The 556,419-nt window shown below is 32.5% G+C and overlaps 12 protein-coding genes across 30 annotated transcripts; 5 read left to right on the forward strand and 7 right to left on the reverse strand.

Annotated features, from left to right (window-relative positions):
• Nucleotides 1-201: 201 nt before the first annotated feature.
• Nucleotides 202-51,010, forward strand: LOC135133100 (uncharacterized). Its single transcript, XM_064061362.1, has 3 exons — nucleotides 202-340; nucleotides 49,034-49,152; nucleotides 49,654-51,010. Exons 2-3 carry the CDS (start codon nucleotides 49,092-49,094, stop codon nucleotides 49,797-49,799), a joined length of 207 nt encoding a protein of 68 aa, XP_063917432.1. The 5' UTR covers nucleotides 202-340; nucleotides 49,034-49,091; the 3' UTR covers nucleotides 49,800-51,010.
• Nucleotides 51,011-61,804: 10,794 nt separating this feature from the next.
• On the reverse strand, nucleotides 61,805-68,901 carry LOC135132835 (ketimine reductase mu-crystallin). The gene is made up of 5 exons (XM_064061047.1): nucleotides 68,418-68,901; nucleotides 68,155-68,319; nucleotides 67,903-68,101; nucleotides 67,575-67,784; nucleotides 61,805-61,930 (listed from the first exon to the last, which is right to left on the reverse strand). The coding sequence occupies exons 1-5, from the start codon at nucleotides 68,733-68,735 to the stop codon at nucleotides 61,857-61,859; spliced, it is 966 nt and encodes a 321-aa protein (XP_063917117.1). The 5' UTR covers nucleotides 68,736-68,901; the 3' UTR covers nucleotides 61,805-61,856.
• Nucleotides 68,902-76,914: 8,013 nt separating this feature from the next.
• On the forward strand, nucleotides 76,915-100,330 carry Smc6 (Structural maintenance of chromosomes 6). Its single transcript, XM_064059436.1, has 11 exons — nucleotides 76,915-77,128; nucleotides 77,401-77,499; nucleotides 77,556-78,400; nucleotides 78,445-78,648; nucleotides 78,694-78,887; nucleotides 93,484-93,803; nucleotides 93,858-94,168; nucleotides 94,220-94,436; nucleotides 99,119-99,289; nucleotides 99,336-99,803; nucleotides 99,854-100,330. The coding sequence occupies exons 1-11, from the start codon at nucleotides 77,108-77,110 to the stop codon at nucleotides 100,205-100,207; spliced, it is 3,204 nt and encodes a 1,067-aa protein (XP_063915506.1). The 5' UTR covers nucleotides 76,915-77,107; the 3' UTR covers nucleotides 100,208-100,330.
• On the reverse strand, nucleotides 100,268-108,117 carry LOC135131628 (DNA repair protein RAD51 homolog 3-like). Of its 2 annotated transcripts, none has more exons than XM_064059451.1 (3): nucleotides 107,678-108,117; nucleotides 107,149-107,630; nucleotides 100,268-100,873 (listed from the first exon to the last, which is right to left on the reverse strand). In XM_064059451.1, exons 1-2 carry the CDS (start codon nucleotides 108,063-108,065, stop codon nucleotides 107,188-107,190), a joined length of 831 nt encoding a protein of 276 aa, XP_063915521.1. In that variant the 5' UTR covers nucleotides 108,066-108,117; the 3' UTR covers nucleotides 100,268-100,873; nucleotides 107,149-107,187. The 2 variants fall into 2 exon arrangements, with proteins under 2 accessions (XP_063915521.1, XP_063915520.1); XM_064059450.1 differs by having other exon boundaries at nucleotides 100,268-100,883.
• LOC135131627 (uncharacterized) lies at nucleotides 108,097-434,224 on the forward strand. Of its 16 annotated transcripts, none has more exons than XM_064059445.1 (9): nucleotides 108,097-108,255; nucleotides 108,307-108,381; nucleotides 108,438-108,556; nucleotides 180,736-180,803; nucleotides 390,929-391,137; nucleotides 411,590-411,725; nucleotides 431,533-431,666; nucleotides 432,275-432,491; nucleotides 432,546-434,224. In XM_064059445.1, exons 4-9 carry the CDS (start codon nucleotides 180,752-180,754, stop codon nucleotides 432,686-432,688), a joined length of 891 nt encoding a protein of 296 aa, XP_063915515.1. In that variant the 5' UTR covers nucleotides 108,097-108,255; nucleotides 108,307-108,381; nucleotides 108,438-108,556; nucleotides 180,736-180,751; the 3' UTR covers nucleotides 432,689-434,224. The 16 variants fall into 16 exon arrangements, 9 of the variants coding, with proteins under 9 accessions (XP_063915515.1, XP_063915511.1, XP_063915514.1 ...); XM_064059441.1 differs by having other exon boundaries at nucleotides 108,097-108,205; XM_064059444.1 differs by having other exon boundaries at nucleotides 108,097-108,205; nucleotides 108,310-108,381.
• On the forward strand, nucleotides 117,333-117,943 carry LOC135131821 (uncharacterized). Its single transcript, XM_064059671.1, has 3 exons — nucleotides 117,333-117,425; nucleotides 117,468-117,773; nucleotides 117,911-117,943. Exons 1-3 carry the CDS (start codon nucleotides 117,333-117,335, stop codon nucleotides 117,941-117,943), a joined length of 432 nt encoding a protein of 143 aa, XP_063915741.1.
• A 10,020-nt stretch (nucleotides 434,225-444,244) lies between the features above and the next one.
• LOC135131878 (uncharacterized) lies at nucleotides 444,245-444,930 on the forward strand. The gene is made up of 2 exons (XM_064059727.1): nucleotides 444,245-444,359; nucleotides 444,444-444,930. The coding sequence occupies exons 1-2, from the start codon at nucleotides 444,351-444,353 to the stop codon at nucleotides 444,843-444,845; spliced, it is 411 nt and encodes a 136-aa protein (XP_063915797.1). The 5' UTR covers nucleotides 444,245-444,350; the 3' UTR covers nucleotides 444,846-444,930.
• LOC135131877 (6-phosphofructo-2-kinase/fructose-2,6-bisphosphatase-like) lies at nucleotides 444,928-460,571 on the reverse strand. Its single transcript, XM_064059726.1, has 6 exons — nucleotides 460,155-460,571; nucleotides 451,983-452,123; nucleotides 451,380-451,678; nucleotides 451,063-451,329; nucleotides 445,699-445,917; nucleotides 444,928-445,644 (listed from the first exon to the last, which is right to left on the reverse strand). The coding sequence occupies exons 1-6, from the start codon at nucleotides 460,195-460,197 to the stop codon at nucleotides 445,180-445,182; spliced, it is 1,434 nt and encodes a 477-aa protein (XP_063915796.1). The 5' UTR covers nucleotides 460,198-460,571; the 3' UTR covers nucleotides 444,928-445,179.
• Nucleotides 460,572-466,651: 6,080 nt separating this feature from the next.
• Nucleotides 466,652-474,294, reverse strand: LOC135131923 (transducin beta-like protein 2). 3 transcript variants are annotated; one of them, XM_064059790.1, is made up of 6 exons: nucleotides 473,914-474,292; nucleotides 473,559-473,756; nucleotides 467,822-468,045; nucleotides 467,187-467,559; nucleotides 466,953-467,138; nucleotides 466,652-466,905 (listed from the first exon to the last, which is right to left on the reverse strand). In XM_064059790.1, the coding sequence occupies exons 1-6, from the start codon at nucleotides 474,047-474,049 to the stop codon at nucleotides 466,688-466,690; spliced, it is 1,335 nt and encodes a 444-aa protein (XP_063915860.1). In that variant the 5' UTR covers nucleotides 474,050-474,292; the 3' UTR covers nucleotides 466,652-466,687. The 3 variants fall into 3 exon arrangements, with proteins under 3 accessions (XP_063915860.1, XP_063915859.1, XP_063915858.1); XM_064059789.1 differs by lacking the exons at nucleotides 466,652-466,905; nucleotides 466,953-467,138; nucleotides 467,187-467,559; nucleotides 467,822-468,045 and adding an exon at nucleotides 471,783-473,495 and having other exon boundaries at nucleotides 473,914-474,294; XM_064059788.1 differs by lacking the exons at nucleotides 466,652-466,905; nucleotides 466,953-467,138; nucleotides 467,187-467,559; nucleotides 467,822-468,045 and having other exon boundaries at nucleotides 471,783-473,756; nucleotides 473,914-474,294.
• Nucleotides 474,295-501,865: 27,571 nt separating this feature from the next.
• Nucleotides 501,866-506,446, reverse strand: LOC135131822 (putative exonuclease GOR). The gene is made up of 5 exons (XM_064059672.1): nucleotides 506,289-506,446; nucleotides 506,045-506,161; nucleotides 502,164-502,726; nucleotides 502,012-502,116; nucleotides 501,866-501,952 (listed from the first exon to the last, which is right to left on the reverse strand). Exons 2-5 carry the CDS (start codon nucleotides 506,148-506,150, stop codon nucleotides 501,866-501,868), a joined length of 861 nt encoding a protein of 286 aa, XP_063915742.1. The 5' UTR covers nucleotides 506,151-506,161; nucleotides 506,289-506,446.
• A 9,595-nt stretch (nucleotides 506,447-516,041) lies between these two features.
• Nucleotides 516,042-520,825, reverse strand: LOC135131823 (exonuclease GOR-like). Its single transcript, XM_064059673.1, has 2 exons — nucleotides 520,759-520,825; nucleotides 516,042-516,955 (listed from the first exon to the last, which is right to left on the reverse strand). The coding sequence occupies exons 1-2, from the start codon at nucleotides 520,823-520,825 to the stop codon at nucleotides 516,042-516,044; spliced, it is 981 nt and encodes a 326-aa protein (XP_063915743.1).
• A 2,461-nt stretch (nucleotides 520,826-523,286) lies between these two features.
• LOC135131824 (exonuclease GOR-like) lies at nucleotides 523,287-528,789 on the reverse strand. Its single transcript, XM_064059674.1, has 2 exons — nucleotides 528,549-528,789; nucleotides 523,287-524,200 (listed from the first exon to the last, which is right to left on the reverse strand). Exons 1-2 carry the CDS (start codon nucleotides 528,673-528,675, stop codon nucleotides 523,287-523,289), a joined length of 1,041 nt encoding a protein of 346 aa, XP_063915744.1. The 5' UTR covers nucleotides 528,676-528,789.
• Nucleotides 528,790-556,419: the final 27,630 nt, after the last annotated feature.

Raw genomic sequence — 556,419 nt, forward strand, 5'->3', positions numbered from 1 at the left:
CAATTTCCAGCGACTACATTAAATTCTTAGATACTATAAAACTTCAACTTTTTTATTTTTTTTCGGTGTCGATGAACTGCATTCCGGCGCTGCCACCATTTTCCGGAGAGTCATCCACCTGCAATCTGACCCGGAATGCATGGCGTCACCCGAATGCCCGAATTCTTGCGCTGCAAACAGACGCCGAGCGTCCCGGCGATGGCGCCTTCCCATCCAGTACGCTCTCGACCTCCTCCGGGAAAGCACGCACCACGAACGTCCAAACAAGTCGAGCAAAAAGTTTGCCAACTTTTCTCCGGTTTCCGGGAGCCCGGAAAGCGCACATAAGAGCACCGCTCCGGTGAGTTCACACTATATGTTCATTTCGACCCGACCAATTAGTCCCGAAGGCCGTTTTAATTGAAAGTTTGCTTTGATCGAGTAACGTCATTTCGTACAGGCCCGGGGCAGTTGGTGTTGACGACGTTGACGTTCGAAGGGTGGTAAATGTGATTAAATGGGAGCTGGTGGGGGGTAATGGAAAAGTTGACAGTTTTTTTGTAAAGAACTGGAAGTCAACAAGAAGAGCGGTTTGTGGGATGCATTAAAGTTTAATTTTAAAATTCGAGTCAAGAAGGTGTATTTGATGTCTTTTTGCTTTGTTAGGGGAGGTTTGATGCATTATTTATGTGCAGATTTTATGCGTAGCTTAGTTTCAAAGGGCTGATGATCAATCATGAGCGAAATGTACACGTGTGTGCATATTTTTGTGTTTTGTTAGACATAAATAAAAGTTCTCGTGTATTCAGATCGTTGGTAGAAAACTTCTGACGATGTTAATTAAGGAGTTGTTTAGAAACTTTAAGTTCTTGTCGGAGGAGATTTTTATGTTATTAAGTTGGCACGAGAAATGGAGCTGGGGATCGTTTTCCATATTTACTCTTGTCGTAGTGTCCCAAACTTGGACGGGTGCCATTGTGAAAAGTATTTTCTATTAAATGAGTTTTCTAGATTTGATATTCAACTCAAAACGTATTTTTTTTTCAAATTCACGCTTACAGAACTAACTAAGTTAGATATTGGAACCTCTTTGGTCGGAAATTCACTCAACTCAACTAATGTCATTTCGTAGAATCCTTAAGGCAATTTCGATTTTGCTGCCTAAGAGGCGATTTTTATTAGCTTAATTGATAGAGAGAATGTCGAGCTTTCGGAAATCGATCGAGCAGCTGTACTTTGTAGCGTTTTTTTATATCAGAAGGCAATAAAAGCAAGACATAGACATAAAAGCTATTAACTTCCATCGCGCGGGTTTTTGCTGGATACATTAAATTTTAATTTAAAAATTCTCGTCAACAGGGTCCGTTTAGTTTCTCTTCACTTTGTTACGAAAAGGTTCATGAGTTATGGATGTGACGATTTTATGCGTAGCTAATTTTAGAGGGACTGATAATCAATCATGGGTGAAGAGTAGGTGTGCGTTAGTATTTCCTGTGTGTTTTTTTAGCTAAATTTTTCATTCAAAAGGTCGTTGTTAAAATCGGTGGAAAGCGTTAATGAATTAAGAGTTATTAATAAGCTGAAAAAGTGCAAACAATGTCTATAATTGGCTGTGTTTATTGTACGACGAATTTTTATCTTTTTCTACGATTATATAAGGGTTTCAATTTTGAGTAAAACCAACCCGGCGCATTCACGTTTTTACGACATATCGTAATGGTACTGAATACCCGATTGTACAATGAAATTGAAGTTGGAATCGTCACTGGAATGAAACTAGCAATAACCTTGAAGCATTTCCGTTACGTTTCCAGCAACGGAAATGGCAGTCTTCGATGGAAATAAATAAAAGTGCATCGTTCAATTAAACTGCAAAACTAGGAATCGAATCAAATTTAATATGGAAATAGTTGAAATATATTCAAAAAACTATAAATCAGTTTTACTTCCCGAGAGTAACCGAATCTGTCGGATGAATGGCCACTTTTATATTTTCTCGACGTTTCATGACCTCTAAAGTACGAAAAAGTGGTGTCCTGTTTCCGTCTGTCTGTCTGTTTGTCTGGTCAAATACTAACCAAAATTTGGCTAATTATCCCCATTAATATTCATCTAATAAGATAAGAATCAAATCAATCATTTGCCAAAATCAGTCTTATCTGAGCAAATACTAGCCCCGCCCACCCACCCCTATTTTCTTAGAGAATATGTCATCTGCCAAAATAAGACTTATCTTAGCAAGTACCAGCCTATGAGGAAATAAAGGGCGGGTGGGTGGGGCTAGTACTTGGTAAGATATGACTAATTTTGGCAAATGATTTGATTCTTATCTTAGTAGATGGATATTAGCTGATTCGAAAAATTCAGAAGAATCTAGAATAATCTGAAAGAGTCTGATATGATCTGGGAAAATTTGAAAGAATCTGAAACGATATGAAGGTGAAAAATTCTGAGAGAATCTGAAAGTATCGAAAAAATCTGAAAGAATGTGAGAGAATTTAAGATTTTTTCAAATTCTGAAATTTTGTTTACGGTTCTTTTTTGGAATTCTTTGGATTTTTTCCGATTCTCTCTTTCGCATTTTTCTGTTTCTGTCGAACTTTTTTAGATTCTTTTGAACTTTTCAGATTCTTTCAAAGACACCTCACAAATCCTCAAGATTCTTTAAAATTGTTTAGTTCTGTTCAGATTGTTTCAGATCCTTACAAATCCTTTCAGATTCCTGCAGACTCTTTCAGATTTTTCCAGATTCTTTTAGATTTTGCTAGATTCTTGGAGATTTTCCTTTTTTCCCTGGAGGAATCTAGCCCCGCCCACCCACCCTCTGTTTTTTTCAGAGCGTATGGTGTCTGCCAAAATCAGTCTCATCTGAGCAAGTACTAGCCCCGCCCACCCACCCCTATTTTCTCAGAGGATATGTCATCTGCCAAAATAAGACTTATCTTAGCAAGTAATCTGAAAGAATGTGAGAGAATTTAAGATTTTTTCAAATTCTTTATTTGGTTTACGACTTTTCTTTTCGAATTCTTTGGATTTTTTCCGAGTCTCTCATTCGCATTTTTCGGTTTCTTTCGAACTTTTTCAGATTCTTTTAAACTTTTCAGATTCTTTCAAAGACGCCCGTCAGAAATCCTCAAGATTCTTTAAAATTTTTTAGTTATGTTCAGATTGTTTCAGATCCATACAAATCCTTTCAGATTGCTGCAGGATTTTTCAGATTTTTTCAGATTCTTTTAGATTTTGCTAGATTCTTGGAGATTTTCCCATTTTCCCTGGAGGAATCTAGCCCCGCCCACCCACCCTCTGTTTTTTTTCAGAGCGTATGGCGTCTGCCAAAATCAATCTCATCTAAGCAAGTACTAGCCCCGCCCACCCACCCCTATTTTCTCAGAGGATATGTCATCTGCCAAAATAAGACTTATCTTAGCAAGTAATCTGAAAGAATGTAAGAGAATTTAAGATTTTTTCAAATTGTTTAAGTTTGTTTACGACTCTTCTTTTCGAATTCTTTGGATTTTTCTGATTGTCTCTTTCGCATTTTTCGGTTTCTTTCGAACTTTTTCAGATTCCTTTGAACTTTTCATATTGTTTCAAAAACACCCATCAAAAATCCTTAAGATTCTTTAAGATTTTTTTGTTCTGTTCAGATTGTTTCAGATCCTTACAAATCCTTTCAGATTCCTGCAGACTTTTTCAGATTTTTCCAGATTCTTTTAGATTTTTCTAGATTCTTGGAGATTTGCTCATTTTCGGAACATTTTGCAGGACTTTGAAGCAATGTGGTAAAATTTGAAAGTAAATATTATTATTATTATTATTATTATTATTAAAATCCAGAGAATTCTAAAGAGTCTGAGAGATTCGTAAAGAAATTGAAGGAATGTGTAGCAATTTGAAAAAATCTGAGGAAACCTGCGAGAAACTGAGAGAATTTTGAAGAATTTCGAAAAATCAAATAGAAAACTTGAGGAATTTGGAAAAATCTGAAAGGATCTGGAACGATCGAAATAGAACCGAAAATTTTGAAAGAATCTTGAGGATTCCTGATGGTCTTTGATACAATCTTAAAAAATTTGATTGAGAACAAACCGGAAACATCGAAAAGCATTCGGAATAATCAGAAAGATTACAAAAACCGAAAAAATCTGAAAGAGAATCAAAAAGAAAATGAAAGAATGTGAATGCATTTGACAAAATCTGAAGGAATTTGAGGGAATCTGAGAGAAATTGCGAGTTTGGAAAGAATCTAAGAGATTCGGAAAGTATAATTTACTAGAATTTTAGAAAAAATTTAAAACTGAATAAGAATATTTTGCAATGTAATTTTGAAACTGCAAAGCCGATTGCTCGGAAATCTTGTAAATATTTTAAGGTTATCGTAAACATGGTAAATCGTTAAGCAAAATTTATTCTTTACCCCTTACCAAAAACTGATGACGTCATCTCAAAATTTTGCCGAACAAATCCTATCCAAAATGTTTAAATAAGTTTTTACTTATTTCTAAATTCTCTGCAATGTTGAATGTTTAGAATTTAGAGAATTTTTAGAATTTCCTTATTTCCAAGAATCTCTAGGATCCTTAGAATCTTTAGAATTTTTAGAATCTCTAGAATATTTAACTGTTATCTCTGAAATATCTAGAAAATCTCAAATCTATAGAATGTTTAGAATCTCTAGAATTGCAGGAACCGGTGTACTCTAGAACTGTGAATTACTTTAAACCTCTAAACATTTAAAATCTCCAAATTTTTGAAAAGATTTCGAATGTTCCAAATATTCCAAATTTTCCCGAAACTGGTTTAAAGATTCGGAAGATTCTAGAAGTTCTAGAGATCGTAGAGATTTTAAATATAGTGCAAACTTTATGGATTGTATCTAGAAATTCTAAAAATTCTAGATACTCTAAAAATTGTAAAGATTTTGGAGAGTATATAGAGATTCTAGAATTTCCATATATTCCAAATATGCAAGTATTCATAAAGATTGTAGAGAATTTAGAGGTTGTATTGACTGTAAAAGTTTTAGAGTCTAACTGTTTCAGAAGTCCTAGACAGTCTGAAGATTCGAAAGATTCTAGAGATTCTAAAAATTTGAGAAACTCAAGAAATTCCAAAAACTCTAGAGATTCTAAAAATTCTAGAACTTTTAGATATTCTCGAGATTCTGAACATTCTGGAGTTAAATATATTAAAAATTCCAAAAAATCCGAAGAATGCAGAGATTTGGATTTTTTGCAAATTCTAGAGATTTTGGAGAATTTTAAGGTTCAAAAAATTCGCGAAATTCTAAATGTTCTAGAGATTCTGGAAATGTTTAAGGTTTTAAACATTCTAGAGCTCCTGAATATTCTGCAGATGCCAAATGTTCTAGAGATTCTAAAAATTTCAAGAAATCCAAAGTTTTAAATTCTAGTGGTTCTAGCGATTCTAGAGATTCTAGAGGTTTTAGAAATTCTAGGGGTTCTAGAGAAATAGTAGTTTTTAGAAGCTTTAGAATCTTCAGAAAATTTAGCATCTCCAGAATCTCGAGAACCTCTAAAATTTAGAGTCTCTAGAACTTTTAGAAAACCCAAAATCTTAAGAATCTTTACAATTCCTGGAATCGTTAGACTCTAAACTTTTTGGAAGTTTTGGAATGAGTCTTTAAAATCTCGTGATTTTCAAGAATCTTTAAAACCTGTAGAATTTTTAGAATCTCTAGAATTGCAGGAACCGCTATTTCGAATGTTCCAAACATTCCCGAAATGGGTTTAAAGGTTTGGAATATTCCAGAGATTTCGAAAATTCTTTTAATTCTAGAGATTTTGGAGATTCTTAAGGTTCAAGAAATTCGCGAAATTCTAAATGTTCTAGAGATTCTGGAAATGTTTAAGATTTTAAAGATTTTAGAGGTTCTGAATATTCTGCAGATGCCAAATATTATAGAGATTCTAAAAATTTCAAAAAATGCAAAGTTTTAAATTCTAGTGGTTTTAGCGATTCTAGAGATTCTAGAGGTTTTAGAAATTCTAGGGGTTCTAGAGAAATAGTAGTTTTTAGAAGCTTTAGGATCTTCAGAATCTTTAGCATCTCCAGAATCTCGAGAACCTCTAAAATTTAGAGTCTCTAGAATTTTTAAACCCAAAATCTTAAGAATCTTTACAATTCCTGGAATCGTTAGACTCTAAACTTTTTGGAATTTTTGGAATGAGTCTTTAAAATCTCGTGATTTTCAAGAATCTTTAAAACCTGTAGAATTTTTAGAATCTCTAGAATTGCAGGAACCGCTACTTCGAATGTTCCAAATATTCCCGAAATGGGTTTAAAGGTTTGGAATATTCCAGAGATTTCGAAAATTCTTTTAATTCTAGACATTTTGGAGATTCTTAAGGTTCAAGAAATTCGCGAAATTCTAAATGTTCTAGAGATTCTGGAAATGTTTAAGATTTTAAAGATTCTAGAGGTTCTGAATATTCTGCAGATGCCAAATATTATAGAGATTCTAAAAATTTCAAGAAATGCAAAGTTTTAAATTCTAGTGGTTTTAGCGATTCTAGAGATTCTAGAGGTTTTAGAAATTCTAGGGGTTCTAGAGAAATAGTAGTTTTTAGAAGCGTTAGAATCTTCAGAATCTTTAGCATCTCCAGAATCTCGAGAACCTCTAAAATTTAGAGTCTCTAGAACTTTTAGAAAACCCAAAATCTTAAGAATCTTTACAATTCCTGGAATCGTTAGACTCTAAACTTTTTGGAATTTTTGGAATGTGTCTTTAAAATCTCGTAATTTTCAAGAATCTTTAAAACCTGTACAATTTTCAGAATCCCTAGAATTGCAGGAACCGCTATTTCGAATGTTCCAAATATTCCAAATATTCCCGAAATTGGTTTAAAGATTTGGAAGATTCCAGAGATTTCGAAGATTCTATTAATTCTAGACATTTTGGAGATTCTTAAGGTTCAAGAAATTCGCGAAATTCTAAATGTTCTAGAGATTCTGGAAATGTTTAAGATTTTAAAGATTCTAGAGGTTCTGAATATTCTGCAGATACCAAATATTCTAGACATTCTAAAAATTTCAAGAAATCCAAAGTTTTAAATTCTAGTGGTTCTAGCGATTCTAGAGATTCTAGAGGTTCCGGAGATTTTGGAGATTCTACAGATTTTGGAGATTCTAAAGAAACAGTAGTTTTTAGAAACTTTAGAATCTTCAGAATCTTTAGCATCTCCAGAATCTCTAGAACCTTTAGAAAACCCAGAATCTTAAGAATCTTTCCAATTCCAGGAATCGTTAGACTCTAAAATTTTTGGAATTTTTGGAATAAGTCTTTAGAATCTTCTGATTTTCAAGAATCTCTAAAACCTGTAGAATTCCCAGAATAATAAGAATCTCTAGAATCCTTAGAACCTTTAGAATTTTTAGAATCTCTAGAATTACAGGAACCGCTATTTCGCATGTTCCAAATATTCCAAATATTCCCGAAATTGGTTTAAAAATTTGGAAGAATCCAGAGATTTCGAAGGTTCTATTAGTTCTAGAGATTGTAGAGTATTTACAGATTTTTAATTTAGTACAAACTTTGGAGTCTAGGCGTTCTAGCCATTCTAGAAATTCTAAAAATTCTAGATATTCTAAAGATTGTAAAGATTTTGGAGAGAATAGAGATTCTAGAATTTCCATATATTCTAAATATTCAAGTATTCATAAAGATTGTACAGAATTTAGAGATTATAGAGATTGTAAATATTTTGGGGTCTAACTGTTTCAGAAGTCCTAGACATTCTGAAGATTCGAAAGATTCTAGAGATTGTAAAACTTTGAGAAACTCAAGAAATCACAAAAATTGTAGAGATTCTAAAAATTCTAGAGGTTTTAGATAACTATTCTCGAGATTCTGAACATTCTGGAGTTTTTAAAGATACTAAAAATTCCAAAAAAATCGGAAGAATGCAGAGATTTGCATTTTTTTGCAATTTCAAGAGATTTTGGAGATTCTTAAGGTTCAAGAAATTCGCGAAATTCTAAATGTTCTAGAGGTTCTGAATATTCTGCAGATACCAAATATTCTAGAGATTCTAAAAATTTCAAGAAATCCAAAGTTTTAAATTCTAGTGGGTCTAGCGATTCTAGAGATTCTAGAGGCTTTAGACATTCTAGGGGTTCCGGAGATTTTGGAGATTCCGCAGATTTTGGAGATTCTAAAGAAATAGTAGTTTTTAGAAACTTTAGAATCTTCAGAATCTTTAGCATCTCCAGAATCTCTGGAACTTCTAAAATTTAGAATTTCTAAAACCTGTAGAATTCCCAGAATAATAAGCATCTCTAGAATCCTTAGAAACTTTAGAATTTTTAGAATCTCTAGAACTGCAGGAATCCCTATTTCGAATGTTCCAAATATTCCAAACATTTCCGAAATTGGTTTAAAGATTTGAAAGATTTCAGAGATTTCGAAGATTTTATTAGTTCTAGAGATTGTAGAGTATTTACAGATTTTTAATTTAGTACAAACTTTGGAGTCTAGGGGTTCTAGCCATTCTAGAGATTCTAAAACTTCTAGATACTCTAAAGATTGTAAAGATTTTGACAAGTTTAGAGATTTTAGAAATTCCAGATATTCCAAATATTCCAATATTTCTAGAAATTGTGGGGAATTTAGGGATTCTAGGGATTGTAGAACTTTTAGAGCCTAACGGTTTCAGCAGTCTTAGACAATCTGAAGATTCGAAAGCTTCTAGAGACAAGACTTATGTTAGCAAGTACTAGCCCCGCCCACCCACCCACTATTTTTTCAGGGGGTATAGCATTTGCCAAAATCAGTCTTATCTGAGCAAGTACTAGCCCCGCCCACCCACCCCTATTTTCTCAGAGGATATGTCATCTGCCAAAATAAGACCTACCTTAGCAAGTACTAGCATGTACTAGTGTCTGAGGAACTAAAAAGCGGGTGGGTGGGGCTAGTTCTTGGTAAGATACAGTCCATCTGTTATAATTGTGCCATGATATGGTAAAACTCATTCTCTCTTTTTTTCACCACCGATACTTTGCGTTTATGCTATGAAAAACAAAAGAACAACAAAAAAACTCCTTTCTTGTCGTAATATAGAACACGTATACGCGCCGGAATAGGAATGTCGTGTTACAGCTACTAGCTTGGTGTCGGTGTCGGTGTCGGTGAAGGACTTGTTAAGGTAAAACTGATTTACACAAAATTCTGTAAAGTAAAAACTCAACTCAATAATGCTGGATATGTTTCACTGCACTTTAGGTGCGAGGGAAGTTTTTTTCTATTATGCTGTGTCTAATACCTTCTATATTGTTTTTACTCCATAGCGGTTATCACGAAAAAGTAAAATCCCGCAAAATCAAATGTTATAATTTTTCACAGGAGCAGTATTTGTTGGACCGTACTTCCGAAGCGACTGAAGTTCTATCGAACTAACTTTCGACCAATTTTTTATAATAAAAACGGTAACGACGGAGTAGTTCCTTGACCGTTCTGGTCTTCGGTGCGTGAACTCGGGTGAGATTTTATTCCTGGGGTCGTGGATGTGAACGCCATGTCAGGAGAAATAAGGTAAAGTTTTTAACTGAATTACGTTGCTAGACGTTAGTAGGAATTGCGCTGACAGGTTTGTTCTCCTAATCAGACACGAACTCCCACCAGATCACGTTTATTATTTGCGGAATAAATTTCAATACCAAATATTTCGACAGCGCTTGCTTTATTTGTTTTCATTTTCATAAAAAGGCCCACGTGACGCCTTCGTCATTTCCTAATAAACGCTGAAATAATAATCACCCTTTGTATGAACGATTAATTAAAGTAATTAACTTGTTGCGTTTAATTAAAATTTGTTTTCGCTTTTCTTCGTTTCGTAAAACTCGACGTTGACAGCGTAGATGTTTTTTTTTAGGGGATAGTAGATCGCTTTTTCCATGTTTTTGCATCCCTTATCTAAATTTGGCATTTAAAACAACATGCTTTTAAAATCAACCGTTTTATTGATCCATTTTTTGCTCCCGCTTCCAACATGTTCCTTCAAAAAATTTCCCATGATTTCAAACTTAAGGAAATTGGTTTTTGTTTTAAGTTTAACTTTCACCATTTCGCGCTTATTTTCCACAAACAACCACGAGCACATGACGAACATGTTAAACCCATTAAGCAAACTTTACACCGACATAACCCAGTCAGTAATTTTGCAACTTGTCAAGTCCATCATCAAACCTCGCAACATCATCCTTCCCACACGCTGTCTTTCCGTTTCAAAGTGTCAAATATCCTCTTCGCCCCAACACTCGATATTTTTTACACCACGAAAAACTTGTTTTTCCCTTTAAAGCCCTCCAGCTTTCCTAAAGCACTCCAACGAGCCGTCAATCTTCAATCGATTATTCATACTATTGTTATGCTCGTGGTGTTCCCGAAGAGGAAGAGGGACAGATGCGAGTCGTAGGCAAATTGGGTTCACCTGTACGAGAAACAGAGTTTACTACATTATGTGTCAGGATTTGTTACGTTATTGATTGTGTTCTAGGATTTAGCCGAGTAGCTACTATGCAAACAATAGGTTAACATTTCTACCAGAGCTCGCGCTTTATTAAGCTCAGTTCTACAGGTTTTAGCTGAATTGTACTTACCAGATTGGGTCTCTTTGGTGTACTTAGCAAATACCTGAGAGTGTATTTTATTTTTGTTTTTGTTGTATTGTGAATAGTTGGAGCGTTATCGGTTTGTGCAAATTGTTTGCCGAGTTGAGTTCGTGAGTTTGCGATTTAATTATTGTATGTGGGTGAAACATGCAGAATAGGAAACTAACCAGAGTTTATTAATTACAAATTAATTAATTGGGAACGATTTTACCCGGTTGGGCGTGTTCGAGTTTTAATGTTTTAGAGTGCTTGAACTGGATTCCATTAATTAATTGAAATGTATCAGAATATTTTGTATTCGTGAGCACGCTTTCGAATTTTTTCTTTTTGACGATATCACTTTCAAATAGTAATTGCTGTTTTATACTACGAAATTCTGCAAAAAAAATCCTTTCCGGTCGTAAAATATCTCCACAACTGTGATAAATCTAAACTTTGCCCACAAACATCATGAATAAATAACCTCTCCACAAATTTCTTCGTAAACTTTCAATCGATTTGGATTTTTTTGTATAAATAACAACATCGCCAAAATGATAAATTGTTGCATCGATTTGGCAACTTGAATCCTTTGCACAAAAGCATAATTTGTGTTTCTCTTAGTCCGTCAGATGAAAGGAAGCAGGAAATTTTCCACATCGGTTATATTCGAAATTCATTAACGAAATTTCGATTCGATTCGTCGATCTTTGTAATTCCTCGTCAGGACACTTGAATAAAAACGCGATGACAGGATCATTTTCCAATATAACTTTTTTCATTTTCCTGCTGCTCTTCATGCAGAATAGCAGGCCGACAAGGGTTTATTAATTACAAATTAATTAATTCGTAGGGGTATTTGAGTTTTCAATTTTGCAAGCTTAGAGCGCTTGACCTGGCTTCAATTAATTAATTGGCAGGTCGTTTGTATCAAGCCTTTTTTTATTTTTTCGTTTTTTTGCTTGATTTTTTGTGATAATTTTGTTTATTCAGACGGAGTTACTCTCTATCAAAGGAATAAGATAAATAAAACATTTTTTGTGATGTCACTCTCAAATAATAATTGCTATAAAAATATCCATCCTTGCCGCAAAACTGTAATAAATCTTGAATTCTTTTATGTACAGAACATTTTTCACACAGATTTCTAAATCTAAGGAAATTTACAATTGGAAAATCCAATTTCTTAAGCAGTTAATCCATCTAAATAAGTATTTGCTATAAAAATGGTGGAGGCGCCGGGATAACTATTTTTTTAATGACTTTAGTAAGTATGTAAAGACGGATCTAAACGAATACAATTTTCTTGTTGTTTTCTGTTCACATAATTTCGGTAAATCCTACTCAACGATCAAAATTATCTTCGTTTAGCTCTTGTACCAAATGGATTTTGTATGGGTGAAACATTTCCTTTTTCGTCATTGTTTGAATTGATTTTCTTCAACATTTCCATAAAAATAACAAATGTTAAATATTTCGATTTTTCAAATTTTGATGTTTCCACATTTTCAGTTTTACGATTTCTGAAATAATTTTCGTTTCATTTTCCCATTTCTAAAGGTTCGATTTGTCGCTTCTTCAAAGCTTCAATTTTTCATGTTTTTAGGTTTCGAATTTTCGACACTTGGATTTTTTAATTTCTTGATTTTTTATTTTTTGGATTTTCAATTTTTCGTTAATCTTTCAATTTATCAATTTTCCAAATATTTTAATTTTCGATTTTCCAATTTTTCTTTTTTCAAGGTTTTCGATTTTTCAATTTTTTGATTTCTCGATTTATCGAATTCAGATGTTTCCATGTTTCGATTCATCAGTTTTTCAATTTTTAACTTTTCTTCTTGACTTTCGACACTTCGATTTCTCGGTCCTTTGATTTTTGGACTTCTCTATGTCTCAGTTCTTGAATTTATAGGTGTTTCGATTTTTGGATTTCTGGGGTTTTCAATTTTTAATTTTTGGGCTTTTCAAGTTTTAGATTTTCCAGTTGCTCGATGTTTTGATTTTTCAATTATCCGATTTTTCAATTTTTCAATTTTTTAAATTTCGGAGTTTCGGTTTCTCAATTTGTCCATTTTTTAGTTCTTTGATTTTTAAGTTTTGGATTTTCGAATTTTTATTTTTTGATTTTTTGATGTTTACATTTTTCGATATCTCAATTTTGCGATATTTTAATTGTTCAATATTACCATTTTTCAATTTTTCAAATTTTGATGTTACTAAATTTTCAGTTTTCCGATTTCCTAATCAATCTATTTTTGATTTTCCCATTTTTCGACTTCTCCAAGTTTCTATTTTTCATGTGTTCAATTCTTCTTGCTTTTTGGTTTTTCGATTTCTCAGTTTTCCAAATTTTTAATTTTTCAGTTTTTAAATATTTCTTTTAGTTTTGGGATTTTTCAATATCTCGATTTTTTACTTTTAGGATTTTCAATTTTTCGGTAAACTTTGGATTATTCAATTTTTCGACTATTTTATAATTCGATTTCTCAATTTTTCAATTTTTTAAATCAATTTGTCGATTTTTCAGATCTTCGATTTTTAAATTTTAGATTTTCGAATATTTATTTTTTGATATTTGGATTTCTCGATAATTTAATTGTACAATTATTTCAATTGTTTAAATTTTAGATTTTGCCATTTCTCGACTTCTTCAAGTTTCTATTTTTGTCTTCATATCTTTGTTTTTTTGGTTTTTCAGTTTTCCAATTTTTTAATTTCTCATTTTTTAGAGATTTCTTTCATTTTTGGGATTTTTCATTATCTCGATTTTTCGACTTTTCCATTTTTGGACACCTGGATTTTTTAACTTCTCGATTTTTCGGTAAAATTTAGATTTTTCAATTTTTCGACTATTTAAATTTTCGACTTTCCAATTTTTTCTTTTTCAAGTTTTTCGATTTTTCAATTTTTCGATTTTCCAGTTTTCCGATGTTTCGATTTTTCAGTTATACGATTTTTCAATTTTTCAATTTTTTAAATTCTGGAATTTCGATTTCTCAATTTGTCGTTTTCAGTTCTTCGATTTTTAAATTTTAGATTTTCGAATTTTTATTTTAATTGCTCAATTGTTTAAATTTTAGATATTTCGATTTCTCGACTTTTTGACTTTTTATTCTTCAGTACATATTACTATTTTTCAATTTGTCAAATTTTGACGTCGCTAAATTTTCAGTTTTCCGATTTCTCAATTATTTTTCAATTTCTAGACTTCTTTAAGTTTCTATTTTTCATGTCTTCATATCTTTGTTTTTTCGATTTTTCTGTTTTCAGTTTTCCAATTTTTTTATTTCTCAATTTTTAGATATTTCTTTCAGTTTTGGGATTTTTCAGTATCTCGATTTTTCGACTTTTCCATTTTAGGACAGCTGCATTTTTTTAATTTCTCGTTTTTTACTTTTTGTATTTTCAATTTTTCGGTAAACTTTAGATTTTTCAATTTTTCGACTATTTTATACTTTGAGTTCTCAATTTTTCAACTTTACGATGTTTTAATTTTTCAATTTTTAAAATTCTAGGTTTTTCGATTTCTCGAGTTTTCAGTTCTTCTACCTTTGCAATTTTCCGAATTTTTAATTCTCAATATCTCGATTTTTCAACTTTCCCATTTTTGGACACCTAGATTTTTCAATTTCTCGATTTTTTACTTTTCGGATTTTCATTTTTTCGGAAAACTTTAGATTTTTCAATTTTTCGACTATTTATACTTTGAGTTCTCAATTTTTCAACTTTACAATGTTTTAATTTTCCAATTTTTAAAATTCTAGGTTTTTCGAATTCTCGAGTTTTCAGTTCTTCTATCTTTGCAATTTTCCGAATTTTTAAATTTTCGATTTCCCAATTTTTCTTTTTCAGCTTTTCGATTTTTCAATTTTTCGATTTTCTAGTTTTTCGATGTTTCGATTTTTCAATTTTTACAATTTTTCAAATTTCGGAGTTTCGATTTCTCGATTTGTCGATTTTTCAGTACTTCGATTTTGAAATTTTAAATTTTTGAACTTTTATTATTTGATTTTTTGATATTTGGATTTCTCGATATTTCATTTTTGCGATATTTTAAGTGTTCAATTGTTTAAATTTTCGATTTTTCGATTTCTCGATTTTTTGATTTTTTAATTCTTCAGTACATATTACTATTTTTGAATTTCTCAAATTCTGACGTCGCTAAATTGTCAGTTTTCCGATTTCTCAATGAATTTATTTTTGGTTTTCCCATTTCTCGACTTCTCCAAGTTTTTATTTTTCATGTCTTCAATTCTTCGATTTTTCGACTTTGCTTTTTTGGTTTTTCAATTTTTCAGGTTCCAAATTTTTTAATTTCTCAATTTTTAGATATTTCTTTCAGTTTTGGGAGTTTTCAATATCTCGATTTTCGACTTTTCCATTTTTGGACACCTGAATTTTTTAATTTCTCGATTTTTTACTTTTTGGATTTTCAATTTTTCGGTAAAATTGAGATTTTTCAATTTTTCAAGTGTTACATATTTCGATTTCTCAATTTTTAACTTTTCGACATATTTACTTTACAATTTTTACAATTGCAGATTTTTCGATTCCTCGAATTTTCAGTCTTCTATATTTTAATTTTTCAATTTTCCGAACTTTTAAATTTTCGATTTTACAATTTTTCGATTCTTGAATATTTCGTCCAATTTTGCGATTTTTTTTGTATTTCGACTTTTCGAGTCTTGCATTTTCTATTTCTCGACTTTTTTTAAATTTTACACTTTTCAATTTTTCGACTGTTTTACACTTCGATTTCTCATTTTTTCAACTTTTCGATATTATAAGTTTTCAGTTGTTAAAATTTTAGGTTTTTCGGATTTCTCGAGTTTTCAGTTCTTTTATATTTTAATTTTTAAATTTTCGATTTTCCAATTTTTTTTCAAGTTTTTCGATTTTTCAATTTTTTTATTTCTCGATTTATCGAATTCCGATGTTTTCATGGTTTCTCGATTCATCAATTTTTCAATTTTTAACTTTTCTTTTCGATTTCTCGATCCTTTGATTTTTCGACATTTCTATGTCTCAGTTTTTGAATTTCGCCATGTTTCGTTTTTTGGATTTCTCGGTTTTTCGATGTTTTACTTTTGGGCTTTTCAATTTTTCGATTTTCCAGTTTTTCGATGTTTTGATTTTTCAGTTATCAGATTTTTCAATTTGTCAATTTTTTAAATCAATTTGTCGATTTTTCAGTTCTTCGATTATTAAATTTTAGATTTTCGAATTTTCATTTTTTGATTTTTTGATATTTGGATTTGTGGATATTTTAATTGTTCGATTGTTTAAATTTTAGATTTTTCGATTTTCCGATTTTTTGATTTTTTAATTTTTCAGTACATATTACTATTTTTCAATTTTTCAAATTTTGACGTTACTAAATTTTCAGTTTTCCGATTTTTCAATTAATCTATTTTTGATTTTTCCATTTCTCGACTTCTCCTTTCAATCCCTCTTCGACTTTGCTTTTTTGGTTTTTCGATTTCTCAGTTGTCCAATTTTTTAATTTCTCAATTTTTAGATATTTCTTTCAATTTTGGGATTTTTCAGTATCTCGATTTTTCGACTTTTCCATTTTTGGACACCTGGACGTTTTTAATTTCTCGATTTTTTACCTTTTGGATTTTCAATTTTTCGTTAAACTTTAGATTTGTCAATTTTTCGACTATTTTGTATTTTGATTTCTCAATTTTTCAACTTTACGATGTTTTAATTGTTCAATTTTTAAAATTCTAGGTTTTCGATTTCTCGAGTTTTCAGTTCTTTTATCTTTGCAATTTTTAGGATTTTTCAATTTTCGATTTTCCAATTTTTTTTTAGCTTTTCGATTTTCCAGTTTTTCGATGTTTCGATATTTCAGTTAGCAGATTTTTGAATTTTTAGAGATTTCTTTCAGTTTTGGGATTTTGCATTATCTCGAATTTTCGACTTTTCCATTTTTGGACACCTGGCTTTTAACTTCTCGATTTTTCGGTAAAATTTAGATTTTTCAATTTTTCGACTATTTAAATGTTCGACTTTCCAATTTTTCCTTTTTCAAGTTTTTCGATTTTTCAATTTTTTGATTTTCCAGTTTTCCGATGTTTCGATTTTTCAGTTATCCGATTTTTCAATTTTTCAATTTTTTAAATTCTGGAATTTCGATTTCTCAATTTGTCGATTTTTCAGTTCTTCGATTTTTAAATTTTAGATTTTCGAATTTTTATTTTAATTGTTCAATTGTTTAAATTTTAGATTTTTCGATTTCTCGACTTTTTGACTTTTTATTCTTCAGTACATATTACTATTTTTCAATTTTTCAAATTTTGACGTCGCTAAATTTTCAGTTTTCCGATTTCTCAATTATTTTTCCATTTCTAGACTTCTTTAAGTTTCTATTTTTCATGTCTTCATATCTTTGTTTTTTCGGTTTTTCTATTTTCAGTTTTCCAATTTTTTTATTTCTCAATTTTTAGATATTTCTTTCAGTTTTGGGATTTTTCAGTATCTCGATTTTTCGACTTTTCCATTTTTGGACAGCTGTATTTTTTTAATTTCTCTTTACGATGTTTTAATTTTTCAATTTTTAAAATTCTAGGTTTTTCGATTTCTCGAGTTTTCAGTTCTATCTTTGCAATTTTCCGAATTTTTAAATTTTCGATTTTCCAATTTTTTGATGTTTCGATTTTTCAGTTATCCGATTTTTCAATTTTTCAATTTTTTAAATTCTGGAGTTTCGATTTCTCGATTTGTCGATTTTTCAGTACTTCGATTTTGAAATTTTAAATTTTCGAATTTTTTTTTTTTGATTTTTTGATATATGAATTTCTCGATATTTAATTTTTGCGATATTTTAATTGTTCAATTGTTTAAATTTTAGATTTTTCGATTTCTCGATTTTTTGATTATTTAATCCTTCAGAACATATTACTCTTTTTGAATTTTTCAAATTCTGACGTCGCAAAATTTTCAGTTTTCCGATTTCTCAATGAATTTATTTTTGGTTTTCCCATTTCTCGACTTTTCCAAGTTTCTATTTTTCATGTCTTCAATTCTCCGATTTTTCGAATTTGCTTTTTTGGTTTTTCAATTTTTCACTTTTCAAATTTTTTAATTTCTCAATTTTTAGATATTTCCTTCAGTTTTGGGATTTTTCAATATCACGATTTTTCGACTTTTCCATTTTTGGACACCTGGATTTTTCAATTTTCCGAATTTTTAAATTTTCGATTTTTCAATTTTTTGAGATCTCGATTTATCGATGTTTTGATTGTTCAATCTCTCGATTTATCAACTTTTCCGTTTTTAACTTTTCGACTCCTCGATTTCCCGTTCTTTTGATTTTTCGATTTCTCGATGTCTCAGTTTTTGAATTATCTGATTTTTCAATTTTCCAACTTTTTAAATGTCGAGATTCGATTTCTCTATTTGTTGATTTTTCCTTTTTTCGATTTTTAAATTTTAGATTTTCGAATTTTTTTTTTTTAATTTTCAAAGTTATAAATTTTGGATTTTTCGACTTGTCGATTTTTCAGTTCTTCAGTATTTTTTAATTTTTCAAATTTTTACGTTTCTGAATTTTCAATTTTACGATTTCTCGGTTAATCTATTTTTTGATTTTCCCATTTCTCAACTTCCCAAAGATTCGATCTTTCTTCAGTTCTTCAATTTTTCGATTTTTCAAGTTTTTTGATTTTTCAATTTTTCGATTTTTAGTTTGCTTTTTTGACTTTGCTTTTTAGACTTTTCGATTTTTCAATTTTTCAGTTTTTTAATTTCCCAATTTCTTGATATTTCGTTCAATTTTGTGACTTTTCATTTTTTCGATTCTTCAATTTTTCTTTAATTTTTCGATGTTTGAGTTTTGCGATTTTTTTGTATTTCGACTTTTCGATTTTTCCAGTCTTGGATTTTCGACTTCTCGACTTTTTTTTTAATTTTACATTTTTCAATTTTTCGAATGTTTTATACTTCGATTTCTCATTTTTCCAACGTTTTGTTATTTTAAGTTCTCAGTTTTTCAAATTTTAGGTCTTTTGATTTCTCGAGTTTTTCAGTTCTTATGTATTTCAATTTTTTAATTTTCGGTTTTCTGTTTTTTTTTTTAATTTTTCGATGTTTCGATCTTTCAATTATCCGATTATTCAATTTCTCGATATTTGAATTTTTCAATGTTCTAAATTTTAGATTTTTCGATTTCTCTTTCACTTTCCACCCTTGAGATTGAAGTGAACCATGTAATAGCTCACTTCCAAACTTCTAAAAAGTTTGAAAGTTTCACATTATTGACCGATTATGAATAAACATTTTCAACTATGTCACTTTCAAATAGGAATTGCTGCTCTCTAGGCAACGAATTCTGTTAGAAAAATATCCGTCGTTTCTGCAAAAGACTCCACAACTGCCATAAATCTAAAACTTTGCCCACACACATCATGAATAAATAATCCCTTTACAAATTTCTTTGCAAACTTTCGATCGATTTATATTTTTTGGGTAAATAACAACATCCCGGAAACGATAAATTATGGAATCGATTTGACCAACTTGAATTCTTTGTAGTACAGTACAGTTTTCACACAGATTTCTAAACCTAAGAAAATTTATGATTGGAAAATCTCATTTCCGTAACCATTTAATCACTGTAAATATTTGGTATAAAAATGGTGGATGCGCCGGGCTAACATTTTATTTTTTTTAAATTTTAATTACTTTCAAGAATTTTAAATAAATTATGCCTTTCTTTATCATTTTTACGATAAAATCGCTACGCAAGCACGGACTTAAACAAACACACTTTTTAATAAAAATTATGTTTAAACATAATTACCTGAAATTTATAAAACAAATTTATTTAATTCATAGGAAGCAAAATTCCCCCTTCGGTCGCGTTCCACATTCAATAAAGAAATTTCGACTCGATTCGTCGATCTTTGTAGTTCTTTACGGCCGCCCTCGAATAAAACCACCATGAAACTGGAAAGGCTTTTAAGACAGGATCGTTTCCAGTGCAACTTTTGTCATCTTCCGGCTTTTATTTTTCAGCTGGAGATACAAAGTTTGAAATTTATTTGATGCCGTTCAGTGTCAAGTTATAAACGACAATTTGACAATACCCAGTGCGTTGAATAGACTCAAATATCTATGTCTTGAGTCAGTTCGGTTTAACCCCAACTGGTAACCAGGCAACGTCTCACCATCATCAAAAGAGTCAATTTTGGGTCTCAACATCTTAGAGAAAACGTTCTTATCGCCGACGGCGTTTACCGACCTGAATAATTTAAAGCTAATCACGGATGATTATTATTATTAAAAGAAATAATCAAACTAAATTAGTGTTTGATTCCTCGCTCGTGCTGTTATAGCAATCATCTATTATTCAGACGTCTCCGTCACTGTAATCACTCTAAAACTTTACCACCGAGACCATGAATAAATAACTCCCTTAACAATTTCTTCGCCAACTTCCAATCAATTTCTACGTCTGTGAATAAATAAAACGTCGCGAAATTCATAAATTATTGCCCGCATCTTCGAAATTCAATAACGCAAATTAACCTCCTTTGTAATTCCTCACCGGCACACTCGAATAAAACGCCGATGAAACTGAAGAGCCTTTCGAGACGAGATCTTCTCGAGTGCAGGCTAAATAAACGCGCAACTTTTTCACTTTTGTTGTTTCTGCGATCGACACACAAACAGACGGAGTTTTTTCAGCGTCTGATGACGCTAATAAGCGTCAGAAGGCAAGTGACGTTTATTTGACTCCCCCAGATGTGCAAACAACTCGATTTAACCCCGGTTCGGTATCCAGGCAACGCTCATTACAGGTAGAGGTAACGAGTTTGATTCGATCAGCTAAACAGAGCCGATTTTACTTAGCTTTCGGCTAAATTTGTTTCCCAATGTGTTTCTTCACCGTTGTGGCTTAATTATGCAGGTTGTTTGGAAATCCGACCACGGATACGTTATTTAGAGAAAAACACCGGATTACGATAATTAAGCGAGTTTATTCTATGAAGTTTAGTTTCGCTTCGAATGTTCGGAATTTGGACGTTGATTGGAGTTTGCCGGCTGTATTGTTTTAAGGCGATTCTTTTAAGCGGCTTTGATTAGTTAAGGGGGGCGAGTTCGACGAGGACGGAAAATGCTGTTTCGAGCTGCCACTGTGGAGAATTAAATTATGTCTACACAAAGCAGAATTTCGTTAAAGCACGAAAATATTATAATAAAAGTAAAAGTAAAATCGAGTTTAGCTTCCAGGACGGCGTGGATGTAGAAAACACTCGTATACATTAAAATTATAATTTCGTTGTTTATGACTTCAACATAATTATGGAAATTTGTTGAGAAATTTGTCCAACGCTTCGTTATTTAAATAAAAACACGAGAGGCCGGATTACGATAATTGGGTGAAGTTTATTCCATCAAATTTAGTTTCGCTTCAAGCGTTCGGAATTTAGAAGTTGATTGGGAGCTTGCCAAGACAGTCGGCTTATTGTTTTAAGTCGATTCTTTTAAACCACTTTGATTAGTGAACATCGCACTGTGCAAAGAGATGATAGATTCGAGGAGAATCGCGATACCGAATTTTTAAAACCGATTCAATTTATAATCTAAAAACTTAGAAAAATTTCGAATAGTAGAAGAAAATCACATACATTTGCTATTGTGTTAACACAATGTGCACATTACAAATGCAGGAAATTTGGTTAAAACGTTGCTTCGAGATTGTGGAACATAAAATTGTAAATGCCGACGACCATTACAACATCTTGGAATGAGAAAATTTAATTCAGACAATAATTCAGGGTAGTCTGTGTTGTTATTCGCGATTTATAAAGAAAAAGTATTATTAAAGTTAGCCTAATATCAACGATTATCCCTAGATCATTAAAGCTATCTTAGTTGATTAAAGCATATAATTTCAAATCATCCGCAAACATTAATTTAACCGGAAGTAAATTTGTTTAATGAATTAGTTTTATTTTTTTTTAAGATATTTAAGCCAGTTGTACAGATGCGTGTGAATTTATCGTGAGTCCTTAGGCATTTAGTAAAGTGTAAAACTGAGAGGCGGCACGTTTCCATGACCTATTTCGACCCTATAATCATTTATAGAAACTCTGTAAAAGGCCAAGTGTATAATCTAGAAGTTTCTAGAAAAAATACACTTTGTTACCGATTTTTTTATATTTTTCCAAATTCTTTCAATATCCCTGAAGATTCCTTCAGATTTCCTTAAATTTTTCAAGATCGCTTTGATACCTTGTAGATCCCTGCAGACTGTTCCAGATTCTTCCAGATTCTTTCCATTTTTTTTTAAGATTCTTCTTTTCAGATTATTTCGGATTGTTTCACATTTTTTCGAATTTTTTCAGATTCTTTCAAAGACACCGTCAGGAATCCTCACGATTCTTCCAGATTTTTCTAGATTTTTCGAGATTCTCACAGATTCCCACAGGTTTCCTCAGATTTCTTCAAACACTTTCCGAATCTCTTAGATTTTTTTCCAAACTCGCAATTTCTCTCAGATTCCCTCACATTCCTTCAGATTATATCAAATGTGTTCAGATTCATTCATTTTTTTCTGATTCTCTCTTTCAGATTTTTTCGATTTTTTTAAATCTTTCTGATTATTCCGAATGCTTTTCGATGCTTCCGGTTTGTTTCCGAACAAATTTTATAAGATTCTATCAAAGACCATCAGGAATCCTCAAGATTGTTTCAAATTTTTCAGTTCTATTCAGATCGTTTCAGATCCTTTCAGATTTTTCGAGATTTCTATCTGATTTTTCGAAATTCTTCAAAATTCTGTGTTTCTCACAGGTTTCCCCAGATTTTTTCAAATTGCTTCAAATTCCTTCAGTTTCTTTACGAATCTCTCAAATTCTGTTAGATTTCCTCAGACTCTCCAGAATTCTCTGGATTTTAATACTAATAATAATATTTGCTTTCAAATTTTTCCCACATTGCTTCAAAGTCCTGCAAAATCGTTCAGATTCTTCAAGATTCTTCTAGATTTTTCGAGATTGCCTCAGATTCCTCCAGGGAAAATGAGAAAATCTCCAAGAATCTACCAAAATCTAAAAGAATCTAGACAAATCTGAAAGAGTCTGCAGGAATCTGAAAGGATTTGTAAGGATCTAAAACAATCTGAACAGAACTAAAAAATTTAAAGAATCTTGAGGATTTCTGATGGGTGTCTTTGAAAGAATTTGAAAAGTTCAAAAGAATCTGAAAAAGTACGAAAGAAATCGAGAAATGCGAAAGAGAGGATCAGAAAAAATCCAAAGGATTGAATAAGAAGAGTCGTAGAGAAAATTAAAGAATTTGAAAAAAATTTAAATTCTTTCAGATTTTTTCATTACTCTGAGATTCGCTCAGAATTTTTCACTTTCGTATCGTTTCAGATTCTTCTAATTTTTTCCAGATCATATCAGATCCCTGCACACTCTTTCAGATTTTTCTAGATTCTTCGAGATTCTCACAGATTCCCACAGGTTTCCTTCAGATTCTTTCAAATGCATTCAGATTCTTTCATTTTCTTTCTGATTCCCTCTTTCAGATTTTTTCGATTTTTTTTAATCTTTCTGATTATTCCGGATGCTTTTCGATGCTTCCGGTTTGTTTCCAATCAAATTTTTTAAATTTCTATCAAAGACCATCAGGAATCCTCAAGATTCTTTTAAATTTTTCAGTTCTATTCAGATCGTTTCAGATCCTTTCAGATTCTTCCAAATTCTGCCAGAATCCTCCAGTTGTTTTTTTAGATTTTATTTGATTTTTGGGATTTTTCAAAATTCCCTCAGTTTTTCACACGTTCCCTCAGATTCTTTCAAATTGGTTCAAATTCCTTCAGTTTTTTTTTTACGAATCTCTCAAATTCTATTAGGTTCCCTCAGACTCTCTAGAATTCTCTGGATTTTAATAATAATATTAATATTTGCTTTCAAATTTTTCCCACATTGCTTCAAAGTCCTGCAAAATCGTTTAGATTCTTCAAGATTCTTCTAGATTTTTCGAGATTTCCCCAGATTTCCCCAGGGAGAATGAGAAAATCTCAAGGAATCTAGCAAAATCTAAAAGAATCTAGAAAAATATGAAAGAGCCTGCAGGAATCTGAAAGGATTTGAAAGGATCTGAGACAATCTGAACAGAATTAAAAAAATTTAAAGAATCTTGAGGATTTCTGATGGGTGTCTTCGAAAGAATTTGAAAAGTTCAGAGGAATCTGAAAAAATTCGAAAGAAATCGAGAATTGCGAAAGAGAGGATCTGAAAAAAATCCAGAGAATTGGATAAGAAGAGTCGTAAACAAAATTAAATCATATCGTTTCAGATTCTTCTAAATTTTCCCAGATCATATCAGATCCCTGCAGACTCTTTCAGATTTTGCTGGATTCTTCGAGATTCTCACAGATTCCCACAGGTTTCCTTCAGATTCTTTCATTTTCTTTGTGATTCCCTCTTTCAGATTTTTTTCGATTTTTTTTAATCTTTCTCATTATTCCGGATGCTTTTCGATACTTCCGGTTTGTTTCCAATCAAATTTTTTAAGATTCTATCAAAGACCATCAGGAATCCTCAAGATTCTTTCGAATGTTTCAGTTCTATTCAGATCGTTTCAAATCCTTTCAGATTCTTCCAAATTCTTCCAGATTCCTCCAGTTTTTTTCTAGATTCTATTTGATTTTTCAAAATTCTTCAAAATTCTCTCAGTTTCTCACAGGTTCCCTCAGATTCTTTCAAATTGATTCAAATTCCTTCAGTTTTTTTACGAATCTCTCAAATTTTGTGAGATTCGCTCAGACTCTCTAGGATTCTCTGAATTTTAATAATAATAATAATAATATTTGCTTTCAAATTTTCCCACATTGCTTCAAAATCTTGCAAAATCGTTCAGATCCTTCAAAATTCTTCTAGATTTTTCGAGATTTCCCCAGATTCCTCCAGGGAGAATGAGAAAACTTCAAGGAATCTAGAATCATTTGCCAAAATCAGCTAATAAAAGAGAGGGTGGGTGGGGGGGCTAGTAGCTGTTAAGATAAAACTGATTTTGGCAAATGATATATACTCTAAGAAAAGCCAAAATCAGTTTTATCTTAACAGCTACTAGCCCCGCCCACCCACCCTCTCTTTTATTAGAGGCTATATGACTTTCCATAATCACTCTTATCTTAGCATAAGTCATCCTCTCTTTTCTTACAGGATATGTCATTTCTCAAAATCTGCCTTATCATAGCAGGTACTAGCCCCGCCCACCCACCCTCTCTTTTCGTAATGGGTATATCATTTGCCAAAATTACTCTTATCTTCGCTCGAAATTTTTCACCTTCATATCGTTTCAGATTCTTCTAAATTTTCTCAGATCATATCAGATCCCTGCAGACTCTTTCAGATTGTTCTAGATTCTTCTGAATTCTTCGAAACAGCTAATATCCATCTACTTAGATAAGATTAACAATAATTTTCACGTTTATTTTTAAAATATTAGCAAAAAAAAACATTCTGTTGGCCAGAAATGGTATAAATAAACGGCGCAAATTCATTGCTGAGCCATTGTCTCACCTGTCTCATATTACAACCCGCCCCCTATTAGCTAGTACTTGCTAAGATAAGACTGATTTTGGCAAATCCCATGTCCTCTGAGAAAATAGAGAGCGTGGGGCTAGTAGTTGCTAAGGTAAAACTTATTTTGGCACATTTTGGATAGGATTTGTTCGGCAAAATTTCGAGATGACGTCATCAGTCTTTTCGAAGGGGGTAAAGAATAAATTTTGTTTAACGATTTACCATGATTACGATAACCTTAAAATATTTACAAGATTTTCCCCGTCCGTGGTCATTTGCCAAAATCGGTCTTATCTTACCAAGTACTAGCCTCACCCACCCCCCCTCTATTTTCTCACAGGATATGTCATTTGCCAAAACAAGATTTATCTTAGCAAGTATTGGCCCCGCCCACGCGCCTTTTATTTCCTCAGAGGGTAGTACTTGCTAGTACTTGCTAAGGTAAGTCTTATTTTGGCAGATGACATATCCTCTGAGAAAATAGGGGCGGGTGGGCGGGGCTAGTACTTGCTCAGATAAGACTGATTTTCGCAAATGCCATACCCCCTGAAAAAATAGTGGGTGGGTAAGCGGGGCTAGTACTTGCTAACATAAGTCTTGCCTCTAGAAGCTTTCGTATCTTCGGATTGTCTAAGACTCCTGAAACCGTTAGACTCTAAAACTTCTACAATCTCTAGAATCCCTAAATTTTCCACAATCTCTAGGAATATTGGAATATTTGGAATATCTGGAATTTCTAAAATCTCTAAACTCTTCAAAATCTTTACAATCTTTAGAGTATCTAGAATTTTTAGAATCTCTAGAATGGCTAGAAGTCCTAGACTCCAAAGTTTGTACTAAATTAAAAATCTGTAAATACTCTACAATCTCTAGAACTAATAGAATCTTCGAAATCTCTGGAATCTTACAAATCCTTGAACCAATTTCGGGAATATTTGGAATATTTGGAACATTCGAAATAGCAGTTCCTGCAATTCTGGAGATTCTGAAAATTCTAAAGATTCTAAGGATTCTAGAGATTCTTATTATTCTGGGGATTCTACAGGTTTTGGAGATTCTTGAAAATCAGGAGATTCTAAAGACTCTGTCCAAAAATTCTAAAAATTTTAGAGTATGAAGATTCCAGGAATTGTAAATATTCTTAAGATTCTGGGTTTTCTAAAGGTTCTAGAGATTCTAAATTTTAGAGGTTCTAGAGATTCTGAAACTTGTAAAGTTTCTAAAAACTACTATTTCTTTAGAATCTCCAAAATTTCCGGAACCCTAGAATTTCTAAAACCTCTAGAATCGCTAGAACCACTAAAATTTAAAACTTTGGATTTCTTGAAATTTTTAGAATCTCTAGAATATTTGGCATCTGCAGAATATTCAGAACCTCTAGAATCTTTAAAATCTTAAACATTTCCAGAATCTCTAGAACATTTAGAATTTCGCGAATTTTTTGAACCTTAAGAATCTTCAAAATCTCTAGAATTTGCAAAAAATCCAAATCTCTGCATTCTTCGGATTTTTTGGAATTTTGAGAATATCTAAAACCTGTAGAATTTTTGGAATTTCTTGAGTTTCTCAAATTTTTAAAATGTCTAGAATCTTTCAAATCTTCAGAGTATCTATGACTTCTGAAACAGTTAGACTCTAAAACTTTTACAATCTCTAAATTCTCTACAATCTTTATGAATACTTGAATATTTGGAATATATGGAAATTCTAGAAGCTCTATACTCTCCAAAATCTTTACAATTTTTAGAGTATCTAGAATTTTTAGAATTTCTAGATACAATCGATAAAATTTGTACTATATTTAAAATCTCTAATTACTCTACGATCTCTAGAACTTCTAGAATCTTCCGAATCTTTAAACCAGTTTCGGGACTATTTGGAATATTTCCAACATTCGAAATCTTTTTAAAAATTTTGGCGATTTTAAATGTCTAGAGGTTCAAATTAATTCAATCTCTAGAATCGCTAGAACCACTAGAATTTAAAAGTTTGGATTTCTTGAAATTTTTAGAATCTCTAGAATATTTGACATCTCTAGAATCTGCAAAAAATCCAAACCTCTGCATTCTTCGGATTTTTTGGAATTTTTAGTATCTTTAAAAACTCCAGAATGTTCAGAATCTCGAGAATACCTAAAACCTCTAGAATTTTTAGAATTTCTAGAATTTTTAGAATTTCTAGATACAATCGATAAAATTTGTACTATATTTAAAATCTCTAATTACTCTACGATCTCTAGAACTTCTAGAATCTTCCGAATCTTTAAATCAGTTTCGGGACTATTTGGAATATTTTGAACATTCGAAATCTTTTTAAAAATTTTGGCGATTTTAAATGTTTAGAGGTTCAAAGTAATTCACAGTTCTAGAGTACACTGGTTCCTGCAATTCTATAGATTCTAAACATTCTGTAGACTTTAGACTTTCTAGATATTTCAGAGATAAAAGTTAAATATTCTTGAGTTTCTAAAAATTCTAAACATTCTAAGGATTCTAGAGATTCTTGAGAATCAGTAAATTATAAAAATTCTATAAATTCTAAACATTCAACATTGTAGAGAATTTAGAAATAAGTAAAACTTATTTTGGCACATTTTGGATAGTTGATGTTCGGCAAAATTTTGAGATGACGTCATCAGTTTTTGGTAAGGGGAAAGAATAAATTTTGCTTAACGATTTACCATGATTACGATAACCTTAAAATATTTACAAGATTTTCGAGCAATGGGCTTTGCAATTTCAAAGTTATATTGCAAAATATTCTTATTCAGTTTTAAATTTTTTCCAAAAATTCTGGATATGTAGGGTTGAAATTAGACACGGATTCTCACACCACAAGTAACAGAGTATCTTATTTTATAAAATTAAAAAAAACTTTTAATTATAAATTTTCTAACATACCTATATACAAAAATTGACAAAATCGGTCCAGCAGTTTCGGAGATTATGTGTCTAATAGAAATGGATACAGACAGACAGCTAGACGGAAACGGGGGAACACTTTTTTCGTACTCTAGAGGTCATGACACGCCGAGAATATATGAAAGTGGTAATTCGCTCGGGAAGTAAAAAATCGAATAGTATACACGACGATACGGGGAAATTAACTTCTCGATAGTGCAAGAAACCCTTCATCGTGTTATATAATAAATAACTATCATTTGATACCCAATTCGGACAATATTGATTCAATAAATGCCACCCACGTCACGGTAATGTGGCCGACATCCTCACAAAACACAATCTGCTCGCGATATTATCACTCGGATTCGTCTCTGTGCTCATTCTACCTTGTGCTCTGTAACAATATTATCTCTTCTGAATGCAAATTAGTCCCCAGAGTTTTTCTTCCGCTCTCATTTGTCATTCAATCCCGCGAAATAAAAAAGTCGCCGTTTTACCCTATCGAGCGCAGTCCTGCCGCCACAATCACCACATTTATAAAACCCTGGTAATTTATTTTATCGCGATGGGGTTACCTAGAACGTAAAAGTACCTCGTGAAGTATCCTCGACTATTTGTTCTTGCAACCCCAGATTTTTAACGGCGTGTTTTTGTCAACTCAACTTTAAAAAAAAATTAAAGTTCTTTCGTTCTTTCTACACTGGCGATTATGTTAACGGTCCGTGTGAACGCCCATTCTTTGTTGTTCGCAATGTAGCGTTAAATGCAGCCCCTTCCTTCAACGTTTTTGCCAAACGACCCGAATTAATAATACAGTCTTGGTATTTTATTCGTACAAGTTAGACGAGCGTTCATTTATGAAACATGATGGAGGATCCCGAAGTACCGATAACCTTTTCTCGATATTCCGTTGACGTTCAGTCTTGTGTGCGTTATTCGCCATTACGGAACTTCTGTGAATTCACACATGGCTTGGTCGTAGGGAAATTTGTTAGAGAAGCTCGGATTTAATGAAGTGACTTGCGAGCGAATTTCCCGTCAAGGTAAACAGAAATGGCAGTCGTGTGTCGGCCCTATATCCTCTTCCGCTAAGTGCGCCCCTAAAGCATCCCCTTTGGTCTTGTTATCTGGGGCGATGTCGAGTTTACGAGGTTTGATTACCGTTGTTGCTAATATTCGCAGCGCCGAGATAATTGCCAAGTGGGGGGTGCAGGCGTAAATATGAATCAGTATCTCAGTTAACTTGTCGTTAAACTTAGCTTTTCCATTTCGTGTCGTTCGAACAGTGAAATATAGCTCGTTCCAAGTGCACTTACCGTCCCGAAATACGCCACAAATTTTACTAGCCATCAAACCAAAAACCAAATTTATACGTAATTCCGCCCCAAACAGTTATTGATCGCGTTAGTTATTTTGATTTATTTCCATTTCCGTGCAACACGTCCCATTTATCACCAAAGCGCACTCACACAGACGCCATTAAGCGTCATTAACCCCCTGTTTACCCACCCCGGCGCAATTTTCCTTGACCAAATCGCAATTCGGCGCCACTAACCCTCATTGAAAAGATCTTCCGACGCTCGACGCCAGAATTGCGCCCCTTTTCTTCGGCTCGTTCTTAAATATTTATTAGATCGCGGTTAGCCATGTCTCTTGTAAATGTCAAAAGTGGCAGTTCAATGGGGGTTGAGCCGGGGGTCGGGGATTAGCGGCGCTAACCACGCGCAAAACGAACCGTCCGAGATCAATTAACGGCTTTTCCTAAATTCGTTAAATTCGTTACGCGCTCTGTGCTCGAGAAAATGGCGTACAAAATGGCGGCAGGCATGTTTTATTCATTCGAGCGTGCTTTAATTGTGCGGGATCGCTGACGCATTGTGAGAGGGCATTTTTATCGGTGAAAGTTGGTGTTTCACAGTTGGCGCTTTGAAGTTGGGGTGGGATTATGGGGGTGGGGGAAGGTGAAGGCGACACAAAGCTAACGAGGTGATGGAATTGTGAAATCAGAAAATGGGAAAAATTACAGTTAATTCGTTCCTCAGTTTTATTTCCTGAGTGCCTGGACGACTGGTACGTTTATGTTTTCTCGATGTTTCATGACCCCTATAATACGAAACGAACGATTGTGGTCGAATTTTATGTGTATATTAGGAATATCGTGTAGATGATCAAACGTCAATCAAAATTTAGATAAACATCCCCACCAACAATAGGATGACGTCACCCCCAAAATTTACATTACCAAATAATATTTCAGTTTTATAAAATAAAATAAAATACTCCTTCACATGTGGTTTAAAATCTTGCAAACGTTTTAGAGTTCTAGTAATCCTGGTAAATCGTTAATCAAAATTCATTCGTTTATCTCCTTCCAAAAAATTGACAACCATAAAAAAATAAAATTTGCGAAGTCAAATCTTATAATTTTTTGAAAATTCTAGAGTTATTTACCTTCGACCAATTTTTTTATTACAATTTTTCATTTTTCCTTTTTTTGGATTTTACAGTTTTTTGATAGCAGAACTTTTCGTTTTTTCACTTTCTTTGATTTCATTTCAGTTTTTCCATTTTTCAATGTTTCATATTTTTTCGTTTATTCAATTTTTCAAGTTCTTGATTTTTATTTTCCATTTCCCGATCTTTCAGTTTTCATTTTCTCGATTTTACATCACAGTTTCTCGTTTTTCATTTACTTCATTGTCTCAATGTTTCTTTCGATTTTTGAATTTTTCAAATTTTCAATCATTCCTCGGTTTTCCAATTTTTGAATTTTTCAATTTTGCAATTTTTGAATTTCTCAATTGTCCGATTTTCCGATTTCTTTAATTTTCAATATTTCGTCTTTTCGATTTTGCAGTTTTTGGATTTTTAGGTTTCTCAATTTTTAATCTTTCCATTTTTCAATTTTTCGAGTTCTTGATCTCCAATTTTTAGATTTGTCAAAGTTTTCATTTTTGAGTTTTCAGTTTTACAGTTTTGCAATTTTTCCATTTTATTGATTGGAAAAGTTGAAAAATCGAGTAAGTGGAAAATCAAAAAATTGCAAATCGAAGAACTTAAGAAACGAAAAATTGAGACATTGAAATACTAAAAATCGAGAAACCTAAAATTCGAAAAAATTAATCAATCGAAAAATTTGAAAAACCCAAAAATTGTAAAATCGAAAAATTATGGAATCATCAAAATTGTAAATTCGAAAATCTGTAACATTGAAAGATCGAAAATTGAAGACTTAAATATGGAGTAATTAAATAATTAACAATCGAAAAATTAAAAAATCGAATAAACGAAAAAGTGAAAATTTTAAAAATTATAATTATTACTAGACAAAAAAAATAAAAAACTGAGAAATAGCAATTGGAAAAATTGAAGAAACGAAAATTTGAAAACTTTGAAAGTGAAAAAACAAAAAAATTAAAAAATGAAAATTCGAAGAGTTGCATGTCGTAGAATTGAAGGAAACAAAAAAAATTAAAATTGAAAAATCGAAAAATTAAAAATTGAAAACTCCTGAAATTGCAATTAAAAAATTTCAAAACCTAAAAATTGAAACTTTCAAAAGTTGGAAAATCCAAGAACTGAAAAATTTTAAAATATTGAAAATGAAAAAACAAAAAATTAAAACTGAAAAATCAAGGAGTTGCACATCGTAAAATTGAAGAAAACAAAAAAAAAACAATTGAAAAATCGAAAAACTAGAAAATTAAAAACTGAAAACTCCTAAAATTGCAATCAAAAAATTTCAAAACAGAGATTGAAACTTCTTAAAGTTGGAAAATCGAAGAACTGAAAAATTTAAAAACGAAAACTCGAAGAATTGCATGTCGTAAAATTGAAGAAATAAAAAAATGAAAAATTGAAGATACGAAAATTTGAAAACACTGAAAATGAAAAAACAATAAAATTAAAAAATCAAAAATCGAATAGTTGCATGTCGTAAAACTGCAATAAAAAAATTCAAAACCTAAAAATTAAAACTTCCAAAAGTTGGGAAATCAAAGAACTAAAAAATTTAAAAATGAAACATCGAAGAGTTGCATGTGGTAAAATTGAAGAAAACAAAAAAAAATAAAAATTGAAAAATCGAAAAACTAAAAAATTAAAAATTGAAAATTCGTGAAATTGCAATAAAAAATTCAAAACCTCAAAATTGAAACTTCCAAAAGTTGAAAAATCAAAGAACTGAAAAATTTTAAAATGAAAACTCGAGGAGTTGCATGTCGTAAATTTGAAGTAAACAAAAAAAAATGAAAAATTGAAACACTAAAAAATTAACAATTGAAAAATCCTGAAATTACAATTAAAAAATTTCAAACCTAAAAATTTAAAGTTCGAAAGTTGAAAAATTCAAGAACTAAAAAATTTCAAAATGAAAACTTGAAGAATTGCATGTCGTAAAATTGAAGAAACAAAAAAATGAAAATTGCAATTAGAAAAATTGAAGACACAAAAATTTGAAAACATTGAAAGTGAAAAACAAAAAAATAAAAACTGAAAAATCAAGGAGTTCCATATCGTAAAATTGAAGAAAACAAAAAAACAATTGAAAAATCAAAAAACTAGAAAATTAAAAATTGAAAACTCGTAAAATTGCAATCAAAAAATTTCAAAACCTAAAAATTGAGACTTCCAAAAGTTGGAAAATCTAAGAACTGAAAAATTTAAAAATGAAAACTCGAAGAGTTGCATATCGTAAAATTGAAGAAAAAAAAAGAAAAATTGAAAAATTGTAATTCGAAAAATTGAAGATACGAAAATTTGAAAACACTGAAAATGAAAAAACAATAAAATTAAAAAATAAAAAATCGAATAGTTGCATATCGTAAAATTGAAGAAAACAAAAAAAATTGAAAAATCGAAAAATCGAAGTTGCATGTCGTCAAATTGAAGGAAACACAAAAAAATGGAACATTGAAAAACTAAAAAATTAAAAATTGGAAACTTCTGAAATTGCAATTAAAAAATTTCAAAACCCAAAAATTGAAACTTCCAAAAGTTGGAAAATCTAAGAACTGAAAAATTTTAAAATGAAAACTCGAAGAGTTGCATATCGTAAAATTGAAGAAACAAAAAAAATTGAAAAATTTTAATTTGAAAAATTGAAGATACGAAAATTTGAAAACACTGAAAATGAAAAAACAATAAAATTAAAAAATGAAAAATCGAATAGTTGCATGTCGTAAAATTGAAGAAAACAAAAAAAATTGAAAAATCGAAAAACTAAAGAATTAAAACTTCCAAAAGTTGGGAAATCAAAGAACTGAAAAATTTTAAAATGAAAACTCGAGGAGTTGCATGTCGTATAATTGAGGAAACAAAAAAAAAATGAAAAATTGCTGCAAAATTACAATTCAAAAATATGAAGAAACGAAAATTTGAAATCATTACAATTGAAAAAACAAAAATATTAAAAAATGAAAAATCGAAGTTGCATCTCGTAAAATTGAAGAAACAAAAAATTCAAAATCGAAAAATTCCGATTCGAAAATTTGAAGAAACAGAAATTTGAAAACATTGGAAAAAAAACAAAAAATAAAAAAATGAAAAATCGAAAAATTGTAAAAAAAATTAAATAAAAAACCGACACGAAAAATTGCAAACTGAAAATTTGAAGAAATTAAAAATTAACCAATCGAAAAATTGAAAATTTAAAAATAAAAAACTAGAGAAATTTTAAATAGAATAATCGCGAAATCTAAAAATAAAGTGACAAGAAAAATGACAAATTGAAAAATCGTAAAACAATAAATTGAAACATTGAAAAAATCGAATAATTGAAAAAATAAAGAAAATAAAAAAACCGAAACAAAAAATTCCAAATCGAAAAACTAAAGGAATGAAAAATTGAAAAATCGAAAAACTGAATAATCAAAAATTGAGAACTCGTGAAATTGCAATCAAAAAACTTCAAAATCTAAAAATTGAAACTTCCCAAAGTTGGGAAATCGAAGAACTGAAAAATTTAAAAATGAAAACTCGAAAAAAAAAATAAAAGTCGAATCGAAAAATGGCAAACTGAAAAATTGAATAATTGAAAAAATAGAGACAATAAAAAACGGAAACGAAAAATTGCAAATCAAAAACTCGTGAAGCTCAAATCAAAAATTGTGAAATCTAAAAATTTAAATCAAGTTGGAAAACCGAAAAACTCAAAAATTGATACTTGAAAACTGGAAAAATTGCAAATCGAAATGCTGAAGAAACAAAAAAGTATGAAAAATGGAAACAAATATATAATTGAATGAAGCGCGATTTGTTGAGCTTCACGTCACAGGTGAAGAAAGCTCTGTCGAAATAAGCTTCGACCAATTTTTAGCAAAAATTAGCCATTCCCAATTTCGTCAGAGAAACGCTGCCTGCCATGCAAATTAAGTAATAAAAGCTCGCACGAGATATCTCGACCTCATTAAAACTTTACATGGATTTATCGCGGAAACTAAAGCTCAAAGGAAAAACGATCCACCTCAAAAAATTCACCCACAATTTATACAGCCATCACGTTCTTAACCCACTTATCCGCCATAAAACCGTCTCTTTCATCCCCGACTAATTAAAACATTACACGAAAACAAACTCCCTGGAAACTTAGCCAAACGAAATACATTATGCATTTCAAAACATACATAACGTTCCTCGTTTTGCCGACGATATCCAACGTTCCATGACATCTCTTTTTGCTCTTTGCCAACTTCCCCAATGCAGAACGTCGTTATTTGCTCTAACAGTCCCAAACTAAACCTCTCCCAGGAAACTTATTGTTTGGGTGCTCGCCAACCCGAATTTGAATTTTTACAGGCAAGAAATTGTTTTAAAGCTTGCTCTCGTTGTACAAATATTTGCCCCTTTTGATCGATATCAAGCACCCGCCATCAAAATTTAGCATTATTATTATTATTATTACTAAGGAAAGCGGAGTTTAATCTAGTAGACTCCTCGGAGACGAAGCCATCAGCTGTCACCCAAGCCAGACTGCATTTGGCCGCCACGTCACGTAATTTTGTGCAAGAACTCGCCTGAATGTCGAGCGGAGCGAAGTTTGATGCCTTAGGCATGAGGACGCCGGATGGGATAACAAGGAGGAATCGTACGATCACGCAAATGTGCGCCAAAGGCAAGGTTTAGTGTTTTCGGTGCAATAAAACTATATTTTGTGGAGATTTTTCGGCCCGAGGCAGATAAATTAGAGTCGAATGGGTGTGGACGGCGGGGAAACAGACGACGATTACGGCGAAATTATGCAGAGGTTTTTGCGGAAATTGTCGAATTTGTGGGAAAATTGTCGGAGCGGTGTCGGATTTATGGGACATGTTCGAGGTACGTTTAAATCGCGGGATTTGGACACTTTTACGTGGTGAGAACCGGAGAAAATTTGTACACACATCGGTAATCGCGATTTTGTGTGAAATGTAAATCGATGTAAATGTGTTGAGTTTGAAATATTCACGTGAATTAGTGTCGTCTGGGTGAATTGCGAATTTACATAGTTTGGGCATTTAACACTATCTATGTAAATGTCAGTCGTAAAGTTTTAATATTAATCAGACTTAAATTTTCATAGCTCTAAATTAAAGGCAGTGTGCACTAACAATATAACTCAATTTGAGATTAAGGTTTTAATTTCATTTTGCTGGATTTTACTTTTTCGTGATAACCTCTAGAGTAAAAACAATATATATAGAAAGTTTGACAACAATCAGTCCAGCAGTTTCGGAGATTACAGACATACAGACAGACACATGGAAACGGCAGACCACTTTTTTCGTACGAGAAGATATAAAAGTGGCCATACATACAGGAAAAAGTTGTTCTATTCTTTTGTTTTTCAGTGATTTACTTTTCGTTCTTTTTCTCGATTTCTGGATTTTTCAAGTTTTCGATTTCTCAATTTTTCAACATTTCAATTTTGAGAATTTCTGTATTTTTCAGTTTTTTGATATTTTCATTTTTCAACTTTTTAAATTTGAGATTTTTCGACTTACCGGAAATCGATTTTTGGGTTTTTCAATTTTTCGACTTTTCAGTTTTGAGATTTTTCAATTTGTCGATTTTTTAGTTTTTCATTTCTTCAGTTTTTCAAGTTTTCGAATTTTTAAATTTAAAATTTATCAATTTTTCGATTTTATTTTTTTACGTTCCGATTTCCCGATTTTAATTTTTTTTATGCTTTTCAATCTTTGGCTTTTTTAAATTTTCATTTTTCCATTTCTCAATTTCTCGATTTTTCGGCTTTTTAATTTTGTGTTTTTTTTTAATGTTAAATTTTTCGTGATTGTAATTTTTCTATTTTTTAAATTTTAGATATTTAGATTTTTCGACATCTTGAATTTTCGATCTTTTTTCAGTTTGAATTCCTCGGTTTTTCGATTTTCCAAAATTTCGATTTTTCAATCTTTCGACTTTTCAGTTTTGAAAATTTTCGATTTCTCGATTTTTCAGTTTTTGATTTTCCAACTTTTGGATGTTTCTAATTTTAGAGTTTGCAAATTTCACGAGTTTTCAGTTTTTAATTTCGTCAGTTTTTCGATTTGCAATTTTTCGTGTGGGTTTTTAATTTTCTTTAATTTTTCAATTTTCGGCTTTCAATTTTCCGTTTCATTTGCAGTTTTTATAGTTTTCATTTTAGTTATGTAACACTCCTAATAATTGTAATTTTTAAAGTTGTTCGCTTTTCAGTTTTTCGTTTTTGGAATTTTTCAATTTTTCGGTGTTTGAATGTCACCGTTTTTGGACTTCACAATTTTCAAGATTCTATAATTTTTCGATTTTCCAATTTTTGGATTTTCCAATTTTTCAATTCGAATGGTTTTTCTTCTTTCCCATTCTTCAATTCATTAATTTTTTTTGGATTTTTAAGTTTCTCGGTTTTTAGTTTTTCATTGATCAATTTTTCATTTTTTCGAGTTTTTAACTTTTCGAATAAACAAAATCGAAAAATTGTAAAACTGAAAAAACGAAAAAGTACAAAATCAAAGCTTCGAAAAATAAAAAAATTGGAAATCAAGAGCTTAAAAAATCAAAGATTGAAAATGTAAAAGATTGAATAAACAAAAAATTATAAAATCCAAAGAAACATTGAAAAAATAAAGGTAATGGAAAAATGAAAAATTGTGATCTAAAATCAAGATCGGGAAAATGAAAATATCGCAAATCTGAAAAATATAGAAATTAAAAATTCTTAAAATTGCGATGTTGAAAAATTGAGATAGCGAAAACTTAAAAATCGAGAAATCGAAAAATGTTTAAAATTGGAAAATTGAGATATGAGAAATCGAAAATTCCAAAAATGGAATAAGTGAAACACATTAAAAAATTAAAATCGGGAAATCGAAACAAAGATTATAAAAGCGAAAAATGGAAAATTAAAAAATCGAAAATTTAAAATATATACTAGAAAATCGAAAATTTTGAAAATCAAAAAACCAAGAAATCGAAATCGAAAACTTCTGAGACTTCAAAAGATCGAGAAATCGAAATAGGCCGAAATCGGAAAATTCAAAATTAAAATATTTACTTAAAAAAAAGATAACCGGAAAAATCGAAAAACTAAAAAAATCGATACACCTAGATATGAGAAACAGAAAATTCCAAAAATCGAAAAATTGAAATACAGATTAAAAAATGTAAAAAATCGAAGCTTAAAAAATCGTAAAAACAAATTCCATTCGAATTTCCGTTTTATCGATTTTGCAATTTTTTGTTTTTTCAATTTTTTCCAATTTTTTAATTTTCCGATTTTTCAATTTTTCGAATTTTCTACTTTCCGAATAAACAAAACGGAAAAGTTATAAAATAGAAAAATTGTAAAATTGAAAACTCAAAATGAAAAAACGCAAAAGTATAAAATGAAAGCTTTGAGAAATCTAAAAACTTGAGAAATTGAAGAAACGGAAAATCCAAAAATCGAAAGATTAAAAATTGAGAAACTTAAAGATCGAAAAATTGCGGTCGAAAACACGAAAATTATTGTAAAATCTAAATATTGAAAATTAGAAAATCGAGGAATTGAAAATGTGAAAAATTGAATAAACGAAAAAATGCGATATAAAATCCAGAAAATGAAAATTAAAAAATCGGGAAAATGAAAGTATCGAATAGTACAGACGAAGAATTGGTGGAGGCAGCATCAAAGTTGGTAAACTAATACGAAGAAGATATTTTTAGTGCAATCTGTGAACAAATGTTAGTTTTAAAAACATTGTTGTTGGTGAAATTATTCAGCAAAAAATAACTAAAATTACAGATATTGCTAAGTTTCTGTTTATAGACAATAATTTTTTAACGAGTAGTTTACCAGATATTTGCGCTGCGTTACTTCTATTTTTAACACTCCCAGTGACTTCTTCATCGGCAGTCTGTTTTAAAAATGTAAAACCTTCTCGGGGGCGCCAAAGGTCTTTTTTTAAGAATGTGAAACCTTCTCGGGGGCCCCAAGTGTCCTTTATTTAAACAGTGAAACCTTATTTTTTTCTATTATACTGTGGCTAGTACCTTCTATATTATTTTTACTCCATAGAAGTTATCACGAAAAAGTAAAATCCATGGAAACGTGCCGCCTCTCAGTTTTAGACTTTACTTAACCGGTTGTCTCATCGATCAAAAGACTTTTACCATCTACTATAGAAAAAATATTATTTGATTATGTGGCAGAAATCAACAGCATTTAAAGCGTTTTTCGGATTGATGCAACGGGAAATTTGACGAATATTCAATTCATGTTTTATTCATTTTCCGGCTGTCCGTCAGTCATCTGTCTCTTATGAAATTTTCAGTGTGGCGACGATCGAAAAAGTATGAAACTTATATTTTACAGATCATATAATCCTCATACAAACGGTAAAAAAGAACACCAAACTGCGTTATTGATTTTACCTACGCGAGCGTTACTCTAAAAACAGTCGTGTTAACATTGCTACTAGAGCTTTGTACCCTATTACGCAGTTCTCCACATGCCTTGTTAAATACAAACAAACTTACAAAGTTGTTGTTTTTCCGTGCACTCGCTAATTGTTTTGAAATTCTATTGTCTCGTAACTAAATTTATGCATTCACAATTTAAGTAAACTAAACTGTTAGAATTTCAAGTTTGCCAACTGGCTGTGACCCGGCGCATCCACCAGAATTGCGGACTTTCCATTTATGTGTAAATGTATTTTTGCATTTGGCTTGGTGTGATTTGGGTTTGTATTCTGATGCGTTACCTTCGACCTTAAATTTCAATATTTCCTATTCCAGGCGCGGGTTTTAATGGAGTTTTCAATTTTTCTCTTTTTTTAATTTCAAAATGAAGCCATCACCGCTATAATTGTGCAAGGGTTTAATTTTTGCAAAACGCTGAATGTAATTTATTTTTAATCAAGTTCTAGCTATTAAAACTTGTCCACAGCTGCCACCCCCACTCCGATAAGTAACTTCCATAAAACCCCCAACGACATCATGAATAGGCGAAGTCTTCATAAAAAATAACTCACAAAGCGATCATATCTACACAGGGTAGCTTCCGAAGAATGATTGATCATCAATCTCTCTTTAAAGTTAGAGCGACTCATAAAATCGTCACACGTAATATATAGCCCCGTACATAATAGTCAGAAAACGAAAGAAACGCGCCAGACGAGAATTTAAAAATTAAATTTTCATAGAGCAAAGAACCGCCGGACGGGGAAGTTGGTAATTTTTTGCGTCTGTTTTTTATCGTCGACTTCGAGTATTTTATAATTAATTAAGACGAGAGATTCGCGTATTTTTTCACGTCCTACGAAATGGCGCAGTCGGTCGGATGGCACGAACAACGTCACACCTTTAATAAATCGCTTTAATCTCAACAATACATCGATCAATTCCCGTCGAATTAACCAACAAAAAGCGTTGCTTGGAATTCCATTAATTCGTATCCGCCTCAAAAACACATTCGAACTTTTCCAGGAAGAGACTTGACACTGCAATTCGAACTCTCGGACGGTCGCTCGCGAAAAACATTCATCATCCTGTTTTTCGCCACGACTTGGTGAAATCGTGATTGAAAAGCTTCTTTGACAAAACGTTTGTTACGTGACAGAAGACGAAAAGATGAGCAGGAGAAACCCGGCGAGTGCTAAAAGCGCGACCATTATTGGCCTCGTGAAATTTTATTAGAAATAAATTCGCTGTTTCGATATGTTGTAAAATCTCGAGAGATAGGAACCGAAGTTTTATTAATACTTTCGTAAAGACGCTCGGAGGTCTTACGGTCATATTTTATGAAAATCCTCTTATTCCTGCTGGAACACTACAGAGAGTTTTTGAGACAAACCTTTTGAAAAATGGGAGTGCGCAAGCGCGAATATTGTATTCAGACTTATGTGGAGGCATCCGGACGTGGAAACTGGAAATTCTTATAGTAATATAAAATCCAGCGAAGGACATAAAACACGCCTGCAAGTGTGGCCTTGGAGCTTCTAAAGCTCGATGTTGTTGCTACTAAATCAAGCTTGAACACTAAATCAAGAGAATAATAAATTCTGCCGCAATCTTTCATCAATCCGGAAAATGAATTCTCTCTCAAACAAACTGACAATATTTTTACAACTTTTCGTCTTCGCACGTAACCTTGAACCGTTATCTCCTTTAATAAAAGCAAAATGAAATCGTTTCCGCCTCATATATTTCCACACAATAAGCTACAAAGTGTTTTCAGGTTGTTTCCAGCGCTACGACAGGTTCTTGCGTGATTCTTCTACGCCCTACTTTCAGAACAAAACATCACAAAATCCTTCTAACCACTCCATAAGCACACAATAAAAGCAAGCATTCGTTTGTACGCTCCTCAATAAAGAAAACAGAATTCCTGCAGGAAAAAATCTCACGTCATTCGAAATCGTCCACCTACAAAACCCAATTATGGCTTATTAATAAACTTTCCGACAAACTCGTAGCAAAACCTTGACAAACTTCAGAGAAACATTACGACCAAATGACGACTAATCCATTAATCTTGCCATTTTTCATTATTTAGATAGCAACTTTACGACTAGAAATAATAAAACCGTCAAGTGTGTAACATCTGGTGCCATCTAGGACAAGCGGCACGTGAATCCTGCGTCGCGTCTATCATCTAATAATGTCATCCCGGGCGTGCCGCTCTATGCAAATTACCTCATCAGCGCCCCTGCAAAAATCCGCTGGTTGGCGGTCGCGATTTGCATTAATCCCTCGGATTAGTGCCACTTTCGGCTAATTCGTCGGATTGTCGCTAGCATTTTGTCCGGCCGTAAAACCACACTATAAGTTTAACTCGAAGGAAATCTTCACGCACGAGTAATTTAATCCGGCAACATTGAAGTTTTATCGAGCTCAGCGAAATCGCGGCGAAAGTGAGCCGTTGAAAGCCATTATTTTACGAAAAAATCGACGTTGAACCGTCCTACGCGGCCTAATTAATATTTCGCAGTGCGAACGTTTCAAGAGCAGGTGTAATTACTTGGGAAAAAACGGGAGGGTTTAAGACGGGGAAATGCGCCGAAGGGGTTGCGGGAAATATGTGGCTGTTTGCGCGTTAATAATTGACGAGCTGCGGGAGGAAGAGGAAATCGTTTCCCGGCGCATCACTTTTTGTGTTTGGTTGCACTGAAGGTGGAATAAATCGTCGTTAGTTGAAACGATGAAAAATGCGATTTTTACGTTCGAGTTTCTTCAAGTTTGTTGCTAATGAAGATGTCGACGGAAAGCGATATTTATGAAGCCCGGGAATTGAAGCGGGATTCATGTCGGAGTTATTTATAGAAATGTCGATTTGAAGAGGTTATTTTTGCAGTCGCTAGGATTGCTTTTAAAGCCGGTTTAAACTTATTTAGGTTAGAATTGAATTTTCGAGGGATTAAGTGCAGGACGGAACGTTGATGAGATTCATTGCAACAATTTATCGAAATAATTTATTTTTAATTTGTTGATTAAAAGGTGAGGAAAAGAACGTTCTCAATTCGCAACGGAGCGAGCGAAGCTCGCTACTCTCTCCATACACACACGCACCTCCAACAATGGATTTCTACTTCTTGACCTTTCATTATCCTTAGAATACGAAGAGATAGGTTTCCTGTTTTCGTCTGTCTGTCTGTCTGTCCGTCTATCCGTCTGTCCGTCCATAAATTTTGTATTTATATGTATTAGGAATATCATACCCTAACCAAATTTTCAAAAAATCAAAACATTTTGCAATTTAATTTTGAATCTGCAAAACCGAATGATTTGAAATCTTTGAATTATGATCAGTTTTTACTTGTAATTCATCATTGGATTCATATTTCACTTATCGGGGATAACATAAGGACATACAGTAATGGAGTCCATCGAGCAATTTGGTACTTTCATATTTTCTCGATATTTCATAATACCTAGACAAGGCCGCAGTTAGAGGGAAGCTAAAGGATGCTGAGCCTTCCCTAGATCTAGACAAGTTATAATTAACCAAATGTGAATTACAACATCGAAAATCGAAATAAGATGTAGTGTTTTATTCAATAAGCGGATGTCAGAACAATAAAAAAGTCTGGACCGTCGGCATTGTGATTCGGTTATTCCAATTCGTAGAAAACATCTTTTAGTTTAGTTTCTGTTTCACTCTCACGTCTGCAAGTTGATAAGTGTTATCGCTATTTGTCTTAAATCACAAGTACCATAAATATATACATAATAATTTATTTTAGCTTAATGATTCCCATAAAAAACTATAAAATTCCCAATTTTTTTAATTTTTCGAAAGATCTGGATTTAACAAGCTGTAATTTATGGGCGAGGGAAATTGTGTCGAAAAAAGTGTAAACCCTTCTCGAACGCGCCAAATGTCTTTTTTTAATGTGAAACCTTGTCGGGATCTCAATTGTCTTATTTAAAAATGTAAAACCTTCTCAGAGGCGTCAAAGGTCGTTTTTTTAATGTCAAACCTCTGGAGTCCCAACTGTCTTTCTATTTAAATGTATAACCTTCTCGGTGGCCCCAAATGTATATTTTTAAGAATATGAAACCTTCTCAGGGGTCCCAATTGTCTTTTTTAAAATGCGAAATCTTCTCGGGAGCGCCAAATGTTTTTTTTAACGTGAAACATTCTCGAAAGTCTCAATTGTGTTTTTTAAAAATCTAAACCTTCTCGGGAGCCCCAAATGTCTTTTTTTAATGTGAAACATTCCCCTGGGTCCCATTTGTCTTCTTTAAAAATATAAAACCTTCTCGGAAACGACACATTTTTTTTTAAGAATGTGAAACCTTCTCAGGAGTCCCAGTTGTCTTTTTTAAAAATGTAGAATCTTCTCGGGAGTCCCAACTGTATTTTTTAAAAATAAATGTAAAACCTTCTCAGGGTCACAACTGTCTTTCTTTTTAAATGTAAAACCTTCTCGAGGGTCCCAAATGTATATTTCTAAGAATGTGAAACCTCCTCAGGGATTCCAGCTGTCTTTTTTAAAAATGTAAAACCTACTCGGGGGCGTCAAATGTCTTTCTTTTTAAATGTAAAACCTTCTCGGGGGCGTTACATGTCTTTCTTTTTAAATGTAAAACCTTCTCGAGGGTCCCAAATGTATATTTCTAAGAATGGGAAACCTTCTCAGGGGTCCCAGTTGTCTTTTTAAAAATGTGAAATCTTCTCGGGGGTCCCAACTGTATTTTTTTAAAATAAATGTAAAATCTTCTCGGGGTCACAACTGTCCTTCTTTTTAAATGTAAAACCTTCTCGAGAGTCCCAAATGTATATTTCTAAGAATGTGAAACCTTCTCAGGGGTCCCAGTTGTCTTTTTTCAAAATGTAAAACCTTCTCGGGGGCGTCAAATGTCTTTCATTTTAAATGTATAACCTTCTCGAGGATCCCAAATGTATATTTTTAAGAGTGTGAAACCTTCTCAGGGGTCCCAGTTGTCTTTTTTAAAAATGTAAAATCTTCTCGGGGGTCCCAAGTGTATTTTTTAAAAATAAATGTAAAACCTTCTCGGGGTCACAACTGATTTTCTTTTTAAATGTAAAACCTTCTCGAGGGTACCAAATGTATATTTCTAAAAATGTGAAACCTTCTCAGGGGTTCCAGTTGTCTTTTTTCAAAATGTGAAACCTTCTAGGGGGCGTCAAATGTTTTTCTTTTTAAATGTGAAACCTTCTCGAGGGTCCCAAATGTATATTTTTAAGAATGTGAAACCTTCTCAGGGGTCCCAGTTGTCTTTTTTAAAAATAAATGTAAAACCTTCTCGGGGTCACAATTGTCTTTCTTTTTAAATGTAAAACATTCTCGAGGGTCCCAAATATATATTTCTAAGAATGTGAAACCTTCTCGGGGATCCCAATTATCTATTTTAAAAATGTAAAACCTTCTTGGGGGCGTCAAATGTATACTTTTAAGAATGTGAAACCTTCTCAGGGGCCCCAGTTGTCTTTTTTAAAAATGTAAAATCTTCTCGGGAGTCCCAAATGTATTTTTAAAAAATAAATGTAAAACATTCTCGGGAGTCCCAATTGTCTTTCTTTTTAAATGTAAAACCTTCTCGGGGGAGTCAAATGAACTTTTTTTGTAATGGGAAACCTTCTCAGGGACCCCAAATGTATATTTTTGAAACTGTAAAACCTTCTCGGAAACGTCAAATGTTCTTTTTGAATGTGAAACCTTCTCGGGGTCCCAACTGTCTATTTTTATAAATGTAAAACCTTCTCGGAGGCGTCAAATGTTTTTTTTTTAATGGCAAACCTTCTCAGGGACCCCAAATGTATATTTTTGAAAATGTAAAACTTTCTCTGAAACGTCAAATATCTTTTTTAAATGTAAAACCTTCTAGGGGGCGTCAAATGTCTTTCTTTTTAAATGTAAAACCTTCTCGAGGGTCCTAAATGTATATTTTTAAGAATGTGAAACCTTCTCAGGGGCCCCAGTTGTCTTTTTTAAAAATGTAAAATCTTCTCGGGAGTCCCAAATGTATTTTTAAAAAATAAATGTAAAACATTCTCGGGAGTCCCAATTGTCTTTCTTTTTAAATGTAAAACCTTCTCGGGGGAGTCAAATGAACTTTTTTTGTAATGGGAAACCTTCTCAGGGACCCCAAATGTATATTTTTGAAACTGTAAAACCTTCTCGGAAACGTCAAATGTTCTTTTTGAATGTGAAACCTTCTCGGGGTCCCAACTGTCTATTTTTATAAATGTAAAACCTTCTCGGAGGCGTCAAATGTTTTTTTTTTAATGGCAAACCTTCTCAGGGACCCCAAATGTATATTTTTGAAAATGTAAAACTTTCTCTGAAACGTCAAATATCTTTTTTAAATGTAAAACCTTCTAGGGGGCGTCAAATGTCTTTCTTTTTAAATGTAAAACCTTCTCGAGGGTCCTAAATGTATATTTTTAAGAATGTGAAACCTTCTCAGGGGTCCCAGTTGTCTTTTTTAAAAATGTAAAATCTTCTCGGGGGTCCAAAATGTATTTTTAAAAAATAAATGTAAAACCTTCTCGGGGTCACAACTGTCTTTCTTTTTAAATGTAAAACCTTCTCGAGGGTCCCAAATGTATATTTCTAAGAATTTGAAACCTTCTCAGGGGTCCCAGTTGTCTTTTTAAAAATGTAAAATCTTCTCGGGGGTCCCAACTGTATTTTTTTAAAATAAATGTAAAATCTTCTCGGGGTCACAACTGTCATTCTTTTTAAATGTAAAACCTTCTCGAGGGTCCCAAATGTATATTTCTAAGAATGTGAAACCTTCTCAGGGGTTCCAGCTGTCTTTTTTAAAAATGTAAAACCTACTCGGGGGCGTCAAATGTCTTTCTTTTTAAATGTAAAACCTTCTCGGGGGTCCCAAATGTATATTTTTAAGAATGTGAAACCTTCTCAGGGGTCTCAGTTGTCTTTTTATAAATGTAAAATCTTCTCGGGGGTCCCAACTGTATTTTTTTAAAATAAATGTAAAATCTTCTCGGGGTCACAACTGTCCTTCTTTTTAAATGTTAAACCTTCTCGAGAGTCCCAAATGTATATTTCTAAGAATGTGAAACCTTCTCAGGGGTCCCAGTTGTCTTTTTTCAAAATGTAAAACCTTCTCGGAGGCGTCAAATGTCTTTCATTTTAAATGTATAACCTTCTCGAGGATCCCAAATGTATATTTTTAAGAGTGTGAAACCTTCTCAGTGGTCCCAGTTGTCTTTTTTAAAAATGTAAAATCTTCTCGGGGGTCCCAAGTGTATTTTTAAAAATAAATGTAAAACCTTCTCGGGGTCACAACTGATTTTCTTTTTAAATGTAAAACCTTCTCGAGGGTACCAAATGTATATTTCTAAAAATGTGAAACCTTCTCAGGGGTTCCAGTTGTCTTTTTTCAAAATGTGAAACCTTCTAGGGGGCGTCAAATGTCTTTCTTTTTAAATGTGAAACCTTCTCGAGGGCACCAAATGTATATTTCTAAGAATGTGAAACCTTCTCAGGGGTCCCAGTTGTTTTTTTTTAAATGTAAAACCTTCTCGGGGGCGTCAAATGTCTTTCATTTTAAATGTATAACCTTCTCGAGGGTCCCAAATGTATATTTTTAAGAATGTAAAACTTCTCAGGGGTCCCAGTTGTCTTTTTTAAAAATAAATGTAAAACCTTCTCGGGGTCACAATTGTCTTTCTTTTTAAATGTAAAACCTTCTCGAGGGTCCCAAATATATATTTCTAAGAATGTGAAACTTTCTCGGGGATTCCAATTATCTATTTTAAAAATGTAAAACCTTCTCGGGGGCGTCAAATGTATACTTTTAAGAATGTAAAACCTTCTCAGGGGTCTCAGTTGTCTTTTTATAAATGTAAAATCTTCTCGGGGGTCCCAACTGTATTTTTTTAAAATAAATGTAAAATCTTCTCGGAGTCACAACTGTCCTTCTTTTTAAATGTAAAACCTTCTCGAGAGTCCCAAATGTATATTTCTAAGAATGTGAAACCTTCTCAGGGGTCCCAGTTGTCTTTTTTCAAAATGTAAAACCTTCTCGGAGGCGTCAAATGTCTTTCATTTTAAATGTATAACCTTCTCGAGGATCCCAAATGTATATTTTTAAGAGTGTGAAACCTTCTCAGTGGTCCCAGTTGTCTTTTTTAAAAATGTAAAATCTTCTCGGGGGTCCCAACTGTATTTTTTTAAAATAAATGTAAAACCTTCTCGGGGTCACAACTGATTTTCTTTTTAAATGTAAAACCTTCTCGAGGGTACCAAATGTATATTTCTAAAAATGTGAAACCTTCTCAGGGGTTCCAGTTGTCTTTTTTCAAAATGTGAAACCTTCTAGGGGGCGTCAACTGTCTTTCTTTTTAAATGTGAAACCTTCTCGAGGGCACCAAATGTATATTTCTAAGAATGTGAAACCTTCTCAGGGGTCCCAGTTGTCTTTTTTAAAAATGTAAAACCTTCTCGGGGGCGTCAAATGTCTTTCATTTTAAATGTATAACCTTCTCGAGGGTCCCAAATGTATATTTTTAAGAATGTGAAACCTTCTCAGGGGTCCCAGTTGTCATTTTTAAAAATATATGTAAAACCTTCTCGGGGACACAATTGTCTTTCTTTTTAAATGTAAAACCTTCTCGAGGGTCCCAAATATATATTTCTAAGAATGTGAAACTTTCTCGGGGATCCCAATTATCTATTTTAAAAATGTAAAACCTTCTCGGGGGCGTCAAATGTATACTTTTAAGAATGTGAAACCTTCTCAGGGGCCCCAGTTGTCTTTTTTAAAAACGTAAAATCTTCTCGGGAGTCCCAAATGTATTTTTAAAAAATAAATGTAAAACATTCTCGGGGGTCCCAATTGTCTTTCTTTTTAAATGTAAAACCTTCTCGGGGAAGTCAAATGAATTTTTTTTGTAATGGGAAACCTTCTCAGGGACCCCAAATGTATATTTTTGAAACTGTAAAACCTTCTCGGAAACGTCAAATGTCCTTTTTGAATGTGAAACCTTCTCGGGGTCCCAACTGTCTATTTTTATAAATGTAAAACCTTCTCGAGGCGTCAAATGTTTTTTTTTTTATGGGAAACCTTCTCAGGGACTCCAAATGTATATTTTTGAAAACGTAAAACCTTCTCGGAAACGTCAAATATCTTTTTTGAATGTGAAACGTTCTCGGGGCTCCCAACTGTATATCTTTATAAATGTAAAACCTTCTCGGGGGCGTGAAATGTATTTTTTTTTAATGGCAAACCTTCTCAGGGACCCCAAATATATATCTTTGAAAATGTAAAACTTTCTCGGAAACGTCAAATATCTTTTTTAAATGTAAAACCTTCTCGGGGGCGTCAAATGTCTTTCTTTTTAAATGTAAAACCTTCTCGAGGGTCCTAAATGTATATTTTTAAGAATGTGAAACCTTCTCAGGGACCCCAAAAGGGTATTTTTAAGAATGTGAAACTTTTTCTGGGGTCCCAGCTGTATTTTTTTAAAATGTAAAATCTTCTCGGGGGTCCCAATTTTATTTTTAAAAATTTTAAAACGTTCTCGGGGACGTCAAATGTTTTTTTTAATGTGAAACCTTCTTTTTTCCATTAGTCTGTGACTAGTACCTTCCATGTTGTTTTTATGCCATTGAGGTTATCACGAAGAAGTAAAATCCAGCAAAAAAAATCAAATTTTATAATTTATCAGAAAAGCTGTATTCGTTGGACTGTACTTCATAAACGAGGGAAATTCTGTAGAAATACCTTTCGACCAATTTTTAAAATTTGTCAGCTTGTACCAAACTCGTACACAACCAAAACACCAATAAACTCCGCCGAACATCCCTCCGAAACAAACAAAACACTGTCGACCCACCCCCTATAAACCGCCCGAACCACCTGAAAACTTCCTAAAATCCGAAAACCGCCGTTCCCATGCAGATCGAGCCTCCGCCCGCCGCCCGACCCCTTCCCGGACTACACAAATCCCCGGAAAAAGTTGGAAACGTCAAGTTTTCCGGCAGCGCAACAAAAGCAAATTTGTGTACGTCTGCATTTCGGACAGCACAAGACGTCCTCTGAAGCGACATTTATTTTCAGGATGAATGGGCCAGGGCCAACATAAATACTAGGGTCGCCGCCGCCGAACTGCAGCAGGATGCCTGTCGGGGGCAGAGTAGCTGGAAAAGTTACCGGCATTATCTCCAACGGATACAATGGTGAGAGTAATGAATTGCGGGGGATGAATCTTCAGCTTCAGTATTCTTCGACTTCGTTTAAATTCGGGACGCGATCGCCGCAAATTAGAGACGCAGCAGCTAATTGTAAATCAGGGGGGGTGGGGTGAAGACGGCGTTGAAAGGGTTGCAAATGAGGGAGTGGGCGTTGATTTGACAGGAGGGTCATTTTTCGGCCAAGTTTACTTAGAATAGGAAGTCCTGTGTGAAACTATAGAATCTCTTTTGAATCAACACGTTGGAAATTCCGAATTAATCCGCGTCCAATGCAAATCGCCACCCCTCATTAAATCCTACCAACTTCGCCAGTTAAAAATTCTCGGCGCCACATCTGGAGCCGTTTTTCGCAACTTTCCTCGATTAGAGCGACTGTTTCCCTTTCAATCTTTTCGGCGGAAATCAATGCGATCAATCTCGAAAATCCGGCACTTCGCTTCGTTAAAGAGAAAACCGCCCACGTTTTATTGTTATTTGCTGTTGCAGGCCGCTCGTACCAGGGTATCAACGAAGAGATTATTTGGGTCAGCATAGGAATGGGAATCGCTATCGCAGTCCTCATCACCATAGCGCTTTGCTACATAATGCGAGAAAAGTGCATACAGAGGAGAGAGTACTACATCACGGCATGAATTGCCCCACTTTAAGTGTATAGAACTATGTATAGGTAGAAACCTTTAGACCTCCTGTGTAGCGGGCGTCTGGGATTTGTCCGACAGGCAACAACTCACTTAGCGGAGACATCGCTGAAATTTTCCGTCAACTTATCGTCAAACTTGGCTTTTATGGTTCTCCGCTGCTGCTTGGCGGGCAAACCTCGACGCCCCGTCCAAACGACTCATCTAAATTGCTCAGTAAAAACTAAATACTAAACGCGCCAACACAATTCGAACTCATCCATCTTTCTCGACAATAAATTCAGAGGGTTTTCTGTTCTTCGACACTTCTGGCAGAGGTTAAGCCATGCTCCTGAGTTATTACTGTTTATCGACTGATCCGTTGCTTTCGAGGGTGAGTTTAAAATCTTTGTGATAAAACTGAAGGTTACAATCCTGTGCCAATAAACACTAAGCTAAATGACCACGGTAACGCAGATTTACCAGGGTAGTTCTAGGGTAGTTTTATGTATAGACTATGTATGTATAGAGGGGTGCAATTCCTCCACTGTATACTTTGTGGTAAATTTAAGGCGGCTTAAACCGTACCGTAATTATCGACTTTACGACTTGGAAATGAGGGAGTTGTTGCTGTGAAGTCTTAATCTCGCGTTTCATTGCTCAACTTGGAGAATTATTTACAAAGACAGTAATAGCAGCTGCAGACTATTGTACTCAAAAATACGAAAAAATTGCACTCGGTAACTAAAAAATAAATAAATTATGATTAATTAATCAATTAATTCAATTACTAAAACTAGGGCGCGTAATTTTAATTATTAAAACAGTCGTAGAATCGGTAAACACAGCTGAAAACTTAATTCAATTCACTAATAACAAACTCCGTCGTGCAACACTGTAAACTTCCCATGAGCAACTTTTACTTAAAGCGTTATGGAAACCTATTAAAACTTTTACGACCGAAGGAACTATAAAACATTAAATTGCAAATAAAACTGCCATCACTTAAGCGCACACATAAATCAAATAAAAGTTTCTAGCTGCCGTTCAACTCTTGACTGTTGAAGAGCTTTACTTTCGCCGCAGTGAACAATGACGACAACATAACCTCATTTTTCCTGCAACTAAAGCCGGTTTTACAGTAAAGAAGTTGCTGTTTCCGTTGACGTTGCAAAGTTGCCATTGATTACAACAAAAATTTACCATTTTAAGTTTCTTATTGTGGAAATAAGTCTACACATATTAAGAAAAAAAGACTAAATGTAGCCCCGCCCACCCACCCTTTCTCGATTGTGATGATTTTTTGTATTCGTCGGGAGCTTAACTGCAAAATCCTCATTTCTCTACGAGAAATTAAAAACATGCTTTTGAGTATCGTGTTGTTCAAAGAATACTGTGTATATTAAGAAAAAAATTAAGTCAAAGATTGTGATGAATTTTTCATTCGTTGGCAGATCGAGGGGCGGGGCTTAATTGCAAGATCCATATTTGTCTACAAGAATTTACCATTTTAAACATGTTTTAAGGTTCTTGTTCTGAAAAGGCGACTACGTATGTTAAGAAAAAAGGCAAAATATAAGCCCCGCCCACCCACCCGGTCTCAATTGTGATGATTTTTTAATCGTCCGAGCCAAAGTAGCAGAAATTAAATGCAAAATCCTTATTATTTCTCTACAAGAAATTACCATGTAAGAATGTTTTTGAGTATGGTGTTATTTAAAAAATACTGTGTATATTAAGAAAACATTAAAACCAGAAATCGAAAATTGAAAAATTCAAGATCGAAAAATTGCAGAACAAAAGGACTGAAAGATAGAAAAATTAAAATATTGGGAAATTCAAGAATTGAAGAATTCATAAACCCAGAAATCAACACCTCAAAAAATCGAAAAGTCCAAAAATTGACAAAGTGTCAAAACTGAAACATCGAAAAATTAATAAATAATAAATTGAAAAATCGAGAGAGCGAAAAGTCAAAAAATCGGAAATTGAAAAAATAAAAAAATTGGAAAATTGGTAACTGAAAAATCGACAAATTTGAAAACTGAAAAATTGAAAAACTGAAAAATCAAATAATGGGGATATCAAAAAATTGCAGTTTTAAAAACAAAAATTGAAAAACGTAAAACTGAAATATCGGAAAATTTAGAAATCGGAAAATCCGAAAATCTAATATTTAAAATACTGAAAAATTGAAAAATTTAAGATCGAAAATCTAACATTGCAAATTCACAAAAACCGAAAAATCGAGAAATCGAAAAGTCGAAAAATCAAAAGATTGAGAATTCCAAACATCAAAAAATTGGAAAATCTAAAATTAGAAGATTACAAAAATTAAATTCTAATAGTAATAGAAAATTGAAAAACCGAAAAATCGAGAAATCCGAAAATATAATATATACATTTAAAATATCGAAAAATTAATTTGGCAATTTTTCAGTTTGCACTTTCACGAGTTTTCAATTTGCAGTTTTTCTATTTATCATTTTAACTGCGTAATAAGAATAATTTCAAAAAATTTTCACTTTTTCAATTATTGAATTTAAAATTTTTTCATTTATTCAATTCTTCGATTCATTTCTTCAAATTTTCGATTTTAAATTTTTCGTTTTGGTTTTTCATTTTCTTTGTTTTTACAATTTTTCGATTTTATATATTTTTTTGTTTTCGGTTTGAATTTTTTCAATTTCTCAGTTTTTCGATTTTTGATTTGCGATTTTTCTAGTTTTCCTTTTAAATATGTATCTAATATTTATAATTTTTAACATTTTTCACTTCTTGGTTTATTCGATTTTAATTTTTCAGTTTCTCGATATTTCAATTTTTCGATTTTAAAATTTTGACGATTCTCTAATTTTTCTGTTTCACAATTTTTGTGTTTTCCAATTTTTCGATTCTTTAATTTTTTTCGTTTTTTAAGATACTCGATTTTTTGTTTTTCGATGTTTAAATTTTTCGGTGTAGTAGTTTTTGATATTATATATAATTAAAATTGGTACAGACGACAGACGGACAGACGAGATTAAGAGAAGATTAAGCTCCACCCATACCTGATCTAAAATAGTAAGTTTTCATTCGTTGCCACAGCTAGGGGCGGAGCCTAATTGCAAAATCCATATTTCCTTACAAAAATTTACCATTTTAAACGTGTTTTAAGTTTCTAAGAATAAAAAAATAATCACAATTGGGATGGGGTGGGCGGGCGGGGTATATATTTAGCCTGTGTTTCTAAATGTACATAGTATTCTTTGAGCAGCACGTTACTCAAAAACATGTTTTTAATTTCTTGTAAAGAAATAAGTATTTTGCAGTTAAGCTCCCCCTCCTTGATTCACGGCGATTTAAAAAAATTATCACAATTTCAATAGGGCGGGTGGGCGGGGCTTATATTTTGCCTTGTTTTTGTTAGACTCCTTTTCCCAATATGAAAATTAAAACATGTTTAAAATGGCAAATTTGTGTAAGGAAATAGCGATTTCCCATTTTTCAATTCTTCAATTCTTTCATGTTTTAATTATTCAATTTTTAAAATTTTAGATTTTTGGTTTTCCCGATTTTTCAGTTCTTCGATATTTCTATTTTTCAATTTTTCGATTTTTAATTTTTCAATTTTTAAATTTTTCGATTCTTCGAGTTGATTTCTCGAGTTTTCCATTTTTCAGTTTTTCAATTTTTCAGGTTTTTGATTTTTCAGTTTTATGATTTTTAAAAATTTTCGATTTTTCGATTTCTGAAATAAAGGCAAAATATAAGCCCCGCCCACCCACCCTATCTCAATACTGACGATTTTTTTTTATTCGTCGTAAGCCGAGGGGCGGAGCCTAATTGCATACATTACATGTTTCCTTACAAAAATTTATCATTTAAATTTCGAAGAATAAAAAAATCATCCCAATTAAGATGCGGTGGGTGGGCGGATTTTATATTTTGCCTTTTTCTCTTAACATACGTAGTATTTCTTTGAACAACGCAATACTCAAAAACATTATTTTAATTTCTTGTAAAGAAGTATTTTGCAGTTACGCTCCGCCCCGTTGGTTCTCGGGGAATAAAAAAAATCATCACAATTGAGATAGGGTGGGTGGGCGGGGCTTATATTTTGCGTTTGATTCTTAATATACATTGCCATCTTTTCAGAACAAGAAACTTAAAACATGTTTAAAATGGAAAATTTGTATAAGGAAATATCGATTTTGCAATTATCCTCCACCATATTTTAAGTTTCTTGTTCTAAAAAGATGATTACGTATGTTAAGAAAATAAAGGCAAAATATAAGCCCCGCCCACCCACCCTATCTCAATACTGATGATTTTTTTTTATTCGTCGTAAGCCTAGGGGCGGAGCCTAATTGAAAAATCCTTATTTCCTTACAAAAATTTGCCATTTTTAACGTGTTTTAGATTTCTAGGAGAAAAATAATCACAATTGAGATGGGGTGGGTGGGCGGGGTTCATATTTTGCCTTTTTTTTTATTGCAATTATATTCTTTGAACAACACGATACTGAAAAACATGTAATTTATTGTAAGAAAATAAGTATTTTGCAGTTAAACTCCGCCCTTCTTGGTTCTCGGTCAATAAAAAAAATCATCACAATTGAGACAGGGTGGGTGGGCGGGCTTACATTTTGACTTTTTGTTTTAATATGTGTCGACTTCTTTTCACAACAAGAAACTTAAAACATGTTTAAAATGAAAAATTTGTATAAGGAAATATCGATTTTGCAATTCGCCTCCGCCATGTTTTACGTTTCTTGTTCTGAAAAGATGACTATGTATATTAAGTTAAAAAAAAATCAAAATATAAGCCCCGCCCACCCGCCCTATGTCAACTCTGATGATTTTTCTTATTGGTCGTAAGCCGAATGGGGGAGCCTAATGGAAGAATCCTTATTTCCTTACAAAAATTTGCCATATTAGACGTGTTTTAGGTTTCTAGGAATAAAAAAAATAATCCCAATTGAGATAGGGTGGGTGGGCGGGGTTCATATTTTGCCTTTTTTTTTTAATTGCAATTATATTCATTGAACAACACGATACTGAAAAACATGTAATTTATTGTAAGGAAATAAGTATTTTGCAGTTAAACTCCGCCCTCTTGGTTCTCGGCGAATAAAAAAATCATCACAATTGAGACAGGGTGGGTGGGCGGGGCTACATTTTGCCTTTTTTTTCTTAGTATGTGCAGACTTATTTCGACAACAAGAAACTTAAAACATGTCTAAAATGGAAAATTTGTATAGGGAAAAATAGTTCCTTGCAAAAACGTACTATTTTAACCATGTTTTAAGTTTCTTGTTGTGAAAAGATGGCTAGGTATATTAAGAAAAACCAGACTAAATATAAGCCCCGCCCACCCGCCCTATCCCAATTCTGACAATTTTTTTATTCGTCGTGAGTCGAGAGACGGAGCTTAATTGTAAAATCTTTATTTCTCTACGAGAAATTACCATGTGAAATATGTTCGTAAGTAATCGTGTTATACAAAGAAAACTAAATGTATTAATTCAAAAAGACAAGCCCCACCCATCCGTCTCGATCTCATTGGTGATGAATTTTTCATTCGTTGTCAGACCGAGGGGCGGAGCCTAATTGCAAAATCGATACTTCCCTACAAAAATTTACCATTTTAAACATGTTTTAAATGATGGCAGCTATTTGAAAGATGAGAATTTCTTTGAAATGTCCCCCCTACTTCAGGGGATGTTCCTTCAAGTTGGCAGCACTGCACACTACCGCAAACTGGACCGCAACGTTAACGGCGAGCGGCAACGCCAGCGGCAAGTTTATAAATCGACCTTAACACGTTGCCAACTTAAAGCAAAAAAACAAGCAATAAATTATGCTGCCCAATGCTTTGTATCGTCCAATAATCACGTCCTGGAAATCTGCAACGCATACAAGAATTATTGCCGCGGTATTAATCGAAATTTTTATTTACGTTTGGAATTTAATGGCAACTAGGGCACTCGTGTTGGACTGACTCAGGTTAGACAATTATTTTAGTGTCAATAAAATTGAAAAAATTCGCACCAAATCGCTTCTCCAAGCACTTTAGCAAGTCGGCCTCATTATAAAGTCCCCCGACTACCCTTCTCCGCGCGCGCCAACTTCTAAAAGATTTTATAAAACTAAAAATTCTTTCCGGCGCCGTTCGAGATTTCGTTGATAAAAAATCGTTTTCACTTTATTCCCCGCGGAGAGTTGAGCCAGCGCAGATAAAACTTTGCGTAATACTTGTAGTTCTTTTTGCCATGTCGTGTACGCTCGAGGCCGTGCTAGAGCACGAAGTATAATCGGATTAACAAGGACATAAGTACTGTAATGAAGATGAGGTCCTGGAAGGAAGGAATTTATTTTTGTAATCTGATCTAAACCGCGACACGGAAACATATTTTCAATTAGTTTCCAAAATTCGTTGCGACCACAATAAAACTTGGTTTTTTTTGTTTAGAAAACGGGCAATTCAATACGACTCGATCCACGTAGACGCCGTCTCTAATACATCCCAGAAACAATAGGGACTTTAAACCTGAACGACCCTCATTTCCACCGTGTGGCCTCTGCACACTCCGATCTTTTCATAACTTTAATAACGTCGCCCCAATTTACATTTTGTACCCTTAACGAGACCAATTAATTCCACGTACGCACAACCGATCTCGAGTTTGGCTCGTTATCAATTTTCGAGCTCCGGAGTCGGATCGATTTTTAAATTGAGCCCGCTCCGAGTGGATTTGCATGAAAAATAAGCGATCGGTTTAAGCCCGATGGCTAAATTTACCATACGGTTGTAGGCCTATAATCTTTGTCCTTTTCTGTGGACCAATACGTAAATGTTTAGATATGATAATCAAGGGATGTTTGTCAATTTTATGTAGACCATGTAGAGATGTATCGATCTTTTTAACGCTCTTGGAGTTTATGATTCTCTTTTCCGATCTGTTCGAGAATAAAGTTATTTCACTTTGTAGATTCAGATTTGTTGCTTTTATTTGATTGCATTTGCAGCGAGCCACGACTTTAAATGGGTTGTCGAGGAGTCGCGCCAAAGCAACAAAGGGATTGGAATAAAATAAAAAGGGCGAGGTTAATTACCGCGGAGATACAGTTCTGGATTAAGCGGAAATTCAGACGGAAATAAATTACAGGACTGCATGAGATGCGCTAATTAGGTTATCGCGGTCGCCGGATTAAATTTAAAATTTTAAGACGGCTGCCACTGTTTTCTCCAGGGACGCCGGAAAAGCCAAATCGATTGCGTCGACGAAATTAAACAATTATGAGCATCCATTTTCCAATTAAGACCAGGTAAGTAAACACATTTTTCTCCATTACGCGAGCATGTATTAAAACGTCAAGCCCCAATTTTCAAATTTCGCTCTAAGTGAATTTATTATCGAAAAGACAAAGTTCAAGCGAATGCCGAATACGTGCCCCACGCACTTAGGATCACGTTTAACGAAATTAGAAGTTTCGAAGAAAAGCGTTTCATTTAGCTCAAAGTAGATTTCCAGCGATACAAAATATCATAATTCCGGGCCCACTCCTTCGCGTCTGATTCCTCGGTGAAAAGGTCGTAAACGAGCGCAGCCCTCTGCAATAAGAAGATTAAATAAAAGAGACTGGAGCGTCGTCGAGTATAATGTGTTGCCTATCCGATTAACCCTCTTTGTAATTTATACAAATTTGTCTATGTTCAGCATTTATTAGCACTGCTGTGGGGGCGGTTCATAAGTTGAGAAGTTGATGCTCAATATCTAGATATTGAAAAAATTATAATGTCGTACTTGCGTGTTTAGTTAACTTCAAAAATGTGTGATTTTTCTATGTCAAAAGATCTGTCAAGACTCCCTCAGATTTTTTCAAAATTTTGAGATCCTTACAAATCGTTTCAGATACTGTCAAACTTTTCCATTTGGATCTTTTCAGATCCCTGCAGACTGTTCCAGATTCATCCAGTTTTTTTTTTTAATTGTTTTAGACTGTCACAAGTTCCCTCTTTCCGATTATTTCGGATGCTTTTCGATGCTTCCAGATTGTTTCAGATCCTTGCGAGTTTTTTCAGATGCTTTCAAAGACCCGTTAGGAATCCTCAAGATACTTTCAAATTTTTCAATTCTATTCAGATATTTACAGATCCTTTCAAATCCCAGCAGATTTTTCAAAATTCTTCCATATTCTTCCAGGTTTTTTTTAGATTCTCTTGGATTTTTCTGAATTCTTCGGAATTCCTCAAAAGTTCGCTTCACAAATTTACCTTTTTAGACATGTTTTAAGTTTTTTGTTGTCGAAATAAGTCTATACATATTAAGAACAAAAGGTAAAATATAAGCCCCGCCCACCCGCCCTATCTCAATTGTAATGATTTTTTTCAAATTTGTCAGTTCTACCCAGATCATTTTAGATCCTTACGGATCCTTTCAGATCCCTGCAGATTCTTCAAAATTCGTGAAGATTTCCTCAGATTCTTTCAGATTCTCTCAAATTCCTCCAGATTCTTTCAGATGCTTTCAGATTCTTTTATTTTCTTACCGATTCTCTCTTTCTGATTCTTTCGATTTTTTTATTCTTTCGGATTATTCCGGATTCTTTTCGATGCTTCCAAATTGTTTAAGATTTTTTCGAATTTTTCCCAGATGCTTTCAAGGACATCGTTAGCAATCCTCAAGATTCTTGCCAATTTTTCAGTTCTACTCAGATCATTTCAGATCCTTGGATATCATTTCAGATCCCTGCAGATTCCTCAAAATTCTTTCAAATTATTCCAGTTTTGTCAGATTCTTTGGAATTTTTTTCAGATGCTTTCAGGGACATCGTCAGGCGTCCTTAAGATTCCTTCAAATTTTTCAGTTCTACTTAGATCATTTAAGATCCTCACAGATCCTTTCAGATCCCTGCAGATTCTTCAAAATTCTTCCAGTTTTCTTTTATTTTCTCTTGCGTTGTCCTAAATTCTTCGAAATTCCTCAAAATCTGCTGAGTTCCCTCAAATTTCTACCAATTCTTTCAAATCCCTTCAGATTTTTCCAAATTCCTCTGGATTCTTTCAGATTATTTCATTTTCTTGCTGATTCTCTCTTTCAGATTCTTTCGATTTTTTTTATTCTTGCTGATTATTCCGGATTCTTTCGATGCTTCCAGATTGTTTCAGGTTTTTTCGCATTTTTTCAGATCCTTTCAAAGACACAGTCAGGAATCCTCAAGATACTTTCATAATTTTCAGTTCTACTCAAATTATTTCAGATCCTTACAGATCCTTTCAAATCCCTGTAGATTCGTCAAAATTCTTCTAGATTCTTCCAGATCTCCCAATTTCTTTCACATTTCCTCAGATTCTTTCAAATTATCTCAAATTTCTTTAGATTCTGTTCGAATCTCCCAATTTCCCTCAAATTCTCTCAGATTCCCTCAAATTCCCCCAGATTCTTTCAGATGCTTTCAGATTCTCTCTTTCAGATTCTTTCGTTTTTTTTTATTCTTTCAGATTATTCCGGACTTTTTTCAATGCTGCCTTCCAGATCCTTTCAAATTCCTTTGGATTTTTTCCGTATCTCCCAATTTTTCTCAAATTCATTCAGAATCCCTCAAGTTCCTCCAGATTCTTTCATTCATCTGCTTTCAGATTTTTTCATGTTCTTGCTGATTCTCTCTTGCAGATTCTTTCGATTTTTTTTTATTCCTCCAGATTATTTCATATTCTTTGGAATTTTTCAGTTCTACTCAGACGATTTTAGTTCCTTACAGATCCTTTCAGATCCCTATAGATTCCCCAAATTCTCCCAAATTTTTCCAAATTCTTTTTTTTTTAATATATCTTAGATTTTTCTAAATTCTTCGAAATTCCTCGAAATTCGCTGAAATTGTCACATGTTCTCTCAGATCTCTTCCAATTCTTTCCGAATCTCCCAATTTCTTTCAGATTCCCTCAGGTTCTTTCAGATTCTCTCAAATTCCTTCAGATTAGTTCCAAATCTCCAAATTTCTCTCAAATTCTCTCAGATTCTCTCAAATTCCTCCAGATTGTTTCAGATTCTTTCATTTTCTTGATGATTCTCTCTATCAGATTCTTTCGATTTTTTTTGTTCTTCCAGATTATTTCAGATTCTTTGGAATTTTTTAGTTTTACTCAAACGATGTTAGATCCTTACAGATCCTTTCAGATCCCTGCAGATTCTTCAAAATTCTTCCAAATTTTTCCAAATTCTTCCAGTTTTTTTAGAATATCTAAGATTTTTCTAAATTCTTCGAAATTCCTCAAAATTCGCTGAGATTGTCACAATTTCCCTCAGATCTTTTCCAATTCTTTCCGAATCTCCCAATTTCTTTCAGATTCCCTCAGATTCTTTCAGATTCTCTCAAATTCCTTTAGATTAGTTCCAAATCTCCAAATTTTTCTCAAATTCTCTTAGATTCTCTCAAATTCCTCCAGATTGTTTTAGATTCTTTCATTATCTTGATGTTTCTCTCTATCAGATTCTTTCGATTTTTTTTATTCTTCCAGATTATTTCAGATTCTTTGGAATTTTTTAGTTTTACTCAAACGATGTTAGATCCTTACAGATCCTTTCAGATCCCTGCAGATTCTTCAAAATTCTTCCAAATTTTTCCAGTTTTTTTAGAATACCTTAGATCTTTATAATTACAAGTTTTTTTAATTTCATAAAATATGTTACTCTTGTACTTGTGATATGTGAATACGTGTCGAATTTTCACCATAGACATCCAAAATTTTTAGAAAAAATTTAAAACTGAATAAGAATATTTTACGATATAATTTTGAATCTTCAAAGCCGATTGCTCGGAAATCTTGTAAATGTTTTAAGGTTACCGTAATCATGGTAAATCGTTAAGCAAAATGTAATTTTTACCCCCTCCCAAAAAACTGATGACGTTATCTCAAAATTTTGCCAAACAAATTCTATACAAGATGCCCCAAAATCAGTCTTATCTAAGCAAGTACTAGCCCCGCCCACCCGCCCGTTCTTTTCTCAGAATGTATGACGTCTGCCAAAATCAGTCTTATCTGAGCAAGTACTAGCTCCGCCCACCTGCCCCTGTTTTCTCAGAGGATGTCATTTGGCAAAATAAGACTTATCTTAGCAAGTACTACCCTCTGACGAGATATAGGGCGGGTTGGCGTTCCTAGTACTTGTCAAGATAAAACTGATTTTGCCCCTATTAATCTTGTAAAATCATAACTTCTCTTATATTCCTTCACATTCTCTTAGATTCTTCCAGATTTCCTCAGATTACTCCAGATTCTTTAAAATTCTTGTTTGTAATCCTAACAAATCCTTTCAGATCCGTGCAGACTATTCCAAATTCTTCCAGATTCTCTCGGATTTGCTCACATTCATAAATTCTCTTAGATTCATTCAAAATTTTTACAGATCATTTCAGGTAACATTTATTTTTAAAATAAAAAAAATGGTGGAAAATGTATTCGTGAGAAATAATAAAAATAATAACACAGCACAAATTCCTTGCTGAAACATGAACTAATAGCACAAGCCGCCCCCGGTATCGTATTGTTTAAATTTCTATTACACCAAACCCGTCGTAAACTCCGGCGGCAACGCGAACACCTCCAATTTCGCCCCCGAATTCGGCTCCCACACCGGCTAATTCGGTTTGGGTTGCAAGCCAATGGTCGCTATACACACGGGACGGTAAATAAATTGATTCGGGGAGCTCGACGTGGACGAGGCCGGCGCCTCGACTGGAATTTATTAAATAAGATTTATTCGATGTAATCGAGTAGCGATTGGGTAATTGTGGGCGCGCCTACGACGTGGTCTGATTTTGCTGCTCTAATTTCATCGTGATTGGATCAGTACGGATGTGAGTCACGTGACGTGTAATGTGAGAGCACGCCTCTAACTCTCAGGAAAGCACTTCGGAGCACTTGTTCGTGCTGGTCGCCGCTGGAGTTTAGTGTGCACTCAATGTAACTCTATCACTAGTTCTGTAATAAATTTTAAGTGGGGTCGACTTTGTAGGAATAAAAAAACGCATTACTTTTTAATTCGTTATTAATTTATTGAATCCAAGAATATGTATATAGGTATAATTAGTTCATGTTTGACTCCTGGATGAAAAGGTCGTAAATGAGACGAGCCATAGCGCAATCCTCCGCCGCCATCCCTACAATAAAAAAATTCTTCAGTATAATGGGTTGCCTATCCTATTACTTTCCTTTTTCAGTATTTAAAAAGCATCAAATTAGTCGGCGTAAAAATAGGACGTTTATTACTATTACCATTGTTTAAGTATATTATAGTTGGACAACCTAATACAAATTTTACTTCGCCTAAATAGTGAGCTTTAGGACAAGGAATCCAGGGGGCGTGGGACAAATTTTTCGTCAACGTGCATTTTCGCTACAGTGAGCCAACGTATTAGGTTTAGTTTACTCTAAATCAGATGGCGCCATCAAACATTAGTAAAGGCAAACACCCTTCACTGATCACTCTGCTCTTATACGAGGAGTTATCCATAAATCCATAATTAACATTGTTCCGTAAACAGTAATGTGTATAAACATATATGTACAAAATATGAAAATATACTTGACATAAAAAATATGAAGCAACGCGTTGTAACGTGATAAGAAAGAATTGAATTTAAATGAATTTGACGCATATTTTTATTTGACTATATCTGAAGACTGACAGAAACTTTCCAAGGGTTTTTAAACTGGTATAATTGTTTAGTTTTACAAGATTAAAGTAAAACAAGATTTTAAGTAAAATTTAGATTCGTGGTGTTACAAAAATATTAACACAAAATGAAAATATATGTTCAAAGTAAATAACAGAATGACATAAACTTTCGGCGTTAACATTACAAATAATTACAAAAGAGAAAAAAACGCATTAAGAACTTAAGACGCATGTTTGTAATATCGAGTTGTTAAAGGCTGCTTTGAAGACTGTTTGTTTCTATGAAAAACAATTGCTGTTGTCCGACATTTTGGTAGATTTTGTTCAAAAAATACGAGATAACTAATTGTTTCTTTAACTAGTTTCCGTAACTTCTAAAATTTAAAAAGGATACGCCGTTCTGCTGTAATAAAATCTAGAATAATATCAGAATCACACTAATATTACATCTGAGTTTTGTTACCACATTAATATAATTTACATTAAAATAAGTTACAGACATTATTTGAAATGTTTATTATAGTTCGAAAACAAGATAAAATAAATAAATAAATAAATAAATAAATAAATAAAATGTGAAGTTTATAAATTTCAAAATTTTAGTAAAAAAATAATCATGTTTGAAGCTTTATTTTGTCTGTTCGATTTTATTGGGTGTATTGGGCCCCTCTCGGGATATAACATCGACATCAGTGCACCGACCCAACGTTCTTCAACCGATGGGATGATTTATTACTTCCGTTATGCTGGCCCTACACACAGCGATCTGGTTTTCGGATTTTCGGCTAGATCTGCACAATTAACTCTTTGCGCACTGCACACTGACACAGACACAGAGTATTTTGTTCACGCCAGCATCAAAAATACTACGCCGAAAGCACTTCTTGTGTTATTTTTTTTGAGATGTCGTATTTGTCAGCGTTTCCAAAATTTTCTTCTTTGCACAGGACTACTAATTTTTCGTAAACCGCATTTTAAAATTTTTGTTATTGTATTTTTTACTTTTTAATTTTCTAAGGCCTGAAAAAATCCCATATAGGTTTCTATGAATTTATTAACGAAATCAACTGATAACTTGCGCGCCATCTTGTGTTAATTAATACCAATAGTGACTATGATAATTTTATAGTTATCATTTTAATGAAATTGTGTTCTTCACTTCGCGAACGACAGCAAACAATTTAAAATTATCGCTAGTCAAGCACCTGAAAATCCATCTCTCCCAAATATGTTTTCTTGGCACGATTTGTAATCCGAAGTCTCCCTCCACAAGCAATTTTTCGTCGCCTGAGAACTTGTTTGATCTACAAACCAAAGTACACTCAGGCCAATATCGGCTTTAAGCCATTTATCTATAAACCGATATTCATTAGAGTTGATCTGATACACATCCACTACGAAGAATTAACCCATTTCGACCATTGGACTTTACAACGAATAAGTGAACAAAGTTCTTGAACATCTTGACGATTTAATACATAATGTTCCCGAATGACAAAATTTACATTTCAAATTGCATTATCAAATTACACTCACCAAAATTTGTCACGAACAATGAAATGACGCAATCTCCAAATTTTACAATAGTAAAATTGTAAATTCGCCCCGTTTACGGTTTATGCATCCGTGTCGAGTTTTCACCTTAGACGTCAAGATTTTTCGAAAAAAAATCTACATTTTCCAATTTATAATGTTATTTAAATTTTAAAAAGTAGAATAGTCCTGATCTTGTGATTTATACCTAAATACGCTATTGGGATTTTTCGGCTTGTCGATTTCTCGATTTTTCAACTTTAAATGTCTCAATTTTTCAATATTTCAATTTTGGGCTTTTCCGATTCCTCCATTCTTTAAATTTACTATTTCTTGATTTTTTTATTTTTCGATTTCTCAATCTTTCGATGTTTCAATGATACGATTTCTCAATTTTTGTCCTCTTCAATTTTACGGTTTTTAAATATTTCGATTTTTCAATTTTTCAAATTTTCACGTTTCTAAATTTTCAGTTTGCCGATTTCTAAAGTATTTTTTTTTATTTGTCCATTTCTGAACTTCCTAAAGTTTCGATTTTTCACATCTTCAATTCTTCAATTTTTCGATTTTTTAAGATTATGATTTTTCAATTTTGCTTTTTTAGATTTTCGATTTCTCAATTTTCCAATTTTTTAATTTCTCAATTTTTTGAATATTTCTTTCAGTTATGAGATTTTTCAATATTTCAATTTTTCGACTTTTCGATTTTTGAATTGATGGATTTTTTTTTGATTTCTCGCTTTTTTCCTTTTTGGATTTTCAATTTATTGTAAACTTTAGATTTTTCAATTCTGGGACTATTTAATGCTTCGATTTCTCAATTTTTTAACTTTTCGATGTTTTAATATTTCATTTTTTAAAATTCTAGGTTTTTCGATATTTCGAGTTTTCAGTTCTTCTATATTTCAATTTTTCAATTTTGCGATTTTTTGAATTTTAATTTTCGATTTTCCAGTTTTTCTTTTTTAAAATTTTTCGATTATTCAATTTTTTAATTTCTCAATTTATCGAATTCAGATGTTTCGTTGTTTTGATTGTTCAATTTCTCAATTTTTCAATTTTTAACTTTCGTTTTCGGCTTCCGACTCCTCAATTTCTCGATCCTTCGATTTTTCGATTTCTCGAAGTCTCAGTTTTTGAATTTTTCGATGTTTTGATTTTTGGATTTCTGGGTTTTTCGATTTTTTTCTTTTGAGCTTTTCAATTTCTGGATTTTCCATTTTGTCAATGCCTCGATTTTTCAATTTTTCAAATTGAATTGGATTTGTCGATTCTTCAATTTTGCGATATTTTAATTATTCATTGTTTTAAATTTTAGTTTTTTCGATTTCTCGATTTTTTTACTTTTCAGTTCTTCAGTATTTAAATTTTTCAATTTTACAAATTTCTGCGTTAAATTTTCAGTTTTCTGATTTCTCAATTAATCTATTTTTGATTTTCCCACTTCTCAAAGTTTCGATTTTTCAGTTCTTCAATTCTTCGATTTTTCGACTTCGCTTTATTGGTTTGCCGATTTCTCAATTTTTGGATATTTCTTTTAGTTTTGATATTTTTCAATACTTCGATTCTTTCATTTTTCGACTTCTAGATTTTTCTATTTTTTATTTTTGGATTTTCAGTTTTTTGTTTTTTATTTCAATTTCTCAATTTTTCAACTTTTCCATATTTTAATTTTTAAATTTCTAGATTCTTCGGTTTCTCGAGTTTCCAGTTCTATATTTTAATTTTTTAAATTTCCAGATTTTTAAATTTTTTGAAATCTCAATTTATTGAGATTCGGATGTTTCGATGTTTTGATTATTCAATCTCTCGCTTTATCAATTTTTCCATATTTAAGTTTTCGATTTTTCGATTTTGGCCTATTTCGGTTTCTCAATTTTTTGATTTTTCGACTTCTCGATTTTTCGACTCCTCGATTTTTTTGTCTTTTGATTTTTAGATTTCTCGATGTCTCATTTTTTGAATTTTACAATGTTTCGATTTTTCGATTTGTTGGTTTTTCGATTTTTTGCTTTTCGGTTTCTCGATTTTTCGATGGTTCGATTTTTGATTTATCCGATTTTTCAATTTTCCAATTTTTTTAATTCTCGACTTCTCGATTCGTTGATTTTTCAGTTTTTCGATTTTTAAATTTTAGAATTTTATTTTTTTTTTATTTTTTGATGTTTGGATTTCTCCATTTTTCAGTTTTAGGATATTTTAACTTTTCAATGTTTTAAATTTTAGATTTTTCGATTTTTCAGTTCTTCAATATTTTTTTATTTTTCAAATTTTGACGTTTCTGAATTTTTAGTTTTCGGATTTCTCAATTAATCTATTTTTTTATATTCCCATTTCTCCACTTCCTAAAGTTTCGATTTTTCAGTTCTTCACTTCTTCAATTTTTCGATTATTCAGGTTTTTGGTTTTTCAATTTTTCGATTTTTTAAGTTTGCGATTTTTAGAGTCTGCTTTTTTGACTTTTTTGTTTGTCAATTTTTTAATTTCCTAATTTTTTGATATTTCGTTCAATTTTGTGATTTTTCAGTTTTTCGATTTCTCAATTTTAACTTTTCAATTTTTAAATAATTAATTTTTTTCGATTTTTTGAGTTTTCAGTTCTTCTATATTTCAATTTTTCAATTTTCGGAATTTTTAAATTTTCGATTGTCCAATTTTTTTTATTTTTCGATTTTCCAATTTTTCGATGTTTCGATTTTTGAGTTAACCGATTGTTCAATTTCTCGATTTTTAAATTTTAGATTTTCCAATTTTAATTTTCTTGATTTTTTTATGTTTCGATTTCTCGATTTTACAATTTTCCCATATTTGAAATTTTCAGTGTTTTAAATTTTCGATTTCGAGGATTTACTGTGTTACATGACTACTCATAAAGAACGATTATTGCTGTGCCTACATACTGATAAGCACGTACATACAAGACACATTTAAGTCTGTTTTAATTCTGCTAGATATAATTTTTGCAATTTTAAATTTATTTCTTGATGTCTAAATCGTATGTATTTCAATGGTGATGAATATTTTGTGATACAATCTTAGGATAAAATACATTTAATGATTTGACTACTGTTAATAAAAAAAATACGCAAGAAGATGTTCATATTGAATTAATTTGGTTTTCATAGTTTGATAATAACCTATAGTTATTCTGGAGGCAAATTAGATGACTTGTTACTTATTAATTAAAGTAGTGGTCGTTTAATTTCGTACCTTTAAAGTGGACGAAGGGACGCATATTTGTTAGCCATGCAGTTCATGGATAATAGGTATACCGCGATAATATTAAATTTTTGATACCTTAACTTTGAAACAGGTATGCACTACATATACATATATTACATATATGTAAAGTCTTCAACACGTACGTTTGCTTATTTTGTGACTGCTTCCCGTACAACGTACTGATTAATACGTCCATTTACTATCTTATCGACATCACGTGTTTACGGACTATTTTTACCCCCTTTCGTAAGGTACCGCCACTTCATAGTGAAGCGAGTGAGATGTAAAATATATATTCATTCTTTTCTACATGGGAAAGTGATTGTCTGTATAGGTTGTCCAACTATAATATACTTAAACAATGCTATTACCTAAACTCTGGAACACGGTAACTTGATCGAGAGGGGGCGGCGGCAAGTCTCCGGTTATAACCCCTCCGATTTCACCCTTGAATTCGACTCCCAGTTTCCCCAAACCGGCTAACTCGGTTTGGGCTCCAGCCCAATGGTCTATATACACATGGGATGACTGATAAATTGATTCGGAAAGTTCGCTGTGATGGACGAGACCGGCGCCGACGGCTGGAATTTATTCAAAAGATTTATTCAGGCCCTGTCTCGACTTTATTCTTCACTTAGTCCACGAAAACGTATTGGAGAAAGTGTCTCTAACGCGATTTTTTTACAATAAGAATCATACCGTTAATATGAACCCCATCTTTCAGCCACTCCTTCTGTACAATCGGACTTTTGGCAAAAGTAGCCGTCACAACAACATCGGCACCTCTAACGCATTCTTCGTTAGATTGGCAACACTTGAATTTTTGACAATTGTAAACTTGATTGAGCTCCTGCACTAGAGTTTCAGCTTTGTGAACATTATGGTTCCAGATACGTATCTTTCAAAGGAGAATTTAAACAAAAATTGTTAAAAAAAAAACAACAAAAACACCTCTTTGAAGTCATAAAAGTGATTGAAACATATAGCGTGAATCCGTCCTTGAACCCCGGCCCCCAATATCGCTAAAACTTGAAACTCTTTCGGTTTAAGGTGTTTAGTGGCCACTGCGGAGGCGGCAGCCGTGCGCCACTTCGTTATTTCAGTACCGCCAACGACCTGAAAATTGTGACTATGCAACACATTATACACACCGCTGCAAACTTATGCAACCCACTTCACATCCTAATTACAATTGCTCGTTTCATTCTACTCACCGCCTTTAAAATTCCAGTGGCTTCCTCAAACAGCAAAATTTGCGCGTTTATGGTCGGTAAAGGATGCTCCAAATTAATATTATCAGGGGCAACAGTAACCAATTTGCATCCTAATGCCCCGAAACGCTCGTTATCTAAGTGTCCCGGCATGGTTAACAACAACGTTTTCGATGTTGTTGATTGCGTGAAAGTTCGGGGACTTTGAACAGCCCGCTTGTTGTACACGCTCTCCAAGGCTGCTTCCACTGCGTCGAAGGTGCTGTCCCAGTTCAACAGTTTTTTCACTTGGTCTTCGTGGATGAAGATTGGGTTGGACATGGTGAAGGCGAAAATAAACTGTTCGTTGCACGTTGATAATTGGGTGATAAAGTCGCCTTGAGTAAATACTGTTTTATTTTGGTCTTATCTGCGAGCTGTGTCACGCGCGAACTAAATACTGAATGAGGGTTTTAGTGCTGGGTCTTAGGTGTTAATGGCTTCATTGTGGAAGGAATTTTACGGCGTTGGGGGTTAATTTGGACGTGGGGGACGTGTAACTTAAATTATACGCAGAAAAGTATTCTTAATTTATTTCAAATATGTTATATACTTAGAATCCGACTTTGTGTTCCAAATTTGTTTCACTTGATAATTATAAATTATAACCTTCCATTGTGATTTGATGTTTAGGCAACCAACACTACACGAAAGTTTTTACTTGACATGGAAAGTTTTTCGGAAAAAATGAAATTTTATAAACAGTAAGCACGTCAAAAATGTGTAATTTTTCTAAGTCAGAAAATCTAATTCGTGTTTGATTAATTTTAACACTCATCTTGAATTTTGGAAAAAATTTGCGTTAATTTCTGTTTATCGTTTAATTCAATTCGTTTATAATTCAATTCTAGAAAAAATACACTTTGTTACCGATTTTTTTATATTCTTTCAAATTCTCTCAATATCCCTGAAGATTCTCTCGGATTTCCTCAGAATTTTTCAAGATCGCTTTGGATCCTTGCAGGTCCTTGCAGACTGTTCCAGATTCTTCCAATTTTTTCTACATTTTTCTACGTTCTCTCAAATTGTCTCAGATTCTGCCAGATTTACCTAGATTCGTCCAGATTTCCTGAGATTCTTTCCGATTCTTAGTATCATATTTCCTCAGATTTTCTTGGATTCCCTCAGATTATTCCAGATTCTTTCCTATTTTTAAGATTCTTCTTTTCAAAGACACCGTCGGGAATCCTCACGACTCTTTCAAATTTTTGAATTCTATTCAGGTCGTTTTAAAACCGTGCAGATGCTTTCAGATCCCTGAAGACTATTCCAAATTCTTCCAGATTTTTCTAAATTCTTCGAGATTCTCACAGATTCCCACAGGTTTCCTTCAGATTCTTTCAAGTGCATTCAGATTCTTTCATTTTCTTTCTGATTCTCTCTTTCAGGTTTTTTCGATTTTTTTTAATCTTTCTGATTATTACGGATACTTTTCGATGCTTCCGGTTTGTTTACAATCAAATTTTTTAAGATTCTGTCAAAGAGCATCAGGAATTCTCCAGATTCTTTCAAATTTTTCAGTTCTATTCAGATCGTTTTAGATCTTTTCAGATTCTTCCAAATTCTTCAAAATTCTCTCAGTTTCTCACAGGTTCCCTCAGATTCTTTCAAACTGCTTCAAATTCCTTCAGTTTCTTTACGAATTTCTCAAATTCTGTTACATTCGCTCAGACTCTCTAGGATTCTCTGAATTTTAATATTAATAATAATATTTGCTTTCAAATTTTCCCACATTGTTTCAAAGTCCTGTAAAATCGTTCAGATTCTTTAAGATTCTTCTAGATTTTTCGAGATTCCCTCAGATTTCTCCAGGGAAAATGAGAAAATCTTGAAGAATCTAGCAAAATCTAAAAGAATCTAGAAAAATCTGAAAAAGTCTGCAGGAATCTGATAAGATTTGTAAGGATCTGAAACAATCTAAACAGAACTAAGACATTTTAAAGAATCTTGAGGATTTGTGATGGGGGTCTTTGTCGTTCTTTTTTGTCCTTTTTCGTCCTTTTCGTCCTTTTCTTCCATTTCGTCCTTTTTCGTCCTTTTCGTCTTTTTCGACCTTTTTTGTCTTTTTCGTCCTTTGTCGTCGTTTTTCGTACTTTTGCGTCCTTTTCATCCTTTTCGTCCATTTTCGACATTTTTCGTCCTTTCTGGCCCTTTCCTTCCTTTTTCCTCCTTTTCGTCCTTTTCCGTCCTTTTCGTCGTTTTCGTCCTTTTTCATCTTCTTCATCCTTTTCGTCCATTTTCGACATTTTTCGTCCTTTCTAGCCCTTTTCGCCTTTTTTCCTCCTTTTCATCATTTTTCGTCCTTCTTAATCCTTTTCCTCCTTTTTCGTTCTTTTTGTCCTTTGCGTCCTTTTTCGTCCTTTACGTCCTTTTCGTCCTATTTCGTCCTTTTTCATCTTTTTCAGCCTTTTCGTCCATTTTCGACATTTTTCGTCCTTTCTGGCCCTTTTCTTCCTTTTTCCTCCTTTTCGTCATTTTTCGTCCTTCTTAATCCTTTTCCTCCTTTTTCGTCCTTTTTGTCCTTTGCGTCCTTTTTCGTCCTTTACGTCCTTTTCGTCCTTTTGGTCTTTTTCGTCCTTTTTCATCCTTTTTGTTCCTTTCGCCCATTTTCGACATTTTTCGTTCTTTCCGTCCTTTTTCGTTGTTTTTCGTCCCTTTCGTCCTTTTTCGTCCTTTCCAGTCCTTATCATCTTTTTCGTCCCTTTTAGTCCTTTTCGATCTTTTTCGTCCTGTTTCTTCCTTTTTGGTCTTTTTCGTCTTTTTTCATCCTTTTCGTTCCTTTCGTCCATTTTCGACATTTTTTGTCCTTTCCGTCCTTTTTCGCTGTTTTTCATCCTTCTCGTCCTTTTTCGTTCTTTCCAGTCCTTTTCATTTTTTCGTCCTTTTTAGTCCTTTTCGACCTTTTTCGTCCTTTTCGTCCTTTTTAGTCCTTTTCGTCCTTTTCCTCCTTTTCGTCCTTATTCGTCCTTTTGATCTTTTTCGTCGTTTTCGTCCTTTTTCATCCGTTTCGTCCTTTAAAAATAAATATTTTTTATATGTTGGCACGAATAAATCTTATCTTATCTTATCTTATATTTTCGTCCATTTTCGACATTTTTCGTCCTTTTCGTTTTTTTTCGTTCATTTTCGTCCTTTTTCGTCCTTTTCATCCTTTTTCGTCCTTTCTAGTCCTTTTCGCCCTTTTTCCTCCTTTTCGTTATTTTTCGTGGTTCTTAGTCCTTCTTGTCCATTTCGACCTTTTTCATCCTTTTCGTCCTTCTTCGTCCTTTTTCGTCCGTTTCGTCCTTTTTCATCCTTTTCGTCCCTTTCCGTCCTTATCGTTTTTTTTTCGTCCTTTTTCGTTCGTTCGTACTTTGTCGTCCTTTTCGTCCTTCTCGTCCTTTTTTGTCCTTTTCGTCCTCTTTCGTCCTTCTTCGTCTGTTTCTTTTTTTTTCATCCTTCTCCGTCCTTTTTCGTCCTTTTCGTCCTTTTTCGTTCTTTTTCGTCCTTTTATAATTGCATTTATTAACGCCAATAAAGCTGTTACAGAGTAAAATAAAGACAAAAACTACAATAAACTACAACGTCCTTTTCGTGCTTTATCGTCCTTTTCGTACTTTTTCATCCTTTTCCTCCTTTGCGTCCTTAGTCGTCCTTTTGGTCTTTTTCGTCGTTTTCGTCCTTTTTCATCCTTTTCGTCCTTTTCGTCCATTGTCTACATTTTTCGTCCTTTTCGTTTTTTTTTCGTCCATTTTCGTTCTTTTTCCGTCCTTTTCATCCTTTTTCGTCCTTTCTAGTCCTTTTCGCCCTTTTTCCTCCTTTTCGTCATTTTTCGTCCTTCTTAGTCCTTCTCGTCCTTTTCGACCTTTTTCAATCTTTTCGTCCTTCTTCGTCCTTTTTCGTCCTTTTCGTCCCTTTTCGTTCTTGTCGTCTTTTTTCGTCCTTTTTCGTTCTTTTTCGTCCTTTTCGTCCTTTTTCGTCCTTTTCGTCATCTTTCGTTCTTCTTCGTCCATTTCGTCCTTCTTCGTCTGTTTCTTTTTTTTCATCCCTTTCCGTCCTTTTCGTCCTGTTTCCTCCTTTTTGGTCCTTTTCGTCCTTTTTCGTCCTTTATCGTCCTTTTGTCTTTTTTCGTACGTTTTCTTCCTTATTTTGGTCCTTTTCGTTCTGAAAGAATCTGAAAAGTTCAAAGGAATCTGCAGAAGTTCGAAAGAATGCGAAAAATTCCGCGCTTTATTTTCTCATAGATATTTGCTAAGATAAGTCTTATTTTGGCAAATGATATATCCTCTGAGAAAATAGGGGCGGGTGGGCGGGCGTAGTACTTGCTCAGAAAGACTGATTTTGGCAGACGTCATACACCCTGAGAAAAGAGCGGGCGGGTGGGCGGGGCTAGTACTTGCTCAGATAAGACTGATTTTGGCAGATGTCATACACTCTGAGAAAAGAGCGGGCGGGTGGGCGGGGTTAGTACTTGCTGAGATAACATAAGAAATTTTAAGAAGACGTCATCACTTTTTTGGGAGGTGGTAAAAAATAAATTTTGCTTAACGATTTACTATGATTATGACAACTTTAAAATATTTACAAGATCTCCGAGCAATCGGCTTTGCAGTTTCAAACTTATATTGTAAAGTATTCTTGTTCAGTTTTCAATTTTTTATCAAAATTCTGGGTGTCGAGGGTGAAAATTCGACACGGATTCACACACCACAAGTACAAGAGTATCTTATTGTTAGTGGGGATAATAAGCCAAATTTTGGTTAGTATTTAACCATTTACATGATATTTCTAACATATGTACAAAACTTGACAATCGGTCTAGCAGTTTCGGAGATTACGTCTTTAAAAAAAATGGATACAAACAGACAGACAGACAGTCAGACGGAATGCACCCGAACGCTATTTTCTCAGAGGGAATGGCGTTTGCCAAAATCTGTCTTATCTGAGCAAGTTCTAGCCCCGCCCACCCGCCCGCTCTTTTCTCAGGGTGTATGACGTCTGCCAAAATCAGATTTATCTGAGCAAGTACTACCCCGCCCACCCGCCCGCTCTTTTCTCAGGGTGTATGACGTCTGCCAAAATCAGTCTTATCTGAGCAAGTACTAGGCCCCGCCCCACCCGCCCCTATTTTCTCAGAGAATATGTCAGTTGCCAAAATAAGACTTATGTTAGCAAGTACTAGCCCCGCCCAGCCGACTTTATTTTCTCAGAGGCTACTACTTATTAGTACTTGCTCAGATAAGACTGATTTTGGCAGATGTTATACACTCTGAAAAAACAGCGGGCGGGTGGGCGGGGCTAGTACTTGCTCAGATAAGACTGATTTTGGCAGACGTCATACACTCTGAGAAAAGAGCGGGCGGGTGGGCGGGGCTAATACTTGCTCAGATAAGACTGATTTTGGCAGACGTCATACACTATGAAAAAAGAGCGGGCGGGTGGGCGGGGCCAATACTTGCTCAGATAAGACTGATTTTGGCAGACGTCATACACTCTGAGAAAAGAGCGGGCGGGTGGGCGGGGCTAATACTTGCTCAGTTAAGACTGATTTTGGCAGACGTCATACACTATGAGAAAAGAGAGGGCGGGTGGGCGGGGTTAGTACTTGTTAAGATAAGATATAAAATTTTGAGATGACGGCATCAGTTTTTTGGGAGGTGGTAAAAAATAAATTTTGCTTAACGATTTACCATGATTACGACAACTTTAAAATATTTACAAGATCTCCGAGCAATCAGCTTTGCAGTTTCAAAGTTATATTGTAAAATATTCTTATTCAGTTTTTAATTTTTTCTAAAAATTCTGGATGTCGAGGGTGAAAGACACAAGTACAAGAGTATCTTATTCTTAGTGGGGATAATAAGCCAAACGTTGGTTAGTATTTAACCATCTACATGATATTTCTAACATATAGTCTTTGCCATTTCTATTGAAACACCACCTGTTGATTTTGCCTAAAATTTAGCAATTGCTAACAGTTTTCGGTTGATTGGCAACGGCTTTTAGTTAGAAAATTGTCTGAGTATGAACGTTGCCAAATTTACGATCAACAAGTGGTGTTTCAATAGAAATGGCAAAGACTTTATGTACAAAATTTGACAACAATCGGTCCAGCAGTTTCGGAGATTAAAAAAATGGATACAGACAGACAGACAGTCAGACGGAACGCACCCGAACGCTATTTTCTCAGAGTGAATGGCGTTTGCCAAAATCAGTCATATCTGAGCAAGTACTAGCCCCGCCCACCTGCCCCTATTGTCTCAGAGTGTATGGCGTCTACCAAAATCAGTCGTCATCTCAGCAAGTACTAGCCCCGCCCACCCGCCCGCTCTTTTCTCAGGGTGTATGATGTCTGCCAAAACCAGTCTTATCTGAGCAAGTCTAGCCCCGCCCACCCGCCCGCTCTTTTCTCAGAGTGAATGACGTCTGCCAAAATCAGATTTATCTGAGCAAGTACTAGACCCGCCCACCCGCCCGCTCTTTTCTCAGAGGATATGTAATTTGCCAAAATAAGACTTATCTTAGCAAGTACTAGCAAGTACTGTCCTCTGAGGAAATAAAGGGCTAGTACTTTCTAACATAAGCCTTGTTTTGGCAAATCACATATCCTCTGAGAAAATAGGGGGCGGGTGGGTGCATGGTAGAAGGAGACATGGTATAGGTATACGCATCGGGTGTGACGTCAAGTGGGGTGAAATTAGCGCGAAATTTAAAATACAATTCGTTATCTGACAACTAATTGACGTATTGGACAGAGCAATCACAACTCAAGCTGAAATTCCCTAGACTTCCCTAGCGAAACTCACAAGAGTCACAAGGTCGTTGATGCCACCTAACGTCACAAATGGATGCGCAGACCATTTTTAAATTGGTACATCGGATGCCTACACCATGTCTCCTTCTACCATGGGTGGGTGGGCCTAGTACTTGTTAAGATAAAACTGATTTTTTAATTTTGTAAAAACTTGTGAAATGTAAAGGTGTTAAGTTTCAAATTTTCATAGAAACGACATAAATTCCTAAATCTACCCGAAATTATGTGCAAACATAATGACTTTTCACTTGTGATTTATCATTGCATTCATATTTTTTAGATTTGCTTATACAGGTGGCTCAAAAAAATTAATGTATGTGTCAATTTATTTTATCGATTAATAAATCACGAACGACTCACTTGATGACGTCATCACAAAATTCTGTAAAGTAAAAACTCAACTCAAAAATGCTGGATATGTTTCACTGTACTTTAGGTCCGAGGGAAGTTCTGCCGAAATCAGAGACTTTAAATACATAGACTGGCTGTTAGTAACATTTCTAATGCATTTTGGTGAAGCCACGGCGCATAGTAGTATGGACGCCATTGCTATAACTTTTATGTCAAATTAAGTGAGGTTGTGGTGGTTAGCAGCAGTAGTTTCTAGCACAGAACGTTTCTAGACCTCGAAATAAAAGTGGTTGTGTGTCGGGACTTACGAGATTGTTTGTAAATATGGCCATTAAAAATGATTTGGTAACTAAAATGTTTGCTTTAACTTTGCAACGTAGGACCATACATTTTTTTTCTACATAATGAACATTTGTTTAGTATGGATTAGTTGAACGTAAATAATTCTTATTTTAATTTATTGCAAAAATTAATTTTGAGAAATTATTTGACTCTCGGAATAGGTTATGAGTGTCGCTTAAGTACTGAGCGTGAAAAAGCTATCTCTTTAAGACAAAAATTCACGAAATTAATTTTGTTTCAAGGACATTAATATTTTTAAAGGAATTTACATATACATATAGATATTATTATGCTAAATAAATAATTACAATTTGTTGTCTTTTTTATTTAACATTTTAAATTGCATTTTGTGACCGGAAAATTCAAATTTCGCGCACTTACGGTTATAAGCAATATGGCGGTCGAAAAACTTCACGTTTTTCCTGACACAGCCAGTCTATGTATTAAAGTCTCTGGCCGAAATAGTTTTCGACCAATTTTTTTTTCAATTGTATTTAATTGTTAACTCGCCATTTTCAAAAAATTATTTAAAAATTGATGTGCCATTTAATAAAAAGGGTACCTAAAAAATGGATTGAACCTGTGTCAACACAGTACAAGCAACATGATTTATATATACTGTAAAAATAAACATTTTTACACTAATTCACTGTTATTTCGTATTCAATTCACCAAATTTATCATCAGCTAAAATATGGCTAGACAAATTCACAATATAATAGTTGCAACCAAATGCATAATTGCATTAACGTGAGGAATTAGGAACCATTCAATTTTATCAGACAATATTTTAATAGTTTTTAACACAGTTTTTAATCTCTGAATTGTTCTTTCCACATGAACCCTGGTTGCTCCTTCCTCTAGTGCGCAAAATGACCGCTAGAAGTCGGCATCTGTGCCACTTCTGGATTCTTTATTTTACAAACGTGGTACATTAGCCACTTCCATCCAGTGAGTGTTCTGTGACTTCCATGACGTCCACGCATGCGCACATTCAAACTCGCGAATTTAACGACTTCGGTTCCCGCGTCTCGTTGTTTAGTAATTAGTGTAATGTTTTTGTTTGTTAAATGTGATTACTCGTAAAAGTGTGTTTTCTAAAAAGTCGCAACTGTGTTCAATTCATTCCGAAAACACCGTTGCGTCTTAAACGTCGCAAAACCCCACAATGGACGAAAATTCGGTGGTGGTAAGTAGAACCTCCATTTTTCCAATTAAAGCGCGATTACACACAAATTCGCAGTGATTACCCAATTTTTCACACAATTCGTTGATATCACACACTTATCTCGCCAGTCCTCGCTGAATAATCGAGTGACAACAGTTTCGAGCCCCATTCAAAAACCTAACCTCAAACTTGTACTTGTCCAAACTACGATAATTTATCAGTCTTATCACGATAAGACGTTACGTCCGCCGTGTCGGGAAAGTACCCATGAGTTATAATTTATTGCATTCAAGATGCCACGAAAGAGGAAGGGGATTTCCCTGTCTCAACTCTCCCAGACAAACGGCGTCGCTTTCAACTCGAAGAAAAAACGCACCAGTGATGACACCCAGGTAAACTAATAAAATACAACGTTTTTAATAATGGTCATTATTTGATTTGTGTTTAGAGACGTGCAGGCACGATCAGTCGGATGATCCTCAAGAATTTCATGTGTCACTCAATGCTCGACGTCGACTTAAACACCATTAACATCGTTATTGGGCGCAACGGCAGCGGAAAGAGCGCCATCCTCACCGCTTTGATCGTGGGGCTTGGGGGCAAAGCAAGTCTGACTAACCGGGGAACAAGTGTCAAGGGCTTCATCAAAGCGGGAAAAACCTCAGGCAGCGTGGAAATACAAATTTACAATGGGGGCCCCATGGGGTACCGACAGAGCAAGTACGGGGACAAAATCACCATACTTCGGAATTTTACGTCATCGGGGTCCGGCAGCTATAAAATAAAAAACGAAAATGGCGAAATTATCAGCACGAGCGTCAAAGAAATCCACAACATCACCACAAGTTTGAACATCCAAGTGGACAACCCTGTGTGCATTCTAAACCAGGACACCTCAAGAAATTTCCTTAGTAGCAGCGACCCCAAGCGCAAATTCACCCTCTTCATGAAGGCCACCAAACTCGAGACCCTCTCGGACGAATACAAAACCATCCACCTCAATAGACGCGAGTCAGTTCGTCTCTTCGAAGAAAAGCAGACGAATTGTCGGCTACTACAAGACGAATTGCGCAGTTTGAAGAAAAAAATCGACAATCATCGCTCGATTGTGGGGATTCGCGACAAGATTAAATTGTCGCAGGTTGAGTTAATTTGGGCTAAAGTGCGGGACGCGGAAGAGGAGGTGAGGAAGGAGGAGGAGAACGTGGATAAGTGGAACCAGAAGCACGAGAGTGCGCTGCACGAATGCGCGACAAGGAGCGAGAGAATCAAAAGTATTAAAGAAAACATCAGGTGAGTGCGTTGCGGGTGAGGATGAGGCGTTAAACGGTTTGTAGTGTTCTGACTCAGCAAATCGCTGAACTCAAGGACACGATTCAGGTGCAGTCAAGGCCACAGGCGGACGTGCGTAGAACGATTGAGGAGTTAAGGGGTAAATACGACGGCAAGAGGAGGGAGAGGCAGCTGTTGAGTAGCGCGATCGAGACCAAGACGAAAGACGCAAACATTTTGAACAACGAAATCCAAAATGCCAACGAGAAGTGAGTATTTTTTTGATTTGGAATTTTTTCGAAAGTCGGTTTTAGTATGACGAGAGTGGAACAAGAGAAGATACAGCGCCTGCGCGAACTTAACAGCATGAATGAGAAAATCAAGGGCATGGAGGAGCATTTGCAGACGTGCAGGAACGATTTGTACCAAATTATCAGCGACGTTTCGCGCAGAGACGAAGAGAAACAGAGATTGAGGCGCGAAATTAACCAACTGGAGCATCAAATAGGTATTATCCGTTCACGATTTTTATATAGTAGGGTTGGCCATGAAAATCTAGTGAGTTTGTTGGTATTCAGTGCAGAAGAAAAAAATTCCCTGAACGTTTTTCGTTGGGTTATGTTTTATTAAATTAAAGGTTAAAAAAATATGCCGTGATGACTACTGTAACATAGTAAATCCTCGAAATCGAAAATTTAAAACATTGAAAAATTCAAATATGGGAAAATTGTAAAATCGAGAAATCGAAACATGAAAAAATCAAAAAAATAAAAATTGGAAAATCTAAAATTTAAAAATCGAGAAATTGAATAATCGGTTAATTCAAAAATCGAAACATCGAAAAATTGGGAAATCGAAAAAAATGGACATTCGAAAATTTAAAAATTCCGAAAATTGAAATATACAAGAACTGAAACTCCAAAAATTTTCCAAAAAGTGATTAAAATTGGTTAAAGTATTGTATAAACTGACCCGAAATTGTGTTATTCTTTATTTTTGTACTGAGTTAAAATTAAAAAATTAAATGTTAAAATTATCCAAAAAATTTAACATATTTTTTGGAAAACAAAGGTACTTTAGTTATTCCTTTTATTAAAATAAAACAAATTTTTAAGGTAGTCAGAGAAATAGAAAAAAAAACACAGTGTCTATTGCATTTATAAACCGGTTTTAGCAAAGCGGAACAGTCGGCCGACTATAGTCGGTACATCTCTACGAAAAGTTAAAATTGAGAAATCGAAAAACTAAAAAATCACAAAATTGAACGAAATATCCAAAAATTAGGGAATTAAAAAAAAATCGAAACTTTAGGAAGTGGAGAAATGGGAATATAAAAAAATTGATTAATTGAGAAATCCGAAAGCTAAAAATTCAGAAACGTCAAAATTTGAAAATTCAAAAAATATTGAAGAACTGAAAAATCGAAAAATCTCAAATTTAAAACATTGAAAAGTTAAAATATCCTAAAACTGAAAAATGGAGAAATCCAAACATCAAAAAATCAAAAAAATAAAAATTCGAAAATCTAAAATTTAAAAATCGAAAAACTGAAAAATCAACGAATCGAGAAGTCGAAAATTTAAAAAATTGGAAAATTGAAAAATCGGATAAATCAAAAATCGAAACATCGAAAAATGGAAACATTGTAAAATTAAAAAATTGAGACATCGAGAAGTCGAAAAATCAAAAAATTGAGAAACCGAAATAGGCCAAAATCGAAAAATCGAAAACTTAAATATGGAAAAATTGATAAAGCGAGAGATTGAATAATCAAACATCCAAATCTCAATAAATTGAGATCTCAAAAAATTTAAAAATTCGGAAATTTGAAGAATTAAAATGTAGAACTGGAAACTCGAGAAACCGAAAAATCTAGAAATTTAAAAATTAAAATATGGAAAAGTTGAAAAATGAGATATTGAAACACAAAACAATCGAAAAATAGAAAAATCTAAAGTATAAAAAACAAAAAATTGAAATCCAAAAATAAAAAATAGAAAAATCTAGAAGTCAAAAAATCAAAGAATCGAAGTGTTGAAAAATATCAAAACCGAAAGAAATATCCAAAAATTGAGAAATCGAAAAACCAATAAAGAGAAGTCGAAAAATCGAAGAATTGAAGAACTGAAAAATCGAAACTTTGAGAACTGGGAAAATCAAAAATAGATTAATTGAGAAATCAGAAAACTGAAAATTTAACGCAAAAATTTGAAAAATCGAACAATCTAAAATTTAAAACATTGAATAATTAAAATATCGCAAAATTGAAGAATCGAGAAATTTAATTCAATGTGAAAAATTGAAAAATCGGGACATTGAAAAATTGGAAAATCCGGAAATTGAAAAGCTCAAAAGAAAAAAATCGAAAAATAAAAAAAAAATTGGACATTCCAAAATTTAAAAATTCCGAAAATTGAAAAATTGAAATATAGAAGAACTGAAAACTCAAAAAATCGAAAAAAATTAATACATTAAAAATTGAAAAGTAGAGATGTACCGACTATAGTCGGCCGACTGTTCGGCTTTGCTAAACAGGTTAAAATTGGTTTAATCGACCGAAAATTGGTGTCAAAGTGTAGATAATCTTCCGCTAGTTACGATTCTGAAATCGCCGTCACGATATCTGGTCCAATAAGCACGCAAAGTGAATTCAAATTTCCAAAAATTTTCCAAAAAAGTGGTTAAATTAGTTAAAGTATTGTATAAACTAGCCCTAAATTGTGTTATTCTTTATTTTTGTACTGAGTTACTACAAAAAATTAAATGTTAAAATTATCCAAAAAATTTAACATATATTTTGGAAAACAAAGGAACTTTAGTTATTCCTTTTATTACAATAAAACAAATTTTTAAGGTGGTCAGAGAAATATAAAAAAAAAACACACTGTCTATTGCATTTATAAACCGGTTTTAGCAAAGCGGAACAGTCGGCCGACTACAGTCGCTGAAAAATCGAAAAATCTAAAATTTAAAACATTGAAAAGTTAAAATATCCTAAAACTGAAAAATGGAGAAATCCAAACATCAAAAAATCAAAAAAATAAAAATTCGAAAATCTAAAACTGAAAAATCAACGAATCGAGAAGTCGAAAATTTAAAAAATTGGAAAATTGAAAAATCGGATAAATCAAAAATCGAAAAATCGAGAAACCGAAAAGCAAAAAATCGAAACATTGTAAAATTCAAAAATTGAGACATCGAGAAACCGAAAAATCAAAAGACAAAAAAATCGAGGAGTTGAAAAATCAAAAAATTGAGAAACCGAAATGGGCCAAAATCGAAAAATCGAAAACTTAAATATGGAAAAATTGATAAAGCGAGAGATTGAATAATCAAAACATCGAAACATCCAAATCTCAATAAATTGAGATCTCAAAAAATTTAAAAATTCGGAAATTTGAAGAATTAAAATATAGAACTGGAAACTCGAGAAACCGAAAAATCTAGAAATTTAAAAATTAAAATATAGAAAAGTTGAAAAATGCGAAATTGAAACATAAAACAATCGAAAAATTGAAAAATCCAAAGTATAAAAAACAAAAAACTGAAAATCCAAAAATTAAAAATAGAAAAATCTAGAAGTCAAAAAATCAAAGAATCGAAGTGTTGAAAAATATCAAAACTGAAAGAAATATCCAAAAATTGAGAAATCGAAAAACGAATAAAGCGAAGTCGAAAAATCGAAGAATTGAAGAACTGAAAAATCGAAACTTTGAGAACGGGAAAATCAAAAATAGATTAATTGAGAAATCAGAAAACTGAAAATTTAACGCAAAAATTTGAAAAATCGAAAAATCTAAAATTTAAAATATCGCAAAATTGAAGAATCGAGAAATCTAATTCAATGTGAAAAATTGAAAAATCGGGACATTGAAAAATTGGAAAATCCAGAAATTGAAAAGCTCAGAAGAAAAAAATCGAAAAACCGAAACATCGAAAAATTGGGAAATCGCAAAATAAAAAAAAATTGGGCATTCGAAAATTTAAAAATTCCGAAAATTGAAAAATTGAAATATAGAAGAACTGAAAACTCAAAAAATCGAAAAAAAGTAATAATTTAAAAATTGAAAACTGAAAAGTTAAAATTGAGAAATCGAAAAACTAAAAAATCACAAAATTGAACGAAATATCCAAAAATTAGGCAATTAAAAAAATTGGGAAACAGAAAAGTCAAAAAAGCAGAGTCGAAAAATCGCAAACTTAAAAAATCGAAAAATTGAAGAACTGAAGAATTGAAAAATCGAAACTTTAGGAAGTGGAAAAATGGGAATATAAAAAAATAGATTAATTGAGAAATCCGAAAGCTAAAAATTCAGGAACGTCAAAATTTGTAAAATAAAAAAATATTGAAGTACTGAAAAATCGAAAAATCTCAAATTTAAAACATTGAAAAGTTAAAATATCCTAAAACTGAAAAATGGAGAAATCCAAACATCAAAAAATCAAAAAAATAAAAATTCGAAAATCTAAAATTTAAAAATCGAAAAACTGAAAAATCAACGAATCGAGAAGTCGAAAATTTAAAAAATTGGAAAATTGAAAAATCGGATAAATCAAAAATCGAAAAATCGAGAAACCGAAAAGCAAAAAATCGAAACATTGTAAAATTCAAAAATTGAGACATCGAGAAATCGAAAAATCAAAAGACAAAAAAATCGAGGAGTCGAAAAATCAAAAAATTGAGAAACCGAAATAGGCCAAAATCGAAAAATCGAAAACTTAAATATTGTTACGATTGACGGACGAATAATAAATCGGGTGTTGGTAAAACTCAAAAAATTTATTTCTTCAGGTCGAATTACAACACTATATATTGCGACGAATATGTACAGAAATTATTCCGGCGCTCTCGACTGTCTTCACTGGATGAATGAATCCATTACCTACGGTCGCCTCTATTTAAACCCATAGTCTCTGATCGAGATCCTTCACGAACATCCATCGCGACTCCGCTTCGAGACTCCCCTGGACGCCGCTTCGAGACGCTCCAGACCTGTCTTTATGCGCCCGCCTCCCGGCCGTCAACAGCGATGATTCACCCATCAGCGCCGTGCGTACGTCCAGAAGGCTCTCGACCGCCATAGGCGTCGTACTGGGGCGGCGTAAGGGTGTATTTCGTAACACTGCCCCCCTCTTCAAATCCGATCGTCCCGATCGGAAGCGTCTTCGTTGTTTCCTTCGTACCGTTTTAGTCGATCGAGATGAACGATCTTCATCTTCGTCTTCGGTCCACGTTGGATCCGATAAACTACGTCATTTATTCTAGTGACGATAGTGTATGGACCTTCCCAGTCAGGAGCCAGTTTTGGGCAACGTCCCTTCTTCCGTCGGGGGTTATACAGCCACACTAAGTCATCTTCCTGGAATCCGCCACAGTTGGCCTTCACATCATAACGGGTCTTCATTCGGTCACTGGCAATCTTGATCCGGCCCCTCACTAGTTCATGCACGTTGACCAACTTCTCTTTCAGTTCGTCCACGTAGTCACGTACTTCCATTGGTTCTTCGGATGGCAATCCAAAGACTAGGTCACAGGGCAGCCGCAGTTCCTTCCCAAATACAACGTGAGCAGGTGTTTGGCCCGTGGTGTCGTGGATAGCTGCGCGGTAGGCCAGCAGGAATAGTGGAAGGTGCTGGTCCCAATCCCTTTGGTGCTCTTCTACCACTTTCGAAAGGTGTTGCTCCATAGTCCGATTGAACCTTTCCACCATGCCGTCGGACTGTGGGTGTAGTGGCGTTGTCCTTGTCTTACGTATTCCCAGTAGCTGCATCACTCTTTGGAAGACGTTGGATTCGAAATTGCGTCCCTGGTCTGAGTGAAGTTCCAAGGGGACGCCAAACCTACTGATCCAATTGTCAACCAGTACTTTCGCGACCGTGACGGCTTCCTGATTTGGAATGGCATAGGCATCTGGCCACTTGCTGAAGTAGTCGCTAGCCACCAGGATAAACTTGTTGCCGTCGTTTGTTACAGGGAACGGACCGGCCACATCGATGGCGATTCTTTCGAAAGGTGCCCCAACATTATATTTCTTCATCTTTCCCCTCGCCCTGGTATGAGGACCTTGGCTGGCCGCACACGTCGTACACTTGCGACACCAACTTTCGACATCGTCACGATGACCTACCCAATAAAACCTCTCCCGGATTTTCGACAAAGTTTTGTTCACTCCGAAGTGGGCTCCAGATGTTCCGGCATGAACTTCCTCTAAGACCTTGGAAACCTTTACCTTGGGGAGTACCAGCATCGTCTTAGAGGTACGCCCATCAGGACTCTCCCACTTTCGCTTCAAGAGCCCATTTTCCATGACCAGGGAATCCCATTGGGCCCATAACGCCTTCAAACTGGGGGATTGGTCGGACAATTCTGCCCAGCCGGGTCGTTCGACTCCTTCCTCCTTCCACTTTAGTATTGGTCCGATTATGTCGTCTGCTTCTTGCTCACGCTTTAACCGCGCCGTTGTCCATTCTTCATCTTGCTCAAAAATCGTCCGACGAACGGGCAGGTTCCCTTCTTCCGCGTCGATCCTGTCGCAGTGCTTGCACTCTCCACACGGACGTCTTGACAAAGCGTCAGCGTTGTTGTGAAGTCGACCCGCTCGGTGTTTGATCCTAAAGTGGTACTGCTGTAGTCTTTCCAGCCAACGCGCTACTTGGCCCTCGGGATTCTTTATCCGTAGTAGCCACGAGAGGGCAACGTGGTCGGTCCTGATCAGAAACTCCTGTCCGTATAGATACTTGTGGAAGTGGTTGACGGCTTTGACAATGGCTAGCAGTTCCTTCCTTGTGGCACAGTAATTTCTCTCTGGTTTGGAATGTAATTTACTAAAATATTCGATAACCCTTTCCTCCCCATCTTGTATCTGCGACAATACGGCCCCAACTCTCGAGTTACTCGCACCGGTATCGAGGACGAACCTTCCTTTGTCCCTGGGGTAAGCCAAAATGGGGCTGGTGCACAAAGCCGTCTTCAGTCTCTTAAAGGCCATCTCACATGTACTGCTCCACTTGAAAGTCGCCTTCTGCTCCGTCAGTTGGTGTAACGGTGCTGCGATGTCGGCATACCCTTCTACAAATCGTCGGTAATATGTGCAGAGTCCCAAGAAGCTTCGTAGTTCATGCTTGTCTCTTGGTATGGGCCAATCCCGGATAGCAAGAACTTTCGTCGGGTTGGTTTCTATTCCTTTCTCCGACACGATATGGCCCAGGAATTCGACTCTTTTCTGGAAGAGCGAGCATTTCTTGGGATTTAGTTTCAAACGAGCCTTTTCCATTCGTTCTAGCACCTCCTCGAGATTCTTCAGATGGTCGTCAAACGTTTTGCCCATAATCATGACGTCGTCGAGGTATACCAGACAGGTCTTCCATGTCAGTCCTTTTAGCACCATCTCCATCAGCCGCTCGAATGTTGCTGGCGCATTACATAACCCGAAGGGCATAACGGTGAAGTGATAGAGGCCACTTCCGGTGGAGAACGCAGTCTTTTCTTTGTCGTCCGGGTGCAAGCCTACTTGCCAGTAGCCACTCTTCAAGTCCAAGGTCGAAAACCACGCCGAGCCGGATAAGGTCGTCAAGGTATCGTCTATTCGAGGAAGGGGGTAACTGTCTTTCTTCGTGACGTCGTTCAGTTTCCTGTAATCGACGCAAAATCGGGTAGTCCCGTCCTTCTTGGTAACCAAGACTACTGGAGATGACCACGCGCTGTTGGATTCTTCAATTACCCCATCTCTCAACATGTTGCCCACGAGTCTTGTAGCTTCTTCTTGTTTGGCTAGGGGTAGTCTTCGAGGGACCTGACGGATCGGTTGCGTGTCACCAGTGTTTATTCGGTGTTCTACGATGTTGGTCTTCCCGAATGGTTCCTCCTCTGAGGCGAAGACATTACGGTGCCTACGAATGAGTCCTTTGGCCAGTTTTCTCTCACGAGCAGACAGCTGGTCCCAGTTGACCTCCAAGCCTTTGGTATCCCCTTCCTTAGACTCATTCTCAACGTCTTCTTCCTCGCAGTTCAATACTCGGGCGACTGGCTCACACATTCCGATAATCTCCCCTTTTCTAATATTGACTGCATTGGGAAACACGTTTGCCACACGTAAGGGTATGTCACGATCGGTTTTGACTAGGGTGCTCGCGATCAGGAGCTTGTGGGTCGAGTCATGTGCCGGCTGCACCATCCCCAAACTGTATCCGGGGTTCGTCTCTACTCTGGCGGGGACGATGACTTCTGCATTACCATCTACCTTCGTTGTCTGACAGACCACTAGTCTGACTGTTGCAGCTTCCACATTCGGACGTCCCAACACAAATTCTTCGGCTCCGAAACGCAGAATTTTCTGTTCTGGGTCGATCATTAAACCATACCGGCTGATTAGGTCCATACCCAGAATGAAATCGTCAGCGATTTCCGCCACCAGAACTTCATGCCTTATTCGGAGTCGACCGAGCTCTACATTCACCACCGCTGTACCCAGAACCGGTGTTGTTTCTCCTGTCACCGTCTTTACATTCGTGGCGGTATATACTGATTTAATTTGGCAATTTTGTAACCTGGATCTGCGTGCAAGGGACACTTCGGCTCCTGTGTCGATGATGATCTTCGATTCCCGTCCATTGATTTTTCCGCTGATTGTCGGACTGTCGACGCTCCCCGCGATACTTCTAACCATTACAGTTGTTGGGGCTTCTCTTTTAGCAGCCAGTACGCGCCCCGAGATACCGACTGCCTTTAGTTTTCCTGCTCCTGATATAGACGAGGTCGCGGCTGCGATCTCCTCATCGGCCCTGACGATCTAACACGGCAATCCCTCCTAACATGCCCTTGACGCCCACACCTGTAACATTCTAGGCGCCCTCCATGTTGTCTAGAACTGCCCGTCTTGATTTCGGCAATTATTTCGCGGGCGAGTTTCTCAAAGTTCTCGCTCATTTTGTCGAGACTCTCTTGAATAGGGTTTACTTCGCCCTCAACCCCAATGCCTCGTATCTTAACGTTGGAACGAGGTGAGCTGTTGTATGCGGCGTCCACTTCTAACGCTCGAATCAGCGCCTCGGATGGTTTCTTGAACCCGGAGATTTGCAGGACTCTTCTTACCTCACTATCTCTTACGCCGTTTACGAAGGTTTCTGCTGCCAGTCTGTCTTGGAAGTCTTGCGGAGCTTCAGGATAGGCGAGGTGTACCAAACGTTTAACATCAGCCGCAAACTCCTGAAGAGATTCACTACTCTTCTGAATCCTAGATTTAAGCTGCGCTACGAAAACTTGCCGGAGGTGTTCATCTCCAAATCTGAGTTCGAGGGCGGTCGTCAAAGCGGTATAGTCCTTCTGGTTCTCTTCTGATAATGTCTGTAGAATCTCCAGGGCCGCACCTCGTAGTGCTACTACCAAAACGGTCGCTTTCTGTTGGTCATTCCAGCTATTCGACAAGGCCGCAGCTTCAAATTGCTTCTTATAAGTAGTCCACGACGTCTGCCCATCGAAAATAGGGGGTTGAACTCTCACCGGACTGAATTCTGCAGGGGTCGCAATTGTAGGTCGTGGTGTTTGCAACCTTTCTTCGAGCTCCTTGATCTTGTTTTCCATTTCACTTCTCACCTCGTCCACTTCATTTCGCACGACTTGGAGGATTTCGCTTCGGCTGTTCAAAAGTGTAGTTTGCATAGCTTTTAAATTTTCTTCCATTATTCTTTGATTTTCTTCCATTATTCTGCGATCTTCTTTTCTATTTTCTTCCATTATTCTTCGATCTTCTTTTCTACTTTCTTCCATTATTCTTTGATTTTCGCTCAACATTTTCATCATTTTTGTCAGTTGTTCCTCCATGTTGGCTGTTTGCGCTCTTGTAGTAGTCGGCATAAAATTTTCTTCTAGAAACTTCTAGAGCCTTGACAGATGTCAATTCTCGAAGCCAATGTCAGGTGATGAAAGTCTAATTCCGTTATTCCACTCTTACCGCGGGAGAGAATTTTCTCGAAAGTTCACTTTGTTCCGGTCTCTCCTAGTAGCACCAACCAAATTCGAATCCCGATTTATTTCACAATTAATCCCACTTCTGACACCAGTGTTACGATTGACGGACGAATAATAAATCGGGTGTTGGTAAAACTCAAAAAATTTATTTCTTCAGGTCGAATTACAACACTATCTATTGCGACGAATATGTACAGAAATTATTCCGGCGCTCTCGACTGTCTTCACTGGATGAATGAATCCATTACCTACGGTCGCCTCTATTTAAACCCATAGTCTCTGATCGAGATCCTTCACGAACATCCATCGCGACTCCGCTTCGAGACTCCCCTGGACGCCGCTTCGAGACGCTCCAGACCTGTCTTTATGCGCCCGCCTCCCGGCCGTCAACAGCGATGATTCACCCATCAGCGCCGTGCGTACGTCCAGAAGGCTCTCGACCGCCATAGGCGTCGTACTGGGGCGGCGTAAGGGTGTATTTCGTAACAATATGGAAAAATTGATAAAGCGAAAAATTGAATAATCAAAACATCGAAACATCCAAATCTCAATAAATTGAGATCTCAAAAAATTTAAAAATTCGGAAATTTGAAGAATTAAAATATAGAACTGAAAACTCGAGAAACCGAAAAATCTAGAAATTTAAAAATTGAAATATGGAAAACTTGAAAAATGAGAAATTGAAACATAAAATAATCGAAAAATTGAAAAATACAAAGTATAAAAAACAAAAAACTGAAAATCCAAAAATAAAAAATAGAAAAATCTAGAAGTCAAAAAATCAAAGAATCGAAGTGTTGAAAAATATCAAAACTGAAAGAAATATCCAAAAATTGAGAAATCGAAAAACCAATAAAGCGAAGTCGAAAAATCGAAGAATTCAAGAACTGAAAAATCGACACTTTGAGAACTGAAAATCAAAAATAGATTAATTGATAAATCAGAAAACTGAAAATTTAACGCAAAAATTTGAAAAATCGAAAAATCTAAAATTTAAAACATTGGATAATTAAAATATCGCAAAATTGAAGAAAAGAGAAATCTAATTCAATGTGAAAAATTGAAAAATCGGGACATTGAAAAATTGGAAAATCCAGAAATTGAAAAGCTCAAAAGAAAAAAATCGAAAAATAAATTAAAAATGGACATTCGAAAATTTAAAAATTCCGAAAATTGAAATATAGAAGAACTGAAAACTCAAAAAATCGAAAAAAAATAATGATTTAAAAATTGAAAAGTAGAGATGTACCGACTATAGTCGACCGACTGTTCGGCTTTGCTAAAACAGGTTAAAATTGGTTTAATCGACCGAAAATTGGTGTCAAAGTGTAGATAATCTTCCGCTAGTTACGATTCTGAAATCGCCGTCACGATATCTGGTCCAATAAACACGCAAAGTGAATTCAAAATTTCCAAAAAAGTGGTTAAAATTGGTTAAAGTATTGTATAAACTGACCCTAAGTTATGTTATTCTTTATTACATTTGTTACTACAAAAAATTAAATGTTAAAATTATCCAAAAAATTTAACATAATTTTTGGAAAACAAAGGAACTTTAGTTATTCCTTTTATTAAAATAAAACAAATTTTTAAGGTAGTCAGAGAAATAGAAAAAAAAAACACTGTCTTTTGCATTTATAAACCGGTTTTAGCAAAGCGGAACTGTCGGCCGACTATAGTCGGTACATCTCTATTGAAAAGTTAAAATTGAGAAATCGAAAAACTAAAAAATCACAAAATTGAACGAAATATCCAAAAATTAGGAAATTAAAAAAATTGGGAAACAGAGAAGTCAAAAAAACAGAGTCGAAAAATCGCAAACTTAAAAAATCGAAAAATTGAAAAATCAAAAACCTGTGAATAATCGAAAAATTGAAGAACTGAAGAACTGAAAAATCGAAACTTTAGGAAGTGGAGAAATGGGAATATAAAAAAATTGATTAATTGAGAAATCCGAAAGCTAAAAATTCAGAAACGTCAAAATTTGAAAAATAAAAAAATATTGAAGAACTGAAAAATCGAAAAATCTCAAATTTAAAACATTGAAAAGTTAAAATATCCTAAAACTGAAAAATGGAGAAATCCAAACATCAAAAAATCAAAAAAATAAAAATTCGAAAATCTAAAATTTAAAAATCGAAAAACTGAAAAATCAACGAATCGAGAAGTCGAAAATTTAAAAAATTGGAAAATTGAAAACTTAAATATGGAAAAATTGATAAAGCGAGAGATTGAATAATCAAAACATCGAAACATCCAAATCTCAATAAATTGAGATCTCAAAAAATTTAAAAATTCGGAAATTTGAAGAATTAAAATATAGAACTGGAAACTCGAGAAACCGAAAAATCTAGAAATTTAAAAATTAAAATATGGAAAAGTTGAAAAATGAGAAATTGAAACATAAAACCATCGAAAAATTGTAAAATCCAAAGTATAAAAAACAAAAAACTGAAAATCCAAAAATAAAAAATAGAAAAATCTAGAAGTCAAAAAATCAAAGAATCCAAGTGTTGAAAAATATCAAAACTGAAAGAAATATCCAAAAATTGAGAAATCGAAGAACCAATAAAGCGAAGTCGAAAAATCGAAGAATTGAAGAACTGAAAAATCGAAACGTCGAGAACTGGGAAAATCAAAAATAGATTAATTGAGAAATCAGAAAACTGAAAATTTAACGCAAAAATTTGAAAAATCGAAAAATCTAAAATTTAAAACATTGAATAATTAAAATATCGCAAAATTGAAGAATCGAGAAATCTAATTCAATGTGAAAAATTGAAAAATCGGGACAGTGAAAAATTGGAAAATCCAGAAATTGAAAAGCTCAAAAGAAAAAAATCGAAAAATAAAAAAAAAATTGGACATTCGAAAATTTAAAAATTCCGAATATTGAAATATAGAATAACTGAAAACTCAAAAAATCGAAAAAAATTAATAAATTAAAAATTGAAAAGTAGAGATGTACCGACTATAGTCGACCGACTGTTCGGCTTTGCTAAACAGGTTAAAATTGGTTTAATCGACCGAAAATTGGTGTCAAAGTGTAGATAATCTTCCGCTAGTTACGATTCTGAAATCGCCGTCACGATATCTGGTCCAATAAACACGCAAAGTGAATTCCAAAAATTTTCCAAAAAAAGTGGTTAAAATTTAACATATTTTTTGGAAAACAAAGGAACTTTAGTTATTCCTTTTATTAAAATAAAACAAATTTTTAAGGTAGTCAGAGAAATAGAAAAAAAAACACAGTGTCTATTGCATTTATAAACCGGTTTTAGCAAAGCGGAACAGTCGGCCGACTATAGTCGGTACATCTCTATCGAAAAGTTAAAATTGAGAAATCGAAAAACTAAAAAATCACAAAATTGAACGAAATATCCAAAAATTAGGGAATTAAAAAAAAATCGAGACTTTGGGAAGTGGAGAAATGGGAATATAAAAAAATAGATTAATTGAGAAATCCGAAAGCTAAAAATTCAGAAACGTCAAAATTTGAAAAATAAAAAAATATTGAAGAACTGAAAAATCGAAAAATCTAAAATTTAAAACATTGAAAAGTTAAAATATCCTAAAACTGAAAAATGGAGAAATCCAAACATCAAAAAAATCAAAAAAATAAAAATTCGAAAATCTAAAATTTAAAAATCGAAAAACTGAAAAATCAACGAATCGAGAAGTCGAAAATTTAAAAAATTGGAAAATTGAAAAATCGGATAAATCAAAAATCGAAACATCGAAAAATCGAAACATTGTAAAATTAAAAAATTGAGACATCGAGAAGTCGAAAAATAAAAAAATTGAGAAACCGAAATAGGCCAAAATCGAAAAATCGAAAACTTAAATATGGAAAAATTGATAAAGCGAGAGATTGAATAACCAAAACATCGAAATATCCAAATCTCAATAAATTGAGATCTCAAACAATTTAAAAATTCGGAAATTTGAAGAATTAAAATATAGAACTGGAAACTCGAGAAACCGAAAAATCTAGAAATTTAAAAATTAAAATATGGAAAAGTTGAAAAATGAGAAATTGAAACATAAAACAATCGAAAAATTGAAAAATCCAAAGTATAAAAAACAAAAAACTGAAAATCCAAAAATAAAAAATAGAAAAATCTAGAAGTCAAAAAATCAAAGAATCGAAGTGTTGAAAAATATCAAAACTGAAAGAAATATCCAAAAATTGAGAAATCGAAGAACCAATAAAGCGAAGTCGAGAAATCGAAGAATTGAAGAACTGAAAAATCGAAACTTTGAGAACCGGGAAAATCAAAAATAGATTAATTGAGAAATCAGAAAACTTAAAATTTAACGCAAAAATTTGAAAAATCGAAAAATCTAAAATTTAAAATATTAAATAATTAAAATATCGCAGAATTGAAGAATCGAAAAATCTAATTCAATGTGAAAAATTGAAAAATCGGGACATTGAAAAATTGGAAAATCCAGAAATTGAAAAGCTCAAAAGAAAAAAATCGAAAAATAAAAAAAAATTGGACATTCGAAAATTTAAAAATTCCGAAAATTGAAATATAGAAGAACTGAAAACTCAAAAAATCGAAAAAAATTAATAAATTAAAAATTGAAAAGTAGAGATGTACCGACTATAGTCGACCGACAGTTCGGCTTTGCTAAAACAGGTTAAAATTGGTTTAATCGACCGAAAATTGGTGTCAAAGTGTAGATAATCTTCCGCTAGTTACGATTTTGAAATCGCCGTCACGATATCTGGTCCAATAAACACGCAAAGTGAATTCAAAATTTCCAAAAATTTTCCAAAAAAGTGGTTAAAATTGGTTAAAGTATTGTATAAACTGACCCTAAATTGTGTTTTTCTATTCTATATTTTTGTACCGAGTTACTACAAAAAATTAAATGTTAAAATTATCCAAAAAATTTAACATATTAACAAACATTTGTTTGCTTGATTAAAAAATTGCGTCTAATAATTCTAATCTAATAAATGAAGTAGAAAAGTGGCAATCCAGCTCAAAGCAAACCTCAATCAAACTACTGACAGACAAAAAACTAAATCATCAAATCAGTTTATCCAACTTAAAGAAAAAATATCAAAGACCACTTTACTATATAAAGATCGTGAATCCCTAATGAAAAATGACATTTGCCACAGGTAATGAAAAGAGCAGTTTGAACGCCCTCAGCCGGGAATCCGGAAACACTCTCCTCCTCTACGGCCAAGACATTCCAAAAGTGAAAAAACTGATTGAGCAAAACAAGCACAATTTCAAGCACCTCCCGCGAGGACCTCTGGGTTCTTATATCAAACTAAAGGACAAAAAATGGGCGGTCGCTATTGAGAGTTTCATCACTCCAGGTTTGTTGGGTGCTTTCGTTGTTGATAACAACAGCGACAATCACGCGTTACTGCAAATATTGAACAAGGTTAAGGGGCGAAAACCCATGGTTATCACGTCTAAATTCTTCTATGAAGTAAGTATCGCTTGATTGAGGTGTTGTTAAGTCATGTCATCGTCGCCGTTGCAGAAACACAACGTCCAACCCAATCTAGTGAAAGCCCCCAAAGACTGCGTAAGTCTTTACGACGCTTTAGAAATCGAGGATCCCGTCGTTTCCAATTGTATAGTAGATCAAACCGGAATGGAAGGAATTTTGTTGATTCCTAGTAACGACCGAGCGATGGAGCTCCTATCGCACGCCGTCAACGTTCCTAGAAATTGCCGCCAGGGGGTGACGGTGGGCGGCGATAAGTATTACCCAGATCCGAACTACAAAACGTACGGATCTAGGTACCACAGAGCGCAGTATTTGCAAGTTGATACCAAAGAACACATCGTGTAAGTGTTTTAGTTATGTTTATTCAAAACTCTGACTTATTTTGTATGTAGACAATTAGAACAAAACATTCAGGAACTAACTGAGAAAAAACAGGGTCTGGAGAATCAGTATAGTGGGATTTGTCGCGAAATTCGCGACCAAGAAACTAAGAAAAACCAACTAGAGGAAAAAATTAAGAAATTGAATGCAGCGAGAGGGCAGATTAGGGTGCAGCTGGACGAATTGAAGGCCACGGCGGAGCCTGAGGTCGCCAACGTGGAATTATTGGTGCGTTGAACTACAAATTTACAGAATTATGAGGTTTTTCGTCTGTCTGTCTGTCCGTTTGTCTGCCGACTTGTGGTGTGTGAATCCGTATCGAATTTTCACCCCAGACATCCAGAATTTTTAGGAAAATTTAAAACAATAAGAATATTTTGTCATATAACTTTGAAACTGCAAAACCGATTGCTCGGAAATCTTGCAAATATTTTAAGGTTATCGTAATCATGGTAAATCGTTAAGCAAAGTTTATTCTTTACCTCTGCCAAAAAACTGATGATGTCATCGCGAAATTTTGCCGAACAAATCCTGTCCCAAATGTGCCAAAATAAGTTTTACCTTAGCAATTACTAGCCCCACGCATTCGCTCTCTATTTTCTCAGAGGGCTTGGCATTTGCCAAAATCAGTCTTATCTTAGCAAATACTAGCCCCGCCCACCCACCCGTTGTTTTCTCAGAGAGTATGGCGTCTGCCAAAATCAGTCTTATCTTAGCAAGTACTAGCCCCGCCCACCCGCCCCTATTTTCTCACAGGATATGTGATCTGCCAAAATAAGACTTGCCTTAGCAAGGAAGCCTCTGAGAAAATAGCGGGCGGGTGGGCGGGACTAGTACTTGCTCAGATACGACTGATTTTGGCAGACGTCATACACCCTGAGAAAAGAGCGGGCGGGTGGGCGGGGCTAGTACTTGCTCAGATAAGACTGGTTTTGGCAGACGTCATACACCCTGAGAAAAGAGCGGGCGGGTGGGCGGGGCTAGTACTTGCTCAGATAAGACTGGTTTTGGCAGACGTCATACACCCTGAGAAAAGAGCGGGCGGGTGGGCGGGGCTAGTACTTACTCAGATAAGACTGATTTTGGCAAACGCCATTGTCTCTGAGAAAATAGCGGGCGGGTGCGTTCCGTCTGACTATCTGTCTGTCTGTCTGTATCCATTTTTTTAAAGACGTAATCTCCGAAACTGCTGGACCGGTTGTTGTCAAATTTTGTACATATGTTAAAAATATCATGTAGATGGTTAAATACTAACCAAAATTTGGCGTCATCTCCAAAATTTATAATTAAAAGTATAGACATCCAGAATTTTCAGAAAAAATTTAACTGAATAAGAATATTTTACAATATAACTTTGAAATTGCGAAGCCGATTGCTCGGAAACACTCGGAAAATTTGTAAATATTTTAAGGTTATCGTAATCATGGTAAATCGTTGAGCAAATTTTATTCTTTACCCGCTGCCAAAAAACTGATGATGTTATCGCGAAATTTTGTCCAACAAATCCTATCCAAAATGTGTTAAAATAAGTTTTACTTATTTCTAAATTCTCTACAATGTTGAATGTTTAGAATTTATAGAATTTTTAGAATCTCTAGAATATTTAATTAACTTTTATCTCTGAAATATATAGAAAGTCTAAAATCGATAGAATGTTTAGAATCTCTAGAATTGCAGGAACTGGTGTATTCTAGAACTGAATTACTTTGAAGCTCTAAACATTTAAAATCTTAAAAATTTTTAAAAAGATTTCGAATGTTCCAAATATTCCAAATAGTCCCGAAATTGGTTTAAAGATTCGGAAGATTCTAGTAGAGTAGATAGAGATCGTAGAGTATTTAGAGATTTTAAATATAGTACAAACTTTATCGATTCCAGCCATTCTAGAATTTCCATATATTCCAAATATTCTAGTATTCATAAAGACTGTAGAGAATTTAGAGATTCTAGAGATTGTAAAAATTTTGGAGTGTAACTGTTTCAAAAGTCCTAGACATTCTCAAGATTCTAGAGGTTTTAGATATTCTCGAGATTCTGAAATTTCTGGAGTTTTTAAAGATACTGAAAATTCCAAAAAATCCGAAGAATGCAGAGATTTGAATTTTTTGCAGATTCTAGAGATGCCAAATATTCTAGAGATTCTAAAAATTTCAAGAAATCCAAAGTTTTAAATTCTAGTGGTTCTAGCGATTCAAGAGGTTTTAGAAATTCTAGGGGTTCCGGAGATTTTGGAGATTCTAAAAAATAGTAGTTTTTAGAAACTTTAGAATCTTCAGAATTTTTAGCATCTCCAGAATCTCCAGAACCTCTAACCTTTAGAATCTCTAGAACCTTTAGAAAACCCAGAATCTTAAGAATCTTTATAATTCCTGGGATAGTTAGACTCTAAAATTTTTGGAATTTTTGGAATGAGTTTAGAATCTCTTGATTTTCAAGAATCTCTAAAACCCGTAGAATGCCCAGAATAATAAGAATCTCTAGAATCCTTAGAATCTCTAGAATTGCAGGAACCGCTATTTCGAATGTTCCAAATATTCCCGAAATTGGTTTAAAGATTTGGAAGATTCCAGAGATTTCGAAGATTCTATTAGATCTAGAGATTGTAGAGTATTTACAGATTTTTAATTTAGTCCAAACTTTGGAGTCTAGAGGTTCTAGCCATTCTAGAGATTCTAAAAATTCTAGATACTCTGAGTTTAGAGATTTTAGAAATTCGAGATATTCCAAATATTCCAGTATTCCTAGAGATTGTGGAGAATTTAGGGATCCTAGAGATTGTAGAAGTTTTAGAGTCTAACGGTTTCAGCAGTCTTGGACAATCTGAAGATTCGAAATCTTCTAGAGACAAGACTTATGTTAGCAAGTACTAGCCCCGCCCACCTACCCCTATTTTCTCACAGGATATGTGATCTGCCAAAATAAGACTTACCTTAGCAAGAATTTGAGGGAACCTGTGAGTAACTGAGAGAATTTTGAAGAATTTTGAAAAATCAAACAGAATCAAAAAAAAAAAACTGGAGGAGTCTGGAAGAATCTGAAACGATCTGAATAGAACTGAAAATTTTAAAGAATCTTGAGGATTCCTGATGGTCTTTGATAGAATCTTAGAAAAATTGATTGGAAACAAACCGGAAGCTTCGGAAAGCATCCGGAATAATCAGAAAGATAAAAAAAAATCGAAAAGATCTGAAAGAGAGAATTAGAAAGAAAATGAAAGGACCTGAATGCATTTGAAAGAATCTGAAAGAATTTATGGGAATCTGAGAGAAATTGCGAGTTGGAAAGAATCTGAGAGATTCGGAAAGTATTTGAAGGAATCTGAGGAAACCTGTGGGAATCTGTGAGAATCTAGAAGAATCTAGAAAGATCTGGAAGAATTTGGAAAAGTTGCAGAGATCTGAAAATATCTGGCTGGTTTTAAAACGATCTGAATAGAATTAAAAAATTTGAAAGAATTGTGAGAATTCCTGACGGTGTCTTTGAAAGAATCTGAAAAAATTCTAAAGAATGTGAAAAAATCCCAAAGAATCCGAAAAGAAGAATCTTAAAAAAAAAGGAAAGAATCTGGAAGAGTCTCAGGGAATCCAAGAAAATCTCAGGGAATATGATACTAAGAATCGGAGAGAATTAGAGGGGATCAGAAAGAATCTCAGGAAATCTAGACGAATCTAGGTAAATCTGGCAGAATCTGAGAGAATTTGAAAGAATCTAGAAAAATGTAGAAAAAACTGGAAGAATCTGGAACAATCTGCAAGGATCCAAAGCGATCTTAAAGAATTCTAAGGAAATCTGAAGGAATCTTCAGGGATATTGAGAGAATTTGAAAGAATATAAAAAATCGATAACAAAGTGTATTTTTCTGGAAACTTTCGTATTAATTTTTCAACATATTGATAGTAAAATTTATGGAAAACTTGATATTTATATTTTACCGTTGAGACGTTATAAACGAAGCGAAATGAATGATAAACAGAAATTAAGGCAATTTTTTTCCGAAATTCAAGGTATTAAAATTAATCAAATACGAATTAGATTCTCTGACATAAAAAAATTACACATTTTTGACGTTTAATTATTTTGTTGTGAAAAGAAAATTACGTATATTAAGAAAAGAAGCAAAATTGAAGCCCCGCCCACCCACCCCTGTCTCATTGGTGGTGATTTTTTTATTCGCCCTTGGCCCAGGGGCGGAGCTTATCTACAAAATCTTTATTTCTCTACAAGAAATTATCGTGTGAACTATGTTTTGTTGTTGTTGATATAGCAGTCTCCTCAATTTTGCCTTTTTTCTGAATATACGTAATCTTTTTTTCGCGACAAGATTGACTTGTTAAAAATGGTAAACTTTTAACAACGATTTTATAATTAAACTCCACCCCTCGGTCGGACAACGAATGAATAATTCATCGCAATTAAGGTTGGGGTGGGTGGGCGGGGCTTATTTTTGACGTTGTTTTTTAACATAAATGATTTTCTTTCAACGACTTGATACTTAACAACAAGTTTTACATGGTATTTCGTGTAGAGAAATAAGCATTTTGCAATTAAGCTCCGCCCCTCGGCTCACGGCGAATAAAAAAGTCGTCACAATTGAAACATGGGCGGGTGGGTGGGGTTTATATTTTGCCTCTTTCTCTTATATGTACGTAGTTTTATATTCACGACAAAAAACTGAAAACAAATAATTATTATTATTTTCCGATGTATTAACATAAACATTTTAAACACTACACATATTGTTCAGATACCACTATTCCCGTTGGTCTTTTTATCATTCAATAAAGTATATCGCACACTTTTGAAATTATTGCAAGGTCAAATTTTATAATTTTCGAAAATACTGGACTTCAGGGGCGAGGGAAGTTCTGTCGAAACAATTTTCGACAAATTCTTTATTTTTATTAATTTAGGAAACCGAATTAGCGGAAATCCGTACTACTTTGCAACAAAAGAAGGCCCAAATGGCGCAAGTCGAGCAAGAACTCAAAGAAATCCGAGCAAGTCTTAAAGAGAACGACGAAAAATTACAAAAATTGAAAAGTTCAAATTCTAGTCTGGAAGATCGGATGCGGAACCTGGAGGTACGTACCATTTTTGAGATTGCTCGTATTGAGGGATGAATTTCAGGGCCAAGTCCAAGAGGAACAAACCAGGCAGAAGGAAATCGCGACGAGAGACGAGTTCGACAAGCGGAAAGTCAAGGAGTTGGAGAAACGATTGAGTGAGGCTAGGGGTCAAGTGGCGACTAAGCAAACCGCGGTGGGGAACTACACGCAACAGGCGACCAGTTTGGGGGAAAGACCGGAAACATTGAGGAAAGTCCACGACATCGCGACAGAGATAACCAACCTCGAAAAATCCGTGCGAAAAATCGAAGTCACCACCGAAAACACCGACGAACTCGTAGACAAGTACCAACAGATGCAGGAAAAATTCACCAAAATATCCGCGCTCTTGAACTGCTTGAATAACGATATTAGAGAGCTAAACACGGCGATTGATAAGAGAAGTCGTCACTACCAACTAACTGAGAACTTTTTCATAACTTTCATCAAACACTCGTTCAATAAAATAATGGAAGTGCGCCAGTTTCAAGTAATTTTTGTTTTGTTTTCGTGGAAACAGGTTTTAAAGGTGTGTTTTAGGGGTCAGTCGACATTGACATGCAAAGCAAGAAATTGGATTTAGTTGTGGTGCCACAACATGGTTCTCAGGGGTCCACGACGACTGCAAACCTGTCAGGAGGGGAACGATCCTTCTCCACAGTGGCGTTCCTGTACGCTTTGTGGCAATGCATGGAATTCCCGTTTTATTTTCTGGACGAGTTTGACGTCTATATGGATAAGTTAAACCGAACGAAAGTCTTAGATATTTTGATACATCATGCAGAGACCCATCCAGAGTTGCAGTTCGTGTTTCTAACGCCCCAAGACGTGTCTTTCGTCAAGAAAAACGTTACCATTTTAAGGTTGCAGGATCCTGAACGGAACCCGGTTTGATATTACCATAGTTTATTTATTTGCTGCTTGCAGCGTCTACTAGATTTTTTAAACAACTAATTCTGTATTTATAAAGTATATTTTTTCTATCAAAAAATACATAGTTTCATAGTTGCAAAAATATATTAACTATTTTCTGGTAACAGGTAATTTGTGCACAGCCTGAAATTCATTCAGTCTTCTCTCCATCGCTCTCAGTTGCCTCCTTTTTCCTGTAATCCCGACAATTGTGGTAGAGCTTCCTCTCATTGTTGAATTTGTACTGAAAAACTGTTCCTTCGCAATAAACGCACGAAGCGTAGGGTTTGTGGTCCACCATGTCCCCGCTGAAGTGTACTTTAAGGGCCTCCACGGTGGGGGCAAAAAACTGTCGGCACTCGTCGCAGTAATAGTCGTGTTGAACCTGGTATTCCCTGATCACAGCTGCATCTTGGGGCTCCAGGAACCTGGGGTGGATGGCATCAAGTTCGGTATTGAGCTCATTTTTGATGAATTCTTCAGTGACCTCCTTTGCTTCCATAAAAACCGGGGCACTGGTATGCACTTATCTATTAATAGTGCGCTCGAGTGATATTTTTGATTAGATTTGCGCTTCAAGTGATCAAAACACGATTTCGTACGAAGAGGGGTCATCAAGGTTGGCAGCAATGACAGCGTTGAGGTTAACTGTCAATCGCTACAATTAATTATTAGAAAATCGAATTAAAAAGTATGTCGCTGGTGGCATACTCACATTTAATTGGGGCTCGATTGTAAAAAAATTATAAACAAAACAATTTAATAAAAACAAAATAATAGCATAGATTAATGTAGATGCGACATATAGGCTGATTTTGCAAAATAACCCTTATTGACATTGGAGTCAACCGTCAAAGGCAAGCGCCAAATTTAAATAGTCGATGCCAATAAAAAAAACCTTTTGTGAAAAATTGAGAAATCGAAAAATCAAAAGATCAAGATTGAGAAACCGAAATAAGTCAAAATCGAAAAGTTAAAAATTGAGAAATTGTTAATCAAAATGTCGAAAAATCCAACTGTCTATAAATCGAGAAATCAAAAAACTTAAAAATTCGAAAAATTGAGAGATTGAAAGATCCAAAGAACGAAAAATCGAAAAGTGATGAAGTCGAAAAATAGAGAAATCGACAAAAAAGTTAAAAGTTGAAAAATTGGAAAAGCGGAAAAATCAAAAAACGAAAAAATGGAAAACTGGAAAAAGTGAGAAACAGAAATAGGCCAAAATAAAAAATTGAAAAAAAGATGCATCGAAAAACAGAACATTTAAAACCAGGAAGTCGAAAAATAGAAAGATTAAGAAATATTGAAAAATTAAAATATCAAAAGATTGAAAAATCTAAAATTTAAAAATCCAGAAATTGAAAAATCGAAAAAGTAAAAAGGTTGACACATCGAAAACCCAGAAGTCAAAAATAGAAAAGCCGACGAATTGAAATATTGAAAAATTCTAAAACTGAAATATCTAAAAACTGAAAAATCGAAAAATCAAAAAAGTGAAGTCGAAAAATAGAAAACTTAAAAAATCGAAAAATCAAAAAATTAAAGAATTGAAGAACAGGAAGATCGAAACACTCGAAGGTCAAGAAATGGGAAAATCAAAACATCGATCAATTGAAAAATCGAAAAATTGAGAGTTTATAAAAGTCAAATTTGAAAAATTAAAAAATCGAAAATTTGACAAAATGACAATTGAAAAACAGCAAATCTAAAACCGGGAAGTCGAAACATTTGAAAAATTCGAAAAGTTGAAAAATTCAAATATCGAAGAACTGTATTGAAAAATCTAGAATTCGAAAAATCTGAAATTTTAAAAATTAAAAAATCGAAACGGTAAAGAGTCGACACATCGAAAAATCCAGGAGTCAAAAATCGAAAAGTCGAAGAATCGAAATATTGAAAAATCCCAAAACTGAGATATCGAAAAGCTGAAAAATGAAAGAAAAACTGAAAAATGGAAAACCTGAAAAATCCAAAAACTGAGAACCTAAAAAGTCGAAAAATTGACCAATAGAAAAATCCAAAAAGTAAAGTCGAAAAATTGAAACCTTAAAAAAATAAAAAATCAAAAACCTGAAAAATCGAAAAATTAAAGAATTGAAGAACGGGAATATCGAAATCCTCGAAAGTCAAGAAATGGGAAAATCAAAACATCGATTAATTGAAAAATCGAAAAATTGACAGTTTATAAATGTCAAATTTGAAAAATTGAAAAATCAAAAATTTGACAAAATGACAATCGAAAAACAGAAAATCTAAAACCAGGAAGTCGAAAAATCGAAAGATTAAGTAAGAAATATTGAAAAAATAAAATATCAAAAGATTGAAAAATCTAAAATTTGAAAATCCAAAAATTCTAAAACTGAAATATCTAAAAACTGAAAAATCAAAAAAGTGAAGTCGAAAAATAGAAACCTTAAAAAATTGAAAAATCCCAAAACTGAAATAACGAAAAACTGAAAAATGAAAGAAAACCTGAAAAATGGAAAACCTGAAAAATCCGAAAACTGAAATATCCAAAAACTGAGAACCTAAAATGTCGAAAAACTGAGCAATAGAAAAATCCAAAAAGTGAAGTCGAAAAATTGAAACCTTGAAAAAAATTAAAAAATAAAAAACCAAACACCTGAAAAATCGAAAAATTAAAGAATTGAAGAACTGGAAAATCGAAACAGTCGAAAGTCAAAAATGGGAAAATCAAAACATCGATTAATTGAAAAATCTAAAAATTGAGAACATAGAAAAGTTAAAAATTGAAAAACCGAAACATCGAAACATTTAAAAATCGTAAAACTGAAGAAAAACATTGAAAAACGTAAAACTGAAACATCGGAAAATTGAAAATCGAGAAATTGAAAAATTGAGAAATTGTAGAATCAAAAAATTGAATAATAAATAATCTGAAAAATCTCAAAACTGAAATTTCGAAAAATTGAAAAATTAAAGAAAAACTGAAGAATAGACGACTGAATGTCCAAAAACTGAGGAATTAAAAAATTGAAAAAAACGACAATTGAAAAACAAAATCTAAAACCGGGAAGTCGAAAAATCGATGGATTAAGATAAGAACTCAAAACATTTGAAAAATTCGAAAACTTGAAAAACTGAAATATCGAAGAACTAAAATGAAAAATCGAGAAATCGAAAAATCTAAAATTTTAAAAATTAAAAAATCGAAAAAGTAAAGAGTCGACACATCGAAAAATGCAGGAGTCAAAAATCGAAAAGTCAAAGAATCGAAATATTGAAAAATTCCAAAACTGAAATATCGAAAAACTGAAAAATGAAAGAAAAACTGAAAAATGGAAAACCTGAAAAATCCAAAAACTGAGAACCTAAAAAGTCGATCCAAAAAGTAAAGTCGAAAAATTGAAACCTTAAAAAAATAAAAAATCAAAAACCTGAAAAATCGAAAAATTAAAGAATTGAAGAACGGGAATATCGAAATCCTCGAAAGTCAAGAAATGGGAAAATCAAAACATCGATTAATTGAAAAATCGAAAAATTGACAGTTTATAAATGTCAAATTTGAAAAATTGAAAAATAAAAAATTTGACAAAATGACAATCGAAAAACAGAAAATCTAAAACCAGGAAGTCGAAAAATCGAAAGATTAAGTAAGAAATATTGAAAAAATAAAATATCAAAAGATTGAAAAATCTAAAATTTGAAAATCCAAAAATTGAAAAATCGAAAAAGTAAAAACGTAGACACATCGAAAAATCCTAAAACTGAAATATCTAAAAACTGAAAAATCGAAAAATCAAAAAAGTGAAGTCGAAAAATAGAAACCTTAAAAAATCGAAAAATTGAAAAATCCCAAAACTGAAATATCGAAAAACTGAAAAATGAAAGAAAAACTGAAAAATGGAAAACCTGAAAAATCCGAAAACTGAAATATCCAAAAACTGAGAACCTAAAAAGTCGAAAAACTGAGCAATAGAAAAATCCAAAAAGTGAAGTCGAAAAATTGAAACCTTGAAAAAAATAAAAAAATAAAAAACCAAACACCTGAAAAATCGAAAAATTAAAGAATTGAAGAACTGGAAAATCGAAACAGTCGAAAGTCAAAAATGGGAAAATCAAAACATCGATTAATTGAAAAATCGAAAAATTGAGAACATAGAAAAGTTAAAAATTGAAAAACCGAAACATCGAAATATTTAAAAATCGTAAAACTGAAGAGAAACATTGAAAAAACGTAAAACTGAAACATCAGAAAATTGAAAATCGAGAAATTGAAAAATTGAGAAATTGTAGAATCAAAAAATTGAATAATAAATAATCTGAAAAATCTCAAAACTGAAATTTCGAAAAATTGAAAAATTAAAGAAAAACTGAAGAATGGACGACTGAATGTCCAAAAACTGAGGAAGTCGAAAAATCGATGGATTAAGAACTCAAAACATTTGAAAAATTCGAAAACTTGAAAAATTGAAATATCGAGAAATCGAAAAATCTTAAATTTTAAAAATTAAAAAATCGGAAAAGTAAAAAAATCGACACGTCGAAAACTCCAGAAGCCAAAAATCGAAAAGTCGAAGAATCAAAATATGTATTGAAAAATCCTAAAACTGAAAAATGGAAAACCTGAAAAATCCGAAAACTGAAATATCCAAAAACTGAGAACCAAAGAAGTCGAAGAATTGAGCAATAGAAAAATCCAAAAAAATTAAAAAATACAAAATCAAAAACTTGAAAAATCGAAAAATTAAAGAATTGAAACCCTCGAAAGTCAAGAAATGGGAAAATCAAAACATCGATTAATTGAAAAATCGAAAAATTGACAGTTTATAAATGGCAAATTTGAAAAATTGAAAAATCAAAAATTTGACAAAATGACAATCGAAAAACAGAAAATCTAAAGCCAGGAAGTCGAAAAATCGAAAGATTAAGTAAGAAATATTGAAAAATTAAAACATCAAAAGATTGAAAAACCTAAAATTTGAAAATCCAAAAATTGAAAAATCGAAAAAGTAAAAACGTAGACGCGAAAAATCCAGAAGTCAGAAATTGAAAAGTCGAAGGAGAAAATATTGAAAAATCCTAAAACTGAAAAATCGAAAAATCAAAAAAGTGAAGTCGAAAAATAGAAACCTTAAAAAATGGAAAAATTGAAAAATCAAAAACCGGAAAAATCAAAAAATTAAAGAACTGAAGAACAGGAAGTTCGAAACACTCGAAGGTCAAGAAATGGGAAAATCAAACATCGATTAATTGAAAAATCGAAAAATTGAGAGTTTATGAAAGTCAAATTTGAAAAATCAAAAAACCGGAAATTTGACAAAATGACAATTGAAAAACAGAAAATCTAAAACCGAGATGTCGAAAAATCAAAAGATTAAGTAATCGAAACATTTGAAAAATTCGAAAACTTGAAAAATTGAAATATCGAAGAACTGAAATGAAAAATCGAGAAATCGAAAAATCTAAAATTTTAAAAATAAAAAAATCGAAAAAGTAAAAAGTCGACACTTCGAAAAATCCAGGAGTCAAAAATCGAATAGTCGAAGAATCGAAATATTGAAAAATCCCAAAACTGAAATATCGAAAAATTGAAAAATGAAAACTAAATCGGGAAACCAAAACATTGAAAAATCGAAAAATTTAAAACGTCAATTGAAAGCAGAAAATCTAAAACCGGGAAGTCGAAGAATCGAAAGATTAAGCAATCGAAAAAGTAAAAAAATCGACACATCGAAAAATCCAGAAGCCAAAAATCGAAAAGTCGAAGAATCGAAGTATTGAAAAATTCTAAAACTGAAATATCGAAAAACTGAAAAATGAAAGAAAAACTGAAAAATCCGAAAACTGAAGTCGAAAAATTGAAACCTTGAAAAAAATTAAAAAATAAAAAACCAAACACCTGAAAAATAAAAAAATTAAAGAATTGAAGAATTGGAAAATCGAAACAGTCGAAAGTCAAAAATGGGAAAATCAAAACATCGATTAATTGAAAAATCGAAAAATTGAGAACATAGAAAAGTTAAAAATTGAAAAACCGAAACATCGAAATATTTAAAAATCGTAAAACTGAAGAGAAACATTGAAAAAACGTAAAACTGAAACATCGGAAAATTGAAAATCGAAAAATTGAAAAATTAAAGAAAAACTGAAGAATGCACGACTGAATGTCCAAAAACTGAGGAATTAAAAAATTAAAAAAAACGACAATTGAAAAACAAAATCTAAAACCGGGAAGTCGAAAAATCCGATTAAGAACTCAAAACATTTGAAAAATTCGAAAACTTGAAAAACTGAAATATCGAAGAACTAAAATGAAAAATCGAGAAATCGAAAAATCTAAAATTGAAAAAACGGCAATTGAAAAACAGAAAATCTAAAACCGCGAAGTCGAAAAATCGAAAGATTAAGAAATCGAAACATTTGAAAAATCTAAATATGAAAGAACTGAAATGAAAAATCGAGAAATCGGAAAATCAAAAATTTTAAATATCGAAAAATTAAAATAACAAAAAATTGAGAAATCTAAAATTTAAAAATCGAAAAAGTAAAAAGTCGACAGATCGAAAAATCCAGAAGTCAAAAATGGAAAAGTCGAAGAACAGAAATATTGAAAAATCCCAAAACTGAAATATGGAAAAACTGAAAAATGAAATAAAAACTGACGAATCGAAAAACTGAGAATCTAAAGAATCGAAAAATTGAGAAATCGAAAAATCAAAAATTGAAGCTGAAAAATCGAAACCTGAAAAAATTGAAAAATCAACAAGGGTTTATAAAAGTCAGTAAGCAGCTTGTAATATTCTGGTAAATCTAGTGTCAATTTGTCGAAAGGTAAAACGCGTCGTTAAAAATATTGACATTTTTTCTAGTTAATTTTATTCCCAGTTAGAAAAAAACACTGTTGCCAACATAAGTCGATATGACGCTTCTCTATGTTCTCTGATAATAGTAATACCAACCTGCGTCGAAAACCCCAAATGACATTTAAGTCACCAGATTTAAATTTTAAAGCTAATCGTCTCTGGGCCCCCATTCACGCTCTTCAACACACTTGCACTAAACGAATCCGCTTCTTTCGACAACAAAATCCTATTGTTAACTAAATGATAAAAATACTCTCCGAACGAAGACGTGTTGTACGCTTTCCCAGCCACTATCCGTGTGGTCAAATCATTAGTTAAAATAACCGTGAAACCGTGCTCGTTACCCAAAGCCCGCAAAGTCTGCAACAACGTATACACAAGCTTGGTTTTTTCGCCACTGGGTTGCAGCCGCAAGGGCCACGAAATACTATCAATGAACACCACCCCCACACTATTCTGTTTCAACCACGAACGCAAAAACTCCACGCTTGCTGTTAGAGTGACGGGATCCGGAGCCTCCACACACAAAATTCTTGCCAAAGTAGCGTCTGCATCGACGCCACATTTCTGACAAATTTCTAAAACCAAAAATTGTAATTTTCGAACATACATCACCAATAAATACCTCTTAGTCTCTCAGGGTTTAGGTTTTTGTTCGTGTGGATGAAAACAACCCGCGACTTCGCCCCCACAGCTAAATGTAGACACAGCTGCGTTTTTCCGCTCCCTGGGAAGCCACAGAGTTCGGTGATGCACCCCGGTAGCGCGATTTTCGTTAAAAGTGGATCCAGTTCTGGAATTAGGGTTGCAGTGAGCCCCGATTCGTCGTCACATAGCTCGAGAGCCGTTTTGGGTTTCGGGGCTGTCGTGACTGACCCCCAATCCGGGAGCTTGATTTTCGGGTTAATCGCGTCTAAATTGTCTGCGACGTCGTTGCAATGGTGAAAACCGGCGTTTTCGAGTTTCGTAATTACGTTTTGCGGCAAATTCAGCGATGAGATCGATTGATTCATTTTAAATTTGAATTTTGAGGTTAACAAAATGGCGCATGCGCAGTAAATGTAAACCGAGTTTTAGGTTATGTGCAAGTTCGAAGAATGATTCGAAATTGAAGCAAAATGGATTAATAAATGAGTTTTCTTTGTTTGAAGAGGTAATTACGGTTTCACGGTGTATAAATGCGTGTTTGGTTCGATGATACCAGTTTGCAGATATTAATTTTGGAAAACTCGAACCTAACCTCACTTTTTGTAGCAGCAATGTTTGCGAAAAAAGCACGAAAACGGTGGAAGTTTGAACTGGAAGACAAGTTAAAAATGGTTTGGTTAGGTAAGGTTAAATACAAGCTAAACTTTGAACTGAAAAAACAGATCACTGTAAAATAGTCACCCGAAGATCAAATCCAGTGGCCCCCTTTGATAAAACACAGGAGACTGCGACATGTCCCCGAGGACAAAATCCAGTGGTATAAATGTGGCGCATTTAAGGGGGTACCATTGAAAAGGTAAGTTCAAGGAAATTAAAATTGATTATTATTCACTTCAGTGTATTTTACAACTTGTATAAATTATGTTACAACAGTTTTACTATAAGTAGGGGAAAGTGGGACCAGTGAGATTGACGGACGAAAGTACATCACTAAGTATATAATTAACTAAAACTATTGTTGCCTAATGTTAAACTTTGAACCAATAAATTGTGTCTAGTTGTGTCAAAAGTTGTGATTTTGGGTCCAGATTTTCCACGTCGCCCCATCTCCCCTACTGTCCTCTTGATAAATTATCCGCTAATATTTCCCGGCTCCGGTGCGTCCGCTCCGTCCATGTCCACGTAGTCCTCTTCCCCATTGTCCGTTTCCGGGAGTTCTTGTATGGCTGGCGGCTCCTCGCAGGCCCCGAACTTCACAATGGATAATGATTTCTGCTCTTCACGCGGCCTTGACTTGAGATGACAAAGAAATTCGCATTTATTTCCGTAAGATATTCCATTCGAGGCACACACTGGAGCGTATATTCGCGTACAAATGCAGGGAATTTTGCTCAGTGGATCACTTTTGCAGTTTGTTAGAAGCAAGGCGAACAGGAAGACGGCTTTCATGGTTGTGAATTGTTTGCAAAAACGAGGAATTGCGGTTTGCTATTGCACGGATTGATACACATACGACTTGAGCATTTTCGAGCTATTTATAGAAAAGTATCTGTGTTTGTAGACGACGATGCTTTATGGTGTTTGTCGGAGATTAATTAATTATTAAAGGAGGTGACGATGGATTGTAGGTAAATGGAATTTAACGGCTGGAGTGGCAGTAAACACGGATCATCGATCAACATCATTAAGTTTTTGTTCTTTCTTACAATCGAGCCACTATTTACTACAACATCAATTGATTGTTTGCGTGTCTTTGTTTGTAAGCGTTATCTACGCTTAAAATGGTTGAGTAAATACGGTTCAAATTGGGGGATTAAGTTTAAACGGGACGCACATTTCCTGGCGACAAATCACTCCGGCCAATTGTGGCGTAGTTTTTCTCGTTGAACAACCACTTGGTGGAAATTTATTCCATAAGCGTTTCTGATCAACGTTTTCCCGCTTTGCTGTTTCTTAAAGCGAGGCGTGTTTGTGCACGAGAAACTTGAAAAGTTGTTGTTTGTTCTCATGATGGAGGTATTTGTGTTATACTTACCCGTATTATATCTTTACCAGAGAAAACCTTTTGCAACTTACTTGTGTGCAAACGGTAAGTCAACAAGAATTCGTAGAAAAACACGGCGCCATAGAGAAGTTTTTAAGTGCATCGTTGGATTCATTGGTGTGGAAATGAGGTTTGCTTGTTGTAGGTGGAGTGAGGTAAAGTTTAAGAGAGCGACGGTGACTTTGGATATTTGAAATCTGTAAAAATTTTCCGGAATATCCAGCTGTGGATAATTTCCGTGGATTATTATGTGTGTGTAGTCGCTGTTGTTAAGGATGATTTATTTTATTGATTAATTCAAGGACGACTCATTCAATTTTCCCGAGATTTTCTCAATTTTCCATTTTTCGATGTTTAGATTTTTGGAATTCTCAATTTTTCGTTTTTTTGATTGTTTGATTTTTCAAGTTTTATTTTTTTTATTTTTCGATTTTTCGATTTTTCGAGCTAAATTCATGGAAGACTGTAAAAAGTGTGAATTATTTTTGTCTAAAATTATTTAATAATTGCCGATGTCTATTAAAGAGCGTAATATGCCAAATTTTAAAACAAAAATCAAAAAATATCTAGTGAAAAAGGCGTATTATAACATAGACAATTTTCTTATTGATAAAGGTATAAACAGACTGAGTTGATGGAGTTGCTCATAGCCAGAGGTAATAATAATAATAATAATAATAATAATGTTTATTTCCAACGGGTAAGCACCCAATTACAGGAAACAAAAACAGAAAAACAATGTAGGCATAATGGTACAAACTGTAGCACTAAGAATAAGGAAAAAAAAAGAAAATACAATGCTGAATTTATAATAAAAGGTCAGAATATAAATCAAACAATACTCCCTAATTCTCTAAATAAGAAATTAAAGCGTTAGATATGTAACTAAAAGGATCATTATTAATGTCACATAAATCACTAATTAAGTTAAAATTACTACACATTATAACAAGTGGTGATCTAGTCATAACATTTGTTCTGCTAGTACTATAATAGAACGTACGGCAACTTCGAGCATTTAACCGAGGAACTAAGAATACAATTTTATTGAATAGATAAGTACAGTCAGTTATATTACTAATTAAGCTGTGGAGAAGTTTTACACTTGAAATTACCCGTCTAGTACTAAGTAAATTGCAGTTAAATCTGCTTAGTAAAACGCCATGATTATATCCGCGAGGAGGGTAAATCCCATCAACTAAAAATACTACAAATTTGAGAAACTTGCGTTGAACTGACTCCAGTAATTGAATGTAAGTAGAATATATAGGAAACCAGATAACAGCGGCATACTCAAGTCTAGAACGTATAAATGAGTAATACAACGTAAGCAACGATTGAACGTTCGAGAACTCAGAACAGTTTCTATAAATAAACCCAAACATATTATACGCTCTAGTCGTACACTCCACAATATGATTTTTGAAGAAGAATTTACTGTCAAAGACAACGCCTAAGTCCTTATACGTATCCAGTCTAACCAAATTAAATTCTTCAATAGAGTATTCATAAACTATATTGGTTAGTTTTCTGGAATAAGTAATAATAAAACACTTGTCTTTGTTTAAGAATAACCGGTTTTTTATGGTCCACGAAGTTAACTGATCCAAATTGTGCTGCAAGATTTCACAATCTCGAAGGGTACTAATAGATAAGAAAACTTTGAGATCATCGGCGTATAGTAGCTTTTGACAAGTCAAAGAGTTTACGACATCATTGACGAATAGTAAAAAAAGCAAGGGACCAAGATTGGACCCTTGCGGGACACCCGACGTAGGACAAAATGCCTCGGAAACAAAATTACGGTATTTAGCTGAAAGCTTTCTATTAAGTAAGTATGATTCAAGCAACAGGAGTAGAGAATCCGAAAATCCGAAATGATTTAGTTTACGAAGTAGTACATAATGATCAATCTGATCAAAGGCTTTACGAAAATCTGTGTAGATAACATCTACTTGGTTATTTTGATCAATAGCCTCTGAAACATACTGAGTAAAACAAGACAGATTCGTAACCGTAGATCTTTTCTCCACAAAACCATGCTGGAAGGGCGAGATTAAACTTTTAACCGAAAAATACAAACGTTTATAAACAACAGATTCAAAAATTTTTGAAAAGTTGCAGAGAACACATATTGGTCGGTAATTTTCAATCATAGACGGATCGCCTTTTTTAAATACTGGAGTAACTGTCGCTTCTTTCCAGATGTCAGGAAAATACGAAGTCTTAATAATAAGATTAAACAGAGAATGGAGAGGTTTTACAAAGATCGATGCACAGTCTTTTACGATAAAGCTGGGAATGTTATCTACACCTGCGATTAGAGAATCTTTGGATCGTTTTAACACTTCAAGTATTTCATCTTCTGTTATGTTCTCAATTTGTATTATAGAGTTGCTCAAATCACTTTGGTTTAAAACACAAGAGTAAGAAGAGTCAGAAATAACGTATACGCTTTTAAAGAAAGAAGCAAAAGCATTAACAATTTCAGGTGGTGTCTGAAGTTCTTGATCAGAAAATTTCATGATTGCTGGAATTCTGGACTTTCCTTTTTTAGTCTGAACATAGGACCAAAACCTCTTAGGGTTGGACGTGAGTGACGACTGAACTTCGTTTAAGTATCTGAGATAGTTGGATTGAATCAAGGACTTGCATTTAGATCTGTGGTATTTAAAAGCATCATAAAAATACTGGCTTTTGTATTGTCTGAATTTATTATGAAAAAGCGTTTTCAAACGTAGCATTTTGATAACCTCTGAGTCAAACCACGGGGGTATCGATGACCTTCCTTTTTGAAATTAAACTTAGGGACAGATACCTCAAAGATTTTGTTTAAAACTTGATAAAATTCAAAACATGCCGTATTAACGTTAGTTACGTTTTCCAAAAAAGACCAGTCAGTAGAAAGAAGTAAATCGTATAATAATTTGAAGTTAGCTTTACGAAAATTAAAACAGCTTGAATCTGGATTCATAAGAAAATGACCAGAAGATTTTATTATAAAGTGAAATGAAATATTTAATGCAGGATGGTAGTCATCTTCTGGTACAAGGGGAAGATCCGACTGTTTTACAGAGCAATGAAGATTAGAGAATAGCAGATCTAAAAAGCGATTGAATTTGTTATAGATATTATTGTACTGAGAAAAATTATGAAAATTCGCAAAATTTTTGAGCAAAATTGTGGCTCTATTATCTAAATTGGCTGAAAAATCTGGTACGTTAAAGTCACCAAGAACAACAACATTATCCATATGAGATTCTTCAACAGTACTGAATAAATTCAAAAAGAGCTCATAATCATTGAGGTTAATTGAAGGAGGAACATAGACAACGAAGACATATAGAGAGAGTCCACATGAAGATTTAATTTTTAGTCCAAGTATGTCTATTATTGGTAAAGTTGACGTGATATGCGATAAATCAATCTCGGAACAAACAAATGTATTAAGAACTGCAATAAGAACTCCACCTCCTTTTGTGACATTAGTTGCAGCAAAATTTCTATCTTTTCTATACACTAAATAATTATCTGGAAATAATTCGCTATTCAATATATCTTCAGAAAGCCAGGTTTCCGATAGTGCGATAAATTCAAAAGAAGAATGATATGACTTGTATGAAACAGATTTTGTAACTATGTACATACTAGTAATAAAGTTATTTATTTATTTATTTTATTTATTTATTTAACCCTTCGATATTTCAATGTTTCCCGATTTTTCTATTGTTTGATTTTTCAAATTTTCCGTTTTTAGTTTTATCGTTTTTCGAATTTTCGATTTTTCAATTTCCCGATTTCTCATTTTGTCGACCTTCTCATTCAATTTTTCGATTTCCCGATTTTTCAGTTTATCAATTTTTATATGTTTAAATTTTTCGATTATTAATTTGTCGATTTCTGAACTTCTGGATTTTTCAATTTTTTGATTTTTCAAATTTTCCACTTTTCGATTTTCGAAGTGTCAATTTTTCAGTTTGTCAACATTTCCATTTTTCGGTTTATCATTTTTCGACTGTTTGATTTTCGAACTTTAGATTTTTCAATTTCCAGATTTCTCAGTTTGTCGACTTTTTTATTTTTCAATTTTTCGATTTCTCAATTTTTCGGTTTTCCAATTTTTTGGTGTTTAAATTTTTTTTTTCATTTTTCAACTTTTCGATTTCCAAGCTGCCGATTTTTCGATTATACAGTTTTCCGATTTTTTAATTTTTGGATTTATGAATTTTTCAATATTTCGTTTTCCCAGTTTGCCGACTTTGCCGACTTTTCCATTTTTCGATTTTCGGGTTTCTCGATTTTTCTATTGTGTGATTTTTAAAATTTTCCACTCTTTATTTTTCGATTTTTTTGATTTTCGAACTTTCGATTTCTGGATTTCCAGATTTTTCGATTTCTGGATTACCAGATTTTTCGATTTTCCAATTTTTCCGTTTTTAAATTTTTTTATTGCTCATTTTTCAACTTTTCGATTTTCAAGCCTCCGATTTTTCAATGCTTCAATTGTACATTTTTCCGATTTTTCAGTTTTTCAATTTATGGATTTTTTAATATTTCGATTTTTCAAATTCTGAATTTCCTGATTTTTAAATTTTTTGATATTTCAATTTTTCGATTTCTCAGTATGTCGATTTTCTCATTTTTCGATTTCCAGTTTTCTCAATTTTTCGATTTCAAGGTTTTTCGATTTTTCCGTTTTTTCAATTTCTGGAATGCTCGATTTTTCGGTTCTTCGATGTTTCAATTCTTCGGTTTCTCAATTTTTGATTTCTCGATTTTCGATTTTTCCAGTTTACTTATATTTTTGGGTTTTAGATTTTTCGTTTTTTTCAATTTTTACTTTTTAAAACTTATCAACGTTTCGATTTTCGAGCTTTCGATTTTTCCAATTCTTGGATTTTCCGATTTTTCATTATTTTGATTTTTCAATTTCTGAATTTCTTAAATTTTCAATTTTTTTTATTGTTCAAATTTCCCCTTTTTTGATTTTCCAATTGTTTCGTTTTCTCGGTTTCTTGATTTTCGATATTTCAATTTTCTAATTGTTAGATTTTTCGAGATTTTAAATAATCAAATTTTCGATGTTCCATATTTCAGTATTCCGATTTTTTAAAATCTCAATTTTTCATTTTTAGATTTTTCGAGTTTTTTCATTTTTTACTTTTTAAAATTTTCCGACTTTTCAATTTTCGAGCTTTCGTTTTCTCACTGTTTCGATTTTCAATTTTTCGGTTACTCGATTATTGAGTTTTCCGATTTTTCAACTTTTTGATTTTCTGATTGCTCAGTTTCTGAAATTCTGGATTTTTTTCAGTTTTTCGATCACTCGTTATTCGGTTTTTCGATTTTCCAATTTCCCAATATGTATTTCGCTTTTTCATATTTTCGATTTCACGGTTATTCGATTTCTCGGTCTCTCGATTTTTGATTTTTCCATTTTCAATTGTTAGATTTTTCGAGATTTTAAATTATCAAATTTTTGGTTTTCCATATCTCTGTATTACGATTTTTCGAAACTTCAATTTTTCGTTTTTAGATTTTTACATTTTTCAATTTTTAGTTTTTAAAATTTTCCGACTTTTCGATTTTCGAGCTTTGGATTTTTCCATATTCTAATTTTTTCAATTCTTGGGTTTCCGATTTTTCAATTTTTTAATTTTTTTGATTTTTCAAATTTCCTGTTTTAGATTGTACTTTTTTCATTTTTCGACTTCTGAATTTCTCAATTTTTCAATTTTTTTGATTTTTCAAATTTCTCTTTTTCGATTTTTTCGTTTTTTCGATTGTTCGCTTTTTTGCAGTTTGTACTTTTTTCATTTTTCGATTTTCCGATTTTTCAATATTTCGATTTTTTTAAATTTGCAATGTCTGAAATTCTCAATTTTAAATTTTCTTCTTTTCGATTTTTCAATTTTTTCGATTGTTCGATTTTTTCAATTTATACTTTTTTCATTTTTCGATTTTTGAGATTTGGATTTTTCAATGTTTCAATTTTTCGATTTCTTGTTATTCTGTTTTTCGATTTCTTGCTTTTTCAATTATTCAGTTTCTCGATTTTTGAGTTTTTAAACTTTTCAATTTTTCGATTTTTCGACATTTTTCATTTTTTCGATTTTACCGTTTTAGGATTTCTCAGTATTTCTATTTTTCCATTTTTTTTTATATTTCGATATATCTATTTGTGAATTTCTCGTTTTTTCGACTTTTTGATATTTTGATCTCTCGATTTTTCGATTTTTTCAGTTTTTAGACTTTTCGATTTCACGATTACTCGAATTTTAAGTTCGTTTCTAAGTTCTATCAAATCTTAGATGAGATTTTCCAAGTGCATGTTCCAAGGAAAGTAACTCATGTAGGTAATTATCCCAATTGGTTCAATGGCTCTATTATCAAAATAGTGAAGCAAAAGAAATCTGCTTGGAAAAAGTATAGTAAAACTATATCTCCGGATGACTATCTGACATTTAAAACTTTGAGAACCCAGTTGAAATCTAAAATAAAAGATGCCTATAAATTGTATTTGCAACGAATGAATTACTGTGTTAAGTTAGACCTTAAGAGGTTTTGGGCATTTATAAACTCCAAAAAAAAATCAGACCTTTTTCCACAGAATATGACGTACAAAGATTCAAACCTCTCCAATCCCAAGGATATTGTTGACGCATTTGCTAATCACTTTGCCCAATCTTTTACTGACAAAAATCCACCTGTTAATCTTAAGTGTACAAGTCTAAATAAAAATATTCTTAGCGTAAAACACATCAGTGAAGAGAATGTATATAACGCCATTAAGAACTTAAAACCCAAAATGACTAACGGACCTGATCAAATACCAGCTTTTGTAGTGAAAGATTGTGCAAATGTGTTCACGATACCATTAACTATTATATTCAACCTTATTTTAAAGACATGTACTTTTCCTAATAAATGGAAGTACTCTAGAATTTGCCCTGTTTACAAAAAAGGAGAAAAATCAAATGTTGAAAATTATAGGCCCATATCTATTATTTCTAATTTTGCCAAGGTGTTTGAAACAGTATTACATAATATTTTGTCCCATCATATATCACAAATGATTTCCTCAACTCAGCATGGTTTTACCAAAGGACGCTCCACCATGACAAATCTTCTTTCCTTAACACAATTTTTAAGTGATTCATTAGACAACCAATGCCAAGTGGACGTCATTTATACTGATTTATCAAAGGCATTTGATAAAATTGACCATCGCCTCCTAATGCAAAAGTTGGAATGTTTTGGGTTTTCGGACTCATTAATTTCATTGTTAAATTCTTATTTAGACAGTCGATATTTATTTGTTAAAATCAATGGATTTAAATCAGAACTGTTCAAACAAGAGACAGGTGTTCCACAAGGCTCCGTATTGGGTCCCTTGCTTTTCAATATGTATATTAATGACATTGTTGATGCCATAGATGTGCATTCCCTTCTCTTTGCGGATGATTTGAAGATTTATACTGTAGTCAATTCATTTCATGATTCTCTTCGGCTTCAAAAATGTCTTGACAGAGTTTACAGATGGTGTTTGAATAACAATTTAATGATTAATAAAACTAAATGCTATGCCATGTCATTCACCAAAAAAGAAAAACCCATTATTTACAGATACAGCATTGATAACACCGTTCTTACTAGGCCTGAAGTTATACGCGATCTTGGGGTAGTCTTCGACTCAAAACTTTCATTCAGTCAACATATTCAGGCAATAACTGAGTCTGCTTTCAAATCCTTAGGCTTTGTCATCCGGAATGGTCGGGAGTTTGGTGATATTGAAACACTGAAATTACTCTATTTCACTTACTGTAGATCTTGTCTTGAATACGCCTCTGTCATATGGAGTCCTGTATATAATATCCACATTTCTTCCCTTGAAAGAATACAAAGACGTTTTCTTAAGACGGTGTCCTACATAGTCGATGGCGTTTATCCCCTGAGAGGTTATCCTCAGGATTTACTTCTGGGTAGATTCAAAATTCCATCTTTGCTAAATAGACGTAGAGAGCACTCGGTAATAACTTTATTTAAAATTGTCAAAGGACTGCAAGAGTGTCCTGATATACTTTGCAATTTATCACTTAAGATCAACAGAGGGAACATACGTAGTAAAAATTCTTTCTATTTGCCCACTGTACGCACTATGAGTAGAGCAAATTCTCCACTTGTTCAAATGGTGGTTAATTATATGGACATCGAGAATCAAGTCGATCTATTTAACTGCACTTTAGGTCAGATTAAAAGATGCAAACCAAACAGAGCCAAGTTGAAGTTATGCTTAAAATATTTGTACAACGTTTCTGTGTCCTGTAATTGGGTTCCCCACCCGTGGACACTATGCATTAATAATAATAATAATAATAATAATAATAATAAGTTTTTGTTCTTTCTTACAATCGAGCCACTATTTACTACAACATCAATTGATTGTTTGCGTGTCTTTGTTTGTAAGCGTTATCTACGCTTAAAATGGTTGAGTAAATACGGTTCAAATTGGGGGATTAAGTTTAAACGGGCCGCACATTTCCTGGCGACAAATCACTCCGGCCAATTGTGGCGTAGTTTTTCTCGTTGAACAACCACTTGGGTGCAAATTTATTCCATAAGCGTTTCTGATCAACGTTTTCCCGCTTTGCTGTTTCTTAAAGCGAGGCGTGTTTGTGCACGAGAAACTTGAAAAGTTGTTGTTTGTTCTCATGATGGAGGTATTTGTGTTATACTTACCCGTATTATATCTTTACCAGAGAAAACCTTTTGCAACTTACTTGTGTGCAAACGGTAAGTCAACAAGAATTCGTAGAAAAACACGGCGCCATAGAGAAGTTTTTAAGTGCATCGTTGGATTCATTGGTGTGGAAATGAGGTTGGTTGTTGTAGGTGGAGTGAGGTAAAGTTTAGGAGAGCGACGGTGACTTCGGCGATTTGGAATTTGTAAAAATTTTCCGGGATATCCAGCTTGTGGATAATTTCCGTGGATTATTATGTGTGTGCAGTCGCTGTTGTTAAGGATGATTTATTTTATTGTTTAATTGAAGGACGACTTAGTTTTTATTTTTGGTATTTTCGATTCATGGAAGACTGTAAAAAGTACTTTATCAAACTAAACATTCTTACATTACCAAGTATTTATTTTATATTCTCAATTGCGTTATTTATGTTAAATCTCATGCGGCAGACTATAAACGATACAGCGAAATAGATAATCATGACAATGGAAACAACAGTGCGCAGTGTTTAAATAATGTTAGATTAAAAAAAAAAATCAAAATAGTGTGAATTATTTTTGTGTAAAATTACATATGTAATAAACTGCCGATGTCTATTAAAGAGCTTAATATGTTAAATTTTACAACAAAAATCAAAGAATATCTAGTCAAAAAGGCGTACAATGATACGACTTGTTCGAAACAGATCTTGTAACTACGTACTAATAAAGTTATTTATTTATTTGTTTGTTTATTTTATTTATTTAAGCCTTCGATTACTATTTCTGCATTTCTCGGTTTACGATTATTCATTTTTCGATTTCTCGACTATTCAGTTTTTCGATTTTTTTTCCTCGATTTTCCTATTTTTTGACATTTCAAATTTTCAATTTTTCTATTTTTCATTTTTCGACTGTTCGCTTTTCGAACTTTCGATTTTTCAATTTTTCGGTTTCTGAATTTCTAGATTTTTCTATTTTTGGTTTTTAAAATTTTCCAGTTTTTGTTTTTCGAACTTTCGATTTTTCAATTTACCAATTTCTCAGTTTGTTGACTTTTACATTTTTCGATTTGTCTGTCAGTTTTTCGATTTCTTAATTTTTCGATTTTTTAATTTTTCCGTTTTTAAATTTTTTGTTTTTTCAATTTTCAACTTCGATTTTCAAGCATCCGGTTTTTCAATGTTTCAATTTTTTGATTTTTCAGTTATACAGTTTTCCGATTTTTCATTTTTTCGATTTATGGATTTTTCAATATTTCGATTTTTCAAATTCTGAATTTTCAGATTTTTCAATTTTTTGTTTTTTTAAATTTTCGATTTTTTAATTTCTCGATTTCTCAGTATGTTAAATTTTATATTTTTCGATTTTGGGGGTTTTCGATGTTTCAGTTTTTTCGATTTTTGCACTGATCGATTTTTCGGTTCTTCGATGTTTCGATTTCTTGATTTTGAATTTCTCGATTTCTCAATTTTTGATTTCTCGATTTTCGATTTTTCCATTTTATAATTGTTAGATTTTTCGAGATTTCAAATGATTAAATTTTCGATTTTCCATGTTTCAGTATTCCGATTTTTCGAAATTTGAAATTTTCGTTTTTAGATTTTTCGATTTTTTCAATTTTTACTTTTTAAAATTTATCAACGTTTCGATTTTCGAACTTTCGATTTTTCCATGTTCGGATTTTTTCAATTCTTGGATTTTTCCATTTTTCAGTATTTCGATTTTTCAGTTGTTCAAATTTCCCCTTTTCGATTTTTCAATTTTTTTGTTTTTTCGATTTTTCGATGTTTCCAATTTGTACTTTTTTCATTTTTCGGTTTTTCAATTTTTCGATTTCTCGTTATTCGGTTTTTTGAGTTTTCAATTTTTTGTTTTTCCGATTTCTCGATATTTCAAATTTTCAATTTCTGAAATTCTCGATTTTTCACTGTTTCGATTTCACTGTCTGAATTCCTAGATTTTTCTATTTTGTGGTTTTTTAAATTTTCCACTTTATTTTTTTGATTTTCGAACTTTCGATTTATCAATTTACCGATTTCTCAGTTTGTCGACTTTTCCATTTTTCGATTTCTGGATTTCCCAATTTTTCGATTTGTCTGTTTTTAGATTTCTCAATTTTCCAATTTTTCAGTTTTTTTTATTTGTCAACTATTCATACTCCAATTTTTTCGTTTTTTCGATTGTTCGAGTTTTCCAATTTGTTCTTTTTTCATTTTTCGATTTTTCGATTGCTCGGTTATTAAATAAATAAATTCAGTTTTTCGAATTTCCAATTTTTCGATTTTCTGATTTTTCAATACATATTTCGATTTTTCAAATTTTCAATTTCTGAAATTCTCGATTTTTCTATTTTTTGATTTTTCAAAATTTTCCCTTTTCGATGTTTCAGTTTTTTCGTTTTTTTTGATTGTTCGATTTTTTTCAATTTATATTTTTTCGTTTTTCGACTTTTCGATTTTTGAGCTTTCGATTTTTCAATTTTTGGATTTTCCGATTTCTCACTATTTCGAATTTTCAATTTAAGAAATTCTCAATTCCTAGTTTTTTAATTTTTCAAATTTTCTCCTTTTCAACGTTTCAATTTTTTCGTTTTTTCGATTGTCCGATTTTTCAGTTTTTTAATTGTTAGATTTTTCGAGATTTCAAATTATCAAATTTTCGATTTTCTATATTTCGTATTGCATATTTCGATTTTTCGAAATTTCAATTTTCGATATTTTTAATTTTTACTTTTTAAAATTTATTTATAAGTTTCGATTTTTCCATTTTTCGGATTTTTTTAAGTGGATTTTCCGATTGTTCAGTATTTCGATTTTTGAATTTTTGATTTTTTCCATTTTTTTGATTGTTCAAATTTCCTCTTTTCGATTTTTCAATTTTTCTCGTTTTTTCGATTGCTCAATTTTTCCAATTTGTACTTTTTTCATTTTTCGACTTCAATTTTCAAGCTCTCTATTTTTCACAGTTTTGATTTTTCATTTTTTCGTTTTCTTAATTCCTAGATTTTTCTATTTTGTGATTTTTAAAATTTTCCACTTTTTGTTTTTTTGATTTTTTTGATTTTCGAACTATCGATGTATCAACTTACCGATTTCTCAGTTTGTCGACATTTCCGTTTTTCGATTTCTGGATTTCCCGATTTTTCAATTTGTCAGTTTTTTGATTTCCCAATTTTCCAATATTCCCGTTTTTAAATTTTTTTATTTTTCATATTTCAACTTTTTGATTTTTCAATGCTTCAATTTTTCGATTGTTCAATTTTTCGATTTATGGATTTTTCAACATTTCGTTTTTGCAATTTTTCAAATTATGAATTTCCCGATTTTTCAATTTTTTGATTTTTCAAATTTTCTATTTTCGATTTCCGGATTTCTGGATTTTTCGTTTGCAGGGTTTTTCGATTTTTCAGTTTTTTCGATTTCTGGAATGCTCAATTTTCCGATTCTTCGATGTTTCGATTTCTTGATCGTCAATTTCTCGATTTCTCAAATTTTGATTTCTCGGTTTCTCGATTTTCGATTTTTCAATTTTCTAATTGTTAGAATTTTTGAGATTTCATATTATCAAATTTTCGATTTTCCCTATTTCAGTATTCCCATTTTTCGAAATTCCAATTTTTCGTTTTTAGTTTCTTCGATTTTTCGATTTTTTCAATTTTGACTTTTTAAAATTTTTTGACTTTTCGATTTTAAAGCTTTCGATTTTCCGTGTTAGGATTTTTCAATTCTTGGATTTCCCGATTTTTCAGTATTTCGGTTTTTCAATTTCTGAATTTCTCAGTTTTTCATTTTTTTTTTGTTTTTTTAAAAATCCCCTTTTCGATTTTGCAATTTTTTAGTTTTTGCGATTGTTTGATTTTTTCAGTTCGTATTTGTTTCATTTTCCGACTTTTCGATTTTCGAGTTTTCGATTTTCCCATTTTTCGATATCTCGATTATTCAGTTTTCCGATATTTTCCAATTTTTCGATTTTCTGATTTCTCAATATCTCCGTTTTTCAAATTTTCAATTTCTGAAATTCTCGATTTTTCTGTTTTTTGGTTTTTCAAATTTTTCCCTTTTCGACGTTTTAATTTTTTAGATTGTTCGATTTTTCCAATTTGTATTTTTTTTCATTTTTGACTTTTCGATTTTTCAGTTTTTCGATCACTCGTTATTCGGTTTTTCGATTTTCCGATTTCCCAATATGTATTTCGTTTTTTCATATCTTCAATTTCACGGTTATTCGATTTCTGGAATGCTCGATTTTTCGGTTCTTCGATGTATCGATTTCTCAATTTTTGAATATTCGGTCTTTCGATTTTCGATTTTTTCATTGTATAATTGCTAGGTTTTTCGAGATTTCAAATTATCAAATTTTTGATTTCCCATATTTCAGTATTCTCAATTTTCGAAATCTCAATTTTTCGTTTTTCGATTTTTTCAATTTGCACTTTTTAAAATTTTTCGATTTTAGAGCTTTCGATTTTTCCGTGTTAAAATTTTTTCAATTCTTGGATTTTCCGATTTTTCAGTATTTCGGTTTTTCAATTTCTGAATTTCTCAATTTTTTTTTTGTTTTTTCAAAAATGCCCTTTTAGATTTTTCAATTTTTTTCGTTTTTGCGATTGTTTGATTTTTCCAGTTTGTACTTTTTTCATTTTCTGACTTTTCGATTTTCCCATTTTTCGATATCTCGATTATTCAGTTTTCCGATTTTTCAATTTTTCGATTTCCTGTTTTCTCAATATTTCGATTTTTCAAATTTTCAATTTCTGAAATTCTCGATTTTTTGATTTTTCAAATTTTTCCCTTTTCTACATTTTAATTTTTTAGATTGTTCGATTTTTGAGGTTTCGATTACATATTCAGTTTTTGTATCACTCGTTATTCGGTTTTTCGATTTTCCGATTTCCTATATGTATTTCGTTTTTTCATATTTTCGATTTCTGGAATGCTCGATTTTTCGGTTCTTCGATGTATCGATTTCTCGATTTTCAATTTCTCGATTTCTCAATTTTTGATTTCTCCGTCCCTCGATTTTCGATTTTCCAATTTTCTAATTGTCAGATTTTTCGAGATTTTAAATTATCAAATTTTGGATTTTCCATATCTCAGTATTACCATTTTTCGAAACCTCAATTTTTCGTTTTTAGATTTTTCGATTTTTTCAATTTTTATTTTACTTTTGAAAATTTTTCGACTTCGTTTCGAGCTTTGGATTTTTCCATGTTCGAATTTTTTCAATTCTTGGGTTTCCGATTTCTCAATTTTTCAATTTTTTTGATTTTTCAAATTTCCCTTTTCCGATTGTTCGATTTTTCCAATTTGTACTTTTTTCATTTTTCGACTTCTTGTTTTCGATTTTTCAATTTTTCAATTTCTGGATTATTCAGCTTTTTGATTTTCCGATTTTTCAATATTTCGATTTATCAAATTTGCAATTTCTCAATTTTTCAATTTTTTTTTTCAAATTTCTCTTTTTCGATTTTTTCGTTTTTTCGATTGTTTGCTTTTTCCAGTTTGTACTTTTTTCATTTTCCGACTTTTCGATTTTTCAATATTTCGATTTTTTAACTTTGCAATTTCTGAAATTCCCGATGTTTCTATTTTTTGATTTTTTAAATTCTCTCCTTTTCGACATTTCAATTTTTTCGTTTTTTCGGTTGTTCGATTTTTCTAGTTTACACTTTTTTCGTTTTTCGACTTTTCGATTTTTTAGCTTGGGATTTTTCAATGTTCCAATTTTTCGATTTATTTTTCGATTTCAATTATTCAATTTCTCGATTTTTGAGTTTTTAAACTTTTCGATTTTTCGATTTTACCGTTTTAATTTTTCAATATTTTGATTTTTCGATATTTCTATTTGTCAATTTTTTAATTTTTCGACTTTTTGATATTTTGATCTCGATTATTTTCAGTTTTTAGACTTTTCGATTTCACGGTTATTCGGTTAATTTAGATTTTTCCATTTCTCCGTTTTTAAATGTTTCAATTTTTCGATTTCTTGCTTTTTCAATTATTCAATTTCTCGATTTTTGAGTTTTTAAACTTTTCAATTTTCGATTTTTGGACATTTTTGATTTTTCGATTTTACCGTTTTAGGATTTCTCAATATTTCTATTTTTCGATTTTTTAAATTTTTCGATATTTCTATATGTGAATTTCTTGATTTTTCGATTTTTTTTATATTTTGATCTTTCGATTTTTCATATTTTTCAATTTTTAGACTTTTCGATTTGACGATTACTCGAATTTTAGATTTTCCGATTTGTCGATTTTGCAATTTTTCGGTTTTTTGATATTTTGTTCTCTCGATTTTTCGATTTTTTCAGTTTTTAGATTTTTCGATTTTTCGAGTTTCTGATTTCACGATTACTTGAGTTTTAGATTTTTTGATTTCTGGATATTCTTCAGTTTTTAGACTTTTCGATTTTTCGACTTTTCGATTTCACGATTACTCCATTTTTCGATTTTTCAATTCTACCGTTTTAGGATTTTTCAATACATATTTTGATTTGTCGATTTTTTGATTTTTCGATATTTTGATTTGTCAGTTTCTTCATTTTTTGACTTTTTAACATTTCGATTATTCGATTTTTTCAAATTTTAGACTTATAAATTTTACGGTTTGTCATAATTTTTTTTAGCCGCCTTTTTTTTACCCGTTTGTTTTGGTCCTTTTTTTCTTCGTTTTGTTGTATTTTTTGCTCGCATTTTTTTTGGATTTCGTAACTTTTTTGTTTTTTTGTATCCTTTTTTCGCTTTTTTGCTGATATTTTGCTGTCTTTTTTGTTGTTTTCTTGGCGCTTTTTGTGGTATTTTTTCGTAGTTTCTTTTCGCCATTTTTTCTTATACTTGCTAAATGACGTCTTCACAAAATTTTATGATGAAAAACTCACTTGAAAAAAAACTGGAATTTTGTTTAATCGTACTTCAATGGCGAGGAAAGTTCCGTCTAGATAATTGTAGGCCAATTTTCTCAAATTATTAAAATATGATTGATATAAATTTAGCCTACGTTTGGAAAATAAAAATACGAACTGCTGAAATGTTTGTGTTGGTAATTCTGAATTATTGGCAGCAGTGTTAACATGTCAACAATGTAAATTTCATTTTGACAATCAGGTATGCCATCATAAAATTTTAAATATGTTGCCAACTTGACAAAAAAATCACAATTATTAATAGCCATTCCATGTTTACTTCAAACTGTGACGATGTCAAAACGTAAAAATCTGCAAACATTTCCAAATTTGAGCAATATTCACCATCCAGCAACCAATAATCACATGCAGATTAAGAAATCGCAATTTTTGCGACGTCGCCCAGCCTCGCCTCGAATAATATGTAAATTCCCATCGTTAAATCGATCACCAATTCCGTTTGAATAACGAGCCATTAGTCTCCGAGTGGCTCATCTGTGCCTAACGATGACAGAACTTCCTCACCGTCCGAATGTAAAGCAGGCAACCCAACATACACCCCCGCTCCGAATAGAATAAACACACCTGCCGCGGTACACCGTGCATGCCAAGCGTCGCAAATCCGCCCCTCGTCGCACGCCGTCCCCGGCCCGCCGCCCCTATCATCGCCGTCATTTCGACATTCATTCAAACACAATCACCCACAACACTTCCTGGTTCCCGCCCTAAACAAATAATCCGAAAACAATTCATAATACATTAAACTTGGAGTGGAAATGAACTTTGCAGCGAAATTCAAACAGCAACTTTGGCCCAATTTTATCCTTGCTCACACAATCTTCCCCAGAGCCCGTCGACTTCTATAAGTAAGTTAGAAACACTAACAGTTAATCAGTTGCTGTCCGCTCCGCTTTTTCCCCGGCACGTTTTGCTCCAGTAAAAACTGCCGAACTCGTGTAATATGTTTTTAACAAACAGGAATCGGATTCGCACGACCCCGAAACAGCGTTAATTATTGCGGGGGAGTTTTTATTTTATATATATTTTTGTTTTCTGGGCGTAAGCTAATGGAGTATTGTTATCGAGTCCGTGGGACGACTGTTTTTATGCTTTCTCGACGTTTCATGACCCCTAGGGTACGAAAAATAGGTCGCCCGTTTCCGTCCGCCTGTCTGTCGTCTGTCCGAACTTTTATTAGACAGATAATTTTATACAGGGTGACTCAAAAAAAAAACTTCACATGTCCTTGCAAAAATGATGGCGTCATCACAAAATGTTGTGATGGAAAAACTCACTTTAAATAGACGCTTAGCATGCTTCTTTACATTTACTTTAACATTATATACTCATCTTTATTTTAACCTGACATTAACAAAAGAAAACACTCTGAAACCCGAAACTTTTTTAATTCGTACAAAAAGTGGAAATTTAAGATTTATTTCAATTAAAGAAAACTGGAAACTGAAATTCTTTTTAAATTTTTCAAGAAAAAAAAATGGGAAACCCGAAATTCTTAAAAAAAATGGAGATCTTAGAATTTCTTGAATTAAAAAAGAACAACCCGAAAACTATAGTTTTTTTTTTAACAAAACACCCTCAATCCCCGAGAAATTTTAAGTTAAAATAATGTTAACCAGAGATTATTTATATTTTTTTCAAAAAGACACTACCTGGGGTTCCCAAAATTTCTTAATTTTGTCAAAAAGAAGGGAAAACATGAGATTTTTCACTAGAAAACGGGGTTTCCCCAAAATTTATTTAGTAAAAAACCACACCCGGAAACTCGAGATTGTATTTATTTATGTCAAAAAAAAACGGGTGGAAACCTGAGATTTTGTTGAGAAAAAAATGTTCGGTTTTTTCAAAAACCGCCCGAAAGTTTGAAGTTGTCTTCAATTAAAAAAAGAAAACAATACCCAAAAAGGTCAGATTTTTTTCTTATTTTCTAATAAAACACCAGGGTTTTTAAAACTTTTTTAAAGAAAAATATGTTAACCTGACATTAAAAAAATGTCAACTGTGAAATCCGAGATTCTTTTTTAAATCTTCAAAAAAAAAACACGTGGAAATTTGAGATTCTTCATATTTAAAAAAAAAAAACTTGGAAATCTTGAAATTTCTTCAATTAAAAAACACCAACACCTCGAAAACTATAGATATTTTCTTTTTTTTTTAACAAAGCACCCGCGATTTCCAAGATTTTTAAAAATAATGTTAACAAGAGACGGTTTTATATTTTTTTCAAAAAGACACTGTTTGGGGTTCCTAAAATTGTTTTTAATTTTGTCAAAAAAAAAGAAATTCTCAGAAACCCCAGATTTAAAAAAAAAAATTTAACAAGTTTTTCCATAATTTTTTTAGTAAAAAAAAAACTCCCTCAGAAACCTGCCATTTCTATTAATTATTAAGAAAAAAACACTTCGAAATTCAGTTTTTCGATTTCCGGATTTCCCGATTTTTCGATTTGTCAGTTTTTAAATTTCTCAATTTTTCGGTTCTTGGATTTTTTCATTTTTCAGGGTTCCGATTTTTCAATGCTACAATTTTTCAGTTTTTGAATTTTTCGGTTACAGTTTTCCGATTTTTCAATTTTTCGTTTAATGGATTTTTCAATATTTCGATTTTTCAATTTTTCAAATTCTGAATTCCCCGATTTTTCAATTTTTTTATTTTTCAAATTTTCGATTTTTCAATTTCTCGAGTTCTCAGTATGTCGACTTTCCATTTTTCGATTGCCGGATTTCTAGATTTCTCGTTTTCAGGGTTTTTCGGTTTCTGGAATGCCCGATTTTTCGGTTCTTCGATGTTTCGATTTCTTGATGATCTTCAATTTCTCAATTTCTCAATTTTTGATTTCTCGGTTTCTCGATTTTTCAATTTTCTAATTGTTAGATTTTTCGAGATTTCAAATTATCAAATTTTCGATTTTCCATATTTCAGTATTCCCATTTTTCGAAATTTCAATTTTTCGTTTTTCGATTTTTTCAATTTTCACTTTTTAAAATTTTTTCGGCTTTTCGATTTTAGAAATTTCGATTTTTCCGTGTTAGGATTTTTTCAATTCTTGGATTTTCCGATTTTTCAGTATTTCGGGTTTTCAATTTCTGAATTTCTCAATTTTTCTTTTTTTTTGTTTTTTCAAAATTCCCCTTTTCGATGTTTCAATGTTTTTCGATTTACCGATTTTCCAATATTTCGATTTTTCAAATTTGCAATTTCTGAAATTCTCGATTTTTCTATTTTTTCATTTTTTAAATTTTCTCCTTTTTGACTTTTCTATTTTTTCGTTTTTTCGATTGTTCGATTTTTCCAATTTATTTATACTTTTTTAATTTTTCGACTTTTCGATTTTTGAGCTCTGGATTTTTCAAAGTTTCAATTTTTCGATTTCTTGCTTTTTCAATTATTCAGTTTCTCGATTTTTGAGTTTTTAAACTTTTCAAGTTTTCAGTTTTTCGATTTTACCGTTTTAATTCCTCAATATTTTGATTTTTCGATATTATTATTTGTTAGTTTTTCGATTTTTTGACTTCTTGATATTTTGATCTCGATTATTTTCAGTTTTTAGACTTTTCGATTTCACGGTTATTCGATTTCTGGAATGCTCGATTTTTCGGTTCTTCGATGTATCGATTTCTCGATTTTCGATTTTTCCATTTTCTAATTGTTAGATTTTTCGAGATTTTAAATGATCAAATTTTCGATTTTTCATATCTCAGTATTACAATTTTTCGAAACCTCAACTTTTCGTTTTTAGATTTTTCGATTTTTTCAATTTTTACTTTTTAAAATTTTTCGACTTTTCGATTTTCGAGCTTTGGATTTTTCCATGTTCGAATTTTTTCAATTCTTGGGCTTCTTGTTCTTCAATTTTTGTAATTTTTTGATTTTTCAAATTTTCCGTTTTCGATTGTACTTTTTTCATTTTTCGACTTCTAGCTTTTCAATTTCTCGATTATTCAGCTTTTCGATTTTCCGATTTTTCAATATTTCGATTTATCAAATTTACAATTTCTGAATTTCTCAATTTTTCAATTTTTTTGATTTTTCAAATTTCTCTTTTTCGATTGTTCGCTTTTTCCAGTTTGTACTTTTTTCATTTTTGATTTTTCGTTTTTCCGATTTTTCAATATTTCGTTTTTTTTAAATTGCAATTTCTGAAATTCTCGATTTTTCTATTTTTCGATTTCTTACTTTTCCAATTATTCAATTTCTCGATTCTTGAGTTTTTAAACTTTTCAATTTTTCGATTTTTCGACATTTTTGATTGTTCGATTTTACCGTTTTAGAATTTCTTAATATTTCTATTTTTCGATTTTTTTGATTTTTCGATATTTCTATTCGTTAAGTGCTCGATTTTTCGACTTTTCGATATTTTCATCTCTCGATTTAGTTTTTTTTTCGATTTCTGGAATGCTCAGTTTTTCGGTTCTTCGATGCTTTTCGATTTCTCGATTTTCAATTTTTCGATTTCCCAATTTTCAATTTTTCGATTTCCCAATTTTTAATTTTTCGATTTTCGATTTTTCCGTTTTCTAATTGTTATATTTTTCAAGATTTTAAATTATCATATTTTCGATTTTCTATCTTTCAGTATTCCGATTTTTCGGAATCTCAATTTTTCGTTTTTGGATTTTTCTATTTTTCCATTTTTTCAATTTTTTGACTTTTCGATTTTTCCATGTTCAGATTTTTTCAGTTCTTGGATTTTTAGATTTTTCAGTATTTCGATTTTTCAATTTTCGAATTTCTCAATTTTTTAGTTTTTTTGATTTTTCAAATTTGCCCTTTTCGATTTCTCAATTTATTCATTTTTTCGATTGTTCAATTTTTCAGTTTGTACTGTTTTCATTTTTCAACTTTTCGATTTTCGAGATTTCAATTGTTCACTGTTTCGATTTTTCGATTTTTTAATTTTTCGATTATTCAGATTTTCGATTGTTCAATTTTTTGATTTTCTGATTTCTCAAATTTTCAATTTTTGAAATTCTTGATTTTTCTATTTTTGATTTTTCAAAATTTCCCCTTTTCGAAGTTTCGATTTTTTCGTTTTTCCGATTGTTGGATTTTTCCAATTTGTACTTTTTCCATTTTTCGACTTTTATATTTTTAAACTTTCGATTTTTCAATTTTTCAATTTCTCGTTATTTGGTTTTTCGATTTCCCAATTTTTGAATTTTCGATTTTCGATTTTTCCGTTTTCTAATTGTTATATTTTTCAAGATTTTAAATTATCATATTTTCGATTTTCTATCTTTCAGTATTCCGATTTTTCGGAATCTTAATTTTTCGTTTTTGGATTTTTCTACTTTTCTATTTTTCCGATTTTTTGACTTTTCGATTTTTCCATGTTCAGATTTTTCAGTTCTCGGATTTTTAGATTTTTCAATTTTTGAATTTCTCAATTTTTTAGTTTTTTTGATTTTTCAAATTTGCTCTTTTCGATTTCTCAATTTGTTCGTCATTTCGATTGTTCAATGTTTCAGTTTGTACTGTTTTCATTTTTCAACTTTTCGATTTTCGGGCTTTCAATTGTTCACGGTTTCGATTTTTCGATTTCTCGATTATTCAGTTTTTCGATTGTTCAATTTTCTGATTTTTCAATATGTATTTTGATTTTTCAAATTTTCAATTTCTGAAATTCTCGATTTTTCTATTTTTTGATGTTTAAAATTTTCCCCTTTTCGACGTTTCGATTTTTTCGTTTTTCCGAGTGTTGGATTTTTCCAATTTGTACTTTTTCCATTTTTCGACTTTTATATTTTTGAACTTTCGATTTTTCAAGTTTTCAATTTCTCGTTATACGGTTTTTCGATTTTCCAAGGGTATGCATTTTTTCTTTTTTTTTTTGACAAAACACCGGGGGATTTCCAAGAATTTTTAAATTAAAATAATGTTAACCAGAGATTTTTAAATTTTTTTTCAAAAAGACGCTACCTGAGGTTTCCAAAATTCTTTTTAATTCTACCAAAAAAAGAAAAACTCGGTAACATGAGATTAATAAAAAATAGCAGGTTTTCTTAATATTAAAAAAAAAACTTAGAAACCTGCCATTTCTATTAATAAAAACAAAACTCGAAAACAGGAGATTGTATTTAATTATTTCAAAAAAAGCACTCCGAGAACTCCAAATTCTTTCCAATTTTTGTAAAAAAAGACATTTGGATATTTTGGATTTTCTTCAACTAATAAATATGGTTAAAAAACCTAAAAAACACTCTTTTAAGGTAAATGTTTACATTCGGTTGTTTACTAGCATTTATTATTTTGATATACAATTTTGATTTTTTTCCAAAAACCTGGATGCTAAAAACTCAACACGGAATCATAAACCACAAATGGATGGGTACGTTATTTTATAAAACGTCGAGAAAATATGTATGAAAGTAGTCAGTCCCCCGATAGACTCAATTACAATACTTTGTTTTCCTTAGTTTACTCTCGGGAAGTAAAAATATAGTGTTTTACTGAATAAACTGTCTGACAAACAAACATGTTGTTTTTAAGCCAGTGTTGCCAACGGAATATGTCATGATCTACTCAAACTCCCAAAGTTCCCGATCCCATCCATTTATATTCTCCGTCAAACTAAGAAAGCTAGCACATCGGTTAAATTCCAGTTGTCAACTAGTCACAACTGTGTTTCCTCTCCTAGATAAACCTAATCTTAACACAAATAAATTCCCTTCCTTCTTGTCGTTTCGCATCACATAAAAAAATTCCCCGAAGGTAACGCAAACAACATCAAGATTTCAAACAAAACATTTTCCGCAAACACTCCTTATTGAAACAGATCGCCTCAAAACTACACACAAACAATGCATACTCCACCAGATTAAACAACTCAAGACGACAAAAACGGCGCAACAAAAACTACAGTTAATCAAACTCAAATTGAAGTATCTGGAAACGACGTTGATGGACGTCCACGCGATCGATCCGAAAATCATGAATCACGCTTCCTTCAAACTTATTGTATCTTCATTACACGCATCACAATCGATGTTTTCATGAAACCCGCACGACTAGTGATTTTTCAGGCACTCGAGAGCCAAGGTCAGCTAAGTTGGCAAGCCTGTCCTAATGCACTCCGCCACCATTTATTTCTATTATCCGTGCATTTTGTCGATGGTTATTGATGGCCATATTGACAATCCATCACGAGAATCGGTTCGGTTAAATTTCGGTTTTGCTCATTTCCTCCGGTGGCACTCATGCACGATACATCATGATTAACTGCTTCTGCGGAAGTGCGCGGTTAATCATCGCTGACAACTACATAACTCGAATCTTGAATCGAACTTGATTAACGAGACGAGAGTGGTGTGCGTTTGTAGCAGATTGTACGTGTATGAGTAGTTGAATATGTGGCTGACGTCATAGCCACGCCTCTCGCTGACTGAATAGACCAGCGTCTGCGTTGAACACACTATCCTCATTAAGGGGACTCGCTAGACGAGGTATAACATTTTTTTGGTTTTTTGTATGAAAAAATAATATTTTTCATATTCTAGAGCGCAGAGACCAGTTCAATCAACTAAAAAAATATGGATGAGAAATATCGTAAAAAAGCACCATTGTATGTTTTCTTTTCAAGTTTTTTGAGTCATAACCATCATAGAATCGCTTGAAAATTCGCACATGGATAAAACATCACTTTTTACAGGGCGCAGAGTCATTAAATGTTTGTTAGTGGTACAATTTGTTTAAATAATAATGTGTTTATTAAAATCAAAATATACCACAAATTAATGCAAAATACGTCGAATAATTTTAACGGGAATATCAGAGGAAAATTAATGATCTATTGGTTAGCAGAGTTTTTAACAAAAACTAACAATTATTGAAAAAAATGGGTATCAATTCGACAGAATTTGAGCAGTTAGTTCAGTACTTTGCCGATAGGAGCGCCACTAAAATTTACGGAAGCGACGTTCCAGGTAAAACCCTTATCGCCTGCTCTACCATAAGCTGATTGTTAGAGTTCTGGGCTGATTTTTCTAATTTATGGTAAGGAACTCAGTTTTATAACAAGCCGCCAGGACCGGCCGTAGTAATCTATTGTTAAGGAAATTAACTTTTACGCAATGAGGTACTATCATAAAACCGAATTAAAATTGGGGAACTATAATATTTTTACTCCACTCAGGATCCTGAATTCAATACACATGATTACTAAAAATTCATTGTAATATTATTGTTAATATATATTTTGCTTTGTTAATTAATAAAACTAATAAACACATTTATAATAATAATAAAAAATATGTAAAATACAGCTTCTGTTTAACACGTATAAGTAGCTAAGTGTATCTACAACTTATCCCAGAAAGGAGGTGTTTTAAAAAAGCCCTACGTCCGGTAACTTCTCCCTTCATTGTTTACTCGAAAAAAGTGCTCGTATATGTTTTCATTTGCCGAGAGATCATTTTCAAAATATATTTATAATAAAAATATGCAAGTCTTGGTGATGAAAAATGTACTCCTAATAAATTATTAAAGTACATAAAAAAATAGAAACAAATTTTATTTATTAAAAAAAAATCTCTCGCAAAGGCAGGTTCCCCTTTCTTCTTGAATCAATTATTTCGGGCAATAATGCGCCAAAGTAAAATCTGCCAAGATTATCTGCCATCTTTTTCTTCGTCTTAATACATTTTTTCTATATTTATTCCTTTGGGTGTCCATACAACAAAATAAACTTGTGAAATACCCGTAACAAACATTTGTCCCTGTAGTTGAAAGTAATAATCATGATTTTTTTTAGTTTCAATTTTCTGTCTGTCAATGTACAAAATTTGATTATTTTTTTTCTAACCGCTTCTTCGGGAGACAAATCTTGCGATTTCGAAGGGCATTTAATTTCGACTAATGCACTCCTATCCTCTAGAACCCTGTCTGGACTAGTAGCCAAGTAAGGAAATTGTTTTGAAATAAACAAGCCACACCGTTCAGTTTTTATATTACTTTGCTGTCCATAGTATGTATGACTATTACCTCTAATGCACTGTACAACAGAGACTCCACAGTTTTAGCTATTGTTGTAGTCGATCTAAGTTTGTAAATACGTCCAAAATTTGAAGCCGTAACCCTAATTTCTCTTTCTTTTGCCCAAATGTGCCTGTTGCCTAGTGTCTATTTCGATTTGGTCTAAATTCAAAGATAATTTTCCCAAAAAAATCTCTTTGGCTGTCACAAATGTTTCTACATCCATGTCAGGATTATCTAACAAATATTTAAACCATAATCGCAATCGGGACCAGCATACGTACATTTTTTTACAACATATTTTTTTTACGAATACTTTGTCTAAGACGAGCTTGTTTCATAGACGAACAATATTTTTTTGTTATTAAACCAGGACAGTTTTAATCACAATATATTTACTTATCCCCTCTAAAAAATTCATGACGTCATCTCAAAATTTTGATGAATAAATCCTGTCTAAAATGTACAAAAAATTTAATGAATGCGCAAATTTATTTTATTAATTTAATCAAGAACTACAAAACCAAATGCTTTGAAATCTTGGAAATGTTTTAAATTTATCATAAGCATGGTAAATTTTTGATCAAAATATATTTGCTCATCCCTCCTAAAAAATGGATGACGCCACCCCAAAATTTTGCTAAATAAATCCTATCTAAATTGTATAAACTATTATGAGTCTCTTCTTGTTATTTATCATTCCATTCATGTTTTTTGGATTTGGATGTAGAGGATGACCCCAAAAATTAATTAATGCGTAAATTTATTTTATTGATTTAATCAGGAACTACAAAACCGAATGCTTTGAAATCTAATGTGAAAAAAAAAACATAATAGGCATGCAGTCGTCACGTTTCCGATAGCGAGGGAAGTACTGTCTAAACTCTTTAGACCATCTTTTTTTATTTTCCCATTTTTCCTTTTCTCAATTTTTCAATGTTTAGTTTGGGTTTTTATCACTGTTTCAATTCTTTAATTTTCCTTCCATTTTTAGATTTTTCAATATTTCAGCTTTGCAATTTTGCAATATTTCGTTTCTTCAATTTTTCAATTTTTTGATATTGTGTTTTCTCGGTTTTTAAAATTTTTCGATATTTTAATTTTTCAGTTTTTAAAGTATCTCGACTTTTCGATTTTTCAGTTCCATGATTTTTCAATTTGTCGAATTTTTAAATTTTAGATTTTTTGTTTTCTTTGATGTATTGAGTTCTCGATCATTCGATTTTTTGAATTTTCAGGCTTAGATTTTTTTGTTGTTCAATTCTTGGATTGATTTTGAAAATTTTTGTTTTTTAAATTTTCCTAGTTATCAACTCACTGGGATTTCAATGTTTTGATTTTTTGATTGTTCAATTTCTCGATTTTTTGAATTTTTAGTTTTTGATACATTTTTTTCAAAAATTTTCAGTTTTTCAATTTATTAACTTTCCGGTACTTCAGTTTTGCCCGATTTCGATTTCTCAATTTTTCGACATATTACTGTTGGGATTTTTCGATTTATCGATTCTTCATATTTTCGGTTTCTCGAATTTCTTCATTTTTCGATTTCTCAATTTTCCGATGTTTCAGTGTTACGATTCTTATTTTTTTTTATTTTTCAGTTTTCAATTTTTGATGTTTCTAAATTTTTCGATTAACTGATTTTTTGATTTTCCCATTTCTCTATTTCTTGATTTTTCAATTCTTTCTTCAATTGTGATTTTTCAATTTTTCCATTTCTGAATTTTTCAATGTTTCAGTTTTGGATTTTTTCACTTTTCCGATTGTTCAATTTTCTTTCCATTTTTCAGTTTTTCAAGATTTCAGTTTTGAATTTTTTCACTTTTTCGATTTTTCAATTTTCCTTCCATTTTTCAGTTTTTTAGTATTTAAGTTCTGGGATTTTGCAATGTTTCGGTTCTTCAATTTTTCCATTTTTTGATGTTTCGATTTCTCGGTTTTTCAATTTTTCGATTGGTATTTTAATTTTTCAATTTTTAAGTTCTACATTTTCCGTTAATTTTTTTGTTTTCCTTGATGTTTTGATTTCTCGATTATTCGATTTTTTAAGTTCTCGGTTTAGATTTTTTGGTTTTCCAATTCTTCGATTTTTAAATTGTTTAATTTTTAGATTGTTCAATTTCTCGATTTAAAGATTTTTCAATTTTTCGGTTTACCGATTTTTTTTCATTAAAAATGTATCAATTTTTCAATTATTAACTTTTCGATTTTTCAATTTTGGTCTAATTTGATTTCTTGATTTTTTGATTTTTTGACTCCTCTACTGTTGATGTTTTGATTTCTCGATGTTTCAGTTTTTGAACATTCCGATGTTTCGATTTTTTGATTTTTGAATTTTAGATTTTTGTTTTTTTTTTAATTTGGTGTTTCGATTTCCCAATTCTTCAATTTTTCGTTATTTTAATTTTTCAATTTTTCGAATTTTTAAATTTTGGATTTTTCTTTTCTTTTATTTCTCAATTTTTGGATTTTTTAAATTTTGCATTTTTCTCTTTTACTATTTTTTGATGCTTGGATTTCTCAATTTTTCAAGTTTTCAATACTCAATTTTTCAGGATTTGAATATTGAAAACTTTTCAATTTTCAGATATTTTAATTTTTTGATTTTTTTAATGTTTCGATTTTTGGGTGTTTTGATTTTTCGATTTTTAAAGTTTTTGAAAACTGAAAAATAAAAAAATTTAAAAATCGTAAAACTGAAATATCGTAAAGTTAATAAATTGAAAAACTGAAAATTTTTGAAAAAAAAAAAATCGTATCAAAAACTAAAAATTCAAAAAATCGAGAAATTGAACAATCAAAAAATCAAAACATTGAAATCCCAGTAAGTTGATAAATAGGGAAATTTAAAAAACAAAAATTTTAAAAATGCAAGAATTGAGCAACAAAAAAAATCTAAGCCTGAAAACTCAGAAAATTGAATGATCGAGAACAAAAAATCTAAAATTTAAAAATTCGACAAATCGAAAAATCATGGAACTGAAAAATCAAAAAGTCGAGATAATGAGAAATCTAAAAACCTAAAACTTCAAAAACTGAAAAGTTAAAATATCGAAAAATTTAAAAACCGAGAAAACACAATATCAAAAATTTGAAAAATTGAAGAAACGAAATATTGCAAAATTCCAAAGCTGAAATATTGAAAAACCTAAAAATGGAAGGAAAATTAAAGAATTGAAACAGTGAAAAAATCCAAAACTGAAACATTGAAATATTGAGAAATGGAGAAATGGGAAAATAAAAAAAATTGGTCTAAAGAGTTTAGACAGTACTTCCCTCGCTATCGGAAACGTGACGACTGGATGCCTATTATGTTTTTTCTCACATTAGATTTCAAAGCATTCGGTTTTGCAGTTCCTGATTAAATCAATAAAATAAATTTGCGCATTCATTAAATTTTTTGAGTCACCCTGTATATCCGAATCCAAAAAATATGAATGGAATGATAAATTACAAGAAGAGACTCATCATATTTTGTAAATTTTAAATAGGATTATACGGCAAACTTTTGAGCTGACGTCATCAATTTTTTGGAGGGGATAAACAAATATATTTTGACTAAAAATTTATTATGCACTTTATAACCTTAAAACATTTGCAAGATTTCAAAGCATTGGGTTATGTAGTTCCTGATTAAATCAATAAAATAAATTTACGCATTCATTAATTTTTTTGTGTCTTTTTTTTAAGGATGTGAAAGAATCCTGGAAGATCCTATTGATTTTGTTTAAAGAATGTGACAAAATCTCAGATGCCCTTGAGTTTCTTTTTAAGAATGTGAAAAAATTTCCGAGGCTTTTTATGTCTTTTTTTAAGAATGTGATAGAATCCTGGAAGTTCCTAGTGATTTTGTTTAAAGAATGTAAAAGAATGTCAGAGGCCCTTTGCGTTTCTTTTAAGAATGTGACAGGATTTCAGAGGCCATTTGTGTATTTTTTTAAGAATGTGAAATAATTCCGACCCTTTTAGTGTCTTATTTTTAAGAATATGAAAGAATTCCGAGCCCTGTTAGAGCTTTTTGTTTTAAGAAAGTGAGAGAATTTCAGAGGCCTTTTGTGTCTTTTTTTAAGAATGTAAAATAGTCATGGAAGATCCTAGTGACTTAGTTTAAAGAATATGACAAAATTTCAGAGGCCCTTTGTGTCCTCTTTTAAGAATGTGAAAGAATCCAGAACGCTTTTAGTGCTTTCTTTTAAGAATATGAAAGAATCTTAAGCTCTTTTAGTGTCTTTTTTAAGAATATGAAAGAATTTCGGAGGCCCTTTGTGTCGTTTTTTAAGGCTGTTAAGAATTCCGAGCCCTTCTAATGCTTTGTTTTTTAAGAATGTGCAAGAATCCAGGGCGCGTTTAGTGCCTTTTTTAATAATGTGAAGAATCCTAAACTCTTTTAGTGTCTTTTGTTTTAAGAATATGAAAGTATCGCGAGCTCTTTTTTTGTCCCATTTTTTAAGAATGTGAAAAAATCCAGAGCCTTTTTAGTGGTTTTCTTTAAGAATATGAAAGAATCCCGAGATCTTTTAGGGCTTTCTGTTTTAAGAATGTCAAAGAATTTCAGAGGCCCTTTGTCTCTTTTTTTAAGATTGTGAAAGAATGTCAGAGGCCCTTTGTGTTCCTTTTAAGAATGTGATAGAATTTCAGAGGCCCTTTGTGGTTTTTTTTAAGCATGTGAAAGAATTCCGAGTCCTTTTAGTCTCTTTTTTTTAAGAATGTGAAACAATCCGGAACGCTTTTAGTGCTTTCTTTTAAGAATATGAAAAGATCTTAAGCTCTTTTAGTGTCTTTTTTTAAGAATATGAAAGAATTTCGGAGGCCCTTTGTGTCGTTTTTTAAGGATAGGAAGAATTCCGAGCCCTTTTATTTTCTTGTTTTTAAGAATGTGAAAGAATCCAGAACGCTTTTAGTGCTTTCTTTTAAGAATATGAAAGAATCCTCAGCTCTTTTAGTGTCGTTTTTTAAGAATATGAAAGAATTTCGGTGGCGCTCCTATCGGCAAAGTACTGAACTAACTGTCCAAATTCTGTCGAATTGATACCCATTTTTTTCAATAATAGTTAGTTTTTGTTAAAAACTCTGCTAACCAATAGATCATTAATTTTCCTCTGATATTCCTGTTAAAATTATTATTAGACGTATTTTGCATTAATTTGTGGTATATTTTGATTTTAATAAACACATTATTTAAACAAATTGTACCACTAACAAACATTTAATGACTCTGCGCCCTGTAAAAAGTGATGTTTTATCCATGTGCTAATTTTCAAGCGATTCTATGATGGTTATGACTCAAACTTGAAAAGAAAACTTTTTTTACGATATTTCTCAGCCATATTTTTTTAGTTGATTGAACTGGTCTCTGCGTTCTAGTATATGAAAAAAGCTGCAGTTTGATGCATGATACATTTATATTAATATCATTTTTTCGTACAAAAAACCAAAAAAATGTTATACTTCGTCTAGCGAGTCCCCTTAATGAATATTGTTACAGAAAAAAATTGTAAAAACTGGCGCTTAAGCAAGATTGTTAATTACAGTCGGCCATATTAAACTCAATTATTCATCTTGTTACGTCTACGCCTCTGATCACTCCAATCAATGAGTACACAGACACGAAACCGAAAGTACCATAATCACGAAAAACCTTGATGTGATTAAATTATTACTTACCCCTCTTACTTAATCGATATTTATTAAAACATCATAAGCTACCTAAATTTAGCCTGTGTCCCAGCGCTCTTAAAATTAAACTACACCGTTCCTAGTAGCTCACGACCGTCGGAAAAGCACCCAATTTTTCACCCCCACCCTCCCATTAAAATTTCACACCCCTAAATCCGTAATCGACCCTCTCCGACAAACATGTTAAACATCCCCCCTCCGACCTCGCCGAAAAATCACAGAATTAATCGGAAAGCTTTTACCCGTATTGGGTCCGATTGATATCGACCGGGCCGAAAACAGCAGAGGTGTCGTAATAAACATCCGTCGGCGTCAAATTAGACTCGCCGTCCATTGAGTAAGTCAACGCGAACTCTGCCTTCCGGTGTTCTGAACGGGCGGTAAGCCGCAAGTTACTCAGCTCCGACGGATTTAGACAGATTCAGTTTTCTCTAACTAACTAGACGGTATTAGCTTGCACTTACATTAACAGCCTCGGGATTACGGGATGCTGTTCTTCTATCGCCGGCAGCCGCTCCATAATGCAAGCGCGGGGACATAAAACGTGTCTTTGAAATTTTAGAGCGCCAGTTTAAAATTTAACGCCGTCGCTGGAACCCATTAATTCCATTAAGTTTGATGGCGACGAAGTGCTGGATGGCGGTTAACACGGCTGCGGAAATTCCAAGGTCGGGGGCGGCGCGATTGTGCGGCGGGAGGAGGTCGAATATATGTATATTTCTAGAGTGCTTTTGTTTGATTATCCCCACCAACAACTTTTAGCCCCGCCCACCCACCCTTTTTTTTTTTCTTAGAAGATATAGCATTTACCAAAATTAACGATTTTATGTCTCTTCAATTGAGATCCACAAAATGAATCTCTGAAATGGAGGCAGGGTGGGTGGGCGCGGTGAATTATAGCTTCTTTTGTAAAGTGTTAATCGTAATTTTTTGTTATACTATTTATTTGCCGTAACATATATTTCTTATTTCTAAAGAAATATGTGAAATGAGAGAACGGGTGGGTGGGCGGGGCTATGTTTTATTTTCTCATACCGAATCTTTTATAAGCAACCAATAGCCCCGCCCACCCACCCCTTCTTCATTCCAGTGATTACTCTTAATATTGTTCAGTCATTTACCAAAATCAGTTTTATTTTAGCAAGTACTAGAGATACGTGAAATGAGAGAACGGGTGGGTGGGCGGGGCTATGTTTTATTTTCTCAACCAAAAACTTTTATAAGCAACCAACTGCCCCGCCCACCCACCCTCTCTTCATTCCAGTGATTACTCTTAATATTTTTTAACAAAGCGCCCGCGATTCCCAAAATTTTTAAAAATAATGTTAACAAGAGATTTATATTGTTTTTCAAAAAGATACTACTTGGTGTTCTTAAAATTGTTTTTAATTTTGTCAAAAAAGGAATACTCAGAAACCCCAGATTTTTCAATAAAAAAAAAATTAACAGGTTTTCCCATATTTTTTTTAGTAAAAAAAAAACTTCCTCAGAAACCTGCCATTTCTATTAATTGTTAAGAAAAAACACTTCGAAACTTGCGATGGTTTTTATTTTTGTCAAAAAAGTGTGGAGGCCTGAGGTTTTCTCGAGAAAAAAATATTCGGAAACTCAATTTTTCAGTTTTCAACTGTTCGGTTTTCGAACTTTTCATTTTTCAGTTTTTCTATTTCCGGATTTCCCGATTTTTCGATTTATGAGTTTTTAGATTTCTCAATTTTTCGATTTTCCAATTTTTTGGTTGTTTGATTTTTTCATATTTCAGGGTTCCGATTTTTCAATGCTACAATTTTTCAGTTTTTCAATTTTTCGATTATACCGTTTTCCGATTTTTCAATTTTTCGATTTATGGATTTTTCAATATTTCGATTTTTCAATTTTTCAAATTCTGAATTTCTCGATTTTTCAATTTTTTGATTTTTTAAATTTTCTATTTTTCAATTTCTCGATTCTTAGTATGTCGACTTTTCCCTTGTTCGATTTCCGGATTTTTCGATTGTTTGATTTCAGGGTTTTTCGGTTTGTTATTTTTTTTCGATTTCTGGAATGCTCAATTTTTCGATTCTTCAATGCCTTTCGATTTCTCGATTTTCAATTTTTCGGTTTCCCAATTTTTGATTTCTCGATTTTTCCGTTTTCTAATTGTTAGATTTTTCAAGATTTTAAATTATCATATTTTCGATTTTCCATCTTTCAGTATTCCGTTTTTTCGGAATCTCAATTTTTCGTTTTCGGATTTTTCTATTTTTTCAATTTTTTCACTTTTAGATTTTTCCATGTTCAGATTTTTTCAGTTCTCGGATTTTTAGATTTTTCAGTATTTCGATTTTTCAATTTTTCAATTTTTGAATTTCTCAATTTTTGAGTGTTTTTGAATTTTCAAATTTCTCCTTTTCAATTTCTCAGTTTGTTCGTTTTTCGATTGTTCAATGTTTCAGTTTGTACTGTTTTCATTTTTCAATTTTTCGATTTTCGAGATTTCAATTATTGTTCACTGTTTCGATTTTTCGATTTTTTAATTTTTCGATTTCTCGATTATTCAGTTTTTCGATTATTCAATTTTTTGATTTTCTGATTTTTCAATACATATGTATTTTGTATTTCAAATTTTCAATTTTTGAAATTCGTGATTTTTCTATTTTTTGATTTCAACGTTTCGATTTTTTCGTTTTTCAGATAGTTTGTTTTTTGCAATTTGTACTTTTTCCATTTTTCGACTTTTATATTTTTCAACTTTCGATTTTTCAATTTTTCAATTTCTCGTTATTTGGTTTTCCGATTTTCCAATTTTTCGATTTCTTGCTTATCAGTCTTATTTTAACAAGTACTAGAAATATGTGAAATGAGAGAACGGGTGGGTGGGCGGGGCTATGTTTTATTTTCTCACATAGAATCTTTTATAAGCAACCAATAGCCCCGCCCACCCACCCCCTCTTCATTCCAGTGATTACTCTTAATATTGTTCAGTCATTTAACAAAATCAGTCTTATTTTAACAAGTACTAGAAATATGTGAAATGAGAGAACGGGTGGGTGGGCGGGGCTATGTTTTATTTTCTCATACAGAATCTTTTATAATCAACCAATAGTTTTAAGTTTTTTTGTTTTTTGTCGAATTTTTAGCGTTCTTTTTGGTTTCTTTTTGTCACTTTTTGCCTTTTTTCTCTGTCTTCTTGTCTCCCACATTTTTAAAAAAATTTTTGTAGGTTTTTTTTGTAATACTTTTGTCTTCTTTTTTATGTCATTTGTCTTGTCGTTTTTTTGTCATTTTTCTCGTTTTTGTTAAAAAAAAAAATTTGACCCCTTTTTGGTTCTCTTTGTCTACCATTTTAAAATAAAAAAGGAAAAAAAGGTCACAGTATGCCACAAAAACACATTAAAAAATCATAGCCTCTTTTGATTACTGTTTTTGTCCATTTTTTGTGTCATTTGAATCGCGACAAAAACGACGACGAAAGGGGGTCAAAAATGTTTTCAGCAGAAACGAGAAAAATGACAAAAAACGACAAGAAAAGAAGACGGAAAAAATGCTGATCCCAAATGTGAGATAACTTAAACAAATTTTAAACTTATCAATCACCGAAAAAGAAAAGAATAGAACAACTTTTTCCAAAGCACACTATGAAGATTCGATTATATGTGACATAATCGAGTGTATGTGTTGAATTACTTACATATCTTTATACATATTATAGCCTCTTCTAAATTTAAAAATGTATGTAAATTTTTTTGACTGAGATAAAATATAATAAATAAAATGATATAAAAATAAATAATAGTCATAAATCTTTTTTTATATTCGACTCCATCGTGAATCAATAATTTCTGGGAGCATGGCTTTTAAATAAAATTTTTCCAAATAATTTTCCATTTCTTTCTCCCAAAAATCGTCATTTATTTCAAATGCGAAACCAAAAATTGTGATATAAAGTCGAGAAAATGAACTTTAAAAAAATCGGAAAAATAAAAATTAAAAATCAAAAACTTGAAAATTTGGGAAACGAAAAATTAAAAAATCGAAAAATAAAAAATTGAGGAACTAAAAATTCTAAAAATCAAAAATTGTAATATTGGAAAATTGCCAAATTGAACAATTACAAATCGAAAAATTGAAAAAACAAAGAATTGGAAAATCTGGAAGTCGAGAAATTGAAAAATCAAAAAATTAAGGGAAAAAAAATCGAAAAATGAAAAACTGAAACATTGGAAAATTGCTAAATTGAACAACTACAAACTGAAAAACTGAAGAAACAAATAACTGAAAAATTTGGAAGTTGAGAAATTGAAAAATGAAAAAACTAAAGTCGAAAGACGAAAGATTATGAACTTGAAACATCGAAAAATTCAAGGAGAGTATTGATTCGGCAAAATTTCGAGATGAGGTCATCAATTTTTTGGAAGAGGATAAACGAATAAATTTTGATTAACGATTTATATTGTATTGCAGTTCCAAAATTGAATTGCAAAACGTTGTTATACAATTTCGATTTGTATCCGAAAATGAGGACGTCTAGAGTAAAAACTGAACACGGAGTCATAAACCACGTGTGAGAGATATACTATATTCCCAATACACATATAAAATTTGACAACAATCGATCCAGTAGTTTTGGAGATTATCTGTCTAATAAAAATTCAGACAGACAACAGATCACAAACAAACAGACGGAAACAGGAGACCTATTTTTTCGTATTCTAGGGGTCATGAAACGTCGTGAAAACGTAAAAAAGCCAGGAAGGACAAAACACTTCAGTCTAGTGTGACGTCACTGTACGTGCTCCACTCGGTCGTCTGATCGCTACTTAACCCTCGAGCTAGCCCCCAGAGATCCTCTCATATAACGTCAAACGCCTACAAAATCACAACTTTTAAACTTCGCAACATCAATAAATAACTTATTTTGTTGTTCTTGTTAGGAGCAACTTTGACTTTCGAAAGGCGAAACATTTTAAACGTTTTGCTCGTTAATTCTTTATGACCCCGTTTTGTACGTACAAGTAAATTCGACGAGATTTTCGTCTGTAAATACGTAATACGGGTAAGCATAAAACAAATACCTCCATGACGAGAATCAACAAAGATTTGAAGTTTCTTTTGCACAAACACTTTGGTAAAAAAGAAGTGGGAAACACTTTGAGCAACTTTCGGCATCGGGGGGCTAGATTGCAAAATTATTTAGGGAATTAATGTCTTACATAAAAAGCCAAAAAGTGCGTATTGAAACCAAGAATACAGGGTTATCTACAGAGTATCTTTATTAAATAATGTAAACAAAAGTCTGGAGGAGACAAATTATCCAACATTACGTAAAATTGATGATGCTTTTCTGGAATTTCAACAAAGCCATTATTTATCTGCTACACCAAGAAGTAAAAAAGGAACCCGGTTTAATTAAGCACGTGGAAATGAAGATATGATTTCTGATCCGCAAATTCACAAAAAAAAAACAAAAAAAGAGGGGTACAGAAGAAGAACACAAACAAGTTCTAACAAAAAATACTATAAAAAAATATGGCTTATTTTAGACACTCTTTTCTATCTTTGTAGCGTTTTTTTTTTGTTGCTTTTATTTTAACATATCTTTATCGCTTTTATTTTAAAATCCTACAAAAAAAAAACGACAAAAAAGCAGTCAAAAAACGTTTTAACAGGAACGAGAAAAATAATAAAAAAATAAAAAGAAAAATGACAAAAAATGGTTACAAAAAGACTACAGAAAAAGACAAAACAAAAATGTATGACAAAAAAGAGGGGAAAACGATAGGAAAAGTGTCAAAAAGCAACTAAAAACGACCCAAAAAGAACGGCGATAAAAAAAGGGGGATACAAAAAAGCGATAAAAAACGAAAATACGCAAAAAGGATACAAGAAAAAGACGACAAGAAAAGTCGAAAAAAAAGCCAAAATAATGCGGAGAAAAAAATCCACAAAAAATGGGATCGAAAATGTTCTCAATGTTATGGGAGAACATTTAAAAATTCGTTTTGTCAGGTTGGCGACATATTTAAAATTGTCTTGACCTGACCTGACCTGACTCAACCTGACTATAATGAATACGACAAAAAATCGTTAACAACAAAAAAATGTTCAAAAAACTTTAATAAATATCTGGAAAACTAAAATAAAAACAAGAAAAACGGTAAAAAGGCACCAAAAAAAGGGGAATAAAAAATAATACAAAAATAAAGAAAACTAACAGTAAAAAGCAGATTAGGAAAAAGGACAAAAAACAGCAAAAAAAGTGCCAAAAAGTACGGCAAAAAGAACAGAAAATGACAAAAAATACCAAACAAAAATTAAAAATAAAGAGGACAAAAAAAGAAAAACTTTGTGGCAAAAACAACAGATACAACAAAATTCATGAGAACAAAAATGATAAAAAAAGATAACGGCGACGGGGGGCAAAAAATGGTACAACAAAAGTGGAAGAAAAAAATCTTGACAAAAAAATAGACGAACAAAAATTAGAACAAATTTGGTGAATTTTATCGTAATTTCAAGGATTCAAAAAACTTTTTAGTAAGAACAAGAAAAATGACAAAAGGCAACTAAAAAGGGGAATAAAAAAGGCTAAGAAAAGGACAAAAACTAGCCATAAGAAGCCGATAAGAAAAAAGGACAAAAAAATAGCGAAAAAAGTGACAAAAATACGGCAAAAAGCGACAAAAATAGCAAAAAAGCTCAAAAAAAGGACAAAAAAGAAAAACTTTGTGGCAAAAACAAGAGAAACACCAAAATACATGAGAACAAAAACGATGAAAAAAATATAACAGAAACGAAGGGCAAAAATTACTAGAAAAAATTATTACAATAAAAATGGAAGAAAAAATCTTGACAAAAAAGGGTTAAAAAATAGACGCCTAAAAATTGCGGCAAAATTCGAAAAAAAAAAAACAAAAGAGGCGCATAAAAAGAGGGATACCTATAAAAAGAACACAAAAAAGGTCGAACAGAAAACACCATAAAAAATTATGGCTTATTTTAGACACTTTTTTTCTATTTTTTAGCGTTTTTTTTTTGTTGGTTTTATTTTAACATATCTTTATCGCTTTTATTTTAAAATCCTACAAAAAAACGACAAAAAAATCAGTCAAAAAACATTTTAACAGGAACGAGAAAAATGATAAAAAAATAAAAAGAAAAATGACAAAAAATGGTTACAAAAAGACTACACAAAAAGACAAAAGAAAAATGCACGACAAAAAAGAGGGGAAAACGATAGAAAAAGTGGCAAAAAAGCCACAAAAACGAGCCAAAAAGAACGGCGATAAAAAAAGAGGGATACATAAAAAGCGATAAAAAAAGAAAATACGCAAAAAGGGATACAAGAAAAGGACGACAAGAAAAGTCGAAAAAAAAGCGGAGAAAAAAAATCCACAAAAAATGGGATCGAAAATGTTCTCAATGTTATGGGAGAATATTTAAAAATTTGTTTTGTCGGGTTGGCGACATATTTAAAATTGTCTTGACCTGACCTGACCTGACTCAACCTGACTATAATAAATACGACAAAAAATCGTTAACAAAAAATGTTCAAAAAACGTTAGTAAACATCTGGAAAACTACAAAAAAAAACAAGAAAAACGGTAAAAAGGCACCAGAAAACGGGGAATAAAAAATACTACAAAAATAAAGAAAATTAACAGTAAAAAGCCGATTAGGAAAAAGGACAAAAAATACCAAAAAAAAATTAAAAATACAGAGGACAAAAAAAGAAAAACTTTGTGGCAAAAACAAGAGATACAACAAAATTCATGAGAACAAAAATGATAAAAAAAGATAACGGCGACGGGGGGCAAAAAATGGTACAACAAAAGTGGAAGAAAAAATCTTGACAAAAAAATAGACGAACAAAAATTAGAACAAATTTGGTGAAAAATGACAAAAGGCAACTAAAAAGGGGAATAAAGACTAAGAAAAGAACAAAAACTAGCCATAAGAAGCCAATAAGAAAGAAGGACAAAAGGACAGCGAAAAAAGTGACAAAAATACGGCAAAAAAGCGACAAAAAAAAGGCAAAAAATGGTTTGACAGGAACGAGAAAAATGATAAAAAACAAGAAAAATGACTCAAAGTCGACAAAAAACGGTTACAAAAAAGACTACAAAAAAAGACAAAAGGAGAATGCAGGACAAAAAATGGGGAAGACAACAAGAAAAAAGTAACAAAAAAGCAACCATAAAAAGATCAAAAAAGGGGGACCAAAAAATGCAAAAAAAATAGCTATAAAACAACGAAAATACGCACAAAAGGCTACAACAAAAGGCGAAGGAAAAAATGTAAAAAAAAAACGATAAAAATGGCTGCCAAAAAAATATTCTGAGAAAACAGTACAAAATAAAAAAACAAGAATTATGATTAAATTACGGACTATATAAATTTATCTAAAACATTAGAGATCTGTTGAATTTATTTTAACTCAGGTGCGAGTAATTTTTTATCAGGCTGGCAACATATTTAAAATTGATTTGTTCAAATTATAGGGTTTATAAAAAAAAATCGAAAAATAAAATTTTGATATTTATCTAAGAATCTTTATTTATTTGATTGTATTTCAGGGGCGAGGGGAGTATTATCTAACTAATTTTAGCCCATTTTTTTCAGTAGAACTATACAGAAATAATGCCGACAAATAATTGCAATTTTAAAACGTTATTCCGCTTCTCCCTCCACCTCCATCCTTACGCCACCCACGACGTCCGCAAAATGCCAGACCTTCAAAAACTAGAGTACTTTTCCACTTCGATGCAAATCTAAATCAAAGAAATCCTCCGCTTTAATCCTCGTTTTCCCCTCCGAAAGAAGAGCGTAATACATATTTATTAAACTCGCCGAATATCAAATTAGAAACGCAAATTGAAAAGTCAATATTGTGTGTATTTTTAGGGAAGGGTCTGGTTCCCATCGCATTAAATGCGATGTTGAGCGGTGATACGCAGCCATTGTGTTGCGAGAAGGGATATTCTGATACTCTTGAGCACTGTCACATAAAGATGAAAGGGAGAGGCAGTTTTCCAACGGGCGACCCCGTAACGCCTCCGAAACGATTAATAATCGTAAAGTTCGTGATGGACGATTTTCCTAGCACATTTTGACAACGATCATAAGTCAGAATTTCGAACGCGCGACTAAATGTGTCCGCCGATCTTCCATCCGTAAATTAGCAAAACTTCTCAAAAAACAGCACTAAAGTTACTAAACGCTGCGTTAAAACAGGGCTCCATTCTAGGTCCGATACTTTTTTCCGTATTTATTAATGATGTTGGCTATAGTCTACGCAGTAACTAGAAAAATCATTGGTTGTCAAAGATCTAGGAATTTTCTTGAATTATAAGTATTATTATTCATCCTGTTATAAAATAATAATTTAAAATTCATTATTAATTTTTTTTCGATCTCCAGTGTACTTAATCGCTTGACGCAAGTCTTATCGATTGCCTCCGACCGGTGCTTCACCAGCCAGATAATTATAACTGCCATTTAAACCTCGCCCCCCTGCAATTAACCCCAGACAGTCCTACCACCTCAAAAATTCCTTTTTCCCGAGTCCTCGTTCTCCCAATTACGCCTCGCGCCGCTCTAACCGCCTAGATAAGACGGAACGATAGTCTTGGGAGAGCTCCGATAAGGCCCCCGACTGTATAATCCCGGCCTGAGGAGTGCCTCCAAAAATCCACATGTCGCTTTGGCGGCTCCGATTTGATTTGTGCGATAAACGCAACAATAACGGCCTTTGTTAGCGAGTCGCATGGTGTCGCTACGAGCTAATTGTGTTCGACCCTACACGTATTATTCTTATCCTCTATGGTGATGGGGGCTTGTTTTCTGTCCAAACAGGCCGCTGGAACTGCGCCCTTTATACCGAAAGGTATTTTTCTTTTGCGTTGATGAATAACGTTTTTCTTTCGATTGGGTAAATATCCGAGTGGCAATTTGCTCGAAGAAGTACGCCGCCGACTTTGGCGGCGAAACGTTTTTAAAATTGCATGTTTGTGGCGGCGCTGGCGGACATGCAACGCCACCATTATTTTTATATTTTCTGGTGGGGAGTTGTTTGGCGTATCGGGAGCGGGATCTGCTGACCGACTAAAGGAATGTAATGCTAATAAATTAGTTTCATCGCGTTGGGGTGGAGGGAATGGAGGAGGGGGCAACCGAACGGTAAGTACTTTTTGTCACACAGATCTGATCAATTTTTAAACACACAAATTTCTGATTTTTTTTCTGGACTTCAAAGAACGTTTTTAATAAGTATTATAAAAATTAATAATATCTTTTATCATTTTAATTTTTATGGCGTTAGGCAACCAATTATACACTAAAGTGTGTTTTGTTGGGTTGGCAATTCTTAGCTATTGGTAGCAATGTTAACATGTCAATTAACACTTGTCAATTTTGACATCAGCGCGCCTAAAAACTAACGAGAAGATTGTAGTTATTTTCGTATTTTTTTCGCCTTTTTTCGAATTTTTTGTCACGTCATTAATTATTAACAGCATTAAAAGTAGTCACTAGAATGAAGAGGAGGTGGGTGGGCGGGGCTATTGCTTGCCTTTAAATGACTCAGTAACAAAAATTTAAACTTCTCTTTTTTTTCTGAAATAACAAATTTTTTATACAAGAAATTGCTTTTTACTCTTTTATTTAAAAATCATTTACGATTAGCGCGTTTACAGTTTTTCTAATTTCTATTAGTTTCCACTCCGACTCGATAGAAGAATATATTTAGCCCCGCCCACCCACCCCGCCTCCGTTTCAGTGATTTATTTATTGTAAACTCGGGATTGAATTCTGTTTTGACAAACAGTGGAATCTAAGATTTCAAACAAAGTCAAAAGTACCCCTACCCACCCCTACTCCGTTTTGATCACTCACTTTATTGGTTCTGAGATAAATAAAACATAAGATTGCAATTTTTCTCTTAATAAAATATATTTTTTACTAAATTTAATCTTTTGACGACTTTGACGAAAAATAAAAAAATCGAAAAATTAAAAATCGGGGAAATAAAAATACGAACAATGAAAAATTGAAATATTAGAAAATTGCTAAACTGAACATTTGCAAATAGAAAAATTGAAGAAACGAAAAATTGAAAAATCTGGAAGTCGAGAAATTGAAAAATGAAAAAATTAAAGTCGAACAACGAAAAATTATCAAACCGAAACATTGAAAATTGAAAAAATAAAAAATTAAAGAAAATGAAAAAAGGGAAAATTGCGAAACCAAAAATTGTGATATAAAATCTAGAAAATGAAATTTAAAAAATCGGAAAAATAAAAATAAAAATCAAGAACTTGAAAAATTGTGGAAACAAAAAATTAAAAAAATCGAAAAATTAAAAATTGAGGAAGTAAAAATACGATTTTGGCAAATGACAGACCCTGCAAGAAAATAAAGGGTGGGTGGGTGGGGCTAGTACTTGCTAAGATATGACTGAACAAAATTAAGTGCAGTCACTAGAATGAAGAGGGGGTAGGTGGGCGGGGCTATTGCTTGCTTATAAAATACCCTGTAAGAAAAAGTTGAACTTATGAGACTGTAGAAAAAAGTTAAACTTAGCCCCGCCCACCTCTTTTTCTAATTCACTTATGTTATTTATTGTAAACTGGGGATTGAATTCTGTTTTGATAAACGGTGGAATCTAAGATTTAAAACAAAGTCAAAAGTTTTTCATTTTCTTTCATTTTTTAATTTTTCCATGTTTCGATTCCATAACTTTTCGTCTTTCGACTTTAATTTTTTCATTTTTCAATTTTCCTACTTTCAAATTTTTCAATTATTAGTTGCTTCAGTTTTCGTTTTTCTAATTTTTGTTCCTCAATTTTTATTTTTGGATTTTTTAATTTTTCGTTTCCCAATTTTTGAAGTTCTTGATTTTTAGTTTTTATTTTCCGAATTTTTTAAATTTCATTTTCTAGATTTTATATCACAATTTTTGGTTTCGCATTTTCCGTTTTTAATTTTCGTTAATTTTTTATTTTTCCAATTTTCAATGTTTCGGTTTCATAATTTTTCGTTATTCGACTTTAATTTTTTCATTTTTCAATTTCTTGACTCCCAGATTTTTCAGTTTTTCGGTTCTTCAATTTTTCGATTTGCGAATGTTCAATTTAGCAATTTTCTGATTTTTCAACTTTTTTTTTTGTATTTTTAGTTCCTCAATTTTTAATTTTTCGATTTTTTAATTTTTCGTTTCCACAATTTTTCAAGGTCTTGATTTTTATTTTTCATTTTCCCGATTTTTTAAGTTTCATTTTCTGGATTTTACATCACAATTTTTGGTTTCTCCACTTTCTGTTTTTCCATTTTCTTTAATTTTTTAATTTTTTAACGTTTCGGTTTCATAATTTTTCCTTTTTCGACTTTAATTTTTTCATTTTTCAATTTTCCTACTTTCAAATTTTTCAATTATTAGTTGCTTCAGTTTTTCGTTTTTCTAATTTTTGTTCCTCAATTTTTATTTTTGGATTTTTTAATTTTTCGTTTCCCAATTTTTGAAGTTCTTGATTTTTAGTTTTTATTTTCCGAATTTTTTAAGTTTCATTTTCTAGATTTTATATCACAATTTTTGGTTTCGCATTTTCCGTTTTTAAGTTTCGTTAATTTTTTATTTTTCCAATTTTCAATGTTTGGGTTTCATAATTTTTCGTTATTCGACTTTAATTTTTTCATTTTTCAATTTCTCGACTTTCAGATTTTTCAGTTTTTCGGTTCTTCAATTTTTCGATTTGCAAATGTTCAATTTAGCAATTTTCTGATTTTTCAGTTTTTCTTTTTTCGTATTTTTGTTTCGATTTTTTTATTTTTCGTTTCCCAATTTTTCAAGTTATTGATTTTTATTTTTCATTTTCCCGAATTTTAAGTTTCGTTTTCTCGATTTTAAATTACAACTGTCGATTTCGCGATTTCCTCTTTTTTTATTTTCTTTAATTTTTTTATTTATTCATTTTTCAATGTTTCGGTTTCATAATTTTTCGTTTTTCGACTTTAAATTTTTTCATTTTTCAATTTTTCGTTTCTTTAATTTTTCGATTTGCATTTGTTCAATTTAGCACTTTTCCAATGTTTTCATTTTTCGAATTTTTAGTGCCTCAATTTTTCATTTTTCGATTTATTAATTTTTTGTTTCCCCAATTTTTAAGTTCTTGAATATTATTTTTCATTTTCCCGATTTTTTAAATTTCATTTTCTCAATTTTATATCTGTTTTTGGTTTTTTCATTTCCTTTATTTTTTCAATGTTCCTCTTGGTTTTACGATAATTTTTCCTTTATTCATTTTTTCAAATTTTCAATGTTTGAATCTTCAATTTGTCGGTTTTCCAATTTTCCCAGTTATCCGATTCTCCGATTTATTTAATTTTCAATATTTGGTCAATTTTGCACTTTTTCGATTTATAAGTTTCTCAGTTTTAAATTTTTCGATTTTTCAAAGTTTTCACTTTTTACTTCTCAGTTTTACAATTTGGAATTTTTCCATTTTTTAAAGTTTTCATTTTATACTTTTTCGTTTTTTTTTTATTTTACAATTTTGTATTTTCCGCATTTTTTTTTATTTGAAAAATTGAAAAATCGAAAAACTGAAAAATTGAGAAAAATTGAAAAATCAAAAACTGCAGAATTTTTCTAGTGATACTTTTTTGTTTTTTCATTTTTTGTTTTTCAATTTTACAATTTTGCAATTTTCCCATTTTTTTATTTGAAAAGTTAAAATTCGAAAACTCGAAACACTGCAAAATCGAAAAGGTGGAAAATCGAAAAATTGCAAGTCGAAGTAGTGAAGAAACGAAAGATTGAAACATTGGAAAACTAAAAATCTAGAAACTTTTTTAATTTTTGGATTTTTCAATTTTTCGTTCTTCAATTTTACAAGTTCTTAATTTCAGATTTTTAGATTTTTCAAAGTTTTCATTTTATAGTTTTTCGCCTTTTAATTTTTTATTTCTCAAGTTTAGTTTTGCAATTTTTCAATTTTTAAAGTTTTCATTTTATTCATCTTGGTTTTTTCATTTTATTTTTCTCAATTTTACAATTTTGCAATTTTTCCACTTTTTTGGTTTGAAAAGTTGAAAAATTGAAAAATCCAAAAACTAAAAAAACCAAAAATTGCAAAATTGAAAAAGTGGAAAATCGAAAAATTGCAAATTGAATTTCTGAAAAAATGAAAGATTGAATCTTTGGAAAACTAAATATCTAGAAACTTTTAATCTTTTTTCAATTTTTCGTTTTTTCAATTATTATTCAAGTTTTCGATTTCCGATTTTTAGATTTTTTAGTTTTCATTTAATACTTTTTCAGTTTTTGTTTTTAATAATAATAATAATAATAATAATAATAATGTTTATTAACGGATATACCTTTACATAGAACTATAAACATACAATTACTTATAAATAAGCAAATATTAAAAAGAAGAGAAAGCAACAAAAACAAAAAACTAACATTCTAAAATACGCTTTAATTTTTTTCAATTTTATAGTTTTCCAATTTTTCCCTTTTTCAAAGTTTTCATTTTATACTTTTTCTTGTTGTTATTTTTTTAATTTTAAATTTTACAATTTTGCAATTTTTCCATTTTTCAAAGTTTTCATTTTATACTTATTCGTTCTTTCATTTTTTGTTTCTCAAATTTACGTTTTGCAATTTTCCGATTATTTTTATTTGAAAAATGGAAAAATCTAAAAATTTAAAAAATTGAATAACTAAAAAATTGTGAAAAATTGAAAAATCGAAAAACTGAAAAAAAAACCGAAAAACTGCAAAGTTGAAAAAGTGGAAAATCGCAAAGTTACAAATCAAAATACTGAAGAAACGAAAGATCGAAACATTGCAAAATTAAAAATGTAGAACCTTTTTCAATCTTTCGATATTTCAGTTTTTCGTTTCTTCAATTTTTCAAGTTACCGATTTCTGATTTTTAGATTTTTCAAAGTTTTCATTTTATACTTCCTCGTTTTTTCATTTTTTATTTCTCAGTTTTACAATTTTGCAATTTTCCCATTTTTTTGTTTGAAAAGTTGAAAAATTGAAAAATCGAAAAAGTAAAAAAACCAAAAATTGTAAAATTGAAAAAGTGGAAAATCGAAAAATTGCAAATTGAATCACTGAAAAGACGAAATTGAATCTTTGGCGAACTAAAAATCTAGAAACTTTTTTAATCTTTGGATTTTTCAATTTTTCGTTTCTTTAATTATTCAAATTTTCGATTTCCGATTTTCAGATTTTTCAGTTTTCATTTAATACTTTTTCAGTTTTTGTTTTTCAATTTTTCCCTTTTCAAAGTTTTCATTTTATACTTTTTCTTGTTGTTATTTATTTAATTTTCAATTTTACAATATTGCAGTTTTACCATTTTTCAAATTTTTCATTTTGTACTTATTCGTTCTTTCATTTTTTGTTTCTCAAATTTACGTTTTGCAATTTTCCGATTTTTTTTATTTGAAAAATGGAAAAATCTAAAAATTTAAAAAATTGAATAACTAAAAAATTGTGAAAAATTGAAAAATCGAAAAACTGAAAAAAAAACGAAAAACTGCAAATTTGAAAAAGTGGAAAATCGCAAAATTACAAATCAAAATACTGAAGAAACGAAAGATTGAAACATTGGAAAACTAAAAATGTAGAAACTTTTTTAATTTTTCGATTTTTCAGTTTTTCGTTTCTTCAATTTTTCAAGTTCCCGATTTCTGATTTTTAGATTTTTCAAAGTTTTCATTTTATACTTCCTCGTTTTTTCATGTTTTATTTCTCAGTTTTACAATTTTGCAATTTTCTCATTTTTTTGTTTGAAAAGTTGAGAAATTGAAAAATCCAAAAACTAAAAAAACCAAAAATTGCAAAATTGAAAAAGTGGAAAATCGAAAAATTGCAAATTGAATCACTGAAAAAACGAAATTGAATCTTTGGAAAACTAAAAATCTAGAAACTTTTTTAATCTTTCGATTTTTCAATTTTTCGTTTCTTCAATTATTCAAGTTCTCGATTTCCGATTTTCAGATTTTTCAGTTTTCATTTAATACTTTTTCAGTTTTTGTTTTTCAATTTGACAGTTTTCCAATTTTTCCCTTTTTCAAAGTTCTCATTTTATACTTTTTCGTGTTGTTATTTTTTTAATTTTCAATTTTACAATTTTTCCATTTTTCAAAGTTTCCATTTTATACTTATTCGTTTTTTCATTTTTTGTTTCTCAAATTTACGTTTTGCAATTTTCCGTTTTTTTTTTATTTGAAAAATGGAAAAATCTAAAAATTTAAAAAATTGTGAAAAATTGAAAAATCGAAAAACTGAAAAAAAACGAAAAACTGCAAAATTGAAGAAGTGGAAAATCGCAAAATTACAATTCAAAATACTGAAGAAACGAAAGATTGAAACATTGGAGAACTAAAAATCTAGAAACTTTTTTAATTTTTGGATTTTTCAATTTTTCGTTCTTCAATTTTACAAGTTCTTAATTTCGGATTTTTAGATTTTTCAAATTTTTCATTTCATACTTTTTCGTGTTTTCATTTTTTGTTTCTCAATTTTAGTTTTGCAATTTTTCAATTTTTAAAGTTTTCATTTTATTCTTCTTCGTTTTTTCATTTTATTTTTCTCAATTTTACAATTTTGCAATTTTCCCATTTTTTTGGTTTGAAAAGTTGAAAAATTGAAAAATCAAAAAACTAAAAAATTGGAAAAAATTGAAAAATCGAAAAACTGGAAAAACCAAAAATTGCAAAATTGAAAAAATGGAAAATCGAAAAATCGTAAATCAAAGTACTGATAAAACGAAAAATTGTAACATATTTTTCATGTTTTTATTTTTTTAATTCTCAATTTTACAATTTTGCAATTTTTCCATTTGTCGCAGTTTTTTCATTTTATTGTTTCTCAATTTTACGTTTTGCAATTTTCTTTTTTTGATTTGAAAAGTGGAAAAATCTAAAAATTGAAAAAATTGAAAAATCGAAAATTTGAGAAAACGATAAACTGTAAAATCGAAAAATTGAAAAATTGGAAAACAAAAAAATTGGTAAAAATCGAAAAAAATTGGAAAACTCAAAGTGTGAAATCGAAAAATTATGGAATCCTCAAAACTGTAAAATCGAAAAACTGAACAGTGAAAGTCGACAAATTGAAAAATTAAATACCGAGAAAATGAAAAATTAAAAATCGAAAAAATTAAAAAGCTTTAAAATTTAGTAATTGAAAAATGGAAAAATTCTGAAACCGTACAAATGAAAAAGCTAAAAATTTTTAAAATTGTAATTCTTGTTACACATTTAAAATGAAGACTAGAAAAATTGCAAATCAAAAATTGAAAATTCGGGAAACTGAAAAATCTAAAATTGAAAAAACGAAAAATTATAAAATAAGAACATTAAAATATCGAATAATTGAAAAAATAAAACATAAGAATTGGAAGAAAAGAATTGGAAAATTGAAGAAATGAAAAATTGAAAAATAAAAAATTGGAAAACTCGAAAAAATGCAAAATTTAAGAACGGAAACATCCAAAAGTTGAAAAAACGAAAAGCTGAAAAACTTACAAACAAAAATTCGAAGAGTTACAAATTGACGGAACGAAAAATGAAAAATTGGAAAATTACAATTCAAAAAATTGAAGAAAAATAGAAATTGAAAAAACAAAACACTATGGAATCAGAACGTCGAAAACTTGCTAAAACGAAATAAAAAAAAGAAATGAAAAATTTGAAGAAATGATTTAAAAAAACGAAAAATTGAAAAATTAAAATAAGAAAAAAAAATTAAAAACTGAAAAACCGCAAATCGATAAACTGAAGACACGAAAAAGTGAATAATTTCCCATAGAAGCAAAGAAAAATAACTCGTGAAATCGCAAATGAAAAAATTTCAAAATTTAAAGTTGGATAATCGAATAACTGAACATTTAAAAATGAAAACTCGAAGAGTTAAATTCAAGGAAAAATCGAGGAAATGAAGAACTGAAAAAATTTAAATTGCAAAAACAAAAATTTATAAAATCGGAACATTGAAAATTTGAAGAAATGATAAACTATAGAATCGATAAATTGTAGAAACAAAAATAATTGAAAAATCGCAAATCTAGAAGAATTGCAAACAATTTTTATAATTTTTAATAACTTTGACCAATTTTTTGAATTCGTCTCTATTTTGAAAACACCGTGATGTAAATAAAGCGTCTTTGCATAGTTTCGTGCAGCTGAAACTTCCGCCTGTGCAAATAACCCGCCCGCAAAAAATCCTCAAATAAAAGATCCGCACTTCCCAACGTCGACTAAACCTCCGCGAAAATTAAACCAGTTAACCTCAACTCCCTCAGTTTAAAATAATTCCTTTCATTTTCCCCGCGGGAGTCCCCGAGACACAATCCCCCCTTTAATGAATAAAAATCACCTTCTCCCACAACAGTGATCCCATACCCATAACTCTCGCTCCGCAAACCACCCATAGGTAAATAAACCCGTCAACAGGTCCCTCCATTCCGACCTCTCCATTTCGAAAAACGCCCACCTAATCCTCCGGGACCCCCCCGGAACTTCGAAAACTCCCCATTATATTCTATATCAAAAACATTACAAAGCACGCTCCATAAAAAATTAACTTTATTTAAATACGCCGTGAAAGAGAACAAGGTGGGTGTTTTCGTCAATGAATATACTTGGCGGGAGCTTAAGCGCATGAGTTCCTGTGGGACGGAGAGCGACTCTGCGCCCCCTTCGGCGGGAAAGAGACGCCTGCGATCTGCCCCCTGAAAGCTCCGACAAGTTTAGTTTGTTTGCGAACGTCGTACGCTCGTTACGAGCTTTTCCATGTAGACTACCGGAACAGTTTCCACGGAGATTTTCACTCGGAAAATACGCGAGCGAGTCGGTGAGTGTGATTATGGTTTTTGCGAGTGGCTAGTGCTGCGAGGTGCTACTGTCCGAAAAGTAAGCTTTTTAGCGTTTTTTTGGCTGGTCGAAACGAATCGGAGTTTTTTGTGGTGGTCGGAGGGATCGATTGCAAGTGATGGGACATGGGTTGAATGAGGCGGCTTTTAAAATCAACAAGTTGGATGGATTTTCCAGTGTGGGAATCGATAAGCGGAGTAATACGATAAATAATGGATGGAGCGCTGGAAATGTATGAAGAACGTGGATTGATGAATTATGGAAATGTTAATTTAATATTAGGGTTTGACGGGGACGGAGCTGACGGCGGTTATGCTTTTTGTGGCACGCGTTGGATCACAAGCGGATGGCTGGAATAGTCGCGGACCACGACCGGCCCGGTCTCACTCCACTATATCTCTCTATTCGATTTTATCATGACCGCTTGCTATTAATGAAAATTAAATATTCCAATGTGTTTGGCTTCAACAAGTCGTTAGGTCAAGGTTTCTGTGTTGACAAGAATTTGTGCGAATTTTTTTCTGGTGGAATTTTTAGGGTATTCCTTTGATAATGGAGATGGAGATTTTTTGGTCTCAGTAACGTTTCAGGATTTCTACATTTGCTTTGAACACAATTTGGATTTAGAAGGAACTTTTTTCGATTCGAAAAAATGAACGTCTCAAACCGTGGCATGAAATCGCTGTTAATTTCCATTCATTTTTTGTTGATGTTTTTGCACTTCATTCATTTTAACTTCGTCGGAGAAAAAATGTCGGTTACGGCTCGTCCCACTTGTTTGTGCTAGTGAAAAAATTGCTTTTTGTCAACGAAAGAAACGCTGCAGTGCGAGCCGCAGGCGAGCGATAATAATTGCTTTTTGGCGTTGTTGGTATAAAATTTTTTACCAAGAGTGTCGTAGTCGAGCCGCAGGCGAGTTTTTATTCACACTTTTTACCTAATATGTTACCAACTGGTGTTTTCAAAACATCAAATGCCCTCCCTTGTTCATTTACATTGTTTTAGAATTGAAAAACCTGTTATGGATAATTTTTAATAAGCTAATTAGCAGTGCGAAATATTTTTAACTTTTGATATTTCTTAAGGTGTTTGCAGTGTCTCGGCCCTCTTGTGCTTTTTTAAGAATGTGAAAGGATCTTGGCGGTCTCTGAGTGTCTTTTTTCAAGAGTTCGTAAGAATTGCAGAGGCCCTTGGTAACTTTTTTAAGAATGGGAAAAAATATCGGGACTCCTTTGTGTTTTTTTAAGAATGTGAAAGAATTTCATAGGTCCTTATATTGAATTTTTTGTTAAAAATGTGAACAAATCTTGCGCCCTCCTTGTGTTTTTTTTTAAGAATTTGGAAGAATTCTGGCCCTTCTTGGTGTCTTTTTATAAAGAATGTGAAAGAAACTCGGACTCTTTTTGTGTCTTTTTTTAAGAATGTGTAAGATTCTGGAGTTACCAAGGGTCTTTTTTTCAAGAATACGAAAGACTCTGAGACATTCGTGTCTTTTATTTAGTGTGAAAGATTACTTAATATTAATTATGTTTAAATATTATTTAATTATATCGTGAAAATTTATAACTTTGATCGACCAACTTTAATCGTTTTGAAAATTTCCCCAAAATTTAAACTTTCTCGAGTAAACGAATCAGGGAACCTGATAAATTAAAACTGAATTCCTACTTACCCTGTTTTCGGTCCGTTTCGGAAAAATATTCATTTTCTTTCGTGTTCACAGCACCAACACAACACATTTTCACTAATATTTATTAATAATAAATTAGAAATTCGTGAAAAGAGCCCAAACCGAAATCAAAACTAAATACAGAGGACGTACGTCACGATGAGATTGCAAAAATTATTTTTCATATTTTCGCTCAGAAATTGTATATTTTCGGGGTTAATTTAACAATGTTTAAACAAACTACTTTGTTTTTGCTAACCTCGTGTTCTTAGGAAAATGGTTTTCGGTTTAATTATCATATGTTAATAGTTATCATATTTAAACATTATGAATTATATTAATTATGTTTAAATTTTATTTAATTATATCGCGAAAACGTATAGCTTTGAGCCACCAACTTCACCGATTCAAGAATTCGTAAGAATCGCAGAGGCCCTTGGTAGCTTTTTTAACAATGGGAAAGAATCTCGGGGCTCCTTTGTGTTTTTTTTAAGAATTTGGAAGAATTCTGGCCCCCCTTGGTGTCTTTTTATAAAGAATGTGAACGAAACTCGGACTCTTTTTGTGTCTTTTTTTAAGAGTGTGTAAGATTCTGGAGTTTCCAAGGGTCTTTTTTTCAAGAATACGAAAGACTCTGAGACATTCGTGTCTTTTATTTAGTGTGAAAGATTACTTAATATTAATTATGTTTAAATATTATTTAATTATATCGTGAAAATTTATAACTTTGATCGACCAACTTTAATCGTTTTGAAAATTTCCCCAAAATTTAAACTTTTTCGAGTAAACGAATCACGAAACCTGATAAATTAAAACTGAAGTCCTACTTACCCTGTTTTCGGTCCTTTTCGGAAAAATATCCATTTTCTTTCGTGTTCACAGCACCAACACAACACATTTTCACTAATATTTATTAATAATAAATTAGAAATTCGTGAAAAGAGCCCTACTTTTATGCCAAAACGGAGTTCTGATGTTGCTGCCACCAAACCGAAATCAAAACTAAACACAGAGGACGTACGTCACGATGAGATTGCAAAAATTATTTTTCATATTTTCGCTCAGAAATTGTATATTTTCGGGGTTAATTTAACAATGTTTAAACAAACTACTTTGTTTTTGCTAACCTCGTGTTCTTAGGAAAATGGTTTTCGGTTTAATTATCATATGTTAATAGTTATCATATTTAAACATTATGAATTATATTAATTATGTTTAAATTTTATTTAATTATATCGCGAAAATGTATAGCTTTGAGCCACCAACTTCACCGATTCAAGAATTCGTAAGAATCGCAGAGGCCCTTGGTAGCTTTTTTAACAATGGGAAAGAATCTCGGGGCTCCTTTGTGTTTTTTTAAGAACGTGAAAGAATCTCGTGTTCCTTTTGTGCCTTTTTTTAAGAATGTGAAAGAACCCAAGGGTCTTTTTAATCAAGAATAGGAAATAATTTCAGAGGCCCTTGGTGTCTCTTATTTTAGAATGTGAAAGAATCTCGTAGGTTCCCAAGTGTTTTTTTTTCAAGGATGTGAAAGGATTTCATAGGCCCTTATATTGTCTTTTTTGTTAAGAATGTGAAAAATCTTGCGCCCTCCTTGTGTTTTTTTTAAAGAATTTGGAAGAATTCTGGCCCCCCTTGGTGTCTTTTTATAAAGAATGTGAAAGAAACTTGGACTCTTTTTTTCAAGAATATGAAAGACTCTGAGACATTCGTGTCTTTTATTTAGTGTGAAAGATTACTTAATATTAATTATGTTTAAATATTATTTAATTAAATCGTGAAAATTTATAACTTTGATCGACCAACTTCAATCGTTTTGAAAATTTCCCCAAAATTTAAACTTTTTCGAGTAAACGAATCACGAAACCTGATAAATTAAAACTGAAGTCCTACTTACCCTGTTTTCGGTCCTTTTCGGAAAAATATCCATTTTCTTTCGTGTTCACAGCACCAACACAACACATTTTCACTAATATTTATTAATAATAAATTAGAAATTCGTGAAAAGAGCCCTACTTTTATGCCAAAACGGAGTTCTGATGTTGCTGCCACCAAACCGAAATCAAAACTAAACACAGAGGACGCACGTCACGATGAGATTGCAAAAATTATTTTTCATATTTTCGCTCAGAAATTGTATATTTTCGGGGTTAATTTAACAATGTTTAAACAAACTACTTTGTTTTTGCTAACCTCGTGTTCTTAGGAAAATGGTTTTCGGTTTAATTATCATATGTTAATAGTTATCATATTTAAACATTATGAATTATATTAATTATGTTTAAATTTTATTTAATTATATCGCGAAAATGTATAGCTTTGAGCCACCAACTTCACCGATTCAAGAATTCGTAAGAATCGCAGAGGCCCTTGGTAGCTTTTTTAACAATGGGAAAGAATCTCGGGGCTCCTTTGTGTTTTATTAAGATTGTGAAAGAATCTCGTGTTTCTTTTGTGCCTTTTTTTAAGAATGTGAAAGAACCCAAGGGTCTTTTTCCTCAAGAATAGGAAATAATTTCAGAGGCCCTTGGTGTCTCTTATTTTAGAATGTGAAAGAATCTCGTAGGTTCCCAAGTGTTTTTTTTTCAAGGATGTGAAAGGATTTCATAGGCCCTTATATTGTCTTTTTTGTTAAGAATGTGAAAAAATCTTGCGCCCTCCTTGTGTTTTTTTTTAAGAATTTGGAAGAATTTTGGCCCCCCTTGGTGTCTTTTTATAAAGAATGTGAAAGAAACTCGGACTCTTTCTGTGTCTTTTTTTAAGAATGTGTAAGATTCTGGAGTTTCCAAGGGTCTTTTTTTCAAGAATACGAAAGACTCTGAGACATTCGTGTCTTTTATTTAGTGTGAAAGATTACTTAATATTAATTATGTTTAAATATTTTTTAATTATATCGTGAAAATTTATAACTTTGATCGACCAACTTTAATCGTTTTGAAAATTTCCCCAAAATTTAAACTTTCTCGAGTAAACGAATCAGGGAACCTGATAAATTAAAACTGAATTCCTACTTACCCTGTTTTCGGTCCTTTTCGGAAAAATATTCATTTTCTTTCGTGTTCACAGCACCAACACAACACATTTTCACTAATATTTATTAATAATAAATTAGAAATTCGTGAAGAGAGCCCTACTTTTAAGCCAAAACGGAGCTCTGATTTTGCTGCCACCAAACCGAAATCAAAACTAAACACAGAGGACCTACTTGCAAACATTGTATCTCCCCGGACACAAATTGAACATCTACGAGTTTTGTGAGCATTTAATCTAAAAATGAGCATCGGCGTGACAAATAATTAATTATTTGTCCTTATAAATAATAAATTAAATGTAATATATTTTTGTTTCCTTAAGAATACAAAGTTAACAAAGTTAGTTGAGTTACAAAAGTCTCTTTTGCTCCACGTTGGCCACCAACGAGCGATTTTCAAGATTTTTGTGAAACTTTGCTGATTTTGAATTTGTATTATCTGTCCTCGATAGTTGATGCTCAGCAAGAACCACGGGAAGGTCTGGAGCAGATCTCGCTAGGAAAGGAGAGGGCTAGGATTGGTTAATGAGGGATAGAACGTTATACAGTACAATACAATAGAAATACAATACAGGTACCTACAATCTAGTTACAACAGATACAATTCAGATACAATACAAATGCAAGGTTAGTACCCAACCGGAAGAAATTGCACCAAAAATTGAGAATGTTGCAAAATGAAAACCCCAGCAAGCACACCGATGGAACTCGGAACGAAATCTATTGGTCGCAGCGCTCACACGCCCAAGAGAGAACGCGGCCGCATAAATCCAAGGCCGACTGACCTCATCCTTATCGGATGATGCGACCCAGCGTCTAAGGGCCAACGGACCCCCCCCAGGCCAAAGCGTCTGACGACATGGAGAATTCAGACTCTGAACCAAAGAATGCACTGTTGCAAAAAGAATGCCCAAGCAAGCACACCGATGGAACTCGGGACGAAATCTATTGGTCGCAGCGCTCACACGCCCAAGGGAGAATGCAACCGCATAAAGACAGGGCCGACTGACCTCATCCATTTGGATGATGAACCTCATCCTTTTAGGATGATGACCCAGCGTCTAAGGGCCAACACAACCCCCCCAGGCAAGAGCGTCTGACGACATGGAGAATTCAGTCTCGGGACCAAAGAATGCACTGTTGCAAAGTTAATACCCAAGCAAGTGCACCGTGAAAACAAAGCATTTGCACCACAGGAGCTAAATTGGCAAGACCCAAGTTATATTAGTAACATATAAAATATACAGTACAAAATGCTTCAATTACAAAAGTTACAATATACAAATTTCTCCACGTTTGCCAACAAAGAGCGATGACTCTGCTCGCTCGTTGCTGTTGCCCAGCAAGAACCAAACAATACGAGGAGGTCTGGAGTGCGTCTTGCCATTAAAAGAGAGGACTAGGGTTTGATAGCATGCGTGAAGGACACCGTATTTTGTGAATTATGAATGCAGTACTTTGTATATTCTAAAGCCGTACTTTATCAGTGCTGAATGCATGTTATTAACAAAAAATTTCAAAAAAAATCGGGCATTTTTGGAAAAATATCCACTTTCCTTCGTGTTCACAGCACTTAACACAACATTTTCGCTAATATTTATTAACAAAAAATTAGAAATTCGCGAACACGTGCTACTTTTCACCAAAACGGAGCTTCGATGTTGCTGCCACCAAACCGGAATCAAAACTGAAGAGAGGAGCGAAAAAATGACCTTTTATCAGGTTATCATATTTGAACATTATGAATTACCTTAATTATGTTTAAATTTTATTTGATTATATCGCGAAAATGTATAGCTTTGACCTTCTAACTTCAATCGTTTCGAAAATTTTTCCAAAATTTAAACATTGTCGAATAAACGAATCACGGAATCCGATAAATTAAAACTGTAGTCGTACTTACCCTGTTTTCGGTCCTTTTCGGAAAAATATCCATTTTCGTTCGTGTTCACAGCACTAACACAACATATTTTCAGTAATATGTATTAATAATAAACTAGAAATTCGCTAAAACGCTCCACTTTTACGCCAAAATGAAGCGACTATCTTGCCGCCATCAAACAGAAATTAATACTGAACACAAAGGACCGAGAATCGTGACCTTCGGACAGGTAGCTCACGTGACAGTGACGTCCTCGTACGTCACGATGAGATTGCAAAAATTATTTTTCATAATTTGGCCGGAAAAATGCATATTTTCGGGGATAGTTTGACATTGTTTAAACAAATTGATTTGTTTTTGGTAATTTCGGGTTTACAAGAAATCGGGGTCCGGTTTAATTATCATATATGAATGATTATCATATTTAAACATTATAAATGAAATTAATTATGTTTAAATGTATGTGAAAATGTATAGCTTTGATCAACCAATTTCAAAAAAGTTATACATTGTCGAGTAAACAAATCACGGAACCCAATAAATTAAAACTCAAATCGTACTTACCATGATTTTCGGCCTTTTCGGAAAAATATTCACTTTCCTTCGTGTTCACAGCACTTAACACAAAACATATTGGCTAATATGTATTAACAATAAATTAGAAATTCGCGAACACGTGCTACTTTTAACCCGAAACGGAGCTCCAGTGTTGTTGCTACCAGACCGGAATCAAAACTAAACACAGAGAACGGAAAAATGGACCTTTTAACAGGTAGCTCACGTGACAGTGACGTCATCGTACGTCACGATGAGATTGCAAAAATTATTTTTCATATTTCAGCTCAGAAATTGTACATTTTCGGGTTTAATTTAACAATGTTTAAACAAACTAATTTGTTTTTGCTAACCTCGTGTTCTTCGGGAAATGGTTTTCGGTTTAATTATCATATATCGATAGTTATCATATTAAACATTATGAATTGTATTAATTATGTTTCAATTTTATTTAATTATATCGCGAAAATGTATAGCTTTGACCCACCAACTTCAGTCGTTTCGAAAATTTTTGCAAAATTTAGACATTGTCGAATAAACGAATCACGGAATCCGATAAATTTAAACTGAAGTCGTACTTACCCTGTTTTCGGTCTTTTTCGGAAAAATATCCATTTTCGTTCGTGTTCACAGCAGTAACACAACATATTTTCCGTAATATGTATTAATAATAAACTAGAAATTCGCTAAAACGCTCTACTTTTACGCCAAAATGAAGCGACGATCTTGCCGCCATCAAACAGAAATTAATAGTGAACACAAAGGACCGAGTAACGTGACCTTCGGACAGGTAGCTCACGTGACAGTGACGTCATCGTACGTCACGATGAGATTGCAAAAATTATTTTTCATATTTCGGCGGGAAAAATGCACATTTTCGGGGATAATTTAACATTGTTTAAACAAATTGATTTGTTTTTAATTATTTCGGGTTTGCAAGAAAACGAGGTCCGGTTTAATTATCATATATGGATGATTATCTTATTTAAACATTATAAATGATATTAATTATGTTTAAAATTTATTTATTTATATCGCGAAAATGTATAGCTTTGATCAACCAATTTCAAAAAGGTTAAACATTGTCGAGTAAACAAATCACGGAACCCAATAAATTAAAACTCAAATCGTACTTACCATGATTTTCGGTCGTTTCGGAAAAATATCCACTTTCCTTCGTGTTCACAGCACTTAACACAAAACATTTTTGCTAATATTTATTAACAATAAATTAGAAATTCGCGAACTCGTGCTACTTTTGACCCAAAACGGAGATCCAGTGTCGTTGCTACCATACCTCAATCAAAACTAAACACACAGGATGGAAAAATGGACCTTTTAACAGGTAGCCCACGTGACAGTGACGTCATCGTACGTCACGATGAGATTGCAAAAATTATTTTTCATATTTTAGCTCAGAAATTGTACATTTTCGGGGTTAATTTAACAATGTTTAAACAAACTAATTTGTTTTTGCTAACCTCGTGTTCTTCGGAAAATGGTTTTCGGTTTAATTATCATATATTGATAGTTATCATATTTAAACATTATGAATTAGCTTAATTATGTTTAAATTTTATTTGATTATATCGCGAAAATGTATAGCTTTGACCCACCAACTTCAATCGTTTCGAAAATTTTTCCAAAATTTAAACATTGTCGAATAAACGAATCACTGAATCCGATAAATTAAAACTGAAGTCGTACTTGCCCTGTTTTCGGTCGTTTTCGGAAAAATATCCATTTTCTTTCGTGTTCACGGCAATAACACAACACATTTTCACTAATGTTTGTTAAAAATAAATTAGAAATTCGCGAATTTGCTCTACTTTTACACCAAAAGGACGCGACGATCTTGTCACCATCAAACAGAAATTATAACTTAACACAAAGGACCGAAAGACGCGACCTTTGGACAGGTAGCTCACGTGACAGAGACGTCATCGCACGTCACGATGAGATTGCAAAAATCATTTTTCATATTTTGGCCGGGAAATTAGACATTTTCAGAATTAACTTAACAATATTTAAAGAAATTGCTTTGTTTTTAATGCCATCGTGATTTTAGTAAAACCGTTTTCGGTTTGATTAATAGTTACTTATCATATTTGAACATTATAAATAATATTAATTATGTCTATCGTGAAAACGTATAGCTTTGACCGATCAACTTCAACCGTTTCGAAATTTTTTCCAAAATTTAAACATTGTTGAGTAAACGAATCACGGAACTTGATAAATTAAAACTGAAGTCGTACTTACCCCGTTTTCAATCCATTTCGGAAAAATATCCATTGTCTTTACGTAACACATTTTCACTAATATTTATTAATAATAAATTAGAAATCCGCGAAAATAAGCCAAACCGGAGCTCCAATGTCACTGCCATCACACCGAAATCTAAACTGAACACAAGCAGCCGAAAAATGCGACCTTTGAACAGGTAGCTCACGTGACAGTGACATCATCCTACGTCACGATGAGATTGCAAAAATTATTTGTCATATTTGCGCCGGAAAAGTGCACATTTTCGGGGTAAATTTAATAATATTTAATCAAATTGCTTTGTTTTTAGTAACTTTGTGTTTTTAAGAAAACGGTGTTCGATTTAATTATCATATATTAATACGTATCGTCTTTAAACATTAATAATATTGTTGAGTAAACGAATCACGGAACCTGATAAATTAAAACTGATGTCGTACTTACCCTGTTTTCGGTCATTTTCGGAAAAATATCCATTTTCTTTCGTGTTCACAGCAATAACACAACACCTTTTCCCTAATATTTGTTAATAATAAATTACAAATTCGCGAAATTGCTCTACTTTTACGCCAAAAGGACGCGACGATCTTGTCGCTACCAAACAGAAATTATAACTGAACACAAAGGACCGAAAGACGCCACCTTTGGACAGGTAGCTCACGTGACAGAGACGTCATCGCACGTCACGATGAGATTGCAAAAATCACATTTCATATTTTGGCCGGGAAATTAGACATTTTCAGAATTAACTTAACAATATTTAAACAAATTGCTTTGTTTTTAATACCATCGTGATTTTAGTAAAACCGTTTTCGGTTTGATTGTCATATATTAAGAGTTACTTACCATATTTGAACATTATAAATAATATTAATTATGTCTAAATTTTATTTAATTATATAGCCGTTTTTTCCAAAATTTAAACATTGTCGAGTAAATCAATCACGGAACTTGATGAATTCGTGTTCATAGTACTAACTATCTTTTTTTGCTGTTTTTTTTTTTTAATTAATACATACAGTTTTGTCTGAGCAACACCATCACTGAAGAACAAATTTCACATGGCAAGCAATTCTTGTAGAAAAATACGGATTTTACAATTAAATTCCGCTTCTTTGGCTGTCGGCTTCAGCTCGTCCCACATTGGTTGGCTAGTAAAAAAAAATGCTGTTTGTCATTGAAAGAAACGCGAGCCGTAGGCGAGCAATAATAGCTTGTTGGCGTTGCTGGCATAAATTTTTTCCATGAGTACCCCAGTCCGAGCCGCAGGCGAGCTTTTTTAAGTCTTCCCACGCAATACGAATAATTTACCAAGTTATATTTTCGAAACACGAAATAGCTCCCATTGTCTCGTTTACATTTTTTTACAATAAAAATCCGTCAGGATAATTTTAAATAAGCCAGTCTGCAGTCCGAAATCTTTTTAATTTTCGTATCTCGTAAGGGGTTCCAGTTTCTCTTACTTGTAATTTCACTGTACAAACAACCTTATCCAGTGAACCATAGAACCGTACTTTTCGTCTGTGATTGTAGCTCGCCTACGGCTCGCTCCGTGTACATTAGTTAGAGAAATGTTTTTCTCGCAAACATTGTAATCGGAGCCGCAGGCGAGTTATAATTGCTTTTAGCATTGTTTACGGAGCATAATGTTAACATTTCGAGTAATTATTATTCCATGGTCCGCCATGATCGCTTAAGTTCGTGTTACGACAAGCTAAAATGTTCCATGCTCAAGTTGTAACAGTTCTTGTTCGTTTCGATTGAATTTTGTCACATGAGCATAGCATAGCAGAACTACGGTAAACAGCATTTTTACTTAAATAAAATTTGTGAGTGTATAAATGTCAGTTGCAGAATATTCGACTTCGACATTTCCGACACACTTTCTTGACAACTAAACATCGCAGCTACATTGCGCTAACACATTTAGAAATAAATTCCACAGCGCTTGATTTTCCAATTTTATCTCCTCATGCAGCTGTTGCAGCGCCATTTCCAACACGACATAAATAACTTCCCCAATATTGGAAAAACTTAATAGAGAGTGCCACAAGAGATCAATATAAAGGTTCATTAAACCAATTTCCCAACATTTAAACTAAGTAAGATAGACAGAGGACTGGCAATAAAGCCCACGTCTAATAACATACACTCGCTGGAGGGGCGCAGGCCCTTTAATAATAGATTACTTGATTCAGTAGGAAGATTCTTCGGTACGTAATGTAGGCTTCTGGCTTCGGGTTATTAGGAGGTTAACCTCTGCGGAAACATCAAGCAGAGGGGAACTCCAAATCTGGACGGTAATTAATCTCGTTCGAAAAATTCAACAAAAAAAGTGTGGGACGGCCTGTATCTGCCATCTCGTTTGTTTATTCGCCACTTGACCCCAGCGCGAAATGCGCATTGTTTGTATTTATAGCACCAATTTCGTAATTTCGTTTAGTGTCTATTAATCGTGATTCTTGAGACACGCAGTGGCCGGGAAACAGTGCCGTTTTTGATGAATTCGTGCCCTTTGTAAGTTCAAATGAACCCTGCATGCGTTGGCTGGAATGTGGTCAGTTAATAGCTTGTTTTTGTACGCAACATCCATTAATCATATGCATGAGCTGATTTGTAAACACGGTCATGTTGCCTTGTTATTATAAAATTACATTTAACTTTTGTACTGATGGGGTGGCGCGTGGGCGGACGAATACTGTTTTAAACAAACTTCGCCGGAGTTATCATATTTTTTTTTAATAATGAATGATTCAAGAGAGCTACGACAACGCTTTTATCGTCACTCTTCGTTAGGTCCCGTCTAGCTCAAAAGTTATAGTTTCTCGGGTGCAGAGCGGACGATTCATTTAATATTCGACTGTTTATTGATTCAGAAGGCAGTGTTGTAAAATATTAAGCGATTTAAAAGCTCCGTGTTAACGAGTTTGACGTTTTTCGTCTCGCTCTGCTATCTTTCCGTAGTATTTACTTTTATAAATTTCTATTTGAACTATTAAGTTCGTTTCAGGTGCATGGACTGTGTTATTTATTAATTAGAGCTCGGTTTGTTCATTTATCCGTTCCCGGTAAGCCAGCAGTAGGTCATTTAGTTGTGGCGAGTTTTAAATTTGCTTCTCTCATTTTAATGGAAGGCGAGCAATAACTGGTTTTTCGTATTTTTTATGATACATGTTTCGTTATGAAGGCTGCAACCGAGCCTGTTTTTTTTAGTATTTCTTATTAAGGGTTTAATCACGCAATTTTGGTAGGACTGGATTTGACAAAACGTATTTAAAGTCAAAGTTTGGGGGCAGTGTTTTTCGTCCCAAACGATTTTATTTCGACTGTCGATAGCCTGTCAAATAAAATACCCTGCTGTCAAATTCTAGACGTATTTTAGAAATGTCGAATAGATGAGAAAATCAAAAGCTTTCTGATCACACCACCAACAATTTGATGACGTCATCTTAACATTTTGCGAAGTCAGTCCTATTTAAAGCAGCCCTCAGAGTCTTCTTTCTTAAAAATGCGAAAGAATCTCTGGGGTCCATTGTGTCTTTATTTTAGGAACGTCGAAGAATCTCTGGTGCTCCTAGTCTCCTTTCTTTTAAGAATATGAAAGGATCTTAGGGACACTTGCGGCTTTTTTTAAGAACATGAAAGGATCTCCTAGGTCTCCAATTGTTTTTTTTTTTTCAAGAATGTGAAGAATCCTGGTTCCCCTTATGTCTTTTATTAAGAATTCCAAAGAATGTTGGAAGAACTTAGTGTCTTTTTTATAAAGAATGCGAAATAATTTCGCCTACCGTAGTGTCTTTTTTAAGAATTTGAAGAGAATCGGGAGGTCCTTAATTGTCTTTATTTCTCAACAATGTAAAGAATCTCCAGCCCTTTAAGAGTGTGAAAGAATCCCAGAACCTTGGTGTTTTTTTTTGAAGAGAAATAATATTGGTCCTCTTTAATGGCTTTTTTAAGAATGTGAAAAAATCTCAGAGGCCCTTTGTGCTTCTTTCGTCCTAAGCTCTTTTAGTGCCTTTTTAAAGAATGGGAAGGGATTTTGGAGAAAAAAAAATCTTTGTGTCTTTTTCTAAGAATGTGATAAACCTCGGGCTTTCTTAATGTTTTTTTTTTAAGAATTTTGTGTGTTTTTTTAAGAACTGAAAAGAATTTCGGCAGTCTCCAAGTGCCTTTTTTTCTCAAAAATCTGAAAGAATCTTGGGGGCGCTTAGAGTCCTTTTTTAAGATTCTGAAAGAATCTTAGGGATCCCACTGTGCCTTTTTTCTCAAGAATGCGAAAGAATTTCATGGGCCCTTAATGTTTCTTTTTATAAGAATCTGGAAGAATCCTAAGCACTTTTAGTGTCTTTTTTTAAGAATATGAAAAAACCTCAAGCCGTTTTAGTGTCTCTTTTTTTAAGAATGTGAAAGAATTTCAGAGGCCCTTTGTGTCTTTTTTTAAGAATGTGAAAGAATGTTAGAAGATCCGAGTGACTATTTAAAGAATGTGAAAAAAATCTGAGATGCCCTTTGTGTTTCAGAGGCTTTTTGTGTCTCTTTAAAAATCTGAAGAGCCCTTTTAATGTTCTGTTTTTTAAGAATGTGAAAGAATCCAGAGCGCGTTTAGTGCCTTTTTTTAACAATGTGAAAGAATCCCGAGCCCTTCTCATGTTTCTTATTTAGAGTGTGAAAGAAATTCAGAGGCCCTTTGTGTCTTTTTTAAGAATCTGAAACCATTCCGAGTCCTTTTGGTGTCTCTTTTTTAAGTATGTGAAAGAATCCACAGCCCTTTTAGTGTTTTTTTTTTAGAATATGAAAGAATCCGGAGTCCTTTTAGAGCTTTCTGTTTTAAGAATGTGAAAGAATTTCAGAAGCCCTTTGTTTCTTTTTTTTTAAGAATGTGAAAGAATCCTGGAAGATCCTAGTGATTTTGTTTAAAGAATGTGAAACAATGTCAGAGGCCCTTTGTGTTTCTTTCAAGAATATGCAAGAATCCCGATCACTTTTAGCATCCTCTTTTTTAAGAATGTGAAAGAATTTCAGGGGCCCTTTGTGTCTTTTTTTAAGAATGTGAAAGAATGTTGGGAGATCCTAGTAACTTTGTATGAAGAATGTGAAAAAATCTCAGATGCTCCTTGTGTTTCAGAGGCTTTTTGTGTCTTTTTTAAGAATCTTAAGAATTCTGAGCCCTTTTATTGTCTTGTTTTTTAAAAATCTGAAAGAATTCTGAGCCCTTTAAGTGTCTACTTTTTTAAGAATGTGAAAGCATTCTCAGCCCTTTAGGTGTCTTTTTTACGAATGTGAAAGAATCCCGAGCCCTTTTAGAGCTTTCTGTTTTAAGAATGTGAAAGAATTTCAGAGGCCCTTTTTTAAAAATCTGAAGAATTCCGGGCCCTTTTAATGTCTTGTTTTTTAAGAATGTGAAAGAATCCAGAGCGCGTTTAGTGCCTTTTTTTTAACAATGTGAAAGAATCCCGAGCCCTTTTAGTGTCTCCTTTGTTAAGAATATGAAAGAATTTCAGAAGTCCTTTGTGTCCTTTTTTAAGAATGTGAAGGAATTCCCAGCCATTTTGGTGTCTTTTATAAGAATGGGAAAGAATCCAGAGCCCTTTTAGTACTTTCTTTTTAGAATATGAAACAATCCCGATCCCTTTTACAGGTTTCAGTTTTAAGAATGTGAAAGAATTTCAGAGACCCATTGTCTTTTTTAACATTGTGAAAGAATCCTGGAAGATCCTAGTGATTTTGTTTAAAGAATGTGAAAGAATTTAAGAAGCCCTTTGTGTCTTTTCTTAAGAATGTGAAAGAATTCCGAATACTTTTAGAGTCTTTTTTTAAGAATATGAAAGAATTCCGAGCCCTTTTAGAGCCTTCTGTTTTAAGAATGTAAAAGAATCCAGAACGCTTTTACTGTTTTTTTTAAGAAACCGAAAGAATCTTAAGCTCTTTTAGTGTCTTTTTTTAAGAATGTGAATGAATCCAGAGCCCTTTTACTACTTTTTTTTTAGAATATGAAAGAATCCCGAGCCCTTTTAGAGCTTTCTGTTTTAAGAATGTGAAAGAATTTCAGAAGCCCTTTGTGTCTTCTTTTAAAAATGTGAAAGAATTCCGAGCCCTTTTAGTGTCTTTTTTTAAGAAAGTGAAAGAATTCAGAAACATTCCAAATACTTTTAGAGTCTTTTTTTAAGAATATGAAAGAATTCCGAGCCCTTTTAGAGCCTTCTGTTTTAAGAATGTGAAAGAATCCAGAACGCTTTTAATGTTTTTTTTAAGGATCTGAAAGAATCTTAAGCTCTTTTAGTGTCTTTTTTAAGTATGTGAAAGCATTCCAGCCCTTTTGGTGTCTGTTTTACCAATGTGAAAGAATCCGCCCTTTTGGTACTTTTTTTTAGAATATGAAAGAATCTCGAGCCTTTTTAGAGCTTTCTATTTTAAGAATGTGAAAGAATTTCAAAGGCCCTTTTTTAAAAATCTGAAGAATTCCGGGCCCTTTTAATGTCTTGTTTTTTAAGAATGTGAAAGAATCCAGAGCGCGTTTAGTGCCTTTTTTTTTAACAATGTGAAAGAATCGCGAGCCCTTTTAGTGTCCCCTTTTATAAGAATGTGAAAGAATCCAGAGCCCTTTTAGTACTTTCTTTTTAGAATATGAAACAATCCCGAGGCCTTTTAGAGCTTTCAGTTTTAAGAATGTGAAAGTATTTTAGAGGCCCTTTGTCTTTTTTTAAGATTGTGTAAGAATCCTGGAAGATCCTAGTGATTTTGTTTAAAGAGTGTGAAAGAATTTCAGAAGCCCTTTGTGTCTTTTCTTAAGAATGTGAAAGAATTCCGAATACTTTTAGAGTCTTTTTCTTAAGAATATGAAAGAAGTCCGAGCCCTTTTAGAGCCTTTTGTTTCAAGAATGTGAAAGAATCCAGAACGCTTTTAGTGTTTTTTTAAGAATCTGAAATAATCTTAAGCTCTTTTAGTGTCTTTTTGTAAGAATGTGAAAGCATTCCCAGTCCTTTTGGTGTCTTTTTTTAAAAATGTGAAAGAATCCAGAGTCCTTTTAGAGCTTTCAGTTTTAAGAATGTGAAAGAATTTCAGAAGCCCCTTGTCTTTTTTTAAGATTGTGAAAGAATCCTGGAAGATCCTAGTGATTTTGTTTAAAGAGTGTGAAAGAATTTCAGAAGCCCTTTGTGTCTTGTCTTAAGAATGTGAAAGAATTCCGAATACTTTTAGAGTCTTTTTTTTAGAATATGAAAAAACCCCGAGTCCTTTTAGAGTTTTCTGTTTTAAGAATGTGAAAGAATCCAGAACGCTTTTAGTGTTTTTTTAAGAATCTGAAATAATCTTAAGCTCTTTTAGTGTCTTTTTTTAAGAATGTGAAAGAATCCAGAGCCCTTTTAGACCTTTCTGTTTTAAGAATGTGAAAGAATTTCAGAGGCCCTTTGTGTCTTCTTTTAAGAATGTGAAAGAATATTAAGCTCCTTTAGTGTCTTTTTTTAAGAATATGAAAGAATCCCAAGCTCTTTAGCGCCCTCTGTTTTAACAATGTAAAAGAATTTCGGAGGCCCTTTGTGTCGTTTTTTAAGAATCTGAATAATTCCGAGCCCTTTTAATGTCTTGTTTTTTAAGGATGTGAAAGAATCCAGGGCGCATTTAGTGCCTTTTTAAGAATATGTAAGAATCCTAAGCTCTTTTAGTGTCTTTTATTTTAAGAATATGAAAGAATCCCGAGCCCTTTTGGTATCTTCTTCTTTAAGAATGTGAAAGAATTTCAGAGGCTCTTTGTGCTTCTTTTTAGAATGTGATAGAATTTCAGAGACCCTTAGTGTCTTTATTTAAGAAAGTGGAAGAATTCCGAGCCCTTTTATTGTCTTTTTTTTTTTAAGAACGCGGAAGAATCCAGAGTCCTTTTAGTACTTTCTTTTTAGAATATGAAACAATCCCAAGCCCTTTTAGAGCTTTCTGTTTTAAGAATGTGAAAGAATCCTGGAAGATCCTAGTGATTTTGTTTAAAGAGTGTGAAAGAATTTCAGAGGCCCTTTGTGTCTTGTCTTAAGAATGTGAAAGAATTCCGAATCCTTTTAGAGTCTTTTTTTTAAGAACATAAAAGAATTCCGAGTCCTTTTAGAGTTTTCTGTTTTAAGAATGTGAAAGAATTTCAGAGGCCCTTTGTTTTTTTTTTAAATTGTGAAATAATCCTGGAAGATCCTAGTGATTTGGTTTAAAGAGTGTGAAAGAATTTCAGAAGCCCTTTGTGTCTTTTCTTAAGAATTTGAAAGAATTCCGAATACTTTTAAAGTCTTTTTTTTTAGAATATGAAAGAATCCCGAGTCCTTTTAGAGTTTTCTGTTTTAAGAATGTGAAAGAATCCAGAACGCTTTTAGTGTTTTTTTAAGAATCTGAAATAATCTTAAGCTCTTTTAGTGTCTTTTTGTAAGAATGTGAAAGCATTCCCAGCCCTTTTGGTGTCTTTTTTTAAGAAAGTGAAAGAATCCAGAGCCCTTTTAGAGCTGTCTGTTTTAAGAATGTGAAAGAATTTCAGAGGCCCTTTGTGTCTTCTTTTAAGAATGTGAAAGAATATTAAGCTCTTTTAGTGTCTTTTTTTAAGAATATGAAAGAATCCCAAGCTCTTTAGCGCCCTCTGTTTTAACAATGTAAAAGAATTTCGGAGGCCCTTTGTGTCGTTTTTTAAGAATCTGAATAATTCCGAGCCCTTTTAATGTCTTGTTTTTTAAGAATGTGAAAGAATCCAGAGCGCATTTAGTGCCTTTTTAAGAATATGTAAGAATCCTAAGCTCTTTTAGTGTCTTTTATTTTAAGAATATGAAAGAATCCCGAACCCTTTTAGTGTCTCTTCTTTTTTAAGAATGTGAAAGAATTTCAGAGGCTGTTTGTGTTTCTTTTAAGAATATGATAGAATTTCAGAGGCCGTTTGTGTCTTTTTTTAAGAAAGTGAAAGAATTCCGAGCCCTTTTGTTGTCTTTTTTTTTAAGAACGTGAAAGAATTCAAAGCGATTTTAATACTTTTTTTAAGAATGTAAAAGAATTCCGAGCCCTTTTAATGTCTTTTTTTAAGAATCTGAAAGAATCTGAAGGTGCTTTTTTTCTCAAGAATCCGAGGGAAGTTCCGAGGCCCTTTGTGTCTTTTTTTAAGAATGTAAAAGATTCCTAAGGTCTTTTAGTGTCTTTTTAAGAATATGAAAGAATCCCGATCCCTTTTAGTGTCTTCTTTTTTAAGAATGTGAAAGAATTTCAGAGGCTGTTTGTGTTTCTTTTAAGAATGTGATAGGATTTCAGAGGCTCTTTGTGTCCTTTTTTAAGAAAGTGAAAGAATTCCGAGCCCTTTTATTGTCTTTTTTTTTAAGAACGTGAAAGAATTCAGAGCGATTTTAATGCTTTTTTGTGAGAATGTAAAAGAATTCCCAGCCCTTTTAATGTCTTTTTTTTAAGAATCTGAAACAATCTGAGGGGTCCCGAGGTGCTTTTTTTCTCAAGAATCCGAAGGAATTTCAGAGGCCCTTTGTGTCTTTCTTTTAAGAATGTAAAAGAATTCTAAGCTCTTTTAGTGTATTTTTTTAAGAATATGAAAGAATCCCGAGCCCTTTTAGTGTATTCTTTTTCAAGAATGTGAAAGAATCTTGGAAGATCCTAGTGACTTTGTTTAAAGAATGTGAAAAATTCTCAGAGGCCTTTTGCGTTTCTTTTTAAGAATGTGAAAGAATTTCAGAGGCACTTCGTGTCTTTTTTTAAGAATGTGAAAGGTTCCAGTGCGCTTTTAGTGCCTTTTTTTAAGAATATGAAAAATTCTTGCAAGACTTTTATGTTTTTTTAAGATTGTGAAAGGATCTCGAGGGCGCTTGAAGTCTTTTTTAAAAATCTGAAAGAATTTCAGAGGTTCTTTGTGTCTTTTTTTAAGAATGTGAAGGGATTTCAAAGGCCCTTTTTGTCATATTTAAAGAATGTGAAAGAATCTCAAAGGCCCTTTGTGTTTCTTTTTAAGAATGTGAAAGAATTTCAGAGGCATTTTATGTCTTTTTTTAAGAATGTGAAAGAATCCAGAGCGCTTTTAGTACCCTTTTTTTTAAGAATGTGAAAGAATCTTGCAAGACTCTTGTGTCTTTTTTTTAAATTGTGAAAGAATCTTGGGCCTCTCCTGTGGCTTTTCAAGAATGTGAGAAGAATTTAGGGGCACTCCAAGTACCTTTTTTTTCAAGAATGCGAAAAAATTTCGGACTTCTTTGTGTCTTTTTCTAAGAATGTAAAAGAGTCTTGGATTCTTTTGGTGTCTTTTTTTAATGTGAAGAATCTCGGGGGTCTCCAAATGTTTTTATTGTCAAGAATGTGAAAGAATCTGAGACCCTTTGTGTCTTTTTTAAGAATATATTAATCTCAGAACCCCTTGTGTTTTTTGTTTAACAATTTGAAAAAATCTCAGGTTCTTCTAATGTCTTGTTTTAAGAATGTGAAAAAATCTCAGGGGTTTCAACTGTTTTTTTTAAGAATGAGAAAAGGATCTCGGGAGCCTGTAGTAGTTTTTTTTTTTTAATTGTTTGGTTGTAATTTACGGGTCAGAGAATTTCGATTTAAATAATTTTAGACCAATATTTGAAATAACGTTATCAATGATTAACTGTCGATGTTGTTTTCGCTGTTGTTGGTGCTCTTATTTTAAATATTCACGACTTTGAAAACTGTTCATCGCCGCCCTTTTCACTCTCTCGCTCAATTTCGTCGTCTGTGTTCCCATCGGAAACGTATTTCAAAAGTCTCGAAGTAAAAAACACCAAATTACTAAATAAGCAACAAGTACAAATACGCTCCGACATCCGGAATCCTGCTTATACCGACCCTCGTAAAATCAACTTCATGTGAAAAGTGATTTTCCCAAAGTTTTCTCTCCGGGAGATCGACGATAGTAACGTCAACGTCAAGCCGATCGTCTGTCGAGAACTTGCTTTAAATTTAAAGCGACTTATCCACGATAAAGTATTAGAATTCCTTTAAATATACCGATGGCTGTCTGAGCCGAAACAAACTTCCGATCGTCTACTTTCTTTATTCCCAATTTTCTTTTTAAACTTCTCCAACTCCAGAATAAACAAAGTTTAATTGCAGTCGCGGCAGCGGCGCTTATAAATCCGGGTTAAAAATCCGCCTTTCCGCCGAAATATTGACAAATGAGAAAATGGAACCTGTTGAGAGCCGGGAAATATTACATGTCGTTTATAACGAAACGTCAAGATAAAAAAGCAACTTTCAGCGCCGCATTAGCCGCTGATTAATTTTTATATGCAAAATACGGCCCTGGCTTGATCTGATTAGGCGTTTTTGCATTATTTATGTGCGGAAATTGCCGGTTATAGTAATTAATGTTATCGGGAATAGGCGAACAACATCGGTGCATAATTCAAATCGTGGTTGCCGGATTGCGATAAGAGAATGCATTTTCGACGACGTTCTTGGGATTTGGAGGGGCAAAATGCATCCGACTCGTGCATATTTGATTTTCGAGTGGTCGGAGCGAGCTCCAACCACGAAAAATGCGCTCGTATTCGATTATTTGTACAAAATTTGACCGAAACACAGTCGACCAATTTGTTTTTGCTCGCCGACTCAATTATTCAAAACGTGGAAAGCTTCATACACTGTATTATTTAAAACCCGGCTCCACATTACAATGAATTTCCACATCTAGTTTTACAACTAAATTACAAATTTTACCGCCGACTCTTGTTAATTAACACAGAACAATCTCGCATTATCAACCTTCCAACAATACCATTTGCCAATTAGCGTCACTTCTTCGCAGAGGCGGCGAAATTCGCCTGTCCCCCAACTTTTTCCATCCTTTGGGCAGATTCGATGGCGCCCTAATCAAATTGCCGGCCGACCAAAAACTTTTTTTAATACTTACACTTAAGATAGTCCATAAAACGGCCATAAAAAAGTATCTCCGGACCGGCGGTTCTCCCTCGAGGGAACGCTCCGCATTCCGAAGATGCCGTGGATTTTTTTGACGTATCGCCGCCATTCGTTACCGCCGGATGAGGTAAACAAACAAATGAAGCGCAAAATTAATTTTTATTCGGAATAATAAACTCTAACTGATATAAATTTCCGCAGGTGCGCCAAGGAGAACAATGAAAACTTTAATTCGGGGGATGATAAAGTGAGTAATTACGAATTGAAAGAGAAAAATGTATTTTTGTGGCTACTCGAATGCGGGGTTTTGTTGTTCGCGGGTGGATTTCGACTTTTAATATTTAATCGGGTCATATTCGCCGCGATTACGATTCTTATGAAAGAGAGGGAAAATTTAATATCGGGGGATGGTTTTTATTGCGGGTTTTTTAATTATCGTACTTGGGGCAATGAGTGCTTTTCGACGTTAATGTCTGCGCTGAGACGCGCTGTTTGAGAGGGATTTACATTTTTTCTGATTCTTATTTCGTTTGTTTTAGGTAATTCGGCGACAAGATGCGTGTCGTTGGGGTCCTGGACGTCGTCGCCCTCCTTTTTCATCTGTCAGGTGAGCGAAAATTTTGGCTTGGTTTGACTCGGACGTGTACGAAATTCGTAAGCTATACGTTTTATATGAGAGAATTCGTGGCGGGGTTAATTTTCCAAAAATTTACCGATTTCTGAACAAGTTGATACACGAATTTTGTACAAATTATTCTGAAGTTCTCGTTATTCATCATTTATTACTGTTAAAATTTGATTTTTATGTCAAAATTTCATAGTGAATCGAATTATTTCTTGAATTTTTTTTACTTCAAAAATTTCGATAATTCAACGGCCGATTATGGAAACTCGGTTAAAGTTGTCAAAGAAACGGGGCCGGAAGTGATTTCTACAGCTCGAAATCTACAAGAAAATGTATTTAGTAAGTCTCGAAAATAGTGAAAAATTGGTCGAAATTTGAACAATGGGGGACCATCTGAAAAATTTCATTTTAAAAATGTTTTAAATGGTACATTTTTGCAAGGAAATATGGATTTTGCACTTATGGGGCGGAGCCTAATTGCAAAATCGATATTTCTTAAACAAATTTACCATTTTAAACAAAAAGATCTAAAGGATCTAAAGGAACAAAAGGATCTAAAGAATCTAAAGTGTTTAAAGTCTCTAAAGATTCAAGCTCCTACCCTTAATATTTCTAAAATTTAAAGATTTACAGGCTCTGAAGAAGAGATCTAAAGGTTCAAAATGACCAAAAGAATCAAAAGGATAAAAAGGATAAAAAGGATAAAAAGGATAAAAAGGATAAAAAGGATAAAAAGGATAAAAAGGATAAAAAGGATAAAAAGGATAAAAAGGATAAAAAGGATAAAAAGGATAAAAAGGATAAAAAGGATAAAAAGGATAAAAAGGATAAAAAGGATAAAAAGGATAAAAAGGATAAAAAGGATAAAAAGGATAAAAAGGATAAAAAGGATAAAAAGGATAAAAAGGATAAAAAGGATAAAAAGGATAAAAAGGATAAAAAGGATAAAAAGGATAAAAAGGATAAAAAGGATAAAAAGGATAAAAAGGATAATAAGGATCAAAAGGATCCAAAGGTTCAGGAGGAGTCAAAGGATCAGAAGGATCTAAAGGTTTAAAATGTTCAAAGGGATCGAAAGGATCGAAGGGATCTAAAGGATCTAAAGAATCTAAAGGATCTGAAGGATCTAAAGGAACTAAAGGATTTAAAAGATCTAAAGGATCTAAAGGATCTAAAATATCTAAAGGATCGAAAGGATCGAAAGGATGGAAAGGACCGAAAGAATCGAAAGGATCGAAAAGATCAAAAGGATCTAAAGAATCTAAAGTATCTAAAGAATCTAAAGTGTTAAAGGTCTCTAAAGACTTCAAGTACTCTAGGTATTCTAAAATTTTAAAGATTTTAAAGGCTCTGAAGAAGAGATCGAAAGGATCGAAAGGATCTAAAGCTTGAAAAGGATCAAAAAGATCCAAAGAATCCGAAGGATCAGGAGGACCTAAAGGTTTAAAATGTTCAAAGGGATCGAAAGGCTCTAAAGGTCTAAAGGATCTAAAGAATCTAAAGGATCTAAAAGTTCAAAATGACCAAAAGGATCAAAAGGATCCAAAGGTTCAGGAGGAACTAAAGGATCTAAAGGATCAAAGGTTGAAAAGGTTCAAAAGTTTCAAAAGGAACCAAAGAGTCCATAGGATCACAAGCATCCAATGGATCTAAAAGATCTAAAGGCTGTAAAGGTTTAAAATGTTCAAAGGGATCGAAAGGATCGAAAGGATCTAAAGGTATAAAGGATCTAAAGGATCCAAAGGTCTAAAGGATCTAAAGAATCAAAAGGATCTCAAGAATCTAAAGGATCTAAAGGATCTCAAGGATCTAAAGGATCTAAAGAATCTAAAGAATCTAAAGAATTTAAAGAATCTAAAGAATCTAAAGAATCTAAAGAATCTAAAGAATCTAAAGAATCTAAAGAATCTAAAGAATCTAAAGAATCTAAAGAATCTAAAGAATCTAAAGAATCTAAAGAATCTAAAGAATCTAAAGAATCTAAAGAATCTAAAGAATCTAAAGAATCTAAAGAATCTAAAGAATCTAAAGAATCTAAAGAATCTAAAGAATCTAAAGAATCTAAAGAATCTAAAGAATCTAAAGAATCTAAAGAATCTAAAGAATCTAAAGAATCTAAAGAATCTAAAGAATCTAAAGAATCTAAAGAATCTAAAGAATCTAAAGAATCTAAAGAATCTAAAGAATCTAAAGAATCTAAAGAATCTAAAGAATCTAAAGAATCTAAAGAATCTAAAGAATCTAAAGAATCTAAAGAATCTAAAGAATCTAAAGAATCTAAAGAATCTAAAGAATCTAAAGAATCTAAAGAATCTAAAGAATCTAAAGAATCTAAAGAATCTAAAGAATCTAAAGAATCTAAAGAATCTAAAGAATCTAAAGAATCTAAAGAATCTAAAGAATCTAAAGAATCTAAAGAATCTAAAGAATCTAAAGAATCTAAAGAATCTAAAGAATCTAAAGAATCCAAGGAATCCGAAGAATCCGAAGAATCCGAAGAATCCGAAGAATTCGAAGGATCCGAAGGATCCTAAGGATCCAAAGAATTGAAAGAATCGAAAGAATCCAAATAATCCAAAGAACTCAAAGAATCCAAAGAATTCAAATAATCTAAAGAATCTAAGAGTCTAAAGAATCTAAAGTGTTTAAAGTCTCTAAAGACCTCAAGTACCTACTCTAAATATTTTAAAATTTAAAGATTTAAAGGCTCTGAAGAAGAGATCGAAAGAATCTAAAAGTTCAAAATGATCAAAAGGATAAGAAAGATAAAAAGGATAAAACGGATAAAAAGTATAAAAAGGATAAAGAGGATAAAGAGGATAAAGAGGATAAAGAGGATAAAGAGGATAAAAAGGATAAAAAGGATAAAAAGGATCAAAAGGATCCAGAGGTTCAGGAGGAACCAGAGGATCAGAAGGATCTAAAGGTTTAAGATGTTTAAAGGGATCAAAAGGATCGAAAAGATCTAAAGGATTTAAAGGAACTAAAGGATTTAAAGGATCTAAAGGATCCAAAGGATCTAAGGGATCGAAAGGATCGAAAAGATCAAAAGAATCAAAAACATCCAAAGGATCCAAAAGATCTAAAGGATCTAAAGAATCTAAAGAATCTAAAGTGTTAAAGGTCTCTAAAGACTTCAAGTACTCTAGATATTCTAAAATTCTAAAGATTTTAAAGGCTCTGAAGGAGAAATCGAAAGGATCGAAAATATCTAAAGCTTGAAAAGGATCAAAAGGATCCAAAGAATCTAAAGGATCAGGAAGATCTAAAGGATCTAAAGGTTTAAAATGTTGAAAGGGATCGAAAGGATCTAAAGGTCTAAACGATCTAAAGAATCTAACGGATGTAAAGGTTCAAAATGACCAAAAGGATCCAAACGTTCAGGAGTAACTAAATGACCTAAAGGTTCTAAGGTTGGAAAGTTTTAAAAGTTTCAAAAGGAAGCAAAGGGTCCACAGGATCAGAAGGATCAGAAGGATCTAACGGATCTAAAGGATCTAAAGGATGTAAAGGTTTAAAATGCTCAAAGGGATCTAAAGGAGCGAAAGGATCTAAAGTCTAAAGGATCTAAAGGATATAAAGAATCTAAAGGAACTAAAGAATCTAAAGGATCTAAAGAATCGAAAGGATCGAAAGGATCGAAAAGATCAAAAGGAACAAAAGAATCAAAAAGATCTAAAGGATCTAAAGAATCTAAAGATTCTAAAGAATCCAAAGAATTTAAAGAATCCAAAGAATCCAAAGAATCCAAAGAATCCAAAGAGTCCAAAGAATCCAAAGAATCCAAAGAATCCAAAGAATACAAAGAATCCAAAGAATCCAAAGAATCCAAAGAATCCAAAGAATCCAAAGAATCCAAATAATCCAAAGAATCCAAAGAACCCAAATAATCCAAAGAATCCAAAGAATCCAAAGAATCCAAAGAATCCAAAGAATCCAAAGAACCCAAAGAATCCAAAGAATCCAAAGAATCTAAAGAATCTAAGAGTCTAAAGTGTTAAAACTCTCTAAGGACTTCAAGTACGAAAGGATCGAAAGAAACTACAACTTCAAAAGGATCCAAAGGATCGGGAGGATCTAAAGGATATAAAGGATCTAAAGGATCTGAGGGTTCAAAAATTTCAAAAGGTTCAAAAGGAACCGAAGGATCCAAAGATCCAAAGGATCCAAAGAATCAAAAGAGTCAAAAGGATCAAAAGAGTCAAAAGGATCAAAAGGATCAGAAGGATCTAAAGGATTTAAAAGTTTAAATGGTTCAAAAGGGTCAATAGGATTTATATGATCGAAAGGATCAAAATGATCAAAGGGATCAAAAGGATCAAAAATGGCAAAAGAATCTAAATGATCGAAACGATCGAAAGGATTTAAAGGATCAAAGGATCAAACGATCCAAGGGATTTAGAGAATCTAAAGGATCTAAAGGATCTAAAAGATCTAAAAGATCTAAAGGATCTAAAGGATCTAAAGGATCTAAAGGATCTAAAGGATCTAAAGGATCTAAAGGATCTAAAGGATCTAAAGGATCTAAAGGATCTAAAGGATTTAAAGAATCTAAAGGAACTAAAGAATCTAAAGGATTTAAAGGATCTAAAGAATCGAAAGTATCGAAAGGATCGGAAAGATCAAAAGGATCAAAAGAATCAAAAGGATCTAAAGAATCTAAAGATTCTAAAGAATACAAAAAATTTAAAGAATCCAAAGGATCCAAAGAATCCAAAGAATCCAAAGAATCCAAAGAATCCAAAGAATCCAAAGAATCCAAAGAATCCAAAGAATCCAAAGAATCCAAAGAATCCAAAGAATCCAAAGAATCCAAAGAATCCAAAGAACCCAAAGAATCCAAAGAATCCAAAGAATCCAAAGAATCCAAAGAATCCAACAAATCCAACGAATCCAAAGAATCCAAAGAATCTAAAGAATCTAAAGAATCTAAGAGTCTAAATAAGTGTTAAAACTCTCTAAGGACTTCAAGTACGAAAGGATCGAAAGAAACTAAAACTTCAAAAGGATCCAAAGGATCGGGAGGATCTAAAGGATATAAAGGATTTAAAGGATCTGAAGTTTCAAAAGTTTCAAAAGGAACCAAAGGATCAAAAGAGTCAAAAGGATCAAAAGGATCAGAAGGATATAAAGGATCTAAAAGTTTAAGTGGTTCAAAAGGGTCAATAGGATTTAAATGATCGAAAGGATCAAAATGATCAAAAGGATCAAAAGGATCAAAAATATCAAAAATGCTAAAAAAATCTAAATGATCGAAACGATCGAAAGGATCTAAAGGTCTAAAGAATCTAAAAGATCTGAAGGATCGAAAGGATCAAAGGATTAAACGATCCAAGAGATTTAGAGAATCTAAAGGATCTATAGGATTTGAAAGATCTAAAAATTCCAAAGGATCTAGAAGATTTAAAGGATCTGAAGGATCGAAATTATCTAAAGTATGTAAAATATCTAAAGAATCTAAAGGATCTAAAGGATTTAAAGGATCTAAAGTATCTAAAGGATCTAAAGGATCTAACGGATCTAAAGGATCTAAAGGATTTTAAAAGATGTAAAGGATCTAAAGGATCTAAAGGATCTAAAGGATCTAGAAGATCTAAGGGATCTAAAGAATCTATAGGATCTAAGGGATCTAAAGGATCTATAGGATCTATAGGATCTAAAGGATCAAAAACATCTAAAGGATCTATAGGATCTCAAGGATCTAAAAAAACTAAGAGTCTAAAGAGTGTAAACACTTTAAAGTCTCTAAAGACTTCAAGTACTCTAAATATTCTAAAATTCTAAAGATTTTAAAGGCTCTGAAGAAAAGATTGAAAGAATCGAAAATATCTAAATAATCGAAAAAATCGAAAGGATAAAAAGCATCAAAAGTTTCAAAGGGATCTAAAGAATCTAAATGATATAAGGGACCAAAAGGGTCAAAAGGATTAAAAGAATCAAAAGGATCTAAAGAATCGAAAGGAACGAAAGGACCAAAACGACCTAAAGGATCTAAAGTTTCAAAAAGTGCAAATAATCAGAGGAATCAAAAGTATCTAAAGGATCCAAAGGATCTAAAAGTTCAGAAGGGTGAAAGGGATCAAAAGGATTAAATGGTTTTAAAAAATTTAAGGATTGGAGAGATCGAATGGATCGGAAGGATCGGAAGAATTGGAACCATCAGAAGGATCGAAAGGATCAAAATCATCAAAAGGATCCAAAATATCAAAAGGATCTAAAGGATTTAAAAGTTTAAAATGTTCAAAAGGATCAAACGAATCTAAAGGATCAAAAAGATCAAAATGCTCTAAAGGATCTAAAGGATCAAAAGTATCGGAAGCAACCAAAGGATCTAAAGGTTCCAAAGGATCGAAAAGCTATAAGTATCTAAAGTATCCAAAGGATCTAAAGGATTTAAAGGATCTAAAGGATGAAAAGTATCGAAATGATCGAAAGGATTGATTCTTCTTAATATACATAGTCTTTTTTCACAATAAAAAACGTAAAAAATATTTAAAATGGCAAATTTCTGAAGACAATGTGTCCCGATTCTAAAAATAATATATGGTGCTTATGTCCATCGGGCAACATTTTCAAAATGTTCAGTTTTAAAATTAAATTTTTAAAAAATTCCAAAAATTTCCATATTTCGGTGGCCCATTCTGGAAAACCGATTTTAGTTATTAAAGAAACGAGGTCTGAAGTGAGTTTTAGAGTTCTAACTCTATAAGAAAATGTATTTAGTTAAGTTTAAAAAATGGGTCGAAATTTGAAGAATGGAAAAATTTCATTTTTAAAAAAGTTGTCAGAAAATTCTCAAAAAATTCAGGGATGTAAACCTTGACGTGCTGATTCCAAAAATATAGCCTGTTTATGTCCCTCGTGCAACAATTTCAAAATGTTCGGGTTTAAAATCAAAATTTTCAAAAACTCCAAAAATTTTGAAATTTCAACGGCCGATTCTGGAAAGAAACGAGGTCGGAAGTGAGTTCTAGAGCTCGAAATCTACTATTAAATTTCATTTTTGAAAATGTTGTCTAAAAATCCACAAAAAATTCTGCGGTATATAATTTTCTTATACGAACTTGGTTGCCAACCAAATTACTAGATTTACATGGCTCACCATATCTAAAAACATCCTGAACAGTGTGTAGGTACTTTCTCTTCTCTTTTTGTCCACTTCATAGCCTCAAGAGTTCATTTTCTCGCTCCTCATCCGTGTATTTAATAATTTCGGTGATTATTTCGTCGAAAAATCCGAGCCTAAATACGAAAACCACCCCGTCTCCATTACGTAATTGTCGAATTAGTTTGGCGGCGCGCCGGCAATCCGCGCCGCCCCCGACTTCGACGTCGCCAGCCAGCCGTGCCAGCTCCGAAGGTAAAAAAACAGAATGATACAAACGTAAATAAACAAGCGAAATAGGCCGGTTTGTTTGCAGAAATGTAAAGGGGAATATGTGCGGGCTTCCAGAATCGCCCCAGAGAATAAAAACCGGGTCGGGAAGAATCTGCAGGTTTCGGCGATTTTTTCCCTCCCGACGCGAAATTCCTGATCGACGCGCCGACTTTTACAAACAGGGGACGCTTCCGGCGATCGATACCCACCTGAAACATAATTAATTTGCCTAATGGTAATTGATTTACGTCTTGAGGGAAATTAATTTTCAATTATCGGCGCTCGTTTTGCTTTTGCCGGAGCATTAAATGCATACAGGCGACGGCTTAAAGCATCGCCCTAAACCATTAAAAACTTATCTATTCATAGTTATCTTGAGATATTTGAAAGAGTGGCGCGATGAAAGGACGGCGTTCATTCTTTGGGTGAAAAACGACGTATACTTGGTTGCCTATATTCCGAAACGAGCGAACGCGCACACACACACGCACGCACCGCCCTCTTAATAATCCCGCCAATAAATTAGCGAACGCTAATTAGTTTTTTCCACGAAACGCCTAAAGGTCCCTTTATGTAAATAAATCCCCGTCTTGCCACCCCGCCCGAGACCCCGATCAGCTATCGACGCCCCCGAATCATGTTCATATTTAATGCATTTTTCGTTTTCTCTAGCAAATTAACACAAATGCTCCGAGGAAATTGTTAATTACGGGCGAAATTAGCTCGCGTGTGTCTGACGTCTCACTGCCGGCATTGAGAAATTATGGGCCAACACGAGACTTTTATCCGAATTTTTATTTTAAACTTAATTGCGGCGACATTCGAGATAAGTCGGACGTTCGCGCCGACAAAAGCATGCAATCTAGACGAAATTGAGAATTCCGGCGTGGAATTGCGAATGCAAAGCGCGTTTTAAACTTGAGATGAGTAAATTTAATTTGGGGGTTTGATCATCGGTCATTCTTGATTGAAACGGAAGGAGGTTTGATGCGGCGAAAAGTTTGCCTAGCGTTATTTAACTTGAGAAAAAAACAAGTATTTACAGAAGGATTTTTATGACCATAATTTACACGTGATCCTGAGGAGATTTGGCATATTTAAATTTTTTGTTTGAAATGCGGGAGGTGCCGAGACAGCAACTGATTTGAAACTTGTTTATTTAGAAAACTTTTAACTTCAAAACTTCCACATGAAATAACGTATCTTGGAAGAAATGTTGTTGCTTTATATACCTGAACAAAATAATTGGAGAAACGTACCTTTGAGCGAAGTTAAATTATCCCTTTTGGGACTATTTAAAAAAACTAAAATTTTTCCATCTAAACCCATAGCAACAGATTCGTGATTCTGAGAAAATTTACGATGAAAATGGACCTTTTACATCATTATTAGGGTTTTTAATTTTTGTACAATATATTTTGGAAAAAATATAGTTTTTTTATAGATCTGAATCAAATAATGAGAGAAACATCTTCAATTCCAACTTAAATCACCCGTTTTGGGATCATTAAAAACACTTTGAATTTGTTTCATTTAAATCCTTTTTTCTTTATTATTTGAAATAATCCATCGACAATAAAAACGGATTCGTGACCCTGAGGAAATTTACTACATAAAAAATGTCCTTATGGAATCAGTTTCATGATTTTTAATTTTTTAGTTAAAAATGGTGGAGGCGCCGGGAAAATAATATATTTTAAAATAATTTATTTCGATTATTTTTAAGAGTCTTCTGTATGAAATAATATAATTTGGAAAGAAATGTTGTTTCTTTATAGATCTGGATAAAATAATGAAATATACACCTTCAAGTCCAAAAAAATCACCGCTCTACGGTTCGTTAAAAAAAAAATCATTTGGATTTATTTAAATCCGTTTTTCTTCATTATTTGAAGGAATCTGTTGAAAATAGTAACAGGTTCGTGATTCTGAAAAAAATTACGATGAAAAAGGTCCTCTTGGGGTCATCATTTTTGTGTTTTTAATTTTTGGTTAAAAATGGTGGAGGTGGCAGGAAAATCATCTAAATTAAAAATCTTTATTTCGACTATTTTTAAATATGACAATATATTTAGGAAAAAAATATAGCTTTTTGTAGATCTGAATCAAATAATGAGACAAACACTTTCAATTCCAAGTTAAATCACCCGTTTTGGGATCATTAAAAAACTTTCAGTTGTTTCATTTAAACCTTTTTTTCTTTATTATTTGAAATGATCCATCGAGAATTAAAACGGATTCGTGACCCTGAGGAAATTTATTACATAAAAAAGCCCTTTTAGAATCAGTTTCATGATTTTTAATTTTTAGTTAAAAATGGTGGAGGCGCCGGGAAAATGATATATTTAAAAATAATTTATTTCGATTATTTTTAAGAGTCTTCTGTATGAAATAATACAATTTGGAAAGAAATGTTGTTTCTTCATAGATCTGGATAAAATAATTAAATAAACACCTTCAAGTCCTAAAAAATCACCGCTCTACGGTTCGTTTAAAAAAAATCATTTGGATTTATTTAAATCCGTTTTTCTTCATTATTTGAAGGAATCTGTCGAAAATAGTAACAGGTTCGTGATTCTGATAAAAAATACGATGAAAAGGGACCTCTTGGAATCATCTTTTTAGGGTTTTTAATTTTTGGTTAAAAATAGTTGAGGTGGCAGGAAAATCATACAATTTGAAACTGTTTATTTCGACTATTTTTAAATGTGAGAATGTATTTAGGAAAAAATGTTTTTTTTTTGTAGATCTAAATCAAATAATGAGGCAAACACCTTCAATTCCAAGTTAAATCACCCGTTTTGGGATCATTTAAAAACTTTCAGTTGTTTCATTTAAACCTTTTTTTTTTATTAAGTATTTGAAATAATCCATCGAGAATAAAAACGGATTCGTGACCCAGAGGAAATTTACTACATGAAAAAAGCCATTTTAGAATCGGTTTCATGATTTTTAATTTTTAGTTAAAATGGTGGAGGCGCCGGGAAAACAATATATTTAAAAATAATTTATTTCGACTGTTTTAAAGAATTTTCTGGTGAATTAATATAATTTGGAAAGAAAAACTGTTTTTTTATAGATCTGATTAAATTAATGAAACAAACACGTTCAAGTCCAAGTTAAATCAGCCCTCTAGGTATCGTTTAAAAAAATTAATTTGGTTTTATTTAAATTCGTTTTTTTTTTATTATTCGAAGGGATCTGTCGAAAATAGCAACAGATTCGTGATTCTGAGAAAATTTACAATGAAAATGGACCTTTTAGAGTCATTATTAGGGTTTTTAATTTTCAGTTATAAATAGTGTAGTGGCGGGAAAATCATACTATTTTTTAATATGACGATATATTTTTGAAAAAAAAAATCACCCGTTTTGGGATCATTAAAAACACCTTCAATTTGTTTCATTGAAACCTTTTGTTTTTGAACCCCTTTTTTCTTTATTATTTGAAGGAATCCGTCGAGAATAAAAACCGATTCGTGACCCTGAGGAAATTTACGACATGAAAAAGCCTGTTTAAAGTCAGCCTTATGATTTTTAATTTTTAGCTAAAAGTGGTAAAGGCGCCGGGAAAATAATATATTTTATATAGGGTTTTTAATGTTTGGCTATAAATAGTGGAGATGGCGGGAAAATTATAAATTTATAAAAAACTTCTGTATGAAATATTGTATTTTGGAAATAATGTTGTTTCTTTATAGATCTGAACAATATAACGGGACAGACAACTACAAGTCCTGGTTTTGTGATCATTTTAAAAGCTTTAATTTTGTTTGATTTAAACATTTTTTTCCTCATTATTTGAAGAATCTCATCAAAAGTAAAAGCAGATTCGTGATCCTGTGGAAATTTGCGAAAAGAAAAGGCCTTTTTGGATTCTTCTTTACAATTTTTAAATTTTTAGCGAAAATAGTGGAGGCGCCGGGAAAATAATATATTTTAACAAATATTTATTTTGACTATTTTTTAAAAACTTCTGTATGAAATGATGTATTCTGGAAAAAATGATATTTCTTCAGAGTTCTGAACAATATAATTTGATAGATAACTTCAAGTCCTTCTTATATCAGCCCTTTTGTGATTATTCTAAAAAACTTTAATTTTGTTTGATTTAGACATTTTTTTTTTCATTATTTGAAGATTTTCGTCGAAAATAAAAACAGATTCGTGATCCTGAGGAAATGTGCGACAAGAAAAGGCCTTTTTGGATTCTTCTTTACAATTTTTAAATTTTTAGCGAAAATAGTGGAGGCGCCGGGAAAATAATATATTTTAACAAATATTTATTTTGACTATTTTTTAAAAACTTCTGTATGAAATGATGTATTCTGGAAAAAATGATATTTCTTCAGAGTTCTGAACAATATAATTTGATAGATAACTTCAAGTCCTTCTTATATCAGCCCTTTTGTGATTATTCTAAAAAACTTTAATTTTGTTTGATTTAGACATTTTTTTTTTTCATTATTTGAAGATTTTCGTCGAAAATAAAAACAGATTCGTGATCCTGAGGAAATGTGCGACAAGAAAAGGCCTTTTTAGATTTTTCTTTACTATTTTTAAATTTTTAGCGAAAATGGTGGAGGCGCCGGGAAAATAATATATTTTAAAATTATTTATTTGGACTATTTTTAAAAAACTTCTCTATGAAATAATGTGTTCTGGGAAAAATGTTATTTCTTTAGAGATCTGAACAATATAATTGGAGAGACAACTTCAAGTCCTTCTTAAATAAGCCCTTTTGTGATTATTCAGAAAAACTTTAATTGTGTTTGATTTAAACATTTTTTTTCTTCATTATTTGAAGAGTTTCGTCGAAAGTAAAAACAGATTCGTGATCCTGAGGAAATTTGCGACAAAAAAGTCCCTTTTAGAATCCTCTTTACTATTTTTAATTTTTTAGCGAAAATGTTGGAGGAGCCGGGAAAATAATATATTTTAAAATTATTTCTTCCGACTATTCTTAAAAAACTTCTGTTTGAAATAATATATTCTGGGAAAAATGTTATTTCTATAGAGATCCAAACAATATAATTTCATAGACAACTTCAATTCCTTCTTAAATCAGTTCTTTTGTGATGATTCGAAAAAACTTTAATTTTATTTGATTTAAACATTTTTTTTTCTTCATTATTTGAAGAGCTTCGTCGAATGTTAAAACAGTTTCGTGATCCTGAGGAAATTTGCGAGAAGAAAAGTCCTTTTTAGAATCCTCTTTACTATTTTTTTAATTTTTATAGCGAAAATGGTGGATGCGTCAGGAAAATAATATAATTTAAAATTATTTATTTCGACAATTTTTAAAAAATTTCTGTATGAAATAATGTATTCTGGGAAAAATGTTATTTCTTTAGAGATCGGAACAATATAATTGGATAGACAACTTCAAGTCCTTCTTAAAACAGCCCTTTTTGTGATTATTCAAGAAAACTTTAATTTTGTTTGATTTAAACATTTTTTTTTCTTCATTATTTGAAGATTTTCGTCGAAAATAAAAACAGATTCGTGATCCTGAGGAAATGTGCGACAAGAAAAGGCCTTTTTAGATTTTTCTTTACTATTTTTAAATTTTTAGCGAAAATGGTGGAGGCGCTGGAAAAATAATATATTTGAAAATTATTTATTTCGACTATTTTTAAAAAACTTCTGTATGAAATAATGTATTCTGGGAAAAATGTTATTTCTTTAGAGATCTGAACAATATAATTTGATAGACAACTTCAAGCCCTTCTTAAATCAGCCCTTTTGTGATTATTCAAAAAAACTTTAATTTTGTTTGATTTAAACATTCTTTTTCTACATTATTTGAAGAGTTTCGTCGAAAGTAAAAACAGATTCGTTATCCTGAGGAAATTTGCGACAAGAAAAGTCCTTTTTAGAATCCTCTTTACTATTTTTAATTTTTTGGCGAGAATGTTGGAGGCGCCAGGAAAACTATATATTTTAAAATTAATAATAATAATAATAATAATAATAATAGTGCTTTATTACGCCGAAAGATATAAAGGCATTACATAAAGTACATAACAAAATATTAACATAACAATTCATATTAACATAATAGTAACAATTTGCGACATTCTTTCTTGAAGGCGTTGAGGGAGATACCAAAAAACTCTAAAGTGTTGCATTCGTTAGCAATCATCAAAACGCTATTTAGAGGCGAATGTAATGCATAATTCGTTTTATGAACTGGTATAAAAAACAGCCTAGGCGTACGAACCTTACGGATTGACACATTAAGACCTACCAACGCTAGCAATATGGGGGCTTCAATTAAACCATTTAATAATTTAAAAAGAAAACATAGTTTGTGATACTTACGACGATTTTCTAGTGCATGTACTGACAGATAAGATGCAACAAGGTCTGTATCTGCTAACACAATACCATCACCACACAACTTATATTTGACATATTTTAAAAGTTTGACTTGGACAGCTTCAATTCGGCTTATGTGAGTGATATAAAACGGTGACCAGTTGACACAATTGAATTCCAATATCGATCGGACTAACGAATAGTATAATATCAGAATGGTTCTGATGTTACTGAAGTTCACCGTCCACCGCTTTAAACACCCCAAAAGTTTTCTACCTCTAGAAACAACATATTCACAGTGACTGACGAAAGATAATTTAGTGTCTAAATAGATACCCAAATCCTTGGCATTGCTAACTATGTCTAAGGGCGTATTTTCTAGTAGGTACAATGGAACTGAGGGACGACTTTTGCGACTAAAGCACATTGCTTTGCATTTTTTAATGTTAAGAGACATATGATTGAGTTTACACCAATCGTTAAGACATATAAGATCATTTGTCAAAGTATTTATGTCATACATGGAATCAATCTTCTTATATAACTTCAAGTCATCTGCATACAGTAAGGAATTTGAGTTGAAATTCAAGCAGATATCGTTAATGAAGATATTAAATAAAAGTGGTCCTATAACCGAGCCTTGAGGAACTCCAGATGTTGATTCGTAGGTAGATGACTTGAACTTCATTAATTGTACAAAATGTAGACGATGACTGATATAAGATTGAATCCATGAAAGTAAAGGATCACGAACGCCGTAGAGTAGAAGTTTGTGTATCAAAATGGTGTGATCAACAGAATCAAACGCCTTGTGGAAGTCTGTGTAGATGCAGTGAATTTCCGAACCGTCCTCAATTGCATTAAAAATATCATTTATGTATACAAAGAGATTAGATTCAGTTGATCTACCAGAACAAAAACCATGTTGTGACACACTGATTACGTTTCTAAAAGAATCACTTATGAAACTGGACACAATGTTTTCAAAGATTTTCGATAGAACTGAAATTATACTAATCGGTCGATAGTTTTCAATGTCTTGCTTATTGCCAGATTTAAAGATTGGTACCACACGTGCAGATTTCCACAAGTCAGGAAATTTTCCCGAACTTATTGAAATAGAGAAAATTCGTGTTAGTGGTATAACCAATGAATCTCTGCAGTTATAAAAAAATGTTGGAGGTAACTCATCTGGCCCAGCACCCTTGTTTAAGTTTAGAGCATTAAGTTCTCTTGCTACCAAATCTTCCGTGATATGCACAGAGCTGATGTCAACAAATGAGTCAATTGTGTAAGGATAGTTAAAATTACTACTACTGCTGGTATTATTAGTATATACGGAAGAAAAAAAACTGGCAAACGTATCAACTATGTTTTGAAACCCGCAAACATCAATACTTTTATAAATCATTGTATTTGAAAAGTCGCAACTGTTTTTTACACTCTTAATAAAATTCCAAAAATGTTTTGGGTTAGAGTTGATTTGAGATTCGGTGTTCTTAATAAATTTGTTGTAACAGCAAGCGATTTCTTGTTTACATTTGGCTCTAATTAAACTGAAATTATAATAGTCTCTGATATCACGGCTTATTTTATAACGACGATGTAATTTGTTCTTCTCAATCACTAACTTTCTAGTTTCATGGCTAAACCAAGAGGGAAAATTTTTACTTTTAGATTTCCGGATTGGTATAAAATTATCACAAATGAAATACAAACACTGGTAAAAGTCATCTACAATATCACATATGTCATTATCGCTACTAATAAAATCCCAGTTAAAGTTAAACAGGAAAGAATTGATGGCATTATAATCACAGTTTCTGAAATCACGATAGGTATCACAAAATGTATCACCGTAATAATTACAGTTACAGTCAGATATCACAAATTTAAGAGGTGGATGAAACTTATCCACCTTTACAAACTCACCAGTACGACTTACAGTAAGACTATCACAGTTGGAAAAACAAAGGTCAAGAATATTATTATTGCAGTTGGCAATATTGTTAAATTGACAAAGATCGCATGACGCAAAATTGTAGCATATAAGAGTCTCTTTTTCTGATTTAATATTAGTTGGAGTCAAACCTATTGTCTCATCATCTTGAATCCATTGTATGCCAGGCAGATTGAAGTCTCCTAGAACAAAAATCGTATCGGCCAAGTTGTTGTAACATATAGTTTTGAGATTGCCAACATAATCGGCATAGACAGCAAGTGAAACGTCTGGTGGGAGATAAACAGCACTGAAAATAAAAAATCTGCTGTTGACTTGCAACCTAATCCATATATCTTCGACTGAAGAAGGGATGTACAATTTGCTGGATAAAAGATTTTTCCTAACTGCTATCAGGACACCACCACCTATAGATTTTTCACTATTGTTTGATGAACGGTGAAAATTATTTATATCGACTATTTTTAAAAAACTTCTGTACGAATTAATGAATTCTGGGAAAAATGTTATTTCTTTAGAGATCTGAACAATATAATTGTATAAACAACTTCAAGTCCTTCTTAAATCAGTCCTTTTGTGATTATTAAAAAAAAAATTAATTTTGTTTGATTTAAACATTTTTTTTCTTCATTATTTGAAGAGCTTCGTCGAAAGTAAAAACAGATTCGTGATCCTGAGCAAATTTGCGACAAGAATAGACCTTTTTAGAATCCTCTTTACTATTTTTAAATTTTTAGCGAAAATGTTGGAGGCGCCGGAAAAATAATATATTTTAGAATTATTTATTTCGACTATTTTTAAAAAACTTCTGTATGAAATAATGTATTCTGGGAAAAATATTATTTCTTTAGAGATCTGAACAATATAATTTAATAGACAACTTCAAGCCCTTCTTAAATCAGCCCCTTTGTGATTATTCAAAAAAACTTTAATTTTATTTGATTTAAACATTTTTTTCTTCATTATGTGAAGAGTTCCGTCGAAAATATAAACATATTCGTGATCCTGAGGAAATGTGCGACAAGAAAAGTCCTTTTTGGAATCCTCTTTACTATTTTTATTTTTTTAGCGAAAATGGTGGAGGCGCGGGGAAAAATTTTTTTAAAATCATTTATTTCGACTATTTTTTAAAAACTTCTGTATGAAATAATGTATTCAGGGAAAAATGTTATTTCTTTAGAGATCTAAACAATATAATTTGATAAACAACTTCAAGCCCTTTTAAATCAGCCCTTTTGTGATTATTCAAAAAAACTTTAATTTAGTTTGATTTAAACATTTCATTTCTTCATTATTTGAAGAGTTTCGTCGAAAGTAAAAACAGATTCGGGATCCTGAGGAAATTTACGACAAGAAAAGTCCTTTTTAGAATCCTCTTTACGATTTTTAATTTTTAGCGAAAAATGTTGGATGCGCCGGGAATATAATATATTTTAAAATTATTTATTTCCACTATTTTTAAAAAACTTCTGTATGAAATTATGTATTCTCGGCAAAATGTTATTTCTTTAGAGATCTGAACAATATAATTTAATAAACAACTTCAAGCCCTTCTTAAATCAGCCCTTTTGTGATTATTCAAAAAAACTTTAATTTTGTTGATTTAAACATTTTATTTCTTCATTATTTGAAGAGTTTCGTCGAAAGTAGAAACAGATTCGTGATCCTGAGGAAATTTGCGACAAGAAAAGTCCTTTTTGGAATCCTCTTTACTATTTTTAAATTTTAGCGAAAATGGTGGAGCCGCCGGGAAAATAATATGTTTTAAAATCACTTATTTCGACTATTTTTTAAAAACTTCTGTATGAAATAATGTATTCTGGGAAAAATGTTATTTCATTAGAGATCTGAACAATATAATTTGATAAACAACTTCAAGTCCTTCTTGAATGAGCCCTTTTGTGATTATTCAAAAAATATTTAATTTTGTTAGATTTAAACATTTTTTTCTCTATAATTTGAAGAGTTCCGTCGAAAATATAAACATATTCGTGATCCTGAGGAAATTTGCGAGAAGAAAAGTCCTTTTTTGAATCCTCTTTACTATTTTTAAATTTTTAGCGAAAATGGTGGAGGCGCCAGAAAAAAAAATATTTTAAAATTATTTATTTGGACTATTTTTTTAAAACTTCTGTATGAAATAATGTATTCTGGGAAAAATGTTATTTCTTTAGAGATCTAAACAATATAATTGGGTAAACAACTTCAAGTCCTTCTTAAATCAGCCCTTTTGTGATTATTCAGAAAAACTTTAATTTTGTTTGATTTAAACATTTTTTTTCTTCATTATTTGAAGAGTTTCGTCGAAAGTAAAAACAGATTCGTGATCCTCTCGAAATTTGCGACAAGAAAAGGCTTTTTTAGATTCCTCTTTACAATTTTGAAATTTTTTAGTGAAAATGGTGGAGGCGCCGGGAAAATAATATATTTTATAATTATTTATTTCGACTATTCTTAAAAAAAATCTGTATGAAATAATGTATTCTGGGAAAAATGTTATTTCTTTAGAGATCTGAACAATATAATTTGATAGACAACTTCAAGCCCTTCTTAAATCAGCCCTTTTGTGATTATTCAAAAAAACTTTAATTTTGTTTGATTTAAACATTCTTTTTCTACATTATTTGAAGAGTTTCGTCGAAAGTAAAAACAGATTCGTGATCCTGAGGAAATTTGCGACAAAAAAATCCCTTTTAGAATCCTCTTTACTAAATTTTTAAATTTTTAGCGAAAATGGTGGAGGCGCCGGGAAAATAATATATTTTAAAATTATTTCTTTCGACTATTTTTAAAAAACTTCTATATGAAATAATGTATTTTGGGAAAAATGTTGGTTCTTTATACATCTGAACAATATAATTTGACACACAACTACAGGTAATTTTATTTCATTAAACGTTTTTTTCTTCATTATTTGAAGAGAAATCCTCTTTACGATTTTTAATTTTTAACGAAAAATTGTGGATGCGCCGAGTAAATAATTTACTTTATGTGTGAAATAATATATTCTGGAACAAATTGTGTCTAATTTATTCTAAGAAATACCTCTTTGAACCAAGTCAAATCGCCCAAAAAAATCTCTATTAATTCGATCATCACTGGAAAATTTGGCATAAGAATGAACCCCTTTCCATTAAAATATTGTAAACATTACTGCATTAAAAAATCTTCTTAATAAAGACAGATTATTAAATAGTCTGAATTAAAGTCGTTTCGTCGAAGGTCAATCCTGAGATAGATTTTCCAGATATAAATATTAAACAATCGATTTGGGTCAACTTTGTTTTTTTCACCGTTTAACGGCAAATTGTTTTTTTACGCAATCGACCTTCATTTTTATCATTTGCCACCCCCACTTTATCTATTTTAACCATCTCCTCCCCAGTCCGCCGCTCGTTGTACGAACCGCCGTACCTGCGTTTAGAAAAGTTTTCAACAGCCGAGGCGATGAAGAATGAAATGCGTAGTGAGTGTCTCAAGAGGGGTACTTTGCCAGCTCGTAAAGTTGGTCAATGAACTCGAACAATTTTGCAAGTGGCATTAACGGTAATGTGGCGGAGGCAGGAATGCCAACTGCGTAATACGAAACGATTTTTTATTGTTATTTTTAATAAGAGGCAGTTTTGTGTTTCGTCGGCGAGCTCATTTCTGGGGAATCACGGAACTGGATCTATCACAACTTGACACTTTAATTTTGTTTCTAAAAATAGTTACTTGTATAAATGTGGAATCTGATCGTTAACGTATCCTTGAAGCGACATATCATTTTTCTGTGATTATTATTTTCGTAATGTTTGCTTAAAAGAGCTCGTTAAAACCAAACATTCACAGACAGCGTACCTTGTTACGGGGTCGTGTTTAAATTGCACGTTTCGAAATTCGGTGGAATTTTTGAACAGAATACCGAATTCTGAAATTTGTTTCCTCTTTCTCGAAATTTGCTCAACAAGTAGCATCTTTGTCGGTTTTCACGAGGCATGCGAAACTCTCAATTATAACTAAACATTAGAAAATTCCTTTTCCGGAGTATTGGAATTCATCTCTAAACCTTTCTGCACTCGATCCTCTTTCACAATTCAATTGCCTTCGGATTTTAGCATCGAGACCGTCCTCTCACATCGCCGAGCGATTTTTATTCCACGAGTTCCTCCCAAATCCCTTTAAACGTTCGTTCAAATTTATTTAAATGAAGCCGAGATAATAACTCGATTCCTCCGCGGCGCTTGTTTTTCGTTATCCGGCGACGATGCGCGTAATGATTTAACGACGCCGTTAATGACGACTAAATGAGACATATTACGAGTTCCACCCTTTACTTAATTATAATTTCGCGTGATGCCAGGCCACAATTGTCGGAACCGCCTACCCACGTCGAATTTACTCGGCAAAATAATATTTTCCTAAAGTATGATGTATCATCATAATCCCGCAGTAATAGTAATTTACTGCCGTGTTTCGTTCTAGTCTTACGACTAGTTTCTGGAGCGGGCAGGCATTATGAGGAGAAATTACGAGGAGCGGCCCCTGCACTTTTATTAAACGCGTCCATTTAGAAAATCGCGCTCGATTTGACGCTTTGATGCGAAAATTAAACGTTTGATGCATTCGTGCCTCCGGATTATAGTTATCGACGAGTGACGCAAGTGACCTTGAGGATCGCTCTTCGATCGGACGAACTATACGTGCATTCCTCGTTAGCGCGGCGACGGTGTTTATGTAATGCCTAATTAATGTACAAGTGAAAGGAGACTATTATTTCTAACAAAGAACGTCCCTAATTAGCTCACAATCTCAATAATTTCTTCTGTTGAAATGTCAAGCTTGTTGCTTTGTTGCCGCCAAATTAGCTTCCGCCCTTCAGCCATGCTGCGACGAATAAGGCAGATGGCGTGTTAAAAGAATAAAATAAGATAATTATGGTCGGGAGAAAATGTTCATATTTTTGCGAAGGAAAATGATAAAAATAATATTTATCCCAATTACAGAAACCAGATAAACTAAAAATAAGCTCCTACAAAAAATAACTAGAAAATTGACAAAAAAATTAAATTAGCAAAGTTAATATAAAAAGAAATATGTTGGCAAGTATTTAGTCGTGGTACAAAAAAAATAATTATACCCAAGAGCACAGACAGTCAGTTTTATTACGAAGAAGATTATATTAGAAGCGAATCAAGGGCATTTTTCGCCGAGCATGCAGCATATATTTTTCAGATCTATGAAGAAACAACATTTTTTCCAAAATACATTACTTCATACAAAAGTTTTTAAAAAATAGTCGAAATAAATGATTTAAGAAAAAATATATTATTTTCCCGGCGCCTCCACCTTTTTCGCTAAAAACTTAAAAATAGTAAAGAGGATTCTAAAAAGGCCTTTTTTGTCGTGAATTTCCTCAGAATCACGAATCTGTTTTTATTTTCCACGAAACTCTTCAAATAAAGACGGAAAAAAATATTTAAATGAAACAACATTTAAGTTTTTTTGAATCATTACAAAAGGTCTGATTTAACCAGGACATGAAGTTGTCTGGCCAATTATATTGTTCAGAACTTTAAAGAAATAACATTTTTTCCAGAATACATTATTTCATATAGAAGTTTTTAAAAAATAGTCGAAATAAATAATGTTAAAATATATTATTTTCAGGGCGCATCCACCATTTTCGCTAAAAATTTAAAAATAGTAAAGAAGAATCTAAAAGGACCTTTTCTTGTCGTAAATTTCCTCAGGATCACGAATCTGTTTTTACTTTCGACGAAACTATAGAAATAATGAAGAAAAAAAATGTTTAAATCAAACAAAATTAAAGTTTTTTTGAATAATCACAAAAGGGGTGATTTAAGAAGGACTTGAAGTTGTCTATCCAATTATATTGTTCAGATCTCTAAACAAATAACATTTTTCCCAGAATACATTATTTCATACAGAAGTTTTTAAAAAATAGTCGAAATAAATTATTTTATAATATATTATTTTCCCGGCGCCTACAACATTTTTACTAAAAATTTAAAAATAGTAAAGAAGAATCTATAAAGACCTTTTCTTGTCGTAAATTTCCTCAGGATCACGAATCTGTTATTACTTTCGACGAAACTATACAAATAATGAAGAAAAAAAATGTTTAAATCAAACAAAATTAAAGTTTTTTTGAATAATCACAAAAGGGCTGATTTAAGACGGACTTGAAGTTGTCTATCCAATTATATTATTCAGATCTCTAAAGATATAACATTTTTTCCAGAATACATCATTTCATACAGAAGTTTTTAAAAAATAGTCGAAATAAATTATTTTATAATATATTATTTTCCCGGCGCCTACAACATTTTTACTAAAAATTTAAAAATAGTAAAGAAGAATCTATAAAGACCTTTTCTTGTTGTAAATTTCCTCAGGATCACGAATCTGTTTTTTAGACGAAACTATACAAATAATGAAGAAAAAAAATGTTTAAATCAAACAAAATTAAAGTTTTTTTGAATAATCGCAAAAGGGCTGATTTAAGAAAGATATGAAGTTGTCTTTCCAATTATATTGTTCAGATCTCCGGCGAAATACCATTTTTCCCAGAATACAAAATTTCATACATAAGTTTTTTAAAAATAGTCGAAATAAAGTATTTTAAAATATATTATTTTCCCGGCGCTTCCACCACTTATATTTTTCCCTTTTTTTAATATATATAGCCATCTTTTTCCAACAAGAAGTACATAGAATATGGGTAAAATAGTACATTTTTGCAAGAAAATATGGGATATGCAATTATGGAGCGGAAGCAATTGCAAAAGTGATATTTTCTGATACAAATTTACCATTTTAAACATGTTTTAAGTTTCATGTTGTGAAAAGAAGTCTACATATAGTAAAACAAAAAGGCAAAATGGCAGCCCGCCCACCCGCCCTGTCTCAAGTCTGATGATTTTTTTAATTCGCCGTGAAGCAAGGAGGCGGAGCTTAACTGAAAAATGCTTATTTCTTTACAAGAAATTAAATATATGTTTTTGACTTTTTGTCAAAGTTTTCAAAACCCCACTTTTAAAATATTCGCAATTAATTTTAGGTCCCCTGGTGTTTTATTTCCTGATAAATTTATAGGAATCTGGTGTTTAGTTGCTAGATGAACTTAAAACAATCTTTTGAGCTTTTAGTTTTATTTTTTACGAATTTGAAATAGTTTTGAGTGCCACAGTGTTTTTTCTTAATTCGGGAGACTCTTGGGTACTCATGGTATATTATTTTGGGAGCCCATGGAAATTTTTGTTGTAAATTATTTAAAACAATTTTGGGGGACTTTGGTGTTGTATTTGTGGAAAATTCTGAACTGACCTCTTTTTGAGTGAATTTTGGGAACCGGTTTTTTTTGAAAAATTTAAAAGTCTCGAGGTTGTACGTATTCCCGTTTGGAAAGAATTTGAAAGTGCTTAGGAATCTCTAGTGTCTTTGTGTCTTTTGTTATAATAATTTAGTTACAATTCTTAGAGGATACGTCATGTGCCAAAATCAGTCTTATCTTAGCAGGTACTAACCCCGCCCACCCACCCTCTCCTCTCTTAAAAGGTATGTCATTTGCCAAAATCAGTTTTATCTTAGCAAGTACTAATGAACAACTTTTACAAAAAATTATCAAAATTTGGAAACATTACGGGCTTACTTATGTGCATAAGGCAGGAATTTTGAACATCTTCTCTAGTGTTGAGTTTTGCTTTATTGGATTTTTCTTTTGTTTGTTTTGTTGCCCCTCGATCTGACAATGAATGAAAAATTCATCACAATTGAGAATTGAGATCAGGGGTGGGATTTTGTTTCTACCGATACGATACGAAGCGATCAGTGACAAGGATGAAAATATAAATTTCAAATGCGAAAAATAGACGACCACATTTTATCGGTACCGATATTTTATCGTTATAGAAACAAAATCGCATCCCGGGGCCGGTATGGGTGGGATCTAATCTTTGGCTTTATCTCTTTCTTAATATGCATAGTATTCTTTGAACAACACGACACTCAAAAATATGTTTATAATTTCGTGTAGAAAAATAAGGATTTCGCAGTTAACTTGCGCCCTCTTGGCTCACGACGAATAAAAAAAATCATCACAATTGAGATCGGGTGGGTGGGCGGGGCTGATATTTTTCCTTTTTTTTTTAAATATATCTGGTCATCTTTTCCCAACAAGAAATACATAGAATATGGGTAAAATAGTACATTTTTGCAAGAAAATATGGGCTTTGCAATTATGGGGCGGAGGCAATTGCAAAAGTGATATTTTCTTATACAAATTTACCATTTTAAACATGTTTTAAGTTTCATGTTGTAAAAAGAAGTCTACATATAGTAAAACAAAAAGGCAAAATGTCAGCCCGCCCACCCGCCCTGTCTCAATTGTGATGATTTTTTTTTATTCGGCGTGTACCAAGGAGGTGGAGCATAACTGTAAAATGCTTATTTCTTTACAAGAAATTAAAAATATGTTTTTGACTTTTTGTCAAAGTTTTCAAAACCCCACTTTTAAAATGTTCGCAATTAATGTTAGGTCCTCTGGTGTTTTATTTTCGGATAAATTCATAGGAATCTGGTGTTTAGTTGCTAGATGAACTTAAAACACTCTTTTGAGCTTTTAGTTTTATTTTTTTAAGAATTTGAAATAGTGTTGAGTGTTGAGTGCCATAGTGTTTTTTTTTTCGGGAGACTCTTAGGTAGCCATGGTATATTATTTTGGGAGCTCATGGAAATTTTTGTTTTAAATTATTTAAAACAATTTTGGGGGACTTTGATGTTCTATTTGTGGAAAATTCTGAACTGACCTCTTTTTGAGTTAATTTTGGGAGCCCATTTTTTTGAAAAATTTAAAAGTCTCGAGGTTGTAGGTATTCCTGTTTGGAAAGAATTTGAAAGTGGAACCTCTAGTATCTTTTCTTATAATAATTTAGTTACATTTCTTAGAGAATACGTCATGTACCAAAATCAGTCGTATCTTAGCAGGTACTAACCCCGCCCACCCACCCTCTCCTTTCTTAAAGGGTATGTCATTTGCCAAAATCAGTTTTGTCTTAGCAGGTACTAGCCCCGCCCACCCGCCCGCTGTTTTCTTATAGGCCATCTCATTTGCCAAATTTAGTCTTATCTTGGCAGCTACTAGCCCCGCCCCTTTTCTTGGAGGATATGTCAGTTGCCAAAATCAGTTTTATCTTAGCAAGTACTGATGACCAACTTTTACAAAAAATGATCAAAATTTGGAAACATTACGAACTTGCTTATGTGCACAAGGCAGGAATTTTGAACATCTTCTCTAGTGTTTAGTTGGGTTTTCCTTTATTGGATTTTTCTTTTGTTTGTTTTGTTGTCGCTCGATCTGACAACGAATGAAAAATTCATCACAATTGAGAATTGAGATCAGGGGTGGGATTTTGTTTCTACCGATACGATACGAAGCGATAAATGACAAGGACGAAAATATAAATTTCAAATGCGAAAGAAAAAGACGACCACATTTTATCGGTACCGATATTTTATCGTTATAGAATAGGTATGGGTGGGATCTAATCTTTGGCTTTATCTTTTTCTTAATATACATAATATTCTTTGAACAACACGACACTCAAAAATATGTTTATAATTTCGTGTAGGAAAATAAGGATCTCAAAGTTAACTTGCCCCCTCTTGTCTGACAACGAATGAAAAAAATCATCATAATTGAGACCGGGTGGGTGGGCGGGGCCTATATTTTTCCTTTTTTTAAAATTATATAGCCATCTTTTCCCAACAAGAAATACATAGAAAATGGGTAAAACAGTTGAATTTTTCTCGAAGTTTTCAAAACCCTACGTTTAAAACGTTCGCAGTTAATTTCAGGTCCCCTGGTGTTTTATTTTCGGATAAATTTATTGGAATCTAGTGTTTAATTGCTAGATGAACTTAAAACAATCTTTTGAGCTTTTAGTTTTATTTTTTACGAATTTGAAATAGTCTTGAGTGTCACAGTGTTTTTTTTTTTTTTGTAATTCGGGAGACTCTTGGGTACCCATGGTATATTATTTTGGGAGCCCATGGAGATTTTTGTTGTAAATTATTTAAAACAATTTTGGGGACTTTGGTGTTCTATTATTAGAAAATTCTGATTTGAGTTAATTTTGGGACCCCGTTTTATGTGAAAAATTTAAAACAATCTTGAGATTCTAGGTATTCCTGTTTGGAAAGAATTTGAAAGTGCTTTGGAGCCTCTAGTGTCTTTTCTTATAACAATTTAAGTACATTTCTTAGAAAATATGTCATTTGCTAAGATCAGTCTTATCTTAGCAGATACTAGCCCCGCCCACCCACCCTCTGTTTTCTTAGAGTGTATGTCATTTGCCAAAATCAGTTTTATCTTGGCAGGTTCTAGCCCCGCCCACCCGCCCTCTGTTTTCTTAGAGGCTATCAAAATTTGAAAACATTACGAACTTACTTATGTGCACAAGGCAGGAATTTTGAACATCTTCTCTATTGTTTAGTTGGTTATGCTTTAATGGATTTTTCTTTTGTTTGCCTGACAACGAATGATAAATTCATCACAGTTGAGAATTGAGATCAGGGTGGGTATGGGTGGGACCTAATTTTTGGGTTTATTTTTTTCTTAATATACATAATATTCTTGGAAAAACACGACTCTCAAAAATATGTTTTTAATTTCTTGTAGAAAAATAAGGGTTTTGCAGTTAACTTCCGCCCTTTTGGCTCACGTCGAATAAAAAAATCATCACAATTGAGATAGGGTGGGTGGGCGGGGCTTATATTTTGCCTGTTTTTTTCTTAATATACATGACCATCTTTTCACAACAAGAAACTTAGAATATGGTTAAAATGGTACATTTGTTCAAGGGAATATGGATTTTGCTGAGCTTAAAATCGATTTTCCTTATACAAATTGTCTATTTTAAACATGTTTTAAGTTTCATGTTGTGAAAAGAAGTCTAAACATATTAAAACAAAAAGACAAAATGTTGAAACATGTTTGAAATGGTAAAAGTCCAGAAGATGATTGTTACAATTAATAATTGAATTGCATTGGGTGAATCCATGGAATGTTTTAAAAATATTTAATGTGTTACAAAAACAGTCACCATAGCTGCTTGCATAATTAGAAGTATTGAAATCACCTATCACTAAAAAGTGATTGTTATTCGAAAAAATCTCAAGGGAACTAAATGAGCCAAAAAATAAATCGAATTGCTGGAATGAAGTGTGAGGTGGAATAAATAAAACGATAATAAATAAAAAAAGAGTGCGTCGACCCAGGGACGCACGGTTGGAATTTTAACTCTGCGTTGTCAATTTATATAAATTAAACACGTACATGCGGCGAAGTAATTAATTTTCTCTTAAAAAATAATAAAAAACAAAAATATGTTACATTTGTATTTTTCGACAAAATGATGATGAATGATGATGATTGGGTTAATTAAAGGAAATATCCATTAATTGTCAATTGTTGTAATACATACATACATACATATGCAATTTACGCGACTGTTCTTTTATAATTTGAAACCATCGCATCATATTTAATTGAGGTTATCTCAGAGTTTGCGTTTTTCGTTCGTTATGTCACACCGACACCGACACCGACACCGACACCGACACCGAATTCGGGCTCGTAGCTCGAAAACAGTGTCGACTCACTGCAATGATTATCACTAGTAAACCAAGATTGTGTGAAAAAGATAAAATTAAAATTATTTGCTGAGACATTGTTGTAAAATTCAACAAATTTAGAACGCAACCCCTGTACATTTTGATAGAAAAATTATAGAGTTACTAGAAATTCCAAAAGAAGGTCTTAAGTTTCGTACAAATTGGTCGGAACAGTGCAAGTTGTAGTCGGATATTGCATCAGTTTAAAGAAATGATCTACGAAGGTGATCTAATTGACTGGCTCATTAAAGAAAATACGTGTTTACCGTCTATTCGCGCCCGGAATCTTACTAACGTCGTCGTCGTGCTTAACTACGTGTAGAGTTCTTAAAATAAATGTCGGTTATGGCGTGGATCATATCGGGAATTTTATGACGAGGTAAAAATTAGACCTTGTTGGCGTACGGTGATGATGTTTATCTCGGCAGCTAGGTAAAATGTGACTTTTAGGTCTTATCTCACTTATGAAACAAGAAAAATCATGTTTAACTCTATAGCGTTTTATGACCCCTATAACACACAGGTCTCTCGTTTCCGCCTGTATGTATATCGGGAAAATCATGATCCTACCCCGCTGAACGGTCTTTAACCTCAAGGTACCCAGCTCCCCATAAACAAATCACAGTTTTGGTAAAAACCACCCTGCGTATAAATAAGAAATCAAACCTCCGTCTCCCGACGCCCATTCGAGCCCACGCATCGCGATGGCGCTGTCGTCGCGCAAATGTTAACCATCCATGTATTCAGCAACATGTTACATAAAACTCCCCAGAGATCAGCTTTATGGAGAATCTGAAATTTTACGGCCTGTGTACAAGCTACTTTTGTCTTTTCCCTCAGACAATTTCCAATAAAATTACGCGAACCGAACTTGTTTCACACACGTCGCGAATCGTAAATTGTAAATTATTTCTCCAATTTTCATATTCGACTCCCCTAGCAATAAGCTTCTGTCAAACTCACTCCCGAAATTAATACGGGAATGCCGTATCGATCCCACGATAATGTACTGTAATATTTCATAATATCGGCCACTGTTCGGGAGCATTCTTGCCGAATTCTGGAGCATCCTTTCAATATTTCACTCGGCTTGTCCGTGGAACAATGTGAATTGTTAATGCGGCCGGAGTACCCGGGAACACCGCGGGAATACGGCTATTAGACGCGTTATTAATGGCCCTGCGATTTCGGAGCATGTGTCTCGTCGAACTACCGAACCGACTGCTTATTTAAAAAGCGATGACGTCAATCCAGAACCTATTAAATGAGTCTCCGCAGCCGAATTTTTTTTTGTGGCGGTTTAAAAATTGCGCCGCCGACGCGATATCACATATTTGCACTTTAATCTTCCTTGGGCAAGTTATGCACATATAAAATGTATATTATGGGGCCGTAATATGACGGCGAAATACAGTTAATCCGGCATGAGCAAGATTGAAAGTAGGCCGAATTAGGTTTGGAGTTTTTAAAATGAAATATTTCGCCGGTGAAGTGCGCGTAAATCATTTGGGAATTTGCGAAGTTTGCCACGATTCTCGATGTTTTACTCCGATAAATAAGAAGAACGGGAGAGAATAAAACCCGTGCTACAAATATTGTGGTAGTTCGATTACGACGGAAAAAAAACGTGTGCAGTTGAATCCGATTATTGTGGCGCGTTATCTGTGTCCATCAAACGGCCCAACCTCTTAGTTTTATTGCTGTTTGATTTATTTTCTATTCGTTTAATGCGGATTTTATCGCGGCGATCTGTCCGTACTCTATAAAACCGAATTAGAAGAATTACGAATGCGGCTTTCCACACTCGACTTCGATCCGACTCGCCTGCCGGAGCGAATTTTTTCCCTAATAAACGTACATTCGCGAATAAAATAAATTGAATATCTGTCTCGGACGTTCTCCTCCGTTCTGGAAAGTGTATCAAAGGAATCATAAAGCCAGAGAAATAATTCCGTTTCCTCACATCTGTATTTCTCAAGTTGTACGTGAAAATTTTTCATTAGGGATGAAAGAAAATCCTCGGATGTAGGACAAGCAACTAATTTACTTCATTAGCTCTAGGTTTCTTTTATTTTATGTTCTCGAGAGTTCCGAGTTCTAAACTTCAAAATGAAATAGACCGCGACGAAAAAACTCGACCCAGACAATTAGTTTTAACTGGACGAAGAGAATGATCAAGCGTTCAAAGCCTGAATGATTCTAGTTAGTGACAGTTTTTCAAAGTGAACTAGAATTATTTTCCCGGCGCCTCCACCATTTTTGGCAAAAATTAAAATTACACCTATTAGTCACAAATCCAGCTCACTTTCGCCAAATTTCCTCAAACAAAGCAATTTATTAACACAATATCTCGAACCGTTATCAAATCAACCACTACGCCATTGCGCTCATTACCTGTGCAGCGACATTTCCAACATTAAAAAGCCATGATTAATAGACATTAGACACGTAAGTCAAACTATGGTTCTAGTCTGAGCAAGGCGGCAAATTGCAACACCCACTTTTATTAGTTTCTAAGAGCGCTTTTACGACGAGAGCAAGCGAACAGCATCCAAACGCAATTTCGGCGTCTTCTAGCACACAAGACGACAAACATAACAACGTTTTTCATCCAAATCGACTTAAAACCCCTTTCGGAATTAGTTTAAAGCAGGCCTTGTTTCGCTTTACATTCCATGTCTTTTTCCCAAAGGAGCCACTCAGCCGGCAAAGCAAAGCAAAGACATAAACCGTGTTATTTAAAACCGAAAAACACAAAGAGACGTCACCTCTTACGGTCACATATTTAAAGCGCCGACTTTATTATCGCGTTATGATTTTTATTAGCGGCCCGGACTCAATTTGTATTCAAATTCCGGCCGACCGGAAATTGTGTATTATGTCTAACATTAATCTGCATATGCAACACGGTTCCGGGCGGCTTTTGTATCTGTTTTTTTCTTTTGAAGTTAAATGCTGACTTAATTTAAGCTTGACCCCGTTCCGAAGCGTATCAATCCCTCAAAAACTCCGGCGGTCTGTTTTTAACAACAAACCTCTAAATCTCCGGACTTGTCTGCTCCGGGAGGAGCAGCCGGATTCCCTCGCACGTTCCCATAAAACCGGCCGATTCTTATCTCGATGAACGGTCGGCCATATTTCGACAAGTTGATATCATGTTTACAGCGGACGTTCCGAGATAAAAGAAAAATGACGACCTTTTGTGTCAACGGCGACTTTTAATAACCCACGGCCGGAGTGTCCATAAAAGCTCGACTTTTATCCGCTCCCGGCCTTGGGACGCAATTTAATCAGAACCGTTTAAATGCAGAGATTAAGTTGTATTTTACGTTTCGGGCTGGCGCGTGCTCCCATTGATATGTTTGCAGGAGCTTTAAAAGCTCCATATAAAAGCTCGTGTCCGTTCTCTGGAGCGAAACAATTAGGGGTCGGCGGGGCCGCCGCAACGGACTTACGTATGTTAATGGTCTGCACTTGAAATTTGCATAGACGTTTCGAGGGAGAGGTCGACCGTGTGAAATTTGGAAATTTGGGAGGGAGGCGGTGCTGCGGGAGGAGGAATGTGTGTTCTGCTTTAATTAACGAAAATTGACGTTGTGTATTAAATATATCATTGAATCTTGGTTACATGTTTAGCTATTACTACTACGTTGTTTCTAAATTAGTTTAGATTTTTCGTTCCGTCGAACCCATACGTCACTCCCCCTGGCGCCGATCCGGCAATATAATATATAATTCAGCTCTGCAGGCCTTAAAGGCCCTGGGCTTTTTTAACAATAATTTTCCATTTGTTCTTCTCTGGTGCTCTTCCGACGTGGCCTAGCCATCTTAGTCTCTGTGCTCTGATTATCTTCGTGATTGTTGGCTCTCCTCGATCTCTCGGTTTGTTCTTCTTCTCCATTGGTCTAGTTCTTTTATACCTCCATATATCTTTCGTAGTATCTTGCGTTCCCATACTTCCAACTTCTGTTCCTTTTCGTTCGTTAGCGTCCACGTTTCACTAGCGTACAGGACTGTAGGTCTTACTATTGTCTTATGTACTTGTTTCTTTGTTCGTCGTGTTACATTCTTACTCCTCAGAAATCTGCTTAATCTTCCTACACTCTTGTTTGCTTTCGCGATCCGTTCTTCTATCTCTTCGTTCATTTCGTTTTTGTTTGTAATTACGACTCCTAGATATTTGAACCTATTTACTTCTTCGAATTCGTATGTTGTTCCTTCTTCTGTAGTTACTTTCAATGGTTTTGCTGGGGTTTGTTTTGTTTCCATCTTCATAAACTTCGTTTTCTCTTGGTTGATCGCTAAACCCATTCGTTTCGCTTCTCTGATTAGATTTTTTGTCATTTTCTTCATTTCTGCTTCTGTTCTCGTTATACATGTCACGTCATCTGAAAAGGCTATATTTTGGTGTCTTTTTTCGTATATCGTGCTCGTTCTGTGGATGCCACTTCTCCTTATTATTGCTTCGAGTACTAGATTGAACAGGGTAGTTGATATTGGATCTCCTTGCCGGAGTCCTGTTCTTACTTGGAATGGTTCTGACAACAGACCATTTATCCTGACTCTGTTTCTGGTGCTCTGCAGGGTCATCTTTGTCAGTTTTATTAGTTTTCTTGGGACTCCCAGTTCTTGCATGGCTTCTAGCAGTTCTTTCCTGTTAACCGTGTCATAGGCTTTTTTAAAGTCTATGAACAACAGATATAAGTTGATTCCCTGTTCGTGATGTACTTCTTGTAGTTGCTTCAATATAAATATCTGGTCTACAGTAGATCTATTTTTCCTAAACCCTGCTTGATATTCTCCTACTATTTTTTCCATATGCTGCTTTAGTCTTCGGTTGATGCAAGTGGCCATTACCTTATACGTTACGTCTAGCAGCGCTATTCCGCGATAATTTTCGCATTTCGTAATATCTCCTTTTTTAAATATCGGGCAAAGTACTGCTTCACTCCATTGTTCTGGCATTTTTCCTTCCTTCCAACATTCTAGCACTAGTCGATGTATCTCTGATGCTACTGCTTCTCCTCCGTACTTTAGCATCTCGCCCTTTATTCCGTTTCTACCAGGACTTTTGTTGTTTTTCATCTGCCTTAGTGTTTCTCTGATCTCTCCTTCGTCAATTTCTATTGTTCCATCTGGGTCATCCGAGTCGTTCACTCTTTCGTTCGTATCTTGCTGTGTATCCTGTTCGTTTAGCAGCTCTTCAAAGTATTCTTCCCATCGTTTTATTCTTGCTTGTTCGTCTCCTATCAGGTTGCCGTCCTTGTCTTTACAATATATTACTCGTGGTTGATAGCCTCTTTTCTCTTTTTTCACGTCCTGGTAGAAGTTCCTTATTTCATTCTTGTTGAAGTTTTCTTCTATTTGTCGTATTTGTTCTTCCATCTTTGCTCGTTTCTTATTTCTGCATATCTTCTTGTACTCTTTCCTTTATTCTTGGTAATCTTTTTGGTTCTTCTCATTTTTTGATTTTAGATATTTCTGTCTGGCTGACCTCCCCGGTTCTATTGCTTTTCTACATTCCTCGTCAAACCATTCGTTTCTATTTTTGTTGTCTTTTTTGACGAACCCTAGTACTTCTTCCGAGGTCTTCCATATGTTCTCTTGTAGTTCTTCCCACCTCTCTTCTATAGGTATGTCTTGCTCTGTTGATCTTATTCTCTCATTCATCTTTTGTTCGTATTCCTGTTGTACTTCGGCTTTTTTTAAGTTTTTTTACATTTATATCACGTTGCGTCTTCTTTCCTTCTTTTTTCTTCGGTATTTCTTGTTTGAGGCCTGCTCTTACTAGAAAGTGGTCTGAATTCGCTTCTGCTCCCCTGTAGCTTCTTAATCTGGTTATTAGTTGGGCATCTCTCCTTTCTACCAGTATGTGGTCTATTTGGTTGACCGTTTTTCCGTCAGGTGCCATCCATGTGCCTTTGTAGATCTCTTTCTGCGCAAAGAAGGTGCTTTTGACTACCATTTTATTTTCTTCTGGAAACTCTATCAGTTTTTCTCCATTTTGATTCGTTTTTTGGTGTTTGCTTTCTTTCCCGATTGTTGGCCTGTAGCAATTCTCTTTACCTATCATTGCGTTGGCGTCTCCTATAACCATTTTAATGTCATGCTTTGGTATTTTCACATATTCTCTTTCTAGTTCTTCGTAATATTCTGTTTTTACTTCTAGATCTTTTTCTTCATTCGGTGCATGTATATTCAGTAGGTTTATTTTCCTGTACTTACTTCTCAATCTTATATAGCTCATTCTTTCTGAGATTGGTTTGAAGGTAATTACTGCTCCTTTCAGGCTCTTCTTCACCATGAATCCTGTTCCTAGTTCTCTGTTGTTAATTCCGCTATTAAATAATATGTAGTTGTCTATTTCAGTGATGAATTTGCCTTTTTGTTTCGTCTCTTGTATAGCTGCTACATCTATATTATACCTTTGTAATTCTTGAACTATTTGTTTGAGTTTTCCTTCGTTATATGTTCCTCGAACATTCCATGTTCCTATTCTAATTTTCGGGTTTTTCTTTCTCTTCCTAATTCCTATCGGGTCATCCATGAGCTTTGCATACGTCGTCATTGTTTTCCGGTGTGTGGTTTCTTCCTCTGTTAGTTTTTTGGATTTTCTTTGGGGTGCGACGGTGCTTTCACTAATTTGTCTAATTTAGTGTCCCAATGCCAGACTTCTCCTGCCCATATCATCTTTTTGTACCCTACTTTTGCCTCGACTCCTTTCCCTTTTTCTGCTGCTGCTATTCCTCTTATTTTCTTCTGTATCTCGCTCTCTTGTTTGGTGTAATCGTCTTCAATAAACGTTTTTGATCCTTTTAATTTGTTCTTCTGTTTCATGATTGCTCTTTTTGTGTCCCAGCTCTCTATCTTTGCTACTACTATGTCGTATTTTTCGCTGACTAATCTTGCGTCTTGTATCTTAGTTTGGATTCCTACCTTATTTTTTAGGAGTTCCTCAACCTCTGCTGTTTTTCGCTTCCTTGTAGTTTCCCTCCTTTGATTACGATGTTGTTTCTCCTTTCTGCTTTTTCCAGTTTTTCTAAGTGTTGCTCCACTCTTTCTAATCTTTCGGTCAGTCTTTGGTCTTCTTCTCTTAGTGTTGTTACTTCTGTTTGGTATGCTCTTTGGTCTCGTTTCATTTCTGCGATTTCCTCCATTAACGTTCTGAACATATTCTTTACTTCGCCCATGTCTCCTGCTTGTACCCTCTTCTGCTTCCTCTGTACTCTTTGACCTTCTGGTGATGGTGAAAAGAAGGTTTCTCTTTTTCGTTTCTGGTTGTCTTGTTCTTCTATTGCTAGTTTGTGTCCTTTTTCCGGTTCAGGATTCCCGTTTAGCATTCCCTGGCCGACTTTCTTGCTTCCTGTGTATCTAGTACGTTCCTGTGTTGTTTACTTCGTGCTGCGATAAGAACTGTCACCCAGACTATCTCTTCGGAGGTTAGGTTCTTTTGATTCCACACTTTCCCGAATAATTGCTGTCCTTACACTTCTTGGTGCTTCTTACTCTTGTTCCACTTCACTTCTTTGTTTTCTACTACTTCTCTTTCACTTTTGACGCTCGATATCTCTCGATTTTCGGAGCGTGTTCTGCTTATCGTAGTCAGGACCGTACTCTTGGAAATTTGGGAGGGAGGCGGTGCTGCGGGAGGGGGAATGTGTGTTCTGTTTTAATTGACGAAAATTGACGTTGTGTATTAAATATATCATTGAATCTTTGTTAAAATTGTCCAGTGTTTAACTACTACTACGTTGTTTCTAAATTAGTTTAGATTTTTCGTTTCGTCGAACCCATACGTCACCCCCTGGCGCCGATCCGGCAAACGAGATGAAAATTAGGTGCAATTTGCTCTCATGCCCGACGGAACCGCATAAAGCCGCGAAAAAAATTAATGGTGCATAAATTCTCATACTTGAACAGATAAAAATTTATAATGGCTCTATTTATTCCATTTTAAGCCCCTGCGACCTTAAATTTCACACTTGAAGATTAAGAACGTTATCGTTTGTCGCGGCTCAGAATTTAAATTCTATTTGGGCCCCCGTTGAAAAAATCCACTCGTAATACGCATTATTCAACAATAACGTCATCCGGATTATATTATCGCGGATACGGTAACCGTAACGAGCTCGGATGTGAAAATGGCAAAAATATTATCGAGCCGTACGGCTTTTATGAAGACAAAACGAAATCGATTATGTATCGTGTTACGGGTGTTATTTCATTATTAGCATGTAAATGAAAGCAGCTGGGTATTAATTTCGTGGGGGCGAAAATGGATTTGTTCGGGCGATAAGGTTAACTAAGAATGTCAGATCGTACATTTATGTAAAATATGCATCGTTGCATCCCTATCCGGATGCTCGCAACAACTGTCGATCCTGTCTCAGCCAAAAGTAATGAAATACCGTGGAAAACACCACCTCGCCGCCGAATTTACACAAGTTCAATACTAAATAAATAATTCAGAGGGTTAGAAGTTTTCGGTGAGATATATTTCAAACTTCCGACCCCATTTTCTTGATACGTATATTCGAGAATTTCATATTCTTATCGTACATCATTTTCCCGAATCAATTTCGCGCGACGCGATTTATCGATAATTTTAAAAAAAGTGGCGATTCGCCGGAACGGCAGTTAGTCTTCGGTTAATTTCTCCGGGTACCGTGAAAAATAAACGAGTTTTTTTATTATTTACGATCGGAGTTGTCGGAAAGGACCCCGTTTGTGTTCTTCCGAGTTTAATCCGTCTCTTTCCAGGTCAGTCGTTGTGATTTTCTCTCCAAGTTCGCGTAGGCAGCTTACGTAACACACGAGGATTACACTTTTTCGAGGCGGAACGAAAAAGTTCAAAGTTTTCCGGGTCCGAGAAGAGCGACGAAATTCGCCGGCTTCGGCTCTTTTTTTCAATGGGGCACGGAAAATTTTATTTTCGAACAAGTTACTTACATGCAAAGAAGACGAAGTTCGACTGAGTTAATCTAATCCAAAAATCAGAAACTTCATAAATAATATCGTGTGCTTTACACGCACTATCAATCATGTTTTTACCACGTTGTAATAAGAAGCAATTTACGTATTTTCCCCGTTTTAAACCTTGAAACAGTAACGAAATAATTTTTTCGAGCGCTTTAGACGTGTGGAAGGAGTCGTAAAAGGTTGTTAGTTTCGTTTCGTTTCGAATCTAAAAACCCGAAAGTCCGAGCATGATCGGCAACTTCTCGCATTATCTAATTTATTGTTTCGGCTGCAAAAAGATCACGTCTTTTTCGAGTTCCCGTTTTATTGACACCGACAAGCCAAAGGGCTATTCTTGCCATTATCAAATTTCGAGCGAATTGATTCTAAAAATAAATTCATCAATCATTCGGATCGAGTGGGGTTTTTGTGCGCTGGAAACTCCTAAAATCATTCGAAACGACAACTTGGGGAGACATAAGCGACAGGTGCTTTTATACACAATCAATTAAAATTGATTACTTTCTAAATTGGCATTAAATTGGCTGTAAAATTACCCAAACCTTTGATTTATGTCTAAACGGTAATCCAATTATTTTCGTTCCATTGGCTAATTCATTAAATATAATTGAATTGGCCACTCGACAAGAAATGCCACTTGCGCGGGCCGAACGAGGGAATTAACAATATAAAATTTCGATGAGGTGGGCGACAGGGCCGGACTGGTCGTAAATTAAAACCCGATGCCTACGCAACCCGAAGAACCGTTAAACGAGCCTCTCGTATTTTTGCGACCTTTCCGAATACATTATGAATTACTGTTAATTGACTTTTTTGATGTGAAAAGTAAAACATGCCAATTTGATGTCATTTCGCATTTCCATTACATTAACGTCCCTTCGAATCCCTCTAATTAATTATTAACACGCCATATTCATCACATGAAATATTTCTCGCTACTTGACCCGCTCCGCTTTAATTATAACGTAGTGCAGTGTTTATCCGCGTAAAACTTTGAAATATTAGCAACTCGCTTGCAGACAAAGAAAAGAGGGAAGCCCCGGACCTGTAAACACCGGAATTTATGGTATTATTAACGTTCCCTTCCACACAAGCAACTTTCCTTTTAGTTATCGAAAGCCGCGAGCTTTCAGGAAGCTTTTCAAAATAATTTACTAATGTCGGCCTTTCAGCGGAACGGTTTTATTTATATTGGCCGTGAAGTGAGTCGAATTGTCGGCGTTGGATAATAACGCATAATGATAGACCTCATGTGTGGAACGTATTATTAGACGTGTGTGTGTTTTTACAGGCATTGTGAGACCGGAATAATCGATAGCTCGTCAAATATGTAACGAAATTTTGGTTTATAACAAGTTCAAGGCGGATTAAATCGCGTGCTTGTAGCAATTTTTGTCTGTGTAATTTCAATTTTCGGGGTTAATAGGGACCAGATCAAGATTTTTAGCAGACGTCACACTGACGTGTTGCTATATAATAAAAAATATTTTTTAAGTGGTGAAAATTTTATTACGTAAATTTCGAAACTTCGGTGATTGAACTGGTTAAGCAGAATAAAGCGCATTTTTCATCCGGTTAACCTTTAATGTAGGGGATTAAATCCTTCGTGTTAAAAATGGGATCATTCTGCGAAATGGCGAGCTATTAGTTTCGTTTGCTGCAATTTTTTTTCGACTACCTGAACCACAAGCTCTTAATCTATTTAATTGATGGATGCCTGTAAAAACAATTTTTCAACTCAACGGACACTGTTTCCTGTATTTTGAGGAACAATTCGTTGGCTCTTTTCGTAACTAGACTTTTCCTGAATTAATTTGGAAACGGTTTATGAGAAAAAATTTAATGTTTTCGAAAAATTGCAAGTGAACAGTGTTCCTCTACGTTTTTACATCTTTGGAAATATTTAAATAAGGATAGTGTGTTTAATGCCAATGTTGATCATTTGTATTAATCAAGGGAATTTATAATGGGTAGTCTTAAATTTTAGTTTTTAAAATTCTAATGATTCTAACCACACAATATTTCTCTACGCTTTTGGTTTTTCGAAATATTTAAAAATGGGGATAGTGTGTTTAACGCCAGTGCTGTTCCTGTCCTCTCTTTGTACTAGCTTCATGAAGGATAGGAGAAGAGAATTGATAGGTGGTAGTCTTTAATTTTAGCTAATAGTTTTTACAATTCTAAGGATTCCAACTTTACAACATTTGTCCACACTTCTGCGTTTTTGGCAATATTAAAAATAAGGATAGTGTGTTTAACGCCAATGCTGGTCATATCCTCTGCTCATTTGTATTAGCATTATGGAGAATACGAGAAAAAGATTTGTAGTAGATAGCCTTAAATTTAACTCTTACGTTTTAAATCCCAATGATTCCAACTTTACAATATTTCTCTGCGTTTTTGGATCTTTCGAAATATTAAAAAATAAGGATAGTATGTTTAACCCCCGTGCTGGTCATCTCCTCTCCTCATTAGTATTCGCTTCAAGAGGATTTATAATTGGTCGTCTTAAATTTTGGTTTTTAAAGTGTTAATAATTCCAACCACAAAATATTTTTCTGCGCTTTTGGGTTTTCGAAATCTTTAAAAATGGGGATAGTGGGGTTAACGCCACTGCTGGTCCTGTCCTCTCCTCCTTTGTACTAGCTTCATGAAGGATAGGAGAAGGGAATTTATAGTTGGTAGTCTTTAATTTTAGCTTTTAGTTTTTAAAATTCTAAGGATTCCAACTTTACAACATTTGTCCACACTCCTCCGTTTTTGGAAATATTAAAAATAAGGATAGTGTGTTTAACGCCATGGCTGGTCATATCCTCTGCTCATTTGTATTAGCATTATGGAGAGTAGGAGAAAAGGATTTACGGTAGATAGCTTTAAATTTCACTCTTACTTTTTAAATCCCAGTGATTCCAACTTTACAATATTTCTTTGCGCCTTTGGGTCCTTGGCAATATTAAAAAATAAGGATAGTATGTTTAACGCCAATGCTGGTCCTCTCCTCTCGTCATTTATATTCGCTTCGAGAGTATTTATAACTGGTAGTCTTAAATTCTAGTTTTTACAATCCTAATGATTCCAACTTTACGATATTTCTCCACGCTTTTGAATCTTTGAAAATATTTAAAAATATGGATAATGTGTTTATCGCCAGTGCTGGTCCTGTCCTTTGTTTCTTTATACTAGCTTCACGGAGAGTAGGACAGAGGAATTTATAGTTGGTAGTCTTGTTGTTAGCTCTTAGTTTTTAAAATCCTAAGGATTCCAACTTTACAATATTTGTCCACACTCCAGCGTATTTGGAAATATTTAAAATTAAGGATAGTATGTTTAACGCCAGTGCTGGTCCTTTCCTCTCGTCATTCGTATTCGCTTCAAGAGGATTTATAATTGGTAGTCTTAAATTTTAGTTTTTAAAATCTTAATGATTCCAACTTTACGATATTTCTCCACGCTTTTGAATCTTTGGAAATATTTAAAAATACGGATAGTGTTTTTATCGCCAGTGGTGGTCCTTTCCTCTGTTCCTTTATACTAGCTTCACGGAGGGTAGGACAAGGGAATTTATAGTTAGTAGTCTTATTGTTAGCTCTTAGTTTTTAAAATCCTAACGATTCCAACTTTACAACATTTGTCTACACTTCTGCGTTTTTGGAAATGTTTAAAAATAAGGATAGTGTGTTTAACGCCAATGCTGGTCATATCATCTGCTCATTTGTATTACCATCATGGAGAGTAGAAGAAAAGGATTTATAGTTGTAGCCTTAAATTTAACTCTGAGCCGATTCCAACTTTACAATATTTTTCTGCGACTTTGGGTCCTTGGAAATATTAAAAAATAAGGATAGTATGATTGCTGGTCCTCTACTCTCGTAATTCATATTCGCTTCGAGAGTATTTATAATATAATATATCTTAAATTCTAGTTTTTACAATCCTAATGATTCCAACCGCACAATATTTTTCTACGATTTTGTGTCTTTTAAAATATTTAAAAATGGAGATAGTGTGGTTAACGTCAGCGCTGGTCCTCTCCTCCTTTGTACCAATTTCCTTGGACAGTAGGAGAAGGAAATTTATAGTAGGTAGTCTTTAATTTTAGCTCTTAGTTTTTAAAATTCTAAGGATTCCAACTTTACAACATTTGTCTGCACTTCTGCGTTTTTGGAAATGTTTAAAAATAAGGATAGTGTGTTTAACGCCAATGCTGGTCATATCCTCTGCTCATTGTATTAGCATCATGGAGAGTAGGAGCAAAGGATTTATAGTTATAGCCTTAAATTTAACTCTTACTTTTTAAAATCCCAACGATTCCAACTTTACAATATTTCTCTGCGTCTTTGGGTCCTTGGAAATATTAAAAAATAAGGATAGTATGTTTAACGCCAATGCTGCTCCTATTATCTCCTCTTGTCTTTGTCTTCAAGGAGATTTATAGTTGGTAGTCTTAAACTCTAGTTTTTACAATTCTAATGACTCCAACCACACAATATTTTTCTCCGATTTTGTATCTTTCGAAATATTTAAAAATGGGGATAGTGTGGTTAACGCCAGCGCTGGTCCTCTCCTCTCCTCATTTGTTTGATCTTCAAGGGGACTTGGTAGTCTTAAATTTTGGTCTTTAAAATCCTAATGATTTTTTCTGTTTTTGGGTCTTTGGAAATATTGAAAAATCAAGATAGTGTGTTCAACGTCAGTGCTGGTCCTCTCTTCGCCTTATTTGTATTAGTTTCATGGAGAGTACGAGAAGACGATTTATAGTTGATAGTTTTAAATTTTAGCTTTTAGTTTTTAAAACCGTAATAATTCCACCCTTACACCGAAACCTGTCGCCATCTTAAAGCAAGTTGGCTATTTTCGTGGAATTTCATTGCTGTGACCAACGAACTCTTTACTCTGGTTGTTAAAAGTATATATATTTTTTTAAATTACACTTCCAATTTTATAAACCTCGCAGAATCGCCGACTCTTTGACAAAAAAAAATACCCCGAAAAATCCAATGTTATCAATAAAATGAACACAAAACCCCCGCGAGTTAACAGTGATCAATGTCGACAAAAAAGTAACCAGAATGAAAAATTGCCTGAATTTGCGATGTGTTTCGATTTATGAAAAACTAGAATTTCAGCGACATGAATGACGATTTTGTGTAGGTTTTAATGTCAAATGAGGTAAAAATCAACCGCGTCACGGAAATGGCGGATTATATAATCAATTTTTATGCTTTGATGGAGTTAAATGTCACCGCCAATTCAACATGGTCTGGACGTTTTTTTTTTTATGTAAGCTCCGATTGACTCATTTGTTTATGCAGACAGAAAATAATGAAAACGCGATTTCAATTTTGTCCTAACAAAAAAGTCCGTGGAGTGTCAAAATCGCTAATACTATTTAAAATACACGTCAGTTACATTTGTATCGGTAATTAAACTGCTGCGGAAAAATCATGTTTTATGAACAATGTTAAAATTGTGACAGTGTATCGAAAATTTCGTGTACATCCCGCGATATATTTTCAGTCCTTTGATTTCGTTCTTTGGAGACGGGGCAGATCAGCCGCCTCCGTCCCGCAATGATCGAAGCCCGCGTCCGTTTTTCGCCGCCGCCGAGCGAAATTGTTGCCTCCGATGGTTCGCTGGGGTCGAAGAGGAGCAAGAGGGGTCTGTCACGCTACCTGTTGGTCTACTCTCGAGGTCTCTCCTCGTATTGATCTGCTTGCACACCGACGTGCAAAGGTTACATGGCTTACTTTACTTGCCGCCTCTGGATTTTCCTATCCATACTGTTTGATATTGATGTCTTGTCGCCGCCGCCGCGCCGCCCCTCGCGGATCTTTCCTTTTTCAATTACCTACGTACACATTGTGCCCCGAATCCGTTATTAATAGGGACAAGGGAACGAATCAAACTTCCGAATGTGATTCTTCCTGCAGGACGTCGCGTGAAAATTTAATCGCCAATCAAACGAGAGCTCTTCGATGGTTCAGCACGCGAAGAGTGTTAGTTTTAAAATGGCGCGGGGTAATTAGGTTCGGCCGGGTAGGAAATGGCATTAGTGCGATGAAGCGTAAATATTGGATGGGAAATGTTACCTTGTCTTGGATATGGGAGTATGAAGGACATTGACAAATTGCAGATGAAATAAGAGTTTTTTTTGCTAAGGGCGTAGTAATACGGGATAAGTGTTTGCCGGGGATGAAATTTGACGTTTATGTGGCGGGCGCTGGTGGGCTGGAATTCATGACATTACTCTGGAGAATTTTTGTTCGAATTGTTGCTCGAAATCTACGACGCTTCGGAGACAAAGGAACTTTTTTTGCGGGGAAGTTGTTCGATTTACGGCGCCGCTTTGCAAATTCTTGGCGGATAATTTGTTGTTGATTAAGCGGCTACGACGTGACGCTCATTCCGACCGATTTTCGCAATTGTCCTTTTCCTGGGTAAAGAGCGCAATATAGGTGAATTAATTTCATAACTAGTTTTCTCATTTTCATTGTGCAACATTATTAATTTATACTTACAATGTTTCCACAGGCTTTACAGAACAATTCGCCGTTCTTTATTTGAAAAACGTTTTTATTTTTCGTAACTTGTCCTTTAAAGACAATTTGAACTGGAGCATTTTTTTTGAAATGGCACAAAATACTAGTTGATGAGCAATTTTTAAAACATTTTTACATTTTTGAACTTCACTTTACGAAAATGCGAGACGAACTAACTGACACAGGAAGAGAACACGAAAAGAAAATTGTAGGAGGGCTCGGTGTATTTAATACATCAAAGCTCTTCCTGGAAAAGCAAGAGACAACTTGTATGTGTGGGAGTGTCTAAATAGGTCTTGTAAATATTTTAAAACCTACCTACGTACTTAGCTGTGCAATAAAATTTGATCTTTGATGGTTTGTGCAGAAAAGCTCTTGGAATTCTCCCGACTCTTACCCAAAACTCGGGTTATACTTACTATATTTTCCGTATTTCGATATTTCGATTTTGGGATTATTCAGTTTTTTATTTATCAATTTTTGGATTGCTGAAATTTTCGAATTTTTAATTTTTGACATTTTTTCGATTTTTCGATTTCCCAAAGTCTTAAATAATCGATTATTTGGTTTTTCGACTTGATTTTTCAACTTCTCGGTTTCTTGAATTTTCGATTTTTCAGTTATTTTAGTTTTTCAATTTTACGATTTTTCAATTTTTGAAGTTTCTAAATTTTCCATCATTCCCGATTTCTTCAATTTTTCAATTTTTTGGGTTTTTTCATTTATTCGACTGTTTAAGTTTTCGATTTCTCGATTTTTCATTTTTTCGATTTCCCAATTTTTCGATGTTTCAGTTTCGGAATTTTTCAGTTTTTCTTCATGTTTTGAATTTTTTCGATATTCAAGTGTAGGGATTTTTTTAATTTTTCGATTTTACAATTTCTCAATTTTTCGTTGTTTTAGTTTTTGGATTTTCAATTTTTCGATTCTTCGAATTCTCGATTTTTGACTTTTCAATTTTTCAACTTCTCGATTTTTCGATTTTTCAGTTTTACAATTATTCATTATTTTGATTTTTCGTTTGTTCAATTTTTTTTAAGTTTTCAGATTTTCTGCTTCGATTTTTCGACTTTTCGGTTTCTCAATTTTCCAATGTTTCAATTTCTAAATTTTCCGATATTTTAGTTTTGGGATTTTTAAATGTTTCTTCAAATTTTTGAGTTCTCAATTTTTTTTATTCTTCGATTTCCCAAATTATCGTAGCTTGAGTTTTTGGACTTTTCAATTTCTCTTCGATTTTTCAATTTTTCGATGCTTCAGTGCAAGGACTTTTCGATTTTTCAATTTTTCAGATTTGCAATTATTCATTTTTTTAATTTTTCGGGTTTTTGATTTTTGATTTATTCAATTTTGTAAGTTTTCCATTTTTCTTCATCGATGTTTCGACTTTTCGGTTACTCAATTTTCCAATTTTTCGATTTCCCAGTTATTCCATCTTTCGGTTTCGGGATTTTTCAATTTTTCTTCGTTTCTCAATCATTTCATTTTTGACTTTCTCAATTTTTTGTTGTTTCAGTTTTCGGACTTTTCATTTTCTTTTTCAATTTTTCAATTTTTCGGTTCTACAATTCCTCGATATTTTGATTATTCGATTTTCCCATTTTTTGAGTTCTAAATTTACCGATGCTTTTGGGTTTTTAAAATTTTTCTTCGTTTTTCTAATTTTTCGCTTCTATAATTTCTCAGTTCTTCAAATTTTCGAGTTTTCGATTTTTTCCTTTTTCGATGTCCCAATTTTTCGTTGTTTCAATTTTGGGATTTTCCAGTTTCTCGATACTTGAAATTTTCGAGTTCTCGATTTTTTCATTTTTCGTTTTCTCAATTCTCCGATGTTTCAGTTTTACAATTTTTCAATTTTTCGTTTTTTCAATTTTGCAATTTTTGGCGTTTCTAAATTTTCGATTTTTCCATTTCTCAATTTTTCGGGATTTTAATTTTTCATTGATTCGACTGTTTCTAAATTTTTCGATGTTTTAGATTTGGGATTTTTAAATTTTTCTTCCTTTTTTCAATTTTTCTATATTCCAGAGTAGGGATTTTTAAAATTTTCGATTCTACAATTTCTCAATTCTTCAAATTTTCGAGTTCTCGATTTTTTTATTTTTCGAGTTCTCAACTTTTCATTGTTTCAAGTTTGAGGTTTTCCCATTTCTCGGTTCTTGAAATTTTCAAGTTCTCGATTTTTTCATTTTTCTTTTTCTCAATTTTCCGATGTTTCAGTTTTACAAATTTTCAATTTTTCGATTTTTCAATTTTGCAATTTTTGGCGTTTCTAAATTTTTGAGTTTTCCATTTCTCAATTTCTCGATTAAGCGATTTTTGATTTTTCGATTTTTCTACTTCGAATTTTCGACTTTTCGGTTTTTGAATTTTTCAATGTTTCAGGTTTGAGACTTTTACATTTTTCTTCGTTTTTTCAATTTTTCTATATTCCAGAGTAGGGATTTTTAAAATTTTCGATTCTACAATTTCTCAATTCTTCAAAATTTCGAGTTCTCGATTTTTTTATTCTTCGATTTCTCTACTTTTCATTGTTTCAAGTTTGAGATTTTCCAATTTCTCGATTCTTGAAATTTTCAAGTTCTCGATTTTTTCATTTCTCGTTTTCTCAATTTTCCGATGTTTTAATTTTACAAATTTTCAATTTTTCGATTTTTCAATTTTGCAATTTTTGGCGTTTCTAAATTTTTGAGTTTTCCATTTCTCAATTTCTCGATTAAGCGATTTTTGATTTTTCGATTTTTCTACTTCGAATTTTCGACTTTTCGGTTTTTGAATTTTTCAATGTTTCAGGTTTGAGACTTTTACATTTTTCTTCGTTTTTTCAATTTTTCTATATTCCAGAGTAGGGATTTTTAAAATTTTCGATTCTACAATTTCTCAATTCTTCAAAATTTCGAGTTCTCGATTTTTTTATTCTTCGATTTCTCTACTTTTCATTGTTTCAAGTTTGAGGTTTTCCAATTTCTCGGTTCTTGAAATTTTCAAGTTCTCGAATTTTTCATTTTTCTTTTTCTCAATTTTCCGATGTTTCAGTTTTACAAATGTTCAATTTTTCGATTTTTCAATTTTGCAATTTTTGGCGTTTCTAAATTTTTGAGTTTTCCATTTCTCAATTTCTCGATTAAGCGATTTTTGATTTTTCGATTTTTCTACTTCGAATTTTCGACTTTTCGGTTTTTGAATTTTTCAATGTTTCAGGCTTGAGATTTTTACATTTTTCTTCGTTTTTTCAATTTTTCTATATTCCAGAGTAGGGATTTTTAAAATCTTCGATTCTACAATTTCTCAATTCTTCAAATTTTCGAGTTTTCGATTTTTTTATTTTTGGAGTTCTCTACTTTTCATTGTTTCAATTTTGAGATTTTCCAATTTCTCGATTCTTGAAATTTTCAAGTTCTCGATTTTTTCATTTCTCGTTTTCTCAATTTTCCGATGTTTTAATTTTACAAATTTTCAATTTTTCGATTTTTCAATTTTGCAATTTTTGGCGTTTCTAAATTTTCGAGTTTTCCATTTCTCAATTTCTCGATTAAGCGATTTTTGATTTTTCGATTTTTCTACTTCGAATTTTCGACTTTTCGGTTTTTGAATTTTTCAATGTTTCAGGTTTGAGATTTTTACATTTTTCTTCGTTTTTTCAATTTTTCTATATTCCAGAGTAGGGATTTTTAAAATTTTCGATTCTACAATTTCTCAATTCTTCAAAATTTCGAGTTCTCGATTTTTTTATTCTTCGATTTCTCTACTTTTCATTGTTTCAAATTTGAGGTTTTCCAATTTCTCGGTTCTTGAAATTTTCAAGTTCTCGAATTTTTCATTTTTCTTTTTCTCAATTTTCCGACGTTTCAGTTTTACAAATTTTCAATTTTTCGATTTTTCAATTTTGCAATTTTTAGCGTTTCTAAAGTTTCGAGTTTTCCATTTCTCAATTTCTCGATTAAGCGATTTTTGATTTTTCGATTTTTCCACTTCGAATTTTCGACTTTTCGGTTTTTGAATTTTTCAGTGTTTCAGGTTTGAGATTTTTACATTTTTCTTCGTTTTTTCAATTTTTCTATATTCCAGAGTAGGGATTTTAAAAATTTTCGATTCTACAATTTCTCAATTCTTCAAATTTTCGAGTTCTCGATTTTTTTTATTTTTCGAGTTCTCTACTTTTCATTGTTTCAATTTTGAGATTTTCCAATTTCTCGATTCTTGAAATTTTCAAGTTCTCGATTTTTATCAATTTTCGTTTTCTCAATTTTCCGATGTTTCAGTTATACAAATTTTCAATTTTTCAATTTTGCAATTTTTGGCGTTTCTAAATTTTCGAGTTTTCCTTTTCTCAATTTCTCGATTAAGCGATTTTTTGATTTTTCGGTTTTTCAAATATTCCATTTTTCGATTCTTCGGGTTTTTGATTTTTCATTGATTCGATTTTTCTGCTTCGAATTTTCGACTTTTTGGTTTCTAAATTTTTCGATGTTTCAGGTTTGGAATTTTTACATTTTTCTTCGTTTTTTCAATTTCTCTATATTCCAGAGTAGGGATTTTAAAAATTTTTGATTCTACAATTTCTCAATTCTTCAAATTTTCGAGTTCTCGATTTTTTTATTTTTCGAGTTCTCAATTTTTCATTGTTTCAATTTTGAGATTTTCCAATCTCTAGATTCTTGAAATTTTCAAGTTCTCGATTTTTATGAATTTTCGTTTTCTCAATTTTCCGATCTTTCAGTTTTACAAATTTTCAATTTTTCGATTTTTTAATTTTGCAATTTTTGGCGTTTCTAAATTTTTGAGTTTTCCATTTCTCAATTTCTCGATTAAGCGATTTTTTGATTTTTCGGTTTTTCAACTATTCCATTTTTTGATTTTTCGGGTTTTTGAATTTTCATTGATTCGACTATTAAGTTTTCGATTTTTCTACTTCGAATTTTCGACTTTTGGGTTTCTGAATTTTTCGTTGCTTCAGATTTGGGATTTTTAAATTTTTCTTCGTTTTTTCAATTTTTCTATATTCCAGAGTAGGTATTTTTATAATTTTCGGTTCTCAATTCTTCAAATTTTCGAGTTCTCAATTTTTTTATTTTTCGAGTTCTCAACTTTTCATTGTTTCAATTTCGAGATTTTCCAGTTTCTCGATTTTTGAAAATTTCAAGTTCTCGATTTTTTCACTTTCCGTGTTCTCAATTTTCCGATGTTTCGGTTTTACAATTTTTCATTTTTGCAATTCCTGATGTTTCTAAATTTTCGATTTTCCATTTCTCAATTTCTCAATTTTTTGGTTTTGGTTTTCGACTTTCCAAATTTTCAACTTCCCAGTTTCCGGATTTTTCGATTTTTTCGATTTTTCAATTATTCTATTTTTCGATTTTTCGGGTTATTGATTTATCTTGTTTTTTTATTTTTTTAGACTTTGATTTTTTCGACCTTTTGATTTCTCGATGTTTCTTTTTTTTGAGTTCTAAATTTATCGATGCTTCAGTTTTGGGTTTTTAAAATTTTTCTTCGTTTTCCTAATTTTTCGATAAGCCAGTGTGGGGATTTTTAAATTTTTCAGTTCTACAATTTCTCAATTCTACAAATTTTCGAGTTTCCGATTTTTTCATTTTTCGATATCCCAATTTTTCGTTGTTTCAATTTTGGCATTTTCCAGTTTCTCGATACTTGAAATTTTCGACTTCTCGATTTTTTCATTTTTCGTTTTCTCAATTCTCCGATGTTTCAGTTTCACAATTTTTCAATTTTTCGATTTTTCAATTTTACAATTTTTGTCGTTTCTAAATTTTCGATTTTTCCATTTCTCAATTTTTCGGATTTTTGATTTTTCGTTGACTCGACTGTTTAAGTTTTCGATTTTTCTACTTCGAATTTTCGACTTTTCGGTTTCTAAATTTTTCGATGTTTCACATTTGGGATTTTTACATTTTTCTTCGTTTTTTCAATTTTTCTATATTTCCGAGTAGAAAATTTTTAAAATTTTCTGTTCTACAATTTCTCAATTCTTCAAATTTTCGAGTTCTCGACTTTTTTATTGTTCGAGGTTTCAACTTTTCATTATTTCAATTTTGAGATTTTCCAATTTCTCGAATTTTGAAATTTTCAAATTCTCAATTTTTTCACTTTTCGTGTCCTCAATTTTCCGATGTTTCGGTTTTACAATTTTTCAATTTTGCATTTCCTGACGTTTTTCAATTTTCGATTTTCCATTTCTCAATTTCTCAATTTTTTGGTTTTGGTTTTCGACTTTCCAATTTTTCAACTTCCCAGTTTCCGGATTTTTCGACTTTTCAGATATTTCAGTTATTCAATTATTCGATTTTTCGGGTTATTGATTTATCAATTTTTTTTATTTTTTTAATTTTCTATTTTTTAGACTTTGATTTTTCGACATTTTGATTTCTCAACTTTCCCATTTTTTGATGTCTAAATTTATCGATGCTTCAGTTTTAGGTTTTTAAAATTTTTCTTCATTTTTCTAATTTTTCGATAATCCAGTGTAGGGATTTTTAAATTTTTCAGTTCTACAATTTCTCAATTCTTCAAATTTTCAAGTTCTCGACTTTTTTATTTTCCGAGGTTTCAACATTTCATTATTTCAATTTCTCGATTTTCCATTTTCTCGATTTTTGAAATTTTCAAGTTCTCGATTTTTTCACTTTTCGTGTCCTCAATTTTCCGATGTTTCGGTTTTACAATTTTTCAATTTTGCAATTCCTGACGTTTCTAAATTTTCAATTTCTCAATTTTTTGGTTTTGGTTTTCGACTTTCCAATTTTTCAACTTCCCAGTTTCCGGATTTTTGGATTTTTTAGATTTTTCAATTATTCAATTGTTCGATTTTTCGGGTTTTTTAATCAATTTTTTGATTTTTTAAATTTTCTGTTTTTTAGACTTTGGTTTTTCGACATTTTGATTTCTCGATTTTCCCATTTTTTGAGTTCTAAATTTATCGATGTTTCAGTTTTGGGTTTTTAAAATTTGTCTTCGTTTTTCTAATTTTTCGATAATCCAGTGTAGTGATTTTTAAATTCTTCAGTTCTACAATTTCTCAATTCTTCAAGTTTTCGAGTTCTCGATTTTTTCATTTTTCGTTTTCTCAATTTTCCGATGTTTCACTTTTACAAATTTCAATTTTTCCATTTCTCAATTTCTCGATTAAGCGATTTTTTAGTTTTTCAGTTTTTCAATTATTCCATTTTTCGATTTTTCGGTTTCTTCGTTTCTCATTTATTCGACTTTTTAAGTTTTCGATTTTTCTACTTCGAATTTTTAACTTGTCGGTTTCTAAATTTTTTGAAGTTTCAGTTTTGCGATTTTTAAATTTTTCTTTGTTTTTTCGATTTTTCTATATTCCAGTGTAGGGATTTTCCAATTTCTTGAGTCTTGAAATTTTCGAGTTCTCGTTTTTTTTTCATTTTTTGTTTTCTCAATTTTCCGATGTTTCAGTTTTACAATTTTTCGATTTTTTGGGTTCTTGATTCTTCATTTATTTCATTTTTTAAGTTTTCCATTTTTCTGCTTTGGTTTTTCGACTTTTCGGTTTCTCAATTGTCCAGTTTTTCGATTTCTAAATTTTCGATTTTTTCATTATTTTCTCAATTTTCAATTAAACGATTTTTTTCTACTTCTCGAATCGTTTCAATTTTGGGATATTTCGTAGCTGATCCTTCAATTTTCCGATTTTTAAATTTTAGATTTTTCAATCTTTCAATTTTTTGATTTTTTTAATGTTTCGTTTTTTCAATATTGTAATTTTTCAATTTTTGAACCTTTAGATTTCTCGATTTTTCGATATCTCAATTTTGCCATTTTTCGGTTTTTCAGTTTGTCAATTTTTCGACGTTTTAAATTTTTCACCTTTATAAATTTTCGATTTTTTTATTTTCCAGTTTCTTAATTAATCGAATTTTTGGTTTTTTGACTTTCCAGTTTTTCAACTTCTCGAAATCTTGATTTGATTTTTCAGTTTTTCGACTTTTTAAGTTTTTGGTTTTTTGACTTTGATTTTTCGACCTTTTGATTTCTCGATTTTCCAGTTTTTTCAGTTGGATTATCTTTCTTTATACGAGTAGTACCGGAAATATTAAATATAACCTTCATGCTTAGGGCAGAAAAAAGTCGAAAAAATGCTAAAAAGGCACTCATGATGAAAAATAGTCAAATACACATTTATATATACCCTCCATGCATTTGCCTGCAATCCCGCATTCGCCCTATAATCCGCTCTTTATTCATGAGTCGCCGGAGTGATGGTGCACCGATTCGTTGCAGCGGAACTCGTCACCGATAATACCCGTTAATTAAGCAGGTTATTAGCACGAGATTTAGTAATTAGTCGCCGACGAATAAACATGCCTGTGTATTTGCGTTCGCGATATTAAATAAATACGGGCACGAAACGAGAACAAAACCGCCCCCGACCCCAACCTCGCCACAGTTTGACTAAACAGCTATCGCCTCCCGAACAGACCTTGTTCATGCAGATAGAAAATCGATTAGCATCCTTCGAATAACGTATGTCGCCATTGTCTCCGACTACAATAACATCCCGTGTACGCACACGTTGTTACCCGTTCCATAACGACATTTGTTTAGGTAATTTCCCACTTTGCCGACCCCCAATCGGGTTTTTCCCCCTTTTTTCCATAAACTGTTTGATCTGGCCCGTCGGCATTGATCTTTCCATTTAATAAAAGCTTTGATGTGTACGATGGTTCAGTTAAATTGCACCTTCACCTCAAAGCTTTGAAATCGTCTCTTTTAAGTTGGTATACCTGCGTCGAGATTGTTATTAAAGCCGAGTGTTCCCCGCCGAAATTACGTTACGTCACTTTCAAATGCCACTCTCTAATTATTTGCAGTGGGAGTAAATCTAATTCTGGTCGACTATTTAGCGCCACGCTCATAAAGTTACTTTATTGCATTGTGGACGGAGTATCACGAAAATTTAAAGACCGACTGACGTTCTTCCGATGTATAAACATAAACACTTTCAAGTTGTTTTGAAAATGTAGTGTTTTATTCAATAAGCGGAAATCAGAGCAATAAAAATGTCTGGACCGTCGGCATTGTGATTCGGTTATTGCAATATTTTTATTTTAGTTTATAATGGTTGCCATAAAAAACAAAAAAAATTGGTCTAAAGAGTTTAGACAGTACTTCCCTCGCTGTCGGAAACTTGACGACTGCATGGCTACTGTGTTTTTTTCTCATTACATTTTTGTAGTGGGAATTTAAAAAAAATTGCGATGACGTCATCAACATTTTTGCAAGGACACGTATATCAGTTGGGATAGATGTAGTGTAATACTAAGAATAAAATTATTGTTTTCCCAAATTTTCGGGAAAATGAATTGGGTCGTTTTGAATATTGATTTTTTATAATCAATAAAATAACGAAACAATTTACTCGCGTATACGGCAACTGAAAATCGTTTATGTATAAACATTCTTAATTTAAGATGACAAGCGTAACAGCATACGTGAAAGTCAAACAGAGAAACTGTAAACAAAACGACCATCGGTTTTATTGCTTCGACTTCCGCTTATTATATAAAACATTGGGTTTTATTTTAATTCTTGACGGTGAAATTCACAATTGGTTGATTATAAACATGTCTATTTCACATTCGCGGAACCAAGTGATCGCATAAAACAAATGCAGGTCTGTAATGTTAAAGTCGATGTAAATAAGCGATGCTACCCTTATGTTTCAACCGAGTTTTTCCTTTAACAAATTTTGTGTCTACCAAATTGGGTTGGTTGGGGTGTAATACTAATAATAAGTGTTGCCTTTAATTTAATCAATAAAATAAATTGACTTCATTAATTTTTTTGAACCACCTCTTAAGAAAATCTAAAAAATATGAATGGAATGATAAATCACAAGTACAAACTCATCATATTTTTTGCATTTTAGGTAGGATTTATTCAGCAAAATTTAAGGGTGACGTCATCAATTTTTTTAGGAGGGATGAACAAATACATTTTGAACAAAAGTTTACCATGCTTATAATAACATTAAAATATTCCCAAGATTTCAAAGCATTCGGTTTTGTAATTCCTGATTAAATCGATAAAATAAATTCACGCCTTCATTAATTTTTTTGAGTCACCCTGCATATGCAAATCCAAAAATATGAATGGAATGATAAATCACAAGTACAAACTCATCATATTTTGTACATTTTAGATACGATTTATTCGGCAAACTTTTGAGCTGACGTCATCAGTTTTTTGTAGAAGATAACCAAATATATTTTGACTAAAAATTTATTATGCCCTTTATAACCTTAAAACATCTGCAAGATTTCAAAGCATTCGGTTTTATAGTTCCTGATTAAATCAATAAAATTAATTTACGCATTCATTAATTTTTTTGAGTCACCCTGTATATGCAAATCGAAAAAATTTGAATGGAATGATAAATCACAAGAAGAGACTCACCATATTTTGTACATTTTAGATAGGATTTATTCAGCAAAATTTTGTGGTGACGTCATAAATTTTTTAGGGGGGACGACCAAATACATTTTGATCAAAAATTTACCATGCTTATGATAATTTTAAAATATCTTCAAGATTTCGAAGCATTCGGTTTTGTAGTTCCTGAGTAAATCAGTAAAATAAATTTACGCTTTCATTTATTTTCTTGAATCACCCTGTATATGCAAATCCAAAAAATATGAATGGAATGATAGATCACAAGTACAGACTGATCATATTTTGTACATTTTAGATATGATTTATTCGGCAAATTTTCGAGCTGACGTCATCAAGTTTTTGGAGGGGATAAGCAAATATATTTTGACTAAACATTTATTATGCTCTTTATAACCTTCAAACATCTGCAAGATGTCAGAGCATTCCGTTTTGTAGTTCCTGATTAAATCAATAAAATATATTTACGCATTCATTAATTTTTTTGAGTCACTCTGTATATGCAAATCCAAAAAATATGAATGGAGTGATAAATGACAAGTACAGGCTCATCATATTTTGTACATTTTAGATATGATTTATTCGGCAAACTTTCGAGCTGACGTCATCAAGTTTTTGGAGGGGATAAGCAAATATATTTTGACTAAACATTTATTATGCTCTTTATGACCTTAAAACATCTGCAAGATTTCAGAGCATTCGGTTTTGTAGTTCCTGATTAAATCAATAAAATATATTTACGCATTCATTAATTTTTTTGAGTCACCCAGTATATGCAAATCCAAAAAATATGAATGGAGTGATAGATCACAAGTACAGACTCATCATATTTTGTACATTTTAGATATGATTTATTCCACAAACTTTTGAGCTGACGTCATCAAGTTTTTGGAGGGGGTAAGCAAATATTTTTTGACTAAAGATTTATGATGCTCTTTATAGCCTTAAAACATCTGCAACATTTCAAAGCATTCTGGTTAGCAGATTAAAAATTAAATTTCAAAATGTTGTTTTATAATTTTGATTTTTTTTCCAAAAATCTGGACGTTTCGGGTGAAAAGTCGATTCGGAGTTGTAAACTACATGTGTAGGACTATGTTATTTTATACAATTGAAAACCCATTTACTATGTACAATTTTGAAGTGACGTCATCGCATTAGTGGTGGGGATGATTAGACAAATTTTGGTTAGCGTTTTACCATCTACATGATATTCTTAATATAAGTACAAAATTTCACAACAATCGGTCGAGTACTTTCGGAGATTATCTGTCTAATAAAAATCCGGGGGCAGACGGACAGACGGACAGACGGACGGACAGACGGACGGACGGACAGACGGACGGACAGACGGACAGACGGACAGACAGACGGAAATGGGAGACCTATTTCTTCGTCTTCTAGGGGTCATGTAAGATCGAGAAAACGTAAAAGTAGAGAGTCGGCCGACGGACTCGATTACAATACTTCCTTTGCTTACGCTCGGGAAGTAAAACTATCGCAAAATCATATCTTTTATTTTTTCGGTTTTTATGTGACGTCATCGCCACCCCGTGTGTTCCTTCTCCCATCCCGCCCCTTTATTCGTTCAGTTTCTCCACCCACCTGCAACTCCCCCGACGTGAATAATAAACGTCGACCGTCCATCATCGCCGAAATAGTGAATCGCCCCTATATACGTATTTAATAAGGTCAGATTGTCTTTTCCTACTTATATAAATAACGTCCTCTTGCACACAAAATTTCCCCGAGGACCGCACCGCGCCTTAGACAAATATACATTTTATTCCATATTTAAGCGGCACATCTTTCACAATATAGAAAACTGGTCCTCGCCGGCATCATTCTTCATCTCCCCCAAAGCACCTACTTAAGTAATTAATGAACGAGGATTATTTCGAGCGAAATGTTTAGGGCCACTGTTCGTAGAATTTTATGGCTCTCTGCCGCAAAGCAATAAAAGCATTGTTCCGAAATCACTTCTTGTTTCTGTTCAAGAAGCGTTAAGCTCTCTGAAAGGAGGACAAGTGCTGCCACTCCGCCCCCACGGAATTCGCTAATTGTCTCTTCGAGAACAAATGTTTTTTCTTTGGCCATTGTGGGCGCCGAAGACGCAAAAACGCGACAGGAATTGGGGTGATCGATCGGTGGGGTGAAGTGGCAGCGTTTACCGCAAAATCGAGGGTGAAAAATGGTTACTTTGTCGCGGAAAGCATCTTAGAGTGTGAAAAATGTGGTCTCCCGTTTCCGTCTGCCTGTCTGTCTGACGTCAGTGTCGATTGTTATTAGATACGTAATCCCCGAAACTACTGGATCGATTGTTGTCGAATTTTGTATGTATGTTAGAAATATCGTTGGATGGTTAAATTTCCGCTTTTTCAGCTTTAAGTTTTTTAATTTTTCGTTTCTTCAATTTTTCGATGTGCAGTTTTTCAATTTTGCAATTTTTTGACATTACAATTTTTTTATTTTTCCTCAGTTTTTCAAGTTCTCCATTTTTATTTTCATTTTTCCGATTTTTTAAATTTCATTTACTCGAGTTCATATCATATTTTTCATTTTATTTGCTTTGTTTTTCATCGTTTCTTTCCATTCTATAATTTTTCGTTTCCTCAATTTTTAAATTTTCCAAATTGTTATATTTTTCAGTTCCTCGGTTTTCCAATTCTTAAATTATTCAATTTTACAATTTTTGGATTTCCAGTTGTGCGATTTTCCAGTTTCTTTATCTTTTTCTTGATCTTGCGCTTCTCCGATTTTGATGTGCCTGAATTTTAATCGTTTGATTTCTGAAATTTACATTTTCGTTTTTTCATTTTTCATTTTTCAGTTTTACAATTTTGCAATTTTCGCTTTTTTTAATTCGAAAAGTTGAAAAATCGAAAAATGGAAAGAATGAAAAATTGCAAATTCAAAAAAGTGAAGAAAGGAAATATTGAAACATTGAAAAACCAAAAATCGAAATCTAAGAATCGAAAAAATTATTAAATCGAAAAATTGAAAAACTTAAATATTATACAATCCTGTAGATCGAAAAATTGAAAAATTAAAAATGGGGAAATTAAAAAAATTTGAAAAATCCAATACATGAAAATGTTTTAGAATCCAATAATTTAAAAATGGAAAAAAATTCTAAAATCGTAAAATGAAATTAAATTGAAAACCAGACAAATTGTAAATCAAAAATAGAAGAGAGGAAAAATCGAAAAACTGAAAAATGTTAAACTGAAAAAACGAAAAATTAAAAATCTTAGTTGAAAAATCGAAAAATTGAAAACCGAAAAATTGAAACATCTAAAAAGTGAATTTTTCTCGACTCTTCAATTTTTCAATTTTTCAAATTTTCGATTCCTCGATTTTTTATTTTTCGATTTCTCTATTTTCCCCTATTTCACTTTTACCACTTTTCAATTTTTCGGGTTTTCACTTTTTCAATATTTCTTGTTTATAAATTTTCAATTTTTCGGTTAACCGATTTTTGAATTTCCTACTGCTCAATTTTTAGATTTTTCATTATTTTGATTGTGCCATTTCTCAGTTTCAATTCTTCCATTTTTCGATTTTTCAGAGTTTTTGATTCTTCAGTTTTCGTATTTTTTACTTTTCGATTTGTCTATTTTCCGATATTTCAATTTTTCGGTTTTTTATTTTTTGATTTTTCTACTGATCGACTTTTCGATTTTCCATTATTTTGGTTCTCCCATTTCCCAATTTCAATTTTTCGATTTTTCAGGTTTTTGTTTTTTTTAACTTTTCGTTTTTTTTTTATTTTTCGAGTTCTATATTTTTCGATATTTCAGTTTTGCGATTTTTCAATTCTAATGTTCGATTTTTCTATTAATCGATTTTTCGACTGCACGACATTTCGACTTTTCGATTTTTAAATATTTTGATTCTGCTATTTCTCAATTTCAATTTTTTTCGATTTTTCAGAGTTTTTGATTGTTTAATTTTTCGTTTTTTCAATTTTTTTAATTTTTCGATTTCTCTAGTTTCCGATATTTCAGTTTTACAATTTTTCAATTTTCCGGTATTTCAATTTTTCAATCTATTATTGTTTCTAAATGATCGATTTTTCGATTAATAGTCGATTTTTCAACTGCTGGATTTTTTGACTTTTAGATTTTTCAATATTTTGATTCTCCCATTGCTCAATTTCAGTTATTCAATTTTTTGATTTTTCAGTTTTTCGATTTTTCAGAACTTCCGATTTTTCAGAATTTTCGATTTGTCTATTTTCCGATATATCAGTTTTTCGGTTTTTCAATTTTGAAATTTTTGTTTATAAATTTTCGATTTTTCGATTAACCGATTTTTCGATTTTTTGATTTTTCGACTTCCCAACTTTTCGACTTTTAGCTTTTCAACATTTTGATTCTCAATTTAAATTTTCCAATTTTTCAGTTTTTGATTTTTCAATTTTTCGTTATTTCAACTTTTCGATTTTTTTATTTTTCAATTTTCCTTTCTATCAATTTTTCAATATTCGATTCGATTTTTCGATTAATCGATTTTTCGACTGGTCGACTTTTCGTCTTGTACATTTTTTAGTATTTTGATTCTGCCATTTACGATTTCAATGCTTCAATTTTTCGATTTTTATTTCTCGTTTAACCAATTTTTCGATTTTTTTATTTTTCAATTTTCCATTCTTTCAATTTTTCAATATTTATTGTTTCTAAATTTTCGATTTATCGATTAATCGATTTTTCGACTGCTCGACTTTTCGAATTTTAGATTTTTAAATATTTGATTCTGCCGTTTCTCAATTTCAATGCTTCAATTTTTCGGTTTTTCAGTTTATAGATTTTTCAGTTTTTAGATTTATAAAAAATTTTCGACTTCTCTATTTTCCTATATTTTGATTTTTCTATGGCTCGACTTTTCGTCTTTTAGATTTTTCAATATTTTGGTTCTCCCATTTCTCAGTTCCAATTCTCCAATTTTTAGATTTTTCAGTCCTTCAATTTTTCTGAATTTTTGATTTTTCAGTTTTTCGATTTTTCGACTACGAGGTTTCTGTTTTTCAATTTGTCTATTTTCCGATATTTCAGTTTTACGATTTTTCAATTTTCCGGTTTTTTTATTTTTCAATTTTTATTGTTCCTGAATTTTCGATTTCTCAATTTCAATTTTCCGATTTTTCAGTTTTTCGTTTTTCAGTTTTTGATTTTCCAATTTTTCGTTTTTTTAACTTTTCGGTTTCTTCATTTTTCGATTTCCCTATTTTCCGAAATTTCAGTTTTTACAATATTTCAATTTTTCAATATTTATTGTTTCTAACTCTAATGTTTTAGAATCCATTAATTTAGAAATGGAAGCATTCTAAAAACCTAAAATTGAAAAATCTTAAACTGAAAAAACGAAAAATTAAAAATGTTAGTTGAAAAATCGAAAAATTGAAAACTAAAAAAATTGCCAATCGAAAATCAAAAAACCGAAAAATTGAAAAATCGTAAAACGGAAATATCGAACAATAGAGAAATCGAAAAATAAAAAAAAATCAAAAAATCTAAAAATAAAAAAAAACAAAAATCGAAAAATAAAAAAAAATTGAAGTTGAGAAATCGGAGAATCAAAATATTGAAAAATTTATAAGTTGAGTAGTAGAAAATTCAAAAATCGTTTAATTGAAAAACCTAAAATTTAGAAACAATAAATGCTGAAAAATTAAAAAACCGAAAAATTGAAAAATCGTAAAACTTTTAATATCATAAATTCATAAAATAGAAAAATAGAAAAATAAAAAAATCGAGAAATCGAGAAATTGAAGAATCAAAAAATTGAAAAATTGAGAAAAGTAAATCCCAAAATTGATATCGAAAAATGTGAAATTTTTCAGTTTTTAGATGTTTCAATTTTATGTTTTTAGAAAATCGTTTAATCGAAAAATCGAAAATTTAAAAACCAATAAAAATTGAAAAATTGTAGTCGGAAGACCGAACAATTGAAAAATCGAGAAATTGAAAAATCGGAATTGCGAAATGGGAGAATCAAAATACTGAAAAATCTAAAATTTGAAAAGTCGAGAAAAATCAAAAAATCCAAAAATCGATTAATCGAAATATCGAAAATTTAGAAATATGTAATAAATATTGAAAAAGTGATAAACCGAAACATTAAAAAATCGCAAAGTTGAAATATCGCAAAGCAGAAAAATCGAAAAATAAAAAAATCGGGAAATCGAAAATTTGAGAAATCGAGAAAAATGAAAAATTCAAAAAATTATATCGAAAAATGTGAAATTCTTCAGTTTTTATATGTTTCAATTTTTCGATCTGTAAGTTTTCGGTTTTCCATTTTTCAATGTTTCAAATAAGATTTTCAATTTTTCGTTTTTTCGGTGTAACATTTTTCAGTTTTTAGATTTTTCGTGTCTTCCATTTTTGATTTGCAATTTTTCGAGTTTTCATTTTAAATATTTAATAATAATTGTATTTTTAAAATGTTTCACTTTTTCGATTTTACGATTTTAAAATAGTTTCATTTTTAAATTATGGGATTATAAAATATTTTCATTTATGGGATTTTTCAATTTTTCTATTTTTCTATTTTAAATTTTCCATTTTTAATTTTTCAATTTTTCGATTCTTCAGTGCTGCAGTTTATTGACTTTACAATTTTGACGATTCTATAATTTTTCGATTGTACAGTATTAGGGTTTTCCAAAATAAAAACCTAAAATCGAAAAATCTTAAACTAAATAAACGAAAAATTAAAAATCTTAGTTGAAAAATCGAAAAATTGAAAACCAAAAAATTGCTAATCGAAAAACTGAAACATCTAAAAACTGAAAAACCTCATACTTTTGGATATCATTTTTAGCATTTTCATTTTTCTCAGAAGTTTCTCGATTTTCAAATTTGTGATTTCTCGATTTTTTTATTTTTCGATTTCTCTACTTCAATTTTTCAGTATTTATTGTTTCTAAATTTTCCATTTTTCGATTAATCGATTTTTCGATTAATCGATCTTTGAATTTTCTACTACTCGACTTTTAGATTTTTCAATATTATGATCCCACATTTGTCAATTTCGGTTCAATTTTTCAATTTTTCGAATTTTTCGTTATTTTAGTTTTTGATTTTTTAATTTTTCGTTGCTTCAGTTTTGGGACTTTTCAATTTTTATTCGATTTTTCAATTTTTCGTTTCTGAAATTTCTTGATTTTTCATATTTTCGCATTCTCCATTTTTATTTTTCAATTTCTCTATTTTTCAATATTTCAGTTTTACAATTTTTCAATTTTTCGAAGTTTCAGTTTTTCAATGTTTATGGTTTCTAAATGTTCGATTTTTCGATTAATCGATTTTTTGACTGCTCGACTTTTCGACTTCTTGATTTTTCAATATTTTGATTCTGCCATTTCTCAATTTCAGTTCTTCAATTTTTCGATTTTTCAGAATTTTTGATTTTTCGCTTTCTCTATTTTCCGATATTTTAGTTTTGCAATTTTTTAATTTTTATTGTTTCTAAATTTTAGACTTTTCGATTAATCGATTTGTCGATTTTTCGACTGCCGACTTTTCGACTTTTAGATTTTTCAATATTTTGATTCTCTTACTTCTCAATTTCAATTCTTCAATACTTCGATTTTTCGGAGTTTTTGATTTTTCAACGATTTTTTAATTTTCCGATATCCCTTTTTTTGGGATTTTTCAGTTTTTCGATTCGTCAATTTTTCTTGGATTTATTGTTCAATCTTTCGATTTATGAATTCATCAATATTTCGATATGTATTTGAGTTTTGGAAACTTCCAAATTTGCGATTTTCCAATTTCTGATGTTTTAATTTTTTGATACCGTAAATTTTAGAATTTTCGATCTCTCGATTTCTCGTTTTGCAAAAAAAATATAAAATCGAAAAACTGGAAAAATTAGAAATGAAAACTGGTGAAATTACAAATCCAAAAATTGCAAAATCTAAAAACCGACACCGACACCGACACCAAGCTCGTAGCTGGAACTTGATATTCCTATTCCGGCGCGTATACGTGTTCTATATTACGACAAGAAAGGAGTTAAAACTCCAAAACCGAAACGAAAATGTCAATCAGAAAAATTGCTAAATCTAAAAATTGAAAAGTTAGAAAATTGAAAACTGAACTTAAAACTCGAAAAATTGCAAATCGAAAAACTGAAGAAACAAAAAAAACTAAAATCGAAGAAATGAAAAATCCAAATCAAAAAATCAGAATAAACCATAAATCGCACACAATTTGTATAATTTGTCAAAGAAACGGGATTTATTGGACCGCATTTCAGGGACGAGGAAATTTCTTTCGAAATGACCTTCGACCATTTTTTGTACTTAGGCTACGACGACATAAAGCTCCCCCTGGCAAGTCATTACAGCCTCCTTTGTGCCATTTTTCGTCCAACATTAATACCCTAATTTGCCTAGACTACACCATCGCCTTAAATATGCACAAGTGTGTACTCGCTCGATACCTCGCAAGTCTCCCATGTCTCAAATGTTTTACAACAATGACACGGCATTCAATATGCAGTCATGTTCGAGCGTATGAGTTACATCCATCTCAAGTTGTGAAACTTACCTCCGACTCGTTTTGAAATTCTAATTTGATGATCTATTTCTATGCAAAACATGCCGTGTAATATTCAACAACAAAATAAACCACCTTCGGGCGACGTTCTTGAGCAAGAACAAGAGCAAAAACTCTATAATCCGACGAGATTATCTCGGAGCGACTGTAAAAGTAAATCTATAATCAATTAAGGAAATCCGATTACAACACGGTATAATAGCGTATGGAAAGTGTCTTAAATATCGATTACGGTAAGTTGAACGGAAGGGCTTTCACGGGGAAACTTCTAATGCGGCGGAGTAATCGCGTTAAACGATCTTAAGTGTCTGCTTACAATAAGCGAATCGAGCGAACCACCGCCGAAGTACTTTTCGACGCGGAAAAAGTCGCCGTTCTGCGGTTGGCGGCCGGCTGGATTGACACTTAAGCTCAATGGCGCGGATGCAACGCCGAGTTCATAACCGTCGTACTTGGATTGGACTTTTTACCACGAGATGAATTTTGAATTTTTGGCTGTTCGACTTTTCGACTTTAAGATTTTTCAATATTTTGATTCCCCCATTTCTCAATTTTTCGATTGTCCAGTTTTTCGATTTTTCAGAATTTTTAATTTTTCAGTTAATCGATTTTGCGACTCCGATTTTTTTATTTTTCGATTTCTCTCTATTTTCCGATATTTCGGTTTTACGAATATTCAATTTTTCTGTTTTTCAATATTTTAATACATATTTATTGTTTATAAGTTTTCGATTTTTCGATTAATCGAGTTTTGAATTTTCTACTGTTCGACTTTTAGATTTTCCAAAATTTTGATTGTGCCATTTCTCAGTTTCAATTCCTCAATTTCTCGATTTTTCAGTTTTTAATTTTAAAATTGTTCAATTTTTCGACTTTTCAATTTTTGTTTTCCGATATTTCAGATTTACGATTTTTCAATGTTTCAATAATAATTGTTTCTAAATTTTCAATTTTCGCTTAATCAACTTTTTGATTCTCCCATTTCCAAATTTTACATACTTATTGTTTCTAAATTTTGGATCTTTCGATTTTTTTATTTTTCTACTGCTCGACTTTTCGATTTTTAGACTTTTCAACATTTAGATTCTCCCATTTCTTAATTCCATTTCTTCAATTTTTCGATTTTTCAATTATTATTCTACATTTCTACTCCGATTTTTCAATTTTTCGATTTTTTAATTTTTCAATTTGCTCAACTTGTCAACTTTTAGATTTTTCAATACAATTTTGATTCTCCCATTTCTCAATTTCAATTTTTCGGTTTTTCGCTTTTTCACTTTTTGATTTTTCAATTTTTCGTTTTTTAAACTTTTCGATTTTTTTATTTTTCGATTTCTCTATTTTTCAGTTTTTTGATTTTTCAATGGTTCGATTTTTCTACTTTTTATTTTTTAATTTTTGGAGATCCCGTTTTTTCCATGTTTTAGTTTTGGGACTTCAGTTTTTCGATTCTTCAATTTTTCCTCGATTTATTTTCCAATTTTTCGATTCATCAGTTTATCAATTTTTCGATATGTATTTGAGTTTAGGAATTTTTTAATTTTGCGATTTTCTGTTTCTGATATTTTAATTTTTTAATTTCTTAAATTTTAGAATTTTCAATTTCTCGATTTCTCGTTTTGAAAAAAAAAAAAAATGTAATTCCATCGATTTTCCATTATTTTGGTTCTCCCAATTCTCAATTTCAATTTTTCGATTTTTCAGGTTTTTGTATTTTTTAACTTTTCGTTTTTTTATTTTTCGAGTTCTATATTTTTCGATATTTAAGTTTTGCGATTTTTTCAATTCTAATGTTCGATTTTTCTATGAATCGATTTTTGGACTGCACAACATTTCGACTTTTCGATTTTTAAATATTTTGATTCTGCTATTTCTCAATTTCAATTCTTCAAATTCTCGATTTTTTGAGTTTTTGTCTTTTTAATTTTTCGTTTTTTCAATTTTTTTAATTTTTCGATTTCTCTATTTTCCGATTGTTCAGTTTTACAATTTTTCAATTTTCCGGTGTTTCAATTTTTCAATATATTATTATTTCTAAATGATCGATTTTTCGATTAAGAATCGATTTTTCGACTGCTAGATTTTTTGACTTTTAGATTTTTCAATATTTTGATTCTCCCATTTCTCAATTTCAATTATTCAGTTTTTCGATTTTTCAGAAATTCTGATTTTTCAGAATTTTTGATTTGTCTATTTTCCGATGTATCAGTTTTTCCGATTTACAATTTTGAAATTTTTGTTTCTAAATTTTCGATTTTTCGATTAACCGATTTTTAGATTTTTTGATTTTTCTACAGCCCAACTTTTCGACTTTTAGCTTTTCAATATTTTGTTTTTCAATTTAAATTTTCCAATTTTTCAGTTTTTGATTTTTCAGTTTTTCGTTATTTCAACTTTTCGATTTTTTTATTTTTCAATTTTCCCTTCTATCAATTTTTCAATATTTATTGTACCCAAATTTTTGATTTTTCTATTAATCGATTTTTCGACTCCTCGACTTTTCTACTTTTATATTTTTTAATATTTTGATTCTGCCATTTCTCATATCAATGCTTCAATTTTTCGATTTTTATTTCTCGTTTAACCAGTTTTTCGATTTTTTGATTTTTCGACTTGTCTACTTTTAGATTTTTCAATACAATTTTGATTCTCCCATTTCTCAATTTCAATTTTTCGGTTTTTCGTTTTTACAGTTTTTGATTTTTCAATTTTTCGTTTTTTAAACTTTTCGATTTTTTTATTTTTCGATTTCTCTATTTTTCAGTTTTTTGATTTTTCAATGGTTCGACTTTTCGACTTTTTATTTTTTAATTTTTCGAGATCCCGTTTTTTCCATGTTTTAGTTTTGGGACTTCAGTTTTTCGATTCTTCAATTTTTCTACGATTTATTTTCCAATTTTTCGATTCATCAGTTTATCAATTTTTCGATATGTATTTGAGTTTAGGAATTTTTCAATTTTGCGATTTTCAGTTTCTGATATTTTAATTTTTTGATTTCTTAAATTTTAGAATTTTTAATTTCTCCATTTCTCGTTTTGAAAAAAAATGTAAATCCAAAAAATTGAAACCTCCAAAAGTTGGAAAAAAAAGTATAAAAATTGAAAAATCCAAAAAATGAAAATGTTTTAGAATCCAATTTAGAAATGGAAAAATTCTAAAAACCTAAAATTGAAAAATCTTAAACTGAAAAAACGAAAAATTAAAAATCTTAGTTGAAAAATCGAAAAATTGAATACCAAAAAATTGCAAATCGAAAAACTGAAACATCTAAAGACTGAAAAACCTCATACTTTTGGATATCATTTTTGGGATTTTCATTTTTCTCAATTGTCCTATTTCTCGATTTTCAAATTTTCGATTTCTAGATTTTTTTATTTTTCGATTTCTCTATTTTCCAATATTTCAGTTCTACGATTTTTCAATTTTTCAGTGTTTATTGTTTCTAAATTTTCGATTAACCGACTTTTGAATTTTCTACTGCTCGACTTTTAGATTTTTCAATATTTTGATTCCCCCATTTCTCAATTTCAGTCCAATTTTTCATTTTTTTTTAATTTTAGACTTTTCGATTTTTTAATTTTATTTCCCTTTTCAGTTTCACGATTTTTCAACTTTTCGGTATATACCAATTTTTCAATGTTTATTGTTTCTAAATTTTCGATTTTTCGATTAATCAAATTTTCGATTTTTTGATTTTTCTACTGCTCGACTTTTCGACTTCTAAACTTTTCAATATTTTGATTCTCCTATTTCGCAATTCCAATTTTTTTTATTCCATTTTCCAGAGTTTTTGATTTTCCACATTTTCGATTTTAATTTTTTTTTATTTTTCGATTTGTCTATTTTCCGATATTTCAGTTTTACAAATTTTTTGAGTTTTATTGTTTCTAAATTTTGGGCTTTTTGATTCATCGATTTTTCGATATTTTGATCTTTCGACTGGCCGACTTTTCGGCTTTTAGATTTTTCATTATTTTGATTCTCCCATTTCTCAAATTCAATTTCTCGATTTTTCAGTTTTTAGTTAATTTAGTTTTAGATTTTATACTTTTTCGTTGTTTTACTTTTGGGACTTTTCAAATTTCATTCGATTTTTTTATTTTTCTACAGCTCGACTTTTCGATTTTTAGACTTTTCAACATTTAGATTCTCCCATTTCTTAATTGCAATTCTTCAATTTTTCGATTTTTCAATTATTATTCTACATTTCTACTCCGATTTTTCAATTTTTCGATTTTTTAATTTTTCAATTTTTGTTTCTAAATTTTCGATTTTTCGATTTTTTGATTTTTCGACTGCTCAACTTGTCTACTTTTAGATTTTTCAATACAATTTTGATTCTCCCAATTCTCAATTTCAATTTTTCGGTTTTTCGTTTTTTCAGTTTTTGATTTTTCAATTTTTCGTTTTTTAAACTTTTCGATTTTTTTATTTTTCGATTTTTTTAATTTTCGATTTCTCTATTTTTCAGTTTTTTGATTTTTCAATGGTTCGATTTTTCGACTTTTTATTTTTTAATTTTTCGAGATCCCGTTTTTTCCATCTTTTAGTTTTGGGACTTCAGTTTTTCGATTCTTCAATTTTTCTTCGATTTATTTTTCAAATTTTCGATTCATCAGTTTATCAATTTTTCGATATGTATCTGAGTTTAGGAATTTTTCAATTTTGCGATTTTCAGTTTCTGATATTTTAATTTTTTGATTTCTTAAATTTTAGAATTTTCAATTTCTCGATTTCTCGTTTTGAAAAAAAAATGTAAATCCAAAAAATTGAAACCTCCAAAAGTTGGAAAAAAATATAAAAATTGAAAAATCCAAAAAATGAAAATGTTTTAGAATCCAATTTAGAAATGGAAAAATTCTAAAAACCTAAAATTGAGAAATCTTAAACTGAAAAAACGAAAAATTAAAAATCTTAGTTGAAAAATCGAAAAATTGAATACCAAAAAATTGCAAATCGAAAAACTGAAACATCTAAAGACTGAAAAACCTCATACTTTTGGATATCATTTTTGGGATTTTCATTTTTCTCAATTGTTCAATTTCTCGATTTTCAAATTTTCGATTTCTAGATTTTTTTATTTTTCGATTTCTCTATTTTCCGATATTTCAGTTCTACGATTTTTCAATTTTTCAGTGTTTATTGTTTCTAAATTTTCGATTAACCGACTTTTGAATTTTCTACTGCTCGACTTTTAGATTTTTCAATATTTTGATTCCCCCATTTCTAAATTTCAGTCCAATTTTTCAATTTTTTGAATTATCGACTTTTAGATTTTTTAATTTAATTTCCCTTTTCAGTTTCACGATTTTTCAATTTTTCGGTATATACCAATTTTTCAATGTTTATTGTTTCTAAATTTTCGATTTTTCGATTAATCAAATTTTCGATTTTTTGATTTTTCTACTGCTCGACTTTTCGACTTTTAGACTTTTCAATATTTTGATTCTCCTATTTCGCAATTCCAATTTTTTTTTATTCCATTTTCCAGAGTTTTTGATTTTCCACATTTTCGATTTTAATTTTTTTTTATTTTTCGATTTGTCTATTTTCCGATATTTCAGTTTTACAAATTTTTTGATTTTTATTGTTTCTAAATTTTGGGCTTTTCGATTCATCGATTTTTCGATATTTTGATCTTTCAACTGGCCGACTTTTCGGCTTTTAGATTTTTCATTATTTTGATTCTCCCATTTCTCAATTTCAATTTTTCGATTTTTCAGTTTTTCGTTAATTTAGTTTTAGATTTTATACTTTTTCGTTGTTTTACTTTTGGGACTTTTCAAATTTTATTCGATCTCTTTATTTTTCTACAGCTCGACTTTTCGATTTTTAGACTTTTCAACATTTAGATTCTCCCATTTCTTAATACCAATTCTTCAATTTTTCGATTTTTCAATTATTATTCTACATTTCTACTCCGATTTTTCAATTTTTCGATTTTTTTATTTTTCAATTTTTGTTTCTAAATTTTCGATTTTTCGATGTTTTGATTTTTCGACTGTTCAACTTGTATACTTTTAGATTTTTGAATACAATTTTGATTCTCCCATTTCTCAATTTCAATTTTTCGGTTTTTCGTTTTTTCAGTTTTTGATTTTTCAATTTTTCGTTTTTTAAACTTTTAGATTTTTCAATATTTTGATTCCCCCATTTCTAAACTTCAGTCCAATTTTTCAATTTTTTGAATTTTAGACTTTTCGATTTTTTAATTTTATTTCCGTTTTCAGTTTCACGATTTTTCAATTTTTCGGTATATACCAATTTTTCAATGTTTATTTTGTCTAAATTTTCGATTTTTCGATTAATCAAATTTTCGATTTTTTGATTTTTCTACTGCTCGACTTTTCGACTTTTAGACTTTTCAATATTTTGATTCTCCTATTTCACAATTCCAATTTTTTTTTATTCCATTTTCCAGGGTTTTTGATTTTCCACATTTTCGATTTTAATTTTTTTTTTATTTTTCGATTTGTCTATTTTCCGATATTTCAGTTTTACAATTTTTTTTATTTTTATTGTTTCTAAATTTTGGGCTTTTCGATTCATCGATTTTTCGATATTTTGACCTTTCAACTGGCCGACTTTTCGGCTTTTAGATTTTTCATTATTTTGATTCTCCCATTTCTCAATTTCAATTTTTCGATTTTTCAGTTTTTCGTTAATTTAGTTTTAGATTTTATACTTTTTCGTTGTTTTACTTTTGGGACTTTTCAAATTTTATTCGATCTCTTTATTTTTCTACACTCGACTTTTCGATTTTTAGACTTTTCAACATTTAGATTCTCCCATTTCATAATTCCAATTCTTCAATTTTTTGATTTTTCAATTATTATTCACATTTCTACTCCGATTTTCAATTTTTCGATTTTTTTATGTTTCAATTTTTGTTTCTAAATTTTCGATTTTTCGATGTTTCGATTTTTCGACTGCTCAACTTGTCTACTTTTAGATTTTTGAATACAATTTTGATTCTCCCATTTCTCAATTTCAATTTTTCGGTTTTTCGTTTTTACAGTTTTTGATTTTTCAATTTTTCGTTTTTTAAACTTTTCGATTTTTTTATTTTTCGATTTCTCTATTTTTCAGTTTTTTGATTTTTCAATGGTTCGACTTTTCGACTTTTTATTTTTTAATTTTTCGAGATCCCGTTTTTTCCATGTTTTAGTTTTGGGACTTCAGTTTTTCGATTCTTCAATTTTTCTACGATTTATTTTCCAATTTTTCGATTCATCAGTTTATCAATTTTTCGATATGTATTTGAGTTTAGGAATTTTTCAATTTTGCGATTTTCAGTTTCTGATATTTTAATTTTTTGATTTCTTAAATTTTAGAATTTTTAATTTCTCCATTTCTCGTTTTGAAAAAAAATGTAAATCCAAAAAATTGAAACCTCCAAAAGTTGGAAAAAAAAGTATAAAAATTGAAAAATCCAAAAAATGAAAATGTTTTAGAATCCAATTTAGAAATGGAAAAATTCTAAAAACCTAAAATTGAAAAATCTTAAACTGAAAAAACGAAAAATTAAAAATCTTAGTTGAAAAATCGAAAAATTGAATACCAAAAAATTGCAAATCGAAAAACTGAAACATCTAAAGACTGAAAAACCTCATACTTTTGGATATCATTTTTGGGATTTCCATTTTTCTCAGTTCTTCTACTTCTTCATTTTCAAATTTTCGATTTCTAGATTTTTTATTTTCGATTTCTCTATTTTCCGATATTTCAGTTCTACAATTTTTCAATTTTTCAGTGTTTATTGTTTCTAAATTTTCGATTAACCGACTTTTGAATTTTCTACTGCTCGACTTTTAGATTTTCCAATAATTTAATTCCCCCATTTCTCAATTTCAGTTCAATTTTTCAATTTTTCGAATTTTAGACTTTTCGATTTTTTAGTTTTATTTCCCTATTTTCCGATATTTCAGTTTTACGATTTTCAATTTCATTCAAGTTTTCAATGTTTTTTGTTTCTAAATTTTCGATTTTTCTATTAATCAAATTTTCGATTTCTTGATTTTTCTACTGCTCGACTTTTCGACTTTTAGACTTTTCAATATTTTGATTCTCCTATTTCGCAATTTCAATTTTTCAGTTTTTCGTTATTTTAGTTTCCGATTTTTTAATTTTTCGTTGTTTCAGTTTTGGGACTTTTCAAATTTGATTAGATTTTTCTATTTTTCGATTATGAAATTTTTTGATTCTTCAAATTTTCGAATTCTCCATTTTTTTATTTTTCGATTTCTCTATTCCGATATTCAGTTTTACGATTTTTCAATTTTTCGATGTTTCAATTTTTCAATATTTATTGTTTCTAAATGTTCGATTTTTCGATTAATCGATTTTTTGACTGCTCGACTTTTCGACTTCTGGATTTTTCAATATTTTGATTCTGCCGTTTCTCAATTTCAATTCTTCAATTTTTCAGAATTTTTGATTTTTTACTTTTTCAATTTTGCGATTTTTTTATTTTTCGCTTTTTTCTGATATTTCAGTTTTACAATTTTTCAATTTTTATTGTTTCTAAATTTTCGGCTTTTCAATTAATCGATTTTTCGATTTTTCGACTGCCCGACTTTTCGAGTTTTAGATTTTTCAATATTTTGATTCTCTTATTTCTCAACTTCAATTCTTCAATTTTTCGATTTTTCAGAGTTTTTGATTTTTCAATGATTTTTCAATATTCCGATATCTCTTTTTTTGGGATTTTTCAGTTTTGCGATTCGTCAATTTTTCTTGAAATTTATTCTTATATCCCAGGTGTTCTATTTCTCGATTTTCAAATTTTTGATTTCTCGATTTTTTTATTTTTCGATTTTTCTATTTTCCGATATTTCAGTTCTACGATTTTTCAATTTTTCAGTGTTCATTGTTTCTAAATTTTTGATTTTTCGTTCAATCGATTTTTGAATTTTCTACTGCTCCACTTTTAGATTTTTCAATATTTTGATTCCCCCATTTCTCAATTTCAGTCCAATTTTTTAATTTTTCGAATTTTTGACTTTTCGATTTTTTAATTTTATTTCCCTATTTTCCGAAATTTCACTTTTGCGACTTTTCAATGTTGAATGAAAAAAAAAAATTTGAATTTTTTAAAAGTTGTCTAAAAATTGTGAAAAAAATCAGGCACGTAGATCTCGACATGCTGATTTCAAAAATATAGTATGTTGACGGTCACGGAGCAACATTTTCGAAAGAATCGGTATGAAATGCGAATTTTTGAAAATTTATAAAAATGTCCATATTTCAAAGGTCGATTCTGGAAAAACGGTTGCACTTATCACAGAAACGATGCCGGAAGTGGGTTCTAGAGCTCGAAATCTACAAGATAATGTGTTTAGTTAAGTTTCGAAAATCTCAAAATTTGGCCGAAATTTGAAAAAATTTCAATTTTTAAAAAGTTGTCTAAAAATTGCGAAAAAATTCAGGAATGTAGATCTCGACATGCTCATTCCAAAAATATAGCATGTTGATGGCCAACGAGCAACATTTTCGAAAGAATTGGTACGAAATACGAAATTTTGTAATTTCTAAAAATTTTGATATTTCGACAGTCGATTCCGGAAAAACGGTTGCAGTTATTAAAGAAACGATGTCGGAAGTGAGTTTTAGAGCTCGAAATCTACAAGAAATGTGCTTAGTTAAGTTTCGAAAATGTCAAAATTTGGCCGAAATTTGAAGAAGGGGGGACCATTGAAAAAATTTCAATTTTAAAAAAGTTGTCAAAAAATTGCGAAAAAATTCAGAGACTTAGGTCTCGATATGCTGATTCCAAAAATGTGGCGTGTTGACGGTCACGGAACAACATTTTCGAAAGAATCGCTATGAAATGCGAATTTTTGACAATTTCTAAAAATTTCGATATTTCGACGGTCGATTCCGGAAAAACGGTTGCTGTTATCAAAGAAGCGATGCCGGAAGTGAGTTCTAGGGCTCGAAATCTACAAGAAAATGTGCTTAGTTAAGTTTCGAAAATGTCAAAATTTGGACGAAATTTGAAGAAGGGGGGACCATAGAAAAAATTACAATTTTAAAAAAGTTGTCTAAAAATTGCGAAAAAATTCAGGGACTTAGATCTCGACATGCTCATTTCAAAAATATAGCATGTTGATGGCCAACGAGCAACATTTTCGAAAGAATCGGTACGAAATGCCAATTTTTGAGAATTTCTAAAAATTTCCATATTTCAACGGTCGATTTCGGAAAAACGGTTGCACTTATCAAACAAGCGACGCCGGAAGTGAGTTCTAGAGCTCGAAATCTACAAGAAAATGTATTTAGTTAAGTTTCGAAAATGTCAAAATTTGGCCGAAATTTGAAGAAGGGGGACCATTGAAAAAATTTCAATTTTAAAAAAGTTGTCTAAAAATTACGAAAAAATTCAGGGATGTAGATCTCGACATGCTCATTTCAAAAATATAGCATGTTGATGGCCAACGAGCAACATTTTCGAAAGAATCGGTACGAAATGCAAATTTTTGAGAATTTCTAAAAATTTCCATATTTCAACGGTCGATCTCTGAAAAACGGCTGCAGTTATCAAAGAAACGATGCCGGAAGTGAGTTCTAGAGCTCGAAGTCTACAAGAAAATGTATTTAGTTGTTTCGAAGATGCAAAAATTTGGCCGAAATTTGAAGAAGGGGGGACCATTGAAAAAATTTCACTTTCAAAAAAGTTGTCTAAAAATTACGAAAAAATTCAGGGATGTAGATCTCGACATGTTCATTTCAAAAATATAGCATGTTGATGGCCAACGAGCAACATTTTCGAAAGAATCGGTACGAAATGCGAATTTTTGAGAATTTCTAAAAATTTCCATATTTCAACGGTCGATTTCGGAAAAACGGTTGCACCTATGACACAAGCGGCGCCGGAAGTGAGTTCTAGAGCTCGAAATCTACAAGAAAATGTATTTAGTTAAGTTTCGAAAATGTCAAAATTTGGCCGAAATTTGAAGAAGGGGGGACCATTGAAAAAATTTCACTTTTAAAAAAGTTGTCTAAAAATTACGAAAAAATTTAGGGATGTAGATCTCGACATGCTCATTTCAAAAATATAGCATGTTGATGGCCAACGAGCAACATTTTCGAAAGAATCGGTACGAAATGCGAATTTTTGAGAATTTCTAAAAATTTCCATATTTCAACGGTCGATTTCGGAAAAACGCTTTCACTTATCACACAAGCGATGCCGGAACTGAGTTCTAGAGCTCGAAATCTACAAGAAAATGTATTTAGTTAAGTTTCGAAAATGTTAAAATTTGGCCGAAATTTGAGGAAGGGGGGACCATAGAAAAAATTTCAATTTTAAAAAAGCTGTTTAAAAATTGCGAAAAAATTCAGGGACGCAGATCTCGACATGCTGATTCCAAAAATATAGCGTGTTGATGGTACTCGGAGCAACATTTTCCAAAGAATCGCTATGAAATGCGAATTTTTGAGAATTTCTAAAAATGTCCATATTTCAACGGTCGATTTCGGAAAAACGGTTGCACTTATCACACAAGCGATGCCGGAAGTGAGTTCTAGGCCTCGAAATCTACAAGAAAATGAATTTAGTTAAGTTTCGAAAATGTCAAAATTTGGTCAAAATTTGAAGAAGGGGGGACCATTGAAAAAATTTCACTTTTAAAAAAGTTGTCTAAAAATTACGAAAAAAATTCAGGGATGTATATCTCGACATGCTCATTCCAAAAATATAGCATGTTGATGGCCAACGAGCAACATTTTCGAAAGAATCGGTACGAAATGCGAATTTTTGAGAATTTCTAAAAATTTCCATATTACAACGGTCGATTTCGGAAAAACGGTTGCACTTATCACACAAGCGATGCCGGAAGTGAGTTCTAGAGCTCGAAATCTACAAGAAAATGTATTTAGTTAAGTTTCGAAAATGTCAAAATTTGGCCGTAATTTGAAGAAGGGGAGACCATTGAAAAAATTTCACTTTTAAAAAGTTGTCTAAAAATTACGAAAAAATTCAGGGATGTAGATCTCGACATGCTCATTTTAAAAATATAGCATGTTGATGGCCAACGAGCAACATTTTCGAAAGAATCGGTACTAAATGCGAATTTTTGAGAATTTCTAAAAATTTCCATATTTCAACGGTCGATTTCGGAAAAACGGTTGCACTTATCACACAAGCGATGCCGGAAGTGAGTTCTAGAGCTCGAAATCTACAAGAAAATGTATTTAGTTAAGTTTCGAAAATGTCAAAATTTGGCCGAAATTTGAAGAAGGGGGGGACCATTGAAAAAATTTCAATTTTAAAAAAGTTGTCCAAAAATTGCGAAAAAATTCAGGGACATAGATCTCCACATGCTGATTCGAAAAATATAGCGCGTTGATGGTCACGGAGCAACATTTTCGAAAGAATCGGTACGAAATGTGAAATTTTGAAGATTTCTAAAAATTTCGATATTTCGACGGTCGATTCCGGAAAGACGGTTGCAGTTATCAAAGAAACAATGCCGGAAGTGAGTTGTAGAGCTCGAAATTTACAAGAAAATGTGCTTAGTTAAGTTTCGAAAATGTCAAAATTTGGCCGTAATTTGAAGAAGGGGAGACCATTGAAAAAATTTCAGTTTTTAAAAAAGTTGTCTAACAATTGCGAAAAAATTCAGGAACGTAGATCTTGACATGCTGATTCCAAAAATATAGTGTGTTGATGGTCACGGAGCAACATTTTCGAAAGAATCGCTATAAAATGCGAATTTTTGAAAATTTTTAAACATTTCGATATTTCAACGGTCTAAAATCATACTCCATAGCATGCCATATTTGTAGAATCATCTCGTCCAAATCGACATCCCAGATTTTTTACAGATTTCTGGGAAATAAAAAGGCAAATTTGTCAAAATGCATGAATATTTTGATCCTTTTTTGACCATTTTCTAAACTTACCTAAAAACATTTTCTTGTGGTTTTCGACATCCAGAACTTCTACCATTTTTAGAGAATTTCCAAACGATTATTTTTCTATAGATAACGCAATTGAAAAAAGTCATAAAATTTGAGAAACTTTTGTTTTGTGCATTATCGAAAAAGCAAGTTAGCCGCTCAAACTTGAGAGAGTAGTAAAACGGACGAGGTAATTTTTCTATAGATAGCATAATTAAAAAAAAAATAAAATCGGAAAGCTCCTTGCGTCGATTTTAAACTTGGATACGTGTTCAGAAGTTTGAATTTAGTAAGTACAGCAAAATTTCGAGAATCTGCATTATCGAATAAGAAAGTTAGCACCGCGATGTTTTGCTAGAAATATTTGCCCGCCGACCGGCGACTTTCAACCTGTGTTTCGATAATTAGCCCGATTAAAAAACCGCCGCCAACAAATCAGCGCTGCGAACTTTTCGCCCGTTAAAATCAAATTTACTTCTTTTGTTTCGTCGCCGTATCGCGGCCCTTCAAACCCGCCGTTTAAAAATAAATTAACTCATAAGATAAGCCCCAGAATTTACAGCCCGCCTATATTAACTTGCATGCCAGATAGGTATTGAGATTCCCCCGAACGCGCAAATTTATTGTCTCCTAGACGGCGCGTCAACGCAAACTACCCGAAAAGATCGATACCCCATCACTTAAACCGCGTCGAGCCCGTTTCAATTTAATAATGAAAATCGAAGTCGAAAAGGAGCGAAATTAGGGAATCTTTTCCGAATATAGGCACGCGTTCGCGCTATAACTCGCCTCGACGAGCCGGCTCGACTCCGATGTTCCCGAGATGTTTCAATAATCGCGGCAAATCAGCGAAATCGGCTACATTCCGACTAAATTACTAGTCCTGAGCACTTAATGGCTCAAAAACAACTGTTAAATCCCCGCATCAGGAGTCGTTATAACGCACCAGCGCAGGATTTGTAAATTCAACGATCTCAAGCCATTAATTAGTTCCTCAATTTAAGGCTTCTCCCTCTGAAGCATTTATTTCCGTTCACGTCAGGCTTCTAGGCAACTTTACAAACTGATTTTAAGTGGGGCGGCGTGCGGGGGGCGTAACTCGTTTAGCTGCGGCCTGTGTGCATGTGTGTGTGTCGATCCTTTAGGTCGATCTTCCTGTTCCTGCAAGAGGAGCGTCGAGGCGCTTGCCGCCCGGGAACTTCTGTTCTAGCTCGTTAGATTTAAAACAATTGCGGAAATACGGGACGCTGGGCTCAATTTCGCCTTTGATGGGGTCGGAGAGAGCAGGATGTATTGATTGTAATTGACTAAACACCAGAATTTAACTAGATTAATCTGGGGTTGGACACTGCGGTGCCCTTGAGAGAGTTAATTATGCCACCGCAAACAAATCACGGCAAGGGGTGGCTTGCTCAACGCGAAAGAGGGTGGCGCGCGGTTTGCGGCTACGCAAAAATAAACTGTGACTCAATTTCGTTCGTCGTTTTCATAGTTTTTAGCAAATTATCGCTCGAATTTGGGCTACTACAGGCGCCCCCAAGTGTCTGCGTAGCGAGATCTTCATCCAAGACTCGCGCTCCGTACTGGTTATGCTTTTAGCATAATAATTCTGATATTTTGTTTAATTAAATTACTGAATCAAGCTTGAAGTTGGGTTACCGCAATCGCCCCCGAGTGTCTCCGTAAGTTCGATGTTAAAACATTGCTCTTTGCCGAAGCGTAACACGGTCCACTTTTTTATGCGCGAACTTTGTCGGAAAAAATCCCCAATTCTCTCACTCCGAAAAAACGCCCTAATGGCAATCACCCCGGCGCTCATCGACGCTTCTCCCTCCGTCCAGCCATCATCAGCGCACGTTACAAGAATAAACGATGTTAAATAGCCTAATGTAGAACCTTCCCGACACTCAAGAGAGGAAACGTAAACAGTCGCTATTGCCCAAATCACCTAATCAGTTTCTTATCGTGGCCAGTCGCAGTAGTTGAAACTTTGCACACTCACGAAAATTTCACAACGTGGACCCCATAACGGGGAACGTGATGTTTTCTTCACGACCGTGGCCCGAAACGGCCATCGCCGAAAGGAATTATCGGCGCTGGAAATTAGCTGAAAGGCTCGGGACGACGTCGGGGGAGTCAACTATCCGATTTCGTCGATTTTTCTTCGGGAACTGTTCGCTCGCGCGGCAATAAGAGCGGCACGTTTAGTTTGAAACGCAGGTGGCGTAAAGCGAAACAAGTGCACTTTGTGCCACATTATTACCGCCGAAGGAGCATGGAGAACTTTAATGAGAAACGCGAGATCTTTGTACGGTGCGTTGGAGTCGGAATGGAAGTTCTGCATGTGATAAAGTCGCGAGAATTGGACCGAATTCAATTACGAGCGCGGTTAATGGATTTGCTTTTTCGTGGCTTATTGCTGCGTTTATGAAGTGGAGGCCGAGAAAACGGATTCGTTGCCAATATCGGGAAATATTGCTATGGGTTCACCTTTGACATTCGCAGAAAAGTCGTCAAATTCAAAAGAAAATTGGGGCTAAGTCTCGAAATTTATAAATCTGCTCACACAAAATTAAAAAGTGATATCAGAAAGGTTTTCTTTCAAAATGTGCTGTTAATTTCGAAAAATTCCGTTATTTAGCCTTCGTAATTGCATAAGCGAATTTCAACATCCCTTAGGACAACCAATTTATGCTGTTTCATCCAATTTTAACCTCTTTGATAATAAATTATGGGGTGAATATTTAATGCATGTGTAATTTTTAGGAAATTTATTTATAATGAATAAAACTGAAAAAGAAAAGTCCTTGTAACATAACACAATAATTTTTTTATGATAATAATTAGAGGTCGAACTAGGAGCTCCCGACATTCTTCGCATTCTTTCATATTATTAAATAAAAAAACTAGGATTCCTCGAGATTTTGTTTCGCGTTCTTAAAAAAGACTTTAGAGGTCCCCAAGATTCTGTGGCTTCCATGAGAAAAAGACACTCGAAGGCCCCGAAATTATTTCACATTCTTAAAGAAAAAGACACTAGGGGCCCCGAGATTCTTTCACATTTTTAAAAAGACACTAGAGGCGCTCGAGATTCGTCCTCACTGTTAAAGAAAAAGACACCAGAAGCTCCCGAGATTATTTCACATTTTTGAAAAATAAGATACTAGAGGGTCCCGAGATGCTTTCGCTTCTTCAAAAATCATAGTAGGGGACCCAGAGATTTTTTCGCATCTTTAAATATCACCCCAGAAGGATCCGAGATTCTTTCACATCTTCAAAAAAGATACTAGAAGCCCCGAGATTCTTTTGTATTTTCAAAAAGCACCCTTGGAGGCACAGAAATTTTTTCAGATCTTCAAAAATCACCCCAGAAGGGCCCGAGATCCTTTCACATCTTCGAAAAAAATACTATAGGTCCCGAGATCCTTTCATATCTTTAAATAGACACTAAGACGCCCCGAGATTCTTTCACATCTTCAAAAACACGTTTGAGGACCCCGAGATTATTTTACATCTTCAAAAATCACCCAAAGGGGACCAGAGATTTTTTAGCATCTTCAAAAATCACCCCAGAAGGACCCCAGATTCTTTCATCACCTTCAAAAAAGATACTAGAAGTCCCGAGATTCTTTTGTATTTTCAAAAATCACCCCAGAAGGGCCCGAGATCCTTTCACATCTTCGAAAAAGATACTATAGGTCCCGAGATTCTTTCGTATCTTTAAATAGACACTAAGACGCCCCGAGATTCTTTCACATCTTCAAAAACACGTTTGAGGACCCCGAGATTATTTTGCATCTTCAAAAATCACCCAAAGGGGACCAGAGATTTTTTAGCGTCTTCAAAAATCACCCCAGAAGGACCCCAGATTCTTTCATCACCTTCAAAAAAGATACTAGAAGTCCCGAGATTCTTTTGTATTTTCAAAAATCACCCCAGAAGGGCCCGAGATCCTTTCACATCTTCGAAAAAGATACTATAGGTCCCGAGATTCTTTCGTATCTTTAAATAGACACTAAGACGCCCCGAGATTCTTTCTTATCTTCAAAAACACGTTTGGGGACCCCGAGATTCTTTTGCATCTTCAAAAATTACCCCAGAGGGAACCAACATCTTCAAAAAATTTACTAGAGGCCCCGAGAATCTTTCATATCTTTAGATAGACACTAAGGAGCCCCGAGATTCTTTCACATCTTCAAAAATCACTCCAGAAGGACCCGGGATTCTTTCACATCTTCAAAAAAGATACTAAAAGCCCCGAAATTCTTTTGTATTTTCAAAAAGCACCCTAGGAGGCACAGAAATTTTTTCAGATCTTCAAAAATCACCCCAGAGGGACCCGAGATCCTTTCACATCTTTAAAAATCACCCTAGGGGGACCCGAGATTCTTTCATACCTTTAAATAGACACTAAGGAGCCCCGAGATTTTTTCGCATCTTCAAAAACACGCTTGGGCCCCCGAGATTCTTTTACATCTTCAAAAACACCCTAGGGGGGTCAGAGATTCTTTAGAATCTTCAAAAATCACCCCAGAGGGAGCCGAGATTCTTTCACATCTTCAAAAAAGATACTAGAGACCCTGAGATTCTTTCACATATTTTAGTAGACACTAAGGAGCCCAGAGATTCTTTTGCATCTTCAAAAAACATTCTAGGGGACCCAGAGAATTTTTCACATCTTCAATAATCACTCCAGAGGGACCCGACATGCTTTCACATTTTCAAAGAAGATATTAGAGGGCCCGAGATTCTTTCATATCTTTAAATAGACACTAAGGAGCCCCAAGGTTCTTTCGCATCTTCAAAAACACACTACAGAACCCCGAGATTCTTTCGCATCATCAAAAATCACCCCAGAGGGACCCGAGATCCTGTCACATCTTCAAAAAAGATACTATAGGCCCCGAGATCCTTTCATATCTTTAAATAGACACTAAAAAGCCCCGCGATTCTTTCTTATCTTCAAAAACACGTTTGGTGAACCCGAAATTCTTTTGCATCTTCAAAAATCACCCTAAGTGAACCAGACATTTTTTAGCATCTTCAAAAATCACCCCAGAAGGACCCGAGATCCTTTCACATCTTCAAAAAAATACTATAAGCCCCGAGATTCTTTCGCATCTTCAAAAGCACGTTTGGGGCCCCCGAGATTCTTTTACATCTTCAAAAATCACCCTAAGGGGACCAGAGATTTTTTAGCATCTTCAAAAATCACCCCAGAAGGACCCGAGATCCTTTCACATCTTCAAAAAAAAAACTATAGGTCCCGAGATTCTTTCATATCTTTAAATAGACACTAAGACGCCCCGAGATTATTTCTTATCTTCAAAAACACGTTTGGGGACCCCGAGATTCTTTTGCATCTTCAAAAATCACCCAAAGGGGACCAGAGATTTTTTAGCATCTTCAAAAATCACCCCAGAAGGACCCGAGATCCTTTCACATCTTCAAAAAATATACTATAGGTCCCAAGATTCTTTCATATCTTTAAATAGACACTAAGACGCCCCGAGATTATTTCACATCTTCAGAAACACATTTGGGGACCCGAGATTCTTTTGCATCTTCAAAAATCACCCTAAGGGGACCAGAGATTTTTTAGCATCTTCAAAAATCACCACAGAAGGACCCGAGATTCTTTCACATCTTCAAAAAAGATACTAGAAGCCCCGATATTCTTTTGTATTTTCAAAAAGTACCCTAGGAGGCACAGAAATTTTTTCAGATCTTCAAAAATTACCCCAAAAGGACCCGAGATCCTTTCACATCTTCAAAAAAGATACTATAGATCCCGAGATTCTTTCATATCTTTAAATAGACACTAAGACGCCCCGAGATTCTTTCACATCTTCATAATCACGTTTGGGGACCCCGAGATTCTTTTGCATCTTCAAAAATCACTCTAAGGGGACCAGAGATTTTTTAGCATCTTCAAAAATCACCCCAGAAGGACCCGAGATCCTTTCACATCTTCAAACAAGATACTATAGATCCCGAGATCCTTTCATATCTTTAAATAGACACTAAGACGCCCTGAGATTATTTCTTATCTTCATAAACACGTTTGGGGACCCCGAGATTCTTTTACATCTTCAAAAAACATACTAGAGGACCCATAGATTTTTTCACATCTTCAAAAATCACCCCAGAGGGACCTGAGATTTTTTCACATTTTCAGAAAAGATACCAGAGTGCCTGAGATTCTTTCATATCTTTAAATAGAAACGAAGGAGCCCCGAGATTCTTTCGCATCTTCAAAAACACGCTAGAGAACCCCGAGATTCTTTCATATCTTTAAATAGACACTAAGGAGCCCCGAGATTCTTTCGCATCTTCAAAAACACGCTAAGGGACCCCGAGATTCTTTTGCATCTTCAAAAATCACCCTAGGGAGCCCAGAGATTTTTTAGCATCTTCAAAGATCACTCCAGAGGGACCCGAGATTCTTTCACATCTTCAAAAAAGATATTATAGACCCCGAGATTCTTTCAAATATTTAAATAGACACGAAGGAGCCCCGAAATTCTTTCGCATCTTCAAAAACACCCTACAGAAGCCCGAGATTCTTTCATATCATTAAATAGACCCTAAGGAGCCCCGAGATTTTTTCGCATCTTCAAAAACACGCTAAGGGACCCCGAGATTCTTTTGCATCTTCAAAAATCAACCTAGGGAGCCCACAAATTTTTTCAGATCTTCAAAAATGACTTTAGAGTGACCCAAGATTCTTTCACATCTTCAAAAATCACCCCAGAGGGACTCGAGACACTTTCAGATCTTCAAAAAAATGTGATAGACCCCGAGATTCTTTCAAATATTTAGATAGACACGAAGGAGCCCCGAGATTCTTTCGCATCTTCAAAAACACGCTACAAAACCCCGAGATTCTTTCATATCTTTAAATAGACCCTAAGGAGCCCGGAGATTTTTTCGCATGTTCAAAAACATGTTAAGGGACCCCGAGATTCTTTTGCATCTTCAAAAATCAACCTAGGGAGCCCAGAGATTTTTTAGCATCTTCAAAAATGACTCCAGAGGGACCCAAGATTCTTTCACATTTTCAAAAAAAGATACTAGAGACTCCGAGATTCTTTCAAAAATTTAAATAGACACGAAGGAGCCCCGAGATTCTTTCACATCTTCAATAACACGCTAAGGGACCCCGAGATTCTTTTGCATCTTCAAAAATGACCCCAGAAGGACCCGAGATACTTTCACATCTTTAAAAAAGATATTAGAGGCCCCGAGATTCTTTTGTATCTTCAAAAAGCACCCAAGGAGGCCCAGAGATTTTTTCATATCTTCAAAAATCACCCCAGAGGGCCCCGACATTCTTTCACATGTTTAAAAACAAACTAAGGAGTCACGAGATTCTTTCACATTTTCAAAAAAGATACTAGAAGCCCTGAGATTCTTCAAAAAACACATTAGGGGGGCTCGACATTCTTTCATATGTTCAAAAAACGACACTAAAGGGCCGCGAGGTTTCTACTATCTCTAAAAATACCCCAGGGGTCCCGACATTCTTTCACATCTTTTAAAACGACGCTTGGAGTGTCCGAAATTCCTTCAAATCTTTAAAAAAGACATCAGATAGTCTCGAAGTTCTTTCACATTTCTAAATAAGACACTACGGGGCTCCGAAATCCATTCGCTTCTCCAAAATCACCCTCGAGGAGGCCGAAAATTCTTTCAAATCATCAAAACTCGATATTGTTTCGCATCTTCAAAAACACACTAGGGGTGCTCGAGATTCTTTCACTTTTTTAAAAAGACACTATGAATATCTGAAATCCCTTCAAATCTTCAAAAAAGACATCAAGGACCCTCGAAATTCTTTCACATTTCTAAATAAGACACTAGGGGACCCCGAGATTCATTGGCTTGTCCAAAATCACCCTGGGGAAAATGGCAAATCATCAAAAGACCACTATGAGGCCCTGAGAATATCTTGTATCTTTAAAAACCACTCTAAGGAGTCCCGAGAATCTCCCGCATCTCTAAAAACGACATTTGGGGCCCTCGAGTTTGTTACAAATCAAAAAGCACTAGGAAGCCCCGAGATTATTTGGCATCTTCAAAAATACACTAAAGGCCTCCGAGATTCTTCCGCATCTTCAAAAATCACCCTAGGTTGTCTCGAGATTCTTTCGCATTTTCAAAAACATACTAGGGAGCCTCGAGATTATTTCGCATCTTCAAAAAGACACTAGGTGGCTCCGAGATTCTTTCGCATCTTCAAAAAAGACACTAAGGGCACCAAGATTATTTCACATCTTCAAAAACAAGCTAGGGGACCCCGAGATTCTTTCGCATCTTCAAAAACAAGCTAGGGGACCCTGAGATTCTTTCGAATCTTCAAAAGGCACCCTGAAATTCTTTAAAATCATCAAATAATCACTAGGGGCCCCCAAAATTTTCTCGCATTTTCAAAAATCACTCCAAGGAGCCCCGAGAATCTTTCACATCTCTGAAAACGACATTAGGGGCCCTCGAGATTCTTCCAAATTATCAAAAACGCTAGGAAGCCCCGAGATTATTTCACATCTTCAAAAATAGGCTAGAGGGTCCCAAGATTCTTTCGCATCTTCAAAAATAACCCTAGGGTGTCTCGAAATTCTTTCACATCTTCAAAAAGGACACTACGGGACCCCAAGATTCTTTAGCATCTTCAAAAAAATTTACCAGGGGCTCGAAATTCGTCCGCATTTAAAAAATATATCTTTAACTCCGTAATTTAATGATAACAAACTTCTGAAAATTGAGGCCACCACCAGCCTAATGTATGCGGGTACCCTGTTTAACATTCCAAAAAACAAATCTTCAATATACCTATTTAATAGACTTACAGTAAGAAAAAAGTTCAACCTAATTTTACGCCATTTAAATACGTTTTCTGTACCTCCCCACAGAACTAGCAAATTTGGAGGATATCTCGAATACACTCCAACTAATCTTATAATCAAGTACATGAATTGTTTTAATTTATTTAATTTAAATTCTTTTAAGAAAATTCTATTTAAGTTAATTTTAGACAATCAAAAATCATAAAATCTATGAGTGACATCTTGTTATATCACTGTCCACTGCTATTACTGCTAATGTATAGACAGGAGGTGAGAATACCAAGGACCAACCTTTTAGAGGAACAATTTTAGTTCGTGCAATTTGTAACTGAGCTTGATTTTATGCCTTGTAACAAAGTTTATTATTAATATTCTAGGAGTCCCCGATATGCTTTCACATTTTTAAAGAAAAAGACACTAGGAGGCAGAACTGACTAAACTAGACCTGACCTGACTACACCTGACCTGACTAGACCTGATTAATAATAATGCAGAATCCAGAAGTAACTCTTATTTAGTAAAAGTATATATCTGTTTTTACTTTTAAGGCATTTGTTTCTATTATTTTTACTAGCTCGAACATCATTTCTTAATAATAATGATGATAATAATAAATCGTGATCGGCATTGTTGTCCAGCGCACTCCTGCCCCCCCTCCTCTCAACCTCCCGATCGCCTTTATAATCTCCACAGGGCGCACTTCGGCCCGACTAAATCAACAGCAGATAAATTCAGCCGGCGCCGTTTGCAGCAAATGAAATAGATTTTCGGCATTTGCCTTGACGGATTTAAATTGTAAAACAGGCCTTGTCGACGTCGCCGAGCCGAAAACGGCCGTTCGCCGGCGCGGAGACGCGCAAGATGCACTGTTTACATTCCGCCATCCCGGGTTATTGGCGATTTATTTTATTAAAGTGCCTCTGGTAAAGAGTTTTTTTATTTGTCGAGATAAATTCCGGCGAAGTTGGGCTATTTTTTGCCGGCTCAGCACTCCAATTCGACCATCGATTTTTTCCCCTCAATGGAAACAGTTTCCTGGCAGGTTCTATTCAGTTCCTTTTTTATTTCCTGTTTATGTAATGGCCAAGTTGGCGAGAAACTGGCCGGAACGCCAAACTTGTCTCTGGCGATTTGATAAACAGCGCGTCGATCACGCGGGGGCGCGTGACGGAATGGGCGTTTTATTGAAATTGATCAATGGGGAACTTTGTTTTCGAGTTGCGCCGGGTTAGCGCGGTCAAGTTTCGCCGGCCCGGCTGCACTTCAGCAGCCCATTCCGGTTCAATTTTCATTAACGACCCTTTGTAACGCCCCCGGGACGCCTAAAGACGCTCTTAAAATTTTATTCCGAGTTGAAAAATTGAAAAGTCGCTAAATTTAACACCCGAGAACAAATTGATCAAAGCAAAAACACTTGATGATCTTCCCGGGCGGCCGAAATCGGTCGGTTTTCGCAGCTGTGTTGATAAAACCGATTAAAAGTGAGCGCTGCCGAAAAAACTCTAAAACTCGGTTAATATTGTCTCAAAAATCGCATTAAACGCTTTCGCTAATTTAATTAAACAAGAGGAAGAGTAAATTTAACCAGACGAAAACTGGCTATTAATATTAAGTTGAAAAACTAATATTGTCGAGGCGGTGCGCCGGATTTCATTTTTATCATTCGAGGAGTTTTTCCGCGTTCTTTACAAACTCGACGACGCAGATTTCCTAGTCTTTATTTAAAATTCAAGAAAAGTTTCATTTGTTCCGAGCGCTTCATTATGCTGACGTTTTTTGTCGGTAGCAATACAATCAGCGTGACGTCACGCGCCAAAAAACGATGTCGCTTTGTAGTCGTGAATGAAGCGCTACGTATTTACATACGAAGATATATCGATAGTGATTACGTTTCCATTGAAATAACTGCGACGGAATTTTATTCGAGTAATGGGGAATTATTCATATTGGAATCGCTGCTTGAATAAATGCAGTGGTTGCGGTGCATTAATTATTTAGGTGATAGCCGAACGGACGCTCGGTAGAAATCGATACCTGGTTTAGTATTTGAGACCGCGTCGCTTTGATGGAGTTGCAGGGACACCAGGTCCTTTAAAACTATCTCAACTTTCTCGGGTTGATCAATATTGAAGTGTAAAAATAGTTTTCCATGCGAGAAAAGTTGAAAATTCGATTTAGGTGTCCTGACACCCTCTATATTGAGTTGCTTTGTAGTTTACGAAAATCGGAACGTAACACGTGAGAGTCTGCGAATTACGTTGAGTCAGCTGGGTCAAGTTGCTTCAGTTGCATATAAACCAATTTTCTCGGTTTCAGCTGCACACAATTAACAAATTCAATTTAAACAACGCGATAAAAATGACTCTAACAAACCGGTACACAAAAACACGCCATCAAAATAAATAACACAAAATCCACTGCGTATTAAATAAACACAACAAATATTGCCACAGCGACAGACCCACCTTTAGTAATAAATACGCCAACTCATTGTTACCAACATGCGAAAAAAATTCACTCTTGTGTAAATATTGTCTGTGTAAACAACCGCCGCAGGCCTCGTCACGAATTATAATTTTCGCATTCGCACATACAAAATGTCACGTTTCATGCACAGCCAACTTTTATCGCCGAAATTACGAGCGACAATACCGTGACGTCACACTTGGCGCTAAATTCAAACTCGACTTTAAAGTAACTAATCCGCGCCATAAATCACCCCAGGAATTTTTCTTTTAATATCGGACGTTCGCGATAAATCGGGCGCTGTCGCGAACACTCCTCTCAAGAATCGACTTTTCCGAAAAATTTCTCTCATTAGTTGCAAGATGTCTGGGGGTTTTTTTCTCCCGCATTAAAAACTTTATAGTTTCCTTTGTGGGCTTTTAGACGGTAGACTTTTATGCCTCGAATAGAATAAAGCGAGGTCACAGTTTTATCCGCGTTTATTTTTATTACCGAAAAACATGATGCCGTAAAAGTCACAAAAAGGTGGGTAAGTACCCGGGAAAAAAGGAGATGTGGGACAGGTGCAACATTAATCATTTCAATATCTGACGTTGTATCTTGGGAGGCGCGATTCGGAGCACTTTATTAAGCCGGGTTATCGAGTTGAAGTTGCGCCGAGTCAGTCGTGTCAAATTCGGCCGGCTCAGCTGCCGCGAATGGCACTAAATCCGCAATTAGCGTGCACTTGTCCGGCGCAATTTAATTTTCGCGCCATCGATTGTTGCGTTGCATAAAATTAATCCCTCGGTGGTATTAATTGCCCCATTTTATCGATTCGCGAGCGGCGCCGGGGGAGCCAGCCCGAATTAATAATTCTTATAATCCCGTTTCCTAATTTCATTTTATTTGCTCTTTCTGCTGCCTCTTTAGATTAGGATAATTGAAATTGTAGAGCGCTTCCAAATGTCATGTAAAACGTTGGAAAAGCAAATTCTGAAGATAAATTGAAATTTAATTCTGATTTGGCGAGCACAATCGTTATTCTACCCGTGTCCCATATTGTTTGATTTTAATCAACCTTCGATCCCGCGGTGTCTACACGTTTTTTTGTTTAATGTGTGTCATTAAAAATCGCTCGAGGGATTAGCTTCAAAAACGCGCTTTGATACGTGAATATAGATTTTTTGTGTGGGAGGGATTTTAAACAATATTATGGAGATTCCGCAAATCCGTAAATTCCGAGTGTCTGGGAGTGGTACTTGTGCGGAAGCTCGAGTGAGCTCGAGTAAGCTCCACCAAGACAATTAAGGGCGATAGCTCCTAGTGAAATTATACGGGCGATTATGTGAGCTTTGGCGCCGAATATCCCCGCAATAATGGAATATGTCGACCTGGCTATTTTTTTTTAATCAGATTCGACTTTCACCGAGCTGCGATTGGAGCGTAACCTGTTGCGAGGCGTGACGTCACGATGCGACATACGATCAATCACTGCTAATTGTCACGTGACGGCTCTCCATAAATCACACTAATTGAGAAGCGTTGCATATTTTATTACGTCACCGTGAAAAGTGCGCCGACTCAGTAGGGTCAAATTGCGCCGGGTCAGCGGTGTCTGTTTTAGCCGACTCTGCAACGAAAATCGACCGGATTTCTCAATTTTTCAATTTCTCGGTTTTCAGTTTTTCTTTTCAATTTTACGATTTTTAAATATTTCGATTTTTCAATTTTTGACTTTTATGAACCCTTTATTTGTCGATTTTTCAATCAATTGATTTTTCAGGTTTTTTGATTTTTCGATTTCTGAATTTTTCTATTTTTTAATTTCTCAGTTTTTGGACATTTCAGTTTTGGAATTTTCCAGTTTTTCGATTCGTCAGTTTTTCTTTCATTTTTCAGTTTTTCGATATTTCAGTTTTGGGATTTTTCAATATTTTCATATTTCTGTTCTTTGACTTTTCCATTTTTGACTTCTGGATTTTTCGATGTGTCGACTTTTTACTTTTTCGATTTTAAATTTTAGATTTCTCAATTTTTTGGTATTTTAATTTTTCAATATTTAAAATTTTAGATTTTTCGATTTCTCGATTTTTCATTGCAGCTCTTCCATATTTCAGTTTTTCAGATGTTTCGATTTCTTGACCTTTCGATTTTTCGAATTCCCGGTTTTTTCAATTGTCGTTTTTTCAATTTTTCGATTTTTAAATCTCAGATTTTTCAGTTTTTTGATATTTTAATTTTTCAATATTTAAAATGTTCGATTTTTCGATTGCTCAATTTTTCGGCTCTTTGGTCAGTTTTATTTCAGTTTTCGGATTTTTCAGGTTTTCCATTTTTCAGTTTTTCTTTCATTTTTCAGTTTTTCGATAACTCAGTTTTGGAATTTTTCAATATTTCGATTCTTCGACTTTTCGATTTTTGACTCCTGGATTTTTTGATGTGTCAATTATTTTACTTTTTCGATTTTTCAATTTTTAGATTTTAATTTTTTGATTTTTAAAATCTTAGATTTTTCGATTTCTCGATTTTTCATTTCAGCTCTTCCATATTTCAATTTTTCAAATGTTTCGATTTCTTAATCTTTTGATTTTTCGACTTCCCGGCTTTAGATTTTCTGTTTTTCAATTGTCATTTTGTCAAATTTTCGATTTTTTAATTTTTCAAATTTGACTTTTCAATTAATCGATGTTTTGATTTTCCCATTTCTTGACCTTCGAGTGTTTCGATCTTCCTGTTCTTCAGTTCTTTAATTTTTTGATTTTTCAGGTTTTTGTTTTTTAAATTTTTCGATTTTTTAAGGTTTCTATATTTCGACTTCACTTTTTTGATTTTTCGATTATTCAGTTTTTAGGTATTTCAGTTTTAGGATTTTTCGAATATTTCAATTCTTCGGCTTTTCTAATTTTGACTTCTGGATTTTTCGATGTGTCGACTTTTTACTTTTTCGATTTTTAAATTTTAGATTTCTCAATTTTTTGGTATTTTAATTTTTCAATATTTAAAATTTTCGATTTTTCGATTTCTGGATTTTTCATTTCAGCTCTTCCATATTTCAATTTTTCAAATGTTTCGATTTCTTAATCTTTCGATTTTTCGACTTCGCGGTTTTAGATTTTCTGTTTTTCAATTGTCGTTTTTTCAATTTTTCGATTTTGAAATTTTAGATTTTTCAGTTTTTTGATATTTTAATTTTTCAATATTTAAAATTTTAGATTTTTCGATTTCTCGATTTTTCAGTTCAGTTCTTCGATATTTCAGTTTATCAAGTTTTCGAATTTTTTAAATGTTTTGAGTTCTTTATCAATCGATTTTTCAATTGTCATTTTGTCAAATTTTCGATTTTTTAATTTTTCAAATTTGACTTTCAGAAACTCTCAATTTTTCGATTTTTCAATTAATCGATGTTTTGATTTTCCCATTTCTTGACCTTCGAGTGTTTCGATCTTCCTGTTCTTCAGTTCTTTAATTTTTTGACTTTTCAGGTTTTTGTTTTTTCAATTTTTCGATTTTTTAAGGTTTCTATATTTCGACTTCACTTTTTTGATTTTTCGATTTTTCAGTTTTTAGATATTTCAGTTTTAGGGTTTTTCAAATATTTCAATTCTTCGGCTTTTCTAATTTTGACTTCTGGATTTTTCGATGTGTCGACTTTTTACTTTTTCGATTTTTAAATTTTAGATATCTCAATTTTTTGGTATTTTAATTTTCCAATATTTAAAATTTTAGATTTTTCGATTTCTGGATTTTTCATTTCAGCTCTTCCATATTTCAATTTTTCAAATGTTTGAATTTCTCAATCTTTCGATTTTTCGACTTGGAGATTTTAGATTTTCTGTTTTTCAGTTGTCGTTTTTTCAATTTTTCGATTTTTAAATTTTAGATTTTTCAGTTTTTAGATATTTCAGTTTTAGGGTTTTTCAAATATTTCAATTCTTCGGCTTTTCTAATTTTGACTTCTGGATTTTTCGATGTGTCGACTTTTTACTTTTTCGATTTTTAAATTTTAGATATCTCAATTTTTTGGTATTTTAATTTTTCAATATTTAAAATTTTCGATTTTTCGATTTCTCGATTTTTCATTTCAGTTCTTCGATATTTCAGTTTTTCAAGTTTTCGAATTTTTCAAATGTTTTGAGTTCTTTATCGATCGATTTTTTGACTTCCCGGTTTTAGAGTTTCTGTTTTTCAATTGTCATTTTGTCAAATTTTCGAATTTTTAATTTTTCAAATTTGACTTTCATAAACTCTCAATTTTTCGATTTTTCAATTAATCCATGTTTTGATTTTCCCATTTTTTGACTTTCGAGGGTTTCGATATTCGTTCTTCAATTTTTTAATTTTTCGATTTTTCATTTTTTAGTTTTTTTTAGGTTCTGATTTTTCAACTTCATTTTTTGGATTTTTCGATTGCTCAATCTTTCGACTTTTTAGGTTCTCAGTTTTTGGACATTTCAGTTTTCGGATTTTTCATGTTTTCCATTTTTCAGTTTTTCTTTCATTTTTCAGTTTTTCGATATTTCAGTTTTGGAATTTTTCAATATTTTGATTCTTCGGCTTTTCGATTTTTGGCTTCTGGAGTTTTCGATGTGTCGATTTTTTTACTTTTTCGATTTTTCAATTTTTCGATTGCTTAATCTTTTGATTTTTCGACTTCCCGGTTTTAGATTTTCTGTTTTCAATTGTCCTTTCCCGATTTAGTTTCCCATTTTTAGTTTTTCTTTCTTTTTTCAGTTTTTCGATATTTCAGTTTTGGGATTTTCCAATATTTCGATTCTTCGACAATTTTTGATTTTTGACTCCTGGATTTTTCGTTGTGTCGATTTTTACTTTTTCGATTTTTCAATTTTTCGATTTTTAAATTTTAGATTTTTTAATTTTTAAAATTATAGATTTTTCGTTTTCTCGATTTTTCAGTTCAGTTCTTCGATATTTGAATTTTTCAAGTTTTCGAATTTTTCAAATGTTTCGATTTCTTAATCTTTTGATTTTTCGATTTCCCGGTTTTAGATTTTCTGTTTTTCAATTGTCATTTTGTCAAATTTTCGAATTTTTAATTTTTCAAATTTAACTTTCATAAACTCTCAATTTTTCGATTTTTCAATTAATCGATATTTTTATTTTCCTGTTTCTTGACTTTCGAGGGTTTCGGTATTCCTGTTTCTCAGTTCTTTAATTTTTCGATTTTTCAGGTTTTTGATTTTTAATTTTTTAATTTTTTTAAGGTTTCAATTTTTCGACTTCACTTTTTTGATTTTTCGATTTTTCAGTTTTTAGATATTTCAGTTTTAGTATTTTACAATATTTCAATTCTTCGGCTTTTCTATTTTTGACTTCTGGATTTTTCGATGCCTCTACCTTTTTACTTTTTCGATTTTTCAATCTTTTGATATTTTAATTTTTCAATATTTCTTAATCTTTCGATTTTTCTACTTCCAGGTTTTGGATGTTCTGTTTTTCAATTTTTCGATTTGTTAGTTTTTCATTACCGATTTATCGAGATTTGATTGTTCAGGTTTTCGATTTATCAGTTTTTCCAGTTTTCCATTTTTTCTTTTTTTGATTTTTCCGCTTTTCCAATTTTTCATCTTTTAACTTTTTGTTTGTCGATTTCTCTATTTTTCGGTTTTTCGACTTCATCACTTTTCGATTTCTCGTTCTTTTGATCTTTCAATCTCTCAATTTTTCAATTTTTCGAATTTTTAAGTTTTTTGATTTCTCGATTTATCGAGATTTGGATTTTTCGATATTTTGATTGTCAATTTCTCAATTTATAAATTGTTCAATTTTTAACTTTTTCGGTTTTTCGATTTTCAAGTTTTTCGATGTTTCGATTTTTCAGTTGTCCGATTTTTTAAATTTTAAACTTTTGAATCTTACATTTTTTTCTATTTTCTGATGTATCATTTTTCGATTTTCAGTTCTTCCATATTTCGAATTTTCAATGTTTCGTTTTTACGGTTTTTTAAGGTTTCGATTTTTCGATTATTAGATTTCTCGATTTTTCGAATTTTCGATTATTTTAATTTTTCATTTTTTTTTTCTCACTGTTAATATCATACAGTGTATCGAAAACAACTACAAAAATTGTCACTAAAAACATTTAAAAATTCATATAAAATAGAACACAGTGTTTCCAAAACATCAAATTAGTCCTGCACGCTTAGAGTCGACATTGGCCTGAGCGCGCTCTGGTCTGTAGATCAAACAAGTTCTCATGCGACGAATTACAATCGTAACGACCAATCGACACTATCATGTTTGGGCAATTAACCCGACGTGAACGACCTAAATAAGACTAATAAACGATAAAATGGCTTAGATAAAAATTAAACAACCATTACGACATGCAACATTTTATCGAAGTGAGGTAAAAACAGCGTGAATGTAGCCAGTAAAACATATTTATGAGGGCGACATAACGCTTGATGTCTGGTAATTTGAGAAGGGCGACAATTCTACCAAACTTATGGCAAAAGTCAGGAACTCTGAGCCGAGGAGGTCTATTATTTAGACTTAGTGCGTGGAAATGAACTTCCTGCAAATGTACAACACTTCGTACACGTGCCGAGACTTCAACCATTTTTTTTTTTAATTAGGTCTTTGATTGTGGAAGTTGTTGAAACGTTTCAATTCGGCCGCAAAAACTGTGATGCTCCCTCGTAAAAGTCCGCCGAACAAATTTTTCGGGCGTAGCCGACAAATTTAAAGTCGGCCCTCACCATTAAAGACCGGCAATATATTTGGGCGCAATTGTTTCGAATGGGCTCTCTCAAACAATGGGCTTGTACGTGGCACTTGAGCCACGAAACGGTGGCGGCTCTAAATGATTTATGAACGACGAATTCGAGAGGATGATGGGGTTAATGTCGAGAGAGTCTGAAGGTCTAGCGTAAGCCCCTTAGTGACAGTCCAAATGAACAATGGCAGACGCGGAGGGTGACGCTTTCCATACGTAAGGTGATCGGAGCGAACCGATTTTTCTCGGCGGGGGATAATGGGGATGATGAATATTTGCGTGCGACGGCGGCGGATCTGACTCCGTTAGTGAATTAGGGGCGGGTTTCGGGTGGAAATTGAAAATGTGTACGTCGATGGAAACTATCGACTGGGGTTGATCAGAAAACAAAAAATGCGCCGCGTCATGCTTTAGCTTGTCAGAACAGGTTCTGGAGATAGTCGACAATTTTAATCTTTAATGATACGCGCTTAAGGTCATTTTTGAGTACTGTTAATCTGAGACGCGTGTTCTCCTGAAGGTGAAATCTAAAAAAAACGCCATTTGCAACTTTAATGGCGTTATTGAAAATTTCGCTTCATTAAAAATTCAAAGCAGTTAAGAAAATGCAAAGCGGACCCTTCTTGAACTTCCACCTTTACGAAAACGATCCGACCCTGTTATCACAATTATTCCATATTATAATCAATCACGATCAGGTATCTTGATTATAACCTGTCAAGATGTACGATCCTTTGTTTCGTATTAGCATCGACGCCCTCGATATTGCTTAAAACGGGCATTATTTTCCATAATCTGATCTTGTATCGGTCGTGAGCTTGTAATTTTTCCAAACGAAATCCTTCAAGACCGTTGTAATGACGTGATGTAAAACCACAACACCTCTCTATTAGTGTAATTTATGGAAGGCAAAACTGACACGTCATATGGATATTAGCGGTGATTGATTACTTAATTATATGTCGCGTGGAAAAATCCGGGGGTTAATAAACCGGAGCCCGGACTTGCAAAATTCGATAAATCATTTTGATGTATGGTGGCGAAATCTCGCCGACTTCGATATGACATTCACTAGTCGAGATTTGTTGGAAAAGTCAACCACGTTACACGAGTTTTAAGGGGACTCGCTGGACGAGGTATAACATTTTTTTGGTTTTTTGTATGAAAAAATGATATTAAATAGATGTATCATACATCAAACTGCAGCTTTTTTCATATTCTAGAGCGCAGAGACCAGTTCAACCAACTAAAAAAATATGGATGAGAAATATCGTAAAAAAGCACCATTGTATGTTTTCTTTTTAAGTTTTTTAAGTCATAACCACCATAGAATCGCTTGAAAATTCGCACATGGATAAAACATCACTTTTTACAGGACGCAGAGTCATTAAATGTTTGTTAGTGGTACAATTTGTTCAAATAATAATGTGTTTATTAAAATCAAAATATACCACAAATTAATGCAAAATACGTCGAATAATTTTAACAGGAACATCAGAGGAAAATTAATGATCTATTGGTTGGCAGAGTTTTTAACAAAAACTAACAATTATTGAAAAAAATGGGTATCAATTCGACAGAATTTGAGCAGTTAGTTCAGTACTTTGCCGATAGGAGCGCCACTAAAATTTACGGAAGCGGCTTTCCAGGTAAAACCCTTATTGCCTGCTCTACTATAAGCTGATTGTTAGAGTTCTCGGCTGATTTTTCTAATTTATGGCAAGGAACTCAGTTTTATAACAAGCCACCAGGACCGGCCGTAGTAATCTATTGTTAAGGAAATTAATTTTTACGCAATGAGGTACTATCATAAAACCGAATTAAAACTGGGGAACTATAATATTTTTACTCTACTCAGGCTCCTGAATTCAATACACATGATTACTAAAAAATCATTGTAATATTATTGTTAATATATATTTTGCTTTGTTAATTAATAAAACTAATAAACATATTTATAATAATAATAAAAAATATATAAAATACAGCTTTTGTTTAACACGTATAAGTAGCTAAGTGTATCTAGTGCTTATCCCAAAAAGGAGGTGTTTTAAAAAAGCCCTACGTCCAGTAACTTCTCCCTTCATTGTTTACTCGAAAAAAGTGCTCGTATATGTTTTCATTTGCCGAGAGATCGTTTTCAAAATATATTTATAGTAAAAATATGCAAGTCTTGGTGATGAAAAATCTACTCCTAATAAATTATTAAAGTACATAAAAAAAATAGAAACAAATTTTATTTATTTTAAAAAAATCTATCGCAAAGGCAGGTTCCCCTTTCTTCTTGAATCAATTATTTCTGGCAATAATGCGCCAAAGTAAAATCTGCCAAGTTTATCTGCCATCTTTTTACATATATTTCTTCGTCTTTATACATTTTTTCTATATTTATTCCTTTGGGTATCCATACAACAAAATACTCTTGTGAAATACCCGTAACAAGCATTTGTCCCTGGACTTGAAAGTAGTAATCATGATTTTTTTTTAGTTTCAATTCTCTGTCTGTCAATGTACAAAATTTGATTATTTTTTTTCTAACCGCTTCTTCGCGAGACAAATTTTGCGATTTTGAAGGGCATTTAATTTCGACTAATGCACTCCTATCCTCTAGAACCCTGTCTGGACTAGCAGCCAAGTAAGGAAATTGTTTTGAAATAAAGACACACCGTTCAGTTTTTATATTTATATTTATTTCAAAACACTTGACAGCTTTTCCTCACTTTGCTGTCCATAGTATGTATGACTATTACCTCTAAATGTACCGTAAAACAGAGACTCCACAGTTTTAGCTATTGCTGTAGTCGGTCTAAGTTTGTAAATACGTCCAAAATTTGAAGCCGTAACCCTAATTTCTCTTTCTTTTGCCCAAATGTGCCTGTTGCCTAGTGTCCATTTCAATTTGGTCAAAATTCAGAGATAATTTTCTCAAAAAAAAACTCTTTGGCTGTCACAAATGTTTCTACATCCATGATAGGATTTTCTAAAAAATATTTAGGCCATAATCGCAGTCGGGACCACTATACGTAAATTTTTTTACGACATATTTTTTTTACGAATACTTTGTCTAAGACGAGCTTGTTTTATAGACGAACAATATTTTTTTGTTATTAAACCAGGACCGTTTTAATCACAATATATTTACTTATCCCCTCTAAAAAATTGATGGCGTCACCTCAAAATTTTGCTGAATAAATCCTATCTAAATTGTATAAAATATGATGAGTCTCTTCTTGTGATTTATCATTCCATTCATGTTTTTTGGATTTGCATATACAGGATGACCCCAAAAATTAATGAACGCGTAAATTTATTTTATTGATTTAATCAGGAACTACAGAACCCAATGCTTTGAAATTTTGCAAATGTTTTAAGGTTATAAAGCGCATAATAAATTTTTAGTCAAAATATATTTGCTTATCACCTCCAAAAAATTGATGACGTCAGCTCAAAAGTTTGCCGTATAATCCTATTTAAAATTTACAAAATATGATGAGTCTCTTCTTGTAATTTATCATTCCATTCATATTTTTGGGATATGCATATACAGGGTGACTCAAAAAATTTAATGAATGTGAAAATTTCTTTTATTGATTTAATCAGGAACTACAAAACCGAACGCTTTGAAATCTAATGTGAAAAAAAACATAATAGGCATGCAGTCGTCACGTTTCCGATAGCGAGGGAAGTACTGTCTAAACTCTTTAGACCAATTTTTTTGATTTTCCCATTTTTCCATTTCTCAATTTTCAATGTTTCAGTTTGGGTTTTTTTCACTGTTTCGATTCTTTAATTTTCCTTCCATTTTTAGGTTTTTCAATATTTCAGCTTTGGAATTTTGCAATATTTCGTTTCTTCAATTTTTCAAATTTTTGACATTGTGTTTCTTCGGTTTTTAAATTTTTCAATATTTTAATTCTTCAGTTTTTAAAGTTTTAGATTTTTAGATTTCTCACTATCTCGACTTTTCGATTTTTCAGTTCCATGATTTTTCAATTTGTCGAAATTTTAAATTTTAGATTTTTTTGGTCTCGATCATTCGATTTCTGAGTTTTCAGGCTTAGATTTTTTTTGTTGCTCAATTCTTGGATTTTTAAAATTTTTGTTTTTTAAATTTTCCTATTTATCAACTTACTAGGATTTCAATGTTTTGATTTTTTGATTGTTCAATTTCTCGATTTTTTGAGTTTTAGTTTTTGATACGATTTTTTTTTCAAAAATTTTCAGTTTTTTTTATTTATTAACTTTACGATACTTGAGTTTTGCTCGATTTCGATTTCTCAATTTTTCGACATATTGTTGGGATTTTTCAATTTATCGATTCTTGGATTTCTCGATTCTTCATATTTTCGGTTTCTTGAATTTCTTCATTTTTCGATTTCTCAATTTTCCGATGTTTCAGTTTTACGATTTTTAAATTTTTTTTATTTTTCAGTTTTTCCCATTTCTCTATTTCTTGATTTTTCAATTCTTTCTTAAATTGTAATTTTTCAATTTTTCGATTTCTGGATTTTTCAATGTTTCAGTTTTGTATTTTTTCACTTTTCCGATTCTTCAATTTTCTTCCCATTTTTCAGTTTTTCAAGATTTCAGTTTTGAATTTTTTCACTTTTTCGATTTTTCAATTTTCCTTCCATTTTTCAGTTTTTCAGTAAATTTTTTTATTTTTCAGTTTTCAATTTTTGACGTTTCTAAATTTTTCGATTAACTGATTTTTTGATTTTCCCATTTCTCTATTTCTTGATTTTTCAGTTCTTTCTTCAATTGTGAATTTTCAATTTTTCGATTTCTGGATTTTTCAATGTTTCAGTTTTGTATTTTTACACTTTTCCGATTCTTCAATTTTCTTTCCATTTTTCAGTTTTTCAAGATTTCAGTTTTGAATTTTTTCACTTTTTCGATTTTTGAATTTTCCTTCCATTTTTCAGTTTTTCAGTATTTCAGTTTTGCGATTTTGCAATGTTTCGGTTCTTCAATTTTTCCATTTTTTGATGTTTCGATTTCTCGGTTTTTCAATTTTTCGATAGGTATTTTAATTTTTCAATTTTTAAGTTCTAGATTTTCCGTTAATTTTACTTCCCGAGCGTAAGCAAAGGAAGTATTGTAATCGAGTCCGTCGGCCGACTCTCTACTTTTACGTTTTCTCGATCTTTCATGACCCCTAGAAGACGAAGAAATAGTTCTCCCATTTCCGTCTGTCTGTCCGTCTGTCCGTCTGTCCATCCGCCTGTCCGTCCGTCTGTCCGTCTGTCCGTCTGTCCGTCTGTCCGTCTGTCCGTCTGTCCGTCTGTCCGTCTGTCCGTCTGTCCGTCTGTCCGTCTGCCGTCCCGGATTTTTATTAGACAGATAATCTCCGAAAGTACTCGACCGATTGTTGTGAAATTTTGTACTTATATTAAGAATATCATGTAGATGGTAAAACGCTAACCAAAATTTGTCTAATCATCCCCACCACTAATGCGATGACGTCACTTCAAAATTGCACATAGTAAATGGGTTTTCAATTGTATAAAATAACATAGTCCTACACATGTAGTTTACAAGTCCGAATCGACTTTTCACCCGAAACGTCCAGATTTTTGGAAAAAAAATCAAAATTATAAAACAACATTTTGAAATTTAATTTTTAATCTGCTAACCAGAATGCTTTGAAATGTTGCAAATGTTTTAAGGCTATAAAGAGCATCATAAATCTTTAGTCAAAAAATATTTGCTTATCCCCTCCAAAAACTTGATGACGTCAGCTCAAAAGTTTGTGGAATAAATCATATCTAAAATGTACAAAATATGATGAGTCTGTACTTGTGATCTATCACTCCATTCATATTTTTTGGATTTGCATATACAGGGTGACTCAAAAAAATTAATGAATGCGTAAATTTATTTTACTGATTTACTCAGAAACTACAAAACCGAATGCTTTGAAATCTTGCAGATGTTTTAAGGTTATAAAGAGCATAATAAACGTTTAGTCAAAATATATTTGCTTATCCCCTCCAAAAAATTGATAACGTCAGCTCGAAAGTTTGCCGAATAAATCCTATCTAAACTGTAAAAATATGATGAATCTGTACTTGTAATTTATCACTCTATTCATATTTTTTGGATTTGCATATACAGGGTGACTCAAAAAAATTAATGAATGCGTAAATATATTTTATTGATTTAATCAGGAACTACAAAACGGAATGCTCTGACATCTTGCAGATGTTTTAAGGTTATAAAGAGCATAATAAATGTTTAGTCAAAATATATTTGCTTATCCCCTCCAAAAACTTGATGACGTCAGCTCGAAAATTTGCCGAATAAATCATATCTAAAATGTACAAAATATGATCAGTCTGTACTTGTGATCTATCACTCCATTCATATTTTTTGGATTTGCATATACAGGGTGATTCAAGAAAATAAATGAAAGCGTAAATTTATTTTACTGATTTACTCAGGAACTACAAAACCGAATGCTTCGAAATCTTGAAGATATTTTAAAATTATCATAAGCATGGTAAATTTTTGATCAAAATGTATTTGGTCGTCCCCCCTAAAAAATTTATGACGTCACCACAAAATTTTGCTGAATAAATCCTATCTAAAATGTACAAAATATGGTGAGTCTCTTCTTGTGATTTATCATTCTATTCAAATTTTTTCGATTTGCATATACAGGGTGACTCAAAAAAATTAATGAATGCGTAAATTTATTTTATTGATTTAATCAGGAACTACAAAACCGAATGCTTTGAAATCTTGCAGATGTTTTAAGGTTATAAAGAGCATAATACATTTTTAGTCAAAATATATTTGGTTATCTTCTACAAAAAACTGATGACGTCAGCTCAAAAGTTTGCCGAATTTTATCAGGAATTACAAAACCGAATGTTTTGAAATCTTGGGAATATTTTAAATTTATTATAAGCATGGTAAACTTTTGTTCAAAATGTATTTGTTCATCCCTCCTAAAAAAATTGATGACGTCACCCTTAAATTTTGCTGAATAAATCCTATCTAAAATGCAAAAAATATGAAGAGTTTGTACTTGTGATTTATCATTCCATTCATATTTTTTAGATTTTCTTAAGAGGTGGTTAAAAAAAATTAATGAAGTCAATTTATTTTATTGATTAAATTAAAGGCAACACTTATTATTAGTATTACACCCCAACCAACCCAATTTGGTAGACACAAAATTTGTTAAAGGAAAAACTCGGTTGAAACATAAGGGTAGCACGCTTATTTACATCGACTTTAACATTACAGACCTGCATTTGTTTTATGCGCTCACTTGGTTCCGCGAATGTGAAATAGACATGTTTATAATCAACCAATTGTGAATTTCACGGTCAAGAATTAAAATAAAACCCAATGTTTTATATAATAAGCGGAAGTCGAAGCAATAAAACCGATGGTCGTTTTGTTTACAGTTTCTCTGTTTGACTCTCACGTATGCTGTTACGCCTGTCATCTTAAATTAAGAATGTTTATACATACACGATTTTCAGTTGCCTCTGATACGTATACGTGAGTAAATTGTTTCGTTATTTTATTGATTATAAAAAATCAATATTCAAAACGACCCAATTCATTTTCCCGAAAATTTGGGAATACAATAATTTTATTCTTAGTATTACACTACATCTATCCCAACTGATATACTTGTCCTTGCAAAAATGTTGATGACGTCATCGCAATTTTTTTTAAGTTCCCACTACAAAAATGTAATGAGAAAAAACACAATAGCCATGCAGTCGTCAAGTTTCCGACAGCGAGGGAAGTACTGTCTAAACTCTTTAGACCATTTTTTTTTTCATTTAAAATGTTTCAATTTTTCAATTATTAAGTTTCCGATTTTTCAATTTTGGTGTAATTTGAAAACGGTATTAATAATACATTTAGGCCAATAAACTAATAGACGGGCTTGATAAGCCTTGTTTGCTCTACAGTGTCTAAATTGTGTTTGAATAATATAATAATTATCTCGAATATTAAAATTAATATGTCAAAAGAATACGAGAAATGATTATTCTGTGCTGAGGTATGTTGTGGGACGCCTGTCATAAATTATCATTAATCTGCATTATCGGCTTACGATACTTTTATAACCCATATCCGGTCAGGTAAATTTAAAGAAGAATTGCTGGTTGCGTTTAAGGCAACAAATGGCGCCCAATTCAAACTTGTCTCTCGTCTAGCGTAGCTGCTGAAACACGTCTAGAACTTATCAAGTCAGTACGATAAAGATTTATAAACTTTTTATGCCTAGAATGAATAACGCCCGTTGCTTTCGTAGCACGCATTGCAACTTTGTTGTTAAATTATTGCAACAATGGCAAATAATATGTCAACGTGAGGCACGTCGCACTAAAAGCAGGCCTCTAGCACTTCTGCAAATGTACAATGCAGTTGTAATCGTACAAAGCATTTGTTTGCGAGCTTTGTGCCACACTGAAAGCTTCACTTAAATTTACAATAACCGATTCACGTACATAATCAATTATAATGCAACCATAAAGCTGTTTGCTTCTGCCCATTCAAGACCGCTCGTACATTTTATTGGTGTGCTCGCAAGCTGGCATTATACGAACGGAATATGTTTTATGAAGGGGCAAATTGTATTGGGTTTCAGGCGAACATGAATACGAGTTTGCGTTGTACATTGTGTGTAAAAATTAGTTTTACCGGCAAAGATACGCTGAATAACTGAAAAAAATTTTATTAGTGGAGCGAGCGCAGCTATTTTAATTGTGCTTCGGATTCAAATAAGCTCGGCGTATTGAAAAATATGAGTCCAATACTCTTAATTAGCTGGAAAAATTAAAAAGGGACTAGTTGCAATAATCGGATTTTAAGTCAGCGGGGCATTAATAGGACTGATCGTGCTTGTAAAGAACATGATATTACTTATCTTTATCGAATTTTCGATTATGTTAAATCAGATTTCTATTTTAAAGCACCGGGACACCCCTGCTACTCTATATGGTCCTGAGTACACTTTCTACAGTAACAGCCTCTTTGTTTGGCAAAGATTATGCTTCGACAAATTTGCATAGCTCGCATTGTGTAGTATAGAAGATTGCAATTTTGCACACAATTTTTTGGTCACCTTGCCTTAATATACGTATAAGAAATTAAACCGTTTATGTATACAGGGTATTGCGACGCCCACCCACCCTTTACTCATTCACGACGAGTTTTGTTTCTATTCATTTAAGATGCGTCTTTCATTCAGACAGGGGTTAATTAAATGTTCTTCTGTAGAGTGAGAGTTTTAAATTTATTTTTTTTTACTTCAACTGGATGTTTGTATCTTCTTTCACATAAATTACATGTTCATCATTTCTACACATTAAATTACCAACTTTACAATTGTAATTTTTATTGTTAACAGTTGTTTCAAATTCCCTTTTCCCTATTGATCTCAATTCGAATGATAGTGATGGACGTTCGATCAGTTCCATTATTTCAGGGTGATCAAGTCTGTCATATGAAACCAACTCACGTTGTCATTTTCAGGCTCTGATATCTGCTTTGAGCTCGAGTTATTGGATAAATAGTTTTCGATACTCCATTTTCCATTTATTTTAATACATTTGATATTATCGCTATACGTGATAAATCATCTGTTATCACATTATATTTCGCTTTAATCAATTTGATTTTAAAATCATATTCTTCAAGAATTAGTCTAAATTTTATTAAACGACTAGATAGATCTGACATTCCAAATGAGTATATTAACGTGTGAAGTATTTTAATTCGACTCTACTGAGTGTTCTGCTCCCAAAAGCAACTGGTTTATCATCTGCGCTACAAAATGCGGCTCCTAATGCAATGGAAGAAGCGTCAATTTTTAAAATAAAAGTATTATTTTCTGCAAACTTTGGATACTGTAAAAGTGGTGGTTTCACAAAATTTTTCAATGTTTCAAAAGAGTTTTCACATTCCACGTTCCAACTAAATTTCACATTTTTCTTGTTTAATCCATTTATTGACGCTGCTAAAATTTTGTAAAATAAAGTTTTTTCTCTTCTTAGTTACTGAAATATAAACTTTGCGGTTAAGCTCCACCCCCCGGTCTCACGACGAATAAAAAGTTCATCACAATTGAGATCGGGTGGGTGGGCGGGGCTTATCATTTCAAGAATAAAATACTTAAAATATCAAATGGTGAATTCGAGGTTAGAATTATGTTTTAAGTACGTATTATGTTGCTTAAAGGAAACTCTATACATTAAGAAAAAGACGCCAATGATTAAGCCCCACCCACCCGCCCCTATCTCATTTGTGATGAATTTTCCATTTATTTTCAATTCGAAAGACGGAGCTTAATTACAAAATCCACATTTCTTTACAAGAAGTTACCATGTGGAACTTGTTTTAAGTATCGTGTTATTGAAAGAAAACTGCGTATATTAAAAAAACAAAGGTATTATTAAGCCCCACCCACCCGCCCCTACCTGAATCGTGATGAATTTTTTATTCGTTGTCAGAAGGAGGGGCGGAGCTTAATTGCAAAATTCATATTTGTCTCCAAAAATTTACCATTTAAAACATGTTTCAAGCTTCTTATTGTGAAAATAAAACTGAGGATATTAAAAAAAAATGGAAAATATAAAATAATATTAGTGTACATTTTGATACTCCACGTTTCAACTAAATTACAAACATATGTCACTCCGTAATGTCTTGTAGAGAAATATGGACTTTGCAGTTAAGCTCCACCTCTCGGTCTCACGACGAATAAAAAAATTCTTTACAATTGAGATGGGGCGGGTGGGTGGGGCTTATCCATTTCAATAATAAAATACTTAAAATTTCAAATGGAAAATTCCAAGTTAGAATTATGTTTGAAATCTTGTGTTGTTGAAGGTAAACTCTATACATTAAGAAAAAGAAACCAATGGTTAGCCCCACCCGCCCACCCCTATCTCATTTGTGATGAATTTTTAATTCGTTGTCAGATCGAGGGGCGGAACTTAATTGCAAAATTCATATTTGTCTCCGAAAATTTACCATTTGAAACATGTTTTAAGCTTCTTATTGTGAAAACAAAACTTCGGATATTAAAAAAAAATGGAAAATATAGAATAATATTAGTCTACATTTTGATATTCCACGTTTCAACTAAATTACAAACATATGTCACTCCGTAATGTCTTGTACAGAAATATGGACTTTGCAGTTAAGCTCCACCCCTCGGTCTCACGACGAATAAAAAAATTCATTACCATTGAGATGGGGCGGGTGGGTGGGGCTTCTCTATTTCAATAATAAAATACTTAAAATTTCAAATGGAAAATTCCAAGTTAGAATTATGTTTGAAATCTTGTGTTGTTGAAGATAAACTCTATACATTAAGAAAAAGAAACCAATGGTTAGCCCCACCCACCCACCCCCTATATCTCATTTGTGATGAATTTTTCATTCGTTGTCAGATCGAGGGGCGGAGCTTAATTGCAAAAGTCATATTTGTCTCCAAAAATTTACCATTTGAAACATGTTTTAAGCTTCTTATTGTGAAAATAAAACTGCGGATATTAAAAAAAATGGAAAATATTAGTGTACATTTTGATATTCCACGTTTCGACTAAATTACAAACATATGTCACTCCGTAATGTCTTGTAGAGAAATATGGACTTTGCAGTTAAACTCCACCCCTCGGTCTCACGACGAATAAAAAAAATTCATCATAATTGAGATGGGCCGGGTGGGTGGGGCTTCTCCATTTCTATAATAAAATACTTAAAATTTCAAATGGAAAATTACAAGTTAGAATTATGTTTGAAGTCTTGTGTTGTTGAAGGTAAACTCTATACGTTAAGAAAAAGAAACCAATGGTTAGCCCCACCCACCCACCCCTATCTTATTTGTGATGAATTTTTCATTCGTTGTCAGATCGAAAGGCGGAGCTTTATTGCAAAATTCATATTTGTCTCCGAAAACTTACCATTTGAAATATGTTTTAAGCTTCTTATTGTGAAAATAAAACTGCGGATATTAAAAATAATGGAAAATATAATATAATATTAGTGTACATTTTGATATTCCAGGTTTCAACTAAATTACAAACATATGTCACTCCGTAATGTCTTGTAGAGAAATATGGACTTTGGTGTTAAGCTCCACCTCTCGGACTCACGACGAATAAAAAAATTCATCACAATTGAGATGGGGCGGGTGAGTGGGGCTTCTCCATTTCATTAATAAAATACTTAAAATTTCTAATAGAAAATTCCAAGTTAGAATTATGTTTGTAGTCTTGTGTTGTTGAAGGTAAACTCTGAACATTAAGAAAAAGAAACCAATGGTTAGCCCCACCCACCCACCCCTATCCCATTTGTGATGAATTTTTCATTCGTTGTCAGATCGAGGGGCGGAGCTTAATTGCAAAATTCATATTTGTCTCCGAAAATTTACCATTTGAAACATGTTTTAAGCTTTTATTGTGAAAATAAAACTACGGATATTAAAAAAAAAAAAAATGGAAAATGTAGAATTATATTAGTGTACATTTTGATATTCCACGTTTCAACCAAATTACAAACATATGTCACTCCGTAGCGTCTTGTACAGAAATATGGACTTTGCAGTTAAGCTCCACCCCTCGGTCTCACGACGAATAAAAAAATTCATTACAATTGAGATGGGGCGGGTGGGTGGGGCTTCTCCATTTCATTAATAAAATACTTAAAATTTTAAATGGAAAATTCCAAGTTAGAATTATGTTTGAAATCTTGTGTTGTTGAAGGTAAACTCTATACACTAATAAAAAGAAACCAATGGTTACCCCCACCCACCCACCCCTATCTCTTTTGTGATGAATTTTTCATTCGTTGTCAGATCGAGGGGCGGAGCTTAATTGCAAAGTTCATATTTGTCTCCGAAAATTTACCATTTGAAACATGTTTTAAGCTTCTTATTGTGAAAATAAAAATGCGGATATTAAGAGAAAATGGAAAATATAAAATGATGTTAGTGTACATTTTGATATTCCACGTTTCAACTAAATTACAAACATATGTCACTCCGTAATTTCTTGTAGAGAAATATGGACTTTGCAGTTAAGCTCCGCCCCTCGGTCTCACGACGAATAAAAAAATTCATCACAATTGAGATGGGGCGGGTGGGTGGGGCTTCTCCATTTCATTAATAAAATACTTAAAATTTCAAATGGAAAATTCCAAGTTAGAATTATGTTTGAAGTATTGTGTTGTTGAAGGTAAACTCTATACATTAAGAAAAAGAAACCAATGGTTAGCCCCACCCACCCACCCCTATCTCATTTGTGATGAATTTTTCATTCGTTGTCAGATCGAAGGGCGGAGCTCATTGCAAAATTCATATTTGTCTCCGAAAATTTACCCTTTGAAACATGTTTTAAGCTTCTTATTGTGAAAATAAAACTGCGAATATTAAGAAAAAATGGAAAATATACAATAATATTAGTGTACATTTTGATATTCCACGTTCCAACTAAATTACAAACATATGTCACTCCGTAATGTCTTGTAGAGAAATATGGACTTTGCAGTGAAGCTCCACCCCTCGGTCTCACGACGAATAAAAAAAATTCATCACAATTGAGATGGGGTGGGTGGGTGGGGCTTATCCATTTCAATAATAAAATGCTTAAAATTTCTAATAGAAAATTCCAAGTTAGAATTATGTTTGAAATCTTGTGTTGTTGAAGGTAAAGTCTATACATTAAGAAAAAGAAACCAATGGTTAGCCCCACCCACCCACCCCTATCTCATTTGTGATGAATTTTTCATTCGTTGTCAGATCGAAGGGCGGAGCTTAATTGCAAAATTCATATTTGTCTCCGAAAATTTACCATTTGAAACATGTTTTAAGCTTCTTATTGTGACAATAAAACTGCGGACATTAAAAAAAAAAAATGGAAAATATAAAATAATATTTGTGTACGTTTTGATATTCCACGTTTCAACTAAATTACAAACATATGTCACTCCGTAATGTCTTGTAGCTAAATATGGACTTTGCAGTTAAGCTCCACCCCTCGGTTTCATGACGAATAAAAAAAATTCATCACAATTGAGATGGGGCGGGTGGGTGGGGTTTATCCATTTCAATAATAAAATACTTAAAATTTCTAATAGAAAATTCCAAGTTAGAATTATGTTTGAAATCTTGTGTTGTTGAAGGCAAACTCTATACATTAAGAAAAAAAAACCGATGGTTAGCCCCACCCACCCACCCCTATCTTATTTGTGATGAATTTTTCATTCGTTGTCAGATCGAAGGGCGGAGCTTAATTGCAAAATTCATATTTGTCTCCGAAAACTTACCATTTGAAATATGTTTTAAGCTTCTTATTGTGAAAAGAAAACTGCGGATATTAAAAAAAATGGAAAATATAAAATAATATTAGTGTACATTTTGATATTCCAGGTTTCAACTAAATTACAAACATATGTCACTCCGTAATGTCTTGTACCTAAATATAGACTTTGCAGTTAAGCTCCACCCCTCGGTCTCACGACTAAAAAAAAAATTCATTACAATTGAGATGGGGCGGGTGGGTGGGGCTTCTCCATTTCATTAATAAAATATTTAAAATTTCAAATGGAAAATTCCAAGTTAGAATTATGTTTGAAATCTTGTGTTGTTGAAGGTAAACTCTATACATTAAGAAAAAGAAACCAATGGTTAGCCCCACCCACCCACCCGTATGTCATTTGTGATGAATTTTTCATTCGTTGTCAGATCGAAGGGCGGAGCTTAATTGCAAAATTCGGATTTGTCTCCGAAAATTTACCATTTGAAACATGTTTTAAGCGTCTTATTGTGAAAATAAAACTGCGGATATTAAGAAAAAATGGAAAATATAAAATAATATTAGTGTACATTTTGATATTCCACGTTTCAACTAAATTACAAACATATGTCACTCCGTAATGTCTTGTACCTAAATATAGACTTTGCAGTTAAGCTCCACCCCTCGGTCTCACGACTAAAAAAAAAATTCATCACAATTGAGATGGGGCGGGTGGGTGGGGCTTATCCATTTCAATAATAAAATACTTAAAATTTCTAATAGAAAATTCCAAGTTAGAATTATGTTTGAAATCTTGTGTTGTTGAAGGTAAACTCTATACATTAAGAAAAAGAAACCAATGGATAGCCCCACCCACCCACCCCTATCTCATTTGTGTTGAATTTTTCATTCGTTGTCAGATCGAGGGGCGGAGCTTAATTGCAAAATTTATATTTGTCTCTGAAAATTTACCATTTGAAACATGTTTTAAGCTTCTTATTGTGAAAATAAAACTGCGGATATTAAAAAAAAATGGAAAATATAAAATAATAATAGTGTACATTTTGATATTCCACGTTCCAACTAAATTACAAACATATGTCACTCCGTAATGTCTTGTAGGGAAATATGGACTTTGCAGTTAAGCTCCACCCCTCGGTCTCACGACGAATAAAAAACTTCATTACAACTGAGATGGGGCGGGTGGGTGGGGCTTCTCCATTTCATTAATAAAATACTTAAAATTTCAAATGGAAAATTCCAAGTTAGAATTATGTTTGAAGTATTGTGTTGTTGAAGGTAAACTCTATACATTAAGAAAAAGAAACCAATGGTTAGCCCCACCCACCCACCCCTATCTCATTTGTGATGAATTTTTCATTCATTGTCAGATCGAAGGGCGGAGGTTAATTGCAAAATTCATATTTGTCTCCGAAAATTTACCATTTGAAACATGTTTTAAGTTTCTTATCGCGAAAAAATGACGGAGGATGATAAGATTTTCTATTACTTTGTTTATTACCGTCAAAATTAGAAAGATAAGATTTAACTGATTTTTCCAATTTAGGTTTAATTTTTTTTATTTTTAGGGTTTCAGCCACATTGACATAATTGTCCTCAAAGAGCTACATATTCATCGCTATCTCTAGCACAGCAATATTTTACAATTTCATATGTGACAGGTATAAATTATTTCGTAACGTGATTATTACCTCTGAATTATTTTAATCTAAGACAAGCCGTTTAGTAATTGTGTTCGATCCCGTCACCACCTGTCCAGACCCTCGAAACGTTGACCCTTTCGTCCCGCTGCCGGAGCCGCTTATCTCGCCCTTAACAGAAATATCATAGACCGCAAGTAGATGAAATTTCCATTTATGAAACCCGATATTTCGGTTTCCTCTTGTTTTCGTCGCCCCCCGCCTCCCTATCGATCCGTCGAGGGCCCTCGGCCCTCGAAGAGGAGCACACCTGAATATACAGCCGCCCTCGTCCTCGCTGCATCAATTCTACGCGATGTCATACATACATAAAACATAAATCTGTGCCCGTCGATGTCCTTTTGGGGATCGGTTAGCAATCCAATTTTGTACCAATATCTTAAATGTGTAAAGTCAGCTTTCCATCATTCACATTTACGAGCACGTCTCTCCGAATTTACCGCATCGGTAAAATCTCCATGGATGTGTCGCATTATCCGCGATCTCATTTTTTTTTTTTCGAAAAAACGAGAACAAATTTGATTACACGTCGGGAAGTCGATATCGTTTATTTATGATTGAGCGTACCGCCGACGTCTGAGGTTTGCCTCTTTCGTATTAATTCAGCAGGAAAACTAACAAGTGTGTAATTTGTTTCAGGTATGCATTATTCAGGCTGGCACGTGGGAGTCGACGTAAGTAAGTTGTGATGTGTGATGAGCAAAACGCGTGGGAATTTAATTTGGTGGTTTCTGACGAGCAGAAGGAAGAGTCCAGGGGCTATCGAAATTTCGAAGTTGTGTTTTTACACGGCTTGCATGCAAAGTGCAATCGATGAAAAAAAACTCGTTTTTGTGTACGGGGAGGTAATGTCAGTGTCATTAGCTCTAATCACCATTGATCAAAAACTTTCCCGCACTCTATTAACCGTCAACTTCTTGCCGGCACGTAATCGGTTACCAATTTGCCGACCCTCAACATAATTTATTAATCTAATAATAATAAAACCCGCCATCCGTATCGACACTAACATTCCCGCAATAAAATTTTCGTTTGTGTTACAAAACAATCAAACATTCATGCCACACGCAAGATATTAATAATGTATTTTACAGGTCATATTGTATAACAACCGCAAACACAAATTATTAATAATGTATTTTTCGCACGATCCGATCCCTGTCATGAAACGCAACAATTTGCCTCGAGCTTTTTATTTTTACTCTCGAGCACCAGGAAACCCGGTATTGTAATAAGGCGATTTCGACGCATGTGTAACTTGATGTTTTTGACGTTTTACGGCTTGCAGAATACGTAAAAAGCCAGAATTCGTCAGCGCGCCGAAATTGTTTTGCAAGTCGATGAGTTATCAGTTCTTGTCTCCATTCACGTTTAAAAACTGGCGACTCGAAAGACAAATCTTTAAAGAATATATTAAACTTAGTGATATATGATATTTTCAGTTCAACGGGCAATTTTTCCGCTTTGTTTTTTTCGTTCGATTTTTCCCATCCAACGCTCAAGTCGCTGAAGTGTCCTTTGTGTCTCGCGAAAAACTCCACCATGGAAACTAGCAACAGAAATGCGTTTTTTATCTCGAGATAGACGAAGCCGACGTTACGTTTACGGTCGGAATATTATTAAAAAATGCAAAATTTCGCGTGAAGGGGAAAACGCGAAGAGAGGAAATCTGATGCATATAAATTACGTCTGTGACACGTCCGGTTGGGTTTAGCATATTCAAATAATTTTACGTAATTAATGTAATCTAATTAAAATGGAAGCTTAAGGGAGCGTTATCAAGGAGGCTTAATGGGGCTAAGTAACATTAAAAGCAGCGCCAAATTTGATAAGGATATCAGATGGGCGAAATGAACTACTCCGGCCTGGGACGGACGTAAATGTGTAATGAATCGCGTGTAAAACTATACTACAAGTGCGAAAAACTCAAATTAAAATACTAAATTGGAGATAGTGTGCGGTCCGCCGATGCTGGTCCGTGTGTAATTCGAGTCAGAGTGGGGAGGGGGCGTGGCTTGCGCTAACCTCATTCCACGACTTATCGTAAACCGTGCCCTCCTAAATTAATAAAACTCTCCTCTCGCCGTTACTTTTTCGCGTTTTCTTTATCTTCTCTAACGACCCCCATTCGAATTCCTCCCGCATCCTGCGAGCGCACCCTCCCCCGTTTTGTTAAATGGCGCCAAATGATTGCTTAAGAAAGCCACACATTCCGCCGATTCAATTAACCCCGCCAAATGAAAATTCCTGTTTGCTCTTCAACCCTCTCTAGTGAAATAGCGCTTAATTTTAAGCGCCTCATTAATATCTCGGGCGCGCTTTTTTTCATTAATTCTCCGCCAACAATGGGCCTTTCTTCGCGACGTACGTGACTGTTTCCGCAGTCAACAAGTTTCCGGATTAATCGGTCGGCGCGGGAAAATCGATGATTTGGTGAGGCGATTTGAGCCCTGCGGACGACAAGGTATTGTGCGCGAGGACGGGGATTCTATTTTGAAGGTTCGCTGGGTGGATTACGAGCACAAAGAAACAATGTCGAGATAATGAATTTTAAATTTAATCTGGAGGAGCGAGGGATGTTAAGGAATCGACTTGATTTTTCGAGGATTGGTGTTCTTGAAGGATAAACAAATTAGGAGTTTGGGGATTTTAATTTAAACATCAAGTGCCTGGCAGGTGAAATTTTGAATTTCGACGTGGGCGGATATCGGGGAATATGTTAATTAGAAAAAGTTTCTTTGGCGAGTCGAAAGAAAAAGATTCGAAGGGGCGGCGAAGTTGTTGTGATTTTGCAAAAAATAAACACGGAGGAGTTTTTCGAGCGTGGGAGGAAATTTTACGTGAAAGAAATGGAATGGAGTAATAATTTTTATTGCGCGCAATTGCGAGATCGTAAAGCGTTAAAAAGCGCAAAAAACGTTCTACAATTTTTGCTTTAATTTCTTTTTTAACGACTTTTGGTTGCTTGTGTATACTCACAACAATAAGTTTTGAGCTGGTGATGAAAAGATTCCGAGTAAGATAAATTTTATCCAGTGTGACTATGTTATTTTATCCTGAGTTTCGACTATCTGGAAATCCGGAATTTCCTAGAGAACCGGCTGAATCCAAGGAATTGAAGTACAAATTCGGCCTTTCAGACGTCCGTCTAATTTTTTTACGGGTTGGTTCAGAAGGTTCCATCTGCCTCACAGGACTCCGAGATTATTTCAAATTACTTCAAAAACAAGACAAGGGATCCCAAGAGTCTTTCAAACTACTTCGAAACTAAAACAAATGAGATCCTCGAGACTACTTCCAAGATAAAACAAAAGGAGTCCCCGAGACACTTTCAAAACTACTTCTAAAATAAACGACAGGAGTCCCCGAGATTTTTGCAAAACTACTACAAAGATAGAACAATAGAAGTCTCCGAGATTCTTTCAAATCTACTTCAAAGATAAAACGATAGGAGTCCCCGAGATTCTTTCAAAACTACTTCAAAGATAGAACAATAGGAGTCCCCGAGATTCTTTCAAATCTACTTCAAATATAAAGCGACAGGAGTCCCCGAGAGTCTTCCAAAACTACTTTAAAGATAGAAGAATAGGAGTCCCGAGATTCTTTCAAAATTACTTCAAAAATAGAACAATAAGAATAATAATAAGAATAAGTTTATTGCACAACTAGAGCAGCGTACAAAAAGTTAGAATGCAGGCTAACCCTGATACTAAAACGATTCTAACTCATACCAATAGGCGTCCCCGAGATTCTTTCAAATCTACTTCAAAAATAAAACAACAGGAGTCCCCGAGATACTTCAAAACTACTTGAAAATTAAAACGAATGGGTTCTCCGAGGGTCCTTGAAACCATTTCAAAGATAAAACAACAGGAGTCCCCGAGATACTTTCAAAACTACTTCAAAGATAGAACAGTAAGGGTCCTCGAGATTCTTTCAAAACTACTTCAAAAATGGAAGAATAGGAGTGCTCTAGATTCTTTCAAAATTACTTCAAAGATAGAAGAATAGGAGCCCTAGATAGATAGATAGATAGATAGATAGATAGATAAGTTTATTGCACAACAGTACAAACGGTTAGTTAACAGTGTATACCTACTCCTCGAGATTATTTCAAAACTACTTCAAAAATAAAACAACAGGAGTCCCCGAGATATTTTAAAACTACTTGAAAATTAAAACGAATGGGATCCCCAAGATTCCTTGAAACTGTTTCAAAGATAAAACAATAAGAGTCCCCGAAATTCTTTCAAAACTACTTCAAAGATAAAACAACAAGAGTTCCTGAGTTTTTTTTAAAGTACTTCAAAATTAAAATAAAAATTGGATCCCTGAGATTCCTTGAAACTATTTCAAAGATAAAACAAAGGGAATCCCCGAGATTCTTTCGAAATTACTTCAAAGATAAAACGACAGGAGTTCCCGAGATTCTTTCAAAACTACTTCAAAAATAGTACAATAAAAGTCCCCGAGATTCTTTCAAATCCACTTCAAAGATAAAACGACAGGAGTTCCAGAGATTGTTTCAAAATTACTTCAAAGATAAAAAAATAAGAGTCCCCGAGATTCTTTGAGATCTATTTCAAAGATAAAACGACAGGAGTTTCCGAGATTCTTTCAAAACTACTTCAAAGATAGAACAATAGAAGTTCCCGAGATTCTTTCAAATCTACTTCAAAAATAAAACAACAGGAGTCCCCGAGATACTTTCAAAACTACTTCAAAGATAGAACAGTAAGAGTCCCCGAGATTGTTTCAATTCTACTTCAAAGATACAACGACAGGAGTCCCCGAGATTCTTTCAAAACTACTTCAAAAATGGAAGAATAGGAGTGCTCTAGATTCTTTCAAAATTACTTCAAAGATAGAAGAATAGGAGTCCTCGAGATTATTTCAAAACTACTTCAAAAATAAAACAAGAGGAGTCCCCGAGATACTTTAAAACTACTTGAAAATTAAAACGAATTGGATCCCCGAGATTCCTTGAAACTATTTCAAAGATAAAACAATAAGAGTCCCCGAAATTCTTTCAAAACTACTTCAAAGATAAAACAACAAGAGTTCCTGAGTTTTTTTTAAAGTACTTCAAAATTAAAATAAAAGTTGGATCCCTGAGATTCCTTGAAACTATTTCAAAGATAAAACAAAGGGAGTCCTCGAGATTCTTTCGAAACTACTTCAAAGATAAAACTACAGGAGTTCCAGAGATTCTTTCAAAATTACTTCAAGGATAGAACAGTAGGAGTCGCCGAGATTCTTTCAAATGTACTTCAAAGATAAAACGACAGGAGTTCCAGAGATTCTTTCAAAACTACTTCAAGGATAGAACAATAGGAGTCGCCGAGATTCTTTCAAATCTATTTCAAAGATAAAACGACAGGAGTCCCCGAGATTCTTCAAAACTACTTGAAAATTAAAACAAATGGGTTCTCCGAGGGTCCTTGAAACTATTTCAAAGATAAAACAACAGGAGTCCCCGAGATACTTTCATAACTACTTCAAAGCCAGAACAGTAGGAGTCCTCGAGATTCTTTCAATTCCACTTCAAAGATAAAACGACAGGAGTCCCCGAGATTCTTTAAAAACTACATCAAAGACAGAAGGATAGGAGTCCTCGAGATTTTTTCAAAACTACTTCAAAAATAAAACAACAGGAGTCCCCGAGATACTTTAAAACTACTTGAAAATTAAAACGAATTGGATCCCCGAGATTCATTGAAACTATTTCAAAGATAAAACAATAATAGTCGCCGGAATTCTTTCAAAACTACTTCAAAGATAAAACAACAAGAGTTCCTGAGTTTTTTTTAAACTACTTCAAAATTAAAATAAAAATTGTATCCCTAAGATTCCTTGAAACTATTTCAAAGATAAAACAAGGGGAGTCCCCGAGATTCTTTCGAAACTACTTCAAAGATAAAACGACAGGAGTTCCCCAGATTCTTTCAAAACTACTTCAAAAATAGAACAATAGGAGTCCCCGAGATTCTTTCAAATCTACTTCAAAGATAAAACGACAGGAGTTCCAAAGATTCTTTCAAATCCACTTCAAAGATAAAACGACAGGAGTCCCCGAGATTCTTTCAAAACTACTTCAAAGATAGAAGGATAGGAGTCCTCGAGATTCTTTCAAAACTACTTCAAAAATAAAACAACAGGAGTCCCCGAGATACTTTAAAACTGCTTGAAAATTAAAACGAATTGGATCCCCGAGATTCATTGAAACTATTTCAAAGATAAAACAATAATAGTCCCCGAAATTTTTTCAAAACTACTTCAAAGATAAAACAACAAGAGTTCCTGAGTTTTTTTTTAAACTACTTCAAAATTAAAATAAAAATTGTATCCCTGTGATTCCTTGAAACTATTTCAAAGATAAAACAAAGGGTGTCCCCGAGATTCTTTTGAAAGTACTTCAAAGATAAAACGACAGGAGTTCCCCAGATTCTTTCAAAACTACTTCAAAAATAGAACAATAGGAGTCCCCGAGATTCTTTCAAATTCACTTCAAAGATAAAACGACAGGAGTCCCCGAAGTTCTTTCAAAACTACTTCAAAGATAGAAGAATACGAGTCCTCGAGATTCTTTCAAAACTAATTCAAAAATAAAACAACGGGGGTCCCCGAGACATTTTAAAACTACTTGAAAATTAAAACGAATGGGATCCCCGAGATTCCTTGAAACTATTTCAAAGATAAAACAATAAAAGTCTCCGAAATTCTTTCAAAACTACTTCAAAGATAGAACACTAGGAGTTTACGGGATTCCTTCAAATCTACTTCAAAAATTAAACGACAGGAGTCCCCGAGATTCTTTCAAAACTACTTCAAATATAAAACAGTAGGAGTCACCGAGTTTCTTTCAAACTACTTCAAAATTATAACAAATGGGATCCCCGAAATTCTTTGAAACTATTTTAAAGATAAAACAATAGGAGTCTCCGAGATTCCTTCAAAACTACTTCAAAGATAAAACAACAAGGGTTCCTGAGACTCTTTTAAACTACTTCAAATATTAAACGACAGGAGTCCCCGAGATTCTTTCAAAACTACTTCAAATATAAAACAATACGAGTCACCGAAATTCTTTCAAAACTACTTCAAAAATAAAACGACAGGAGTCCCCTAGATTCTTTCAAAACTACTTCAAATATAAAACAATAGGAGTGACCGAGATTCTTTAAAACTACTTCAAAGCTAGAACAATAGGAGTTCTCGATATTCTCTCAAAACTACGTCAAAGATTAAAGGACAGGAGTCCTTGAGATTATTTCAAAACTACTTCAATTATAAAACAACAGGGGTCCCTGAAATACTTTCAAATTACTTAAAAATTAACGCGGATGAGACCTCGAAGATTCCTTGAAATTATTTCAAAGATAAAACAATAGGAGTTCCCGAGATTCTTTCAAATTTACTTCAAAGATCAAACGACACAAGTCCCGAGATTCTTTCAAAACTACTTCAAATATAAAACAATAGGAGTCACCGAGATTCTTTCAAAACTACTTCAAAAATAAAACGAATGGAGTCCCCGAGACTCCTTGAAACTATTTTAAAGATAAAACAACAAGAGTTCCTGAGATCCTTTTAAACTACTTCAAAATTAAAACAAAAATTGGATCCCCGAGATTTCTTGAGACTATTTCAAAGATAGGTGTCCCCGAGATTCTTTCAAATCTAGTTCAAATATTAAACGACAGGAGTCCCCAGGATTCTTAAAAACTACTTCAAATATAAAACAATAGGAGTCCTCGAGATTCTTTCAAATCTACTTCAAAGATAAAGCGACAGGAGTCCCCGAGATTTTTTCAAAGCTACTTTAACGATAGAGGAATAGGAGCCCCAGAGACTCTTTCAAAACTACTTCAATGATAAAACGACAGGAGTCTCCGAGATACTTTCAAACTACTTGAAAATTAAAACGAATACGATTCCCGAGATTCCTTCCAAAATTAAAACAAAAATTGGATCCAGAGATTCCTTGAAACTGCATATTTCAATGATAAAACAATAGGAGTCCCCGAGGTTCTTTCAAAACTACTGCAAATATAAAACGATAAGAGTCTCCGAGGTTCCTTCAAAACTACTTCAAAAATAAAACGACAGGAGTCCTCGAGATTCTTTCAAACTACTTCAAAATTATAACAAATGGGATCCCCGAAATTCTTTGAAACTATTTTAAAGATAAAACAATAGGAGTCTCCGAGATTCTTTCAAAACTACTTCAAAGATAAAACAACAAGGGTTCCTGAGATTCTTTTAAACTACTTCAAATATTAAACGACAGGAGTCCCCGAGATTCTTTCAAAACTACTTCAAATATAAAACAATACGAGTCACCGAAATTCTTTCAAAACTACTTCAAAAATAAAACGACAGGAGTCCCCTAGATTCTTTCAAAACTACTTCAAATATAAAACAATAGGAGTGACCGAGATTCTTTAAAACTACTTCAAAGCTAGAACAATAGGAGTTCTCGATATTCTCTCAAAGCTACGTCAAAGATTAAAGGACAGGACTCCTTGAGATTATTTCAAAACTACTTCAAATATAAAACAACAGGGGTCCCTGAAATACTTTCAAATTACTTAAAAATTAACGCGGATGAGACCTCGAAGATTCCTTGAAATTATTTCAAAGATAAAACAATAGGAGTTCCCGAGATTCTTTCAAATTTACTTCAAAGATCAAACGACACAAGTCCCGAGATTCTTTCAAAACTACTTCAAATATAAAACAATAGGAGTCACCGAGATTCTTTCAAAACTACTTCAAAAATAAAACGAATGGAGTCCCCGAGACTCCTTGAAACTATTTTAAAGATAAAACAATAGGAGTCCCCGAGATTCCTTCAAAACTACTTCAAAGATAAAACAACAAGAGTTCCTGAGATTCTTTTAAACTACTTCAAAATTAAAACAAAAATTGGATCCCCGAGATTTCTTGAGACTATTTCAAAGATAGGTGTCCCCGAGATTCTTTCAAATCTAGTTCAAATATTAAACGACAGGAGTCCCCAGGATTCTTAAAAACTACTTCAAATATAAAACAATAGGTGTCCTCGAGATTCTTTCAAATCTACTTCAAAGATAAAGGGACAGGAGTCCCCGAGATTTTTTCAAAGCTACTTTAACGATAGAGGAATAGGAGCCCCAGAGACTCTTTCAAAACTACTTCAATGATAAAACGACAGGAGTCTCCGAGATACTTTCAAACTACTTGAAAATTAAAACGAATACGATTCCCGAGATTCCTTCCAAAATTAAAACAAAAATTGGATCCAGAGATTCCTTGAAACTGCATATTTCAAAGATAAAACAATAGGAGTCCCCGAGGTTCTTTCAAAACTACTGCAAATATAAAACGATAGGAGTCCCCGAGGTTCCTTCAAAACTACTTCAAAAATAAAACGACAGGAGTTCTCGAGATTCTTTCAAACTACTTCAAAATTATAACAAATGGGATCCCCGAAATTCTTTGAAACTGCTTCAAAGATAAAACTACAGGAGTCCCCGAGATTCTTTCAAAACTATTTCAAAGATAAAACAATAGGAGTCCCCGAAATTCTTTCAAAACTACTTGAAGGTTAAAACAACAGGCGTCTTCGAGATTCTTTCAAACCCTTTGAAAATTAAAACCAATGGGACCCCCGAGATTCCTTGAAAATATGTTAAAGATAAAACAATAGGAGTCCCCGAGAATCTTTCAGATGGGACCATCTGGAAATTGGGAATTTCTCAGGGACCAGATTAGATTTTTCTCACCTCGGCGAACAGAGTTAGCAATTTGTTCGGTAGTTTTTCCTGAGCTTTCGTGATACGTTCCTTTCCATTTAATAAATGTAACATGGGATAATATCACGACATCCAATCAAATTAATTGCGCTCTGAAGCTTTAACCTGACTTGATCTGACGTGACGTGACCTGACCTGACCTAACCTAACCTGATCCAACCTGACCTGCCAACCCATAAATAAATCAAAAAATTAAAGTTAAACTACCAGTGTAAGATTAAGACATGTTGTAAATCAATTTGTCAAAGTCTTCAAGGACAAACCTGACGTCAATAGGTTAATTTGATCGTCTTCCCAGTGAGAGGAACTCATTAGTCGATGCCCAAAGTTAATGACTTTTCGTGTAATTTGTCATCAACGTCCAATTAAAAGTTGTATTAGTTTATGGATTATACACTCCCCGAATGCCCCAACTTGTTAACTGTATATAGAGCCTGAATTTATAATGAGGTTATTGATTACTTTAGCCCACCCCTTATTTCCGTATAATTAATTAGAATATTGGCGGAAATAATTAGGGGGCGTCTGCTAAGAAAATATTCGATTCCGCTCAAAAACAATTAAAATCAAGCCACGACTCACTCAAAAGCCACGACGCAACGAATTTTTCCCACCGTCCTTTCAAGAACTCGCAAAAAATTTCTACATCTCCTAGAGACAAAGCCTCGTCGCAGTCATTACCGCCACCTGCCCCTCCCTTCTAATTACCCGCAATAAACTAAAATGATTTAATTACGGCCTCCATTCATTACCCATAACGCCTCATCACCGCTGAATGTTTTATTAGTCGGCGTACCGGTTTATGGAGTGATACGTTCGCGAACGTTCGATGCAACCAACATCCTGCATTGATCCAGCACGTAGGCGTCAAAACAACGGTGACGATTTAAATTGGACGTAACTGCGTCACGCCGCCCCTCGCCGCCAAACCGCGCGAAAATATGCCGCCGACTTATTAGAATTTTAAATCGTCGCCTTTCACAGCGAGCCCAGACAACAGTCCTTTGATTCGCCGTAATTCTTCGGCGAACTTGTCAAATCACGCGTCATTTTCGCGCTTCCGCAATGCAGTTATCGTGTGTGTCAAAGGGAATTTTTAAATTCAAATCGCCGGGTAATGCGCACGTGAGGGGTCGGCGACGCTAATGGCGAAAATTGTTGTTCTTTGGGACAAAGTTTAGCTCGTTGCATAAATTCCGGCCTGGTTTGGCTGGAAATTGACGGGGTTATTAAATAAACGAGTTGAGGTCGAGGGGGAATTGGTTCCGGGGAAATGTCGCAGTTTTGGGTTGCGCCTAGAGCAATTAGCGTCTTGAAAGTATTTGTTTTTAGAGAAAATTTGAACTGTTTCTAGTCACTTATGGAAAACTCTACTAGTTGGATTAATTTTGTTGTTTACGTGGCTAGATGAGGCGATTTCTTGGAAAGTTGTACGAAATGTAATCGTTTATTAAGTCCTTTGGGTAAAAAAATTACGCAACGTACGAAATATAAGTCGGTGGGGCGAATTTATTGCCTCGGTATTTGCATAAAGTCATGGGAGTTCCTAATTTTAGCGTATTTCCCCTTTAATACACTTGTAAATTATGGCATAAAAATTTGGCGCACGCGAAACGTGTTTATTGTTCCTGAAACACGGTAATTCGAGCGAGCCAAGAAAATTTCGTTGTTTTCCAGCTTTTCCAGCATATATCATCTCCAGACATCTCGACTCGTCGCTGTCCACGGAGAGCGCCAATTCAATAAAATTTCGTGTTCGAAGTTTGTTGGCAAAATTTATTGACAGTAAAAAGCTACATTCGTTAAATGATTTTCTTTTATAGTGGCCGTCTACCGGGATTCCCCCTATAATTTACTGTATTGACCTATTTACCCTTGTTTTTCCCGACTGGACTCGAGCCGGAGAATCGACCCCGGTCATTAGTTTTTTTCTGAAAATAAACCCAGCGAGATCAGTCAAAAACGAGGTCGCCGGAGATAACAATAAAGAATCGCTGCTTCATGCCGAACTCGCAAACCCCGTCTTAATCTCGCCGTTTCTAATTCCAATCATCTCCCAGGCTGGCAACTAGCAAAAATTCAGATATCTGTGTCAGTGCAACAGTAATTTCACCGTCGAGTCTCGAGATAAGCCTGTAAAACATCCAGCCTCATTCGTAGTCGGGTCTCGGTCTGCGGCATCGCAACGCCGCCTGAATCCTTAAAGAAATATGTATTTTTCTTTTTGTCTAAAACACGTAAAAGTTTATTGGAACGATATTTCCTCGATACGTGCGTGCGCTCGATATTTTACAGTCAATCAAAAATTCATTTTCAAATGTGACTCCTCCGAAAGAGCCCAAATTCAATCAGACGCGACGCTCCTGCGCGGAATTCTCGCCCAGCCCGTAAACAAATAGCGACTTCGCGGAAAATCTATAAATTTCTCCCGCCGAAGCGATAGTCGCTAACCACTTGTTGATAATCGGAGTCGGCCGCAATTATGGGGAGCGACGTGGGGTCGGACCCAAACCCAACCGGTTTTTGAAATTGTGATTAGGTTGCGGGGTTTGCGAACGTACCGTCGAGAAGTTTCTGAAGACCTAAAAAGGCTTAGCTTTTGAGGTTTTTTTTTATGGTTTATGAAGGGGTTTCAGGCGAACTTGAATACGAGTTCGCGACGTACATTGTGTGTAAAAATTAGTTTTACCGGTAAAGATACACCGAAAAAAAATATTAATAGAGCGAGCACAGTTATTTTATTTGTATTTCAAGTTTAAATAAGATCGGCTCTTGCTGCTGAAAAACATCAGTCCAATAGTGTTAATTAGATAAAAAAATAAAAAAGGCACCTATTTGTAATAATCAGATTTTAATTGATTGCGGCATTAACATTGTTGATCGTGCGTGTAAAGTGCATGATCTTGCTTATGCAATTTTTAATAGAGCGAGCGCATTTGTTTTAATTGTACTTCAAGTTTAAATAAGATCAGCTCTTGCTGCTGAAAAACATCAGTCTAATAGTATTAGTTAGTTAAAAAAATAAAAAAGGCACCCATTTGTAATAATCAGATTTTAATTGATCGCGGCATTAACCTTGTTGATCATGCATGTAAAGTGGATGATCTTGCTTATGCAATTTTTAATACAGAGAGCGCAGTTATTTTAATTGTACTTCAAGTTTAACTAAAATCAGCTCTTGCTGCTGAAAAACATCAGTCTAATAGTATTAATTAGTTAAAAAAATAAAAAAGGCACCTATTTGTAATAATCAGATTTTAATTGATTGCGGCATTAATGTTGTTGATCGTGCGTGTAAAGTGGATGATCTTGCTTATGCAATTTTTAATATAGCGAGCGCAGTTATTTTAATTGTACTTCAAGTTTAAATAAGATCAGCTCTTGCTGCTGAAAAACATCAGTCCAATAGTATTAATTAGTTAAAAAAATAAAAAAGACGCACAGGGAGTTATGGAAGAAACGAAAGCGAAAGTAACTTCTAGAAGACGAAATTTGCAGGAAAATGTGTTCAGATAGTTTTCGAAAATGGGTCAAAATTTTCATAATAGGAAATTTGAGTTTTTGACAAAGTTGGTCAAAAATCCACAAAAAAATGTGGAATATTCATCAAGAAGTGCTAATTCAAAAAATATAGAGTGTTTGAAGTCTTTGGTAAAGATTTTCGAAATATTAGGCTTGGAAATAATTTTTTTAAGGAATCAGAAAAATTGCCATAATTTAATAGGCGATTCTGAAAAATACTAGGATTTATCGAGGAAAAGAGGCTCGCAAGGACTTCTAGGGGTCTAAATCTCCAAGAAAATGTATTTAGGTAATTTTCGAAAATGTTCGAAAGTTTTTCTAAATTTTCACAACAGGTGTATTATTGGAAATTTGAGATTTTGAAAAAGTTCCTTAAAAATCCCCAAAAATGCTAAATACTCTGGAGAGACAGTAAATTCTACAGATTGCTAAGATTCCAAATAGTCCAGCAGTTCCGGCAATTCCAGAGATTTTAAAGAGTAGAGATTCTAGAGATTGTAAATATTTCAGGGATTCTAGGGATTCTGGAAATGCCAAAACTCTAGAGATCTTTAAGATTCTAGAAATTCTGAACAATTTAGAAAGTTTAATAAGATTCTAAGGGGTCAGATTATAGAAATTCTCGATATTATAGAGATTCTAAAGACTATAAAGATTCTGGAGATGCTAAAAATCCTGGCTATACTAAAGATTTTAGAGATTCTAGAGTTTCTAAAGATTCCAGAGAATTTAGAGATTGTAAAGATTCTAGAGATACTAAAGATTCTAGATATTCTAAAGATTCCAGATATTGCAAAGATTCTGAAGTTTTAAAGTGTGCGAGTTCCAACAATTGTAGAGATTTTTAAGAGTGTAGGGATTTTAGAAATTCTACAGAGTTTGAAGATTCTGCAGATTTTAAGGATTCTAAAGAATCGAAATATTCTAAAGATTCTGGAGATGCTAAAAATTCTAGAGATGCTAAAGACTCTAGAAATTCTAAAGATTCTAAACAGGTAAAAATTCTAGATAGCTAAAAATTCTAGAGATTCTAAATATTCCAAAGATTGCCAAGATTCGAAAATTTCATGGAGAACTCTAGAGAATTTAGAGATTCTAGAGATTCTACAGATTCTAAAGATTCTAGAGATTCTAAAGGTTCCAGAGATTCTAGAGACTATTAAGCTTCTAGAGATCCTAAAGATTCTAGAGATTATAGAAATTCTAAATATCCCAGAGATTCTGATTGAGATTCTCAAGATTCTAAGGATGTTAGAGGTTCTAATGATTCTAAAGATTATGGGGATGCTAAATTCTCTGGAGAAATAGAAAATTCTACAGATTGCTAGGATTCCAAAGAGTCCAGCAGTTCCGGCAATTCCAGAGAGTTTAAAGAGTAGAGATTCTAGAGATTGTAAATATTTCAGAGATTTTACAGATTCTGGAGATCCTAAAACCCTAGAGATCTTTAAGATTCTAGAAATTCTAAAGAATTTAGAAAGTTTATAAATTCTACAGCTTTTAAAGATTCTAGAGATTCTAAGGAGTCAGATTATAGAGATTCTGGATATTCTAGAGATTCTAGAGACTATAAAGATTCTAGCGATTATAAAGATTCTGGAGATGCTAAAAATCCTGGCTATACTAAAGATTCTAGAGTTTCTAAAGATTCCAGAGAATTTAGAGATTATAAAGATTCTGGAGATACTAAAGATTCTAGAGATTGTAAAGATTCCCGATATTGCTAAGATTCCTAAGTTTTAAAGTGTGAAGATTTTTAAGAGTATAGGGACTTTGGAATTTCTACAGAGTTTGAAGATTCTGCAGATTTTAAGGATTCTAGAGAATCTAAATATTCAAGAGATTCTGGAGATGCTAAAAATTCTAGAGATGCTAAAGGCTCTAGAGATTCTAAAGATTCTAAATAGGTAAAAATTCTAGATGGCTAAAAATTCTAGAGATTCTAAATATTCTAAAGATTGCCAAAATTCGAAAATTTCATAGTCTAGCGCTTCCAGCAACTCTAGAGAATTTAGAAATTCTAGAGATTCTACAGATTCTAAAGATTCTAGAGATTCTAAAGGTTCCAGAGATTCTAGAGACTATAAAGCTTCTAGAGATCCTAAAGATTCTAGAGATTATAGAAATTGTAAAGATTCCAGACATTCTGATAGAGATTCTCAAGATTCTAAGGATGTTAGAGTTTCTAATGATTCTAAAGATTATGGGGATGCTAAATACTCTGGAGAGACAGAAAATTCTACAGATTGCTAGGATTTCAAAGAATCCAGCAGTTCCGGCAATTCCAGAGATTTTAAAGAGTAGAGATTATAGAGATTGTGAAGATTTCAGAGATTCTACAAATTCTGGAGATCCTAAAACTCTAGAGATCTTTAAGATTCTAGAAATTCTAAAGAATTGAGAAAGTTTATAAATTCTACAGTTTTTGAAAGATTCTAGAGATTCTAAGGAGTCAGATTATAGAGATTCTCGATATTCTAGAGGTTTTAGAGACTATAAAGATTCTAGCGATTATAAACAAAATTTTCATAATAGGAAATTTGAGTTTTTGACAAACTTGGGTAAAAATCCACAAAAAAAATTGGAATATTCATCTCAAAGTGCTAATTCAAAAAATATAGTGTTTGAAGTCTTTGATAAAGATTTTCGAAATATTGGGCTTGGAAATAATTTTTTTAAGGAATCAGAAAAATTGCTATAATTTAATAGGCGATTCTGAAAAAATAGTAGGATTTATCGAGGAAAAGAGGCTCGCAAGGACTTCTAGGGGTCTAAATCTCCAAGAAAATGTATTTAGGTAATTTTCGAAAATGTTCGAAAATTTTTCGAAATTTTCACAACAGGTGTATTTGGAAATTTGAGATTTTGAAAAAGTTCCTTAAAAATCCCCAAAAAATTCTTGAATATGGATCTTGACGTGCTTATTTGAAAAATATAGCATATTTGTGGTCTCGAATAACGATTTTGGAAATATTCGACTTGAAATTCAATTTTTTTAAGGAATCCTAAAAAATTTCATAATTCAATGGGTGATTCCGAAGAACTAATGGGAGTTATGGAAGAAACGAAAGCGAAAGTAACTTTTAGAAGACGAAATCTACAGGAAAATGTGTTCAGATAGTTTTCGAAAGTGGGTCAAAATTTTCATAATAGGAAATTTGAGTTTTTGACAAAGTTGGTCAAAAATCCACAAAAAAATCTGGAATATTCATCTAGAAGTGCTAATTCAAAAAATATAGAGTGTTTGAAGTCTTTGATAAAGATTTTCGAAATATTGGGCTTGGAAATAATTTTTTTAAGGGATCAGAAAAATTGCCATAATTTAATAGGCGATTCTGAAAAAATAGTAGGATTTATCGAGGAAAAGAGGCTCGCAAGGACTTCCAGGGGTCCAAATCTCCAAGAAAATGTATTTAGGTAATTTTCGAAAATGTTCGAAAATTTTTCGAAATTTTCACAACAGGTGTATTTGGAAATTTGAGATTTTGAAAAAGTTCCTTAAAAATCCCCAAAAAATTCTTGAATATGGATCTTGACGTGCTTATTCGAAAAATATAGTCTATTTGTGGTCTCGGATAACGATTTTGGAAATATTCGACTTGAAATTAAATTTTTTTAAGGAATCCTAAAAAATGTCATACTTCAATGGGCGATTCCGAAGAACTAATGGGAGTTATGGAAGAAACGAAAGCGAAAGTAACTTCTAGAAGACGAAATTTGCAAGAAAATGTGTTCAGATAGTTTTCGAAAATGGGTCAAAATTTTCATAATAGGAAATTTGAGTTTTTGACAAAGTTGGTCAAAAATCCACAAAAAAATCTGGAATATTCATCTAGAAGTGCTAATTCAAAAAATATAGAGTGTTTGAAGTCTTTGATAAAGGTTTTCGAAATATTGGGCTTGGAAATAATTTTTTTAAGGAATCAGAAAAATCGCCATAATTTAATAGGCGATTCTGAAAAAATAGTAGGATTTATCGAGGAAAAGAGGCTCGCAAGGACTTCTAGGGGTTTAAATCTCCAAGAAAATGTATTTAGGTAATTTTCGAAAATGTTCGAAAATTTTTCGAAATTTTCACAACAGGTGTATTATTGGAAATTTGAGATTTTGAAAAAGTTCCTTAAAAATCCCCAAAAAATTCTTGAATATGGATCTTGTTGTGCAGATTCGAAAAATATAGTCTATTTGTGTTCTCGGATAACGATTTTGGAAATATTCGACTTGAAATTAAATTTTTTTAAGGAATCCTAAAAAATGTCATACTTCAATGGGCGATTCCGAAGAACTAATGGGAGTTATGGAAGAAACGAAAGCGAAAGTAACTTGTAGAAGACGAAATTTGCAAGAAAATGTTTTCAGATAGTTTTCGAAAATGGGTCAAAATTTTCATAATAGGAAATTTGAGTTTTTGACAAAGTTGGTCAAAAATCCACAAAAAAATCTGGAATATTCATCTAGAAGTGCTAATTCAAAAAATTTAGAGCGTTTGAAGTCTTCGATAAATATTTTCGAAATATTGGGCTTGGAAATATTTTTTTTAAGGAATCAGAAAAATTGCCACAATTTAATAGGCGATTCTGAAAAAATAGTAGGATTTATCGAGGAAAAGAGGCTCGCAAGGACTTCTAGGGGTCTAAATCTCCAAGAAAATGTATTTAGGTAATTTTCGAAAATGTTCGAAAATTTTTCGAAATTTTCACAACAGGTGTATTATTGGAAATTTGAGATTTTGAAAAAGTTCCTTAAAAATCCCCAAAAATACTAAATACTCTGTAGAGACAGTAAATTCTACAGATTGCTAAGATTCCAAAGAGTCCAGTAGTTCTGGCAATTCCAGAGATTTTAAAGAGTAGAGATTCTAGAGATTGTAAATATTTCAGAGATTCTAGGGATTCTGGAAATGCTAAAACTCTAGAGATCTTTAAGATTCTAGAAATTCTGAACAATTTAGAAAGTTTAATAAGATTCAAAGGGGTCAGATTATAGAAATTCTCGATATTCTAGAGATTCTAAAGACTATAAAGATTCTGGAGATGCTAAAAATCCGGGCTATACTAAAGATTTTAGAGATTCTAGAGTTTCTAAAAATTCCAGAGAATTTAGAGATTGTAAAAATTCTAGAGATACTAAAGATTCTAGAGATTCTAAAGATTCCAGATATTGCTAAGATTCTGAAGTTTTAAAGTGTGGGAGTTCCAATAATTGTAGAGATTTTTAAGAGTGTAGGGATTTTAGAAATTCTACAGAGTTTGAAGATTTTGCAGATTTTAAGGATTCTAAAGAATCTAAATATTCTAAAGATTCTGGAGATGCTAAAAATTCTAGAGATGCTAAAGACTCTAGAAATTCTAAAGATTCTAAATAGGTAAAAATTCTAGATAGCTAAAAATTCTAGAGATTCTAAATATTCCAAGATTCGAAAATTTCATGGAGAACTCTAGAGAATTTAGAGATTCTAGAGATTCTACAGATTCTAAAGATTCTAGAGATTCTAAAGGTTCCAGAGATTCTAGAGACTATTAAGCTTCTAGAGATCCTAAAGATTCTAGAGATTATAGAAATTCTAAAGATCCCAGAGACTCTGATTGAGATTCTCAAGATTCTAAGGATGTTAGAGGTTCTAATGATTCTAAAGATTATGGGGATGCTAAATACTCTGGAGAGTTAGAAAATTCTACAGATTGCTAGGATTCCAAAGAGTCCAGCAGTTCCGGCAATTCCAGAGAGTTTAAAGAGTAGAGATTCTAGAGATTGTAAAGATTTCAGAGATTTTACAGATTCTGGAGATCCTAAAACCCTAGAGATCTTTAAGATTGTAGAAATTCTAAAGAATTTAAAAAGTTTATAAATTCTACAGCTTTTAAAGATTTTAGAGATTTTAAGGAGTCAGATTATAGAGATTCTGGATATTCTAGAGATTCTAGAGACTATAAAGATTCTAGCGATTATGAAGATTCTGGAGATGCTAAAAATCCTGGCTATACTAAAGATTCTAGAGATTCTAGAGTTTCTAAAGATTCCAGAGAATTTAGAGATTATAAAGATTCTGGAGATACTAAAGATTCTAGAGATTGTAAAGATTCCAGATATTGCTAAGATTCCTAAGTTTTAAAGTGTAAAGATTTTTAAGAGTATAGGGACTTTAGAATTTCTACAGAGTTTGAAGATTCTGCAGATTTTAAGGATTCTAGAGAATCTAAATATTCAAGAGATTCTGGAGATGCTAAAATTTCTAGAGATGCTAAAGGCTCTAGAGATTCTAAAGATTCTAAATAGGTAAAAATTCTAGATAGCTAAAAATTCTAGAGATTCTAAATATTCTAAAGATTGCCAAGATTTGAAAATTTCATAGTTTAGCGCTTCCAGCAACTCTAGAGAATTTAGAGATTCTAGAGATTCTACAGATTCTAAAGATTCTAGAGATTCTAAAGGTTCCAGAGATTCTAGTGACTATAAAACTTCTAGAGATCCTAAAGATTCTAGAGATTATAGAAATTGTAAAGATTCAAGAGATTCTGATAGAGATTCTCAAGATTCTAAGGATGTTAGAGTTTCTAATGATTCTAAAGATTATGGGGATCCTAAATACTCTGGAGAGCAGAAAATTCTATAGATTGTTAAGATTTCAAAGAGTCCAGCAGTTCCGGCAATTCCAGAGATTTCAAAGAGTAGATATTATAGAGATTGTAAAGATTTCAGAGATTCTACAAATTCTGGAGATCCTAAAACTCTAGAGATCTTTAAGATTCTAGAAATTCTAAAGAATTGAGAAAGTTTATAAATTCTACAGTTTTTGAAAGATTCTAGAGATTCTAAGGAGTCAGATTATAGAGATTCTCGATATTCTAGAGATTTTAGAGACTATAAAGATTCTAGCGATTATAAACAAAATTTTCATAATAGAAAATTTGAGTTTTTGACAAACTTGTGTAAAAATCCACAAAAAAATCTGGAATATTCATCTCGAAGTGCTAATTCGAAAAATATAGCGTGTTTGAAGTCTTTGATAAAGATTTTCGAAATATTGGTCTTGAATATAATTTGTTTAAGGAATTAGAAAAATTGCCATATTTCAATGGGCGATTCTGAAAAAATAGTAGCAGTTATCGAGGAATCGAGACGCACAGGGACTTCTATAGGCCAAAATCTCCAAGAAAATGTATTGGGGTAATTTTCGAAAATGTTCGAATACGTCTCGAAATTTTCAAAGGGGTGTACTATTATTGGAAATTTGAGATTTTGAAAACGTTGCCTGGAAATCCCCAAAAAATTCTTGAATATGGATCTTGTCGTGCTGATTCGAAAAATATAGTTCATTTGTGGTCTCGGATAACGATTTTGGAAATATTCGACTTGAAATTCAATTTTTTTAAGGAATCCTAAAAAATTTCATACTTCAATGGGCGATTCCGAAGAACTAATGCGAGTTATGGAAGAAACGAAAGCGAAAGTAACTTCTAGAAGACGAAATTTGCAGGAAAATGTGTTCAGATAGTTTTCGAAAGTGGGTCAAAATTTTCATAATAGGAAATTTGAGTTTTTGATAAAGTTGGTCAAAAATCCACAAAAAAATCTGGAATATTCATCTAGAAGTGCTAATTCAAAAAATATAGAGTGTTTGAAGTCTTTGATAAAGATTTTCGAAATATTGGGCTTGGAAATAATTTTTTTAAGGAATCAGAAATATTGCCATAATTTAATAGGCGATTCTGAAAAAATAGTTGGATTTATCGAGGAAAAGAGGCTCGCAAGGACTTCTAGGGGTCTAAATCTCTAAGAAAATGTATTTAGGTAATTTTCGAAAATGTTCGAAAATTTTTCGAAATTTTCACAACAGGTGTATTATTGGAAATTTGAGTTTTTGAAAAAGTTCCTTAAAAATCCCCAAAAAATTCTTGAATATGGATCTTGACGTGCTTATTCGAAAAATATAGCATATTTGTGGTCTCGGATTACGATTTTGGAAATATTCGACTTGAAATTCAATTTTTTTAAGGAATCCTAAAAAATTTCATACTTCAATGGGCGATTCCGAAGAACTAATGGGAGTTATGGAAGAAACGAAAGCGAAAGTAACTTCTAGAAGACGAAATTTGCAGGAAAATGTGTTCAGATAGTTTTCGAAAATGGGTCAAAATTTTCATAATAGGAAATTTGAGTTTTTGACAAAGTTGGTCAAAAATCCACAAAAAAATCTGGAATATTCATCTAGAAGTGCTAATTCGAAAAATATAGAGCGTTTGAAGTCTTCGATAAAGACTTTCGAAATATTGGGCTTGGAAATAATTTTTTTAAGGGATCAGAAAAATTGCCATAATTTAATAGGCGACTCTGAAAAAATAGTAGGATTTATCGAGGAAAAGAGGCTCGCAAGGACTTCTAGGGGTCTAAATCTCCAAGAAAATGTATTTAGGTAATTTTCGAAAATGTTCAAAAATTTTTCGAAATTTTCACAACAGGTGTATTATTGGAAATTTAAGATTTTGAAAAAGTTCCTTAAAAATCCTCAAAAATGCTAAATACTCTGGAGAGACAGTAAATTCTACAGATTGCTAAGATTCCAAAGAGTCCAGCAGTTCCGGCAATTCCAGAGATTTTAAAGAGTGGAGATTCTAGAGATTGTAAAAATTTCAGAGATTCTAGAGATTCTGGAAATGCTAAAACTCTAGAGATCTTTAACTTTCTAGAAATTCTGAACAATTTAGAAAGTTTAATAAGATTCTAAGGGGTCAGATTATAGAAATTCTCGATATTCTAGAGATTCTAAAGACTATAAAGATTTTGGAGATGCTAAAAATCCTGGCTATACTAAAGATTTTAGAGATTCTAGAGTTTCTAAAGATTCCAGAGAATTTAGAGATTGTAAAGATTCAAAGAGATACTAAAGATTCTAGAGATTCTAAAGATTCCTGATATTGCTAAGATTCTGAAGTTTTAAAGTGTGGGAGTTCCAACAATTGTAGAGATTTTTAAGAGTGTAGGGATTTTAGAAATTCTACAGAGTCTGAAGATTCTGCAGATTTTAAGGATTCTAAAGAATCTAAATATTCTAAAGATTCCAGAGATGCTAAAAATTCTAGAGATGCTAAAGACTCTAGAAATTCTAAAGATTCTAAATAGGTAAACATTCTAGATAGCTAAAAATTCTAGATTCTAAATATTCCAAAGATTGCCAAGATTCGAAAATTTCATGAAGAACTCTAGAGAATTTAGAGATTCTAGAGATTCTACAGATTCTAAAGATTCTAGAGATTCTAAAGGTTCCAGAGATTCTAGAGACTATAAAGCTTCTAGAGATCCTAAAGATTCTAGAGATTATAGAAATTCTAAAGATCCCAGAGATTCTGATTGAGATTCTCAAGATTCTAAGGATGTTAGAGGTTCTAATGATTCTAAAGATTATGGGGATGCTAAATACTCTGGAGAGATAGAAAATTCTACAGATTGCTAGGATTCCAAAGAGTCCAGCAGTTCCGGCAATTCCAGAGAGTTTAAAGAGTAGAGATTCTAGAGATTCTGGAGATTGTAAAGATTTCAGAGATTTTACAGATTCTGGAGATCCTAAAACCCCAGAGATCTTTAAGATTCTAGAAATTCTAAAGAATTTAGAAAGTTTATAAATTCTACAGCTTTTAAAGATTCTAGAGATTCTAAGGAGTCAGATTATAGAGATTCTGGATATTCTAGAGATTCTAGAGACTATAAAGATTCTAGCGATTATAAAGATTCTGGAGATGCTAAAAATCCTGGCTATACTAAAGATTCTAGAGATTCTAGAGTTTCTAAAAATTCCAGAGAATTTAGAGATTATAAAGATTCTGGAGATACTTAACATTCTAGAGATTGTAAAGATTCCAGATATTGCTAAGATTCCTAACTTTTAAAGTGCGAAGATTTTTAAGAGTATAGGGACTTTAGAATTTCTACAGAGTTTGAAGATTCTGCAGATTTTAAGGATTCTAGAGAATCTAAATATTCAAGAAATTCTGGAGATGCTAAAAATTCTAGAAATGCTAAAGGCTCTAGAGATTCTAAAGATTCTATATAGGTAAAAATTCTAGATAGCTAAAAATTTTAGAAATTCTAAATATTCTAAAGATTGCCAAGATTCGAAAATTTCATAGTCTAGCGCTTCCAGCAACTCTAGAGAATTTAGAGATTCTAAAGGTTCCAGAGATTCTAGAGACTATAAAACTTCTAGAGATCCTAAAGATTCTAGAGATTATAGAAATTGTAAAGATTCCAGAGATTCTGATAGAGATTCTCAAGATTATAAGGATGTTAGAGTTTCTAATGATTCTAAAGATTATGGGGATGCTAAATACTCTGGAGAGGCAGAAAATTCTACAGATTGCTAAGATTTCAAAGAGTCCAGCAGTTCCGGCAATTCCAGAGATTTTAAAGAGTAGAGATTATAGAGATTGTAAAGATTTCAGAGATTATACAAATTCTGGAGATCCTAAAACTCTCGAGATCTTTAAGATTCTAGAAATTCTAAAGAATTGAGAAAGTTTATAAATTCTACAGTTTTTGAAAGATTCTAGAGATTCTAAGGAGTCAGATTATAGAGATTCTCGATTTTCTAGAGATTTTAGAGACTATAAAGATTCTAGCGATTATAAACAAAATTTTCATAATAGGAAATTTGAGTTTTTGACAAACTTGGGTAAAAATCCACAAAAAAAACTGGAATATTCATCTCGAAGTGCTAATTCGAAAAATATAGCGTGTTTGAAGTCTTTGATAAAGATTTTCGAAATATTGGTCTTGAATATAATAATTTGTTTAAGGAATTAGAAAAATTGCCATATTTCAAAGGGCGATTCTGAAAAAACAGTAGCAGTTATCGAGGAATCGAGACGCACAGGGACTTCTATAGGCCAAAATCTCCAAGAAAATGTATTGGGGTAATATTCGAAAATGTTCGAAAACTTCTGGAAGTTTTCAAAGGGGTGTATTATTGGAAATTTGAGATTTTGAAAAAGTTGCCCAAAAATCATCAAAAAATTCTTGAATATGGATCTTGACGTGCTGATTCGAAAAATATAGCATATTTGTGGTCTCGGATATCGATTTTGGAAATATTCGACTTGAAATTAAATTTTTTTAAGAAATCCTAAAAATTGTCATAATTCAATGGGTGATTTCGAAGAACTAATGGGTGTTATGGAAGAAACGAAAGCGAAAGTAACTTCTAGAAGACGAAATTTGCAGGAAAATGTGTTCAGATAGTTTTCGAAAATGGGTCAAAATTTTCATAATAGGAAATTTGAGTTTTTGACAAAGTTGGGTAAAAATCCACAAAAAAATCTGGAATATTCATCTAGAAGTGCTAATTCAAAAAATATAGAGTGTTTGAAGTCTTCGATAAAGATTTTCGAAATATTGGGCTTGGAAATAATTTTTTTAAGGAATCAGAAAAATTGCTATAATTTAATAGGCGATTCTGAAAAAATAGTAGGATTTATCGAGGAAAAGAGGCTCGCAAGGACTTCTAGGGGTCTAAATCTCCAAGAAAATATATTTAGGTAAGTTTCGAAAATGTTCGAAAATTTTTCGAAATTTTCACAACAGGTGTATTATTGGAAATTTGAGATTTTGAAAAAGTTCCTTAAAAATCCCCAAAAAATTCTTGAATATGGATCTTGACGTGCTTATTCGAAAAATATAGTATATTTGTGGTCTCGGATAACAATTTTGGAAATATTCGACTTAAAATTCAATTTTTTTAAGGAATCCTAAAAAATTTCATATTTCAATGGGCGATTCCGAAGAAACGAAAGCGAAAGTAACTTCTAGAAGACGAAATTTGCAGGAAAATGTGTTCAGATAGTTTTCGAAAATGGGTCAAAATTTTCATAATAGGAAATTTGAGTTTTTGACAAAGTTGGTCAAAAATCCACAAAAAAATCTGGAATATTCATCTAGAAGTGCTAATTCAAAAAATATAGAGTGTTTGAAGTCTTCGATAAAGATTTTCGAAATATTGGGCTTGGAAATAATTTTTTTAAGGAATCAGAAAAATTGCCATAATTTAATAGGCGATTCTGAAAAAATGGTAGGATTTATCGAGGAAAAGAGGCTCGCAAGGACTTCTAGGGGTTTAGATCTCCAAGAAAATGTATTTAGGTAATTTTCGAAAATGTTCTAAAATTTTTCGAAATTTTCACAACAGGTGTATTATTGGAAATTTGAGATTTTGAAAAAGTTCCTTAAAAATCCCCAAAAAATTCATGAATTAGGATCTTGACGTGCTTATTCGAAAAATATAGCATATTTGTGGTCTCGGATTACGATTTTGTAAAAATATTCGACTTGAAATTCAATTTTTTTAAGGAATCCCAAAAAATTTCATATTTCAATGGGCGATTCCGAAGAACTAATGGGTGTTATGGAAGAAACGAAAGCGAAAGTAACTTCTAGAAGACGAAATTTGCAGGAAAATGTGTTCAGATAGTTTTCGAAAATGGGTCAAAATTTTCATAATAGGAAATTTGAGTTTTTGACAAAGTTGGGTAAAAATCCACAAAAAAATCTGGAATATTCATCTAGAAGTGCTAATTCAAAAAATATAGAGTGTTTGAAGTCTTCGATAAAGATTTTCGAAATATTGGGCTTGGAAATAATTTTTTTAAGGAATCAGAAAAATTGCTATAATTTAATAGGCGATTCTGAAAAAATAGTAGGATTTATCGAGGAAAAGAGGCTCGCAAGGACTTCTAGGGGTCTAAATCTCCAAGAAAATGTATTTAGGTAATTTTCGAAAATGTTCGAAAATTTTTCGAAATTTTCACAACAGGTGTTTTATTGGAAATTTGAGTTTTTGAAAAAGTTCCTTAAAAATTCCCAAAAATGCTAAATATTCTGGAGATACAGTAAATTATACAGATTGCTAAGATTCCCATGAGTCCAGCAATTCCGGCAATTCCAGAGATTTTAAAGAGTAGAGATTCTAGAGATTGTAAATATTTCAGAGATTCTACAAATTCTGGAGATCCTAAAACTCTAGAGATCTTTAAGATTCTAGAAATTCTAAAGAATTGAGAAAGTGTAATAAGATTCTAAGGGGTCAGATTATAGAAATTCTCGATATTCTAGAGATTCTAAAGACTATAAAGATTCTGGAGATGCTAAAAATCCTGGCTATGCTAAAGATTTTAGAGATTCTAGAGTTTCTAAAGATTCCATAGAATTTAGAGATTGTAAAGATTCTAGAGATACTAAAGATTCTAGAGATTCTAAAGATTCCAGATATTGCTAAGATTCTGAAGTTTTAAAGTGTGCGAGTTCCAACAATTGTAGAGATTTTTAAGAGTGTAGGGATTTTAGAAATTCTACAGAGTTTGAAGATTCTGCAGATTTTAAGGATTCTAAAGAATCTAAATATTCTAAAGATTCTGGAGATGCTAAAAATTCTAGAGATGCTAAAGACTCTAGAAATTCTAAAGATTCTAAATAGGTAAAAATTCTAGATAGCTAAAAATTCTAGAGATTCTAAATATTCCAAAGATTGCCAAGATTCGAAAATTTCATGGAGAACTCTAGAGAATTTAGAGATTGTAGAGATTCTACAGATTCTAAAGATTCTAGAGATTCTAAAGGTTCCAGAGATTCTAGAGATTATAAAGCTTCTAGTAAAGATTCTAGAGATTATAGAAATTCTAAAGATCCCAGAGATTCTGATTGAGATTCTCAAGATTCGAAGGATGTTAGAGTTTCTAATGATTCTAAAGATTATGGGGATGCTAAATACTCTGGAGAGACAGAAAATTCTACAGATTGCTAAGATTTAAAATAGCCCAGCAGTTCCGGCAATTCCAGAGATTTTAAAGAGTGGAGATTATAGAGATTGTAAAGATTTCAGAGATTCTACAAATTCTGGAGATCCTAAAACTCTAGAGATCTTTAAGATTCTAGAAATTCTAAAGAATTGAGAAAGTTTATAAATTCTACAGTTTTTGAAAGATTCTAGAGATTCTAAGGAGTCAGATTATAGAGATTCTCGATATTCTAGAGATTTTAGAGACTATAAAGATTCGAGCGATTATAAACAAAATTTTCATAATAGGAAATTTGAGTTTTTGACAAACTTGGGTAAAAATCCACAAAAAAATCTGGAATATTCATCTCGAAGTGCTAATTCGAAAAATATAGCGTGTTTGAAGTCTTTGATAAAGATTTTCGTAATATTGGTCTTGAATATAATAATTTGTTTAAGGAATCAGAAAAATTGCCATATTTCAATGGGCGATTCTGAAAAAATAGTACCAGTTATCGAGGAATCGAGACGCACAGGGCTTCTATAGGCCAAAATCTGCAAGAAAATGTATTGGGGTAATTTTCGAAAATGTTCGAAAACTTCTGGAAGTTTTCAAAGGGGTGTATTATTGGAAATTTGAGATTTTGAAAAAGTTGCCCAAAAATCATCAAAAAATTCTCGAATATGGATCTTAACGTGCTGATTCGAAAAATATAGCATATTTGTGGTCTGGGATATCGATTTTGGAAATATTCGACTTGAAATTAAATTTGTTTAAGAAATCCTAAAAATTGTCATAATTCAATGGGTGATTTCGAAGGACTAATGGGAGTTATGGACGAAACGAAAGCGAAAGTAATTTCTAGAAGACAAATCTACAGGAAAATGTGTTCAGATAGTTTTCGAAAATGGGTCCCCATTTGTAATTATCATTAACATTGTTGATCGTGCTTATGCAGTTTCGAATTTTTCGATTAAGTTATATCAGATCCCTATTTTTATGTACCGTGACGTCCCTATTGTCTAGTCAGATTACTACATTACGAGAATTATTTTCTATTAATTCATCCTTTAAAAATTTCGACAAACTTCTGTAATCTCAATGTGACACTTTCTACAAATGTCTTAGCTACCGTATAAAAACCTATACTTCGATAAATTTGCTTACCTCGCATTGTATAGTATGGACAATTGTAATTTTGCACACAATCTTTTGGGTACCTTGCCTTAATATACGTATAATAAATTAAACAGTTTATGTATGCAGATATATCGGTCTTATCTTATCAAGTAATGTAGTAATGTAATGACGAATTTTATATCTGGTTAGTATAAGAAGCACCTTTCATTCAGGGCCAATAAAATTAATCATTGATATGGAGACGGGGTGGGTGGGTGGGGTTAATTAAATGTTCTTCTGTAGAGTGAGTGTTAGTTTTAAAACACTGTATGCTCGAGAAACGAAAAAATCCAACGAGAAGATGAATATCAGATCAGGTTTTTGTCGCTGTGGGTGCTTCTATGTAAATTCCCCCATCTCAATCTCGATTGTACAAGTACAATCACAGAAAAATATCCTCCAAACCAACTTACTTCCTCCTGATGTTTTCCTTTCATTAGCGTCAACTTCATTCAGTTGATGTAACCAGGAAGCTCCGCGCCGCTCCGCCACCGTACTCGTGTCTCTGCAGAAAATTCAATAACATTTTAACCTAAACTAAGTTTTTTCGTCAATTTGTTCTCCTGCCACGAAAACACCTTTATGTCTCCCAACAGTAATACAAATATGCGTGCAGTTGTGCCGCCACATACCTCTCATTCAACTTAAACCAATTTAAATCGCACAGAACAGAAACACATTAAAACGAACAAAGCACGAACTACAAAGCTCACTTTAAATGTACGTTTCCATTGTACGACACAAGTAAAATTCATCAAGTAAAATTGGAGCGCAACTCCTTCGTTTCAAAAGCAACTACAAAATGGCAAATTTGTCGAAAGCGAATACCAAAAACACAAATTTCTCGTACGCGTACCCATCAATTTTTCCCACAGCAAATTTCCACTCACGAAACTAGTCTTCACCCGGGGTGTGCGTTTGTGATCTCGTCTAGTTCGTGACGTGTTTGCGTAGTGCCAACCAAAGCGCCTGAAATGTGTATATTCTGTATTTGTGTTGATTTAATACAGGTGTACGTGTACTCGCGCCCCGACCACGCCACTTTGTACGTCAATAGTCGGCTTCTTTATGCACACCCCCATTACGAAACCCCGCGGTTATCGATAAGCGTTTACGGTGCATCTTTAATCGACCATTTGAAACGGTTAATGTTTTCTTGTGGTGGCTAGTCGACGCTGTGCCACCTGTCGCGATCGTCGCGACACCGAAAAACCTGCCCTGAATCACCATAATGACGGCTGTGTTTGACGTACCGGGGAACGTTCGGCTGCAGCCGACATAATTAATGACCATACGTACATCAGGAACATGTAGCAGCCTTCGCCCTCCTGCCGAAGTGACAAATGTAGCAACGCGTTCCCCGAATCGATAAAGTTATCGCACTGGACAATTCCACTTGTCGGATTTAATTGTCTGTACGCCTCCATAAAAGAGCTCCGGATTTTTATTGAAAAACACGAGCTTATGCTTTATGGGCTCTCCTCGATAAATTTATTTGTATCTGGGAATTGCACATACACGCTTTTATTTACGACTTTTGCTGGTCATATCTCACTAAGATAAAAGGGCTCGTCGGAACGACCGCCAAGTGTTTATTCATAGCCGGGGTTATAGAAAGCGGCTTTTTAATAGATTTTTTCATGAAAGCCTCCCTCGTCCCGGATCGCTGTCAGGTTTGATGTAATTGCAGCGTGCGTGTCGGATTTGAAAAGCAAAGAAAAATGGTTTGATTGGAATTTTCCGTTTTCGTTTGGGGAAAAACGACACGCATTGTTTTAAATTAGCCGAGGGAAAACTAGAATGGAAATATGGTTTGTACCGGATTTTGATTAAATGATGTTTGTTTTCACAGAGGCGCTTGATAGGGGATCGCGTTGCATCGAACGGGCCGAGTCAAAGCGGCAGTGTTTTACAGGGTTACACTGTTAAGAGGATTACGGGGTAATTGTCGGCTCAGCGTCTCTAAGCTGAACGAAATTGCAACGTAATGGCGTTTGTTGATACGTTGTTAAAGCTACTCATGCACGATTGACATTTTTTAAAACCTTTCTTAAACATGTCTTAGCAAACGAAATGGTCCTTCGAGCCGGACGCGTCATCCGCAAAACCATATAATTGTGTTGTCCCCTTTGTGCAAAAAACACCAAGAACAAACACGAAATATGTTTACAATAAATTTCGCTCTCCCCTCATTTTTTCCGGCTTCTTGGCTTTCCCGGAAGCCGGCGGCCATATTTTCGCTTTCCTCTCGACACCCGTTCATCTCGCCTTTTCCTAATACTCCGAATCAGCGGATACACACAGCAAATAGATTAAGGTTAAGTGTGGCTCCCTGCTTGACCCCACTCGAAGATTCTCACGAGATCTTTTCTTTCCGCTGAAAATTTTTCAAACAAAACCCACGATCAATACAATTCCGCACGCCCGGAAGACAATCCGGCCGGGATGATTGATTAGCACATATCTCGATTAATTGCCCGTCTCCGGATTTTTTGAGGTGCGAGCGTTTTAAAGGAGGTGATTAGATTTAAAGGTTCGTGGTTGGAGCGGGTCGAATGATTCGAGCTGTCGTATCTAATAATCTGACTTCAGATAGGGGTGTTATTGGCTTAGGCACGCAAATCTGCGCTCGTGTCAGGGTAACCAACATTAAATGCATGTTGTGCGCAGAGATTACGGCAGATGTGGCTAAAAATACGGGCTGAAAAATTGCGCGCCGGGAGTTATGACGCGCAATTAGTTTTTCGTTAGGGGCGCAATTACCGAAACTATTGACAAAAGCGGGAATGATGACGCCCGTGATTTAAAAAAAAATTGTGAGAGGAGACCGCGTTTGAATTAACATATTGTCGTTTCGATAAAATAAATGTGAACACGTGTTATAAGTCAAAGGCAGGCGTTCACGAACGTCATAAAACTTCCAGTAGTAATCCTCAGTATTCACAAGTGAGTCGTGACTTTACGCGAATTGTATAAACTATATCGTGTGCTTTACATGCACGATCAATAAGGTTTTTTCCTACTTGTATTTTCATTGTTAATTAATTAATTAATGTTTTTCAGCGGTAAAGTAAAGCCTTTTTAAGCCTGAAAACTGAAATACAAACAACATAGCTCCTCGTTTCCTCGAAAAAACAAACATTCGCTTTGGTGAATTTTCTCGGGAGCGCGTCACCCCAGGGCGACGCAAGGTGACAGACAGGGTTCGTTGTGTTGTCAACACTGTGTAGGCAGTATCAATAAGAGGTTGCCACTTTCATAATGTATTTATAGAGGAGCTCGAAGCGATAAGGCTGACACTGCGGCCGCCATTCCGGAACTCGTCCCACATTTTTATTATTCTGTGGAAAACTAATACCACCTGAGAAAAATAAAACCCGGCCGAGTTTCGCGTGCCACTACGAACCTCCCTCTTCCTCCGTCGTGATTACGTACGAATTAACTTAACGAAAGTACAACATAATCCATCGAGGTTAAATTATCAAAACAATTACAAACGCATTTCCACAAAAACAAACTCCATGTTTTATGCAAATTCCGTTCATTACACAGTCGATAAAATTTATTTGCCGTGTTTACGAGTCGCTCTAAAAGCAGGGCTTTTAACGTTGTAAATTTATTAAGGCCGGGGGACCTCAGACGTATCCATTTTTCAGAGCGACCTCGGATTTTAAATTGGAACAATGATTCGATAAGAAGGGAGGGATCTTATTATGCAGATCTGAAATTTCGTCGAATCTTTGCGGACCGGATCTTTTATAATTAATAACTGTCAGGAACAGACATGGCGGGATCGTTTGGAGGGGTGCGCTCGCCCGGAGCAGAAGCTACGAATGACATTAAAACATGGAGGGCCTTGTTCTCATGATTACAATATTAAAAACTTTGAGGGTTCTTCCAGAGGCTTTATCAGTCGGAATTCGAGCGGGGGCGACGAGTAATGCTAATGAGAGGGGGATTCGATGCGCTAAAAACTAGCTATTAACTAATGGGGTTGAGTTTAATCACCGGAGCTTCGGTAACGCGAACCTTGTGGGAAGTTAATCGCTCGGTCCGATTTCCCTCGGAAAAATTGGCCTCGAATTAGTCCTCGTCGGGGTGTTCCAGTCGAACGAAACTATTTACAGAGCAGAACACAACTTGTTTTATTATCTTAAATCTTATCTGTGCGAAGTTGTACGAGAAGTTTCTTTTGTGAGGATCTCCGAAGGAACTCGGCCTGCTTTACTTTCTGATCGCGATTTCGCACACAAGAATCGAGATAAAATAATTATCCAATAAATTTAATTAAAAGAGCGCTGCGTCGAGAGTCGCTCAAATATCTCAACAATTCAGGCCGCAGAAGTACTAAAAAGCTCGGCGGTGATCAGGGCTTCCCGAGACTTTTAATTCGGCTTTACTGTGCCCTAAAATATTTTACTAGATGCACCATCAAACCGTAAAAGCCGCATTAACGTTCGACGAAGTGCGGTGTAAAATATTTGTAATCTGGCATAACGCGCGTAAAAATTTTATCTGGGGAGGGGCGAGGAAAAATTAACGAGTACATCTACATTTATTACGACCTTAGTCTCGTATGACTTGCTAGACGTTTTGTGCCGTTCATCGAAGTTTGGAAAAGTTCCTCCAACATTAATTACCTTTTACAGTCCTAATTCCGACTAGATGGAAACGCAAATATTCCACTTAATTGAAATTAGAGGGACCTCGAACCCATCGTAACTTTCGGCTGCGTTTTTGTTGAACGCAAACGGTGCCTCCATTAAAGTATAGTTTATTTTTTAAAAGAGAGCTTTTATGCACCCCGCACTAAAATGTGGAGCTTTAAAGACATTTCCCGTCGTTGAAATATTTATGACCTTAGGAGATCGAGGACGAACCCTTCTAAATATTCGAAAAAAGGGAAAGCCATTATGGGTTCTTGAAGACTCTGGGGTTGCTTTCGCCTCGAGTAAACAACGCAGAATGTTCGCGGGGCTTAACGCAAAAATAACTTATTATTATTATTAGTAGTAGTAATTGTGTACGGTAGAATAATGCCAACATTGCGTGGTTCGCTTTTCGTCAAATCTAGGCGACGTCGCCCGAAAGGGACACAATTTAGATAAAAGAAGAAGCGATGCTCCCACACTTCGCGTTCTATTTCGGCGTTTCCATGATTTCCCCTAATTCCGTTGGAAATATCAAAGAACAGCGATCTCGGAACACAATTTCCTTTCACGAGGAAAAACTACCATGTAAAGGTATCTTCCAATAATTTGAACATGTTGAGTAAAATGTGTGACAGCTGAAGGGGAATATTGAAAAGGCGAACGTGTTGCCTTCCGTCTGTCTTTTATAGCTCGTGTCTCGCGTTTTTCTCCCGGAATTAACCGAAGGACGAAATTACAGGATCGCGTCCATTATTCACGATCGGTTCTGAATATCCCATTATTGCCGAACGCGCTAAGTTGGATATTATTACAAAGTTGCGATTGAGTTAGTGACTGTTTCCGCACTCGGACCCGATAGGTTCGGCTATTTGTAGTTCGGGGGAGTTTGGAATGTCGGCGCGATTTCATAGACACGAAGTCCCGGCAAAGTCTTTTAATATGAAACCGAGCTGGGAGTTGACGGCAAGTTTTCTGATGTAGTTTTAAGTGTCGCAACTTTTTCGCTGAGGAGCAATTATTAATTCATCCATCTTTCGAGGGCCGTCCGCAAGTGCCCGAATGGATTTATGAGGCGCGATATTAAAATTCTCGCAAGGATTAAACAATTAAGTCCCGCTGCATGCGCATGCAAGGAAAAAATCGGGCTGTCACGAGCAGAGAGGCGATTTTTTGGAGTATGGTTCAACTTCGTCACGATTTATTTTTAACTATCTAATTCACGAACTAAAAATGAACTGTAAATATGTTGGCAAATTTTTTTCGTGGTCATACTTCAATTTTCGTCTCCGAATGAATAAATTAAGCCAATGAAATGCAGACGCAGGTGGATGGAATTAATTTTAGCTTTTAGTCTATTTTACTATTGCTTGTCAATTTAAAATCCCCTTTACGTCTCACAGCCAATAAAATGAGTGTCTATTCATTGGTTTTTCATTAAAGATGAATTTCATCTCGGCAAATATGACATTCTTGATTAGGTAACCGTAAAAAATTTCTTTTTGATTTATCCATTTTATAGAATATACAGAAAATTTTAATAATTTAAGAACTTGAAACATAGGATTAAAGTGATTAAATTTTTACCGAAATTCAGATTTTATCAAAATGAATTAAGAATTAAACTTCGGGGTTAATAACACAATAAAATTTCATCGGTTTTGGTAAAAAATAAGAACTTTGTTTGCAAAATAACAAACATTGTCCTTCATAGAGCATTAAATAAGATAACAATATTTATATTCTGCATTGTGAAAGAGCAATAAAACGCTGATTTTTTTCCTGCTTTGTCTTAGTCTGACACCATTTGATTTAACAGGTTTTACATTTTGTGTAAAAACGGTAATTTATTTTGAAAATATTTGTTTTAAGAATTTTTCAGAAATTTCCGCAGGGCAAAATAAATTATATTCTGAATATCATTATTTTCTAAGGAAAATTACAAAAACATTCTAGCTAGTACTTACTGAAATAAGACTGACTCTGGCAAATGACATACCCCCCAAGGAAATAGAGGGTGGGTGGACGGTAGTAGTACTTGCTAAAATAGGACTGACTTTGGCAAATGATGTACCGCTTTCTAAGATAAGCTAAGAAATTTTTATCCCGGCGCCTCCACCATTTTTTTTTAATTTAAACTTGGCGAAATGAGCTCACAATGTTATCATTCTTTTCAGAAATTTTCTCAAGATCACGAATCTGTCTTTCTTTTCGCAATATCTTTTCAAACAGCGGAGAAAAATATTTTTATAAGGAACAATATACGATATTTTTCTCAAAAACGGTCATTTATTTGCCTTCGACTCTGTGTTTGTTCATTTATCTAATTTAATTATGAAAATATCTAAAGTAAATTATAATTTCTGAAAGGAATTCCTACAGATTTTTGTAATAAATAATTTTAAAGTAAATTTTTATCCCGGCGCTTCCACCATTTTTATCAAAAATTTAAATTTGACGAAATGAGCTCACAATGTTATCATTTTTTTCAGAAATTGTCTCAGGATTACGAATCTGTCCGTCCTTTCTTAATTCCTTTTCAAATAACCGAGAAAGATATGTTTTTAAGAAAAAAAATACCATATTTTTCTCAAAATCGGCAATTTATTTTCCTTCAACTCTGTGTTTGTTCCGTTATCTATTTTAAATATCAAAATAATAAAAAAAATAATTATTTAATTATAATTTCTTTTCATATACACTATTTCTGAAAAGAGTTCTTACAGATTTTTGTAATAAATAATTTTAAAATAAATTTTGATCCCGGCGCCTCCAATATTTTTGTGCAAAAATTTAAATTTGACGAAATGAGCTCACAATATTATCATTCTTTTCACAAATTTTCTCAGGATCACGAATTTGTCCTTCTTTTCGGAAATTCTTTTCAAATAACAGAGAAAAATGGGTTTATATGGAAAAAAATACCATATTTTTCCCAAATCCGGTAATTTATTTTCCTTCAACTCTGTGTTTGTTCCGTTTTCTATTTTAAATATCAAAATACCTAAAGAAAATTATAATTTCTTTTCATATGCACTATTTCTGAAAGGAGTTCTTACAGATTTTTGTAATAAATAATTTTAAAAGAAATTTTGATCCCGGTGCCTCCACCATTTTTATCAAAAAATTTAAACTTGACGAAATGAGTTCACAATGTTGTAATTTTTTTCAGAAATTTTCTCAGGATCACGAATCCACCCTTCCTATTTTGATTTCTTTTCAAATAATTGAGAAATAGATAATTATAAGGAAAAAAATACCATATTTTTCACAAAACCGGTAATTTATTTTCCTTCAACTCTGTGTTTGTTCCGTTATCTATTTTAAATATCAAAATATCTAAAAAAAATTATAATTTCTTTTCATATACACTATTTCTGAAAGGAGTTCTTACACATTTTTGTAATAAATAAGTTTAAAGTAAATTTTAATCCCGGCGCATCCATCATTTTTGTCCAAAAATTTAAATTTGACGAAATGAGCTCACAGTGTTTTTATTTTTTTTTAATAAGTTTCTCTGGATCACTAATCTACCCTTCCCTTTTTAATTTGTTTTCAAATAACCGAGAAAGATATGTTTTTAAGAAAAAAAATACCATATTTTTCTCAAAACCGATCATTTATTTTCCTTCAACTCTGTGTTTGTTCCGTTATCTATTTTAAATATCAAAATATCCAAAGAAAATTAAAATTTCTTTTCATATACACTATTTCTGAAAAGAGTTCTTACAGATTTTTGTAATAAATAAGTTTAAAGTAAATTTTAATCCCGACGCATCCACCATTTTTGTCCAAAAATTTAAATTTGACGAAATGAGTTCATAATGTTATAATTTTTTTCAGAAATTTCCTCAGGGTCATGAATTTGTCCTTCTTTTCGCAATGTCTTTTCAAATAACAGAGAACAATAGGTTTATATGGAAAAACATACCATATTTTTCTCAAAACCGGTAATTTATTTTTCTTCAACTCTGTGTTTGTTCCGTTATCTATTTTAAATATTAAAATATCTAAAGAAAATTATTATTTCTTTCATATACACTATTTCTGAAAGGAGTTCTTACAGATTTTTGTAATAAATAAGTTTAGAGTAAATTTTAAACCCGGCGCCTCCACCATTTTTATCAAAAAAAAATTAAACTTGACGAAATCAGCTCACAATGTTATAATTTTTTTCAGAAATTTCCTCAGGGTCATGAATTTGTCCTTCTTTTCGCAATGTCTTTTCAAATACCAGAGAACAATAGGTTTATATGGAAAAACATACCATATTTTTCTCAAAACCGGTAATTTATTTTTCTTCAACTCTGTGTTTGTTCCGTTATCTATTTTAAATATTAAAATATCTAAAGAAAATTATTATTTCTTTCATATACACTATTTCTGAAAGGAGTTCTTACAGATTTTTGTAATAAATAATTTTAAAAGAAATTTTGATCCCGGCGCCTCCACCATTTTTATCAAAATATTTAAACTTGACAAAATCAGCTCACAATGTTATCATTCTTTTCAGAAATTTTTTCAGGATCATGAATTTGTCCTTCTTTTCGCAAATTCTTTTCAAACAACAGAGAAAAATGGGTTTATATGGAAAAAAATACCATATGTTTCTCAAAACCGGTAATTTATTTTCCTTCAACTCTGTGTTTGTTCCGTTATCTATTTTAAATATTAAAATATCTAAAGAAAATTATTATTTCTTTTCATATACACTATTTCTGAAATCAGTTCTTACAGATTTTTGTAATAAATAAGTTTAAAGTAAATTTTAATCTCGGCGCATCCACCATTTTTGTCCAAAAATTTAAATTTGACGAAATGAGCTCACAATGTTTTTATTTTTTTTAATAAGTTTCTCTGGATCACTAATCTACCCTTCCTTTTTTAATTTGTTTCCAAATAACAGAGAAAGATATGTTTTTAAGAAAAAAATACCATATTTTTCTCAAAACCGATCATTTATTTTCCTCCAAGTCTATGTTTCTCCCGCTATTTAATTTAGATATGAAAACATCTAAAGAAAATCATAATTTCTTTTAGTATACATTATTTCTAAAATGAGTTCCTCTAGATTTTTGTAATAAATTACTTTAAAATAAATTTTAATTCCGGCGCCTCCACCATTTTTATCAAAACATTTAAACTTAACGAAATGAGCTCACAATATTATCATTCTTTTCAGAAATTTTCTCAAGATCACGAATCGGTCGTTCTTTTCTTAATTTCTTTTCAAATAACCGAGAAAGTGATGTTTTTAAAGACAAAGAAAAAAATAAGTTTATAAGGAAAAAAATATCACATTTTTCTCAAAACCGATCGTTTATTTTCCTTCAACTCTGTGTTTGCTCCGTTATCTATTTTAAATATCAAATTATCCAAAGAAAATAAAAATTTGTTCTAATATACACTATTTCTGTAAGGAGTTCCTACAGATTTTTGTAATAAATAATTTTAAAGTAAATTTTTATCCCGGCGCCTCCACCATTTTTATCAAAAATTTAAACTTGACGAAATGAGCTCACAATGTTATCATTCTTTTCAGAAATTTTCTGAGGCCACGAATCTAGCTTTCTTTTCACCATGTTTTTTCAAATAAGAGAGAAAAATATGTTTATAAGGAAAAAAATATCACATTTTCCTCAAAACCGATCACTTATTTTCCTTCAAGTCTATGTTTGCTCCGTTATCTATTTTAAATATTAAAATATCTAAAGAAAATTAAAATTTTTTCTAACATACACTATTTCTGTAAGGAGTTCCTACAAATTTTTGTAATAAATATTTTTAAAGTTAATTTTTATCCCGGCGCCTCCACCAATTTTATCAAAAAATTTTAAACTTGACTAAATGAGCTCACATGTCATCATTCTTTTCAGAAATTTTCTCAGGATCACGAATCTGTCGTTCTTTTCTTAATTTCTTTTCAAATAACCGAAAAAGTGATGTTTTTAAGGAAAAAAATACAACAGTTTTCTCAAAACCGGTCATTTATTTTCCTCCAAGTCTATGTCTCTCCCGCTATTTAATTTAGATATCAAAACATCTAAATAAAATCATACTTTCTTTTAGTATACATTATTTCTAAAATAAGTTCCTCTAGATTTTTGTAATAAATTACTTTAAAATAAATTTTAATTCCGGCGCCTCCACCATTTTTATGAAAACATTTAAACTTGACGAAATGAGCTCACAATGTTATCATTCTTTACAGAAATTTTCTCATGATCACGAATCTGTCCTTCTTTTCTTAATTTCTTTTCAAATAACCGAGAAAGTGATGTTTTTAAGGAAAAAATACAACATTTTTCTCAAAACCGGTCATTTATTTTCCTTCAGGTCTATGTTTGTCCCGCTATTTAATTTAGATATCAAAACATCTAAAGAAAATCATACTTTCTATTAGTATACATTATTTCTGAAAGGAGTTTCTCTAGATTTTTGTAATAAACTACTTTAAAATAAATTTTAATCCCGGCGCCTCTACAATTTTTATCAAAAATTAAACTTGACGAAATGAGCTCACAATGTTATCATTCTTTACAGAAATTTTCTCATGATCACGAATCTGTCCTTCTTTTCTTAATTTCTTTTCAAATAACAGAGAAAGTGATGTTTTTAAGGAAAAAATACAGCATTTTTCTCAAAACCGGTCATTTATTTTCCGTTAAGTCTATGTTTCTCCCGCTATTTAATTTAGATATCAAAACATCTAAAGAAAATAATAATTTCTTATAGTATACATTATTTCTAAAATGAGTTCCTCTAGAATTGTGTAATAAATTATTTTGAAATAAATTTTAATCCCGGCACCTCCACCTTTCTTATCAAAACATTTAAACTTGACGAAATGAGCTCACAATGTTATAATTCTTTTCAGAAATTTTCTCAGGATCACGAATTTGTCCATTTTTTCTTAATTTCTTTTCAAATAAGTCAGAAAGAGATATTTATAAAGAAAAAAATACCATATTTTTCTCAAAACCGGTAATTTATTTTCCTTGAACTCTGTGTTTTTTCCGTTATCTATTTTAAATCTTAAAATGTCTAAAGAAAATTATAATTTCTTTTCATGTATACTATTTCTGAAAAGCGTTCCTACAGATTTTTGTAATAAATAATTTTTAAGTAAATTTTTATTCCGGCGCCTCCACAATTTTCATCAAAAATTTTAAACCTGACAAAATGAGTTCACAATGTAATCATTCTTTTCAGAAATTATCTCAGGATCACGAATCTGTCTTTCTTTCCTTAATTTCTTTTCAAATAAGCCAGAAAGAGATCTTTATCAAGAGAAAAATAGCATATTTTTCTCAAAACTGATAATTTATTTTCCTTTAACTCTGTGTTTGTTTCGTTATCTATTTTAAATATTAAAAATCGAAAGAAAATAATAATTTCTTTTCGTATACACTATTTCTGAAAGGAGTTCCTACAGATTTTTGTAATAAATAATTTTAAAATCAATTTTGGTCCCGGCGCCTCCACCATTTTTATCAAAAATTTTCACAGGATCACGAATTTGTCCTTTCTTTCTTAATTTCTTTTCAAATAAGCCAGAAAGAGATATTTATGAAGAAAAAAATACCATATTTTTCTCAAAACCGGTAATTTATTTTCCTTCAACTCTGTGTTTGTTCCGTTATATATTTTAAATATTAAAATGTCTAAAAAAATTATAATTTCTTTCCATATAGACTATTTCTGAAAAGCGTTCCTACAGATTTTTGTAATAAATTATTTTTAAGTAAATTTTTATCCCGGCGCCTCCACCATTTTTATCAAAAATTTAAATTTGAAGAAATGAACTCACAATGGTCTCATTTTTTTTTTTTTCAAAAGTTGTCTCAGGATCACGAATTTGTCCTTCCTTTCTTAATTTCTGTTCAAATAAACGAGAAAGAGATGTTTTTAAGGAAAAAAATACAACATTTTTCTGAAAATCGGTCATATATTTTCCGTCATGTCTATGTTTGTCCCGCTATTTAATTTAGATATCAAAACATCTAAAGAAAATCATAATTTCTTTTAGTATACATTATTTCTAAAAGAAGTTCCTCTAGATTTTTGCAATACATTACTTTAAAATAAATTTTAATCCCGGCGCCTCCACCATGTTTATCAAAAATTTAAACTTGACGAAATGAGCTCACAATGTTATCATTCTTTTCAGAAATTTTCTCAGGATCACGAATCTGTCCTTCTTTTCTTAATTTCTTTTAAAATAACCAAGAAAGTGATGTTTTTAAAGAAAAAAAATACAACATTTTTCTCAAAACCGGTCATTTATTTTCCTTCAAGTCTATATTTGTCCCGATATTTAATTTAGATATCAAAACATCTAAAGAAAATAATAATTTCTTTTAGTGTACATTATTTCTAAAAGGAGTTCCTCTAGATTTTTGTAATAAATTACTTTAAAATAAATTTTAATCCCGGCGCCTCCACCATTTTTATCAAAAATTTAAACTTGACGTAATGAGCTGACAATGTTATCATTCTTTTCAGAAATTTTCTCATAATCGCGAATCTGTTTTTCCTTTCTTAATTTCTTTTCAAATAACCGAGAAAGAGATGTTTTTAAAGAAGAAAATACCACATTTTTCTCAAAACCGGTCATTTATTTTCCTTCAAATCTATATTTGGGGCACTATTTAGTTTAGGTATCAAAACATCCAAAGAAAATCATAATTTCTTTTAGTATACAGTATTTCTGAAAAGAAAATTAAAAAGCTTATGGGCAAAGCTAGTATTTGCTAAGATAAAACTGATCTTGGCAAATGACATATTTTCTAAGAAAATAGAGGGTGGGTGGGCGGGGCTAGTACTTGCTAAGACAGGACTGATTTTGGCAAATGATGTAACTTCCAAGAAAATAGAGGGCGGGTGGGCGGGGTTAGTACTTGATAAAATAAGGCTGATTTTGGCAAATGACATACCTTCTAAAAAAATAGAGAGCGGCACAAAAAATAATTTTCCTTGACCAAAAAACCCAAGGGATCGAATGGAACAAACGCGAAGTGTCCTTGGACTGTTTCCAAATGGATAAGCTCGAAACATATTTTTTGAGACACGAAAACAACTGAAGACAAAAAAGAATTCTTTCCTACAAAATTAGTCTAAAAACTAGATTGGAGGAGGATTTTGCACATTTTTTACCCAAAAAAAAATTTTAATTTAGACCCTTTTAAATTGTTATTATGACATGACATTGTCCATTAGCATCAATTACTTCCGATATACATTGGGAAAATACAATTTGTAATGGTAAATTTTTACTGCACAAAACCATGCTAACTAGATGAAATCAATACCTTCGTCGATGAGTAAATGTGATAAAACAAAATTGATTCGAAGACCTTAGCAAAGCACAAAGTAAACCAAGGAGGGTAATTACAAAATGATTTCCAAATTGTTGTTGTAAGTATTTATACAGCGGGTGTTCTAGCCCACTTTTTGCCAAAATGCGACCGTTTTAGATTAATTAGTCAACCCGTCAGACTGTCAAACGATCCCGGCGTTCCAAACACCACCAAGTGTTAACATTAATCGGCTTAGTGTATCCGAACCCACGTACCTCCTAATCCTGTCTCGTTATTGATGGAAAAGGCCAAGAAGAAGTGCGCGAGTTAATTTCCGTGACGCAATTATCAAGGAAATATGAACTCCCGAAGACAGGAACATAATTAACCGGTTCTAATTATTTCAGGCAGCCATGAGAAATCTGTTTTTCAGGTAGCTCGATGCGCTCATCTTCCTCCAACGCCAGTCCTTAAGTTAGACGGAACGAGAGGACCTATTAAACTCGAAGCTTGAAGTGAAAGAGAGTCGATTTGCGCCTATTATTCTTGCAGCCCTTTCTCGAACAGGTCGTTAATGCATCCGTCAGGATGGACCGATATTGAGCGAACTTATCGGAAGCTCCATTATTTAGCTCAAGACGGAAGCCCGTTTTTGTTGCTTTAACTGTGTCGCTGATCAATAACATCTGCATATTACATTTAAAGAAAAAATTAGCCAGACGCTTTGACGCCGTCTCGCTGTTGTCAGATCGCTAATGACGCCATCTTCGTCGAATCACCTCCGATAACAGAATCGATCGCGCCCCGGAAGCCGTAAGTCGTCTCTGGGTCGATTTTTTCTGCAACCTCTTCCATGTAGCACCAGTTTCGGAGTGATAAATTGAAAGCGTCGCCGCACCGAAAGCCACCGATAGCATCAATTGATCAAGCCAGACAGATCCTTATTGTATCTCGCAGTTCCTCTATTAACCGCCCCCGAATTAACCGTCTCCGCAAACGCGAGATTAATTCCTCGCGACGTTATCATCTCCTCCGGTTTGATTCGATCTCGTCCGTCAAATTCATATCTCGGAAAAAGTGGAAGTTTCGTTCCTCGAGAGGCTCAGCTGCTCTGATAAATTACTTTTGAAGCCACAAGTAGGTGCCACGAAAAACAAGAAAATACAACACCTGCGTCGTGGGAATCGCGTTAGGCGCCCGGAAATTGTTTTGCGGGAAAAATCAAGAGTAATTAGGAGGGACGTGCGTGGGAGAGAAGTTCTATCATAATCCTCGACCCTCGGGTCTTGAAATTATCGCCCGTTGGATTGAAAAAAACTGTACTGTCCCTCCCGGGCTGACCGGATCTGGCGGGACTTGATATTCAGCGCGGATCCTCCGAATTTAAAAAAGCTCCCATAATGGACGAAGTGCGTGACGACGATACCAGATAATATCCGAACGCGGCGAAGTAGGCATTAACGCGTTAGATTATGGCCGGGTCGCCCCATAACAATAATAATAAATGCGAAGAGTATGCACACTAGTTATCCCGCGTTATAATTATGCAAATTATAGCACTCCAGGTACGAAATCGGCTGAAACAATACCCCTAACGGTAAATAACTCCGAAGAAAAGCTCGAGATTCCAAGAACAAAACCCTACTACAAACCAGTGGCGTAAATAGCACCCCCGCAGATCCCGCAATGCGATATATTTTTTTAAAATGTGCAATTTTTAAAGAAGGGGTTTTCATTGGAACTGAAAATGAGATCGGGTAATTAATAGCTATTTAACGAACAAGTTTGTTAACAAGGTGATTAATAATCGAGATATTTTAACGCGCGAGGAACGAGTTTTTATATTTTTTCTTTTTCTCAGTTTGAAATTTTTCAGTTTTTGGATTTTTCAATTTTTTTTGTTTTCAATTTTTGATTTGCAGGTTTTCTAATTTTCATTTTAGATATGTAATAATAATTATAATTTTTATTAGAGTTGTTCACTTTTTCAATTTTTCCTTTTTGGAATTTTTTAATTTTTCGATCTTTGAATGTTAGTTTTTGGACTTTACGAACATTTTTCGATTTAATTCGTTCTTTGATTCATTAATTTTTTCTCGATTTCTAGTTTTTCAATGTTTCTATTTTTCGTTTCTTCAGCTCTACAATTTTGTCAAATAAATGTCATATAAATTAAAAAAAAAGTAACAGTGTACCTGTGAATCCGTGTTGAATTTTTATCTTCGACATCGAAATTTTTGTGGAAAAATAAAATAAAATTGAATTACAATTTTTCGATTTCTTGATTTCTCGATTTTTAGTTTACTTAATTTTTCGATATTTCGGTTTTACAATTTCTGCAATTTAAAAAAAAATCATTTTTACATTTCTCAATTTCTCTATTAATCAATTCTTTGATTTTTCGATTTTTCCTCTTTCGAATTTATCGATTTTTCAGTTTTTCGATTTCTCAAGTTTTCGTTGTTCCAATTTTGGGATTTTTTGATATATCGATTTCTCGATCTTTCGATTTTTAAAATTTCTGATTTTTCGAATTTTGAATATTTTGATTTATCGTTTTTTTTAAGTTTAAATATGTATGTCACTTTTAAGTTTTCCGGTTTTTCGATTTCGGGCTATTTCGATTTCTCCATTTCTCGGATCTTTTGATGTCTCAATTTTTTAATTTCGATTTCTCGGCTTTTCCGTTTTTCAATTTTTTATTTCTTCAAGTTTTTAGATTTTTAAAAATTCTCCATTTTTCGATTTTATGTTTTGTTATGCTTCAATCTCCCGATTTTAACCTTTTTCACGTGTTTTCCAATTTTTCGATTTTGGAATTTTCGATTTCTTACATCTCGATTTTTCGCTTTTTCGGTTTTAAAATGTTTTTACTTTTCGTTCTTTTTTTCGATTCTGGATTTTTCAAGTTTTCGATTTCTCAATTTTTCAACATTTCAATTTTGAGAATGTCTATATTTTTCAGTTTTTTGATATTTTCATTTTTCAATTTTTTAAATTTTGATTTTTCGACTTACCGGAAATCGATCTTTGGGTTTTTCAATTTTTCGACTTTTCAGTTTTGAGATTTTTCAATTTGTCGATTTTTTGGTTTTTCATTTCTTCAGTTTTTCGGTTTTTCAAGTTTTCGAATTTTTAAATTTAAAATTTTTCAATTTTTCGATTTTATTTTTTTTACGTTCCGAATACCCGATTTTAATTTTTTTTATTTTTTCAATTTTTGGTTTTTCTAAATTTTCATTTTTCCATTTCTCAATTTCTCGATTTTTCGACTTTTTGATTATGTGTTTTTTTTAAATGTTAAATTTTTCGTTATTGTAATTTTTCTAAATTTTAGATATTTAGATTTTTCGACATCTTGAATTCTCGATCTTTTTTCAGTTTGAATTCCTCGGTTTTTCGATTTTCCAAAATTTCGATTTTTGAAAATTTTCGATTTCTCGATTTTTCAGTTTTTGATTTTCCAACTTTTAGATGTTTCAAATTTTAGAGTTTGCAAATTTCACGATTTTACAGTTTTTAATTTCGTCAATTTTTCGATTTGCAATTTTTCCTGTGGGTTTTTAATTTTCTTTATTTTTTCAATTTTCTGCTTTCAATTTTCCGTTTTTTTAATTTTTCGTTTGCAGTTTTTCTAGTTTTCATTTTAATTATGTAACACTCCTAATAATTATAATTTTTAAAGTTGTTCACTTTTTCAGTTTTTCGTTTTTGGAATTTTTCAATTTTTCGGTGTTTGAATGTCGCAGTTTTTGGACTTTAAAATTTTCAAGATTCTATAATTTTTCGATTTTCCAATTTTTGGATTTTCCAATTTTTCAATTCGAATGGTTTTTCTTCTTTCCCATTCTTCGATTCATTATTTTTTTTAGATTTTTAAGTTTCTCGGTTTTTAGTTTTTAATTGTTTGAATTTTTCGTTTTTTCGAGTTTTTAACTTTTCGAATAAACAAAATCGAAAAATTATAACATAGAAAAATTGTAAAACTGAAAAAGTACAAAATGAAAGCTTCGAAATATAAAAAAATTGCAAATCAAGAACTTAAAAAATCAAAGATTGAAAATGTAAAAAATTGAATAAACAAAAAATTATAAAATCCAAAGAAACATTGAAAACATAAAGATAATGGAAAAATGAAAAATTGTGATATAAAATCAGGAAAATGAAAATTACAAAATCGGGAAAATGAAAATATCGAAAATCTGAAAAATATAGAAATTGAAAAATTCCCAAAATTGCGATGTTCAAAATTGAGATAGCGAAAACTTAAAAATCGAGAAATCGAAAAATTTTTTAAATTGGAAAATTGAGATATGAGAAATCGAAAATTCCAAAAATGGAAAAATTGAAACACATTAAAAAATTAAAATCGGGAAATCGAAACATAAAGATTATAAAAGGGAAAAATGAAACATTTAAAAAATCAAAAATTTAAAATATGTACTAGAACAATCGAAAATTTTGAAAATCGAAAAACCAAGAAATCGAAATCGAAAACTTGAGACTTCAAAAGATCGAGAAATCGAAATAGGCCGAAATCGGAAAATTCAAAATTGAAATATTTACTTAATTTTTCGATATTTCAGTTTTATAATTTTTGTAATTTAAAAAAAAATTCATTATTACATTTCTCAATTTCTCTGTTAATCAATTCTTTGATTTTTCGATTTTTCCTCTTTACAATTTATCGATTTTTCAGTTTTTCGATTTCTCAAGTTTTCGTTGTTCCAATTTTGGGATTTTTCAATATCTCCAATTTTTTAATAAACAAATTTTCACTTTTTTGATATATCGATTTCTCGATCTTTCGATTTTTAAAATTTCTGATTTTTCGAATTTTGAATATTTTGATTTATCGTTTTTTTTTTAAGTTTAAATATGTATTTCAGTTTTAAGTTTTCCGGTTTTTCGATTTCGGGCTATTTCGATTTCTCCATTTCTCGGATGTTTTGATGTCTCAATTTTTTAATTTCGATTTCTAGGCTTTTCCATTTTTCAATTGTTTGTTTCTTCAAGTTTTTAGATTTTTAAAATTCTCCATTTTTCGATTTTATGTTTTGTTATGCTTCAATCTCCAGATTTTAATCTTTTTAACGTGTATTCGATTTTGGAATTTTCGATTTCTTACATCTTGATTTTTCGTTTTTTCGATTTTAAAATGTTTTTACTTTTCGTTCTTTTTTTCGATTCTGGATTTTTCAAGTTTTCGATTTCTCAATTTTTCAACATTTCAATTTTGAGAATGTCTATATTTTTCAGTTTTTTGATATTTTCATTTTTCAATTTTTTAAATTTTGATTTTTCGACTTACCGGAAATCGATTTTTGGGTTTTTCAATTTTTCGACTTTTCAGTTTTGAGATTTTTCAATTTGTCGATTTTTTGGTTTTTCATTTCTTCAGTTTTTCGGTTTTTCAAGTTTTCGAATTTTTAAATTTAAAATTTTTCAATTTTTCGATTTTATTTTTTTACGTTCCGAATACCCGATTTTAATTTTTTTTATGCTTTTCAATTTTTGGTTTTTCTAAATTTTCATTTTTCCATTTCTCAATTTCTCGATTTTTCGATTTTTTGATTTTGTGTTTTTTTTAAATGTTAAATTTTTCGTTATTGTAATTTTTCTATTTTTTAAATTTTAGATATTTAGATTTTTCGACATATTGAATTCTCGATCTTTTTTCAGTTTGAATTCCTCGGTTTTTCGATTTTCCAAAATTTCGATTTTTGAAAATTTTCGATTTCTCGATTTTTCAGTTTTTGATTTTCCAAATTTTAGAGTTTGCAAATTTCACGAGTTTACAGTTTTTAATTTCGTCAATTTTTCGATTTGCAATTTTTCCTGTGGGTTTTTAATTTTCTTTATTTTTTCAATTTTCTGCTTTCAATTTTCCGTTTTTTTAATTTTTCATTTGCAGTTTTTCTAGTTTTCATTTTAATTATGTAACACTCCTAATAATTATAATTTTTAAAGTTGTTCACTTTTTCAGTTTTTCGTTTTTGGAATTTTTCATTTTTTCGAGTTTTTAACTTTTCGAATAAACAAAATCGAAAAGTTATAAAATAGAAAAATTGTAAAACTGAAAAAGTACAAAATGAAAGCTTCGAAATATAAAAAAATTGCAAATCAAGAACTTAAAAAATCAAAGATTGAAAATGTAAAAAATTGAATAAACAAAAAATTATAAAATCCAAAGAAACATTGAAAACATAAAGATAATGGAAAAATGAAAAATTGTGATATAAAATCAGGAAAATGAAAATTACAAAATCGGGAAAATGAAAATATCGAAAATCTGAAAAATATAGAAATCGAAAAATTCCCAAAATTGCGATGTTCAAAATTGAGATAGCGAAAACTTAAAAATCGAGAAATCGAAAAATTTTTTAAATTGGAAAATTGAGATATGAGAAATCGAAAATTCCAAAAATGGAAAAATTGAAACACATTAAAAAATTAAAATCGGAAAATCGAAACATAAAGATTATAAAAGGGAAAAATGAAACATTGAAAAAATTGAAAATTTAAAATATATACTAGAAAAATCGAAAATTTTGAAAATCGAAAACCAAGAAATCGAAATCGAAAACTTGGGACTTCAAAAGATCGAGAAATCGAAATAGGCCGAAATCGGAAAATTCAAAATTGAAATATTTACTTAAAAAAAAGATAAACGGAAAAATTGAAAAACTCAAAAAAATCGATAAATATGAGAAACAGAAAATTCCAAAAATCGAATAATTGAAATACAGATTAAAAAGTTTAAAAAATCGAAGTTAAAAAATCGTAAAAACAAATTTCACTCGATTTTGCGTTTTATCGATTTTGCAATTTTTTGTTTAAAACCAGTAATTTCATATTAATTTTATATTACTTTTTAAATTTGGTGTATGGGGGCGCTTACTATAAACTGCGGGGGGGCGCAGTGGAAGTTACCTACGCCACTGCTACAAACGTCATAAAATTTAAATTGGAGCCATTCTTCAGGACTTGCATCGTGGTTATGATTCGGAAGCTCAGCTGCAGCAAGTGTCCCATTACGCTTTGACTATCTTCGCTGGGGTTATTTTTGTCTTTATTAAGGTTGCAGCGACACCAAAGGGATCGGCCCGGATTTAATATTCATTAGCGAAGTGAGGAAATAAATTTTATTTTTTTTGCTGGGGGTTTGTCGGAGGAAAAGCAGAGTGTATTATTTTAATTAACAGAATAACTTTATAACGAGTCTATAATAACGCTGCTCGGGTTGACTTAATGAATTTGAATGGAGCAGCCCGGACAAAGACAAAGTTGGAGTATTAGTATTCATATTAAGGCATTATTGGAATTGTGTACAGTTGTAGCGTACTAATTAATTAAGCCGCACGGGTGCGGGTCGCTCGTGAGCAGCTGCAACGATTTTCGGGCGCTAGGGACACTAAGACGTCCAGAAACCAATCCCATATATTGTATTGAACTTATTGTTAAACGCAGCTTTTACAGTGTGCTACGAGCGAGTAAATTTCTTTCGCCCCATAACTCTCCTATCTGTTCTCATCACGTCGCGATCTTAACAAATTTGTTTCAGCCGAAGTAATTTATTTCTTTCAAAGGAATTTCAAGAAGCGCCCGCGCTATCTTATACATTTCACAATAGTCTCATCCCAATAAATCTTGATACAGCCGCCGCGCGGCCGCCCTCCGCCGCCAACCTAACGCCAATAAAAACACCAGGTGTCGTTCCGCGTATTAATTAAAAATAATAACGGTCGAGCGAGTGCGAACGCTTTAATCAGTGTTTCGGGGACGAAACTTCGCCTATTAAACTCCAAGTCGTAGGCTTGATAAAGTTGGCGGCAATTTCTAGTCTAATTCATGCGTTATGAAAAGATGGCCATGTATATTAAGAAAAAAAAGATAAAATATAAACTCCACCCACCCGCCCTATCTCAATTCTGATGATTTGTTTTATTCGTCGTAACCCGGGAGGCGGAGCTTAATTCTAAACTCCTTATTTGTCTAGGACAAATTACCAGCCTAGTTTCAAAATCGATACTTTCCTAGAAACAAGGTTAAACATGTTTTACCTTTCTTGTTATGAAATGAAAACTACACAAATTAAGAAAACAAGGCAAAATGTAGCCCCACCCACCCGCCCTATTTCAGTTGTGATAATTTTTTTTATTCGTCGTGAGCCAAGAGGACGGAGCTTAACTGCAAAATCCTTACTTTTCTACAAGAAATTACCACGTAAGACTTGTTTTTGAGTATCGTGTTATTCAAAGAAAACAATGTATGTTACGAAAAAATTAAAACCAAAGATTAAGCCCCACCCATACTTGCCCTGATCTAAATAGTAATGAAGTTTTCATTCGTAAACAGACCTACGGGAGGAGTCTAAGTGCAAAATCCATATTTCCTTACAAACGTTTACTATTTTAAACATGTTTTAGGTTTCTAAGAAAAAATCGTCACAAGTGAAATGGGGTGGGTGGGCGGGGTCTGTATTTTGCTTTGTTTCTTAATATACTTATTATTCTTTGAATAACAAGATACTCAAAAACATATTTTTAATTTCTTTATAAAGAAGTAAATATTTTGCAGTTAAGCCCTGCCTCCTTGGTTCACGACGAATAAAAAAAAATCATCACAATTGAGATAGGGCGGGTGGGCGGGCTTACATTTTGTCTTTTTGTTTTAATATGTGTAGACTTCTTTCCACAATATGAAACTTAAAATATGTTTAAAATAGAAAATTTGTGTAAGGAACTATCGATTTTCAAATTTGGTTCCGCCCCGTCAGTGCAAAATCCATATTTTCTTGCAAAAAGTACCACTTTAACCATGTTTTAAGTTTCGTCTTGTGAGAAGATGGCTATGTATATTAAGAAAAAGAAAGCAAAATAGAAGCCCGCCCACCCGCCCTGTCTCAATTCTGATGATTTTTCTATTTATTCGTCGTAAGCCGAGGGACGGAGTTTAATTCCAAAATTCTTATTTTTCTACAAGAAATAAAAAGCATATTGTTGAGTATCGTGTTATTCAAAGAATATTAAGTATATTAAGAAAAAATTAAGGCCAAAGATTAAGCCCCACCCACACCTGCCCTGATCTAAATAGTAATGAAATTTTTATTCGTAAGCAGACCTAGGGGCGGGGTCTAATTGCAAAATCCATATTGCCTTACAAAAGTTTACCATTTTAAACATGTTTTAAGTTTCTAAGAAAAAAAATCGTCACAATTGAAATGGGGGGGGGGTGGGCGTAATCTATATTTTGCCTTTGTTTCCTAATGTACTTAGTATTCTTTCAACAAGATACTCAAAAACATGTTTTTAATTTCTTTATAAAGAAGTAAATATTTTGCAGTTAAGCTCCGCCTCCTTGATTCACTACGAATAAAAAAAAATCATCACAATTGAGATAGGGCGGGTGGGCGGGCTTACATTTTGTGTTTTTGTTTTAATATGTGCACACTTCTTTCCACAATTTGAAACTTAAAACATGTTTAAAATGGAAAATTTGTGTCAATAACTATCAATTTTCAAATTTGGCTCCGCCCCATCATTGCAAAATCCATATTTTGTTCTAAAAAGTACCACTTTAACCATGTTTTAAGTTTCATCTTGTGAGAAGATGGCTATGTATATTAAGAAAAAGAAAGCAAAATAGAAGCCCGCCCACCCGCCCTGTCTCAATTCTGATGATTTTTCTATTTATTCGTCGTAAGCCGAGGGACGGAGTTTAATTGCAAAATTCTTATTTTTCTACAAAAATAAAAAGCATGTTTTTGAGTATCGTTTTATTCAAAAAATACTAAGTATAATAAGAAAAAATTAAGGCCAAAGATTAAGCCCCATCCACACCTGCCCTGATCTAAATAGTAATGAAATTTTTATTCGTAAGCAGACCTAGGGGCGGGGTCTAATTGCAAAATCCATATTGCCTTACAAAAGTTTACCATTTTAAACATGTTTTAAGTTTCCAAGAAAAAAAATCGTCACAATTGAAATGGGGGGGGGGGATTGGCGTAATCTACATTTTGCCTTTGTTTCCTAATGTACTTGGTATTCTTTCAACAAGATACTCAAAAACCTGTTTATAATTTTTTTAGAAAGAAGTAAATATTTTGCAGTTAAGCTCCGCCTCCTTGATTCACGGCGAATAGAAAAAAACCATCACAATAGAGGTAGGGCGGGTGGGCGGGCTTATATTTTACCTTCTTGTTTTAATGTGTGATTCTTTTCACAATATCAAACTTAAAACACGTTTATAATGGAAAATTTATGTAAGGAAATATCAATTTTAATTAGGCTCCGCCCCATAATAAAAAATCCATATTTCCTTGCAAACATGTATCATTTTAACCATATTTTAAGTTTTTTTTGTGAAAAGGTGGTTATGTATATTAAGAAAAAACGGGCAAAATAGAAGCCCCGCCCACCCACCCTGTCTCAATTCTGATGATTTTTTCTATTCCTCGTAAGCAGAGGGACGGAGTTTAATTGCAAAATTCTAATTTTTCTACATGAAATAAAAAACATGTTGTTGAGTATCGTGTTATTCAAAGAATACTAAGTATATTAAGAAAAAATTAAGGCCAAGATTTAAGTCCCACCCATACCTGCCCTGATCTAAATAGTAATGAAGTTTTCATCCGTAGGGAGACCTAGTTGCAAAATCCGTATTTCTTTAAGAAAATTTATCATTTTAAATATGTTTTGTTTCTAAGAATAAAAAAAATCATCACAATTCAGATGGGGGGAGGGGGTCTATATTTTGCCTTTTTTTCTTAATATACTTAGTAATCTTTAATAACGAGATATACAAAAACATGTTTTTAATTTTGTGTGAACAAATAACTATTTTGCAGTTAAGCTCCGCCTCCTTGGTTCACGGCGAATAGAAAAAAATCATCACAATAGAGATAGGGTGGGTGGGCGGGCAAACATTTTGCCATTTTGTTTTAATATGTGTGGTTTTTTTCACAATAAGAAACTTAAAACAAGTTTAAAATGGAAAATTTGTGTAAGGAACTATCGATTTTCAAATTTGGCTTCGCCCCATCATTGCAAAATCCATATTTTGTTGCAAAAAGTACCACTTTAACCATGTTTTAAGTTTCGTCTTGTGAGAAGATGGCTATATATATTAAGAAAAAGAAGACAAAATAGAAGCCCCGCCCACCCGCCCTGTCTCAGTTCTGATGATTCTTCTATTTATTCGTCGTAAGCCGAGGGACGGAGTTTAATTGCAAAATGCTTATTTTTCTACAAAAAATAAAAAATGTGTTTTTGTTGTTATTCAAAAATACTAAGTATATTAAGAAAAAATTAAGGCCAAGGATTAAGCCGCACCTATACCTGCCCTGATCCAAATAGTAAAAGTTTTCATTCGTAGGGGGACCTAGGGGCGGAGTCTAGTTGCAAAATCCATATTTCCTTATTTGAAATATGTTTGAAATTTCTAAGAATAAAAAACAAATAATTTAGATGGAGGGGGGGTCTATACTTTGCCTTAGTGCTCTTTGAACGACAAGATACTCAAAAACATGTTTTTAATTTTTCGTAAACAAATAGGTGTTTTGCTGTTAAGCTCCGCCTCCTTGGTTCACGGCGAAAAAAAAAAATCATCACCAGGTGTCGTCCCGCGTATTAATTAAAAATAATAACGGTCGAGCGAGTGCGAACGCTTTAATCAGTGTTTCGGGGACGAAACTTCGCCTATTAAACTCCAAGTCGTAGGCTTGATAAGGTTGGCGGCAATTTCTAGTCTAATTCATGCGGGTAAGATCATTATGGAAACCTGATCTCGGGTTCGAGTGGGGCCCTATTAGACGCACGATCTTTGCCGCCTTGATTTAATCAATATGTTTTCAATCGGATTTGCATTGTGCCGGATTAGCTCGGATTTCACGCCGATAGCTCTAATCAAGCGATTGCTTTGTAGAGAGTCGTCCAACATTTATGGAAAACTCGGCCGGGATTGATGATAAGTGACGAGTGGAATGCGAAGTCGTGTCAATTTCCGCTGCGGTTATTGTAATCCAACAAAGCAGCCAAGACAAACACTCCTCTCCAGTTCCTGTTCTAGTACCCCTTTCTAATACCTAACACTAAAGCTGCCATCGATTAGTGATTAACAAAGACTGTCTGTGCGGAATGTGTGCTACAATTATCGGAATCGGAGTAATTGGATTAGGGAAGTCTCATTAAAGATTTGTGGCGCTTTCAATAAAGCCTGGCTGCTTTGTCTTGCTTCATTACGAGACAAATAAAATATTCCATATTTTAACGGTTACTAGTAAAGTGTTTTTAGTTATCTGCAAGACCGTTTTCATCGATTAATTCACAAACGACAACACCGACCCCAATTAAGCACGAAGTCCGGGCCCTAATGAAATTTCTAGTTGCTAGTTCTTTGTCCCTCATTAATTGATACGTGCAATTAGTAGAGAAATATTCGTCTCGGAGCAAGTGTCTCTTCGGCTAATTAATTAAGTTTGAATTAGGAAAAAAGCCGGTGTGCATAATTAAGCGTCTTAATTAGGACACGCATTTGCATAATCAAATATTTAGTAGTTTCCGCACTAGCTATAATTAATTTGGGAAATGGAAAAGCTTACAATGGGACGCAGAAGACGAAACGTTATTTAACAAGTAATGCCTTTCATTGTTAGGTGAAGTTTCGGAAGTTCTCGAAGAGCGAGTTCTATTCGGGGAACTTTCGGCCCATTACCGAACTATTAAAATGCGTTTCCTGTTAGATTCGCGCCGAGTTTTCCACAAAAAGAATATTGAAAATGGGGTTTTAACAAGTTTGCGACGCCGAGCGTGTGGTGCAAGGGTCCGACTACATCCCGCATTATTCACCGACTACGCAAACGATCGCTTCATTACGAAAAAACAGATTCCTCGGAAACAATTTTCCCTCTTGTAGGCTGCTTAATACGCCGGATTTAATAATGAGGGTTGAATTTATCGCGCGATTACGATTGAAACATTCTCTCCACTCCACGAACGTGATGCATTTACTGAGGAGAATTGCCTTGTATTATTAAAGTTTTCTCTCGAAGTATATAGTTGCGAAGTTTCATCTACCGTCTAGTCTTGTTAGGAAGATTGCAGAAAAAAAATACACGGCTTAACTAGATTCATCTTTGGGCTGAAGCTTTCCGCGGCGGAATTAAACGAGAGAATGAGAAAGTGGATTTTATTATTTATGCGGCGGCGGGGTTGTTTTTGAGGGCAACTTTAATAAGGCAGAGGAAATGGACTGTAACTATTATGGGGCCTAAGCTGGAACGGCCTCGTAATTATTCTAATGCTTCTCTGGGTTCTTGTTGTATTTTTTGCCACGTTCCTTTTTAGTTGTCGTTTGTTTGTGACTACATCTTCATTTAATTACTTAATTGTTTTTTGTTTGGTTGTGTTTTTTGAGTTGAACGATCGGACACGTATTAGTGTTCCGTAACGTCTTGGTGTGGTCCCCTGACGATAAAATTCAATTCGAAAGCTCATTAAGCTAAGGTTCTTACCCCTAATGGGTTTTCTTTTATTTTGTCGTTCGTTTAAAAAATTGTTTCAACCCGGTGGATTTTTTTTTTTTGAGAAATTTCGTGTTACTTAATTGTGAAGCGACCGAAACTTCCAACCATTCGTTATTTATTTCATTATGTTCAGTCTTTGTCCATCTGCAAATGCTCTCTCTACACAAGAATTTGTTTTGAGCAAATTTTCAAAGAGCTCCGGGATATGTGCGATGTATTTCGAAATGATCCCACGCAGAACGTAATTTAAATGCGAAACAATATTAAATGAAAGATATTGCGGAACAATTATAAAATAACATCATTTATGCACAAAAAGACCAACGCTAAATGTTTTCTTTTTGCTTATAGCGTTTGTAATTCAGTTGTCCTTTTTTTTACGATAACGGCGCGCATATCTGAATGGCTTATAAACAGACCAGGCTTAATGTATTTAACGTGTACTCAAATCATTGTGAACAGGGTTTTTAATTTATCTCACGCAGAATATACCAAAACGGACGATTTAAACGCAACAAAAAGTCCATGTTCACTTTATTAGTCGCTCGTTAACTTTTAAGCAACTTGTGGGACGTCAGAACGCGAATCTCTAAACGAACACAACGTAGGTCCTCCACCCCGACTAATTACAAAACGCGCTAACGGCGTCCGATCGGCATTTCGCCAAAGTTCAAACTGATATTAAAAGAATATCACGAACAAACAAAGCGAAATATCAAATTTCTTTGTACACGAATTCCCCCATCGATTTCCCATTATGAGGAATATTTCACGGAAAGCGCGAGATGCGGCTCTGGCCGGCGTCGCGGCGGAATGCGAGCTCGTGAAAGTTTAATGCCTTTATTGGGGATGTAAATATAAGTAAACATGATGTTGCAAAGGGCAAATCTGGGAATCGGAAATTCGCTCCAATTTTTTTTTTTTTTAATTACGGTACTGCGTTCCCGTCTGCACGGGCTGTCGGCGTTAATTAATTTTTCAGATATGATTTGCCGACTTTCCAGTTGTAATCAAATCCATTCTTTCGGATTAAAATTGCAACGGGGACGCTACGGTCAGGTAGTACGCCCCTGGATTACATTATTTACTTTGTTGACCCTTTTTCCGGGATTAGGTTCGCGGCGAGGAAAAAATTGCGCGGAGTCACCCCTGTATTAATCAATATGGAAGGAAAAATGGTTGCGGGGGATTTCGCGGAGTTTTTGGAAGACTGTTGGCGGGGATTAATTACGAAATTAGCTTAAGCCGGATTCGGGTTTTAAATACGCGGATACAGGGACGGAATATATGGTTTCTTATTTTGTTAAGCGGGATTTATAAATTTGCTGTTGACGTTGAAGTTACCGTTGCAGTTGCAGTTCCCGCTGACGTTGCTTTTAAAACTGAAAATTGACGATTTTACAAAAATTTACCACTTTAGTCATGTTTTAAGTTTCTTGTGGTCGAAACAAGTCTACACATACTAAGAAAAACAGGCAAATTCTAGCCCCGCCCACCCGCCCTATCTCAATTGTGATGATTTTTTTTTATTCGTCGTGAGTCAAGCGTGGGCGGAGCTTAACTGCAAAATCCTTATTTCTCTACGAGAAATTAAAACATGTTTTTGAATACACTACGTATATTAATAAAAAATAAAGCCAAACATTAGGCCATACCCATACCCGCCCTGACCTCAATTCTCAATTGTGATGAATTTTTCATTCGTTGTCAGATCGACGGGCGGAGCTTCATTTCAAGATCCATATTTGTCTACAAGAATTTACCATTTTTAACATGTTTTAGGTTTATTGTTCTGAACAGACGACTGCGCATATTAAGCAAAATATAAGCCCCGCCCACCCACCCTATCTCAATTGTGATGATTTTTTTTTTAATCGTCGAGAGACAGGAGCGGAAATTAATTGCAAAATCTTTAGTATTTCTCTACAAAAAATTACCAAATAAGACTGTTTTTGAGTATCGTGTTATTCAAAGAATACTAAGTATATTAAGAAAAAATTAAAGCCAAAGATTAAGCCCCACCCATACCTGTTCTGATCTAAATAGTAATGAAGTTTTCATTCGTTGGAGACCTAGGGGCGGAGCCTAATTGCAAAATCCACATTTTCTTACCAAAATTTACCATTTGAAACGTGTTTTGAGTTTCTAATAAAAAAAATAATTACAAGTAAGATGGGGTGGGTGGGCGGGGTTTATATCTTGCCTTTTTTTCCTAATATACCTCATATTCTTTGAGCAACACGATACTCAAAAACATGTTTTTAATTTCTTGTAAAGAAATAAGTATTTAGCAGTTAAGCTCCGCCCTCTTGGTTCACGGCGAATAAAAAAATCATTACAATAGCGACGGGGTGGGTGGGCGGGTTTTCATTTTGCCTTTTCTTTTAATACGTGTAGACATCTTTTCACAATATGGAACTCAAGATATGCAATTTTGCAATTAGGCCCGCCCCTAATTGCAAAATCCATATTTCTTTGCAAAAATGTACTATTTTAACCACGCTTTAAGTTTCTCGTTATTAAAAGATGGCTATGTATATTAAGAAAAAAAAAAAGACAAAATATAGGCCCCATCCACCTTCAAGCAGTTGGGTGGCTTGACGAGTAGAGGAGCGGGAAAACACCCTGATATGGACTTGGGGAAGGTACAATAAGCCCAAAGACGAGGCCTAAGTGCCGGCTGGCTATGGTCAGCCCCCATAATTAAGAATCCAGAAGCCCCACCCACCCGCCCTATCTCAATTCTGATGATTTTTTTTATTCGTCGTAAGCCGAGGGGCGGAGCTTAATTCTAAACTCCTTATTTGTCTAGGACAAATTATCAGTTTCAAAATCAATACTTTCTTACAAAAATTTACAATTTTAAACATGTTTTGCCTTTCTTGTTATGAAAAGAAGACTACACAAAATAAGAAAAAAAGGCAAAATGTAGCCCCGCCCACCCGCCCTATCTCAATTCTGATAATTTTTTTTATTCGTCGTGAGCCAAACTTTTCTATAAGAAATTACCATGTAAGACATGTTTTTGAGTATCGTGTTATTCAAAGAAAACTATGTATATTAAGAAAAAATTAAAACCAAAGATTAAGCCTGCCCTAATCTAAATAGTAATGAAGTTTTCATTCGTAAGCAGACCTAGGGGCGGAGTCTAATTGCAAAATACATATTTCCTTACAAAAGTTTACCATTTTAAACAAAGTTTCTAAGAAAACAAATCGTTACAATTGAAATGGGGGTGGGGGTGGGGAGGATCTATATTTTGCCTTTGTTTACTAATATACTTAGTATTCTTTCAACAAGATACTCAAAAACATGTTTTTAATTTTTTTAGAAAGAAGTAAATATTTTGCAGTTAAGCTCTGCCTCCTTGATTCACGGCGAATAAAAAAAAATCATCATAATAGAGATAGGGCGGGTGGGCGGGCTTATATTTTGCCTTCTTGTTTTAATGTATGATTCTTTTCACAATATCAAACTTAAAACACGTTTAAAATGGAAAATTTGTATAAGGAAATATCAATTTTAATTAGGCTCCGCCCCATAATAAAAAATCCATATTTCCTTGCATACATGTATCATTTTAACCATTTTCTAAGTTTTTTTTGTGAAAAGATGGCTATGTATATTAAGAAAAAAAGGGCAAAATAGAAGCCCCGCCCACCCACCCTGTCTCAATTCTGATGATTTTTTCTATTCGTTGTAAGCAGAGGGACGGAGTTTAATTGCAAAATTCTTATTTTTTACAAGAAAAAAAAAGCATATTGTTGAGTATCGTGTTATTCAAAGAATACTAAGTATATTAAGAAAAAATTAAGGCCAAGGTTTAAGCCCCACCCATAACTGCCCTGATCTAAATACTAATGAAGTTTTCATTCGTTGGCAGATCTAGAGGCGGAGTCTAATTGCGAAATACGCATTTTCTTACAAAAATGTACCATTTTAAACGTGTTTCCAGTTTATAAGAATAAAAAAAAATCATCACAATTGAGATAGGGGTGGGCGGGGTTTATATTTTGCCTCTTTTTTTAATAAACATACATCGTATTCTTTAAACAACGCCATACTCAATAACACGTTTTTAATTTCTTCTAAAGAAATAAATATTTTGCTGTTAAGCTCCGCCTCCTTGGTTCACGGCGAATAGAAAAAATCATCACAATAGAGATAGGGCGGGTGGGCGGGCTTACATTTTGTCTTTTTGTTTTAATATGTGTGGTTTTTTTTTCACAATATGAAACTTAAAACATGTTTAAAATAGAAAATTTGTGTAAGGAAATATCGTTTTTAATTAGTCTCCGCCCCATAATAAAAAATACATATTTCCTTGCAAAATTTTCAATCCCCCAATTTCCAAGTTTTTTTTGTGAAAAGATGGTTGTGTATATTAAGAAAAAAAAGGAAAATAAAAGCCCCGCCCACCCGCACTGTCTCCAAATTGCAAAATTTTTATTTTTCTACAAGAAATAAAAAGCCTGTTTTTGAGTATCGTGTAGAATACTAAGTATATTAAGAAAAAATTAAGGCCAAAGATTAAGCCCCACCCATACCTGCTCTCATCTAAATAGTAATGAATGTTTTATTCGTAAACAGACCTAGGGGCGGAGCCTAATTGCAAAATGAACATTTCCCTACGAAAATTTACCATTCTAAATGTGTTTCATGTTTGTAAAAAAAAAATCATTACAATCAAAATGGGGTGGGTGGGCGGGGTTTATATTTTGCCATTTTTTCTTAATATACATAGTATTCTTTGAGCAACAGGATTCTCAGACATGTTTTTAATTTCTTGTAAAGAAATAAGTATTTTGCAGTTAAGTTCTAACCCCTTGGTTCACAGCGAATAAAAAAAAATCATCACAATAGAGACAGGGTGGGTGGGCGGGCTTAAATTTTGTCTTTTGTATAAGGAAATATCGATTTTGCAATTAAGCTCCGTCCCATAATTGCAAGATCCATATTTCCTTGCAGAAATGTACCATTTTAACCATGTTTTAAGTTTCTTGTTGTGAAAACATGGCCATGTATATTAAGAAAAAAAAAAAAGGCAAAGTATAAGCCCCGCCCACCCGCCCTATCTCAATTGTTATAATTTTTTTATTAGTCGTTGAGCCAATGGGGCCGAGCTTAACTGCAAAATCCTTACTTTTCTGCAAGAAATTACCACGTAAGACATGTTTTTGAGTATCGTGTTATTCAAAGAAAACTGTGTATATTAAGAAAAATGTTTTCATTCGTAAATAGACCTAGGGGCGGAGTCTAATTGCAAAATCCATATTTTCTTACAAAAGTTTACTATTTTAAACATGTTTTAGGTTTCTAAGAAAAAAAAAATTCTCACAATTGAAGAGGGGTGGGTGGGCGGGGTCTTTATTTTGCTTTGTTTCTTAATCTACTTAATATTCTTTGAACAACAAGATACTCAAAAACATGTTTTTCATTTTTTTACAATGAAGTAAACATTTTGCAGTTAAGCCCCGCCTCCTTGGTTCACGACGCATAAAAAAAATCATCACAATTGAGATAGGGCAGGTGGGCGGGCTTACATTTTGTCTTTTTGTTTTAATATGTGTAGACTTCTTTCCACAATATGAAACTTGAAACATGTTTAAAATGGAAAATTTGTGTAAGGAACTATCGATTTTCAAATTTGACTCCACCCCATCATTGCAAAATCCATATTTTGTTGCAAAAAGTACCACTTTAACCATGTTTTCAGTTTCGTTTTGTGAGAAGATGGCTATGTATATTAAGAAAAAGAAGGCAAAATAGAAGCCCCGCCCACCCGCCCTGTCTCAATTCTGATGATTTTTCTATTTATTCGTCGTAAGCCGAGGGACGGAGTTTAATTACAAAATTCTTATTTTTCTACAAAAAATAAAAAGCATGTTTTTGAGTATCGTGTTATTCAAAAACTACTAAGTATAATAAGAAAAAATTAAAGCCAAGATTTTAAGCCCCACCCATATCTGCCCTGATATAAATAGTAATGAAGTTTTCATTCGTTGGCAAACCTAGAGGCGGAGTCTAATTGCGAAATCCATATTTCCTTACGAAAATTTATCATTTTAAATATGTTTTAAGTTACTAAGAATTAAAAAAATCATCATAATTTAGATGGGGGGGGGTCTATATTTTGAATTTTTTTCTTAATATACTTAGTACACTTTGATCAACAAGATACTCAAAAACATGTTTTTAATTTTTTGTAAACAAATAAGCATTTTGCAGTTAAGCTCCGCCTCCTTGGTTCACTGCGAATAGAAAAAAATCATCAAAATTGAGATAGGGCGGGTGGGCGGGCAAACATTTTGCCTTTTTGTTTTAATATGTGTGTTTCTTTTCATAATATGAAACTTAAAAATGGAAAATTTGTGTAAGGAACTATCGATTTTCAAATTTGGCTTCGCCCCATCATTGCAAAATCCATATTTTGCTGCAAAAAGTACCACTTTAACCATGTTTTAAGTTTTGTCTTGTGAGAAGATGGCTATATATATTAAGAAAAAGAAGACAAAATAGAAGCCCCGCCCACCCGCCCTGTCTCAATTCTGATGATTTTTCTATTTATTCGTCGTAAGCCGAGGGACGGAATTTAATTGCAAAATTCTTATTTTTCTACAAAAAATAAAAAGCATGTTGTTGAGTATCATGTTATTCAAAAAATACTAAGTATAATAAGAAAAAATTAAGGCCAAAGATTAAGCCCCATCCATACCTGCTCTGATCTAAATAGTAATGAAGTTTTTATACATAGTATTCTTCGAAGAACAGGATTGTCAGACATGTTTTTAATTTCTTGTAAAGAAACGAGTATTTTGCAGTTAAGTTCTACCCCCTTGGTTCACAGCGAATAAAAAAAATCATCACAATAGAGACAGGGTGGGTGGGCAGGCTTAAATTTTGTCTTTTGTATAAGAAAATATCGATTTTAGAATTAAGCTCCGTCCCATAATTGCAAGATCAATTTTTCCTTGCAGAAATGTACCATTTTAACCATGTTTTAAGTTTCTTGTTGTGAAGACATGCCCATGTATATTAAGACAAAAAAGGCAAAATATAAATCCCACCCACCCGCCCTATATCAACTGTGATGAATTTTTTTATTCGTCATAAGCCGAGGGGCAGAGCTTAATTGTAAGATTCTCATTTTTCTATGAGAAATTACCATGTGAAATATGTTCTTAAGTAATCGTTTATACAAAGGAAACTAAATGCATTAATTAAAAAAGAAAACCATCTCGATCGCAATCGTGATGAATTTTTGATTCGTTGTTAGACCGAGGGGCGGAGCGTAAGTACGAAATATATATTTCGCTATACAAATTTACCATTTTAAACATGCTTTAAGTTTCTTGTTGTGAAAAGACGACTGCACATATTAAGGAAAAAAGGCAAAATATAAGCCCCGCCCACCCGCCCGATCTCAATTGTGATGATTTTTTTATTCGTCGTGAGTCAAGAGGGCGGAGCTTAATTGCAAAATCCTGCAAGAAATAAAAAACATGTTTTTGTTTTGAGTGTCGTGTTGTTCAAAGAATACTATGTAAGCCCCACCCATATCCATCCCAACCTTAATGTGATGAATTTCTCATTCGTTGTCAGACCGAGGGGCGGAGCCTAATTGCAAAATTGATAGTTTCCTACAAAAATTCTCATTATGTACATCAAAATTTAATTTTCGTGGAATTAGTGCTGTCAGCCCCCCTACTTCAGGGGTTTTCCTTCAGGTTGGCAGCACTGCATGCAATTTGATTGGTTGAAACCCCAAGTCAACGGCAACGTGACGGCGAAAGTTAAAAGTTGGTCATCTCGAACGTCGTATTTATCTTACAACGGCAACGCCAACGACAAGTTTATAACTCGATAAATTTATTACTCGAACGTCACTTCATTCCCATATTCCCAAACTCTACTTTAAACCCATCCAATCGTAAAATTATCATCCGCTGCTTCTGCACGACCTCGTCGCTGCACATATGTGCATTGTCTGGAATGATAGCCCATTACAAAGGCAATAAATCCGGAGACAAAACTTGATTATGGTACGTCTGAACCTATGCACAGTCGTTTAATTACGCCGACTTTTCTCTCACTCTCTAAGAAACCGTGAAATATAGCCAATTTCCGCACCTTTATTAAGTTTATCCCCGACAATATCGATAGTGCTTAATCCTTCAATTGAAGGACTATCTCCTGATGTTGACGGACGACCCTCGCTGAATTAATACCACCTGCTCGGGCAGTCCCATTCACTCAAACTCACTGAATTAGCAATCTCGAAAGCAATTTTGCAATTGTAGCTGCTGAGTCAGCGTAACTTGCTTCCGCTGAGTCGCACTCGTTACACCGACGTTCGCAGTCGATAATCCAAAAACACTCAGTGTAAACAAACGCTTTAGCACTTGTTTGTATGTGAAACACGTCCTCGCTAAAAGCTGACGCTTTTTTAAACCCATTTCGCAGATAGAGTTCGAAAATTGCGCTCCAACTCCATTAAACTAACTTTATCGGTGGTTTTTTCTAATTTAAGGAAGGAGCCACTGGTTATCTAATGAGCTTTTATCAGAGGTAAAAAGAAACAAACCTTTCCGGCAAGATAATCTGGTTTCAAATTACAAGGGTTGCGAGGGTCTCACTTTCGCCCTTAATATCCCTAAGACGCTCATTTCGTTAAGTACATGCACTTACAAGTGTCAAGATGGCGGCTAACGGGGGCGGCGTACGTCACGGATAGTCGTTATTGCAAATTCCTAGGGGCTGCAGGCGTGGGGGATTTTTAAACAGCTGATTTATTTTAATTTCGCCTAAGCGATTCAAAACGCTTAGTTTTAAACGGTTTATTTAAAGTACGTGTAGACAACGATTTTTTGAGTGTCGGAATTTTTACTTCCCGAGCGTAAGCAAAGGAAGTATTGTAATCGAGTCCGTCGGCCGACTCTCTACTTTTCCGTTTTCTCGATCTTTCATGACCCCTAGAAGACGAAGAAATAGGTCTCCCATTTCCGTCTGTCTGTCCGTCTGTCCGTCCGTCTGTCCGTCTGTCCGTCTGTTGTCCCGGATTTTTATTAGACAGATAATCTCCGAAAGTACTCGACCGATTGTTGTGAAATTTTGTACTTATATTAAGAATATCATGTAGATGGTAAAACGCTAACCAAAATTTGTCTAATCATCCCCACCACTAATGCGATGACGTCACTTCAAAATTGTACATAGTAAATGGGTTTTCAATTGTATAAAATAACATAGTCCTACACATGTAGTTTACAACTCTGAGTCGACTTTTCACCCGAAACGTCCAGATTTTTGGAAAAAAAATCAAAATTATAAAACAACATTTTGAAATTTAATTTTTAATCTGCTAACCAGAATGCTTTGAAATGTTGCAGATGTTTTAAGGCTATAAAGAGCATCATAAATCTTTAGTCAAAAAATATTTGCTTATCCCCTCCAAAAACTTGATGACGTCAGCTCAAAAGTTTGTGGAATAAATCATATCTAAAATGTACAAAATATGATGAGTCTGTACTTGTGATCTATCACTCCATTCATATTTTTTGGATTTGCATATACAGGGTGACTCAAAAAAATTAATGAATGCGTAAATATATTTTATTGATTTAATCAGGAACTACAAAACGGAATGCTCTGACATCTTGCACATGTTTTAAGGTTATAAAGAGCATAATAAATGTTTAGTCAAAATATATTTGCTTATCCCCTCCAAAAACTTGATGACGTCAGCTCGAAAATTTGCTGAATAAATCATATCTAAAATGTACAAAATATGATCAGTCTGTACTTGTGATCTCTCACTCCATTCATATTTTTTGGATTTGCATATACAGGGTGATTCAAGAAAATAAATGAAAGCGTAAATTTATTTTACTGATTTACTCAGGAACTACAAAACCGAATGCTTCGAAATCTTGAAGATATTTTAAAATTACCATAAGCATGGTAAATTTTTGATCAAAACGTATTTGGTCGTCCCCCCTAAAAAATTTATGACGTCATCACAAAATTTTGATGAATTAATCCTATCTAAAATGTACAAAATATGGTGAGTCTCTTCTTGTGATTTATCATTCCATTCAAATTTTTTCGATTTGCATATACAGGGTGACTCAAAAAAATTAATGAATGCGTAAATTTATTTTATTGATTTAATCAGGAACTACAAAACCGAATGCTTTGAAATCTTGCAGATGTTTTAAGGTTATAAAGAGCATAATAAATTTTTAGTCAAAATATATTTGGTTATCTTCTACAAAAAACTGATGACGTCAGCTCAAAAGTTTGCCGAATAAATCGTATCTAAAATGTACAAAATATGATGAGTCTGTACTTGTGATTTATCATTCCATTCATATTTTTGGATTTGCATATGCAGGGTGACTCAAAAAAATTAATGAAGGCGTGAATTTATTTTATCGATTTAATCAGGAATTACAAAACCGAATGCTTTGAAATCTTGGGAATATTTTAAAGTTATTATAAGCATGGTAAACTTTTGTTCAAAATGTATTTGTTCATCCCTCCTAAAAAAATTGATGACGTCACCCTTAAATTTTGCTGAATAAATCCTATCTAAAATGCAAAAAATATGATGAGTTTGTACTTGTGATTTATCATTCCATTCCTATTTTTTAGATTTTCTTAAGAGGTGGTTCAAAAAAATTAATGAAGTCAATTTATTTTATTGATTAAATTAAAGACAACACTTATTATTAGTATTACACCCCAACCAACCCAATTTGGTAGACACAAAATTTGTTAAAGGAAAAACTCGGTTGAAACATAAGGGTAGCACGCTTATTTACATCGACTTTAACATTACAGACCTGCATTTGTTTTATGCGTTCACTTGGTTCCGCGAATGTGAAATAGACATGTTTATAATCAACCAATTGTGAATTTCACCGTCAAGAATTAAAATAAAACCCAATGTTTTATATAATAAGCGGAAGTCGAAGCAATAAAACCGATGGTCGTTTTGTTTACAGTTTCTCTGTTTGACTCTCACGTATGCTGTTACGCCTGTCTTCTTAAATTAAGAATGTTTATACATACACGATTTTCAGTTGCCTCTGATACGTAGGTATACGTGAGTAAATTGTTTCGTTATTTTATTGATTATTACAAATCAATATTCAAAACGACCCAATTCATTTTCCCGAAAATTTGAGAATATAATAATTTTATTCTTAGTATTACACTACATCTATCCCAACTGGTATACGTGTCCTTGCAAAAATGTTGATGACGTCATCGCAATTTTTTTTTAAATTCCCACTACAAAAATGTAATGAGAAAAAAAACACAATAGGCATGCAGTCGTCAAGTTTCCGACAGCGAGGGAAGTACTGTCTAAACTCTTTAGACCAATTTTTTCATGCAGAGTCGGCCTAATTTGACCGTGCTGAGTCGGCGCACCGGTTAATTTCTTCGATTCTAAACAGTTCGATGATTATTTAGCGTGCCGTTTGGCGAACGAAACGCTGTAAGTGGCTTTTGTTTACCCAGCTGCAGAAATTCCCGCTTGCTTTGCGAAACTTCGAGTTTTTAAAGATCTTTCAGACGAGAATTGCCATTCGTCGTAGGTTCGTCTCCACAACTCCAAAACAAAATAAATTTAAAAGGCGAGGAATCACAAAGTAATGTATGCCCCTCCATTATACAAGAATCACAACGTTACTCGTCGCCGGTCTATTTTCCTTCGATTTTCTGTGATATGCGCAATTTTATTTATGAACTTGTCTGTCGCATAGAAATAGGATAACTCGGCGACGATCTCGCAACCTCTTTCGAGAGCCTCTTTGTGTGTCCCTTATGTGAAATTTGGGCGGTAATATTTTCTGGCTGACTTGGCTCCCAGGAACATGAAAGCGGCCGTGTAGCTCACGAAAGAACAGATCCGGGTTTGATTCTTCGCGAATAATCAGGTTTCCGAGACCGAGATCATGCGTGACGTCAGGAGACTCGTTATCCTCGGGAAACTATAATTTGATTAGGGAGTGTTTTTAGTTTGGAGTAAAGTGATTTGTTTCTCGAGAAAATCGATGTTTAAAACAAAGGGCGAAAATCGCGTTAGAGCCAGGATATGATCTAGTTGGAGTTCACCTTTCAGATAAATTAAATAACGAGGAAAGGAGATTCTCGTGTGCGGAACCTGATGAAGCAGAAGGGAAAGTGCTGCTTAAAAATTAACGAGGCCGAATAATGCGACGAATATCGTGAGTGAGGCAGCTGAGTCGACGAAATTTGCCGCTGCTGACTCAGCCAAATTTGACACAGCTGACCAACCTGAATAATTAATCGTAAACAGGTGTGCTCTCCCTAAGCGGCTCTCGACAACTTTTATAACGAGTTTGGTAAAAGCTACCGTTCACCACTAAATAAAAGCCCAATTTGCCAACCTCTAACCTGTTCCACTTCGCCTTAACTGAAACCCATTTACTGATGCAAGCATCATTACATTTAACAAGGTCCGGAAAGGCTGCACTTAATTTTATTTCAACAAAACTTCACTTAATTCCTTAGTCGCACACTTCCGACTTTAACAAATTGAAAATTAAACTCTGACGACTAAAAACGAAAAAACCCGAAAATAATGATTGCCTCCTCGTTTTAATTAATCCCGTTATCAAATGTCACTCGTTCTCTAATTTAATCAAACCTTCAAGTGCCACAATGTGTAGGAAGCTGGTTAAAATTTCCCCCATGTCATAATTACGTTAAAATCCAATTCTATCCCAAAATCGAATTGTCGCACAAGCTATTACAAAGGGATTTGTTAACAGAAATGAATAGTGACGCACGCTTTCGAAAAATGACCCGACGTGGCGCGAAATTACACAATTAATTCGTTACGCAGGCTTCCATCAGATATCCCGTCATATAAATACCATAAACGCAATATTTATTCGGACCGAGCTAGTGTGAGGGTGTCAGGCGCGCTTGCACTCGAAGATAAGCTCGAAAGCTGAAAATTCGCTTTTCGAGGGTAGGTTTTAATATTCGAGTGTTTAAATTTACATGATAATCTTGCCCTAGCAGAAACGTTTAAATTCTTAATTTCTATTTAAATTATTAGGAAGTAGATAGCGAAAGTAATTTAGGGCGTTTCCGCGGATTGTAGCGAAAGTTGAGAGGTCAAGCGGAGTTATGATGTCGTCGAATGGGGGGAGAGTGAGAGTGGGGAAGCAGACAAAGGACGGTGGATTTATACGCGGGAGCGCATTTTTTTTTTTATTAAAATTTAGACCCTTCAAGGAGGTAAAAAATTCGGTGAAGGTCTTGCTAAAATAGTCCGGGTGAGGTTTAGTGTGGGGTTGATAGTGCTGGCTCGGCGACTTTTGACACTGAGTCGTGATAGTGTAAATTGCAACTTCAAGATAAATAAAACCTGTGATTTTTCGTCAAAAACTTAAAAATGAATAAAAAATTAAGGGTTTCCTGGTCATGTTGCGGTCGTCGCTAAAGTTGCTTTCTTCTTCAGACTAAGTTGGGATCCGTTTACTCGTAAAGTTTATTAAGTATGATCCAAAAAAATATCGACCACAAGTTAAGAAAATCAATAAACCCTTAATTTTTCTGATCCAAAAAACGATTCAAAAATTTTCAAAAACTCTGCAACTTTTGAAATTATATTGTGTTTAGAGATTCCAGAAATCTTAGGTACTCCTGAAATCCTGGATATACTAGATATCCTAGAAATCCTAAATACTACAAAAATTCAATAAATTCCAAGAATCCGAAACCTTCTAGAAGTTTCTACGATTCTGAAGACGTTGAAGATCTTGATGATCCTGAAATTCCGAAGATTCTTCCAACGACTGAAAGATTTTCAAAGGTTCTGTAACTTTTGAGATTTTACAGATTTTTTTGAGGTTATAGAAATCCTAGATGTTCCAGAAATTCTAGGTATACTGTAGGCCGTAAGGATTTTGCAAAAATTCGATAAATTCAGGGATGAAAAAAATTCCAGAGGTTTTCTGAACATAATTCGGACGATTCAAAGATTTCCAGAATCCTTGTCATTTTCGAAATTTTCCAAATTTTAGAAATCCTAAAAATTCTAAATATTCCTGAAATCCTAGATATGCTATAGATAGAAGTCATAAATATTGCAAAAATTCAAAACATTCCATGGACGTCACATATTCCAGAGATATCATTTTGAAGATTTTCAAGAGCTTGAAGATCTTGAAACTCTGAAGATTCTTCCAACGATTTAATGATTTCCAAAAACCCTGCCACTTTTGAAATTATATTTACAGATTTTAAACATTCTAGAAATAATCCCAGATACTCCTGAAATCCTAGATATACTAGATATCCTAGAAATCATAAATACCTCAGAAATTTCATAAATTCCAGGAATGTGAAACCTTCTAGAAATTTTCACGATTCTCAAGACTTTGAAAATCTTGGTGATCCTGAAAAGCTGAAGATTTTTACAATAATTGAAAGATTTTCAAAGGCCCTGTAACTTTTGAGATTGTACAGACTTTTTGAGATTCTAGAAATCCTACTAGATGTTCCAGAAATCCTAGATGTTCCAGAAATTCTAGATTTTCTAGAAATCCTAGATGTTCCAGAAATCCTAGATGTTCCAAAATCCTAGATATTCCAGAAATCCTAGATATACTGTAGGCCGTAAGAATTCTACAAATCATAAATACTGCAGAAATTCAATAAACTCTTAAAAATCCAGAAATTCTGAAAATAATTCCAACGATACAAAGATTCCAAAATCCCCGTAATTTTCGAAATTTTGCAAATTTTAGAGATTCCGGATACCCTACATATTCCTGAAATCCTAGATATGCTACAGGTTCCAAGCATCCTAAAAATCATAAATATTGCAGAAATTCAACAAATTCCAGGGACACCAAATACTCAGGGATCTCATCATTTTGAAGTTTTTCAAGAGTTTGAAGATCTTGAAATTCTAAAGATTCTACCAACGATTCAAAAATTTTCGAAATTTCGGTATCTTTTGAGATTTTGCAAATTTTAGAGATTCCAGAAATCCTACATATCCTTAAAATTCTAGATATTCTATAAGTTTCAAGGATTCTCGACATTGTACATGTTGCAGAAATTCAATAAATTCCGGGGATGTCAAAGATTCCACCATTCTGAAAACTTTGAAAAGCTTGAAGATCCTGAAATTCTGAAGATTGTTCCAACGATTCAAAAATTTCCAAAAAACCTGCAACTTTTGAAACTATATTTACAGATTTTAGAGATTCTAGAAATCCTAGATACTCCTAAAATCCCAAATAAACTAGATATCCTAGAAGGACGAAACGGACGAAGGACGAAACGGACGAAGGACGAAAAGGACGGAGGACGAAGGACGAAAAGGACGAAGGACGAAAAGGACGAAGGACGAAAAAGACGAAGGAAGAAAAGGACGAAGGACGAAGGACGAAAAGGACGAAGGACGAAAAGGACGAAGGACGAAAAGAACGAAGGACGAAAAGAACGAATTACGAAAAGGACGAAGGACGAAAAGGACGAAGGACGAAGGACGAAAAGGACGAAGGACGAAAAGGACGAAGGACGAATAACGAAAAGGACGAAGGACAAAAAGGACGAAGGACGAAAGGGACGTAGGACCCAATTGACGAAGGACGAAAAGTACGAAGAACGAAAAGGACGAAGGACGAATAGGACAAAGGATGAAATAGACGAAGGACGAAAAGTACGAAGGACGAAAAGGACGAAGGAAGAAAAAGACGAAAAGGACGAAGGACGAAAAGGGCGAAAAGGGCGATGGACGAAAAGGACGAAGGAGGAAGGGCGAAGGACGAAAAGGACGAAGGACGAATAGGACGAAGGACGAAATTGACGAAGGACGAAAAGGACGAAGGACGAAAAGGACGAAGGACGAAAAGGACGAAGGACGAAGGACGAAAAGGACGAAGGAAGAAAAGGACGAAGGACGCTGCAAAAAATTCCAGAGGTCTAATCATTCTAAAGACCTTAAGATCTTGAAATTCTGAAAATAATTCCAACGATTCAAAAATTTCGAAAATTTCTGTTATTTTCGAAATTTTGCAAATTTTAGAGATGCTAGAAATCCCAGATATTCCTGAAATCCTAGATATGCGATAGGTTTCAAGGATCCGAGCAATCATAAATATTGCAAAAATTCAATAAATTCCAGGACGCCAAATATTCCAGAGGTCTCATCATTTTGAAGACTTTCAGGAGCTTGAAAATCATAAAATTCCGAAGATGCTTCCAACGATTCAAAGATTTTCAAAATTCCCTTTTTTTAAGATTTCACAGATTTTATAGATTCTAGAATTTCGGGGATGCCAAAGATTCCACGATTCTGAAGACTTTGAAAAGCTTGAAGATCCTGAAATTCTGACGATTTTTCCAACGATTCAAAAATTTCCAAAAACCCTGCAACTTTTGAAATTATATTTACAGATTTTAGGGATTCTAGAAATCCTAGATACTGCTAAAATCCCAAATGAACTAGATATCCTAGAAGGACGAAAAAGACGGAGGACGAAGGACGAAAAGGACGAAGGGCAAGAGGACGAAGGACACAAAGGAAGAAGGACGAAAAGGACGTAGGACCAAATTGACGAAGGACGAAAAGGACGAAAGACGAAAAGAATGAAAGAAGAAAAGGACGGAGGACGAAAAGAACAAAGGATGAAAAGGAGGAAGGACAAAAAGGACGAAAAGAGCGAAAGGGGCGATGGACGAAAAGGACGAAGGACGAAAAGGACGAATAGGACGAAGGACGAAATTGACGAAGGACGAAATTGACGAAGGACGAAAACTACGAAGGACGAAAAGGGCGAAGGAAGAAAAGGACGAAGGATGAAATTGAAGAAGGAAGAAATTGACGAAGGACGAAGAGGACGAAGAACGAAAGGGACGAAATTGAATAAATTCCAGGAATGCGAAACCTTCACGATTCTGAAGATTTTGAAAATCTTAATGATCCTGAAATTCTGACGATTTTTATAACAATTAAAATCCTAGATCTCCAGAAATCCTAGATATACTGTAGGCCGTAAACATTCTACAAATCACAAACACTGCAGAAATTCAATAAATTCTTATAAAACCAGAAATTCTGAAAATAATTCCAACGATTCAAAGATTCCCAAAATCCCTGTAATTTTTCTAAATTTTGCAAATTTTGGAGAACCTATAAATCCTAGATATTCCTGAAATCCTAGATGTGCTATATGTTCCAAGGATCCTAAAAATGATAAATATTCCAGAAATTCAATTCTAGGGACGCTAAATATTCAGAGATATCATCATTTTGAAATTTTTGAAGAGCTTGAAGATCTTGAAATTCTAAAAATTCTTCCAACGATTCAAAGATTTTCAAAATTACCGTATTTTTTGAGATTTCATAGATTTTATAGATTCTAGAAATCCTAGATACTCCTGAAATCCTAGATATACTAGATATCCTAAAAAAACATAAATACCGCAGAAATTCAATAAATTCCACGAATCCGAAACCTTTTAGAGATTTTCACGGTTCTGAAGACTTTGAAGATTTTGATAATCCTAAAATTCTAAAGATTTTTACAACAATTGAAAGATTTTCAAAGGCCCTGTAACTTTTGAGATTTTACAGATTTTTTGAGATTCTATAAATCCTAGATTCTAAAAATCGTAAATGTTCCAGATCCAGAGATCTTATCATTCTGAAGACCTTAACCTTAAAAATCCTAAAATTCTGTAAATACACCAATGCAAAGATTCGCAAAATTTTGCAAATTTTAAAGTTCCTAGAAATCCTAGATGTGCTATTGGTTTCAGGATCCTAGAAATCATAAATATTGCAGAAATTTAATAAATTCCAGGACGCGAAATATTCCAGAGATCTCATCATAAAAGACTGTAGATATGTATTTGCGCGTCCGTTGTCAAAAATTATTAATCTATCTCTACAAACGTCAACATTTCCTGAAATATGGAAGAGAGCTCGTATCGTACCAGTTTTAAAAAGCGGCAATAGGTCGGATGTAAAGAACTACAGGCCAATTGCGATATTATCCATCTTTAGTAAAGTTTATGAACAAATTCTATATGAAGTTATTTATAACAAAATTAGATCTTACATCTCTCCTTTTCAACATGGATTTATGTCTTCTAGATCTACAGTCACCAATTTGTCATGTATAACTCAAGACATCTGTAAATCTATTGATAGAAATACTCAGATAGACGTCATCTATGTGGACTTCTCAAAAGCGTTCGACAAAATTGATCATGATATACTTCTATCAAAACTAAGTGCATTTGGACTATGCCCGCAGCTTTTAAGATTAATGACATCCTATCTCTCAAACCGTTTAAATTATGTTCACTTTAATGGCTTCACATCTTATGAATATGTATCAAAATCTGGAGTCCCTCAAGGATCAAACCTAGGGCCCCTTCTTTTCAACATATTTATTAATGACTTGGTTATTTCATTTACGTGTAAGACTTTAGCATATGCAGATGATCTTAAGCTCTTTCATTCAATTGTCCATGATGAAGACATGTTATTGCTACAGGAGAACGTTAACATACTGTTTAACTGGTGTATCCAGAACAAACTTCCTCTTAATTATGACAAATGCTGCTTTGTGTCATACACAAGAAAAATCCACCTAATTAACACACATTATGTACTTAACCACTATCAGTTAGAACGTAAAGAGACGATAAAAGACCTTGGTGTAATTTTTGACTAAAAGCTTACGTTTACCAGTCACATTGATATGATTTGCAGATCAGCCAACAAATTACTTGGTTTTATTATGAGAACCTCTAAAACATTTCATGACAGTAACGTGATAAAAAGTTTGTATTATGCATTGGTTCTAAGCAAAATAGAGTATGCTTGTGTAGTCTGGTCTCCACTATATCACTGTTACGAACTTCAGTTGGAAAGGATTCAGAAAACTCTTCTTAAATACATATCATTTAAGACTAATGGAGTTTATCCTGGAAGAGGCACGGATTACACACTTTTGTTAGAAAAACATTCCTTTACATCATTGACAAAAAGACGTAATCAACAAGCAGTGAAATTTTTTTTCAAACTTCTTTCCAATTCTATTGATTGTCAAGACCTGTTAGGCGAAGTCTTCTTTTTAGTGCCAAGAATGGGTTCCCGTTTTTCCGTAAGCTTTTTTGTACCTAGGCCAAGGACCAACGTTCTCAGGAACTCCCCTGTTAGCAGAATGTCGCACCTTGCTAATTGTATTTAACTAGAGCATTTCACTACTGTTTTTCATTTTTCATTTTGTATGTAATACTATGTATTATAATATATTATATATTTTTAGTTTTAGTTTTAGTTTAATAGCTTTAATTACGCTATTGTTCATTCCTAGTAATTTATGTTGTCCTGTAATTGGAGTACCTCTGTTGGGCAATAAAGTTTATTATTATTATTATTATTATTATCATTTTGAAGACTGTGTTTTTTCGTCATAATCTACAAAATGAAAGGTTTCCGGGCAATGTCGCGGTCGTCGCTAAAGACTAAGTTGGGATTCATTTACTCGTAAAGTTGATTGATTATGAACCAAAAAAGGGAAACCAGAGCTCGGTAGTATTGACCACAAGTTAAGAAAATCGATAATCCCGAAAGTTTTCTGCTCCAGAAGCCGATTACCACGCATTAGCCCGTCCATTGTTATGATAATTCCCAAGTTTCCAGGATACCCCATAAACAACTAATTTGAATACTAACATAAGTAATTTACATACTAAACTTGTTTGTTCGAGTGTTATTTGACAAGATTAATTAACAGTCTTAAGCAGCTATATGTTATCTTTCGAGCAATCCGTCGGAAAGCAAACCACTCCCAGCGAAGATGCGAACGTTTTCTATCATAACTTCCCCGAATTTCGAACCGACTAATTCAGCATCTGACTTTATTTTCGCACAAACCTGACCTATACATCTCCCCGCTTTTAATTTTCTCCGAATTGCTCGCATCTCCACAGGGCCTCTTCCTTCGCCTCGTCCTCGCCCTAACGACCCAGCAAAAATAACCGCTCCACATACATCATCAAAAGATAATTACCGCCATAACTCGTCACCGGCTGACAAATAATTTAATGCCCAGCTCGTGCAATAAAGACGCTTAAGAGCTCCAATATCCGTCGAAAATCGCAGCCTTCGGCCGCACATGACGTTATCTCGCCTGATTTTTTTTCCGTGCCGTTTGCGAAGGAAGCACTTCTAAAGTGAGACATTTTAAGAGCAGAACTCGAGAGAATAACAATGGGGCCGTTCAACTAGCGAACACCTTGTTGTTATGCCGTGTGCGACGTATGTTATCTGGAGCTTGTCTGAATTTTAAGGGTTACGATGTTGTGTGCATACAGTTACATTATTTGCCGGGAGTGTCGTCGCGTAATATTGTAGAAACCTCGCGCTGTCTTTATGCAAATGCCTTTGCTAAACTTCAGCGACTCGCTAACGATATTGAAATCGAGATGCGGAGTGCAGCGCTTCAGACACTACTTAGATCGGAAGAGTGCCGCCTATCACTTTGTGTATTTTACTAAATACCCAAGGACGTATCTAACGTTATTAAAAAACTAGTGTGAATGTTCCACGCCACCTTTGACCTTATTCTGTCGTAAAAACATCTAGATTGTCCGAATCTCCCAACGTATTGTTCTTTCTTTCCCATTAAAAAAAATCCAGATTACTAAGATTAAACTAATAGCCCCTGTTCAAGCGCTTAACTCGGACACGCATTCCGTTCCAGAAACTTAACCAATCAACAAAGTCCGGCGGGCCAATGGGGTGCGACCTTGTCGCGATAAAATCAAAACTTTTTTCTTAATTATTTAATCAATCCGAAAACACGGTCATTAAATATTTGCTTGCTCGTAATTACGAGAGGAAGGTAAATTTGATCGGAATCTCGCCGTAATTACAATAAAACTATCCGTTCTAATCTCAGAATTCCTGTACAAAGTAACTTCAATTCTGTCGTGCATGAAACACGTAAAAATTACATAACGTGGTCGTAATAAAATAATTTCATTGAGTGGAATGTGCGGTATTAAATTACTCGGTACACATAATATAAAGTCTGACGTAAGCTTTATAGTTGTCGCGTTTTACGGACGCGTTGCGAGCAAATATGTTTAACTTTATACAATATTAAACGAGGATAATGGCATTCCTCTGTAGGGCACTTCAATTAACCGTTCTTAAAACTTTATTAACAACTTGACTAATTAATTAGATTCGTTAAGTCTCGGCAGCGATCGACACTGTTTGCTTAGAAAAAGTACTTTAATTAACGAGTGAGATTGTAGATTTCGCTGTCGGACGAAGCCAAAGAAAACACACAGTCTTTTTGCAGCGCCGAACGTCTTGAATACGAAAATGCAAGTTTATTAAACGCCGGGATTCTGCAATAACCTCCATAACTACGTTGGCGATTAGTTACCGTTCTCCCATTTATCCCTTCAGCTCGCCTATTTAATGCAAGCGTTAGCTTTTTACCCAGTCGAGATAATGCACTTAACTTTGCTTTTCAAAGATCTAGTAAATCCCACCGAGTTATCGAGCGATTCTCTCTATGGCATAAGTTTGGAGCGGCGCATCCGCCAAATTTTAAATTTAACGTATGATCTTTCCAACTTGTACGAAGGGAGATAAATCGGCGGAATTTATTGGAGGGTGTTCGCAGAGACGAGAAGTTTGATTCGGGGTGGGGGGTCGGAGGGGGTTATTAACTGTCACGTGCCGTGACAAGGGTTTGTCGATGAAAAAATTGTCATTTGTGATATGATTCGGTGAAGGTTCTTTAAAATATTTTATCCTTCGATTAGATTCTTGTCGGCTGTCTGATGCGTTCTTTGTTTGGCTGCGTCCACCGGACCCTCGACGCGGTATCTGCGCTGCCGCCTATTCTATTAACGGGGTCTTTTGTGGCTAATTTTTTCACGTGGAACTGGTTTTCGCCTTCGTGATTTCTAAATTTAGAAAAAAAAAAGTGAAAGCGTCTGAATGCGTAATAAACCCCCAAATTACTCCATTTCTTTTGTTAGTACGTGCTTTCAAACTATCGTACAAATTAAACAAAGTTATAAGTATACAGCAATTTGCTGCAATCGATATGATCAAGTTAGTAGAAAAAATGGAACTTGGACTAAACGTCCAATTATCGAATATACAGAAAGCTTCACGGTATTTGTCGAACGTTTATAATCTTTTTCTTTTATGTCATTAAAGACAGTGTAAACAAACTACGATGTTTGAACGTTTTTTCTACAAAGACGATTGTGTAAACTGTTTTTGTTTTACTAAATATCGATTAGCACAAGCTAGAATTCGTGCTTAGAAGTTTGTTTGTTTACTTTTAGGAAAACTTCACTGTTCTACTTGTTTAGAATTGTATTCTTTTATTTATCCCTTCAATACCGTGATGTCTTGTCTTTCAAGTAGTAGAATCTCGAGGATTCCTCGTACTGTGTTTTTGAAGTAATTTGAAAGAATCTTGGGGACTCTTTGTGTCTATCCCCCTCTTGGCGTTTTTTTTCTTCGCATTGTTCGCCTACTCGAAGTTTGGTGCACGGAATTTTAATTCTAATCGGGACACCACACTGTATAATAAATTCTAAATTCTCGATTTTGCATTAATACAAATACATTATTCCACAAAACCATAAGCTCAGAACAGGAAACGGAGACGGTTGCGGTCATAATTTGCAATTGTTCTGCTTGTTCTGTAATTTGCCTAATTTGTTGAATATTTCTTAGAATTTTGTAATTAAAGAAAAATTGAGATTTTCTAAATACAAAGAAATTAGTCCAAGACTGTTTACACACCATCACGTACAACAAATACAGCTTCTTCAGAACTTATAATTTTCAACAAAAATACTATTTCTAGGAAAAATTTGGTGGTTTTAAACACCTTTTAAATTTAACAAGTTTTTACAAGTTCAGTAGGGGCAAAATCAGCCTTATCTTAGCACCCGCCCTCTATTTTCTCAGAGGGTACGGCGTTTGCCAAAATCAGTCTTATCTGAGCAAGTACTAGCCCCGCCCACCCACCCTCTCTTATTTCAGAGGGTACAGGGTTTGCCAAAATTAGTCTTATCTGAGCAATTGCTAGCCCCGCCCACCCGCCCCCCCGTTTTCTCAGAAGATATGTCATTTGCCAAAATCAGTCTTATCTAAGCAAGTATTAGCCCCGCCCACCCACCCTCTCGTATTTCAGAAAGTATAGCGTTTGCCAAAATCAGTCTTATCTGAGCAATTGCTAGCCCCGCCCACCCACCCCTGTTTTCTCAGAGGATATGTTATTTGCCAAAATCAGTCTTATCTGAGCAAGTGTCTAGTTTTTTAAGTAGTTTAAAGGAATCTCGAGGACTCTATTTCAAGTAGTTTGAAACTATTTCTGGGATCCCTTTTGTCTTGTTTTTGAAGTAGTTTGAAAGAATCTTGAAGGCTCCTTTTGTTTTGTTTTTGAAGTAGTGTAAAAGCATCTCGGGGATGTCTTTAGTTTTATTTTTGTAGTAGTTTGAAAAGAATCTCAGGGACCCCTTTTGTCTAGTTTTTGAAGTAGTTAGAAAAACATCTGAGACTCCTTGTGTTTTGTTTTTGAAGTAGTTTGAAAAAATCTCGGGGACCCTTTGTGTCTGGTTTTTGAAGAAGTTTGAAAGAATCTCTTGTACCTCTTGTGTTGTTTTTGAAGTAGTTTGAAAAACCTCTGGGCTCCTTGTGTTTTGTTTTTGAAGTATTTAGTTTGAAGGGATCTGGAAGACTTCTTGTGTGTTGTTTTTAAAGTAGTTTGAAAGAATCTCTGGGACTTTTGTGTGTTGTTTTTGAAGTAGTTTGAAGGCGTCTCGCGGACCTCTTTGCTTTTGTTTTTGGAGAAGTTTGAAACAATCTCTGGGACTCCTGTTGCTTTGTGTTTGAAGTGGTTTGAAAGAATCTTGAAGACTCCTTTTGTTTTGTTTTGAAGTAGTTTGAAATAATCTCTAAAACTCCTTTTGTTCTGTTTTCGAAGTAGTTTGAAAGAATCTCGAGGACACCTTGTGTACAGTTTTCGAAGTATTTGAAAAAACCTCTGGGATCCCTTGTGTTTTGTTTTTGAATTAGTTTGAAAAAATCTCGGGGGCTCCTTGTGTTTAGAGTTTCAAGTAGTTTCAAAGAATCGCTGAGACTCCTTGTGTTTTGTTTTTGAAGTAGTTTCAAGGAATCCCGGGGACAATTTGCGTCTGGTTTTTGAAGTACATAGTTTGAAAGAATCTCACTGACTTCTTGTGTTATTTTTGAAGTAGTTTGAAAGAATCTCGGGGATCTTTTGTGTTGTGCTTTTGAAATAGTTTCAAAAAATCTCGGGGACTCTTTTCGTTTTGTTTTTGAAGTAGTTTTAAAGAATCTCGGGGACCCTTTGTGTCTGGTTTTTGAAGAAGTTTGAAAGAATTTCTTGTACCTCTTGTGTTGTTTTTAAAGTGGTTTGAAAAACCTCTGGGCTTCGTGTGTTTTGTTTTTGAAGTATTTAGTTTGAAGGAATCTCGAAAACTTCTTGTGTGTTGTTTTTAAAGTAGTTTGAAATAATCTCTGGGACTTTTGTGTGTTGTTTTTGAAATAGTTTTAAGGCGTCTCGCGGACCTCTTTGCTTTTGTTTTTGAAGAAGTTTGAAGGAATCTCTGGGACTCCTGCTGTTTTGTGTTTGAAATGGTTTAAAAGAATCTTGAGGACTCCTTTTGTTTTGTTTTCGAACAAGTTTGAAATAACCTCTAAGACTCCTTTTATTCTGTTTTCGAAGTAGTTTGAAAGAATCTCGGGGACCTCTTGTGTATAGTTTTCGAAGTATTTGGAAAAACCCCTGGGATCCCTTGTGTTTTGTTTTTGAACTAGTTTGAAAAAATTTCGGGGGCTCCTTGTGTTTAGAGTTTGAAGTAGTTTCAAAGAATCGCTGAGAATCTTTGTGTTTTGTTTTTGAAATAGTTTCAAGGAATCCCGGGGACCATTTGTGTCTGGTTTTTGAAGTACACAGTTTGAAAGAATCTCACTGACTTCTTGTGTGTTATTTTTGAAGTAGTTTGAAAGAATCTCGGGCACCCTTTGTGTCTGGTTTTTGAAGTAGTTTGAAAGGATCTCTGGGACTTTTTGTGTTTTGTTTTTGACGTAGTTTTACGGAATCCCGGGGACCATTTGTGTCTGGTTTTTGAAGTACATAGTTTGAAAGAATCTCACTGACTTCTTGTGTGTTATTTTTCAAGTAGTTTGAAAGAATCTCGGGGATCTTTTGTGTTTTGTTTTTGAAGTAGTTTCAAAAAATCTCGAGGACCCTTTTCGTTTTGTTTTTGAAGTAGTTTGAAAGAATCTCGGGGACTCCCTGCGTTTTGTTTTTGAAGCAGTTTGAAAGAATCTCGGGCACCCTTTGGATCTGGTTTTTGAAGTAGTTTGAAAGAATCTCGAAGACCTCTAGTGTGTTGTTTTTCAAGTAGTTTGGAAGAATCTATCTAATCTCTAAGAAAAGAAGGGCGAGTGGGCGGGGCTAGTCAAAACTGATTGAGGCCACTAATTATATATATTTTTTTTACTTTTAGATTTTTCGTTTCTTTAATTTTTAATCTACAATTTTTCTCGTTTTCACTTTAAAATTTTTCGCTCATTCAATTTTACGGCTTAATTTTTCAAATCTTGGCTTTTAAAACTTTCATTTATTCAATTTTTCAACTTTACAATTTTGAATTTTTCCATTTTGAATTTTTTTTTTTCAATTTCTCGATATTTCATTTTTCAATTTTTAGATCTTTCAGTGGCACAATTTTCCGATTTTTCAATTTTGACGATTCCATTATTTTTCGATTCCACAATTTTTTGATTCGATTCGTTTTTCATTTTTCCAGTTTTTCGATTAATTTTTTTCTCGATTATTACTTTTTGAATGTTTCTTTAGTTCTGCGATTTACAAATTTTCGATTTTCCATTTTTTCGATTTTGCATTTTTAATTTTTCGATTTTTCAACTTTTCGAATAAAAACAAATGGAAAAATTCCAAAATTGTAAAATAAAAAAAAAATAAAATCGAGAACTTGAAGAAACGAAAAATTGAAGATTCGAAAGATCAAAAATTGAAAAATTTAAAATGGAAAAAGTGCAAAATCGAAGAAACTAAATATTGTAGAGTCGAAATATTGAAAGTCAAAGAAACCAGAAAATCGAGAAATTCAAAAATTGCAAAAATAAAACATTAAAAAATTGGAAAACCAAAAATTAAAAATCTGAAAAATTGAATAACCGAAAAACTATGTCGAAAGGAACATTGAAAAAATAAAGGAAATGGAAAAATGAAAAATTGTGCTATAAAACGAGAAAATGAAAATTGAAAATCGGGAAAATGAAAATTAAAAAATTCAGAAAATTTTAAATCAAGAATTTGGAAAATTGAGGAGACAAAGAACTCAAAAATCGGAAAATTAGAAATAAAAAAAACAATTTTTCAATTTTTCAATTTTAGATTTTTCAGTTTCTCGATCTTTCACTATTTTTTAATCTACAATTTTTCTAGTTTTTATTTTAAATACATATGTACCTAATAGTTATAATTTAAATTTTTTTTTTTCAGTTTCTCGATATTTAATTTTTCAATTTTCCGATCTTTCAATCATACAGTTTTTCGATTTTAAAATTTTGACGATTCCATAATTTTTTGATTTTACACTTTTTGGGTTTCCCAATTTTTCCATTTTTCAATGTTTCAATTTTTCGTTTCTTCAGTTCTTCGATTTGCAAATTTTCATATTTCCACGTTTTCGATTTTGCAAGATTTCGTTTTTTTTAGTTTTTCGACTTTTCCATTTTTTCCAAGTTTTATTTTTTTCCATTTTTAATTTTTCGATTTTTGAAGTTTTCGATTTTTCAACTTTTCGAATCAAAACTATGGAAAAATTCCAAAATTGTAGAATAAAAAAAATGGAAATCAAGAACTTGAAGAAACGAAAAAGTGCAAAATCGAAAAATCGAAAAATCAAGGATTCAAAATCTGAAAAATCGAGTAAACGAAAAATTATGATGAAATCGAGAAAATGAAAACTAAAAAACGGAAAAATGAAAAATAAAAGAAAAAAAGAACCTGAAAAATTAAGGAAATAAAGAATTGAAAAATCAAAAAATTGAAAATCAAGGAACTAAAAAAATGGAAAATTGAAAAATTGCAAATCAAAAAATTGATCTCCGAGATCTTTTGTATTTTGTTTTTGAAACAGTATTAAAAAAATCTCGGGGACTCCTTTCGTTTTGTTTTTGAAGTAGCGCGAAAGAAAGAATCTCAACGACCCTTTGTAATCTAGTTTTTGAAGTAGTCTGAAAAAATCTCTGAGTCCTCTTGTGTGTTGTTTTTGAAGTAGTAATCTCGGCGACCCCTTTTGTATTGTTGTTGAAGTAGTTTGATACAATTTCGTAAACTCCTTTTGTTTTGTTTTTGAAGTAATTTGAAAAATGTTGGAGATCCCTTGTCTTGTTTTTGAAGTAGTTTGCAGAGTTCCGTGACCCTCCATACTTCGTACCGAGTAAACCGCTTTAGTTCGTTTGATTTAAACTTACTTTAAACCAAAGAAACTTTATAGCTAAGGAAACTAAATAAAGTAACGAAGTAAGTTTTTATTTTTTAATTATCGTTCCACGTATCGGTGCCTCAAGCCCTTTTGTCCCCGACGCCAACTGCAATCCACGCTCAACGTCGGCAAATTGAAAAACAGAAAAAATATTTCCGCGGGAATTAAAATCGCCCACGTCTACATCTTGATGAAATTTTCATTAAATTTCATATTCTTTCGCATTCATAATCCATTTTCTTTTATTTTAAAGATCCGAGCAATATTCCATTATTCCCATCCTCGGCCGTAAATTTCTAAATATCTCCCGAACACATTTCCCGGAATTTATGCTCGCAGCTGCCATATTAACGAAACAAACCTAGAGCTCTTTCGCCGTTAAAGAAATGTGCATACACTTAATTGCGTTAAATACGGAAACGAGCTTTTCATTTACGTTAGACGTTACGATCGCGGTAATGTTGTAAAACCCAGATTTGGATTTTATTATTTGGCTGAAAATATTTCCGGGCTTAAAATTCGACTTCCGGATTATTTGCCTTTTGTAGCGCACAAACAACAATGCTTTCGTTTGACTCCGAACCGCTCACCGCTAATCTGGAAGAATTTCGTTCGGCATTTTTGTCCATAATCCAGTTTCTTTTATTTTAAGCATCCCAGCAGCATTCCCGTCCTCCGTCGTAAATTTCTAAAATATTTTCGTCGAACGCTCGTACTTAACGAAGCGGACCAGAATCCGGGCAAGATTGCAGCCCTTTCGCTGCTAAGAAAACGTGCATACATTTAATTACGTTTAAATACGGCCGAAATGAACACTCTGCACATCTCGCAGAAATTAAAAGGAAAGTGTAAATGTAAATTTATACTCCCGAAATGAGCTCGAGCGTTCGTTCTATTTACATTATACCGTCGACATAATGTTGCAAAAATTCAGATTTAGTTATAACGAAGGCGGCTGTTTGTTCGCGGGAAATGTACAAAGCGGGGGCGTTTTACCCCCTTGTTTATTTTCATAATGGAGTCGGTTGTGTAAATTCGGGGCAAAAACGCCGAAGACGCGAGCAACGAACGAGTAATAAACGACAGTGAGGTCGCGATTTTGCGACTCGAATCAAACGCCGATTGTTTAGTAATTGAGATTCGGGGACGTATTTACAGAACGATACATTTTGCGTAATCCGCAAGAGCAAATAAATCAATGGCCGCGTGGGTAATTCACTCCGGTCAAACATTATTTTTATTTGTTGAGTGGAAATCGACGAATTATGAGAGGGCAGGAACGAGGTCGACGCACTCGGACCCCTATTATTGGCAGTTCGACGATGGCACTGATATTGTAATGGGGTGCGTCATTAAGGTAGATATACAGGGTGATTCGTGGGTGAAGATTGTTGTACGCGTGGGAATTCTGACTCATTCTAATAAAAAAGACGTTAAATCTTCCACCCCAGGTTAATTTTTTCATAAATTTTAAATTTAATTTTCTTATTTCATCCGGATGTTTTATTAATTCATTTAAAATGCTGTATGTACACATTTTTCTCTTGATTATACCTTTTTCCGGAATATTATATTTCATAACAATATTATGAAGATCTCTCAGCGTTGCTTGTAAGGCACGCATCGATCGAGTAACAGCGCAATATTTTCGGAATACTTATTCGGTGTGAAATCCGAATTTTTTGAAAATTTTAAAAATTGCAGTAGTTCAATGCGATTCTGGAAAAGCGGTCGGAGTTGGCGAAGAAATGAAGCCGGAAATTTAGTTAAATTTCTAAAATCGTCAAAAATGTTTCGAAATTTGCGGAAGGGAAAATTTATTTTTGAAAAAGTCGTCTACAAATTTTCAAAAAATTCAGGGTTAAATTCAAATATTTTTTTTTTCAGTTCCGTGTTGTGAAGAGAAGATTAAGTGGATTAAGAAAAAAGAATGTAAAACATAAACCCCACCCACCCGCCCTATCTCAGTTGTGACGATTTTTCCTTATTCGTCATGAGTCAGGCTTGAGCTTACGTTTGGCCTCTTTTTTTCTGTATATACGTAACCTTCTTTTCACAAAATTTGTACAAACATATTGGAAATGTTAAATTTTTGCCCGGAAATATCGAATTTACAATTAAGCCCCGCCCCTCGCTCTGACAACAAATGCAAAATTCATCACATTTGAGGTTGGGGCGGGCGGATGGAGCTTATTTTTCTTTATTTTTTTTCTTGACATATTGTTTTCTTTCAACAATATGATACTTAAAAACATTTCATGGTGGATTCTTGTGGAAAAATAATCTTTTTGCAATTACGATTCGGCCCTCGTCTTACGACGAATAAGGAAAAATCGTCAGAATTGGTGGGGTTTCTGTTTTGAATTTTTTATTCTTAATACCTGTAGTCTTCTCTTTAGAATAAGAAACTTATTTTTTACTTTTTTTTTTCTTGACATACATAGTTTTCTTTTAATAACTTGATACTTAAAAACATGTTTCACTTGGTAGATTCTTGTGGAGAAATAAGCATTTTGCAGTTAAGCTCCGCCCCTCGGCTCCGGGCGAATAGGGAAAAATCATTACAATTGAGACAGGGTGGGTGGGTGGGGCTTATGTTTTGCATTTTTTTTTTCTTAATACACAAAGCCTTCCCTTCACAGCAAGAAAGTGAAAACTTGTTTAAAACTGTAAATTTTTAGAGAAATGTAGTGGATAAAATTTACCAGCCAGGAGGGACGGGGCTTAAGTTTATCCTTTTTTGCGTAGATACATAATTTTCTATTCACAAGATATTGAAAATGGTACATTTTTGTCGCAAAATACTGATTTTACAATTAAACCACGCCCCTCGCTCTGACAACGAATGAAAAATTCATCACATTTGAGGTTGGGTGGGGCGAGCAGGGCTATTTTTTGACTTTTTTTGACATATATAGTTTTCTTTCAACAACATGATACTTAAAAACATGTTTCAAATAGTAGATTCTTGTGGAGAAATAAGTATTTTGCAGTTAATCTCCGCCCCTCGGCATACAACGAATAAAAAAATTATCACAGTTGAGACGAGGGCGGGTGGGCGGGGTTTTTATTTTATTTTTGTCTTAATATATGTACGTAGTTTTCTTTTTATGACAAGAAACTAATAATATGCTTAAAAATGGTAAATTTTAAGAGAAATGTGAGGAAAAAAAAATCACCATTTTAAACATGTTTTCAGTTTCTTGTGAAGAGAAGACCATGCGTATTAAGAAAAAAAAGCAAAACCTAAGCCCCACCCACCCGCCCTATCTCAATTGTGACGATTTTTCCTCATAGTTCTTGAGCCAGGAGGGGCGGAGCTTAAGTTTGGCTTTTTTTTGTGTAGATACATAATCTTCTTTTTAGAAGATACTTAAAAACATATTGAAAATGTTAAATTTTTGTCGAGAAATATTGGTTTTAAAATTAAGCTCCGCTCCTCGCTCTGACAACGAATGAAACATTCATCACATTTGAGGTTGGTGTGGGCGGGTGGGGCTAATTTTTTCGTTCTTTTTTTCTTGACATAAATTGTTTTCTTTCGACAAAATGATACCTAAAAACATATTTCACATGGTAGATTCTTATGGAGAAATAACTATTCTGCAATTAAGAGAAGACTATGTGTATTAAGGAAAAAAAATGAAAAACATAAGCCCCACCCACCCACCCTTTGTCAATTGTGACGATTTTTCCTTATTCATCGTGAGCCAGGAGGAACTTGGCTTAAGTTTAACCTTTTTTTTTAGATACGTAATCTTCTTTTCACAAGATATTTAAAAAACATTGAAAATGATAAATTTTTGTCGGGAAATATTGATTTTACAATTAAACTCCGCCCCTCGCTCTGACAACGAATGAAAAATCCATCACATTTGAGGTTGGGTCGGGCGAGCAGAGATTATTTTTGCCTTTTTTTTTCATGACATATTGTTTTCTTTCAACAACATGATACTTAAAAACACCTTTCACTTGGTAGATTCTTGTGGAGAAATAAGCATTTTGCAATTAAGCTCCGCTCCTCGACGAATAAAAAAGTCACAATTGACACCAGGGCAGGTAGGCGGGGTTTGTATTTTGTTTTTTTTTATTTCTTATAATAAGTAGGTAATTTTCTTTTTATGACAAGAAACTAACAATATGCTTAAAAATGGTAATTCTTTAAAGAAATGCGGGGGAAAAAAATTACCATTTTAAACATGTTCTCAGTTTCTAGTTATGAAGAGAAGACTACGCGTATTAAGAAAACAAAACATGACGTAAGCCCCACCCTCCCGCCCTATCTCAATTGTGACGTTTTTTCCTTATTCGTCGTGAGCCAGGAGGGGCGGAGCTTAAGTTTAGACTTTTCTCCTGTAGATACATAATCTTCTCTTTACAAGATGTTTAAAAACATATTGAAAATGGTAAATTTTTGTCGGGAAATTTTGATTTTACAATTAAGCGCAGCCCCTCCCTCTTACAACGAATGAAAAATTCATTACATTTGAGATTGGGGCGGGTGGGTGGGGCTTATGTTTTCGTTTTTTTTTTTCTTGACATATTGTTTTCTTTGAACAACATGATACTTAAAAACATTTCACATGGTAGATTCTTGTGTTCTTGTAGTTTAGCTCCGCCCCTCGGCTCACGACGAATAAGGAAAAATCGTCACAATTGAGACAGGGTGGGTGGGTGGGGCTTATATTTTGAATTTCTTTTTCTTAATACACATAATCTTCCCTTCACAGCAAGAAACTGAAAACTTGTTTAAAATTGTAAATTTTTAGAGAAATGTAGAGTATACAGTTTACCATTTTAAACATGTTTTCAGTTTCGTTTTGTGAAGAGAAGGCTATATGTATTAAAAAAAATGTAAAATATAAGCCCCACCCACCCACCCTATCTCAATTGTGATGTTTTTTCATTTATTAAAGGAAAACCAGGAGGGGCGGGGCTTAAGCTTAATCTTTTTTTTTATATAGATACTTATGTTATCTTCTTTTCGCAATATATTTAAAAACTTATTGAAAATGGTCAATTTGTCCGGTAATATTGATTTTACAATTAAGCTCCGCCCCTCGCTCTGACAACGAATAAAAAATTGATCACATTTGCGGTTGGGGCGGGTGGGTGGGGCTTAATTTTGATTTTTTTTTCTTGAAATCTATAGTTTTCTTTCAACAACATGACACTTAAACATGTTTCACATGGCGGATTCTTGTGGAATAAAAGCATTTTGTATTTAAGCTATAAAAGTCACAATTGATACGAGGGCGGGTGGGTCGGGTTTATATTTTGCTTTTTTTTTTCTAAATATATGTACGTAGTTTCTTTCGTGACAAGAACCTAAAAATATGCTTAAAAATGGTAAATTTTCAGAGGAGTGTGGGACATAAAATTCACTATTTTCAACATGTTTTCAGTTTTTTGTTGTGAAGAAAAGACTATGTGTTTAAAACAAAAAATGCTAAACATAGCCCCACCCACCCACCCTATCTCAATTGTGACGATTTTTTCTTATTCGTCGTGAGTCAGAAGAGGCGGGACTTAAGTTTATCCTTTTCTTCCGTAGATACGTCATCTTCTTTTCACAAGATAGTTAAAAACATATTGAAAACGGTAAATTTTGGTCGGGAAATACTGATTTTAGAAGTAAATTCCGCCCCTCGCTGTGACAACGAATGAATAATTCATCACATTTGAGATTGGGGTGGGCGGGTGGGGCTTATTTTTTTACTTTCTTTTTTCTTGACATATATAGTTTTCTTGCAACAGCTTCTTAATATACATATGTACGTAGTTTTCTTTTCATACCAAGAAACAAAAAATGTGCTTAACATGGTAAATTTTTATTGAATTATGGGGGATAAAATTTACCATTTTAAACATGTTTTCAGTTTCTTATTGTGAAAAGAAGACTATATGTGTATTAAGAGAAGAAAAAACGCCAAATATAAGGAACACCCACCCGCCCTATCTCAATTGAGACAAATTTTCCTTATTCGTCGTAGCCAGGAGGGGCGGGGCTTAACTTCAGCCTTTTTTCTGTAGATACGTAATCTTCTTTTCACAAGATATTTAAAAACATATTGAAAACGGTAAATTTTGGTCGGGAAATACTGATTTTACAAGTAAGCTCCGCCCCTCGCTGTGACAACGAATAAATAATTCATCACATTTAAGATTGGGGTGGGTGGGTGGGGCCTATTTTTTTACTTTCTTTTGTCTTGACATATATAGTTTTCTTGCAACAGCTTCTTAATATATATACGTAGTTTTCTTTTCATAACAAGAAACTAAAAATGTTCTTAATATGATAAATTTTTATAGAATTATGGGGGATAAAATTTACCATTTTAAACATGTTTTCAGTTTCTTGTTGTAAAGAGAAGACTATATGTGTATTAAGAGAAGAAAAAACGCCAAACATAAGCCCCACCCACCCACCCTATCTCATTCTGACGATTTTTCCTTATTCGTCGTAGCCAGAAAGGGCGGAGCTTAACTTTAGCCTTCTTTTCTGTAGATACGTAATCTTCTTTTCACAAGATATTTAAAAACATATTAAAAACGGTAAATTTTGGTCGGGAAATACTGATTTTACAAGTAAGCTCCGCCCCTCGCTTTGACAGCGAATGAAAAGTTCATCACATTTGAGGTTGGGGCGGGCGGGTGGGGCTTATTTTTTTACTTTCTTTTTTCTTGACATATATAGTTTTCTTGCAACAGCTTCTTAATATATGTACGTAGTTTTCTTTTCATAACAAGAAACAAAAAATGTGCTTAATATGGTAAATTTTTATAGAATTATGGGGGATAAAATTTACCATTTTAAACATGTTCTCAGTTCCTTGTTGTGAAAAGAAGACTATATGTGTATTAAGAGAAGAAAAAACGCCAAATATAAGCCCCACCCACCCACGATATCTCAATAGTGACAAATTTCCCTTATTCGTCGTAGCCAAGAGGGGCGGGGCTTAACTTCAGCTTTTTTCTGTAGATACGTAATCTTCTTTTCACAAGATATTTAAAAACATATTGGAAATGGTTAATTTTCATCGGGAAATATTGATTTTACAATTAAGCTCCGCCCCTCGATCTGACAACGAATGAAAACTTCATCACATTTGAGGTTGGGACGGGCGGGTGGGGCTTATTTTTGATTTTTTTTTTCTTGAGATATATAGTTTTCTTCCAACAACATGGTACTTAAAAACATGTTTCACATGGTAGATTCATGTGGAAAAATAAGCATTTTGTATTTAAGCTCCACCCCTCGGCTCACGATGAATAAAAAATCACAACTAAGACGAGGGCTGGTGGGCGGGGTTTGTATTTTGCTTTTTTCTTAATATATGTACGTAGTTTTCTTTTCATGACAAAAAACAAAAAATATGCATAAAAATGGAAAATTTTTAGAGAAAGGTGGGGCATAAAATTTACCATTTTAAACATGTTTTCAGTTTCTTGTTGTGAAGGGAAGATTAAGTGGATTAAGAAAAAAGAATGTAAAACATAAACCCCACACGCCCGCCCTATCTCAGTTGTGACGATTTTTCCTTATTCGTCATGAGTCAGGCGGGCCGGGGCTTACGTTTAGCCTTTTTTTCTGTATATACGTAACCTTCTTTTCACAAAATTTTTACAAACTTATTGGAAATGTTAGATTTTTGCCCGGAAATATCGAATTTACAATTAAGCCCCGCCCCTCGCTCTGACAACAAATGCAAAATTCAGCACATTTGAGGTTGGGACGGGCGAGTGGGGCTTATTTTTCTTTTTTTTTTCTTGACATATTGTTTTCTTTCAACAACATGATACCTAAAAACATTTCATGGTAGATTCTTGTGGAAAAATAATCATTTTGCGGTTAAGCTCCGTCCCTCGTCTTACGACGAATAAGGAAAAATTGTCAGAATTGACATAGGGTGGGTGGGTGGGGTTTCGGTTTTGAATTTTTTTATTCTTAATTCCTGTAGTCTTCTCTTCAGAATAAGAAACTTGTTTTTTACTTTTTTTTTCTTGACATATCTACATAGTTTTCTTTTAATAACTTGATACTTTAAAACATGTTTCACTTGGTAGATTCTTGTGAAGAAATAAGCATTTTGCAGTTAAGCTCCGCCCCTCGGCTCCGGGCGAATAGGGAAAAATCATTACAATTGAGACAGGGTGGGTGGGTGGGGCTTATGTTTTGCATTTTTTTTTCTTAATACACATAGCCTTCCCTTCACAGCAAGAAAGTGAAAACTTGTTTAAAACTGTAAATTTTTAGAGAAATGTAGTGGATAAAATTTACCATTTTAAACATGGTTTAAGTTTCTTATTGTGAAGAGAAGACTACAGGTAATAAGAAACAAAAAATGCAAAACATAAGCATAATAGGGAAAAATCATTACAATTGAGACAGGGTGGGTGGGTTGGGCTTATGTTTTGCATTTCTTTTTTCTTAATACACAAAGCCTTCCCTTCACAGCAAGAAAGCGAAAACTTGTTTAAAACTGTAAATTTTTAGAGAAATGTAGTGGATAAAATTTACCATTTTAAACATGTTTTAAGTTTCTTATTGTGAAGAGAAAACTACAGGTAATAAGAAACAAAAAATGCAAAATATAAGCCCCACCCACCCACCCTATCTCCATTGTGACTATTTTTCCTTATTCGTTGTGAGTCAGAAGGGGCGGGACTTAAGGTTATCCTGTTTTTCCGTAGATACATAATCCTCTTTTCAGAGCATATGTAACAAAATATTGAAAGTGGTAAGTTTTGTCGGGAACTACTCATTTTACAATTAAGCTCCGCCCCTCGCTCTGACAACGAATGAAAAATTCATCACATTTGAGGTTGGGGCGGGCGGGTGGGGCTTATTTTTTCTTTTTTTTTTTTCTTAACATATATTGTTTTCTTTCAACATGATACTTAAAAACATTTCACATGGTAGATTCTTGTGGAGAAATAAGCATTTTGCAGTTAAGCTCCGCCCCTCGGCTCGCGGCGAATAAGGAAAAATCGTTACAATTGAGATAGGGTTGGTGGGTGGGGCTTGTTTTGCATTTTTTTTTCTTAATACACATAGCCTTCCCCTCATAGCAAGAAAGTGAAAAATTGTTTAAAACTATAAGTTTTCAGAGAAATATACTAGATAAAATTTATCATTTTAAACATGTTTTCAGTTTCTTATTGTGAAGAGAAGACTACAGATATTAAGAAATAAAAAATTCAAAACATAAGCCCCACCCACCCACCCTATCTCAGTTGTGACGATTTTTCCTTATTCGTCGTGAGCCAGAAGGGGCGGGGCTTAAGTTTATCCTTTTTTTTTCGTAGATACATAATCTTCTTTTCATAAGATATTTGAAAACATGTTTAAAATGGTAAATTTTTGTCGGAAAATACTGATTTTACAATTAAACTCCGCCTCTCGCACTGACAACGAATGAAAAATTCATCACATTTGGGATTGGGGCGGGGGGTGGGTCTTATTTCTTGACATATTTTTCTTAACATGTATAGTTTCCTTTCAACAACGTGATACTTAAAACATGTTCCACATGGTAGATTCTTGTGGAGAAATAAGCATTTTCCAGTTAAGCTCCGCCTCTCGGCTCACGGCGAACAAGGAAAATCGTTACAATTGAGATAGGGTGGGTGGGTGGGGCTTATGTTTTGCATTTTTTTTTCTTAATACACATAACCTTCCCTTCACAGCAAGAAAGTGAAAACTTGTTTAAAACTGTAAATTTTTAGAGAAATGTAGTGGATAAAATTTACCATTTTAAACATGGTTTCAGTTTTTTATTGTGAAGAGAAGACTACAGGTATTAAGAAACAAAAAATGAAAACATGAGGCCCACCCACCCACCCTATCTCAATTGTAACGATTTTTCCTTATTCGTCGTGAGCCAGAAGGGGCGGGGCTTAAGTTTATCCTTTTTTTTTTCGTAGATACATAATTTTCTTTGCGCAAGATATTTAAAAAGATTTTTAAAATGGTAAATTGATGTCGAAAAATACTGATTTTACAATTAAACTCCGCCCCTCGTTCTGACAACGAATGAAATATTCATCACATTTGGGGTTGGGGCGGGGGGGTGGGGCTTATTTTTTTATTTTTTTTTTCTTTACATACATAGTTTTCTTTCAACAAGTTGATACTTAAAAACACGTTTCACGTGGTAAATGATAAATTTTTAGAGAAATGTGGAGTATAAAATTTACTATTTTAAACACGTTTTCAATTTCTTGTTGTAAAGAGAAGACTATGTGTATTAAGGAAAAAAAAATGCAAAACATGGGCCCCACCCATCCTCCCTTTCCGAATTGTGACGATTTTTCCTTATTCGTCGTGAGCAAGGAGGGGCGGCGCTTAAGTTTAGCCTTTGTTTCTGTAAATACGCGATCTTCTTTTCACAAGATATTTAAAAACATATTGAAAATGGTACATTTTTGTCGGGAAATATTGATTTTACATTAGGATCCGCCCCTCGCTCTGATATCGAATAAAAAATTCATCACATTTGAGGTTGGGGCGGGCGGGTGGGGCTTATTTTCGACTTTTTTGTTTCTTGACATATATAGTTTCCTTTCAACAACATGAAACTTAAAAACTTGTTTCACTTGGTAGATTCTTACGGAGAAATAAACATTTTGCAATTAAACTCCGCCCCTCAGCACACAACGAATAAAAAATGTCACAATTGAGATGAGGGTGGGTGGGCAGGGTTTGTATGTTGCTTTTTTTGTTAATATATGTACGTACCTTTCTTTTCATGACAATAAATAAAAAATATGTTTAAAAATGGTAAATTTTTAGACAAGTGTGAGGGATGACTATTTTAAAAATGTTTTCAGTTTCTTTTTGTGAAGAAAAGATTATGTGTATTAAGAAAAGAAATGCAAAACATAAGCCCCACCCACCCACCCTGTCTCAATTGTGACGACTTTTCCTTATTCGTCGTGAGCCAGGAGGGGCTAGGGTTAAGTTTAACCTTTTTTTTTTAGAAACGTAATCTTCTTTTCAGAAAATATTTGAAAAACATTTTCAAAATGATAATTTTTGTTAGGAAATATTGATTTTACAATTAAGCTCCGCCCCTCGCTCAGACAACGAATGAAAAATCCGTTACATTTGAGGTTGGGTCGGACGAGCAGGGCTTATTTTTTGACTTTTTTGACATATATAGTTTTCTTTCAACAACATGATACTTAAAAACATGTTTCAAATGATAGAATCTTGTGGAGAAATAAGTATTTTGCAGTTAAGCTCCGCCCCTCGGCTTACGACGAATAAAAAAATTATCACAATTGAGACGAGGGCGGGTGGGCGGGGTTTTTATTTTATTTTTGTTTTAATATATGTACGTAGTTTTCTTTTTATGACAAGAAACTAATAATATGCTTGAAAATGGTAAATTTTTATTGAATTATGGGGGATAAAATTTACCATTTTAAACATGTTTTCAGTTTCTTGTTGTGAAAAGAAGACTATATGTGTATTAAGAGAAGAAAAAACGCCAAATATAAGGCCCACCCACCCGCCCTATCTCAATTGTGACAAATTTTCCTTATTCGTCGTAGCCAGGAGGGGCGGGGCTTAACTTCAGCCTTTTTTCTATAGATACGTAATCTTCTTTTCACAAGATATTTAAAAACATATTGAAAACGGAAAATTTTGGTCGGGAAATACTGATTTTACAAGTAAGCTCCGCCCCTTGCTGTGACAACGAATGAAAAATTCATCACATTTAAGATTGGGGGGGGCGGGTGGGGCTTATTTTTTTACTTTCTTTTTTCTTAACATATATAGTTTTCTTGCAACAGCTTCTTAATATATGTACGTAGTTTTCTTTTCATAACAAGAAACTAAAAATGTGCATAATATGGTAAATTTTTATAGAATTATAGGGGATAAAATTTACTATTTTAAACATGTTTTCAGTTTCTTGTTGTAAAGAGAAGACTATATGTGTGTTAAGAGAAGAAAAAACGCCAAACATAAGCCCCACCCACCCACCCTATCTCATTCTGACGATTTTTCCTTATTCGTCGTGAGCCAGGAGGGACGGAGCTTAACTTTAGCCTTCTTTTCTGTAAATACGTAATCTTCTTTTCACAAGATATTTAAAAACACATTGAAAACGGTAAATTTTGGTCGGGAAATACTGATTTTACAAGTAAGCTCCGCCCCTCGCTGTGACAACGAATGAAAAATTCATCACATTTGAGAGTGGGGTGGGCGGGTGGGGCTTATTTTTTTACTTTCTTTTTTCTTGACATATATAGATTTCTTGCAACAGCTTCTTAATATATGTACCTTGTTTTCTTTTCATAACAAGAAACTAAAAATGCGCTTAAAATGGTAAATTTTATAGAATTATGGGGGATCAAATTTACCATTTTAAACATGTTTTCAGTTTCTTGTTGTGAAAAGAGGACTATATGTGTATTAAGAGAAGAAAAAACGCCAAATATAAGGCCCACCCACCCGCCCTATCTAAATTGTGACAAATTTTCCTTATTTGTCGTGAGCCAGGAGGGGCATGGCTTAAGTTTAGCCTTTTTTTTCTGTAAATACGTAATCTTCTTTTCACAAGATATTTAAAAACATATTGGATATGGTTAATTTTCGTCGGGTATCGTTAATTTTACAATTAAGCTCCGCCCTTCGATCTGACAACGAATGAAAACTTCATCACATTTGAGGTTGGGACGGGCGGGTGGGGCTTATTTTTGATTTTTTTTTTCTTGAGATATATGGTTTTCTTCCAACAACATGGTACTTAAAAACATGTTTCACATGATAGATTCTTGTGGAAAAATAAGCATTTTGTATTTAAGCTCCGCCCCTCGGCTCACGATGAATAAAAAAATCACAACTGAGACGAGGGCTGGTGGGCGGGGTTTGTATTTTGCTTTTTCTTAATATATGTACGTAGTTTTCTTTTCATGACAAAAAACAAAAAATATGCTTAAAAATGGAAAATTTTTAGAGAAAGGTGGGCCATAAAATTTACCATTTTAAACATGTTTTCAGTTTCTTGTTGTGAAGAGAAGATTAAGTGGAGTAAGAAAAAAGAATGTAAAACATAAACCCCACCCGCCCGCCCTATCTCAGTTGTGACGATTTTTCCTTATTCGTCATGAGTCAGGCGGGGCGGGGCTTACGTTTAGCCTTTTTTTCTGTATATACATAACCTTCTTTTCACAAAATTTTTACAAACATATTGGAAATGGTTAATTTTCGTCGGGAAATATTGAATGAAAAATTCATCACATTTGAGATGAGGGCGGGTGGGCGGGGTTTTTATTTTGCTTTTTTTTCTAAATATATGCACGTAGTTTTTTTCTTGACAAGAACCTAAAAATATGCTTAAAAATGGTAAATTTTTAGAGAAGTGTGGCGCATAAAATTTACCATTTTAAACATGGTTTTCGTTTCTTGTTGTGAAGAGAAGACTATGTGTAATAAAAAAAATAAAGGCATAAGCCCCACCCACCCGCCCCATCTCAATTGTGACCATTTTTCCTTATTCGTCGTGAGTCAGGAGGGGCGGGACTTTAGTTTAGTTTTTTTTTCTGTAGATACGTAGTCTTCTTTTCACAAGATTTTTGAAAACATATTGAAAATGGTATTTAAGCTCCGCCACTCGGTTCATGATGAATAAAAAAAGTCACAATTGGGACGAGGGCGGGTGGGCGGGGTTTTTATTTTACTTTTTTTTTCTAAATATATGCAAGTAGTTTTTTTTTCGTGACAAGAACCTAAAAATATGCTAAAAAATGGTAAATTTTTACAGGACTGTGGGACATAAAATTTAAAATTTTCAACATGTTTTCAGTCTTTTGTTGTGAAGAAAAGACTATGTGTTTAAAAAAAAATGCAAAACATAAGCCCCACCCACCCACCCTATCTCAATTGTGACGATTTTTTCTTATTCGTCGGGACTCAGAAGAGGCGGGACTTAAGTTTATCATTTTCTTCCGTAGATACGTAATCTTCTTTTCACAAGATAGCTAAAAACACATTGAAAATGGTAAATTTTTGTCGGGAAATACTGATTTTACAATTAAGCTCCGCCTCTCGCTTTGACAGCGAATGAAAAGTTCATCACATTTGAGGTTGGGGTGGGCGGGTGGGGCTTATTTTTTTACTTTCTTTTTTCTTGACATATATAGTTTTCTTGCAACAGCTTCTTAATATATGTACGTAGTTTTCTTTTCATAACAAAAACCAAAAAATGTGCTTAATATGGTAAATTTTTATAGAATTATGGGGGATAAAATTTACCATTTTAAACATGTTTTCAGTTTCTTGTTGTGAAAAGAAGACTATATGTGTATTAAGAGAAGAAAAAACGCCAAATATAAGCCCCACGCACCCACCCTATCTCAATTGTGACAAATTTTCCTTATTTGTCGTGAGCCAGGAGGGGCATGGCTTAAGTTTAGCCTTTTTTTTTCTGTAAATACGTAATCTTCTTTTCACAAGATATTTAAAAACATATTGGAAATGGTTAATTTTCGTCGGGAAATATTGATTTTACAATTAAGCTCCGCCCCTCGCTTTGACAACGAATGAAAAATTGGTTTTCTTGACATCTATAGTTTTCTTGCAACATGATACTTAAGAGCATGTTTCACATGGAGGATTGTTGTAGAGAAATAAGCATTTTACATTTATGTTCTGCCCCTTGGCTCATGTCATATAAAAAAGTCACAATTAGGATGAGGGTGGGTGGGCGGGTTTTTTGTGTTTTGCCTTTTTTTCTTAATATATGCACGTAGTTTTCTTTTCATGACAAAAAACTAAAAATATGCTTAAAAATGGAAAATTTTTAGAGGAATGTCGGAGATATGATCCGAACAAATCGCTAATCCTTTTCCCCAGTTAATCCGGATTATTGAGGTTATACTGTATAACTAGATTCGAGACCATTGGGTTGACTTTAAGTCAATCTGTGGATTTAGTAGATCAATTATGTAAACGATTGGAAGATACCCCGGGGAGAGTAGGTGAAATGACATTTAAGAAGCTGCAAGATACTTTACAAAAATTACTGAGTCCCGAGAGCTTAACTTGTCAGCACAGAATTACAAGGCGAAAATTTAGAAAGATTTAAAATTGAAACCATCTGAAATTTCTAATTTTAAATATTCTCGTTTAACATTGTGTGATGGTGAGAGATCCTTAATTTTAACGAAGATTAGGACTGCTGATTATGTAAAATAATAAAAAATTAAATTACTAACTTCTTATTTTAGGACCTATTTTGTCTTTTTACTTCCCGAGCGTAAGCAAAGGAAGTATTGTAATCGAGTCCGTCGGCCGACTCTCTACTTTTACGTTTTCTCGATCTTTCATGACCCCTAGAAGACGAAGAAATAGGTCTCCCATTTCCGTCTGTCTGTCCGTCTGTCCGTCCGTCCGTCTGTCCATCCGTCCGTCTGTCCGTCCGTCTGTCCGTCTGCCGTCCCGGATTTTTATTAGACAGATAATCTCCGAAAGTACTCGACCGATTGTTGTGAAATTTTGTACTTATATTAAGAATATCATGTAGATGGTAAAACGCTAACCAAAATTTGTCTAATCATCCCCACCACTAATGCGATGACGTCACTTCAAAATTGTACATAGTAAATGGGTTTTCAATTGTATAAAATAACATAGTCCTACACATGTAGTTTACAACTCCGAATCGACTTTTCACCCGAAACGTCCAGATTTTTGGAAAAAAAATCAAAATTATAAAACAACATTTTGAAATTTAATTTTTAATCTGCTAACCAGAATGCTTTGAAATGTTGCAGATGTTTTAAGGCTATAAAGAGCATCATAAATCTTTAGTCAAAAAATATTTGCTTATCCCCTCCAAAAACTTGATGACGTCAGCTCAAAAGTTTGTGGAATAAATCATATCTAAAATGTACAAAATATGATGAGTCTGTACTTGTGATCTATCACTCCATTCATATTTTTTGGATTTGCATATACAGGGTGACTCAAAAAAATTAATGAATGCGTAAATTTATTTTACTGATTTATTCAGAAACTACAAAACCGAATGCTTTGAAATCTTGCAGATGTTTTAAGGTTATAAAGAGCATAATAAATGTTTAGTCAAAATATATTTGCTTATCCCCTCCAAAAAATTGATCACGTCAGCTCGAAAGTTTGCCGAATAAATCCTATCTAAACTGTAAAAATATGATGAGTCTGTACTTGTAATTTATCACTCCATTCATATTTTTTGGATTTGCATATACAGGGTGACTCAAAAAAAATAATGAATGCGTAAATATATTTTATTGATTTAATCAGGAACTACAAAACCGAATGCATTGAAATCTTGCAGATGTTTTAAGGTTATAAAGAGCATAATAAATTTTTAGTCAAAATATATTTGGTTATCTTCTACAAAAAACTGATGACGTCAGCTCAAAAGTTTGCCGAATAAATCGTATCTAAAATGTACAAAATATGATGAGTCTGTACTTGTGATTTATCATTCCATTCATATTTTTGGATTTGCATATGCAGGGTGGCTCAAAAAAATTAATGAATGCGTGAATTTATTTTATCGATTTAATCAGGAATTACAAAACCGAATGCTTTGAAATCTTGGGAATATTTTAAAGTTATTATAAGCATGAACTTTTGTTCAAAATGTATTTGTTCATCCCTCCTAAAAAAATTGATGACGTCACCCTTAAATTTTGCTGAATAAATCCTATCTAAAATGCAAAAAATATGATGAGTTTGTACTTGTGATTTATCATTCCATTCATATTTTTTAGATTTTCTTAAGAGGTGGTTCAAAAAAATTAATGAAGTCAATTTATTTTATTGATTAAATTAAAGGCAACACTTATTATTAGTATTACACCCCAACCAACCCAATTTGGTAGACACAAAATTTGTTAAAGGAAAAACTCGGTTGAAACATAAGGGTAGCACGCTTATTTACATCGACTTTAACATTACAGACCTGCATTTGTTTTATGCGCTCACTTGGTTCCGCGAATGTGGAATAGACATGTTTATAATCAACCAATTGTGAATTTCACCGTCAAGAATTAAAATAAAACCCAATGTTTTATATAATAAGCGGAAGTCGAAGCAATAAAACCGATGTTCGTTTTGTTTACAGTTTCTCTGTTTGACTCTCACGTATGCTGTTACGCTTGTCATCTTAAATTAAGAATGTTTATACATAAACGATTTTCAGTTGCCCCTCATATTACTAGACAGCGGATTTCTGTAGGGCTGCGTCACGATTATAGGGGGGGACGTGCTGGATCGCCGGGTGATAGATAATCACTGAATTTAATCGGTACTAATTCCATAAATATAATTAACGATTTATTAATCAAACGGCTAAGTAAATGAGAACGGGAATTAACAGCAGAGTGCAACGAAACAGCGTTATTCTAATCTCAAATAAACGAAGTGCAGTCCGCAACCGCAATGAATTCGCACCCCGTACGAGCCGTACCGAGTTTGGCCTTGCCTAGCCCGACAGAAATCCGCTCTCTAGATATTACACACCGGCGCCGTATACGTGAGTAAATTGTTTGGTTATTTTATTGATTATAAGAAATCAATATTCAAAACGACCCAATTCATTTTCCCGAAAATTTGGGAATACAATAATTTTATTCTTAGTATTACACTACATCTATCCCAACTGATATACGTGTCCTTGCAAAAATGTTGATGACGTCATCACAATTTTTTTTTAAATTCCCACTACAAAAATGTAATGAGAAAAAAAAACACAATAGACATGCAGTCGTCAAGTTTCCGACAGCGAGGGAAGTACTGTCTAAACTCTTTAGACCAATTTTTTTACCCTAAAATGCGCTCTTTACTAATAACCAAATCGATTTTACCAACCATGCCTATTCCCATTTCCCTAGTGTTACAATTCCGAGTTCGCACAACCAGATCCTCACAAATGCGCCGCGACGCCCCGAAAGAGAGCATTATTAACGCCACTGACACTTCTTTTCCATTCCAGGCATCCTCTGCAACATAGACCGTCTCGAGCTGATAATGCCCCGGTACGCCATCCGCGGCGGCGACGTGATCCTGAAGTGCGAACACAGCGTGCCTCCCGAGCAGCTCTACAAAGTCGAGTGGCAGAAAGGAGGGAACAAGATCTTTCAGTACATCAAAGGCCGAAGGCCCCCATTTAGATACTTCCCGACGGCGGGGGCCGACTTGAACGTAAGAACGCCCTCAGTTTAGACGAGTGACGGCCACTCGAACCGATCGCAATAAATAAAAGATCGTTGGGGGAATCGCAGGTATAATGAAGTGGCTCTCGTCGATGATTTGTCGGGAGCGGGGGCGGCGGGCCGCCGCCGACCGGACGTCCGTAAAACCGACGTAAAATTCTGCGAGATGGCCGCGTTTTGGGCCGGGAGGGTCGGAGACGGTGCGTGGCGATCGGGGGTTTATTGTAAATTGAAACGTGGGGCGGCGGGGGCGGCTTTAGCCGCTTTAGGAGAAAGTTGAGCTGAGCTGTTTCGATGGGATTTGGCCGGATTGGGATTGGGCGTGCGGACCAATTGCGTGTATAATTGGTTGCATACACAATATCGAATTTTTTTGCTACAATTTTGTTTTTCTAATACTATTTGTGCACTCGGCTACGGGTCGTGAAAATTTAAAAAAGCGGAATTGAGCAACGTACAAAGTCGTTATCGTTACCGTATCGTCGTTACGCCGTCTGCCGCATCCATAAGCGACACTTCCACCAGTTCTACCACCCCATCAGACAGACAAACCCACCCTGACTTTTTCATAGGGAGCGCTTTACATCCACCTACTAAAAAAGTCCACACAAAAGGATAAAAAATTATGTTTTCTCACGTCTGCTCTTAATCCCTGGGTTGCTATAAGTGCTAAGGCTTTTTCTGTGTCCACGCAACACTTACATGTTAACACCCTCTAAATAATCACCCCCAAGGGTGAAAATAAACAAACGAAGCGTAAACATTTGATTGTAATGAAGGTTTTTGTGTTTTGCTCCTTAAGGGCGTGTTTTCTTTTAAAGCTTTGAGTAAACTGGGTACAAAATATTTCGGGGCTCTTAATGTGACTAACGTAAGCACTTCAGGAATTGATTCAGTGTTAGGATAACGGAGACAAGGACGGAAACCAAAGAATTCGAACCCCATTATGTACGCGTATTATGTTACAGGAATTATCTATTAACATGTTTGTGCACTTAAAGCCCATTGTAACAACATATTAACATCACACGGAGGATGAATCCATCAAGTGCGCTCGAGCGAATGCAGGAGTGCATATGGCGTTTTTATCCCTGAGGGGGATCATAACCAGAGAATGTTCTTCTTTTGTTTTGAAAGTAGAAAAAATCGAAAAGTTGCAAGTGGGGAACAGAAATGGCGCAGTCGGTGGGATGCGTCTCTGAAAAATTATATAATTTAATTTTGCGGGATTTTACTTGTTCGTGATAACTTTTATGCAATTAAAACAATATAGAAGGTACTAGTCACACAATCCCGAGAAGATTTAGTATTTAAAACAAAGACACTTGGGGCCCCGAGAAGGTTTCGCCTTAAAAAAAAAAAAGGCATTTAGCACCCACGAGAAGGTTTTACCTGTAAATTCAAAATATCGAAAAACTGAAAAATCTAATAAATAAAAAAATTTCAAAATCGAATAATCGACAAATAGTAAAAACTTCGAACCGATATTATTATTAGTATTACATATTTAAAAGACAACTAGAAACATTACAAATCAAAATTGAAGGAACGAAAAACCGAAAAGTCGAGAAACTAAAAAATCTAAAATTGAAAAAACAAAAAATTCAAAATTCAAAAATTTCACATTGAAAAAAAAGAAAAATTATAAAATCAGAACATTGGAAAATCGAAAAATTGTAAAAATAAAGAAAAATTGACAAAATTGAATTAATAAAAAATTTTAAATTCAATAATTGAAAGGGCGAATAATTTTTAAATTATTTTTGTTGCGTATTTAAAAATGAAAACTAGAAAAATTACAAATTGAAAACTCGTAAAAGTGCAAATCGAAAAATTAACTTTGGTAATTTTTCTTCTTATTTAATTTTTTAAATTTTCTAATTTTAGATTTTTCAATTTTTTTTTGCTTCCAATTCTTGATCTTTTGATTTTTCGAGTTCTCGGTTTTAGAATTTTTTTCATTTTTTTAAATTTTTGACTTTTCGACTTTTCGATCTTCATGTTTTGAGTCCACATTTTTAAATTTTTTATTCTTCAACTTCACTTAATATTTTAATTTCTCGATGTTTCTGTTCTCCGATTTTTCTGTTATTCACTTTTTCGAATTTTTAGATTTTCGACTTCCGATTTTTCAATTTCCCGATTTTTCTCTTTTTCCATATTTTAATTTTTCAGTATTTTGAATTTTAGAATTTTGGGTTTCCCGATTTCCCAGTTTTCCGATATTTCAGTTTTTAGATTGTGCCCATTTCGATTCGCGATTTTTCAATTTTTCAATCTGTCAATCTTCTAATTTTTTTATTTTTCAATTTTTCGATTTTTCAGTTTCTAATTTTCAATTTTTTGATTTTTTAAATTTTCGATTTTTGACTTTTCGCTCTCTCGATTTTGCAATTTTTCGGTTTTTTGATGTTTTGTTTCCTCAATTTCTCAATATTTTAATTTCTCGATGTTTCAGTCCTTCGATTTCTCTGTTCTTCAATTTTTCGAATTTTTAAATTGTCGACTTTTGATTTTCCGATTTTTCAATTTTTCGATTTCTCGATATTTCAATTTGTCGATTTTTGAATTTCTAGATTTCCCACCTTTTCGATTTTTCAGTTTTTCAATTCATCAAATCTTTTAATTTTTCTCTTTTTTAATTTTTCGATTTTTTGATGTTTCGATTTCTGGTTTTATGAATTTTTCGATTCTTGAATTTCCCAATATATTTTTTAATTTCTCGATGTTTCAGTTCTCCAATTTTTCTGTTATACACTTTTTCGAATTTTTAGATTTTCGACTTCCGATTTTTCAATTTCTGGATTTCTCGATTTTTCAGTTTTTATGATATTTACAATGTAAGAGTTTCGATCTTAAATTTTTCAAGTTGTCGATTTTTTTAATCTTTCAATTTCCCGATTTTTCTCTTTTTCGATATTTTGAATTTTAGAATTTTGGATTTCCCGATTTCCCAATTTTCCTATATTTCAGTTTTACGTTTTTTAATTTTTGTCGTTTTTAAAACTGCGATTTTTTTATACCTCCATTAATCGATTTTTAGATTTTTCCCATTTCGCGATTTTTCGATTTTTCAGTTTTTCAATTTTTCAGTTTCTAATTTTAAATTTTTTGATTTTTTAAATTTTCGATTTTTTGACTTTTCGCTCTCTCGATTTTTCAGTTTTTTATCTTTTAATTTTTCGATTTTTAATTTTGACACTTGTTCAATTTTTCGACTTTTCGTTTTCTCGATTTTTCAATTTTTTGATTTTTCAGTTTCTGGGTTTATGAATTTTTCGATTCCTCGATTTCTCAATATTTTAATTTCTCTATGTTTCAGTCCTTCGATTTCTCTGTTCTTCAATTTTTCGAATTTTTAAATTGTCGACATTTGATTTTTCGATTTTTTGATTTTTTTGATTATTGAATTTTTCGATCGTAAATTTTTTTATTTTTCCGATTTTTTAATATCTCAATTTCTCGATTTTTCAATTTTCCGATTTCTCAATGTTTCAATTTCCCGATTTTTCTCTTTTTCGATATTTTAATTTTTCAGTATTTTGAATTTTAGAATTTTGGATTTCCCGATTTCCCAATTTTCCTATATTTCAGTTTTACGTTTTTTAATTTTTGTCGTTTTTAAATTGCGATTTTCGATATGTCCATTAATCGATTTTTCGATTTTTCAGTTTTTAAATTTTTTTGTTTCTAATTTTAAATTTTTTGATTTTTTAAATTTTCGATTTTTTGACTTTTCGCTCTCTCGATTTTTCAGTTTTTTATCCTTTAATTTTTCGATTTTTAATTTTGACACTTGTTCAATTTTTCGACTATTCGGTTTCTCGATTTTTCAATTTTTTGATGTTTCGAATTCTGGGTTTATGAATTTTTCGATTCCTCGATTTCTCAATATTTTAATTTCTCTGTTTCAGTCCGTCGATTTCTCTGTTCTTGAATTTTTCGAATTTTTAAATTGTCGACTTTTGATTTTTCGATTTTTCGATTTTTTTGATTATTGAATTTTTCGATCGTATTTTTTTTATTTTTCCGATTTTTTAATGTCTCAATTTCTCGATTTTTCAATTTTCCGATTTATCAATGTTTCAATTTTCCGATTTTTCTCTTTTTCGATATTTTAATTTTTCAGTATTTTGTATTTTAGAATTTTGGATTTCCCAATTTCCCAATTTTCTGATATTTCAGTTTTACGTTTTTTAATTTTTATCGTTTATAAAATTGCAATTTTTTGATATCTCCATTAACCGATTTTTAGATTTTTTCCATTTCGCGATTTTTCGATTTTTCAGTTTTTCAATTGTTCAGTTTCTAATTTTAAATTTTTTGATTTTTTAAATTTTCGATTTTTTGACTTTTCGCTCTCTCGATTTTTCAGTTTTTTATCTTTTAATTTTTCGATTTTTAATTTTGACACTTGTTCAATTTTTCGACTTTTCGTTTTCTCGATTTTTCAATTTTTTGATTTTTCAGTTTCTGGGTTTATGAATTTTTCGATTCCTCGATTTCTCAATATTTTAATTTCTCTATGTTTCAGTCCTTCGATTTCTCTGTTCTTCAATTTTTCGAATTTTTAAATTGTCGACATTTGATTTTTCGATTTTTCAATTTTTTTGATTATTGAATTTTTCGATCGTAATTTTTTTTATTTTTCCGATTTTTTAATGTCTCAATTTCTCGATTTTTCAATTTTCCGATTTCTCAATGTTTCAATTTCCCGATTTTTCTCTTTTTCTATATTTTAATTTTTGAGTATTTTGAATTTTAGAATTTTGGATTTCCCGATTTCCCAATTTTCCTATATTTCAGTTTTACGTTTTCTAATTTTTGTCGTTTATAAAATTGCGATTTTTTGATGTCTCCATTAATCGAGTTTTAAATTTTTCCCATTTCGCGATTTTTCGATTTTTCAGTTTTTCAATTTTTCAGTTTCTAATTTTAAATTTTTTGATTTTTTAAATTTTCGATTTTTTGACTTTTCACTCTCTCGATTTTTCAGTTTTTATCTTTTAATTTTTCGATTTTTAATTTTGACACTTGTTTAATTTTTCGACTCTTCAGTTTCTCGATTTTTCAATTTTTTGATGTGTCGATTTCTGGGTTTATGAATTTTTCGATTCCTCGATTTCTCAATATTTTAATTTCTATATGTTTCAGTCCTTCGATTTCTCTGTTCTTCAATTTTTCAAATTTTTAAATTGTCGACTTTTGATTTTTCGATTTTTTTTTATTATTGAATTTTTCGATGGTAATTTTTTTTATTTTTCCGATTTTTTAATGTCTCTATTAAATTTTAGGTTTTTGGATTTCTATATTTCCCAACTTTTCGATTTTTCAGTTTTTCAATTCATCAAATCTTTTAATTTTTCGGTTTTTCAATTTTTCGAATTTTCAGTTGTCGACTTTCGATTTTTCGATTTTTCAATTTTGGTGTTCCGATTGGAAAATCAAAAAACTGAAAAATTTTAAAACGAAAGCTCAAGAGTTGCTTTAACTAAAATTAAAAAAATTAAAAATTGCAATCTAAAATTTGAAGAAAAAATAAAAAATTATAAAATCGGATGATTGAAACATTGCAAATCGAAAATTTGAAACAATGAAAAATTAAAGAAACGAAAAACAAAAAAACCTAAAATTGAAGAAACAAAAAATTCAAAATTTAAAAACTGAGTAATCCAAAAGTTGAAAAATTTCACACTGACAAAAAAAAATTATAAAAGTGGAAAACCGAAAAATTGAAAGAATAAAGAAAATAAAAAACCGAAACGGAAAATTGAAGAATCGAAAAACTCAAAAATCGAAGAAACACTGAAGAATGGAAAATCAGAAAAATCTCAAAAATAAAACAGCGAAAAACTGAGATATCGAAAAATTGAAAGATCGAGAAATAAAAAAGACGAAAAATTTTGAAAAATTTAAAATCAGTAATCTGAAAAATCGAAAAATCTAAAAATCGAAGAATAGATTAATCAAAAAAATAGAAAATTTAGAAATGACAAAAACTGAAATATTGAAAACTGAAAAATCCAAAAGATGAAAATTTTCACATCGAAACAAGAAAAATTATAAAATCAGAGCATTGGAAAACCGAAAAATTGAAGCAATAAAAAAATAAAAAGCCGGAACGAAAAATTGAAAGATCGAGAATCGAAGAGTCGAAAATCTCGAAAAATTTAAAATCAGAAAACTGGAAAGTCAAAAAAATGGAAAATCGAAAAGTTGAAGAATTGAAAATCTGAAAATCGAGAAATGGGAAAATCAAAATCTCGAACAATCGAAAAATCTAAAAGTCGAAAAATCGTGAAATAGAAAAGTCGAAAAATCGAAAATTAGAAATGCCAAAATCTGAAATAATGAAAAATCGAAAAACTGAAAAATCCAAAATTGAAAAAACAAAGAATTAAAACTCAAAAAATTGGAAAATCGAAAAATTGAAAACCGAAAAATCGCAAATCAAAAAACCGAAAAATCCAAAAGTTGAAAAATTTCACAGTAAAAAATTGAAAGATCGAGAAAGTCGAAAAATCTCGAAAAAATGGAAGATTTTTAAAGTTGGAGAATTGAAAATCGAAAAATCGAGAAATGGGAAAATCAAAATGTCGAACAATCGAAAAATCTGAAAGCCGAAAAATCGAGGAATAAAAAATGTCGAAAAATCAAAAAATCGGAGAATCTATTAATCAAAAAATCGAAAATTTAGGAAAGCCAAACACTGAAATATTGAAAAAAATCAAAAAACTGGAAAAGTAAAAATTTAAAAAACAAAAAATTAAAAATCGAAAAATTGAAAACCGAAAAATCAACACTGAAAAGTCGACAAGATGAAAATTTCATTTTGAAAAAAGAAAAATTATAAAATCAGAACCTTGAAAAACCGAAAAATTGAAAAAATAAAGAAAATGAAAAACCGAAACGAAAAATGAAAAACTGAAAAATCGAAGAAACATTGAAGAATCGAAAAACAGAAAAATTTCTAAAGTAAAACATCGAAAAACTGAGATAAATTGAAAGACCGAGAAATCGAAAGGTCGAAAAATCTCGAAAATTGTAAACTCAGAAATCTGGAAAATCAAAAAATGGAAAATCAAAAAGTTGAAGAATTGAAAATTTGAAAATCGAAAAATCTAGAAGTTGAAAAATGAAGAAATAGAAAAGTAGAAAATCAAAAAATTGAAAAATCTGCTAATCAAAAAATCGAAAATTTAGAAATGCCAATAACTGAAATATTGAAAAAATCGAAAAACGTTAAAATCTACAATTGAAAAAAATCTAATCTAAAAATAGGAAAAATCTCTAAAAATTTAAAATAAGAAATCTGGAAAATCAAAAAATAGAAAATCGAAAAACCGGGAAATGGGAAAATCAAAATGTCGAACAATCGAAAAATCGAAAAATCGAAAAATCAAAAAATCGAAAAATCTATTAATCAAAAAATCGAAAATTTAGATTTGGTAAAAAGTGAAATATTGAAAAAATCGAAATACGTCAAAATCTACAATTGAAAAAAAATCAAATCTAAAAATTGGAAAAATCTCGAAAAATTGAAAATTAGAAATCTGGAAAATCGAAAAAATGGAAAATCGAAAAACCGACAAATGGGAAAATCGAAACGTCGAACAATCCAAAATCGAAAAATCAAAAATTCGAAAAATCTATTAATCAAAAAATCGAAAATTTAGAAATGCCAATAACTGAAATATTGAAAAAATCGAAAAACGTTAAAATCTACAATTGAAAAAAATCTAATCTAAAAATAGGAAAAATCTCTAAAAATTTAAAATAAGAAATCTGGAAAATCAAAAAATAGAAAATCGAAAAACCGGGAAATGGGAAAATCAAAATGTCGAACAATCGAAAAATCGAAAAATCTATTAATCAAAAAATCGAAAATTTAGATTTGGTAAAAACTGAAATATTGAAAAAATCGAAATATGTCTATGTTTTTATAATGTATCAACTATTGAGTTGCAATTATGTAATCCTTTAATTAAGCCTGATCCGAGTCACCCTACTTTTATTGTTAGTATTGATAATTTTCTTGCATGTGACTATAATTATTATTTTGAATATTTCTATGATTTCAATAATGTTAGTTACAATAGAGTTTTAAATTTTTTGATGTCCATTGACTGGAATCAAGTCCTTACTAGTATTGATGTTAATGTAGCTGTTGAAACTTTTTATATGTACATATATGAAGCTTGTCATTTGTTTGTTCCCTTTAAAAGGAAATTTGTAAATAATTTGTTTCCTCCATGGTTCTCGAAATCTTTGATTTCTCTCATAAGGGAAAAAAAAATAGCGCATAAACGTTTTAAAATGTATAATCGTAATTGTGATCTCCTAACTTTTGAAGCTCTTAGAAAACGTTGTAAATCTGAAATTAAGATTGCTCATAGTATATATTTAGCTGGCATTGAAAATGATCTCAAGTCTAATCCCAAAAATTTTTGGAAATTTGTTAGCAAAAAATCTAAACTTAATTATACACCTTCGCCTATGTTATCTCAGGACTTGCATATTTTAAGTGATGATAAAACCATCTGTGAAGCATTTAATGAATACTTCTTTACTGCATTTGATTTCAATAATTTTGTGAAATGTACTTTGCTACCTGATAAGTCTGTTAATGTTGGATCTATTTCTGTTAGTTTTGTTGAAATTGAAAATGCTCTTAATAAGTTAGACGTCAATAAGGGACCCGGGCCTGATGGACTGCCACCTAAATTTTTAAAAATGTGTCATGAAGCTCTTGTCTTGCCTTTGCAAATTTTATTTAATCTTTCTCTTTCATCAGGAGTCTTCCCTGATACATGGAAACACGCGTTTGTAGTCCCAGTATACAAAAATGGTGCTAGAAATCGTATCAATAATTACCGTCCAATTTCGTTGTTATCTACTATAAGTAAACTGTTTGAATCTATTGTGTTAGAGAAACTATTTCCTTTGTTTAAATCTGTAATTTCTCCATGTCAGCATGGGTTCTTTCCAAAGCGCTCTGTAATCACTAATCTATTTCATTATGTAAATTCTATTCTTGAATCCATGGGTAATGGTCTGGAGGTTCACGCCGTCTATAGTGATTTTTGTAAGGCATTTGACAAAGTCAATCATTATATTTTAGTACAAAAATTAGCTGCTTACGGAGTCTTTGACCCTCTCCTTAAATGGTTTGGTAGTTATCTGGATAGTAGAACTCAGCAGGTTAAAATTAAAAGTATCTTATCTGACAGACGATGTGTGCCTTCGGGGGTTCCTCAAGGATCAATTTTGGGACCATTTCTGTTCTGTTTATTTATCAATGATGTTGGAAAGAATTTTAAATGTAATTACAGTTTATTTGCTGACGACTTGAAAATTTTTTTTAATATTAATAGTAACAGTGACTGTGAATTAATGCAAGCAGATCTTAACAGTTTATATCGTTGGTGTGTTGATAATAGCATGAATTTAAACTTGGAAAAATGTTACAGTATATGCTTTACTCGGAAAAAAAATAAATCGATTCCTCGTTACTTAATTAACAATACTGTTTTAAAATCTGTGCCCTGTGTTAAGGATCTCGGTATATTTCTTGATAGTCAGCTGAATTTCTCTTTTCATATTGATCATGTTATTAACAAAGCAAGTAAGGTACTGGGATGCATCAAAAGGTATTCAAGAGACTTCCTTGATTTTACAACTATTGTTCATTTATATAAAACTTTAGTCGTACCCATTATTGACTATGGATGTATAATTTGGGCTCCACATTACAAAACTCACCTGGAGCGTATTGATTCGATATTAAAAAAATTTTTACATTTTGTCAAGTTTAGATTACCTTCAAATATAAATTGCTCTCTAGAGCTTATGATGTCTTACCTTCATTTGTCTACGTTTTGTACTAGGAAAACTTATTTTCGTATTTGCTTCATTTATAAACTGCTTAATAACCTTATTGATGTGCCTGATCTACTTAACATGATCAAATTTAGAGTGCCCCAACATCTGACTAGGATTAAGTCTCTATTTTATATTGATTTTGCCGCAACTAATTATGTTAAAGCTTCACCTTTACATGAAATTTTGAATGTTTCTAACTTGTATTACAACGAAATTGATTTCTTTTGTTATGCTTCATTCAACTCTTTTAAACATAAATTACGAATTCTTCTTCTTATGTAGGTAATTATAGGTGTGTGTATTTTTTACTCTATGTATCCTCCTTCTTTATAAATCCATGTACTTAAAGCTATTTTGGCGTTGAAATAAAGTATTATTATTATTATTATGTACGTCAAAATCTACAATTGAAAAAAAATCAAATCTAAAAATTGGAAAAATCTCGAAAAATTGAAAATTAGAAATCTGGAAAATCGAAAAAATGGAAAATCTAAAAACCGACAAATGGGAAAATCGAAAGGTCGAACAATCCAAAATCGAAAAATCAAAAATTCGAAAAATCTATTAATCAAAAAATCGAAAATTTGGAAATACCAATAACTGAAATATTGAAAAAATAGAAAAACGTTAAAATCTACAATTGAAAAAATTTAATCTAAAAATAGGAAAAATCTCGAAAAATTTAAAATAAGAAATCTGGAAAATCAAAAAATAGAAAATCGAAAAACCGGGAAATGGGAAAATCAAAATGTCAAACAATCGAAAAATCTAAAAATCGAAAAATCAAAAAATCGAAAAATCTATTAATCAAAAAATCGAAAATTTAGATTTGGTAAAAACTGAAATATTGAAAAAATCGAAATACGTCAAAATCTACAATTGAAAAAAAATACAAATCTAAAAATTGGAAAAATCTCGAAAAATTGAAAATTAGAAATATGGAAAATCGAAAAACCGAGAAATGGGAAAATCGAAACGTCGAACAGTCTAAAATCGAAAATTTGAAAATGCCAAAAACGGAAATATTGAAAAAATCGAAAATCTGAAAAATCTAAAATTTAAAAAACAAAAAATTAAAAGCTAAAAATTGGAAAACGAAATTTCACATTGAAAATCGAAAACTTATAAAGTCAGAACATTAGTAAACCGAAAAACTGAAAAAATAAAGAAAATAAAAAACCGAAACGAAAAATTGGAGAAATGAAAAACAGAAAAATCTCAAAACTAAAGCATCGAAAAACTGAGATCTGGCAAAATTGAAAGATCGAGAAATCGAAAAATCGAAAACTCTCGAAAAATTTAAAAGCGGAAATCTGGAAAACCGAAAAAATAAAAAGTCGAAAAATGGAGAAACAGAAAAGTCGAAAAATCTATTAATCAAAAAATCTTAAATTTAGAAATGCCAAAAACTGAAATATTGAAAAAATCGAAAAACTTATAAATGAAAAAATTGAAAAATCGAAGAAAAATTGAAGTTAAATTGAAAATCGAAAAATTCAAAACATCTAAAAGTCGAAAAATCTAAAAGTCAAAATGTCGAGAAGTCGAAAAATCAAGAAATCGAAAAAATTTAGAGCCGCCAAAATTGAAATTCTGGAAAATCGAAAAATTTGAAGAATTGAAAAAATGGAACATAGAAAAATTGAAATATCATAAAACTGAAATGATATATATAAAAAATCAAGAAATCGAAATTTTCATAAATCGAGAAACTGAAGAATCGAAAAATTGAACAATCTCAAAAGTGAAATTTTGAAAAATTGAGTAATCGTGAAATTGAAAACTTGGAAGATTGAGGAATTGAAAAATCGAAAAATTAAAATCTCGTGAAACTGCAAATCTAAAAATTGGAACTTCCAAAAGTTGGAATATCGAAAAACTGAAAAATCTCAAAATGCAAACTCGAAGAGTTGCATGTCGTAAAATTGAAGTAACAAAAAAAATTAAAAATTGAAAAACTGCAAATCGAAAATTTTTTATTAATTGAAATTGAAAAAGCAAAAAATATAACATCGAAACATCAGAAGCACTTCAGGAGCGAGAGACGTTCTATCAAATAACCCACGAGCAATTTTTTTAATTACATTATTCTCATAGTTATTGTAGCCCTCGATTTTAATTTCTCATGTAGAACAAAAGTGCAAAAAATAAGAAAGAATACTTTCTTAATCTAAATCTAAATCTTATCTTTCTTACAAGACGGTGTTTACCGCCCACGTGGTGTAGAGCATTCAGATCTTTTGAAAAGATTTAATTTTACATTTTACACGACTAAATCCTCGTGAACATATTTCTTTTTATATTAACGGTTTATTTAATTGTATTTCTACTAATTTTACATCAGTCGGTAAAAGCTGACTGTTAGAGAGCGACAGCTGCGTTATGCAACCCATAATCCACCCACCCGTTTTTAATCGATACAACATTAGCAGTCTCATGCACCCACCTCGCAATTTGTTGCTGGCGTAAATGTTGAACGAGCACCAGTTAATAAGTAATAACCCCAGAAAGGGTAGATAAGTAAGTTATATCATGAATTATTCAAAGGTCGAAAATAGCCCGAAGTTGTTGTGCCTTCGACAATGTTCCTCCAACATTTACCTCCACATTCTCCGTTTTTTTATGTATGGATGTGATGCATTAAGCATCGGCGCTCTCAATTTTTCATCCTTCCTGGAATTTGTCCTTCAGGGTTTACGGCCTTTTAAAAGTGTTATTATCGCGCTTTGTTTCGTCCGGTCTTCAATTCCCATTGTTCGAGAGTGCGAATAAACACGTAGAGTATAATTGCACGAGAGAAGTTTATTATGGCTAACAATGTTCACTTTGATTCTGCCATTCTCTCTTCTAATTAAACTTTTTACTTTATTTTGCTCGTCGCGGAACGTGCTACTTTTTTTCCGGTAAACAAATCTTTTCGGTTGTTTAACGTATGGAAAACAAATTAGATGACTTACGAATCGATAGCGCGACGTGGGAAAAACAGGTGCGGTTTTAATGGAAACGTGTACCGAGTTGATTTTTAATTAAATAAATTTTCAAATCTATACACTTAGTTCCGTTTGGAACAACATCCCCGAAAGTTGCGTTTTTGCAAGGTTCATTAATAATCACGAGTTTTATTTAGTTTCGAGTAAACTTTTACATTTCCTCCAAGAACAAGAAACAGACTCTCTCGAATCACTCAGTTATTTACTTTGTGCGATGGAATTCATCAAAAAGCAATTATGTATGGATTCGGTACACGACGAACCGAATCGGCCTCATTTAAATTTTCATTTTGCCAACAAAGCCGCTCATTAATTAATTTGTAAATTTGCTGTGGCTTTTAATACCTAATTGGCACACAAATAGTTGTTTGCTATTTTCGCAGCGCACAGCAACGTATAATTTAAACAATGTTTTCGCAAATTAACGCCACCGAGACTACTATCAGAATTTTATTTATTTTAGATTGCAATTAGTTTATTCTCGGACGAAAATTCTACCAACTGCGCCATTTTCCGGAACTTTTCGTTTCGTCTTTGTGAATTATGAATGCGAAGACGTCAATCATGTTTTACTTACAGTGAAGGCGGTCGTTAAGAATGTATCGACTGCGCCATTTGTTTAAAATGAATTTTCAATTTTTTTGTCGACTTCTTTCACATTCGAGCCGCGTTTTGCTATTTCGGGGGCGAAACACGAGCCGGCCTCGAGATTCTTTCAGAAAAAACCGAGCCGTATGCTATGATTATTGTAATATAACGAACTGAATCGACCGATTTTTACTTCTCGACGAAAAATAGTCTCCCGTTCTGTCTGTCTGTCTGGTGTCTGTAACCATTTCTATTAGACACGTAATCTCCGAAATTGCTGGACAGATTGTTGTCAAATTTTGTATGTATATTAGAAATATCATGTAGATGGTTAATAGTTAAAAAATTTGCTACTCATCCCCACCAACAATTTGATAACGTTATTTCAAAGTTCTATAAGTGTGGTGTACGAATCCGATTTGAATTTTTCCCTAACAGTCCAAATTTTTGGAAAAACATGTTATAACAATTTTCGTGAAATTTCAGATGTCCCTCTTAAAACTGTTAGTTTTAAATACCGATAAAAATAAAATATATTTATTTATTCTTGCACATCTTAAAGGCAGTTTTCTTTCTTATTTTCCGCAATTTTTTCTTCATGAGAAATTAAAATAGAGGGCTACAATAACTATGAGAACAAACTAATTAAAAAATTACTCGTGGATTATTTCGATAGAACTTCTTTCGCCCCTGAAGTGCTTCCGATGTTTCGGTTTTATATTTTTTTTGCTTTTTCAATTTCAATTTTCAAAAATTTTTGGTTGTTCAATTTTTCGATTTGCAGTTTTTCAATTTTTATTTTTTTTTGTTACTTCAATTTTACGACATGCAACTCTTCGAGTTTTCATTTTGAAATTTTTCAGTTTTTTGATATTCCAACTTTTGGAAGTTTCCATTTTTAGAATTGCTATTTCGCGAGATTTTAATTTTTCGATTTTTCAATTTCTCGATTTTTCGATTTTTTGATTTTTTATTTTTTTATTTCTCTATTTTCCGATATTTCATTCTTGATTTTTCGACTTCTCGACATTTTGACTGTTAGATTTTTCGACTTTTAGATATTTCGTTTTTCCCATTTCTGGATTTTTCGATTTTCAATTCTTCAACTTTTTGATTTTTCAAATTTTCGCTTTTTCAGGTTTCCGCTTTTCAATTTTTCGAAATTTTTCTACTTTTCGATTTCTCGATTTTTCAATATCTCAATTTTTCGATGTTTCATCAGTTTGGGGATTTTTCTGTTTTCCGATTCTTCAATTTTTCTTCGATTTTTCAATTTTTTCATTTTTAAGTTTTTCGTTTCTTTCAACATCTCAGTTTTTGGCATTTCTAAATTTTCGATTTTTTGATTAATAGATTCTTCGATTTTTTTATTTTTGGACATTCCTATTTCTCCATTTTTCGACTTCTAGATTTCTCGATCTTTCAATTTTGCGAGATCTCAGTTTTTCGATGTTTTTGTTTTAAGATTTTTGTTTTTCATTTCTCCAATTTTTCGTTTCGGTTTTTTATTTTCTTTATTTTTTCAATTTTTCAGTTTACTAATGTTCTGCTTTTATAAGTGTTCTTTTTTCAATGTAAAATTTTTCATCTTTTGGATTTTTCAGTTTTTTGATTTGCGATGTTTCGATTTTCCAATTTTTAGCTTTTAATTTTTTGTTTTTCCAATTTCAGATTTTTCAGATTTTCGATTTTTTCAATATTTCAGTTTTTGACATTTGTAAATTTTCGATTTTTTGATTAATAGATTCTTCAATTTTTTGATTTTTGGATTTTTCTGTTTCTCGATTTTTCCACTTTTAGATTTTTCGATTGTTCGACATTTTAATTTTCCCATTTTTCAATTTCCCGATTTTTCGATTTTCAGTTTTTTCCAATTTTAGATTTTTCAGTTTTTTGTTTTTTTCAATAATATTCCAGTTCTTGGCATTTCTAAATTTTCGATTTTTTGATTACTAGATTCTTCGATTTTTTGATTTTTCGACTTTTCTATTTCTCGATTTTTCGACTTTTAGATTTTTCGATTGTTCAGCATTTTGTTTTTTCCCATTTCTCAATTTATCGATTTTTTGATTTTCAGATTTTCAATTCTTCAACTTTTAGATTTTCCAGATTTCTGATTTTAAATTTTGTCGAGATTTTTCGACTTTTCGATTTCTCGATTTTTCGACTTTTGTTCAACATTTCGATGCTCGCATTTCTCGATTTTCTGATTTTTCGATTTTCAGATTTTCAATTCTTCAACTTTTCGATTTTCCAGTTTTCTGATTTTAAATTCTTCGAGATTTTTCGACTCTTCGATTCTCGATCAATTTTTCCGTTTTTCAATGTCCTGATTTCATAATTTTTCTTTTTCCGATGTGAAAATTTTCATATTTCGGATTTTACAGTTTTTTAATTTTAATTTTAATTTGCGATTTTTCGGTTTTCAATTTTTCAGTTTTTCGATTTTTTCAATATTTCAGTTTTTGTCATTTCTAAATTTTCTATTTTTTGATCAATATATTTTTCGATTTTTTTATTTTTCGACTTTTCTAATTTTCGATTTTTCGATTTTTAGATTTTTCGAATTTCCATTTTTTCGATTTTTCAGATTACTGATTTTGAATTTTCAAGATTTTTCGACTTTTTTATTCCTCGATCTTCCATTTTTCGATATCTCAGTTTTTCGCTCTTTTAGTATTGAGATATTTCTGTTTTCCATTCTTCAATTTTTCTTCGATTTTTGAGTTTTTCATATCTTCAATTTCTCGTTTCGGTTTTCTTTTGTCAATGTGAAATTTTTCAACTTTTGGATTATTCAATTTTAAATTTTGAATTTTTTGTTTCTTCAATTTTAGATTTTTCAGTCTTTCGTTTCTTTAATTTTTCATTTTTTCAAATTTTCGATTTGCAATGTTTCAATCTTCCGATTTTATGATTTTTTATTTTTCCAATTTTAAAATTTTTCAATTTTTCATTTCTTCAAATTTTAGATTGCAATTTCATAATTTTTTTAATTTTACGTTATGCAACTCTGAGTTTTCGTTTTAAAATTTTTCAGGTTTTCGATTTTCCGTTCAAAACATCAAAATTGAGAAATCGAAAAACTGCAAAAAATTTGGAAAACCGAAAATCGACAATCAAAATTCGAAAAATTGAAAAACAGAAAAATCGAAGTCTGAAATATCGAGAAATTAAAATACATATTGAGAAATTCAAGAATCGTTCAGAAACCCTGAAATCGAAACATCAAAAAATCGAAAAACTGAAAAATCGAAAAATTAATAAACATTATTATTATTATTATTATTATTATGGGATAAAAAAACGAAAAATCGCAATTTTAAAAACGACAAAAATTGAAAAACGTGAAAAACTGAAATATCGGAAAATTGAGAAATCGAGAAATCCAAAAATCTAAAATTTAAAATGTTGAAAAATTAAAAAATCGAAAAAGAGAAAAATCGAGAGATTGAAACATCAAAAAAATGGAAAAATTTAAGATCCAAAATCTAACATTGCAAAATCACAAAACCGAAAGATCGAGAAATCCAGAAACCAAAAAATTGGAAGTCGAAAATCTAAAATTCGAAAAAATGAAAAACAGAAAAATCGGAGAATTGAAACATCGAAAAATTAAAACATTAAGAGAAGTTGAAGATTCAAAAAATTATAAAATGCAGGACTCAAAACATGAAAATCGAGAAATCGAAATGTCAAAAAATCAATGGTTTTCGAATCAGCTCGTCGATCTCTACATTCCAGATTTTTTTGCGGAGTTATAGACAACTTTTCAAAAATTTCAATTTTTCGATAACCAATTGTCAAATTTTTTACTTTTTTGCCAGCACCCCTTCCAAAATTACTAAAAGACATTCTCTTGGAGATTTCTACTTATTTTAGACTTCAAATTTTCTGAAAATTCCAGCAATTTCCCCAGAATCTTTAGTTTAAAAATACATACCTACTACAATTTTGAGACATTTCAAAAATTTCATTTTCAAGTCGAATTTTTAAGAAAACATTGGACCAGATTCATTATAAGTTTCTGATTTTCGAGTCAGCTCGTCAAGATCTATATCCCAATTTTTTTTGTGAATTTTTAGGCAACTTTTCAAAAATTTTAATTTTTCGATAACCAATTGTCACTTTTTTTTTTCTTTTTTGCCAGCACCCCTTCAAAAATTACCTAAAGACATTTTCTTGTAGATTTCGTCAGGAAAAAGTTATTTTCGGTTTTAATTTTTCTAAAATTCCAACAAATTTTCCCAAATCGATTAATGACTTATAGCGTTTTCTGAGATTCTTCAAAAAATTTAATTTTATATTGAAAATGTAAGAAAACATTTGTCCGGCAGATTTAAAACGTTATGTTTTCAAATTAGCTCGTCGAAATCTACAGTCTAGATTTTTTGTAGATATATTTTTAGACAATTTTTCAAAAGTCTCAACTTTTTCCGTATCAAATTTTTTTCCGAGTCCTCTTCGAAAATTACCAAAAGACATTCTCTTGGAGATTTCGACTTATTTTAGACTCTAAATGTTCCGAAAATTCCAGCAATTTCCCTAGAATCTTTACATTAAAAATACATACTACATTTTTGAGACATTTCAAAAATTTCATTTTCAAATCAAATTTTTAAGAAAACCTTGGACCGGATTCATTGTAAGTTTATGATTTTCGAGTCAGCTCGTCAAGATCTATATCCCAATTTTTTTGTGGATTTTTTGACAACTTTTCAAAAATTTTAATTTTTCGATTACCAATTGTCATTTTTTTTTCTTTTTTGCCAGCACCCTTTGAAAAATTACCTAAAGACATTTTCTTGTAGATTTCGACCGGAAAAAGTTATTTTCGGTTTTAATTTTTCGAAAATTCCAACAATTTTCCCAAATCGATTAATGAATTAGGTATAGCATTTTCTGAGATTCTTCAACAAATTTAAATTTATATCGAAAATGTAAGAAAACATTTGTCCCGGACATTTAAAACGTTATGTTTTCAAATTAGCTCGTCGAAATCTATAGTCTATATTTTTTGTAGATTTTTAGACAATTTTTCAAAAGTCTCAAATTTTCCCGTATCAAATTTTTGACCGTTTTCCGAGTCACCTTCGAAAATTACCAAAAGGCATTATCTTCGAGATTTCGACTTATTTTAGATTCCAAATTTTCTGAAAATTCCAGCAATTTCCCCAGAATCTTTAGATTAAAAATACATATTATATTTTTGAGACATTTCAAAAATTTCGTTTTCAAATTGAATTTTTAAGAAAACCTTTTACCGTCCAGATCTATATCCCATTTTTCTTTCTTCAATTGTGATTTTTCAATTTTTCAATTTCTGAATTTTTCAATGTTTCAGTTTTGGATTTTTTCACTTTTCCGATTCTTCAATTTTCTTTCCATTTTTCAGTTTTTCAAGATTTCAGTTTTGAATTTTTTCACTTTTTCGATTTTTCAATTTTCCTTCCATTTTTCAGTTTTTCAGTATTTCAGTTCTGGGATTTTGCAGTCGAAAAATCAAAAGATTAAGGGAATAATTTTACAGCAAACACATTAATCCTTCTCACCGGGGGTATTAGAGGGTGAGCGACAACCATTACAGGTCCAAAAAAGCCCATTTAATGATTTTAACAAAATTAATTGTTTGTCAATTGCCACGCAATTACCATGAAAAATTGTCACGTTCACTAATACTGTCAAAATCAAGAAAATTGACATTAAAATCATGAATGAATGTAGCCACACACCGAGAAAACCCCACACTTGTCACACCGAAGTTCCAGTTTATCACTCATCCCACCGACTGCGCCATTTATTCGCACCCACACCAAACGACGTCAATTTCTCAGATTCGCGTCGTACTTCTTGCGAAACTTACCTCGAGCTCCAAATTGTTTAATCATTACGGAATTAGCTGCGGATAATTTAGGGATTTTTTGTTCGTGGAAGTAGTGAGGGCGCACCTAATTAGTTTACGTCGTTTAGGCTCCGGCTAAATGTGATTAACAATACCAACAGCAACCCGAAGTCGTTCCGACCGCAGCAAACTTCGCTCCACAGCACTATCTTAGCGAAAGGTGCACGCAGATGCTAAGTCATATATTAATGTTAAATTAAGACGAATGTGACGCGGGCTGCTGGAGGACGTCGAAGTTCGGAAACAATGCGAGCGGGAGCAAATTTTTAGGGGTGAGTAATGAATTTATGGGTGAGTGTTACTTGACGGAATTTGAGAAGGGGTAAAGTTTATTGCTTCGTCTAGCGGCTATCATTAAGAATCCAATTACTGCGAGCTTATTGCCGAAAAAATAATCCCACCGACTGCGCCGATCTAGCTATATCCCGGTTTTATGGTGGCCCTTTTCCGCGTTGTGTCCCTTTTCCTTATCGATAATTCTCAAAGTAAACGTACATCAAATTTCGAGCGCATGCAGCGTCTCAGGAGATTCACGTAACGTCTGTTTGATTATACCGACTTCGGTGACCGGTATCAGAGGTTTCGACTGAAATGGGCGGCCTGAAACCGAATATTTGATGAGCTGGACGGCAAAGTGAATATTGTCTAATATATTCATGGCGGCACGTCTAAATTGTATAATATTCATGCAAATCGCGAAATTTAAATGAGATTTCGCTACTTGGATCTCTGGAGTGCTAATTGAGAAAAATGAGGGGTTCGAATCTGTTGTTGTGAGTTCGCGTGGAAATCGGACATCTGGCGAATCAGGTGTGCCGCCGGCGGGTAATTAGTGCTTGCTATTCCAGTCCTTCGAGCCGGATCCGTCCGGAACAACCCTCCTCCGATAAGATCCCGGAGAAAGCAACAGTAAACAGATTTTTCAAAGTGGCTCGGCGGGCGCGTCTTTATGGGTTTTCTCTGTGGCGTTCCCTTACGTTCGAGAGATCGCTCTTCGAGCTAATAAATAAATTCAGACGTGAAATTTTAATGGTGCTGCGTTTTAATGAAGACTGAATTGATACGTTTCTTTGTTACAGAAAGCGAACACCAGCGAGATGCAGATACAGCTCTCGAAATTAGATTTTTCGGCGTCGGGATCATATTCCTGCTTGGTTTCTATGGAAACGCCGATTTTTACAAAGGATTCGAAGACCAAGGATCTTACGGTTATAGGTGAGTGTGGTCAGCGGTCTTGAGGGATTTGTTTTATGGAAAATGGGTCCCGGAATGGGGGTTCGGACATCTGGTACCGGTTTTAACACCGCTTTTATTAATGTTTATTGGTAAGATTATTCCGAGGTGACGGTGCGTAATCCCACCGACTGCGCCTATTTTGCAGCCGTTTAAGGGGACTCGCTAGACGAGGTATAACATTTTTTTGGTTTTTTGTATGAAAAAATGATATTAATATAGATACATCAAACTGCAGCTTTTTTCATATTCTAGAGCGCAAAGACCAGTTCAATCAACTAAAAAAATATAGCTGAGAAATATCGTAAAAAAAGCACCATTGTATGTTTTCTTTTCAAGTTTTTTGAGTCATAACCATCATAGAATCGCTTGAAAATTCGCACATGGATAAAACATCACTTTTTACAGGGCGCAGAGTCATTAAATGTTTGTTAGTGGTACAATTTGTTTCAATAATAATGTGTTTATTAAAATCAAAATATACCACTAATTAATGCAAAATACGTCGAATAATTTTAACAGGAATATCAGAGGAAAATTAATGATCTATTGGTTAGCAGAGTTTTTAACAAAATCTAACAATTATTGAAAAAAATGGGTATCAATTCGACAGAATTTGAGCAGTTAGTTCAGTACTTTGCCGATAGGAGCGCCACTAAAATTTGCGGAAGCGACTTTCCAGGTAAAACCCTTATCGCCTGCTCTACCATAAGCTGATTGTTAGAGGTCTCGGCTAATTTTTCTAATTTATGGCAAGGAACTCAGTTTTATAACAAGCCGCCAGGACCGGCCGTAGTAATCTATTGTTAAGGAAATTAACTTTTACGCAATGAGGTACTATCATAAAACCATTGTTTAAGTATATTAATAAAATCGAAAAATAAAAAAAATTGGACAATCGAAAATTTAAAAATTCCGAAAATTGAAAAATTGAAATATAGAAGAACTGAAAACTCAAAAAATCGAAAAAAATTAATAATTTAAAAATTGAAAAGTTAAAATTGAGAAATCGAAAAACTGAAAAATCACAAAATTGAACGAAATATCAAAAAATTAGGAAATCAAAAAATTGAGAAACAGAAAAGTCAAAAAAGCAGAGTCTAAAAATCGCAAACTTAAAAAATCGAAAAATTGAAAAATCAAAAACCTGAATAATCGACGAATTGAAGAACTGAAGAACTGAAAAATCGAAACTTTAGGAAGTGGAGAAATGGGAATATAAAAAAAATTGATTAATTGTGAAATCCGAAAACTAAAAATTCAGCAACGTCAAAATTTGAAAAATAAAAAAATATTGAAGAACTGAAAAAACGAAAAATCTAAAATTTAAAACATTGAAAAGTTAAAATATCCTAAAACTGAAAAATGGAGAAATCCAAACATCAAAAAATCAAAAAAAAATAAAAATAAAAATCTAAAATTTAATAATCGAAAAACTGAAAAATCAACGAATCGAGAAGTCGAGAATTTAAAAAATTGGACAATTGAAAAATCGGAGAAATCAAAAATCGAAACATCGAAAAATCGAGAAACCGAAAAGCAAAAAATCGAAAAATCGAAACATTGTAAAATTCAAAAATTGAGACATCGAGAAATCGAAAAATCAAAAGACAAAAAAAATCGATGAGTCGAAAAATCGAGAAGTCGAAAAATCAAAAAATTGAGAAACCGAAATAGGACAAAATCGAAAAATCGAAAACTTAAATATGGAAAAATTGATAAAGCCAGAGATTGAATAATCAAAACATGGAAACATCCGAATCTCAATGAATTGAGATCTCAAAAAATTTAAACATTCGTAAATTTAAAAAATTAAAATATAGAAATGGAAACTCGAGAAACTGAAAAATCTAGAAATTTAAAAATTAAAATATGAAAAAGTTGAAAAATTGAGAAATTGAAATAAAAAACAAAATACTGAAAATCCAAAAATAAAAAGTCGAAAAATGAAAGAATCGAAGTATTGAAAAATATCAAACCTGAAAGAAATATCCAAAAATTGAGAAATCGACAAACCGTCGAAAAATCTAAGAATTGAAGAACTGAAAAATCGAAACTTTGAGAAGTGGGAAAATCAAAAATACTTAGATTAATTGAGAAATCAGAAAACTGAAAATTTAACGCAAAAATTTGAAACATTCAAAAATTTAAATACTGAAGAACTGAAAAGTCAAAAAATCGAGAAATCGAAAAAACTAAAATTTAAAACAATGAATAATTAAAATATCGCAAAATTGAAGAATCGAGAAATCCAATTCAATTTGAAAAATTGAAAAATCGGGGCATTGAAAGATTAGAAAGTCCAGAAATAGAAGAGCTCAAAAGAAAAAAATCGAAAAACCGAGAAATCCAAAAATCGAAACAACGAAAAATTCAAAAACTGAGACTTCGAGAAATCGAAAAATCGGAGGATCGAGAAATTGAGGAGTCGGAAGCCGAAAAGGAAAGTTAAAAATTGAAAAATTGAGAAATTGAACAATCAAAACAACGAAACATCTGAATTCGATAAATTGAGAAATTAAAAAATTGAATAATCGAAAAATTTTAAAAAAGAAAAACTGGAAAATCAAAAATTAAAATTCAAAAAATCGAAAAATTGAAATATAGAAGAACTGAAAACTCGAGATATCGAAAAACCTAGAATTTTAAAAAATGAAATATTAAAACATCGAAAATTTTAAAAATTGAGAAATCGAAGCATTAAACAGTCCCAGAATTGAAAAATCTAAAGTTTACAATAAATTGAAAATCCAAAAAGGAAAAAAACGAGAAATCAAAAAAAATCCGTCAATTCAAAAATCGAAAAGTCGAAAAATTGAAATATTGAAAAATCTCATAACTGAAAGAAATATTCAAAAAATTGAGAAATTAAAAAATTGGAGAATTGAGAAATCGAAAATCTAAAAAAGCAAAATTGAAAAATCGTAATCTTAAAAAATCGAAAAATTGAAGAATTGAAGATGTGAAAAATCGAAACTTTAGGAAATCCAGAAATGGACAAATAAAAAAAATACTAAAAATTTGAAAAATTGAAAAATCGAAATATTTAAAAACCGTAAAATTGAAGAGTACTAAAATTGAGAATCTAAATTTTACTTAAAATCTTGTTTTACTTTAATCTTGTAAAACTAAACAATTATACCAGTTTAAAAACCCTTGGAAAGTTTCTATCAGTCTTCAGATATAGTCAAATAAAAATAGGCGTCAAATTCATTTAAATTCAATTCTTTCGTATCACGTTACAACGCGTTGCTTCATATTTTTTATGTCAAGTATATTTTCATATTTTCATATTTTGTACATATATGTTTATACACGTTACTGTTTACGGAACAATGTTAATTATGGATAACTCCTCGTATAAGAGCAGAGTGAAGGGTGTTTGCCTTTGCTAATGTTTGATGGCGCCATCTGATTTAGAGTAAAATAAACCTAATACGTTGGCTCACTGTAGTGAAAATGCGCGTTGACGAAAAATTTGTCCCACGCCCCCTGGATTCCTTGTCCTAAAGCTCACTATTTAGGCGAAGTAAAATTTGTATTAGGTTGTCCAACTATAATATACTTAAACAATGATAAAACCGAATTAAAACTGGGGAACTATAATATTTTTACTCCACTCAGGATCCTGAATTCAATACACATGATTACTAAAAATTCATTGTAATATTATTGTTAATATATATTTTGCTTTGTTAATTAATAAAACTAATAAACATATTTATAATAATAATAAAAAATATATAAAATACAGCTTTTGTTTAACACGTATAAGTAGCTAAGTGTATCTACTACTTATCCCAGAAAGGCCTACGCCCAGTAACTTCTCCCTTCATTCTTTACTCGAAAAAAGTGCTCGTATATGTTTTTATTTGCAGAGAGATAATTTTCAAAATGTATTTATAATAAAAATATGCAAGTCTTGGTGATGAAAAATGTACTCCTAATAAATTATTAAAGTACATAAAAAATAGAAACAATTTTTATTTATTTAAAAAAAATCTCTCGCAAAGGCAGGTTCCTCTTTCTTCTTGAAACAACTATTTCGGGCAATAATACGCCAAAGTAAAGTTTATCTGCCATCTTTTTATATATTTTTCTTCGTCTTTATAAATTTCTTCTATATTTATTCCTTTGGGTGTCCATACAACAAAATAAACTTGTGAAATACCCGTAACAAGCATTTGTTCCTGGACTTGAAAGTAGTAATCATGATTTTTTTTTTAGTTTCAATTCTCTGTCTGTCAAAGTACAAAATTTGATTATTTTTTTTCTAACCGCTTCTTCGGGAGACAAATCTTGCGATTTTGAAGGGCATTTAATTTCGACTAATGCACTCCTATCATCTAGAACCCTGTCTGGACTAGCAGCCAAGTAAGGAAATTGTTTTGAAATAAACAAGCCACACCGTTCAGTTTTTATATTTTTATTTATTTCAAAACACTTGACAGCTTTTTCCTCACTTTGTTGTCCATAGTATGTATGACTGTTACCTCTAAATGTACTGTACAACAAGGACTCCACAGTTTTAGCTATTTCTGTAGTCGGTCTAAGTTTGTAAATACGTCCAAAATTTGAAGCCGTAACCCTAATTTCTCTTTCTTTTGCCCAAATGTGCCTGTTGCCTAGTGTCTATTTCAATTTGGTCTAAATTCAAAGGTAATTTTCTCAAAAAAACCTCTTTGGCTGTCACAAATGTTTCTACATCCATGACAGGATTTTCTAAAAAATATTTAAACCATAATCGCAGTCGGGACCAGCATACGTAAATTTTTTTACGACAGATTTTTCAATTTTTTGATTTTTCGACTTTTCTATTTCTCCATTTTTCAACTTTTAGATTTTTCGATTGTTCGACATTTTGATTTGCCCATTTGTCGATTTTTCGATTTTTGAATTTTCAATTATTCAACTTTTTGATTTTCCATTTTCTTCGATTTTCTAGATTTTTCATTTTAATTTTTTCGAGATTTTTCCAATTTTTAGATTTGTATTTGTTTTTTCAATTGTAGATTTTTACGTTTTTCGATTTTTTCAATATTTCTGTTTTTGGCATTTCTAAATTTTCGATTTTTTGATTAACAGATTTTTCAATTTGTTTATTTTTCGAGTTTTCTATTTCTCCATTTTTCAACTTTTAGATTTTTCGATTGTTCGACATTTTGATTTGCCCATTTGTCGATTTTTCAATTTTTAAATTTTCAATTGTTCAACTTTTTGATTTTCCATTTTCTTCGATTTTCTAGATTTCTGATTTTAATTTTTTCCAGATTTTTCCAATTTTTAGATTTGTATTTTTTTGCAATTGTAGATTTTAACATTTTTCCAGTTTTTGGCATTTCTAAATTTTCGATTTTTTGAGTAACAGATTTTTCAAGTTTTGATTTTTCGACTTTTCTATTTCTCCATTTTTCAACATTTAGATTCTTCGATTGTTCGTCATTTTGATTTGCCCATTTGTCGATTTTTCGATTTTTAAATTTTCAGTTCTTTAACTTTTTGATTTTCGATTTTCTTCGATTTTCTAGATTTCTGATTTAAAATTTTTCCAGGTTTTTCGACTTTTCGATTTTTCTATCTTTCAATTTATCGACGTCTCAGAGTTCCGGTGTTTTAGTTTTGAGATTTTTCTGTTTTTCGATTCTTCAATGCTTCTTCGATTTTTCAGTTTTTCATTTTTTCAATTTTTCGTTCCTGTTTTTTATTTTCTTTATTTTTTCAATTGTTCAGTTTTCCAATGTTCTGATTTTATAATTTTTCTTTTGTCAATGTGAGATTTTTCAACTATTGCGTATTCATTTTTTAGATTTTGAATTTTTATTTTTTCAATTTTAGATTTTTCAGTTTTCCGTTTCTCCAATTTTTCATTTTTTCAAATTTTCAAGTTACAATGTTTCAATCTTTTTTAATTTTCCAATTTTAATTTTTTCAATTTTTCATTTCTTTAAATTTTAGACTGCAATTTTTATTTTTTTTAATTTTACGTTATCCAACTCTGAGTTTTCGTTTTAAAATTTTTCAGGTTTTCGACTTTCTTCTGCCCAAATGTGCCTGTTGCCTAGTGTCTATTTCAATTTGGTCTAAATTCAAAGATAATTTTCTCAAAAAAACCTCTTTGGCTGTCACAAATGTTTCTACATCCATGACAGGATTTTCTAAAAAATATTTAAACCATAATCGCAGTCGGGACCAGCATACGTAAATTTTTTTACGACATATTTTTTTTACGAATACTTTGTCCAAGACGAGCTTGTTTTATAGACGAACAATATTTTTTGTTATTAAACCAGGACCGTTTTAATCACAATATATTTACTTATCCCCTCTAAAAAATTGATGACGTCACCTCAAAATTTTGGTGAATAAATCTTATCTAAATTGTATAAAATATGATGAATCTCTTCTTGTGATTAATCATTCCATTCATATTTTTTGAATTCGGATATACAGGATGACTCAAAAAATTTAATGAATGCGCAAATTTATTTTATTGATTTAATCAGGAAATACAAAACCGAATGCTTTGAAATCTAATGTGAAAAAAAAACATAATAGGCATGCAGTCGTCATGTTTCCGATAGTGAGGGGAGTACTGTCTAAACTCTTTAGACCAATTTTTTTGATTTTCCCATTTCTCCATGTCTCAATTTTTCAATGTTTCAGTTTTGGATTTTTTCACTGTTTCAATTTTTTATTTTCCTTCCATTTTTAAGTTTTTCAATATTTCAGCTTTGGAATTTTGCAATATTTCGATTCTTCAATTTTTCAAATTTTTGATATTGTGTTTTCTCGGTTTTTAAATTTTTCGATATTTTAATTTTTCAGTTTTTAAAGTTTTAGGTTTTTAGATTTCTCACTATCTCGACTTTTCGATTTTTCAATTTGTCGAGTTTTTAAATTTTAGATTTTTTGTTTTCTTTGATGTTTTGAGTTCTCGATCATTCGATTTTCTGAGTTTTCAAGCTTAGATTTTTCTTGTTGTTCAATTAATTCTTGGATTTTGAAAATTCTTGTTTTTTAAATTTTCCTATTTATCAACTTACTGGGATTTCAATGTTTTGATTTTTTGATTGTTCAATTTCTCGATTTTTTGAATTTTTAGTTTTTGATACGATTTTTTTTTTTCAAAAATTTTCAGTTTTTCAATTTATTAAGTTTACGGTACTTCAGTTTTGCTTGATTTCGATTTCTCAATTTTTCGACATATTACTGTTGGGATTTTTCAATTTATCGATTCTTCGATTTCTCAATTCTTCATATTTTCGGTTTCTCGAATTTCTTCATTTTTCGATTTCTCAATTTTCCGATGTTTCAGTGTTACGATTTTTATTTTTTTTTATTTTTCAGTTTTCAATTTTTGACGTTTCTAAATTTTTCGATTTCTCAATTTTTCGATTAACTGATTTTTTTATTTTGCCATTTCTCTATTTCTAGATTTTTCAATTCTTTCTTCAATTGTGATTTTTCAGTTTTTCCATTTCTGAATTTTTCAATGTTTCAGTTTTGGATTTTTTCACTTTTCCGATTCTTCAATTTTCTTTCCATTTTTCAGTTTTTCAAGATTTCAGTTTTGAATTTTTTCACTTTTTCGATTTTTCAATTTTCCTTCCATTTTTCAGTTTTGCATTATTATGTTTCGGTTCTTCAATTTTTCCATTTTTTGATGTTTCGATTTCTCGGTTTTTCAATTTTTCGATAGGTATTTTAATTTTTCAATTTTTAAGTTCTAGATTTTCCGTTAATTTTTTGTTTTCCTTGATGTTTTGATTTTTGGATTTTTCGATTGCTCAATTTTTCGACTTTGTAGGTTCTCAGTTTTTGGATATTTCAGTTTTGGGATTTTTCAATATTCCGATTCTTCGATTTTTCGATTTTTGGCTTCTGGAGTTTTCGATGTGTCGATTTTTTTACTTTTTCGGTTGCTTAATGTTTCGATTTTTCGACTTCCGGGTTTTATATTTTCTGTTTTTCAATTGTCGTTTTTCCAATTTTTCGATTTTTAAATTTTAAATTTTTCGACTTCCCGATTTTTCATTTCAGTTCTTCGATGTTTCAGTTTTTCAAGTTTTCAAATTTTTCAAATGTTTTGATTTCTTAATCTATCGATTTTTCGACCTCCCGGTTTTAGGTTTTCTGTTTTTCAATTGTCGTTTTTTCAAATTTTCGGTTTTTCAATTTTTCAAATTTGACATTTATAAACTGTCAATTTTTAGATTTTTCAATTAATCGATGTTTTGATTTTCCCATTTCTTGACTTTCGAGGGTTTCGATATTCTTGTTCTTCAATTCTTTAATTTTTCGAATTTTCAGATTTGTGATTTTTCAATTTTTCAATTTTTTGAAGGTTTCGAGTTTTCGACTTTACTTTTTTGATTTTTCGATTGCTCAATTTTTCGATTCTTTAGATTCTCAGTTTTTGGATGTTTCAGTTTTGGGATTTTTCAATATTTCGATTTTTCGACTTCCTGGTTTTAGATTTTCAGTTTTCAATTGTCGTTTTAAATTTTTCGATTTTTCAATGTTTTGATTTCCCGATTTAGTTTCCCATTTTTAGTTTTTCTTTCATTTTTCAGTTTCACGTTTTCAAATTACACCAAAATTGAAAAATCGAAAACCTAATAATTGAAAAATTGAAACATTTTAAATGAAAAAAATCGGTAAACCGAAAAATTGAAAAATCTATAAATCGAGAAATTGAACAATCTAAAAATTAAACAATTTAAAAATCGAAGAATTGGAAAACCAAAAAATCTAAACTGAGAACTTGAAAAATCGAATAATCGAGAAATCAAAACATCAAGGAAAACAAAAAAATTAACGGAAAATGTAGAACTTAAAAATTGAAAAATTAAAATACCTATCGAAAAATTGAAAAACCGAGAAATCGAAACATCAAAAAATGGAAAAATTGAAGAACCGAAACATTGCAAAATCCCAGAACTGAAATACTGAAAAACTGAAAAATGGAAGGAAAATTGAAAAACCGAAAAAGTGGAAAAATTCAAAACTGAAATCTTGAAAAACTGAAAAATGGAAAGAAAATTGAAGAATCGGAAAAGTGAAAAAATCCAAAACTGAAACATTGAAAAATTCAGAAATCGAAAAATTGAAAAATCACAATGAAGAAAGAATTGAAAAATCAAGAAATAGAGAAATGGGAAAATCAAAAAATCAGTTAATCGAAAAATTGAAAAATCGAAAAATTTAGAACCGTCAAATATTGAAAACTGAAAAATAAAACAAATTAAAAGCAGTAAAACTGAAACATCGAAAAATTGAGAAATCGAAAAATGAAGAAATTCGAGAAACCGAAAATATGAAGAATCGAGAAATCCAAGCATCAAAAAATAGTAAAATCGAAAAATGTAAAATTTAAAAAATCCAAAAATTGAGAAATAAAAGAAAAGAAAAATGAAAAATTTAAAAACTCGAAAAATCGAAAAATTAAAATATCGAAAAATTGAAGAATTGGGAAATCGAAACACTAAAAACCTCAAAAAAACAAAAATCTAAAATTCAAAAATCAAAAAATTAAGAAATCAAATTAGACCAAAATTGAAAAATCGAAAAGTTAATAATTGAAAAATTGAAACATTATTAATGACAAAAAATCGGTAAAAAACATCAAAAAATGGAAAAATTGAAGAACCGAAACATTGCAAAATCCTAGGACTGAAATACTGAAAAACTGAAAAATGGAAGGAAAATTGAAAAATTGAAAAAGTGAAAAAATTCAAAACTGAAACCTTGAAAAACTGAAAAATGGAAAGAAAATTGAAGAATCGGAAAAGTGAAAAAATCCCAAACCGAAACATTGCAAAATTCAGAAATCGCAAAATTGAAAAATCACAATTGAAGAAAGAATTGAAAAATCAAGAAATAGAGAAATGGGAAAATCAAAAAATCAGTTAATCGAAAAACTGAGAAATCGAAAAATTTAGAAACGTCAAAAATTGAAAACTGAAGAATAAAAAAAATTTAAAAATCGTAAAACTGAAACATCGGAAAATTGAGAAATCGAAAAATGAAGAAATTCAAGAAACCGAAAATATGAAGAATCGAGAAATCCAAGCATCAAAAAATAGTAAAATCGAAAAATGTAAAATTTAAAAAATCCAAAAATTGAGAAATAAAAGAAAAGAAAAATCAAAAATTTAAAAATTCGAAAAATCGAAAAATTAAAATATCGAAAAATTGAAGAATTGGGAAGTCGAAACACTAAAAAAATCAAAAAAACAAAAATCTAAAATTCAAAAATCAAAAAATTAAGAAATCAAATTAGACCAAAATTGAAAAATCGAAAAGTTAATAATTGAAAAATTGAAACATTATAAATGAAAAAAAATCGGTAAACCGAAAAATTGAAAAATCTAAAAATCGAGAAATTGAACGATCTAAAAATTAAAAATCGAAGAATTGGAAAACCAAAAAATCTAAACCGAGAACTTGAAAAATCGGATAATCCACAAATCAAAACATCAAGGAAAACAAAAAAATTAACGGAAAATCTAGAACTTAAAAAATCGAAAAATCAAAACACCCAAAAATCGAAACATTAAAAAACCAAAATACTAAAATATCTGAAAATTGAAAATCCAAAAATTGAAAGGTTCTCAATATTCCAATCCTGAAAAAATGAGTATTGAAAACTTGAAAAATTGAGAAATCCAAGCATCAAAAAATAGTAAAATCGAAAAATGTAAAATTTAAAAAATCCAAAAATTGAGAAATAAAAGAAAAGAAAAATCAAAAATTTTAAAACTCGAAAAATCGAAAAATTGAAGAATTGGGAAATCGAAACACTAAAAAAATCAAAAAAACAAAAATCTAAAATTCAAAAATCAAAAAATTAAGAAATCAAATTAGACCAAAATTGAAAAATCGAAAAGTTAATAATTGAAAAATTGAAACATTATAAATGAAAAAAAAATCGGTAAACCGAAAAATTGAAAAATCTAAAAATCGAGAAATTGAACGATCTAAAAATTAAAAATCGAAGAATTGGAAAACCGAAAAATCTAAACCGAGAACTTGAAAAATCGAATAATCGACAAATCAAAACATCAAGGAAAACAAAAAAATTAACGGAAAATCTAGAACTTAAAAAATCGAAAAATCAAAACACCCAAAAATCGAAACATTAAAAAACCAAAATACTAAAATATCTGAAAATTGAAAATCCAGAAATTGAAAAGTTCTCAATATTCCAATCCTGAAAAAATGAGTATTGAAAACTTGAAAAATTGAGAAATCCAAGCATCAAAAAATAGTAAAATCGAAAAATGTAAAATTTAAAAAATCCAAAAATTGAGAAATAAAAGAAAAGAAAAATCAAAAATTTAAAAACTCGAAAAATCGAAAAATTGAAGAATTGGGAAATCGAAACACTGAAAAAATCAAAAAAACAAAAATCTAAAATTCAAAAATCAAAAAATTAAGAAATCAAATTAGACCAAAATTGAAAAATCGAAAAGTTAATAATTGAAAAATTCAAACATTATAAATGAAAAAAAATCGGTAAACCAAAAAATTGAAAAATCTAAAAATCGAGATTTTGAACGATCTAAAAATTAAAAATCCAAGAATTGGAAAACCAAAAAACCTAAACCGAGAACTTGAAAAATCGAATAATCGACAAATCAAAACATCAAGGAAAACAAAAAAATTAACGGAAAATCTAGAACTTAAAAAATCGAAAAATCAAAACACCCAAAAATTGAAACATTAAAAACCCAAAATACTAAAATATCTGAAAATTGAAAATCCAGAAATTGAAAAGTTCTCAATATTCCAATCCTGAAAAAATGAGTATTGAAAACTTGAAAAATTGAGAAATCCAAGCATCAAAAAATAGTAAAATCGAAAAATGTAAAATTTAAAAAATCCAAAAATTGAGAAATAAAAGAAAAGAAAAATCAAAAATTTTAAATCTCGAAAAATCGAAAAATTGAAGAATTGGGAAATCGAAACACTAAAAAAATCAAAAAAACAAAAATCTAAAATTCAAAAATCAAAAAATTAAGAAATCAAATTAGACCAAAACTGAAAAATCGAAAAGTTAATAATTGAGAAATTGAAACATTATAAAGGAAAAAAAATCGGTAAACCAAAAAATTGAAAAATCTAAAAATCGAGAAATTGAACGATCTAAAAATTAAAAATCGAAGAATTGGAAAACCAAAAAATCTAAACCGAGAACTTGAAAAATCGAATAATCGACAAATCAAAACATCCAGGAAAACAAAAAAATTAATGGAAAATCTAGAACTTAAAAATTGAAAAATTAAAATATCTATCGAAAAATTGAAAAACTGAGAAATCGAAACATCAAAAAATGGAAAAATTGAAGAACCGAAACATTGCAAAATCCCAGAACTGAAATACTGAAAAACTGAAAAATGGAAGGAAAATTGAAAAATCGAAAAAGTGAAAAATGGAAAGAAAATTGAAGAATCGGAAAAGTGAAAAAATCCAAAACTGAAACATTGAAAAATTCAGAAATCGAAAAATTGAAAAATCACATTTGAAGAAAGAATTGAAAAATCAAGAAATAGAGAAATGGGAAAATCAAAAAATCAGTTAATCGAAAAATTCAGAAATCGAAAAATCTAGAAACGTCAAAAATTGAAAACTGAAAAATAAAAAAAAATAAAAATCGTAAAACTGAAACATCGGAAAATTGAGAAATCGAAAAATGAATACATTCGAGAAACCGAAAATATGAAGAATCGAGAAATCCAAGAATCGATAAATTCAAAAATCCCATCAATAATATGTCGAAAAATTGAGAAATCGAAATCGAGCAAAACTGAAGTATCGTAAAGTTAATAAATTGAAAAACTGAAAATTTTTGAAAAAAAATCGTATCAAAAATTGAACAATCAAAAAATCAAAACATTGAAATCCCAGTAAGCTGATAAATAGGAAAATTTAAAAAACAAAAATTTTAAAAATCCAAGAATTGAACAACAAAAAAAATCTAAACCTGAAAAAAATTTAAAAATTCGACAAATTGAAAAATCATGTAACTGAAAAATCGAAAAGTGAGAAATCTAAAAACCTAAAACTTTAAAAACTGAAAAATTAAAATATCGAAAAATTGAAAAACCGAGAAAACACAATATCAAAGATTTGAAAAATTGAAGAAACGAAATATTGCAAAATTACAAAGCTGAAATATTGAAAAACCTAAAAATGGAAGAAAAATTAATTAATATATTATATAATAATTTATTAGGAGTACATTTTTCATCACCAAGACTTGCATATTTTTATTATAAATATATTTTGAAAATGATCTCTCGGCAAATGAAAACATATACGAGCACTTTTTTCGAGTAAAGAATGAAGGGAGAAGTTACTGGGCGTAGGGCTTTTTTAAAACACCTCCTTTCTGGGATAAGTACACTTGGCTACTTATACGTGTTAAACAAAAGCTGTATTTTATATATTTTTTATTATTATTATAAATATGTTTATTAATTTTATTAATTAACAAAGCAAAATATATATTAACAATAATATTACAATAAATTTTTAGTAATCATGTGTATTGAATTCAGGATCCTGAGTGGAGTAAAAATATTATAGTTCCCCAGTTTTAATTCGGTTTTATGATAGTACCTCATTGCGTAAAAGTTAATTTCCTTAACAATAGATTACTACGGCCGGTCCTGGCGGCTTGTTATAAAACTGAGTTCCTTGCCATAAATTAGAAAAATCAGTCGAGAACTCTAACAATCAGTTGATGGTAGAGCAGGCGATAAGGGTTTTACCTGGAAAGTCGCTTCCGTAAATTTTAGTGGCGCTCCTATCGGCAAAGTACTGAACTAACGGCTCAAATTCTGTCGAATTGATACCCATTTTTTTTAATAATTGTTAGTTTTTATTAAAAACTCTGCTAACCAATAGATCATTAATTTTCCTCTGATATTCCTGTTAAATTTATTCGACGTATTTTGCATTAATTTGTGATATATTTTGATTTTAATAAACACATTATTTTTTAAACAAACTGTCCCACTAACAAAGATTTAATGACTCTGCGCCCTGTAAAAAGTGATGTTTTATCCATGTGAAAATTTTCAAGCGATTCTATGATGTTTATGACTCAAAAAACTTGAAAAGAAAACATACAATGGTGCTTTTTTACGATATTTCTCAGCCATATTTTTTTAATTGATTGAATTGGTCTCTGCGCTCTAGAATATGAAAAAAGCTGCAATTTGATGTATGATACATCTATATTAATATAATTTTTTCATACAAAAAAACAAAAAAATATTATACCTCGTCTAGCGAGTCCCCTTAATGTTTATTGGAGAGATTATTCCGACGGTTCGTAATCCCACCGACTGCGCCTATTTTGCAGCCGTTTAACTACGCACTCTAGTTTACTTTATAGCGAAAAAGCAACATGCACTCGATTCGTGATGCTTCGACCGAAATCCCCGGCTGCGCCTCGACGCGAACGGCCGTCCATAAAACGAGCAAAATCTATAATGCACATCATCTCTAGACGTATCGTTCGCGTTTATTCTTACGGCAACTCCACATAAATTCTTTTAAGATAGAAGTTTTATAGGATCGGTGCTACAACACGGTAAAATGTTGGATGCGTCATTTTCCATAACGACCGCTTTCCATAAGCACCGATGTGATTTTATTACTAGTGCTGTGCGCGTTCAGATAAGGATCAACCTGTAGACCTCGATCAACGCTAAAATGTCTCCATTTGCGAGTGTTAAATGCCAGCCTCTGCCCTGAATATTAGTGTATTAAGCAGAAAAGCAATTAAACTTTGTTCATCTAACTTTGTTCTCGTCGATTTTTTCCTTTTAAGAATATAAATACGTTTCAATTTTAGGGCCGGGTTGGGTGAGGACGGTTCTTTGAGGGTTTAAATTGTTTTTTTGCTTTGGTGTTTCTCAATCGATGGTTTTCCGGATTCTGCACTCTATGAATTGATTTTTTTTTGTTATATATTTATATAACTTTTTTTCGTAATCAATTTTTTATTTCGTGGGCGTAAGCGCTATAATTTCAATTAGACACATAATCTCCGAAACTACTAAGCTGATTGTTGTCAACTTTTGTATGTATATTAAGAGTATTATGTAAATGGTAAAACACTAACCAGCATTTAAAAGTTAAAAAAACGAAAAATTGCAAATCGAAGAACTGAGGAAATGAAAAATTGAAATGTTGAAAAACTAAAAATTAAAGAATCGAAAAATTGGAAAACCCAAAAAATGTGAAATAGAAAAATTGTGGAATCGTCAAAATTGTAAAATCCAAAAACTGTAACATTGAAAGATCAAGAATTTGAAAAATTAAAAATCGAATAATCGAAAAAGTGTTTTTTTTAATTATATTTTTTAGATACATGTTTAAAATGAAAACTAGAAAAATTTCAAGTCAAAAATTGAAGAAAGGAAAAATTGAAAAACTGGAAACTGAAAAATCTAAATGTTGAAAATGAAAATCGAAAAATTGAAAACCGAAAAATTGTAAATCGAAAAATTGTAAAATTTCACATTGAAAAAACGCAAAAATTATAAATTCAAAACATTGAAAAATCGAAAAATTGACAAAATAAAGAATATTAGAAATCGAGAAACTGAAAACTCGCGAAATTTTACAGTTTTTCCAATTTTTTTTTAGTTTCGAATTCTCGATCTTCTGATTTTTCGACTTTCATTTTTTCAATTTTTTGTTTTTTTCTGCTTTGAGTGCCGCATTTTAAATTTTTTGATTCTTCAACTTCTCTCTATATATTTTAATTTCTCGATATTTCAGTTTTCCGATTTTTCTGTTTTTCACTTTTTTGAATGTTTAGATTTTTGACTTTGGTTTTTTCGATTTCTGGATTTCTCTATTTTTCTGTTTTTGTGACTTTTGCAATATCCGATTTTCGATCTCAAATTTTTCTATTTCTCTATTTCTCAATTTTCCGACATTTCGGTTTTACATTTTTCAATTTTTGTCGCTTTTAAAATTGCCATTTTTCGATATCTCGATTAATGGACTTTTCAACTTACGATTGTTCGATTTTTTGATATTCCACTTCCGGATTTTTCAATTCTTCATTCTTTTAATTTTTCTATTTTTAAAATTTTCGATTTTTCAGGTTTCTAATTTTTCAATTTTTTATTTCTTAATTTTTCGATGTTTCAGTCGTGACATTCTTAAATTTTTCGACTTTCTGATTTATCGATTTCTCGTTTGTTCAATTTTTCGATTTTTTGAAGTTTCGATTTATTTTTCAATTTTTCAAATTCCCAACATTTCAATTTCTCATGTTTCAATCCGTCGATGTTTCTGTTCTTCCATTTTTCCAATTTTTAAATTGTCGACTTTCGATTTTTCGATTTTTTGATGTTTCAATTTCTGGATTTTTCAATTTTTTGATTTCTCGATTTATCAAGAATTCGCTGTTTCAATTTTCAATTTTTAGGTTTTTGAGTTTTCCTATTTTTTAATGTTTCGATTTTCAATTTTTCGATTAGTCGAGATCTCTTTTTTTTATTTTTTAGTTTTTGTTTCGGTTTTTTTTTAATTACTTTTTTCAATGGAAAATTTTCCAATTTTTGGATTTGTAGTTTTTCGGTTTTTCAACTTCTGAATTTTTTTTATTTTTCGTTTCTTAAATTTTTGAATTGGAATTTTCGTAGTTTTCGTTTTAAATACGTAATAGTAATAATAATAATTTAAAAAATCACGTAATCAATTTTACGACTGTAGATTTTTTCTGTTTTTTAATCTTCTGATTTTCAAATTTTTTATTTTTCGGATTTCAATTTTTTTAAATTTTCATTTCTTCAAATTTTAGATTTGCAATTTTTCAATTTTTAATTTTAATCAAAATTTGACGTTGTGCAACTGTGAGTTTTCATTTCAAAATTTTTCAGTTTTTCTATTTTCCGATTTTTAAATGTTTCACTTTTTAGATTTAGCAATTTTTCGATTTGCAGTTTCACGAGTTTTTAATTTATAATTTCTCAATTTTTCGATTTTCAGTTTTTTGTTTCGTTTTTTTTTTCATTTTTTCAATATAAAATTTTTCAGTTTTTGGATTTGTAATTTTTGGATTTTTCAACTTCTGGATTCTTTAATTTTTCGTTTCTTTAATTTTTGAAATAGAATTTTTGTAATTTTTGTTTTAAATCTGTAATAATAATAATAAATATGATTATTTAAAAAAAATCACTTTTCCAACTTCAAAATTTTAGATTTTTTCCATATTATTCAATTTTAAAACTTTATCAACTTTTCGATTTTTAATTTTTTAGTTTTTTGATTCCCCAATGTTTTCCCTTTTTTTCCGATTTTGTAACTTTCTATTTTTCTAATTTCAGTTTTTTTTTCGATTTGCATTTTCACGAGTTTTCAGTTTTTATTTTTCAGTTTTTCATAGCTTCAATTTTTCAACTTTTAGATTTTTTAATTTTTCGTTTTTTTGAATTTTAGATTTTTTGGTTTTGATTTTTCAATTTTTCGTTTCTTCAATTTTTCCAGCTTTCATTTTACATATGTAAAAATAATAATTTAAAATTTTTTTCCCTTTTTTCACTTATAGTTTATTTATTTTTTTTTATTTATTCAGTTTTTGGACTATTCATTTCTCCAAATTTTTGGATTTTCAATTTTCCTTTCGGTTTTTTATTTTCTTTATTTTTGCAACATTTCGATTTATCAGCGTTCCAATTTTATAATTTTTTTGTTTTCGGTTGAAAATTTTTCAATTTTTCGATTTGCAATTTTTTTCATTTTTTTTTTTTTTTCGAATTGCACTTTCGCGGGTTTTCAATTTTCCAACTTCTGGGTTTTTCAATTTTTAGATTTTGCAATTTTTCGTTTCAGTTTCTTATTTCTTTTATTTTTCAATGTTTCGATTTAATAATTTTTTGTTTTTCTTTAATTTAAATTTTTTCAGGATTTCATCTATTTAATTTTTTGTTTGCAACTTTTAAATTTGCAGTTTCATGAGTTTTCAATTTTTAATTTTTCAATGTCTTCAATTTTTCGTTTGGGTTTTTAATTTTTTTCATTATTTCAACGTCAAATTTTTCAGTTTTTGGATTTGTAATTTTGAAAATTTTAATTTTTTTAATTTTTCGTTTCATCAATTTTTACATTAGAAGGGTTGTAGTTTTCGTTTTAAATACGTAATAATAATTTAAAAAAAACGTTTTTTTCAATTTTACGATTTTAAATTTTTTCCGTGTTTCAATTATTGGATTTTAAAACTTAATCAACTTTTCAATTTTTAATTTTTCAATTTCTCAATTCTCCAATTTTCATTTTTTCGTAATTATCGATTTGCAATTTTTCAATCTTCCGATTTTATAATTTTTTGTTTTTCCAATTTCAATTTTTTCAATTTTTCATTTCTTCAAATTTTAGATTTGCAATTTTTTAATTTTAAGTTATGCATCTCTGAGTTTTCATTTTTCGATTTTCCAATTTTAGAACGTTTCACCTTTCAGAAAAATCGGAAAACTGGCATATTAAAAAAATTTAAAATCGGGAAATCGAAACATCGAAATTGAAAAATCGAAAAATCGGATAATTGGAAAACCAAAAAACGAGAAATCGAAAAATCGATTTTCAAAATTTTATAAAATCGAAACTGACAAATCGAAAAATTGAAAAATCCAAACACCGAAAAACTGGAATATTGATAAATCGAAAACTAAATATTCAAGAAAACGAGAAATCGAGAAATTGAATAATTTAAAATTTAAAAAACCGAAATTAAAATGGAAACACCCAGATCTCGAGAACTTGTAAATTCCAAAAATCGAAAAACTGAAATACATATTACAAAATTTACAAATCGAAAAATCAAAACATCAAAAATTGTAAAAGCGAAAAATTGAAAACCGAAAAACTGAAAAATAAAAAAAGCGATATCTCGACTAATCGAAAAATTGAAAAATTGGAAAACTCAAAATTCTAAAAATTGAAAATTGAAACTGCGAAAAATTAAAAATTAAAAACTCGTGAAACTGCATAAACGAAAAATTGAAGAGACGGAAAATTGAAAAAAAAAACAATTATGAAATCGAAACATTGAAAAATAAAGGAAATAAAGAACCGAAACGAAAAATTGCAGATTACAAATTAACAAAATCAAAAAAATAAAAAATTCAGAAATTCGAAAAATTGTTAAATCTAAAAATTGAAACGTCCAAAAGCTGGAATATCGAAACATTGATAAACTAGAGATAATAAACACCAAAACGACAAATAAAAAAATAGAAAAATTAAAAACTTAAAACTCGAGAAACACAAATCGAAAAATTGGAAAATTTAAACTTGAAAACTCAAAAAAATTACAAACTGATAAACTGAAGCAAATAAAGAAAAAGAATTGAAAAATTCAAGTCAAAAAAGTATTTTTACGCCACCCGGAATTTTATTTTATTGATGTCATTCTTCTTATTACCCTTCTTAAATAAATATTATTTTGTTCTTGTTATCACTAATTCCCTCAAGATTCTCGCCGTCACCTCGGTTGCATTTTTTCAATACGAACCTAAGCATTAAATATTGCACTAGCCGCCAGAGAGGCAATTAAACTTTCCTAATTTAACTTTGTTCTTTTCCAAGTCGAAATTCCCGAAATTCCTCTTTTTTTGAATATTAATACGTTTCAATTTCAATTCGTCCGCCTCGAACAAGAAAAATCCGCATAAACTTTTAATGAAATCCCTTTCGAGCCTCACCTCCACCTTCCTCTAATTAATTATCTATCGATCTCGCCTCTCTATCTTTCGTCTTCCAGAGCCCCAAGACAAGGACCCGACCATCACCTTCAACAAGGGCACCTACGAGATCGGCGAAGTCGTGGAGGCGAACTGCACGACCGCCGCCGCCAGGCCGCCGCCCCACATCACGTGGCTAATTAATGGCGAAAAGGTGGGTTCTCGAATGTAAATTAGATCAAAGTCGGACTTATCGCTCGCTAAAACCGCTCAAATACACCTTTTACCCGCTAGCGCATACGCTCGAACGTTATCAATTTAATTTATGCGAGCCGCGATAGTGGATAGTAATTACGTTTGAAAAAAACTATATAAATATATTTTTGTCTTTGCATCCTTCGGGCGTAAAATCGGTGCCCCAAAACCCGACTCCGAGGGAGAAGAATCGATCATCTTTAAAAAAAGAATCCTAAACATATCCCGCACTACGTCACGCCGACTCATTCTCGTGGAAGAAAAACGGCGTTAGTTGCTACGCAACCCGGAAAACGTTAAAAATAGCGGTCCTCAAACTTGAGGGAGTCCCAGCATAAATCACGTCATAACTCATTTTCGCATCGAGATAGTGCGATAGTTCTCGCGCCCACGCACTCCCGTCTAATGGCTTGTCATCTATAATAACAGCAGCTCTGCATAACCGAAATGATAAGCCATTCATCCACTCAACGCGAATTTACGGGAAAAAAATGCGCCGAGTCCCCTCTTCTCGCCCGAATTTCCGCCGAGTCCCCTCTCCTGACGTAACCGGACTTGGTGCTGCAGGTGCCCGACGCTCTGACCAAGTCCTTTTCCAACGGGATGGTCCACGGCCACGGCTACTTCGATCAAAAAGCATGTTCCATCAAACAGCTCGCGATAGAAGTGTCGGAGCTGCACGTGGGTGACGACGGGGAGCTGCGGCTCACTTGCATGTCGACGATTCCCGGTTACATCAACCCGAACGAAGTTTACGCTGATGAAAGGAAAACGTCGGTGCGAAGTGAGTTGTTTTCGTACAAACTTTTTCCTGATTGTAGTTGTTTTTTTGTTGTAGTCGAAATCGAGATGACGGAAGGTCCCGTGGAGGCCATCTCCAACAACAACAACAACGTCTCGTCGAGTTGCGACCGGCGTTTCAGTTCGTACTCCTTCGAGGTCATAAACGTGGTTTTCGTTACGTTGTTTTATTGTCTATAGGTGTTGCGATGTTACTAGATTGTTTATGTTTTGGCAACGTTGGTCAAACTGGTTTCTATTTTCTAAACTTTATAGAATGGTGCTGTAGTCTAATTTAAGCGAAATTTACACAGTTGTTCCATTTTTTTACGCCTGCATTTGTTGACGTGTAAATTTTGCGTTATTCGCTAAGATAGGGTAGTTTTTATTTGCTAGGTTAAATGTCGTATGATGGAAGCGACTTCATTTCAGTGCAGTAGAATCGTAATCGATGATCGGCCAACGAACAGTGCCACCATCTTGTCCACCAATCGAGATCCTACTGTCTATTTTAGTTTAAACTATAGTCAGTCTAAACTGGAATAGCACAATCATACAGCTTTTAGCAGGGTATAAGTCAAACAAAAACAAAAAATTGTATGGCTGTTTTCGTTCTTACTATACAATTATATAGTATGACATATTGTTATGACTTAACGTTTAGTTTATCAAAGTTTTAAGATCTGTACATATAAGTGTGAATATTGTATCTATCTGGAGAGCACTTTCATAATTTCGTCACCGAACGACGCCTAATTTCGCACGTACTTATTTCGAGGTTATGTTAGTCATCGACCGGTTTCGTGCTCTTGGAAACTTACCGATCTATTGTCAATTAACAAAACAATCATTTATTTAAGACAGGAGACGTAATTAAGCATTTTTCTCGCACGAATTTATCATACTGGGTGTTATTTTCTCATCATTTCTAGCTGTTATGAATGTTATTTGTTTAATGTGATGTCTTTCCGATGTACCGATTCATGTTCTTGTTTGAGATTTGTTCGAAACAATCAAGAAACAATCATTTTTGAAGTAGGCTGTTGGGGCCGCTCCGCACGGGCACTTCTCGGGAGGGATCAACAATCACTGCAACCAAAGTCAATCAAGAAGTCAATATCGGCGCGAACTCGTGCGCGGTGGCCCCAAGTAAAGCGCGCGGGCATTAAAAGGCGCTAAATTCAAATTCCGTTTGGTTGTATTTTGTCATATCTAGGTTAGGACTAACGCAAATTTGACGCTATATAACGATAGTCTTATACTAGGTAAATAGCTTAAATGACTGTTGCTAGAACAGTTCGCGGGCTATTATGGCCAAAAATGTCTTCCTTGAAAAAGCTATTGTCTATTATAAAGATAAGGGAGCAAAATTGTCACTTCGAGCTAGAGATCTTGTAGACTTTTTGTTTCTTGATTAGTGCAGATTTTGATTCACACAAAATGACTGATATAGAAAATAAAATCACGTATTTTTTCTAGTTGTGCACTTGGAGGTTCTTTCAGTTCGATTTCTGAGTCGCGCGCCGACGTTTGATACAGGAAATACGCCCTAAGCTCGTAGATTTGACAATAAATTGCTTTAATGAAAATAGTTTGGAGGTTTTGTTCGGATTTTTCTCAGTGTCTCGAAATCCCAACAAAATTCATGCGATAAGTTGTACATATACGTGTGAGATGTAATTGTATGATTACTAAATGTTTTACGACGACTATCTGATAATAAATTAATTATGTACTTATGGTGTTTTACTGGACAGTGTCGAAACTAACGGGAAAAAATTGGTCGAAAGAGTTTAGACAGTACTTCCTTCGCTGTCGGAAACTTGACGACTGGATGCCTATTGTGTTTTTTTTCTCATTACATTTTTGTTGTGGGAATTTAAAAAAAATTGCGATGACGTCATCAACATTTTTGCAAGGACACGTATATCAGTTGGGATAGATGTAGTGTAATACTAAGAATAAAATTATTATATTCTCAAATTTTCGGGAAAATGAATTGGGTCGTTTTGAATATTGATTTGTAATAATCAATAAAATAACGAAACAATTTACTCACGTATACGTATCAGAGGCAACTGAAAATCGTGTATGTATAAACATTCTTAATTTAAGATGACAGGCGTAACAGCATACGTGAGAGTCAAACAGAGAAACTGTAAACAAAACGACCATCGGTTTTATTGCTTCGACTTCCGCTTATTATATAAAACATTGGGTTTTATTTTAATTCTTGACCGTGAAATTCACAATTGGTTGATTATAAACATGTCTATTTCACATTCGCGGAACCAAGTGAGCGCATAAAACAAATGCAGGTCTGTAATGTTAAAGTCGATGTAAATAAGCGTGCTACCCTTATGTTTCAACCGAGTTTTTCCTTTAACAAATTTTGTGTCTACCAAATTGGGTTGGTTGGGGTGTAATACTAATAATAAGTGTTGCCTTTAATTTAATCAATAAAATAAATTGACTTCATTAATTTTTTTGAACCACCTCTTAAGAAAATCTAAAAAATATGAATGGAATGATAAATCACAAGTACAAACTCATCATATTTTTTGCATTTTAGATAGGATTTATTCAGCAAAATTTAAGGGTGACGTCATCAATTTTTTTAGGAGGGATGAACAAATACATTTTGAACAAAAGTTTACCATGCTTATAATAACTTTAAAATATTCCCAAGATTTCAAAGCATTCGGTTTTGTAATTCCTGATTAAATCGATAAAATAAATTCACGCCTTCATTAATTTTTTTGAGTCACCCTGCATACGCAAATCCAAAAATATGAATGGAATGATAAATCACAAGTACAGACTCATCATATTTTGTACATTTTAGATACGATTTATTCGGAAAACTTTTGAGCTGACGTCATCAGTTTTTTGTAGAAGATAACCAAATATATTTTGACTAAAAATTTATTATGCTCTTTATAACCTTAAAACATCTGCAAGATTTCAAAGCATTCGGTTTTGTAGTTCCTAATTAAATCAATAAAATAAATTTACGCATTCATTAATTTTTTTGAGTCACCCTGTATATGCAAATCGAAAAAAATTGAATGGAATGATAAATCACAAGAAGAGACTCACCATATTTTGTACATTTTAGATAGGATTTATTCAGTAAAATTTTGTGGTGACGTCATACATTTTTTAGGGGGGACGACCAAATACATTTTGATCAAAAATTTACCATGCTTATGATATTTTAAAATATCTTCAAGATTTCGAAGCATTCGGTTTTGTAGTTCCTGAGTAAATCAGTAAAATAAATTTACGCTTTCATTTATTTTCTTGAATCACCCTGTATAAGCAAATCCAAAAAATATGAATGGAGTGATAGATCACAAGTACAGACTGATCATATTTTGTACATTTTAGATATGATTTATTCGGCAAATTTTCGAGCTGACGTCATCAAGTTTTTGGAGGGGATAAACAAATATATTTTGACTAAACATTTATTATGCTCTTTATAACCTTAAAACATCTGCAAGATGTCAGAGCATTCCGTTTTGTAGTTCCTGACTAAATCAGTAAAATATATTCACGCATTAATTAATTTTTTTGAGTCACCCTGTATATGCAAATCCAAAAAATATGAATGGAGTGATAAATTACAAGTACAGACTCATCATATTTTTACAGTTTAGATAGGATTTATTCGGCAAACTTTCGAGCTGACGTGATCAATTTTTTGGAGGGGATAAGCAAATATATTTTGACTAAACATTTATTATGCTCTTTATAACCTTAAAACATCTGCAAGATTTCAAAGCATTCGGTTTTGTAGTTCCTGATTAAATCAGTAAAATAAATTTACGCATTCATTAATTTTTTTGAGTCATCCTGTATATGCAAATCCAAAAAATATGAATGGAGTGATAGATCACAAGTACAGACTCATCATATTTTGTACATTTTAGATATGATTTATTCCACAAACTTTTGAGCTGACGTCATCAAGTTTTTGGAGGGGATAAGCAAATATTTTTTGACTAAAGATTTATGATGCTCTTTATAGCCTTAAAACATCTGCAACATTTCAAAGCATTCTGGTTAGCAGATTAAAAATTAAATTTCAAAATGTTGTTTTATAATTTTGATTTTTTTTCCAAAAATCTGGACGTTTCGGGTGAAAAGTCGATTCAGAGTTGTAAACTACATGTGTAGGACTATGTTATTTTATACAATTGAAAACCCATTTACTATGTACAATTTTGAAGTGACGTCATCGCATTAGTGGTGGGGATGATTAGACAAATTTTGGTTAGCGTTTTACCATCTACATGATATTCTTAATATAAGTACAAAATTTCACAACAATCGGTCGAGTACTTTCGGAGATTATCTGTCTAATAAAAATCCGGGACGGCAGACGGACAGACGGACAGACGGACAGACGGACGGACAGACGGACGGACAGACGGACAGACAGACGGAAATGGGGGACCCATTTCTTCGTCTTCTACGGGTCATGAAAGATCGAGAAAACGTAAAAGTAGAGAGTCGGCCGACGGACTCGATTACAATACTTCCTTTGCTTACGCTCGGGAAGTAAAAATCTAGACATTCTCAATTTCTCAGTCCATGCTTAACTTCCACTGTTTATGTTTATACTTCAACCGAGTTCGACTATCAGCACGTTTAGAATACAAGCATCAGCTGTAAAAGAAAATGAAACTTGGTCGATTTTGTGTTCTCAGCGCAGAGCAAACGACTAACTGATTAATTCATACTCAGTTTTTTCCCCAAAAACACTGATAGGTTTGAAAAAATTCGGCAAAAATGTAGGATTCATAATTGCAATTTCAAAGTTAGATTCTAAAATATTGTTATACAATTTTGATTTTTTTTCCAAATTTCCAAAACTCTGGTTGCAAAAGGTAAAAACTCAACACAGATTCATAAATCACACATATGTCATTTTATAAAATTTAAGAAACAGTAGTTTTATAAAAGTAAAATTGGCAACACAGCACGCACCTAATGCGTGAATATCTGCGGCTTACTTTCTGATTTCTTAGTAACGATGGTGACCGAAATCCACCCTTTATTTTTTTTTAGGACAATATTCATAACAAGCTACTAACTAGCTAGTAAGACTGATTGTGGCTAATTAGATGCACCCGAAGAAAAGAGAGGGTGGGTGGGCGGGCCTAGTACATGCTAAAATAAGGCTGATTTTGCCCCACCCACCCACCCCCTCTTCATTCCAATGACTACTCTTAATATTGTTTAGTTTTATCTCAGCAAATGCTAGCCCCGCCCACCCACCCTTTATTTTCTTAGGTTGTATGTGATTTGCCAAAATCAGTCTCATCTTAGCAAGTACTGCCCCCCCCCTTCCGCTATGTTCTCATTCTAACGATTTTATATCTCTTCAATATAAGATCCACCTTTCGTTCAGGGCCGATAAAATCAATCACTGAAATGGGGGTGGGTCTTATTAATTAATGTTCGTTTGTACAATGGGAATAGAAACTAATAGAACCTAGGCTGTAATCGTAGTTTTTTGTAATACTATATTTTTACTACTACAATTAAAAATGGTAATTTTATAGAAGTGTGGGGGATAAAATTTTACCATCTTATACATCTTTTTAAATGTTTGTTGTGAAAAGAAGACTGCATATTAAGACGAAAAAAAGCAAAACGTAAGCCCCACCCACCCACCCGATCTTAATTATGACGATTTTTCCTTATTTATCGTTAGTCAGGAGGGGCGGAGCTTAAGTTTAGTTGTTTTCTGTAGATACGTAATCTTCTTTTCACAAGATATTTAAAACATATTGAAAATGGTAAATTCTTGTCGGGAAATACTGATTTTACAACTAAGCCCCGCCCCTCGCTCTGACAACGAATGAAAAATTCATCACATTTGAGGTTGGGGCGACGAGTGTCTTATTATTTTTTTTCATGACATATATAGTTTTATTTCAACAATATGACACTTAAAAGCATGTTTTATATGATAGATCCTTGTAGAGAAATAAGCATTTTGCAATTAAGCTCCGCCTCTCGGCTCACGACGAATAAAAAAGTCATCACAATTGATATGAGGGTGGGTGGGCGGGTTTTGTGTTTTGCTTTTTTTCCCTTAATATACGTAGTTTTCTTTTTATGATAAGAAACTGAAAATATACGTAAAAATTGTAAATTTGTAGAGGAGAGTGTGGGATAAAATTTATCATTTTACACATGTTTTCAATTCTTTGTTGTGGAAAGAAGACTGCATATTAAGATGAAAAAAATGCAAAATATAAGCCCCGCCCACCCACCCGATCTCAATTGTGACGATTTTTCCTTATTTGACGTGAGTCAGGAGGGGCGGAGCCTAAGTTTACTTTTTTTCTGTAGATTCTGTAGATTGTTTTCACAAGATATTTAAAACGTCTTGAACATGGTAAATTTTTGTCGCGAAATATTGATTTTATAATTAAGCTCCGCCCCTCGCTGTGACGACGAATGAAAAATTCATCACATTTGAGGTTGGGGCGGGCGGGTGGGGCTTATTTTTGGATTTTTTGTTCTTGACATATACAGTTTTCCATCAACAACTTAAAAACATGTTTCACATCGTAGATTCTTGTAGAGAAAAAAGCATTTTGCAATTAAGTTCCGCCCCTCGGCTCGTGGCGAATACAAAAATTCATCACAATTGAGATGAGGGTGGGTGGGTGGGGTTAGTATTTTGCTTTGTTTCCCTAATATATGTAGTTTTCTTTTCATGATACGAAACTGAAAATATGCGTAAAAATTGTAAATTTGTAGAGAAGAGTGTGGGATAAAATTTACCATTTTATACATGTTTTCAATTTTTTGTTGTGAAAAGAAGACTGCATATTAAGAAGAAAAAAATACAAAACGCTAGTACCTGCTAAGATTAGAGTGATTTTGGCTAATGAGATACACCCGAAGAAAAGAGAGGGTGGGTGGGCGGGCCTAGTACATGCTAAGATAAGGCTGATGTTGGCAAATGACATACTCTCTAAGAAAAGAGAAGGTGGGTGGGTGGGGCTAGTACCTACTAAGATAAAACTGATTTTGGCAAAAGACGTATCCTCTAAGAAATTTAATTAAAAAATTATTATAAAAAAAGACACTAGAGGCTCCAAAGCACTTTCAAATTCTTTCCAAACAAGAATACGTACAACCTCAAGGGTTTTTTAAATTCTTCAAAAAAACAACACGGGAGACCAAAATTAACTCAAAAACAGGTCAGATCAGAGTTTTCCAAAAATAGGACACCAAAGTCCCCCAAAACTGTTTTAAATACTTAATTTACAACAAAAATCCCCATGGGCTCCCAAAATAATACACCATGAGTACCCAAAAGTCTCCCGAATAAAAAAAAAAACAATTCGGTACTCAAGACTTTTTCAAATTCATAAAAAATAAAATACTGAAAGTTCAAAAGATTTTTTTAAGTTCATCCAGCAACAAAACATCAGATTCCTTTAAATTTATCCGAAAATAAAGCACCAGGGGACCTAAAATTAACTGCGAACGTTTTAAACGTAGGGTTTTGAAAACTTTGACAATTTTTGATACGTCAAACATTTTTAACTGCTTACTCAATTTTGAGGGACTTTGGCGTTCTATTTTTGGAAACTTTTCACCTGACCTGTCATTTACCAAAATTAGTTTTATCTTAGCAATTACTATCCCCGCCCACCCACCCTCTCTTTTCTTAGAGGATATCTCATTTGCCAAAGTCAGTCTTATCTTAGCAGGTACTAGCCCCGCCCACCCACCCTCTCGTTTCTTGAAGGGTATCTCATTTATTAAAATCAGTCTTATCTTGGCCGGTACTATCCCCGCCCACCCACCCTCTCTTTTCTTAGAGGGTACGTCATTTGCGGAAATCAGTCTTATCTTATCAAGTACTAGCCCCGCCCACCCACCCTCTCGTTTCTTAAAGGGTATGTCATTTGCCAAGGTCAGTCTTATCTTGGCAGGTACTAGCCCCGCCCACCCACCCTCTCGTTTCGTAAAGGATATGTCATTTGCCAAAATCAGTTTTATCTTAGCAGGTACTAATGACTAACTTTTAGAAAAAATGATCAAAATTTGGCAATATTACGAGCTTCTTGTATGCACAAGGCAGGAATTTTGAGCATCTTTTCTAGTGTTTAGTTGATTATTACTTAAGCCGGAGATAATAACGAATTAGGTGCGTGCAGTGTTACCAATTTTACTTTTATAAAATTACGTTTATTTCGTAATCTACATCATAAAGATTTTTTTTTATTATGTTTTTGGGACTTCCAAAGAGTTGATCCGCCATTTTTCAGACACCTTGTATAATACCAAAAAAGGGACTAACTACTAGTAAGTATAATGGTACGTTTCACCCCAGATTTCGTTTTTTGATTTATTATAAAGTGCTTTATTATTTTTTTTAAGAAATTTTGACGTCGGAGTGTTTTTTTTTTTATTTTTTCTGTAAAAATCATGGTAGGAATCATAATCAAAATCTTGAGAAAATTTTTTAAAAAATAATCTTCAAAATGGAGTCAAGTGTTAAAAAATGCATAAAAAAACGTCACTTTTTTGTTTTACAAAAAATCAATAAAAAATCTTCTACGTCTGCACGTTTAGTTCTTTTTCTGGTAGTTGGTAGTTCTGCTTGGAATTTTAGTTAGAGGGTTGGTAGAAGATGGCGGCTTGGTAGGGAGGTGAGAGGATCAGTTTTGGTATGTTTGTTGTGAGTGTAACCACGTGGTGAGTTAGCTAGGTTAAGTTTAGTTGGTTTGGTAGTTAATAAAAAGGAGAAAGCCTTTGTTTAACGAAATTTAATCGTAACGACGACACCACAGTTTGCTCAACACGCGTAGGTAATTCTCCCGGGTTTTTACCAAGCGAAAATAGGTGAATTTTTGACCGACGCCAACGCGTGGTGTGAATTGTTTTATTGTTTGTAAATTCACAGTTCATGTTAGGATTTTAATCGTTAACTGATTCTAACACAATTTAACAAACATTAGATTTGTTTAGATAAGCACTTGCTAGGAGATTTCATGAAATTCACTTCGTCAGGACTCATTTTTTGTTTACCAAATTACGAATAACTCGAATAGACATAAAATATTAACCTCATGTAATTTTGTTAGTTTTGCAATTTTTCACCTCATACAGTTTTTCTCTATCTCACAATTTTAGCCCCAGTAATCTTCTTTGTTGTATAATTTGAACCTAAATATTCATGTTTTGCAGTTTCTATCCTCACGTAATTATCTTTTGTCTGCACAAGTTTTATTTCACACCAGATCTTTTTGTTCTTATAAATCTTTGCTACTTTTTTTTATGTAAATATTTTGTTGATTAATGCTTCCAACATATAAATTGTCTGATGACCAATCTTAATCTTAGACAAGAATTCTTTGCTGTTTAAAAATTTCACGAGAATGTATGACGAATTGAAATGTTGTTTATTGTTCTTTTGAAACTTTAACACTTTGAACATTGAAATGGAACTGAGGTAAATAACACAATAGCACGTGTCGGAAGCGGAGTGCGCGGTTCCTTGTCGAGCTGGCGGTCGCGCCATCTGCACAAAGGATGCAGACCTAGAATAGTAGTGAGTGCTTGCTAGAATCACCGTCGTGGGGGGAGAAGAGCCATAACCAGGAGCCCCAAACTCCACTCGTGTTACAACGCCCCCTATAGGTACGTCAGGTGTGTTCTAGAATGAAACTGAGACAGTTCGATCGCCACGCTCTTATAGCGCTTTGGTGCCGCTGCCGCTGCATAGATTTTTATTAAAATTTTGTCCTCCTGTTGCTTTCAATTTTTTTTTCACATGTCGATTTAAGGCGGAATGTTTGGGTTATTACAGTAACCTTTAAGAAATTTAATTTAATTATTAAGTAAGAAAAGACACTAGAGGCTCTAAAGCACTTTCAAATTCTTTGGCCCCGCCCACCCACCCTCTCGTTTTTTATAAAGTATCTCATTTATCAAAATCAGTCTTATCTTAGCAGATACTAGCCCCGCCCACCCACCCTCTCCTTTCTTCGGGTATAACTCATTAGCCAAAATCAGTCTTATCTTAGCAAGTATTAGCCCCGCCCACCCACCCTCTCCTTTCTTCGGGTATAACTCATTAGCCAAAATCAGTCTTATCCTAGCAAGTATTAGCCCCGCCCACCCACCCTCTCCTTTCTTCGGGTATAACTCATTAGCCAAAATCAGTCTTATCTTAGCAGGTATTAGCCCCGCCCACCCACCTTCTCTTTTCTTAGAGGGTATGTTAGATATTCACGCAGTGTTACCAATTTTATTTTTATAAAATTACGGTTTTTTTTCGTAATCTAAACATAAAGATTTTTTTTTATTATTATTATTTTTTTTTGGGGACTTCCGAAACCCCTGTACATAATGTACTGAAGAGTTGATCCGCCATTTTTCAAACAGCCTGTGTAATACCAAAAAAAGGGACCAACTAGTAGTAAATAAAATGGTAGGTTTCACCCTACAATTTTTTTTAATTTATTATAAGGTACTTTATCTTTTTTTTTTAAGAAAATATGACATTGAAGAGTTTTTTTTTTGTAAAAATCTCAAAATCAGCGGTTTCTATATGAATCCGCGGAAATCATGGTCAAAATCTTTAGAAATCCGCAACTTTTTAAAAAATAATCTTCAAATTCAAGTGAAATGTTAAAAAATGCATAAAAAACTTCACGACAAAAACTGACTTTTTTGTTTTATAAAAAAGCAATAAAAATCTTCAATGTCTGCACGTTTACTTCTTTTTCTGGTAGTTGGTAGTTCTGCTTGGAATTTTAGTTCGAGGGTTGGTAGAAGATGGTGTGAATTTGTTTTATTGTTTGTAAATTCACAGTTCATGTTATGATTTTAATCGTTAACTGGTTCTAACACAATTTAACAAACTTTGGAGCCGCTGCCGCTGCATAGATTTTTATTAAAATTTTGTTCTGTTGCTTTCAATTTTTTTTTCACATGTCAATTTAAGGCGGAATGTTTGGGTTATTACAGCATCCTTTAAGAAATTTAATTTAATTATTGTAAGAAAAGACACTAGAGGCTCTAAAGCACTTTCAAATTCTTTGGCCCCGCCCACCCACCCTCTCGTTTCTTAGAAGGTATCTCATTTATCAAAGTCAGTCTTATCTTAGCAGATACTAGCCCCGCCCACCCACCCTCTCGTTTTTAAAGGCTATGTCATTTGCCAAAATCAGTTTTATCTTAGCAGGTACTAATGACTATCTTTTGATGTTGAATGTTTTTTTCTCAAAAAATCTGGGTGTCTGGGATAAAACTCAACAGGGAATGTGCAGAAATATCTTATTATATAAAATTTAAATAATATTTACTACTGTAAATTTTGGAGATGACAACAAATCATTGGTAGGGATGATTAGCCAAATTTTGATTAGCGTTTTACCAATTTCCCAACTGACACTTGCATAATTAAATTGACCTTCAGTCAATTACTAGTAATTTTCATTTTCTCACTAGAACGTATTACACCACCAAATTGAAAAACCAAATTAGTAACTTTCGCGACCACATACTTTGATCCTGTTCACTACTCGTTTCACTTTGACACAACAAAGCAAAATTGTGGGGTCGAAGCCTCTCCTACAACGACACACTGAGATTCACCAATCGCACGACCCTATTTGAGTCACGTGACGCTCTATCCACACACTATTGGCCGCTTCGACTACACTTTTCGGCGCTGTCTCAGTTCCTTGAAAATTTAAATTAAACGTCACTTGTCACTTGTCAACCTCGCGTGTTATTTAACCACAATAAACAAATTACAACATTTTCACGTTAAAAGGTGTTCAAAATGGCAAATCTACCGCAGAACTAGTCACTGATGGCTAATGTAAGTAAATCTGTCACAAACATTTGGTAGTTATTTCGTTTTTCCGGAATTGTGAAATTTGAGGTTATGTGTACCTCTTTACAGAAAAAATGCCCCCTTTGCAAGAAAAACCTGAGTCTGCAGCAAGTCAACTTGAGTTTGGCCGTCTACTTGTGCGAGGACCTCAACTGCAAATACCCGGTGGGCTACGATTGCACTGTGGTGGAGCGAAAGCTCGAAGACATGGATAAAAGTGTGGATCTTTCGAGCGAGAAAGAAAGCGAGGAGTTGGACGATTGGATTCACGAGGTGGTCAAGGAGAAGGTTCCCGAGACCACGATCGACTTGTCAAACGCCGAAACTGAAAACGAGTCAGCCGAAGACTGGATTGATGATCTCGTGGAAGAGGCGGTGAACGAGGCCCGGCGGTATGAGGCGTCCAACGAGGTGACCGGCGACAATTCGGCAAGCATCGGCGATTTAGACGACTTTTTAGATTTTTTGTAGTATTTAAATGAAGTGAGTATTATTGGTTCAAGTTTCTATTTTGAGAAATAATTTATGCGTTGTTTTAATAAAACAAAAAAAATGAGTTTGAGTTTCTATTTTGAAACCATATATACACGTTTGTAATAAAACTCTTAACCTACGGTTAACACATACAGAACATAAAAAATGCACTATAAATCACAGTTAAATACTATCCGACGCTTATTGCTATGGAAGGTAGATTCGTCCAGCAAATGTTCTTCAGCTACAGTGACACAACGCGCAAAGCCAAAGTAACAAAACTAGCCTACATTCAAGACTACAACATTTACAACAATGTCGCCCTACTAAGCTAAGTACAGTACGCCACCGTGCCGCTCAAGCTGGCCACGGACTCGTAGTGCGCGGGCAGCGTCAGTAACGCCTCCTCGCGACTCCGGCCCTCGGAGCAGTTGAGCGGCTTGGCGCGGTTGGTGTCCACGCAGTCCACCGGCATCTTCACGGTCTCCATGTTGTAGTTGTACCCCTGCAGAGTCACCTTGATGATGGTGTGCAGCGGCACGTGCAGGTAGGGCACCTCCTCGGGCGGGGTCTCCAGGAAGTAGGCCAGCACGCAGCGCAGCACGGCCTGGTGCGAGATGGTGAGCACGTTGGTCTCGCACTCGAGCTGCTCGAGCACGGGCACGACGCGCCGCATCACGTCCAGGTAGGACTCGCCCTGGGGGTAGCGGTAGGTGAGCTTCTCGTGGTCGCGCATGGCCAGCTCGCGGGGGAAGCGCTCGGATAGCTCCTCGTAGGTGAGGTTCTCGCAGGCGCCCTGTACAAAAAAACAGTTATTGGGGGGTTTACAAGCGGAATGTGGGGGACGTACCGAGAAGATTTCGTCCAGTTCGGGCAGGTGCTGCTTAGGCGCGTTGATATGGGCGCTGGTGGCTTTGGTTCTCTGGAGAGTGGAAGTCCAGATTTGCAAAGAAGGGAGGTTTAAAGCGTGGATGTGCTTAGCTAAGGATTGGGCGTACATGCGGCCTCTGGGTGAGAGGGGGGCGTCGCCGCCGATTCTGCCCACGACGTTGAATTCGCTTTCCCCATGCTACAACAAAAATTGATTGTTTTATTTTTGTTCTACTGGTCAAAAGTTATTTAAAAATTTGTATTTAAAAAAAAATGCAATTTTGTTTTTTTTCAAATTTTCGATTTGAAATTTTTCCATGTTCTAATTTTTCATGTTCCGATTTTATAATTTTTTGTTTTTTCGAGTTCAATTTTTTCAGTTTTTCTGCCTGATTCTTTTTTTTAGTCACCCTGTATAAGTAATTCTAAAAACTACAAGTGCATTGATAAAACACAATACAGAGTCGAAATTTTGAGACTACGTCAAATTTTTTGGGAGGCATAAACGAATAAATTTTGATTAATGATTTGCAAGTTTGCCAATTCCAGACCATACGGTGTTTTTTTTTGAGTTGCTCGAGTTTTCAATTTTTCTTTTTTCAGTTTTAATTTTTTCAAATTTTCGTTTTTTGAATTTTTCGATTTGTGATTTTTCTAATTTCTTCAATTTTTCGATTTAAAATTTCTCGAATTTTCAATTTTTCATTTTTTCTACTTCTGGATGTTTCAATTTTTACACTTGGCAATTTTTCGATTTTTCATGCCTTTAATTTTTTGTTTCTTCAAATTTTCGATTTTCAATTTTTCGTTTCGTTTTTTTTTCAAATTTTATAATTTTTCTTTTTTCAATGTGAAATTTTTCAGTTTTTTGATTTGCAATTTTTCGGTTTCCAATTCGTCAACTTTTAGATTTTTTTATTGTTCGTTTTTAATTTTACATTTTTGAGTTTCATGTTTTTTCAGTTTTTCGTTTCAACTGTTGATTTGCAGGTTTTCTAATTTTTATTTTAAATATGTAGTAATAAAAATTTTTAAAAATTTTACGATTTTAAATTTTTCCAATTTTCAATTATTGGATTTAAAACTTTTTCGTTTATTCGACTTTTCAGGTTTTTTATTTTTTAATTTTCATTTTTTCAGATTTTAGATTTGCAATTTTTCGTTTTGGTTTTTTATTTTCTTCAACTACCATACTTTTAAATTATTCCTTTCTTCAATTTTTAGTTTTTCGATTTTCCAACTTTTGGACGTTTTAATTTTTAGACTTGGCAATTTCAATGTTTATTTTTTCAAAGTTTCGGTTTTTGAATTCGGATTTTATAATTTTTCTTTTTTTCAATGTAAATTTTTAACTTTTTGGATTTTTTCAACTTCAGATTTTTCAGTTTCTCGATTTTTCGATTTTTGAGTTTTCCAATTTTTCATGTCTTAAATTTTCGATATGCAGTTTGTCGTTTCAGTTTTTAGTTTTCTTTATTTTTTCAATTTTTCGATTTTTCAATTCTAATTTTATAATTTTCTTTTTTTAATGTAAAATTTTTGAATTTTTTTCAACTTTTGAATTTTCCGTTTCTCATTTTTTAATTTTGGATTTTCCAAATTTTCGTGAAGTCAATTTTCGATATGCAATTTTCAGTATCGGTTTTCAGTTTTCTTTGGTTTTTCAATTTTTCGGTTTTCAATTCTGATTTTATAATTTTTCTTTTTTTTTATTATAATTTTTTTTATTTTTGGATTTTTTCAACTTTAGATTTTTCAATTTCTCGATTTTTCGATTTTTGGGTTTTCCAATTTTTCATGTCTTAAATTTTCGATATGCAGTTTCTCGTTTCGGTTTTTAGTTTTCTTTATTTTTTCAATTTTTCGATTTTTCAATTCTAATTTTATAATTTTGTTTTTTTAATGTAAAATTTTTGAATTTTTTTCAACTTTTGAATTTTCCGTTTCTCATTTTTTAATTTTGGATTTTCCAAATTTTCGTGAAGTCAATTTTCGATATGCAATTTTCAGTTTCGGTTTTCAGTTTTCTTTGGTTTTTCAATTTTTCGGTTTTCACTTCTGATTTTATAATTTTTCTTTGTTTAATTATAAAGTTTTTTTATTTTTTGATTTTTCCAACTTTAAATTTTTCAATTTTTGGATAATCCAATTTTTCGTGTCTTCAATTTTCGGTTTTACAATTTTTCGTTTCGGTTTTTAGTTTTCTTTATTTTTCAATTTTTCGGTTTTTCAATCGTGATTTTATAATGTTTCGTTTTTTCAATGTAAAATTTTTAAATTTTTTAATTTTTTCAACTCTAGATTTTTTCGTTTCGGTTTTTAGTTTTCTTTAGTTTTTCAATTTTTCGATTTTTCAATTCTGATTTTATAATTTTTCTTTTTTTAATGTAAAATTTTTATTTTTGGATTTTTTTCAACTTTAGATTTTTCAATTTTGAATTTTCCAATGTTCCGTGTCTTCAATTTTTCGTTTCTGTTTTTAGTTTTCTGTATTTTTTCAAATTTTCGATTTTTCAATTCTGATTTTATAATTTTTTTTTTTTTCAATGTAAAATTTTTAAATTTTTGGATTTTTTCAACTTTGGTTTCAATTTCTCGATTTTTTAATTTTTGGATTTTCCAATTTTTCGTTTCGGTTTTTAGTTTTCTTTAGTTTTTCAATTTTTCGATTTTTCAATTCTGATTTTATAATTTTTCTCTTTTTTTAATGTAAAATTTTTATATTTTTGGATTTTTTCAACTTTAGATTTTTCAATTTTGAATTTTCCAATGTTCCGTGTCTTCAATTTTCGATATTCAATTTTTCGTTTCTGTTTTTAGTTTTCAGTATTTTTTCAAATTTTCGATTTTTCAATTCTGATTTTATAATTTTTGTTTCAATGTAAAATTTTTAAATTTTTGGATTTTTTCAACTTTACTATCAGTTTCTCGATTTTTTAATTTTTGAATTTTCCAATTTTTCGTTTCGGTTGTTAGTTTTCTCTAATGTAAAATTTTTAAATCTTTGAATTTTTTCAACTTTTGGATTTTCCGTTTCTCGATTTTTCAATTTTTCAATTGATTTTATACTTAATTTTTTTTTCAATGTAAATTTTTTTAATTTTTGGATTTTGTCAACTTTAGTTTCAGTTTCTCGATTTTTTAATTTTTGGATTTTCCAATTTTTCGTTTCGGTTTTTAGTTTTCTTTTTTTAATGTAAAATTTTTAAATTTTTGAATTTTTTCAACTTTAGAATTTTCCGTTTCTCGATTTTTCAATTTTTGGTTTTTCCAATTTTTCCTGTCTTCAATTTTCGATATGCAATTTTTGGTTTCGGTTTTTAGTTTCCTTTAGTTTTTCAATTTTTCGGTTTTTCAATTCTGATTTTCTAAATTTTTTTTTCAATGTAAAATTTTTAAATTTTTGAATTTTTTCAACTTTAGTTTCAATTTCTCGATTTTTTAATTTTTGGATTTTCCAATTTTTCGTTTCGGTTTTTAGTGTTGTTTTTTTAATGTAAAATTTTTAAATTTTTGAATTTTTTCAACTTTAGAATTTTCCGTTTCTCGATTTTTAAATTTTTGGATTTTCCAATTTTTCCTGTCGTCAATTTTCGGTATGCAATTTTTCGTTTCGGCTTTTAGTTTCTTTATTTTTTCAATTTCTCGGTTTTTCAATGTAAAATTTTTAAATTTTTGGATTTTTTCAACTTCAGATTTTAGTTCTTCAATTTTCGATATGCAATTTTTCGTTTCGGTTTTTAATTTTTTTATTTTTTCAGTGTTTTGATTTTTTTTTTAATGTTAAATTTTGCAATTTTTCGATTTTTCGATTTGCAATTTTTCCGTTTTACATTTTTCGATTTTTTAATTTTTCATTTTTTCAATTTTACATTTTTTTATTTCATGATTTTTCTTCAATTTTTCGTTTCTTCAGTTCGTGATTTCAAATTTTTCTAGCTTTCATTTTAAAGATATAAAAAAAATTTTTACTTTTTTAGTTTTACGATTTTAGAATTTTTCCATTTACAATTATTGGATTTTAAAACTTTATTCGTTTTTTATTTTTCAGTTTTTCGATTTTTCGTTTCGGTTTTTATTTTGCTATATTTTTTCAAATTTTCAGTTTTTCAATTCTGACTGATTTTTTTTTTCAATGTATTTTTGGATTTTTTCAACTTTAGATTTTTCAATTTTGAATTTTTCAATTTTCGATCTGCAATTTTTCGTTTCGGTTTTTAGTTTTCTTTATTTTTTCAAATTTTCGGTTTTTCAATTCTGGTTTTTTTTTTTTTTTCAATGTAATATTTTTGGATTTTTTCAACTTTGGTTTCAGTTTCTCGAATTTTTAATATTTTGGACTTTCCAACTTTTCGTTTGGGTTTTTAGTTTTTTTTTTTTAATTGTTCGGGTGTTCAATTCTAATTTTATAGTTTTTCTTTTCTTAATGTAAAATTTTTAAATTTTTGAATTTTGTCAACTTGAGAATTTTCCGTTTCTCGATTTTTTCAATTTTTGGATTTTCTAATTTTTCCTGTCGTCAATTTTCAATATGCAATTTTTCGTTTCGGTTTTTTTTATTTTTTCAATTTTTCGGTTTTTCAGTGTTTTGATTTTTTTTGCCAAATTTTGCAATTTTTGGATTTTTCGATTTTCAATTTTTCCATTTTACATTTTTCGATTTTTTAATTTTTCATTTCTTGAATTTTACATTTTTTAGTTTCATGATTTTTCAATTTTTCGTTTCCTCAGTTCTTGATTTCTAATTTTTCTAGCTTTCATTTTAAAGATTAAAAAAATTATTTTTAAAATTTTCACTTTTTCAGTTTTACAATTTTAGAATTTTTCCATTTACAATTATTGGATTTTAAAACTTTATTTTCACTTTTTTGGTTTTGCAATTTTTCCATTTTTCAGTTTTTCGATTTTTAACTTTTCGAATCAAACAAATGGAAAAAATGCAAAACTGTAAAATTGAAAAATCAAAAATGAAAGAACGAAAAAGTATAAAAGGAAAGCTGAAAAATCTAAAAATTGAGAGACTTCAAAATCGAAAAAACGAATTTTTTCTTTTATTTTAAAAGAAATGATAAAGTGATCAACAAAAATCAAGAACTTGAAAAATTGTAAACAACTCTAAAAACTACAAGTGCATTGATAAACCTCAAGTACGGAGTCAAAATTTTCAGGTGACGTAAATCTCCTGATAGAGATAAACAAATAAATTCTGATAACAAATTACTACAATTTGCAAGTTTGCAAGATTTCAGAAATGTCACACAATTTTATTTTTTTGACAGAAACGGAGGACCACTTTTTTCGTACTCCAGAGGTCACGAAACGTCGACAAAACAAATATATTTACCCGACTAAAGTACAGCGTCTGTTGTACGGGCTTGGCCGCCGAGATGTACCCCAAGATCTTGCTCTCCCTTGTCCCCGAGACCCCATGGGCCACCACCCCGCTTTCACCGCTATCGAGCACCTTCACCATGGGACACGGCAACTCCCAGTGACTGCCCAACGACGGCGACTCGTACTGCGCCTTGTAGTGCGCCATCTTCAGAGTGAGGTCCTTCAGCGCCTCCTCGGTCGCCATGTCCCTGTAGTCGGCGCTGTACTGCAGAATCTCCTAAAAATCATACTAGTAATTTGCTACTACCAACCCTTGAAGCAGCATACCTTGAAGTTGCGCTCCAGCAGCACCGGGTCCTCGCAGACGCACTCGATGAACATGACCCGGAAGCCCAGCTGGCCGTACACCAGGTCGTAGATCTCCTCGCGCTGCGCCCGCGACACGTTAGGCCCGTCCAGAATGGCCACGTGGTGGTTGGGCTCCTGGAGCCACGAAGCCGCCTCCTCCAACGCCTCGCGGAAACTTTGCTGGCGGATGCGCCAAGCTGGCAAGTTGTCAGCGCGGAACATTTCGTGGGACGCATACTTCTTGATGTGCTTGCGGCGGTAGTCGCTAATGTCATACACTAAACGATAAAAGCCAAGTTTAGTTATAAATAGAGCGCAAAGTATGCTGTTGTTGTTGATAACTTATCGCTAATCCGACACTCCTACTCGAGTATCGTGGAATTTACTAATCTGGATGAGGTGCAAACGCACCATAAACCAATAAAAAATATTGTGTAAACAACACGATTCAAGTTTGCGTCAGCCCGAAAAGATGACAACAAACACACCCACATTGTGTGACTTGAACCTCATCCAGAACACCTCATGAATTGTGATACATAGGAGAGCACAGTTTCGAGCTAGTGGGGGTAAACAGCTTACCTTTGCAGACGTCCCCGGTGTAGTTGAGGTACCTGGTCAGGCGCTTGGCCATGAGACTCTTGCCTCGGCCCGGCAGCCCCACCATGGCGACCAGCAAGGGGGCGAACTGGCGCAAGGGAGCCCTCTTGGGGGCCTGAGCTCCTGTGTAACAAAAAGGACTCATCATGTCAGTGTACTACAATCAAGTGACGATTAAGTGCACTCGGCTGTTAAAATAACGAGTAATCTTATCTGCGAAATTCGTAAACAATGTAATTGAATAGTACGAGTGAGTGGTACGACTCGGGTGGAGAGGTTATCGAGTTAATTCGGTTGAGCTAGGTTGGATTGCGTGATTTTGGCGAAATCGTGGCGATATTTGCATGCACTAAAAAAAGAACGGATTTTTTGGACGTGGCGCCAGGATTAGTACTACAAAATTTCCGCTCTTCATTCAGATAAAGGAAACACTTAATCTTGTCATAAACACCTTAATCTCAAAACAAACCATTATATATATATTATATTTTGCCTTTAAAATGGAATTGTGAAAAGATGGCTATGTATATTAAGAAAAACAGGCAAAATATAAGCCCCGCCCACCCACCCGATCTCAGTTGTGATGATTTTTTTATTCGTCGTGAGTCGAGAGGGCGGGGCTTAACTGCAAAACCCTTATTTCCCTACGACAAATTAAAAAAGCATGCTTTTTTAGTATCGTGTTGTTCAAAGACTACTATGTATATTCAGAAAAAAATAGAGTCAAATATTTGGCCCCACCCATACCCGCCCCGATCTCAATTCTCAATTGTGATGAATTTTGATCCATATCTGTTTACAAGAATTTACCACTTTAAACATATTTTAAATCTCTTGTCCTGAAAAGACATATAATCAGAAAAAAAAACAGAATTTTTGGAAAAAATGGTAAAACCAAAATTTGTCTCATAAAAATCGATGACGCCATCTTACAATTTTGCTGAGTAAATGTAAAATATACACAATGTTAATTCTAAAAATCACAGAAATTCTAAAGTTTTGACCGATTTTGTGGAAAGATTCCAAATGTTGTGAAAGTCCCAAATATTACAAGGTTTTCAAAGGTCTTAATGCTTTCAAGGATGCCAAAAACTCTAAGGAGTACAACGATTTCAGGAATTTCAAAAAATTAAGAAAAAACTAGAGAAGCCAGCAATTTAAAAATTCTAAAAGGATTTCAGGGATTTCAAAAATTCCGAAGATTCAACAGATTCCAAAAATTTTAAAATTGGAAAGATGATAAAAATCCCAAAGTTTTAAAAATTTTTGAAGTTCTAGAAGTACTGAAATATCTAAAAATAATGCAAATCTGAAAGCTCTAAAGATTATGGAAATTCTAGTGATTCTAGTTTCTGAAGATTCTAAAGTTTCCAGTGGTTTGAAAGATTCAAAAAGGATAAAAGCTTTCACGGATTACATACAGTAGAAATTTCGGCTTTTAGTTTTCTTTAGTTTTTCAATTTTTCGATTTTTCAATTCTGATTTTGTAATTTTTCCTTTTTTTTAATGTAAAATTTTCATATTTTAGATTTTTTCAACTTTTTGATTTTCCAATTTTCCGTATCTTCAATTTTCGATAAGCAATTTTTCCATTCAGTTTTTAGTTTTTTATTTTTAAAATTTTTCGTTTTTTCAATTCTGATTTTATAATTTTATCTTTTTTTCAATGAAAAATTTTTCAATTTTTGGATTTTTTCAACTTGAGATTTTTTAGTTTCTCGATTTTCCAATTTTTGGATTTTTCCAATTTTTCGTGTCTTCAATTTTCGATATGCAATTTTTCGTATCGGTTTTTGTTTTCTTTATTTTTGTCAATTCTTCGGTTTTTCAGTGTTTTGATTTTTTTTTAATGTCAAATATTACAATTTTTGGATTTTTCGATTTACAATTTTTCCGTTTTACATTTTTCGATTTTCTAATTTTTCATTTTTTCAATTTTAGTTCTTGATTTCTAATTTTTCTAGCTTTTATTTTAAAGATATAAAAAAAAATATTTTTAAAATTTTTCACTTTTTCAGTTTTACGATTTTAGAATTTTTCCATTTACAATTATTGGATTTTAAAACTTTTTCGTTTTTTCAAATTTTCGTTTTTTCAATTCTGATTTTATGATTTTTTCCTTTTTTTTTCAATGTAAAATTTTTAAATTTTTGAATTTTTTCAAGCTTTGGATTTTTCCGTTCCCTGATGTTTCAATTTTTGGATTTTCCAAGTTTCGTGTCTTCAAATTTAGATATGCAATTTTTCGATTGGGTTTTCAGTTTTCTTTATTTTTTAAAATGTTCAGTTTTTCAGTTCTGATTTTATATATTTTGAGTACAATTTTTCAATTATTCAATTTTCGATATGCAATTTTTCGTTTCGGTTTTTAGTTTTCTATATTTTTTCAATTTTTCGGTTTTTCAATGTTTTGATTTTGCAGTTTTTGGATTTTTCAATTTTTCCGTATTAAATTTTTGGATTTTTTAATTTTTCATTATTTCAATTTTTCATTTTTTAGTTTCATGGTTTTTCACTTCTTGATGTGTAATTTTTTGAGCGTTCATTTTAAAGATGTAAAAATAATAATTTTTAAAATTTATGTGATGATTTTTTTTATTCGTCGTGAGTCGAGAGGGCGGAGCTTAACTGCAAAACCCTTATTTCCCTACGACAAATTAAAAACATGTTTTTTAGTATCGTGTTGTTCAAAGACTACTATGTATATTAAGAAAAAAATAGAGTCAAATATTAGGCCCCACCCATACCCGACCCGATGTTAATTCTCACTTGTGATGAATTTTTCATTCGTTGTCAGATCGAGGGGCGGGGCTTAATTGCAAGATCCATATCTGTTTACAAGAATTTACCACTTTAAACATATTTTAAATCTCTTGTCCTGAAAAGACGTATATTAAGAAAAAAGGCAACATATAATCAGAAAAAAAACAGAATTTTTAGAAAAAATGGTAAAAGTCTAACCAAAATTTGTCTCATAAAAATCGATGACGCCATCTTACAATTTTGCTGAATAAATGTAAAATATACACAATGTTAATTCTAAAATTCACAGAAATTCTAAAGTTTTGACCGATTTTGTGGAAAAATTCCAAATGTTGTGAAAGTCCCAAATATTACAACTCTTTCAAAGATCTTAATGCTTTCAAGGATGCCAAAAACTCTAATGATTTCAGGAATTTTAAAAAATTAAGAAAAAACTAGAGAAGCCAGCAATTTAAAAATTCTAAGAGGATTTCAGGGATTTCAAAAATTCCGAAGATTCCACAGATTCCAAAAATTTTAAAATTGGAAAGACGATAAAAATCCCAAAGTTTTAAAAATTTTTGAAGTTCTAGAAGTACTGAAATATCTAAAAATAATGCAAATCTGAAAGCTCTAAAGATTATAGAAATTCTAGTGATTCTAGTTTCTGGAGATTCTAAAGATTCTAAAGTTTCCAGTGGTTTGAAAGATTCAGAAAGGACAAAAGCTTTCACGGATTACATACACTAGAAATTGCGAATTGTAAAAACACTTAAGACTCTAAATAAACTAAAGTTCTAATGTTCTAAATATAAAAAAGATCCAACAAAATCTTAAAAATTTTGAAGAACCTGGGGGACTAATGATTCTAGAAATTGCAGAAATTTTAGGCTTTATAAAACTCCTAGTAATTCCCAAAGTGTCAAAATTTCCACAGATTAGAAGGCTCTAAAGAGTCCAAAGACCCTAAGAACTCTAAGGAGTCAAAAACCAAAATTCTCTTTCGAATACTTGAAAGATTCTAAAGGTTTTAGACAAAAAAGACAAAGATTCTGAAACTTGTAAAAACCGCGTGAACTCTTAATATGCCAAAGATTTTAAAAATTCCAAAGAAAACAAAAATCTTAAAGACCTAAACATCATAAAGATCGGAAAAATGCTTCAAAGATTAGAAAAATTCCAAAGATTTAGACTCTTAAGATCTATAAATTTTAGAAACTCAGAAAAAATTTAGAAAGTGGGGGGAAAATGTGGTAGACCTAGAAATCTTGAAAATATTGGAAAAGTTGAATTTCAAAATTCTGGTCATTTTGTGTACTTTCGAAAATCTGAAAAATTGGGTTAATCTGGAAAATCTGAACATTCTGGAAATTTTGAAAATTTTGCAATTACGAAAATTCCCAAAAATTAAAAGAAAATAAAAAAATATTAAATCTCAAAATTTCAAAAGTTAAGATTGTAGATATTCAAAAAATTTCAAAGTTTCCAAATGTTTGAAATATTTAAAAGGTTTCAAACCTTTCAAAAGTTCTAAAGACTCAACACATTCTAAAAATCTTAAAGATTTCATACACTAGAATTTTCGAATTGTAAAGACACCAAAGATGCTAAATAAACTAAAATTTTAGGTTCTAAATAGAAGAAACGGATGATAAAAATCCCAAAGTTTTAAAAATATTTGAAGTTCTAGAAGTACTGAAATATCTAAAAATAATGCAAATCTGAAAGCTCTAAAGATTATAGAAATTCTAATGATTCTAGTTTCTGGAGATTCTAAAGATTCTAAAGTTTCCAGTGGTTTGAAAGATTCAAAAAGGATAAAAGCTTTCACGGATTACATACACTAGAAATTGCGAATTGTAAAGACACTTAAGACTCTAAATAAACCAAAGTTCTAATGTTCTAAATATAAAAAAGATCCAACAAAATCTTAAAAATTTTGAAGAACCTGGGGGACTAATGATTCCAGAAATTGCAGAAATTTTAGGCTTTATAAAACTCCTAGTAATTCCCAAAGTGTTCAAAATTTCCACAGATCAGAAGGCTCTAAAGAGTCTAAAGACCCTAAGGACTCTAAGGGGTCAAAAACCAAAATTCTGTTTCGAATACTTGAAAGATTCTGAAGGTTTTAGACAAAAAAGACAAAGATTCTGAAACTTGTAAAAACCGCGTGAACTCTTAATATGCCAAAGATTTTAAAAATTCCAAAGAAAACAAAAATCTTAAAGACCTAAACATCATAAAGATCGGAAAAATGCTTCAAAGATTAGAAAAATTCCAAAGATTTAGACTCTTAAGATCTATAAATTTTAGAAACTCAGAAAAAATTTAGAAAGTGGGGGGAAAATGTGGTAGACCTAGAAATCTTGAAAATATTGGAAAAGTTGAATTTCAAAATTCTGGTCATTTTGTGTACTTTCGAAAATCTGAAAAATTGGGTTAATCTGGAAAATCTGAACATTCTGGAAATTTTGAAAATTTTGCAATTACGAAAATTCCCAAAAATTAAAAGAAAATAAAAAAATATTAAATCTCAAAATTTCAAAAGTTAAGATTGTAGATATTCAAAAAATTTCAAAGTTTCCAAATGTTTGAAATATTTAAAAGGTTTCAAACCTTTCAAAAGTTCTAAAGACTCAACACATTCTAAAAATCTTAAAGATTTCATACACTAGAATTTTCGAATTGTAAAGACACCAAAGATGCTAAATAAACTAAAATTTTAGGTTCTAAATAGAAGAAACGGATGATAAAAATCCCAAAGTTTTAAAAATATTTGAAGTTCTAGAAGTACTGAAATATCTAAAAATAATGCAAATCTGAAAGCTCTAAAGATTATAGAAATTCTAATGATTCTAGTTTCTGGAGATTCTAAAGATTCTAAAGTTTCCAGTGGTTTGAAAGATTCAAAAAGGATAAAAGCTTTCACGGATTACATACACTAGAAATTGCGAATTGTAAAGACACTTAAGACTCTAAATAAACCAAAGTTCTAATGTTCTAAATATAAAAAAGATCCAACAAAATCTTAAAAATTTTGAAGAACCTGGGGGACTAATGATTCTAGAAATTGCAGAAATTTTAGGCTTTATAAAACTCCTAGTAATTCCCAAAGTGTTCAAAATTTCCACAGATCAGAAGGCTCTAAAGAGTCTAAAGACCCTAAGGACTCCAAGGGGTCAAAAACCAAAATTCTGTTTAGAATACTTGAAAGATTCTAAAGGTTTTAGACAAAAAAGACAAAGATTCTGAAACTTGTAAAAATCGCGTGAACTCTTAAAATGCCAAAGATTTTAAAAATTCCAAAGAAAACAAAAATCTCAAAGACCTAAACATCGTAAAGATCGGAAAAATGCTTCAAAGATTAAAAAAATTCCAAAGATTTAGACTCTTAAGATCTATAAATTTTAGAAACTCAGAAAAAATTTAGAAAGTGGGGGGAAAATGTGGTAGACCTAGAAATTTTGAAAATATTGGAAAAGTTGAATTTCAGAATTCTGGTATGGTGCCTGATAATTTTAGAAATTTTGCAAAATGTGGAAATTCTGGTCATTTTGTGTACTTTCGAAAATCTGAAAAATTGGGTTAATCTGGAAAATCTGAACATTCTGGAAATTTTGAAAATTTTGCAATTCCGAAAATTCCCAAAAATTAAAAGAAAATAAAAAAATATTAAATCTCAAAATTTCAAAAGTTAAGATTGTAGATATTCAAAAAATTTCAAAGTTTCCAAATGTTTGAAATATTTAAAAGGTTTCAAACCTTTCAAAAGTTCTAAAGGACTCAAAGGTTAAAAAGGTTTTTAAAATTCTGTTCAAAATATTTCAAAGATTCTTTAATTGGATTATCGATTATACAATTGTTGCGTAGGCAAATGTCAACGACTTATTTTTACTCGAACGAGAATCGAACTTTCTCTTTTCAACCTTCGCTGCGTTCCCAAATATTTGTACAGCGATAAATTCAGGAGTGTTTTCTGGAAGCCGACGAAAATAAGACAGTCGGAATAAAAATCGGGTGATTTTGGGCGCGCCAAGCGTGGAAATAGAATGATCTTTGGACTAGACCAACTGACGCCAGAGCCCAAATAGAGCGCATTGTTGCACTCCCAGAAATAGAGCCCGACATTTCACACACGTGCTCCCAATTGTGCAACGGTTCACCAAGCGCACCATTCGGCGTCCGATTTGAATTTGGCGCCTCGGATTAATCGCAACCGTGGCAAAGACCTCCGATAATCGCAATGACACCAATACCAAATGTCAATGCTTGCAATTTTTAAAGACTTTGCTCGCTTTGCGCAACCCGTACACGTGTAAAGCACAATTAGGTCGGATTTTAGCCAGCCGATTTTTGATTGGATGATGGCGGATGCAATTTTTTTATTAGATAGGGTCCGCGTTCACGTGAAGAGCGCTTGGTTATTGATTTCAACCGAGATTTAACAACAATGGAGCTCGAGTGGTCTAAATAAGTCATTAAAAAAAGATTAGAAGCAGGTGACAGATAAGTCATGTTACTGAGTAACGTCGCTCAGGTTTAAATTTAGACCTAGGAAAATTTTCAAGAGCGTGTTCTAACTGCATCGTGGACACAATTTCTTAGTAACAACTCAGGAAATCGCTTTGAAAGCTGATAACCTTGAACTAAAGCAAAATTGTTGGAAAATTTTATTTTCATCCGGTGTAAACAAGTCCCAATTGCATTTTAATGACGTGTAGGGGGGAGAAATGTCCGGAACTAAATTTCGACTTTTAGTTAACTTTGAATTAGCATTGAGCGCCAATTTAGACCCGGAAGCCGGATTTCAATGTCTGCAATGACGTCTTTACCTCAAACCCATTCCACCAGGAAGCCGAAATTTGCATATACTCTGGCGATGATTTGACAGTTCGATTATGTTTGACTGCAAATCGAACCACTTTTGATTATCTCGTTACAAACAATCAACGTAATCCTGATATAAATAGGTAATTTGTTGTGGTCGTTACAAGCCATAAAACTTTATTGGCTATAATGTAATCCTCGTTATACTTATCTCCCCCTATTAGAAAAAGACAAATAATAAACAACTTTAGGTCAAAATTCCCCTTTTGTCACTATTGGAAATCCGCCAAACAAGAAAGTGGATAACGGGAACAAAAACCGCCCTTGAACAACACTATTTTCAGCCTGAAAGAGTTGATCGACCTTCGTTATTTGCGAAATTAGCACGTTATATTTATGATAATTGGCGATTACAGCGGGGTTACAGTTAGTATTGAGCTAGGGTAGGATTAGCACAAGTTGCCGAGTGGCTGCGCATGCGCGCATCGATCCGCAACCGGAAGAGTGACAGCCCATATTCAACCGATGCGATAAACAAGCTTTTATTTTAATTGCACTGCAACCATTCTCTTTGCCCTATTTTACCTTTGCATTCGTCGTGTTTGGCCTGGCGCTTAATCGAAGCCATTTTGCGGTTCGGCTGTTGTACGACTGTAGAAAAAGAACACTTCCTGAATGAATTCGGATCTACACTAGTCGATTCAAAGAAACAATCCAAGCACACTTTTACCGGACGCACTCAAACGAAAACAAAGAATTGCAGCTAAATGTGGCTGCCTTCCTCGGAGAAGTGGTCGGAGGACGTGTGTATTATGAATTTTTTGAGGATGTGTCGCATTCCAAGTCTGTATCTGATTTCCGTCGCCAGATTTACTGTATTGCGGAACTTGAGGGTGAGGTACCAAAATGCGTCTACCGCACTTCGCTGTGGGGCATTTACACGACGCGGTCTCGAGAGCTACACTTTCGCGCAACGGTTCTCGAACGGTGTGGTAAACAACGCCAGCCGGGCTTGGTATAAATGGGATCGATGTAGGCTGCGCAGAGGGGGAAGGTGGGGTCGTGGCGCAGAGGTAGGCTCACTGGCCGGCGCCCAGAAAAACAAAGCGTTTTTTTGAAGACGGGCGTACTTTTCCGAGAAGATCTCACTCGAGAAAAATATATTTATTTCTGGTTTAATTTCGTGTCGTTCTGAGCAAAAAACGCAAAATTGTTGCGTTTGTTTCGAATTTGGCGCCCTCATTTCGTCCGTGACGTCACCGCTAAAATCGGCGCGTAATTCGAATCGCGGGTATGCGATACTCCACAATTAGTTTTTTTATGACTTCAAACAGTCCGCGTCCTATTTACTAAACGTCAGCCTGCATCTGCCAGGTTATTTTAGTTTGGACTTTGTACCCTAATACGAACCTTCATTATTATTTATTGTGTTCGTGTAAGTAATTTATTGGTTAATTACAAAGTACACAGTTGCTGCTGTTTTAATTTTTCTTGCGACTACTATAAAAATCAGGTTTAGATAATAATTATTTCGTTAATAACATGTTTGTTTAGTTTATCAATGCAAAGTTCAGTCGTTTCTGTGAATTATGACGGCGGATTTTTTTCGTTTTGTGGAAATTTAGGAGCTTGTCTAGCTTGATTTGACGATAATTAAGCTAAATTTAGAGCCGGATTTTGTCTTGGAAAATAAATTTCAATCAGCTTTAAAACACACTGGACGTTTCAATGTTAACATTGTTTGGGGTGTTCTTACTTTATTTCAAACAATGTTTTCGCAAGTTCACGCTCGGCTAAAATATGGCAAGCAAAATATACAAATCGAAATTACCGTTGTTATTGTTTGTACTTGGGATTTTTATTATCTCCGAGAAACATTTCACATCTTTTATTATATTTTGTAATAGCGATATTTTTAAATTTCGTAACATACAGTTAATTAATCAAAGTATGTTTTATTTATAACTTGGGTTATTGTTCAATGGAATTTCTAGAACTGTGTGGTAAATTTGCGGTGAACTGGATAACCCTACGTAAAATCTCATAATTGGCTAAAAATTTTATTCGTTTGAGTGCATCGACGACCTCCATAATTTTCCCTCGGGCGAAAAGACGTCAGTTTCCGAAACGTGACGCAGGTGCATGAAGAGTTGAACAATAAATCGATTATTGTAGAATAATTACACCATATCTGGTTTAGACAACTTTTCTGGTACGCACGCAATGCAAAAGTTGTTCATTATCATACTTGTTGCACAAGTAGCTGTTTACTTACTTCCATTTTTACAAAAAAAAAAAAAAAAAATGGAATACTTATCCATGGAGGGATTTTTAATTTTACAAATAGGATACGTATGCACCCAGTTTTGCGTCAGTAGAAGGTACAAAATAGTTGGTTGCCTAAGTTCCAGAAATCCGACATTATTTTTGGAGATCTTAAAGTCGTTCTTGATAGTAACTCTAATTTTCAACTTTTGTCGTATTTAAAGGGGTTGTACACGAAAAGTGGCCGATTTAAGTTGATTTCTACAAAAATGTACCACTTTAGACATGTTTTAAGTTTCTTATTGTCAAAATAAGTCTGCACATTTTCAGAAAAAACAGGCAAAATATAAGCCCCGCCCACCCACCCTGTCTCAATTGTGATGATTTTTTTATTCGTCGTGCGTCAAGAGGGCGGAGCTTAACTGCAAAATCCTTATTTCTCTACGAGAAATTAAAAACATGTTTTTGAGTATGGTGTTATTGAAAGAATACTGTGTATATTAAGAAAAAATTACAGGCAAGGATTAAGCCCTAAATAGTAATGAAATTTTCATTCGTTGGCAGACACCTAGGGGTGGAGCTTATTGCAAAATCCATATTTCCTCAAAAAAAAACCATTTTAAACGTGTTTCAAGTTTCTAAGAATAAAAAGGATCATCATAATTGAGATGGGGCGGGTGGGCGGGGTTTATACATATTTATTTTTCTAAATATACATAGTATTCTTTGAACAACGCGATAGTCAAAAACATGTTTTTAATTTGTTGTAAAGAAGTAAGTATTTTGGCAGTTAAGCTCCGCCCCCTTGATTCACGGCGAATAAAAAAATCATCACAATTGAGACAGGGCGGGTGGGCGGGCTTACATTTTGCTTTTTTGTTTTAATACGTGTATGCTTTTCATAAGATGAAACCTAAAACATGTTTAAAATGGAATGGCTCCTCCCCATAACTGCAAAATCCGTATTTCCTGGCAAACATGTAACATTTTAACCATGTTTTAAGTTTCTTGTTGCGAAAAAATGCCTATGTGTATTTAGAAAAAAAAAGGCACGATATAAGCCCCGCCCACCCACCCTATCTCTATTGTGATGAATTTTTTATTGGTTGTCATATCGAGGGGCGGAAGCTAATTGCAAAATTTATATTTTCCTACAAAAATGTACCATTTTAAACGTGTTTTAACTTTCTAAGAATAAAAAAATCATCACAATTGAGATTGGGTGGGTGGGCGGGGTTTATATTTTGCTTTGTCTTTTCTTAATATACATTGTATTCTTTAAACAACACGATACTCAAAAACATGTTTTTGATTTCTTGTAAAAAAATAACTACTTTGAAGTTAAGCTCCGCCCCCTTGATTCATGGCGAATAAAAAAATCATCACAATTGAGACAGGGTGGGTGGGCGGGCTTACATTTGTCTTTGTGTTTTAATATGTGTAGACTTCTTTCACTACATGAATCTTAAAACATGGGTAAAATGGAAAATTTGTATAAGGAAATATCGATTTTGCAATTATGCTCCGGCCCATAATTGCAAAATCCATATTTCCTTGCAAAAATTACCATTTTAACCATGTTTTAAGTTTCTTGTTCTGAAAACATGCGATATTAAGAAAAAAAAAGGTACAATATAAGCTCCGCCCACCCGCCCTATCTCAATTCCGATGATTTTTTTTATTCATGGTAATCCGAGGGGCGGAGCTTAATTGTAAAATCCTTATTTTTCTACTAGAAATTATCATGTGAAATATGTTTTCAAGTAAGCGTGTTATACAAACAAAAATAAATGTATTATTTAACAAAAAAAGGAAACCAAAGGAGAAGCTCCATCCATCTGTTTCAATCTCAATCGTGAGGAATTTTTCGTTCGTTGTCAGACCGAGGGGCGGAGCATAATTGCAAAAGCTATATTTCCCTATACAAATTTACTATTTTAAGTTTATTGTTGTCGAAATAAATCTACACATATTAAAAAAACGGCAAAATATAAGCCCCGCCCACCCGCCCTATCTCTATTGTGATGAATTTTTTATTCGTTGTCATACCGAGGGGCGGAAGCTAATTGCAAAATTCATATTTTCCTACAAAAATTTACCATTTTAAACGTGTCTTAACTTTCTAAGAATAAAAAAATCATCACAATTGAGATGGGGTGGGTGGGTGGGGTTTATAACACGATACTCAAAAACATGTTTTTAATTTCTTGTAAAAAAATAAGTACATTGCAGTTAAGCTCCGCCCCTTTGGTTAACAGCGAATAAAAAAAATCATCACAATTGAGATAGGGCGGGTGGGCGGGCTTACATTTGTCTTTGTGTTTTAATATGTGTAGACTTCTTTCACTACATTAAACTTAAAACATGGTTAAAATGGAAAATTTGTATAAGAAAATATCGATTTTGGAATTATGCTCCGCCCCATAATTGCAAAATCCATATTTCCTTGCAAAAATTACCATTTTAACCATGTTTTAAGTTTCTTGTTATGAAAAGATGGCTATGTATATTAAGAAAAAAAAAAGGTTTTGCAGTTAGATACATATGTGGAAAAGAATGAACATGTAAAACATTATTGATATGAAGGCAATTAAGCTCCGCCCCATTAAAGTGACAATCAATGAAAATTTTATTGCAATTGATATAGGGGCGGCTGGTTGGGGCTTAATTATTGGTTCCTTTTTCTTAATGTATAGAGTTTACCGGGGAATTCATATTTGATATTTTAAGTATTTTCTTACTGAAATAGGTTAGCCCCGCCCACCCGCCCCATCTCAATTGTGATGAATTTTTTTATTCGTCGTGAGACCGAGGGGTGGAGCTTAACCGCAAAGTCCATATTTCTTTACAAGAAATTACTATGTGAAACATGTTTCAAGATCGTGTTAATGAAAGAAAACTGTATATTAAGAAAAAAATATTAAAAATAAAAAAATGCAAAATTTTGTAAAGTTTTATTTTTGTAAAGTTTTTTCTCTTCTCCGTTCCCTGTTTTTTCTCAAAAGAAGACGATAATGCTTCAAACATATATCACTCCGTAATTTCTTGTACAGAAATATAGACTTTGCAGTTAAGCTCCACCCCTCGGTCTACGACCAATAAAAAAATTCATCACAATCGAGACGGGGTGGGTGGGTGGGGCTTATCCATTTCAATAATAAAATACTTAGGGCCGGTTTATAGAAACCGTTTCTAGGTCCTAGACCTGGTTTATAGAAACCGAAGTTAAAGTTAATTCGCGATTAACTTTTAATTGAGGTTCGTTGCTAGGCGACGTGCAGGTTTTAACCAATCACGAGCTCCCATTCCACATTTTAATCCAGTGTTAAATTAATCGAGGATTAAATATTTAACTCGCGCTTCTATAAACCGGCCCTTAAGATTTCAAATGTCGAATTCGGGGTTAGAAATATGTTTTATGTATCATGTCATTGAAAATAAACACTATACATTAAGAAAAAGAAGCCAGTGAGTAAGCCCCGCCCACCCGCCCTGTTGCAATTGTGATGATTTTTTTATTCGTTGTGAGCCAAGAGGGCGGAGCTTAACTGCAAAATCCTTATTTTTCTACAAGAAATAACAAACATGTTTTTGAGTATCGTGTTTTTCAAAGAATACTGTGTACATTAAGAAAAAAACAAGCCAAAAATTACGCCCCAATACTTTCCTACAAAAATTTACCATTTGAAACTTCTTGTTGTAAAAAGAAGACTACAAAATGTAAGCCCTTGTAGTTCTAATCTGTTTTGGAGATGAATAGCAATAAATCTGATTTTAATGGAATTAGTGCTGTCAATCAGAAAAATGTCCCCAACAATTCAGGGGGTTTTTCTTCAAGTTGGCGGCACTGCACGCTGCTGCAATTTAATTGGTTGAAAAGCCAACGTCAACGGGGAGTTTTTAATAGTGTGTATATGCAACCAATTGTACTCCGACGTATAGTTTATTGTAGGTTATGTGAATATTGGTTGCATAACAATCCGCATTAGAATATTATAGATTTCAAGTTGATACCGTTAAGTTTATTGCATAAGGACATATTTTGTCGAAAATCTTATAACGCATTACTGTTTTAAAATTTCGTCGAATTTACAAAATTAGTTTTCAAAACAAATTACGAGTTTCCTGTCGATACACAACAGTTTTGCTTGACAGTTTAATTGGTTGCATAACCAAATGTTAATTTTATTTTCGCGGTTTTAATTTCGTTCAGATCAAAACGACTCTTTCCTAGTCCTAATCACTTGGCTCTTTTCATCCCTATTTCAAACACAGTTAAAAACTAGCTGCGATTTATTTATTCATTATGTCACATGTGTTGTTAAATCAGAAGATTCATAAATCTACCAACTGTCTTTCTGGGACCTTCGGTGTCTTTTTCTCCTCCATGAGATTTGTTTCTTTCGATTGCGTACAAGACAATGAATACAATGGCAATAATACCAACAACGAAGAGCAATATCACCAGGACTCTATTCCCGCTGAAATACAAACCCGAAAGTTTGAGTCAAGATTTTAAGAGAGTACTTACAACTTGAGCATGCAGCACATAACAGAACCCGAAAAATTACAAAAAAAAATGTTGACAGAACACAGCAAGTGTCAAACATGTACGTCAGGAAAAACCTCGACGAAAATGGGTAAGTTTTTTTTTATAGAAAAAGAACTAAAATAGTTTTATTACAGTCGCTTGGAGTACCTAAACGACCGCAAGTGCACCCTCATCTCAAGCATCATCCTCCTCGTCCTCTTCCTCCTGACCCTAATCGCCCTCATCGTCTTCGAGAACTGGGGTCTCTCAAAATAAAACACTCTACCCAAAATACAAGAATATATTTTCTTCACGAATAAGCTCATTTCTTTTCGATAGTCTTAAGGAATGCCTCGCAGTCCGCGACGATCTTCTCCAGCCGCTCCTTGGTGGCGGAGGTCTGCTGCTGCTTCAGCTTGTCTTTAGCCGTGGCGATGCTGCAACGGTACCCTGTGACATTATGGAAAACTCTGACGTACTTGTCGCCGCTGGTGAGCACATATTTCCCCATGGCATCGAACAGGACTGACGTAATTCTTCCTGAAACGGTCCGCTTTAACTCGCGAGTAAATCGCGCCGACCTTTACCTGAATAAATATTGTCAATGGTGTAGTCGTGATGACCTGTTAAAGTCGAATAGAAAGCTAGAGAACTGCCGGTTGCGATCACGACGACTTCGGCGTTGGGTGAAAGGGCGATGAGAGAATGAGGGGCGGCTTGATGGTACTTTCCGGTGATTTTTAGATGAGGATCTTCGCCTTTCTTGTACTCGACTGAAAATGATTGTGTTAAGACGGGTTGAGAGTTGATTTTCGGGTTACTTTTAGTATCAAATAGCTTCCAAGTGCCGTCTTTGGACACCGTGGCCATGTGGGAGGAATCCGCGTCGAAAGCGACGTCGTACACCCCCGAGGAATGCCCAGTCAAGTCGAAGACTCGCTTCACCTCTTGGAACTCGCCGCTCTTGCTGAACAACACTTCCCAGACTCTGGCGTCTGGAGCAAACCCTGAAGCCACGATAAATCTTCCACAGGGCGATATTTTGGCACACGTCGTCGTCATCAAGTAGGTGTCCACTTGAGCCAGCTTCTGACCCTTCAAGTCCCAGACCACCAGGTCGGTCTTGTTCGAGCACGACATGATGTACTTGCCGTTACCAGCGATCCCCATTCCGATGACGTCGGTTTCGTGAGCCTGCAGTGACGCAACCATGATTCATTTTATTAATATTCATTAAACGCGAATTGTGAGTAAAAAGCTGGAAAATTAATTTTGAATTGAATGAAACGTGAATAATAAAACCATAACTAATGGAGTTTTAGGTCAGGTTATACAACGCCGGCCTTGGCTGAAATTTATGTTGACGCTGAGTTTTTGTTTGAAACAAAAATAATGAATGGGTATTGTCGACAAGGGTAAACCGCAACTGTAAAATTTCGGTCGGTTTTAGTTTTACCTTGGGGAACGTCAAAGCCTTCGTGGCGTGCCCCAACCACCCATCCTTCTTCTTCTCTATCTTGTACACTTCAATCGCGTTTTCGTTAAACTTGTGGATGATGAAAGCCTTCGAGTCGGGACTCCATTTCACGAAAGTCGGGTGGTCGAACTCTATGTTGACCCGCAAAGACTTGATGTCTTTCTGGGTCAGGTCCTTAGAGTCCCACAAGAGGACGGCCCTGTCTGCAACAATACAAAGCGTCCTTAGGTTTTTAAATCACGAACGACACGCCTACTTATCAAGAATTGTCGCGACACGCCCACGCCGTTAACCAATGATGAATTGACGCGTCAGAGCGACACGCCAATGAGAATGGTTTTTTAAAACGCGAGAGGTCGTCTGCCGGGAGTGTCGCGCGTACGTATTGTTACTCAGTTTTCCGTTAATATGAATAATTAGGTAATCACATGGAATGACTCACCTACTACAAATTTATTAATTTTTACCGGAATAATCTTAAAAGATTTCTAATTAATGCACTTGAAGTCGTTTTTTTTCAAATAAAAGTGCACTTTAAGCAGCCCCGGAGCTAGAAAACTTATTCAGGGGGGGCAAGTTTGTCGACAGAGGGGGCTTCATGTAAATATTTATATTTTAATAATACACTCAGATACCTAACTACTTTATTTTTTCTGAGTTTTTATATTTGAAAAAACATTAAACTAATTGGAAACGTCGATTTTTCACGCTAAATTTTCGTAAAAACCTGTCGAAGTCCAAAAAATTAGTACGGTACTTGGTCAAAATGCTGGTTAAAACAGAGAATGTAGATTCACAAACAGCTGTACTGCATCCAAAAATTTGTGTAGTGACCATATAGGTAACATCCAATTTGTTTGAGTTTATTTTTTTGCATGTTTAGTACATATTTTAAAAGTCCGACTTCGAAACCAAATATTTCGAAAATTTTGGTACAGAACCATGAACTCGTCATGTTTTTTTAAACTCGTCGAGATGTGTATTTCAGAATTTTTTGTCAACTTTAACAAAAGCTCAATTTTTGGAAACCCATATAAAATTTTTGACTTTTCCCAAGCATTTTCGAAAATACCAAAAGAATTCCTTTGTTCATCTCGATTTCTTCCAAAAATCGTTTTGGATTCAATTTTTTTGAAAATTCTTACATTTTTTGCAGAATCGACGGAAGAAAAATGGCAATTTTTGAGAAACTGTATCAAATTTTTGACTTTTTTCAAGCACATTCGAAATTACCAAAAGGGATTCCTTTATTGATTTCGATCTCCAGATGTTGTTTTTGGTTGTTTTTTCGAAAATTCGTACAATTTTTCCATAATCGCCAAAAGAAATATGGTAATTTTTGAAAAATTTTGAAAATTCCAGCTCGAAACCGAGTATTTCGAAAATTTTGATCCGGAACCTTGAACCTGTCATGTTTTTTTAAGCTCGTCGAAATCAATATTTCAGAATTTTTTGTCAACTTTTACGAAAGTTCAATTTTTGAAAACCCATATAAAATTTTTGGCTTTTCCCAAGCATTTTCGAAAATTACCAAAAGAGATTCCTTTGTTCATCTCGATTTCCAGAAATCGTTTTGGATTCAATTTTTTTGAAAATTCTAACTTTTTTTCCAGAATCGACGGGAGAAATATGGCAATGTTTGAGAACCTGTGTCAAATTTTTGACTTTTTTTCAAGCACGTTCGAGATTACCAAAAGGGATTCCTTTATTGATTTCGATCTCCAGATGTTGTTTTTGGTTGTTTTTTCGAAAATGCGTACAATTTTTCCACAATCGCCAAAAGAAATATGGTAATTTTTGAGAAATTTTGAAAATTCGAGCTCGAAACCGAGTATTTCGAAAATTTTGATCCGGAACCATGAACCTGTCATGTTTTTTTAAACTCGTCCAAATCTGTATTTCAGAATTTTTTGTCAACTTTACGAAAGTTCAATTTTTGAAAACCCATATAAAATTTTTGACTTTTTCCAAGCATTTTCAAAAATTATCAAAAGAGACTCCTTTGTTCATCTCGATTTCCAAAAATCGTTTTGGATTCAATTTTTTTGAAAATTCTTACAATTTTTCCAGAATCGACGGAAGAAATATGGCAATTTTTGAGAACCTGTATCAAATTTTTGACTTTTTTCAAGCACGTTCGAGATTACCAAAAGGGATTCCTTTATTGATTTCGATCTCCAGATGTTGTTTTTGGTTTTATTTGGTTGAAATTTTTTGAAAATCCATATACATTTTTTGACTTTTCCCAAGCATCTTCGAAAATTAGCAAAAGGGATCTCTTTATTGATTTCGATCTACAGATGTTATTTTTGGTTTTATTTTTTTGATATTTCGTCGAATTTTTCCACAATCGCATAAAGAAATAACTTTTTTTTAAGTCACTTTTGAGATTTTTTAGAAATTTTAGGTAGAACCCAATATTTCGTAAATTTTGCTCCGGGAGCATGAACATGTTTTTCGATTAAGCTCATCGAGATCTATATTTCAGAATTTTTTGTCAACTCTAACAAAAGCTAAATTTTTGAAAACTAAATAAATTTTGACTTTTCTTAGCATTTCCAAAAATTACCAAAAGTCATTCTTTTATTTATTTCAATCTTCAGATGTTGTTTTTGGTTTTATTTGATCGAAAATTTGTAAAATTTTTCTAGAATCGTCAAAAGAAATAGGAGTATAATTTTTGAGAAATTTTAAAAATTCGACTTGGAAACCGAATAGCAGCAAGACCTTATGTTTTTTGACTAAACTCGTCGAGATCTACATCTCAGAATTTTTTGTAGATTTTCAGCCAATTTCAACAAAAGCTCAATTTTTGAAAATCTATAAAAAAAATTTGACTTTTCCCACGCATTTTCGAAAACTAGCAGAAGGGATCTTTTTATTGATTTCGATCTCCAAATGTTTTTTTTGGTTTTATTTTTTCGAAAATTCGTACAATTTTTCCAGAGCCGCCAAAAGAAATGTAATTTTTGAGAAATTTTGAAATGTCGACTTTGGAACCGAATTTTTGAAAAATCTTGGTCTGGGACCATCAAGACCTTATGTTTTTTGATTAAGCTCATCGAAATCTACATCTCAGAATTTTTTGTCCATTTCAATAAAAGCTCAATTTTTAGAAAATCCATATAATATTTTTGACTTTTCTCAAGTACCTACATAGTAGGCTATGGAATAAAATGTGACATGTTCATTTTTTTATACGGTCAAATAATATACCCTGTACGAAAATAAAGGTGGGGCGGGTGGGGCCAGTTAATATGCTTCGGCAATCGGCATTATATTGAAATTTTATTACTAATTTGAAATTTATAATGTATAAGTCTTCCAGGGGGGGCAACCGCAACTGCTAGGGGGGGGCTCAGCCCCCTCTTGCCCCCCCGTAGCTACGGGGCTGACTTTAAGCTGATCCATTAAGTCGACATTCCCCAAAACGCTTTAAAAACTTAAGTTCAAGGTTTATGGGGTAATTGCGGTAATTTAGCCCTTTTTTTGTCGTTTTTCGTTGGTCGAGTCCATGACCGCCCCTAATCCGATTCGTCGATCGCGTGGGCGTGCCACGTCATCAGTGGTAATGGGGGCGTGTCCGCGCCCGGGGGCGTGTCTCTCCCATTCCGTTGTTTATTTTTACCGATGACAATTATAGCTGCGGCGCTATTTTTCGCCGCATCGCCACTTTCTAAAATAGAACGCCGAAAAAATGCACAAAGACGAATAAAAAATGCGCTTTCTTATCAGATTAGAATGTAGTCGAAAGTGCAGTGAAATCCTCGCTAAAAACGTATGTGTTGAACTTGAAGTTTTAAGAGCGTCTATAAATAAATACTTTCACCACTTTCACTGTTATGCGTTCGTTATCATGTATGAAAGGCGATTTTTGTGTGGATATGAGAAATCGGGACCTACGTTGTGCTTTCACTGGGGGTTAATAAAACGCTGTGGCTTAATTAAAAAATTTATTAAAAATATTGATACGATTGTATCATCAGACACAGCCTTGCCTTCGTGTTTTCGTTTTTTTCATATGAAACAAAGATAACAACAATATCGTAATGAACACATGACTTAACCTATAATACTCGAATTAACAAAACAAAACGGAAAAGACAAGTGGCAGATGGCTGAGCACCATGTACAAAAGTATGAAAAGGATAGGAACTTTCCAGTGACGTTACTCTTAGCCTACGGTGTAAGTTACACAGTAACAATCAAGGATGAAACCTAGCTTAAGTACTTAAAATTAAAAACACAAAGTCTCGCACAGGTAATTTACAATTTACGAGTAAATCCATTCCTGTATCACGTTGAGATTCTGTCAATATCACAAACACTATATCACAAATGAGGTGATAAATGACGCGAAAATAAATAAAGCATGATGAAATGAGCGGTCACATCATTATGAAATCCTTGTTCTCCTTCCAAATCTTGTACTTGACGAGTTCCATGCAAGCACAAGCGTCTTCGTAGCTATCGTGTCCGTTGGACCCACACTGCACCTCCTTCTTTAAGTACGAAGAAACCAACTGTCTTAACGAGCGTCTGTACGGAAACCCGTGATAGTGCGGAAACACCAACGCCGTGTCCACGACGGTCTTGTGCACGAGCTTCAACGCCCTCAGGTCGTTCTCCAAGCCGTGCCCTATGAGGATGGTGTCCGCGTTGATGAACCCCCGCAGGTCGTTTTGTACTTCTCTCAACTTTTTCGCGTTGTGATTGAGGTCCTTGGCCGTGATCCCCGAAAACCGAGTATTGTAGTCGATGATCTCGTTAACCGGCTTCACGAACGAGTCGTACACCAGCTTCCCGTCCACCGCCACCACGGTGACCCTCGTCAACTCCAACCCCGCCACCGTGTAGCACATTTCGCAATCCAGCGCGTACACCCCGTAGTTGCCGTCGGCCGGCGTCGACCTGCGCTGCCGCGTCTTCACGTAGCCCTCGAAGGGCCCGTTCAGCCCCGGCAGCACCCCGCTCCACACGTGCAGCTTGCACGTGGTGCAGCCCAGCGAGCCCGGCTTGCCGTTGCAGCACGAGTAGTGCGCCCCCACGCCGCCCCGGGGCACCGTCAGCAGCTTGCCCCAGTGGTAGACGCAGCGCTCCTGCGTCAGGTACTCCTTGTCCGTGGTGAAGAAACCGCGGCCGCACCTCGCGCACAGCCGCTCCACCCCCACGTTCGCGTTGACCACGTAGAAGGAGGCGTCCGGCTCCGAGCCCGAGCTCTCCTCCGAGTCGCTGGCGTCGCGCGACTCGCTCGTGAGCCGCGGCACGAACTCGCGCGCGTTCACGTCGAACCGGCTCTTGCTGAACGAGCTGCTGTTGACCAAGAACACGACCGAGTTGTTGTGCAGCGGGCTCTGCACCGGGAAGCCGCCCACGTAGAGCTGCTCTTTCGTGAGCATGTGGGGGTGCAGCAGCGCCACGAAGACTCGCTCCGAAATGCTGAGTTTGAACTGCGTGAGCGGCTCTCGCTTCGACTCTTTTTTTTTCTTGCTGTCGGGAGAGGAGTCTTCGCGTCGGCGGTTTTTGCGCTGCCGCCGCGACAGCCCCTTCGTGCGCGGACTGGGGTCGGCGGACGGGGGCCTGCTGTTCTCCTTATTACACTCCGAACCGCTGCTGCTGTTCATGTCTAGGTCTGGGTCTGGGTCGGGTTCTTCTGCACATAAAGAGAAGTCAGTGCCGAACGCCGGCCCCCACGCCGAGCTTAAGCTAGGCCTACCTTCGCCGCAGGACGCCAGGTATTTGCCGTTGCTGGAGAAGTCGATGGTGTGCACCTGGCCGGTGTGGTTCTTGAGGGTTTTGAGCAACCAGGGCTGGGCGTAGGCTTGGTCGGCGCTTCGGGTCCAATTCTGCTTCTTCTTCTGCTTGGAAACAGCGCTGTCCTTCTTTCTTTCGACGGTAGAGGAGCCGGGCTCACCTGCAACGAGACAAAACGCGGTCATGACTCATATCCTGCACGTGACTCACAAACGCGACGACCATCTCGGCCCCCGGGCCCCCTCGATTTCGAGGTTATGTCCGGCAGCGTGCACAAACGTCACGAGTGACAAGTGACACATGTGACAGCCACTTACTTTGATCTTTCTCCTCAGTGCTCGCATTCCGGAAGGATTTTAAAATGTAAGCGAGCAACAAGACGCAACCGCCGACGAACACCGCACTCAGCACGCTCGGACACGTGAGGAAATCCGCGAAACTCGATTTTTCCATGTTCGGTTCTTATCCCGGCAAAATCCAGCGCCTACTGAAGGTGATAGGGTATTGCGGGACGCATGCGTGTTAGGTTGGCACTACTACTGTGGCGGGTTTTTTCGAAGTCGTGGGGCATTCTCACTTTTTGCGGAGCGCTCTCGGTGAAAGCCTGACGAGAACTGACCGCGCGCACGAGTGAAACTACATATAGCCGGTTCTTTACGTGACGTGTCCTCGATCGGATGCGCGCGGGGCTGCCGTGATAAAACTATTGCTCACCTTTGTGATGATAAGTCGAAACGGTAAAGTTTGGAGACAAAAACGTGGGACATGTCTGGCTTTGCGGAGGCTCGAACTGTTAATGGCATTACTGATCGGACGACAAGTTCGCGCGAGGACATGACGCACTCGAGTTCCGCTGAAACTCTGATAGTAATTCGAGCAAGCCGATGATGCAAAGACGGGAAAATACGCGTAAATTTGCGCGATAATTTTCCACCGTATTTATAAACAAAGACGTAAGAGGATTCCCCGGGGACACCACCTCGGTGGTGGCGTCGTGGGGGAAGCACCCGCACCCCGTACTACTCGAGCTGACGCAACCGCATTACACATTACCTACTCATACGCTAATTTTAATCCCATCTTCGACGATTACAACCACGGAAGTTGTTATTCAAATTAACAGGTTGTCGTGTTTGTGTTCGCCAAAATAGCGTTTACGCGGCCGTATTTCACGCGTTTTTTGCGAAGTTGGCAGCAGTGCGCTTCCACGAAGGCCATATGCTCCGAAATCGCAACCATTTCTGGGAAAAATTATGGGTAAAGGTAAACGTCTGCTCCGTTAGATGGTTGCCGTTGTTGTGAAAGTCGGGTAACTGTCTCTACTCGAACTACTCGTCATGAAGACATAAATTACTGCTTTTAATCCCCGAGATTAAAACAAAGAATGGTCACATAGATGGAATTATGTACACGGACCCGAGCGGAATTTTACGCGGTTTCACTTTTTTTTTCTGTTTTGCGGCCGTAAAAATAATTAGTGGAATTCTACTGGTGGTCCTTTCATGTGTGTTTTTGTAGATCGATTGATTGGTTTTCGTTTATTGATGAACGTTTCCAATTTCGTAAAACTGGCGTCGGTTCAAACGAAAAATTTTGGTAACACTGTGATCTATGGACTTGTTTTTGGCTTTTTGCGTTTATTTCAGACTCGAAGTGATAAAATGTTAAAAAAACGGCCACGACTGGTTCTATTAGCGACTTAATGGAGACTAATTTTTCGTTATTGCGCGTGGGATTCATATAGATAATAAATTGTGGTATTATGATGGCTTTGATCTTATTAAAAGACTCATTTTCATAAGCAGATGCTTGAAGGTCGGCCGGCGTTTATTATTGCAATGTTTATCGACGATTTTTATTAAACTTATTTATTTATGGCATTATTCTAGCGACGTCAAGTTTTATCAAATGCGATCAAACTCATTTCTATTGTTATCGAAAACTGCGTCCGAAAACAATAACGAAAATGCATGAAGTTACTGCTGTTCGAAATTAGGTCGTTTAGTTTTTGAGCACTTTTATGTCCGACAGCCCGTCAAAATTGTAAAACTAAAATCTCTTATGTTGGCATCACTGTTGTTTGCAGGTTTAATAACCCAACTGTGACCTAAATTTGACGCTTTGTTTTAGGATTTTTCTATGATAAAATGATATTAATATAGATGTATTATACACCAAACTGTAGCTTTTTTCATGTTTTAAAACGAGTATTATGTTAGAAACTACAAGATTTGGAGTTATATAATTGTTAACATTTCTAGAGTGTCCGCACTATTTTGCTATTTGCAATTTTAAAATTAAATCGTAATACGGATTTATAAACCACAAATACAGATGTATGTTATTCTACAAAATTTAAATAACATTTATTCGGCAAAATTTTGTGAAGGGGTCATTAGTTTTTTAATTTTTTGGAAGAGGATAAACGCATAAATTTTGATTAACGTTTACCATGCTTATGATAATCTTAAAAAGTTTTCAAAAATTCAGGCCATTCGGTTTTGCAGTTAGATACAGATGTGGAGAAGAATGAACATGTAAAAAATTATTGATATGGAGGCAATTAAGCTCCGCCCCATTAAAGTGACAATGAATGAAAAATTCATTACAATTGAGATAGGGGCGGCTGGGTGGGGCTTAATTATTGGTTTCTTTTTCTTAATGTATAGAGTTTACTGTCGAATTCATTATTTGATATTTTAAGTATTTTCTTATTGAAATAGGTTAGCCCCGCCCACCCGCCCTGTCTCAATTGTGATGATCTTATTTATTCGTTGTGAGTCAAGAGGGCGGAGCCTAACTGCAAAATCCTTATTTCTCTACAAGAAATTACCATGTTTCAAGATCGTGTTATTGAAAGAAAACTGTATGTTAAGAAAACAAACGCACGATTAAACCCCACCCACCCGCCCCTATCTCAATTGTGATGAACTTTTCATTTATTATCCCTTTGAAGGGCGGAGCTTAATTACAAAATCCACATTTCTTTAGAAAAATTTACCATTTTAAACATTGTTTCGAAAACATGACTATATGTATATTAAGGAAAAGAATACTCAATGTAAGCCCCGCCATTTCAATTGTGATAAATTTTTTTATTAGTGGTGAGCCTGGGGGGCGAAGCTCAATTGCAAAATCCTTATTTCTTTGCAAGAAATTACCATATATACATGTTTTAAGTATAGTGTTATTGAAAGAAAACTGTATATATTAAGAAAACAAGGGCAAGGTTAATGCCCACCCACTCGCCCGTCTCTAAATCGTGACGAATTTTTCATTCATTGTCAGATCGAGGGGCGGAGCTTAACTGCAAAATCAATATTTGTCTACAAAAATGTACCATTTGAAACAAGTTTTAAGCTACTTGTTATGAAAAAAAGACTACGTATATTAAAAAAAAAGCGCAAATTATAAAGTTTTGTTGTTGTAAAGTTTTTTCTTTTCTTCGTTCCCAATTTTTTCTTAAAATAATACGATAATGCTTTAAACATATTTCACTTCGTAATTTCTTGTACAGAAATATGGATTTTGCAGTTAAGCTCCACCTTCCGGTCTCACGACGAATAAAAAAATTCGTCACATTTGAGATGGGGTGGGTGGGCGGGGCTTATTCTTTTCACGAATAAAATACTTAAAATATCAAGTGGTGAATTTGAGGTTAGAATTATGTTTTAAGTATTATGTTGTTGAAAGTAAACTCTATACATTAAGAAAAAGAAACTAATGATTAAGCCCACCCACCCGCCCCTGTCTCAATTGTGATGAATTTTTCATTGATTGTCACTTCAAAGGGCGGAGCTTAATTACAAAATCCGCATTTCTTTAGAAAAATTCTTTAATTGTGTTTTATACTAGCAAAATGTCTTAAATTAACAATTTTGTTGAAATCGTAATAATCCAATGAATTTTTTTTCCGGGAAAATGTAGTTATTTTTGTTTTGGAAACACGGTTTTCTACTATGTATGTATAATATTAACACTGAGAAAAAAAATGACAAATTGAAATAATAGGAAATTTGAAAAATCGGAAACTTAAAACCGCAAATTTGAAAAATCGAACAATTGAAAAATAGAAATATCGAAGAACTGAAAAATTGAAACATCAAAAAATTGAAAAATGGAAATCTAAAAACGAAAACTCGACTTTTCAGTTTGTCTGTTATTTAAATGTTTCGATTTTTTTATTCCTCGCTTTTTCGACTTTTCGGCGTCTAAAAACGAAAACTCGACTTTTCAGTTTCCCTGTTATTTGGATGTTTCGATTTTTTAATTCCTCGCTTTTTCGACTTTTCGGCGTTTCAATTATTAGATTTTTCGATTTTTCAGTTCTTCAGTTCTTTGTCATTTCAATTTATCATCGATTTTTTAGTTTTTTGACTCCTCAATTTTCCAATTTTTCTAATTTTTGATTTTTTAAATTTTGAATTTTTTGATTTCTCGATTTTTCGGTTTTTTGATTTTCCACTTTTTAGATTCTTCAATTTTTCTAGACTTTCCAATTTTTCGATATTTGCGCCTTTCGATTTTTCGATTTCTCAATTTTTTACTTTTTCGAATTCTGGATTTTGTACTTTTTCGAATTCTGGATTTTGTACTTTTTCGATTTTTTTGATTTTTCAATTTCTCGACTTTTCAATTTTTCAAGTCTTCAATTTGCTTTATATTTTAATTTTTCAATTTTTTTTAATTTTAGATTTTTCGATTTGGAAACTTTCGATTTTTCGACTTCACAACTTTTGATTTTTAGGTTTTCCAATTTTTCGATTTTTCAATTTTTCGCTTTCTCTATTTATCGATTTTTTTAGTTTTCAATTTTCAGTTTTTTAATTTTTAATTTTTGGATTTTTCGGTTTTGGGGTATTTCTTTTTTTCGATATTTTTCGACTTCTCGAATTTTCAATTTGTGGATTTCTCGACGTGAAATATTGGGAAATCGAAAGATGAAAGGTCGAGAAATCGAAAACTCATAAAGTCGAAAAATAGAGAAGTCAAAAATCGAAAAGTCAATTTCAATTTTTCAATCGAAATATTGAAAAATCCCAAAACTGAAATATCGAAAAACTGAAAAATGAAAGAAAAACTGAATAATGGAAAAACAGAAAAATTCCGAAACTGAAACATCCAAAAGCTGAGATTCTAAAATATTGAAAAACTGGGAAATCGAAAAATTAAAAATTGAAGGATGAAGAACTGGAAAATCGAAACAGTCGAAAGTCAAGGAATCAATCAAAAAATCCATTACTGAGAAGTTAAAAAAGTCAAAAATTGAAAAATCGAAAAATCGAAATATTTAAAAATCGTAAAATTGAAGAGGAGAAAAACTGAAAAAACGTCAACCTGAAACATGGGAAAATTGAAAAATTGAGGAATTGTAAAATCGAAAACTTGAATAATAAATAATCTGAAAAATATCAAAACTGAAATTTCGAAAAATTAAAAAATGAAAGAAAAACTGAAGAATGTAAAAACTGAAAAATCTCAAAAATGAAATATCCAAAAACTGAAAAATTAAAAAATGGAAAAATTGAGAAATCGACAACCTAAAAAATTGAAAAATTGAAGAATCGAAATATTTAAAAACCGTAGAATCGAAGAGGACAAAAATTCGAAAAACGTAAAATTGAAACATTGGAAAATTGAGAAATCGAAAAACTGAATAACAAATAAACTGAAATTTCGAAAAATTGAATATTGAAAAGAAAACACTCAAAAATCCAGTGAAATATCCAAAAACTGCGAATTAAAAAATTGAAAAATTGAGAAATCGAAAAATAAAAAAGTAAAAAATACATCGATTATTTGAAAAATTGGTAAAAAATTGAGTTTATAAAAGTCAAAAATTGAAAAACCAAAATATTTAAAAATCGAGAAGTCAAAAATCGAAAAGTCAATTTCAGTTTTTCAAGCGAAATATTGAAAAATTCTAAAACTGAAATATCGAAAAACTGAAAAATGAAAGAAAAACTGAATAATGGAAAAACAGAAAAATCCCAAAACTGAAACATCGAAAAGCTGAGATTCTAAAATATTGAAAAACTGGGAAATCGAAAAATTAAAAAGTGAAAAAATCGATTCATTGAAAAATCGAAAAATTGAGAAGTTACAAAAGTCAAAAATCGAAATATTTAAAAATCGTAAAATTGAAGAGGAGAAAAACTGAAAAAACGTCAAACTGAAACATCGGAAAATTGAAAAATTGAGCAATTGTAAAATGGAAAAATTGAATAATAAATAATCTGAAAAGTATCAAAACTGAAATTTCGAAAAATTAAAAGATGAAAGAAAAATTGAAGAGAAGTCGAAAAATATCGAAAAATCGAAAAATCCAAAAGTTAAAAATTAAAAAACTGAAAATTGAAAACTAAAAAAAACGATAAATAAAGGAAGCGAAAATTGAAAAATCGAAAATTTTTAAAAATCGAAAAATTGGAAAACCGAAAAATCTAAAATTTAAAAAATTGAAAAATTAAAATATAATAAAGAAAATTGAAGACTTGAAAAATTGCAAAGTCGAGAAATTAAAAAATCAAAAAAATCGAAAAAGCGCCAAATCCAGAATTCGAAAAAGTAACAAATTTAGAAATCGAAAAATCGAAAAGTCTAAATGTAGAAAAATTGGAAAATCTAGAAAAATTGAAGAATCTAAAAACTGGAAAATCAAAAAACCGAAAAATCGAGAAATCGAAGAATTCAAAATTTAAAAAATCGAAAATTTGAATTGGAAAATTGAATTAAAAAACTGAAAATTGAAAACTAAAAAAAACGATAAATAAAAGAAGCGAAAAATTGAAAAATCGAAAATTTTTAAAAATCGGAAAATTGGAAAACCGAAAAATCAAATGCTGTGAAGTCGAAAAATCGAAAGTTTTCATATCGAAAAATCTAAAATTAAAAAATTAAAATATAAAGAAAACTGAAGACTTGAAAAATTGAACAGTCGAGAAATTGAAAAATCAAAAAAATCGAAAAAGCACAAAATCCAGAATTCGAAAAAGTAAAAAATTGAGAAATCGAAAAATCGAAAAGTCTAAATATAGAAAAATTGCAAAATCTACAAAAATTGAAGAATCTAAAAAGTGGAAAATCAAAAAACCGAAAAATCTAGAAATCGAAGAATTCAAAATTTAAATCGAAAATTTGAAAAATTGGAAAATTGAATTAAAAAACTGAAAATCGAAAACTAAAAGAAATCGATAAATAAAAAAAGCGAAAAATTGAAAAATCGAAAATTTTTAAAAATCGAAAAATTGGAAATCGAAAAATTTAATATTTAAAAAATGGAAAAATTAAAATATAAAGAAAATTGAAGACTTGAAAAATTGCAAAGTCGAGAAATTGAAAAATCAAAAAAATCGAAAAAGCACAAAATCCAGAATTCGAAAAAGTAAAAAATTGAGCAATCGAAAAATCGAAAAGTCTAAATATAGAAAAATTGGAAAATCTACAAAAATTGAAGAATCTAAAAAGTGGAAAATCAAAAAACCGAAAAATCTAGAAATCGATGAATTCAAATTTTAAAAAATCGAAAATTTGAAAAATTGGAAAATTGAATTAAAAAACTGAAAATCGAAAACTAAAAAAAATTGATAAATAAAAGAAGCGAAAAATTGAAAAATCGAAAATTTTTAAAAATCGAAAAATTGGAAATCGAAAAATTTAATATTTAAAAAATGGAAAAATTAAAATATAAAGAAAATTGAAGACTTGAAAAATTGCAAAGTCGAGAAATTGAAAATTCAAAAAAATCGAAAAAGCACAAAATCCAGAATTCGAAAAAGTAAAAAATTGAGAAATCGAAAAATCGAAAAGTCTAAATATAGAAAAATTGGAAAATCCAGAAAAATTGAAGAATCTAAAAACTGGAAAATCAAAAAACCGAAAAATCGAGAAATCGAAGAATTCGAAATTTAAAAAATCGAAAATTTGAAAAATTGGAAAATTGAGGAGTCAAAAAACCAAAAAATTGATGATAAATTGAAATGACAAAGAACTGAAGAACTGAAAAATCGAAAAATCTAATAATTGAAACGCCGAAAAGTCGAAAAAGCGAGGAATCAAAAAATCGAAACATCTAAGTAATAGAGACACTGAAAAGTCGAGTTTTCATTATTGATTTTCATTTTTTCAATTTTTTGATGTTACAATTTTTCAGTTCTTCGATATTTCTATTTTTCAATTTTTCGATTTTTCAATTTTCCGGTTTTAAGTTTTCGATTTTTCAAATTTTCTATTGCTCCAATTTGTCATTTTTTTTCTCAGTGTTAATATCATACAATGTATCGAAAATAAATACAACAATTTAAAAATCCATACAAAGTAGAAAACCGTGTTTCCAAAACAAAAATAACTACATTTTTTACCATTTTTGATGTTTCAACTTTTCAAGTTTTCAATTTCTCAATTTTTCAAAATTTTAAATTTGGGAATTTTTCAATTAATTATATTTTTCAATTTTTCGATTTTTTTGATGTTATGATTGTTCGATCTTTTGATTTTTTGAGTTTTCGGATTTCGATATTTCGATTCCTCGATTTATTAGATTTTTGACTTTTCGATTCCTGGTTTCTGGTTTTTCGGATTTTTTAGTTTTTCGATTTTTAAATTTTATATTTCGATTTTTCCATTTTTCATGTTTCTGTTTTTAAGTTTTCAATTTTTAAAATTTTCAAAATTTCAAATTTGGGATTTTTTTCAATTAACTGAATTTTTCAATTTTTCTTATTTTCATTTTTCGATTATATTTGATGTTTCGGTTGTTCGATCTTTTGATTTTTCGCGTTTTCGCATTTCGATTTTTCAATTATCCGGTTTATTAAATTTTTGATTTTTCGATTTCCGTTTTCTAGTTTTTCTGATTTTTAAATTTTTCGATTTTTAAATATTATCTTTCGATTTTTCCGTTTTTCCATTTTTGATGTCTTCATTTTTCAAGTTTTCAATTTCCTAATTTTTCAAAATTTCAAATTTGAGAATTTTTCAATTTTTCGTATTTTCATTTTTCGATTTTTTGATTTTTCCGTTTTCCGATTTTACAATTTTTAATGTTTCCATTTTTCAAGTTTTCAATTCCTCAATTTTTCAAAATTTCAAATTTGGGAAATTTTTCAATTCCTGCATTTTTCAGTTTTTCGTATTTTCATTTTTCGATTCCACGATTTTTTGATGCTTCTATTGTTCGATCTTTTGATTTTTCGAGTTTTCGTATTTCGATGTTTCGATTCCTCGATTTACTAAATTTTTGATTTTTCGATTTCCGGTTTTTGGTTTTCCCGATTTTTTAGTTTTTCGAATTTTAAATTTTATATTTCGATTTTACGATTTTTAATGTTTCCATTTTTCAAGTTTTCAATTTCCCAATTTTTCAAAATTTCGAATTTGGAAATTTTTCAATTCCTGCATTTTTCAATTTTTCGTATTTCCATTTTTCGATTTTTTTGATGTTTCAATTTTGCAGTTCTTCGATATTTCTATTTTTCAATTTTTCGATTTTTCAATTTTCCGGTTTTGAGTTTTCGATTTTTCAAATTTTCTATTATTTCAATTTGTCATTTTTTTTCTCAGTGTTAATATCATACAATGTATCGAAAATAAATACAACAATTTAAAAACCCATACAAAGTGGAAAACCGTGTTTCCAAAACAAAAATAACTACATTTTCCCTAAAAAAAAATTCATCGGATTATTACGATTTCAACAAAATTGTTAATTTAAGACGTTTTGCCAGTATAAAACACAATTAAAGAATTTTTCTAAAGAAATGTGGATTTTGTAATTAAGCTCCGCCCTTTGAAGTGACAATAAATGAAAAATTCATCACAATTGGGACAGGGGCGGGTGGGTGGGGCTTAATCATTAGTTCCTTTTTCTTAATATATAGACTTTACTTTCAACAACAATACTTAAAATATAATTCTAACCTCGAATTCACCATTTGATATTTGCAGTATTTTACTATTGAAATGGATAAGCCCCGCCCACCCACCCCATCCCAATTGTGTTGAATTTTTTATTCGTCATGAGACCAAGGGGTGGAGCTTAACCGCAAAGTCCATATTTCTGTACAAGAAATTCCGGAGTGAAAAAAACACATTTACTATGTACAACTTTGAAATGACGTCATTACATTATTGGTGTTGATGATTAGACAAGTTTTGGTTAGCGTTTTATCATCTATATGATATCCCTAACATGGTAAATTTTTGTAGGCCCCGCCCCTCGATCTGACAACCAATGAAAAATTCATCGCGATTCAAATAAGGGCGGGTGGGTGGGGTTAATCATGCTCTTGTTTTCTTAATATACATAGTTTTCTTTCAATGACACGATACTTAAAACATGTTTAAAATGGTAAATGTTTCTAAAGAAATATGGATTTTGTAATTAAGCTCCGATGTTCTAATGATAAATAAAAAATTCATCACAATTGAGACAGGGGTGGGTGGGTGGGGCTTAATCATTTGATAATTTAAGTATTTAACTTTCGGCCAATTTTTTTGTTGGCTAAAATAATTTGCCTGCGTAAATCCGACTTTGGCTCCAACCGCGTCACTCATCAATGCACCTCGTGCCAACTTAAATCAAATTCCGCCACCCAAAAGTCTTGTGACGTCTCTTTAACCACTTTCGTGCCCTAAACAACTCCATTCTGACTCATCTTCATTAAAAAACACCAAATCGCTATGCATGAACCCAGTCACCACGAAAACAACAAAAACCGACTTTACATATCAGCCAACAACAAAGTGCCTTAACCTGTAAAAATAGCTCTTTGTATAAATAGCCAGATAAGTTGGTGTCACGAGCCGCCAAACCAAAAACCCCACAAATCAACACAAAGACTAAGTACGCTGTTATTGTTAAACAAGTGCGACCTTGACCCACTTCCGCCGCAGATACACTGCAAAATCGTGACATCGCGATAAACAAACCCGGAAGCCGGCCTTCGCGAAGACCAAAATAAACACAGTCCACACCCGGGAGATATTGAGGCTGTGTAAACCGAGCGACAGGTTTGTAAATAATAGTAAACATGCGTTGGACTTAAGCCAAGCGCTCAAGCCAGGTACCGGTTTAATGGCAAGTTGCAAATATTATTATTATTGTTAGAGTTATTTGGAATAATCGGCGACCTCTGTCTTCGCGGCCAGGAAGCCGCGATGGCCAGAAGCCGAAGAGACAACAACAAACAGAGATAAGCCCGAGGTCGCGTACCGTTGCATAATTCCGATAAGAGCGCAATTGCGCTGAATTTTTCTCGATCGCTTATCGTTATCACTCAGTGCTCGGTCCACGTGTCCCGGCCACGTGGATAATGGCCCGGAGCGAGCCCGATTGCCCCCATCGATTTGCCATTACGATGAATATTTCATTAATTGCCCTACGGCCTGACGTGGCCCGTACTTTTCCAAATCAGCCTGGCGGCATCGATCGATTGTGCGTATCTCGCGGGTATCGCGAACGGTAGCTGGAAGGTTAGACGATGGCTGAGTCATCGGTGCAACAACTGCTATGGTCTAGTGGGTTAGGTCATTGGCGAGTTGGCTCTTTATGAAAAAATCGCTGTTTTGCTGGCAATTACGGTAATTGCGCGGAGTGCGATCGTGCGGCGATTGCGTTTAAGTAGTTCAAAGTCGATGCACTCGATGGCAAAAACGGCGTGGAAAGTTGGGAGAAATCGGCGGAGAAAAAAGATGCATGCGAAATGGTAGGTTATCGCAAAAGCGGCCTTTCTGCGGCGAGGCCTTCGGACTAACGCGGAAATCGATAGCGGAGGAATATTTTATGTTTATGGGTGGCGGTGACAATAGGTGTAAATTAGCGGTTCACACATGAATACGCAAGGAGCGGGGTCCTTTTTGTGGTAGTCGATTATTCATTCTAATGAGCTGCATAAATCAAGCGCGTAACGACACGACGGGGTACGAATTTCAAGATGTGTGGAGGTGGGTGTGAAGCTGGCTTTTGTACAAGGGTGGCAAAGCTAACGAAACAAAAACACCGACAATTGTAAATTTAAATTACAAGTGAATTATTGTTTTGTTGACTTATCTAGCAAGGTTAGGCAAAAAGGTGTTTATGACATAGGAATGTGCCGCCTACTCAAAATGCGATTATGCGACGGATTATGCCGCACGGTCACAATAGTTCATTGTACTAACACGCAAGTTTAGTAAAAATGGCCAAAATATCAACATGGACCGGTTTTTACTTCCCGAATGTAGACTAGCTAGATTCATGTTTTCTCGACGTTTCATGACCCCTAGAGTGTGCAAAAGTAGGTCTCCCATTTCCGTTTGTCTGTGTCAATGTTCTTCAAATTTTGTAAAATAACATATTCCTCACCTTTATAAATCCGTGTCAAGTTTTTCGATTTTACGATTTTTGATGTTTCGATTTCCCGATTAAAATATATTTGTTTTTTCTTGAATTTTCAAATTTGAGAATTTTTCAGTTAACTGCATTTTTCAATTTTTCGTATTTTCATTGTTCGATCTTTTGATTTTTCGAGTTTTCGGATTTCGATATTTTGATTCCTCGATTTATTAGATTTTTGATTTTTCGATTTCCGGTTTCTAGTTTTTCTGATTTTTTAGTTTTTATCGATTTTTTAATTTTATATTTACGATTTGTGATGTTTCCATTTTTCAAGTTATTAATTTCTCAATTTTTCAAAATTTTAATTCCTACATTTTTCATTTTTCGATTTTTTGATGTTTCAACTGGTCGATCTTTTGATTTTTCGAGTTTTCGGATTTCGATAGTTCAATCCTTCGGTTTATTAAATTTTTGATTTTTGATTTCCGGTTTCTAGTTTTCAGATTTTTTAGTTTTTCGATTTTTAAAATTTTATATATCGATTTTTTCGTTTTTCGATTTTACGATTTTTGATGTTTCCATTTTTCAAGTTTTCAATTTCTTAATTTTTCAAAATTTCAAATTTGAGAGTTTTTCAATTAACTCCATTTTTCAATTTTTCGTATTTTCTTTTTTCGATTTTTTTTATGTTTCGATTGCTCGATCTTTTGATTTTTCGAGTTTTCGGATTCCGATGGTTCAATCCTTCGGTTTATTAAATTTTTGATTTTTCGATTTCCGGTTTTTAGTTTTCAGATTTTTTAGTTTTTCGATTTTTAAATTTTATATTTCGATTTTACGATTTTTAATGTTTCCATTTTTCAAGTTTTCAATTTCTCAATTTTTCAAAATTTCAAATTTGGGAATTTTTCAATTGCTGCATTTTTCAATTTTTCGTATTTTCTTTTTTCGATTTTTTGATGTTTCGATTATTGTTCGACTTTTGATTTTTCGAGTTTTCGGATTTCGATATTTCAATTCCTCGATTTATTAGATTTTTGATTTTTCGATTTCCGGCATCTGGTTTTTCCGATTTTTTAGTTTTTCGATTTTTAAATTTTATACATATTTCGATTTTACGATTTTTGATGTTTCCATTTTTCAAGTTTTAAATCTCTATTTTTCAAAATTCCAAATTTGGGAATTTTCCAATTCCTGCATTTTTCAATTTTTCGTATTTTCATTTTTAGATTTTTTGATGTTTCGATTGTTCGATCTTTTGATTTTTCAAATTTTTAGATTTCGATATTTCAATTTTTCGGTTTATTAAATTTTCGACTTTTCGATTTCCGGTTTCTAGTTTTTCTGATTTTTTAAATTTTCGATTTTTTAAATTTTATATTTCGATTTTTCCATTTTTCAATTTTACAATTTTTGATGTTTCCATTTTTCAAGTTTTCAATTTCTCAATTTTTCAAAATTTCAAATTTGGGAATTTTTTAATTCCTGCAGTTTTCAATTTTTCGTATTTCATTTTTCGATTTTTTTGATGTTTCGACATTTCTGATTTCGAAATTTCAATTCTTCGGTTTATTAAATTTTTGACTTTACGATTTCCGGTTTCTAGTTTTTCTGATTTTTTAGTTTTTCGATTTTTTAAATTTTATATTTCGATTTTACAATTTTTGATGTTTCCATTTTTCAAGTTTTCAATTTCTCAGTTTTTCAAAATTTCAAATTTGGTAATTTTTCAATTTCTGCATTTCTCAGTTTTTCGTATTTTCATTTTTCGATTTTTTGATGTTTCGATTGTTCGATCTTTTGATTTTTCGATATTTCAGATTTCGATATTTGATTCCTCGGTTTATTAGATTTTTGATTTTTCGATTTCCCGTTTCTGGTTTTTCCGATTTTTTAGTTTTTCGATTTTTAAATTTTATATTTCGATTTTACGATTTTTAATGTTTCCATTTTTCAAGTTTTCAATTCCTCAAGTTTTTAAAATTTCAAATTTGGGAATTTTTCAATTTCTATATTTTTCAGTTTTTTGTATTTTTATTTTTCGATTTTTTGATGTTTCGAATTTTCGAATTTCGATATTTCAATTCTTCGGTTTATTAAATTTTTGACTTTACGATTATACGATTTCCGGTTTCTAGTTTTTCTGATTTTTTAGTTTTTCGATTTTTTAAATGTTATATTTCGATTTTTCCGTTTTCCGATTTTACAATTTTTGATGTTTCCATTTTTCAAGTTATCAATTTCTCAATTTTTCATAATTTCAAATTTGGGAATTTTTGAATTCCTGCATTTTTCAGTTTTTCGTATTTTAATTTTTCGGTTTTTTGATTCATCGATTTATTAAATTTTTGATTTTTCGATTTCCGGTTTTTGGTTTTTCCGATATTTTAGTTTTTCGATTTTTAAATTTTATATTTCGATTTTACGATTTTTGAGGTTTCCATTTTTCAAGTTTTCACTTTCTCAGCTTTTCAAAATTTCAATTTGGGAATTTTTTCAATTAACTGTATTTTTCAGTTTTCCGTATTTTCTTTTTCGATTTTTTGATGTTTCGATTGTTAGATCTTTTGATTTTTTGAGTTTTCGGATTTCGATAGTTCGATCCTACGGTTTATTAAATTTTTGATTTTTCGATTTCCGGTTTCTAGTTTTTCTGATTTTTTAGTTTTGGATTTTTTAAATTTTATTTTTCGATTTTTTCGTTTTTCGATTTTACAATTTTTGATGTTTCCATCTTTCAAGTTTTCAGTTACTAAATTTTTCAAAATTTCAAATTTTTATTAGATTTTTGATTTTTCGATTTCCGGTTTCTAGTTTTTCCAGTTTTTTAGTTTTTCGATTTTTAAATTTTATATTTCGATTTTCCGATTTTTGATGTTTCCATTTTCAATTTTTCGTATTTCATTTTTCGATTTTTTTGATGTTTCGACATTTGGGATATCGATATTTCAATTCTTCGATTTATTAAATTTACGACTTTTCGCTTTTCGGTTTCTAGTTTTCCTGATTTTTTAGTTTTTCGATTTTTAAATTTTATATTTCGATTTTTCCGTTTTCCGATTTCACAATTTTTGATGTTACCATTTTTCAAGTTTTCAATTTCTCAATTCTTCAAAATTTAAAATTTGGGAGTTTTTCAATTCCTGCATTTTTCAATTTTTCGTATTTTCATTTTTCAATTTTTTTGATGTTTCGATTGTTCGATCTTTTGATTTTTCAACATTTCGGATTTCGATATTTCAATTATCCACTTTATTAAATTTTCGACTTTTCGATTTCCGGTTTCTAGTCTTTCTGATTTTTTAGTTTTCGATTTTTTAAATTTTATATTTCGATTTTTCCGTTTTTCGATTTTACGATTTTTGATGTTTCCATTTTTCCAGTTTTCAATTTCTCAACTTTTCAAAATTTCAAATTTGGGAATTTTTCAATCCCTGCATTTTTCAATTTTTCGTATTTCATTTTTCGATTTTTTGATGTTTCGATTGTTCGGTCTTTTGACTTTTCGACATTTCGGATTTCCATATTTCAATTCTTCGATTTATTAATTTTTCGACATTTCGATTTCCGGTTCCTAGTTTTTCTAATTTTTTAGTTTTTCGATTTTTAAATTTTATATTTCAATTTTTTTGTTTTTCGGTTTTACGATTTTTGATGTTTCCATTTTTCAAGTTTTCAGTTTCTCAATTTTTCAAAATTTCAAATTTGGGAATTTTTCAATTCTTGCATTTTTCAGTTTTTTGTATTTTCTTCTTCGATTTTTCATGTTTCGATTGTTCGATCTTTTGATTTTTCGAGTTTTCGGATTTCGATATTTCGATTCCTCGATTTATTAAATTTTTGAGTTTTGAGATTCCCGGTTTCTGGTTTTTCCGATTTTTTAGTTTTTCGGTTTTCAAATTTTATATCTCCATTTTACGATTTTTAAGGTTTCCACTTTTCAAGTTTTCAATTTCTCAATTCTTCAAAATTTCAAATTTGGGAATTTTTCAATTCCTGCATTTTTCAATTTTTCGTATTTTCATTTTTCGATTTTTTTTATGTTTCGATTGTTCGATCTTTTGATTTTTCAACATTTCGGAATTCGATATTTCAATTCTCCAGTTTATTAAATTTTCGACTTTTCGATTTCCGGTTTCTAGTTTTTCTGTTTTTTAGTTTTTCGATTTTTTAAATTTTATTTTTCGATTTTTCCGTTTTTTAATTTTACGATTTTTGATGTTTCGTTTTCCTGATTTAACATATTTTAATACGTATCTTATGTTTTTCAATTTCTAGAATTTTTGATTTTTCAAGTTTTCAATTTCTCAATTTTTCAACATTTCAGATTTGGGAATTTTTCAATTCCTGCATTTTTCAATTTTTTGTATTTTCATTATTCGATTTTTTTTTGATGTTTCGACATTTCGGATTTCGATATTCCAATTCTTCGATTTATTAAATTTTCGACTTTTCGATTTCCGGTTTCTAGTTTTTCCGATTTTTTAAATTTTACATTTCGATTTATACGTTTTTTGATTTTACAATTTTTGATGTTTCCATTTTTCAAGTTTTCAATTTTTCAATTTTTCAACATTTCAAATTTGGGAATTTTTCAATTAACTGTATTTTTCAATTTTTCGCATTTTCATTTTTTAATGTTTCGATTGTTCGATCTTTTGATTTTTCGAGTTTTCGGATTTCGATATGTCGATTCCTCAATTTATTAGATTTTTGACTTTTTGATTTCCGGTTTCTAGTTTTTCTGATTTTTTAGTTTTTCAATTTTTTAAATTTTATATTTCGATTTTGCCGTTTTTCGATTTTACGATTGTTGATGTTTCCATTTTTCAAGCTTTCAGTTTCTCAATTTTTCAGAATTTCAAATTTGGGAATTTTTCAATTCCTGCATTTTTTAGTTTTTCGTAATTTCATTTTTCGATCCAAAATCCCCAAAACCTCAAAACACCAAAATCCTCAAATCCTAACAACACCAAAATCCTCAATCCTCAGAACACCAAAATCCTCAAATCCTCAAAACACCAAAATCTTGAAATCTTCAAAACACTAAAACCTTCAAATCTTCAAAACATCAAAATTCTCAAATCCTCAGAATATCAAAATTCGGAAATCCTCCGAACATTCAAATTCTCTGGACTCTAAAATCCTCAAATCCTACGAACACCAAAATCCTCAAATCCTCAAAACACCAAAGTCTTGAAGTTTTTCAACCGCCACATTGCTTATAACCGAAAGTGCGCGAAATTTGAATTTTCAGGTCACAAAATGCAATTTAAAATGTTGTTAAATAAAAAAGACATAACAAATCGTAATTATTTATTTATTTAGCATAATAATAACTACATATACGTATATGTAAATTCATTTAAAAATATTAGTGTCCGTGAAACAAAATTAATTTCGTGAGTCATAACCTATTCTGAGATTCAAATAATTTCTCAAAATTAATTTTAACAATACATTAAAATGAGAATTATTTACGTCCAACTAATCCAAGCAGCTGGCCCTTTCTGAATTAGGATGTTTGCGCATTACAAAGGACTACCATATCGCCGTGGCCCCAAGGATGTCCATTCAATACCCAATTTTCTAGGGTGACAAAGAGGGATCTGAAGAACGCCGACACCATCCTCATCGGCCATGGGTTGGACAACGACTTGCGGGCGTTGAGGCTGGTACACGGCACGGTGATCGATACATCCCTGATGTTTGCCCATTATAAAGGGCTACCTTTTCGCTGTGGCCCCAAGCAGCTGGCCCTTTCTGAATTAGGATGTTTGCGCATTACAAAGGACTACCATATCGCCGTGGCCCCAAGTAGCTGGCCCTTTCTGAATTAGGATGTTTGCGCATTACAAAGGACTACCATATCGCCGTGGCCCCAAGGATGTCCATTCAATACCCAATTTTCTAGGGTGACAAAGAGGGATCTGAAGAACGCCAAGACTCTGAAGACGGTGCAGGAAGAGCTGTGCGAGTTCATCTGTGCCGACACCATCCTCATCGGCCATGGGTTAGACAACGACTTGCGGGCGTTGAGGCTGGTACACGGCACGGTGCTGGATACGTCACTGATGTTTGCCCATTATAAAGGGCTACCTTTTCGGCGTGGCCTGAAGGAGCTGCCCCTTACCGAATTAGGATGTTTGCGCATTACAAAGGACTACCATATCGCCGTGGCCCCAAGGATGTCCATTCAATACCCAGTTTTCTGGGGTGGCGGAGAGAGATTTGCAAAACGCAAAGAGTCTGAAGAAAGTGCAGAAAGAGCTGTGCGAGTTCATCTGTGCCGACACCATCCTCATCGGCCATGGGTTGGACAACGACTTGCGGGCGTTGAGGCTGGTACACGGCACGGTGATCGATACATCCCTGATGTTTGCCCATTATAAAGGGCTACCTTTTCGCTGTGGCCCCAACCAGCTGGCCCTTTCTGAATTAGGATGTTTGCGCATTACAAAGGACTACCATATCGCCGTGGCCCCAAGGATGTCCATCAATACCCAATTTTCTAGGGTGACAAAGAGGGATCTGAAGAACGCCAAGACTCTGAAGACGGTGCAGGAAGAGCTGTGCGAGTTCATCTGTGCCGACACCATCCTCATCGGCCATGGGTTGGACAACGACTTGCGGGCGTTGATGCTGGTACACGGCACGGTGCTGGATACGTCACTGATGTTTGCCCATTATAAAGGGGTACCTTTTCGGCGTGCCTGAAGGAGCTGCCCCTTACCGAATTAGGATGTTTGCGCATTACAAAGGACTACCATATCGCCGTGGCCCCAAGCAGCTGGCCCTTTCTGAATTAGGATGTTTGCGCATTACAAAGGACTACCATATCGCCGTGGCCCCAACCAGCAGGCCCTTTCTAAATTAGGAAAGCATGTTCAGGAAGGCGCTACCCATAATAGCTGCGAAGACGCCCTAACGTCCCTGGACCTAGTTAAACACAAGATGTGGAACGCGATGGGAGCCCTGAGATGATGCGGGGTCCTGTGCGTTGAACCTGCACAGCTCCTCCTACAACCTGATTTCCGGGGTTGATAAATTCATCATAGACTTCGGCCACATCGAAGCCGACGACGCTAAGCCTAGCAACTTCTAGCCTTGCGACTATATAACACATCTCACAGTCCAGGGCGCAGACGTTGCGGTCGGGGTACGTCGACTTCCTGGTGGAGATAAAAGAGGTGAAGGGTCCGTTGACGCCGCGGTCTTCCCCCAGTGATATATACAGCCCTCTTCAGTCATGTAGTTTTTCAGGGTGGTGAAGAAGGGGCGGTTGCACCTAGTGGTTCTATTTGACCCATGGGTTCTTCGTCAAAAAAAACACTTTTTCCCCATGGTGCAAGGGAACCCTCATTCAACTTGCTGCAACCGTATGTGTTGACCAAGGTGAAGTTGAAGACCCTCTGTGATAGGTCGTAGTCGTACGGGGAGAGGGCTGAAAAATAAATATAAATGATATATACTCAAATAATATTAAACCCGACTTAAAAAATTAACACGGCTCCTAATGCAATGGAAGAAGCGTCAGTTTTTAAAATAAAAGTGTTCACTGCGATACTGTAAAATTGGTGTTTTACTAAAGCATTTTTCAATGTTTCAAAAGAGTTTTGACATTCCACGTTCCAACTAAATTGCACTTTTTTTTTGCTTAATCTGGTTATTGGCGTTGCTATGTTAGCAAAATTTTCTAAAGTAGAGTTTTATTTTTGTAAAGTTTTTTCTCCTCCCTATTTTAAGCTCCACCCCCTGGTCTCACGACGAATAAAAAAAATCATCACAATTGAGATGGAGCGGGTGGGCGAGGTTTATCCATTTCAAGAATAAAATAGTTAAAATATCAAGTAGTGACTTTGAGGTTAGAATTATGTTTTAAGTATTATGTTGTTGAAAGTAAACTCTATACATTAAGAAAAATAAACTAATGATTAAGCCCCACCCACCCGCCCCTGTCTCAATTGTGATGAATTTTTCATTTATTGTCACTTCAAAGGGCGGAGCTTAATTACAAAATCCACATTTCTTTAGAAAAATTCATTAATTGTGTTTTATACTAGCAAAACGTCTTAATTTAACAATTTTGTTGTTTTCGGGAAAATGAAGTTATTTTTGTTTTGGAACACGGTTTTCTACTTTGTATGGATTTTTAAATTTCAAATTTTCAATTTTTACTATTATACCTTTCGATTTCTCAATCTTTCGATGATCGATGATTCAGTTTTTCAATTCTTCCATGTTTCAACTTCTCGGTTTTTCGAGTTTTCAACTTTTCGGCTTTTCAATTCTTCGATTTCCAAATTTTTCGTCATTTGAGTTTAGAATTTTTCAACTTCTCGATTTTTCAATTTTTCGATTATTGAATTTTCCAATTTTTCATTTTTTCCATTTTTTTTAAATTTCGGATTTTTCGATTTCTCGGTTTTTCGATTTTTCGGGATTCGATTACCCGATTTTTTAATTTTCCGATTTTGAATTTTAAGGTTTTTCAGTTTTTCGATTTTTTCTATTTTCCAATATTTAAAATTTGAGATTTTTGATTTCTCGATTCTTCAGTTCGTTGATATTTCCATTTTTCATTTTTTTTTAATTTCAAACTTTAGATTTCAGTTTTTTAATGTTTTCATACCTCGGTTTTATATTTTTCAGTTTTTAAACTTTTCGATTTTCCGTAGGTATGTATTTCGATTTTTCCATTGTTCAATTTCTCGATTTTTCGATTTTCAGTTCTTCGGTTTATCATTTTTTTTTATTCTAAATTTTATTTTGTTTTTAGGTAGTTTGAAAGAATCTGGAGATTCGACTTTTCAAACTTTCGATTTCTCGGTTTATCGAAATTTAATTATTTCTATTTTTGACTGCACGATTTTTTGATTTTGGGATTTATAGATTTTTTTAATTTAACAATTTTTCGTTTTTTACTATTTTGCTTTTCGGTTTCTCGATCTTTTTATGTTTCGTTTCTGGATTTTTTTAAATTTCGGATTTTTCGATTTGTCGGTTTTTCTATTATTCGGCTTTTCGATTTTTAAATTTTTGATTTTTCGGCGCTCGATTTCTCGATTTTTTACTTTTCCGATTTTTAATTTTTAGATTTTTCAATTCTTCGATTTTTTCCATTTTCCAATTCTTAAAATTTGAGATTTTTGATTTCTCGATTCTTCAATTCGTTGAGATTTCAATTTTTCATTTTTTTTTTTACATTTCAAACTTTAGATTTCAGTTTTTTAATGTTTTCATTCCTCGGTTTTATATTTTTCAGTTTTTTAACTTTTAAATATAAATGATATATACTGAAATAATATAAAACCCGACTTAAAAAATGAACACTGCTCCTAATGCAATGGAAGAAGCGTCAGTTTTTAAAATAAAAGTGTTCACTTCGATACTGTAAAATTGACGGTTTTCCTAAAACATTTTTCAATGTTTCAAAAGTCCTTTGACATTCAACGTTCCAACTAAATTGCACATTTTCTTGCTTAATCTGGTTATTGGCATTGCTATGTTAGCAAAATTTTCTAAAGTAAAGTTTTATTTTTGTAAAGTTTTTTCTCCTCCCTATTTTAAACTCCACCCCCCGGTCTAACGACGAATAAAAAAAATCATCACAATTGAGATGGGGTGGGTGGGCGGGGCTTATCCATTTCAAGAATAAAATACTTAAAATATCAAGTGGTGACTGAGGTTAGAATTATGTTTTAAGTATTATGTTGTTGAAAGTAAACTCTATACATTAAGAAAAAGAAAATAATGATTAAGCCCCACCCACCCGCCCCTGTCTCAATTGTGATGAATTTTTCACTTATTGTGACTTCAAAGGGCGGAGCTTAATTACAAAATCCACATTTCTTTAGAAAAATTCATTAATTGTGTTTCATACTAGCAAAACGTCTTAATTTAACAATTTTGTAGAAATCGTAAGAATCCAATGAATTTTTTTTCGGGGAAATGTAGTTCTTTTTGTGTTTTGGAAACATGGTTTTCTACTTTGTATGGATTTTTAAATTGTTGTATTTATTTTCGATACATTGTATGATATTAACACTGAGAAAAAAAATGACAAATTGAAGTAATAGAAAATTTGAAAAATCGAAAGCTTAAAACCGGAAAATTGAAAAATCGAAAAATTGAAAAATAGAAATATCGAACAACTTTTTCGAATTCTGGATTTTCTGCTTTTTGGATTTTTTTGATTTTTCAATTTCTCGACTGTTCAATTTTTCAAGTCTTCAATTTTCTTTTTCAATTTTTAAATTTTAGATTTTTCGATTTGGAAACTTTCGATTTTTCGACTTCACAGGTTTTGATTTTTCGGTATTCCAATTTTCCGATTTTTAAAAATTTTCGATTTTTCAATTTTTCGCTTTCTCCATTTATCGATCTTTTTAGTTTTCAATTTTCGGTTTTTTAATTTTTAACTTTTGGATTTTTAGATTTTGGGGTATTTCTGTTCTTCGATATTTTCGACTTCTCGAATTTTCAATTTGTGGATTTCTCGACGTGAAATATTGGCAAATCGAAATATGAAGGTCGAGAAATCGAAAACTCATAAAGTCGAAAACTCGAGAAGTCAAAAATCGAAAAGTCAATTTCAATTTTTCAATCGAAATATTGAAAAATCCCGAAACTGAAATATGGAAAAACTGAAAAAAAAAAAAAAAGTCAAGGAATCAATCAAAAAATCCATTACTTGAAAAATCGAAAAATTGAGAAGTTAAAAAATTCAAAAATTGAAAAATGGAAAAATCGAAATATTTAAAAATTGTAAAATTGAAGAGGAGAAAAACTGAAAAAACGTCAAACTGAAACATCGGAAAATTGAAAAATTAAGGAATTGTAAAATCAAAAAATTGAATAATAAGTAATAAATAATCTGAAAAATATCAAAACTGAAATTTCGAAAAATCAAAAAATGAAAGAAAAACTGAATAACGGAAAAACAGAAAAATTCCGAAACTGAAACATCCAAAAGCTGAGATTCTAAAATATTGAAAAACTGGGAAATCGAAAAATTAAAAATTGAAGGAAGAAGAACTGGAAAATCGAAACAGTCGAAAGTCAAGGAATCAATCAAAAAATCCATTACTTGAAAAATCGAAAAATGGAGAAGTTAAAAATTCAAAAATTGAAAAATCGAAAAATTGAAATATTTAAAAATCGTAAAAATGAAGAGGAGAAAAACTGAAAAAACGTCAAACTGAAACTTCGGAAAATTGAAAAATTGAGGAATTGTAAAATCGAAAAATGGAATAATAAATAATCTGAAAAATATCAAAACTGAAATTTCGAAAAATTAAAAAATGAAAGAAAAACTGAAGAATGTAAAAACTGAAAAATTGAGAAATCGACAACCTAAAAAATTGAAAAATTGAAGAATCGAAATATTTAAAAATCGTAGAATCGAAGAGGACAAAAATTCGAAAAACGTAAAATTGAAACATTGGAAAATTGAGAAACCGAAAAACTAAATAACAAATAAACTGAAATGAAAACCCTGAAAAATCCTGTGAAATATCCAAAAACTGCGAATTTAAAAAACTGAAAGATTGAGAAATCGAAAAATCAAAAAGGTGAAAAACTGAAAAATCGAAACAGTCGAAAGTCAAGAAGTGGGAAAATCAAAACATCGATTATTTGAAAAACTGGTAAAAAATTGAGTTTATAAAAGTCAAAAATTGAAAAACCAAAATATTAAAAAATCGTAAAATAGAAAAGGTAAAAAGCTTAAACAACGTAAAACTGAAACGTCGGAAAATTGAGCAATCGAATAACTGAAAATAGAAAAATAGAAAAATTGAGAAACTATAAAATCCAACAATCCGATAGTCATTAATTTTTTTGAGACATCCGACACTCTATATAAGCAAATCTGAAAAATATTAATGCAGTGATAGATAAATCACAAGTAGAGACTCATCATATTGTTAACATTTTTTATAGTATTTATCTGGCAAATTTTTGAGCTGACGTGATCAATTTTTTGGAAAGGACAAGTAAATATATTTAGATTAAAAAATTATTACGCTTTTCATAGCTTTAAAACCTCTGCAACATTTCAAAGCATTCGGTTTCACAGATTCAAAATTAAATTGCTAAATGTTATTTTATAATTTTGATTTTTTTTTCCAAAAATTTGGACGTTTCGAGTAATAATTGAACGCGGAGTCATAAACTACAAGTGTAGGACTATGTTAATTTATACAATTTAAAACCAATTTACTATGTACAATTTTGAAGTGATGCCATCATATTATTGGTAGGGATGTTTAGACAAACTCTGATTTGCGTTTTGGCATCTACACGGATTACAATACTTCCCGAGCGTAAGCGTAAAAAAAAAGATCGCGACCTTAAGATAAAATACGCGTATCAGTAGTGCAAATCTTGGATTTTATCCACAAACTAAAGCCGTTTTACGTTAGCTATCACACTTTGACCAAACCCGATAAAATTCCGTGGAACGTCTCGTTGATTCAGACGAAGGAAGTTTGTACACGCATCATGCAATTTAAAAATAAAATTTGACTTACGTTTTGCGTTCTCCAGTCCCTCTCCCCTTGATAATTGGAGTTGCTCCTGTTGCCAACTCTCCTCTCGAAAAGTCTTCAGTAGCAGTTCCTCCGAAAATTGGTCTCTGGACGTATCTCGACCACCCTTTCATTGGTCTTAGAGGGAGGGATTATCTTCAGATTCATTTCCATTTCTAGAATAAATAAAATATAAAGACCTTGTTGTTTGTAAGTGCAAATTTGGGAAATTTACACTTGTTTAACCTTACCTTGTTTGTACGGCTTGTGGCTAGCCAGACACGTGTGTGGTTAAAACTCTTGTAGTACGGGCATTTTTTGCGTTGTTTTTAGGATTCTTGTAAAAAATTATCTCTCGACAACCCAAAAGAAGTGCGATAAATTTTATTACTCCTGAAGTTTTTGCAGCATTGAAGATAAATCAAACAAAATGTATACATATCCATGGTTTTCAATTTTACATTAGAAGGAATACGATAAGGTCTGATAAACTCGTCAACAATCGTTAACTATTTGTGCCTTTTGAAAATAAAAATTTAACCTATTTTTCCAGATTTAGCGTGAACTGATTTTGACGAATATTATTCAGAGTACGAAAATAATTGTTTTATAGAATCGATTAGTTATAAAAATAATGTCTGGATAATCGGAATTTAGAGATAAAACATTCCAATAAAATGTTCATTCTATCTACACAATAATTATATTCTGATAAGTTTTGGCGTGGCAGTTAGTTCGGAAGATATTTCCAATTAATAGGATAAAGTTCATTAAGTTGTGGACATTATCTTGAATGATAAAGATAAAATCACACCTATTCAGTTCAAACATTTACTTAGTTTTTCTAAAAAAGTCATTTTACAAAAATCGTAACTAGACGAAACACTTTTCTAAAAAATGCGACCCGTTTTCTTTTAATTCCAAAATAATTAAGTTCTTATTGGAAGACAAGAGACTTTACTAAATCTTATTTTATTTACTAACGATCTTCTGTTATCTAGAGGAGTTTAAAGCTATCCTTCCAATTTGTGGGTGTGTCGACTCGACAGTTTTACTGTTACCTGGAAAGTACTTAGACCAAGCCACCAAATTACATTAACGCGGCCATTAACTTTATGACATTAGTGTATTTCAGTACTCATTTCTATTGTTTGGCTATGACCACCTAACCATCCCAAAAACCCAGGATTACTAACTACCTGCTGGTATTGTGGCCGTCAAATTAGACCGAATTCTGCCTGGGGCCCGGTCGTGCTCTCACTCATTGAAGTGATTAGGATGGTTGTAATTTTTATCACTCTCCATTGTTTGGGCACAGCTTATTTCTTATTTAAATACCAACTGCCCAAATTTATGGCATCTATAAGCTGTGGTTAGGGGTTTATTGAGCACTTGAGGTGTGCAGCTTATTGTGACATCTACTATACCTACTGTAATCAGTGCTTTGACTTGCCGTTTCAAGTAAAATGCTAATTTTATAAAGTATTTTCAATTTTACGACTTTCTCCACTCGACTCGAAGTGAAAATATGTTAATACCGAAAATATTAATTATTGTTCAAGGGCGAAAATTTTTCGGTTTTTCAGTTTTTCGATTTTCAGTGTTTCGATTTGCGGTTTATCGAAATTTGATTGATTCTGTTTTTCGATTGTTCGATTTTTCAAGATTTCGCCTTTTCGGATTTTCAGTTTTTCGATTTTTTGTGGTTTATGTATCCGTGGCGAGTTTTTACCTTATGCTCCAGATTTTTAGAAAAAAATCAGAATGTGCAACATTTTACAAGTTAACTTTGAAGTTGCAAAGTCGAATGTTTTGAAATCTTGGAAACGTTTTAAGGTTATCGGAAGCCGGTAAATCGTTAACTTGATGATGTTATCTTACAATTTTGTCGAATGAACGTTATTTAAATGTTAAAAAGTAACATAGTCCTGAACTTGTGATTTATGATTGCTGACATCAAGATTTTTGGAAAAAATAAATCAAAATTGTAGATATACGTATATAAAAATTTTTCGATTTCTTAATTCTTCTAATTTCCGATTTCTTGATTTTTCGATATTTAAGTTTTAAGATTATTCAGTTTTTTTGTTTTTCAGTTTTTCTTAGATATTTTTCAATTTTTTAAGTTTTTGGTTTTTCGACTTTTCGATTTCTCGATTTTCCAATTTTTCGTTGTTTCAGTTTTGGGACTTTTCTATTTTTCTTCGATTTTTTGATTTTGTTTTAGTTTAAAATTTTTCCGTTTTTATTATTTTCTTTTTGGTGTCGCGATCTTTTGATGTTTCGTTTCTCGATGTTTCAGTTTTTCAATTTTTCGATGTTTCGACTTCCCTATTTTTCGAGTTTTCGACTTTTCGGCTTTTCAATTTTTCGATTTTCCAATTTTTAGATGTTCCGATTTTTCATTTCTCCCATTTCCCAATTTTCCGTCATTTGAGATTGGAATTTTTCAGTTTTTCGATTTTTCAGTTAATCGATTATTCTCCAAATTTCAAATTTTGCACTTTTTCGATTTTTTTTAATTTCGGATTTTTCGCTTTCCCGGTCTTTAGATTATTCGGCTTTCCGATTTTGATTTTTCGATTTTTAAATTTTAGATTTTTTGGTTTTTCAGCGTTCAATTTTTCCAATTCTCTATTTTTTACTTTTTCAATTTTTAAATTTTAGATTTTTGATTTCTTGATTCTTCAGTTCGTTGATATTTCAATTTTTCGAATTTTTAAACTTTGGACTTTAGATTTTTAATGTTTTGATTTTCCGATTTTTCGTTTTTTCGATTTTTGAAATTTCAGATTCTTTGATTATTCGGCTTTTCGATTTTTAATTCCTGCATTTTTCAATTTTTCGTATTTTCATTTTTCAGATTTTTAATGTTTCGATTGTTCCCTCAAAACACTAATATGCTCAAATCCACAGAACACAAAAATTCTCAAATCCTTAGAACATCCAAACATTGACATTCTTAGAACACTTAAATCCTCATGTCCTCAAAACACTAAAATCCCCAAATCCTCAAAACACCAAAATCACCAAACCTTCAAAACACCAAAGTATGACAAATATCATAAATAGCCAACAGGACGGGAGAAAAGGATTTTTGTCAGGATATAGGAATTCGTGGCGGGGTGGAGTGAATAAAATTCTGTAGTTTACTTAGAAAAATGTATAAAAATGTAAAAAACTAAAACTAACACAAGTATTTACAATTAAAAAGCACTCACACAATTATTTACAAAAAAAAAACTTATTCATATAATATTTACAATTAAAACGTAGTTACACAAGTATTTACAATTAAATCACAGTCATTATTTTGTATTAACACTATAATACAACCTACGCATCACCGATGTTTGCGGATTACAAAGAACTACCATATGGGCGTGGACCTCAAGCAGCACTTTCTGAATTAGGAAAGCATGTTCAGGACCCCATCGTGCTCCACAGCTTGACTTTAGCGAGGTCCAGGGATGTGCGGGCGTCCTCGCAGCTACTGTGCCCTCTTCCTTCCTGAACATGCCTTTCTAATTCGAAAACGGCGAAACGGTAGTCCTTTATAATGCGCAAACATCAGGGATGTATCGATCACCGTTCAATGTGTCGTAGACAACAATCCCATTGAAGCCGACGACGCTAACCCTAGCAATTTCTAGCCCTGCGACTTCCTGGCGTTCCTGAGATCCTTCTCGGTCACCCCAGAAAATTGGGTATTGAAGTCTACGACACTGTGAGCAGGTCTCACGAATGTGTCGTAGACAACAACCCCATCGAAGCCGACGACGCTAACCCTCGCAACTTCTAGCCCTGCGACTGTGTAACACATCTCGCAGTCCAGGGCGTAGATGTTGCGGTCGGGGTACGTCGACTTCCTGGTGGTGACGAACGACGTGAAGGGACCGTTGACGCCGCGTTCCACGCCACTCCAGACGTGGACTCGGAATGTGGTGCGGCCCATCGAGCCGGGGACGAGGCCACAGCAGGTGTATTGGGCTGCATATATCTTACCATAATGATATATGCAGCCCTCCTCAGTTATGTAGTTTTCTTGGGTGGTGAAGAAGGGGCGGTCGCACCTAGTGCACAGGCGCTTCGAGCCGGGAGCGCTGTCGTCGGGCGTCGGGTTCTCCTTGACCCATGGGTTGTCCAATAAAAAATACACTTTTTTCCCCATGGAGCAAGGGAACCCGCATTTAAATTGCTGTACCTTGGGGAGCGCGTACGGTTGCAGCAAGTTGGTGAAGCTGAAGACCCTCTTTGATAGGTCGTAGTCGCACGGGGTGAGGGCTGAAAAACAAATATAAATGATACATACTGAATTAATATTAAATCCGACTTAAACAATTAACACGGCTCCGAATGCAATGGAAGAAGCGTCCGTTTTTAAAATAAAATTCCAACTAAATTGCACCTTTTTTTTGCTTAATCTGGTTATTGGCGCTGCTATGTTACCAAAATTTTGTACAGTAAAGTTTTTTGTAAAGTTTTTTCTCTTCCCTATTTTAAGCTCCACCCACCGGTCCCACGACGAATAAAAAAATTCATCACAATTGAGATGGAGCGGGTGGGCGGGGCTTATCCATTTCAAGAATAAAATAGTTAAAATATCAAGTAGTGACCTTGAGGTTAGAATTATGTTTTAAGTATTATGTTGTTGAAAGTAAACTCTATACATTGAGAAAAAGAAATTAATGATTAAGCCCCACCCACCCGCCCCTGTCTAAATTGTGGTGAATTTTTCATTTATTGTCACTTCAAAGGGCGGAGCTTAATTACAAAATCCACATTTCTTTAGAAAAATTCATTAATTGCGTTTCATACTAGCAAAACGTCTTAATTTAACAATTTTGTTGAAATCGTAAGAATCCAATGAATTTTTTTTCGGGGAAATGTAGTTATTTTTGTGTTTTGGAAACGTGGTTTTCTACTTTGTATGGATTTTTAAATTGTTGTATTTATTTTCGATACATTGTATGATATTAACACTGAGAAAAAAAATGACAAATTGAAATAATAGAAAATTTGGAAATCGAAAACTTAAAACCGGAAAATTGAAAAATAGAAATATCGAAGAACTGAAAAATTGAAACATCAAACAATTGAAAAAATGAAAATCTAAAAACGAAAACTCGACTTTTTAGTGACTCTATTATTTGGATTTTCCGATTTTTTGAATTCTCGCTTTTTCGACTTTTCGGCGTTTCAGTTATTAGATTTTTCGATTTTTTAGTTCTTCAGTTCTTTGTCATTTCAATTTATCATGGATTTTTTAGTTTTTTGACTCCTCAATTTTCCAATTTTTCAAATTTTTGATTTTTAAATTTTGAATTTTTCGATTTCTCAGTTTTTTACTTTTTCGAATTCTGGATTTTGTGCTTTTTCGATTTTTTTGGTTTTTCAATGTCTCGACTTTTCAATTTTTCAAGTCTTCAATTTTGTTTATATTTTAATTTTTCATTTTTTTTTATTTTAAATTTTTCGATTTTTCGACTTCACAGCTTTTGATTTTCCCGTTTTCCATTTTTTCAATTTTTCAATTTTTCGCTTCCTCTATTTATCGATTTTTTTTAGTTTTCAATTTTCAGTTTTTTAATTTTTAACTTTTGGATTTTTCGACTTTGGGGTATGTCTGTTTTTCGATATTTTTCGACTTTTCGAATTTTCAATTTGTGGATTTCTCGACGTGAAATATTGGGAAATCGAAATATGAAAGGTCGAGAAATCGAAAACTCATGAAGTCGAAAAATCGAGAAGTCAAAAATCGAAAAGTCAGTTTCAATTTTTCAATTAAAATATTGAAAAATCCCGAAACTGAAATATCAAAAAACTGAAAAATGAAAGAAAAACTGAATAACGGAAAAACAGAAAAATTCCGAAACTGAAACATCCAAAAGCTGAGATTCTAAAATATTGAAAAACTGGGAAATCGAAAAATTAAAAATTGAAGGATGAAGAACTGGAAAATCGAAACAGTCGAAAGTCAAGGAATCAATCAAAAAATCCATTACTTGAAAAATCGAAAAATGGAGAAGTTAAAAATTCAAAAAATTGAAAAATCTAAAAATCGAGTTATTTAAAAATCGTAAAATTGAAAAGGAGAAAAACTGAAAAAACGTCAAATTGAAACATCGGAAAATTGAAAAATTAAGGAATTGTAAAATGAAAAAATTGAATAATGAATAATCTGAAAAATATCAAAACTGAAATTTCGAAAAATTAAAAAATGAAAAAGACTGAAGAATATAAAAACTGAAAAATCTCAAAACTGAAATATCCAAAAACTGAGAAATTAAAAAATTGAAAAATTGAGAAATTCACAACGTAAAAAATTGAAAAATTGAAGAATCGAAATATTTAAAAATCGTAGAATTGAAGAGGACAAAAATTCGAAAAACGTAAAATTGAAACATTGGAAAATTGAGAAATCGAAAAATTGAATAACAAATACACTGAAATTTCGAAAAATTGAAAATTGAAAAGAAAACACTGAAAAATCCAGTGAAATATCCAAAAACTGCGAATTTAAAAAATTGAAAAATTGAGAAATCGAAAAATCAAAAAAGTGAAAAACTGAAAAATCGAAACAGTCGAAAGTCAAGTAGTGCGAAAATCAGTACATCGATTATTTGAAAAATTGGTAAGAAAATGAGTTTATAAAAGTCAAAAATTGAAAAACCAAAATATTTAAAAATCGTAAAATAGAAAAAGTGAAAAGCTTAAACAACGTAAAACTGAAACGTCGGAAAATTGAGAAATCGGGAAAGTGAAAATAGAGAAATTGAAAAATTGAGAAACTATAAAATCCAACAATCCGTTTAGGATGTGTATCAGATCACGGAACATAACTTATAGATCAAACAAGTTCTCAGGCGACGAATTAGTCATTAATTTTTTTGAGACACCCGACACTATATAAGCAAATCAAAAAAATATTAATGCAGTGATAGATAAATCACAAGTACAGACTCATCATATTTTTGACATTTTTTATAGTTTTTATTATTTACTATTTATTCGGCAAAACTTTGAGCTGACGTGATCAATTTTTTGGAAAGGACAAACAAATATATTTAGATTAAAAAATTATTATGCTTCTCGTAACTTCAAAACATCTGAAAGATTTCAAAGCACTCGGTTTCGTAGATTCAAAGTTAAATTGCAAAATGTTACTTTATACTTTTGACTTTTTTTCCAAAAATATCGACGTTTCGGGTAATAACTGAACGCGGAATGATAAATTACAAGTGTAAGACTATGTTATTTTATACATTTTAAAACCAATTTACTATGTTCAATTTTAAAGCGACGTCATCACCTTATTGGTAGGGACGATTAGACAAATTTTGGTTTGCGTTTTACCATCTACACGGATTAATACTTCTCGAGCGTAAGCGTAAGTAAAAAGATCGCGACCTTAAGATAAAATACGCTTATCAGTAGTGCAAATCTAGGATTTTATCCACAAACTAAAGTCGCATTACGTTAGCTATCACACTTTGACCAAACCCGATAAAATTCCGTGGAACGTCGCGTTGATTCAGACGAAGGGAGTTGGCACTCATCGAAATTACCCATCATGCAATTTAAAAATAAAATTTGACTTACGTTTTTTCTTCTTCAGTTTCTCCCGCTGTTGGTCTTCCTTCTGGAAAATCGACAAGAGGCGATCTTTTGAAGACTCTTCTTTGGCAACACGTTTAAGGGCAGCCATGGCGAAACAGACTAAAAATTATTTATTATTATATTATAGGGGTTATTTTCAGATTCATTTTCATTTCTAGAATAAACAAAATTTAAAGACCTTGTTGTTGTAAGCAGATTTGGGAAATTTACATTTTTTTGACCTTACCTTATTTGTACGGCTTGTGCCTAGCGAGACCCATGTGTGGTTAAAACTCTTGTAGTATGGGCATTTTTTGCGTTGTTTGTAGCATTCTTGTAAAAATTACCTCTCGACAACCCAAAAGAAGTGCGATAAATTTTATTACTCCTGAAGTTTTTGCAGCATTGAAAATAAATCAAACAAAATGTATACATATCCATGGTTTTCAATTTTGCATCAGAAGGAATATGATAAAGTCTGATAAACTCGTCAACAATCGTTAACTATTTGTGCCTTTTGAAAATAAAAAATTAACCTATTTTTCCAGATTTAGCGTGAACTGATTTTGACGAATGTTATTCAGAGCACGCAAATAATTTTTTTATAGAATCGATTAGTAATAAAAATAATGTCTGGATAATCGGAATTTAGAGATAAAACACTCGATTAAAGTGTTCGTTCTACCTATACAATAATCATATTCTGATAAGTTTTGGCGTGGCAGTTAGTTCGGGAGATATTTCCAATTAATAGAATAAAGTTCATTAAGATGTGGACATTATCTTGAATGATAAAGATAAAATCACACCTATTCAGGTCAAACATTTACTTAGTTTTTCTAAAAAATCACTTTCCAAAAATCGTAACTAGACGAAACACTTTTCTAAAAAATGCGACCCGTTTTCTTTTAATTCCAAAGTAATTAAGTTCTTATTGGAAGACAAGAGACTTTACTAAATCTTATTTTATTTACTAACGATCTTCTGTTATCTAGAGGGGTTTAAAGCTATCCTTCCAATTTGTGGGTGTGTCGACTCGACAGTTTTACTGTTACCTGGAAAGTACTTAGACCAAGCCACCAAATTACATTAACGCGGCCATTAACTTTATGACATTAGTGTATTTCAGTACTCATTTCTATTGTTTGGCTATGACCACCTAACCATCCCAAAAACCCAGGATTACTAACTACCTGCTGGTATTGTGGCCGTCAAATTAGACCGAATTCTGCCTGGGGCCCGGTCGTGCTGTCACTCATTGTAGTGATTAGGATGGTTGTAATTTTTATCACTCTGCACTGTTTGGGCACAGCTTATTTCTTATTTAAATACCAACTGCCCAAATTTATGGCATCTATAAGCCGTGGTTAGGGGTTTATTGAGCGCTTGAGATGTGCAGCTTATTGTGACATCTACTATACCTACTGTAATCAGTGCTTTGACTTGCCGTTTCAAGTAAAATGCTAATTTTATAAAGTATTTTCAATTTTACGACTTTCTCCACTCGACCCGAAGTGAAAATATGTAAATGCCGAAAATATTAATTATTGTTCAAGGGCGAAAATTTTTCGGTTTTTCAGTTTTTCGATTTTCAGTGTTTCGATTTGCGGTTTATCGAGATTTGATTGATTGTGTTTTTCGGTTGTTCGATTTTTCAAGATTTCGCCTTTTCGGATTTTCAGTTTTTCGATTTTTGTGATTTATGTATCCGTGTCGAGTTTTTACCTTATGCTCCAGATTTAAAAAAAAAAATCAGAATGTGCAACATTTTACAAGTTAACTTTGAAGTTGCAAAGTCGAATGTTTTGAAATCTTGGAAACGTTTTAATGTTATCGGAAGCTGGTAAATCGTTAACTTGATGATGTTATCTTACAATTTTGTCGAATGAACGTTATTTAAATGTTAAAAAGTAACATAGTCCTGAACTTGTGGTTTATGATTCCTGACATCAGGATTTTTGGAAAAAATAAATCAAAATTGTAGATATATGTATATAAAAATTTTTCAATTTCTCAATTCTTCTAATTTCCGATTTCTTGATTTTTCGTTATTTAAGTTTTAAGATTATTCAGTTTTCTTGTTTTTCAGTTATTTACGTTTCTAAGTTCTGGATTTTTCGACTTCTCAATGTCTTGATTAATCGATTTTTTGATTTTTCGACTTTCCGATACTCAAATTCTCGATTTCTTGATTTTTCAGGTTTTTAGTTGTTCAATTTTCCAATTTTTTGATTTTTCAATTTTTCGATGTTTCAGTTTTGGGATTTTTCAGTTTTTCTTAGATATTTTTCAATTTTTTAAGTTTTTGGTTTTTCGACTTTTCGATTTCTCGATTTTCCAATTTTTCGTTGTTTCAGTTTTGGGACTTTTCTATTTTTCTTCGATTTTTTGATTTTGTTTTAGTTTAACATTTTTCCGTTTTTATTATTTTACTTTTTGGTGTCGCGATCTTTTGATGTTTCGTTCCTCGATATTTCAGCTTTTCAATTTTTCGATGTTTCGACTTCCCTATTTTTTGAGTTTTCGACTTTTTGGCTTTTCAATTTTTCGATTTTCCAATTTTTAATTGTTCCGATTTTTCATTTCTCCCATTTCCCAATTTGCCGTCATTTGAGATTGGAATTTTTCAGTTTTTCGATTTTTCAGTTAATCAATTATTCTCCAAATTTCAAATTTTTCATTTTTTCGATTTATTTTAATTTCGGATTTTCCGCTTTCCCGGTCTTTAGATTATTCGGCTTTCCGATTTTGATTTTTCGATTTTTAAATTTTAGATTTTTTGTTTTTTCAGCGTTCAATTTTTCCAATTCTCTATTTTTTACTTTTTCGATTTTTAAATTTTAGATTTTTGATTTCTTGATTCTTCAGTTCGTTGATATTTCAATTTTTCGAATTTTTAAACTTTAGATTTTAGATTTTTAATGTTTTGATTTTCCGATTTTTCGTTTTTTCGATTTTTGAAATTTCAGATTTTTCGATTATTCGGCTTTTCGATTTTAAATTCCTGCATTTTTCAATTTTTCGTATTTTCATTTTTCAATTTTTTAATGTATCGACTGTTTCCTCATAACACTAATATGCTCAAATCCACAGAACACCAAAATCCTCAAATCCTCAGAACATCAAAACCTTGACATTCTCAGAACACTTAAATCTTCATATCCTCAAAACACTAAAATCCCCAAATCTTCAAAACACCAAAATCACCAAACCTTCAAAACACCAAATTATGACAAATACCATAAATAGGCAACAGGACGGGAGGAAAGGATTTTCGTGAGGATATAGGAAATCGTGGCGGGATGGAGTGAATAAAATTCTGTAGTTTACTTAGAAAAATGTATAAAAATGTAAAAAACTAAAACTAACACAAGTATTTACAATTAAAAAGCACTCACACAATTGTTTACAAAAAAAACTTATTCATATAATATTTACAATTAAAACATAGTTACACAAGTATTTACAATTAAATCACAGTCATTATTATGTATTTACAATATAATACAACCTACGCATCACTGATGTTTCCGCATTACAAAGAACTACCATATGGGCGTGGTCCTCAAGCAGCCCTTTCTGAATTAGGAAAGCATGTTCAGGACCCCATCAGCTGCTGTGCCCTCTTCCTTCCTGGACATGCCTTCCTAATTCGGTAAGGGCCAGCTCCTTCAGCCCTTTATAATGGGCAAACATCAGGGATGTATCGATCACCGTTCAATGTGTCGTAGACAACAATCCCATTGAAGCCGACGACGCTAACCCTAGCAACTTCTAGCCCTGCGACTTCCTGGTGGTGACGAACGACGTGAAGGGACCGTTGACGCTGCGTTCCACGCCACTCCAGACGTGGACTCGGCATGTGGTGCGGCTCATCGAGCCAGGGACGCGGCCACAGCAGGTGTATTGGGCTGCATATATCTTACCATAATGATATATGCAGCCCTCCTCAGTTATGTAGTTTTCCTGGGTAGTGAAGAAGGGGCGGTCGCACCTAGTGCACAGGCGCTTCGAGCCGGGAGCGCTGTCGTCGGGCGTCGGGTTCTCCTTCACCCATGGGTTGTCCGATAAAAAAAACACTTTTTTCCCCATGGAGCAAGGGAACCCGCATTTAAATTGCTGTACCTTGGTGAGCGCGTACGGCTGCAGCAGTTCGGTGAAGCTGAAGACCCTCTGTGATAAGTCGTAGTCGCACGGGGTGAGGGCTGAAAAATAAATATAAGTGATACATACTGAATTAATATTAAATCCGACTTAAACAATTAACACGGCTCCGAATGCAATGGAAGAAGCGTCAATTTTTAAAATAAAATTCCAACTAAATTGCACTTTTTTTTTGCTTAATCTGGTTATTGGCGCTGCTATGTTACCAAAATTTTGTACAGTAAAGTTATATTTTTGTAAAGTTTTTTCTCTTCCCTATTTTAAGCTCCACCCACCGGTCCCACGACGAATAAAAAATTCATCAAAATTGAGATGGAGCGGGTGGGCGGGGCTTATCCATTTCAAGAATAAAATAGTCAAAATATCAAGTAGTGACTTTGAGGTTATAATTATGTTTTAAGTATTATGTTGTTGAAAGTAAACTCTATACATTAAGAAAAAGAAACTAATGATTAAGCCCCACCCACCCGCCTCTGTCTCAATTGTGATGAATTTTTCATTTATTGTCACTCAAAAGGGCGGAGCTTAATTACAAAATCCACATTTCTTTAGAAAAATTCATTAATTGTGTTTTATACTCGCAAAACGTCTTAATTTAACAAATTTGTTGAAATCGTAGTAATCCAATGAATTTTTTTTCGGGGAAATGTAGTTATTTTTGTGTTTTGGAAACGTGGTTTTCTACTTTGTATGCATTTTTAAATTGTTGTATTTATTTTCGATACATTGTATGATATTAACACTGAGAAAAAAAATGACAAATTGAAATAATAGAAAATTTGGAAATCGAAAACTTAAAACCGGAAAATTGAAAAATAGAAATATCGAAGAACTGAAAAATTGAAACATCAAACAATTGAAAAAATGAAAATCTAAAAACGAAAACTCGACTTTTTAGTGACTCTATTATTTGGATTTTCCGATTTTTTGAATTCTCGCTTTTTCGACTTTTCGGCGTTTCAGTTATTAGATTTTTCGATTTTTTAGTTCTTCAGTTCTTTGTCATTTCAATTTATCATGGATTTTTTAGTTTTTTGACTCCTCAATTTTCCAATTTTTCAAATTTTTGATTTTTAAATTTTGAATTTTTCGATTTCTCAGTTTTTTACTTTTTCGAATTCTGGATTTTGTGCTTTTTCGATTTTTTTGGTTTTTCAATGTCTCGACTTTTCAATTTTTCAAGTCTTCAATTTTCTTTATATTTTAATTTTTAATTTTTTTTAATTTTTAATTTTTCGATTTTTCGACTTCACAGCTTTTGGTTTTCCCGTTTTCCATTTTTTCAATTTTTCAAGTTTTCGCTTCCTCTATTTATCGATTTTTTTTAGTTTTCAATTTTCAGTTTTTTAATTTTTAACTTTTGGATTTTTTGATTTTGGGGTATGTCTGTTTTTCGATATTTTTCGACTTTTCGAATTTTCAATTTGTGGATTTCTCGACGTGAAATATTGGGAAATCGAAATATGAAGGTCGAGAAATCGAAAATTCATGAAGTCGAAAACTCGAGAAGTCAAAAATCGAAAAGTCAATTTCAATTTTTCAATCGAAATATTGAAAAATCCCGAAACTGAAATATCAAAAAACTGTAAAATGAAAGAAAAACCGAATAATAGAAAAACAGAAAAATTCCGAAACTGAAACATCCAAAAGCTGAGATTCTAAAATCTTGAAAAACTGGGAAATCGAAAAATTAAAAATTGAAGGATGAAGAACTGGAAAATCGAAACAGTCGAAAGTCAAGGAATCAATCAAAAAATCCATTACTTGAAACATGGAAAAATTGAAATATTTAAAAATCGTAAAATTGAAGAGGAGAAAGACTGAAAAAACGTCAAACTGAAACATCGGAGAATTAAAACATTAAGGAATTGTAAAATCGAAAAATTGAATAATAAATAATCTGAAAAATATCAAAACTGAAATTTCGAAAAATTAAAAAATTAAAGAAAAACTGAAGAATGTAAAAACTGAAAAATCTCAAAACTGAAATATCCAAAAACTGAGAAATTAAAAAATTGAAAAATTGAGAAATCCACAACGTAAAAAATTGAAAAATTGAAGAATCGAAATATTTAAAAATCGTAGAGTCGAAGAGGACAAAAATTCGAAAAACGTAAAATTGAAACATTGGATAATTGAGAAATCGAAAAACTGAATGACAAATAAACTGATATTTCGAAAAATTGAATACTGAAAAGAAAACAGTGAAAAATCCAGTGAAATATCCAAAAACTGCGAATTTAAAAAACTGAAAGATTGAGAAATCGAAAAATCAAAAAGCTGAAAAACTGAAAAATCGAAACAGTCGAAAGTCAAGTAGTGGGAAAATCAATACATCGATTGTTTGAAAAATTGGTAAAAAATTGAGTTTATAATAGTCAAAAATTGAAAAACCAAAATATTTAAAAATCGTAAAATAGAAAAGGTGAAAAGCGTAAACAACGTAAAACTGAAACGTCGGAAAATTGAGCAATCGAAAAACTGAAAATGGAGAAATTGAAAAATTGAGAACCTATAAAATCCAACAATCCGTTTAGGTTGTGTATTAGATCACGGAACATAACTTATAGATCAAACAAGTTCTCAGGCGACGAATTAGTCATTAATTTTTTTGAGACACCCGACACTATATAAGCAAATCAAAAAAATATTAATGCAATGATATTTTTTACATATTTTATAACATTTATTCGGCAAAATTTTGAGCTGACTTGATCAATTTTTTGGAAAGAACAAGCAAATATATTTTGATTAAAAAATCATTACGTTTTTCATAACTTTAAAACCTCTGCAAGATTTCAAAGAATTTTTTTTTTTTTGCAGTTTCAAAATTAAATTGCAAAATGTGATTTTATAATTTTGATTTTTTTTCCAAAAATATCGACGTTTCGGGTAACAACTGAACGCGGAGTCATAAACAACAAGTGTAGGACTATGTTAATTTATACAATTTAAAACCAATTTACTATGTACAATTTTGAAGTGACGTCATCACATTATTGGTACGGATGATTAGACAAACTTCGGTTTGCGTTTTACCATCTACACGGATTACAATACTTCCCGAGCATAAGCGTAAGTAAAAAGATCGCGACCTTAAGATAAAGTACGCGTATCGGTAGTGCAAATCTTGAATTTTATCCACAAACTAAAGTCGTATTACGTTAGCTATCACACTTTGACCAAACCCGATAAAATTCCGTGGAACGTCTCGTTGATTCAGACGAAGGAAGTTTGTACACGCATCATGCAATTTAAAAATAAAATTTGACTTACGTTTTGCGTTCTCCAGTCCCTCTCCCCACGATAATTGGAGTTGCTCCTGTTGCCAACTCTCCTCTCGAAAAGTCTTCAGTAGCAGTTCCTTCGAAAATTGGTCTCTGGACGTATCTCCATCCATGTTTAACTCACTATCTGAAGAACCATTTTCGAAAAGGCCTTATATAGACAATTTTTTCTTTTTGAAGGGGTGGCGACCACCCTTTCATTGGTCTTAGATGGAGGAATTATCTTCAGACTCATTTTCATTTCTAGAATAAATAAAATATAGACATTGTTGTTGTAAATATGCAAATTTGGGAAATTTACACTTGTTTAACCCTACCTTGTTGGTGTGGCTTGTGGCTAGCGAGACACGTGTGTGGTTAAAACTCTTGTAGTATGGGCATTTTTTGCGTTGTTTTTAGGATTCTTGTAAAAAATTATCTCTCGACAACCCAAAACAAGTGCGATAAATTTTATTACTCCTGAAGTTTTTGCAGCATTGAAAATAAATCAAACAAAATGTATACATATCCATGGTTTTCAATTTTACATCAAAAGGAATATGATAAGGTCTGATAAACTCGGCAACAATCGTTAACTATTTGTGCCTTTTGAAAATAAAAAAATAACCTATTTTTCCAGATTTAGCGTGAACTGATTTTGACGAATGTTAGTTATTCAGAGTAATAAAAATAATGTCTGGATAATCGGAATTTAGAGATAAAACATTCCGTAATTTTTTTTTGTTTATGAAATGGTTGGAAAGAATTTTGGGGATATTTTTCGATTGTTTGAATTTTCAATTTTTCTATGTTTCGACTTCTGGGTTTTTGAGTATTCGACTTTTCCAATTTTCAATTTTTCGATTTTTTTGTGATGTCTGGTAAATCGTTAACTTGATGATGTTATCTTACAATTTTGTCGAATGAACGCTACTTAAATGTTAAAAAGTAACATAGTCCGGAACTTGTGGTTTATGAATTCTGACATCAAGATTTTTGGAAAAAATAAATCAAAATTTTAGATATATGTATATAACAATTTTTCAATTTCTGAATTCTTCTAATTTCCCATTTCTTGATTTTTCGATATTTCAGTTTTAAAATTATTCAGTTTTCTTGTTTTTCAGTTATTTACGTTTCTAAATGGTTCGATTTTTCGACTTCTCAATGTCTTGATTAATCGATTTTTTTATTTTTCAGGTTTTCAGTTGTTCAGTTTTCCAATATTTTGATTTTGGGATTTTTCAGTTTTTCTTAGATATTATTCAATTTTTTAAGTTTTTGGTTTTTCGACTTTTCGATTTCTTGATTTTCCAATTTTTCGATCTTTCAATTTTTCGTTGTCTCAGTTTTGGGACTTTTTTATTTTGCTTCGATTTTTTGATTTTGTTTTAGTTTAAAATTTTTCAATTTCTATTATTTTACATTTTGGTGTCGCGATCTTTTGATGTTTCATTTCTCGATGTTTCAGTTTTTCAATTTTTCGATGTTTCCACTTCCCTATTTTTCGAGTTTTCGACTTTTCGGCTTTTCAATTTTTCGATTTTCCAATTTTTAGATGTTCCGATTTTTCATTTCTCCCATTTCCCAATTTTCCGTCATTTGAGATTGGAATTTTTCAGTTTTTCGATTTTTCAGTTAATCGATTATTCTCCAAATTTTTTTTTTTCGATTTATTTTAATTTCGGATTTTTCGCTTTACCGGTCTTTAGATTATTCGGCTTTCCGATTTTGATTTTTCGATTTTTAAATTTTAGATTTTTTGGTTTTTCAGCGTTCAATTTTTCCAATTCTCTATTTTTTACTTTTTCTATTTTTAAATTTTAGATTTTTGATTTCTTGATTCTTCAGTTCGTTGATATTTCAATTTTTCGAATTTTTAAACTTTGGACTTTAGATTTTTAATGTTTTGATTTTCCGATTTTTCGTTTTTTCGATTTTTGAAATTTCAGATTTTTCGATTATTCGGCTTTTCGATTTTAAATTCCTGCATTTTTCAATTTTTCGTATTTTCATTTTTCAGTTTTTTAATGTTTCGATTGTTCCCCCAAAACACTAATATGCTCAAATCCACAGAACACCAAAATCCTCAAATCCTCAGAACATCAAAACCTTGACATTCTCAGAAGACTTAAATCCTCACATCCTCAATACACTAAAATCCCCAGATCTTCAAAACACCAAAATCACCAAACCTTCAAAACACCAAAGTATGACAAATATCATAAATAGCCAACAGGACGGGAGAAAAGGATTTTTGTGAGGATATGGGAAATTGTGACGGGGTTGAGTGAATAAAATTCTGTAGTTTAGTTAGAAAAATGTATAAAAATGTAAAAAACTAAAACTAACACAAATATTTACAATTAAAAAGCACTCACACAATTATTTACAAAAAAAACTAATTCGTATAATATTTACAATTAAAACGTAGTTACACAAGTATAATTTACAATTAAATCACAGTCATTTTTATGTATGTACAATATAATACAACCTACGCATCACTGATGTTTGCGTATTACAAAGGACTACCATATGGGCGTGGACCTCAAGCAGCCCTTTCTGAATTAGGGAAGCATGTTCAACAACTTGTGTTTCACTAGGTCGAGGGATGTGCGGGCGTCCTCGCAGCTACTGTGCCCTCTTCCTTCCTGGACATGCCTTCCTAATTCGGAAAGGGCCAGCTCCTTGAGACCACGCCGAAACGGCATTCCTTTGTGATGCGGAAACATCAGGGACGTATCGAGTACCGTACCGTGCACCATCCTCAACGCCCTCAAGTCGTTGTCCAACCCATGGCCGATGAGGATGGTGTCGGCACGGATAAACTCGCACAGCTCTTTCTGCACTTTCTTCAGACTCTTTGCGTTTTGCAAATCTCTCTCCGCCACCCCAGAAAATTGGGTATTGAAGTCTACGACACTGTGAGCAGGTCTCACGAATGTGTCGTAGACAACAACCCCATCGAAGCCGACGACGCTAACCCTAGCAACTTCTAGCCCTGCGACTGTGTAACACATCTCGCAGTCCAGGGCGTAGATGTTGCGGTCGGGGTACGTCGACTTCCTGGTGGTGACGAACGACGAGAAGGGACCGTTGACGCCGCGTTCCACGCCACTCCAGACGTGGACTCTGCATGTGGTGCAGCCCATCGAGCCGGGGACGCGGCCACAGCAGGTGTATTGGGCTGCATATATCTTTCCCCAGTGATATATGCAGCCCTCCTCAGTTATGTAGTTTTCCTGGGTAGTGAAGAAGGGGCGGTCGCACCTAGTGCACAGGTGCTTCGAGCCGGGAGCGCTGTCGTCGGGCATCGGGTTCTCCTTGACCCATGGGTTGTCCAATAAAAAAAACACTTTTTTCCCCATGGAGCAAGGGAACCCGCATTTAAATTGCTCTACCTTGGTGAGCGCGTACGGCTGCAGCAATTCGGTGAAGCTGAAGACCCTCTGTGATAGGTCGTAGTCGTACGGGGTGAGGGCTGAAAAATAAATATAAATGATCCATACTGAATTATTATTAAATCCGACTTAAACAATTAACACGGCTCCGAATGCAATGGAAGAAGCGTCAGTTTTTAAAATAAAATTCCAACTAAATTGCACTTTTTTTTTGCTTAATCTGGTTATTGGCGCTGCTATGTTATCAAAATTTTGTACAGTAAAGTTTTATTTTTGTAAAGTTTTTTCTCTTCCCTATTTTAAGCTCCACCCACCGGTCCCACGACGAATAAAAAAAATCATCACAATTGAGATGGAGCGGGTGGGCGGGGTTTATCCATTTCAAGAATAAAATAGTTAAAATATCAAGTAGTGACTTTGAGGTTATAATTATGTTTTAAGTATTATGTTGTTGAAAGTAAACTCTATACATTAAGAAAAAGAAACTAATGATTAAGCCCCACCCACCCGCCCCTGTCTCAATTGTGATGAATTTTTCAGTTATTGTCACTTCAAAGGGCGGAGCTTAATTACAAAATCCACATTTCTTTAGAAAAATTCATTAATTGTGTTTTATACTAGCAAAACGCCTTAATTTAACAATTTTGTTGAAATCGTAGTAATCCAATGAATTTTTTTTTCGGGGAAATGTAGTTATTTTTGTGTTTTGGAAACGTGGTTTTCTACTTTGTAAGGATTTTTAAATTGTTGTATTTATTTTCGATACAGTGTATGATATTAACACTGAAAAAAAAAATGACAAATTGAAATAATAGAAAATTTGGAAATCGAAAACTTAAAACCGGAAAATTGAAAAATAGAAAAATCGAAGAACTGAAAAATTGAAACATCAAACAATTGAAAAAATTAAAATCTAAAAACGAAAACTCGACTTTTCAGTGTCTCTATTATTTGGATGTTTCGATTTTTTTATTCCTCGCTTTTTCGACTTTTCGGCGTTTCAGTGATCATATTTTTCGATTTTTCAGTTCTTCAGTTCTTTGTCATTTCAATTTATCATCGATATTTTAATTTTTTTGACTCCTCAATTTTCCAATTTTTCAAATTTTTGATTTTTTAAATTTTGAATTTTTCGATTTCTCGATTGTTCGGTTTTGATTTTCCAGTTTTTAGATTCTTCAATTTTTCTAGATTTTCCAATTTGTCGATATTTTGCGCCTTTCGATTTTTCGATTTCTCAATTTTTTACTTTTTCGAATTCTGGATTTTCTGCTTTTCGGATTTTTTTGATTTTTCAATTTCTCGACTGTTCAATTTTTCAAGTCTTCAGTTTTCTTTATATTTTAATTTTTCAATTTTTTTAATTTTAGATTTTTCGATATGAAAACTTTCGATTTTTCGACTTCACAGCATTTGATTTTTCGGTTTTCCAATTTTCCGATTTTTAAAAATTTTCGACTTTTCAATTTTTCGCTTACTCTATTTATCGATTCTTTTAGTTTTCAATTTTCGGTTTTTTAATTTTTAACTTTTGGATTTTTCGATTTTTGGGTATTTCTGTTTTTCGATATTTTTCGACTTCTCGATTTTTCAATTTGTGGATTTCTCGACGTGAAATATTGGGATATCGAAATATGAAGGTCGGGAAATCGAAAACTCATGAAGTCGACAACTCGAGAAGTCAAAAATCGAAAAGTCAATTTCAATTTTTCAATCGAAATATTGAAAAATCCTGAAACTGAAATATCAAAAAACTGAAAAATGAAAGAAAAACCGAATAATGGAAAAACAGAAAAATTCCGAAACTGAAACATCCAAAAGCTGAGATTCTAAAATATTCAAAAACTAGGAAATCGAAAAATTATAAATTGAAGGATGAAGAACCGGAAAATCGAAACAGTCGAAAGTCAAGGAATCAATCAAAAAATCCATTACTTAAAAAATCGAAAAATTGAGAAGTTAAAAAAGTCAAAAATTGAAAAATCGAAAAATCGAAATATTTAAAAATCGTAAAATTGAAGAGAAAAACTGAAAAAACGTCAAACTGAAACATCGGAAAATTGAAAAATTAAGGAATTGTAAAATCAAAAAATTGAATAATAAATAATAAATAATCTGAAAAATATCAAAGCTGAAATTTCGAAAAATTAAAAAATGAAAGAAAAACTGAAGAATGGAAAAACAGAAAAATTCCGAAACTGAAACATCCAAAAGCTGAGATTCTAAAATATTGAAAAACTGGGAAATCGAAAAATTAAAAATTGGAGGATGAAGAACTGGAAAATCGAAACAGTCGAAAGTCAAGGAATCAATCAAAAAATCCATTACTTGAAAAATCGAAAAATTGAGAAGTTAAAAAAGTCAAAAATTGAAAAATCGAAAAATCGAAATATTTAAACATCGTAAAATTGAAGAGGAGAAAAACTGAAACATCGGAAAATTGAAAAATTAAGGAATTGTAAAATCGAAAAATTGAATAATGAATAATCTGAAAAATATCAAAACTGAAATTTAGAAAAATTAAAAAATGAAAGAAAAACTGAAGAATGTTAAAACTGAAAAATCTCAAAACTGAAATATCCAAAAACTGAGAAATTAAAAAATTGAAAAATTGAGAAATCCACAACGTAAAAAAATGAAAAATTGAAGAATCGAAATATTTAAAAATCGTAGAGTCGAAGAGGACAAGAATTCGAAAAACGTAAAATTGAAACATTGGATAATTGAGAATTCGAAAAACTGAATGACAAATAAACTGAAATTTCGAAAAATTGAATACTGAAAAGAAAACACTGAAAAATCCAGTGAAATATCCAAAAACCGCGAATTTAAAAAATTGAAAAATTGAGAAATCGAAAAATCAAAAAGGTGAAAAACTGAAAAATCGAAACAGTCGAAAGTCAAGAAGTGGGAAAATCAAAACATCGATTATTTGAAAAATTGGTAAAAAATTGGGTTTATAAAAGTCAAAAATTGAAAAACCAAAATATTAAAAAATCGTAAAATAGAAAAGGTAAAAAGCTTAAACAACGTAAAACTGAAACGTCGGAAAATTGAGCAATCGAAAAACTGAAAATAGAGCAATTGAAAAATTGAGAAACTATAAAATCCAACAATCCGATAGTCATTAATTTTTTTGAGACATCCGACACTCTATATAAGCAAATCTAAAAAATATTAATGCAGTGATAGATAAACCACAAGTACAGACCCATCACATTTTTGACATTTTTTATAGTATTTATTCGGCAAAATTTTGAGCTGACGTGATCAATTTTTTGGAAAGGAGAAGCAAATATATTTTGATTAAAAAATTATTATGCTTCTCGTAACTTCAAAACATCTGAAAGATTTCAGAGCACTCGGTTTCGCAAATTCAAAATTAAATTGCAAAATGTTATTTTATAATTTTGATTTTTTTTCCAAAAATATCGACGTTTCGGGTAACAACTGAACGCGGAGTCATAAACAACATGTGTAGGACTACATTATTTTATACAATTTAAAACTAATTTACTATGTACAATTTTGAATTCACGTAATCACATTTTTGGTAGGGATGATTAGACAAATTTTGGTTTGCGTTTTACGATCTACACGGATTACAATACTTCCCGAGCGTAAGCGAAAGTAAAAAGATCGGGACCTTAAGATAAAATACGCTTATCAGTAGTGCAAATCTTGGTTTTATCCACAAACTAAAGTCGTTTTACGTTAGCTATCACACTTTGACCAAACCCGATAAAATTCCGTGGAACGTCTCGTTGATTCAGACGAAGGAAGTTTGTACACGCATCATGCAATTTAAAAATAAAATTTGACTTACGTTTTGCGTTCTCCAGTCCCTCTCGCCACGATAATTAGAGGTGCTCCTGTTGCCAACTCTCCTCTCGAAAAGTCTTCAGTAGCAGTTCCTTCGAAAATTGGTCTCTGGACGTATCTCGATCCATGTTTAACTCACTATCTGAAGAACCATTTTCAAAAAGGCCTTATATAGACAATTTTTTCTTTTTGAAGGGGTGCCGACCACCCTTTCACTGGTCTTAGAGGGAGGGATTATCTTCAGATTCATTTTCATTTCTAGAATAAATAAAATATAAAGACATGTTGTAGGTATGCAAATTTGGGAAATTTACACTTGTTTAACCTTACCTTGTTTGAACGGCTTGTGGCTAGCGAGACACGTGTGTGGTTAAAACTCTTGTAGTACGGGCATTTTTTGCGTTCTTTTTAGGACTCTTGTAAAAAATTATCTCTCGACAACCCAAAAGAAGTGCGATAAATTTTATTACTCCTGAAGTTTATGCAGCATTGAAAATAAATCAAACAAAATGTATACATATCCATGGATTTCTATTTTACATCAGAAGGAATATGATAACGTCTGATAAACTCGTCAACAATCGTTAATTATTTGTGCCTTTTGAAAATAAAAAAATAACCTATTTTTCCAGATTTAGCGTGAACTTATTTTGACGAATGTTAGTTATTCAGAGTAATAAAAATAATGTCTGGATAATCGGAATTTAGAGATAAAACATTCCATAATTTTTTTTTGTTTTTGAAATGGTTGGAAAGAATTTTGGGATATTTTTCGATTGTTTGAGTTTTCAATTTGTTTCGACTTCTGGGTTTTTGAGTATTCGACTTTTCCAATTTTCAATTTTTCGATTTTTTTGTTATGACTGGTAAATCGTTAACTTGATGATGTTATCTTACAATTTTGTCGAATGAACGTTATTTAAATGTTAAAAAGTAACATAGTCCTGAACTTGTGGTTTATGAATACTGACGTCAAAATTTTTGGAAAAAATAAATCAAAATGGTAGATATATGTATGTAACTATTTTTCGATTTCTCAATTCTTCTAATTTCCCATTTCTTGATTTGTCGATATTTCAGTTTTAAGATTATTCAGTTTTCTTCTTTTTCAGTTATTTACTTTTCTAAATTCTCGATTTTTCGAATTCTCAATGTCTTGATTAATCGACTTTTTGATTTTTCAGATTTTCAGTTGTTCAGTTTTCCAATACTTTGATTTTGGGATTTTTCAGTTTTTCTTAGATAATTTTCAATTTTTTATTCGATTTTTTAAGTTTTTGGTTTTTCGACTTTTCGATTTCTCGATTTTCTAATTTTTCGATCTTTCAATTTTTCGTTGTTTCAGTTTTGGGACTTTTCTATTTTTCTTCGATTTTTTGATTTTGTTTTAGTTTAAAATTTTTCATTTTTTATTATTTTACTTTTTGGTGTCGCGATCTTTTGATGTTTCGTTTCTCGATGTTTCAGTTTTTCAATTTTTCGATGTTTCGACTTCCCTATTTTTCGAGTTTTCGACTTTTCGGCTTTTCAATTTTTCGATTTTCCAATTTTTAGATGTTCCGATTTTTCATTTCTCCCATTTCCCAATTTTTCGTCATTTGAGATTGGAATTTTTCAGTTTTTCGGTTTTTCAGTTAATCGATTCTCCTCCAAATTTCAAATTTTTCATTTTTTCGATTTTTTTTAATTTCGGATTTTTCGATTTCTCGGTTTTTAGATTATTCGGCTTTCCGATTTTTGATTTTTCGATTTTTAAATTTTAGATTTTCTAATTTTTGATTTTTCAGCGTTCAATTTTTCGAATTCTCTATTTTTTACTTTTTCAATTTTTAAATTTTAGATTTTTGATTTCTTGATTCTTCAGTTCGTTGATATTTCAATTTTTCGAATGTTTAAACTTTAGATTTTAGATTTTTAATGTTTTGATTTTCCGATTTTTCGTTTTTTCGATTTTTGAAATTTCAGATTTTTCGATTATTCGGGTTTTCGATTTTTAATTCCCTCATTTTTCAATTTTTCGTATTTTGATTTTTCAGTTTTTTAATGTTTCGATTGTCCCCCCAAAACACTAATATGCTCAAATCCACAGAACACCAAAATCCTCAAATCCTCAGAACATCAAAACATTGACATTCTCAGAAGACTTAAATCCTCACACCCTCAATACACTAAAATCCCCAGATCTTCAAAACACCAAAATCACCAAACCTTCAAATCACCAAAGTATGACAAATACCATAAATAGCCAACAGGACGGGAGAAAAGGATTTTTGTGAGGATATGGGAAATTGTGGCGGGGTGGAGTGAATAAAATTCTGTAGTTTAGTTAGAAAAATCTATAAAAATGTAAAAAACTAAAACTAACACAAGTATTTACAATTAAAAAGCACTCACACAATTATTTACAAAAAAAAAACTAATTCATATAATATTTACAATTAAAACGTAGTTACACAAGTATAATTTACAATTAAATCACAGTCATTTTTATGTAGGTATGTACAATATAATACAACCTACGCATCACTGATGTTTGCGCATTACAAAGGACTACCATATGGGCGTGGACCTCAAGCAGCCCTTTCTGAATTAGGGAAGCATGTTCAACAACTTGTGTTTCACTAGGTCGAGGGATGTGCGGGCGTCCTCGCAGCTACTGTGCCCTCTTCCTTCCTGAACATGCCTTCCTAATTCGGAAAGGGCCAGCTCCTTGAGACCACGCCGAAACGGCATTCCTTTGTGATGCGGAAACATCAGGGACGTGTCGAGTACCGTGCCGTGCACCATCCTCAACGCCCTCAAGTCGTTGTCCAACCCATGGCCGATGAGGATGGTGTCGGCACGGATAAACTCGCACAGTTCTTTCTGCGCTTTCTTCAGACTCTTTGCGTTTTGCAAATCTCTCTCCGTTACCCCAGAAAACTGGGTATTGAAGTCTACGACACTGTGAGCAGGTCTCACGAATGTGTCGTAGACAACAACCCCATCGAAGCCGACGACGCTAACCCTAGCAACTTCTAGCCCTGCGACTGTGTAACACATCTCGCAGTCCAGGGCGTAGATGTTGCGGGCGGGGTACGTCGACTTCCTGGTGGTGACGAACGAAGTGAAGGGACCGTTGACGCCGCGTTCCACGCCACTCCAGACGTGGACTCGGCATGTGGTGCAGCCCATCGAGCCGGGGACGCGGCCACAGCAGGTGTATTGGGCTGCATATATCTTGCCGTAATGATATATGCAGCCCTCCTCAGTTATGTAGTTTTCCCGGGTAGTGAAGAAGGGGCGGTCGCACCTAGTGCACAGGTGCTTCGAGCCGGGAACGCTGTCGTCGGGCGTCGGGTTCTCCTTCACCCATGGGTTGTCCAACAAAAAAAACACTTTTTTCCCCATGGAGCAAGGGAAACCGAATTTAAATTGTTCCACCTTGGTTAGCGCATACGGCTGCAACACGTCGGTGAAGCTGACGACCCACTGTGATAGGTCGTAGTCATACGGGGTGAGGGCTGAAAAATAAATATAAATGATACATACTGAATTAATATTAAATCCGACTTAAACAATTAACACGACTCCGAGTGCAATGGAAGAAGCGTCAGTTTTTAAAATAAAAGTGTTCACTTCGATACTGTAAAATTGGTGGTTTTACTAAAGCATTTTTCAATGTCTCAAAAGAGTTTTGACATTCCACGTTCCAACTAAATTGCACATTTTTCTTGCTTAATTTGTTTATTGGCGTTGTTATGTTAGCAAAATTTTCTAAAATAAAGTTTTATTTTCTCTTCCCTATTCTAAGCTCCACTCCCCGGTCTCACGACGAATAAAAAAATTCATCACAATTGAGATGGGGTGGGTGGGCGGGGCTTATCCATTTCAAGAATAAAAGACTTAAAATATCAATTGGTGAATTCGAGGTTAGAATTATGTTTTAAGTATTACGTTGTTGATAATAAGCTCTATACATTAAGAAAAAGAAAAAATTATTAAGCCTCACCCACCCGCCCTTGTCTCAATTGTGATGAACTTTTCATTTATTGTCACTTAAAAGGGCGGAGCTTAATTACAAAATCTATATTTCTTTAGAAAAGTTTACCATTTTAAACATGTTTTAAATTTCTTGTTGCGAAAAGGTGACTGTACGTATATTAAGGAAAACTCTCAATGTAAGCCCCGCCATTTCAATTGTGATGAATTTTTATTAGTCGTGAGCCTGGGGGGCGGAGCTTAATTGCAAAATCCATATTTGCCTACAAAAATTTACCATGTTAGGAATATCATGTAGATGATAAAACGCCAACCAAAATTTGTCTAATCATCCTCACCAATAATGTGATGACGTCACTTCAAAATTGTACGTAGTAAATGGGTTTTTCTCACTCCATAATTTCTTGTACCGAAATATGGACTTTGCGGTTAAGCTCCACCCCTTGGTCTCACGACGAATAAAAAAATTATCACAATTGAGATGGGGTGGGTGGGCGGGGCGTATCCATTTCAAGAATAAAACACTTAAAATATCAAGTGGTCACTTTGAGGTTAGAATTATGTTTTAAGTATTATGTTGTTGAAAGTAAACTCTATACATTAAGAAAAAGAAACTAATGGTTAAGCCCCACCCACTCGCCCCAGTCTCAATTGTGATGAATCTTTCATTTATTGTCACTTCAAAGGGCGGAGCTTAACTACAAAATCCACATTTTTTTGAAAAATTCTTTAATTGTGTTTTATACTAGCAAAACGTCTTAAATTAACAATTTTGTTGAAATCGTAATAATCCAATGATTTTTTTTTTTTCGGGAAAATGTAGTTATTTTTTTTGTTGAATTGAAAAATGGAAATCTAAAAACGAAAACTCGAGCTTTCAGTTTCTCTATTATTTGAATGTTCCGATTTTTTGATTCCTCGCTTTTTCGACTTTTCGGCGTTTCAATTATTACATTTTTCGATTTTTCAGTTCTTCAGTTCTTTGTCATTTCAATTTATCATCAATTTTTTAGGTTTTTGACTACGTAATTTTCCAATTTTTCCAATTTTTGATTTTTTAAATTTTGAATTTTTCGATTTTTCGGTTTTTTGATTTTCCAGTTTTTAGATTCTTCAATTTTTCTAGATTTCCCAATTTTTCGATATTTGCGCTTATCGATTTTTCGATTTCTCAAACTGGAATATCAAAAAACTGAAAAATGAAAGAAAAACTGAATAATGGAAAAATAGAAAAATTCCAAAACTGAAACATCCAAAAGCTGAGATTCTAAAATATTGAAAAACTGGGAAATCGAAAAATTAAAAAGTGAAGAAATAAAGAACTGGAAAGTCGAAACAGTCAAAAGTCAAGGAATCAATAAAAAAATCCATTACTTGAAAAATCGAAAAATTGAGAAGTCAAAAATTGAAAAATCGAAATACTTAAAAATCGTAAAATTGAAGAGGAGAAAAACTGAAAAAACGTCAAACTGAAACATCGGAAAATTGAAAAATTAAGGAATTGTAAAATCGAAAAATGGAATAATAAATAATCTGAAAAATATCAAAACTGAAATTTCGAAAAATTAAAAAATGAAAGAAAAACTGAAGAATGTAAAAACTGAAAAATCTCAAAACTGAAATATACAAAAACTGAGAAAATAAAAAATTGAAAAATTGAGAATCGACAACCTAAAAAATTGAAAAATTGAAGAATCGAAATATTTAAAAATCGTAGAATCGAAGAGGACAAAAATTTGAAAAACGTAAAATTGAAACATGGGATAATTGAGAAATCGAAAAACTGAAAAACAAATGAACTGAAATTTCGAAAAATTGAATATTGAAAAGAAAACACTGAAAAATCCAGTGAAATATCCAAAAACTGCGAATTAAAAAATTGAAAAATTGAGAAATCGAAAAATAAAAAAGTAAAAAACTGAAAAATCGAAACAGTTGAAAGTCAAGAAGTGGGAAAATCAATACATCGATTATTTGAAAAATTGGTAAAAAATTGGGTTTATAAAAGTCAAAAATTGAAAAACCAAAATATTTAAAAATCGAGAAGTCAAAAATCGAAAAGTCAATTTTAATTTTTCAATTAAAATATTGAAAAATCCCGAAACTGAAATATCAAAAAACTGAAAAATGAAAGAAAAACTGAATAATGGAAAAACAGAAAAATTCCAAAACGGAAACATCGAAAAGCTGAGAATCCAAAATATTGAAAAACTGGGAAATCGAAAAATTAAGAAGTGAAGAAACGAAGAACTGGAAAGTCGAAATAGTCGAGAGTCAAGGAGTCAATCAAAAAATCGATTAATTGAAAAATCGAAAAATTGAGAAGTTACAAAAGTCAAAAATCGAAATATTTAAAAATCGTAAAATTGAAGAGGAGAAAAACTGAAAAAACGTCAAACTGAAACATCGGAAAATTGAAAAATTAAGGAATTGTAAAATCGAAAAATTGAATAATAAATAATCTGAAAAATATAAAAACTCAAATTTCGAAAAATTAAAAAATGAAAGAAAAACTGAAGAATGTAAAAACTGAAAAATCTCAAAACTGAAATATCCAAAAACTGAGAAAATTAAAAATTGAAAAATTGAGAATCGACAACCTAAAAAATTGAAAAATTGAAGAATCGAAATATTTAAAAATCGTAGAATCGAAGAGGACAAAAATTCGAAAAACGTAAAATTGAAACATGGGATAATTGAGAAATCGAAAAACTGAATAACAAATAAACTGAAATTTCGAAAAATTGAATATTGAAAAGAAAACACTGAAAAATCCAGTGAAATATCCAAAAACTGCGAATTAAAAAATTGAGAAATCGAAAAATGAAAAAAGTGAAAAACTGAAAAATCGAAACAGTCGAAAGTTAAAAAATGGCAAAAACCAATACATCGATTATTTGAAAAATTTGTAAAAAATTGAGTTTATAAAAGTCAAAAATTGAAAAACCAAAATATTTAAAAATCGTAAAATAGAAAAGGTGAAAAGCTTAAACAACGTAAAACTGAAACGTCGGAAAATTGAACAATCGAAAAACTGAAACTAGAGGAATTGAAAAATTGAGAAACTATGAAATCCAAAAATCCGTTTAGGATGTGTATCAGATCAGGGAACATGGCTTATAGATCAAATAGTTTCTGATCAAACAAGTTCTCAGGCTACGAATTAGTCATTAATTTTTTTGAGACACCCGACACTATATATAAGCAAATCTAAAAAATATTAATGCAGTGATAGATAAATCACAAGGACAGACTCATCATATTTCTGACATTTTTTATAGTATTTATTCGGCAAAATTTTGAGCTGACGTGATCAATTTTTTGGAAAGGACAAGCAAATATATTTTGATTAAAAAATTATTAGGCTTCTCGTAACTTCAAAACATCTGCAAGATTTCAAAGCACTCGGTTTCGCAGATTCAAAATTAAATTGCAAAATGTTATTTTATAATTTTGATTTTTTTTCCAAAAATATCGACGTTTCGGGTAATAACTGAACGCGGAATGATAAACTACAAGTGTAGGACTATGTTAATTTATACAATTTAAAACCAATTTACTGTGTACAATTTTGAAATGATGTCATCACATTATTGGTAGGGATGATTAGACAAATTTTGCTTTGCGTTTTACCATCTACACGGATTACAATACTTCCCGAGCGTAAGCGTAAGTAAAAAGATCGCGACCTTAAGATAAAATACGCGTATCTGTACTGCAAATCTTGGATTTTATCCACAAACTAAAGTGGCATTACGTTAGCTATCACACTTTGACCAAATCCGATAAAATTCCGTGGAACGTCACGTTGATTCAGACGAAGGAAGTTTGTACACGCATCATGCAATTTAAAAATAAAATTTGACTTACGTCTTGTGTTCTCCAGTCTCTCTCGCCACGATATTTGGAGTTGCTCCTGCTCCCGACTCTCTTCCCTGAATATCTTCAGAAGGCGTTCCTCCGAAAATTGGTCTCTGGACGTACTATGTCGAGCCATGTTAACTGCACTATCTGACGGACCATTTTCGAAAAGGCCTTATATACAGAATTTTCCCTTTGGAAGGGGTGGTGACCACCCTCTCATTGGTCTTAGGGGTAGGGGTTATTTTCAGATTCATTTTCATTTCTAGAATAAACAAAATTTAAAGACCTTGTTGTTGTAAGCAGATTTGGGAAATTTACACTTTTTTGACCTTCCCTTATTTGTACGGCTTGTGCCTAGTGAGACCCATGTGTGGTTAAAACTTTTGTAGTATGGGCATTTTTTACGTTGTAGGATTCTTGTAAAAAATTACCTCTCGGCAACCCAAAAGAAGTGCGATAAATTTTATTACTCCTGAAGTTTTTGCAGCATTGAAAATAAATCAAACAAAATATATACATATCCATGGTTTTCAATTTTACATCAGAAGGAATATAAAAAGGTCTGATAAACTCGTCAACAATCGTTAACTATTTGTGCCTTTTGAAAATAAAAAATTAACCTATTTTTCCAGATTTAGCGTGAACTGATTTTGACGAATGTTATTCAGAGCACGCAAATAATTTTTTTATAGAATCGATTAGTAATAAAAATAATGTCTGGATAATCGGAATTTAGAGATAAAACACTCGATTAAAGTGTTCGTTCCATCTATACAATAATCATATTCTGATAAGTTTTGGCGTGGCAGTTAGTTCGGGAGATATTTCCAATTAATAGAATAAAGTTCATTAAGATGTGGACATTATCTTGAATGATAAAGATAAAGTCACACCTATTCAGTTCAAACATTTACGTAGTTTTTCTAAAAAAGCCATTTTCCAAAAATCGTAACTAGACGAAACGCTGTTTCTTTTCTAAAAAATGCGACCTGTTGTAAGAAATCTTTCTCAGGGTTTTCTTTTAATTCCAAAGTCGTTAAGTTTGTCACTGTGTTATTATTAAAACCACAGAAATCGTCGACCGGTCGTAAATCAATGAGGACAAGAGATTTTGCTAAATCTTATTTTATTTACTAAGTTACTAACGATCTTCTGTTATCTAAAGAATCATAAACCTATCCCTCCAATTTGTGCGTGTATCGACTCGGCAGTTTTACTGTTACCTGAAAAGTACTTAGCTACCAAATTACATTAACACGTCCATTAAATTTATGACAGTAGTTATTTCATTATACATTTCTACCTAGATATTGTTTGGCTATGGCCACCTAAGCATCTAACCATCTAAGGTTACTTACCTGCTGGTACTGTAATTAGTGATTTGACTTGCCGTTTAAGTAGGATGGTAATCTGTCCCTCTGATAAAAACATTCAAGTATACCTTACTCCATTATTAAGTACTTACCATTTCTCTTAACCCATTGCCAATTGTGTTTTCGAAAGAAAGAAATTTTATAAAATATTTTCAATTTTACGACTTTCACCACTCGACTCGAAGCGAAAATATGTAAATGCCGAAAATATTAATTATTATTCAAGGGCGAAAATTTTCCGGTTTTTCAGTTTTTCGATTTTCAGTGTTTCGATTTGCGATTTATCGAAATTTCATTGTTTCTATTTTTCGATTGTTCGATTTTTCAAGTTTTCGCCTTTTCGGATTTTCACTTTTTCGATTTTTTTGTAGTTTATGTATCCGTGTCGAGTTGTTACCTTAGGATCCAAATTTTTAGAAGAACAATCAGAATCTGTAACATTTCACAAGTTAACTTTGAAACTGCAAAGTCGAATGTTTTGAAATCTTGGAAACGTGTTGAGGTTATCGGAACCTGGTAAATCGTTAACTTGATGATTTTATCTTACAATTTTGTCAAATGAACGCTATTTAAATGTTAAAAAGTAACATAGTCCTGAACTTGTGTTTTATGAATCCTTGAGGAATATTTATACTGATATTAACAGTTTTGGAAAAAAAATCTCAATTAATCGAATTCTTGGATTTTCGAATTGGTGATTTGTCAACTTCTGGATTTCTTGATTTTTCAGGTTTTCAGGTGTTCATTTTTTTATTTTTTGGGTAATTCATTTTTCACTTTTTCGATTTTTTAAGAGTTTGGTTTTTTGACTTTTTTTTTTCGTTTTCTCAGTTTGCCGATGTTTCAGTTTTGGGATTTTTCAATTTTTCTTAGATATTTTATTTAATTTCTGGAGTCTTCAAATTTTCGAGTTCTCCATTGTTTTAACTTTCGATTCTCAATTTTCCGATATTTTCAAATTGAACGTTTCTAAATTTTCAAATATTCGATTTCTCAGTTTCTTGGTTTTGCTTTTTCACTTATTCAATTTTTTAAGTGTTCAATTTTTCAGCTTTTCGATTTCTAGATTTTCCAGTTTTTTGATTTCCCAATTTTTCCATGTTTTGGTTTTGGGACTTTTCAATTTTCCAATTTTTCTTCGATTTTTCAATTTTTTGATATTTCGGGAATTTACAATTTTTCGATTCTACAATTTCTCGCTTATTCAAATTTTCGAATTTTCGGTTTTCCAATTTTTTGATGTTCCGATTTTTCAGTTCTTCGATTTACCAATTTTTCGTCATTTGAGATTATAATTTTTCAATTTCTCTATTTTCCAGTTTTTCGATTTTTTTAAATTTCGGATTTTTCGATTTCTCAATTTTTCGATTATTCAGCTTCTGTATTTTTAATTTTTCGGTTTTTAAATTTTAGATTTTTCAGCATTCGATTTTTCGATTTCTCGATTTTTTACTTTTTCCATTTATCAATTTTTCGAATTTTTAAACTTAAGATTTCAGCTTTTTAATGTTTAGATTCTTCGATTTTATACTTCGAAGTTCCGATTTTTCCAGTGTTCAAATCTTGATTTTTCGATTTTTCAGTCCATCGGTTTATCTTTTTTTAATTCTAAATTTTGTTTTGTTTTTGAAGTAGTTTGAAAGAATCTGGGGAACTGATTTTTCAATCTTTCGATTTCTCTATTTTTCGATTGCTTGATTTTTGGATTTATAGATTTTTTTAAATTTAATTTTTTTCAATTTTCAGGTCTTCCATTTTCCCATTTTTTCCTCATTTGAGATCGGAATTTTTCAACTTCTCGATTTTTCAGTTTTTCCATTCTTCAATTTTCCGATTTTTTTAAATTTCAAATTTTGCAATTACTCAGCTTTTCGATTTTTAATTTTTTAATTTTTAAATTTAGATTTTCCAATTTTTGATTTTTCAACGTTCAATTTTTTACTTTTTTGATTTTTCAATTATTAGATTTTTTAATTTTAGATTTTTTAGTTTTTCGTTTTCTTTATTTTCCAGTTTTTAAAATTTTAGATTGATTTCTCGATCCTTCAGTTTGTTAATAGAAATATTTTTCGATCGTTCGATTTTTCGATTTTTCGATTTACACATTGTTTTTAAATTTACTGTTTTACTTTTCGGTTTTTCAATCTTTCAATGTTTTGTTTCAGTTTTTCAATTTTTCAATGTTTCGATTTTTCGGCTTTTCAATTTTTCGATTTTCCAATTTTTCAATTTTTTAATTTTCCAATTTTTCGAATTTTGAAATTTTTCAATTTCTCGATTTTTCAGTTTTTCGGTTGTTCAATTTTCCGATTTTTCATTTTCTCGTTTTTTCTAAATTTCGGATTTTCGACTTCTCGGTTTTTCGATTTTCCAATGTTTGGATGTTCCGATTTTTCAATTCTTCAATTTCCCAATTTTTCGTCATTTGAGATTGAATTTTTCAATTTTTCGATGTTTCAGTTTTTCGATTCTTCAATTTTCCGATTTTTCAATTTTTTGATTTTCGATGTATAGTAGATTTTTTAAATTTTAAAATTTTTCAATTTTTACTATCTTACTTTTCGGGTTTTAGATGTTTTAATGTTTCGTATCCCAATATTTAGGTTTTTCAATTTTTCGATATTTCGACTTTTGGGTTTATCGAGTTTTCGATTTTTCGGCTCTTCAATTTTTCGATTTTCCAATATTTGGATGTTCGGATTTTTCAATTCGTCGATTTCCCAATTTTTTCATTTTTCAGTTTTTTTTAAATTTCGGATTTTTGGATTTCTCGGTTTTTCGATTATTCAGCTTTCCGATTTTTATCTTTAAAATTTTTCAATTTTTGATTTTTCAGCGTCCAATTTTTGGGTTCCTCTATTAACTTTACTTTTTCGATTTATCAATTTCACGATTTTTAAATTTTAGATTATTCAGTTTTTACTTTTCGGTTTTTCGATTTTTCAATGTTTTGTTTCAGTTTTTCAATTTTTCAATGTTTCGATTTTTCGGCTTTTCAATTTTTCGATTTTCCAATTTTTCAATTTTTTAATTTTCCAATTTTTCGAATTTTGAAATTTTTCAATTTCTCGATTTTTCAGTTTTTCGGTTGTTCAATTTTCCGATTTTTCATTTTCTCGTTTTTTTCTAAATTTCGGATTTTCGACTTCTCGGTTTTTCGATTTTCCAATGTTTGGATGTTCCGATTTTTCAATTCTTCAATTTCCCAATTTTTCGTCATTTGAGATTGAATTTTTCAATTTTTCGATGTTTCAGTTTTTCGATTCTTCAATTTTCCGATTTTTCAATTTTTTGATTTTCGATGTATAGTAGTTTTTTTAATTTTAAAATTTTTCAATTTTTACTATCTTACTTTTCGGGTTTTAGATGTTTTAATGTTTCGTATCCCAATATTTAGGTTTTTCAATTTTTCGATATTTCGACTTTTGGGTTTATCGAGTTTTCGATTTTTCGGCTCTTCAATTTTTCGATTTTCCAATATTTGGATGTTCGGATTTTTCAATTCGTCGATTTCCCAATTTTTTCATTTTTCAGTTTTTTTTAAATTTCGGATTTTTGGATTTCTCGGTTTTTCGGTTATTCAGCTTTCCGATTTTTATATTTAAAATTTTTCAATTTTTGATTTTTCAGCGTCCAATTTTTGGGTTCCTCTATTAACTTTACTTTTTCGATTTATCAATTTCACGATTTTTAAATTTTAGATTATTCAGTTTTTACTTTTCGGTTTTTCGATTTTTCAATGTTTTGTTTCAGTTTTTCAATTTTTCAATGTTTCGATTTTTCGGCTTTTCAATTTTTCGATTTTCCAATTTTTCAATTTTTTTATTTTCCAATTTTTGGAATTTTGAAATTTTTCAATGTCTCGATTTTTCAGTTTTCAACTCTTTAGTTTTCCGATTTTTCATTTTTTCGATTTTTTTAATTTCAGATTTTTCGATTTCTCAGTTTTTTAATTTTCCAATTTTTCGAATTTTTTAATTTTTCAATATCTCGATTTTTCAGTTTTTCGACTCTTTAGTTTTCCGATTTTTCATTTTTTCGATTTTTTTTTTTAATTTCGGATTTTTCGATTTCTCAGTTTTTCGGTTTTTCAGGTTATTGCTTTTTAAATTTTTAAAAGTAAAAAAGCGAGAAATCGAAAAATCCACAATTTAAATATTTCGAAAAAATAAAAAATTGAAAAATTGAAAAATCGAAAAACTGAAAAATCGAGAAATTGAAAAATTCCAATCTCAAATGACGAAAAATTGGGAAATCGAAGAATTGAAAAATCAGAACATCCAATAATTAAAAAACCTAAAACTTGAAATGAAACATAAAAAAACCGAGAAACGGAAAAGTAAAATAGCGAAAATTGAAAAATTTAAAATTAAAAAAAAATTGTTAATCAAAAAATCGAAAAATTGAAAAATTAAAAAATACAGTCGAAAAATAGAAACAATGAAATTTCGATAAATCAAGAATCGAATCCCCAAAATTCTTTCCAATTATTCCAAAAAAAAGAAAGAAAAAAAAATTTTACACAGAAGAACTAAAAAATCGAAAAATCGAGAAATTGAGCAATGGAAAAATCGAAACATCGAAATCTCGATAAATGGAGAAATCGAAAGATTTAAAAATCGAAATCAAAAACCCAAAAACTTAAAAAATCGAAAAATTTAAAAAGCAGTAACCCGAAAATCGAAAAACTGAAAAATCGAAAAATGCGAAATTTAAAAAATCGAAAAACTGAAAAATCGAGATATTGAAAAATTCCAATCTCAAATGACCAAAAATTGGGAAATTGAAAAATTGACAAATCGGAACATTCAAAAATTGGAAAATCCAAAAATTGAACGGCCGAAAAGTTGAAACATGTAAAATTAAAAATCGACAAATTGAAAAATCAAAAAAGTAAAAAATCGAGGAATCGAACAATCGAACGCTGAAAAATCAAAAATTGAAAAATCGAAAAATTTAAAAATGGAAAATCCAAATTATTATCGAAAAAGCTAGAAATCGAAAAATCCGCAATTTAATAATATCTTAAAAATAAAAAATTGGAACGTTGAAAAATCGAAAAACTGAAAAATCGAGAAATTGAAAAATTCCAATCTCAAATGAGGTAAAATTGGGAAATCGAAGAATTGAAATATCAGAACATCCAAAAATTAAAAACCTAAAACTTGAAATGAAACATAAAAAAAATGGAGAAACGGAAAAGTAAAATAGTAAAATTTGAAAAATTTTAAATTAAAAAAAATTTGTTAATTAAAAAATCAAAAAATTGAAAAATTAAAAAACAGAATTGAAAAATAGAAACAATGAAATTTCGATAAATCGAGAATCGAATCCCCAAGATTCTTTATAACTACTCCAAAAAAAAAAAAAAAACAAAAGGGGTCCCCAGGATTCTTTCAAACTACTTCAAAAACAGGTTAAGGGATCCCAAGATTATTTCAAACTATTTTAAAAACAAAAGAAAATTTAGAAACAAAAATAATTTTAAACAGAAGAACTAAATATCGAAAAATCGAGAAATTGAACAATAGAAAAATCGAAACATCGAAATCTCAATAAATTGAGAAATCGAGAGATTTAAAAATCGAAGTGAAAAACCCAAAAACTTAAAAAATCCAAAAATCTAAAAACCAGTAACCCGAAAATCGAAAAACTGAGAAATCGAAAAATCCGAAATTTAAAAATATCGAAAAAATGAAAAATCGGAAACCTAAGGAGTCGAAAAACTGAAAAATCGAGATATTGAAAAATTCCAATCTCAAATGACGAAACATTCAAAAATTGAACAGCCGAAAAGTTGAAACATCGAAAAATTGAAAAACTGAAACATCGAAAAACGAAACATCAAAAAAGAAAATAGTGAAAATCGAGAAAATGAAAAATTGAAAAATAGATATCCAGGAATCAAAACATTAAAAAGTTGAAATCTAAATCTTAAAATTGGAAAAATTGAAAATAGAAATATCAACGAACTGAAGAATCAGGATATCTAAAAATCAGAAAATTTTAAGAATTGGAAAATAAAAAATCTTAAAACTCAAAAATGTACAATTTTAAAATCGACAAATTGAAAAATCAAAAATGTAAAAAATTGAGGAATCGAAAAATCGAACCCTGAAAAACCCAAAAACTTAAAAAACCGAAAAATTAAAAAAAGCAATAACCTGAAAAACCGAAAAACTGAGAAATCGAAAAATCCGAAATTAAAAAAAATCGAAAAAATGAAAAATCGGAAAACTAATGAGTCGAAAAACTGAAAAATCGAGATATTGAAAAATTCTAATCTCAAATGACGAAAAATTTGGAAATTGAAACATTGACAAATCGGAACATTCAAAAAAAGAAAAAAATCCAAAAATTGAACAGCCGAAAAGTTGAAACATCGAAAAATTGAAAAACTGAAACATCGAAAACGAAACATCAAAAAAGAAAATAGTGAAAATCGAGAAAATGAAAAATTGAAAAATATAAAATCCAGGAATCAAAACATTAAAAAGCTGAAATCTAAATCTTAAAATTGGAAAAATTGAAAAATAGAAATATCACAAACCGACGACTCAGGATATCTGAAAATCTGAAATTTTAAAAATCGGAAAATAAAAAAATCTTAAAACTCAAAAATGTAAAATTTAAAAAAAATTTTTGACTTCGATTTATCGAGATTTTGATGTTTCGATTTTTCTGTTGTTCAATTTCTCGATTTTTCTATTTTTAGTTCTGCTGTTTATAATAGTATTTTTTTATTTCTAAATTTTCTTTTCTTTTTGAAGTGGTTTGAAAGAATTTTGGGATCCCTTGACCTGTTTTTGAAGTAGTTTGGAGGAACCCCGGGGTCCCCGTTTGTATTGTTTTTGAGGTATTTTGAAGAATCTCGGGGACCCCTTTTGTTTTTTTTTTTTTTTGAAGTAGATGGAAAGAATCTTGGGGATTCGATTCTCGATTTCTCTATTTATCGAAATTTCATTGTTTCTATTTTTTAATTTTTCAATTTTTCGATTTTTTGATTAACAAATTTTTTAAATTTTAAATTTTTCTGGTTTTTCAATTCTTCGATTTCCCAATTTTTCGTCATTTGAGATTGGAATGTCTCAATTTCTCGATTTTTCAGTTTTTCGATTTTTCATTTTTCCAGTTTTTTATTTTTTCGATATTTTTAAATTGCGGAGTTTTCGATTTCTCGCTTTTTCAATAATTCAGCTTTTCGGTTTTTAAATTTTTGATTTTTCAGCGTTCGATTTTTCGATTCCTCGATTTTCTACTTTTTTGATTTTTCAATTTGTTGATTTTTAATTTTTAGATTTTTAAATTTTTCCATTTTTTTATTCTGCAATTTTTAAAATTTTAAATTTTTCAATTTTTACTATTTTACTTTTCCGTTTCTCGATTTTTTTATGTTTCATTTCAAGTTTTCGGCTTTTTAATTTTTAAATGTTCTGATTTTTCAATTTCTCAATTTTTCAGTTTTTCGATTTTTCATTTTTCCAATTTTTTATTTTTTCGATATTTTTAAATTGCGGATCTTTCGATTTCTCGCTTTTTCGATAATTCGGCTTTTCGGTTTTTAAATTTTTGATTTTTCAGCGTTCGATTTTTCGATTCCTCGATTTTCTACTTTTTCGATTTGTCAATTTGTTGATTTTTAATATTTAGATTTTTCAGTTTTTCGATTTTTTTTATTCTCCAATTTTTAAAATTTTAAATTCTTTGATTTCTCGATTGTTCAGTTCGATATTTCTATTTCTCAGTTTTTCGATTTTTTATAAAATTCAGTTTTTTAATGTTTTGATTTCTCAGTTTTATATTTTTCAGTTTTTCAAATTTTGGATTTTCAATTTTTGATTTTTCAGCGTTCGATTTTTCGATTCCTCGATTTTTTATTTTTTTGATTTTTCATTTGTCGATTTTTAATTTTACATTTTTGAGTTTTAAGAATTTTTATTTTCCAATTCTTAAAATTTCAGATTTTTAGATATCCTGATTCTTCAGTTCGTTGATATTTTTATTTTCCAATTTTTCCAATTTTAAGATTTAGACTTCAGCTTTTTAATGTTTTGATTCCTGGATTTTATACTTTTCAATTTTTCGATTTCTCGATTTTCACTATTTTCTTTTTTGGTTTCGTTTTTCGATGTTTCAGTTTTTCAAATTTTCGATGATTCAACTTTTCGGCTGTTCAATTTTTAGATTTTCCAATTTTTGGATGTTCCGATTTGTCAATTTTTCAATTTCCAAATGTTTCGTCATTTGAGATTGGAATTTTTCAAAATCTCGATTTTTCAGTTTTTCGACTCTTTAGTTTTCCGATTTTTCATTTTTTCGATTTTTTTTAATTTCGGATTTTTCCATTTCTCAGTTTTTCGATTTTTCGGGTTATTGCTTTTTAAATTTTTCGATTTTTTAAGTTTTTGGGTTTTTCAGGGTTCTATTTTTCGATTCCTCGATTTTTTACTTTTTTGATTTTTCAATTTGTCGATTTTTAAATTTTACATTTTTGAGTTTTAAGATTTTTTATTATCCAATTCTTAAAATTTCAAATTTTAGATATCCTGATTCTTCAGTTCGTTGATATTTCTATTTTTCTATTTATCCAATTTTAAGATTTAGATTTCAGCTTTTTAATGTTTTGATTCCTGGATTTTATATTTTTCAATTTTTCATTTTCTCGATTTTCACTATTTTCTTTATTGATGTTTCGTTTTTCGATGTTTCAGTTTTTCAATTTTTCGATGTTTCAACTTTTCGGCTGTTCAATTTTTGGATTTTCCAATTTTTGAATGTTCCATTTGTCAATTTTTCAATTTCCCAATTTTTCGTCATTTGAGATTGGAATTTTTCAATATCTCGATTTTTCAGTTTTTCGACTCTTTAGTTTTCCGATTTTTTTTATTTCGGATTTTTCGATTTCTCAGTTTTTCGGTTTTTCGGGTTATTGATTTTTCAATTTGTCGATTTTTAATTTTTACATTTTTGAGTTTCAAGATTTTTTATTTTCTGATTTTTAAAATTTCAGATTTTTAGATATCCTGATTCTTCAGTTCGTTGATATTTCTATTTTTCAATTTTTCCAATTTCAAGATGTAGATTTCGGCTTTCTAATGTTTTGAAATGTTCCAATTTGTCAATTTTTCAATTTCCAAATTTTTCGTCATTTGAGATTGGAATTTTTCAATATCTCGATTTTTTATTTTTTCGATTTTTTAAGTTTTTGGGTTTTTGACTTCGATTTATGGAGATTTCGATGTTTCGGTTTTTCTATTTTTAGTTCTTCTGTTTATAATAGTATTTTTTTTTTCTAAATTTTCTTTTTTTTTTTTGAAGTAGTTGGAAAAAATCTTGGGGATTCGATTCTCAATTTCTCGATTTCTCTATTTATCGAAATTTCATTGTTTCTATTTTTCGATTCTATTTTTAAATTTCTCAATTTTTACTATTTTACTTTTCCGGTTCTCGATTTTTTTATGTATCATTTCAAGTTTTCGGCTTTTTAATTTTTGAATGTTCTGATTTTTCAATTTCTCGATTTTTCAGTTTTTGGATTTTTCATTTTTCCAATTTTTTATTTTCTCGATATTTTTAAATTGCGGATTTTTCGATTTCTCGCTTTTTCGATAATTCGGCTTTTCGGTTTTTAAATTTTTGATTTTTCAGCGTTCGATTTTTCGATTCCTCGATTTTCTACTTTTTCGATTTTTCAATTTGTTGATTTTTAATTTTTATATTTTTCAGTTTTTCAATTTTTAAGTTTTTGGGTTTTTGAATTTTCAGTATTTCGATTTTTGAATCTTTTCATTCTTCCATTGCTTAATTTCTCGATTTTTAGATTTTTCAGTTCTTCGGTGTACGTGTTTTTTTTAATTCTAAATTTTGTTTTTGAAGTAGTTTGAAAGAATCTGAGATCCCTTGTTTTGTTTTTAAAGTAGTTTGAAGAATCTTGTGATCGCTTGACTTATTTTTGAAGTAATTCGTGATCAGGGACATGTTGAACTAGCACGGAAAAAACTTAGACCCACGCTCTGGAAAATTCCCGATTCCAAAGAAAAGAAAATGCAATAAAAGTGTTGTCCTTGTTAAATTCTAAAACCACTTTATTATAATTTCATGTTGGATTATGCTGTGGAGTTGCATATTTATAATTTGAAAATTCAATTTGATGCAACTGTTTCAACTAGAATTCCTGCGGTATATCGTGTGGTTTGACCCACATGAAGTTAAAATCGTCTCGTCTAAATCATCACTTTGATTTTCCCAATAATCGACGTAAATCACCCAGAACGAAACTTCTTGAATTCGCAAACACGTTATCGGAATCACGATCCACGTAACCAATTCCAAAACCCCGCTATTCTTACATCATTTTCCTCGCCAGGAAAACCGCGAAACGCTTCCACGAAAACAAAATCATATTTGCTAATCAGCTAAGCCCCCGGCAATCATCATCCAGACTTGTTGACAACTCCGTCAAGATCAAAACAGCGCGTCCAACCAGAACAAACAAGACGTGCCATTTCGCAACCTGCACAAATAACGCAATTATCATCATTAAGTAATTCCTTAATTATCAACGTCATTTCTGATACAGCGATACCTGCATCACAGCGATGCGCCAGTCGTAAAAATAAAACATCCACGTTGCGTAACACAGTTCGACGAAAATATCCGATAGTAATACTACGTCTTATAGTGGCTCTAATCTAAATTGACCGACTTATCAATCGGCGTTGACAATGCAGATCCTTTTTAATCAAAACTAGAGATATGTATCTCGAGTGTGGAATTGCGGGACCTTGAGTGTCATAGTCATAGGCCACCGAATCCGACTATATTATCCCCAAACGTGCTCAAATTATTTCCAAACCAAAGACGTGACTTAAATCCAGCGTCCCCGACACAATGGAAACTTGAGATTAGTACCATTGTTCGCATGTTCCGCGTGTTTTTTTTGCACGGAGCCGAGCTATAATTATATTCTTTGCTGTCATTACAAACAGTAGTACTGTGATGCAATCACTTTCACCGTTTGTTCCACTCCAGACTATTCATTACCATTAAGTAACGTGATAAGAAAGTTGGAATATTGACCCATAAGGTGGTGGTGGAGCCGCGTTTTTGGTTGAAGTCGGCATGGGTGGAGCGGCTTATCTGAGATTATTCCAGCTCTCGATTGTCGGAATTGGTGATAACGAAGGCGCGTTTTTCGCGATAAGTCGATTGACCCTCAGAGAAATCACATGCTTGTAGCGTTTTCCAATTGGCGCAATTAGCGGTTGAGTACTAATCGAAAAACAAAAAATCGTACCAAGTGTGGAGTAGTTCCACTTTCACAATTGAACTATGACACTTAGGTATGGACCGGATTGTGGGCAATTAGACAATTGTAGAAAGCAAAACGCCACCTGTCATCGAACTCGTAGTTTGAGGTTGTCGAAATGAAAGAATTGTAGTTTTACTTCCCGGGCGTAAGCTGAAGAAGCATTGAAATCGAGTCCATCGGGCGATTGGCTACTGCATGTTTTCTCAACGTTTCATGACCCCGAGAGTACGAAAAAATATGTCTATCGGTTCCGTATCACCAAAATTTGGCTGCTCATCCTCACCAAGCATGGAATTCAAATTTTATAACAGTAATTGTTGTTTAAATTTTATAAAATAATGTACTCCTCTATTTGTGGGTTATGAATCCGTGGTGAGTTTTACCTTAGGCGTCCAGATTTTTGAAAAAAACTCAAAATTATATAATATTTTACAATTTATCTTTGAAATTACAAAATTGAATGCTCTGAAATCTTGCAAACGCCACGAATTGATGTCATCTTGTAGAATAAATTTTTTAAACGTTAAAAAGTAACATGAACTTGTGGTTGATGAATCCGTGTTGATTTTTTATCCTAGTCATCGAGATTTTTGAAAAGAAAAATCGGAATTGTAGATATGTATAAAACCATTTTTTAATTTTTAATTTTTTCCAATATATATTATTTAGTTTTTTATTTTTGAATTTTTCGAGTTTTCAGTTTCTGGATTTTCAATTTTTCAGTTGTCCGATTTTTCTGTTATTCAATTTTTGACGTTTCTAAATTTTCGACTTTCCCATTCTCAGCTGCTCGATTTCTTGATTTTTCAGTTTTTCAATTACTCAGTTTTCGATATTTTAAGTTTTTGGTTTTTTGACTTTTTCTTAGATATTTCAGAATAGGGATTTTTCAATTTTTCGATTCTACAATTCTTTGATCCTTCAAATTTTCGAGTTCTCGATTTTACTATTTTTCAATTTTTGACGTTTCTAAATTTTCTTGGTTTTGGATTATCGAATTTCGATTTCTGAACTTCTCGATTTCCCATTTTTTCGATTTTTTAGTTTTTTCATTTAAATTTTCCGATTTTTCATTTATTCAATTTTTTAAGTTTTCGGTTTTTCGACTTTTCGCTTCCTAGATTGTCTAATTTTTCGATTTCCCTATTTTGAAGTTCTTCAATTTTTCTTCGATTTTTAATTTTTTTGGTATCTCAGTGCAGAGATTTTAAAATTTTTCTGTTCTACAATTTTTTAAATTTTCGAGTTCTCTATTTTATAATTTTTCGATTTCACAATTTCTCGAATTAAACGATTTTTGATTTTTCAACTTTTCGATTTCTCAATTTTTCCATATATGTATTGGTTTTGGATTTTTTCGAGTTTTCTTCCATTTTTCAATTTTGTAAAATTTTCAGCTTATTGATATTTTAAATTTAACATTATTCAATTTTTGATTTTACGAATTTTTGGTTCGATTTCATAACATTCGATTTTTATATTTCTCGATTTTTCGAGTTTTGGATTTTTTAAATTGTCAACCTTTCAATTTTGGGAATTTTTCAATTTGTGGATTTTAAAGTTTTTCCATAGATTTTTAATTTTTCGATTAAATGTCGGATTTTCGAATTTTTCAATTTTTTGGTTTCAATTTTTCGAAGGTTTAATTTTTCGATATTTTAATTTTTCCATTTTAAAAATTCCGAATTTTTCAATTTAACTTTTTTTTTGTTTTATACATATTTTCCAATGTTTAACTTTAACTTTTCGATTTTTTGATTTTAGGGTATTTCGATTTCTCAACTTCTCAACTTTTCAATTTCTCGGCTTCGATTTCTCGATATTTTGATGTTCCGTTTCCCGAAGTTTCAGTTTTTCAAGTTTTTGGTGTTCTTGATTTTTTAGTTTTTCGATTTTACGACCTTTTGGCTTTTCGATTTACCGATTTTTCAATTTTCCGATCCTGATTTTTCAGTTCTTCGATTTCTCGTTTTCAGTTTTGGGATTTTTCAATTTTTCTCCGATTTTTCAAGTTTTCAATATTTCAGTGTAGGGGTTTTTCAATTTTCCAATTCTTGAATTTTTCGAATTCTCGATTTTTTTTTCGATGCTACAATTTTTTTTGCAATTTTTGACTTTTCTAAATTTACGATTTTTCCATTTCTCAATTTCTCATTTAAACAGTTTTTTGGTTTTTCGACTTTTCAATTTCTAGATTTCTCGATTTTTCCATTTTTCAGTTTTTCAGTTTATCAATTTTTCGACTTTCCGATTTCTCAAATTTTTCTGTGTCAGTTTTGGAACTTTTCAATTTGTCGATATTTCAGTTTTGGAATTTTTTATCATTTGTATTCTTCAATTTTCCGATTTTCCGGCTTTCGAAGTTTCAATTTTTCCATTTTTGATGTTGCAATTTCACGATTTTTTATTATTTTGGTTCGAAATTTTTCAGTATTCAATTTTTTTTATTTTCCGATTTCCCAAATTTCCGTTGTTTCAGTTTTGGGATTTTGCAATTTTTTCGAGTTTTCAATGTTTTGATGTTTGAATGCAGGGATTTTTTCAATTTTCCGATTCTACAATTTCTCGATTTTTGAAAATTTCGAGTTCTCGATTTTTTCCTTTTTTTGGATTTCTCAATTTTCCCATGTTTCAGTTTTACAATTTTTCAATTTTTCAATTTTGCAATTTTTGACGTTCCTCAATTTTCGATTTTTCCATGTCTCAATTTCACAATTAAACGATTTTTTGTTTTTTCAGTTTTTCATTTCATCGATTTTTCGATTTTCAATTTTTCGACTTTTTGATTTCTCAGTTTTTGGATATCTTGGTTTTGGAATTTGTCAAATTTTCTTCTATTTCTTAGCTTTTCAATTTTGGAATTTTTTCAGCTTTTCGATATATCAAATTTATCATTTTTTTTTAATTTGATATTTTTCTCAATTTTTCGAAATTTCATTTTTGGGATTTTTCGTCATTTGAATTCTTCAATTGTCCGATTTTCCAGTTCTTCGATTTTTAAAATTTAGATTTCAATATTTCTATTTTTTGATGTTTCGATTTCTCAATTTTTCGTTGTTTCACTTTTGGAATTTTTCAATTTTTCGATTTTTCAGTGTAGGAATTTTTAAACTTTTCAATTCTTCAATTTCTCGACTCTTGAAATTTTCGAGTTCCCGATTTTTCATTTTTCAAATTTTCGATGTTCTCAATTTTTCGGTTTTTCGATTTCCCGACTTTTTTGCATTTCGATTTTTCCATTTTTTGATGTTTCAGTTTTGGGATTTTTCAATTTTTCTCCGACTTTTCAATTTTTCGATATTTCAGTGCAAGAATTTTTCAATTTTTCGATTCTACAATTTCTCGATACTTCAAATTTTCGAGTTCTCAATTTTTTTATTTTTAGATTTCTCAATAATTTTCAATTGTCTCAATTTTACTATTTTTCAAATTTTGCCGTTTCAAAATTTTCGAATATTCGATTTTCATTTTCTCGGTTTTGGTTTTTCAACTTTTCGATTTCTCTACTTCTCCATTTCTGAATTTTTCGATTTTTCAGTTTTTTCAGTTACTGAATTTTTCGATTTTTCTGGTTCTCGATTTTTCGTTTATTCGATTTTTTATGTTTTCCTTTTTTCGACTTTCAATTTCCCGATTTTACAATTTTTCGATGTTTTAGTTTTGGGATTTTTCAATTTTTCAATTTTGCTCTTTTGACGTTTCTAAATTTTCGATTTTTCCTTTTCTCAATTTTTTAATTAGGCGATTTTTCCATTTTTCAGTTTTTTCAGTTGAATTTTTCGATTTTTCAGGTTTTTGACTTTTCATTTATTCGATTTTTCGAGTTTTCGATTTCTAGAGTTCCCGACTTCTCGATTTTTCCATTTTTCAGTTTTTCATCAATTTTTTGATTTTTCAATTTTTCGACTTTCCGATTTCTCAAATTTTCAATATTTCAGTCCAGGAATGTTTCAGTTTATTGATTCTACAATTTCCCGAGTCTTGAAATTTTCTTAATTTTTTCAATTTTCGATTTCTCAATTTCAAGATTTTGGATTTTTTAATGTTTCTATCTAAATTATCGATTTTTTGGTTTTTCGATTTTGCGGTGTTTTAATTCATCAATTTTTCGAGTTTTCGATTTCTCAGTTTTGGAATTTTTCAGTTTTTTTTCGATTTTTCAATTTTTCCGTATTTCAGAATTGGGATTTTTCAATATTCTTTCGATTTTTCAATTTTTTAAATTTTAAATTTTAGATTTTTCGATCTCTCTATTTTTCGATTTTTTTGTTGATGTTTTAATTTCTGGATTTTTTGATATTTCGATTTCTCGATTTTTCAATATTTTAGTAATACAATTTTTGAACCTTTAGAATTCTCAATTTTGCGATTTTTCGATTTTTCAATTGCTCCACAATTTGATATTTCAATTTTCCGAATTTTTCGGATTTTTTATTTTTCATTTATTCGATGTCGAGATTTTCATTTCTCGATTTTTCAGATTTTTGATTTCTCAATTTTTCAACATTTCAATTTTGTGAATTTTTCAGTTTTTCGATGTTTTTTATTTTCAATTTTTCACTGTCAATTTTTTCGATTTTTCGATTTTACGAGTTCTGATTCGATTTCGTGATACCTCGGTTTTTCGATTCTTAAAAACTGTTCAATGTTTATATTTCTCGATTTTTCAAGTTTGGGCTATTTCGATTTCGCAATTTTTCTATTTTTCCATTTCTCGATCCTTTGATGTTTCGTTTCTCGATATTTCAGTATTTCAAGTTTTTGTTGTCCCCGATTTTTCGATTCTACGACTTTTCAACTTTTTAATTTTTCGTCATTTCAGTTTTGGATTTTTTTTTCATTTTCTCGTTTTTGCAATTTTTTGATTCCTCAATTTTTCCATTTTTAGTTTTTCGACTTTTTAAATTTTAGATTTTTCGATTTTTCGATTGTTCGGTTTTTCAAATTTTAATTTTTTTTATTTTTTAATTTTCAATTTTTAAATTTTTCAGTTTTTCTGTTTTTCAATTGTTCTGTGTTATTTGCACCTCTAGTTTTGCGGGATTTGTTGGGCTGCACTTCAGAGGCGAGGGAAATTCTATCGAAACAACTTTAGACTCAATATTTTGAAGAGTCATGAAGAATCGTGACGTCGGGTCTTGATTACAGCTGTGATTTCACTTGTTTTATTATTATTAGTATTGTTTACCAGGAACAGGTTTCCGGTGGCTTTGATAAGGATTAGGTTGTTTGTTGTTTTTGATGAGTGGTGTTGACACTTTTTGCAAATGAGTACACGTGTCATGGCTACGAAACAGGTTGTTTGAGCGGTTTTGCCAGGCAAGTGTGACTGAACGAACGTCGTTGGAATTTTTATTTTATATACTTAAGTAGTTCAATATTTTAGTCGTAAAATTCGCGTTTTCTGGACGTTTTATACCTTCTACAATTCGAGCTCCTCTCTAGTTGCCCAACTTTTCCATCTACGTATCCACATATGTTTTTTTTTTTTTCAACATCGTGTTGTAAGTCGCAAGTAACGCCCCACAGAACTACTTCAGAGTCCGTAATTAATACGTCTAATAATTATCTCCGCCTTCCTAGTTAACTTTTCTAAATTAGTATTGACACAAATTCGTCCAATTCCGTGATTGACACATAAATATTTTATTTATTTAACGATAAATTCCTTATTCCGTGTCAAGCGACACCGTGTCCTCATTTATAAATGCAACACTTTACAAATAAATAAATAATCAACGAAATCAGAAAAAACCTAATTAAGTCATCACGTTAGACCAAAATCCACTTCCAAACCTCGCTCGGACTAACCCGAAATTTGCATAAGTAAAAATAACCATTATCCCATTCTTTTCAAAAACAACAACGCTCGAACAATGAAAAAGATAAATTCTTTGTTTGTTGACATCGCTTTATCAAACTCAATAAAATTTTAAAACGTCGCAAAAAGCCGACCGAACCCATTTTCCTAGCAGTTCATCGCCTGATAGTGATAAACGCCAATTCGTAAAAAAAACCCCGCGACAATTTCGCACTTAGAAAAAATCATGACAGTGACTCACTGATAAAGAAATAAACAAAACAGGCGGCGAAAAAGCGCAAGGTTACAACACGGCTCCGATTCGGAGTGACCATCAGCCGCTTTCGCAACGCGCGCCGTTCCCATGAAGATTTTCTGCGATTGTTACGTAATGGTAAAGAGCGGATTTTAGGGTTAAAAATTAGTCGAGAGTTATTTCTACTGAACTTGCCTTGCTTCTGAAGTACAGAAAGTTACACATTTAAAAAAACAAAGAAATTTGGGCCCCCGAGAAAGTTTCACATTCTTAAAAGAAACATTTGGCGTCCCCGACGAGAAAAAAGATATTTGGGGCCGCCGAGAAGGTTTCACATTTTTCAAAAAGGCAATTTCGGGACTCCCGAGAAGGTTTCATATTAAAAAAAAAAGACATTTGGGGCTCCCGGGAAGGTTTTACATTTTAAAAAAAGACAGTTGGGACCTCCGAGAAGGTTTTACATTTTTAAAAAAGGCCGTTGGGACCCCGGAGAAGGTTTCACATTCTAAACAAAACATTTGGCGCTCCAGAGAAGGTTTCACATTTTTCAAAAAGGCAATTGAGACTTCCGAAAAGGTTTCACATTAAAAAAAATACATTTGGGCCCCCCGAGAAGGTTTTACATTTTTCAAAAATGCAATTAGAACCCCCGAGAAGGTTTCACATTAAAGAAAGACATTTGGGGCTCCCGAGAAGGTTTTACATTTTTAAAAAAATAATTGAGACCCCGAGAAGGTTTTACATTCTTAAAAAAGATAGTAGGGGCCCCCGAGAAGATTTAACATTTGGCGCCCTCGAGAAGGTTTTACGTTTTTAAAAAAGGCAATTTTTCGATTTTTCAATTTCTCAATATTGCGATTTATCGCTTTTTCAGTTCATCGACAATTCTATATTTCAATTGTTCGGGTTTTTGATTTTTCATTCATTCGATTTTTAGTGCTCGGTTTTTCGACTTTTTGATTTCTCGATTTTCCAATTTTTCGGTTTTCCAATTTTTCGATGTTTCAATTTTGGGATTTTTCAATTTTTCTTCGCTTTTTCACTTTTTCGATATCCCAGTGTAGGCATTTTAAAATTCTCCAAATATTTAAGTTCCCGATTTTTTCATTTTTTGATTTCTCAATTTTTCGGTGTTCCACTTTTGGCATTTTTCAACTTTTCTTCAATTTTGCAATTTTTCGATGTTTCAGTGCAGGGATTTTTCAATTTTTCGATTCTACAATTCCCCAATTCTTGAAATTTTAAAAATTTTAGAACCTTTGAATTTTTCAATGCTGCAATTTTTGACGTTTTTAAATTTACGAATTTTCAATTTTTCGATTTTTCAGTTGCTTCAGTGGATTTTTCATCAATGATTCTTCAATTTTTCGATGTTGGGGCTTTTCGATTTTTAAATTTTAGATTTTTCAGTTTTTCATTTTTTGATTTTTTTATATCTTGATTTCCTGACATCAAGATTTCTGGGGAAAAAAAATCAAAATTGTAGATATGTACATATATGACAATTTTTCGAATTTTCGCTTTCTCGATTTTTCAACTTCTCGATTTATCCGTTTTTCGATATTTCAGTTTTGGGATTTTTTCGATTTTTTTATGTCTCGAGTTCATAACATTAAGATTTCTGGGGAAAAATATAAAAATTGTAGATATGTACATGACAATTTTTCGAATTTTCGATTTTTCGATTTTACAACTTCTCGATTTATCCGTTTTTCGATATTTCGGTTTTGGGATTTTTCATTATCTGGATTCTGGAATTTTTCAATTTTTGGGGTTTTTGATTTTTCATTTATTCAATCTTTTAAGTTTTCGGTTTTTCTGCCTCAATTTTTCGACTTTTCGGTTTCTCAATTTTCCAATTTTTCGCTTTCTCAATTTTTCGATATTTCAGTTTTGGAATTTTTCAATTTTTCTTCGATTTTTCCATTTTTCAGTTTTTCATTTCATCAATTTTTCGATTTTTCAATTTTTCGACTTTTCGATTTCTCAATTTTTCGATGTTTCAATTTTGGTACTTTTCAATTGTTCCTCGCTTTCTCAATTTTTCGATATTTCGGTTTTGGAAATTTTCATTATCTGGATTCTGCTATTTTCCGGCTTTTCCATTTTTCGATTTTTCGGGGTTTTGATTTTTTATATTCGATTTTTTAAGTTTTCGGATTTTCTGCCTGAATTTTTCGACTTTTCGGTTTCTTAATTTTCCAATTTTTCGCTTTCTCAATTTTTCGATGTTTCAGTTTTGGACTCTTTCAATTTTTCTTCGATTTTTCAATTTTTCCGTATCTCAGGGCAGGGATTTTTCAATTTTTCGATGATAGTATTTCTCGATTCTTGAAATTTTCGAGTTGCTCAAATTTTCGGATTTTCAATTTTTTACGTTTCTAAATTTTTGAATTTTCGTTTTCCCAATTTCTTGATTAATCGATTTTTTGGTTTTTTACCTTTCCGATTTCTCAACTTTTCTGATTCTTCAGTTTTTCAATTATTCAATTTTTCGATGTTTCAATTTTGCAGTTTTTGACGTTTCTAAATTTACGAATTTTCAGTTTTTCGATTTTTCAGATTTTTAATTTTTCGTCAATGATTCTTCAATTTGCTGATATTCTGGCTTTTCGATTTTTAAATTTTAGATTTTTCAATTTTTCAATTTTTTAATGTCTTGATTTCGCGATTTTTCAATATGTATTTTTTAAATTTCTGATTTTTCGATTTTACGCGAGTTTTTGATTCGATTTTTGACAATTCGGTTTTTAGATTTTTGTATTTCTCGGTTTTTCAGGTTTTTGAACGTTTCAATTTTGGGAACTTTTCAATTTTTGGATATTTTAAATTTCACATTTTTGATTTTTCAGTTTTTCAGTTTTTCGATTTTACGGCTTCGTGACATCTCGATTTTTCAAGTTTTCGATTTTTTTTATCGATATTTTGATTTTTCCAATTTAAAATTTCAGTTTTTTCGCTTTATCATTTTTTTTTATAGCATGTTTTTCAATTCTTCAGTTTTTAACTTTTCGATTTTTTTATTGTGAGGTATTTCGATGTCCCAGTTTTTTTTTTAATTTTTCAGGTTTTCGATTTTTCGTTTATTCGATTTTTAAGATCTCGGGTTTTCGATTTTTTGATTTCTCGATTTTCCAATTTTTTGTTGTTCCACTGTTGGATTTTTCAATTTTTCTTCAATTTTGCAATATTTCAATGCAGGGATTTTTTAATTTTTCGATTCTACAATTTCCCAATTCTTGAAATTTTCGATTTTTCAACTTTTCGATTTATCCGTTTTTCGATGTTTCAGTTTTGGGATTATTCAGTTTTTTTGTTTTTCAATTTTTCGAATTTTCAATTTTTTACATTTCTAAATTTTCGAATTTTCGTTTTCCCAACTTCTTGATTAATCGATTTTTTGGTTTTTCGGCTTTCCGATTTCTCAACTTTTTGATTATTCAGTTTTTCAATTATTCGATTTCTCGATTTTTCAAAATTTTAGTTCTTCGGTTTTTGAACAATTTAATTTTTCAATTTTTTAACCTTTACATTTCTCGGTTTTTCGATTTTTCTATTTCTCAGTCTTTCAAGTTTTCGAATTTTCAATTTTTTTACATTTCTAAATTTTCGAATTTTCGTTTTCTCGATTTCTTGATTAATCGATTTTTTGGTTTTTCGACATTCCGATTTCTCAACTTATTGTGTCTTCAGTTTTGCAATTATTCAATTGTTCGATTTTTCGGGTTGGTGATTTTTCAATTTTTCGTTTTTTCAAAGTTTTAATTCTTCAATTTTTTCACCTTTACATTTCTCGATTTATCGATTTTTCTATTTGTCCATTTTACGACAACACTAAATTTCAATTTTTCAATTTTTTACGTTTCTAAATTTTCGAATTTCCGTTCTCCCAATTTCTTGATTAATCGATTTTTTGGTTTTTCGACATTCCGATTTCTCAACTTATTGTTTCTTCAGTTTTGCAATTATTCAATTGTTCGATTTTTCGAGTTATTGATTTTCCAATTTTTCGATTTTTTAAGTTTTTGGTTTTTTGACTTCGATTTTTCCATTTTTAACGTTTCTAAATTTTCGATTATCCGACTTCTCAACTTCTTGGTTTCGATTTTTCGACTTTTCGATTTCTTTATTTTCCGATTTTTCGATGTTTCAGTTTTGGAATTTTTCGATTTTTCTTCGACTTTTCAACTTTTCGATATATCAGTGCAGGGATTTTTCAATTTTTCGGTTTTAGAATCTCCCAATTCTTGAAATTTTCAAGTCCTTGATTTTTTCGTTATTCGACTTTTCAATTTTGCAAATTTTGACGTTTCTAGATTTACGAATTTTCAATTTTTCGATTTTTCAGTTTTTGGATTTTTCATCAATTATTCTTCAATGTTCCGATGTTCGGGCTTTTCGATTTTTAAATTTTAGATTTTTCAATTTTTCGGTTTTCTTATGTCCCGATTTCTCGATTTTTCAAAATTTTAATTCTTCGATTTTTGAGCATTTTAATTTTTCAATTTTGCGATTATTCGATTTTTCAATTCTTCAACAATTCTATATTTCAATGTTCCGATTTTTTATTTTGATTTAATTTCAGTTTACTAATTTTTCAATTTTTCGATTTTTAAAAGTTTTTGGTTTTTGACTTCGATTTTTCCATTTTTGACGTTTCTAAATTATCGATTATTCGATTTCTCAATTTCGTGGCTTCGATTTTTCGACTTTTCGATTTCTCTATTTTCCAATTTTTGAATATTTCAATTTTGGGATTTTTCAATTTTTCGCGATTTTTCAATTTTTCTATATTTCATTACAGGGATTTTTCAGTTTTTCGGTTTTACAATCTCCCATTTCTTGAAATTTTCAAGTTCTTGATTTTTTCGTTATTCGATTTTTCAATTTTGCAATTTTTGACGTTTCTAGATTTACGAATTTTCAATTTTTCGTTTTTTCAGTTTTTGGATTTTTTTTAAATGGGTCTTCAATTTTCCGATGTTCGAACTTTTCGATTTTTAAATATTAGATTTCTCAATTTTTCGATTTTTTTGCCTCGATTTCTCAATTTTTCAAAATTTTAATTCTTCAATTTTTTCACCTTTACATTTCTCGATTTATCGATTTTTCTATTTGTCCATTTTACCATTATTCGATTTTTCAATTCCCCGACAACACTAAATTTCAATTTTTCAATTTTTTACGTTTCTAAATTTTCGAATTTTCGTTTTCCCAATTTCTTGATTAATCGATTTTTTGGTTTTCCGACTTTCCGTTTTCTCAATTTTTGATTCTTCAGTTTTCAATTATTCAATTTTTCGATTTTTCGGGTTATTGATTTTCCAATGTTTCGATTTTTTAAGTTTTTGGTTTTTGGACTTCAATTTTTCCATTTTTGACGTTTCTAAATTTTCGATTATTCGATTTCTCAGTTTCTTGGTTTCGACTTTTCCATTTCTCTATTTTCAAATTTTTCGATGTTTCAGTTTTGGGATTTTTCAATTTTTCGATTTTACAATCTCCCAATTCTTGAAATTTTCAAGTTCTTGAATTTTTCGTTATTCGATTTTTCAATTTTGCAATTTTTGACGTTTGTAAATTTACGAATTTTCAATTTTTCGAATTTTCAGTTTTTGAATTTTTCATCAATGGTTCAGTTTTCCGATGTTCGGGTTTTTCGATTTTTAGATATAAGATTTTTTGATTTTTTTGTCTCGACTTCTCGATTTTTCAAAATTTTTATTATTCGGTTTTTGAGTATTTCAATTTTTCAATTTTTTCACCTTTACATTTCTCGATTTTTCGATTTTTCGATTTTTCAGTTCCTCGACAATTCTATATTTCAATTTTTCGATTTTTTAAATTTTTTATTTAATTTCAGTGTACTGATTTTTCGATTTTTCGATTTTACGCGAGTTTTTGATTCCTTTTTTGACATTTCGGTTTTTCGATTTTTAAAAAACTTTTCGATGTTTGTATTTCTCGGTTTTCCACGTTTTTAGTTTCTCAGTTTTTGAACATTTGAATTTTGTGAATTTTTCAGTTTTTGAATATTTTAAATTTCACATTTTCGATTTTTCAGTTTTTCGATTTTGCGAGTTTTTGATTCGTTGTTAAAAACTTTTCGATTTTTGTATTTCTCGAATTTCAAGTTTTGGATTTTTCAATTTTTCGATATTTTAATGTTTCTAATTTGAAATTTAAGTTTTTTCGATTTATCCTTTTTTTAATGTCAGGTATGTTCTTCAATTTTTCAGTTTTGAACTTTTCGATTTTTCGATTTTGACCTTTTGATGTTTCCCTTCACGATATTTCAGTTTTTCAAGTTTTGGATGTCCTCGATTTTTCAGTTTTTCGATTCTACTTTTTGGCTTTTCCGTTTTTTAAATTTCGCGATAAAATTCTGATGAGTATGAGATTATCTGGTTTTCGCTATTTATGGATCAATTTAAATGTTCAAAAAGGTACACAAAAATTGTATTAAAAAATCCATTGCGCTTTACAGAAATAAAATAACTTAATAAATAATTGAGTAAACACGTACAGAATATTTAAAATTTGTGGTCAAACAAACTTTAGCCATTTTTCTGCTCAACCCTAATTTACACCAGGTAAACGAGACCCCGTCGTTTTAAACCCCTCATAATCCCATCATAAAATTTTATGAGCCTGTCCACCCCCTACGGTTTTCAAAATTTAATTTGAACGTCACAGCCCTAAGTAAGAGGCAATTAAAGACATACTTTAAGCTTACTTTATCTTGTAGCCCCTTTCCAAGTATTTAGAAATATCCTCGTTATTAAAGTTCGAACTACAACCGAACCGCAAAGCCCCCCACAACCCGCTCTTCACACCATGCCAGCGCGCCGGCCGGATTCGCGTCCCGGCGAAATCGCGCGGATGCCACGTGGGACAAAGGCGAGATGTTTTGTTTTGTGATTATTGGTAAACGAGCGGTCAACGCACGCAGAAATAGATCGGCTATTTTTAGCGGGAGAAGCAAAGATCAATGTCAGGATTGTGCGTAATAGGGGCTGGTACGGGTAAACAAGTTTCGAAATTTGCCATGATTTGGGTTTTCGGCGGGGTGGGGGCCGTAGTGAAAGTTTGGCGATCGAATGACACTCGGATTAATTGGGTACGGGTTTGGAGTGCAATTTCACTCTAATTTGTTTTTAATTTTGAGAAATTGCGATGTTTAGAGAAAGTGTCAATTTTTATGGCACTGAAAATTACGTATTGGTCGCCATAAAGCGGCGTGCTTGAGAATGGTAGGTTACGTCACGAGAATTGTGCGTGATGGGAAAAATCAGTGACAGCGTTTTTAATTTTTTTTTTTTTTTTTTCAAAGAAAGTATTAAGTCCATATGGCGATTTTTTATTTTTTAATTTCCACTATTTTGAGAAGATGGCAGAAATAATCAACAGATATAGATAATAAAATGGTTCTACTTTTTCCACTTGACTCATTGTGGTTTCGCACCTGTGCAGATGTTTACATATAAATAGACGATAACAAGTAAATAAACATAATTTGACACAGACATAGAAAAAAAAATGTATGGATTAAAATAGTAATAACCCAATCCACCTCCGCCACTGCCTAGCCCGTTTAATCGTATCATTATTTCCTCAATTTGTCCGTTACCCAACTGCTCCGAAAAGTGTACAGGATGTCATTACATAAGTGAAAGTTTTCACTCGGAGGAACTAAGTTACTTAAGTGAATTCGGACGCAAGTCGCGTGTTTACGCGTGTAATTAGCGTAAGCGCGTGTCCATTATGAAACCGTGTTGACACTCGGCGCGCTCCACTTAAAACCAGGTGGCGCCACCGCTTTTCGCCCGACCTCTTCCTAGTTTTAAAATTCAAGGTTCCAGTCGGAAATCGCCAAAACCCGCATAAATTTCGGCTTTACGCGACTCCCGCGGTATGTTAAAACCAAAACTGGTCGACTCGGATGCTTTATGGGTCAGCCGGCTTGCGAAATGCTAGTTACGGAATAAATTTGCGGACAAATCCGGCCGAGGCGTTTCAAAATCCGAGCGCATCTGTCAAAAATCGAAGAAAAAAGCGCGGTTACGTGCACGTGAAAGTGCGTTTGCTTGTTAGGCGAGTAGAAACCGAGTGTTGGTTTTTATTGGATGATACGCAGTAATTATGCCGGTCTTGAAATTATAATAAAAATGGCCGCTAATTGCGGAACCTTCGAAAGACAAAAACGTACAGATAAGAGAGGTAGCGGACGACGTTCACTCGTTTCCATAATTGCGTGAGTTTTTCTGCGGGATGACGTAATTTGGAGGCTGGGGACCCTAGATGGATGGGTGCTAACTATTGTAATTGGGTTTTTTTGGAAATTTTATGCGATTTTGTGCGCTTCGAGCAGATTTGGTTGGATTTTATTGCTCAGCGAGCTATAAAGTTTTCGGGAGTGAGATAATCGCCATGGGGCGACCTTACGTAAACTAATTACGTATGTTTATTTACAAATATCGACGCAAATTTATGGTAGGAGATGGTAAAACGCTAACCAAAATTTGTTTAATCATCGCCAACAATACTGTACATAGTAAATGGGTTTTAAATTGTATAAAATAACATACTCCTACACGTGTAGTTTATGACTCCGTGTTGAGTTTTTACCCGAAACATCCAGATTTTTGGAAAAAAAATGCTTTGAAATCTTGCAGATGTTTTAACTTAACATGTTTAAAATGGTAAATTTTTCTAAACAAATGTGGATTTTGTAAATAAGTTCTATTCTTCGAAGTGACAATAAATGAAAAATTCATCGCAATTGAGACAGGGGCGGGTGGGTGGGGCTTAATCATTGGCTTCTTTTACTTAATATATAGAGTTTCTTTTTAGGCAAAAAAAAGTGCAATCTAGTTGGAACGTGGAATGTCAAAATGTACACATACTCAAAATATAAAATATGTATTATTTTATGTTTTGCATTTTTTTTTTCTTAATATACGTAGTCTTCTTTTCACAACAAGAAGTTTAAAACATGTTTCAAATCAATTTTTGTAGACAAATATGGATTTTGCAATTAAGCTCTGCCCCTCGATCTGACAACGAATGAAAAATTGATCACGATTCAGATAGGGGCGGGTGGGTGGGGCTTAATCTTGCGCTTGTTGTCTTAATAT

The sequence above is a fragment of the Zophobas morio genome, unplaced genomic scaffold (assembly GCF_036711695.1).
Source record: "Zophobas morio isolate AGI-343-1 ecotype UQ-CSIRO unplaced genomic scaffold, CSIRO_AGI_Zmor_V1 ptg000021l, whole genome shotgun sequence".
In the NCBI taxonomy this organism is placed as follows: Eukaryota; Metazoa; Arthropoda; class Insecta; order Coleoptera; family Tenebrionidae; genus Zophobas; species Zophobas morio.

Coding starts and splice junctions, on each gene's coding strand:
- LOC135132835 (XM_064061047.1), bottom strand. CDS start 68,735: ATGTCCAACCCAATCTTCATCCACGAAGACCAAGTGAAAAAACTGTTG. Junction 68,102..68,154: donor ACTTTTATGACTTCAAAGAG/GTGTTTTTGTTG, acceptor CTCCTTTGAAAG/ATACGTATCTGGAACCATAA. Junction 61,931..67,574: donor TACCGTGTTCCAGAGTTTAG/GTAATAGCATTG, acceptor TTTTTATTGTAG/GGATGGCGGCGGAGGATTGC.
- LOC135131877 (XM_064059726.1), bottom strand. CDS start 460,197: ATGGCTTCGATTAAGCGCCAGGCCAAACACGACGAATGCAAAG. Junction 451,679..451,982: donor CACCGGGGACGTCTGCAAAG/GTAAGCTGTTTA, acceptor TTTATCGTTTAG/TGTATGACATTAGCGACTAC. Junction 451,330..451,379: donor TGCTGGAGCGCAACTTCAAG/GTATGCTGCTTC, acceptor TATGATTTTTAG/GAGATTCTGCAGTACAGCGC.
- Smc6 (XM_064059436.1), top strand. CDS start 77,108: ATGGACGAAAATTCGGTGGTG. Junction 77,129..77,400: donor TGGACGAAAATTCGGTGGTG/GTAAGTAGAACC, acceptor ATTGCATTCAAG/ATGCCACGAAAGAGGAAGGG. Junction 94,169..94,219: donor GATACCAAAGAACACATCGT/GTAAGTGTTTTA, acceptor TTTTGTATGTAG/ACAATTAGAACAAAACATTC.
- LOC135131821 (XM_064059671.1), top strand. CDS start 117,333: ATGTCATTCACCAAAAAAGAAAAACCCATTATTTACAGATACAGCATT. Junction 117,426..117,467: donor AAGTTATACGCGATCTTGGG/GTAGTCTTCGAC, acceptor CAACATATTCAG/GCAATAACTGAGTCTGCTTT. Junction 117,774..117,910: donor ATAGACGTAGAGAGCACTCG/GTAATAACTTTA, acceptor CACTATGAGTAG/AGCAAATTCTCCACTTGTTC.
- LOC135131824 (XM_064059674.1), bottom strand. CDS start 528,675: ATGGCTCGACATAGTACGTCCAGAGACCAATTTTCGGAGGAACGCCTT. Junction 524,201..528,548: donor GAGACTGGAGAACACAAGAC/GTAAGTCAAATT, acceptor TTTATTTTTCAG/CCCTCACCCCGTATGACTAC.
- LOC135131627 (XM_064059445.1), top strand. CDS start 180,752: ATGCGTGTCGTTGGGGTCCTGGACGTCGTCGCCCTCCTTTTTCATCTG. Junction 391,138..411,589: donor CGGCGGGGGCCGACTTGAAC/GTAAGAACGCCC, acceptor TCTTTGTTACAG/AAAGCGAACACCAGCGAGAT. Junction 431,667..432,274: donor GGCTAATTAATGGCGAAAAG/GTGGGTTCTCGA, acceptor TTGGTGCTGCAG/GTGCCCGACGCTCTGACCAA.
- LOC135133100 (XM_064061362.1), top strand. CDS start 49,092: ATGCCTGTCGGGGGCAGAGTAGCTGGAAAAGTTACCGGCATTATCTCC. Junction 49,153..49,653: donor TATCTCCAACGGATACAATG/GTGAGAGTAATG, acceptor TTGCTGTTGCAG/GCCGCTCGTACCAGGGTATC.
- LOC135131923 (XM_064059788.1), bottom strand. CDS start 474,049: ATGGAAAAATCGAGTTTCGCGGATTTCCTCACGTGTCCGAGCGTGCTG. Junction 473,757..473,913: donor CACTGAGGAGAAAGATCAAA/GTAAGTGGCTGT, acceptor GTCTCGTTGCAG/GTGAGCCCGGCTCCTCTACC.
- LOC135131822 (XM_064059672.1), bottom strand. CDS start 506,150: ATGGCTGCCCTTAAACGTGTTGCCAAAGAAGAGTCTTCAAAAGATCGC. Junction 502,727..506,044: donor GAAACTGAAGAAGAAAAAAC/GTAAGTCAAATT, acceptor TTTGTTTTTCAG/CCCTCACCCCGTGCGACTAC. Junction 501,953..502,011: donor GTGATCGATACATCCCTGAT/GTTTGCGCATTA, acceptor AGGCATGTTCAG/GAAGGAAGAGGGCACAGTAG.
- LOC135131823 (XM_064059673.1), bottom strand. CDS start 520,825: ATGGATCGAGATACGTCCAGAGACCAATTTTCGAAGGAACTGCTACTG. Junction 516,956..520,758: donor GAAGACTTTTCGAGAGGAGA/GTTGGCAACAGG, acceptor TTTATTTTTCAG/CCCTCACCCCGTACGACTAC.
- LOC135131628 (XM_064059451.1), bottom strand. CDS start 108,065: ATGAATCAATCGATCTCATCGCTGAATTTGCCGCAAAACGTAATTACG. Junction 107,631..107,677: donor AAACCCTGAGAGACTAAGAG/GTATTTATTGGT, acceptor TTTTGGTTTTAG/AAATTTGTCAGAAATGTGGC.